Source organism: Salvelinus fontinalis, chromosome 41, assembly GCF_029448725.1.
Source record: "Salvelinus fontinalis isolate EN_2023a chromosome 41, ASM2944872v1, whole genome shotgun sequence".
Classification (NCBI taxonomy): Eukaryota; Metazoa; Chordata; class Actinopteri; order Salmoniformes; family Salmonidae; genus Salvelinus; species Salvelinus fontinalis.
Window position 1 is genome coordinate 12,948,019 of NC_074705.1, and position 576,716 is coordinate 13,524,734.

At 43.2% G+C, this 576,716-nt stretch overlaps 11 protein-coding genes and 2 long non-coding RNA genes across 26 annotated transcripts; 4 read left to right on the forward strand and 9 right to left on the reverse strand.

Moving 5' to 3' along the window:
* Positions 1-43,109: 43,109 nt before the first annotated feature.
* Positions 43,110-110,311, reverse strand: LOC129840722 (inactive dipeptidyl peptidase 10-like). Of its 2 annotated transcripts, none has more exons than XM_055908838.1 (26): positions 110,044-110,311; positions 76,320-76,434; positions 75,944-76,039; positions 71,043-71,137; positions 66,891-66,965; positions 65,180-65,232; positions 64,910-64,991; positions 63,903-64,023; positions 63,026-63,180; positions 61,292-61,389; positions 60,618-60,741; positions 60,464-60,502; positions 60,158-60,265; positions 59,927-60,018; positions 59,685-59,732; positions 59,333-59,454; positions 58,962-59,009; positions 58,351-58,449; positions 58,067-58,136; positions 57,596-57,790; positions 55,511-55,565; positions 55,327-55,423; positions 55,037-55,095; positions 49,210-49,306; positions 49,011-49,084; positions 43,110-48,706 (listed from the first exon to the last, which is right to left on the reverse strand). In XM_055908838.1, the coding sequence occupies exons 1-26, from the start codon at positions 110,098-110,100 to the stop codon at positions 48,566-48,568; spliced, it is 2,415 nt and encodes an 804-aa protein (XP_055764813.1). In that variant the 5' UTR covers positions 110,101-110,311; the 3' UTR covers positions 43,110-48,565. The 2 variants fall into 2 exon arrangements, with proteins under 2 accessions (XP_055764813.1, XP_055764815.1); XM_055908840.1 differs by lacking the exon at positions 110,044-110,311 and adding an exon at positions 86,981-87,252.
* Positions 110,312-129,449: 19,138 nt separating this feature from the next.
* Positions 129,450-140,151, reverse strand: LOC129840348 (actin-related protein 3). The gene is made up of 12 exons (XM_055908159.1): positions 139,955-140,151; positions 139,161-139,216; positions 136,419-136,543; positions 135,870-135,980; positions 135,688-135,783; positions 135,223-135,330; positions 132,998-133,141; positions 132,600-132,773; positions 130,714-130,806; positions 130,348-130,473; positions 130,098-130,181; positions 129,450-129,904 (listed from the first exon to the last, which is right to left on the reverse strand). Exons 1-12 carry the CDS (start codon positions 139,996-139,998, stop codon positions 129,809-129,811), a joined length of 1,257 nt encoding a protein of 418 aa, XP_055764134.1. The 5' UTR covers positions 139,999-140,151; the 3' UTR covers positions 129,450-129,808.
* A 14-nt stretch (positions 140,152-140,165) lies between these two features.
* On the forward strand, positions 140,166-146,818 carry LOC129840349 (uncharacterized). The gene is made up of 2 exons (XR_008757189.1): positions 140,166-140,253; positions 140,881-146,818. It is a non-coding gene; the product is annotated as an uncharacterized LOC129840349 (long non-coding RNA).
* A 10,182-nt stretch (positions 146,819-157,000) lies between these two features.
* On the reverse strand, positions 157,001-172,333 carry LOC129840403 (ly6/PLAUR domain-containing protein 1-like). Of its 3 annotated transcripts, none has more exons than XM_055908244.1 (3): positions 172,191-172,333; positions 168,569-168,703; positions 157,001-160,088 (listed from the first exon to the last, which is right to left on the reverse strand). In XM_055908244.1, the coding sequence occupies exons 1-3, from the start codon at positions 172,246-172,248 to the stop codon at positions 159,853-159,855; spliced, it is 429 nt and encodes a 142-aa protein (XP_055764219.1). In that variant the 5' UTR covers positions 172,249-172,333; the 3' UTR covers positions 157,001-159,852. The 3 variants fall into 3 exon arrangements, with proteins under 3 accessions (XP_055764219.1, XP_055764220.1, XP_055764221.1); XM_055908245.1 differs by having other exon boundaries at positions 171,825-172,333; XM_055908246.1 differs by lacking the exon at positions 172,191-172,333 and adding an exon at positions 171,727-171,810.
* Positions 172,334-172,902: 569 nt separating this feature from the next.
* Positions 172,903-362,281, reverse strand: LOC129840272 (nck-associated protein 5-like). Of its 6 annotated transcripts, none has more exons than XM_055908029.1 (20): positions 361,536-362,281; positions 341,394-341,502; positions 309,156-309,229; positions 282,185-282,248; positions 265,240-265,373; positions 245,087-245,177; positions 241,108-241,272; positions 235,351-235,419; positions 232,985-233,023; positions 232,600-232,719; positions 224,809-224,913; positions 223,216-223,404; positions 209,268-212,872; positions 208,150-208,255; positions 203,567-203,654; positions 198,779-199,114; positions 196,308-196,432; positions 195,582-195,705; positions 195,248-195,429; positions 172,903-175,483 (listed from the first exon to the last, which is right to left on the reverse strand). In XM_055908029.1, exons 2-20 carry the CDS (start codon positions 341,454-341,456, stop codon positions 175,160-175,162), a joined length of 6,003 nt encoding a protein of 2,000 aa, XP_055764004.1. In that variant the 5' UTR covers positions 341,457-341,502; positions 361,536-362,281; the 3' UTR covers positions 172,903-175,159. The 6 variants fall into 6 exon arrangements, with proteins under 6 accessions (XP_055764004.1, XP_055764005.1, XP_055764003.1 ...); XM_055908030.1 differs by lacking the exon at positions 361,536-362,281 and adding an exon at positions 343,047-344,265; XM_055908031.1 differs by lacking the exons at positions 341,394-341,502; positions 361,536-362,281 and adding exons at positions 193,287-193,359; positions 328,622-329,471 and having other exon boundaries at positions 175,233-175,483.
* Positions 341,923-343,045, forward strand: LOC129840278 (uncharacterized). Its single transcript, XR_008757183.1, has 2 exons — positions 341,923-342,060; positions 342,462-343,045. It is a non-coding gene; the product is annotated as an uncharacterized LOC129840278 (long non-coding RNA).
* Positions 362,282-366,010: 3,729 nt separating the features above from the next.
* Positions 366,011-370,703, reverse strand: LOC129840276 (glycerol-3-phosphate dehydrogenase 1-like protein). 2 transcript variants are annotated; one of them, XM_055908039.1, is made up of 8 exons: positions 370,613-370,703; positions 370,158-370,335; positions 368,380-368,520; positions 367,956-368,094; positions 367,732-367,844; positions 367,284-367,517; positions 366,991-367,097; positions 366,011-366,598 (listed from the first exon to the last, which is right to left on the reverse strand). In XM_055908039.1, exons 1-8 carry the CDS (start codon positions 370,651-370,653, stop codon positions 366,502-366,504), a joined length of 1,050 nt encoding a protein of 349 aa, XP_055764014.1. In that variant the 5' UTR covers positions 370,654-370,703; the 3' UTR covers positions 366,011-366,501. The 2 variants fall into 2 exon arrangements, with proteins under 2 accessions (XP_055764014.1, XP_055764015.1); XM_055908040.1 differs by lacking the exon at positions 368,380-368,520.
* Positions 369,673-381,550, forward strand: LOC129840274 (oxysterol-binding protein-related protein 11-like). Of its 4 annotated transcripts, none has more exons than XM_055908036.1 (13): positions 369,673-369,755; positions 371,942-372,010; positions 372,336-372,511; positions 372,973-373,052; positions 374,252-374,452; positions 374,809-375,010; positions 376,168-376,310; positions 376,646-376,780; positions 377,480-377,957; positions 378,113-378,299; positions 378,696-378,878; positions 379,062-379,215; positions 379,608-381,550. In XM_055908036.1, the coding sequence occupies exons 2-13, from the start codon at positions 371,949-371,951 to the stop codon at positions 379,662-379,664; spliced, it is 2,058 nt and encodes a 685-aa protein (XP_055764011.1). In that variant the 5' UTR covers positions 369,673-369,755; positions 371,942-371,948; the 3' UTR covers positions 379,665-381,550. The 4 variants fall into 4 exon arrangements, with proteins under 4 accessions (XP_055764011.1, XP_055764010.1, XP_055764012.1 ...); XM_055908035.1 differs by lacking the exon at positions 369,673-369,755 and adding an exon at positions 370,941-371,014; XM_055908037.1 differs by lacking the exon at positions 369,673-369,755 and adding an exon at positions 371,113-371,200.
* Positions 381,551-388,443: 6,893 nt separating this feature from the next.
* LOC129840275 (zinc finger protein OZF-like) lies at positions 388,444-398,909 on the reverse strand. The gene is made up of 2 exons (XM_055908038.1): positions 398,461-398,909; positions 388,444-392,087 (listed from the first exon to the last, which is right to left on the reverse strand). Exons 1-2 carry the CDS (start codon positions 398,741-398,743, stop codon positions 391,144-391,146), a joined length of 1,227 nt encoding a protein of 408 aa, XP_055764013.1. The 5' UTR covers positions 398,744-398,909; the 3' UTR covers positions 388,444-391,143.
* An 11,476-nt stretch (positions 398,910-410,385) lies between these two features.
* Positions 410,386-418,027, reverse strand: LOC129840507 (oocyte zinc finger protein XlCOF8.4-like). Its single transcript, XM_055908425.1, has 2 exons — positions 417,758-418,027; positions 410,386-412,443 (listed from the first exon to the last, which is right to left on the reverse strand). Exons 1-2 carry the CDS (start codon positions 417,948-417,950, stop codon positions 411,533-411,535), a joined length of 1,104 nt encoding a protein of 367 aa, XP_055764400.1. The 5' UTR covers positions 417,951-418,027; the 3' UTR covers positions 410,386-411,532.
* Positions 418,028-434,628: 16,601 nt separating this feature from the next.
* LOC129840285 (zinc finger and SCAN domain-containing protein 22-like) lies at positions 434,629-441,618 on the reverse strand. Its single transcript, XM_055908051.1, has 2 exons — positions 441,145-441,618; positions 434,629-435,874 (listed from the first exon to the last, which is right to left on the reverse strand). Exons 1-2 carry the CDS (start codon positions 441,452-441,454, stop codon positions 435,024-435,026), a joined length of 1,161 nt encoding a protein of 386 aa, XP_055764026.1. The 5' UTR covers positions 441,455-441,618; the 3' UTR covers positions 434,629-435,023.
* Positions 441,619-507,039: 65,421 nt separating this feature from the next.
* On the forward strand, positions 507,040-529,704 carry LOC129840248 (beta-galactoside alpha-2,6-sialyltransferase 2-like). 2 transcript variants are annotated; one of them, XM_055907978.1, is made up of 6 exons: positions 507,041-507,257; positions 515,868-516,748; positions 519,175-519,272; positions 519,616-519,717; positions 523,357-523,531; positions 527,652-529,704. In XM_055907978.1, exons 2-6 carry the CDS (start codon positions 515,929-515,931, stop codon positions 527,897-527,899), a joined length of 1,443 nt encoding a protein of 480 aa, XP_055763953.1. In that variant the 5' UTR covers positions 507,041-507,257; positions 515,868-515,928; the 3' UTR covers positions 527,900-529,704. The 2 variants fall into 2 exon arrangements, with proteins under 2 accessions (XP_055763954.1, XP_055763953.1); XM_055907979.1 differs by lacking the exon at positions 519,616-519,717 and having other exon boundaries at positions 507,040-507,257.
* LOC129840249 (pinopsin-like) lies at positions 524,617-550,839 on the reverse strand. The gene is made up of 4 exons (XM_055907980.1): positions 549,742-550,839; positions 531,553-531,878; positions 529,951-530,184; positions 524,617-526,905 (listed from the first exon to the last, which is right to left on the reverse strand). Exons 1-4 carry the CDS (start codon positions 550,109-550,111, stop codon positions 526,558-526,560), a joined length of 1,278 nt encoding a protein of 425 aa, XP_055763955.1. The 5' UTR covers positions 550,112-550,839; the 3' UTR covers positions 524,617-526,557.
* Positions 550,840-576,716: the final 25,877 nt, after the last annotated feature.

Sequence of the window (576,716 nt, forward strand, 5' to 3'; positions counted from 1 at the left end):
GTGTGTGTGTGTGTGTGTGTGTGTGGTGTTCGAATACAGTGAATGGTAAATGTCGCATTTGATTTGAATATTTTCTCAAACACTGCATGCAGTGCCACTGATGCTACATAACTACATAAGTCGACATGCCACTGAGGTTATGACATGAGAACCTCCTTGGGCTAAATCCAAATATAAATTGATGTCGAGAACAGGCAGATTTGAAGTCAAAGTATGGTGAAGACTACTCATCAAATGTCCTTGATTTTTATACATGAAAAGGGTGTCTTTATAAAATCCAGAATGCTTACATTCCCAAGACATTTGAAACAGCTCAAATTAGAACCATGCAATAAATCAGGGAAATCCTCCGTGATTTCAGATTTCAGCACCGATCAAAGTACAAAGCTGTTTCCATCAGATGGGAGTCTTAGATTGCGGGTGAACAGGGTGAGAGGTGCCGGAAGGACAGTGACATTCACGGGATTCGACATGGCGACATTGACGCGGACGGCGAGATATCTACCCCGCCGCGGCCTACCGCCGCTCCGCCAAGCTGTTATCACAGTCGTCCCCGTTTCCAGGTCGCAACCCTCAGCGGCGCCGGCATTATTGCGGCGCGGCTTGGTGCCACGGCGTGGCCCCAGATCTGCCATTGTCCGCGGGCGAAGCGTGGCCGCGAGGCACTGAGCCTCCCTGGCAACCATCTGCCCTGTTCTGCCACCACGGCCCCAGCTTAGGATGGGCATGCCTCGACACATTAAAAGACTAACTGAAGACTCACTGGGACAAAACAGGGCCAATAGAGGACTACAACACACACAAAAGAAGAAGGAATGAGGCCTCTGAAGAAAATGTTAAACAGACAGAGGGAGAGAGAGAGAGAGAGAGAGAGGGGGGGGGGGGGAGAAAAGGGAATGTGAAACCATACTTAGACAGTGCATTCAGGAGAAGTTGTAGAGAAGATTTAGAGGATTTAATTTTCCCTCACACGATCTCATCTAGTCTGTGATGCTCAGAGATAATATGGATAACATGTTTCTGAGGAAAAACTGAGGCTCAAATGACACTTGGAAATGATGAAAACTCATACGGCATACTTTCTTCCTGAGAAGCAGTGATTCAGTCGAATATCATAATAATATGTTGGCTTCTCCTCCAACACATGAAACCATAGCCTTGGGTAATGAGGGAAAGTCACAATTCACCTTATTAGACAACTGCATAACATTAGCATTTTTCTTGCAAAGATATTTAGAAATTGTAACATGCCAATCAAACTTTGTTATCTTTTTTCTCTGATATCGTTATTCATTGTTTTATTGAATATGTGCTGTCATATATTTTAATGAGATAATTGTAATAACCCTATGTTCTGTTTACTTTCGCTTTAGACCAAACATTACGTTTCAGAAGGTTAATTACTGCAGTGGGCTAAATCAGAGTCACGCAGAGTGTTTCTTGGTCGTCTTAAACAAGTCTACTGTGAAACAAAAATTTACACCTCACACACATGGTTATAGGCTTAATTAAAGAAGACACCTGTACCATGTCAGATGTAGAGTTGAAATGTATTACATTTTGAGTTTGCATCCCAATATTACACTTTATATACATCACAGAAGACTCAAATACAACAAAACCGTTTGACATAGAAACACCAGATTTTCCGAATGATTTGAAACATAATATTGATTAATTATGAAAAATATGAATAACATTCCAACCATTAGTCCAGTAGGTAATTTGACAGCAGGAAAGGGCTACAATTATATTGGTATGTTCTGCATCCAATGACATGGATGTCTAAGTGTTTTGCCTATTTATATTCTAGTCCATGACCAGGTCTTTAAATTGTGATAGTCAAGACAACAAATGCTGGCATCAACTATGATGCCAGCATTTCCCAACAGCTATTATAACTATAGACACTGACCCCGGTGTCAAGAAAGTCACACTATTTTGTGTATCCAATGACATGTCTTATTGCTCTTTGACCTTTCCCATCTTGTTTTGCCTATTTCTAGTCTACCACATGGACATGCCTTCTAACCACGGTATTATCAGCTTTGACAATGCTACTACTGTGCTGTACTGACATATCATACCCACAGACATTGACCCTGGAGTCAACAAAGTCCCTCTAACCAACAGCACAAAGAAAAGCAGAATATTGTGTGTAAGATGTGACTGTTGACGTCTTTGTGGCCGAGTTGTGTGGACATGTTGTCTTTGGGACTCTAAAACGTTGGTGACAGTTTGGAACAGCGGTGTGTCTCAGGGGGTGACAGTTGAAAGGTAAGGGTTACCGACTTTCCTAAACAATGACTGGGGAGACTGGCAGGCTGCTTCCCCACGCCATAGACCCAAGGTGTTGTTGGGCGGGGCTGGGCGGGGCACAATGCCAAATTAATCACAGATACATCTTCCACTGTCGGACGCCTTGGCTTGTGTTGGCCTTATCGCCCCTAACCAGGGTGCCTCAGAGATATTGACCCGCTCCTTTAGGCGAGACACCTTCATCCCCTCTAACGTCTCCTTTAACATGCAAACACCCTGCCTTTGTCTTCTCTGGGTCCTGGTGCCCTTTAGGAGGCCCCGTCCCCAGCACCAGCCTGGAAACAGAGCGGGGCCATGACAGGGAGATGATGGAGCCCTGTTTGATCTAGAAACCAACCGACGATTCCTCTTTACCCAGAATTCTTAGCCAAACCACTTATAACAGTGGGTTGAATCAACATAAGGATATATGATAAACCTGGTCCAATGTTCTTTAACTGATAGTTTCTATCAAAACTCTTGGTTGGTTTCCCGAAATGTTCTTGAAATACTTCGTAAGATCATTCATCGTTCATCCATAAATATTCTACCTTTAATGTTTACTTATTTTTAATTGTATATGTGTTAATATAGACAAAAACAACAGTGCTGGAAAGCCATTAGCTAGCCATAATAACCATTCTCTTTTGGCACGAAGTTGTCTTCAAGTTAATCTGCTTTGCTCCCTGTTTCAGGTCCATCAGTTCCTGAGAGCATTCAAAGACAACCGTTCACACACACTGTTCGAGCATGTGCAAGAGAAGATCGTATCGGGAGGAGGGTCATGGGATCTAAGAGTTTTAGACCATCGAGAGGTTGGAAACAGAGGTTAAAGGGGTGGGGGGGTGGGGGGGGGGGGGGTGGGGGGGGGGGGGGGGGGGGTCTTCCTCTCCTGTCTGGACCACACAGAGGTACAGACTCTCCCTGCCACCGGGGCAGATGGGAAAGATGTGATGTCAACCAACCAATAGAGAGTGAGCGCCATCCAAAGGGGTTGTTTAGACCCTGGGATCAAACACCCTTTATCCAGTGTGGTCCGGCTGATTCCCTTTTATATACTTCCTGAGTCGAGTCAGACCCCTTTGAGACCCCGGGGTTGGCAACAAGGGCGGTGAAAAAGGGGAGAGAGAGGGATGACACAAAGATATGATGAATGTAGCAGATGAAAATGAGACGGGGAATGGTGGCGCATTGCCAAGTCTCTTTCCCCCCGGTGCATTTTCAAAGAGCAGGGGGGCCTGAGGAAGGCTAGAATTCACCATGACCACCAGCAGATGCTCTCCCTCTCTTTAGTCTTCTCCTCTAGTCATCTCGTCTTCTTTCCCCTACACTAGACGCCTCAGCTCTCACATACAATGTCTTGAACCAGAGGGACGTATAGCCCAGTCTCTATATCTGCAAAGATCAGGCAACGCCTATTTCATATTTTATCTTGTAAAGGTTTATGATTTTGATTGAACTTAGTGCAAGACAAAGTTGTGAGGTTTCATCTATCTGATCAACAACATAAAGTAGCAGTATCTCTATTTGAAAAGGGATCTCTATTTGAAAAGGGATCTCTTTTTGAAAAGGTAGCTCTATTTGAGTGGACTCTATTTGAAAAGGGATCTCTATTTGAAAAGGGATCTCCATTTGAGTGGACTCTATTTGAAAATGGATCTCCATTTGAGTGGACTCTATTTGTGTTTACATGTTTGACCCAATGCCATTTATATCCTGATTCTCTCCGGGTGCGGTCCTCATTTTAACGTCACGAGGACCGCAGATGGAAAAGTTTACTTGCTTTTATACTTGTGTAGTAACACACTAATGTATTTGTACAGAAAGTTACTAAATATCTAAGTACCAACATACAAACGCAATGTTGTTACTAGAGTAAATACAGAGATATAGTATTATTACATAGGTATAAGGGCCAATTACATGGCAATTGGACAAACGAAGGTTTAATGAATATTAAAAAATGAAAATTGACTATGTTTCAAATAGAGGGTTGAATGATTCAAAGGATTAATACTTCGTTAGTAAGTCCAATCAGACATATTGAGAACAGAATAACAACACAGCAGTAATTTACCTGGATTACAGCGTTCCAGACTCCTGATGTGGGTTTGAAAGAGAGAGGATTTGCCATTTGACCTTTGGTACCTTTTTGTCAACGTGTGTGGTCTTAATGTCTGCCGACAGCCCTCGCTGACATGAATGATTTACAGGGTCTAGCTCAGGAGTTTATACACTTCAGTATTTAGTATCACTGTCATAAGACACTCGGACTCTGATTCTGCTCTACCGCTGTTTCAGGTCCAGCGCTCGTCTTTTGTTCAGTGGTAACCTGCACGTACATGTGTATACCAATGGCAGCTAAATTTGTTTCTGAATTCACACAAAACAACACATATAAGATGGAGAAGTAATTATTTTGTGTTCCTCGTGATTTTTTGGTTGCGTTGACTGTGAGTAGTGTACGGTTTGTCAGCCATTTTCTTATAGAAAGAGATGTTTCATTTGGAGAATGTTGTTTAGTGGCATTTATCGGGCCACAAGAATGAGTGATTATATATTCTGGCACATCTTTGGGAATATGTCTTCATTTATCTGTAACATTGGGAAATGGTGCAAATCTCTTGCCAAGAATGCTCATATTGGGAATTACATTTATAATGTAGCCTATTTCACACTTGCCCACAAAATGTATTTATTTGACCCAATGTAGAATACTTATGAATATAACAAACTTTACATACCTTTAGATTACACAAAACTCAATAAAGCCTCTCATCTTCTCATACTGTAAACACAACTAACTGTCACAGAGGCAGTGTGGCAGGCTATTCATCCAAAACATTGTTGACGACTTCACCTTCAAAAACACTGCCTTTTAGGTTTATGTCAAGCATGAACAACATAAATCAGTTTTTCAAAATGGCGTCCGTGTATTGTCGATTATCGATGAAGCTCTCCACAATTTTCCTCTAAGAGGCGTCGCGTGCTAAGCGTGGCCGCCGGGCGTAAAGCAGAACGTTCCTCCGTGGTGAGAGCCTGTGTCTGGGTCTTTCGGCCAGTGACCCAGCAGCCAGGGGCCCACAGGGGCCCACAACGACTCTCACCCTGCACTCTGACCTAATGTGATAGATAGAGAGTCCAGAGAGGCTTAACTTCCCACGCGCTAAAACAAGCACCAGAATCAAGTCAGAAATGTATTTAAATAATTTACAATTATTTAAATGAGTTTATCTGAAAGAGTGGACAGAAATTATATATAAACATATGTTGCATTTTTTCTTTGAAAAATACTCATGCACAGGGATTTCAGTTTCATAGATTGACAACATTGGACAGTGCGTTTTAAAGTGAGAAATCAGTCAAATTACTTTTACTTTTAGCGTTGCTGTGACAAATATATCTGTATAGCTGTGAAACAAAAGCCCAAGGAGAATGAGCCATGAATTAATGAATTCAAGACTTCAATAATTATGAAGCATGACAAAATTAACTTCTGCTGCCTTGGTTTTTTTTCTTTTCAAAAAACAAATAAAAAAGTACGTGACATTTTATTTTAATTTCTTTCATTGAATAATGGACAATGGTCTAAGATATTATAAACTGTAACGGTTGCGGAACTGGTGGCAGTGAAGTCAGACGCAGGAGAGCAGAAATAGGTAATAGCCGGAGCAGTTTAATTACAAAACCAACGGCAATACAAAAATAACCAACATGGGTTCAAAACCCGACGCGCACCAGTAACATAGTGCACAAGCACTTACAAACAAACAATTCCACACAAGGACATGGGGGGAACAGAGGGTTAAATACACAACACTTAATGGGGGAAATGGAAACCAGGTGTGTAAGAAAACAAGACAAAACAAATGGAAAATAATAAGTGGATCGACAATGGCTAGAAGACCGGTGACGCCGACCGCCGAGCAAGGAGAGGAAACGACTTCGGTGGAAGTCGTGACATAAACAGATCGAACCAACAGAAGTGTTGATGTTTCATTTTTTTGTAATAAAACATGATATGGCTGTGAGGCCATTTCAATGATACGCATGTGTTTGTGCTCAAGAAACAATTGTAGGCTATAGTAGGTAATCATCATAAAGGTGTATATCTCTGGTGTCAAAGACTGGAGCTATTTACCAGTGAATACTTTCTTTGGCCGTACAGTTACTGTGTAATATCCTGTTGTTACATGCAAATGCTGAAGTTGATTTAAGAGTATGTGTTGTCTACAATACATATGGAACCTGTTAAAACTACCACCACCCACACACACACACACACACACACACACACACACACACACACACACACACACACACACACACACACACACACACACACACACACACACACACACACACACACACACACACACACACACACACACACACACACACACACACACACACAGGAAGATTGTATTATACCTAATCCCAGTTCAAAAACTAGAGGAATTCTTCCTGTAACCCTCCAACACATAATTCTGTCAATTGAAACTAGTGCATTGCACCGCAGGGCTGTCTTTATGTGGAAGGCATGTTATTGTTCGGGACAGCTACTCTGAATCAAAGAGAGAGAGAGAGAAAAAGAATCCTCTCTGTAAGGGACATCCAGATAAAACGGGGAAGTAGAAATGTGTAAGGGAAGGTGAGGAGCCATCGCCGTACAGAAAATTCATTTCCTGTGTTATATGGAGCAAATAATATCAGCAAGAAAAACCTGGGACCCTATAGATAGGAGATTTCCCTCGTTACATTGATAACTATTTGTTCATTTCCTGACAACAACAAAAAAATGTATGAGTCCCCTCCAAGATGAAATAGGTTGGGATTTTCTTTCTCTTATTTGTCTCCTTCTCGTTGTGTTCTCAAGCTGGCAGACTGAGTCTATTTCATCAGAAATGTGCCGGCGGAATGATAATCAGTGTATCAGTTATTATAGGAGTATTTGCAGCGTGCGCGCCGGGGCTAGCCTGACGCGGTGGGGCTCTATGGCCGAATTCTCCCACTTTTGTGTCACTTGGCTTTTCTCCCCGCCCGTTGGATTTGCATTTTAATGGAAGCAGTTTATAGACTTCTCGGCGGCATTTGGGGCACCACAAGTGGCATCATTAAGTGAACTAAGCCGGATTAGTGGCGATGGTGAGGTCAGATAACCCCCGTAACAGAAACAGGACTGAAACAGCCTTTCCAGCTGGCTTAGAGAAAGATAAAGAAAGAGAGAGAGTGAGAGCAGGAGATAGAAAGAGAGAAAGGGAGAGGGAGGTTTGAGGAAGAGAGAGAGGGTGAAAAAGAGAGAGAAGGGAAGTGTGTGAGAGAGAGAGAGAGAGAGAGAGAGAGAGAGAGAGAGAGAGAGAGAGAGAGAGAGAGAGGGGGAGAGGACTGTCTGCAGCATCAGGGTGATGATTTGCAAGCTAAATTCTCTCCTGCTCGGGACTCAACTGTTTTCTTTCTCTTTCCCTTTACCCCTCCTTTCTTCCCTTAAGTGAGTCCAGTAGGTGGGAGCCCTTTCTGTTTTAAGCGAATTGAAGTAGAACTCGCTCTCACTGCTTTTGAAAGGGCAAACGTGCCTCACTGGATACTCTAGTGAACATAGCACGCCCGACCCAAGTTAGAGAGAAATGCAAAAAAAAAAAAAAACTCGGACTTGTTTATTTTGCTATCCAGAATCAAACAACTCTTGATGTGTTTGAGTCTCTTTCCAACTCCTTACAAATCATCCCCCGCTCACAGGAACAATAATTCAAAAAGTAAATCATCAAAGCCGACGACACACTCGACGCACCTCAACCGAAAGATGTGGGTGTTCTGCCCTTCTTTCTCTTTCACCCCTACAGAAAACTACACAAGACAACCTCTGTTTGAGATGTATTTCTGTGATGCGGGCTTGCAATTGGGGGGTGTCAAAGCGCAAGCATTACACCGGAGATGTGTGTGTGAGTGTGTGTGTGGCGTGTTCATGAATTTAACACAGCATGGCAAGGCGGAGATGAGCGCCCTGTCATTCGGTGAGCGCTGGCCTGTGGAGGTCACACGCTGACGGGCGCAGGAATATGAAGAGATTATGCATTGTGAGCTTCAAGCCTGTATACAGGGCCCAAAGATTCATCGTTATGGCGGCATTAGGAATTAGGAATTAGTAGGGGCTGAGTCGACACTTTTGGAGTATTAGGATATGGGGCTATAGACGGTGGGAGAAGCTTTCTTGTAATTATAAGAGGCACCATGTTTAATAATGGAATTTGGTTTTCCATATTTGACCTCTTTCTCTGTTGTGCTATGAAATTATGGGATTTTGAATGGGTTTTTTAAAAGCGAGAGAGAGAGAGACTACTGTACTGTAAATGAATGCTACCTCTACTCTATTTTTGTGTCTACTAGTTGAAAAGATTGAGACCGTATTTAAAATGCACCAGCACAATTTTCATGTGAAACACTCCTAACTTTAAATTCAAACAAAATGTGTTATGATGTATCCCATAATGGCATAACATATCCCATATTAGTGGTTAACCTGGTCATTATTGACTCCAATGCTTTCTACAAGAGGAGAACTGAGAGAGAAAATACAGTAGTTTGAGGGAAATGAAGCAAAGGCTTAAACAACAAATTAAAATCAATACAAAAATGTTCACTTCCATTTTTTTGATGAATGGTCTATCCTAATATAATAAATTAAAGTCGAAAAACTTTCCATACATATTTACTACTTCCTTCTCTAACTCATTTCAAATCCTTGGGCTATTTCCCATTATGTTGATATGGCTATGATTCCCCAACTCTTTTGCTAATTGTATGTGGTTTCAAAGCCATTTTCTGTTAGAGTGCACAAATCCATTATATTCTCTTATAATGTGATTGGATTAATGCACAAGCTAAAACAGGTGACCGGAGACTCCAACATTGATTGATCATCTTATTTTTGGTAGCTCAACCAGTTTGGCCGTTCTTATCGATACAATTACTGGTTCGGTATTAAATATTGTTCCTCTGATGAACCGATTATCTTTTGTCCCTCTTTGATGACGTCACCATGGGTAGTAAGGGCTAGGGGGGCCAGTATGAGGCATCTGATGGCCTTTCTAAGGGGTGATATAGATAATCAGTGACACCTCACAGTGTGTGGATGTTGTACCCAGATGGAAATAAAGGAGTCTCTACCAGCGGGAGGGAAGAGAGATCAGATTGGTGGCCCTGGCCTCCTCCAGAGTGTCATCTCACACTAATAACCCTTTGAGCTCCCTCCCTCCCTCCCTCCCTCCCTCCCTCCCTCCCTCCCTCCCTCCCTCCCTCCCTCCCTCCCTCTCTCTCTCTCTCTCTCTCTCTCTCTCTCTCTCTCTCTCTCTCTCTCTCTCTCTCTCTCTCTCTCTCTCTCTCTCTCTCTCTCTCTCTCTCTCTCTCTCTCTCTCTCTCTCTCTCTCTCTCTCTCTCTCTCTCTCTCTCTCTCTCTCTCTCTCTCTCTCTTTCTTTCTCTTTCTCACAGTCTCTTTCTCTCTCACTCTCTCTCTTTCCCTCTATCCATCCCTCTCTCTCCCTCCCTTCATCTCTCTCTGTCTATCCCTTTCTTTCTCACCCAATCTCCCTCCTTCCCTCCCCGCTCTCTATCCTGCCTCCTCCATCTCCTTCTCATTAGTGCTTATCTCAGGATCCCCGCGTTCATCGGGTTTATCTTTCTAATTATATTGCTACTCACCTTTAAGGAAGCCGGGGCTGAGCCGTCGTTTGTAAAGGGGAGGGTTCGTATCCCCAGGTCCCCTGTGAGTACGGGCATCCGGCCCCTCAATTCAGCCTCGCTCACCTCCTCCTCCCCCCATCTCTTCTGCTCCCCCTCCACCCGCCTTTTCAATGCTAAAATGTCACCTTTGTATCTACTGGGTCTCTTTGAATGCATAGCAGCGCACCTGGCATCTCCAGCACAGCGCCAGGGGTTGGGAGATAAAACTCCCCAGGCTCCCTCTTCATTTCTGGGCATTGAGAGAGGAAGAGGCCCCCCAGGACCACCCAGGACCTTCTCTACCTCCCCAAACACGCACAGAGTCACCACCCCACACCCCCAGCCACTCTGTCTTATCATATCGGCTCCATACCCAATGTTGCCATGCCCAGTGTTTCTCTCAGATCCACGTGGGACCTAGATGTATTCATACATTCACACAATGAGGGGCTGTGATGAACACATTTTATTTACTGGGCTGCGTATGTGGGAAAGTATGACGTGGCTTGACCTCTGAGAGATTGCCTATCTATTTTGTTTTGCAAATTGGACCGTCTTCCCTAGAGTATAGATCATGTAAAGACACAGCACTCACCAGAAAGACTGGTGACTTGACTTTTTCCACATTTTGTTACGTTACAGCCTTATTCTAAAATTGATTAAATAAAACAATTATTCATCAATCTACACACAATACCCCATAATGACAAAGTGAAAATCAGAAATAACTTATTTACGTAAGTATTCAGACCCTTTGCTATGAAACTTGAAATTGAGCTAAGGTGCATCCTGTTTCCATTGATCATCCTTGAGATGTTACATCTTGATTAGAGTCCACCTGCGGTAAATTCATTTGATTGGATATGATTTGAAAAGGCACACATCTGTCTATATAAGGCCCCACAGTTGACAGTGCATGTCAGAGCAAAAACCAAGCTATGAGGTCAAAGGAATTGTCCACAGAGCTCCAAGACTAAGGCTGTAACGTGCTTCTACATCTGCATTGCTTGCTGTTTGGGGTTTTAGGCTGGGTTTCTGTATAGCACTTTGTGACATCGGCTGATGTAAAAAGGGCTTCAAAAATACATTTGATTGATTGATTGATTGAAGACAGGATTGTGTTGAGGCACAGATCTAGGGTAGGGTACCAAAACCATTCTGCAGTATTGAAGGTCCCCAAGAACACAGTGGCCTCCATTGTTCGTAAATGGAAGAAGTTTGGAACCACCAAGACTCTTCCTAGAGCTGGCCGCCCGGCCAAACTGATCAATAGGGGCAGAAAGGCCTTGGTCAGGGAAGTGACCAAGTACCCGATGGTCACTCTGACAGAACTCCAGAGTTCCTCTGTGGAGATGGGAGAACCTTCCAGAAGGACAACTATCACTGCAGCACTCCACCAATCAGGCCTTTATGTTAAAGTGGCCAGACGGAAGCCAGTCCTCAGTAAAAGGCACATGACAGCTCACTTGGAGTTTGCCAAAAGGCACCTAAAGGACTCTCAGACCATGAGAAACAAGATTCTCTGGTCTGATAAAACCAACATTGAATTATTTGGCCTGAATGCCAAGCGTAGCGTCTAGAGGAAACCTGGCACCATCCCTACTGTGAAGCATGGTGGTGGCAGCATCATGCTGTGGGGATGTCCTTCAGTGGCAGGGACCGGGAGACTAGTCAGAATCGAGGGAAAGATGAACGGAGCAAAGTACAAAGAGATCCTTGATGAAAACTTGCTCCAGGGCGCTCAGGACCTCAGACTGGGGTAAAGGTTCACCTTCCAACAGGACAACGACCCTAAGCACACAGCCAAGACAATGCAGGAGTGGCTTCGGGACAAGTTTCTGAGTGGCCTGGCCAGATCCCGGACTTGAACCCGATGGAACATCTCTGGAGAGACCTGAAAATAGCTGTCAAACCTAATATTGCTTGAGAAGATCTGCAGAAAAGAATGAGAGAAACTTCACAAATACAGGTGTGTCAAGCTTGTAGCGTCATACCCAAGAAGACTCTAGGCTGTAATTGCTGCCAAAGGTTCTTCAACAAAGTACTGAGTAAAGTACTCAGAGGAAGGCCCTAAAAATTGTCAAAGACTCCAGGGACCCTAGTCATAGACTGTTCTCTCTGCTACCACACGGCAAGCAGTACCGGACAGCCAAGTCTAGGTCCAAGAAGGCTTCTAAATAGCTGCTACCCCCAAGCCATAAGACCCCTGAACAGCTAATCAAATGGCTACCCAGACTATTTGCATTGCCCCCCACCCCCTTCTACGCTGCTGCTACTCTCTGTTATTATCCATGCATAGTCACTTTAATAACTCTACCTACATGTACATATTACCTCGACACCGGTGCCCACATTGACTCTGTACCGGTACCCCCTGTATATAGCCCCGCTATTGTTATTTACTGCTGCTCTTTAATGATTTGTTATCCTTATCTCCTACTTTTCTTAAAATTGCATTGTTGGTTAAGGGCTTGAAAGTAAGCATTTCACTGTAAGGTCTGTTGTATTCGGCGAATGTGACAAATCAAATTTGATTTGATTTTGATTTGAATACTGATGTAAATGTTATATTTCAGTTGTTTTTTTTACATATGCAAAAATGTAAAAAAAAACGCTTTTTCGTTGTCATTGTGGGGTATTGCATTTAGAATGGTGAGAAAAAATAACAATTGAATGAATTTCAAAATAAGGCTGCAACGTAAAACAAAATGTTGAAAAAGGCATGGGGTCTGAATACTTTCCGAATACACTGTAAGGGTGATTGAAGGGTCATTTTAAGGACTCAATGGGTTTTGTAGCCTAACTACAAGGTCAGTTTAGGTTTTCAGACCCCCTAGTGCTACTGGATATTAAAACATCTTAGATATAAAGTCCCCTGTTTAGAGGACCTGTTTGCTTCTGGTAACGCTTCCAACCAATTTTTCACTTATAAATCGTCCTGTGGACACCGTAGATCAAAATGTATTGCATTGAGCAATAGCCCTGGTTCCCACGGAGACAGTATATTTTCTGAGCCTGTGTGATGTAGGATGGGAAATCTGAAACCACTTGAAGCTGGGATGTCCCTCCTACCATTTAATTTGCTCTTCAGACTGTCCATCAACTCCAGTAGGTCACAGCCTCTGATAAAGCACATTCCTGCAATCCTTACATCGTAGCGCATCACGGTACCTCATTCAGAGGTAGATTTTTATAGATTAATCTAAAATAATGAATAGATTTTAAACAAAAAAACACTTTCCGTTTTTAATGGACAAGATTAATATGGAATAAAAGGTGAGTTCCTAATGAGTTCAAGAAGCCAATGGGGGCAGACATTTTGATCAAGAGAGACCTTTGGAATATAGGCACAATTAAACATACAAATATGCATTTTAAGGAAGGTGAAATGTTATAGTCAGTAATTTTATAATTTGATTATACTATATTTAGAAGGTATGTAAGTCATTTAAAGCCATATTCACACTGTTTTGTTGAATAGGAAACACATTAAATGAAATATGAAATATTTCATCATTTTTTACATATTTGTACTGTGCACTTGAGCTTGTGTCCTCAAAAGTGACTACACCTCAGAAATGTATTTTAAAAAATGACTAGAAAGGTGAGAATATAGCCTTTCTTGGAGTACGCAGCATTACTAGTTATTGTTTATGGCCTTCTCATGATAAATAATTACTTTTGGGGAGTACATTTCCGATTACACTTAGTTACATTTAACTGGTTTAAGGGGGTGGCTCACTGTCTGAGTTTGTAGAGCCTCCCACACATAAACACACACAAGGTGTTATTGGGATCATCAGGAGCTATTTAAACACGATGGTAGAACGAGCCATAGTTTCTAACATAGGAAAGAATACCTAACCCTTCGGTGTGAGGACCAACTAGAGGTTTCACTAGACCCCCTCGTCAGCCTCTAACGTGTTAGCTGTATATCAGTCCTATGTGACTGTGTGAGTACTGGAATATCATAAATACTATCTTTAAGTCTGAACAGTCGATCGCCACATAATCACGCTGCCAGTTGCTCTCATTGCTACCACACGACGCCTACTCCCAAGATGGGGTGTGTAGATTGTACAGTATCTCTTCTATTACTTATGGTATTAGTTGGTCCTCTATAGCTCAGTTGGTAGAGCATGGTCTTTGTAATGCCAGGGTAGCGGGTTCAATTCCGGTGACCATCCATGTGTTAAACATATGACTGGAAGTTGCTTTGGATAAAAGTGTCTGCTATATGGCATCTACTATTAATAAACATAATTTATTTTGTATTATTTTGAAAGGGTTTGTTCCTGTGGGTGTTTGACTGGAATATTATGAGTATTAGGACATAAATTGGTTTGAATTACATTTCCAGTCGTGCTAATATGAATTTGATACATTTAATCCTAAAATTAGAGTTGAATTCTATTCTGTATACTAAGTATACTAAGAATTCACATAGATCTCATTGTGGGTTGTTGCCCTTGGTCCTGACCTTTAAAATCCAACACAATATTTTGTGGAATTGAACGCGCGCACGCACGCACACACACACACACACACACACACACACACACACACACACACACACACACACACACACACACACACACACACACACACACACACACACACACACACACACACACACACACAGTAAGACAATCTTTCTCTCTCGCTGTCAGAGAACAAGCTACCACCTGCTGGGTGGGAAAAGGACATGGTGAGAAGTGCGCTCGATCACCTTCAATTAAAATCTTCTCTGGGAACCTTTTAAAGGACATTTCTTCCATGAGAGGACCCTGGTGGAAAGCCCAAGCTGTCTGCTCTGTGGGATGGTTCCTCAGCTATTGATTTATTATTCAGTCCGAAAATATCTATGGGAGCCAGACCTCACGCGCATCAGACCCACTAACATCAGGAAATGATTAAGCCTAGCATCAGTAAGATAGGGAGCCTCATTGTAGCTGAAGCCGATTGACAACAGTGCTGCCTTTCAACTCTCAGGGATGAGATTTCCAATCCAGCCCGGGGACGCTACATTGGTGATCAAAAACAATCCCTATTCATTGATGCATACATTTCCAGCCTGTTGTGTCTCCGGGGTCTTATGTCATGTAAATGTCCCCTGTGATAATGAGAGAGAAAGGCCCTTGTATGATGACCAGTGGCTTGTAAGATGGTGAGCTCCTGGTTAGAAACGATTAGAAGGTAAGTCATTATGAGTGGCTCCTGTCTTTCTTTTGTGTCATGCGTAATGAATATTTGGGGTGTTTGGAGCACTTTAAGGATTTAAACAGGGAGTTTAATCCCGTAATCTTTTAGAAAAACCAATTTTGCTCCAATGAAAGAGGGTCATTAAACTCATACATTTTCGGCCTTGGTCTTGGAGACGCGGTGATTGTGGAGATTAGGTTAATTAAAGCCCCATATTGTGTCGGGGATGGCCGAGGTGCGAGCTGTGTCACGGGTATCCAATCATGACATCGGCGCAGGGCGGCGGTGTTGGCGGCCCCTACCGCTGTTCGGGTTAGAACCTGGGGTTATCTCTTTAACCCTGCCCCCTGTGGGGGTAGTCAACGCCGTTTCAATGCCATTTACAGCCGGTTGACCCTTCACAGCAGCACTGTCGCGGGCACATCTGCAACAAAGTGCAGCAGGAGCCGCACACCTAAAGCTATAGGATGATATATGATATGACTGGTCTCTCGCTCTTCTCTCTGCTACGTTTGGCTTTCTGCTCTGGTGAGAGCATTTGTCTGGGGTTTTCAAACAGAACGGAAATGATACAATGGCGGTATTTCTAAACAGTACAAACAAAATGTATCACATGACAAAATAATACTTCATGTTGGACCTATAAATGTTGATCCAAGGTAATCAAGGTAAACGCTTAGTACTGTACATGCCATTGACTAGACATACAAATATTATCCTCTTTCCCTTACTGATCTGCAAATATAAAAAAGGGGGCCATTATTTTGTTCCTACTATCCGATCTTAAAGCCAATGCTGGGATATCCACTCTGACAGGGACATTATACTATGAGACTAAAACCCATTCATAACCATTAATGAACCACAAGTCACAGGAAACAGTTGTGGATCATCATCTTTCTCTCCTGTAAGTATAACCAAAGGTCATGTCATGTGATCCCACCCTCCTCTGAAGATGTTGTTTTAATGACCATAGCCATTATCTCTCTCTCTCTCTCTCTCTCTCTCTCTGGCTCTCTTCTCCCCTCTCTCTCTCTCTTGTCTCAACTAACCAAGGCTTAATTAATTCAATAATGAGCTCACATTAGCAGACCTTCCAGATCAATGGCATTTCCATTCAATAGTAGCTCCTGTTAACCAGGACCTAGACTTCAATGATTAGGGGTCTATAGTGCTAGGTCTAGCTGATCAAGTCACCGATGATACCAATCTGTCAAGCCCCTCAGTCCTCTTATTGAGTTCCTCCTCAGTGAGTGGACTGGACACTCAGGTGGACAGACGTCTCCAGTGATTTCTGTCTGTCTTCCAAAGGAACTATTTCTTCAGGGAGGAGTGACAACGAGCTAGTTGTGGGGGGATGGCGTTATTTGTTTTCCGCAGTGGATTTTGGTAATTAAAGCATTGACATGGTTTATTTAGTATCAGTGGTTATCGAATGAAGAACCGGTGGAGCCAAAATCTTCAAGCTACGGTACACGACCACCCTACCCAGAATTCAATGGTTTGAAATGGTGGATTCATTTCAAATTAAAATAGCAGGGACATTGTTAGGTACTGTATACACTGTTATATGATCACACCTGTGGCGGTCAGTGCCGTTTAACCTGTTGAGGCTAGGGGGTGCTGTTGTCACTATTTATGTAAATCGTGTAATTTTTTCAACGGTTTCCTACTAAATTCTTGATCGTACAATATGCCTATTATTACTATTATTGGATAGAAAACAGTCTATAGTTTCTATAGGCGTTGGAATTTTGTCTCTGAGTGGAACAGAACTCATTCTACAGCAATTTCCCTGACATGGAGTCAGATTTCACACATTTTGGCCCATGATCTGGAGTCAGTTAAAAGGCCACTGTTATAGCTATGAGCATACAGACACTGCTCACGTCTTCCCCTGGATGCCTTTACGTGATGACGATTTGAATGGTGTCGATTGCCCAATCACAGCCACTATAAATCAAAAAAACCTGTAGGTAGGAACTCTTTTCCAGCTGCGTCAGGCGCGCAGTGGCCACCGACCCGCACTTGTTCCAAGCATTAGTGTAGGGAGTAATATTTCTCCGGTCATGTTTCTACTCGTTATAGGAGTTAAAAACATCATAAGGTAGTTAATTTAAACCGTTTTATAGCAATTTATACCCGTTTAGTGCGATTTTGGGACATTTATTTCTGAGACACTGTGAATCTCTGGGCACGGTTCCAGTTCATGCCGAACGCAGTGGGCATTTCCACATGGCAAGAGGACAGCTTTCGACCAAAAGACGATTAGACCCAAGAAAGGATTCTTTGACCAAGATTCTGATGGAAGAACAGCTCAAAGTAGGAACAATTTATTATGATAAATCGTGTTTCTGTCGAAAAATGTTAATGGCTTAGGACACCATCTTGTTTGACGTAGCTTCGCTTGGCGCAAACTGTATTGAAAAGTAAGGATAATTTAAAAAATGTAATTCTGCGATTGTGTTAAGAATTAAATTGTCTATCAATCGCTGTCCACCCTGTATTTTTTAGTCACGTTTATGAGTATTTATGTATAAGACTAGATCACTGTCTAATATGGTGCAGGACATTTTCTGACCAGCTGAGCTACTTTTGTCATTGTCTAACCATGATTTTGGTGGCTAAATATGCACATTTTCGAACAAACTGTATATGGATTGTGTAATATGATGTTACAGGAGTGTCATCGGAAGAATTCTGAGAAGGTTAGTGAAAAAATTAATATATTTTGGCGATGTTTACGTTATCGCTCTCTTTGGCTAGAATCAATGCTCTGGTAACGTTTGCATATGTGGTATGCTAATATAACGATTTATTGTGTTTTCGCTGTAAGACACTTAGAAAATCTGAAATATTGTCTGTATTCACAGGATCTGTGTCTTTCGATTAGTGTATGCTGTGTATTTTTACGAAATGTTTGATGATTAGTAATTAGGTAAACACGTTGCTCTATGTAATTATTCTAGTCCATTTGTGACGGTGGGTGCAATTGTAAACTATGACATCTACCTGAAATATGCACATTTTTCTAACAAAACCTATCCCATACCATAAATATGTTATCAGACTGTCATCTGATGATTTTTTTTCTTGGTTAGTGGCTATCAATATCTTAGTTTAGCCGAATTGGTGATAGCTACTGGTGTTGGTGGACAAAGAAAAGATGGTGGATTATGCTAATGTCTTTAGCTAATAGATTTACATCTTTACATATTGTGTCTTCCCTGTAAAACATTTTAAAAATCGGACATGTTGGCTGGATTCACAAGATCTGTGTCTTTCATTAGCTGTATTGGACTTTAATGTGTGAAAGTTAAATATTTAAAAAAAAAAAAAAACATTTTTAATTTCGCGGCTCTAAGTCCTAGACAGGTTAAGATGAGGGAGAACTTTTATTTTTTATGAGCATGGCCTTATTTCTATTACAGCATATTGGATGCTTGTCATTCATATTCCATTTAGCCAGTTCAATGTATCATCGATAGGTTTAGGCTACTACGTGATACTCTAATTTTCCCTATACCCATCATGAGGTTGCTACAAAATAGCCTATGAATGGAAGTTTACAACGTAGGTGCACACATTTTGAAAGAAAGATTTGAGGTGACAGACAGTGACACATGGACAGACAGTGACACATTCAACATCTCCTTGCACACTCTTACCTGCATCTAGCTGATCTACAGTAGGGTGTAATCATTAGTCCAGCAGTCGCAAACGAGGGTTTCTATTGGACAAATTCAGGTATGTTTAACCCCGTTTCGTTCCGTTTGCTTCCGTTTGCTCACAGACAACACATCAGCTGTCTGTGACCAGGCAAAAAAAACTTTTCCAAGTCAAACCTTCATATCATAACTGCTACACACAGCCTACATCGTTTTCACCATATTATGTTTTACCATATGCTAAAGTAACTTCATAGTCAGCATAGCTAATAGAACTAACGTATTAGTAAACCCACTACAATCATGCCGTACAGTGTATTGCAGTTTAGCAGTTACACCAGCGGGCCCCTGTGACAATACATTTGTAAAACCAAAAGCTTACCTTGACTTGGAAGAGTTGGATAGTCATAACCAGCTAGCTAACATATCCTCCCTCTTTTTGAGCCAGCTGTTTGAGTAGGCTAAACTAGCTAGCCCCATTTGCTAGATAAGTGAAAAAAAATCATGAAATATAACTCTCTCTCTCATGCTTCTCCTTTTTTTTGAAGAAATTAATTTCTTCAAAACTGTTGTCTTTCTCACTCTTTGAGTCAACTTGTCACCACATGCACTGCAGTGCTAGCTAGCTGTAGCTTATGCTTTCACTATTAGATTCATTCTCTGATCCTTTTATTAGGTGGACAACATGTCAGTTCATGCTGCAAGAGCTCTGATAGGTTGGAGGATGTCCTCCGAATATTGTCATAGTTACTGTGTAAGTCTATGGAAGGGGGTGAGAACCATGAGTCTCCTAGGTTTTGTATTGCAGTCAATGTACCAAAAGGAGGACGGAAGCTAGCTGTCCTCCGGCTACACCATGGTGCTACCCTACAGAGTGCTGTTGGGTAGCAAAACAGAGTGTTTGCATAATTATTTGGTGACATGAATATATTTGGTATAGTATTTTATTAAATGTTTCACTATTCAATTTTTATGAGATTCACTGAAGAGGATGGTCCTCCCCTTCCTCCTCTGCGGAGCCTCCACTGGATCAGACAATATGTTGACAAGGCTAACATTTAGTTTTAGTCTGATATCAATAATGCATTGACATACATACATGGGGTGTTACTTCCAGAAAAGTTTAAAATAAGAGATGTTCAGTGATGGTGTGGAGTGTGCTCTCTCGCTCTTTTAGGACGTACTACTTACGTGGAGAGCAAAAAGAGAAAGATGTTGAATGGTGTGGAGCTAAGCTCGCTTGCTCCGTATCTCACTGTTTCTCACTCTCTTGTTATCTCCCTCTCTCTTGCTCTCTCACTCTCTCTCTCTCTCTCTCTCTCTCACTTTATCCCTCTCTCTTGCTCTCTCTCTATCTCTCTCGCTCTTGTTATCTCCCTCGCTCTTGCTCTCTCTCTTTCTCTCTCTCGTTATCTCCCTCTCGTTCTCTCTCTTGTTATCTCCCTCTCTCTCTCTCGTTATCTCCCTCTCTCTATATATACATTTATATATATATATATACATATTTCCCTCTATGGTTCACATTATCCTCCCAGGTCTTGGTTGGGGTTTTGAAGTGTCTCTGAGAGGGTTGGTCCTAGACCTCAATGCCTGGAGCATCATAGAGGTTATGAGAATGTCAACACTGCAAATCACTTAGTAATGACATTCCCATATGCTCCCAAACAGATATAACTCCGTCACAAGCAGAATACATTTGATGTCCTCCGTCAGTTCGATTTCATTGCTCATCCATGAATTGTCATTGTGGATATCTTCGGTCATGGGGTATCTCCTGTATGCGTTGAAGAGCAATGCTGCAACTGTACGTGTCCATGTCACCTAGGGAGTAGTATACATTCACAATATCAAATTGCATTGTAGGAAATACGATTTAATCAACAGTTTTAATATGCAAGATTTACAACAAATCCAAGTGAAAACAGGATTCTTTATTTGCCGGTGATAATGATGATGTCCTCTTCCATGTATTTTCCTCCTCATTCTTCTTTGTCTTTGTTTCGTTACACACCACCTAGCTGGGATTCAGCACAGTCTGAATAATATTGTCCTCTCTTCTAGAGCTGTAGCATCTGCTGGTTTAATAAGCCAGTGATTTCACTGTCTGCAGGGATTCAGGGGAGCAAACATGCAACAACACTCAGACCCCTCGTGTGTGACCGCAACCATTGTTCCTCCCAAACAAAGTCTTCACTTTGATGTGTCTGTGCTTGGCTAACTGGAGGAACTTTTTTTTTTCAATCTGCGCTGTCCGTCCTCTGTTTTCCTTTTTTCAGTCCCTGGTCTGTTTGAGGAGCTAACACAACCCCAAAATACCACAAACGTTATCCACCCTCCATGCGACACAATCAATAACGCCGAAAGAGAGTCTGTTCAGTCAGACTGCTTATTAGAATGAAAGACCAACTGATAAAAAAACAGAAATAGACATGTCTTTACTGGTCAAAATCTACAAAATATGTGTTAATTTCCTCAAATAAGCAAAACCTCTACCTCGTAAGTTTAGTGAATGTTCATAAGGTCCTAAAACACTGCACCCACTCAGAAGATAACATGTATATTTTAAGCTGGAAATGAGGTCTGACAGAGACAACATCCACATCCAGGATATTGTTCCTGCCTTCTCATCTTTGCACCAGTCTCTGAGCAGTTTTGTAGCACATCGTATGTTGCATGGTGAATTTACCTGGAACAATCGCAGGGTTTCTGTTGCACTAAAACGTCCCAGACGCCCTTAAAGGGTTAAACCCTGGGTAATACTTTGTTATTGTCCTGTTGCTGGGACAACATGGTGTTTTGACTCCTGTTCAAAGTCTTGATTGACAGGTTCAGCCCGCCACTGCGCTGGGCACTAAAGGTGACAAAACCATCGAGGAAGTAAGTCTTTATCCAGGGCCTCTGAGCTACTTAACCTGCACACTGATTCTTATTCACAGGCTAAATTGTTTACTACACAAACAGGAGCACATGCAAGAAAACACACACATACATGTTAGTTTGCACGTAATCATACACGCAAGCAAGCAGGTATACACACACACATGCCGTATGCTAACACACACACATATGCCAAAAACATGCACGCATGCACGCGCACACACACACACACACACACACACACACACACACACACACACACACACACACACACACACACACACACACACACACACACACACACACACACACACACACACACACACACAGCAAGAGAGAGAAAGAGCTGTGCATATGCACATAAGCTAACATGTTTTATATAAAATGCTATTTTCCATTAAAAAAATAACACAGATTTTTTTTTAATAAAGCATCTTCTTATGGCGGTTTTATCAAACCAAAATAGTTTATTCTACAAATCCAAGAGTAAGATATTTTACACATTACATTATCCATGATTACAAGATAGTACTATCCATGATTGGAGTAATTCTTTTCACAACCAATATAGGAAATGCAATTCAATTAACTTAGACAGTTATTTGTTATCATTGTCTCGAAGATATTTTTTATACACAGTATCTAGGTTTCAATTCGGATAGTGAAGAGGGTCTCAATTATAGAACCAACCAATATATAAAAATAACATAACTTATTCAGAAATACTAGTCCCTAAAGAGGAAATGCATAAAATAATATTTTCCTTATCCTGAAATACAATGTAATGCAACATACATTATTTATAATGTTGATAGTACACTGGGAAATAACAATAATATGGGATGTATGGCATTACACTTTTGACATGTATCTAAAAACGTACATATAAACATTTCAAACATACAACATTCTTAACCAATTTTTAACACTTTTAGTGTTTTTTCAAATTTTCAATGTTTCAAATTCATCTTAAAAGGTGATAATTGATCATAAAAATTGGAGTAGTTTCCCTGTAGTCTACAGAAGAAGCAAGCAGTCCTCTGACAGTGGGAGTTGATTACTGTTCAACATGGGCCTGTGTACCATTATATATATTGGGTACAGTGATTTTGTGCCCCCTTCTGGCTGTTCAGAATACACCTTTTAACAACAATACGAGAGATAGAAGGCCATTGAGACAAAAGTATATAAATATGATCCACATTATGCTGAATATAGATTTGCACATCACTGCATACACAAATGATTGTGTATCACAGTAGATATATACAGACGTTACTGGGACCTTGCATTGTCTTAAGTGGTAGTAAGTATTATTCTTCTACCCGTGTTTTAGTCGACTAGTTTGAAAATTCTAAAGGCAATCGCACATCTGAGCTCTCTTTGTTGCAGGTGCAAGGTAACAGTTGAATAAGATGAGAGAAAAAAGAAGAAACCTGCACACTGCTCTTTAATAAGCTTTACGTATCACGGCAAGCTTATTAAAGAGCAGTGATACTATCAAGAGCAGTGTGCAGTCTTCTAGTTTTGAATTGAACTCGAATGTGTTTGTTTACACACTGCAAAGTATACACTGCAAAGGTCAATGAGGCGGATTCTGTCCAAACCCTATTTTAATGTGGCATTTTAATTAAGGCACTGCAAAGCCAGCCACTATGAATCTATCTATCAATCTCTCTCTCTCACACACACACGCACACGCGCACGCGCACACGCACACGCGCACACACACACACACACACACACACACACACACACACACACACACACACACACACACACACACACACACACACACACACACACAAACACAAACACAAACACACACAGACCAAGGCCATGTAACAGTTAGCGCCGAAGAGGTTGTTGTGCATTGGGCCCTCCCTCCCTCAGATAATGATTCCAGCCTCCTTGACACCCTAATAGAATGCCTCTCCCCCTTACGAGTGCAATTGAGCTGGGCGCTGGAGCAAAAATCATTAGGTAAGCAAGATAATCAAAACCAAATCAGCCGTTATCCCCAGTGCATCTGTGTATCCTGTGCTCTGACAAGCTACCGGTCTCTCAAGTCTCCCACTCAACATTTGTCTCTCCCCTCCTTCACACCTCGATCCACCATCCACCTCTCATCCTCCCCTCGTCTTCTCAGCCTACTTGTCACATTCCCCCATATTCATTTCCGAACGTGTAAAAGAGATGCTGACTTTGCAGGCTGCACAATCTGGGAATGACTTTGACCCTCAGAGTGGCTGAGGAAGAGCGGCGAGCGCTATCGGAGCCATAGAACTATGTTATCACCGCTATTAGGGAGCTTTAAACAGTGGCTGGGATTGAGGAGACACAGGCGAAATTGGAAGCTTATTGTGATTGATGGGTTCCTATTAGAGGCTGTGTGTTATCACTATGAGGGAGGGGCAAGATGGGGGGAGAACGGGCACTGAGTTGTAACACAACAGATTACCTGAACCTCCAGTCGCTCCAGTCTCTCCCTCAAGGATGTTTAAATAAAACAGTGCCCTTTTTTTTACCGAGACGCTCATTTTCACTCTCTCAGGCACTCAAACTACTTCACGTCAGGTGCGATTTGCCGTAGCCACTCAATAAACTGACACGGGATTCATATTTTCCATTCATTTCCTTCAGGTAACGGCTAGCCTATTTCTTCAGAGGTTTCTGTAAAACAGGCACAGCCAACAGGAATTGTGTTAGGGTCCAAGGTGCTTCACTCAGATTTTTTCTTCCCTTTTTTCCTTGTTTTTTTTTTTCAGTTTTTCGGTGCACAGTTGCCAAAATGATTGATTGTGACTACCAAACTGGGTGTCCGGCATCATCCAACAAAAGCCTTTGGCCCGTACCGGCAGACCTTGGCTGGACAGAAATCAATAATTCACCATTAAAATCTATCAAAGAAGAGTTAAGGCTCCAGCTGTCTTGGCCGCTTTTTTGCGGCACTCCGACATGAAATCTGACACTTGTAGTACATGAGTAATCAATATATAGTGGTTCACAGATCATCTGTGGTCACCTCGTAGCCAGTGATGGATGCCTTGAGTAGTTGTGATTCATTTTGTCACCCCATTAAACTGGATTCTGTCGAGTTCTTCCCCTGATTTCACTTTAGACGAGAGGCAGAAGGGAAAGGAGAGAATAGAGAGCAATACTTACAGTTTTTTCAATTTCCCTATTCCAATATGTCAGGTTATAGAGATTTTGTAGCTCACAGAGTGTGAAAATCCCATGGAGGGTCGAACGAACATGCTTTCGGAGCCACTCACTGCATGACTTATGCTGAGTGTGAAGTTACTTCTGTGAACACATTTACCTATGTACTCGCTGCGTGCCTAACCCCTTCACTCTGCTCAGTAGATATACTTTTACACAGAATAAAAATACAAGGGGGCAAATGGGTTCTAAGAGCTATACTATTGTATATTTAAAAGGTTGCTGAGTACAATTTTCACACCGAGAAATATGCTACACTACTGCAAACTCCCCATAGCCTCATTTGCAGAGAGCACCATCAGGTAAATAAAAAAACGACCACCTATTAACAACGAACGAGAAACGGCAGGAAAACAAGTGTGTTGTTGATGCAGAGGAGGACATTGGTTTCTCTCTTATTTCTCTCTTTCCCTGAGTGAGAGAGAGTGAGTTCCTTTTCACCGCTCATTTGCTTCAAGGACAGATCGTGTGTGTGTGTGTGTGTGTGTGTGTGTGTGTGTGTGTGTGTGTGTATACCTGCTTGCGTGTGTGTGTGTGTCCTTCCCTGTCTGCCTCCCTGTGTTGGACCGCAGCCCAAAAACACACTGAGATTGCTCCGTAGCTCACTGACTCAGCTACAACAAACAGCTGCTGGAGTAGTAGTCCTCCTTCAGCTCACCCCATATGTTGGTCCTCACCTGCTGCTGCTGCTGAGAGGATTATTAGGTACAACCCTTATTAAAAATGGATTTGTTTCACCCTATCTGGGGGGGCTGTGTGTGTGTGTGTGTGTGTGTGTGTGTGTGTGTGTGTGTGTGTATACGCTTTAACCCACATGTCTCTTTCTAGGCCCACGCCCTTTACAAAATCACCTACCCCATTCCGAACACATGTACACTCAGCCCTGTGCATGTTGACATACTCACACGTAGACACAATAGCACACATACATACTGCACAATACGCCTCAATTGACAACCTCTTTAATAAGTAACTGTAATTCCCCTTTGTCAGCTGAATGTTCCTCTCTAACCAATCACCTACAGTATCCCGTCATGTAATGCTGGCATAGCAGAAGCATCTTTTCTCATTGTGGAAGCACAACATGTTTAGACGGTTACGTAAATCATCCTCTAGATGAATACAGTATGATGCCTGAATACGACACTTGAATATGATGCCTGAGAATGATGCCTGAATATGATGCCTGAATATGATGCCTTAGCATGATGCCTGGATATGATGCCTGAAAATTATGCCTGAATACGATGTCTGAATACAATGCCTGAAAATGATGCCTGAATATGATGTCTGAATACGATGCCTTAATACGATGCCTTAATACGATGCCTGAATATGATGCCTGAATATGATGCCCGAATATGATGTCTGAAAATTATGCCTGAAAACGATGTCTGAATACAATTCCTGAAAATGATGCCTGAATACGATGTCTGAATACGATGCCTTAATATGATGCCTGAATATGATGCCTGAGTTGAACCCTAGAAGAAGAGATCTGTGTGATGTTGTTGTGAGCTCAGTATGTACAAATGATCATGACCCATTCAGTTTTTAGTACTCGATACTGTACTGGCCCAGTAATGAGTCTGCCTATCATCGTTGGCAGCTAAATAGCTACTTACAAAGATTGCTTTCAATTGAATTGTTTCTTATTAAACATATTCTTTTAATTTGTATTTCCAAAACACTTCACAATTGTATTGTGAAAGAGATGATACCAGACAGAGTGCCAGTTTAATTCTCTAAGTAGATGCAAATGTAAACTTACCCCATTCCCAACCAGCAGGATGGCTAATGGCTTTTCTGATTTGGTCTAAATGGCAGAGACTCTGATTCAAACGAGAAAAATATATATAATGTTTGCGGTCAAATCTGTAGCGTGCAATACAGCTGCATTACCAGGGTTGAAATGGGATACACAAAATGTTTTTTAAGAAAAAGAAAACAAGAGAAAGATACTCATTTTTTCAAGTACACCAAAGGTTTTAGTGCAAGCGCCTTCTCCTTGGCATTGACCCTCATCTACTGAAAATGATTTTGCAGAATGTCAAGAGTGAAACGTGATTCATATTAACTAATAAACTGTAATAATAGACTGCTTTTCAAACCGTGAGCAGCAGTGTCATACCACTTACCCTATTTCACACTCCTGATGAAAATGACTCCACAAAACAACAACCCTTGAAACTTTACACATAATCTGCTTTTCAAAAGGGGAGAGGAGATAGGGGAAATTGAGGATTATGCCACACACAGAACAGCCCTAAATGGAGAATATTCATCTTAGTTGCTTGTGGTGGTGGCAGCCAGAAGGAGGCAGGTAGCATTAATTTGCATTAGGACAGGCAGACAGAGGACAGGACACTTAGGCTGAGTCCCAAATTACACCCTATTCCCTATGTAGTGCATTGCTTTTCACCAAGGGCCCATAGGGCTCTGGTCAGAAGTAGTGCACTGCATATGGAATAGCGCACCATTTGGGACATAACCTCAGTGCTGATTCATAGTCATTTAGGCTGCATGTTACTAAAGTGATAACACTGGACCTTGAATAAAAGATCAGGCGATTTATTAATCCACCTTCCAGTTAGGGGAGTAATATTATTCTAATTTTCAATATACGCTAGTGTTAGAAACTGTGAATGAGTGCTTTTCATAAGCATTGGAGAGGTTATGTCACTCTATTGCAATTTTATATATTTTTATTTTGCTGTGTTTGAACATGGAGGACCAAGTGAATGCACCAATTTGTAAGTCGCTCTGGATAAGAGCGTCTGCTAAATGACTTAAATGTAAATGTAAGTGTGTGTGTCACAAAGGCCAATCAGTGAGCTGTGTGTGTGTGTGTGTGTGTGTGTGTGTGTGTGTGTGTGTGTGTGTGTGTGTGCCTGCGTATGCGTGCATGTGTCTGTTCTCACTCACATGTGCATGAGCGTGCATGCATATATGTGTGTGTGTGTGCGTGTGTGCGTGAACCTGTGTGTACACCGGTATCATCCAAGGTGGTATCTCTGGGTGAACTGGAGCCTGTCTGCCACACACGATGAGGGATGGGCCGATAAGGTCACACAGAAACACAATATTAATGTAATTAAAGGTAATCCACTTAGCTCAGGTTTTATCTGCTCGCAGGCTCTCGCTCAATCTAGGATTTACATAATTTACTGAGCCCCAATGTCAAAGAGCAAACTCTAGCACTATGCTGAAATTTGGCCCGGATCAACAAAAGGGATCGGGGGAAAGGGACAATGTCACAGTCAGAGAGAACGAGAGAGGGAGAAGAAAGAGAGAGGGAGAAGGGGGGTTGAGGGAAGTAGAGGCCGATTATTGTCATAATGTCCATATTTTGTATTATTGTATTGTTAATCAACTTTTGAACTTATGGATGATTGACATCATACAGGAAAATATGTACTACTTAATAACAGTTGAAATGTACAAAATAAGACATAATGACAGGGACAAAAATGCTAAATCAAAAGCAAAAATCACACAACACTGTCCATAGTGTTGTTTTCTATTGGAAATGTTAAGCATTTTTATCATTCAAGGTTACCCTACTTGGCTCCTAAAGGGCTACTGCATAACTTCTAGGAGAGGGTCAGACTGGAGGTGAGGGTCAGACTGGAGGTGACGTGGAGTGACAGCATGGGCCTGGAAGGAGCATCAGACAGCTAGAGTAGAGCAACATGGAGGACGTTAGTCGTGGGAGGTCTGTCTGCTGCACTGCTCTACTGGTATTCCACAGACAAGTGTTTGGCACCTGCTGAGGCTTGCCCAAAGACTGGGCTATGGATCATGGAGGAGGATCTCAAAATCCTTATTAAAAGCACATCTTGTCTGACGTTGTTGATTAGAAATATTCAGGGTTGTCCTCACAATATTCTGCTGTCATTTGAATTGTAAGGTTTATTCTATTCATTTTTGTATTACATTTCTTAATTTAATACAAGAAACGAATGTCAATATGCTAAAATATGATATCTTTATTATAGTGCGATTCTTTTCACTGTAAACGTTTTTTGCAGATTACGTTTCCAATCAATTATATGACTTGATTCATTGCAGCAAGAAATCGAGGCGCCAAGCGGTCAGTCTGACCACAATCCCAGCCAAATTGATTACAGGGTTGGGGAAAAAAACAAGCAGGCGAGCACTGGTTCACACCAAACAATACACAGAAGCATCAAATGTGTGTGTGTGTTAGCGTGTGTGTTAGCCTTCCAGTGTGAGAGCGTATGAATGTGAGTGCCCAACTACCCATCATTTTAACTGTAACAATATCTTAACAAGGCATGGCACAAGCTGCCAAGGGGCAGTCTATGGAGAATGAGTCAAATACAGAGAGGCAGAACACAAGTGAGACAGTTGTGCTTTTGGATGCTACAGATGTAGAATCTTAATTTGAGCCAGTTTGATAAAGTTGGAAAATAATCCTGTAGAAACAGGAAATGTGAGTTATTACGTGGAATGTAATGAAGGGACACTTTTGTTGGGGTTGACACATTTTTCATCAGGGCAAATCAAGTATGATATTTCAAAGTGGAAATGACAAGCTTCAGAATCCATTTGAAACCTCAAATACACTACAAGTTTTACATTTCCTACAAATAGGTTGATCAAATTAAGATCCTACACCTGTACACTGGCGGTATGATAAGTAGATGGGGCTCGAGCAGTCAATGTCTGACAGACAGGTGCACATTTTCTAGGCCTGTTCACAGTGGATCAAGGCGCTTGGTCCTGCTCCGCACCACCCCAACCCGGCCAGGGTCTCCCTAGGGGCTCCCTACAACACCCCATGGCCAACACACTGCTGCTATTGTTGCCCCTGTCAGATGAACTGCAAACAGCTCGTGATTTACCAAGCTGTCTGGCGTTGTCTAACTGCATGGCTCTGGACCTAATGGAGTTTTCAGCTTTTGGATTTCACATCTTGAGCTGAGCCAAATACTCAAGAGGATGAAAACGAGTTGGTCTCGCAAGAGTTCAGCAATATGATATTGGCACTGCAGTCCCTGTAATGTGAGAGTGCAGGGGTTACAAAAAGACACGTACTGGGCAAAACAGCCATAACATTTCAGAAAGATTGGATGGCACCTTGTCCAAGGTGAGTTCTGAATACTCTAACCAGCGGTAAGACCTAAATCACATGGAACAGAGTTTATTTTAGTCACTGTGTAGTGCTACTTTGCATGAATCCATGTAATGTACTAGCCTGCTCAATGGGGCAATCATGAAGAGCACCAGTAGTTGCTACATGTCTACCAGGCCCTATTGTATGTTGTCTGGGTAATTTATGACACGATGCCTGTGTCGACCAGTTGAACTTCCATCACCGCCGTGCGACTCACCCGCTGCAGCTGCCCGCCAAATGCCGCCTTTGAGAAATCGATCATTTCACACCTCGTAAAGCATTTTTCCTCCAAAAATGTGGATCAAGTCTGCACCCCCCCAGCTCCCCTTAGTCCCAGTCCCTTCAAAATGCATAATCCACTCGACACCGCAGCAAATCCAAACTCATATGAGTCTCAGGCTCCCAGTAAAGTTTAGAATTGAGGTTGCCTACACAAAAGTGGCCGTTCCTTTGGCGGCATCATTTCATGCATTTGGCAAATGGATACCCCTACACTTGGTAATGCAACGTTTTACAGTGTACTGTATGCCTGACCCATAAAGTCATAGGATGAAATATAAGGAGTGTACAACTCAAGATGTGTCACGTGACATGGAAATTAGATTAGACCAAAATCGTCTGCTGTGAGCAACTCCAAATGCGCTGATCCCCATACAAACCTCGTACCTTGTATGCGTTTCTATAAGGATTCTAAACCTTTAACCATGCACAAAACACACTGTGTAATACCCTCTAAAGTATAAATGGCAAACTCTTGGAGTGACTAATTAAAGCAAGAATAAACTGCAGAGATTTCCTTAATCCACCTTGATTTTTTTTTTTACTTAGCAGCTTAGCTTTAAATCGTTTAGACCTCATGTTTTGTTAAATCATATGTGTTAAGTGAGTAGTTATGAGAGACTAGAGGGGAACAACAATTATCACACACACACGTTTTTCAGGGATTCCGTGTGCTCTGCTGTAAACAAGTTAGGGACATTCAGATTAAGTGGAGCCAGGGCGACATTCAATAAAACTGTCCCGATGCCTCTCGTTTTGGTCAATCCAAATACTGAAAATGTTCCCACTCACTGTCCTGTAAGTTGCTTCGAGTCAGATAAGAGCGCCTGCTAAGTGGCATATAATTCGTATTTCCTGGAACCCTAGGAAGAAGACAGCAAGACACAGTATTTCTGTCAAGGCTGAAAAATAGTCACGGTTGTATTGTAATGGAGGATCCATGTTCAAAGCTTTCTCATCCTCTCAACAGCACACATCATGACCTAGCTTGAGAGGCAAGTGCAATCAAATGATAATGCAGCATTTGCAATAAAGAAAGCAGAGCCCCGGGTCCTTCTCCCATATAATTATAGTGATACTGCGGCTCCTGCTCTTCAGCGGGAGGCTCAGAGGTGTTGTTCATGTCCATATATATGAAGGGGTTATCGCTGCTTAATGGCATCATTGCTTGTAAATTAATTCAGGGCTGTCAGCAGCTCACCGCGCTTATCAGTTAATGTGAACGAATAGGCTGGGGGGGCTGGGGTTCTATCTCTAGAGGATAGAGGGAGGAAAAGGGGGATAAGGGAAAGGATGAGAATGTAGAAAGAAGGAGAGAGAGAGAGAAAGGGAGGAAGAATACAGAGTGAAGAGAAAGGGATAAAGAGCGAGAGAGATGGATAAAGAGAGAGAGAAAGAAGATGGGTGTAGGAATACAGAGTGAAGAAAAAGGGATAAAGAGAGAGAGAGATGGATAAAGAGAGAGAGAGAGAGAGAGAAGAATGGTGGAGGAATACAGAGTGAAGAGAAAGGGATAAAGAGAGAGAGAGATGGATAAAGAGAGAGAGAGAGAAGGTGGGTGGAGGAATACAGAGTGAAGAGAAAGGGATAAAGAGAGAGAGAGAGAAGATGGGTGGAGGAATACAGAGTGAAGAGAAAGGGATAAAGAGAGAGATGGATAAAGAGAGAGAGAGAGAGAAGATGGGTGGAGGGATCCCTATTAGGGTGTCAGAGGGGTTGATAGTAGCGGTAGCCTCCTTCGGATGATAAGTGAATACGACCTGGCACCCGATTCATCATCCCGGCCGGCCCAATATTGAGGGTCCTTCAGTTATCAGCACTATTTGTCCCAGTGTCACAACCCTGGTATAAATCTTCCACCGGAGGCCCCTCTCGTTAAACTGATCCCCCCCATTATGAGTGTAGTTGCCCCCACATGATCAGCCCCCTCCAGCCCCCCCTGACCCCTCAGTTGTTTCTTATTAACCCTGCAACCTCTGCATGTAGGTTCAATTCCCTGACGAAGATAAAAACCCTTAGCCCAGATCCCATTGACGCCGAAGCTCCGGTGACAAATTGGGGCAGACAGTGACAAATTGTTGGGAAAACACTCACTGCAGGGATTACATTTAGCACGGTGGAGGAGCCATTGGGAATTGGATTATATGGGATAATGTTAATATAGGATAATGTTTATATAGAATAGTGCAGAAAATTCAGAGATGTAAATGTGAGTTAATTAGCATTAGCTGGTATGCTTTTTTTCTTTCACAAATCAATTTACAATAAGAAGATAATATGAAAATAGATAGAGCATTACGAGGTCTTTATCAAAATGAATTTAAAGAAAACAATGTCAGAACTACTTGAAGTGACTGTCCACACACGCATCTGCTTCGGTTTGGAAGCGAGGCACGAGGCACAAGGCACAAGTACCATATGGCCAATTGTTCTGGTTGCCTCACATCTTCAAACATTTTGTTGTTCAATAACATTTTCCACCCTTTTTTATGCAATGGAAAGTGGGAGATATATGCGAGTGCCCCCAATCTCCCACAGAGTAAGGACAGACGAAGAAATCGTTCTAACTACTTGTGACAAGTTGTGGAGACTAGCTAAACATCTGCTGGGCAGCGTCTGAGCCAGGGAAGAAGCAGTGGAGGAGAAAAGACAGGTCCAAATGAATAGAGAAATATGACTCATAGGACCATATCTTCCCAGGAGTCTCCAGGGGAAGCTACATGTATGCCTAGACCTAATCTGATCTAGCGGCTCCTTACCCATATCTATCCTGTTAACATCGTGAAGGCACATCGAGAATGGCATTCCCTCTCTAGTCAAGGTGTTTGGTTCAGAAACCACAGACGAGACCGTCTTTAGTCGAAGCGTTTACTTGAAAAATAAAAATGATCCTCTCGTTGTACTTCCGTAAATTGCTGTCTCTCTGTATTTAGATAATCAATGTATTTACTGCTGTGCGGGACGTTGTAAATACGAATGTCCACCCGAATACATTCCAACATACCAACATATAGGACGGTATGAATGGCTGAAATATATTCACAGCAAAACGTCAAAGACTACACAATGCCGGCTTTTTAGGCACTGTAAAGACAACAATAAGGTTCTATGCATCATCCTTTGTGATGCATTCCGTTGGACCATTATAGGCTATGGTTTTTGAGACGGCAACCCACGAAGCATTAGAGAGAGATAATGGTAGTGATTTGTGCTCCTTCTGCTTGACTCTAAAGCAGCATTTCAGGCGTGAGCAAACAAAGCCAAATGAATAAAGCAGTCAAGCCATAAATGTCTAAAAACCATGCTGTTTGTTTAACATGTTGAAACCTCTGTGGATCGTCACGATTGGAGCTCTGGCCTCCTTGTGCCCCCTAGTGCTAGTGTTTGAGCACACACACACGTGTGCACACCTCGATTGAGAGGGGGAAAACACAACACAAATCAGCTCAAATAATAAAAGTCCCAGGAACAATAGCAGAAGGCTGCCACTGCAGTGGTTGCAGCTGTGTTTCTCCTTCTGTGTGCAGCAGGTTTTCAGAGGCCTCTGCCAGCTTGAAACGCCTTGCTAGCCTTTTAAAGGCATTATCTGTTGTATAGTAGCACCGACTACTCCCTGAGATAGGGTTATATAGACTGAGGAAAGGAAATACTTTTTTTGTTCCGTCTACTGGCTGGCACATTTAGGTACTACAGTCCACGCAAGCATGACCACTAGCCAGTACGTTCCCCAACCTCAGTTTTCTAATTAGCCCAGACCCATCCATTAAGAATACTGGGCAGCAGGCCGGCAGCCATACACGTATTACGAACCATACTAACCATGCTACTTAGAGCCCATGAAGGCAATACATTCTGGTCTTAAAGCTACGTTCTGCCCGCCTGCACCTATAATGCTCGCTAATTGAATGAAGAAAGAGGAAGTCTGCGCTCTTGAGAATGGTGGATTCTGATTGGCTGGCGGCGTACGAGCCTTTCGGTTTCTCCAAACTGTCATTGTTAATCAAGTCTCATCTCTTAACACTGGGCTGGTAGTTATCAATGAGGTTGAGATTAATATTCGGGGCGAAACAGATGATAAATCATTTGTGCGTAATTAGTGCACACGGCAAGGTTACAGCTGACACGAATTTTTATCTTAATTACGTGGGAAATTTGTTCCATTAATTTAATTTGGCTTGCTCGAATGAGTCCGACACCTAACAAAGTTAATCTTACACCTGTCATTGGCAGCAGGGCTATGTGGGTTTGGGAGGAGGAAGGAAATAGGTTCTTCATATTGCTGGCTCTTTTAAGTGGTGTGTGTGTGTGTGTTTGTTTGTGTGTGTGTGTGTGTGTGCGTGCGTGTGGCCATAAAAAGCCAAACAGGAGCATCTCTGCCCATCTGTTACAGTATTTCCCCCAATTCACAGACTCTTTTAGTTGACAACTAGGGCATCATGTTGTTGTTAAATTATAACCTTGATTTGTAGAACTGACGTATCGAATCAGACATTTTGCAGTGGAGGGTTAAATGAGCTCCGTTTTATGGAAGTCACAGAGTGTGACAGTACATTGAGTGTATTATTATTTCTGGTGTCACCAGACAGTGTCAAGGCTGTTCATTGGCTCTCATCAGGGAGAGGAGGCCGCCACAAGGCCCCTGTCATGGATAGCTGGTTCATATAATTAGCATACTTGATTAAAAAGTAGGAATAGGACAATAACCCTGGAATTATTTAATCAGATGCCTAATTTTTCTCGGTACCTAAGAATAAGATAATGTAGTAGCAATATTGCAACAGTTTTTGTGAACATAATGTCGAAATGGGCAAACAGAAAACAAGACAAAATAATATGACTTTAAATCAAATCATCGTTTTAAAGTGATTGTCCTTTGGTCAGAATGTATTTTTTTTTAAATAGTACTAGCAGTCTATTAGTGCCATAATAGCAAGCACAATAGTACTACAGGAATGAACTGAATTTAATCAACTCCAAACCATCTACCGATTAGAAGAGAAGGGGGAACCTGAAGGGAGCATCAGACATCCCACTCTCTGAGGGTTTCTCAGGAGTTGGGATATGCAAAATACACATTTCTAATTCACACATGCTATACTACACACGTGTATGAAATAGGACAAATGGGACAAATATAAGCACCCGCACAATTATTTATATTATTATCACGTTCGATATTACGCCATGATAATTACACAACCAATCCCGTGACACCGAAGGTTTACGGAACAGGAAAGCCCCGAAAATGACGGATTTAAAAAAAACAAAGGGGCCTTAATCGAATTCACCTGCTCCTCAGTCATTCAAACTGGCAACTCTATTACCTGGCCGTGATTCACAGTCCATGATGGCCTCCGCCATTCTAATAGAACGTCTATCCTGCTGTAATACAGACACCTCAGGCTTCGAGCCATTTGTCAAGCCTGTGATTTCACCAGGAAACTAGGTTTAACCTCACGGAGCAGCTCTCATATCGTCAAACACTTACTCTGGCACGGAGCAGCTCTCATATCCTCAAACACTTACTCTGGCACGGAGCAGCTCTCAGCTCCTTACACGTCACTTACCCTGGCACGGAGGAGGGCGAGCTAATGATCGACTGATTCAGAAAGAGACACTCAAGAAAACAAAGGGGGTGGAGGGATTGGTAGGTTCAAGTTTACATTACTGTCTTGATATTATATCAGATATTGATGCCTAAAGATGCTGCTGCTGGTGGTGCTGATGAGGGGGCGGAAGAGGATGCTGAGTATCACAAGTAATAGTATTGATTTGAAGTGTTTCACACATTTTACCTCAGACTGCAGCGTCAAGACACCGTGTCAGCATATAATGCCATAGGGAGTCCATGAGCTGCTCTTTTGACCAGGTGAAGTCAGGTTGAAGCCAGGTGAAGGAGGTTCCCTGATTAGTTACAGACTACTGGAGAACATATCCTCTCTCTTGTTCTGCTTCATTGGCCAGGTGATGACCTCTAAGAGCTGGAGAGAACATCATTCTGGAGCTGCCTCAGTAATAAGAAGACAGAAGGGAAAGAGAACAGAGGATCCTAGTCTTTGCCAAGTATCCAAGGATTTCAGGCTCTGTAGGACAGTATTTTTAAAATATTTTTTTCAATGTAACCATTATTTAACTAGGCAGGACCACCAAACTCTGGATCATCAATGCAGTGTCTTAGAATCCTATGTGGGCACCTGAATAATTAAAGAATTTTTTTAAGTCCCTATAATCCAGTGTTTTTTTGGGAGGGCAATATAAAAGCAAATGTAGTCCTACCTCTATTAAATGAACGTCTTCACAGTGAATGTGCTGTTATTGTTTTCACAGCAGTGCTGTATTATGATTATGTAACATTTATAATTAATAACTGCATACAAACACATGCATGTTGTTCCCTTCTGGTGACTGCATAAGGATTACATTACAAATGCAATTTGACTTGATAGATTGGGCTATACAGCATTTAGCTGAGGCTTGGACAACAGCGCACTCGTGTGGTGAGCAAAAAATACTCAAACGCACCTGTCCAAAACAAAAAAAAAAAATTTGAGCACCACCTGCAGGTGAAAAGGCAAGGTGTCTATATAATATGTTCAGTACTATAATTTCACCCTTACCTACAGTATGTATCTCTATTCTATTCAGTGTCATGTAAGACAACATGCATGTATTGTAACACTTTACTCATATCGCTATTTCGTTCATAGATTGTTCCATATTTCTAAATGTCAAGTACTTAGTTCAGTTGTTTGCAAATAACAGCAATGGTTGATGAATTCTGACTACTAATTCTAGCGGTGTGTTTAGGGTGACTGGGACACAGATGGCATTGAACTAGTGCTAGCTCTTCAGTAGGCCTGGCTAGTTGTCACCAATGGGGTGTGAAGGTGTTTAGAGCTGAGCAGACCTCCAGACCTACATGTCCTGCAGAGTGCCAGATAAGCAACCTCTTTCTATCTCACGTTGGGGGGAGCCTGGAGGGGCTGTCTAGGCTAATTGGAGAGCCAGGAATCAGTGGTTATATTACACTCACTGTACTAAAATCATATGCATAGTAAGCTGTAATCTATCAACTGGAATGAAAAGAAGGGTACACCTGTATGGCAGGAACTGGCTGATGATGTCGTCTGTCCCTCGTTGTAAGAATGTAGATGGAATTCATTTGTATTGAATCAACAGACAATCTATTTCATGTTCAGTGGTTATTGTACACGTGTTCATATGCAAGCCTGATGACTGTGTAGGTCTAAATCACTCATTAGTCACACCGTTCGTGTCAGGTGGTTTGTGCTTCCAGCAGCTGAAGTACTGTCCAAGTGGACTGTCTGGATCTCTGTTTCTGGAATGACAAACTGTAGCAAGAGACCTGATTGGTTGACTAGAACGAGATGGCTTGATGCAACCTGGGCATAACAGGTGCCCCACTAAACGCTGCAGCTATTCAGGACTCATGGAGGTCCCTCCCTCCCCCATCTCACCCACCCTCAGTAGCTGAGAGCAGCTGCTCCAGCATGCAGTAGAGCTGATCTGCAGTAGCCACGGCTCCAGATGTCTCTGCTGGGAGGTATTAGTGGAGGGTCATGCTCTGGAATTTACTGCGAATCTTCCCCATCCTTCACTGCTACCAGAATGTGCGGACCCCCCTGGAGTTTGGCCCTGAGATGAGTTAGCGGGACGCATTTCAGTGCGATACCTACTGCATTTTTGTAGACCCTAGCATTAGGCCTAGGCTATCTCTGTATGAGGTATGCTGAGTTAAGGGAAGGCATTGATTAATAATGGTTTACTGACTGTAGTGGCTCCCACATGTGTGACAGGTGGGGAGACAAAGTTGAGATCCGTTTTCCCCATCCAGTGAAATAAAAACCTTGTTAAAGCTCAGCTCTGTTTGCTTTTTAAAGCCAGGTGGTCATGGCGACGGCCACTTAAAGGTCAGAGGTTAGAGGGAGTGGGGCATCTATTACTTGACACTGACGTGCACTATTTCCACCACCAGGTGCGGTGAGCGCTGTGACAGCCATTGTTAATGGATGGTATGCCACTAATATGGCGCAGATGTCTTCGCATATGGTTCCCCCACCACCACACCGTTTCATTGGAGTGAACAAATTAGGCAGGTTGCCGCGGAACGGAAACTCGAACACAACTGGAGCGTATTCATTAGTGCACATCGTAGCAAAACGTTTTCCAAGGACAATGATAAATGTTTAAGTCAGTTTTCTACCGTTTGGTGCCTAATGAATACAACCCAGATAATCAAAGGGATAGGCCTACTTCCTCTCTCAGAACTGTCTGTATGGATATTCCGTGAGAGGACCTATACCAACATGCTGTTTAGAGGCGGGTCGCCATTATGGAATGTATGACACTGTATGCTACTACACCACATGTTTACTGAAAAAAACAGGCAGGTTGGTTGAACAGCTGAAAAATATAGGCCTACATCAGGAACATGATTGTGTCCAAAATACTTTTGACCAGAGCCCTATTTGTTGTGGTCAAAACTAGTCCACTACACAGGAAATAAAGTCCTATTTGGGACACAAACCTGGTTTGAGGAGCATTAGCTAATGACAAGAGCTGAGTCTTGGTCATGGTGAAAGGATGCAAATTGTTGAGTCATAAATCCTCATCTTGTCATCCTCTCGATTTGTCTTCTCTGAGATAAGAGGGTTTGCAGAGAAGCACGCCATCAGCCCCAGAGGGCTTTCATTCTCTCCCCTGTCTGGTCTTGTCTGGAGAGCCACAAGCAATAGGACAAATTGTTATTCTGTAGGGAAGACTGATGGTGCAGCAAGTTGAGCAGTGCTATTACAATATCAGAAAGGAAGATATATTGAGCAATGCATACATGTATATGGCTTGGCTTTATGTCTGTACTGCTTCCGTTTTGCTTTCGGCTTTGCTACCCCCATCTTTCCCTGAGGATGGGATCGGAAGCCTCTTCCTTATGGGAAACGTATTTCTGGTCACTGGTCTTATCACAAAAGTAACGTAACGTTTAATAGTATTAAAAACCTCTACCACAAGAATACATCTGTTAGCCGTCTGCTGTACGGGTTAACGTTGGGAGGACTATTTGGGTACTTGAGATGAGGATACTTCAACACTAGATGGTGCTCTGGCCTTACTCTGAAGTTACTCACAAGTCTGTAATACTGAACCAACATTTTGGCACAAAGCCTTTGCGTTTACACAGGCAGCACAATTCTGATATTTTTTTCCTCATTTGTCTTTTGACCAATCAGATCAGCTCTTTTGCCAATAATTGGAGAAAATATCTGAATTGGTCTGCCTGTCTAAACGCAGCCATAGTGACTGCCTCGGGGCTATGACTTAGTTAACACAGGTTATTTGTATACAGTGCAATCAGTGTAACCAATGACCATAGTGAGAGGTAACGTAATCTTAGTGGTGTACTCAGTGGTTTTTAAACAGCTCATATCTGGCTTCCATTCGATAATATCCAAAAGCATTTCATGAAATACCCTTTTCTGAGTGTTTACTGAGTGTGGTTTGTCTGAGGCTGAGGGAGGAATCAACATGCAGCCAACTGAGCCACATTCCCTCTCCCACTCACCACCCCAGAGTGAGACATCCAACCAGGCGGGATTATAGCCTGACAGATAGAAGCATTAGAGAAGGCTGGGGCCCTGTACACTGACATGGAATCTGAACCTTGGAAGGACATTGGGGACCTACTTGCAAGCCCATTGATCCCATTTGTTTAGATGGCAGGCTTATGAACTCTATTTCAGCCATTTCTTCAACATAGAAACATAGCATAGGTCTATGTCAAATCCTCTTCAGGATAATGTGTGGCTTCCATAGTGCTCATCAGTATTCCAGTTAAAACTCTGCAGTGAAAGGCCTTCAATACACTCTTAGAAAAAAGGGTTCCAAAAGGGGTTTCTGCGGCTGTCCCCATCGGATAAACTTTTTGGGTTTCAGGTAGAACTATTTTGGATTCCGTATTGAACGTTCTGTGGAAAGGGTTCTACATGGAACCCAAAAGGTTTCACCTTGAACCCTTTCACCGATGGCGACAGCCGAAGAACCCCTTTTGGAACCCCTTCCAAGGTTCAGATTCCATGTCAGTGTACAGGGCCCCAGCCTTCTCTAATGCTTCTATCTGTCAGGCTATAATCCCGCCTGGTTGGATGTCTCACTCTGGGGTGGTGAGTGGGAGAGGGAATGTGGCTCAGTTGGCTGCATGTTGATTCCTCCCTCAGCCTCAGAAAAACCACACTCAATAAACACTCAGAAAATGGCTATTTCTGTATGGGTTGATGAAACATTTCGTAAGGGAAAATCAAGTCGGAAATTTCTAAGTGGAAATTTCTAAATTCAAAAGCCTTTTTAAACCTCAAATACACTGCACGTTGAAAATGTCCTGCATGCAGGAAAGTTCTCTTGCAACAAGTGATCAAATGAAGATCCTACACCTGTATCAATGCTGTAAATAATAATGGGTTGTTGTGGCCATGTTAGTCTCTGCAGGCCCTGAGGGTCTGTTTCCATGCTCTGCGTCCTACCCACTTGCACCGTGTATGCAATGTGAAGTCTAGAACTAAACAACACACATCTCCATGCTGTGTAAGCTCTCGTTAGGAATAGATGTTGTCTCAACCCTAAATTAGTAGCTGTATGTATATTTGATGTCACATAACTTCTCCTACCGTTTCTATCATCTTGATATGTAATTGAATTAATAAACCAATGGACAAGCTATACTGGCAGTGTGTGCATGCATGCATACAAAAGGCTTATTCAGTCTATATTGGCTAGATTATCTTGAGGGGAAATCAGTTGAAAATATCTCCAAGCCCTTTGTGCTATCTAAATCTGAGTATACACACAATATTGTTGTTTACATGTACTTAACATTATGTACTGCACTTTTTTTTCTAATTGTAACATCCTTCTTTGAGCCACGAAACCAAAACATTGGCTTACTTAGAAAAATGAAGAAATTGGTAAATGGAATGTACAGTATTTTGTTTTGATTTTCCCTTACGAAATGTTTCATCAACCCATACAAAAATAGCCATTAATTATAATCCACATAATAATTCACATTTCCTGTTGTTGCAGGATTAATTTCCTGTTGTAGCAAACTGGTTCAAATGAAGATTTTTTAGCTTTTGCTTTCTTCTCGAAATCTCTCACACAGACCTTCACCAGAACTGACAGTGGACATAAGAATATTCTCAAGGCATGGGAAGGACAGCCTCAGGACCAGGTCATTTGTCCTATCGTACCAACTCCTCGTCACTCATTGTCAAGAAAAACAATATTTGGCTTGACAATGAAAGTAAGGGAGTTGACAAGAGCACCTTCAGATCTTGGACCAGACTATGAGAAGGAGGCTTCAGGTCTAAGAATGAGAAAAGGACATATTGATGTTAGCAAGATCGTACATATGCTCCATATACTGTATGATAAGATGTAATCTGAAGATAAGCAGCTGTTTTTTGTTTTTAACAACACAATAAACCAATTCAGCTAGCACAGTTAGGGCTCTTCAGTGATCCATGTGTAAAAGCGTCCTCTGGCTAAGTGGCTAGGATTTCTTACTGTATAATAGTTAAACAAACCAGGCAGTGCTACAGTCAATGTCCATTTGACATAGTATCATCCAGGTCGAAAATGTATTTATTTCTAGGGTGGTGAGACCCCCAAACCCCCCCCCCCCCCCCCCCCCCAACGACTTTAAAAAGAAAGCAGCGACAGACAGAATCCCTAAGTGCATGAATAATAACAAAGTGCAATGCCCATCACAAGTGAATCTGTCGTGCAACAATGTGATCTCTTCATATAGAGATGGGAGAAGTGTGCTGTTGTCATTTGGCTCTGTATCCCTCCACATCGCTCAAGCTCAAGGCCTATTTTGTAGCCTGGTTAAACCAGACTGAATGCTGCGCTCACCATTGTCTCACACAATGGGGAAGCATAGAAAACTCAGTGTATTAATATACATGGCTTTGAGGCTACCTATTTTGCACTTTCCTTCTCTCAAATAGGTTCATTCAGTCAGAGGAGACGCAGTATGAAGCTGACTCACAGGACAGTGTTTAATTTGTTCCAGTAAAGTAATTAAATCTCTCTCAGTATGCATCCCAAATGCCACCCTATTCCCTATGTAGTGCACTACTTTTGACCAGAGCCCTATGGTTCTGCAGGTAGTGCACTAAAAAGGGTGCCATTCAGGATGCAAACAGTCTGTCTGTAAAATAATCACACAGGTCACTGGCTAGATCCATGGGACTACAGTAGAAAATTAGCCGGCTGGCTAATCTGGCACAGACATTTTCACACATGTTGATTAATGTGCATTGCCCCTGTCAAACACACCTAATAAAATCAAGTAAAGATGAATGGCAAACATCCACTATAACAGGGATATCATACCCAATGTGTGCATGGATTTGTATTGTATACAATAAATGAATGAGCAGCAATAACCTCCAACCTGTATGCACTCATAACTTAACATCTGAACCACTGAGACACTGAGTAGACAATGGATACTTAAACAGGATTAAAGACTTCAGAGTCACTGTCGTTCCAGACATCTGAATGCTGTGCAGAATATATTATTTTGAGCCCTATATTTACTTGGCTCTCAGATGGAAAAGTCAACAGAAAGTCCCTCAGTATGAGACCCAGAGAGACCTGTCATGGACATTTCATTGGCAGAATACAGTTGTTTTCTAAACTTCTTTATTGTTCAATTAATCCAAAGACAATGGCTATTAATCTGAAGTGTAACAAACCCCAGCAAAAACAAAGACCGTAAACTCATACAATATTCTTATAGATAAACCCCTGCGACACATATCTCAAAGATATACACACTGTATACTGTAAACATACAGCTGAAAACAGCATATCATAAGACATGAAAAATAGCACTTTATCACATAATACATGGTGTTATATCGTATGTAACATCACCTAATATGTGCGCATGTCAGTAACTGAAAGTAAAATGTAAGCATTATTAGAGCACAGGTAGGAATGGGATAAGACAGACGGAAAGCGGTAGAGTTGTGTTGATGCTTATTACAATTGGAATAATGTGGATAAATGTGGGCGTCAACAAAAGTATGCTTTCACAGTATAACGATACAGCTGATGGTAAAAGCTGTGAAGGGAGAAACCAGTGTATCACTAAGTGGAATTTAAAAAATTTAAAAAATAACATTTAACCCTCAGATTCTGTCCTACCACTGTGTTATTCTACAAAGAAAAAGCCTCCATGATCTGTAGTCCTTTATGTTGCAAGCACGCATGCACGCACGCACGCACACACAAACCAAACACACACACACACACACACACACACACACACATCACATTACCCCACAGCTACAAGTCGGAAGTTTACAAACACCACAGCCATATACATTTAAACTCAGTTTTTCACAATTCCTGACATTTATTCCTGGTAAACAATCTCTGTCTTAGGTCAGTTAGGATCACCACTTTATTTTAAGAATGTGAATTGTCAGAATAATAGTAGAGAGGGATTTATTTTAGCTTTTATTTCTTTCATCACATTCCCAGTGGGTCAGAAGTTTACATACACTCAATTAGTATTTGGTAGCATTGCCTTTACATTGTTTAACTTGGGTCAAACGTTTCGGGTAGCCTTCCACAAGCTTCCCACAATAAGTTAGGTGAATTTTGGCCCATTCTTCTTGACAGAGCTGGTGTAACTGAGTCAGGTTAGTAGTCCTCCTTGCTCGCACACACTTTTTCAGTTCTGTCCACAAATGTTCTATAGGATTGAGGTCAGGGCTTAGTGATAGCCGCTCCAATACCTTGACTTTGTTGTCCTTAAAACTTCTTATGGCTGCAGGGGCAGTATTGAGTAGCTTGGATGAAAGGTGCACAGAGGTGCCCATAGTAAACTGCCTGCTCCTCAGTTCCAGTTGCTAATATATGCATATTATTATTCATATTGGATGGAAAACACTCTGAAGTTTCTAAAACTGTTTGAATGATGTCTGTGAGTATAACAGAACTCATATGGCAGGCAAAAACCTGAGAAGAAATCTTAACAGGAAGTGGAAATTTGAGGTTGGTCGATTTTCAACACAGCCCCTATTGAACACAAAGTGGGATATGGATGACTTTGCACTTCCTACGGCTTCCACTAGATGTCAACAGTCTGTAGAACCTTGTCTTATGCCTCCACTGTGAAGTGGGGCCGAAGGAGACAGGAAATAGTCAGGTCTACCATGACCTGGCCATGCTCTGACCATGCGCGTTCACATGAGAGGGAGCTCTGTTCCATCGCACATCTAAAGTCAATGTAATTCTCCGGTTGGAACGTTATTCAAGATGTATGTTAAAAACATTTTATAGATTGATTCAATACATCGTTTGACATGTTTCTACTGACTGTTACGGAACTTTTTGACATTTCGTCAGCTTTTAGTGAACGCTCTTTCTTACTTTGGATTTGTTTACCAAACACACTAACAAAAATAGCTATTTGGACATAAATGATGGACATTACCGAACAAAACAAACATTTCTTATGGAAGTGGGAGTCCTGGGAGTGCATTCCGACGAAGATCAGCAAAGGAAAGTGAAGAGTTAAAATGCTTTTTATGAGTTTTGTTGACTGCACAATTTGGCGGGTAACTGTATGGCTTCCTTTTGTGGCTGAACGCTGTTCTCATATTATTGAATGTTGTACTTTTGCCGTAAAGCTTTTTGAAAGCTGACACAGCGGTTGCATTAAGAACAAGTGTATCTTTAATTCTATGTAAAACACGTATCTTTCATCAAAGTTTATGATGAGTATTTATGTTATTTGATGTGGCTCTCTGCAATTTCTCCGGATATTTTGGAGGCATTTCTGAACATGGCGCCAATGTAAACTGAGGTTTTTGGATATAAATATGAGCTTTATCGAACAAAACATATATGTATTTTGAAACATGAAGTCCTATGAGTGTCATCTGATGAAGATCATTAAAGGTTAGTGATACATTTTATCTCTATTTCTGCTTTTTGTGACTCCTGTCTTTGGCTGGAAAACTGACTGTGTTTTTCTGTGATTTTGCGGTGACCTAACATAATCATTTGTGGTGCTTTCGCTGTAAAGCCTATTTGAAATCGGACACTTTGGTGGGATAACAACAAGATTACCTATAAAATGGTATAAGATACATGTATGTTTGAGGAGTTTTAATTATGAGATTTCTGTTGTTTGAATTTGGCGCCCTGCACTTTCACTGGCTGTTATCATATCATCCCGTTAACGGGATTGCAGCCATAAGAAGTTTAAGCCATTTTGCCACAACTTTGGAAGTATGCTTGGGGTCATTGTACATTTTGAAGACCCATTTACGACCAAGCATTAACTTCCTGACTGATGTCTTGAGATGTTGCTTCAAAATATCCACATAATTTTCCTGCCTCATGATGCCATCTATTTTGTGAAGTGCACCAGTCCCTCCGCCAGCAAAGCACCCCCACAACATGATGCTGTCACCCCCGTGCTTCACGGTTGGGATGGTGTTCTTCGGCTTGCAAACCTCCCCCTTTTTCCTCAAACATTACGATGGTCATTATGGCCGAACAGTTATATTTTTGTTTCATCAGACCATTTCTCCCAAAAATATCTTCTTTGTCCCCAAGAGCAGTTGCAATCCGTAGTCCGGCTAATTTATGGCGGTTTTGGAGCAGTGGCTTCTTCCTTGCTGAGCAGCCTTTCAGGTTATGTCGATATAGGACTCATTTTACTGTGGATATAGATACTTTTGTACCTGTTTCCTCCAGCATCTTCACAAGGTCCTTTGCTGTTGTTTTGGGATTGATTTGCACTTTTTGCACCAAAGTACGTTTATCTCTAGGAGACAGAACGTGTCCCCTTCCTGAGCGGTATGACGGCTGCGTGGTCCTATGGTGTTTATGCTTGTGTACTATTGTTTGTACAGATGAACGTGGTACCTTCAGGCGTTTGGAAATTGCTCCCAAGGATGAACCAGACTTGTGTAGGTCTACAATTATTTTTCTGAGGTCTTGGCTGATTTATTTTGATTTTCCTATGATGTCAAGCAAAGAGGCACTGCGTTTGAAAGTAGGCCTTGAAATATATCCACAGGTACACATCCAACTGACCCATAGGATGTCAATTAGCCTATCAGAAACTTCTAAAGCCATGACATCATTTTCTCTAATTTTACAAGCTGTTTAAAAGCACAGTCAATTTAGTGTATGTGATCTTCTGACCCACTAGATTTGTGATACAGTGAATTATAAGTGAAATAATCTGTCTGTAAACAATTGTTGGAAAATTACTTGTGTCATGCACAAAGTAGATGTCCTAACCAACTCGCCAAAACTAAAGTTTGTTAACTTCTCTGGGATAGGGGGAAGCATTTTCACGTTTGGATGAAAAGCATACCCAAATTCAACTGCCAGCTACTCATCCCCAGAAGAAAGGATATGCATAGTATTAGTAGATTTGGATAGAAAACACTGAAGTTTCTAAAACTGTTTGAATCATGTCTGTGAGTATAACAGAACTTATTTAGCAGGCAAAACCCAGAGGACAAACCATTCAGATTATTTTTTTTGAGGTCACTCTCTTTTCAATGGATTTTCATTGGGAATACAGATTTCTAATTGACCTTCTTGCACTCCTACCGCTTCCACTGGATGTCAACAGTCTTTAGAAATTGCTTGAGGGTTTTTCCTTTGTGTAATGAAGAAGTACGGCCATCTTGAACGAGGGTCACTCGAAGTGTCCTGTTTGTTAGAGACACATGACCAGAAGGCTAGCTACAGTTTGTTTTAATCTTGTATTGAACACAGATCATCCCGTCTTTAATTGTATCGATTATTTACGTTAAAAAATATCTAAAGTTGTATTACAAAAGTAGTTTGATATGTTTTGGCAAAGTTTAATGATAACTTTTGAGATATTTTGTAGTCACGTTTCACAAGTTGGAACCGGTGTTTTTCTGGATCAAACGCGCCAAATCAATGGACATTTTGGATATATATCGACGGAATTAATCGAACAAAAGGACCATTTGTAATGTTTATGGGACATATTGGAGTGCCAACAACAGAAGCTCGTCAAAGGTAAGGCATGAATTATATTTTTATTTCTGCATTTTGTGTCGCGCCTGCAGGGTTGAAATATGCTTCTCTCTCTTTGTTTACTATGGTGCTAACTCAGCTAATAGCATTGTTTGCTTTCGCCGAAAAGCCTATTTGAATTCTGACATGTTGGCTGGATTCACAACCAGTGTAGCTTTAATTTGGTATCTTTCATGTTTGATTTAAGGAAAGTTTGATTTTTATAGTAATTTATTTGAATTTGGCGCTCTGCATTTTCTCTGGCCTTTGGCCAAGTGAGACAGTAGCGTCCCGCCTAAACTCAGATTTTTGGATATAAATATGAACTTTACCGAACAAAACATACATGTATTGTGTAACATGAAGTCCTATGAGTGTCATCTGATGAAGATCATTAAAGGTTAGTGATTCATTTTATCTCTATTTCTGCTTTTTGTTACTCCTCTCTTTGGCTGGAAAAATGGCTGTGTTTTCTGTGGCTATATACTGACCTAACATAATCAGTATATATAGTAGTATATAGTGTGCTATTGCCGTAAATCCTTTTTGAAATCAGACATGTTGGCTGGATTCACAACAAGTGTAGCTTTAATTTGGTGTCTTTCATGTGTGATTTCATGAAAGTTTGATTTTTATAGTAATTTATTTGAATTTGGCGCTCTGCATTTTTACTGGCTTTAGGCAAAGTGGGACGTTAGCGTCCCACATATCCCAGAGAAGTTAACAAGAAATATGTGTAGTGGTTGAAAAACTAGTTTTAATGACTCCAACATAAGTGTATGTAAACTTCCAACTTCAACTGTATGTCTTGCCTACATTGGACACCTAATCAACACCAAACATCCCTCGCGAGGGCAGAGCAGTCATTGTACTGCTTCAACATAGCGATCCCAGATCCACACACGGCCCGTCTGCACGTCCTCCTGTCAGTCACCATCTAAATCTAACCCTGTCAGGCATCATCTAACTCTAAACCTGTCAGTCATCATCTAACCCCAACCCTGTCAGTCACCATCTAACCCCAACCCTGTCAGTCACCATCAAACCCCAACCCTGTCAGTCATCATCCTCTTTGCCTATCTCCTCAGGTAGCGGTGTGCTGAAGTCCTGAAAACATGTTCTGAAGTAGCCAACCAGGGACTCAGACAGGTGCTTCTGGCTCTGCAGGGACAGGAAGTGGCCCTCGTCTGGGTAGAGCTGTCTCAAACAAAGGTCAAAGGTCAAACACAAGGTCAGTCAGGATAGTACTGTCCAGCATTGGGACTGTCATTCCTGTAGTGAATTGTGGTTACTCATCTATCAGTTAGAACGAACAAGAAAGTAACTCAATGTTTTTCCTGAGAGGCGTGTGTGTGTGTGCGCGCGTGTGCGCGTGTGCGTACGTGCGAGTGTGGTGGGTGAGTGCAAATATATCGGCTAGCAATCAAAATCACTTCAATAATCACATTATGTAATCACTCATTCCACATTTTCATTCAAATTTGTTGATCACGGCTCGTACCTGCATTGTGTAGTTCGCTCCAATTTTGATCAAATGCTTAATCAACTCTGCTGAATGTTGGAAATGAACATTTGCTGAGAAAAAAACAAAAAAGCACCAATTGGTTTTGCAAATTGACTTTGAATACAACACTAATCACTGATTTTGACAGATTTAAGAATGTCTATTTTCCATTTCTGTTGAACAAAAGGGTAATTACCATCAGCGGTTCCATGAATCAACAGAAAATCCGGTCCTTGCGGTCCTTTCATCATGTTTCCTTGCAGTCCTTTCATATTTGGAAGCACTCTAGAAACCTGAAAGAATAGATATGGGAGACAGTGTAACCTCAGGTTCTCAATTTTGTTGAACCTTTATTTTGACAGGGAGTCATGCTGAGACCAAGGTCTTTCTCACAGATGAGCCCTGTATACGCATCAATATACACATCAATATTCACATCAATATACACTACCGGTCAAACGTTTTAGAACACATACTCATTAACAGGTTTTTCTTTAGTTTTACTATTTTCTACATTGTAAAATAATAGTGAAGACATCAAAACTATGAAATAACGCATATGGAATCATGGAGTAACCAAAAAAGTGTTAAACAAATCAAAATATATGCTATATTTTATATTTGAGATTCTTCAAATAGCCACCCTTTGCCTTGATGACAGCTTTGCACACTCTTGGCATTCTCTCAGCCAGCTTCATGAGGTAGTCACCTGGAGTGTTGTGTTGAGACAAGGTAGGGTTGGTATACAGAAGATAGCCCTATTTGGTAAAAGGCCTAGTCCATATTATGGCAAAAAAAAGCTTAAATAAGCAAAGAGAAATGACAGTCCATCATTAAGACATGAAGGTCAGTCAATACGAAACATTTCAAGAACTTTGAAAGTGTATTCAAGTGCAGTCGCAAAACCATCAAGCACTATGATGAAACTGGATCTCATGAGGACCGCCACGGGAATGGAAGACCCAGAGTTACCTCTGCTGCAAAGGATGAGTTCATTAGAGTTACAAGCCTCAGAAATTGCAGCCCAAATAAATGCTTCACAGAGTTCAAGTAACACACATCTCAACATCAACTGTTCAGAGGAAACTGTGTGAATCAGGCCTTCATGGTTGAATTGCTGCAAAGAAACCACTACTTAAGGACACCAATAAGAAGAAAAGACTTGCTTGGTCCAAGAGACACGAGCAATGGACATTAGACTGGTGGAAATGTGTCCTTTGGTCTGGAGTCCAAATTGAAGATTTTTCATTCCAACCGCTGTGTCTTTGTGAGACGTGATGTGGGTGAACGGATGATCTCCATATCTGTATTTCCCACCGTAAAGCATGGAGGAGGAGGCTTTATGGTGTGGGGGTGCTTTGCTGGTGACACTGTCAGTGATTTATTTAGAATTCAAAGCACACTTAACCAGCATGGATAACACAGCATTCTGCAATGATACGCCATCCCATCTGGTTTGTGCTTAGTGGGACTATCATTTGTTTTTGAACAGGACAATGACCCAACACACTTCCAAGCTGTGTAAGGGCTATTTGACCAAGAAGGAGAGTGATGGAGTCCTGCATCAGATTACCTGTCCTCCACAGTCCCCCGAACTCTACCAAATTGAGATAGTTTGGGATGAGTTGGAATGCAGAGTTAAGGAAAAGCAGCCAACAAGTGCTCAACATATGTGGGAACTCCTTCAAGACTGTTGGAAAAGCATTCCAGGTGAAGCTGGTTGAGAGAATGCCAAGAGTGTGTAAAGCTGTCATATATAAATTGATTTGTTTAACACTTTTTTGGTTACTACATGATTCTATATGTGTTATTTCATAGTTTTGATATCTTCACTATTATTCTACAACGTATAAAATAGTAAAAATAAAGAAAAACCTTGAACGAGTAGGTGCTCTAAAACATTTGACCTGTAGTGTACACCATACACATCAATATACACATCAATATACACATCTATATACACATCAATATCAATATACACCAATTTTCATATCAATACCTGAAAAGTATAACAAAACCTCAGGTTTGAACAGAAAGCAATATCTGAGGGAAAACCAACCACAGCACTGAATAAATAGTTGTGAAAAGATCACGTTAAACAACTAGCCTTGAGAATAGGAAGATTCAAATCTTTTGTGAAGCATCACAGCACAGTTGAAAAATATATGGCAAATAAAAATCCGAAATGGATGATGTTGGAAGATAGATGGGAAAGGTTGAGTGGAGCTGAAGGGTGGGACTAATAACAAGATAAACAATGTAGGGCATACGGGATCTGTGAAATGTGTATAGGTGCGGAGCTATTGTGAAATAGCACAGTTACAAGTGGAAATCAGAAATACAGAAATAGAGAAATAACAGAAATAGAGGAAGGACTAAGAACAAACAAGAGAGAACTATTATAAAGTAGACTGTGTCTGTAAAATGTGTATAAGATGTATAAATTGAAGGTAAAAACAGAAATGTTTATCAGTTTACTCCAATTGGGGGATCGGTGGTAGGGTTTGCGGGGAATAATAATAAAGGTATACTCTTTAAAAAAAGTATGTATGTCTATGGAGGTATGTGTATGTATATATGTGTATATGTATGCATGCGTGAATGGATATATATATTTACCCCAAAAAATATGGGGGATTGGAAATGATGCAGACAATTACATTGGAAGCAACATTCTTTCCGCAATATTAAGCTGATCCACCCCCCCCCCCCCCCCCCCCCAAAAAAGAAAAAAAAATAGCCTTGTTAAATCAGACTGCTCACTTATTTCTTCACTTCACAAACAATGCTGAGCACAGTGTTTAGTCTGGTTGAGCCAGGCTACAATACAGGACTGGATTAAACCTGTCTAACACCCCAGGGGATCCAGTGTGTTGCTTCATTATAAATCTTATTCTGGATCGGTGTCCCTTCCACAGGACGGTTAAGCTAACGTAGGCTAATGCGATTAGTGTAACAGTATAGCTTCCGTCCCTCTCCTTGCCTGGGATTGAACCAGGGACCCTCTGCACACATCAACAACGGTCACCCACGAAGCATCGTTACCCACCGCGCCACTAAAGCCACGGCCCTTGCAGAGCAAGGGGAACAACTACTTCAAGGCCTCAGAGCGAGTGACGTCACCGATTAAAACGCTATTAGCGCGCACCACCTCTAACTAGCTAGCCATTTCACATCGGTTACATTAGCATGAGGTTGTAAATAACAAGAACATTTCCCAGGACATAGACATATCTGATATTGGAAGAAAGCTTAAATTATTGTTAATCTAACTGCACTGTCCAATTTACAGTAGCTATTACAGTGAAAGAATACCATGCCATTGTTTAAGGAGAGTGCACAATTTTGAACACGATAAGTTATTAATGAACAAATTAGGCATATTTGGGCAGTCTTGAAGCAACATTTTGAACAGAAATACAATGGTTCATTGGATCAGTCTAAAACGTTGCACATACACTGATGCCATGTAGTGGCCCAAATCTAAATTGCACCTGGGCTGGAATAATACATTATGGCCTTTCTCTTGCATTTCAAAGATGATGGTACAAAAAAAATACAAAAGAACGGTTTGTTTTTTCGTTGTATTATCTTTAACCAGATCTATCGTGTTATATTCTACTAAATTCCTTTCACATTTCCATAAACTTCAAAGTGTTTCCTTTCAAATGGTACCAAGAATATGTATATCCTTGCTTCAGGGCCTGAGCTAAAGGTAGTTCGATTTGGGTATGTCATTTTAGGCGAAAATTGAAAAAAAGGGGCTACTTCTTGTCAATACAGTGGCGCTGTTTTCACTTTGGAAAAAATCGTGCCCAAATGAAACGGCCTCGTACTCTTTTCTAGATCATACAATATGCATATTATTATTACTATTGGATAGAAAACACTCAGAAGTTTATAAAACTGTTTGAATTATGTCTGTGAGTAAAACAGAACTCATTTTGCAGCAAACTTCCATGCAGGAAGTGAAAAATCTGAAATGAGGCTCTGTTTCAGGGCCTGCCTATTCAATTGCCTTATATTTATCGATATGCATGCACTTCATACGCCTTCCACTAGATGTCAACAGGCAGTGGAAGGTGGAATGGGGTGTCTAGCTTGATCTGAGGCCGAACAAGAGCTTTTGGAGTGGCAGGTCAGGAATTTTCTTTGTCTACCAAGGAGCTCGACATTGGCTTCTGAAAAGCGTTACGTATACACGGCGAATAACTCCGGCTCTGATTTGATTTGATACATGTGATAGTAACATCATAAAGTAGGTTTTTTTCAACCGAGTTTTATCAGTTTATTCAACGTTTATTGGAACTTTTGGAATTTTCCGTTCTTTGCACCAAGAGTTGATGGGCATGTTCGCGCCACATGGCTAGCCAAGATTGCTAATTCAACAGAAGAAATGGACATTCTACAACCAAACAACGATTTGTTCTGGACCAAGGACTCCTTGTACAACATTCTGATGGAAGCTCAACAAAAGTAAGAAAACATTTATGATGTTATTTCGTATTTCTGTGTAAAATGTTGAGTCCTATTCTCCGCCGTTTTGGTGAGCGCTGTCTCGCAATAACGCAAGCTGTATGTTATGGTAAAGTTATTTTTAAAAATCTAACACAGCGGTTGCATTAAGAACCAGTGTATCTTTCATTTGCCATACAACAAGTATTTTTATGTAAAGTTTATGATGAGTTCTTTGGTCAGATTAGGTGAGTGTCCAAAATATCTCCGGAGATTCTGGTGAATCGATGCTACGTATTCACAATGTATAATCAGGATTTTTAGCTCTAAATATGCACATTTTCGAACAAAACATAATAGTATTGTATAATATGATGTTATAAGACTGTCATCTGATGTATTTGTTCAAGGTAAGTGATTAATTTGATATATTTTGCTGGTTTTTGCGAAAGCTACCTTTTGCGGTGAATAAATGCGTTTGTGTGTTTGGCTATTGTGGTAAGATAATATAATTCTATATTGTGTTTACGCTGTAAAACACTTAAAAAAATCGGAAATATTGGCTGGATTCACAAGATGTTTATCTTTCATTTGCTGTACACCCTGTATTTTTCCTAAATGTTTTATGATGAGTATTTAGGTATTTCACGTTGCTCTCTGTAATTATTCTGGCTGCTTTGGTGATATTTTTGATGGTAGCTGCAATGTAAAACTATGATTTATACCTCAAATATGCAAATTTTCAAACAAAACATAAATGTATTGTCAAACATGTTATAAGACTGTCATCTGATGAAGTTGTTTCTTGGTTAGTGACAAATTTTATCTCTATTTTGTCGGTTTTGTGAAAGCTACCTATGCGGTGGAAACATGGTGAAAACATGGCGTTGTGTGTTTGGCTATTGTGGTTAGCTAATATAAATATATATTGTGTTTTCGCTGGAAAACATTTTAAAAATCGGAAATGATGGCTGGATTCACAAGCTGTTTATCTTTCATTTGCTGTATTGGACTTGTGATTTCATGAAAATTATATTATATGATATCCTGTCCCGTTAGGCTAGGCTATGCTAGTCAGCTTTTTTGATGAGGAGGATCCCGGATCCGGGAGAGAGAAGCGGTAGTTAACAGAATGTGCCTTTTTCCATCTACCTCTAAGGACTGTATGAGTGATGCCCCGCTGTTCGTTTATGATCAATTTGACCTACTTCTCTGGACTAGCATCATTTACATTTTAAATGGCTGGAACTGTGTGGCCCACATATCAACAACCCACTTTCAGGGGAACACTTTCACTGATAACACAGTAATCTCTCACAGGAAGTTGTACAGCTTCACTAGTTATTATTCTGACTGATGAACAATACCTGGCCCATGAACATGTAAATACCTGGCCCACACACGTAAATTTGCGCACGTACACACACATAAATACGAACACCAAACACACACACACACACTTCAGTGTGACAGTTCCCGCTGTTCTCCAATCTGCTGTGAAATAGTGTAGAACAACAAATAGAAAACCATCAATAACAACAACAGATGGACTGTGATAAACAACTTACTTGATATCTGTTGTCGTTCTTTGACGTCAGGCCAAAGTATCGCTCTGAAAATGCTGAAGCTTCATGTAGAGAAAGTACGCAACATTTCAAAAAAGTATTCAGTTCTTTCATCTCCAATTTCATTGATTATCACATTTGTACAATATTTAATCCTAGACTGAGCCTAAACCTAGACTAGAAAGCTATTTCAATGGAGATTGTCCATTCAGCTTGCTTTTCAATTCAGGACTAGGTTTAATCTCTGTCAAGGAAACTGACCTAAAGGGTAAGATCATGGAAACATTACTCACCGTAAAGTTTCCAGTCAATCACTGGGGAATTAGCAGCTGCACACTTAATCAGCGCAGTGGACCTCAGAAGCATCAAGGTGAGGTAAGCACCGTATCCCTGGAAAGAAAAGAACACCGTCACTTGTTGAACACACCCGTGAGTCTGAAGCATGGTGATCAACTGAAAGACAGCAGTTAAACTTGCCTTTCCGTAGATTCCGATCCGCGCGCGGTCAATGTATGGGAGTGTCATCAAGTATCTGTAATAAGTAAATAAAAACAACCCAAAACCGATTGACTAATTCTTTTTCCAGACATTTCATGAGGGCTTTAGCACAGATGACTGACAGGGAAGTGTACACAACCATGACATTCATTTTCAATGGATTTCAATGGAAAAGGGAAAATATTGTATCGTACCATATTACATCCTGTCTTATCTTATGGTATTGTCTTTATCATATTGTATGGCATCGCACCGCACTGTATATAGCATTACATGTTATATATTGCATATCGTATCATATCATCTAATAGTGTATATCGCATCGTATTGTATTGTATATTATATATATATACATATTCTATCCATATACTGTCCATAATGTCTATACATCCCATCATATGTAAATAAATAAATATACACTGCTCAAAAAAATAAAGGGAACACTTAAAAAACACAATGTAACTCCAAGTCAATCACACTTCTGTGAAATCAAACTGTCCACTTAGGAAGCAACACTGATTGACAATACATTTCACATGCTGTTGTGCAAATGGAATAGACAAAAGGTGGAAATTATAGGCAATGAGCAAGACACCCCCCAAAACAGGAGTGACTCTGCAGGTGGTGACCACAGACCACTTCTCAGTTCCTATGCTTCCTGGCTGATGTTTTGGTCACTTTTGAATGCTGGCGGTGCTCTCACTCTAGTGGTAGCATGAGACGGAGTCTACAACCCACACAAGTGGCTCAGGTAGTGCAGTTCATTCAGAATGGCACATCAATGCGAACTGTGGCAAAAAGGTTTGCTGTGTCTGTCAGCGTAGTGTCCAGAGCATGCAGGCGCTACCAGGAGACAGGCCAGTACATCAGGAGACGTGGAGGAGGCCGTAGGAGGGCAACAACCCAGCAGCAGGACCGCTACCTCCGACTTTGTGCAAGGAGGTGCACTGCCAGAGCCCTGCAAAATGACCTCCAGCAGGCCACAAATGTGCATGTGTCAGCATATGGTCTCACAAGGGGTCTGAGGATCTCATCTCGGTACCCAATGGCAGTCAGGCTACCTCTGGCGAGCACATGGAGGGCTGTGCGGCCCCACAAAGAAATGCCACCCCACACCATGACTGACCCATCGCCAAACCGGTCATGTTGGAGGATGTTGCAGGCAGCAGAACGTTCTCCACGGCGTCTCCAGACTCTGTCACGTCTGTCACATGTGCTCATGTGCTCAGTGTGAACCTGCTTTCATCTGTGAAGAGCACAGGGCGCCAGTGGCGAATTTGCCAATCTTGGTGTTCTCTGGCAAATGCCAAACGTCCTGCACGGTGTTGGGCTGTAAGCACAACCCCCACCTGTGGACGTCGGGCCCTCATACCACCCTCATGGAGTCTGTTTCTGACCGTTTGAGCAGACACATGCACATTTGTGGCCTGCTGGAGGTCATTTTGCAGGGCGCTGGCAGTGCACCTCCTTGCACAAAGTCGGAGGTAGCGGTCCTGCTGCTGGGATGTTGCCCTCCTACGGCCTCCTCCACGTCTCCTGATGTACTGGCCTGTCTCCTCGTAGCGCTTGCATGCTCTGGACACTACGCTGACAGACACAGCAAACCTTTTTGCCACAGTTCGCATTGATGTGCCATCCTGGATGAACTGCACTACCTGAGCCACTTGTGTGGGTTGTAGACTCCGTCTCATGCTACCACTAGAGTGAGAGCACCGCCAGCATTCAAAAGTGACCAAAACATCAGCCAGGAAGCATAGGAACTGAGAAGTGGTCTGTGGTCACCACCTGCAGAATCACTCCTGTTTTGGGGGGTGTCTTGCTAATTGCCTATAATTTCCACCTTTTGTCTATTCCATTTGCACAACAGCATGTGAAATGTATTGTCAATCAGTGTTGCTTCCTAAGTGGACAGTTTGATTTCACAGAAGTGTGATTGACTTGGAGTTACATTGTGTTGTTTAAGTGTTCCCTTTATTTTTTTGAGCAGTGTATATAGATATGATATAATATGATGATATATATATATATATATATAATATCACATGCTGGTCGGAGGTTACATACTCCAATGCAGCTATCTGGTCCTGAACATCCACGGTACCCAGGCGCTGGTGGACCTGCTGCAGGACTCTCAGGCCCCGGAAGCCTGTCCCCCTGCCGTCCAGCCTGGCCACGATCACCTCATCACAACTCACCAGCACCGAGTCCCAACCCAGCTCATACTCATCACTCACCGACTGACTGCCAGGCCCACCACCACTAAGAGAGGGGCGGAAGGGGGAGGGAGAGGGAGAAAGAGGGTGGTTAATTCAAGCTTCGCAAACAAGTTAACAAATTTAAAGTTCCATATTATGTGAAAACATCTTCCCTTAATTAAAGAAAGCGTAATCTCACATCATGGACTTGGAGTTAGAAAATCATTGTGTTTGTTCTCAAGGTAACGTATTCAGTTCTAAATGTATTGCTGAATGAAAATGTACTTAATTAAGACTGTGTTACTATGTTAGAATGCCAGGAAAGAGGAGCGATGCTTACACAATCAAAAGAAGGCCATAGAGAAGAGATTCAGAAAAGTCAAGTGGATAGGTGAGTTTCAAAGGCAGCTCTGTGAGAAGAAAATACTGAATTACAGTAGTTATTCAAATAAACGATGTGTGTGAGAGAGAGAGAGAGAGAGAGAGAGAGAGAGAGAGAGAGAGAGAGAGAGAGAGAGAGAGAGAGAGAGAGAGAGAGAGAGAGAGAGAGAGAGAGAGAGAGAGAGAGAGAGAGAGAGAGAGAGAGAGAGAGAGAAATATACACAGAGAGAAATGGTTAGTTACCAAAGTCTTCACTTGGAAGAACCCTGACATCTGACTTAGAGATCTTTTTGATTTCCAAGGCAGCTCTCAGCGGCATGTTGTTGTCCAATATAAAGTAAGCTGTGGGGATAAAGTGCGAAAGTAACCATTGACATACTGTGTGTAAAGAGACACAAGGATACCGATTATATGGGGTATTAAACTGTGATGGAAAAATCAATCAACATATTGTTTCACGAAGCACATTCATTTGCGTTTAAAATGTTTCTAATACAGTTGGCTGACTTCACATAGGCCACTGCATCTAAACCCCATGTCCTGTGATTCTTTGTTTTAGACTGTCACCAATCACATCATTTCAGTACAATTATGCCTCATATTCAGTATCATTGAAAAGCATCCAGGCATATAAAAGACAAATCAATACAATTTGCATTAAAAAACACTTCCCAGATGCTCATTTAAACCTTGGCAGAACGGTTCATTTGGACAGCTGTTGAAAATGTATTTCATACGATGTGAAACACAGCCAACAATCTTGTGGCCAAATATGAAATAGGAACCATTAAAACAGACCGGAAACAGTACAGTACAGGAGACGAGAGTTCATATCAATACTTAGTATTACTCACTGTTTACATCATTAAAACTCTGCAGCATCACAGATGGAGCACCGGGACCTGTGGAACAGAAGATACACTAGCAATACTGCATAGCATCGTTTTGAGACTGAACAAACGCTTAGTATGATATTCTAACATGGTTTTATAGTAGTATTGTAGCTACCCTAGCCTATGTAAGCCCAACGACGTCACCCGTGGGATATACTTATTAAAGCAGTGGTTAGGAGACCCAGGCGCCATCTGCTACTGTATCATAAAATACATGATGGCATAATTACTCCCTAACCATATCTCATACATTACCCAGAATAGGTTGGGTTTTACTACATAAAGCTGTATTTGGCTGAATGATTTCCAGAACGAAAAAACACAGACCTTACCTTTACACTGTAGAATAACATGCTGTTTGTTCGGGCTGATGGCTGCATCGAAGAACGTGCATGCTTCCTGGTTCATCTCGCAGGTCAAACATCGTTGAGAGAACAGACCAATAGTAGATGCACTGAAAGAGGGATTTTTTGTTGTTGTTGCACTTCTTCACATTCTTGAGATAATTGCATTTCAACAATGTATTATATCTATGCAGTACGAATGGGTAAGATAAACTGTAGCTGAATAGGGCTAACAGCTACTAGAGTGCGGCTGAAATGTCTGGTGTTATTGAGACTAATATTTTCGACGTACAGCATGCGCATTTCTTCGTGGGGAAAACGTTTTAAAATAATTTCTCACCTGTACACGTGTCTCTTTTGTGGGGAGTCTTGAGTACTGATAAAATATCTATATAGGTGAAAGCAGAATAACTTTAACTAGGGTAGGTACAAGAAACTATAGTTACAAATATAATAGTTTCAACAGAAGAGATGTTTGAAAATAGAAAAAAAGGTCAACACTTGTTGAAGCTCATATCTGTAGCACAAAATAAGACATTCAATTATTCTCCTAACTGATCTGAAACGATCGGACAGACTTACATGGTTTGCTCCCCCTCATCATAAGCTAATATCTTGGTCACCTCCCAGTTGCCTGACGTCAAGTGACGGACATCATTTTGATCACTTCTGAACTGAGAAAAGACAAATTGTGATTTTTTTTCTCTCGATAAAAACATGTTAAAAAAAAAGACACATAGTGAGCACTGAAAAAGCCGGAGAATGACAAGATGACCCATGTGTATTTCAGAATTGGAGTATGACAGCACCCACCGATTTGGTGAGCATGGCAATATGATGAAAGTCTCCTTGTCCCCCCTGCTTCACCGGTATGGTCAGGAAAAACCTGCTCCCGTCCTTTGAAAACACTGGCTCCTGGTTCTGAGGACATTGGATTTTAAGGGACAGTCAAAGTGCATCAATTTCCTCTTTACTATTAGCATATAGATACAATACTCACTGTTTTAAAATTGCAGCACAATTTGAACCACATCAAGCCCACAGTAGCATTCAAATAAAATGTTACTAGATGGAAATATGAATTTGCTAATATTATAGAACATTTACATTTCAGCTTACCTGTCTGGTGAGCCAGAGATCTGAAGCTTCCTCATGTTTCTGAAATTCAAGTGAAGGAACACGTCTTAGATCCAACATGGAGTACGACACAGATGACGCCAATAAAACCCTTTCTAGGGAGGACCACTTTAGCGTAGATGAAGGAAAAACCCACCTGTACACAGGATCCAACGGTGGCGTCACACACAGTGAGGAAGGACAAGTTCTGGGGCCGGTTGAGCCATCGAACCGCTGCATGGGTGTTGCTGATCCACTTCACCATACTCACATAGTGTTCTCTGGGTCAACGTCAGACAAACATTCAGACGTATAGCAACTACTTCTCTGGGCCATTTGAATCATATTTATGAATGATGGTTGTGTACTTGTGAATGGCACTTGATCAAACATGCACTGTAACAATCAGGGGCGGACTGGCCTTCTGGCATTTCAGGCAAATGCCAGATGGGCTGGTTCATTTTTAGTCTATGGGCCTCTTTAGCTTGGATTTTTCACGCAAAATGATCACTTTCTGGCTAATAATGGGAGCCTCGATGGGAAAACTGGGCCAATGTAGGGGCCTTGAGGAATATAATGGACGGTGTGGGGGTTTCAAGGGGAAAAAAATTGCCGGTGTTTTAGAAATGACAATACCGATTTCTGGTCCCAGTCTGCCCCTGGAAACAATTAAACATGCAGCCATACAGATTCAATTGTCGTATACTGGTTATAACGGTTAGTAAAGACATAACATGCAAAGAATAACCTGACACACCTGGTGGCACCACAACAATTACAAATGCACACTAAAAGAACTAAGGGGCTGCCAGAATGATGTGTCTTCCTCACCTTCCTCTCAGGCCATCAGGTGGTACCAGCTCCTGAGTGTGTGTGGGACCGTACAGGTTCACCACCAACAGCCTGACTGTAGGGTTGGGCTGGCCAGCCTGTCAGCAAAAAGATCCTCATAAGGTCAATTAGTAAGTATTCCGAGAAAAACAAATACTGTTGCTACACCGCTTTCAAACCAAGGTGCATGAACAGTGGATATTCAGCAACTCATTATAAACTATGCAAACAATCAATGCTTCAAATGACCGCACAGGTTATTATATTCTTAACATCTTTGTTTTGCCTGGACCATTTGGATGTCTGTTTAGCTTAACATCTTTGTTGTGACTGGACCATTTGGATGTCTGTTCTAGCTTAACGTCTTTGTTTTGCCTGGACCATTTGGATGTCTGTCCTAGCTTAACATCTTTGTTGTGACTGGACCATTTGGATGTCTGTTCTAGCTTAACATCTTTGTTTTGCCTGGACCATTTGGATGTCTGTCCTAGCTTAACATCTTTGTTGTGACTGGACCATTTGGATGTCTGTTCTAGCTTAACATCTTTGTTTTGCCTGGACCATTTGGATGTCTGTTCTAGCTTAACATCTTTGTTTTGCCTGGACCATTTGGATGTCTGTTCTAGCTTAACATCTTTGTTTTGCCTGGACCATTTGGATGTCTGTCCTAGCTTAACATCTTTGTTTTGCCTGGACCATTTGGATGTCTGTCCTAGCTTAACATCCGACGAGAGATTATCTCAGAGATGACCGAGCAAATCATTTTATTTTATTTTTTTTATCCCTGGAGGTAATGACTGAACTGGCAGAATATCATTGTGAATTCTTCATACAAGCAGGCTTCTTTGTTCTGACGGATGTAGATAGAAGTAGGGCTGGCACGGTAAATCTATAATCGTGTAAACAACGATTATGGATGAAGAACGTCATTTTTAAGTCGACAAACTTTACCTAAAAGCAATAAGTAAGAGTAAGCCTGATTCACTAACAACCAATGTAAGGAGAGATGAGAGAAGATAAAAGCTGACTGTAGACTGTAGACAGCTGACTGTAGACTGTAGACAGCTGACTGTAGACAGCCGGGCATTTAAAAAAGACTAGACGTGCAGTCACCAGCCAGAGGAGCCAGTGCTTCTTTTTTTTTTGCTATTCGAACGGTTATACTTGTAACTATAACCGTGACCATTTGGCTGACAAATAACCGTAATTCAAAATTCCATAACCATCACAGCCTTTGTTAGAAGCGCTATTACCTCCTGCTACAAAATCTGAGCCATGTTCTGATCATTTTGTCTAATCATTTATTCAGTTTCCAATTTCCCTTTTGTTGAGACTCCATAAATACTTGATCTATCAGAATATAAGACCTTTATGTGAGCAGTATTTCTAACCAACTCTATGCGCGGGATAATCTCGATAACTGGATAGCCATAGATGTTGTATCGACAGGCAGTACACATCATACAGCGCGTCAGTCGATAGCACAGAAACATGACTTCCGGAGCTCAAATCTAGTATACTGTGTGAATCAACAAAGACGTACAATAGTTATATCATCAGAACTGAAATAACTGTTCCTTGAGCCAACAGTTGTTGTTGTTGTTGTTGACCAATCGTGTTGTTTTTCCAACAAACAAGCACAATTTCACCAATGGAGGCAAAATAATGACACAGATAGATACATGCACTTTCTTCAGCAGCATGCTATCCCATTATATCGCGTCTCTCCATTACCTTGGGGTATGGGTACTCCTGTGATCTGGGGTAGGGGCTGCCAGTGAACCGTGGCAGGAACATGTTGGGTACCAGGGTATCATTGATCATGAGGAAGGCCAGTCTCTCTCCGTCAGGTGACCACCAGTGTACTATGTGTGACTGCAGAATCTCCTCTGAAAACACAAGGACCAAACTGCCATCAATTACACTCTGAACTATACTATTGTTTTTTCCTTTGGATCGAGTCCTATCCACATGAATATAGGCTTCTTCTGTACACCAGTACTTAAAGTTGCTATATACTGTATAAGAGCAATATGTTATTGTAAGTAAAGTTAAGAGAAAGTTAGAATTTGTGTCTGCATCAATTGGAAATCTGTGTTTTACACAACCTTGTTGAAAATATGTCAAAAGGATGACAAATAAAAAATTCTTACAGTTTTTTTACGGAACTTGTTTTTGGCTGATGTAGATAAAACACAAAATTGGTCTTAATTAAGTCAGGGCTACAATCCATCATTAAGGTGTAAATAATAAGTGCAAATTATGAATGAAATTGTCCCTGCTATCCCTGAGCATGGAACAATGTGTGGATTATGGCCCATTCATGAGGAGACAACACTGCTGTGGTGAAATAATGACTTTCCTTCATCTATATTTAATTAACTTAAAAATTCTGAGTTAGTTCTCATTTATTCAATTATTCTTCAGAAATGGGACTAATATCGTTAGTAGAGTTCATTTTGAATTCTTATTCCATCCGTCCCTGAATGCGACTGAGAGCTGTTCAACTGTGAAAGTGATGAATTCCTTTGTGGCTGAAAATTATTTATTTCCAATGCCTGGAATACCTTTCCTGACATTATGTCCTTGGGTACAAGGCATTCAGACAAACCTTCATACAGCCAGTCAGCGATTCCATTAAATATGACTCCTTCCTCTCCCGACGAAGTAATCCGAAGAGAATTGCTCTGCACATCTGATTGGTAATAGATGTTGTTTTCAAAGATGTAGATCTGAAATGAGAGTAAAGAGAATTGTAGTTGTGCTTTGCACAGTCGCTATAAAACTATAGCACAGCAAACGCCAGACTCTGATTCCCAATCAGTATCTACAATACAGCACTAGTTCACTGCCAAAGAAATATGGTAGTCATTCTATGACTTATTTCCATTTATGATCCATTTCAGGAGTTAAAGTGCACCGTAATAGGTAGTATTGATTAATGACTATATATTGCTAAACTTCAGTATTCTCTTTTTCAATCAGTTCCTTTCACAGGTTCACTTTTGTACCCTTTTAACAATCAAGTGTGCTTTGTTAGGCCGCCAGATGTTCGGCAAGACAAAAATCACATGCTGGGTTTTGTTTGTGACCAAAAAAACTCTGAACGGAGTAACAGATGCTCAAATGTCTGGTCCGGAAAAGCGTAGTCTGCATCCCCATCTGTAACAGGACCACCTGCTGTCAAAATGGCCGCCTGATATACAGCAAATAGTGCTTTCTACTCCTTCACATGAGAAACTGTACCTCAACTTGTCATCATAACAAATATAAATTCAGCAAATTTTATACCAACCCCTAGTGTGACGACTGGGTTTGAAACCGGGTCTCCCGCATGCCAGAAAAGCACATTCAACACATCTTGATGGAACCATGTCCAAAATCCATCAATAATGCTCACACCTATCAATTTCTTTCATATGTGTGATGAGGCATCTATGACAGTCTAGGAGCTGTGCCCATAGGTTGATTTCCGATTGGCTGAGAGAGAGAGAGAGAGAGAGAGAGAGAGAGAGAGAGAGAGAGAGAGAGAGAGAGAGAGAGAGAGAGAGAGAGAGAGAGAGAGAGAGAGAGTGAAAGAGGTGTATGGCATCATAGAAGAGGAGAGGAGAGACTCACCAGCTGCTGTCCCTTCACACCCCACGCTGCATGCTGGAGCACTGCATTCTGGACCTCCGGAGGATTCAATTCCCACACCTCTCTGAAACACAAGCACGCACACAAAAGTACACAAAGACAGGCAGACAGGCATGAACAAACCCCAGCTGTTGTTGAACTAGAGATGTCAAAGATTGGGTGTACCATACATAATACAGTATGCTCTTCAGTGTGGGGGTATGCATGTCAATACAAGACAGGAAGCATCAACCAGTCCATTCAGTCCCTTACCTTGTGTGGATGTTGTAAACAATGTACGATGCAGTATAGGAATGTCTATATACCTGAAATTGAAAGTATTGACAATTCATGTTATAATAAATAATAGACAACAGTAAAGCATATATGATGCAAATGATTCATGTTAGAAATCACGTTCCACAATGTAACTGTTTCCGAAAAGAATTCAAGACTGTGTTAGCCCGCACAGCTCAGGGATCCAACGCACATCTTCAAGGTTAATCATCACGCAAACTTTGATACTGCATAATAATAATGCATAACACAACTGAACAACATTTGCATCAGTCCATTCTCTAGGGAATCCCATTCTGGTGCAATGTTTCCAAACCTTGGTTGCCAGCGATCCAGCCATTAAACAAAGAGGAAATCAATGAGAGATCCTTGGTTTGGGCCTAAATATTAATACGTAAAAACACATAAAAGGTGAATAAAGAAAGAAAAAGAAGATAAAACTCAATGAGGTTAGTACACCCGCCATTAACCCAGCTGGTGCAATCTGATTTCTGATCAGAGCTTATTTGCGGTTTGGTCTCCTTCCCAGTCAGACTATGGGTGAATCTCAATTGCAATTTCCTTGAATCCTCGCGTCCTCTCTCCTCAAGTCCTTCTCAAAACGCATTAAAACAGAAGATCTGAGATTTCCTTCGGACCTTCTCCTCCGATGCATTCTGAGAATGAGGCGAGGAAAGAGGAGGCTAGGAATCAGGGAATAACAATTGAGACTCAACCTATGCTTAGGGTCATGGGAACCACTGAATTGGACCGATTAAGAAAAATGTAGTTTGTTTAATCTGATTGTCATAAGGTTCCATGACTTTGTCCACACAGGGCATCTAAACACACAAAATACATTTTGATGATTTTCATGACATTTTGGGTGTTTTATTTAACTTTTGTACACCTGTGGTGTTCCCGGTCAAAAAATGACCAGTCATTAGAAATGAATGGGTGAGACTACAATTAGTGTATAAAATTGAGTTCCGGCACATGCCCATTCATCAGATGGACACACTTCCTCTCCCAGACCCCCACATGCATGTGTGTTTGATCACACACACACACACACACACACACTTCACTCCCCTTCTTGGCTTCCATGGTAACCCCCACAGGAACCTTTCCCTAATAGAATCCCCCCCCCCCACGGGAACCACACCTGTTGGCATTCTCACAAACAATCGCAACATTGTTTCAATAATATATAGAACTTATCTCGCAGCTCTGGTATATAAAGCTTATTTGAGGCCTTGCTCACAATTCATTCTGTGGCAGCACAATGACCAAACGATATACTGTATGTGAGACTCTTGATCATATCTTTGATCATGACACTGGTGAGGAGGAGAGAGGCCAGGAAACGGAAAAAGGCCAGGATAAAGAGCACAATGTGTTTCATCTGAGTATTTGTTATAGTCAAAATAATCCATACATTACGCTTTTTTTACTCAAAAACGAGATGTATGAGCTCAGGTCAATTAGTCCTACAGGCCATAAATAGCAAATAGAAATTCAAAACGTGTAATGTTCACAAGAACTTCAGTTGATAAAAAAGATCTAACACAGCATTAGGTGATAATATACATACATTGTTATGGATTTATAATCAGCTATAATGGGGCGGTCATTTTGGACCGGGAACACAGAATGAATTCACATGGAACGAACACAACAGGAGGGTTAACGGCTGTTCATATCCTACCTGTTTCACTTCGTAAGCAAATAGCACATATTTCATGTCTGGAGAGAGGGAATATTTGGCAACTTTGAAAGACACCTAGGACAAAAGAAAAGACAGAAGTCACAAATAAAACATCTAAAGGTTAATACATCTTGTACATAGATCGAGGAAGTATCTTGTACAAAGATCTAGGAAGTATCTTGTACATAGATCTAGGAAGTATCTTGTACATAGATCTAGGAAGTATCTTGTACATAGATCGAGGAAATATCTTGTACATAGATCTAGAAAGTATCTTGTACATAGATCTAGGAAGTATCTTGTACATAGATCTAGGAAGTATCTTGTACATAGATCTAGGAAGTATCTTGTACATAGATCTAGGAAGTATCTTGTACATAGATCTAGGAAGTATCTTGTACATAGATCTAGGAAGTATCTTGTACATAGATCTAGGAAGTATCTTGTACATAGATCTAGGAAGTATCTTGTGCATAGATCTAGGAAGTATCTTGTACATAGGTCTAGGAAGTATCTTGTACATAGATCTAGGAAGTATCTTGTACATAGATCTAGGAAGTATCTTGTACATAGATCTAGGAAGTATCTTGTACATAGATCTAGGGAGTATCTTGTACATAGATCTAGGAAGTATCTTGTACATAGATCTAGGAAGTATCTTGTACATAGATCTAGGAAGTATCTTGTACATAGATCTAGGAAGTATCTTGTACATAGATCTAGAAAGTATATTTTACATAGATCTAGGAAGTATCTTGTACATAGATCTAGGAAATATCTTGTACATAGATCTAGAAAGTATCTTGTACATAGATCTAGGAAGTATCTTGTACATAGATCTAGGAAGTATCTTGTACATAGATCTAGGAAGTATCTTGTACATAGATCTAGGAAGTATCTTGTACATAGATCTAGGAAGTATCTTGTACATAGATCTAGGAAGTATCTTGTACATAGATCTAGGAAGTATCTTGTACATAGATCTAGGAAGTATCTTGTACATAGATCTAGGAAGTATCTTGTACATAGATCTAGGAAGTATCTTGTACATAGATCTAGGAAGTATCTTGTACATCGATCTAGGAAGTATCTTGTACATAGATCTAGGAAGTATCTTGTACATAGATCTAGGAAGTATCTTGTACATAGATCTAGGAAGTATATTGTACATAGATCTTGGAAGTATCTTGTGCATAGATCTAGGAAGTATATTGTACATAGATCTAGGAAGTATCTTGTACATCGATCTAGGAAGTATCTTGTACATCGATCTAGGAAGTATCTTGTACATAGATCTAGGAAGTATCTTGTACATAGATCTAGGAAGTATATTGTACATAGATTTGGGAAGTATATTGTACATAGATCTAGGAAGTATCATATCACAGTACATTCTGAAAGTTTCCAGACCCCTTGACTTTTTCCACATTTTGTTACGTTACAGCCTTATTCTAAAATGTATTTCAAACATGTTTTTCCCTCATTAATCTACACACAATACCCCATAAACAAAAACTGTTTTTTGTAAAAAAACAACAACAATTTATCACATTTACATAAGTATTCAGACCCTTTACTGTGTACTTTGCTGAAGCACCTTTGGCAGCGATTACAGCCTTCTTGGGCATAACGCTACAAGCTTGACACACCTGTATTTGGGGAGTTTATTCAATTTTTCTCTGCAGATCCTCTCAAGCTCTGTATGGTTGTATAGGGAGAGTTGCTGCACAGCTATTTTCAGGTCTCTCCAGACATGATCGATCGGGTTCAAGTCCGGCCTCTGGCTGGGCCACTCAAAGACATTTAGAGACTTGTCCCGAAGCCACTCCTGCATTGTCTTGGCTGTGTGCTTAGGATTGTTGTCCTGTTGGAAAGTGAACCTTCACCCCAGTCTGAGGTCCTGAGCGCTATGGAGCAGGTTTTCATCAAGGATCTCTCTGTACTTTGCTTTGTTCATCTTTCCCTTGATCCTGACTAGTCTTGATGCTGCCACCCCCATGATTCAACATGGTGCCAGTTTTCCTCCAGGCGTGATGCTTGGCATTCAAGCCAAAGAGTTCAATCTTGGTTTCATCAGACCAGAGAATCTTGTTACTCATGGTCTGAGAGTCATTTAGGTGCCTTTTGGCAAATTCCAAGCTGGCTGTCATGTTCCTTATACTGAGGAGTGGCTTCCGTCTGGCCACCCTACCATAAAGGCCTGATTGGTGAAGTGCAGACGAGATGGTTGTCCTTCTGGAAGGTTCTCCCATCTCCCCAGAGGAACTCTGAAGATCTGTCAGAGTGACCATCGGGTTCTTGGTCACCTCCCTGACCAAGGCCCTTCTCCCCCCAATTGCTTCTCAGTTTGGCTGGGAGGCCAGCTCTAGGAAGAGTCTTGGTGGTTCCAAACTTCTTCCATTTAAGAATGATTAAGCCCACTGTGTTCTTGGGGACCTTCAATGCACAGACATGTTTTTGTACCCTTCCTCAAGTCTGTGCCTCGACACAGTCCTGTCTCAGAGCTCTATGGACAATTCCTTCGACCTCATGGCTTGGTTTTTGCTCTGACATGCACTGTCAACTGTGGGTGCTTTTATAGATAGATGTGTGCCTTTCCAAATTATGTCCAATCAACTAAATGTACCACAGGTGGACTCCAATCAAGTTGTAGAAACATCTCAAGGATGATCAATGGAAACAGGATGCACCTGAGCTCAATTTCAAGTCTCAAAGCAAAGGGTCTGAATACTTATGTAAATAAGGTATTTCTGTTTTTCATTTTTAATACATTTCCCCCCCCCAAAAAAATTCTGTTTTTGCTTTGTCATTATGGGGTATTGTGTGTAGAGTTATTGGGGGGGAAAGTATTTAATCAATTTTAGAATAAGGCTATAACGTAACAAAATGTGGAAAAGGGGAAGGGGTCTGAAAAATTACCAAATGCACTGTAGATCTAAGAAATAATTCAGATGATGGTAAACCAATACACAGCCTGTATACTGTACTTTGCCCCTTTAGGCCACCGTGCTATTACAATCACAGGCATATGACCTTTCCACCCAAAATTGTAGCTAGCATGTCTAAACATTAATCAGGGATTAATGGTGCCCTGCTCTCCGCCCAGTTAGATTATTAAATGGCAAAAAGCAAGCCTTGCAATGACAGTCAAAAGCCGCTTAGCCTTATGCAACACATAAAACATGACCTGTCAGATCAGTCTTTTTTTTTGTTTTACGATTATATCCTTTTTCTCAAACAATAACAACCATACATAAACAAATGACAATACACAGACAGACATACATTTCATTAAACATCAATGACATCACACCTGCTCAGACCTACGTTCCCACCGCAATGTCTCACAACCACACGTCCCCTCATCCTTCATCCCCTGGAACTTTCCAGTGCTTGTAGCAGTCTATGCCATATTTTTCTCCGTAGCCCACACCTTTTCAATATTTAAATTGATTTATCACAATGCTACAGGAGGCAAATAATGACAATGTGCTCAGCTTTGATATTTCTATGCAATATGGTACAGTGTTATGAATGCTGATGGGTCAATATGGTACTGTGTTATGAATGCTGATGGGTCAATATGGTACTGTGTTATGAATGTTGATGGGTCAATATGGTACTGTGTTATGAATGTTGATGGGTCAGTATGTTACTGTGTTATGAATGCTGATGGGTCAATATGGTACTGTGTTATGAATGCTGATGGGTCAATATGGTACTGTGTTATGAATGCTGATGGGTCAATATGGTACTGTGTTATGAATGCTGATGGGTCAGTATGTTACTGTGGTATGAATGCTGATGGGTCAATATGGTACTGTGTTATGAATGTTGATGGGTCAGTATGTTACTGTGTTATGAATGTTGATGGGTCAATATGGTACAGTGTTATGAATGCTGATGGTTCAATATGGTACTGTGTTATGAATGCTGATGGTTCAATATGGTACAGTGTTATGAATGCTGATGGGTCAATATGGTACAGTGTTATGAATGTTGATGGGTCAATATGGTACTGTGTTATGAATGCTGATGGTTCAATATGGTACTGTGTTATGAATGTTGATGGGTCAATATGGTACAGTGTTATGAATGCTGATCGGTCAATTGATGTTAGAGACTGGGACCCATAGGTGGCAAGCTACTTACAAACGTGATATTTCTCAGGATCATTTCTGTTTCGTTTAAAGCAAAGTTGAACTTGATGACGTGGCCGTCTCTGTTCCTGTACAAAACCTCTGAATCTGTAAAATGATAAAAGAAAAAGGTTGTAAAAATGTTCCTTAATAACCACATTTTAGATAAGATGAAAAAAATAGGCCTACACATTCTGACATTGTATCCACTTATCAATATCCATTGCAGACCCCAAAGAGAGAGGGAGAAGGCATTTCATTTTCCAGCAGTTCATTTTAAGAGTGCCTCTCATCTCTCATCATTTCTACTGAGCAAAACCTTTTTGACCTGCAGTCAGCCAGCCAGCCACATTATTGCAATGGCTTCCTTTTGTTCTGCATTACAAATCTCACTATCTATCTTTAGGAAGATGGCTCCCAATTCACAGTTGTTGGCCTCGGGCAGTTGCTCTGAGTAAAAATGTGATCTTAAATGCAGCTACGTAACTGCTATGCTAAATAATGCAGAACGAGAGTAAAACGGTTGGTCAGCATTATATTATGTTATATATTATAGAACTGAATTCCTCAAATAATAAAAAATAACAATGGAAAATGTCATTCAAATCTACCTAGCAACGGCCAAATGTGCGAAATGACTCGGATGTTGCAACGTTAGCTTACTGCTTGTAAATACACATTTACATACATTACATTTAAGTCATTTAGCAGACGCTCTTATCCAGAGCGACTTACAAATTGGAAAGTTCATACATATTCATCCTGGTCCCCCCGTGGGAATTGAAGCCTGGTCCCCACGTGGGAATTGAACCCACAACTCTGGCGTTGCAAGCGCCATGCTCTACCAACTGAGCCACACGGGACCACTGAGCCACACGGGAACCACAATACACCTTTGTGATTTCACACGAAACATCTTACATAAACATGCCAAAGCATGAATTCTTTTGGAGGGGTGGTTCCTCGGATGGTTCCTAAAACGTGGAGGATGTACATGTCTAACTGATCCATTGGGAGGTTGACGGAGAGGAGTAGGAAGTACATTCTTCACTGGTCCAACACAATTGGAATATTTGAATGACACCTCAACTCGTACTTTTGACATGATAATACAGGTAAACTATGATGATATTCCAGCAACTATGCTCGATGTGGAACCAGGCCGGTGCAGTACAGCTTGACTGGCTCAGTAGTGTGAAAAGGGTAGCCTACTACAGGGTTTCCCAAAGTCGGTCCAGGGGCCCCCCATGGGGTGCACATTTCGTTTTTTGCCCTAGCACTACACAGCTGATTCAAGTAATCAAAGCTTCATGATGAGTTGGCTATTTGAATCAGCTGTGTAGTGCTAGGGCAAAAAAAAAAAAAAAAATGTGCGCCCAGGGAGGGCCCCAGGAACGAGTTTGAGAAACCCTGGCCAACTATAGACAATTTAGCAATACTTTGATTTCAGGAGAACTAGGAATAAGACAACAAACAAGCCAGGTTCGAAGCCTGTAGCCTATGTGGTGAGTCACACTATCTAGCTGGAGCTCATGTGACACTATAACCTTTAAACAGCCCGTTCGCTTAACCACTGCCGTCTCTGCCTCGGTGACGTCATTCGAAATATATTTATATTCAGTTAATGAAAATTCCTCCTATGTCCACAAGGCTAGGCAATTATAATATTTAAATAGCCTTCCTCACATGACATTCAACCACTATCTATGTAGACCATAATCAGGTAAAATTAGTGTTGTGGTCCTGTGTGGCTCAGTTGATAAGAGTATGACACTACCAACATCAGAATTATGGGTTAGATTCCTGCTGGGGCCACCCATGAGAAAATGTAGGCACTTTGGATAAAAGCGACTGCTAAAAATACGTCTTCCAATTTGAGATACTACTACGGTATTCATGATTAATAGAAAAACTGTATCAGTCACCAAAACATGGACATGAAAATATATATGAATACAGAGGTGAACATGAATAATGAATTATTACAGAGACATGTCAGAGGTTATGGAATCACATATGTTGGTAGTCGTGATCATGCTGGACATGTGTATGGACAAGCTAATAGGGTATGACTGTGGTGATGAAGTTGATACTATATTGAATCACTCATGACATCCCCCAGGGTATACCTATAATATACACTTCATATTCTATATGTATGGACAACCACTTCATATTCTATATTTATGGACAACCACTTCATATTCTATATGTATGGACAACCACTTCATATTCTATATTTATGGACAACCACTTCATATCCTATATTTATGGACAACCACTTCATATCCTATATTTATGGACAACCACTTCATATTCTATATTTATGGACAACCACTTCATATCCTATATTTATGGACAACCACTTCATATTCTATATTTATGGACAGCCACTTCATATCCTATATTTATGGACACCACTTCATATTCTATATGTATGGACAGCCACTTCATATCCTATATTTATGGACAACCACTTCATATTCTATATGTATGGACAACCACTTCATATTCTATATTTATGGACAACCACTTCATATTCTATATTTATGGACAACCACTTCATATCCTATATTTATGGACAACCACTTCATATTCTATATTTATGGACAACCACTTCATATTCTATATTTATGGACAACCACTTCATATCCTATATTTATGGACAACCACTTCATATTCTATATGTATGGGCACCCACTTCATATTCTATATTTATGGACAACCACTTCATATTCTATATGTATGGACAACCACTTCATATTCTATATGTATGGAAAACCACTTTTTATATCACTAACGGGGTAAACAGAGTGTGTATGGTGTTCACATTTCAGAGGCTATATTTAGTATGAACATCGTGTCGTCTTCCCTGATTAAAACACGTGTTCTGACTAATATGTTGTGTGAAAATGTAGGGTTAGTTCTCATTTACATAAGTCACATATACAGTACATCCCACTGGCCAGAACAAACAGTTATTTATCCTTCCCCAGTCTGTCGAGAATGATATACACCACGTACAATTATATTCAGGAAATCGATAAATAAGGTATATAGTTTCCGTGGTTACACAAATTAATTGTATGATATTTAAATGAATTCTTGGGATGCAGGCTGTTTGGAAGTTCATGTAGTGTATGCACTAGAAAATAACAAGGGCCATACGCAATATCATGATCAGCAAGAGTGTGTTTACTATTACAACATTATTTACGGCATGTGAAATTAACACTAATTGATACTTTTTGGTGCTTATGTTTAAAAAATATAATAATAATGATGAACTTGAACCGACAACGTGATACACAGTTAGTGCTGATCATTTCAAGGTGTTAAAAAAAGGCAATTCAGTTTAACATGTATGCGACTGTGAACACTAGTTTTCTAATGGTAATAGTCTAAACCTGAGCAGCTTTTCTAAGGGGCTGTGTCTACTTAGGAACAGTCTGATCGTGTTGCAGCATAGCACGCTAGCAGCAGGCAGACAGGGAGCGCTCACCAAGATAATCCCCCCAAATGTAATGAGGTCCTAGCAGGAGCTGTCTCTGCAGCTGTGCCATGGCAGACCACTGCCCTTCACCAACGCATCACTGTCTGTCTGTCTGTCTGTCTGTCTGTCTGTCTTCATACCACCTGATGGCTTGGCTCTAATCTCACCAATATTTACCACTATAACGTAATGTCAGCTAACATGAGAGAGGTGGTGATGAAAACACTGGTCATTATATTTCTCACAGTGTTTTATGGGGGGGCAGCAAAGTTTTATCGCTGTGTCCTACAGAAGGAGAAACGTCAGCGTGAGCGGACGAGGGGGTGGACGATATGGCTTGATCCATCACGGAAGGCGTTGTGAAAAACGACGGGAGGCCCATAAGAGTTAATGCAGTCCATCAGGTCAACACAGTGTGTGAGAAGGCATCACACTCCAATCCCCATAATGAGAATCAACAGGCGACTGAAAAAGTCATTTGTATTTGCTACCCTTGGATGGAAAAGCTCTCCGCAGGCTTCCAGGCCTCAATTTCATACGCAGGCTGGAAGAGATTCCGCTCGCTGTGGCCAAGACAAGCGAAGAAGAACCACACCAGCTCAGACAATAGAACAGACACCAGCGCTGCCACCCCAAACGATTCTCTCACACTATTATGAAACCTGCTAGGTTTTGGAGAAAGGGGTGTTGTTCTGGATACGGGGCAGGGAGATTTGACCTGAGAGTATATCCCAGAAGGGCTCCCAGTGATGGCTTGAGATGGAGTCAACCCTGTTTTGGCAAACCGGACAGAATGGGGGCATGACTGGGAGGCCATCTGTTTTACTGAGACTGGTCAGGAGGTGTTGCTCCCATGCCATGCTAAACTCTCAGCTGTCATTATAGCTCAAGATGAGATGAAAACTTGAGCTATCATGCTCCCATGCTTGAGTTGAGAGGTTCAGAATGCTCTGCTTGTGAGTGAAACAAAGTTTAAAATGTGTAACAACAAACAAACAAAAATCTATGATTTAATCGTTTTATGAGAAGTACTTTGGATTGTAGGATCATGTCAAGAGAATAGAATCTCTGTCACCCTCATCCAACTATCAGATAGACTGTAGCCCAATAGCTTCCAAAAACTAGCCAACCTGGCCACACCCTTTCTCTTATAATAGTAGCCTCCTGGCCACACCCTTTCTCTTATAATAGTAGCCTCCTGGCCACACCCCTTCTCTTATAATAGTAGCCTCCTGGCCACACCCTTTCTCTTATAATAGTAGCCTCCCTACCCTTTGTGGCACTGCTGAGGGCTTATAATCTGTTGCTTTTGGGGAAATCCAACCTTTTCATGTGAGACTCCATCAGATTGAGAGTATAGGGATCAGTCTAAAGGCTTCGTTAGAACAGGAATGTTAGACGGTTATCCTGAAAGTACTTACCACTTATCCACCTGGCCTCAGGATCGTGCACGGAGAACTCTGGTTTAAACAGGTCCAGCACAGTAAGTCTGGAGTTAGCCACACCAGGAAGTTCCACTGCAAACAGGATATCAGTGTTAGGCCAGTTATCAAAATACGGATATTACAGCCTGATAAGGATAAAATCACACAGGAAAATAATTGATATTCATACACACATAACAACAGTCAATATTACACTGATTATAAAACTGTTTTGAAAAACTCAGGGTTCTGACAACCTGACCAGGAAAAATGCTGGTTATTATATTTTGTTAGTTAGAATACAGGCCTACAGTAACTATGACTCTACAAATAAACCCCATGAGGTCTCGTGGTCCCCTGGTGGGTACAGTACCTGGCGTGAGAACAAAGACAGACATGGTGATGAGGGAGCAAACTGCCACTATGACCAGCAGGGAGATGGCTATTCCTTTGTAGTTCCTTGATTCGGGGCTTACTTGCACAAAGTCCTGGAAAAAACACACAAAGCAAACTGAGAACACTCTTCAAGTAAATATTGTACTGTAATGATTACTACCAGACATAAACATGTTCAGTAGTAGAGGCCCCTATGAAAAATAGAGGCTCCTATGGAATGAGGAAATACGGTGTTCATTTGCACTTGTGGATTGTCAATTAAACAGTGTTGCAAGATTCTAATTCTAAATTGTAATAAAGTGGAGTCCACTTTTGGTGTCAGCAATGGCAACCAACCCCACAACTTCCTACAATATAATCCCTAATATAATTACAGTACCAGTCAGTCACTGCAAGCTCATGGTTTAATTAAATGGGATCACACTGCTGTCTATGGACATGTCTTTGTCTCAAAGCATTAGGTGTCCACCCTTTCATAATGATCATTCTGAATAGGTCAAAGTGAATAGGTGTATGTCTAGCAATTATTTTGACTGGCCAGAGCTGACATGATTAGAGCTGAGAGGTGTATAGATGGGTGTTACTGTACACCACCTAGCCTTCCTTTCACAGTAGAAAAAAAGATGTAGGGAGGGCAGAGAGTGGGCAGAGAGTGGTGGAAACACAAACTATTGATTGCTCTCAAGAAGCTATCTCCAGAGAGAACACTCCCTGAGACCTTCAAATGTCCCTTTCATTTCTCCTCTAAAAACACTGAGTCATAGACACTGAGTCATAGAGTTTTATCACGGCGTGTTGCATCTATTTTTGGTATGTCTATAGTCTATACATAAATAAATTACGTCAATTTAATCTAATGTTGGTAAGCGGTTGGTTGCATTGATTTGGGTGAGAATGCAGAATTACAACTGTAAAAGCACACCGGATGTACATGGTTGGTTCACAGCCTGTAACCTATGCCCAGTTAATGTAATATGTATAACAACTATAAAACCAAACAGATTTTTGGTAAATGCGCTCATACTGTAGGTGTTTTTTCATCATTTGCTAGTTGGTCATGCGTAGGTTATAACAATTCATTACAGAAAACATTTTGGACGGCAACATCCGGCCAATCATGTTTCCAACCTGTTACATTTAGGAAACAAGACCATAAATCAGAAATATGCAAATAGACAACAAAGGATGCAAAACAGACAGGCAGTCCAGCGCAAGGTAATCAACATCGTAAGTAACATCTGTCATGTGAGACACTGCTGGGCAGACAAACAAACTAACGAGGTCATGTTCCCGCCAACTGTGGCGTTACATTCATCTTTTGATTAGCACTTAGAAGCATGAGTCATGGCTCTGCGAGTCTGAACTTGTTCGTCTAGCCTACTGTGGAGAGCCTACTGTGATCTCCCAAGAAACCAGTTAAGGAGAACATTGTTTTCACCAGGATCAGAAACTTACTAGCCTGGATTTAATGTGAATTGCTCTGCTTCACTTCACAAAATGTAAATAGATCAATTCAGTCTGGATCCAGGCTAGAAAGTACACCTGTAGATACAGTTGAAGTCGGAAGTCGGTTTACATCCACCAAAAACATTTCAACTCAGTTTTTCACAATTCCTGACATTTAATCCAAGTAAAAATCCCTGTTTAAGGTCAGTTAGGATCACCACTTTATTTTAAGAATGCGAAATATCAGAATCATAGTAGAGAGAATGATTTATTTCAGCTTTTATTTCATTCATCACATTCCCAGCGGGTCAGTTTACATACACTCAATTAGTATTTGGTAGCATTGCCTTCAAATTGTTTAACTTGGGTCAAATGTTTTGGGTAGCCTTCCACAAGCTTCCCACAATAAGTTGGGTGAATTTTGGCCCATTCCTCCTGACAGAGCTGGTGTAACTGAGTCAGGTTTGTAGGCCTCCTTGCTCGCACACACCTTTTCAGTTCTGCCCACACATTCTCTATAGGATTGAGGTCAGGGCTTTGTGATGGCCCCTCCAATACCTTGACTTTGTTGGCCTTAAGCCATTTTGCCACAACTTTGGAAGTATACTTGGGGTCATTGTCCATTTGGAAGACCCATTTGCGACCATGTTTTAACATCCTGACGGATGTCTTGAGATGTTGCGTCAATATATCCACATTATTATTCTTCTTCATGATGCCATCTATTTTGTGAAGTGCACCAGTCCCTCCTGCAGGAAAGCACCCCCACAACATGATGCTGGCATCCCCGTGCGTCATGTTTGGGATGGTGTTCTTTGGCTTGTAAGCCTTCCCCTTTTACCTCCAAACATAACAAGGGTCATTATGGCCAAACAGTTCTATTTTTGTTTCATCAGACCAGAGGACATTTCTCCAAAAAGTACAATCTTTGGCCCAATGTGCAGTTGCAAACCGTAGTCTGGCTTTTTTATGGCGGTTTTGGAGCAGTGGCTTCTTCCTTGCTGAGCGGCCATTCAGGTTATGTCGATATAGGACTCGTTTTACTGTGCATATAGATACTTTTGTACCTGTTTCCTCCAGCATCTTCACAAGGCCCTTTGCTGTTGTTCTGGGATTAATTTGCACTTTTTGCACCAAAGTAAGTTAATCTCTAGGAGACAGAGCGGTATGACGGCTGCGTGATCCCATGGTGTTTATACTTGCGTACTATTGTTTGTACAGATGAACGTGGTACCTTCAGGCGTTTGGAAATTGCTCCCAAGGACGAACCAGACTTATGGAGGTCCACAATTTTTTTCTGGGGTCTTGGCTGATTTCTTTTGATTTTCCCACGATGTCAAGCTGTAAAGGCAGTCAATGTTGTTCTCCCCCTTAGACGAGGAGGAGCATGGATAGGACCAAGATGCGGATTGAGGGAAATAAGCCATCTTTTAATGACAACAGCAAACAAGACACTACAAAACTACAAAACAACAAATGTGATTAACCTTCAACCGTCCTGTGAGGACACAGGAACAAACACCCACAAAACCCCAGTGAAACCCTGGCTGCCTTAGTATGACTCTCAATTAGAGACAAACGATACACACCTGTCTCTAATTGAGAATCATACCAGGCCGAACACAAAAACCAACCTAGAAATACAAAACATAGACTGCCCACCCAAAACACACGCCCTGACCAAAAACACATACAAAACAACATAAAACAGGTCAGGACCGTTACAAACCCCCCCCCCCTCAAGGTGCGAACGCCGGGCGCACCAGCACAAAGTCCAGGGGAGGGTCTGGGTGGGCAGTTGACCACGGTAGTGGCTCAGGCTGAGGGCGAGGTCCCCACCCCACCATAATCAATCCCTGCTTCTTTATCCCCCTCCCAATGACCACCCTCCCACTAACACCACCTAAATGAAGGGGCAGCACCGGGATAAGGGGCAGCACCGGGATAAGGGGCAGCACCGGGATAAGGGGCGGCAGGTCCTGGCTGAGGGACTCCGGCAGGTCCTGGCTGAGGGACTCCGGCAGGTCCTGGCTGAGGGACTCCGGCAGGTCCTGGCTGAGGGACTCCGGCAGGTCCTGGCTGAGGGACTCCGGCAGGTCCTGGCTGAGGGACTCCGGCAGGTCCTGGCTGAGGGACTCCGGCAGGTCCTGGCTGAGGGACTCCGGCAGGTCCGGGCGTAGGGACTCCGGCAGGTCCGGGCTGAGGGACTCCGGCAGGTCCGGGCTGAGGGACTCCGGCAGGTCCGGGCTGAGGGACTCCGGCAGGTCCGGGCTGAGGGACTCCGGCAGGTCCGGGCTGAGGGACTCCGGCAGGTCCGGGCTGAGGGACTCCGACCGGTCCGGGCGTAGGGACTCGGGCAGGTCCTGGCTGGACGGCTCCGGCAGGTCCTGGCTGGACGGCTCCGGCAGGTCCTGGCTGGACGGCTCCGGCAGGTCATGGCAGGACGGCTCCGGCAGGTCATGGCAGGACGGCTCCGGCTGGTCATGGCAGGACGGCTCTGGCTGGTCATGGCAGGACGGCTCTGGCTGGTCATGGCAGGACGGCTCTGGCTGGTCATGGCAGGACGGCTCTGGCTGGTCATGGCAGGAAGGCTCTGGCAGGTCATGGCAGGACGGCTCTGGCTGGTCATGGCAGGACGGCTCTGGCTGGTCATGGCAGGACGGCTCTGGCTGGTCATGGCAGGACGGCTCTGGCTGGTCATGGCAGGACAACTCTGGCTGGTCATGGCAGGACGGCTCTGGCTGGTCATGGCAGGACGGCTCTGGCGCTAGGCAGACGGCAGACTCAGGCCGGCTGAGACGCACTATAGGCCTGGTGCGTGGTACCGGAACTGGAGGTACCGGGCTGAAGACACGCACCATAGGGAGAGTGCGTGGAAGAGGAACAGGGCTCTGGAGATGCACTGGAAGCCTGGTGCGTGGTGTAGGCACTGGTGGTACTGAGCTGGGGTGGGAAGGTGGCGCCGGATATACCGGACCGTGAAGGAGGACACGTGCTCTTGAGCACCGAGCCTCCCCAACCTTACCAGGTTGAATGGTCCCCGTAGCCCTGCCAGTGCGGCGAGGTGGAATAGCCCGCACTGGGCTCTGCAGGCGAACCGGGGACACCACCTGTAAGGCTGGTGCCATGTACGCCGGCCCGAGGAGACGTACTGGAGACCAGATACGTTGGGCCGGCTTCATGGCACTCGGCTCGATGCCCAACCTAGCCCTCCCAGTGCGGCAAGGTGGAATAGCCCGCACTGGGCTAAGCACGCGTACTGGGGACACCGTGCGCTTTACCGCATAACACGGTGTCTGACCAGTACGACGCCCTCTTACTCCACGGCAAGCCCGGGGAGTTGGCTCAGGTATCCAACCCGGCTTCGCCACACTCCCCTTTAGCCCCCCCCCCCCCCCCCCCAAGAAATTTTTGGGTGAGCCTCTCGGGCTTCCAGCCTCTCATACGTGCTGCCTCCTCAATCCACCGCTCCTGGGCTGTGGCTGCCTTCTTCTCCTCACGCGAGCGGCGATTCACACCAACCTTAGCCCAGGGTCCTTCTCCGTTGAATATTTGTTCCCAACTCCATTCCTCTTCTCTCCATTGCTTTAGTTCCTTTTCTCTCTCCTCAATCCGCTTGGTCCTGTTGTGGTGGGTGTTTCTGTAAAGGCAGTCAATGTTGTTCTCCCCCTTAGACGAGGAGGAGCATGGATAGGACCAAGATGCGGATTGAGGGAAATAAGCCATCTTTTAATGACAACAGCAAACAAGACACTACAAAACTACAAAACAACAAATGTGACTAACCTTCAACCGTCCTGTGAGGACACAGGAACAAACACCCACAAAACCCCAGTGAAACCCTGGCTGCCTTAGTATGACTCTCAATTAGAGACAAACGATACACACCTGTCTCTAATTGAGAATCATACCAGGCCGAACACAAAAACCAACCTAGAAATACAAAACATAGACTGCCCACACAAAACACACGCCCTGACCAAAAACACATACAAAACAACATAAAACAGGTCAGGACCGTTACACAAGCAAAGAGGCACTGAGTTTGAAGGTAGGCCTTGAATACATCCACAGGTACACCTCCAATTGACTCAAATGATGTCAATCAGCCTATCAGAAGCTTCTAAAGCCATGACATCATTTTCTGGAATTTTACAAGCTGTTTAAAGGCACAGTCAACTTAGTGTATGTAAACTTCTGACCCACTGTAATTGTGATACACTGAGTTATAAGTGAAATAATCTGTCTGTAAACAATTGTTGGAAAAATTACTTGTGTCATGCACAAAGTAGATGTCCTAACCGACTTGCCAAAACTATAGTTTGTTAACAAGAAATTTGTGGTGTGGTCGAAAAACAAGTTTTAATGACTCTGACCTATGTGTATGTAAACTTCCGACTTCAACTGTGTACAGTGTACAGTCCTATATAATTCTGTGCTTGACGTGAGAAATCTACTGTATACAAAACCATGTTTGCACACATCATCCACTAGAATAGTGATTTTTGACAGACCATCTTCTCAAGGCATTGGGATTTAAGAGAGCAGTGAGTATTCTCCCTGCAGTCACTGAGTCTCATTAACTTCCTGACTTAGTGCCAGCCACTACAAACAAGTGCAATTAGGGAGAGTGAGGCCCTGCCAAGTCCTTACAGAACACATCTCCCTCGCCCTCCAATCTGCTGTCAGACTCTTCTTGTTTGTGACCACAGGGCCACCTGTCACTGTCTGGCCCCTAATGACCCCTTTTATGAGTCCCAATTCCTAACAGATATTCATGTAAAGCTCTGGTCCAGGATGTTAGTGGGGCTTGCTAATGCTGAGCCTGTGAAGGAAAACACACTCACACCCAGGACCAGAGCTAATATGAATATAATATTTATAGATACGTGCCAAGTAAATAGATGGGTTTGATCTCCCAAGGCCCCCTACTCAGCCTTAACTCAGTCTAACCTGTCATGAATGTATTGAATCGAACAGGCATGTGGAGTTACCCCTGGGCCGTATACAGTACATACCCATAACTCCCTACTGGGCAGCTTTCAGTGAATTTTGAATTATTTAGAGGTGAGCTGTTGTAGTGGTTTCATTATGAGATCTGTTGGCAGTACATTCAGCGAGCCAGCCTCGCCATACATCAGAGCGGAGCTGTAGACAGGTATAGACTAGTAATGTCTCACTCTCTCCCTCTAGTTCATTCTATTCAGGCCATTGAAAAGAGGACCATGATGTGAGTGCAAAATAGGCAGCCTATAGGGAAGTCAGAGACCTGGCAGTGTGGTGCAAGGACAACAACCTCTCTCTCAATGTCAGCAAGACAAAGGATCTGATCGTGAACTACAGGAAAAGGAGGGGCGAGCATGCCCCTATTAACATCGACAGGGCTGTAATGGAGCAGGTCGACAGCTTCAAGTTCCTCAGTGTCCACATCACTAAGGAATTAACATGGTCCACACCCACCAACACAGTTGGGAAGAGGGCAGGTCAGCTCTTTCCCCTCAGGAGGCTGAAAAGATTTGCCATCGACCCTCAGATCTTTAAAAAGTTGTACAGCTTCACCATTGAGAGCATCTTGACTGGCTGCATTACCGCTTGGTACGGCAAATGCAAAGCACAAGACCACAAGGCGCTAAAGAGAGTAGTGAGTACAGCCCAGTACATCACTGGGGCCAAGCTCCCTGTCATCCAGGACCCCTTTTAAAAGACTCCAGCCACTCAAGCGGTAGACTGTTCTCTCAGCATAGCAAGCGGTACCAGTGAAGCAAGTCTGTAACCAACAGGACCCTGAACAGCTTCTACTCCCCAAGCCATAAGACTGATAAAACAAACGACTACCCAGAATACCTGCATTGATCCTTTTTTACTCTATGCACACACACTGGACTCTACCCACACACTCACACATACTTACACTGACATCCCAACACACACACATAGCACACGCACACGCACATGCATACTGACACCACACACCCACGATCACACACACATTCACACTCCCCATATGCTGCTGCTACTGTCTATTATCTGTATGATCCTGTTGCCTAGTCACTTTACTCCTACCTAACTGAACATAGATACGAGTGATGGGGGAAAAATATACAGTTACATATCAGGATATATTTTTTTAACATATCGTGTCGTTTTGACAAAATCTGAGTATTGTTTTTGGCTGTACCAGCACCAAAACTACAGTGTTTTTCCTTCATAGCTTGTTCTCCATCTTCTTTTTAAATTGGGAGCCAATTTGTTTTCAGCACTTTTATTCCCATGACTGATCAACACTTGTTTTCTCGTGGCTGTCTTGTCTCTCTGCAGCAGACATATGGTGAGCAACACGTTTGGAACATCAAATGGCAATAAAATCAAAATATTGATTTGTAATATATAGAATCGCAATACATATCATATCGGCACCTAAGTATCGTGATCATATCGTATCGTGAGGTCCCTGACAAATCCCAGCCCTAACAGCTACCTCAATTACCTTGTACCCCTGCACATCGACTCGGTACTGGTACTCCCATGTTACCTGTACCTGTTATTGTTATTCATTATTCACTGTGTATTTATTCCTCGTGTCACTATGTACTTTTTGTTTCATTACATTTTGTATCATTATCTCAACTCTACATTGTTGAAAAGGACCCGTAAGCAAGCATTTCACTGTTATTCTACACCTGTTGTTTACGAAGCATGTGACAAATAAAATATTTATTTGATTTGAAAATAGGCTACCACACTTGCCCTTTTGGATGACCTCCAGCAAATGGGGGGCATTCTCATGTGCATCAGTTAACATGTGCATCTAGGCCACACACTTACGAGGACAGTCCTATCAATGTCAAGAGTATTCACACAAACAAGGTTGGTGTAGAGTGAGGGAAAGGGTGAGCATGTCACACACACACACACACACACACACACACACACACACACACACACACACACACACACACACACACACACACACACACACACACGCACGCGCACACACACACACACACACACACACACACACACACACACACACACACACACACAGAGAGAGAGAGAGAGAGAGAGGTCACACACACACAGAGGGCCAGATTTGTTTTCTGCTCCTAATCCAGAGAAGATTTAGAATAAATCATGTTCTTTCCTACTGAGACTACATGTCCGTCAATAGGATTTCCGCTCTACTCACCAGCTGCCTGAGCAGTCACTGCACAGCACTGGGCTTTAAAAGTCCCAGAGTATTTGTTAAACACGTATCGGAGCTATCCTTCTACTTATCAAAGACAGATAAAGCCCAAGCAAGCCCAAGCAAGGTGCTCCTGAAACCGCCTAAAACTATGTTTGCAAACTGGAATCATTAATGAAAACCAGAAAATAATGCCGGTAAGAACTGCAGTCCAGTGGTTTTACATAACATTAAAAAAATCTAGATTAAACAGCCAACAAGAGTTGGCTAAGGAACTCTACTCGTCGCAATGTGTTCGGCTAATGAAAGGATTTGTACAACAAACATACCTTGATTGTCAGTTATGTAAGAGATCTCAGAGATTCCCTGATACCGAATGACCATTTGGACCGTCTTTGGTATCGCTTCGGTTATCATAAGGAAAGCGTTTGTCAGTTTGCTGCTAAACATTTTAAACAGCATGCCTGTGTATACAAAACTGATTATAGTAATTTCCAAAATGTGCAATGAGCTAAATAATTTCCTTTGTCCCTGTAGTTAAAGTTGATCATCTTCATGGATCCCAGAGAGCTGGATATACCACATTGCGGGGTTGGTCGGACACAAACACACACACACACACACTAACACACACACACATATTAAGAAATCTCCCTCTACTCAATAGCACTTCCTACTCAGACAACTACAATAATAGGGAGCAGCAGTTAACCTAGCGGTTAGAGCGTTGGGCCTAGAGCTGGGCGATATGGACAAAAAGCCATATTGCAATACATAATAATTGCTAATTTGTGTGGCAATGATAAATAGGTTACATTTATAACATCATTATGCAGCATCCTTTAAAGTATTACTACTGGTTTGATGGTTGTGGCCATTCATTGTCCCATTAACATCACACATATTAGCAAACGCATTTAATTTCAAACTCATATTTCTCTAGTTCTCTAGTTCTCTACTTATCATAATGAATGATATCAGTATGGTCCGTGTCGATCATTTTCGGTTTATCATCCCAGCTCTAGTTCGGCCAGTAACCAAAAGGTCGCTAGTTCAAATCCCAAAGCAGACAAGGTGAACGATCTGCCGATGTGCCCTTGAACAAGGCACTCAACCCTAATTGCTCCAGGGTCGCAGTTGATAATGGCAGACCCTGGCCGTGACCCCACTCTCCAAGGGTGTCTCAGAGGGAGTTAGGCAGGGCGGATATGCAAAAAAAATGCATGTTCTATTCACACATGTGTATAATGCACACTTGTACATCTGTGAAATAAGACAAATATAAGCACCCACCTAATTATTATTATTGTTATTGTTATTAATAGGAATCACTTTCAAGTAATAAGATCTCACCTTGAAATAAGTGAATTGCCTAGGAGAATGATCAGTGTGTCTTGGCTTGAATCCATGAGATGTACATATTTGATGTGAATATCAACTAAACTTGTGTTTGATTGAAGCTACACATAACTGAATATGGGGTTTATTAACTGAGGTTGACACATCTGTAATGAGACTAAGTATATGTGGCTCCTAATACATGCGTGCTATACTTCTCGGAGAGTTGGCTTAACAGCGTTCATATTGGTTTGAGCATGTGCTGAACTCGAATGTTCGGGACATTGTTATTGCTGTGATAAGACGAGGCAACTTCAGAAACCTATGAAACAGTTCATCTTCGCATTTATGGTGTAGTAGCCAGGGTCGTGATGGAAAGATGTCAATACAATACGCATCATTCGGAGTCAATTAATAAAACTACCATGAATAGTAGGCTAAATCTGAATAAAAATGTCGATAAAGTGTGCCTATCCGAAGAGATCAATACATCTCACGTCTTTTCAAACAGAACGAATCCCTTGCAGTATGGCATCAGTTCTGTTTCGCATGATGACGGATCTGTTGCATCCATCACGCAGTTGACTCAGACTCAACTGGAAAATAAGCACTCCATCTCTACACAAATGCAATGCCTCAATCAAAATCAGTATTAGCGTGTACCATCCTACCTCCTCTCCTTCCTTTGAAGCTGTCATTGTGGAATCTTGATTTTCGGACCTCCTCGGTCAGATGGACTCGATAATGTGTGCAATGTATGCACAGACCTTTCGGGGTAGCTGATGTATCTACGTATCAACCCAGAGAATGGCGAGGGGCTTGACACACAACACAATCCAGAAATGTTCACCCAAGTCAAGTAGGGGGCATCACGATTTCAAGAAATCTACCGCAGCTCGCATTTCAAAGAAGCATATATGAAGAAAAGGTAACCCCCCCCCCCCCCCCCATTCCCATTGTATCAGATATCCCTTATCTCTTTCAAGCAGAGGAAAGCACGCAATATCCCGAGAAAGAAAGTATGTGAGGTGTTTGTTGCTAACGCTGTAAACATCCATGACCACGAGTAGAAATATGCGCCGCTCACACGACAATAAAAGAAACAAACACTCGGCAAAGGGGGCGGGAAATAATACACTTCGTGTTCATTGCAAGAGTTTTCAGAGTACTGGATATAATTAGACTGGCAAAGGGTTCTATCATTAGTGTGATGTGTCTTTTCTTTGTGTCATAATACAGTTTAGTGTGAGTGTGAGTTTGAATAAATTCGTATCGCACTTTGTAGGATACAGCGCTCAATGTGAGCTGTCCGTGGTGCTGAAGTTCCTAACTACACTACGGCATTGTGCTTTGAGAGAATGGACAGTCGTTCCGTTCACTGAAGCAAACAAATCTAACAAACCAGAAATATTACAAGGAAAATGAGATATCACCTACATGGACTTTGAGCAAATAATCTTGCAAGTCTTAAACCAGCGGCCTACAGTGCCTTTCATGCAGAGGCCTCCTGCCCATCAGATTATTTCTGTGAAAAATATATATATATATTATAGAAAAATGTTCTATCTTTTATTTAAAATAAATTGTTGTTGTTTCTCTGTAGTACTACTAGCTACTACCAATTTTATGAAGTTGGCTTTACAGTGGCTTGCGAAAGTATTCACCCCCCTTGGCATTTTTCCTATTTTGATGCTGTCACGTTCCTGACCTGTTTTCCTTTGTTTTGTATTCATTTTAGTTGGTCAGGGCGTGAGTTGGGTGGGTTTGTCTATGTTTTGTATTTCTATGTGGGGTTTTGTGTTCGGCCTGGTATGATTCTCAATTAGAGACAGGTGTGTATTGTTTGTCTCTAATTGAGAGTCATACAAAGGCAGCCAGGGTTTCACTGGTGTTTTGTGGGTGTTTGTTTCCTGTGCCAGTGGTTGGACCACACAGGACTGTTTTGAGGTATGTCACGTTTGTTGTTTTGTAGTTTGTAGTGTTTTCCTGTTATTTTCATTAAATCATGAACACTTACCTCTCCGCATCTTGGTCTGATCCATGCTCCTCCTCGTCTGAGGAGGAGAACGACATTGACTGCCTTAACAGAAACACCCACCACAACAGGACCAAGCGGATTGAGGAAGGAAGGCAAGAACAACAGCAATGGGGAAAAGAGGAATGGACTTGGGAGGAGATTCTGGACGGAGAAGGACCCTGGGCAGAGCCAGAGGAGTGTCGCCGCCCCAAAGCGGAGCTGGAGGCAGCGAAAGCGGAGAGGAGGTTCTATGAGGCAAAAGCACGTAAGAGCGGCTGGAAGCCCGAGAGGCTCACCCAAAAATTTCTTGGGGGGGGGCTAAAGGGGAGTGTGGCGAAGCCGGGTTGGATACCTGAGCCAACTCCCCGGGCTTGCCGTGGAGTAAGAGGGCGTCGTACTGGTCAGACACCGTGTTATGCGGTAAAGCGCACGGTGTCCCCAGTACGCGTGCTTAGCCCAGTGCGGGCTATTCCACCTTGCCGCACTGGGAGGGCTAGGTTGGGCATCGAGCCGGATGCCATGAAGCCGGCCCAACGTATCTGGCCTCCAGTACGTCTCCTCGGGCCGGCGTACATGGCACCAGCCTTACAGGTGGTGTCCCCGGTTCGCCTGCATAGCCCAGTGCGGGCTATTCCACCTCGCCGCACTGGCAGGGCTACGGGGTCCATTCAACCTGGTAGGGTTGGGGAGGCTCGGTGCTCAAGAGCACGTGTCCTCCTTCACGGTCCGGTATATCCGGCGCCACCTTCCCACCCCAGCTCAGTACCACCAGTGCCTACACCACGCACCAGGCTTCCAGTGCATCTCCAGAGCCCTGTTCCTCCTCCACGTACTCTCCCTATGGTGCTTGTCTCCAGCCCAGTGCCTCCAGTTCCGGCACCACGCACCAAGCCTCCTGTGCGTCTCCAGAGCCCTGGACGCACTGTTCCTTCTCCCCGCACTCGCCCTGAGGTGCGTGCCCTCAGCCCGGTACCTCCAGTTCCGGTACCACGCACCAGGCCTAGAGTGCGCCACGAGAGTCCAGTGTGCCCTGTTCCTGTTCCCCGCACTCGCCCTGAGGTGCGTGCCCTCAGCCCGGTACCTCCAGTTCCGGTACCACGCACCAGGCCTATAGTGCGTCTCAGCCGGCCAGAGCCATCTGTCTGCCCAGCGCCGTCTGAGCCATCTGTCTGCCCAGCGCCGTCTGAGCCATCTGTCTGCCCAGCGCCGTCTGAGCCATCTGTCTGCCCAGCGCCGTCTGAGCCATCTGTCTGCCCAGCGCCGTCTGAGCCATCTGTCTGCCCAGCGCCGTCTGAGCCATCTGTCTGCCCAGCGCCGTCTGAGCCATCTGTCTGCCCAGCGCCGTCTGAGCCATCTGTCTGCCACGAGCCATTAGAGCCGCCCGTCTGTCCCGAGCCAGTAGAGCCGTCCGTCAGTCAGGAGCCGCCAGAGACGCCCGCCAGTCAGGATCTGCCAGAGACGTCCGCCAGTCAGGATCTGCCAGAGACGCCCGCCAGTCAGGAGCTGCCAGAGACGCCCGCCAGTCAGGAGCTGCCAGAGACGCCCGCCAGTCAGGAGCTGCCAGAGACGCCCGCCAGTCAGGAGCTGCCAGAGACGCCCGCCAGTCAGGAGCTGCCAGAGACGCCCGCCAGTCCGGAGCTGCCGTACAGTCCGGAGCTGCCGTACAGTCCGGAGCTGCCGTACAGTCCGGAGCTGCCGTACAGTCCGGAGCTGCCCTACAGTCCGGAGCTGCCACTCAGCCCGGACCTGCCGGAGTCCCTCAGCCAGGACCTGCTGGAGTCCCTCAGCCAGGACCTGCTGCCCCTTATCCCGGTGTTGCCCCTTGTCCCGGTGCTGCCCCTTGTCCCGGTGCTGCCCCTTGTCCCGGTGCTGCCCCTTGTCCCGGTGCTGCTCCTTGTCCCGGTGCTGCCCCTTGTCCCGGTGCTGCTCCTTGTCCCGGTGCTGCCCCTTGTCCCGGTGCTGCCCCTTGTCCCGGTGCTGCCCCTTGTCCCGGTGCTGCCCCTTGTCCCGGTGCTGCCCCTTATCCCGGTGCTGCCCCTTATCCCGGTGCTGCCCCTTCATTTAGGTGGGGTTAGTGGGAGGGTGGTCATTGGGAGGGGGATAAAGAAGCGGGGATTGATTATGGTGGGGTGGGGACCTCGTCCACCGCCAGAGCCGCCACCGTGGACAGACGCCCACCCAGACCCTCCCCTAGACTTTGTGCTGGTGCGCCCGGAGTTCGCACCTTAAGGGGGGGGTTCTGTCACGTTCCTGACCTGTTTTCCTTTGTTTTGTATTCATTTTAGTTGGTCAGGGCGTGAGTTGGGTGGGTTTGTCTATGTTTTGTATTTCTATGTGGGGTTTTGTGTTCGGCCTGGTATGATTCTCAATTAGAGACAGGTGTGTATTGTTTGTCTCTAATTGAGAGTCATACAAAGGCAGCCAGGGTTTCACTGGTGTTTTGTGGGTGTTTGTTTCCTGTGCCAGTGGTTGGACCACACAGGACTGTTTTGAGGTATGTCACGTTTGTTGTTTTGTAGTTTGTAGTGTTTTCCTGTTATTTTCATTAAATCATGAACACTTACCTCTCCGCATCTTGGTCTGATCCATGCTCCTCCTCGTCTGAGGAGGAGAACGACATTGACTGCCTTAACAGATGCCTTACAACCTGGAATTAAATATGGATTTTTGGGGGGTTAGTATCATTTGATTTACACAACATGCCTACCACTTTGAAGATGCAAAATATTTTTTATTGTGAAACAAACAAGAAATAAGACAAAAATAACAGAAAACTTGTGCATAACTATTCACCCCCCCCCAAAGTCAATACTTTGTAGAGCCATCTTTTACTTTGTAAAGCCATCAATTACAGCTGCAAGTCTCTTGGGGTATGTCTCTATAAGCTTGGCACATCTAGCCACTGGGATGTTTTCCCATTCTTCAAGGCAAAACTGCTCCAGTTCCTACAAGTTGGATGGGTTCCGCTGATGTACAGCAATCTTTAAGTTATACCACAGATTCTCAATTGGATTGAGGTCTGGGCTTTGACTAGGCCATTCCAAGACATTTAAATGTTTCCCCTTAAACCACTCGAGTGTTGCTTTAGCAGTATGCTAAGGGTCACTGTCCTGCTGGAAGGTGAACCTCCGTCCCAGTCTCAAATCTCTGGATGACTGAAACAGGTTTCCCTCAAGAATTTACCTGTATTTAGCGCCATCCATCATTCCTTCAATTCTGAGCAGTTTCCCAGTCCCTGCCAATGAAAAACATCCCCACAGCATGATGTTGCCACCACCATGCTTGGGGAGGGTGTTCTCGGGGTGATTAGAGGTGTTGGGTTTGCGCCAGACATAGCATTTTCCTTGATGGCCAAAAAGCAAAAGTTTTGTCTCATCTGACCAGATTACCTTCTTCCATATGTTTGGCCTTTTGGCGAACACTAAGTGTGTCTGACTTTTTCTGGTCACTCTTCCGTAAAGCCCAGCTTTGTGGAGTGTCCAGCTTAAAGTCATCCTATGGAGAGATACTCCAATCTCCGCTGTGGAGATTCGCAGCTCCTTCAGGGTTATCTTTGGTCACTTTATTGCCTCTCTGATTAATTCCCTCCTTGCCTGGTCTGTGAGATTTGGTGGGCGGCCTTCTTTTGGCAGGTTTGTTGTGGTGCCATGTTCTTTCCATTTTTTTATAATGGATTTAATTGTGCTCCGTGGGATGTTCAAAGTTTCAGATATTTTTTTATAACCCAACCCTGATCTGTACTTCTCCACAACTTTGTCCCTGACCTGTTTGGAGAGCTCATTGGTCTTCATGGTGCCTCTTGCTTGGTGGTGCCACTTGCTTAGTTGTGTTGCAGACTCTGGGGCCTTTCAGAACAGGTGTATATATACTGAGATCATGGACACTTAGATTGCACACAGGTGGACTTTATTTAATGAATTATGTGATTTATGAAGGTAATTGGTTGCACCAGATCTTATGTAGGGGCTTCATAGCAAAGGGGGTGAATACATATGCACGCACGACTTTACTGTCATTTATTTTTGGGGAATTTTATGTAATATATAAATTATTTAATTTCACTTCACCAATATGGACTATTTTGTGTATGTCCATTACATGAAATTCAAATAAAAATCTATTTAAATTACAGGTTGTTATGCAACAAAATTGTAAAAACGCCAAGGGGGATGAATACTTTGCAAGGCACTGTAGCTAGCCCAGATAGGCTCCCAATCTCCCAACCTCATAACTAGGTACCGAGAAGCCATTTCAGGCATCAATCAAGTTAGAGTAGCTAGCTTGTCTAACTATCCTGCTGGCAAGGTTGGTAGACTTTAGAAAAGCAAGTCAATTACTAAATGTACTGAATAAGACTCACATTCCTGTTAATCTTTTACCCAGATATTATATTTTGGACATAGAATTAAGCATGATATGGCTCTAGATTACAGGAAGATGCTGTTTCAGGTGTTTGAAAAATCTCCAGCCTGAGTTAATGATGCAGATTGCAGCGTTCCTTTATCTGCTGCACTGCCAAGCAATCATGGTCCACATAGCGGCTCTCAGAATAGCCATCCCTCCCCAGTCCTGTTCAAAGACTGTGAGTCATACGCGGGCCTGCATATTCTTCACAACATCATTACTCTTCCAAATGAGTGCCTTGTCCTGCAAGATTATAATTGTGATTTACAAATTGGTACAAATTCCCTGCTGCTCACAAACACAGGGCTGAGTTGTCATTGAGTTAGTGTTGAAGGTGTGTGTGGGGTGTGTTTTTGGTATGGTGTGGGTGTGTATCAGAGAGAGAGAGAGAGAGAGAGAGAGGGGGAGAGAGAGAGAGAGAGAAATAGAAGAGATTGAGAGAGAGAGAGCTGAGTGAGAGAAATACAGTACCTTCGGAAAGTATTCAGACCCCTTAAGTTTTTCCACATTTTGTTACGTTACAGCCTTATTAAAAAAATTGATTAAATAAAAAAAATGCCCTCAGCAATCTACACACAATACCCCATAATGATAACGCGAAAACCGTTTTTTAGCAATTTAGCAACCTGTTTTGAAAGGCACGAAACTATCTATATAAGGTCCTACAGTTGACAGTGCATGTCAGAGCAAAAACCAAGCCATGAGGTCAAATTGTTAGTAGAGCTCCGAGACAGGATTGTGTCGAGGCACAGATCTGGGGAGAAGGGCCTTGGTCAGGGAGGTGTTCAAGAACCCGATGGTCACTCTAACAGAGCTCTATAGTTCCTCTGTGGAGATGGGAGAACCTTCCAGAAGGACAACCATCTCTGCAGCACTCCACCAATAAGGCCTTTATGGTACAGTGGCCAGATGGAAGTCACTCCTCAGTAAAAGGCACATGACAGCCCACTTGGAGTTTGCCAAAAGGTGCATAAAGACTCTCAGACCATGAGAAACAAGATTATTTAGTCTGATGAGACCAATAAACAACTATTTGGCCTGAATGCCAAGCATCATGTCTGGAGGAAACATGGCACCATCCCTACGGTGAAGCATGGTGGTGGCAGCATCATGCTGTGGGGATGTTTTTCAGCGGCAGGGACTGGGAGACTTGTCAGGATCGAGGCAAAGATGAACGGAGCAAAGTACAGAGAGATCCTTGATGAAAACCTGCTCCAGAGCGCTCAAGACCTCAGACTGGAGCGAAGGTTTACCTTCCAACAGGACAACGACCCTAAGCACATAGCCAAGACAACGCAGGACAAGTCCCTGAATGTCCTTGAGTGGCCCAGCCAGAGCCCGGACTTGAACCCGATCAAACATCTCTGGAGAGACCTGAAAATAGCCATACAGCAACGCTCCTCATCCAACCTGACAGAGCTTGAGAGGATCTGCAGAGAAGAATGGGAGAAACTCCCCAAATACAGGTGTGCCAAGCTTGTAGCATCATACCCAAGACGACTTGAGGCTGTAGTCGCTGCCAAAGGTGCATCAACAAAGTACTGAGTAAAGGGTCTGAATACTTATGAAAATTTGATATTTAGCAAATCATTCTAAAAACCAGTTTTTGCTTTGTCATTATGGGGTATTGTGTGTAGAATGATGAGGGGGGAAAAAAACGTTTTAATCAATTTTAGAATAGGGCTGTAGCATAACAAAATGTGGAAAAAGTAAAGGGGACTGAATACTTCTCGAAGGCACTGTAGAAGAGATTGAGAGAGAAATAGAGAGAAATAGAAAATATTGAGAGAGAGAGAGAGAGAGAGAGACGGACGGACGGGCGGACGAACAGACAGACAGACAGACAGACAGACAGACAGACAGACAGACAGACAGACAGTCAGACAAAATATTGAGAGAGAGAGAGAGACGGACGGACAGGCGGACGGACGGACAGACAGACAGACAGACAGACAGACAGACAGACAGACAGACAGACAGACAGACAGACAGACAGACAGACAGACAGTACTACTACTATGTGAAGACATCTCAAGACCCCACTATAAGGAAAGTGATATAACCCACCAAATCCGCGTTAAAGTCCTCTAACTTACAAATACAACCAATCAAAATATAATAATAACAGCCATGTTACATCAGTGATAGAACAGCAGCCGATGGGTGTGACTGAGATTGACCTTTAGATTTGAGCTCCTCTGTAAAAAAATAAAAGGAGAGAGGAAATGTAATCAACAGCCCGGGGATATTTTTCTTTAAATGGCTTTTTTGGAGTTGGGAGATACTGTATGTGACATTTTTGTTTAATTATTTAACTTTTATTTATTCCCAAATCAACATGATAATTCAATAAAACATCAACAAAGAAACTACAACATACAGCAGTGACAGATACACTACGTTCCAGCAACACAAATACATTATTACAATCAACCAAAACACTCGAAGACCTCAGTGAATCCATTCCTCTACAGCATTCAGCATTCTAAACTGCCCTGTTGGCACCAGGGATTCAAGATGTAACGAGGTATGTATCGAATTCTTCCAAACAAGGGATGCATTAAAGCTAAAGGCTAATTTTCCTAGGTTGGTAGAGACACCAGGGACCTCAAGAGTTAACCAACCCTGTGAGTGGATTTGGTGCCTTCTATTTGTATACTTTAACAGAGTAGTGAGATATGTTGGACGCTTGTGCAGCAGAGCTTTGTAAACAAAAAGGGGGAAATAAAATGATCTACGGGAATTTATAGAGGTCCAGGCGACTTTCTTGATAAAGGATGCAGTGATGAGTATTAAACCTGTCGCCTGTGATAAAGCGAAGCACGCTGTGGTACACAGTATCCAAGGGTTTTAGAGTAGTGGCTGCTGCATTCTGATAAATGGTGTCACCATAATCAAGAGCTGGCAGGAAGGTTTCCTGTATAATCTGCTTCCTGCTGTTTAGGGAGAGGCATGATCTATTTCTATAAAAGAATCCTACTTTAGCTTCAGCTTCCTAATTAGTTCATCTGTGTGTTTTTGAAATGTCCAATTTTTTGGTCAATCTAAAAGCCCAGGTATTTATAGGCGGGAATGAGAGAACCATCCAATGCATGAACGTGTAAATGATCTGAAATACTTCTATGAGAATTAGAAAACAACGTAAGTTTAGTTTTGCCCTGCATTAAGTATACATTTCAAGTCAACAAGATCTTTCTGCAAGGCAACAAAATCCGATTGCAGCTCTAACATAGCCTTGTCAGCAGTAGGGGCAATCGTGTACATAACAGTTTCATCTGCATACAGATGAATGTTACAGATTTTTACAGATAGACCAATATTATCTAAATAAATACTAAAGAGGACATGCCCCAATATCGACCCCATATTACCTTTAGTAATATGGAGGTAACTTGACTTATAGCTCCCTGGTCGAGGCCCATTTCAGACAACCTCCGAATGAGTAGGGGATGGTCGACACTATCAAAGGCCTTGGATAGGTCTATAAATATGGCAAGTTAACTATAACCAGACTGGTGCACATTAAGCACATCATTTGGAATGAGCAGGAGAAGAGAGAGAGAAATCAAAACCACTCTCCCATTAAATATTTAAACAGAGAAATCAGAGAGTGTGTGTGAGAGTGTGTGTGTGAGAGTGTGCGTGTGTGCATTCGTGTGTGTTTATATGGTCTTCGCTCTGACTCAAGGATAGTTGTTACCCCCCCCTAGAGTGTTGAAGTTCAGTCATATCCTCTAGACTGGACAGAGTCCACGTTGTGTCGTTCTATTCCAAATGAACATGTATAGGGAGCCTTCCTCCCTTCTCTTCTTACTCATGCCCTGACTAATTGAGTCAATTTACATGGCGAACGTCCGAAGAATACAACGCAAAACAATCACGTATGAATATCTTGCTGCGGCAATTTGAAACACCGTAATCATGGTAGCTCAATTTGAATTGATCTTGATGTGTAGGCTACACCATTTATAGATAGCTGATGAGTAGGGTTCGTCTATAGCTCCAGGTGGTTTTCTAAGTGTGATATCCTGGTATTTTTAGCCTGGTGTGCTCTCCAAGTGGGGGGAGAGGCTGGGGTAGGGCAGGAGTCTCCTCTGTCTATTAGGATTGTAGGTCATTGGAAACGACTCAAACGAGAGCTTGCAAGATCCAACTCTATTTCCTAAGGGCTGTCGTCACTTAGTCTCTACTTATTCTTTTGGGCCAAGAATCTTAACACTGATCTTTGGTTGGGCAATTTCAAAGGCATATTATCATTGCGGAGAGACAAACACCCTATAATCTTCATTTTCCTTCCTCTCTTGTAGAAGGAGAAGACACATGCTCAATGTGCTACTCACGGCCCAGAGCTCCGCTGATGTCAGTAATCAAATATTCTCATCTGAAATACTCTCAACTGGCCGACCTCCAGGAACGTGTTCCAAATAACACCCTATTCCCTATTTAGTGTGCTACTTTTGACTCGGGCTGCATAGGGTTCTGGTCAAAAGTAGTGCACTATATAAGGAATGCCATTTGGGAAGCAGTCCAGAAGTTCCTAACCGCCAGGTCCCAAATGAGAGCCTGTAAGACTGTGTTCTGGAAGACAATGCACAGACAATATTATCTCGCCGGAGGCTGTCGATCTCTCAATCTCAATTACGGCTACAGATTATCGTCTCATAACTCAATCCTGCATTAACCAGACTAGGCCCTACACCTGGGCCACTTCTCCACTCTGAGGCACGGTGTCAGAGTGCATCAACTACATTTACTTATTAAACAGACGCCTACAGTAGGGATGGAAACAGCAACGCACGCAGACACCTGGACTGCAGAGCAACATGACCTCTGAAACAGGTTACGTTGCCTCCTATCCAGAGGTAGACACTAGAGAGGAGGAACAAGGCAAGAGTCCTCGTCAAGTCGTCTGTTATTATAGCAATAGACTGACCTAGCCAACGAGCATTTCCTCTGAATACTTAAACAGGCAGTGGACATGTACTGGAAGACAATGAGCATGGCTGAGTCGGGATGTGCTGCCCACGGGCTAGCCTAGGCCTTTGAAAACCAACCCCAAATACACCAGTGTAGAGAGTCGGCGCTCGACAACAAACTGAACACACAGTGCTACAGTTACCCTGGGTGCGTCCCAATAATATCTCCTTTCTCCTGAAGAAAATGTGCACTCATTCACTACTTTCCAAAAACCGAAAACCCTTGTATGAGGTGGAGGCACGGGATAGTGGGAGCTTCCACCATATTTCTTGTATCGGCCATTTCCCTTTCAAATCAGTGAAGGGAAGTGAAGTGCACACTTCGGGAGGGAGGAGAGATAATTGGGACATAGCCCCATTTCCTCACATAAGCACTATAGTCAGTGAACCAACTCAGATAAGGTGTAGTGGTATACAGATAATTACACTCAAAATCATAGACGGACAGATAGAAATATAAGGAAGTTTCAACTATTCTCTAGCCACTCTTGCTGGCACTAATAAATGCACAGGTCAATTGTTTTTTGACCCAGGTTGCCCTGACCATTTGAACAAATAGCCCACCTCCACCAAACACGACTGAAGCACAGCGAACATTTGAATTAATATACAGACCATTTCAAAGGTTAACTATTATGTGGTGATGATCTGCGGTGATTAAAGAAATCTAATGAAACAAATGAGAAAAATGGAAGAAGATAAACATGCCACTATGATTAATCTACGCCCAGAGCCAGTTGACATAATGATGCATTATAACAGGAAACTGAATTAAGTCTAACCAACATCAAACTTAATGGCCAAAGTAGCTGGAGTACACAACTAGCAAAGGTGCATCAACAGCATAGTGATAATTCCTTCAAATTCCTTCATTTACATTGCAGTCATTTAGCAGATGCTCTTCTCCAGTGAGTGCATACATTTTCATCTTTTTTTTCCCATACTGGTCCCCCATTGGACATTGACGTCTACATAGAATATAAAGGCATATTGGTGTTCAACAGCTGTCTATGTATGTCAGTGCAGGGAGACAATTATCTCTGGGATAGAACAAGTACACCACTGACATACTTCAGATCCCTCAGGGTCTGTGTCTATATTTCATATGGCCTGTCTCTCCCAGGGATACATAACAGCCACGTCTGTCTCTATATTTCATATGGCCTGTCTCTCCCAGGGATACATAACAGCCACAGGGTCTGTGTCTATATTTCTCATGGCCCTCTCTCTCTTCCAGGAATCCATAACAGCCACAGGGTCTGTATCTATATTTCTCATGGACCTCTCTTTCTCCTGGGGATCCATTACAGCCACAGGGTCTGTGTCTATATTTTTCATGGCCCTCTCTCTCCTAGGGATCCATCCCAGCCACAGGGTCTGTCTATATTTATTATGGCCCTCTCTCACACAGGGATCCATGCCAGCCACAGGGCCTGTGTCTATGTTCCTCATGGCCCTCTCTCTTCCAGGGATCCATACCAGCCAGGCACTGGAGTCTTACTCTTCACATCCCCTCCCCCTGTCCTCCTCTGTCCTGCTCTTAATTCAGCACCCCTCCAGGGACTTCAGCCTGTATGGTAGAAAGACAGTTTTCTCCCAAGCAACCATTCTCTAAACCCCTTCTGACATACGGGGGAAGCGGGGATGGGAGAGGGAGTGGTGGGGTGTTGAGATCCATCATACACACTTCACCTCTGTAATGTCGTCCTCAGTCATCTTTGGACGCGTTGTCAAAATATTTCCCCCATTCAAATCATCCTATCAGGGCGTTTTTTTTCTTAGGTGCCGTGACTCAGGACAGGACAGGATATATACTGATTTCCTCTCCCCTGTCCGGTGTGGATTTACTTCTAGCACTGAGCTGTTTCGCCTTCACGGTTGAGTCATTTGTCCAGAGGATAACACAGCCAGTAATGCACTGCAATTTGTTTCAGTGCGATTCCAAACATTGCATCAGCGCCACTAATCTAGCCTGCACGTGTCACAGGGAGGAGCCCTGGCTTGGCCTCTTGATTTTTATTTACATACACAGAAAGAATCCAGTACCTCAATATACATTATGACAAGACAACCAACCATCAAATCTCCCTTCTATTCTGTTTCCAGACATACAGTACAAGTAAGATTGATTATAATTCCATTGTGTTCTTCCACATCAAATTATTGAAATTGTCCATATCAGAATGTCCTGGTCTGGACACTGATCCTCCTCTCCAGCCCTAACTTCCCTTTCACAGTGAAACGAACAGGAACCAGAATGGCTAATAGCGGCATCTCAAAAGATGAGGCTGATGGGGAAGGTCTTTGCCCCCACTGACCCCTCCCTTGTTCAAGCTGCAAAAATAGCCCCCCTTCTCTGTCTGGAGTGACATCACAGATCATGGAAGGCTCTACTTGTTTGGGCAAAGCTTTACTAATGAGGAATACACAGCAAAGGCTGCCAGGCAACATTGTATGTCCTGTAGTGATGCTCTGGGGCTGGTTGCACCAGTTGGGTTTACACCTGGCCCTGTTTATATTGACCTGACAGAATGGGGGAACCGAGTGGGGAAGCTATGGGCAACTCCTAAACATATATGTCCCCAATATTCACATAACACTTATTCCTATAATGTAAACTACAATGTTATGGATGGAACAAATTACGGATTATTGATTAATTGACATAACACCAACAAACACCAACCAATCGATTTCAAGATTTACTCGGTTTACAATTCAAGGAGTCATCTTCTGTTTGCCCACAGTTTCTCAACTCCCTTGAATTTCTCTCTTGGAACAGAGACATCCTGAACACCCAAAACCTTTGTGAAACTTACAGTAGGTAACCTTGTACATGAATTAAATCCAGTTGGATTTTAATAGATGTTATGAGGCACATTCTGAGTCAGCCCAAATCTACGGACAATGACAATAACACAAACAAACAGGAAGTACAGGTCAATCTAAGGTGAACATTTACATATTCCTTCATATAGTCTATTACAGCCAATGTTTACACAGAGTTCTAAGTGTATTGCAGACAGAAAACTGGTACTGTTAATGAAGTTTACTGTTGATATAACAGTCTGGTACTCCAGTCTATCCGCACACTAACCACAGAGCATTCCATCCTGTTCCAGAACATCTTTAAGAACTGATGGATACAGCCTCCTGTCATAACTCAGTGGAATAACTGCATAACAACTCACAAAGATGTCCATTAATTCAACAAGAGCACCTAGCTGAGAGCTTTATTTTTTCTCACAGATTGCTGTGAAATTGTCCACGTCTTGTTGGACTGTCTAGAAAGAGAACTTGGGTTACTTCAGCCTTTGATGTTCTCCACAATGATTTCATGAGCAGGGATGTTGGGTAGCCACAGGACATTTCATATTTTTGTTTCCCCTAAAGGGTACTTTTAACCTTGTATCCCATCAGTCCCCTGTCCCTGGCCTGTACACTGTGAAATTACATAATTATCCTCCTCAATGTTGGTTTAGATTAATTTACTTCAGCCATAAAGATGAAGTTCACTTTGATGGCAGTATAAATAAGATAGCATTACCCCCTAGTGGTCAAGCATGAGATGTGCATATGTACGACATTCATACAGCAAGGATGACTTCAATATAATGCATTACCACTAAGCGACAGTATTATCTACCTTAGTTCTCTTTCTCTCGACGTTTTCACTCTATCTGATCGAAGCGACATGGTCTGTGGTTCTGTACAGTGTGTCAACTGTTGAGGTGTGAAGCACACTATGATACACACCTTTTTAATGGGCTCCTGAGTGGCGCAGCGGTCTAAGGCACTGCATCTCAGTGTAAAAGGTGTCACTACAATCTCTGGTTCAATTACAGGCAGTATCACATCTGGCTGTGCTTGGGAGTCCCATGGTGTGTAATTAGCCCAGTGTCACTGGGGTAGGCTGTCATTGTAAATAAAAATAAGGATTTGATCTTAACTAACTTGCAGAGTTTTAAAAGATATATATTGATGTCACCTGTTAATTCCACTTCAGTCAGTGTAGCGAAGGGGAGGAGACAGGTTAAAGAATGTTTTTTAAACCTGGAGGTAATTGAGACATGGATTGTGTATGTGTGCCATTCAGAGGGTGACTGGGCAAGACAAAAGACTTAAGTGCCTTGGAACGGGGTATTGTGGTAGCTGTCAGGCGCACGCACTGGTTTGAGTGTGTCAAGAACTGCAACGCTGCTGTGTTTTTCACTCTCAACAGTTTCCTGTGTGTATCAAGAATGGGCCACCACCCAAAGGACATCCAGTCAACTTGACACAACTGTGAGAAGTATTGGAGTCAACACGGGCCAGCATCCCTGTGGAACACCTTCGACACCATGTAGAGTCCATGCCCGATGAATTTAGGCTGTTCTGAGGGCTAAAGGGGGTGAATCTCAATGTCCGTAATGTTTTGTACACTCAGTGTACATGCTGAGTAGATGAACAAACTTGTGAGCAGGGTGTTAATCTGTGAACTTGAAATCACGTTACAAGTAATATCTGAATGACATAATTTCTCATTTTGAGAAATGTCTTTGTTAGCGAAGTATCAACACTCAAACAAACACAAATTAGTTGCTGCCAATCTTGCAGTAAATCAAGACCAAATAATACAATTATTTGGTCACATCTTACCCTCCAAAACCTGCTGTAGTCCACATTAGCATTTCTAGAGCAGAATTGTTAACAAGAATTCACACCATAAATCATGCATTTAAATGAGGGGATTAAAACATGCCTGTCACCCTCAGAGACAGCTTCACTGCATAGAGTTAAACACTTCCTTGGGAAAATGCTAATACCACAGCTCCACAGATCATAGTTTTCCTTCTAGTTTTATTTGTCACATGCACAAGCACAGTGAAATGCTTAACTTGTAAGCTCTACCACACAGTACAGTATTCATTATAACAAATATATATACATATACACACACACACACACACACACACACACACACACACACACACACACACACACACACACACACACACACACACACACACACACACAAACCACCGTTCAAAAGTTTGTGGTCACTTAGAAATTTCTATTTTTTGGTCCATTAAAATAACATCAAATTGATCAGAAATACAGTGTAGACATTGTTAATGTTGTAAATTAATTTTGTAGCTGGAAACGGCTGACGTACAGAGGCCCATTATCAGCAACCATCACTCCTGTGTTCCAATGGCACGTTGTGTTAGCTAATCCAAGTTTATCATTATTGTCACGCCCTGACCATAGTTTGCTTTGTATGTTTTGTTTTTGTCAGGGTGTGATCTGAGTGGGCCTTCTATGTTGTATGTCTGGTTTGTCTATTTCTATGTGTTTGGCCTGATATGGTTCTCAATCAGAGACAGGTGTTTTGCGTTGTCTCTGATTGGGAACCGTATTTAAGTAGCCTGTTTTGTATTGTGGGTTGTGGGTTATTGTCTATATGTTAGTTGCTTGCACTGTTTATATATAGCGTCACGTTCGTTTGTTGTTTTGTAAGTTTGTCAAGTGTTCTTCGTTTCTTCTTTAATAAATAGAAGAATGTATTCACTTCACGCTGCGCCTTGGTCCTCCTCTCTTCCACATTGACGATCGTGACAATTTTAAAAGGCTAATTGATCATCAGAAAACCCTTTTGCAATTATGTTTGCACAGCTGAAAACTGTTGTGCTGATTTAAAGAAGCAATAAAACTGTCCTGTAGGCTATTTGAGTATTTGGAGCATCAGTATTTGTGGGTTCGATTACAGGCTCAAAATGGCCAGAAACAAAGAACTTTCTTCTGAAACTCATCAGTCTATTCTTGTTCTGAGAAATTAAGGCTATTCCATGAGAGAAATTGCCATGAAACGGAAGATCTCGTACAATGCTGTTAACTACTCCCTTCAAAGAACAGCGCAAACTGTCTCTAACCAGAATAGAAAGGGGAGTGGGAGACCCCGGTGCACAAGTGAGCAAGAGGACAAGTACATTAGAGTGTCTAGTTTGAGAAACAGACGCCTCACAAGTCCTCAACTGGCAGCTTCATTTAATAGTACCCGCAAAACAACAGTCTCAACATCAACAGTGAAGAGGAGACTCCGGGATGCTAGACGAAAAAGTAGCTTTTCTTTAAAAAACAAGGACATTTCTAAGTGACCCCAAACTTTTGAATGGTAGTGTATATGTGTATATATACAGAAAACACACAAGAAATAAGAAATAAGAGCGGAAGCTATATGTGGGGTCAGTGCCATTTACAATGTGCAGAGATACTGGAGTATTGAGGTAAATATGTATTATTTGTGGAACAATCTTCAAAATGTTCTTAAATTTGTTGTTTGAAGGGCACTATGGTGTAGTCGATGAACAGAATTTTCACATGGGTATCGCTCTTTTCCAGGTGGGAGAGGGCAGAGTGGAGTGCAAATTCTGGCGGTATGCAAATTGGAGTGGGTCCAGGATGTCTGGGATGATAGAGTTGATGTGTAATGATCAGCCTTTCAAAGCACTTACAGATGTGAGTGCTACAGGGTCATTGTGGCAGGATGCCTTAACGTTTTGGGGAACAGGAATGATGGTAGTCAGCTTGAAACGTGGTGATTACAGACTTGGACAAGGAGAGTTTGGAATTGTCAGTGAAGATGCCTGCCAGCTGGTCTGCACATGCCCTGAGGACATGCCCTGGAATGTCGTCTGGCCCTGCGACCTTACGAGTATTGATCTGTTTAAAAACCTGACAAATGTCACCCTCAGAGAGAAAGCTCTTATGTCCCCATACCCCTTCCAATATCACAGATGTAAATGTACAGTATATCTGTGCCAAATATGTTCTATATAATTCAGAGGTGAAGATAAACCAAAGCAAAAAATAAATATATATATATATATATACAGTTGAAGTCGGAAGTTTACATTCACTTTAGCCAAATACATTTAAACAACATTTTTCACAATTCCTAACATTTAATCTTTGTAAAAATTCCCTGTCTTAGGTCAGTGAGGATCACCACTTTATTTTAAGAATGTGAAATGTCAGAATAATAGTAGAGAGAATGATTTATTTCAGCTTTTATTTATTTCATCACATTCCCAGCGGGTCAGAAGTTTACATACACTCAATTAGTATTTGGTAGCATTGCCTTCAAATTGTTTAACTTGGGTCAAATGTTTCGGGTAGCCTTCCACAGCTTCCCACCATAAGTTGGGTGAATTTTGGCCCATTCCTCCTGACAGAGCTGGTGTAACTGAGTCAGGTACGTAGGCCTCCTTGCTCGCACACGCTTTTTCAGTTCTGCAAACACATTTTCTATAGGATTGAGGTCAGGGCTTTGTGATGGTCACTCCAATACCTTGATTTTGTTGTCCTTAAGCCATGTTGCCATACCTTTGGAAGTATGCTTGGGGTCACTGTACATCTGGAAGACCCATTTGCGACCAAGCTTTAACTTCCTGACTGATGTCTTGAGATGTTGCTTCAATATATCCACATAATTTTCCTGCCTCATGATGTCATTCATTTTGTGAAGTGCACCAGTCCCTCCTGCAGCAAAGCACCCCCACAACATGATGCTGCCACCCCTGTGCTTCACGTTTGGGATGGTGTTCTTTGGCTTGTAAGTCTTCCCCTTTTTCCTCCAAACATAACGATGGTCATTATGGCCAAACAGTTCTATTTTTGTTTCATCAGACCAGAGGACATTTCTCCAAAAAGTACGATCCTTGTCCCCATGCAAACCGTAGTCTGGCTTTTTTTATGGCGGTTTTGGAGCAGTGGCTTCTTCCTTGCTGAGCAGCCTTTCAGGTTATTTTTTTTATTTTTATGTTTTATTTATTTTACCTTTATTTAACTAGACAAATCAGTTAAGTACAAATTCTTATTTTCAATGATGGCCTAGGAACAGTGGGTTAACTTCCTTGTTCAGGGGCAGAATGACCTTTCGGTTACAAGTCAAACGCTCTAACCACTAGGGTACCTGCCACCATGTCGATATAGGACTCGTTTAACTGTGGATATAGATACTTTTGTACCTGTTTCCTCCATCATCTTCACAAGGTTCTTTGCTGTTGTTCTGGGATTGATTTGCACTTTTCGCACCAAAGTACGTTCATCTCCAGGACACAGAACGCGTCTCCTTCCTGAGCGGTATGACGGCTGCGTGGTCCCATGGTGTTTATACTTGCGTACTATGGTTTGTACAGATGAATGTGGTACCTTCAGGCGTTTGGAAATTGCTCCCTAGGATGAACCAGACTTGTGGAGGTCTACAATTTTTTTCTGAGGTCTTGGCTGATTTATTTGGATTTTCCCATGATGTCAAGCAAAGAGGCACTGAGTTTGAAGGTATGCCTTGAAATACATCCACAGGTACACCTCCAATTGACTCAAATTATGTCAATTAGCCGATGCCCAACCTAGCCCTCCCAGTGCGGCAAGGTGGAATAGCCCGCACTGGGCTAAGCACGCGTACTGGGGACACCGTGCGCTTTACCGCATAACACGGTGTCTGACCAGTACGACGCCCTCTTACTCCACGGCAAGCCCGGGGAGTTGGCTCAGGTATCCAACCCGGCTTCGCCACACTCCCCTTTAGCCCCCCCCCCCCCAAGACATTTTTGGGTGAGCCTCTCGGGCTTCCAGCCTCTCATACGTGCTGCCTCCTCAATCCACCGCTCCTGGGCTGTGGCTGCCTTCTTCTCCTCACGCGAGCGGCGATTCACACCAACCTTAGCCCAGGGTCCTTCTCCGTTGAATATTTGTTCCCAACTCCATTCCTCTTCTCTCCATTGCTTTAGTTCCTTTTCTCTCTCCTCAATCCGCTTGGTCCTGTTGTGGTGGGTGTTTCTGTAAAGGCAGTCAATGTTGTTCTCCCCCTTAGACGAGGAGGAGCATGGATAGGACCAAGATGCGGATTGAGGGAAATAAGCCATCTTTTAATGACAACAGCAAACAAGACACTACAAAACTACAAAACAACAAATGTGACTAACCTTCAACCGTCCTGTGAGGACACAGGAACAAACACCCACAAAACCCCAGTGAAACCCTGGCTGCCTTAGTATGACTCTCAATTAGAGACAAACGATACACACCTGTCTCTAATTGAGAATCATACCAGGCCGAACACAAAAACCAACCTAGAAATACAAAACATAGACTGCCCACACAAAACACACGCCCTGACCAAAAACACATACAAAACAACATAAAACAGGTCAGGACCGTTACACAAGCAAAGAGGCACTGAGTTTGAAGGTAGGCCTTGAATACATCCACAGGTACACCTCCAATTGACTCAAATTATGTCAATTAGCCTATCAGAAGCTTCTAACGCCATGACATCATTTTCTGGAATTTTCCAAGCTGTTTAAAGGCACAGTCAACTTAGTGTATGTAAACCTCTGACCCACTGGAATTGTGATACAGTGAATTATAAGTGAAATAATCTGTCTGTAAACAATTGTTGGAAAAATGACTTGTGTCATGTACGAAGCAGATGTCCTAACCGACTTGCCAAAACTATAGTATGTTAACCAGAAACTTGTGGAGTGGTTGAAAAACAAGTTTTAATGACTCCAACCTAAGTGTATGTAAACTTCCGACTTCAATTGTATATATTATCTTTGGTTTAGCCAATGAAATGTGTGAATTTCATTTTCATGGCAAGAAATGTTATTACTTTCCCAAACATAACACTTGCCTTTAATAGATGATGCAGCCTTCTATGTCTCTAGCATTGGAGGCTCCTCCTCAGAGGAAGGGGAGGAGAATCCTCCTCAGTAAATTTCATAAAAATATAAATAGTGAAACATTAAAAAAGTTACCCCTTTTAGATAAAACTATACTAAACATTTTCATATCACCAAATAATTGACTAAAACACACTGTTTTGCAATGGAGGTCTACATTAGCCTCAACAGCACTGTAAGGTAGCACCATGGTATAGCTGGAGGACAGCTAGTTTCCATCCTCCTCTGAGTACAATGACTTCAGTACAAAACCTAGGAGGCTCGTGATTCTCACCCCTTCCATAAACTTAAACAGTAATTATGACAACTTCCAGAGGATGTCCTCCTACCTATCAGAGCTCTTGCAGCATGAACTGACATATTGTCCACCCAATCAAAGGATCAGATAATTATTCTAGTACTGAAAGCATAAGCTACAGCTAGCTAGCACTGCAGTGCATACATTGGGGGGAGTAGTTGATTCAAAAAGAGAGAAAGACAATAGTTGAACAGTTTTGAACAGATTCATTTCTTCAAAAATGAAGGAGAAGCAAGAGAGAGAGAGAGAGAAAGATCGAGAGAGAGCTATATTTAGTATTTTTTTCACTTTCACTTAGCTAGTGAATAAAGACAGCTAGTTTAGCTTACTCAAACACCCGGCTCCAACAGAGAGTTACCTAGCTGTCTATGGCTATCCAACACTGGAACTCTTCCAAGTCAAGGTAAGCTGTTGGTTTTATAAATGTATTGCCACCGGGGCCCGCCGGTGTAACTGCTAAACTGCTAGCTACCTGTACACTGTACTGCATGATTGTAGTGGGTTTACTAACGTGTTATTTCAAGTATCTATGTTGACTTGACGTTAGCTAATATGGTGACAACCATGTTGGCTTTGTGTAGCCGTTAGCGGTTAAGATATGAAGGTTTGACATTTTTCGCCTGGTCACAGACAGCTGATGTGTTGTGCACTGAAGTCCACAAGCGAAGGGAAAAGGTGAGAGGAGGAAGGCGCGTAGATGCGAGAAGGAATTATGCAACCATTAAAGGTATCATGCTGTTTGTATGTCGCTGCTATGAAAGTGAACTGTGTTTGCGTGTGATCAGTGGTGTATTCATTCCGCCGATTATTTCTTAAATGGAAGCAAACATAACGAAACTGGGATAAACATACGTGTAGTTGTCTAATAGAAATTCTCCTTTGCAACCGTTGGATTAATAGGTGACTTTTATCAATATATTCACCTCTATTTAATCTCAGATTCGAAAATGTTAATTAGCATCTGTAGACATCATGCAAGACTACAAATCCCTGCAAGCTCCTGCACGTCATCTCTAGCTGACATCTTTACCAAGAGGTATTGTGTCAATTTAAAACTTGCACAAGACAGTTCATAGAATTGTTTATTTAAAGTAATTTTGACATTTTATTCATTACTACATTTAGCTAACATTTGATAGTGCATTCTTACCTTTACCTCGATTCGTCAGTCTTGTCTAGATCATGATTTGTAGTTCTTTATAATCGCCACATTTGCAGCTAATTAGTATTTCATTTTTGGGGGGTAAATACAGGCAAATATATTGATAAAAGTCACCTTGCCCTAGTGAGATTTACACAGTTATCAAAACATCACACCAGGATAAGCCTACACAAAACACAGCCCTTATTTTAAGTGTTTCTAAAATCTCCTATGGGATAAATGAATGGTGGAAAAATTATTGGAACCATTTCCCTGTTTAACCACTAGGTTTTATGGGTATTATGACTGTGGTGCTCTATGATTACAACCTAGATCAGCTAGATGCAGGCAAGATGCAGGCGATATATTGAATGTGTCAATGTCTGTCATCTTGATTACGCAAATTTCTCTCGACCTGTGCACCTACATTGTAAACTTTCCTTCACAGGCTAGATTGTAGCAACCTCATGATGGGTATAGGGAAAATTGGATTATCACGTATGTTACATTGAGCTGGGTGAGTGGAGTATGAATGACAGTCATCCAATATGCTGTAATAGAAAAAAGGCCATGCTCAAAAAAATAATTGTCCTCCCTGATCTTAAACAGCACCGACTGCCACTGAATTCATTGGATTGTATGTCTATGTTTTCAGACCATGCAATCACCGTTGTTGCTAAGAGACCAGTTGTGGTCACTTTATTTTTGGTATTTCGGATGTTGATAAAGATAATATCCCTTTAATATGCAGCCACTATAATCATTTCATGTGACAGGGTTTAATTATTTGCGTGGTGTCTCGTGACAGATTTATAAATTACACACATAAGATTGGGTTCTGGGTGCTTAGATTGTTTGAATAACTATTTTCTATAAAAGGCAGAAGCTGTGCAGATACTCATTCATCTTTCAAGTCTAGAAGAGACAACTTTTAGCCTGAGCAACCCACCATTGTGATTGACAGTGATGGAAAAATGGAGCTCTGAATACGATTGTTTGCACACACCTGTTCAAACCATTGATCACAATCCCATTGTCATACAGGCAACATTGTAAGCTACAGGTGGGGATTAGGCTACTGTAGACTTTAGACATAGGAAACAATATGACATATATCTGAATTTATAAGTAGGTTGTGGACCTCATGCACTATAAAATAAACACTCTTACCATATCTTTGGATGACTGGCATGGTATTTGATGAGAGACACAGGCTGTGTGATTCATCTTGGACACAGTTTTCTTTGACGGAGATAAAGACAAATTGATAAAGACAAATAAAATGTGGTCTAGAGTATTCCAAGCTCAGGGTGCATGTTGCTATCAAATGTGTTCGGTGTCTAGAATACTTTGCCGTTACTGCATTCGATCTTTGTTGCCTCCTTGTGATGAGTTTTTCAGTCGCTGCTCCTCTCTCTCCCTCTGTGAAAAATATATCTGACACACCTCCTCCAAAGCAGACTCTGAATATGTTACTGGTTTTACTGGGGTTGGTTCATGTAGAGAAGGGATAGTAAAAAAAGAAAGCGCTACAGCTGATTTTGTATTTTTTATATTAAGGTTATTCAGTTGTGTCGTCAAGTGTTTGCCGTTTTTGGTTCCTCTGAATTTCAGAAGTAAGACTGAAATCAAAGGTTTTGGTTTTAAGTATTTCATGGTTGAGATTAAAATACTGTTATGCACCTCTGAAATATTGTTCAGTTGCCTTCACTGATCTGCTTCGAGGACCACAATCTGAACATTGCAGTAGCCTAATGCATTTCTCACAACGTTTCACTCACATTCCTTGAAGAGCTACCCTTAGATGAAGTCCCATTGGAGAAAATAAGACCTTGATTGTAAAACATGTAGACTGAAGGATTTCTGGCATGCCTACACAGTGCCTGAATATGTGCACGGGGAGCTGTCAGTTAAAGGGCATCAGGGGCATCAGTTAAATGTCTAGTTTTGATTTACATTTGGTTGAGTTGTCAACTAATGTGACTTCAACGTGAATTCAACATTTCGTTAGAGTTGGGTAAGAAATTCCCTGATGTTGGTGGCTTTTTGCAAATCCAATCAGTTTTCCACGTTGGAATTCTAACGTCGTCACAATTTTGGTTTATTGTTGAAATGACGTGGAAACAATGTCGATTCAACCAGTTTTTGCAGAGTGGGAAATGAATCATTGCCAGCCTCTTCACATTCTTACGTAACTAACAATACTGCTGCTTTATCAATGAGCTATTATGCATATCGTCATGATGAAAAACAACCAATACCTGAAAGTCATGAAGCCGGGGGAGGTAATATTAATGCATGTAAATACTTTTAATATGACTATTATTCACAGTTCAGACAGCACAATTATTTAAAAACTATAAGTATACCAGTAGGTTTTCATATTGTAGCACTTCCATTTAGGCTTTCATTCACCGGCAACATTAATAATTGCCACATTGATCCTAATATTTCCCTTTTTTTTTAAATTTCACACTCAGGTTAATTTTTATTATGAAGCGACACACATGGAGAGGAGGCAGTGTGTCAACAGAGTGGGCTGAAGCTGAGAGAGGACTCAGAGGATGAATACTGGCATAATTATAGAGAATACATGTTGATCTCCAAATAGCAGCAGTGCAAAAACCCCTCTCCTCAAACCAACACTGACACTTACATTACAGGACCAAAAGTATGTGGACAACTGCTCTTCGAACATCTCGTTTCAAAACCATGGGAATTAATAGGGAGTTGGTCCCCATTTGCTTTTATAGCAGCCTCAACTCCTATGGGAAGGCTTTCCACTAGATGTTAGAACATTGCTGCAGGGACATGCTCCCATTCAGCCACAAGAGCATTGGTGAGGTCGGTCACTGATGTTGGGCAATTAAGCCTGGCTCGCAGTCGATGTTCCAATTCATCCCAAAGGGGTTCGATGGGGGTGAGGTCAGGGCTCTGTGCAGGCCAGTCAAGTTCTTCCACACCGATCTCGACAAACCATTTCTGTACGGACCTCGCTTTGTGCACAGAGGCATTGTCATGCTGAAACAGGGCCTTTCCCAAACTGTTGGCACAAAATTGAAAGCACAGAATCGTCTAGGATGTCATTGTATGCTGTAGCGTTATGATTTCCCTTCACTGGAACTAAGGGGCCTAGCCCGATCCATGAAAAACAGACCCAGACCATTATTCCTCCTCCACCAAACTTTACAGTTAGCACTGTGCATTCGGGCAGGTAGCGTTCTCCTGGCATCCGCCAAACCCACATTCGTCCGTCGGACTGCCAGATGGTGAAGCGTGATTCCTCACTCCAGAGAAGGCTTGGCATTGGGCATGGTGATGTTAGGCTTGTTCGACCATGGAAACCCAGTTCACGAAGCTACCAAACAGTTCTTGTGCTGAAGTTGCTTCTAGAGGCAGTCACTCGGTAGTGAGTGTTGCAACCAAGGACAGATGATTTTTAAGTGAGCGGTCCCGTTCTGTGAGCTTGTGTGGCTTACCACTTCGCGGATGAGCCGTTGTTGCTCTTAGATGTTTCCACTTCTCAATAACAGCACTTACAGTTGACCGGCACAGCTCTAGCAGGGCAGAAATTTGACGAACTGGCTCATTGGAAAGGTGGCATCCTATGACGATGCCACATTGAAAGTCACTGTGCCCTTCAGTACTATTCTACTGCCAATGTTTGTCTATGGAGATTGCATGGCTGATTCCTCGATTTTATACACCTGTAAGCAACAAGTGTGGCTGAAATAGCTGAATCCACTAATTTGAAGGGGTGTCCACATACTTTTGTATATATATAATATAGCACAACGCATGCAAGATTGTACCATTAAATAAACCTTGACGTCATGCCTCTGAATGATGGAGATACAGATATTCCCCCAAAAATGTAAAGGTCTATAATGTATACAAACTGACTAGCTAAAATCCTTGCTAGCTAATATTAGCTAGCTAGTTAGCTAGCAAGCTGAGTAGCTAGCTAGCATTCGTGGGCTTCATCTGTTAACCCCAAACAGCACACCTGACACTTGTTTTCATACAAGTGTATTATGTGTAGGGATAAAATGAAATAAGAATCAAGCTATAACTCATGTAAAACTACTACAAACATCATCCAAGATACAAGGAGACCATTATGACTGACCCTTGCTGACATTTTTACTCTAATACCTCACATGAAGCAGTACTACCCTCGCTCTTGCCAAGCATACGATAGGACCGAGTAGGTGCACAGCTGATCTCAGCTAAAATGACCTCTAAATGCCATTAAAGTGGTCAGTGGGCTAAATCAGGGTCACACAGTAATTCTTGTTAGTCTTGAACAAATCTGATTTGAAACAAAAGTATACACCTCACACATATGGTTATGGGCTTTAAAAACAAGACAAATGTACCATATCAGTTATAGAGTTGAAATGTATTCAGTTTTGAGTTTGCATCCAAATATTACCACAGCCACGGGAAGTAGGGGTGCTGAACATGCAACATTTTCAGCGATTTTACTGAGTTACAGTTTATATGAGGAAATCAGTCAATTGAAATGAATTCATTAGGCCCTAATCTATGGATTTCACATGATTGGGAATACAGATATACATCTGTTGATCACAGATACCTTAAAAAAAATGGGCCTCACAATAGGTCTTAGGATCTCGTCATGCTATTTTTGTGCATTCAAATTGCCATCTCTAAAATGCAATTGTGTTCATTGTCCGTAGCTTCTGCCTGCCCACACCATAACCCCACCGCCACCATAGGGCACTCTGTTACCAACGTTGACATCAGCAAACCGCTCGCCCACACGACGCCACCTGGTCTGAAGTTGTGAGGCCGGTTGGACGTACTGCCAACTTTTCTACAATGTTGGAGACGGCTTATGGTAGAGAAATTAACATAACATTCTCTGGCAACTGCTCTGGTGGACATTCCTGCAGTCAGCATGCCAATTGCACGCTCCCTCAAAACTTGAGACATCTGTGACATTCTGTTGTGTGACAAAACTGCACATTTTAGAGTGGCCTTTTATTGTCCCCAGCACAAGGTGCACCTGTGCAATGATCATGCAGTTTAATCAGCTTCTTGATATGCCACACCAGTCAGGTGAATGGATTATCTTGACAAAGGAGAAATGCTCACTAACAGGGATGTAAACAAATTTGTGCACAAAATTTGAGCGAAAGAATCTGGGTTCTTTTATTTTGACTCATGAAATATGGGACCAACACTTTACATATTGCGTTTATATTTTTGTTCAGTATATATTTAGGAACAAAAATAAAAATCACAAAAGCAGTGCACTGGGTCTTTACTAGTCCTGTATTAGCAGACCGATATAACCTGTCTCGAACCCCCCACCCCCCCCCACCCCCCCCAAACTACTTCCTGCACCTTTGAATATTACACTTTATATACATCACAGAAGACTGAAATATAACAAAAGTTTTTGACCCAGAAATACTGGATTTTTCATAGTTTTATTTATAATCCTTATTAATTATGAAATTATGAAATATATTAATAACATTCCACCCATGAGGCCAAAGCGGACACGTTAGGTCATTTAATTCAGGAAAGGGCTACTCATTGCAGTCTAACATTCTAAATCCCAGCCCCTAAATCTCCATGGTCTTTGATGATATGGTACGGTTATAAGAATATTTGAGTAGGCAGAGTTTTTGACAAATACACTATGGGAGTTTACATTCCATTCCATTCCATTTTGCATGCATCTATCACAGAGAAAATAAGCTTATTCAATGTATAGAGGCATACACACTACACCCTTTTTGCTTTAGGAGGCTGCTCAGGAAGATGTGGGTGTCTGTGTGGGTGGGCGGTAAATCACAAGTCCATCCAATTGGAAAGGACTGGTAACTAAGACAAATTACTGGCATAAATTCATCACAGGTTTTGTGATTTGAATGATACATTTCAGTTGAAATTACACAGTACACAGAATGTCAGTAGGTGTTTGATAAATATATTTTAGTCTGCATTCAGATTAATATAGGATCATTTACCTTCTATTTGGTTTAATCAGTTGCATGTAGGCCTATGTATGCTGCAATTCAGCTTTTAGCTCCAAATGTGTACTATTCAAATAAAACCTGTATATATAATACACTCAAGACAGTCATGTTAAGTAGACTGATTCACTTTATCACAGATCATGATACATTAGTAAAACACAGACCAATGAACCCTTCAGTAATGTTCAAAAAGAAAATACATCTCCAAACATTTAGGGTGAACACCCACTAACAATACCATGCCAAACTGAAAAGCCTTTAAAAAAGAATACAATTAAAATCTTGCCAAAGCTGTAACCTGATTCGATTGAATGTGTGCACCCATTTATTTAAATTCAAGATGACAGGCAGTGAAGGGTAGCCAAAAACAATTTTAACAAAAAGGGTTTGAGAAGGCCCTTTTAAGTCTTTATACTGTATCGTGTCTTCATTCACCACCACAGTGTAACGGCTGTTGGAAGGAGAGGACCAAGGTGCAGCGTGGTGCGTGTCCATATTTATTTAATGAACACTGAAATAACAAAGAGAACGACCGAAACAATTCTGGCTGGTGCAGACACACAACAGAAAACAGCTACCCACAAATTACAGGTGGGATGAGGCTACCTAAGTATGGTTCTTAAATCAGAGACAACGATAGACCGCTGCCTCTAATTGAGAACCACACTCGGCCAAACACATAGAAATATAAAACATAGAACAAAAACATAGAATGCCCACCCCAACTCACGCCCTGACCAAACCAAAATAGAGACATAACAAAGAAACTAAGGTCAGGGCGTGACAGTACCCCACCCCCCCATCCCATAGGTGCGGACTCCGGCCGCAAAACCTGAACCTATAGGGGAGGGTCTGGGTGGGCATTTCACTGCGGTGGCGGCTCTGGTGCGGGACGTAGACCCCGCTCCACCTCTGGCTTGGCCCACTTAGGTGGCGCCTCTAGAGCGAGGACCCTCGCCACCAACCCCGGACTGGGGACCCTCGCAGCGGGCCCCGGACAGGAGGGAGACTCTGGCAGCTCCGGACAGGAGGGAGACTCTGGCAGCTCCGGACAGGAGGGAGACTCTGGCAGCTCCGGACAGGAGGGAGACTCTGGCAGCTCCGGACAGGAGGGAGACTCTGGCAGCTCCGGACAGGAGGGAGACTCTGGCAGCTCCGGACAGGAGGGAGACTCTGGCAGCTCTGGACAGGAGGGAGACTCTGGCAGCTCCGGACAGGAGGGAGACTCTGGCAGCTCCGGACAGGAGGGAGACTCTGGCAGCTCCGGACAGGAGGGAGACTCTGGCAGCTCCGGACAGGAGGGAGACTCTGGCAGCTCCGGACAGGAGGGAGACTCTGGCAGCTCCGGACAGGAGGGAGACTCTGACAGCTCCGGACAGGAGGGAGACTCTGACAGCTCCGGACAGGAGGGAGACTCTGGCAGCTCCGGACAGGAGGCCGTCTCTGGAGGCTTCGTGCCATGTCTCACCCCTGGAGTCTTCTTGCCATGGATCATCACTGGAGGCTTCGTGCCATGGATCATCACTGGAGGCTTCGTGCCATGGATCATCACTGGAGGCTTCTTACCATGGATCATCACTGGAGGCTTTTTGCCATGGATCATCACTGGAGGCTTCGTGCCATGGATTATCACTGGAGGCTTCGTGCCATGGATCATCACTGGAGGCTTCTTGCCATGGATCATCACTGGAGGCTTCATGCCATGGATCATCACTGGAGGCTTCGTGCCATAACTCCTCACTGGAATGGAGAGACGCACAGGAGGCCTGGCTCTGGGAGAAGGAACAGGACTCGCCAGGCTGTGAAAACATGCAGGAGGGTTAGGGCTTAGCACAGGCACAGGACTCACCAGGCTGGGGAGACATGCAGGAGGCCTCTTCCTTGGTCGAGGCACCGGATACACTGGGCCGTGGAGGCGCACTGGCAGTCTCGAGCGCAGATCTGGCCCCGCCCGTTCTGCCTGGATGCCAGCTTCCACCCGGCAAATGCGGGACGCTGGAACCGAGCACACCGGCCTGTGGATGCTCGGCCGAGACACCGTGCGCATCACCCCATAGCACGGGGCCTGACCAGTCACATACTCGCCCCGCTAAGAAGGGAAAGTGGGCTCAGGTCTCCAACCTGACTGCCACACTCCCCGTGTTGCTCCCCCAAATAAAATTTGGGGACTGCCTCTCGGGCTTCCTTGCCAGCCGTGTTCCCTCGTACCGCTGGTTCCCTTCTCCTGCTGCCTCCGCTCTCCTGGCTGCCTCCACCTGTTCCCATGGGAGGTGATCCCTTCCAGCCAAGATCTCCTCCCATGTGTAGGATCCCTTCCCGACCAGAATGTTCTCCCATGTCCATTCTTCCTTTTTTCCACGCTGCTTGGTCTTTTGGTGGTGGGTAGTTCTGTAACGGCTGTTGGAAGGAGAGGACCAAGGTGCAGCGTGGTACGTGTCCATATTTATTTAATGAACACTGAAAAAACAAAAATAACAAAGAGAACGACCGAAACAGTTCTGGCTGGTGCAGACACTCAACAGAAAACAACTACCCACAAAACACAGGTGGGATGAGGGTACCTAAGTATGGTTCTCAATCAGAGACAACGATAGACAGCTGCCTCTGATTGAGAACCACACTCAGCCTAACACATAGAAATATAAAACATAGAACAACAACATAGAATGCCCACCCCAACTCACGCCCTGACCAAACCAAAATAGAGACATAACAAAGGAACTAAGGTCAGGGCGTGACACACAGATTGCTCTTGGACAAATCTCGGAGGAACACTAGAGAGATAAAGGACTAGTGGACCATGTGAAGTAGTCTGGACGATTAAACCAGGACCTGGTAAGAACAATCAAACATTTGGATAAGCAATTCAATTGGATAGCCGTCACCCACCAAATAAAACAGAAAAATAATCATCAACCAACAGGTCAAGTTGCGATTCTCACCCGATGACTTCAGGACATGCCGAACAGTCTGATGGTGGACTGATCTTTCAGCTGGTTGCTCCAATGACCTGGCTTCAGGAATTATGTCAGGCGTCTGGTCTTGGGCATGGGCCTTTGAAGGGGAAAATGTTAAATACACATCCAATTCAGCTTTGTGGAACCTTTAATGACAGCACAGCATTCAAATAGTTTTTTTGAATAGTTAAAAATGCACTTACCACTTACGTAAAGTCTTCAGTTGGCGATTGCAAGGAGCAAAATTTGCCGCCTACCATCTTCACCCAGTATCTAACAAGCGCAAAACTTCTTCAGTCCAGTATAAATAAATATAACGCAGACCAGACACGGTTTTGAGTCCTACTCAGTTCACCATTACTTGAAGACCTGAACATTTGACATTGCCAATATTAGTACAATCTATTCTACCAAATGGGAATAAGACACTTTTTGATAAATCACATTAATACCAAAATGATAACTTTACCAGTGCATGCTAACAAAGTAAAGAAACATTGACGAACATAAAGGTATGATACATCATGGTAGGCAGATGTGTCAGTCATGCTTAGGGAGTGTCATCATCCCTTCTGGTGTCCTCAGCTAAACCCAGGACCAGTAATAAAACACAAGCATGAGTTACAATTAGTTCATGTGGCCAATGTCCATGACGTAATTTGGATACACTTACTCATTGTGTCATATTTAAGCAATAAGGCAGGAGAACCCAGGGATTATCGTGTGAATAACTCCCGACTAAAGTCTATTCTTAATCCGGACGGGGAAACAGCCCTTATGAGGACTTTATACACGATAATTACCGGGTTCGAGGGTCTTATTGCTTTTTTATAAAACAGGTTGTTTGGATCCTGATTGGTTGATAGCAGGGAGTTATTCACCACAATTACATTATTTAGCAGATGCTCTTATCCAAAGCAATTTACAGGAGAAATTAGGATTAAGTGCCTTGCTCACAGGCACATCGACAGATGTTTTTACCTAGTCAGCTCAGGGATTCAAACCAGCAATATTTTGGTTACTGGCGCAATGCTCTTAACTTCTAGGATACCTGCCACCCTATCTCCGGGTAATGGCTGTTAACAATCCCAGGGTAATGTCTGTTACCAGTTCCATTTGAATTATCAATGTGCATCTACTGTCCGTCAGCCCAGCCAGACAATTCATAAACTTAGTCTCCTCTGTAAAAAAGCATCTAGATATTATTTCCCCATGCTACGAGCCTGGCATTTGGTTTGCAAAAGTGTGTCTAAACCTTGCTGCCTGCCTCTCCACCGTGCTATAGAGCAGGGGTTTTCAAACTTGTCTTGCCCAGGGACAACCGCCCAGACAAACCAGCGACCCAGAGATCCCATCATCTGTTAGCAAAGAAATATCTAATCACGTTTTGTCTTATCATCAGGTGAATGCAGGGGAGAACGACTGCCTCCTCTCATTGAATCCACAGAAGTTCAAGGCCAACCGAGCTGCTGCTGGCATTGCTAACAGAAAAATGGAACCCCCATTTTAGTGAATGGAAAAATTGCCATCTTTGTGGTCAATACTCTTGTAAATAAGAACTTTTTCAAAGAAAATCATGGTAAGAGTAATTGCTTCTAATACACTAGATGTATATGTCCTTGAACCAATTATTTTAAAAGTCACACAGAAAAAGTTATAAGGATAGTTTAGTTGCTAATGGCAGCATGCAGTACCCTGGTAGGCCTTCAACTTGAGTTAATCAATAAGAAGTGGCAGCACTGAGCTAGCCTGCAGTGTCAGTTCCTTGAGGAGCTCAAAAAGATCTGGCATGTGTCAACAACGCCTGGACAGAGGAACTCGCCCGTAGTCTCCATGAGACCCCATCTTAACCGACTTCATTAGGCTTCAATGCGCTATTGAGTCTTCTTCACATAGGAATAAATGGTGTCATGTGATTGATGGCTTTGTTCATTCATATACAGTCATTGGGGGAATGATAATAGCAAGTAGAAGTAAGCGACATTTTAAAATGAATATATTTGGTAGACAGTTTCATTATTTGACCTCCTCACAGTTCTTTGAAAGAGGAAGTGTAAACTCTAACATAGTCAATTTGAAAAGTATCTTGCAGCATAGAGAAAATGTTGCTGTTGTAATGCACATTTTCTGCAATTCTAGAGAATGTTTCACTGAGCTGAGAGAAGATTTTGCCGTTTTGACGCTAATTTCCAGAAATTCTATACAGTTTGGCATGGAGCTGAATTTTGCAGTTTTAAAGCTAATTTACTACAATTCTATGCATTTTGCCTTGGCTAATGCTATGTTCCTCTACTCAAATATTATAAGAAAATGAATGTGCATGTGCTCTTAATGCTCGGTTTTGGGAATTTACAATTCTCCTTGACTGTCTAACTTTTATTTGATTGTTAGTTCTCAAAGATTGTATTATTAAAACATATAGTTCAATATATTTTATGTATGCTTTCTATCTGGTTTTGATCATTTAAGTTGACACTGAAAATGTTTTTCTATCATGAAAATTACCACTTAGACGGCCCGCCCCCCTAAAACAAATACACTGTAATGAGCTCCAATGACTAATTTTCTCAATTTTAAAGGGATAGTTCAAGATTTGGCAATGAAGCCATTTACAGTATCTATTTCCCTGTTCCTGTAGACTTCCAGTCATTGCTCTAATGCTAGTTAGCATTGGCTCGTGAAACTACCTCTAACTTCCTTCAGACTGGACGCAAAGGCGTACACATTTTATCCACAATAGTATTCTGTTGCAGCTATCAATATTCATAAAATAAAAAAATAAAAATGAAAATTCAACCCAAAACAATTTGCAGACCACCCACAGTACCAACGCGGACCTCGGTTTGAAAACCCCTGACATGGAAAATGAACGTAATGAGACTGACAGCTTCTCTGAGCCAGGCGAATTCATTCATCAGGATCATTATAATGAATGTGGCAATACAAACAAAGGTCAAACAAACAAAAATGCACATACTTTTCTGTCATTTCAGCTGCTTGATGTGATTGTGTGTTAGCCTTAGTTGTCTAGCTAGCAAAGGAGAAGTAGCTAGCCTGCATAAACATTTTTTTCTTCTTCTTAGAACTCCTTGTGTCCTTATGGATAGCAACCATGCCAATAGAATTGACGACCAGCCGTTTGGCTAGCAACTTCAGAATCTCAGAACTAATGACTTGCTTTTGCCCGGACTATATCATATGGTGGAAGGATGAAATCAAACTGAATATGCTCATTTAAATAACGTTTCTAATGAAAACATGTCGTTCATTTCCTCTCACGTGATGGCGGCTATACACGTCGTCAGCTTGGAGAGAGAGAGGCTCTCAGGATTGCCACATTACAATTCAATGTTAGTCATTTAGCAGACGCTCTTATCCAGAGCGACTTACAGTAGTAAATGCATATATTTTCGTACTGGTCCCCTGTTGGAAACAAACCAACAACCCTGGAGATGCAAGCACCATGCTCTACCAAGTGAGCCGCACAACATTACTGGCTGCAGCCGCAGCTTTGGCGTTGAGGACGACCAGCTGGGCTGTGACTGTCCTTCTGGGACGGTAGCAGGGCCTTCTTGTTAAACCCGGGAGCAAATCAAATGGTATTTGTCACATGCTTCGTAAACAACAGGTGTAGACTAACAGTGAAATGCTTACTTAACGACCGTTCCAAACAATGCATAGAGCAAAATGTAAAAAAATAGAAAGATAATAACAAAAGGAATAAATACACCATTAGTCATAATAAATTAGCTATATACAGTACCAGTACCTAGTCTTTGTGCAGGGGTACAAGGTAATTGAGGTAGATATGTACATAGTGCTTTTGGAAAGTATTCAGACCTCTTGACTTTTACCAGCAGAGAGAATAGTCTATTACTTGTGTTGCTGGAATCTATGACAATTTTTAGGACCTTTCTCTGACACTGCCTGGTTTAGAGGTCCGGGATGGCATGGAGTTCAGCCTCAGTGATGTACTGGGCCGTACGCACTACCCTCTGTAGCGCCTTGCGGTCAAAAGCCAAGTAGTTGCCATTCCAAGCGGTGATGCAGCCAGTCAAGATGCTCTCAATGGTGCAGCTGTATAACTTTTTGAGGATCTGAGGACCCATGACATATCTTTTCAGTCTCCCGAGGGGGAAAAGGCGTCATCCTGCCTTGTGTGCTCGGCCCTCCGTTTTCTGTAGTCCACGATCAGGTCATTTACGTTGAGGAAAAGGTTGTTTTCCTCGCAGCGCACTACCAGGTTACAGCGTCGTTGGTGATTAGGCCTAACACCATCGTGTCATCAGCAAACTTAATGATGGTGTTGGAGTCGTGCGCGGCCAAGCAGTCATGGGTGAACAGGGCGTTCAGGAAAAGATTAAGCACACGCCCCCTGTGGGGCCCCTGTGTTGAGGTTCAGCGTGGCGGAGGTGATGTTGCCTACCCTCACCACCTGGGGTCGGCCCGTCAGGAAGTCCAGGGTCCAGTTGCAGAGGGAGGTGTTTAGGCCAGTGTCCTAACCTTGGTGACGAGCTTGGAGGAGACAATGATGTTGAACGCTGAGCTGTAGTAAATGAACAGCATTCTCACATACAGTGCATTTGGAGAGTATTCAGACTTTTTCACATTTTGTTACGTTACAGCCTTATTCTAAAATTATTATTTTTTTTAAATGAATCCTCATCAAGCTACACACAGTACCCCATAATGGCAAAGTGAAAACCATTTTTTTTACATTTTTGGAAATGTAAAAAAAAATGTGAAAGAGAAATACCATATTTACATACAGTACCAGTCAAAAGTTTGGACACACCTACTCATTCAAGGGGTTTTATTTGTTTTACTATTTTCTACATTATAGAATAATAAAGAATACATAAAAACTATGAAATAACTCATATGGAATCATGTAGTAACCAAAAAAGTGTTAAACAAATCAAAATATATTTTATAGTTGAGATTCTTCAAATAAGCCACCTTTTGCCTTGATGACAGCTTTGCACACTCTTGGAATTATCTCAACCAGCTTCACCTGGAATGCTTTTCCAAAAGTCTTGAAGGAGTTCCCACATATGCTGAGCACTTATTGGTCCCTTTTCCTTCACTCTGCCATCCAACTCATCCCAAACCATCTCAATTGGATTGAAGCCGGGTGATTGTGGAGGCCAGGTCATCTGAATCAGCACTCCATCAATCTCTTTCTTCGTCAAATAGCCTTTACACAGCCTGGAGATGTGTTGGGTCATTGTCCTGTTGAAAACAAATGATAGGCATACTAAGCGTTAACCAGATAGGATGGTGAATTGCTGCAGAATGCTGGTTAAGTGTGCCTTGAATTCTAAATAAATCACTGACAGTGTCAACAGCAAAGCACCCCCACACTATCACACCTCCTCCTCTATACTTCACAGTGGGAACCACACATGCAGAGATCATCCATTCACCTACTCTGCATCTCACACGGCTGTTGGAACCAAAAATCTCACATTTGGACTCATCAGACCAAAGGACAGATTTCCACCGGTCTAATGTCCATTGCTCGTGTCTCTTGGTCCAAGGAAGTCTCTTCTTATTATTGGTGTCCTTAAAAGTGCTTTCTTTGCAGCAATTCAACCATGAAGGCCTGATTCACACTGTCTCCTCTGAACAGTTGATGTTGAGATGTGTCTGTTACTTGAACTCTGTGAAGCATTTATTTGGGTTGCATTTTCTGAGGCTGGTAACTCTAATGAACTTATCCTCTGAAGCAAAGGTGTAACAGCTTTCTTCCTGGGATGAAGGAGAGGACCAAAATGCAGCGCAGTTAGTGTTCAACATGTTTAATCAGACGATACACGGTGAACATTAACAAATAAAGAACAGTCCTATCTGGTGCAGACCACAAAAACAGAGAAAGGAAACAACCACCCACAATCCACAACACAAAACAAGCCACCTATATATGATTCCCAATCAGGGACAACGATTGACAGCTGTCTCTGATTGAGAACCATATTAGTCTGAACACAGAAACAGACGAACTAGACACACAACATAGAATTCCCACCCAGCTCACGTCCTGACCAACACTAAACAAGCAAAACACATAAGAACTCTGGTCAGGACGTTACAAGAGGTAACTATGGGTCTTCCTTTCCTGTGGCGGTCCTCATGAGAGCCAGTTTCATAACGCTTGATGGTTTCTGCGACTACACCTGAAGAAACTTTCAAAGTTCTTAAAATGTTCCGCATTGACTGACCTTCATGTCTTAAAGTTATGATGGACTGTCGATTCTCTTTGCTTGTTCGAGTTGTTCTTGCCATAATATGGACTTGGTCTTTTAACAAATAGGACTATATTCTGTATACCACCCCTACCTTGTCACAACACAACTTATTGGCTCAAACGCATTAATGAAGAAGTTCCACAAATTAACTATTAACAAGGCACACTTGTTAATTGAAATGCATTCCAGGTGACTACCTCATGAAGCTGGTTGAGAGAATGACAAGAGTGTTTAAAGCTTTCATCAAGGCAAAGGATAGCTTCTTTGAAGAATCTCAAATGTAAAATATATTTAGATTGTTTTAAAACTTTTTTGGTTACTATGTGATTCCAAATGTGTTATTTCATAGTTTTGATGTCTTCGCTACTATTCTACAATGTAGAAAATAGTCAAGATAAAGAAAAATCTTTGAATGAGTAGGTGTCCAAACTTTTGACTGCTACTATAAGTATTCATACCCTTTGCTATGAGACTCAAAATTGAGCTAAAGTGCATCCTGTTTCCATTGATCATCCTTGAGATGTTTCTAAAACTTGATTGGAGTCCACCTTTGATAAATTCAATTGATTGACATGATTTGGAAAGGCACACACCTCTCTATATAAAGTCCCACAGCTGACAGTGCATGTCAGAGCAAAAACAAAGCCATAAGGTCGAAAGGAATTGTCCTTTGAGCTCCGAGACAGGATTGTGTCGAGGCACAGATCTGGAGAACGGTACCAAAACATTTCTGCAGCATTGAAGGTCCCCAAGAACACAGGAACCTCCATCATTCTTAAAAGGAATTGGTTTGGAACCATCAATACTCTTCCTAGAGCTGGCCACCCGGCCAAACTGAGCAAGCGGGGGAGAAAGGCCTTGGTCGGGAGGTGACAAAGAACCCGATGGTCACTCCGACAGAGCTCCAGAGTTCTTCTGGGGAGATGGGAGAACCTTCCAGAAGGACAACCATCTCTGCAGTATTCCAGCAATCAGGCCGTTATGGCAGAGTGGCCAGACGGAAGCCACTCCTCAGTAAAAGGCACATGAAAGTCTGCTTGGAGTTTGCCAAAAGGCACCTAAAGAAACAAGGTTCTCTGGTCTGATGAAAGCAACATTGAACTCTTTGGCCTGAATGCAAGGTGTCACGTCTGGAGGAAACCTTGCACCATCCCTACGGTGAAGCATGGTGGTGGCAGAATCATGCTGTGGGGATGTTTTTCAGCAGCAGTGACTGGGAACTAGTCAGGATCCAGGGAAAGATGAAGGGAGCAAAGTACAGAGAGATCCTTGATGAAAACCTGCTTCAAAGCTCTCGGGACCTCAGACTCGGGCAAAGGTTAACCTTCCAACAGGACAACGACCCTAAGCACACAGCCAAGACAATGCAGGAGTGGCTTCGGGACAAGTCTCTGAATGTCCTTGAGTGACCCAGCCAGAGCACGGACTTGAACCTGATCTAACACCTCTGGAGAGACCTGAAAATAGCTGCAATGCCCCCCATCCAACCTGATAGAGCTTGAGAGGATCTGTACAGAATAATAGGGGAAACTTCCCAGATACAGGTTTGCCAATGTTGTAGTGTCATACCCAAGAAGACAGTTTTTGCTCTGTCATTATGTGGTATTGTGTGTAGTTTGATGATAAAAAGAAAGAATTTAATCAATTTTAGAATACGGCTGTAAGGTAACAAAATATTGAAAAAGTCAAGGGGTTTGAATACTTTCTGAATGCACCGTAGGTATTCCTCTTATCTAGGTGGGTGAGGGCAGTATGGAGTGCAATTGAGATTGTGTCATTTATGGATCTGTTGGGGGCGGTATGCAAATTGGAGTGGGTCTAGGGTGTCTGGGATGGTGGAGTTAATCTGTGCCATAGCCAGCCTCTCAAAGCACTTCATGATTACAGATTACAGAAATGAGTGCTACAGGGCGATAGTTCTTGTGGCATGAAGCCTTAGAGTTCTTATGGACATGAATAATGGTGTTCATCTTAAAACATGTGGGGATTACAGTATGGGACAAGGAGAGGTTGAAAATTATGCCTGACAGCTGTTCTGCGCATGCTCCGAGAATGCACCCCGGAATAAGGTCGGGCCACGTGGCCTTGCATGTGTTGACCTGAATAAAGACCTTTCTCACGTCTGCCTCGGAGAGCGAGATCACCCAATCCATACGGTCGGTGAGGACCCTCACACCTGGCACGATCTTGTTGTTGTCATAGCATGTATAAAATGCGTGGAGTTCGTCTGGTAGAGAGGCATTGTTGGGCAGATCACGGTTGGGTCTTAATTTGCCATCCGTAAAGGACTGTAGTCCCTGCCACGTGTGGCGGGCGTCGGATCCTGTGTAGTTTGATTCCACCTTGTTCCTATATTGTCCTTTTGCTCATTTGATGACTCTGCGGAGGTCATAGCGGGACTTCTTGTACTTATTCCTGTCATCTGCCATAGCCCCAGGGTTGTCTACGATAGTTCTGTGTGCGGTAACACTGTCCTTTAGTTTACCGTCAACCTCTGTGTTAATCAAGGGCTTTTGATTGGGGAAGCAGCGAACCCTCGCCGTGGGGACAACATCGCCGATACATTTTCTAATGAAGCCAGTGACGGAGTTGGTTAGTGGAGTCTCAAAACATATTCAAATCAGCGCTAGCAAAGCTGTAGCATAATCTCTGATTCTGTTGACCAATTTCAACCGAGCGAGTCACGGGTAACTTCCTGTTTGAGTTTCTGCTTGTTAACAGGAAGCAGGAGTACGGAGTCATGATCTGATTTGCCGAATGGCGGACGTGGGAAGGCCTTGTATGCTGGCTTGTGGGTAGAATAACAGTGGTAGGACTTTATCGTCCTTAGTGGCATTGGAGACATGTTGATGGAAGTTGGGCATCCCGTGTATTAGTGACGTGGAATTAAAATCCCCGGCAACCAGAAAAGCAGCATCTGGATGTGGAGTTTCTTGCTTGTTTATAGCCTTGTACAGTTCGTTAAGTGCCAGCTTGTTATTTTCCTTGTACTGAGGTGGAATGTATAGAACAGTCACGATAACAGCTGAAATCTCTCTCGGGAGATAAAAGGGTCGGCATTTGACCATCAGGTATTCCAAGACAGGTGAACAGTGGGTCGGCACTTCCACCGCACTGGAGTTAGCACACCAGTCTGTGTTGATGTAGAGGAAAACCCCTCCCCCTAGATGTCCCAGACTCCACTGTCTTGTCCGCCTGGTGAACGGAGAATCCATCCAGTTTGATAGCCATGGGGGTATCTTGTCCGAGAGCCATGTTTCAGAAAAGCAAAGAATATTGCAGTTTTTAGAGTCCCGTCCGTCCGTCCATTTAAGTTGACATATTCATATTCCGGGAGCCATGTTGAATTGAAGTTACCCATGACTCCCACCTAGGCTAATCAACCGTCTTTATTAGACAAGTTTAAAATGTACTCTATTGGTCAAGTTTTTTTTAACTTATGCTGCGGTCTCAACCAACTGGGAAGGTGCTATTACCACATACGACTGGGAAAAATACACTTGAACGCCCCTCCAATTCGTAATTACAAGTGGGAAACCGTGTTCAAAACAACTGGCTACTTGGATCTTGGAACTCGGAAATCTCTGACTTCCTACTTCAGTGCGTTCACTGGAACATTTGTTTTGATTTGTCATCAACGGAATTCCAGTTCCTTGATATTGAGCGGTCAACTCGGAATTCTAAGTCGGAAACTTGGGCATCTTGCTAGAGCTCCGACTTTACAACCGGAAGATCACTGATATATTTTTTCACAGTTGTCTGAAACCACCATCATTCCTGAGCACAGACTTCTCCCACATGCTGACCTCTGACGTCAACTACTAAGAAAAGGACCTCAATAACAGCATTTTAGGCAGTTAAATGTACCAGCAAAACATTATTTATTTAAAAAAAAATCTATTAATATGGTTTTTGAACACTATACTTTATTTACAAGTATGATACTGTAGCTGTACTTTTAGTTTATTGTTGATGCAGCTGGTTGGCCATTAGCCAATCAACATTTCTCAACTAGTTCAAGCACGTGAATACATCCAACTGGTTTTATGAATAATTACCATCTCCAGTTGGTTATGAATGCAACATTATTGCCGCTTTTTTGCTCTGGTAATTGTGACATTTTGCAGTGATTTCTGTCCAATGTGTCACAATAATGCACTGGTGAGGGAAAAGTATGGCTTGATTGAACCAATTTTTGCAGCATATGTACAGCGATCGTTTAAAATCGTGAGCCCTCTTTTTGAAATGTGGTGATCAGACAGTAATATTGAAGTGATTTGACTGTTATCCATTGAAAAAAATCCTACCTGTGTAAGTGGGCGTTCCCTCTTTTGTATGAGCATGCTAGAGATTGGACGTTCCTCTGTCCAGGCGTTGCTGACGCATACCAGATCTTAAAACACCTGGATAGTTAACTATCAGCTAAGAGCTAACCACATGTTATAGCAATCTGTTAGTCGATGACACAGTCTATGACATCGCACGCAACCATTGGTTGATGCATGCAACGTCTGAGCAGGGGAACACGACCAAATGGAGGAACCCTGAGCTCATGCAGGAAAGCATGCTCGCGCGAGAGGGAACACCCACTTACAGACAGGAACCTTGATTTTAAATGGTAAACAGCCATATTAAACATATTTTTTAATCCACCATCTTTGGTATATACAACTCATTTGTCCAATTTATGTTAATTCCTGACGTAGTCACTCCCTGAAATGTGTTGGGGGGAATTCCATTGCTGAATATCATTTCATCTTAAATTTACTGCTTTGTTCATTCACCTTGTTTTGAAAGTAACATAGCGAAAGCACTTTCTAGACTTAAGACACTTACTGTAACATTAAAAGTCCTTTCAGGCCATAACCATCGAGACACATTTATAGAAATATCTGTCTACCTTTATTGGAGTGTGGGTAGGCGTTGAAATCCACAGATTTGGTACATGGAGAAATACACGAGATCCTCGACAGCAATGATGGTCTAACAGTCATTTCAATTTAACGGATAATAAATGTAACTTTTTGGGTGAAGATACTGTATGATTCAGGGATTCATGCATTATTCCAAACCAATCCACGAAGCGACCACACAAGACTACGTTAGTTTGAGAGAATACAACCACTGTCAATATTACATGGGATGTTATGGGTTCTTGTCCCCCCCAAAATTATTCTTTATATATATATATATATATATATATATATAAACTCAATAATACAAAATATAAACAAGCTATACCCCTGAACACACAGAGAAGTGCATCTGAAAAAAAAGAGCTATTGACTAAATATAATCCAACTGTACTTAATTACTGTATGTGTGGATACCATAATAACATACATCGGGGCACATACTTAATCATACATGAATTGACTTTATTATGTTCTTGCACATTATTTTGTGTCCACACAATTGCTCTGAAAATGCTTTTGGCTTTAAGACACCATTTCCTTCTCTTTTACATAGATATTCACCCCCGTTTGTCAGCCTGATAGTTTGGTCTGCAGTTGATAAATGAGTCATTCTCCATAGGAATAGAATCTAGTCATTCTATTTCTATGTCATTCTCTTCATGTATTTTGTCTGTAACCGCAGCCCTGGAAATAGGCTAGATTAAGCAGCGACCGTAGTGCAGTAATGCCACTCTGCCTCTGTCCGTTCACTCCATTCTGCTCCAACTGCAAGCTCCAGTGATAACTGAGGGAAGTCCTTTTTAAGACATGACCCCGAAGACAGGATTATGGCGACAGATGCTCGGTCCGATCTCCTCATAGTCTTTTTTGGTGTGGCACACTTGGTAAAATTCCGGCTGAGGAAAGAGTAGACATGACCGTTATTAATTGTTGGTGTACACTTTTCCCTTCAAGTTTAAAATTGTATATTCTAACCAAGGCTAACAAAACCTCCAAGTGTCTGTCTTGAGCTTTTACATCAGTAGAATATATATTTCTGATAGTAACATGAGTTAACAGACAAAGACCCCTCTAAGTTTTAGAACTCACAGTTGATGCCAACATGGACCCGCCAAACCAAACAGCGTATCTCTGCATGTGGTGAGTGATGACTTGCACATCGATGGGTTTGGGCTGGCAAAAGAACATGAAACATAGGTCATTATTGAGCCAATAACACCGATGACTATGCTGGAAATGCAAAATATGACATCATTTTGAACATTTTAGGAGCCATAAAGCTATAGCATCCCTATAAGAGTCCTTCAGCTGACTAGGTCAAATGTAAATCGGTTCTCACCTTCAACTTGCCACCGCTCAGTTCCTCACTGAGTTTCAGTCTGCCGTCCACTGTCCTTTTCAGGTCCCTCTGCAGACGACGGCCAAAATCTCTGAACATAGTGGAGCCTCCAGAGAGCACAATGTTCTGCATAGCGACAGACAAGGTAAATATACACGTGGAACCTTGACATACTCCTGAATAGATCATTTAGAAAGTAAAACCCATTTCATCCTCATAACTTCTGGATGGAGACAAGTCTCAGTATCTGGCATACGTTTATCATTTCAATAAATCATGAGGGCTGTTTTTATATTGTCAAACACAACGTTCTTGTCGCCTGTCATGTGAATGAAATAAAACAAAACTTGAACTCCCCAGACGTACCTTATAGAGGGGACGTCGGACGTCAATAGGACAGTTCTGAATGACCTCGTCAACAACCTCGGAGATGGGCTGGGTGAAGTCAGGGTTGGCAAACTGGGGGAGGAGAAAACATACAGTACATCCAATGTTATTAACAGAAATGTCAGTTATTTCTTTTATTTTTTTAAACAACTAATTGACCAATGTCAGTTCAGTTTTCTCCTGGGAGCTCAATGCTGCACATCGCACAGTTTCTCCAGAGATAAAGCAGATCTAGCCTGAACTGTGCAATGTAGTAGGGAGTTGTAGTTGTAGGGAGTTGTAGTTTCCAACAGGCCAAGATTCCACATAGGTTAGCGCATAAAAACATGGTAATTAACTACAATGACCATAATCCATTGTGCATCTACTTGTCCAGTCTGTTCAGTAGTAGGCATAACATAAACTGAGAAGAATGCATGGTCGTGAGGTGATATAGAGAGAGAAGGCTTTCCACTAGATGTTGGAACATTGTCTTTCCACTAGATGTTGGAACATTGTCTTGCTTCCATTTTGCCACAAGAGCATTAGTGAGGTCTGGCACTGATGTTGGGCCTGGCATGCAGTCGGCGTTCCAATTCATCCCAATAGTGTTCGATGGGGTTGACATCAAGGCTCTGTGCAGGCCAGTCAAGTTCTTCCACACCGATCTCGAAAAAACATTTCTGTATGCACCTTCCTTTGTGCACGGGGCTATTGTCATGCTGAAAACAGGAACGGGCCTTCCCCAAACTGTTGCCACGTTCTCCTGGCATCCGCCAAACCCAGATTAGTTTGTCGGACTGCCAGATGGTGAAGTGTGATTCATCACTCCAGAGAACTAATTTTCCCTGCTCCAGAGTCCAATGGTGGCGAGCTATACACTACTCCAGCCGACGCTTGGCATTGCACATGGTGATGACAGGCTTGTGTGCGGCTGCTCGGCCATCAAAACCCATTTCATGATGCTCCCGACAAAACAGTTATTGTGCTGACATTGCTTCCAGAGGCAATTTGGAACTCGGTAGTGGGTGTTGCAACCAAGGACAGACGATTTTTACACGCTTCAGCACTTGGCGGTCCCGTTCTGTGAGCTTGTGTGGCCTACCACTTCGCGGCTGAGCCGTTGTTGCTCTTAGATGTTTCCACTTCTCAATAACAGCACTTACAGTTGACCGGGGCAGCTCTAGCAGGGCAGAAATTTGACGAACTGACTTGTTGGGAAAGTGGCATCCTATGACGGTGCCATGTTGAAAGTCTCTGAGCTCTGCAGTAAGGCCATTCTACTGCCAATGTTTGTCTATGAAGATTGCATGGCGGTGTGCTCAATTTTATACACCTGTCAGCAACGGGTGTGGCTGAAAAAGCAGAATCCACTCATTTGAAGGGGTGTCCACATACTTTTGTATATATAGTATATCTCTACCTGAATATACATGATCTAAGTGATTGATAGTTGGTATTCAGCAGTCATTAAAATATGCCTTATTTACTTTAAAGAACTACAAAATAGTGATTTTGTTAGACAGCATAAGCAGCAGTTCTAAAGAGATGATGACTTGGAATGAATAATAAAATCATCAAATAAAACAAATGTAATATACACAACAACTGAAATATTTTATTAAAGTAATGTGAATAAATTATGGTTATAGGTGATAAGCAGTAATGGGCGGTCACTACCACCATGAGACTTTTATTAATTGTTTTATTCTGTGTTGTTACAGTATTCAACCCACATACTGCACAATGCATTTAATGTTTAAAAATGATTTTCGAAACCGAAATCCGAAGTTATGTTTTAATAATCAAACCAAAAAGGACTCAGCACTAGATACATTACATAATACAAGCACAACAATATATATTGAAAATCAATGGGATCATACCTCTGGGTGGAAGAAGATCTCGGGGCCGAGGAAGCGCTCATAGCCCACGTCGATGGTGAACTCCTTCTTGCTGATGGAGTTGATGCCCGTGTACTGCTTGATCCACTTGGAGCCGTCCGTATCGTACTTGTTGAACTCTTTCACCAGGTCAGGGCAGACGTAACTGAACCTTTCCTGGAACACAATATGGAACCGTTATCAATTGTAAGTCATAACCAAGTGTACATAAGACACTGGGTAGATGCCAAAGATTTAACAAGAAGGAGTCATGATCTGTGACTGTACATCTCTAGTCAATGGTGACCTCTGCTGTTGAACCTGAGAAATGCTCACAAATAATACATGCATTAATTCCTTCGCTTTGTGTAGGGAACAAAAAGTTAGAAATGTCTAGGTACCTTGACGGCTTTGGCTGTTTCCAATGACTGCTCTGGTGGGATGCCCACCTCCCGCTCTCTCAGCAGCTGCTGGGTGAAGTAGGTGATGTCTCGACCAGCGATGGGGATGTGCTTTATACAGCTACCGATTACATAGCCTTCCGCCTGGTAGAAAACACAACACCAATCGACCACACAATCCATTATCGCTCATACAGGAATGTAATATGTTACCATGTATGTGTTAGCAATAGTATATACAGTTGAAGTCGGAGGTTTACATACACTTATGTTGGAATCATTAAAACTTGTTTTTCAACCACTACACACATTTCTTGTTAACAAACTATAGTTTTGAACAAGTCGGTTAGGACATCTACTTTGTGCATGACACAAGTAATTTTTTCAACAATTGTTTACAGACAGATTATTTCACTGTATCACAATTCCATTGGGTCAGAAGTTTACATACACTAAATTGACTGTGCCTTTATACAGCTTGGACAATTCCAGAAAATTATGTCATGGCTTTAGAAGCTTCTGATAGGCTAATTGACATCATTTGAGTCAATTGGAGGTGTACCTGTGGATGTATTTCAAGGCCTACCTTCAAACTCAGTGCCTCTTACTTGACATCATGGAAAAATCGAAATAAATCAGCCAAGACCTCAAGAAAGAAAATTCTGGTTCGTCCTTGGGAGTAATTTCCAAACGCCTGAAGGTACCACGTTCATCTGTACAAACAATAGTACGCAAGTATAAAGACCATGGGACCACGCAGCCGTAATACCGCTCAGGAAAGAGACGCGTTCTGTCTCCTAGAGATGAACGTACTTTGGGGCGAAAAGTGCAAATCAATCTCAGAAAAACAGCAAAGGACCTTGTGAAGATGCTGGAGGAAACAGGTACAAAAGTATCTATATCGACAGTAAAACGAGTCCTAGATCGACATAACCTGAAAGGCTGCTCAGCAAGGAAGAAGCCACTGCTCCAAAACCGCCATAAAAAAGCCAGACTACAGTTTGTAACTGCACATGGGGCCAAAGATCATACTTTTTGGAGAAATGTCCTCTGGTCTGATGAAACAAAAATAGAACTGTTTGGCCATAATGACCATCGTTATGTTTGGAGGAAAAGGGGGAGGCTTGCATGCCTGAAGAACACCATCCCAACCAAGAAGCACGGGGGTGGCAGCATCATGTTGTGGGGGTGCTTTGCTGCAGGAGGGAAGGGTGCACTTCTCATAAAATAGACGGCATCATGAAGCAGGAAAATTATGTGTATATATTGACGCAACATCTCAAGACATCCGTCTGGAAGTTAAAGCTTAGTCGCAAATGGGTCTTCCTAATGGACAATGACCCCAAGCATACTTCCAAAGTTGTGGCAAAATGGCTTAAGGACAACAAAGTCAAGGATTGGAGTGGCCATCACAAAGCCCTGACCTCATTCCTATAGAAAATTTGTGAGCAGAACTGAAAAAGCATAGACGAGCAAGGAGGCCTACACACCCGACTCAGTTACACCAGCTCTGTCAGGAGGAACGGGCCAAAATTCACCCAACTTATTGTGGGAAGCTTGTGGAAGGCTACCCGAAACATTTTACCCAAGTTAAACAATTTAAAAGGCAATGCTACCAAATACTAATTGAGTGTATGTAAACTTCTGACCCACTGGGAATGTGATGAAAGGAATAAATGCTGAAATAAATCATTCTCTCTACTACTATTCTGACATTTCACATTGTTAATGGTTAGAGCGTTGGACTAGTAACCGAAAGGTTGCAAGATCGAATCCCCGAGCTGACTAGGTAAAAATCTGTCATTCTGCCCCTGAACAAGGCAGTTAACCCACTGTTCCTGGGCCGTCATTGAAAATAAGAATTTATTCTTATTAACTGACTTGCCTAGTTAAATAAAGATTTTAAAAAGTGTAAATCACTGACCTAAGACAGGGAATTTTTACGAGGATTAAATGTCAGGAATTGTGAAAAACTGAGTTTAAATGTATTTGGCTAAGGTGTATGTAAACTTCCGACTTCAACTGTAGGTCGGATACATCCGAGTAGTGTTCAGTAGAGCACACCGTTCCAAACTTTTGCAACAGATTAAGAAAATGTGTTCTTGTTGGACAAGTTCAGGAATTTCCTCCCCATTTCATTTTGCTTCAAAACATTTGCTACCTACTAAACATGACCCAGTTCTAGTAAAGACTACATGGAATGATGATTGAAGGCATGTACCCACCACTGGGATGACGTGGGTGACCCCATCACCGCTATCAATCACCGTCCCCGTCAGTGTCCTCTCGCCCACTTGTCTGGAGGTCCATGAGGCTGCCAGCGCCAGGACCGCCTGAGAAGGGAAACACAGACCCTGTCACTTTCCACTAATGATTACAACATGTATTCAAAGAGTCTCAGATCAGGAGTGTTAATCTAGGATCAGTTTAGCCTTTTAGATCACAATCAATAAGATTACATATAGTCAGTGGGGAGATCTGATCCTAGATCAGCACTCCTACTCCTGTTTTGAAAAGGGTCCCAGAACTGAGATCCACCCCGAGGTTTCGCGGACACCCTAATTTCCTCTGTGAAGTGTATTGAGAGTTGTGATAATGCATTCGAAATCAAGTTTGACTTGACCCTTGAACATGAAGAGGTGCAGGGAAGAGATTATATAGAACCAACATAGAACGTAGAGAGGATTTACCTGTACAGCGATGTAAAGACCTGGAACGTTGAAGGACTCAAACATAATCTCTGCTGTGTACTCTCTGTTTTCAGGTGTATTCAGAGGAGGCTCTGTCTGTGGAGAAGAAAAGTACAAAACCCCCTAAATTCCTGCTACTAGGTCATATAATTTCCACACTAATGTGCATGTTATGAACGTACCAAGAGGAAGTAGTGGTCCTCGGGCTCTGCCCTCAGATACTTGAAGATGACCTGTTCCATGAACCTCTCCATGAGATCCCAGTCTTCCACGATCCCATGACGAATGGGCCACTAACAAGGGGAACAACCACACAGACAACAGTATTTTTCCATTAGGCTACTCAGTTAACAGGCAATCAGCTTGACTTTACAATTTAACTTTAAAAGTGGCAATCTACAGTTGAAACAATAACAAAGCGAACTCTCCGACAGTTTCGGTAAAAATCTGACTAATGGGGGTGAAGAAATGTAACCACTCTAAAATGCATGGATAGAGATATGGTTGCAAGGACTGACCATCCAACATAGTTTCACCATGTTTTGTTTACAAACATTGGAGTAAAACAAGATTATATTTCGGTTCTGATGGGATTTGCCAGTTGAACCAAGCTTATGAGGAAGTTATAAATTAATTATATTAATTACTTTAGAATATAAATCACAAAATGTATGTAGAGCCTGCAGATCACCCTTTAAGTAGACCTCTCATCACTGGAAAATGCAATGTACCTTTGTTGCATAATTTGGTTTGTCTATTGCCTCGTCACCGATGTAAAAGTCCAGATCGTCCACCCCCTTCGTCATCCTGCGCTGGGCTTGGTCTCCAACCATGGCCGACTCCTTGATGGCAATACCTGAAGTTTAGGAAGATTCAACGCCATTAAACCTTAGTACCAGCCTACATATGGTTAGGACATTGTTGATTGAAACATCATGACTTGAGGGTGCTGATAGTCAACGTTACGCAGCTGAGCGGATTAAATCAAGCGTAGGGAAAGCAGACTGCTGATGCTAAACACAAGAGAGGAAACTCAATGAGCGGCAGGCCTATTACTTCCATTTGTCTTGTAAAATCAGTACACAAATAGCCACATTTTTATTAAAGAGATACTGAACGCACTGATTCTAAATGGGTTTTTCGGTTGCTCATTACGAAAAACAAGATTTCAGTCATGGGGGTGTGGTTCGATGTGGCGGTTACGGATGTTTGTCCCCCATGTGACACCATAGGAATAAAGCCAGTATCACTTTCTCAAAATAGTCAGAATGAATTCAATTAAATTCAAATCAATTCAAATGGCTTTATTGGCATGGGAAACATATGTTTACATTGCCAAATCAAGTAAAATAGATAAATAAACTATTAAAAATGAACAGTGACCATTACACACCAAAGTTTCAAAGGAATAGAGACATTTCAAATGTCATAATATGGCTATTTGTTACAACATTGTGAAAATAGTTCCAAGTACAAATGGGAAAATAAACATATATGGGTTTCATTTAAAATGGTTGTTCTTCAGTGGTTGCCCTTTTCTTGTGGCAACGGGTTACAAAACTTGCTGCTGTGATTACACCCCTTTGTCTGAATTTACGTTTTTTACGCATCAGGTAAGCTTCTGGGAGAGCGCGACCGTTCTCTTTTGATTTGAAAACACATTAGACACAGGACCTTCTAATCAGCAGGTTTTGCATGGACTGAGTTACGGCTTGCCTGGTGACATCACGAGACGGTAAATAAGTTAGACCAATAACAAAAGAGAGTTCCAAACTACTTTGCCAATAACAGCTAGTTTTCAGTTGTTCCAACCCTACTCAGACTGCACCCAAACAGTCCTAGCAAAATTATTGCTTGATAATTATAATAGTTTGCTTAAAAGCCATTTTTGTTTATTTTTGACTATATGAATGGAAAACTATTACAGTAAGGTACTTAATTGTACCCAGAAATGATTTGATGTTGACATAAAAACAGCTGCATTGAGCCTTTAACTACCTGCATAATGTGACTTCATTGTCAAAGTTGATGACATAGGTTTCCCGGGCCCACACGTACGTAAAATGTATGCACGCATGACTAAGTCTATTTTGATAAAAGTGTCTGCTAAATGGCATACATTATCTATTATTATAATGTCGGACGATGAACATTGTTCCCTCAACTACTTCCTTGTATCCTCTAAATGTGTAGGCCTACTTGTCATCCATCCAGGCTTCTAAACGTGCACATGTCATCTATCTACTGGCTACTTCAAGTCCACAGGCAGGTGGCCTTGGCAAGCTTGTCCGTTATTCTAGTCAGCATGGGTACAAGGGGACTTCTGCTATGGAGCCATATCACTGAATATGGGCTAGACTAGCTTCCTTTCGAGCTGTGTCTGTACAGTTTCAAGTACTGAAAACAAGTGAATAGGCTAAGATTATTAATAATAGACAAATGGTTTGGATTTATCGCTGAATAACTAGTCTATGGTGCCTCTAACAAGCTAGCATTGCCATTTAGGGTCCACTGGATGACTCAATGCTAGAGGAAGGCAGCCAACTCAAACTTTGTGATTTTACATTTTTGTTGAATTAGGCGTGTTCGCCTACTTCCATTGAGCACTCCAATCAGATAAGAAAAACAGGAAGGACCGATACCCAAATGCTTTCAGCAGATTCATTTAACTAATGACCATACAGTATGTCCGCCTTATGAGTTAGGCTCCTTTACTCCATTATTTGGCTTATATACCAAGCTCTGGAAGCCAAAACAACCAAATACTCCATCTAAACGTGAATTGATTCTCAATTGCGGTATGGTTCTAAAAACATAAATCCCTCTACTTTCATATCACATCAAAATAATCACAAATGCAAGATTCACACTTCCTGTACACTGTTTTAACACAGCTGACCGTATTTCTCAGTGACAACACATTTGTGGCGTCCGTCTTCCGTTTACACACAGGTGTTCGGAGAAGCAGATAGCTATTTAGTACAGGTAGCCCACTCTTTATTCTATCTGTTTTCCATAAACAAGCGCTGTAACATGGAAATATGGCCGTGTGGGAACCCTAACCCTATTTTCTTTCATTATTATTTCTGGCTGATATAAAAGATAAAGGCCCTTATGCTGCCAAAACCGTACTGCAAGCGATGTGTGTTAATGTTCAGACCGAGCTTTGCGGTTCTTAACAAAACCGCTCAGTACAGAAGACACCTTCGTCCAATGACTTGTGTAATGGAAAGGATCTTATAGTCATGATCAAGGGCTACATATGAATGGACATGGTACATTATCATTAGAATGACATAACTCGGTCCTCGGGACCCCAAGGGTTGGTTTTTGCCCTAGCACTACACAGCTGATTCAAATGATCAAAGCTTGATGATCAGTTGATTATTTCAATCAGCTGTTTAGTGCTAGGGCAAAAAACAAAATGTGCACAGAGTTTGGGAACCGCTGCTGTACGATACAGAAATACTTACATGAAGGAACAATAAACTGTGGCTCTGTGTTTCCAGCATATCCAATCTTTGTGTACCTACAACAAATGCATTGCATGAGAAAGTTCAGTGGGTTATATAGATCATAATGTTGTAATCATTATAGCTCATGATGCATGATCATGGGGGGGGGGGGGGGTACTTCTGGGATACTCAGTGCGAGCAGAGCAAAATTCAGTTGGTGGTACAGTAACCGAAAAGGTTGTAAACCACTAATCTTTTTTTTTCACCTTTATTTAACTAGGTAGGCTAGTTGAGAACAAGTTCTCATTTGCAACTGCGACCTGGCCAAGATAAAGCATAGCAATTCGACACATACAACAACACAGAGTTACACATGGAATAAACAAAACATACAGTCAATAATACAGTAGAAAAATAAGTATATATACAATGTGAGCAAATGAGGTGAGATAAGGGTGGCATGACTGTCTGTGGACTAGGCCAGTTATACGCTTCCACAAATTGAAACATACATGTTACGTAGACTACAGTAACAGATTAAAATCAATGCATACTGCTAATGTAACTTTAACGAGTGGGGGACACTGATGGAAAATAGCTACTAGCAAGTTATCTTCTTGAACCTAAAATGGTTAACTAGCTAGTTTGCTGGCTGGATTAAACGAAATGAAGCAAATAAAGGTTGTTGCTGACTAGCTAGCTATCTTGATTTGTTTACTTTGCACGCCCAACGTGTATGCCATGTCTGGGTGTATCTAGCTAAAGCCAATGAATTAGTTAGCTTGCTATTAGCATTAGCACTTGCTACTTACCCTGTGCCACAGTCAACTACACAAGCCGGTAGACGTCCAGCCATGTTTCCTTAAATATCTACTGCAGATTGCAATGGTGAATTGCTGCTATATTCCAAATGAGTCTTATAAAAAGGAAAGTCGTTTGTTTTGGGTAGAGGGATAATCATTTATTTAGCTAGCTAGTTTAGAGGCGGAACCCTGAACCCGCAGAGTGAAGTTACTTCCGCAATCACCTGATGCGGAAGTTAAAAGCGGCTGACGCGACGCTGATCATAACGTTTGTTAAAGCATTTCTAATATCGCACCTTATCAGATGGGTAAGTAAATGTACACTTTCTAATTGCATGTAAAACATATTAAACAATTATTCTCTATAATGTACCGTTACTTTTTATAGTAGCAGTCAATTCACGGACAGGATTCTGTGACTACTGATGAGGGCAGTAGACTATCTGAATAGAATATCTTCTTTGAACATTGCATGACGCTATTGAAATCCATGACATTAAAAAGCATTGTATCAATGCGTTAGATTGACCTTTTGGGTGAACATGAAAACTTTGTTCAATAGTCTATAGGTCAAATTGGGAGATTCAAGAAATATACTGCATGAGTGATCAGTGTTACCCAAGACCATCTCTCAAAAGTTTCCATTTTCAGAGCTATGTGTCCCTCGAAGCTATAGGCTAGTGCAGCCCCCCCAAAAAACATCTCCAGCGACCTGCTCTGCTTAAAGATGATATCATTGATTTACCGCCAATCAACCAACCAAGGAGGATTGTAATTCCCTCCCACCATGACCACATGGAAGGCCACTGATAAAGAAGATATATTAGCTGAGAGAGCTCTGGGGCTGAGAGCTGGATCCATCATGGAGGGCCATCTAGTGGCTAGACTAGATCCAATACCTGAGCTTTACAGAACATTGCCTTATTTCTCTCCAGGAAGAGTCATCCATCGCTCACTTCGGTGGTCCGTCACTCCCTATATCCTCCCAAAGCCCTCAGCTTTCTCTTCTTGTTCAAACGGTCCTCTCCAGTCAGTGGGAGAAACCATCCCTTTACTGTGTGTCGACATTAGGATGGGAAGAGGAAAAGCTGACAAATGGATACAGTTTAGCTGAGAAACCTTTCAAAGGTACATATGATTTCTGTCCTCATTTAATATTAAATGTACAGGCCCAGAGTTACTGTATTTGAAGGGCTGCTATAAGAAAGAGGATGCATACAGTAAATTGTTATTATAGCTTGGGGTGTATTACTATTTCACCAGGAGGTGGCAATATACATTTGACAGTACAATGTACAGTCAGTGCCAATAGAAAGTACACCCCCTTGAACTTGTGGGATTGAAATAGATTTAATTGTACTTTTTTTTTACATTGATCTACACAAAATACTCTGTCAAAGTGAAAATATATATGTATGTGTATATATATTTACAAATTAATATCAATTAAATAACTAAAATATAGTCGTTACATAAGTATTTGCCCCATTTGTTTAGGTAAGCCTAAATTATTTCAGAAGTAAATTTGGCTTAACAAATCACATAATACGTTATAATGTCTCACCAGGTATGTGCCTGGTTTGGACGCCAGGTGACGGCTGTCACACCGTGATCTTTTTCACCTGTCTTGTGCTTGTCTCCACCCCCTACCAAGTGTCTCCTATTCTTCCCCAGTATCCCCTGTGTATTTATACCTGCGTTTTCTGTTTCTCTTGCCAGTTCGTCTTGTTTTGTCAGGTCTTACCAGTGTCTTTCCTGTTTTTCAAGTTCTTGTTTTCTAGTCTTCCCGGGTTCTGACCTTTCTGTCTGTCCTGACCCTGCCTGCCGTTCTGTCCATGATTGACTCTGCCTTGGATTACGAACCTCTACCTACCCTTTGCCTACCCCTTTGTTATAATACATATTATGAGAACCAAACTATCTGCCTCCTGTGTCTGCATTTGGGTCATATCCTGAGTCGTGATAGTGGTTCATTATTTTGACCTTCCTATCTACCATATACTCCATCTAAACGTGAATCAATTCCCAGTTGTGGTACGGTTAAAATACTTCTCCTGGACATTATCATTCACTTTGATAAGACAAGACGTGAAAGAAATGCTATTTTGCTAATGTATGAAAGGTTCCCTGGGCAAGAAAAGGTTGAAGACCCCTGCTATAGAAAGAGAGGACGAATGCCAATCCAATCACAGCACAGGAACTGGACAGAAATATACACTATATATACACAAGTATGTGGACACCCCTTCGGCTATTTCAGCCACACCGTTCCTAAGAGTTATATAAAATCAAGCACACAGCCATGCAATCTCCATAGACAAACATTGGCAGTAGAATGGTCTTACTGAAGAGCTCAGTGACTTTCAACGTAGCACCTTTCCAACAAATCAGTTAATCAAATGTCTGCCCTGCTAGAGCTGCCCCGGTCAACTGTAAGTGCTGTTATTGTGAAGTGGAATGGTCTAGGAGCAACACTAGCTCAGCCGCGAAGTGGTAGGCAACACAAACTCATAGAACGAATGCTGCAGCGCGTACCGAGTAATAATCCTCTGTCTTAGATTGCAACACTCACTACCGACTTCCAAACTGCCTCTGGAAGTAACGTCAGCAAAATTACTGTTCGGTGAGAGCTCCATGAAATGGGTTTCCATGGCCGAGCAGCCAGACACAAGCCTAAGATCCCCATGCGCAATGCCAAGCATCGCCTGGAGTGGTGTAAAGCTTACCGCCATTGGACTCTGGAGCAGTGGAAACGCGTTCTCTGGAGTGATGAATCATGCTTCAAAATCTGTCAGTCCGTCCCCAGATGGTGAAGCGTGATACTTCCAGGGAACGCGTTTACATCTGGGAATCTGGGTTTGGCGGATGCCAGGAGAACGCTACCTTCCCCAATGCATAGTGCCAAATGTAAAGTTTGGTGGAGGAGGAATAATGGTCTGGGTCTGTTTTTCATGGATCGGGCTAGGCCCCTTAGTTCCAGTGAAGAGAAATCTTAATACTACAGCATACAATGACATTCTAGACAATTCTGTGCTTCCAACTTTGTGGCAACAGTTTGGGGAAGCCCCTTTCCTGTTTCAGCGCGATAGCCAGGCCTAATTGCCCAACATCAATGCCCGGCCTCACTAATGCTCTTGTGGCTGAATGGAAGCATGTCCCCACAGTAATGTTCCCAGAAGAGTGGAGGCTGTTATAGCAGCAAAGGGGGAACCACCTCATATTAAGCACATGATTTTGGAATGAGATGTTTGACGAGCAGGTGTCCACATACTTTTGGTCATGTAATATACCATTCTAGTCAAAAGTTTGGACACACCTACTCATTCAAAGGTTTTTCTTAATTTTTACTTTTCTGAAAATTAACCAAAAAGGTGTTAAACAAACCAAAATATATTCTATATATTTTATTTTTCAATATAGCCACCCTTTGCCTTAAACAGCTTTGCACACTCTTGGGATTCTCTCAACCAGCTTCATGAGGTAGTCACCTAGAATGCATTTCAATTAGCAGGTGTCCCTTGTTAAAAGTACATTTTGGGGAATTTATTTACTTCGTAATGCGTTTGAGCCAATCAGTTGTGTTTAAACAAGGTAGGGTTAGTATACAGAAGATAGCCCTATTTGGTAAAAGACCAAGTCCATATTATGGCAAGAACAACTCAAATAAGCAAAGAGAAACGATGGTCCATCATTACTTTAAGACATGAAGCTCAGTCAATCCAGAAAATTTTAAGAACTTTGATAGTTTCTTCAATTGCAGTCGCAAAAGCCATCAAGCGCTATGATGAAACTGGCTCTCATGAGGACCGACACTTAAGGAAGACCCAGAGTTACATCTGCTGCAAAGGATAAGTTCATTAGAGTTACCCGCCTCAGAAATTGCGGCCCAAATAAATGCCTCACAGAGTTCAAGTACAGACACATCTCAACATCAACTGTTCAGAGGAGACTGCGAGAATCAGGCCTTTATGGTAGAAATGCTGCAATGAAACCACTACTAAAGGACACCAATAATAAGAAGAGACTTGCTTGGGCCAAGACCAGCAATGGACATTCGACCAGGTGGAAATCTGTCTTTTGGTCTGATGAGACCAAATTTGAGATTTTTGTTTCCAACCAGTGTCTGTGTGAGACATAGTAGGTGAACGGATGATCTTTTCATGTGTGGTTCCCACCATGAAGCATGGCGGTGGAGGTGTGATGGAGTGGGAGTGCATTGCTGGTGACACTGTCTGTGATTTATTTACAATTCAAGGCACACTTAACCAGCATGGCTACCACAGCATTCTGCAGCAATACGCCATCCTATCTGGTTTGCGCTTAGTGGGACTATCATTTGTTTTTCAGCAGGACAATGACCCAAAACACACCTCCAGGCTGTGTAAGGGCTATTTGACCATGCAGGAGAGTGATGGAGAACTGCATCAGATGACCTGGCCTCCACAATCAACACGACCTCAACCCAATTGCGGTCCAACTCAACCCAAACAATCTCAGAGTGAAGGAAAACTACTAGTGAAGAATCTCAAAATTAAAATATATTTTGATTTGTTTAACACTTTTGATTACTACATGATTCGATATGTGTTATTTCATAGTTTTGATGTCTTATTCTACAATAACTGGTACTGTTTATATTGAATGAGAATATAAATGTAACAATTGCAACAATTTTACTGAGTTACTGTTCATATAAGGAAATCAGTGAATTTAAATAAATTCATTAGGCCCTAATTTATGGATTTCACATGACTGGGCAGGGGTGCCCACTGGGGAGCTGGGCTGGGCCAATCAGAATATTGTTTTTGCAAAAAAATGGCTTTATTACAGACATAAATACTCTTCAGTTTCATCAGCTGTCCAGGTGGCTGGTCTCATGATCCTGCAGGTGAAGAAGCCAGATGTGGAGGTCCTGGGCTGGCATGGTTACACATGGTCTGCGGTTGTGAGGCCGGTTGGCCGTACTGCCAAATTCTCTAAAATGGCGTAGAGAAATGAACATGAATTAATCTGGAAACAGCTCTGGTGGACATTCCTGCAGTCAGCATGCCAATTACATGCTCCCTCAAAACGTGAGACATCTGTGGCATTATGTTTTGTGGGGGGAAAAACACACATTTTAAAGTGGCCTTTTATTGTCCACAGCACAAGGTGCACCTGTGTAATCATACTTATTTTCAATCAGCTTCTTGATATGCCACACTTGTCAGGTGGATTGATTATCTTGGCAATGGAGAAATGCTCACTAACAGGGATGTAAATAAGCTTTTTGTGCAACATTTCTGGTATCTTTTATGAAAACTCATGAAACATGGGACCAATACTTTACATGATGCGTTTTATATTTTTGAATGTTCCACAGGTATGTTGGTCCATGCTGATGTAATGACATCATGCAGTTTCTGCAGTTCGGATGGCGGGACACTACCGCCACCAGCCTGTACCGTTGACACCAGGCTGGATGGGTCCCTGGACTCATGCTGCTTTATGCCAAATCTTGACTCTGCCATCAGCATGACGCAACAGGAACTGGGATTCCTTGGACCAGGCAATGTTTTCCCACTCCTCAATTGTGCAGTAATAGTGAACGCTTGCCTTTCTCTTCATTTTAGCTGATAGGAGTTGAACCTGGTGTAGTCGTCTGCTATAATAGCCCATCCGTGACAAGTATCAACAAGTTGTCTGTTCCGAGATGTCCTTCTGCACACTACTGTTGTATTGCGTCGTTATCTGTCTGGTTGTGGCCCACCTGTTAGCTTGCATGATTCTGGCCATTCTCCTTCGACCTCTCTCATCAACGAGCTGTTTTCACCCACAGGACTGCCGCTGACTGGATGTTTTTTGTTTGAACGCACCGTTCTCGGGAAACCCTAGACACTGTCGTGAGTGAAAAACCCAGGGGGTCGGCCGTTTCTGAGATACTGGAATCGACGATCATATCATGCTCAAAGTCGCTTAGGTCATTAGTTTTGCCCAACGTTCAATCGAACAGTAACTGAATGCCTCGATGTCTGTCTGCCTGCTTTATATAGCAAGCTATAGCCACGTGACTCATTGTATAGTAGGAGCGATCCATTTTGTGAACGGGGTGGTATACCTAATAAACTAACCAGTGAGTGTATATATTAATGAAAATACTGTCAGGTCACAGCTCGCTGCTCTTAAAGCTAGAATCTGCATTTGAAACAATAACAAAGTGGACACCCCACCTCTGTTTTGGTAAAAAAAAAAGCTTATGGATGGGCCAAGAGAAAATGTCTCTACGGCCATCCCTAAGCTTTTTACCAAAACATTTTGTTATTGTGGGGTGTAATGTTAGGGTTTATGTTTATGCACAATAGCCTGCTAGCATATTGTTTGAAGATGAATATTGTTTTGTTACACACACACACACACACAAACAATACAGATGTGTGTGTGTGTGTGTGTGTAGGTGTGTAAGGACTGACCAACACAGGCCATAAAAGCTGTGGTCAATCTGGAGAGGGGAGGGGTGCATCTCTCTAGGCCAACCAGGGAGGTTAGAGTACTGATCAATACCCTATTAGGAACTGTTTGAGTGTAGAATCGACGGGAAGACACAAGACGGATCTAATCTACCCAACAACCAGATGTGGACAGAGGAGAGCACTAAGGGACTTGGACAAGTTCGAGTGCCAGCAAAGGCGGAGCAAAAGTTTAAACCGCGCTCAGCCTCTACTATGATAGGCCAACGGACGAGTTGGAACTAAAGCTGTCATAGGTAAAGAACTGCTATATGAGTACATTCCACAGTTCCCTGTTTTATCCTGGGTTATGATACATTGAGCCCGTATATACAAAAATTGCATTTACCATTTATCGCTTGAGTTTAATTAAAATACTTAAAATATATTCGGTGACTCTGAATCACATTTTGTCCTGATACCAGATTTGAACTGACACAAATCTCTTTTAGTAACCACTCTCAAACTCATAGACACAGCTATGGATGCAAAGACTGACCATACATGATATCAAAATGATAGTTTTAACCGTGTTTTGAGGCTTGTTGACGTTTACATTGTTTACAAACTTGAGTTAAACAAGCTTATATTTGGGGTTCTAATGGGGTACAACAGTTGAACTAAGCTCATGAGAGCCTTCAGAAAGTATTCACACCCCTATTAGTTTTTCCACATTTTGCCTGAATTTAAAATGGATTCAATTTAGATTTTGTGTCACTGATCTACACAAAATAATGTCAACATGTTGTTAGAAATGTTTTTTTGAAATGAATAAAAAATGAATAGCTGAAATGTCTTGGGTCAATAGGTATTCAACCCCTGTGTTATGGCAAGCCTAAATAAGTTCAGGAGTTAATGTTCTTAACAAATCGCATAATAAGTTGCAGGGACTCATTCCGTGTTCAATAATAGTGGTCAACATGATTTTTGAATGACTACCTCATCTCTGTACCCCACACATACAATTATCTGTAAGCTTCCTTAAACGAGTAGGACATTTCAAGCACAGATTCAACCACAAAGACCAGGGAGATTTTTCAATGCCTCGCAAAGAAGGGCACCGATTTGGTAGATGTGTAAAAATAAGAAAGGCAGATACTGAATATCCCTCTGAGCAAGTTGAAGTTATTAATTACACTTTGGATGGTGTATCAATACACCCAGTCTCCACAAAGATACAGATATCCTTCCTAACTGTCGATTTAAGGCAGCCCCCCGCACCTCTCTGATTCAGAGGGGTTGGGTTAAATGCGGAAGACACATTTCAGTTGAATGCATTTCAGTTGTACAACTGACTAGGTATCCCCCTTTCCTTTCCCTTTTAACTCAGTTGCTAGAGAGATAGGAAACTGCTCAGTGATTTCACTATGAGACCCATGGTGATTTTAAAACTGTTAAAGACTTTAATGGTTGTGATACTGTATGAGGAAACTGGATGGATCAACAACATTGTGTTACTCCACAATACTAACCTAAATGACAGAGTGAAAATAAGGAAGACTGTACAGAATAAAAATATTCCAAAACATGCATCCTGTTTGCAACAAGGCACTTCAGTGATACTGCAAAAAATGTGGCAAAGAAATTAACTTTTTGTTCTGAATACAAAGTGTTATGTTTGTGGCAAATCCAACACAACAGATCACTGAGTAACACTCGTCATATTTTTAAGCATGTTGGTGGCTACATCATGTTATGGGTATGCTTGTCATCGGCAAGGAATAAGGAGGTTTTTAGGATAAAAAGAATGGAATAGAGCTAAGCACAGGCAAAATCCTATAGGAAAACCTGGATCAGCCTGCTTTCTAATAGACACTGGGAGACAAATTCACCTTTCAGCAGGACAATAACCTAAAACACAAGGCAAAAACTACACTGGAGTTGCTTACCAAGATGACATTGAACGTTCCTGAGTGGACCAGTTTTTCACTGAAATCGGCTCGAAAATCTATGAGAAGACTTGACAATGGCTGTCTAGCAATGATCAATAATCAACTTGACAGAGCTTGAAGAATTTAAAAAAGAATAATGGGTAAATATTGTACCATCAAGGTGTTCAAAGCTTACCCCAAAGTCTCCAAAGGTGCTTCTACAAAGTATTGACTCAGGGGTGTAAATACTTATGTAAATGAGATATTTCTGTATTTCATTTTTAATACATTTCTAAAAACATGTTTTCACTTCGTCATTATGGGGTATTGTGTGTAGATGAGTGAGAACAAAAATCCATTTTGAATTCAGGCTGTAACATAACAAAATGTAGAATAAGTTAAAGGGTATGAATCATTTCTGAAGGTGCCGTATAAGTTATATAATTCAGTGTATATATATATAATTAATTTATACTGTAATTCCAAAAATAGATTAAGCAATTTAGGATTCTAGATTCAATGGACTTAATCAATATACCTGTTTGTTTAGTTGGTGTTGACTTATAGTTTAAATTCAACTATATATTCAGTTTTACTCCCTTGAGGTGATGGATTCAAGCTCTTTTTGTCACATCTACTCCCGCTTGCCCCCTCCGGAGCTCGACGTCACCGGTCTATTAACCCACGGTCCTGGCAACACCCCATTACGCACACCTGGCAACCATTATTACGCACACCTGCGCCCCATCAGTCACACCTGGACTTCAATTACTACCTTGATTCCTTACCATTTTTCTAGCACTCTGTTCCTTCAGTCATCAGGTAGTATTGTTTATGTTTCCTTGTTAGACATGGCTCTTGGTTTGTAGTCGGTCCATGTTTGTTATTATTAAACTCACACTGCACTTGTTTTCTGACTCACTGCGTCTACGTTACACTTTTGCAAAACCGATGTCAAACGTTGGTTTCACTTTTATTTTGAAGGTGGCAAGGCCAAACGCATTAATATGAATCACATTACTTATATGTGGTCCTTGAGGGAAACAAGATCAAAATGCTGTAGGCATATTTTCCTGATTTATAAAATGTATGTTTATTAAAGGTTTTGGGACTATGGACTACTCCATGATGATAACAATGCAATCAGAAGTGGTTATGAATCTGACACAAAGTAATTTATTCTCAATCAAATAGAATAACTTACTTTACCAAAAGGGGACTTCAGTTGTGAGAATTTGGATGAGATACCTAAAGTGTACCTAACAGTAACATTCACATAAGACAATAGCAATAACACTCAATACCTAGGTGGCTGGCTGTCTGCATCCAGTGCAACAGCATCCATTGTTTGTGGGTGACAAACTAACCTGTGACAGTCAATCTGGAGGTGCTCATGAAAATGCTTACTAATGATGGAGTGAAGCACCTGTAGAGCAAACACCTGGTCAAGATGAATCACCTTCCAATGGGTCAACAGAGGCTCAGCACACTGATGGAAGTCATAAACCTGAAACTACATTTAGTGGGAGGTTTTCCCCTCAAAGAGAGGTTATATTGCAGGTTGCTGTAACGTAACAATGAAATATTGGGGGAATATACTCACCATAACACATGGAATATTTGTGGTATTGCGTGATTTGCATGTACTGGCTTCACAACAAAAATACATATAGTACCAGTCAAAAGTTTGGACACAACTACTCATTCAAGGGTTTTTCTTGCTTTTTACTATTTTCTACATTGTAGAATAATAGTGAAGACATCAAAACTATGACAACACATATGGAATCATGTAGTAACCAAAAAAGTGTTAAACAAATCAAAATATGTTTTATATTTGAGATTCTTGAAAGTAGCCACCCTTTGCCTTGATGACAGCTTTGCACACTCTTGGCATTTTCTCAACCAGCTATCATGAGGTAGTCACCTGGAATGCATTTCAATGAACAGGTGTGCCTTCTTTCCTTCTTAATGCGTCTGAGCCAATCAGTTGTGTTGTGACAAGGTAGGGGTAGTATACAGAAGATAGCCCTATTTGGTCAAATACCAAGTCCATATTATGGTAAGAACAACTCAAATAAGCAATGAGAAACGACAGTCCACCATTCTTTAAGACATGAAGGTCAATCAATATGGAAAATGTCAATAACTTTGAAAGGTTCTTCAAATGCAGTCGCTAAAACCATCAAGCGCTATGATGAAAATGGCTCTCATGATGACCGCCACAGGAATGGAAGACCCAGAGTTACCTCTGCTGCAGAGGATAAGTTCAAGAGAGTTACCAGCCTCAGATTGCAGCCCAAATAAATGCCTCACAGAGTTCAAGTAACAGACACATCTCAACATTAACTGTTCAGAGGAGACTGCGTGAATCAGGCCTTCATGGTTGATTTGCTGCAAAGAAACCACTACTAAAGGACACCAATAATAAGAGACTTGCTTGGGCCAAGCAACACAAGCAATGGACATTAGACCAGGTGGAAATCTGTCCTTTGCTCTGGAGTCCAAATTGGAGATTTTTGGTTCCAACCACTGTCTTTGTGAGACACATAGTAGGTGAACTGATGATCTTTGCATGTGTGGTTCCCACCGTTAAGCATGGAGGAGGGGGTGTGGGAGTGCTTTTCTGGTGACACTTTCAGTGATTTATTTACAATTCAAGGCACACTTAACAAGCATGGCTACCACAGCATTCTGCAGCGATACGTCATCCCATCTGGTTGGGGCTTAGTCCCACTATCATTTGTTTTTCAACATGACAATGACCCAACACATCTCCAGGCTGTGTAAGGGCTATTTGACCAAGAAGGAGAGTGATGGACTGCTGCATCAGATGACCTGGCCTCCACAATCAACACGACCTCAACCCAATTGAGATAGTTTGGGATGAGTTGGACTGCAGAGTGAAGGAAAAGCAGCCAACAAGTGCTCAGCATATGTGGGAAGTCCTTCAAGATATTTGGAAAAGCATTCCAGGTGATGCTGTTTGAGAGAATGACAAGAGTGTGCAAAACTGTCATCAAGGCAAAGGGTGGCTACTTTGAAGAATCTCAAATATAAAATATATTTTGATTTGTTTAACCATTCCATATGTGTTATTTCTTAGTGTTGATGTCTTCACTATTATTCTACAATGTATAAAATAGTAAAAAGAAAGAAAAACCCTTGAATGAGTAGGTGTTTCCAAATTTGTTGACTGGTACTGTACATGTTACACTAATGAAAAACAAGAAATTACATCAGTAAAATGTATGATTTTTAAAATGATCTAATAATTGTTTTATTTCGTGCAATAGTCAGGGGTCTATCAATTCTCAATCCTGGGACAGTTAAATGTTTTGCTCTGAAAAAGTGAACATCTGTTTATAATTATCCCAAAGTTGTAAAAAACTTTTGAGACATGGCCTCTTACTTTAGGAGATAAATGACTGGACTAGATTAACGCTAGCCACAAATTACACCCTATTCTCTATGGGCCCTGGTGTAAAGTATTGCACTAGTTGGTAATAGAGTGCCATTTGGGACGAACACTAAATTACCTTTTTACAAGACATCCATTTCCATCACTGCATGTCTCAATCTATAAAGCTTAACTATTGGATTCCAAGTGCCGGCTTCTATTTTAATCAGTATAAAACGACAGGACATTGCACCAAGGGTTCTTCCCGACCGACATTATTTTGATTAATACAGTCTCTTTTATCTTCTGGCTTCTTCTGGTGGCTTGATATATATTTAGTGTAGGCCCCAAAGCTTGTTAATGTTTTCCCATTGCCTAATGATATAGATCCTCTCTTGCTCCCATCCCCAATAACACAGTTGAATCAATCAAAACAGATTTGTTATTAAGTTTCGTTTTCTTTATTAGCTCCCTTGAGGAAAAGAAAAGTTGAGACACTTTTTATTTCCCATTAGATCACTTTAGAGTGGGAGCGAAACGAACATTTACTTTCATCAATTAGCTGGTTTTGATCAGCCTGGCTGTATAGTTGATCCTTATAATTTGGAACGTTTAGACGTAACTCAGGATGTCTGAGAGCACAAAGCAATCGAGGCAAAGACACTATAGGGTGTAATGCACGCCCGTTTTTACGTGGTAAATGTACACCACGTGCAGGCACATGCTCCTATACGTCTCTACCTGTGTAGAGTACATGCTCCTTTTCTATGCCGTTCCAGTCTCTAAAGTGTGCTTTTGTTTTGGGTAAAAAAGAAATAAACGTATACAGTTTAGTCCTTGTGGTTCTGAACACACTGCCCGCAAACCGTCGTTACATTTTCATTAAATATGTGTAATTTAAGTAGCGCTTAAGATGTGGCCATGTTTTGCTTTTATGTAACTAAATAATCAAAGCCATAACTGCTCAACGAGTCAGTGACCCCGGTTACGGATTTCTCTTTTTAGGTGGTCTTTTTTGTTGGAGCACCTGCCCCAACAAAAGGTCTGTGCATTGTCCTGACCGTGCATGTATGCAACAGCATGTATTTGTGATGCCATTTTATTTTTTAAGTCTGCTGCGGAAGCCTGATACCCCCCCATAAAAACATGTATTGATATGTACTGTATGAATGGTTTAAACATGCCAATTAACACACATGTGAAGTGATAACTCAGATCAATCACAAACCCACGCACCAAAATAATCCTATCAAGTCAGTATTAGAAGTAGGGTGATTATGATGTGTAGGGTGATTATGATGTCCCTATGGTTTTGGACCCACCTCCTCTACCCCATCCCAAAAACATAATAACTACCTTGTACACGATCCTTCCCAAATTTGAATACTTTTGCCATCCTGGCTAACACACTTACAAAGTAAACAAATCAAACATGAGTTGAAGTCCCTCATCAACTAGAGCGTTTCAACCAGCACCCCCTAATATGCCTATGTTTACACAAACATCATTAGGGCCGAAGCAGAGGTAGCCCTGTTGTTTCTAATAATCTCTGTCTTTTTGCTGTTTCTTAAACCCAGGAGGTCTGTAGTCTGCAGTTAGTACCCCCTCTTATCCTAATATCTCAATCCTTTGGCTCTCTCCTTTTCCACACAGCCTCTCTGCTTAATAGCGCTGTCTGTCGCCAACACTTTTTCTGCTGCAGGGTGCAGTTGCCGTTGCTTTAATGATCCTGTTCGAGAAGGTACAGGAGCGTCCACTTTGCTTGTGTTCATTACTGTGTTTCTCTGTGATCTTGTGGGTCTAACTGCATGCTTTTATCCCACCGGCCGAGGCTTAATCTTCTTCATTTCCTGTACGAAGAGTACATAATTTCTTCCGGCTCACATGTGCCCTATCCTATGATTTTGTGTGTGTTTACTAGAAATATTACTACTGGGACTTATTAACAGTGTACATGTACTGTTGGTCCATCATTGCGCAATCAAATGGGAAGCGTGTAAGCCTCACTTAAGACATGGATGACAGTTGATGTGAATGAAAGTGGATGCTCATTGTTACCATCGTATTCCTAAAGGAGAGTAGATAATTTAAAAAATGATGGAGGTGAAAGACATCTCCTCATCCCCCCCTCAAGCACATCATCTAAAAGCTCATGAGTTTAATGAGACATTAATGCTACTCGAACGTACCGGGCAGAGACCTCAAGGTCCGCTACACCTTACAGGAAGCTAAGACTATATGTTGCTAGGTTTTTGTTGGGAACATGTGCCAGGTGTTTGCCGATACACCTGGAGCCTTCCATGCACTGATTTTATATCTCTGCGGGACTTACTTTTGTACGTTGAGAGGAACATGGGGCTCCGTTGCCCTTGCCAGAGCTTGTAAAGAAGCCATGTGGCTTTATGTCTCACTGAAGGGGCTTTTAGGCCTGGTGAATCAGCATTCAATGAGAGACTGACAGACAATGTAATTTTGACTGCAATTACAGAGGCAGCCCAAATTTTATATTTTTTCCAGTAATTGGTCTTTTGACCAGTCACATCAAACCTTTTCACATCTTTTTCAGAGCTGATCTGATTGGACAAAAGATCAATTACAACAACAAAAAATCTAAACTCAGCCTTAGAGAGGTACATAGAATCGGTGTCTAAGTCACTTACGCCTGCAGCAGCCCCTTCTGAAGTGCATGTTATCTTGTCCGCCGCGGTGCGGTTGAGCTAACGTAGGTTAATGGCATGAGGTTTTAAGTAACAAGAACATTTCCCAGAACATAGACATATCTGATATTGGCAGAAAGTTTAAATTCTTTTTAATCTAACTGCTCTGTCCAATTTACAGTAGCTATTACAGTGAAAGAATACCATGCTATTGTTTGAGGAGAGTGCACAGTTGTAAACCTGAAAATTAATGAATAAACCAATTAGGCACATTTGGGCAGTCTTGATACAAATTGTTGAACAGAAATACAAGGGTTCATTGGATCAGTCTAAAACTTTGCACATACACTGCTGCCATCTAGTGACCAAAATCTAAATTGCACCTGGGCATTTCAAAGATGACGGTACAAAAATAAATAATAACTGCATGTTTCTGTCTTTGTATTATCTTTTACAAGATCTATTCTATGTTTTCCCACATTAATTTCACCTTTCCACAAACTTCAGTGTTTCCTTTCAAATGGTATCAAGAATATGCATATCATTGCATCAGGTCCTGAGCTACAGGCAGTTAGATTTGGGTATGTCATTTTAGGCGAAAGGTTTTAACACCTAAAACTATTTGCCTGAAAGTTTATTTGTTGAGAAGCCATAACACTCAAATCTTCAATGTGTTCTAGTGTAATTGCATTCCCCTCCAAGACGCTTGAAATAAGCAGCAAGACGCATTGTGAGAAACAGTGTAGAGTAGCATTTGAGAGGAGGTTTTCAATCATGGCCGCTTTGTATTCAAACCACTCTCTAGGTGTTTTTGTTCTTGGGCTTTAAATTCTAATCTCTTATTTTCTTTGCCAGCCTTTATCAGGTCACAATGAAAACCAGCGGTGACTATCTCTAAAGTGGGCATTCTGGGCTTTTGTATATGATATTAGAAACACACACACACACACAGAGATATTGATAACTCCAGGAGAAGCCCAATCATGCGCGCAGAGGACACATCAGACTATCTGCTGACTGTTGACCAAAGATACTTATTTCGCTGACATTTTCCACCAGCCGTGTTATAATATTTATGTCATCTATACTTCATTCTCCTCTTTTATATGAAGAGCCAGTCTGGTCCTCTCTCCCCAGACAGATGCATAGTGGGAGAAAGCTAAAGGCTCAATTTTAAACATATGTCACACTTGCAATGTGTTGAAATGCTCCATCAAGGTATATTTGAAGACATCTGATAGCATATCACTCCATTGCTTAGAGCCACATCCGTCTGTGTTGCCTCTAAATGGCAAAACAGTGCTATGTAAAGGAAAGAGTATTGTGTAAGACTTGCCCACTGCCTACATTATGACAACACTGGGTTGTTTGTCACCGCACACACCAAGAAGACAGGGGACGACCCTGACACAGCTGATCTCTCTAACACACGGATTTGAGCGGTATCACCGTCAAAGGGCTAATCAATAGTTTGTTATACCATAGAGAAACCCACGCACTGCACCCTCCTCTACCTTCTGTCCTGCCTGAAGCAAATGATCGTTGTGCTTGTTAGCACCTGCTTGTTCATCACTGACTGCAGCGAAACGTGTACTTCCCCGTTTATGCGTGGTTGAATGGCAAGAAGCAACTTGGTTATAATTGGTCTCTGCACCGAACTCCTTATTGCCTCTCGTAGCATGATAATTGAAGTTGGTGACAATGTAAAGTCTATGATAGTGTTGTACTCAAAGTGGACGGCAGAAAGTAGCATTATACGGCACCGTTAATTTAGTCCCTCACCTACTGTGGAGGAAAATGTAGAATCTTTTCGGTGTGAGAAATGTGCTTTACAAATGAAATGAAATATTATAATTAAATGGAAAGACAGTACAATGGTCTTACTAGTTCGTACAAGGCTAGACAACGAAACACTGACAATGTTCAGAAGACTTGGTTAATAGTGGTCACGAATGGGTCGTCATATTCCAACACAATTATACAGTAGTTGTAATTAGAGAAACCTAACAATGCAAAACTGTGAGAAAAAATCTGAAATGAAGGTCTATTGCATTAGCATGGTCTGTAATAATAAATTGGGAGCGGCAGAATTATAATGAAACAGGTGCGTGGGTGGGTGCTTTGTCCACTAAGATGTCAACGTTAATCGATGAAACCACTTCAATGTTTTCCATTCTGCCCTAGCCTATATCTAACTGTGTGGAAGTTACAGAAATATGAAATGCAGGGATATCTCCCTGTGATATCCATTTTCCAGACGGTGGAATCAGTTGAACAAGGTCCATAGTACGTATCTGCCGGTGAAAAATAAGAAAAACCCTAGCCGCTGGAGGCCACTGAAATTTCAAGCTCGGCTCCGAGACATGATATTTCACAGCCTCCGTCACCCTGGGTCTCTCATTTAAACGTGGGGCACGGCTGTGTCGGTCATCCCTCTCTCCCTCGCTCCCTTCCTCCATCTCTCTCTCGCAGTGTGAGGCTGACCTAACTAGGCCCATGTCTCACTTACAGACAAGCCTTAACTCCCCAACAAAAGAGGTTGGCATTTTAAGACTCATGAGGTCATTAAAAATCTTATTATACATATTGTATTTGTCTATTACATATTTAGGTCAATTGAAAACAGAGTGATGAGGCTGCTGTTTCAGAAGCACTGTTTTTTGTCACGACTCTTTATTTGCATTTCACATGGGCAGAATATACAATCACTCTTCACAGAAGACCAATTAAGGTTGACCATCAAAAAAAATACCCATAATACCACAATTCTGTTAAACATGTCTACCTGTTAGTTCAATGCCTTACACGTTCAAGATAAACATCAAATCAGGAGAAAATAAGCTGTGTCATTATCACTATCGTTTCATTTAATAACTATCTTTTCATTTGAAAGATGCATTATGACATACTTCATGCATTATCCCATTTCCATAATTATAATGGCCAATTAATAAATCAAATCAAAATGAGAGTAAGTTATTAGATATGTTTCTGAAATCTATCGACATTTCATAAATGCTGCATTTAAAAAATAATGGTCTTCCCTTCGGTCTCTGTGTGGCCTTTTCAGAAGAATAAATAAACAATCAATTGACAATAGACCCAGCTGAAAAGACAGACAAAGTAGATGACTGTAAAGCTACTGTTAAGCTAATACTGAGTATGACTGGCAAAAGCCCATGGCACAAGAACCAAGAAAGAAACACTAGCCAACATAAATAAACACCCCCTCATGTATTTCCTCATGCAACTGTTGTCCTTTACTCTTTTGTATGTACAATTCCCTCCCAAATTAACTCCATTGTCGCGTCAACATTCAGTAGTCATATAAACTCTAATTATCATTGAGGTGGCGTCAGTTTTAGGGGTCAATAGAAACATTTTGACCAGTCACTCACTCCAATGTTTTATGTGGATCATGTTATACAATCCAAAATATTGTAGTTGTGTTTGTGCTCTCTCTGGTCCTTTCGAGTGGCAATCCATCAGACAGGAAACATCCATCGAAAGAGAGAGAATATGATTTCACTAAGACATAACAGTACGAGCAGTATTTGTACATGATGTATTGTTGAGTATACGTATCCATCAACTATGACTCTCCACCTATAGCTAAGTGATCCATTCCACAACACGCCGTGCGTGGTGAGCGTTCCAGATCGCTGATCGTTTAGCAATTGTTTTCACTTCCGTGAGTCAATGTGTTGCAAAGGACAAAGGACGCTGCTGAATGAGCATGATACTAACATCATAAATAGTGGCAGATGAGCAACTACACTAAAAAGCACCTCTACACAGTTTAAGCAGGTAGCTACAATAACCAATACTTGTATCCGACCTTCCCGCATTGACAGCCACATATCTCATGTCTATACAGAACATTTTATAATATGCATCCCTGCAATGAAATGTCCTTCATGTGAATGTATCAGTTATGTATAACTGAACTGCATAAGCTCTACAACTAAAAAGCTAAACTATTGAATGACTTCAAATATACTTTTTCTAGGCAAGTCAGTTAAGAACAAATTCTTATTTTCAATGACGGCCTAGGAGCAGTGGGTTAACTGCCTTGTTCAGGGGCAGAACGATAGATTTTTACCTTGTCAGCTGAGGGATTCAATCTCGCAACCTTTTGGTTACTAGTCTAACGCGCTAACCACTAGGCTACCTGCCTCCCTACTTGAAGAATGACACCTCAAAAAGTTTTTGAAGTTGAAACTGGATGTTGATACAGATTGTTATCATACTGTAAATAACTACAGCTAATAACAGGTAATTGAATATGTTGATTTATATAACGTCTAAATGGATAAGTTTAAAAACAAATGCCTTGTGTCTTTCAGCAATATTTGAAGTCCAAGAAAGTAATTGGGTATATACAGATGTAGGATCTTAATTTGATCAACCTGTTTTTGCAGGGAATTTCCTGCACAGTAGGGAAAGCAAACTTGTAGTCTATTCAAGGTTTTTAAAGGCTTCTAAAGTTGTAATTTCCACTTTAAAATGTTGGACTTGGTTTGCCCTATCAAAAAAATGTATCAATCCTTACAAAAATGTCCATTAATTATAATCTACACAATAATTTAAATTTCTGTAGGATTTGTTGCTGTAGGAATATTTTCCTGCTGTGCGAAACTGTTCAAATTAAGATCATACATCTGTACTTACAAATTATATAAGACATGAGATCCAGCATTTAGTACTTACTGTAACAAGAACTTGTACCAGTAGCAAATGATGCAGACATCTAAGTATATCACCAAAATCCATACAACTCGCTGCTCAATGTCCTCAGCTGATAGTGCCATCTCTACACTCAGATCTATGATGAGTTAACACAATTCTCACACAGCTAAACGGCTGCTGAGTACTCACTGACTGTGATCCCGTCTGACTCCTAATCATCGGGACTATTGATCTGACGCGTTCAATCTTCCTTTAAACAGGAGAACACCGACGTTGATGAGGTCAGTGCCCACTGCCCCCAATAGGGACCCTACGGAGTAAGCAAAGGGTGATTGGAGGGCAAGCGATGAACGAAGAAGAAGGAGGCAATGGCAAGCATTCAGTTCTCAAAAACTCAAAACACCAGGATTATAAAAAGGGATCCTTCCGAAGAGTCTTAAGCTCTTGAGTATCCGATCCAAAGATGAAGCTGTAGAGTCCACAGGAGGCTGCTGAGGGGAGGACGGCTCATAATAATGGCAGGAACGGAGCAGATGGAAAGGCATCAAACACCTGGAAACCATGTCTTTGATACCATTCCACTTACACTGCTCCAGTCATTACCACGGCCCGTTCGACCCAATTAAGGTGCCACCAACCTCCTGTGATAGTCTCTTATGTATAGGATTCTTCTCCAAAGACGACACTAGAGTCTGATGTAGCCAATACACTACGTAGTGTTATGTACACTGTAGGCTATATGTACTGTCATAATACTCTAGTGTTATCTTCGGGTAGAGTAGGGGACAAATGGACGCCTCTAGGTCTATGTCAGAACGAGGGAGACCAGCGCGAGGGAGACCAGCAGCAAAAGAAGGGAGGAAAATGAAAAGGTCGCGGCTGACGGGACCGGGCGGTTCTTCTTCCGGGGCCCATTGCAGAGCGGTGTGTTACAGCAGGAAATGCACACAGAGTTGATCCTTCCAGTGCAGAACTGCTGGTAGCCTGACGAGGATATGAGGCACGCCCCGGATGAGGCGCAGGACTTGCGGTAAAATATGCCTGAAGAAGGAGAGAGAGAAGCGGTCAGGGATAGTGCAAAGCTATACAGGAAGTCCAGGTCAAGGTATATGTGGTAGTGAGACTGTTGGTGAAACTGAGCCAAGTTTCGGAGCAAACTGAGGTAGCACAAGCACTGGGGAAGGAAGGGGTAAAAGTCCTTCAACTGTCATTTCTGTTTTGTTTTCATGAATGTGTGTATGTTTTATGTTATGCCTGGCCTATGCCATGTCTCTCACCCCTTCACAGTGCATTTTCTTGTACGTAGAGCAAATATCTGTGAAAATCAGACAAAGCAATATCTAATCTACCTTTTTTTCACAAATATACAGAAATAACAATTACACATCAAGAAAATGTGGTGATTTGAAAATATTAGCCTTAGGATCTTCGCGTAGTGAGAAATTCTTGAGACATACAGTATATTGTAATTCAGTGCTATTTGCAATTTAACAGAACTTTATCCTGATCAATACTGGAGTGGGTCATATTACTGCGAGGTGGTCCTCTAAGTGCCTAGAACCTTTGTAGAGCCATTATACAAAATAAAACATTTGAGAATGTCATCTCGACATGGAACATAATGCTCTCAAACTATGGAACAATTGCAACAAAACTATGCTTTGATTTATATGGTGGCGAGAGAATGCACATGAATAAGAGGGTTTCGATTTCATGGAAATGTTGTTATGCCATTAGTCTTACCACAGGAGGTGATAAGAAAGCCTGCGTCTCCCTGCCTGATGAATGAACACCTTGCAGGGACTCAACAACTCCCACTTCTCCCTACTCCTTCCTAGGAAATAGACACTGGGCTTTTGGACACAAACAAATCCAAGGTGACCCTGGAGATGTGACTCAAGCTCCACTGAATCTATACGCATTTGTACTTGTTATAAGCATATATGGATGCTTATAATGTCTTTATACAAGGTTTATAATGTGTTCTTTGCTGAAATTTGTCAACAGACTGCAAAGAGCTGTCATAATGGTGAGAAGGGGCGGCAGGTAGCCTAGTGGTCAGAGCGTTGGGCCAGTAACCGATAGGTTGCTGCATCGAATCCCCGAGCTGACAAGGTAAAAATCTGTCGTTCTGGCCCTGAACAAGGCAGTTAACCCAGTTAGCCCACTGTTCCCCGGTAGGCCGTCAGTTCATAAGTGCTTACGACAAGTCTTACATTGCATTGTAACTGTGGCATAACGCGTTATACCTGTCGACATTAAGTAAAGTGTTACGAAAAGTTCTAATTAAAGCGTAGAGAGGAAATAGATGAAAGGGGGAAGTGAACTGCTAGTCACATTAAAACTTCCATCAAAACTTTAATGCTCTAATTTACTCGTCTTTCTCTTGAAATAATGACAGATGAGCTGTCAGACAAAGTGGCAATTTGTAAATGCAATACAATATTGTTGTTTTGTCTCAAAGACGTCAGACAAGCCTTCAAGACAAAAGTAGCCAATTTCAGCCTGCGTCAGCCCCTGATTACTGCTATTAAATTTGACTTAACTAACAATACAACTTTAGCTTAATCAACCCTCTGCTTTGTTCCATACTTCATCACTATGCACATTTAGAACTGACAGTCTAACAAACCAAGTCCCCAAACCTTTGTTGGGGAGAGGAATGTGTAGAGACCAAGCTGACACCAATTCACGTGCAGAAGTCAACTTTCCCTGAGGATTATGTTACAGACGTCTTCACATATCATAAACACATTATGCAAGTGTTTCTTTCCACGGTAATTTTGTGGTAATTCGCAAATTAATTATTTGTGATAAATTGTGGTTGCTGCATATAAAGATAATTAGTTAGGCTCCTGGTCTCAGGCTGACATTATATGAAATGATCAAATTAAGGAACACATTCATTAGCCAACATTGCTAGAAGGTTTTATGTTTGAATAAAAGTATGCATGAATTTCCATTTTATCTGCTTACAGGAACATATAAGAGTCCCTTTGCCAACATCGCATTAGAATCAAATGACTCAGAAGACCTTTCTAAAGAGTGCAGAGACTGGAAAAGATTTCTGAATATACTGTAAGCATGTGCATTTCACACAAAAGTGAATCCTTATCTCAAGGTTATTCAAACCATTACACAGCATTACACATAGTGTACATTTGTTCATGATATTATTGCCATAGATCATTGCCTTTGAGTGATGAAGTTTGTCAACCATCACGTTCAGAGACATAGTTTGGGCATAAAACACTCACTAAAGACAATCTAGCTACATGTATGATGGTCTTGGTACATTTTTTGAATGCTCTTGTAAATGAAAGCATACATTTGATCACAAGTGACATACTGTATATGTAATAACATTGGATGTGGTAGGATCAATAGGCCTAGTGTATTTGAAGGGTGTTATCTCATTAAGCAATAAGGCACGAAGGGGTGTGCTGTATGGCCAATATACCACTGCTAAGGGCTGTTCTTAAGCGTGATGCAACGCGGATTGCCTGGATACAGCCCTTAGCTGTGGAATATTGGCCATATACCACAAACCTCCTGAGGTGTCTTGTTGCTATTATAAACTGGTTACCAATGTAATTACAGCAGTACAAATAAATGTTTTGCCATACCTGTGTTATACGGTCTGATAATCCACAGCTTTCAGCCAATCAGAATTCAGGGCTCATATTACCCAGTTTATAATTTTTTTAAATTATGCATGGATCAACTGAGTACAGCAACCAGCAACCAAGGGGGTTAACCACCCTTTGGGATAATGCCATTAAAAGAATATGAGCCATAAACCATTAATTAACTATGGTAATAGCCTCTTCATCTATGGAGATTCTTTGATAGTTCCCAATTGATTTAGTGGGCATACATATCGGCCTAGTTTATGATCTCATTTGTTGACGTCACATGGAGAACCTATAGGTCAGTTCCACTGAATTCAGAGATAGAGAGGAAGTACAGGAAAGAGGGAAATATACCTTATGTCACGACTTCCGCCGAAGTTGGCTCCCCTGCCTGTTCGAGCGGTGCTCGGCGGTCGTCGTCACCGTCCTACTAGCCGCCACCGATTCCTTTTTCGTTTGTCTGTTTGTTTTGTCTTATTAGTTGCACCTGTGGTTTTGTTTTCGTAAATGAGCTTCCCTATATTTAGGAGTTTGACCCGCCCTTGTTTTGTGCGGGATTGTCTTTTGGTTACGTGTGTGTGTTTTGGGTTTTTCAAGTGTTTCTCTGCGCCCTGGATGTGCGGGCTTATCATTTTTTGTGGAATAGTAAAAAGGAATATTTTTTCCCAAGCGGCTCTCTCTCTGCGTCTGATTCTTTCACCCACCTAGTCCCGCGTGACAGAATCCCGCACCTCTAAATGGAATCAGCAGGAGCAGCCGCGTCTCCTCTCCCATCGATGGAGGAAAGGGTCCTCCATCATACCAGTGTTCTCCACAGGATTGGTTCAGCTATGGACCAAATAATAGAGAGGATGGATCGATGGGAGAGGAGTGGCCTTCCCACCTCTACAGCACCCCCTCCTCCAGCACCTCCTGTTCCTGCTACCGCATCCGGCTCCGGGGCTCTTCGGCTGGCGCTCCCACGGGGGAATGATGGAACAGCGGCCGGGTGTCAGGGTTTCCTTCTCCAGCTGGAGCTTTACCTGGCGACCGTTCGTCCTACTCCCTCCGGAGAGGAGAGCGTGAGCGCCCTCGTCTCCTGTTTGACTGGACGAGCTCTCGAGTGGGCCAACGCAGTGTGGAATGGCCCAGACTCGGCGAGGGATCATTACCCTGAGTTCACCCGCAGATTCCGAGCTGTGTTTTACCACCCACCAGAGGGTCGTGCGGCGGGTGAACGGCTGTTCCACCTGCGTCAGGAGACGAGGAGCGTACAGGACTTTGCCCTGGAGTTCAGGACCTTGGCCGCAGGAGCAGGGTGGAACGACAGGGCCTTAATAGACCATTTCCGATGTAGCCTTAGGGAGGACGTCCGCAGGGAGCTGGCGTGTCGGGACACCACACTCACGCTGGATGAACTCATTGACATGGCCATCCGTCTCGACAACCTGCTGGCTGCCCGCGGACGTTCGGAACAGGTCCTGTCGTTTCCATCTCCCAGCCCTCCTGCTCCTATCCCTATGGAGTTAGGGGAAGCAGCGTCAAGGGGGACCGGAGGAGGAGTGTCCTCCTGCACCAGTTGTGGTCGGCGAGGGCACACGGCCGACCGGTGCTGGAGGAACTCGTCTGGCAGTCGGGAAGGCAGGCGGAGCACTATGTGATCGCCCCAGGTGAGTCAGCACCAGACTTACCCAGAGCTTCCTGTTGGTCATATGTATGTGTTAACCTCTTTCCCCGGGTTTTCTCCCTCTCTACAGCATAAAGCGCTAGTCGATTCAGGCGCAGCTGGGAATTTCATAGATCGGGGGCTCGCGTTAAGGCTTGGGATTCCCCTTGTGTCGTTAGACCTACCTTTCCCCGTGCACTCCTTAGATAGTCGACCATTAGGGTCAGGAATGGTCAGGGAGGCCACGGTACCACTGGACATGGTAACGCAGGGTAGTGGTCCCGTGTGGCTCAGTTGGTAGAGCATGGCGCTTGCAACGCCAGGGTTGTGGGTTCAATTCCCACGGGGGGACCAGGGTTCAATTCCCACGGGGGGACCAGGATGAATATGTATGAACTTTCCAAGTTGTAAGTCGCTCTGGATAAGAGCGTCTGCTAAATGACTTAAATGTAAATGTAAATGTAAATGGTAGTCATAAGGAACAGATTAGTCTGTTCCTTATCAACTCACCTGCGTTTCCAGTGGTGTTGGGAATTCCCTGGTTAGCTCAGCACAACCCGGTGATTTCCTGGCAACAGGGGGCTCTTAAGGGGTGGTCAGAGGAGTGTTCAGGCAGGTGTATAGGAGTTGCCGTTGGTGCGACTACGGTGGAGAGTCCAGACCAGGTTTCCACCGTGCGTATTCCCTCTGAATATGCCGATTTGGCTATCGCCTTCAGTAAAAAGAAGGCGACCCAATTACCACCCCATCGTAGAGGGGACTGCGCGATAAACCTCCTGGAGAACACTGCACTTCCTAGGAGTCACGCGTATCCTTTATCCCAGGAGGAGACAGTGGCTATGGAGACATATGTTACTGAATCACTGGGACAGGGATACATTCGGCCCTCCGCATCACCTGTCTGCTCAAGCTTCTTTTTTGTGAAGAAGAAAGATGGCGGTTTACGCCCGTGCATTGATTATCGAGGTCTAAATTCCATCACAGTGGGGTTTAGTTACCCACTACCTCTCATCGCTACGGCGGTGGAATCATTTCACGGGGCGCGCTTCTTCACAAAATTGGACCTGAGGAGTGCGTATAATCTGGTGCGTATCCGGGGAGGAGATGAGTGGAAAACCGCATTTAGTACTACATCTGGCCATTATGAGTGCCTGTCATGCCATATGGGTTGAAAAATGCTCCAGCTGTCTTTCAATCCTTCGTAGATGAGATTCTCCGAGACCTGCTCGGGCAGGGAGTGGTAGTGTACATTGATGACATCTTGATCTACTCTGCCACACGCGCGGCACATGCGTCTCTGGTGCGTAAGGTACTTGGGCGACTGCTGGTGCATGACCTGTATTGCAAGGCGGAGAAATGTGAGTTCTTCAAACAGGCCGTTTCCTTCCTGGGTTATCGTATTTCCACCTACGGTGTGGTGATGGAGGATGACCGCGTTACAGCCGTGCGTAATTGGCCGACTCCGACCACGGTGAAAGAGGGGCAGCGGTTTTTAGGGTTTGCCAATTACTACCGGAGCTTTATCCGGGGTTTTGGTCAGGTGGCTGCTCCCATTACCTTACTGCTGAAGGGAGGACCGGTGCGCTTGCGTTGGTCAGCAGAGGCGGACAGAGCTTTCAGTCGTCTGAAGGAGCTGTTCACCAATGCGCCCATGTTGGCGCATCCGGACCCCTCTTTAGCGTTCATAGTGGAGGTGGATGCGTCCGAGGCGGGGGTCGGGGCCGTGCTGTCCCAGCGCTCGGGCGTACCACCCAAGCTCCGCCCTTGTGCCTTCTTTTCGAGGAAGCTCGGTCCGGCGGAGCGAAAGTATGACGTGGGGGACCGGGAGTTGTTAGCTGTAGTCAAGGCTCTGAAGGTGTGGAGACATTGGCTTGAGGGGGCGAAACACCCTTTTCTCATCTGCACTGACCATCGTAATCTCGAGTACATACGGGAAGCGAGGAGACTAAATCCGCGTCAGGCTAGATGGGCCATGTTTTTCACCCGGTTTCGGTTCACCATCTCGTACCGACCAGGCTCCCAAAACACCAAAGCCGACGCGCTGTCCCGTTTCTATGATACCGAGGAGCGGTCCGTTGAGCCAACTCCCATCATTCCACCTTCATGTCTCGTGGCACCGGTGGTATGGGAGGTGGACGCGGAGATAGAGAGAGCCTCACGGTTAGAGCAGACCCCCCCTAACTGTCCAGCGGGGGTTCAGGACGTGCCGGGGGGGGTCCGGGATAAGCGAATCCGTTGGGCTCATACTCTCCCCTCCTCGGGTCATCCTAGGCATCGAGAGGACAGTGCGGAGTCTTAGAGGGAGATACTGGTGGCCCACGTTGGCTAAGGACGTGAGATTTTATGTCTCCTCCTGCTCGGTGTGCGCTCAGAGCAAGGCTCCTCGGCACTTGCCTAGAGGGAAGTTACAGCCCCTCCCAGTTCCACAACGGCCGTGGACACACTTAACGGTGGACTTTCTTACCGATCTTCCCCCGTCCCAGGGAAGTACTACGATCTTGGTCGTTGTGGATCGGTTTTCTAAGTCCTGCCGTCTCATCCCGTTGCCCGGTCTCCCTACGGCCCTGCAGAGTGCGGAGGCCTTGTTTACCCATGTCTTCCGGCACTATGGGGTGCCTGAGGACATCGTTTCTGATCGGGGCCCCCAATTCACGTCCAGAGTTTGGAGGGCGTTTATGGAGAGACTGGGGGTCTCGGTCAGCTTAACCTCGGGTTTTCACCCCGAGAGTAATGGGCAGGTGGAGCGCGTAAACCAGGATGTGGGCAGGTTTCTGCGGTCATATTGCCGGGACCGGCCTGGTGAGTGGGCGAGGTATGTTCCTTGGGCTGAGCTCGCTCAGAACTCCCTCCGCCACTCCTCAATGAACATGTCCCCGTTTGAGTGTGTGTTAGGTTACCAGTCGGTCCTGGCCCCATGGCATCAGAGTCAGACCGAGGCTCCTGCGGTAGAGGAATGGGTACAGCACTCCAAGGACACCTGGAAAGCCATCCAGGAATCGCTAAAGTTAGCGGGACAACGGCAGAAGAGGAGCGCTGACCAGCACCGCAGTGAGGCCACCGTGTTCACACCGGGGGACAGGGTCTGGCTCTCGACCCGAAACCTGCCTCTCCGCCTGCCCTGTCGGAAGCTGGGGCCGCAGTGTGTGGGGCCGTTTAAAGTCCTGAGGAGAATAAACGATGTGTATTATAGGTTACAACTCCCTAGGTATTACCGGATTAACCCCTCGTTTCATGTGTCTCTCCTCAGGCCGGTGGTGGCTGGTCCCCTGCAAGAAGGTGAGGTGCCTGAGGTCCCTCCACCCCCTCTGGAGATCGAGGGGTCCCTGGCGTACACAGTATGTGGCATTCTGGATTCGAGATGCCGGGTGAGTGGCCTTCAGTACCTCGTGGACTGGGAGGGGTACGGTCCGGAGGAGAGATGCTGGGTTCCGGTGGGGGACATTTTAGATCCTTCTCTACTGAGAGACTTCCACCGCCTCCACCCGGATCGCGCTGCACCTCGCCCTCCGGGTTGTCCTCGAGGCTGGTGGCGGTGCGCTGCGGGAGCCGCGCGTCAGGAGGGGGGTACTGTCACGACTTCCGCCGAAGTTGGCTCCCCTGCCTGTTCGGGTGGTGCTCGGATACTTTTTTCGTTTGTCTGATTGTTTTGTCTTATTAGTTGCACCTGTGGTTTTGTTTTTGTAAATGAGCTTCCCTATATTTAGGAGTTTGACCCGCCCTTGTTTTGTGCGGGATTGTCTTTTGGTTACGTGTGTGTGTTTTGGGTTTTTCAAGTGTTTCTCTGCGCCCTGGATGTTCGGGCTTATCATTTTTTGTGCAATAGTAAAAAGGAATATTTTTTCCCAAGCGGCTCTCTCTCTGCGTCTGATTCTTTCACCCACCTAGTCCCGCGTGACACTTTATTTAGGTGACATGTTAAAAGTGTCACAGTCCGGTGTGGCTTGGTTTTGCATGGCAAGGTAGGTGTCAGAGAAGGCAGTGTGGCCTGGAGTGGTCTAGCTGCAGAACACATTTATATTGTGTTCGGCGTGGGTTCTAATCTGGCCCACACCCTTCTGGCACAAAACAGATCCCCCAAACCTCCTGTCTTTCTCTCACTCGTCTCTCCCGTCAGACTAAAGCTCACGCTCTGCTGTGGCGGAGATACAGCATCTGTGAGAAGGGACTATTCTCCCACTATCTCTATCCAATAAAGAACAAATGATGAAAGGAATGGGACTGCCCAGGAGATGCTCTTTTCTTACCATCCTTCTTCACCAGTACCTCCTTCTGACACATGTCCTGCACGTTGACCGTGCAGTTGACAATGAACTCCGGCGTGGAGCATTCATTGTTTTTCACCTCCTCACACTGGTAACACTGGATCTGGAGAGCATAACCTGTACAAGAGAGACCGGAAGAACCACAAGGGTTAAAAAAAGCCCACAAGAACAGTTCACCAGTATCTGGCATATAGTATCTCATTAGTCTATGAATGTTGGTCAAGAGAGACTACAGGCAGATTCTTTCAAATGTGTTTAGCTGTGCTTGCTTGAGCTTGCCTGGCACATCATAACCAATGGAGTAGTCAGAAAAGTGCAAAGCAACTCTGCCCAACCGGCACTCCAGGCAGGCTTGATCAAAATGCTGAACGTTTTTGAAAGATTAGGCCTAAAATCTTACATGAAAGATTTGAAAATGTTATTTTGTGCAATTCAGTCATGAGTATTATCCCTTGTTCATCTGGGGCCTTTCAGCCCCACGTATTTTCCTCCCAACTAATCAAGAATAAGTGTTTTCGTGATCTATTGCCATTACCACAGACCAGAAACTGCATCCTCGAGGAGAGACAAATGCATCTTTGAAATGAAAAAGTCTCTTTGCTGGCATTTTGAAAGTCAACTTGGTCCCTATTTGCAATGATCAGAGGACAAGGAGGTGGACTCTGGAAAAAAAAGACTGGATCTCCTCGATGAATAACAAATGTGAAGATTGTCTCAAAGAGCATTTCATGTTGGAGAGACGTTGTTGATGCTATCCTTACACATGCGGACATGTTACAAATATCAGACAATAGGCATTGGCGCTAATATGATGACGTTTCTGTACCACACCACAGAAAGCACTGACAAGTCACACAGAACACATACTTCTCTGACTACATACACATTTGTCAAGACAACAAAGAAACACAGTAGAGAGGAGTTGTTTAATGCACAAACAGATCTGGAGTCAGGATAAAGGGATTTTGACTGAAAATAATGAAAAAGATGTTTCAACAATATAAATCCCTACTCTCATTTACTTGCCAACTAAACTTAATATAGAGCCATCAGACACAAGCTGGGCATACTGTATCTGTGCAGGGAAAAAGGCCCCTCAACTTTACCCACTAAAATAATAATTGCCATTGTGACTACTACAGGTCAAAACAATCAAGCCAGAGTGTTTCAAACAGAGTGCTTTATCCACACACTCAATGAAGCTGTTGCTCCAGCACTGACTTCAAATGAGATGCATTCATTCTAACATGACTGATTGGAATTAAATGGAAATTGAGATTAACAAAGAATGACAGATGGTTGGCTATTCATGCAAAGTTGTTTCACAGGGATGAAAAATCGGAAGAGTTTAACGGAGGATACCGGATGGAGAGCACAATCTGATTCAGGGTTTGCAAATGGGGGTTTAGCAGAACCATGCATGACCGTGCAATGATAAACAATAATTCAACATTTTCTCAAGCGCCACAGTTTCAGGTCATTTGTTCTCCATGACAGATAGTACTGTGTTCGAATTATTGAAATGGCGACAGTCATTCATTTCCCAGTCTGACAGCGCCACCAAGCACAAATTCAATTGAAAAGGACCCCCCCCCCCAAAAAAAAAATCAGAGCGTAATTACTTTAAAACCAGATAAATGCTTCAAAATTCCATCCATCAACCGAGCAATAGTCTCTTAAAGTGCCTAAACACATCCTAGACTGTGCTGTATTTGTCCTCTATAAACCACTGGATATTGACACTATATATAATGAACATTTAAGCAAGCATAAAGTTATGTACATATTGTCTATACTGTTCATATTGTTCCGCATTATCCTTTTCACTGAGGTAAAAACCTCATCAAATTACCTAGAAGTAATTTCTGCTAACAATGAAGATGATGTTTAAGGAGTGTGAATGTTAACCAAACGCAGCACATCCAACTCAGAACGGACAGAGGCATTTTTGGTGAGATCAAGTTCTTACACGCCACTGTTCATATGCCATGTGCAATGGGTTCAAGTGGAAATATGGACTGGAAAAGCTCTGAGCGGCTGATTGTCACATCATTCTGATGATATGATCAGTGGGTGTATGTTGGAATGACAATGCGGCCTACTCCATTGACATGGATTATCATTGTCATTTTACCTGATTCTTTTTTAACAACCACATTACCACCATTTGTATACGTTATTATCATATCATTGCTATAAGGTGACCCATGTGGATTGAGAAATCAGTTTATTTGCCGTAATCTATCTTCAATTGTGTATTTTCTTCCACAGTCATCTGAAAAGAGACAGCTTTGTTAATCTCTGCATATTTAGTGATATTAATATTCATCACAGGTGTTCATGGAGTGGTAGATCAGCTCATTTAACACCCACTAAAAAAATGTGATTTAGTTTACTACATTCACCTGAGCTGACAACTGTTGATCAATCATGCTCCTTATCATTTGAGCTTGATGGAATGCCTACACCTGTAAAATAAAATGTTGAATTGCGTTTGTGTTGTCAATTAGACAGCTATTAATTAGCTATTGATAATGAGTGGCCTACACATGTCCCTCTGCTTTATAAAATGAGTGAATACATCCGTCACGTGTAATGGTGTCTAGTCATATTTAATAGCAATTCATCGGAATACTTAATAGCCTAATTAGCATGCCATGTAGGGCAATTGTAAGATCAGAAAGATGCTCTTAATATGGAATAATGTTCAATGTTTCAGCATGTCACGCTCTATTATTTTACATTTACATTTTTAATCAACATCATTAAATTGAATCAAAGATATGTAAAATAGTAGTCTAAATCACATGTTGAAAATATCTGCCTTTGCACAGGTGATATGCGCAATAGTTTTACAGACGCAGTTGTGACCTAAGGTGACATATTTTCTGTAGCTGGAGCGCAGGTGCCATTAGAAATGTAAAATCCAAGAATCTGTGCCACAATTTCTTATTCCAAGACAGTTATAAATGCATTTAATTAGATGATTTGATCTGCAATGGTAACCTCCTGCGCGCCTCACTGTTGGTATTACCAGACCTCTACTGGACTTCTGAAAACGATTTAATTGTTTTCATCCGACAAAAAAAGCTGCCCAAAATCATTTAACCATAATCCAAATTTGAAATAGATTGGAATACCTGGAAACGTTGACACATCACGAGGAAATGCTCTCAGCATCCGAATACAACGCAGCAAGCCAACACATGTAAGATTACGTCTCCAAAGTTTAGCATACCTGTTTTGAGGAAAATTCCAAGCAAAGTTGCATAAATGAGAAGCAACATCCTCTCCCAAATGACACTTTAGAGGAACACATCAGACCAGGTGAACTTAAAACGAACGCAAAACCCTTAGATGGATCCGTGGCATCAAAGTGTTAGAACACATTTTGCAGCGAGGAATGTGATGCGCAGCGCTGGACGAGGGCGAGCTCTGCGGTTCGAGAGACTACGTTGCAGAATTCTAGTGAAATTGGATAAAGATAAATCATAAAACGTACCACGTGATGAAAGCTCGTGATATGGAAGCAATTCATCAATCACTCATATCCTACACACGCAGATCCGTGACTGTTAATTGCGTCCAAATATGAAAAAGTCACCTTTGGATAGGCTTTTGGGCATGGAATGCACCGTTGGCAGCCATGCACATTTAACCATATTTAGAAAAGCTACTCATCCTTAAATACATTTGTTGAGATCATCTCGTGGTTCTTCTGTGTCTTTTATGGATCGTGTAGGTTTCAGTTAGAGAGAGAGAGAGAGAGAGAGAGAGAGAGAGAGAGAGAGAGAGAGAGAGAGAGAGAGAGAGAGAGAGAGAGAGAGAGAGAGAGAGAGAGAGATGGGAGAGAGAGCGAGAGAGAATGTTTGGAAGTCACTCTTGGGTGGCTGAATTAATTACTTTTATTTATAGTCACATAATTACCCATCAAGAGACTAATTGTTATAAATCCCCCTGCATTGTAAGCACTGTCTCAGAGAGTAAAGCTCAGTGAACACGAGCTATACGTTTAACACGTTTTGTAGTTGAAGAATATGACATGAGCTTTATGGCAAGCATTTGAAGACAGGACGTGGCTCAAACCTTCCCTTGCCATTATTAATCAATTCCCTGCTGTAGCCTACTTACAGACACTTCAGGTACACATTTATGAGCGCAATGGGGCAAAGATCAGTGAAGATCTCACTGCTCCTTGTGACTATAGTACCTTACATTTGACTACAGTATATGATATTGAACGCACACCTGTATGACAGCACGCACGCACGCACACACAAACGTCAACCTCCAACAGTTACGGAAGCGGCACCAAATTGAAAATAGGAAATCATTTATTTTTATTTGTATTGGAAATTATTACATAAAATATATCATTAAAAGTGTAATGTAACAGCCAAAATTGCACACGTAATTACCGAAGTAACACTGCTGGTAACAGGTTCTCTTACAAAGGAACAATCAAGCAGAGAAGATGTGAAGTAGGACAATTAAACACCACTATACAGTTCCATGTACAAAAAGTGGGATATAAATACTCGTCAGCTAGAAAAAAATACATTATGGTCTTAGCAAGACTCTCCTCACATATTGTTAACAGTTTCATGGAAAATGGTTCAAACAATGAAACGTACACAATCTGTTTTTGATTAGCACCAGAATCAAATTACGCACGTTTGGCATGATGATGTATTCCTACTACGTTTCAAATGTGTTATTGGATAAAGTGATAAAAGGTTGCAGCTGTAGCTTTTATTCGACAAAAAAAACATTTTGTATCGACAAACCCTACAGGAAGTCACAAAACGAGGAAACGATCAAGAAAAGTTTAGCTGTTCTCAATCAGAAGACATATAGACAAGATTGAATGATTGGCAAACATAACACAATGATTTAAATTTAAAATTGCATATACCAGCCAGCAATGCTCCATTTTGATATTAACTTAATTGCAGTTTTTAACACACAAACAAAATATACAAAGAAAGGAGTGTTTTATGATTCTACAAGAGACACAATTTCAACAGTTCTGTTATCCTGCAGTTCATAAAGGTTTTACGTTTCAGAAGATGTCTGTTTTCCTTTAAAAAATGACATCATTTTCCGTGAGTTGTAACCTTATATTCAAGGTAACTAGGTATAAGCGTTGCATTTTCCCTGAGCTACTGGCAGAGACCTTGCTCCGCAAATGTGTTATTGAAGCCAACAGAAGTTTCTGATTCATAAGTACCATTCAGACATTAGTTTAGTTCTGTTTACATTAAATACTGAGTGACCCAAGTACAATGGTGATGATACGGGATACTTCAGGATTTTTTTCTACTTCCCCAGAGTCAGATGAATTCGTGGATACGTCTCTGCGTGCAGTTTGAAGGACGCTGCTTAATAGTGTTCGCATAATGACTGGAAGTCTATGGTAACTGCTAGCATGCTAGTAGATACCATAGACGTCCAGTCATTGAGCTAACGATAGTTAGCATTGGCTCACACAACTAACTCTAACTTCCTTCATACTTGAAGCAGAGACATAATAATGGCCTCCATGAGTTCATCTGACTGGGGATGAAGATAAAGGGCTTTGTTGCCAAATATCCCGAAGTATCCCTTTAAGCCACTACACAGCAGTTGAAGTTCATCTTGACAGTTTTGACTTGCTGGTAGAAATGATTGATCATGTATTTCTCATCTGTACTACAACTCAAAGTCGAAACTGACTCCAGTACATTCAATATGCAGGATATTGTTCTTTAAGATTCCACAGTACTAGTGGTTCAATTAAATGTGCATATGCATGTATTTAGGTCACTTAATATAATGTATAAATCACACTACTTCAAAAATAAAATACATTGTTTGTTCTTATTCTAATGTGTGTAACATTTTAGTTCACCATGCAACTTTCAAGATACCACAGCAGTCTGAAAATCGTACACATTTGAGTCAATGGATTCAAGAGCTATGATTGCATGGTATGGATTGCAGTGATTTGCATGATGGTAGTTGTGGCGTGTAGGCGTGCCATTATGGCATACAACACTGTGGCAGTAAAACTTTGTTCCAATTCAAATTTGAGAAATAATGATCAGTGAGAAAACCATCTATCCACATCCAACAACCGTAATAGTTTTTTGCACATTTGATGATTCTTAAAGTATTGCTTCACACTACTTGGCATCATCAGTTGCTCCTGATGATATTACTAATTGGTTTGATTTGGTGGTATTTACTCTATTTGTGTCTTCAAGTTGAATTTCACTTTTTAAATTCCTTAAAAACTTTGTACAGTATTTTTTACAGTGCAATGATAAAAAAACATTCCCCCTTTCGGGAAAAAATATATAACGCTAGAAGACTATTTCTAATATTGCTTTCCACACCTTGAACGGTGGTAAGGTTGTAGCCTATAGTTTAATTGTCCAGGTTAGAGGTCATGCAAACTGTACAGTCTGGGTTCACGTCCTTATCTTACGACATCACCTATGACATCACTTCCTTCCTTGTGACCTAAGTGCTTCGGTTGGTGGGAGTAGCAGAGGACTCCACAGAATCGTCCCCGGCCTCCACTTTCTTACTCTACACATCGTTGGAGCCTTGACTGGTGCATGAGGAGAAGCTGTCGTAAAGCGAATCGCTGAGAGAACCCACACGCTCCGCCCCGGGCTTGTTGGAGTAGTAGCTGGACGACGAGGGCTCGTTGTCAACCCTGCTGCAGCAGTCCTCTTCTCTCTCCCCTGCGGAACAGGAGCAGTCATCGCTGCTGGGCCTTAGCTCTGTCTCCGGGTACAGCCCTAGCCCACTGCTGTTCAACTTGTTCAGGGACTCCAAGGACACGTCTCTGGAGCCGGCCTGGTCCCCTCCGTCGCAGCTGCCTGTCGTCATGTCCACTTGATTCCCTTTCTACAGCAAAAACAAGACAAACAAGAGAGGAGAAAATTAGACGAGATGTGTTTTTGTCATCTGCCCACACTGAGTCCACAATGCAGCACGTAATTGTCACACTTTAAAGGGTCAATCTGGTATTCAAACAACAATAAAGCTTTCCCAGATTGCCCCTTTCTCCATATCATTTCATATAAGTAATCTGTTACTCGGTCTCTCAATAAAGAATATCCAGAAACAACAAAAACAAGGCTGTCATGCTGAATTTACACTGAGTGTACAAAACATTAGGAACACCTTCCTAATATTGAGTTGCACCCCCTTTCGCCCTCAGAACAGCCACAACTCGTCGGGGCATGGACTCTACAAGGTGTCGAACGTGTTCCACAGGGATGCTGACCCATGTTGACTCGCGAGGTCAGTCTATGTCATGGAAATGTTTTGTACACTCAGTGTACATCTACTTCAGCGTGAAGCAACACTACAAAGCAATTTGATTATTGCCATTCCTGAGTATTGCATTGATTTATTGAGAGCTTTGTTTATTCTCCTCCTATGCTTAAGGCCCAATGAGTCTGTCTGGGGGAATCTGCCGTGAGATATCAACCTCTCTACAGGGAGGGGGGGAGAGGGAGGGAGAGTGATTCTCCTTCGTGGCTGTTTTAACACAACGTATTATAATGTTGTCAGCAGCCCATGTTGTTAAAAAGGAAACGAGTCAAGCCGGCTTATTCTCGCTAATAAATGAACACAAATGGCTTAACCTCAAATATACTGTAGAGCAAACATCTATTGTGTATGATTTTGCATATTGACATATTGTTTTTGGTATGCACAGAGAATCTCACTTAAAGGTATAATGTGGGATCTGGGTATCTGTTCAATGGAGATTTCAATCCATTGTGTGTTGAAGAATGTAACACAACAAGAGTGGGGCTGCCATTTTGCTAAGAAATAAATCCCAGATTGCAGCATTAACGTTGCAGTTTCAGGATGCATCCCTAGAGCCCTCTAGGTCCTGTTGTTTATGTACTTTTGAGAAATATCTTTGGCATGTACACTTTAATCGTGTTTGGTTGCTGAACTCATTGCCTTCTTTCATGGAAAACGCCTCCAAGCCATTCCACCAACCTTGAGTAAATTGGCAACACAACAATAGGAGAAGTCCCCAGTGAGATAAATATATATAAAAAGCTCTGCATCTCCAATCTAGCATAATCACAGATATCACGCATAAGGTATTTTTCCACATACCGTCATAAATCTAACCACAGTGAATACAAAACACATCTTCAGTAGAAAAAAATGTATGCTGTGTAATTCAACCTTGGTCAATAACTATTAGAATATCTTAACGGAAATATGTATGCAGAAATGCACTGAGGAATCTTGAAATAATTTGAGGAATTATTCGAAGGAGCATGTGCTCTCTGGCTGCATTTTATCTGTGGTAAAGGTAAACACAATTCTCCGCGGTAACTGGATTTTCCTCCAGCCAATCTACCGAAGGGGCCAAGCCATCCACACATTTCCCGGGTGGAGAGTATACAGAGGTATTACCATATTATCCGGGGTATAGACCGCCCTCGGGGTTGCACTAACTCCTCATCATTAAGTGTTCATTGCCAGGTGCCTCTTAGAAATGGCTTTCCTCCCAGGAACTCCAACCACTCTGCTAACAATCTGGTGGTTCATAATAATGCATTCTAAACACAGGCACCGCGGGTTAGATATTCTTCATGTACTAAATCAGCACAGAGAAAATCACAAATACCCTACACTTCTGAAAAATACCACTTTTGAGGTACAATGACTAATAATGGTAATTCAAGGGTTGGTGATAAAAAAACAAATGTGATTCAAATCTGCACACTGACACATATCTCCATTCTAGCAAAGTTACTGGGGAATCAAAAGTGCCATATCGAAAATGCTTTTTAGTCCAAGACTAGGCTCAATCTGGGTCCGGGAAACAAACCCTATAGTATTTTTATTTTTATTTTTTTATTTCACCTTTATTTAACCAGGTAGGCTAGTTGAGAACAAGTTCTCATTTGCAACTGCGACCTGGCCAAGATAAAGCATAGCAGTGTGAACAGACAACAACACAGAGTTACACATGGAGTAAACAATAAACAAGTCAATAACATGGTAGGAAAAAAAGAGAATCTATATACAATGTGTGCAAAAGGCATGAGGTAGGCAATAAATCGAATAATTACAATTTAGCAGATTAACACTGGATGTGTGTGCCAGTGTAGTGTAGTCTACCGGTGCATGGATGTGGAAGACCATGAGAACAGAGCAGAGGGTGTATGACTTGATTGTGATCAGTGATTGGAATTGGGGTGGCCTTTCGTTCAGTGCCTATGACAGTGAGGAACAGCAATCATGGTCCTGCTCTTCTCCAAACAGCACTGAGCTCTCTATCTCGGCAGGAGGGATTCTTATCTGTGATTGAATTTGATTTGGTGAAACACAATTACCACTCTTGTCTGTGGGTCGAAACCAACCTCCGTGCAGACCTTGACCATCCGCTGGCACCTAAGGAGCCAGTTGAAGTGTATCCTTTACAATGGAACACACGGGGAAACATCACCTCAGGGGCACTTCAGGTGGAAAAAGAGCTTGTCTACGGCTAATTGGTTATCATCTAGTAACACTGAGGTATTTCAGGTCAATGGGAATGTCTTGGGTGACTGGGATTCTGAGAGAATATATACGTTGGAAACATTCTTGCTTCTAAAGGTGTCAAGAGTCAGTCAGTCGATAAGGAGGCCAAAGAGAGAACGGCTGTTTTTCTCCCTGACTGGGATTCTGGACAATTGTTGTGTGTCTGAAATATGTATTGTTCATATACCACTAATGGTATACTGTTGTGTATGTATGTAAACTCAGCAAAAATAGAAACGTCCTCTCACTGTCAACTGTGTTTATTTTTCAGCAAACTTAACATGTGTAAATATTTGTATGAACATAACAAGATTCAACAACTGAGACATACACTGAACAAGTTCCACAGACATGTGACTAACAGAAATGGAATAATGTGTCCCTGAACAAAGGGGGGTCAAAATCAAAAGTAACAGTCAGTATCTGGTGTGGCCACCAGCTGCATTAAGTACTACAGTGCATCTGTTCCTCCTGGACTGCACCAGATTTGCCAGTTCTTGCTGTGAGGTGTTACCCCACTCTTCCACCAAGACACCTGCAAGTTCCCGGACATTTCTGGGGGGAATGTCCCTAGCCCTCACCCTCCAATCCAACAGGTCCCAGACGTGCTCAATGGGATTGAGATCCGGACTCTTCGCTGGCCATGGCAGAACACTGACATTCCTGTCCTGCAGGAAATCATGCACAGAACGAGCAGTATGGCTGGTGGCATTGTCATGCTGGAGGGTCATGTCAGGATGAGCCTGCAGGAAGGGTACCACATGAGGGAGGAGGATGTAACGCACAGAGTTGAGATTGCCTGCAATGACAACAAGCTCAGTCCGATGATGCTGTCACACCCCGCCCCAGACCATGACGGACCATCCACCTCCAAATCTATCCCGCTCCAGAGTACAGGCCTTGGTGTAATGCTCATTCCTTCGATGATAAACGCGAATCCAACCATCACCCCTGGTGAGACAAAACCGCGACTCGTCAGTGAAGAGCACTTTTTGCCAGTCCTGTCTGATCCAGCGATGGTGGGTTTGTGCCCATAGGCGACGTTGTTGCCTGTGATGTGTGATGAGGACCTGCCTTACAACAGGCCTACAAGCCCTCAGTCCAGCCTCTCTCAGCCTATTGCGGACAGTCTGAGCACTGATGGAGGGATTGTGCGTTTCTGGTGTAACTCGGGCAGTTATTGTTGCCATCCTGTACCTGTTCCGCAGGTGTGATGTTCAGATGTACCGATCCTGTGCAGGTGTTGTTGCACGTGGTCTGCCACTGCGAGGACAATCAGCTGTGTGTCCTTTCGTCTCACGGTACAGCCATTGCAATTTATTGCCATGGCCACATCTGCAGTCCTCATGCCTCCTTGCAGCATACCTAAGGCACGCTCACACAGAAGAGCAGGGACCCTGGACATCTTTCTTTTGGTGTTTTTCAGAGTCAGTAGAAAGGCCTCTTTAGTGTCCTAAGTTTTCATAACTGTGACCTTAATTGTCTTAACGACTGTTCCGCAGGTGCATGTTCATTAATTGTTTATGTTTAATTGAACAAGCATGGGAAACAGTGTTTAAACCCTTTACAATGAAGATCTGTAAAGTTATTTGGATTTTTACGAATTATCTTTGAAAGACAGAGTTCTGAAAGAGGGACGTTTCTTTTTTTGCTGAGTTTATGTATGTATGTATGTATGTATGTATGTATGTATGTATGTATGTATGTATGTATGTATAGGCAGTAGCAGCTGGCATGCAATTGAAATCAATCTATCAATATATATATATATATATATATATATATATGGGCCTCCACACTTACATGTCTGTACTTCTATTTCCAATTGCATGTCCAAAACCAAAAACATCCCTCTCTCTCCCCATTACATTAGTGGTCCAGGTAACAAGCTGTTACAAGCAGCTGGGGAGAAGGTGTGAACACAGATATTTTATAGTTATGAGGCATATGGCTGTGTAACCTAGCCCTTTCTGGTCTGGCTCCTTATGTCCTGCCATGCCCGGCCCCAGCACAGCATCCAATGCTGTTTTCCCCCTGTCAGAGAGGCCTGTAGCAATCTCTATTACCCATCATGAGAGAGAAAAAGAGAGGTAGAGAGAGAAGGGAGTGAGAGAGAGAACCAGGTTAGACGGAAATAAAGAGAGAAAAAGGGAGAGAATGAAAGAGAGGGGAAGAAAGAGAGGATGAGAGCCAAACTGAGAAAGATATAAAAAGAAAAGGGGGTGGGTTTGAAGGAGGCAGAGGGAAGAAGGGGTGTAGCCAGGCAGGCAGAGAGGCAGGCAGGCAGCGTGGCTGTCAGGCAGTGTCAGGATGATGAATGGGGGCCAGGCTGGGCCATGAGGTCTCTGATGAGAGCTGCCGAGCTTTACATCACTCTCCTGAATGTTTGTGAAAGGTTATTAAAGGCACTTAAATCACCCAATCTCACACTGCATCCGCGCTCTCCGTCCACACCTTCCACACACTTCGCACTTCCCAAACGAATCTTGCATAACAATATTATGAACATACCTGACTGACTGTGAATGGTTACATATACAGTGTGGTCCCAACACCATATTTTACAGTAGGTATGGGTTTCTTTTCGACTCATACGTTGTTATTTTGGTGCCACACCCACCACTGGTGTGCGTGGCCAAAGACCTCTATTTTCATGTACTCTGACTAAAGCACCAGTTCCTATCGAATCCAAGTGCCAATGCCATTTAGCACTGCTGGGTGATTTGAAAAGCCCTAGTCAATCGATCAATAATATAATACTCTTAGCAAAATTATCTTTAATTTAAAAAAAAAGATATATATATATTTAATTTACAATCTGTAGAAACTAAGAGAACAGAAAGGTTCAGAGCTTTTGTGAAACATCATCATACATTTAAATAATAATAATATTGCAAATAGAAAACTGGATGGACTTCAGTGATAGATGGGGGGTTAAGGGTAGCTGGGACAAAACACAAACAAGGATGGGACAAAAAACAAACGAAAGATAACTATTGTAAAATATAGTGTCCTTAAAGTGTACAGTATATAGTATGTATCAGCTAGAAGTAGAAGCCTAAGTGTTGTTGTCCATTAGTTTACTCCAATTAGGGAAGGGGAAAATAATAAAGGAAAATATATTTAAAAAATATATACATACAGTACCAGTCAAAAGTTTGGACACACCTACTCATTCAATGTTTTTTTCTTTTACTATTTTATACATTGTAGAATAATAGTGAAGAAATCAAAACTATGAAATAACACATATGGAATCATGTAGTAACCAAAAAAGTTTCAAATTAAAATATATTTTATATTTGAGATTCTTCACAGTAGCCACACTTTGCCTTGATGACAGCTTTGCACACTCTTTGCATTCTCTCTACCAGCTTCATGAGGTGGTCACCTGGAATGCATTTCAATTAACAGGTGTGACATCTTAAAAGTTAATTTGTGGAATTTATTTTCTTCTTAATGCGTTTGAGACAATCAGTTGTGTTGTGACAAGGTAGGGGTGGTATACAGAAGATAATCCTATTTGTTATAGTCCCGTGTAGCTCAGTTGGTAGAGCATGGCACTTGCAGCACCACTGTTGTGGGTTCGATTCCCACGGGGGACTAGTACAAAAAAAAAAAAAAAAAAAAAATGTATGAAAAATGTATGCACTCACTACTACTGTAAGTCCCTCTGGATAAGAGCGTCTGCTAAATGTAAATGTTAAAAGACCAAGTCCATATTATGGCAAGAACAGCTCAAATAAGCAAAGAGAAACGATAGTCCATCATTACCTTAACTTTTTATGGCTGCAGGGGCAGTATTGAGTAGCTCTGATAAAAGGTGCCCATTTCAAACGGCCTCGTACTCAATTCTTGCTCGTACAATATGCATATTATTATCACTATTGGATAGAAAACACTCTCTAGTTTCTAAAACCGTTTGAATTATATCTGTGAGTCAAACAGAACTCATTTGGCACAAACTTCCTGACCAGGAAGTGGAAAGTCTGAAATCGAGACTCTGTTCTACTTCCTGCCTATACATGGGCATGATACGTATTAGTATACGTGCACTTCATACACCTTCCCCTGGATGTCAAGAGGCGGTGAGAGAAGACATTTAGTGTTTATCTTGGTCTGAAGTGGAATACAAGCTCTTTGTATGACGTGTCCGCCCATTTCCTGTTTTCTGGAGAGCGCGAAGGGGTACTTGGATTTGCCTTCTGTTTAGCTGCCGTTATAGGCGACTAATATCTCCGGCTTTGATTTTATTTGATACATGTGACCATATCATCGTAAAGTATGTTTTTTCAATATAGTTTCATCAGATTATTGAAAATTTTTCGGGAGTTTTGCCGTGTTCCGTTCTCTTCCGTTTGTTGACATGGAGAGCTTCGAGCCACTTGGCTAGTGCGCTTGCTAAATCGAGAGGGAAAATGAACGTTCTAAATCCAAACAACGATTGTTCTTGACAAAGGACACCTTGTCCAACATTCTGATGGAAGATCACCAAAAGTAAGAAACATTTTATGATGCTATTTCATATATCTGTCGTGCATGTGAACTAGTCGTCTGCGCCCAACGTTGGGGTACTCTAGATATACCGAAGCTGGATGTCGTAATAAAGTTATTTTTTAGAATTCTAACACTGCGATTTCATTAAGAACTAATGGATCTATCGTTTCCTATACAACATGTATTTTTTAGTTATGTTTATGAATAGCTATTTGGTCAGAATATGTGTGTCAGAAAAAGTGTCAGAAAAATATCGTTGCTGTTTAGACGTTGTGGAAAAAGTAGCTAAGATAGCAACATGTATAACCACTGATTTCAGCTCTAAATATGCACATTTTCGAACAAAACATAAGTGTATGTATAACCTGTTGAGGATGGGGGCGCTGTTGTGACTATTTATGCTAATCGTGTAATTTTTGAAACGGCTTCCCACAAAATCCTTGATCGTACAATATGCATATTATTATTATTATTGGATAGAAAACAGTCTATAGTTTCTATAGGAGTTGAAATTTTGTCTCTAAGTGGAACAGAGCCCATTCTACAGCAATTTCCCTGACATGGAGTCAGATTTCAGAAATTTTGGCCACTGTTCTGGAGTCAGTTAAAAGGGCACTGTTATTGCTATGACTATACGGACACTGCTTACGTCTTCCCCTGGATGCCTTTACGTGATGACGATTTGAATGGGGTCGATTGCGAATTCACAGGCCCTATAAATAAAAAAACCCTGTAGGTAGGAGCTCCTTTGCAGCTGCGTAATGCGCGTGGAGGACATCGACCTGCTATTTTTCCAAGCGTTAGTTTAGCCTGTTATATTTTTCCGGTCATGTTTTTACTCGTTATAGGAGTTAAAAACATCATAAGGTAGTTAATTTAAAGCGTTTTATAGCAATTTATATCCGTTTAGTGCGATTTTGGGACATTTATTTCTTTAACGCTGTGAATAGCTGGGCACGGTTCCAGTTCATCCCGAACGCAGTTGGCATTTCCACATGGCAAGAGGACAGCTTTCCACCAAAAGACGATTACTCCCAAGAAAGGATCCTTTGCCCAAGATACTGATGGAAGAACAGCTCAAAGTAGGACATTTTTATTATGATAAATCGTGTTTCTGTCGAAAAATTTTAGTGGCTTAGGACGCCATGTTTTTTGACGTAGCTTCGCTTGGCGCAAACTGTATTGAAAAGTAAGGATAAATTAAAAAATGTAATTCCGCAATTGTATTAAGAATTAAATTGTCTATCAATCCCTGTCCACCCTATATTTTTTAGTCACGTTTATGAGTATTTATGTATAAGAGTAGATCACTGTCTAAGTGGCGCAAGGACATTTTCTGACCAGCTGAGCTACATTTCACATTGTCTAACCATGATTTTGGTGGCTAAATATAAACATTTTCGATCAAACTCTATATGGATTGTGTAATATGATGTTACAGGAGTGTCATCTGAAGAATTCTGAGAAGGTTAGTGAAAAAATTAATATATTTTGGCGATGTTGACTTTTATCGCTCACTTTGGCTAGAATCAATGCTGGGCTGCTATGTGCTATGTGCTATGCTAATATAACGATTTATTGTGTTTTCGCTGTAAGACACTTAGAAAATCTGAAATATTGTCTGTATTCACAGGATCTGTGTCTTTCGATTCGTGTATGCTGTGTATTTTTACGAAATGTTTGATGATTAGTAAGTAGGTAAACACGTTGCTCTAAGTAGTTTTTCTATTCCATTTGTGACGGTGGGTGCAATTGTAACCTATGCCATCTACCTGAAATATGCACTTTTTTCTAACAAAACCTATCCCATACCATAAATATGTTATCAGACTGTCATCTAATGAGTTTTTTTCTTGGTTAGGGGCTATAAATATCTTAGTCTAGCCGAATTGGTGATAGCTACTGGTGTTGGTGGACAAATAAAAGATGGTGGATTATGCTAATGTGTTTTTAGGTAATAGATGTACATCTTTACATATTGTGTCTTCCCTGTAAAACATTTAAAAAATCGGACATGTTGACTGGATTCACAAGATCTGTGTCTTTCATTAGCTGTATTGGACTTTAATGTGTGAAAGTTAAATATTTAAAAAAAATATTTTTTTTGAATTTCGCGGCTCTGCCTTTTCAGTGGGGGGGGGGGGAGTGCCGCTAGCGGCACTCTCATCCTAGACAGGATAACCTGATGTTATAGGACTGTCATCTGATAAAGAATATCAAGGTTAGTCAAAAATTATATATCTTTTACTGGTTTGTTACGATCGCTAACTTTTACTGCTGGGAAATGGCTTGTCTTTCTGGCTATTGTGGTAAGCTAATATAACGCTATATTGTGTTTTCGCTGTAAAACACTTAATAAATCGGAAATATTGGCTGGAATCACAAGATGCCTGTCTTTCATTTGCTGTACACTATGTATTTTTCAGAAATGTTTTATGATGAGTAATTAGGTATTTGACGTTGGTGTCTGTAATTATTCTGTCTCCTTTCGGTGCAATTTCTGATTGTAGCTGCAATGTAAACTATGATTTATACCTGAAATATGCACATTTTTCGAACAAAACATAGATTTATTGTATAACATGTTATAAGACTGTCATCTGATGAAGTTGTTTGTTGGTTAGTTTGGTTGGTTCTTGGTTAGTTAGGTTGGCTTTGTTCATGCTACCTGTGCTGTGAAAAATGTCTGTCCTTTTTTTGTATTTGGTGGTGAGCTAACATAAATATATGTGCTGTTTTCGCTGTAAAACATTTTAAAATCGGACATGTTGGCTGGATTCACAAGATGTGGACCTTTCATTTGCTGTATTGGACTTGTTAATGTGTGAAAGTTAAATTATTAAAAAAATATATATTTTGAATTTCGCACCCTGCACTTGAGCTGGCTGTTGTCATAAGTGTACCGACGTCGAGCTTGCAGCCATATTAAGACATGAACGTCAGTTAATCTGGAAAATAGCAAGAACTTTGAAAGTTTCTTCAAGTGCAGTCGCAAAAACCATCAAGAGCTATGATAAAACTGGTTCTCATGAGGACCGCCACAGGAAAGGAAGACCCAGAGTTACCTCTGCTGGAGAGGATAAGTTCACTAGAGTTAACTGCACCTCAGATTGCAGCCCAAATAAATGCTTCACAGAGTTCAAGTAACAGACAAATCTCAACAACAAATGTTCAGAGGAGACTGCATGAATCAGGCCTTCAGGGTCGAATTGCTGCAAAGAAACCACTCTAAAGGACACCAATTATAAGAAGAGACATGTTTGGGCCAAGAAACATGAGCAATGAGCAAGTTTAAATTTTAGAATTTTTGGTTTCAACTGCTGTGTCTTTGTGAGAAGTAGAGTCGGTGAATGGATGATCTCCGCATGTGTGGTTCCCACCGTGAAGCATGGAGGAGGAGGTGTGATGGTGTGGGGGTGCTTTGCTGTTGACAGTGTCTGTGATTTATTTAGAATTCAAGACCCACTTAACCAGCATGGGCTACCAAAGCATTCGGCAGTGATACGCCATCCCATCTGGTTTGCGCTTAGTGGGACTGTCATTTGTTTTTTCAACAGGACAATGACCAAACACACCTCCAGGCTGTGTAAGGGCTATTTGACCATGAAGGAGAGTGATGGAGTGCTGCATCAGATGACCTCCACAACCACCCAACATCAACCCAATTGAGATGGTTTGGGATGAGTCAGACCGCAGAGTGCAGGAAAAGCAGCCAACAAGTGCTCAGCATATGTGGGAACTCCTTCAAGACTGTTGAAAAGCATTCGAGTTGAAGCTGGTTGAGAGAAAGCCAAGAGTGTGCAAAGTTGTCATCAAGGCAAAGGGTGGCTACTTTATAGAATCTAAAATCAAAAAGATTTTGATTTGTTTAACACTTTTTAGGTTACTACATGATTCCATGTGTTATTTCATAGTTTTGATGTCTTCAATACTATTCTACAATGTAGAAAAGAGTACAAATAAAGAACAACCCTTGAATGAGTAGGTGTGTCTAAACTTTTGAATGGTACTGTATATTTTTACAAAAAAATATATATGGGAGATTGGAAATGATGCAAACAATTAAATTGATGGAAGCCAAAATCTATCTGCGATATTAAAGCTGATCTACCCCATAATTGTTTTAAATAATAATGCCGTTAAGCAAACTCCAGGCTTTTACATTTGTTGGATGAAATAAAAATAGAGCTCTTTGGCCACGCATACCAGTAGTGGGTTTGACGTGGAAATTAGAATGAGCAGAAAAGTACCCCATACCTACTGTAAAATATGGTGATGGATCTTCGATGTTATGGGGCTATTTTGATTACACTGGCCCTGGGGCCCTTGTTAAGGTCAGTGGCATCATGAACTTTACCCAGGACCAGGACATTTTACGCCAGAACCCTTGTAGCCTCTGCCAGGAGGCTGAAACTTGACCATAAGTGGATCTTCCAGCGAGACAATAACCCTAAGCACATATCAAAATCCACAAAGACATGGTAAATTGGCCACAAAATCTCAATTTTGCAATGGCCATCTCAGTCTACGGACATGGCGCCCATTGAAAACCTTTGGTTTGAATTGAAGAGGGATATCCTTTGTCTAAGCAGAGACAAAGGATATCTGTCACGTTCCTGACCTATTTCTGTTAGTTTGTTGTATGTGTTAGTTGGTCAGGACGTGAGTTTGGGTGGGCATTCTATGTTTTCTGTTTCTATGTTGGTTTAAGGGTTGCCTGGTATGGCTCTTAATTAGAGGCAGGTGTTTGGCGTTCCTCTAATTGAGAGTCATATTTAGGTAGGTTGTTTCACAGTGTTCGTTGTGGGTGGTTGTCTCCTGTGTCAGTGTTTGTCGCACCATACGGGACTGTTCGGTTTGTTTGTTCATCGTCATTTATGTGTAGGCTATTTTCCCTGTTCGTGCGTTCTTCGTGTTTAATGTAAGTTCGTCGTCCAGGTCTGTCTACTCCGTTTGTTATTTTGTTTATTAGTCAAGTGTATTTCGTTTTCGTGTTTTCCGTCTTTACTTTAATAAATTCATGTCTTCACAATCCGCTGCATTTTGGTTCAATCCCTGCTCCTCCTCTTCGGATGAAGCAGGGATTGAACCAAAATGCAGCGGATGAACCAAAATGCAGTCATCTTCGGATGAAGAGGAGGAGGACAACCGTTACAGAACCACCCACCAAATCTCCAGAACCAAGCAGCGGATGTTCGAGCAGGATTATACACAGGACTACTGGACTTGGGAGGACGAGCTGGATGGAAAAGGTCCTTGGGCTCAACCAGGGGAATATCGCCGCCCCAAAGCTGAGCTGGAGGCAGCGAGAGCAGAGAGGCGGCGATATGAGGAGGCAGCAAGGAAGCAAGGCTGGAGACCGGAGAATCAAGCCCAAAACCGGCGTTATGAGGGGACGCGTCTTGCACGGAAGCCCGAAAATCCCGTGAGTACCACCCAAAAATTTCTTGGGGGAGGCTAAGAGGTAGTGGGCCAAGGGCAGGTAGGAGACCTGCGCCCACTTACCAGGCTAACCGTGGAGAGCGGGAGTACGGGCAGACACCGTGTTACGCAATAGAGCGCACGGTGTCCCCTGTACGTGTGCATAGCCCAGTGCGGGTTATTCCACCTCCCCGCACTGGTAGGGCTAGATTGGGCATTGAGCCAAATGTCATGAAGCCGGCCCTACATATCTGGCCACCAGTACGTCTCCTTGGGCCGGCTTACATGGCAGCAGCCTTATGCATGGTGTCCCCGGTTCGCCTACATAGCCCGGTGCGGGTTATTCCACCTCCCCGCACTGGTCGGGCGACGGGGAGCATTCAACCAGGTAAGGTTGGGCAGGCTCGGTGCTCAAGGGAGCCAGTACGCCTGCACGGTCCGGTATTTCCGGCACTACCTCCCCGCCCCAGCCCAGTACCACCAGTGCCTACACCACGCACCAGGCTTCCAGTGCGTTTCCAGAGCCCTGTTCCTCCTCCACGCACTCTCTCTATGGTGCGTGTCTCCAGCCCGGTGCCTCCAGTTCCGGCACCACGCACTGAGCTACCTGTGCGTCTCCAGAGCCCTGTACACACTGTTCCTTCTCCCCGTACTCGTCCTGATGTGCGTGCACTCAGCCCGGTGCCACCAGTGCCGGTACCACGCACCAGGCATATAGTACGTTTTGAGAATCCAGTGTGCCCTGTCCCTGCTCCCCGCACTAGGCTTGAAGTGCGTGTCCCCAGTCCGGTGCCTCCAGTTCCGGCACCACGCACCAGGCCTACAGTGCGTCTCAGCCGGCCAGAGTCTGCCGTCTGCCCAACGGCGCATGAACTGCCTGTCTGCCATGAGCCTGCAAAGCTGCCCGTCTGCCATGAGCCTACAGAGCCTTCCGCCAGACAGGAGCAGCCAAAGCCTTCCGCCAGACAGGAGCAGTCTGAGCCATCCGTCTCCGCAGCGCCATCTGAGCCATCCATCTCCGCAGCGCCATCTGAGCCATCCGTCTCCGCAGCGCCATCTGAGCCATCCGTCTCCCCAGCGACGTCTGAGCCATCCGTCTCAACCAGCGCCGTCTGGGCCATCCGTCTCCCCAGCGCTGTCTGAGCCATCCGTCTGTCCCGAGCCATTAGAGCCGCCCGTCTGTCCCGAGCCGTCAGAGCCGATAGTCAGTCAGGAGCCGCTAGAGCCAGTCGTCAGTCAGGATCTGCCAGAGCCGCCAACCAGACAGGATCTGCCAGAGCCGCCAACCAGACAGGATCTGCCAGAGCCGCCAACCAGACAGGATCTGCCAGAGCCGCCAACCAGACAGGATCTGCCAGAGCCGCCAATCAGACAGGATCTGCCAGAGCCGCCAACCAGACAGGATCTGCCAGAGCCGTCAGTGAGCCATGAGCGTCCAGAGCCGTCAGCCAGCCATGAGCGTCCAGAGCCGTCATTCAGCCATGAGCGTCCAGAGCCGTCATTCAGCCATGAGCGTCCAGAGCCGTCAGCCAGCCATGAGCGTCCAGAGCCGTCAGCCAGCCATGAGCGTCCAGAGCCGTCAGCCAGCCATGAGCGTCCAGAGCCGTCAGCCAGCCATGAGCTGTCCCTCAGCCCAGAGCGGCTATTTATCCAGAACTGCCCCTCAGTCCAGAGCTGTCTCTCTGTCCGGAGCTGCCTTTCAGTCCGGAGTTGCCCCTCTATCCTGAGCTACCTCTCTATCCTGAGCTACCTCTCTATCCTGAGCTATCCCTCTGTCCTGAGCTATCCCTCTGTCCTGAGCTATCCCTCTGTCCCGGTGCTGCCCCTTGTGTCGATGTTACCCAAAAGATTAAGTGGGGGTAATATGAGGGTGGTCATTTGTAGGGAGAGAGGTAAGCTGGGATTGACTATGGTGGGGTGGGGACCTCGCCCTGAGCCTGAGCCACCACCGTGGTCAGATGCCCACCCAGACCCTCCCCTAGACTTTGTGCTGGTGCGCCCGGAGTTCGCACCTTATGGGGGGGGTTATGTCACGTTCCTGACCTATTTCTGTTAGTTTGTTGTATGTGTTAGTTGGTCAGGACGTGAGTTTGGGTGGGCATTATATGTTTTCTGTTTCTATGTTGGTTTAAGGGTTGCCTGGTATGGCTCTTAATTAGAGGCAGGTGTTTGGCGTTCCTCTAATTGAGAGTCATATTTAGGTAGGTTGTTTCACAGTGTTCGTTGTGGGTGGTTGTCTCCTGTGTCAGTGTTTGTTGCACCATACGGGACTGTTCGGTTTGTTTGTTCATCGTCATTTATGTGTAGGCTATTTTCCCTGTTCGTGCGTTCTTCGTGTTTAATGTAAGTTTGTCGTCCAGGTCTGTCTACTCCGTTTGTTATTTTGTTTATTAGTCAAGTGTGTTTCGTTTTCGTGTTTTCCGTCTTTACTTTAATAAATTCATGTCTTCACAATCCGCTGCATTTTGGTTCAATCCCTGCTCCTCCTCTTCGGATGAAGAGGACAACCGTTACAATATCAAGGATCTGAAAGATATCTGTAAGGAGGAATGGTCTTAGATACCTCCCAATGTGTTCTCCAACTCATAAAACATTTTAGAAAAATGCTCAATACCATTATCCTATCAATTTGAGTTATTGGGACCCCTGCCTTTTTGAGATTATAAAATAATATAATTTTCAAACAACTTTGAGCATACAATATACTGTAGCTCAGTATTTTAATAATTTATTTTATACAGTCATTTTTGCTCATCTTTATCAAGGGTGTCAATAATTTCAGACGCCACTGTGGGAGTATTGTCACGGGTGGACATGAGACCAACTGTGTCCCTTTAAGAGAGACATTGTCCCTTTAAGGTAAAATCCATGTTAATAAGGAGTAAACAGGTTGAAAAGGAGAAAATGGGTTGAAAGTGGGTCCATCATCTTGGTTGGTTCATGGATATTAAATGAGGTTCTCTCTTCTGTAATTCTGTATACCTTTAACTTGAACATTTAATTATTAACGGATTAATTTAGAATAGTCAAGTGCTGTTCAACCAAACAAAGTCAATAGTTCTCATAGGCCTTTATTGTGATAGTTAGATGTCTTTTCAAAGATTCTTTATTTTATTTATGAAGATATTATCTTGTGAGGTCTTTCCAAGACCAATTATTGGACAGCAAAAGATGGTAGGATTAAATCCATAGTGTTGCTCTGTCTTTGGTGTATTTGTTGTCGTTGTTTGGGTCATCTCTGTGCAGGTTGGATGCACATGATCTCTGTCCGACACGCTGCATTTCTGGAGGGAGTCTCATCGCAATCCGAGCCATGCTTTCAAACCCCCGGCTCACCACCGCAGAAGCCAACCACACATAAACCTTGTTAGAAAAATCTCAGTTACAACCACACGTCCGCAACCAGCAACCACACTTTACCTTATTTAATTCTTATTGATTTGATTGATTTGATTTCACTGACATTAAAATGGTCAAATCCTGGCCCTTTTAGCACGAACATCTTTGTAGAGTGGGAGCGGAAGACTTATATCCAAAATTGTTTTAATAAGTGCAGACTAACGGCCGAGGAGAGAAAAAGCTGCATACTCTATTTTATTCCCAGTTATTCAATGAATAGATGAACCAATGTTTCTGTATGCAGTGCCTTCGTCAGGGTCAAAGCATACACCAAGGGCATTCGTTTTCCACATTCAATTTTGAGCAGACAATTGTTCAGTCAATGCAGAATGGAATAGATCTGTACTTATTGAATCTGTTAGAAATGTTTGACCCCAAAAAGAGACTGGCAAGAAAGATGTTGTAAGTTTAATAAAAAGGTATACAGCCTGAGCCCTGCAGCGTTGTATTTTGCTTTAGCAGAGTAGCTGCTAGTTTCAGTACTGCTCCTCTTTCATAGTACACGGCCTCTATAGGCCAACAGTAAGAACCACAGTTCAAGAACATAAAAAATATTCATGTATTTTTCCTCTCTCCCTCTCTCTGAACTTGTGCTGAGTCTAGAGGTCGACCGATTATGAATTTTCAACGCCGATACCAATACCGATTATTGGAGGACCAAAAAAGGCTGATACCGATTAATCGGCCAATATATATATATATTTGTAATAATGACAATTACAACAATACTGAATGAACAATGAACACCTTTATTTTAACTTTATATAATATATAAATAAAATCTATTTAGTCTCAAATAAATAATGAAATATGCTCAATTTGGTTTAAATAATGCAAAAACACAGTGTTGGAGAAGAAAGTAAAAGTGCTATATGTGCCATGTAAAAAAGCTAACGTTTAAGTTCCTTGCTCAGAACATGAGAACATATGAAAGCTGGTGGTTCAATATTTCCAGTTCTTCAATATTCCCAGTTAAGAAGTTTTAGGTTGTAGTTACTATTTCTCTCTATACCATTTGTATTTCATATACCTTTGACAATGGGATGTTCTTATAGACACTTTAGTATTGCCAGCCTAATCTCGGGAGTTGATAGGCTTGAAGTCATAAACAGTGCTGTGAAGCAAGCATTGCTAAGAGCTGCTGACAAACGCAGTAAAGTTTGAGTGAATGCTTACGAGCCTGCTGCCGCCTACCACCGCTCAGTCAGACTGCTCTATCAAATCATAGACTTAATTATAATATAATAAATACAGAAATACGAGCCGTTGGTCATTAATATGGTCAAATCCGGAAACTATCATTTCGAAAACAAAACGTTTGTTCTTTCAGTGAAATACGGAACCGTTCCGTATTTTATCAAACGGGTAGCAACCCTAAGTCTAAATATTGCTGTTACATTGCACAGCCTTCAATGTTATGTCATAAATATGTACAAATCTGGCAAATTACTTTGCAACGAGCCATGCGGCCCAAACTGTTGCATTTACCCTGACTCTGCGTGCAATGAACGCAAGAGAAGTGACACAATTTCCCTAGTTAATATTGCATATAACATGAATTTCTTTTAACTTAATATGCAGGTTTAAAAATATATACTTCTGTGTATTGATTTTAAGAAAGGCATTGATGTTTATGGTTAGGTACATTCGTGCAACGATTGTACTTTTTTCACGAATGAGCTTTTGTTAAATCATCCCCCGTTTGGCGAAGTAGGAACGCAGGACAAGCTAGTTAACCTAGTAATATCATCAACCATGTGTAGTTAACTAGTGATTACGTGAAGATTGATTGTTTTTTATAAGATAAGTTTAATGCTAGCTAGCAACTTACCTTGGCTCCTTGCTGCACTCGCGTAACAGGTGGTCAGCCTGCCACGCAGTTTCCTCGTGGAATGCAATGTAATCTGCCAAAAAATGCAGATTACCGATTGTTATGAAAACTTGATATCGGCCCTAATTAATCGGCCATACCGATTAATCGGTCGACCTCTAGTTGAGTCAAATCCTTTTACAGATTATGGATTTTTCTGTCAGGTCGTGTGTGTATGTGTTAGGTTATTCTACTGAACTGATCTGAGAGGAAGTAGGAGCTGAGGACCATTTCATGGTCACTGCTCCTCATTTGTCATTCAGTGAAGTTAAATGCTGGTAGGTAAACACCCCATGACACGAGAGGGCAAGCCAATCGAAAGCAATTAGGCGACTTTAATTTATTTTATGAAAACGTCCGAAGAATCCAACTACAGCGTTGTATAGGAGGGTGAAAGACATCAAGCTTTGTGGACTTTGTCCACACTTTGAGAAAAGCTGGAGAAGCTGGAAAAGGACAAATGTTGCTTTACAGCGATTTTGTTTTCACATGAGTTGGAGTGCAAGTTACCATGGAAACAGTTTGCGTTGAGCTAATGCATGATCTCACATGACATTTAGAGGGAAAGTTTGACTACATCCTTGATGACATTAGTGTCAAACTCTATTGTAAACATCAAATTTTTTCGAGGTTCGTGGTAAAGGTCCGTACAATAGATCCTCCTGAAGCAACATCAACAGACCATGATCATCTAGTTGATGAGCTACAAAAGGATATGTCAAAAGGAATTTACTGAACAAAAATATATAAACTTATAAACTTAAACTTATATATAAACTTTTGGTCCTATGTTTCATAAGCTGAAGTAGAAAATCACAGAAATTTTCCAAACCCACAAAAAGCTTATTTCTCTCCAATTTTGCCCAGAAATTTGTTTACATCCCTATTAGTGAGCATTTCTCCTTTGCCAAGTTAATCCATACACCAGGTGTGGCATATCAATAAAATGATTAAACAGCATGATCATCACACAGGTGCACCTTATGCTGGGGACAATAAAAGGCCACTAAAATGTGCAGTTTTGTCATACAACACAATACCACAAATGTCTCACGTTTTGAGGGAGCATGCTCTGCGGGAATGTTTTTTTATTTTTTTATTTTATGAGGTAAGTTGACTGAGAACACATTCTCATTTACAGCAACAACCTGGGGAATAGTTACAGGGGAGAGGAGGGGGATGAATGAGCCAATTGTAAACTGGGGATGATACGTTTGCCATGACGGTCAGATTGGGAATTTAGGCAGGACACCAGGGTCAACACCCCTACTCTTACAATAAGTGCCATGGGATCTTTAATGACCTCAGAGAGTCAGGACACCCATTTAACGCCTCATCCAAAAGACGGAACCCTACACAGGGCAGTGTCCCCAATCACTGCCCTGGGGCATTGGGATATTTTTTTAGACCAGAGGAAAGAGTGGCTCCTACTGCCCCTCCAACACCACTTCCAGCCGCATCTGGTCTCCCATCCAGGGATTGACCAGACCAACCCTGCTTAGCTTCAGAAGCAAGCCAGCAGTGGGATGCAGGATGGTATGCTGCTGTCCCTGTCCACCAAAGCTGTTGCCAGGGAATTGAACGTCAATTTCTCTAGCAAAAGCCACCTCCAAAGTTGTTTTGAGAATTTGGCAGGGCGTGCTGGGGAGTATTTCTGACTGTAATAAAGCCCTTTTGTTGGGGAAAACTCATTCTGATTGGCTGGGCCTGGCTCCCAAGTGGGCGGGCTATGCCCTCCCAGGGCCACCCGTGGCTGCGCCCTTGCTCAGTCATGTGAAATCCATTGATTAGGGGCTAATGAACTTATTTAAATTGACTGATTTCCTTATATGAACTGTAATTCTGTAAAATCTTTGAAATTGTTGCATGTTGTGTTTAGATTTTTGTTCAGTGTATGTCATAGGTTAACAGGAAGCACTTACGCTTAGTCTGTCTCCTGCTTTGCCCTCTAGCAATGACTGGTTGTGCAACAAGTTGTATTGGGAGAAACTCCTCCTGTGGTCGTCCTTCTCTACGTGAGAGAACATGTCATGTTGATAGTAGTCCATGATTGACGGGAACTTTCCCACACTGCTCCTCTTCATTGTCTTCTCTTCATAGTCAACTGTGGAGAGCCATTTTTAATCAATATATCTATCTATCAATCAATCAACCAATCAAGATAAACTGTCTAAAATCAAATGATGTAGGCCTACAGTACATCTAAATAACATCAATATTGTGTTTGTGGATGTGGGATGAAGGCGAGATTCTGACCTTGGTTGCTCGTCTTTGCTCTGTTGGTAAGAGTGCTTTGGGTGGAGCCTAGCGTGTTCCCTTCAGACTCTGTCTCGGTGTCACTGCTGCTGCCTGAGTATGTGCACACACTCGCGGCTCTGTCCTGTTCAGGAAAGAGAGGGACATTTGAACACAATGAGAAGATAAATAAATCCCTTTAAAGACTACTTCCCAGGAGTCAGATGAACTTGTGGATAACATTTTTATGTCTCAGCATGCAGTACGAAGGAAGTTAGTAGTTTCACAAGCAAATGCTAATTAGCGTTAGCACATTGACTGGACGTCTATGGTAGACGTCAAGTCATTGTACTAACGCTAGTTAGCAATTGCTTCCTTAAATGGATACTTTGGGATTTTAGCAATTAGGCCCTAGATCTACTAGTATGCTAGCAGATATCCATGGACTTCCAGTCATTGCGTTAATGCTAGTTAACATTGGCTCGCGAAACTACCTCTAACTTCATTGATACTGGACGCAGAGACATAAAATGGTAGCCACGAGTTCATCTGACTCTGGGGAATTAGATATCACTGTATCCTCAACAGATTACGGAGATACTCTTTCATAATGATAATGCTTCTTAGATATGTGATATTGTATAGGGATTGTACAGAAGCCACAATTACTATGCTCTTGCAGTCTATTTTGCTCCCAAAACACCACCCCTTTGACATAGGCCTAATAGTGCGTGGGAAGTTCCTTACACTGGATGAGTTTAGGTCCTTGGTGATCCTCTTCTTCTCCACTTGTTCCTCGTGGGCCTCTGTAGTGACTGTGTGGCTGGTGCTGCAAAAGTCTATCTGACTCAGTCGCTTCCTTCTGATCACATCTATCATTCAAAAGTAAAGAGAAACAAATCATGAGACACAGACAACAACCAAACCCACACACTCACACCAGGAAGAGGACCTACGCATTGCGTACATAGAGGGCGGAAAAATAGAAAGTCAAAGCTATTAGGTCCCGGAGTTTCAGTAAGACTCATATCTACATCCCAAATGGCACCCTATTCCCTTTATAGTGCACTACTTTCGACCACGGCCATAGGTTGCCATTTGGGACGCATCCATAGCTAACGCTATGTCAAAATAGTTGTTAACCTGTGAAAGCACACGCTGTACAACATGAGCATGATGCTACAATTTCTTTAATTGTGAGTAGAGTTTGGCAATTCATCTATTAATAGTCAATGGCATCCTCCCTACGGAGACTACACCGCTACATCTCTGTCTTGAAGCAGCCCCGAAATAGCATCTTCAAACTGTCACCCCCAATGACAAAGCATCCAATGATTGTCACAGCTGAGTCAGTGTGAATTTTAATGACTATCTACCCCTTCCTTCTGTCTTTTTTTTCTCTCTACAACTTCCTAACTTCTCCTGACAATATAATTAACTGGGCCTCGTTGGCGGCGGCGCCGCGGGAACATCAGCAGAATAATTTGTACTGTGCCGAGGACAAAATAGTCCTTTCATCTTCTTGACAACCTGTGAGGGAATCCGTGATAGAGATTAGGCTCCTTCTCTATTCCTTATAATGACAGCTGCTGGTCATGCCTACCTTACCTGCAGTACCTAGGTCACACAGATCGACACTAATTCCCTGATTGCATAAATCACTGGGATCACTCATCCCCATACTGTACGAGTACATTGTTAGTGTTACTTCCCTCAGCCTATATGATCTCTCTCCCTCTCCCTCTCCCTCTCCCTCTCCCTCTCCCTCTCCCTCTCCCTCTCCCTCTCCCTCTCCCTCTCCCTCTCCCTCTCCCTCTCCCTCTCCCTCTCCCTCTCCCTCTCCCTCTCCCTCTCCCTCCCTCTCCCTCTCCCTCTCCCTCTCCCTCCCCCTCCCTCCCCCTCCCTCCCTCTCCCTCCCTCTCCCTCCCTCTCCCTCCCTCTCCCCCTCCCTCTCTCTCCCTCTCCCTCCCTCTCCCTCCCTCTCCCTCCCTCCCTCTCCCTCCCTCTCCCGCTCCCTCTCTCTCTCCCTCTCTCTCTCCCTCTCTCTCTCCCTCTCTCTCTCCCTCTCTCTCTCCCTCTCCCTCTCCCTCTCCCTCTCCCTCTCCCTCTTTCCCTCTTTCCCTCTTTCCCTCCCTCCCCCCCTCTCTCCCACCCACCGTCATAATGTTGTGTTGCTGCGGTGAAAGAACAGGCAGAAGGTGGTTTATGATCTATGTTGCTAATTGTCGCTAGTGAGTTTGCGTGTCTAATTGTATTAGCGACTTATCCTTGGGATATGGTCTGCGGGTCGTATTATCCGGAGGGTTTTGTGAAGGTGGGTGAGGGACACGGTGTCCTTTGTTAAGCAGAGCTACAGAATATCACTCAGAATACCAAATCAAGCCTGATAGGCTTGTCCATCTAGTCCAGCATTCTACAAAGGTAGAAGGTTTTCATTTTCACTGAATACCTTCAAGTGGAGAATGGATCCTCTGTTGAGATTGAGAGGGTGGAACATGTATAGTGAATTCTTGAGAGTGACGTAAGGTTCATACTTTTTTATTTAACCTTTATTTAACTAGGCAAGTCAGTTAAGAACAAATTCTTATTTACAATGGCGGCCTAGGAACAGTGTGTTAACTGCCTTGTTCAGGGACAGAATGATAGATTTTTACCTTGTCAGCTCGGGGATTCGATCTAGCAACCTTTCGGTTACTGGCCCAATGCTCTAAACACTAGGCTACCTGCCGCCCCATAATGATGTGAATTGAAGTAAAACACTGCCACCCTCATTGCACAATCAAATTGAGCCAGCGAGAATCTGAATTTTATCCTCTCTCATTTTATACACAGTTTATAGATGGGTTAACACCAAATAGGGTTTCATGATAGTGGCCAAACATCCTCTGAGCCAGCCCAGCTATTCTAGCGATTATATGCAGCTGCGGATCATTGGTTTACCTAACATAAAACCATTGGCATGAAGCAGACAACACAGAGCCTGTAACAGTGGTTGTGTCCCTATCATCGACTTTTCTCCTTGAAGTGTGCACTTGAACAATCCACCTCCCATGATGGGACTGTACTGGTATAACAACATTGGTGTGGACAGCCAATGCTTATGGCAATCCAATGCTTCTTAATTCATAAAGGGGAGTGTAGAAGTGCACGCTTTGGGAGATGGGTATAGAATGGGGACGTAACGGGGAGGTTGATATGAGGTGAACCCCCAGTCTTACCTGAGGTGGATGGTCTGGGGAGGCGGCTCAGGGCTTCCTGTCCACAACCTCTTCCAGTAACTGAAGGGTCAGACAGGGAGTGGCCCAGGGCACTGGTGGGTGGTGCATGTGGGTGGGTCTCAGACAGGGACGGCACTTTCACATGGGATGGGGAATGAGCAGCAGAAGCCGAGAGGAGGTCCTGGTCAGGATCAGTGGGACTGTGAATGCTCGCCATCATCCGGTCGGGGCTGGACTCAGATCTGGGAATGTGGCACCCGTTGACCCGGGTGACGGAATCAGGGAGGGGGAAGGTGCCAATCCCGCTGTCCAGAGTTCTCATCTGGCAGCTGGAGCCTGGGGGAGGGGAAGGGGGGGGGGACGACAGGAGAAGCAGCGTGTGATGATGGGTGGGGGGGAGCAACGGAAAAGGAGGAGGAGCCACTGGATTGGATTCACAAGCAACTGAAGGGGTTATGGGTAAAAAGGGCATCTTGGGTAGGTTCAATACGATAGGAGAACGAATGGAGGCAAAAGCAAGAGAAACAGGAGCATTACTTCACGTACGGAGCACCTGGGTACAATCCAAAGCCAAATCATTACGAGAAACTGTAGAAATGTATTGCAGGAAAAAGGTCTGAACTTTTCGTATTGCTTTGTCCAGTAATATGTGTGATACGATCTGTTGTGTGTGTAATTCATCAGGTGTATTCCTATAAGTGGTTATCAGCACTCTATGATCAAATATGTATCACTTCTTCATAATATTAATAAAGGTATCTGACTAATCTTGAAAAGGATCTAAAATGAATGGCCGCTTGTAACTCCTAGCTCTCTCTGCGTTCCCAATCTAATTTCACCCATTTGGAACCCAGCGTGACTTTAGAGTGCCAATTTATTTGTGATTTTTCTCCCTACCTCCTGTATCAGCATTATGTTGATATACACACATTCGCCCGAACTTGATATGTTCCACACTGCGCAGTGATCTAAGAGCATTGTAGCAACAGATGGACAGCGCTTAAAATACACCGTTTTGCAAAGCCTCTCCGAGCGAGACAGATGGATGGCTGTTCGGCATGATCCAATTCCATGTAACTGTGAATGATGTTGCCTAATCATTCTGTGCTCATGACTTAATTGCAACAATTTGGGTAAAAAAGAAAGAAAGAGAATGTTGAACTAGTTCTGACATGAATTCAGTTTAAAGACAAAAGAGGGGGAAAGGTCTCGTGGCTGATATGACTGCCGCTTTGACATTCTTCTGTTCTCATTCTAGGTTGCACAGTATGTTGCTGCATTGCAAAAGTATAAAATATCCATCTAGCGTTATATATTTATTATAGACTAGTTGAGGATGGAAAAACCTTGGAAATGATTGATCCTTTCGAGTACGCAGTTGTTTTGGAATATATTTTCCCCCATAGAACAATCTGTAAGTTCTGATTTGTTTCTTGCCTTTCATGGACAAGCATGGGACCTATTTTTTTAGTTGAGTCGATTTCTGCTAGCTCTGCCCTTAACCCTGGAGCTTGGTCTTGTAACGCCCAGACCATAAACATCCACTTCTTCTATATGCCCTAACATATCCATCCATCGAATGAATAAATGGATGATTGAATTAATGAATTCATGAATTAACTGTTTCCCCTGAAAGGGTTCAAGGCATGTAAGAGGTAGCCCTCTCATGGATATGATTTAGTACAAATACCCATAAACATAGGGCTCGCACAACATCATCTCCTAACAGCTGCATTAAACCCTCATAATTAAAACCAAAGCTATAAGTTATCAGAGGCAATGCACTGCTGTTGTAAAATACATTATTAACCTAATAAAGCAATATTTACAGTCCTCTCTAAATGTGCAACCAGACATTCAATTAAACCAACAGTGCATCAAAACAAGAATTCATTCAATTATGCATCAGAAACGTCCCACTGGATGACTGGGAGTAAACACAGTCAACTTAAATCATGCTATTAGTGCACAGTTAGAGTCATATTGTAGCCATACGTGTCTTCTTCTGCCTCTCTTGCACCACCTACTCCGCAGTAATGAGTGAGAATGAGTTGTAGCTGAGGTGGTCATAAACCACCTCGATGGACAGATGGCCTGTTATGTTGCTCAGATTAATCTGCAATGAGTCATCACGGGGCGGTTGTGGCAAGCCCCTAAAACAGCAGCTGATCAATTACTACAGATTTCTGCATTATGCATCAAGTGCAAACCACTTCAGAACGTCTCACATTCTTGATCCTATATTCAAGGAAAAAGACAGAGAAGATAAAGAGGGAGATAAATAGAGAAAGGGAAATAAAAGAGAAAGAGAGAAAGGAAAGAGAAAGAGGGAGACATCCATGCCTCACAAAGCTTAATAATCAAATGAGTTGATTTGGCAGTTGTTTTCAATATGCCCTTTGCACTCACACTATAACTAGGTCTAACATGGACTTCGAAGCCAGTTCCACCAATGTTTTTTTTCTAATCAGGGACTGGTTTAGACCTGGGACACCAGGTTGGTGCATATTACGCTAGCAGATTAATTAATTAATTATCAGGTAGAACAGAAAACCAGCAGTACTCTGGACCTCGAAGGGTATGATTTTAATTGTCCCTAGGGTAAAAATTGTGTTTACTGTGATCCCAATCACTTCTACATTAAACCTCCAGGTGATAGAGGGCAAGCTCTGCAGACCAAATGACATGTTATGATGAGGACTCATTTAAAACCCCGACATTAACTACCATCACAACTGCATGGGAATTACAACCAGAGGTCATGACTATCGTCACATGACCAAGACCTCAAACCGTTAAAATCAACAAGTCAAAGGTCATAACATGAGCTGTTAATGATCTATTATCTATGCATAGTACCTCTGCCTACATGTACATATTACCTCAATTACCTTGACTAACCTGTAACCCTGCACATTGACTCGGTACTGGTACCCATATATAGCCTCGTTATTGTTGCTCTTAATTTGTTTTTATATAGTTTATTTAGTAAATATTTCATTTTTCTTTAAACTGCATTGTTGGTTAAGGCCTTGTAAGGTGTGAAATAAAATGTGATTTGATTTGAACCATGACAAAGCCACACCTCATAGACTCATGAGTCCATCTGCATCCTTTTGTAGTTTCTAGTTTGAATCCCTGCTACAATATCACATTATGTAAGAAAAAAAATGCTCTTTTTGTTTCTAATTTCTTGTGCGTTCAGAGAAAATAAGTAATTGAGATCAGGCAAATGTGTGACATATTCTACCCATAACATCCCAGGGTAAAATGATATGCTAGGCTGGACTTCAGGACCTATAAGTGGACTCTGCTTAAATCTTTATGAGAGCTTTAATTCATACTGAGGGGAGGTTGGATAGATGTGCTAGCTGGCAGAATTAAATATGCCATTCAGTTAATTAGAATACAGAAACGATTAACAATCTTATTTTCTGGCTCTGTTCCACGATATGGGGCTTAGTTGAATCAGAGAAATGTTCATACACCCTGGAAAGTTTCCCATGTCAAAACAATGTCTGGTAAAATTTGTGTGGTAGACCCCATCAATACAGAGGCTAGCATATAAAAATGACTTTGAGCCTAAGAGAGCAGCTTTTATAAGTAACGGTATATAGGCCTATGTTTTCCATGTTGGATGTAAATTATGTCCAAAATAACCTACGTCTAGGTCCATAATGTCCATCCTTTAGATAAATCTTGATTTAAATAGTCATTATGATAGTCAACATAAATTAGTTATATTGAGTGAAATACAGCTTACCAGCAGCCATATTATCTGTGTAGACCTATTATATGCATGGAAATAAATAAACAAAATTAAGCAACGGAGATCATAATCTTGTGTGAAAATAAGGACAAACTTCAAATCTAAAGAAAAGACCACGATAATTCAAGTCGAGGCGTCACAAACACCTTTTGCACAGGTTGTACATGACCATTTTGCTCCTCTCCTGTTCACGTTATGCCAAAGCCAGACTAAGTGAGAGAAGACCCCATTCCTGAATGGACAACAGTCTTCTCTTAAAAGATAGACTGAGTGGCACATTAACTGACTAAAGCATTCCGACAGAGCGATAGGCACCTAGTATTATACAGCTCTAATAAACATTGATTACCCTGTCCTAGTCCCGTTCCCTAAGAATGCCTTCCACCTGCCAATGAATGACAAACTGCCCAGCATGTAAAGATCGCCTTGTCATTGAAATAGTAAGTGGGTGTTGTTGCATATAATTTTCTCATCACACATTGTATGCTACCAAAGCTCTAAGAACAGCAGCTGCCCCGACAACCCTCAATGTCTTAGCCACGTAAATAACAATGTGCGCTAGCAACGCTAAAAGGATTTTTGAACGCCGGAGACAGTAACCATTTTGTTGATGACCTCAGTATGCAGTGGGAGAGTGGCGTGATAATAAAGACTCACTCTGCCAGTGACAAGACGAATCAGTCCTGCGAAGATGCAGGAAATATTGTATAGGCTCTAAGCTTACAGTTTTTCTCTGGTATGAGAAAGTGTTACATATGCAAGTCCCACATGCATTTGCCATTAGGTGATGAATGGCAACAGTTATTTCTGTATGCTACAGAAGCCTAAAATTAGAGACCGTTTGTATAATCTATTACAGAAATACTTTACACAGAGAGCAAAAGTTTGAGATGTATTGCTGGTGACTACTGAAAATGTCTATGTTGAAAAATGTATTTTAATGTTGCTTATTAGCACTAAAATGTTATATGTTTTCAGACGATAGCTACAGTAGGCCACGGCTACAGTAAAAGCCTTACCTATCATGTGGTCCTGACATGAAGTCTCAGGGGTGGGGTCCTCCTCATTCTCTCCTTGCAAGCTGATCTTCTGTGTCACAATGATGGTCTGGTGGGAAAAAATGAAGGATGAAGTCAGTATGTATTTAACTTGAGTTCGCACAACATATAATATATATATAATATAGGTTCTAAATCATGTTGATGACAAATTTGTTTAGGCATAATGACAGATCATTGAAATAAAGTGTTATTAAATTTGCCTCACAACATCATCAACAGATGGTACATTATTTGTTGAAAAAATGGTAGGGGAGACCGGAGAACAAAGTAACACTTTCAGGCTTTTGCTTATTATGAAAATATTATTTGATTTAAATAAAATTATATTATTATACAAACAACATGCATATCTCAGCTACCATTACACACTAACTATGTAACTAGAACATACCGGTTGTTTAGAATTCAACCAAAAGTGGCGGGAGTGAAATGTTACAATTGACCCAGTAGGTGGGGTTAAATGTAACAGGCTACGGGGTTAATTGTAACACTGTCTCCAATGTTAAAAATGAAGGGTAAATGAAGGGTTTCGAAACAGATATTTGGATAATCTTTTGGGCATGTCATATAGACCAAAAACTCAAAATGTATCAAAATGAAAATATTATATTAGCATTCAAAAGTGTCAATTGTACTTTTTAGGTATTATCTTAGTTTTACTACAAAACATGATGTAAAGAAGTAACATTTTATTTCATATGTTAATGTATCTAAATACCATATAAGGTGCCGCGTTACAACTATTCCCCCCACATAGGAGCCTATACTAATCGGAATCTGTGAGAAAATACAAATAATTATTGTCATCAACTATACCAATCAAAAGACCCCATCTTAGTGATAAAAATGCTATGTTTAGATACATGGAGAATGTTCCACAGGTCAAAAAACTAAAAAAGAGAAGCGGAAGGTATATTTACTTAAGGGCCTCAAAACCAATTTTTTGTCAATAAAACAGAAAATAATTGATGAATTTAGGCCTTTAGAGACACTATCCAAGCATTAGCACATTGTACAACAGCTTTCTAAGTGGTTTCGTGTTACGTTTTTCCTTGGTCTCCCCTACATCATTGTAATGTGCATCGCATTGTATTCATAATTGCTTTGCCGCTTGTGTGTGTATTCAATCTTTTGTATTATGGCCTTAACATTCCTTGAATACCATCTGCACAGATAATAACAGAACAAACTGCTAGTTCAAGGACATGTCTGGTATGATTCATAAACCACAAACAAGCAAAGTACACTTTTCTACACCGTGATAATACTTCATATACTTCTACGAAGCCAGATATCCAAAATGTCAAACGCGGCTAAGCTAACACAGATGCAATAGCTGGCATATTCAGATAGAACATTATTGATATATATTCTGTGTTTGTCAAGATTTCCATCACAATCTGCTTGCCCATTTGTCCCTTTAGCGCTTAAAGAAAACAATAGTGGAAGGCGATTCATCAATTCTTTAAGCGACGACTCAAAACAGAATCGACAAACACCTTAGATTTACAGAAATCACTATTACATTTTCAGAGCCTCTTTCATAATAGGTAGTTCTGTCAGGGGATGCAAACAAGGTAATTGATCTAATATGGAGGAGGGATAACAGAATGTGATGTTGAAAAAGTGTTCTCCGACGGTATAAAGGGGATTTGCAGGTCATAAACATTTATTTTCTTTTGTTGTATTTCTGTAGAGGGGAGATAGAGATGAAGCTGCAAGGATAGTATTAAACAGGCCTTTGTTGAATTGAGTGTCTGCGATAAGAGCCTCCTATTTGCTATCAGAATTCCCCATCAGCTGGATTGAATTTCCTGCATATTGCATGTGGACTCTCGTTTTTCTTTCTCCCCCTCCCTTCCTTGCTCTCTCTCTCTGCCCCTAACAAAGTACAAAGAATATCTTCTACAAGGTCAGAATTACGTGGCATTCCATTTTTTCTTTGCAAAGCTTAGTATGGGGTTCAACATTGGTAGCATATCTCCCAAATAAAATCTAATTTTACTAGTCACATGTGCCGAATACAACAGCTGTAGACCTTAGAGTGAAATGCTTACTTACGAGCCCCTAACCAACAGTGCAGTTTCAAAAATACAGATAAGAATAAGAGATCAAAGTAACAAGTAATTAAAGAGCAGCAGTAAAAAAACTATATATATATATATATACAGGGGGGTACCAGTACAGAGTCAATGTGTGGGGGCACTGGTTAGTTGAGGTAAAATGTACATGTAGGTAGAGTGACTATGCATAGATGACAACAGAGAGTGGCAGTGGTGTGAAGAGGGGGGGGGGGGGGGCAATGTGAATAATCTGGGTAGCCATTTGACTAGATATTCAGGAGTGTTATGGGTTGGGGATAGAAGCTGTTTAGAAGCCTCTTGGACCTAGACTTGGCGCTCCGGTACCGCTTGTCGTGTTGTAGAAGAGAGAACAGTCTATGACTAAGGTGTCTGGAGTCTTTGACAATTTCTAGGGCCTTCCTCTGACACCACCTGGTATAGAGGTCTTGGATGGCAGGAAGCTTGGCCCCAGTGATGTCCTGGGCCGTTCGCACTACTCTCTGTAGTGCCTTGCGGTTGGAGGCTGAGCAGTTGTAAAACCAGGTAGTGATGCAACCAGTCAGGATGCTCTTGATGGTGCAGCTGCAGAACCTTTTGAGGATCGGAGGACCCAAGCCAAATCTTTTCAGTCTCCTGAGGGGGAACAGGTTTTGTCATGCCCGCTTCGCGACTGTCCTGGTGTGCTTGGACCATGTTAGTTTGTTGGTGATGTGGACACCAAGGAACTTGATGCTCTCAACCTGCTCTACTGCAGCCCCGTCGATGAGAATGTGCTTGGTCCTCTTTTACCTATAATCCACAATCATCTCCTTTGTCTTGATCACATTGAGGGAGATGTTGTCCTGGCACCACACGGCCAGGTCGCTGACCTCCTCCCTATAGGCTGTCTCATTGTTGTCGGTGTTCAGGCCTACCACTGTTGTGTTATCGGCAAATTTAATGATGGTGTTGGAGTCGTGCCTGGCCGTGCAGTCATGAGTGAACAGGGAGTACAGGAGGGGGCTGAGCACGCACCCCTGAGGGGCCCCTGTGTTGAGGATCAGCGTGCCGGATGTGTTGTTACCTACCCTTACCATCTGGGGGCGGCCCGTCAGGGAGCCAAGGACCCAGTTTCAGAGGGATTTGTTCAGTCCCATTGTCCTTAGCTTATTGATGAGCTTTGAGGGCACTATGGTGTTGAACGCTGAGCTGTAGTCAATTAATAGTATTCTCACATCCTGTATGTGTTCCTTTTGTCCAGGTGGGAAAGGGCAGTGTAGAGTGCAATAGAGACTGCATCATCTGTGGATCTGTTGGCGCGGTATGCAAATTGGAGTGGGTCTAGGCTTTCTGGGATGATGGTGTTGATGTGAGCCATGACCAGCCTTTCAAAGCAGTTCATGGCTACAGACGTGAGTGCTATGGGTTGGTAGTCATTTAGGCAGGTTACCTTAGTGTTCTTGGGCACAGGCACTATGGTGGTCTGCTTAAAACATGTTGGTGTTGCAGACTCGGACAGGGAGAGGTTGAAAATGTCAGTGACGACACATGCTAGTTGGTCAGCACATGCTCGCAGTACACGTCCTGGTAATCTGTCTGGCCCTGCGGCCTTGTGAATGTTGACCCGTCTAAAGGTCTTACTCACATCGACTGCGGAGAGCGTGATCACACAGTCTTCCGGTACAGCTGGGGCTCTCATGCATGTTTCAGTGTTATTTGCCTCGAAGCGAGCATAGAAGTAGTTTAGCTCGTCCGGTAGGCTCGTGTCATTGGGCAGCTCTCGGCTGTGCTTCCCCCTGTAATGGTTTGCAGGCCCTGCCACATCCGACGAGGGTCAGAGCTGGTGTAGTACGACTCCACCTTAGTCCTGTATTGATGGTTTGCCTGTTTGATGGTTCGTCGGAGGGCATAGCGGGATTTCTTATAAGCTTCCGGGTTAGAGTCGCGCTCCTTGAAAGCGGCAGCTCCTTCCATTAGCTCAGTGCGGATGCTGCCTGTAATCCATGACTTCTGCTTGGGGTATGTACGTACGGTCACTGTGGGGATGACGTCATCGATGCACTTATTGATGAAGCCAATGACAGATGTGGTGTACTCCTCAATGCCATTGGAGGAATCCCGGAACATATTCCAGTCTGTGCTAGCAAACAGTCCTGTAGCTTAGCTGCTTTAGTGTGCTCTCATATTTGTGTGTGTGTGTGTGTGTGCCTGTGTGAAGGTTGGCGGAATTTGCAGGTGTGTACACAAACTAGACATACGACATGGAAAAAGTTATGGCAACAGTAAATGAAATGGAGTATATGTACAATTGAATAAACAACTGACCAGCATGAGAGCATGGAGAAAGTGGATACTGAGGTTAGAGGAAATAGTGAGAAAATGGTGAGATTGTGAGGAAAGATGGACAGATAAGTGAGAGAGGGCGCAGTAGAGTGAGAGACCCATGCAATATCCTAGAAGCCTAGCAACGTTTCATTACAGGACCCCTTGCTCACTCACAGCTGTATCGGAGCAGATCTCCAAATCTCCCCTCATATCGCTGTTTCTCTTGGGGATGGAGATGCCAGGGAGAGATTCAGCGATGGAGTCGCCCTTCCTCACACTCCTGTATAGGAAACATGATTTGATTCATTTTCTGTCTGTCTGCTTAACCGATTTCATATGAACTGTGTAGGTGGAAAGAGATCCCGGCTGATAAATTCCATTGTTCTCACTCAATATGGCCTCCATATACACTGAACAAGAATTTAAACGCAACAGGTAAAATGTTGGTCCCAAGTCTCATGAGCTGAAATAAAAAATTCCAGAAATGTACATATGCAGAAAAAGCTTATTTCTATCCAATTTTGTGCACAAATTTGTTTGCATCCCTGTTAGTGAGTATTTCTCCTTTACAAAGCTAATTCATCCACCTGACCTCCCCAGTGGGTGGGCCTATGCCCTTCCAGGCCCACTCATGGCTGTGCCCCGCCCAGTCATGTGAAATCCATTGATTAGGTTTTAATTGGTTTGTTTAAATTTACTGATTTCCTTATATGAACTGTAACTCAGTAAAATCGTTGGAATTGTTGCATGCTGCGTTGATCTTTTTGTTGAGTATAGCTATCCCCCTACCGTAGGATCTAAAATAACCTCTTTTTAACTGCTCTTTCCGACTCCAGTCTCATTGAGTGATAAATGTTTGTAACTACTCTTGATAAAATCTGTCAGCTGAGATTTTAGGTATTATATACATTTATGGGAGGAGTGGTAATTCTGCACTCTTCCAGCCAAGATAGCTCAGGGATGACCGTGTCTCTAGATTCCAGGCTAGGAAGTGCTTATGTAGAACCATAACTCAAAGAGGCAGCTGGTGTTGCTGTTTAGCTGTGTGTGTTTTTGCCTCTACATGCATGCATAATGTAGCAAGACTTGTATTTTACAGCAGCATGAACACTTGGAGAAATGTTAAAAGGACAATCCGCAATCATTTCAGCATCACCGGAGACAAGTTATCTAATGAGTGTTCTTTTTCCTGATCAATTCACTGTAATTTTTGGGAGGTTTTTACCCATGACTAATTATGCAAACACACTTTAAATATATTTTTTTACGAAAGTTACTACGGTAATACAAACCTGCCAAGAAGCTCTTTCATGAACTGGTCTTTCCCAATGTAGGTTGTAGAACACTGGATCTGATTGGCTATTTGTCCCATATGAATATTGCAATGATCCATGATTGAGCTCAGCTTGTTCTCCGACAGCGTCAGCTCTGGACTCTTTTCGAACTGGCTGTCGTTTTTCTTCTTGTCCTTCTTTTTGTCCGATTTCATCTGTTTGCCTCCTAGCACAGATCCAATCTTCAGCTCTTTTTTCTCATCTTTCTCTTTCGGGGAGGTGGCGTCTGATTTCTTTCCATTTAAGGCTGGCAGCTTGCTTTTACGCAGGCCAAACCAGTTGGCCAGAGACGGGCCGGTCTTCTGCTTGGTCTCCGATGCTATTACCTTCTCTTGACCCTGACCTTTCTGGATATTCTCCTCAATCCCCATCATGACCTTCTCCTCGATGGTGCAGACTGTGGGGCTCATTGGTTGCTCTCCCTTATCGATCGCTCCTTGGGAACAGCCTACCTGGACTTTGACGCTCTTCGCGAGGTCTAGTTTGCCGAGGCTGAGCACTTTCCCAGCCTTTGCTGTGGCCTCCGGGCTATAGACAGGAGAGGCCGGCGACTCAAACTGAGGATGAGATGCGACCTTCTTGGGATTTCGGGTGTTCTTCAAGCCGATCCGGTCGGCGAGGGGTAAGCTACGCACTTCTTTCTGATTTGGAGCCGAGACGCTCTCCCCCTTTGAGGTGCTCCATGGCCCTTCACCAGTGGAGCCCGATTTGGAGGCTCTCTCCGGAAGGCCCTGGTGGCTGTTAGAGCCTGTCATACCTCCGTAGTGGCTCAGCCTGTGGCTGTAGCAACGGACCTGACTTTCCCCAGATCCGCTACTGGGTTTAATCTGTAAGCCCTCTACAAGCGAGCTCTGTCTTGTTAACGAGTTCCCCCTCTCTCCAGAGTTGGTGATGATCTGGGTTCGAATCTTTACATGTCCGTCCAACACGCTGATGTTGGGTTTTTCCATGTAGTGTGTGCTGAAACTCTGGCTGCGAGCTTTCGCCCCGTTCATCCCCAGGACAGGCTTTAGGTGAGGTTTGGTCGTGACAGATATGGACCTCTTGAACAGTCTACGGTCACATTCCGACTTGTCACCAACCTCCTGCTCTGCCAACTCAGTGGTGTGTGCCTCCTCTTCCTGAATGATGCACTGGACCTCACCCTTAGTCTCCATGATGGAAGTCATGGCTAATGAATCAACATACACTGCCTGAAAACCTTCACATGCGAAACCATTTGAAGTCACAGTCTCTTTGGAGACCAAGTTGATGTGTTCCTTCTCTTGCTTTCCTGGTATAGTGGTGGAGCCTTTCTGCAGTGAGGGGGGCGATTTCACAAAAGCTTTGAAGCCCATAGGAATGCGTGTCTTTGACGCTTTTTCAGTGAAATTTTGAGTGCTAGTTCCAGAGACGGATGGATTTGCCACTGCCTGGGGAGGTTGAGTCATACTACTGTGAGGTTCTGTTGAACACTGAGGGTGGCCCTGCAGAGTTACAGGAAAACTACTAGAGGTCTTATACAACATAGGATGCCTATTGTCATTGGTACCTTTCTGACTTGTAAATGTGCTTTGAAGCGAAGAGCCACGTTGAGAGTTGTATGAGGGAGGAGGGACATTCTTTGAGCTTTTAGGTGCATTTTCAGGGTGATCAGGCACATGCCCTGAGGCTGAGGAGGGGAGGTAGAGTTTTGTAGGGACCCATTTCGAAGTGCCTTTAGAGGGGGTCTTATTTGAAGCAGGGTGCTGCTGGCTCGATTTGTCCAACAGTTTCTGAGGTGCGATTGCGGTACCGTAGCCTGCGTCCAGGTCTATGGTATCTTGGCCCTTGTAGGGTGGTGGTGGTAATGAATGTTGCATATTTGGTACAGGCGGGGGGTGGTATCTCGGGGGTGGCCCCCTAACAGTTGTAGGCATGGATGGTTGAGCCCCTGGTTTAAGTGCTTGAGGTGACCCATCATAGTTTGGTCTTATAAGTAAGGAGGTGGTGCGGCCAGGGGGCGGGGGAGGAGACGGGGACCTGAGTTCAGTTTTGCTGCTGGCTTCACAGTGTTTGTCTCTGGTAGGCTGTTCCCTGTAGTCCACGTGGTCCAAATGCCTTCTTGGGAGGTGTGGGGAGCCGGTTGGAACACTAGATGAGGAGCCCTTTGTCCAGTCATTCCTGCCAGGAAGCTTGTTGTTCACTGCCTTGGGGCTTGTAGTGCAGCCTGGAGCTTTGATGAACCTGGACATCTTGACCGGAGGAGAAGAAGGGGACTTTGACTCCTGAGCTGTGAATCCGGAGGTTGGTCCACTGTTGCTTGTTTCTGTGGTGGAGCCCTTAGAAACCTTCAGTGGAGATCCTTTCCCCCGGCTGCTGGGGATCTTTGAGCTGATGGCTTTGGGGCTGGTGGAAGCATTGTTCATGGGAGGAACAGAGTGGCCTTTGTTGGATCGTTTGGAAGGCGGCTTTATCAATTTTCGCAGTGGAGTGACGTGCGTTTGCAGCCTCTCTGGGCTTCCCTCCCTGCTATTGCTGCCGTTGTTGCCTACCTTATGACGAATGGGCCTATCATGAGGCGACAGTGCTGCATACTCAGCAACCCCGTTCTCCTTCCTCCCAGGAATCTCTTTCCGAGCCCCAGCACCAACAGAGGACTGCTGAGCACTGAGTTCAATGGGCTGTCCGTCAGCATCGAATATGGCCATGATACTCTCCTCAGACTGGGTTTTAGCCCCCTTGTGTTGCTTGATTGGACTGAAGGGCCTTGGCCTTCCATCAGCAGACTGAGTTCGGCCAGGTTCCCTCCTCAACCACTGTACGGGAAGCAGCTTGTCAGCATCTCTTGAGAGCCTCTTGATGTCCTTCTGCAGTTGCTCAGCTGTCCGGCTAACAGGCAGCCGGTGGTCACTGACCTCAGAGTGCAGATCCTCAGGGTCGGTGTCTGAGAGGTGGAGGGGGCATTCAGCCTCTGTGGGGCTGATGTCAAAGTGCAACAGGGAGGGGTTTAGAACAGCCGAGGTCCGCCCCCCGGAGAGGAAACTATTGATGAAGCTTTTGAGTTTTTCTGGCCGCTCCTTGGAATTATAGCCGGGCGGGTGCTTTGTACCCATGCTGCAGTTACTATCCACTACTATGCCACTGTTTTTCAGCTTGTCCCAGCTACACACACTGTCCGAGACGCTGTGCGACAGCTTCCTGAAGTACATCCAGCCTCCCTCCTTACTGGGGACGCTGTCTCGTCTGCAGTACGCCGAATGTAGCGACTCATCGTCCGCATCATCAGAGTCATACACAAACCTTTTGCCCCCCACCCCTGAGACAGTGGTCCTTCCCACATAAGTGGCATTGGAGATTCCCTTGCTTCCACTCTTAATCCCCAGAGAGTAGATACCCTCATTAGAGTTCATGCAGTCCTTGTCGCCTGACTTGGAGACCCAGGAGGATGAGGACCCTTTTGGTTTTCTCCTCTGGAGCTTCCGCAGGCCTTCTAGGATGTGGCTCTCCTTCCTCCTCGTGGGGAGCTGTTCCTCCAGGGGGGTGCAGATGTTCCCGGGGGCCGAGGAACCCAGGCTCAACCTCTTCTCCCACGTCAGAGAGGACTGCAGGAGAAATACAGAAAGACAGTGTCTTTATTACAGATCTCAGAGAGGACAGTTGGAGATTGTGAGACAGACACACAAACACGTCATTTGAGCTGTTAGTACTTCTCAGAGGAGAGTTGGTTGTGGAGTCATATGATTACTTTGTTAAGCTGTTACTCAGTCTGCAATTTGCTCCCTTTCAACTGGTCTAATAGAGATACTAAACACTTTGGGTTATGGCTCAAGCTAAATATTTAATGCTTTGATTAAAAAAAACTAAAACTATGAAATAACACATATGGAATCCTGTAGTAACCAAAAAAGTGTTAACCAAAATATATTTTATATTTCAGATTCTTCAAAGCATCCACCCTTTTCCTCGATGAAAGCTTTGCACACTCTTGGCATTCTCTCAACCAGCTTCATGAGGTAGTCACCTGGAATGCATTTCAATGAACAGGTGTGTCTTCTTAAAAGTTAATTTGTGGAATTTCTTTCTGTCAGGGATCCCTCCGGAACTTTCATTATGCACACCTGGCCCCTATTCCCAGTGATTAGTAATTGTATAAGTGTGACCTTGGTTTACCAGTGTCCTGTCGATTATTGTTACAATATCTGTTGGTGCGTGTGAGTAGCTGTGCTGTGTGTTTTGGCTTTCGTGCCATTGTGGATTGCGCAGATAATTACGGGTCTCGTCTCGTGTGTTAATCATTGTGCGCGTGTGTTATTTATTCGAGGTACTCCTCGCTCTTTTGTTTGGGTTTCAACCCTGTGTGTTGTATTTGTGTTTGTTTTACAGGGCACGCTGTAGTTTATGTGGAATATAAAAAACTATTATGCATTCCTGCATCTGTCTCCCGAATAATTCATACCAGCGTGACACTTTCCTTCTTAATGTGTTTGAGCCAATCAGTTGTGTTGTGACAAAGTGTGGGGGGGGGGGGGGGTATACAGAAGATAGACATATTTGCTAAAGGACCAAGTCCATATTATGGAACAGCTCAAATAAGCAAAGAGAAATGACAGTCCATCATTACTTTAAGACATGAAAGTCAGCCAATATGGAACATTTCACAAGAACTTTGAAGGTTTCTTCAAGTACAGTTGCAAAAACCATCAAGCGCTACGATGAAACTGGCTCTCATGAGGACCGCCACAGGAATGGAAGACCCAGAGTTACCTCTGCTGCAGAGGATAAGTTCATTAGAGTTACCCGCCTCAGAAATTGCAGCCCAAATAAATGCTTCACAGAGTTCAAGTAACAGACACATCTCAACATTAACTGTTCAAAGGAGACTGCGTGAATCAGGCCTTCATGGTCGAATTGCTGCAAAGAAACCACTACTAAAGGACACCAATAATAATAAGAGACTTGCTTGGTCCAAAAAACACGAGCAATGGACATTAGACCGGTGGAAATCTGTCCTTTGGTCTGGAGTCCAAATTGGAGATTTTTGGTTCCAACCGCTGTGTCTTTGTGAGACGCGGTGTGGGTGAATGAATGATCTCTGCATGTGTATTTCCAATCGTAAAGCATGGAGGTGTTATAGTGTTGGGGTGCTTTGCTGGTGACACTGTCAGTGATTTATTTAGATTTTTTTTTTTTTTTTTGAAAACTCTGTTTATTAAGTTTTACACACACACAGACAAGACAAAGCAATATAAATAATATACTCAACTAGAAAAAAATACAAATAATACATATAAAAAAAATAACTTTAAAGATACCATACTTTAGACAAGTTAAACACACCAGGCAGAAGGCTACAAAAGGTTAAAGGGCAATCTATAGTACAGGGACAGAGCAAACACCTCACCATTGTTCCTGTAAACAGTCAAGGGATGGGGTGGAGAAATGCAACCACTCACAGACAGTCAAGGCCACAGACCAACCATCCACTGGACCAAAAATAAAAAGTTTACAATGCTTTAAAATAAAAAATGAATAATAATAATTTTATGTAGGCGTGAACAGAATTAAAAAATAAAAATAACTGGGAAAAACAAGCTCACACCTTAGTCTCTGCCCGGGCAAGATGAACAAGGCATCCGCAGGTCACAATCAATAAGCACATCAACCTTAATGCCCCCCACCCCCACCCCAGAAAAAAACACAGAGAAATGCTCATCCAACCTCTAAGTCACAGGGGGGTCAAATACAGACTTATTTTGGTTTTAATAGGAATGCCATCAGAGGATGGACTGTTTAAAGTAAGACCGGAATGGAGCCCAAGCCTCATTAAACAGTTTGGGGTTCCCACGTGAATTGAATTTAATTTTTTCTAGTTTCAGAGAGCACAACACATCTCTCACCCAATATTTATAAGATGGGGGAGCTGCCATCTTCCAGTTCTGTAGTATTAGCCGTCTAGCTAAAAGAGTTGTATAAGCAACAGTGTCCGACTGGATTCTTGACAGGGGGGTGCCTATGGGCAGTACTCCAAAAAGGGCTGTAAGGGGAGAGGGATCTATAACAGTGTTATATATATCAGAGAAACATTTAAATATTAATTCCCAGAAACCTGACAGTTTATGACAGCCCCAGAACATATGCAACAGTGTGGCTGGTTCAATTTTACATCTGACACAGGTAGGATCAAAATCAGAGAATATTCTTCCAAGTCTGGCCCCAGACCAGTGGATACGGTGAACCACCTTGAATTGAATGAGGCTGTGTCTAGTGCTAAAAGAGGACGAATGCACCCTGCGCAGCACAGATTCCCAGGTGTCTTCCCCAAGTTCCTCCCCCAAATCCTTTTCCCATTGAGTCTTTAAAGGCACCAAAGAAGGGTTCTGTAAGTCATGAATGATTGCATATACATCTGAAATTGCGCCCCTAGGAAGCTTGTTCAGCTCCAGGATACTCTCTATAGCTGTATTCACAGGCCTATGGGGAAATTCAGGTGTGTTAGCTCTGACAAAGTTCCTAGTCTGGAGATAGCGGAAAAAGTGGGATTGGGGGAGGTTGAACCTTTCCTGTAGCTGAGCAAAAGAGGCAAATGTATCATCAAAGAATAATTGGGCTAGTGAGGAGAGGCCTAGTGAGTGCCAGATGCCAAAAGCCCCATCATTCAAAGATGGAGGAAATAAAATGTTCTGATTGATTGGGCCTGATAGAGAAAAGCCTCGGAGGCCAAAGGCTAAACGGAACTGATTCCAAATTTTAAGAGACTGCTTTACAATTGGGTTGACACACCTTTTGCCTAGGGACACTGGGAGAGACGAGCACAACACAGAAGAAAGTGCAGCAGGTTTACACGATTCAGACTCCATCTGGACCCAGATTGGTCTAGGGCCAGTAGGATCAGTCTGCAGCCAGTACAGAAGGGCTCTGAAATTTGCAGCCCAATAGTATGTCTGAAAATTTGGTAGAGCTAAACCCCCCAATGACTTAGGCTTCTGTAAATGTTTTCTACCAATCCGTGGTACCTTGCCATCCCAAATAAAATGCATGAATGTTTGATCCAGTGAAATAAAAAAAGATTTTGGAATAAAAATGGGTGAACATTGAAATAAATATAGAAATTTGGGCAACACACTCATTTTAATGACATTAATCCTTCCGATAAGAGAAAGAGGTAGCGCATTCCAAAAAGTAAAAGATTGTTTCAAACTGTCTGCTAGAGCAACCAAGTTTTCCTGAAACAGATTTGAATATTTCCTTGTCACTTTAACTCCCAAGTAGGTGAATTGATCCCGGACAATCCTAAACTGAGAACTTGTAAAAGAGCACTTTAAAGCAGCCTTGTTTACAGGAAAAAGCTCACTCTTGCCTAGATTCAGCTTGTACCCTGAGATTGATCCAAACCTTTTAAGAACAGATAAGGCGCGTGGCAATGAGGTATCAGGGTTAGAGATAAACAAAAGGAGGTCATCCGCATATAGCGAGACTTTCTGCTCTGAGCCCGTCCGGATTATTCCTTGAATGGCATCATTAGAGCGTAGTGCAATGGCGAGAGGTTCGATTGCCAAAGCAAACAACAAGGGGGAGAGTGGACAGCCCTGTCTGGATCCGCGGTGCAAGGGAAAATAGTCAGAGGACAAGTTGTTAGTCCGTACCGAAGCCATGGGGGAAAAATAAAGAATCTTTATCCACGCAATGAATTTGGGGCCAAAGCCAAATCTATAAAGGGTAGCTGTTAGGTAATCCCACTCAACGCGGTCAAAAGCTTTTTCTGCATCAAGTGAGACCACCACCTCTGGGTCCTCCGACGCAGGGGAGTACACTATATTCATAAGGCGCCTAATATTGAAAAACAAATGCCTATTTCTCACAAAGCCAGTCTGGTCAGAGTGTATTACTTGATGCAGCGAGCCTTCCATACGGATGGCTAAAAGCTTGGCTAGGATTTTGTAATCACAGTTTAAAAGCGAGATTGGACGATAGGATCCACATTCCAGGGGGTCTTTGTTTTTCTTTAATAGTAATGAAATTGAAGCCTGATAAAGACTAGGCGGTAGCTTTGAGGTATTAACCTGTCTAGGATCAGCGTGCCGCTAGCGGCACACCCCCCCCCCCACTGAAAAACCAGTGCCGCGAAATTCAAAAAAAATATTTTTTTTAAATATTTAACTTTCACACATTAAAGTCCAATACAGCTAATGAAAGACACAGATCTTGTGAATCCAGTCAACATGTCCGATTTTTTAAATGTTTTACAGGGAAGACACAATATGTAAAGATGTACATCTATTACCTAAAAACACATTAGCATAATCCACCATCTTTTATTTGTCCACCAACACCAGTAGCCATCACCAATTCGGCTAAACTAAGATATTTATAGCCCCTAACCAACAAAAAAACTCATCAGATGACAGTCTGATAACATATTTATGGTATGGGATAGGTTTTGTTAGAAAAAAGTGCATATTTCAGGTAGATGGCATAGGTTACAATTGCACCCACCGTCACAAATGGAATAGAAAAACTACTTAGAGCAACGTGTTTACCTACTTACTAATCATCAAACATTTCGTAAAAATACACAGCATACACGAATCGAAAGACACAGATCCTGTGAATACAGACAATATTTCAGATTTTCTAAGTGTCTTACAGCGAAAACACAAGAAATCGTTATATTAGCATAGCACATAGCACATAGCAGCCCAGCATTGATTCTAGCCAAAGTGAGCGATAACGTCAACATCGCCAAAAATATATTAATTTTTTCACTAACCTTCTCAGAATTCTTCAGATGACACTCCTGTAACATCATATTACACAATCCATATAGAGTTTGATCGAAAACGTTTATATTTAGCCACCAAAATCATGGTTAGACAATGTGAAATGTAGCTCAGCTGGTCAGAAAATGTCCTTGCTCCACTTAGACAGTGATCTACTCTTATACATAAATACTCATAAACGTGACTAAAAAATATAGGGTGGACAGGGATTGATAGACAATTTAATTCTTAATACAATTGCGGAATTACATTTTTTAATTTATCCTTACTTTTCAATACAGTTTGCGCCAAGCGAAGCTACGTCAAAAAACATGGCGTCCTAAGCCACTAAAATGTTTCGACAGAAACACGATTTATCATAATAAAAATGTCCTACTATGAGCTGTTCTTCCATCAGTATCTTGGGCAAAGGATCCTTTCTTGGGAGTAATCGTCTTTTGGTGGAAAGCTGTCCTCTTGCCATGTGGAAATGCCAACTGCGTTTGGGATGAACTGAAAAGCGTGCCCAGCTATTCACATCGTTTCAAAAATAAATGTCCCAAAATCGCACTAAACGGATATAAATTGCTATAAAACGCTTTAAATTAACTACCTTATGATGTTTTTAACTCCTATAACGAGTGAAAAGATGACCGGAGAAATATAACAGGCTAAACTAATGATTGGAACAGGAGCGGGTCGGTGTCTTCCACGCGCGTTACGCACCAAGAAAAGACTTGCTAGCTACAGGGTTTTTTCATTTGTAGTGCCTGTGAACGCGCAATCGACCCCATTGGAATCGTCATCACGTAAAGGCATCCAGGGGAAGACGTAAGAAGTGTCCGTATAGTCATAGCAATAACAGTGCCCTTTTAACTGACTTCAGAACAGTGGCCAACATTTCTGAAATCTGACTCCATGTCAGGGAAATTGCTGTAGAATGGGCTCTGTTCCACTTAGAGACAAAATTTCAACTCCTATAGAAACTATAGACTGTTTTCTATCCAATAATAATAATAATATGCATATTGTACGATCAAGGATTTTGTGGGAAGCCGTTTCAAAAATTACCCAATTAGCATAAATAGTCTCAACTACGCCCCCATCCTCAACAGGTTTAGGCACTCTGCAAATAGTCGAGACAAGAATGGGCAAAGCAGACCAGAAAACGTCCTGTAAAATTCGGTTGGAAAACCATCCGGACCCGGTGATTTACCACTTTTCATTGCGGACACTGCTGTTGCAATCTCCTCAGGTGTAAATTCTTCTTCTAGACAGTCATGGGTGTCTGTATCAATTGAAGGCATATTCAGGCCATTAAAGAAGGAATCAATCAGCAAAGGGTCTTGAGGGGATTCAGAGGTGTATAGCGCAGAATAAAATAGTTTGAATTGATCATTGATCTCTTTATGTATAACTGTGGTGGCACCAGACGGGGTCCTTATTTGTGGGATTAAACGTGAGGCCTCAGATTTACGGATCTGATGTGCAAGGAGTTTACTGGCCTTGTCGCCTTGTTCATACACTCTGTACCGAGCTCGCAAGAGTAACTGTTCAGCTTGCCTGGTAGAAAGCTCATCAAATTCAGATTGGAGTAGTTGGCGCTCTTTATGCAGATCAGAGGAGGGAACCGTGGCATACTTCTCATCCAATGTGGCTATGGATTCGCTCAGGTCCCGAAGTCGCTGAGAGCGAACTCTGTTTTGGTTGGCTGTATAAGAAATAATTTGGCCACGTAGGTATGCTTTGAGAGACTCCCATATGGTAGAGCAGGACATACCTGGTGTTGAATTAGTTTCTAGGAATAAGGTGATTTCAGAAGAAATGAAATTGACAAACTCCTTATCTGAGAGTAAAATGGGGTTAAGACGCCATTGATAACACATAGGAGGTCGCTGGGGAAACTCTAGTTCAAGCACTAATGGTGAATGGTCAGAAATAACAATACTCTTGTAAGTACACTGCCGAAGGTTAGGCAGAAGTTTTTTGTCCAAAAAGAAGTAATCAATCCGGGAGTATGTTTGATGAACATGAGAATAAAAGGAATACTGTCTATCTGTAGGATGTAGGAAACGCCAGGCCTCAAACATGGCATATTTCTGAAGAAAGGCTTGAATAAGTAGGGCACATTTAGATGGGCCTGTAGTTGTTCGTGAGGACTTGTCAAGAACTGGGGACATTTTGCAGTTGAAATCCCCCCCTAAAATCAACAAATGAGAATCTAAATTGGGTATAGCAGACAAAAAGGAAGAAATTAAACTTGTGTCATCCCAATTGGGAGCATAAACACTAGCCAAAACAAGAGGGGTAGAAAACAGTTTACCGGTTACTATGACGTATCGTCCCTTAGGATCAGCGATAACCTCAGAAGCTACAAAGGGAGTGGCTTTATCAACCAAAATGGCAGCCCCTCTTGATTTACTATGAAAGTTAGAGTGGAACACTTGACCAACCCAGTCCCTACGCATCCTAAAGTGCTCACCAGTCCTCAAGTGAGTCTCTTGTAGAAATGCAACATTTGCATTCAAACCCTTTAAGTGTGTCAACACCCTCTTACGCTTCACTGGGTTATTAACCCCTTTGGTGTTCCACGAAATGTACTTGATCGCATTGTTTCGGCCCCTCTGGGCATTCCCGTTATACAACCCTGTCATTAGAGCATAGAATGGAAAAGCAATGAGCGCCCAAAAACCCCAGAATAACTTGTCTCAGAGTAATAATGTACGGTGGTAGATGTTTGGAAAAAGTACAGAAAAAAAAACAAAATAGACAGAATGACAACATTAGAACTGAACAATTCAACCCCTCCCCCCACCCCCTCCCCCCATCCCAGACAGTACCTCCCCAAACGAGGTACAAGCCTAAATAGAACATGTTCTCTTCGCACAGTATGTCTGTGAGAGTGCGGTCTTAAACCTAAACCCACAGTCCCGCTCTTTAAAGTCGTGTTTTGTTAGTGGATCAAACAGCAAAAAGAGATAATCATTTTTTAAATAAAAAAAATTAAAGTGAATCCCTTGTGCAGACGAAATTACAAAAGCACCACTTGTAGATGTATATAATTATATTCCCAGTCTTATAACAGGCATTTGAGAGAGAAAATAAAGAAAATAAATAGAATGTATAAAGGCTCTCAGCCGAAAACCTAATTTGAAGTAAGGAAATCGTAGTAAGACAATCAAAAATAATAATAATAATAATTATTATTATTATAATAGTTGTCTAGTTGAATGCTGAGACAGCTTACAACCAAGACCAAAAAACTACATGTGCGCAACGTTGAACGCTTGCTGGGCATAAATGACGCTCAGAACTTTTAAAATTTAAGTGAAGACCCCAAAAAACGTGTCGCCTCGGGAAGCATTTACTGTTTACTGGGTCAATGCAAACGGATGCAGTAAGCAAATAACCAAGAATATTTTGAGTCACTGAGACACTATGTAAACAGACTGAATAGGTGAGCAAGACAGCCTAGAAAACACAGGAGTATAGTAAAACCGCAATACAATGAAATTAAAATGACTGAATGCTTGTAAGGCAAGCACACTAGATGATCAAAACATTAGATCACATCAAATAAGCCTGAATGGGTACGCCAACTCCCCAACTATACAAAATTAGCATGTTGTAGCTAAACATAATTGTACCACAGGTGGGTTACTTACTATCCACAGTTCGCATGCAACAGTTGCTGAACTATGAGCAAGTTCAAGACTTCTTGATGTGACGTTGAATGTGAGAGAGAGCCTCATCCGGAGATTCAAATGTGTAGTCTTTACCATCATGAGATAGCCATAAACGGGCCGGTAATCGCAGTCCGTACTTCACACCTGGATGGTCCCGAAGTAGTCGTTTGGCCTGTCCGAAAGCTGCGCGCTGCCTGGAAACAGTGGGGGAGTAGTCCTGGTAGATGGAGAAGCTCTGTCCTTGAAAGCTCAGAGTGGTATTGCGGGCTCGTCGGAGAATCTCCATCTTCTCATGGAAAAAGTGCACTCGAAGAATTATGTCACGGGGCCTCTCCCCATCCCGGGGCTTTGGGCGCAGCGACCGGTGGGCACGATCAATCAGGGGCTTTTCATCTAAGGCAAGAACATCCTTCAACAGCCCAGAAACGAAATCCGTGGCGCGAGGCATTTCCGCTGACTCTGGGACTGATACAAGTCTCAGGTTATTGCGGCGAGAGAATCCCTCCAAACTTACACAGCTCTCCTTCACCTTTTTCAAATCCGCAGCTAGGCGTTTCACGTCAGCCTCCAGGGATGTAGTTAAGTCGGAGACATTTGTAGCGAAGGTCTCCAGTGCTGCAATCGTTGTAGTGTGCGACTCCATTGTTGTTTTGAGTGATGCGATTGCGATTGCCGGGAAGGGATCACCAAAATAATATATGAAAATAAATACGGTTCTGCTGCAAAATTCACATAAACTTTAAAAATACCACGGGAGCAAACGGAAAACACGTCAGTCGCACATGGCGTCCCTCCAATCCCCCTAGATTTATTTAGAATTTAAGGCACACTTAACAAGCATGGCTACCACAGCATTCTGCAGCGATACGCCATCCCATCTGGTTTGGGCTTAGTGGGACTGTCATTTGTTTTTCAACAGGACAATGACCCAACACACATCCAGGCTGTGTAAGGGCTATTTGACCAAGAAGGAGAGTAGTGCTGCATCAGATGACCTTGCCTCCACAATCCCCCGACCTCAAACAAATTGAGATAGTTTGGGATGAGTCAGACTGCAGAGTTAAGGAAAAGCAGCCAATAAGTGCTCAGCATATGTGGGAACTCCTTCAAGACTATTGAAAAGGCATTCCAGGGGAAGCTGGTGGAGAGAATGCCAAGTGTGCAAAGCTGTCATAAAGGCAAAGGGTGGCTACTTTCTAGAATCTAAAATCAAAAATATATTTTGATTTGTTTAACAGTTTTTTGGTTACTACATGATTCCATGTGTTATTTCATAGTTTTGATGTCTTTACTATGGAGAAAAAAATTTAAATAAAGGAAACTCTTGTATGACTAGGTGTTCTAAAACTTCAGCCATGTGTTACTTAGATTTCTTTTAAGCTGATTGAAACCCCACATTGATAAAGTTAAAAAATGAGAGAGACAGAGACAAAGAAAATAGAGAGAGACAGACCGACACACACAGAGAGACAGAGTGAGGAGAGGTTGGTCTGGTCATTGTACCATTTTCCCACAGGAGCGTCCGTCGTTCCAGGTATAGGATCCACTGGAGTATTCACTGCAGGCGCTAGACAGGGACAGCTCGCTGCTGCTACAGCTGCTGCGTGGGTAGACTGGTGCTTGCACCGTCAGACTCAGCTGGCTCAGACACTTGGCCACAGGAAGTCCCGCCTTTCCGTTCAGTTGGACATCCTGCAGGACGGATTCCAAAGACACCATTAGTCATGATTTAGTGCCACATACATTAATGAGTCTGGATAAAGGGGATTAGGGTAGAAAAGGTAGAGACAATTATGAGAGATGCAGGAAAGCGCTACAAAAACACTCTGATTCACAAGCCATATTTCAGGTTCTCAGTCTAGAAGCTAAAGAGTTGGTTCTGGACCCATACAGCGTGTTATATTGTATTTTAACTGAAAGGCTTTCCCCATCACCCTCCAGTGTTTGTGTCTTGAGTGGCTTCAAATCTAGTCTGGGACACAGACACAGGGCTGATGCCAGGGGAGGAGCATGATTTGGGTTAGTAGCTAGGGGTGACAGCTGATGGGCTCCAGTGAAAGCTAATTACCCAGGGAGATAAGGGAACAGCTGGAGGACAGGTGGTAGGGGTGAACGGGGGTGAGCGAGTTGGTGAGTGTCACAGAGAGCTTCACAGGGTCATATGAGATGGTAATGATGTCAGAAGGTAAGAATATGGCCGGGAATCTATGACTATGCAATATTGAATCACTGGTGCATTATACAAGGCTATCCAAACACACACCGTTTTTTTGTTTGTACATGAATGCTATTTTGCATACCTGTTGACTGTTTTAAGTTAGACTACCGGTGGCTGTTTTTTATGTGTGAGACTTTCTGGGGTTTTCAGTAGTCTTGTTAAGTGTTACGACAGCTACTGCTTCAAACTCTATAATTAGCCAGTGAGATGCAAATGATCCATCATACTTTCAGAAGCAATCTCCCCAACAGATGTTTTCTGCATCAGTCCTATTCCACAATTCTGTCCAAACAAATGTCGATTCAGAATTCTAATCAACTGTTCAGTCAGAGAGATAATAGGAAGCGAACTAATTGGTCCAGGAAATTTGTATATCACATTTTCACATCACTTCTTTCCCCTCATTATCTTGTCGCAAACACGTAAATACATGATCAGATTTCAACATTATTATACTATCAATTTTTCACTTAATTTTTTGCCACAATTTTCTATACTATATATGAAGGTTTATCAGGTTGGGTCCTTATGGAGTAAAAGGACACAAGACCAGAGTGAATTCATTTTAAGACCTTAATACATAATGTATAACATGACTAATCTACTACACTATCCCGCAGACTCATTTTTACTGAAGACGAGCCTCAATCGATGGTCCTCTGGTAACATGACAAGGATTTATACCTATAAGAATGTGATACTGCCAACTCGACTTACCGAGAACAGAGGATCAAATCCCCAAATAGTTAGATCTGGTATTTTAATCCTCCCTAATGATTTCTCTGGGCTATACGTCAGTTATGATGCCTGGACAATTCATATGGGTGAGGCTGGGGGGGAAAAGAACATGCCATTGGTTTGTTTTCCATCAATCTTACATGAGGTGGAGAGGCAGTGTTCCTGGATAGCAGGAAGCTTTTGCTCCTCTCCGGCTCCAGGAGGAGATCAGAGGCAGACAAATCCATGATCCGAGAGTGGAGTTTCTGAAAGGACAAGAAAGGACAAGGTCTTACTGAATGTCTCTACTACTCTACAGAAATATATCAACTACATAGAGAAGGCATTTAACACATTCAACTGAACAGAATAATGTGACAATCAAACAACTATATTATATTGCGTGCTATTTTGCATTTCATATTGGTGTTCTGTATCAATCAAATCTTTCCAGTAGTAGATTAATGAATATACAATAGAAAGTCTACCATCAAATATTAATCATTTTCATTCAAATCTCACAACGAAAACCCTAAAAAAAATCACATTTGAGCAGGTCTCAAAAAGGCTTTGGTTCAGCCGCACTTTCCCAGGGCTTGAAAGTAAACCTCTTTCTCCCTCCACTGAGATCTATGCAGGGCACTCTTCAATAGTATTAGAATCAATGCCATTAATGTCATCTGTTAAGAATAATTCATGTGAATGGGAAATAATTGCATTGGGGAGCGAGGGATTCCTTCGATTTTTGTATTCATATTCAAACAGTATTTTGCGATCCATTATTTTCTTTGGTTTCCGTTCACAGGGGAAGGATACAAAACCAACTACATTTTCACATATTAATCCTCCAACCTAATTACTGCCCGGTTCCCTGTGCTCGCATCTACTTAACGGCAAATGTGCTGCAACAAAACACTCCATTTATGCCACATTCCGCTCGAAAGGCAACTTTAATACTCGTGGAGGGAGGATATTTTCTGCTAGGCTCATATCTATTTTAATTTCTCCATCTCGATAATGAAATACAATTGCCAGATTCATGTACACTGCACTAACTTTCCTTCCCGTGCTGTGTACGCCCACTCTAGATGAACATAACCGCCAGAAGGATTTCACGCTGCCGGCGTTGCAGCGATGAGATTCACCTCGTGGAACTTTTAGTGTATAGTATATTAGCTTAAATCCATCTATAGTCTTCCGTCAGTGTCCTCCACAATTAATCCCAATCATTTGAAAGTTATGAAAATGATTATTTGCATGACATTAGTTGGAGATGCGGGCGATATCCCACAATGTTCCTTTATTAACATAAATAAAGTATATCTGAATAAAAAAGACAGGGAGAGAGTATACAATATGACAGGCCTAACCTAATACGGGTTTACTCCATTTCTTAGTACAACAATAGAAACGCAATTTCTACCTCGCATCATCTCTGTTCTACTACTCAGACTACCCAGATGGCTCCTTGAGTATAAAGCCACTCCTCTACTAAATCACAGAGGACACGTGTTTATTAAACAATAGTTTCACACCTCGCCAACTCCCTGCTACACAGCTGTGTCATTCAGGAAGCACTGATCTCAAACTCCTTGCCCAAGGCCAAACCATATTATCACATTATCCATTATTTCATACAAACATCCATGTTACCACCTGTTTAAGTGTGAGATTCCGATGCAAGATTTTGACATTCTAGAGTTTGTATGTGCTATCTACCGTTACACTGAGTAACAGGGACAGAGCTACAGTAAGGAGGTGACCTTCCGGAACTAGCCTTTGGAATGAAGACACCGGCTCACTACTGATCCAACACAGAAACAGAGAGACAGACAATAAGTCGAAAAGCTTGCAATAAAATCAGTCTCAGTGCTAGTGATCAACACACCGGCCGAGCCCTGGGGTCCCGGAGGCTTCGAGCTAACAAGCCTTCCTGCAAACTGCAGTGTGAAAGCCATAGAGATAGATACACTATTGCATTGTATTTATATCTATGGTGGAAACCATATTCCTGGAAGCCATATTCCTTTTACTTGGGATGACAGCCCCTTGTAACCAGTTTTCTTTTGAAATCTCCAAGAAAAAATGTATTCATGATGAGAGGGATAACAATCCTAGTCCTTTGTTTCATAAACCCAGCCTTGGGCATTGACAATGGCCACTTGAACATTGTGTTCAGAACATCCATGGACTACTGTCAGAGGATCAATAGTCACAATCTCACTGAAAGCAACTAACCAAAGCCACCGGAAAGATACCTATACTGCCCCATCAAGCAAAAAGGAAGTAACTGCTCATAGCGTGGAACTGAGAAAGATTGCTTTTATTTACCTTGGTTTCACAGTAACTTTATGCAGTTACTGCTAACATGACCCCCATTTTCTCCAAAACCCAACAGAGGCAGAATACTGGTCCACCTGATTAAACATGTATTTTATGTAATAAAAATGACATTAACTCATTTTCAACCAAATGAGAGGTTACTGCCTTTTTGGTAGGGCAGTATAGACCTCCCAGGTATCTACAGGTCTACTTCTTTATACGGCTCAATATGTCATATAACATTTGTGATGACTGCTGCACTAGTGTAATACACGTCATGCAATGTGAAGCGAGGCTTCAGTAGTAGAACACCAGCTAATACATGTGTCTTCAACACATGCTGTCCCTTAGGCTAAAGAAACACTTCCAAGGACGTACAAGCACATTCGTTTGGGTTGACTTGACATCGAATCTCAATGCATCGCATTCCTATCGATCAAGTTTGAAAAGCTGCAAAGGCTTGCTTGTGTGTGAGCCACCCGCTGCGAAGCACAGAGAACTGGATGGAAATAGTTCCAAGTTAATTGTAGATGCATTTATATGTGCAAATTAGAGGGAATTGGAACTTGTTTAAGGGAACATGGATGTAAACTGGAGATCTGAATTAAATCACGTTTAGATGATTCCTTTATCTCCCTAGAGTGCCAAATTAATCCTCCCTCTTGTTTCTCTTTCCGTAATCTCAGACCCATTTGGACTGAGTTTAAGGGGACTCTATCCTGCAGACCATCTAAACGATGATAGGCTATAATGGCAACATTCCAATGGATTAAATCATATTGATTTCCAATGGGTTTTTGTAAAAGTAATTGGTTTGTATTTTGATGTGCATGTGTTTGTGTGGGTGGGTTCTTCTAACCTTGTGGGGATCTAAAATCCCATTAAGTTCCCACAAGGATAGTAAAACTAGGAAAAATCTCCCTCGTGGGGACATTACCCACGTCCCAAAGAGGACAAAGGTTATTTTAAGCTTAGGTTTAGAGTTAGGGTTACAATTAGGGTAAGGGTTAAGGGGAAATAGGATTCTGAATGAAAATGCATTTTATGTCCCCATGAGGTTAGAAGAATAAAAACTGTGTTTGTGTGTGAAATTTCAATTGAGTTGAAATTGCTCGACCCATCGTGCAGTGTTGTATATCTGCAGCAACTGGAGAAAACATTGTTTTAATTGTTTAAATTAATATACTCAATTTTGACAGTATATATTTTATTTTCATAAATGGTGCCCATGTCATGCTCTCATTACATCTTGTCTGGTTCTCTAGTACTGTACAGCATATTGTGTGCTAGCAGGGACCTGGAGGGACATGGCATCAATACTCTTTCACAGCAGATAGGCTAGTTTGACTATTTTCTGGAAATTCTGAACCTTGAGGTCATCTCGGTGGAACGCTCCGTATTTTATAACTTGGCCCAAGTCAAATTGGTCCAGAGTGGTCGCGATCGATGGGGATGTGGAAAAGGATTAGACGCAATGTGCTCTCTTGTTCTCCGTCGTGAGTTAACTTATGAAAAATAGAAATAATGATAGAGCTGTTTAAACTGGATTAAATGGGAATGAAGTACAGTACATAAACAGCATGTTGAGCCTCTAATCAATTTGATTTAATCATTATTTTTGCACAGTTCCTGCACATTTGATGCTTAATAGTTTTAAATTAGTTTGTTAGGCGTAATCAAATGTTTATATAAAATATATTCTTGTTTATTGCTTACACATTTATGCAAAGACTTAAAATTGAGTATTAAAGGTAAGTGACAGTAATTAAATGAAAAGGTTTTAAAACACGTTCTGCTTATTTGTAGTTGAATTTGAATATCATATTCTTATCATGTACATAACTGTGAATTAACAGATGCAAAATATACCTACTACAGCTTGTTCTAAACCAAGTCTTTTCTTGAAAACTGCTTAACTTGCCATTATGACCTAAACTTTATATGTAGATGAGAATTCTTCCCCTGTAGCTGACTCAGTCCAGGTTGTCCTTTACAGTGGACTTAACATGCCAGATGGCGTCTCTCTCACCATAAAGCCCGTAATAGAAATGTAGTCCTCTCTGAAGCCATATCGCTCCTCTCCAGGGTATAGGCTGTCCACACAGGGGGGTGGGAGTAGTTGAGTGTCAGGAGAAGAGAAGGGGGGCTGATGTTATCGTAGGGGTGCAGGATTACACCTCCTCAGCACAGTCATCAATGATTCAGTCAATAGTGTCACAAGGTCTCCGATGGGGAAGGGTGGGGAGAGGGAGGGGGGACATAGGGGCGGACAGCTCCCCCATCTCTGTGTCTCTTAGGGCTAGCCTCACTGTACCTGACCGCGTGGAAGTGTGATCTCGCCAAGGACGGAGGCGCACTGAGGGAGCTCACCTTCTCTGTTACTACCTATTTCCTTATCTACGTTTGATTCTGCACTCAAGGCTTGGTCTTGCCTTAGTCAGAGGATACAGGTAACGTATAGCAGGGAATTGGCTAAGCTAAGACAAAACATGGCTCTCGTACTCCAATGAGAAATTAACCAGAATAGGAATACTGTGCAGGCAGTCCAGTTAACACAACTCCAGCAAAGGCAACACTTTGAGGGGAACCATAGTGCAAAAGCCCATCAAAATTCAGAATGCAAAAATGACTGAATGGTACTGCGTAGCTACTAGGTCCTGCCAAAGGGGCCTGGGAAGTTTCCACGGCAACCAGGACCTACTTTTACGGATAATTGACAACTCAATTACCACTCTCCTGTCACTTTTGATAAGGCTGTATAAGTGGAAGGAGGGAATTATTATTCACTACTTACACACCTTACTAAACACATGGCCGAACTGCAGCAAACAAAGCTTTGCAGCGTGTGAAATGCCACATTACATGAGGCGACAGCAGGTCAAGCATATTCCCAGTATTCCTGATCACAATCTCAATAGAGAGCAGTGATTCGTTATCAGGGAAATTCAAGATGGCCCCAGGGGCCAACAGCACATTTAATTACCGACTCCCAGAACAGTAGAAATGAAATGCCAATGCGGGTGATAAAAAAACGGCTAAACACCTGCCACCCTCTGACTGAAAGGAAATATGAATATGTTCCACTGTCGCTAATTACTATTTTATGGTAGGTTATGGTATAAAGGTAATTCATGCAAACCACTAACTTGCCTAGTTAAATAAAGGTTAAATACAAAAAAGAAAAAAATGTGAATAAACACAGAAGGTTACCTGCAGCCATTTTAGACAGCAAAATATTAGGCTACTTCAAGAGAAATGATCCACAATAACTAGCAGGGGAACTGATTTCAAACCCATGTTTTAATTGACTCAATCAATCATATACTCTTTCAGCACTTGTATTACTAGTCATCATTGTCACAGCCACCTTTATAGAGAAACTAATCCCAGAAATAGAAACAAGGTTTACAACCTGAAACATATCGACAAAACCACAACCATGAAAGAATCATGATCTTTTCAATAAAATGAATGACCGTTTGAAGAATCCATGTAAAAATACAAAAGAACATCCTATAACGTATGATTTAGCTATCGCTTACACAAGTGTCAATTATTTTCTTGTTGTTTAATGCGCTGGCAACCATCGGTTGAACATAAAGTTGGACATAAATCTTTAAAATCTCTCCGCCTCCTTCACAATAAAATCTCACTTCCTCACCTTTGAAAAAAAATGTCTTGCTACAAATCCTCATTCCAGGCATACTCCCTCGTGAAAAGCCAGGGTATATGTCGCAAATGGTACCCTATGTTCTACATAGTGCACTTCTTTTGACCAGAGCGCTATGGGTTCTGGTAAAAAAGTAGTGCTCTATATAGGGAATAGGATACCATTTGGGGCAGAGACAGAGGCTCCTGCTACACAAGCAAATAGATGTATGGTATATTGCTCTCGTCAATGTCTTGTTGATCACGTTGTATACTGAACACAAATGCTCTACAGAACAGACGGAATAAGCAAACATTTACTCTTGTAGGATATAACCAGAGCATACATATTGGTTTATTAAATCTAAATATGATTGAATAGTTACAAATAGATAATAAACAATTACACATTTCACTTTAACCATGCCCTGGTTAAGTTGGGACAAAAATAGTGTATCCACAGCTTCGCTCAATCTGTTGGGACGAGGAAAATGCCTCCCTCCCAGCCAAAATTGCACCCTTCACTGGACAATGTGGACTGTGACTTTCAATTATCCATATGTCCATATCAGTTGCTAGCAGAGGGCGACTGACAGAGGGCGTACTCTCTCCTGAACTTGAGGTAGATAAAGGATTGTCGTCAGCTCGCTTTGCAATTCACATTTATAATCCTTTCGAATTTTGTCAACACCTGAACAAACCGCGATGGTCTATTGATCGAAACATTGCTTAAACGATATCCATTAAAATGGTTTGTGGACTATTCAACAATACCAGTGTGCTGGAGGCTGATTTTGTCAACAATAAAAAAAAGTTATTCTTCAACTATATACTTCTTTGTTTCTGTACCTGGATGGGTTGACTTGTATAGTACCCTGCACTCAGCTCTCCCCTGAGCTCCTCTCATCCATCCTTTCTGAGCCACATGTTCTCATTAAGACCAGTAGGAGTCTCATTATCCGTGTGTGCCCTCTATAGGCTCCCTCTCACACGCCACATCTCCCTCCTTTACCCTGTGGCAGTCTGAGAGCCTCCACCCTCCACTCTGAGAGGAGGTAAGGTAACGAGAGCTGGACTGCCATAGCTGCAAATCAGATTAAGGAAAATCCATGCGGCCATTTTATAGCAGACATGGTTGTCAATATTTCTCTCTCTGTCTCTCTCTGCAGTGACTGGAGTAAATGATTTCTGAGTTACAGTAAGTGTGCCTTCCTACCCACGGCAGACTACATACGCACACGCGCGCACACACATACCCTCCCCTCTCTCTAGCATCTATGTCTGTGTTACGTGCCACAAGGTCTGGTGCGCTAGAGGTAATTTGGTTGAGAGGTTTACCGTCCCCCGAGAGAACCCAGGATGGATGACGCGAGTCTCGGTACTTTCTCAAATGATCTTGTCTGAGCCCCGCAGCTCCGTGGAGGCTGGATGGTTCATGAGCACATAGTTTTTTAGCGATGATGATATCACAGACCCTGGACTCAGGATCACATCGCCATCACAAAAAGATGGATGATCTAATATCGCTGCTCTTCAGAAGTTTAAGTGAGCAAATATGCTACTGGAACAGTTGTCCTTACACCCACACTGTTGCCTTCAACAATATTGAAAACAAGAAACTAATAGCAGTGAAATGCTATTTTAACTCCATCAGTCTGGCACCGCTGAGTAATGGTCAATAGTTGCTCTGTGAGGTTCTATCGTGGTTCTGGGACAATGAGGTGCTATAGTGGTTCTGGGGTAATGAAGTTCTATATTACTTCTGTGACAATTAGGTTTTTATAGTGGTTCTGTGACAATGAGGTTTTATAGTGGTTCTGGTAGAATGATGTTCTATAGTGGTTCTGGGACAATGAGGTTCTACAGTGGTTCCGGAACAATGAGGTTCTACAGTGGTTCCGGGACAATGAGGTTTTATAATGGTTCTGGGACAATGAGGTTCTATAGTATATCTGGGACTAGATGAGTGGACAGGTCCCTACCTGCAGGAGCAGGTCTGATGCGGGTCGGACTCGCTGCTGGAAGAGGACACTCATGGTCCGGTTTTGTTGCTCCAGGTCAAACACTCTGGTCCGCAACTTCAGACACTCCTCCCTCAGATCCTGCATGGGGAAAAACAACAGAGAGAGAGTTATTACAGACAGAGGTGTGTACTTCTAGTGATGTATGACTGTCCTAATATGGACACCATAAAAGTTGATTAGTTAACACGAGATAATGAGAAGTGTGAAAAAAAAAAAAGTGAATGGTAAGATTAAGTTTTGAGCTACTGTATTGAATGCATGTCTAACAGCATCATTGGATCTAATAATAGTATAATTCTGAGACATTTTGATAACACAGTTGCTATGGAAACCAGACTCCTACCTTTTGGGTGAGTAGTGCCTGCACAACTTGATTGGCAACCTAAAACAGAGTGAAAAAAAGAAACAAGAATTATCCAAACGTTTTAGGCAAGCTGTTTAGTGACTGACCATAATATGGTGGCTGTTATGTGTGAGAAAGATGAGTGAGAAAGAAAGAAAGAGTCTCCAGTTGACCCACGACCTCAACTCTAAACTGCCCCTGCCCTGTGCATGCCGACGCTGCACTCTCTCACTTCCCCTCTTCCTCCAACGACATTTAATACACAAGTTCCTCCAACCGCTTATCAAAATGATTACAGGCTTTAGTGAACATGATGTCCCAATACATTACAGCATTGTCCCCCCCCCCCGTCTGCCTTCCCTTGGAGGAGTGTGTTGATTCCCAAGGGGCCCAATCATCATAAATCTGACGCAGGGTGGCAGAGAAGGCCAGTAGCGGCCAGGCGAAGCAGAACAGATTGGAGCCAGATGCGCTGCATGTCTTCATGATGTTTAATTGTCATCTGTTGATCCTGTATTGACAGCAGTGTCAGGGCTGATGTAGTGGCTTGGAGAGCAGGGGGTTGTGTCCTGAATGGCACCTTATCCCTTATATACTGCACTACTTGACCCTATGGGCCCTGGTCAAAAGTAGCGCACTATATAGGGAATAGGGTGTCATTTGCGACACAGGGGGCAGTCGGAGAGAAGAAGTGGCAGGCTAAAGCACTGTTGTGCCCGGGCTTTGGCCGCAGAGCGCCTCACATCCCTACCACTTTTCCAAGTTTAGACCGCAAAGCTCCATCGAGTCCGACTCTGATTACAGCCCATTGATTGCTCGTTAATTCACTGTAAGCACGCACTGGCTTTTTCTCAGAGGTGGCCTCTCTCCCTCTATTGAATAACGGGAGATGGAGTAAATATGACGAAGTGATGGAGCCCTGCGGGTGGTGATACAGAGCTGCTCCTGTAAAACTGAAGGGCACTAATTCAAAGAATATTTAATGATCTTCAAGTTAGAATCTAAATTACAACAATTGATAAATAAATAAATAAATAAAGGGTTTTATAGAGCATTTATAGTTCAAGTCATACTACATGAAGTGCGGCATAACAGTCCCTTACATCTGATATTGCCAAATGTGGCATAACTCCTTTTTGCCAGCCTTTCAATAGCATGACATTTGCACGTTTACTAAGTGGGGAAAAAAATATATATAAAAAAAATATCATTTTAAAAACTAACGTGAGTGGCCAGCCCAAATAGCATACCAAACAACCACCACTCTGCTATGTAGAGATAATAATCCACAATCCTTTTATTTAAAAAAATGAATCACTACTAAACAAGCCCAGCGTTCTCTACAGTTTCCAAATGCCCTGAGCCCATCGGCAGAGTTGTTAGAGCTGTGGAGATTTCCGCATCACAACATGCTCATTAGTGAGCTAGCTCCCGTCTTGAGCGACTACAGAGGGCAACACAACACCAGACCAGACAACAGAGCAGCACAGCCCTGGCTTTTTGAGGTCACGGAAGTGGAAAAGGGATTTGGTCTGGGCTCAACCCAGGCATTAGCCTCCAAGGCTGCAGCACGGTGTGGAGTTTCATACAATATGCTTGGAGCATTGCAAAGCAATTGCATGCCATTGTTGGACTGTTAAAAACACAGCTCAAGTATTGTTAACTCTCCTTTTATCTCTCCATCTCTCTCCCTCTTTCTTTATCCTTTTCTTTCTTTCATTCTCTCGCTTTCTCTGTCCCACCATCAATCTACGTTTCCCTCCTCCCCACCCCCACTCCCTCTGGCACCAGAGCCCAGATCTCAGGTCATATGAGCCCCAGTAGCTGGCACCACAGTGTATTAGACCAGTCTGTCCCTTCTGGCACCCGCGGGCCTCCAGCCTTCCCCCAGGGTGACTCAGCGTGCGGTCCTAGCCAACAAGCTCATTAATTGCTGTCATCCGGCTCCCTCAGGCCACCATTTACCCAGCTTCTCCCACAACACAGTTCGTCTTCGGAACGCCAAGTACCTCTTCCTCCATAATCACATTTCCTTTTGGAGAGGAATTACTTTGGAATTGCATTCATGGAATTTGAGAGCATGAAAATTGTGCATTGAGAAAAATCTCAAAGAAAGTCAGTAAAGGTAGAGAAGGATACTGGAAAATAGTGCAGTATTTGTAACATGTTTGATCAGTATTATCGGTAAGATCTTAAAGAAAGTCGGTAAAGGTAAATAGAAAAGAATACAACTCACAATAAGTCACGAAAGAGGAAAGAAATAACACGTGTTCCTGAGATGCAGGCTATCATTAGTGTGGTGAAAAATAGAATTCCCTCACTGAGGTTGAGGGCTGGGTGAATAGAGTGAGGGTTGGACTACTCACCTCATCTAGACAGTGCTCATACTGCTCCCTCTGGCTCTCATTCTCCATGGCCAATGCTGAGTTTTCCTGCTGTACAGCAAAATAAAACACATTTAGTGATGACTGAAATCCACTGAGAGCTTGTCGTTAAAAGCAAGTTTGTATGCATCAGATTTGTTTATGAGTCATTTACCAAACAGTAATACAGGAAGAGTTAAAGTAATTCAAGTAGTATATAAAGAAATACCAGGCGGTGCCTGCTAGTCAATTTAAAACAATTACAGGTGGTTATAGAACAATCAACATATAATTATCTAACCTGATTGACATACACTGAACAAAAATGTAAATGCAAAATGCAACAATTTCAAAGATTTTTCTGAGTTACAGTCCACATAAGGCAATCAGTTAATTGAAAAACATTCATTAGGCACTAATCTATGGATCTCATGTGACTGGGAATACAGATATGCATCTGTTGGTCACATATACCTTAAAAAAAATAAGGGCGTGGATCAGAAAACCAGTCAGTACTGTATCTGTTGTGACCACCATTTCTCTTGATGAGCGATAAAGCTCCTTTGCGTAGAGTCGATCAGATTGTTGATTATGGCCTGTTGAATGTTGTCCCACTCCCCTAAAATGGCTGTGCGAAGTTGCTGGATATTGGCGGGAACTGGAACATGCTGTCATACACGTTGATCCAGAGCATTCCAAACATGCCCAAACATGCTCAACAGGTGACATGTCTGTTGAGTATGCAGACCATGGAAGAACTGGAACATTTTCAGTTGTACAGATCCTTGCAACATGGGGACCTGCATTATCATGCTGAAACAGGAGGTGAAGGCGGTGGATGAATAGCACGACAATGGGCCTCAGGATCTCGTCACGGTTGCTCTGTGCATTCAAATTCCCATTGATAAAATGCAATTGTGCCCGTTGTCCGTAGCTTATGCCTGCCCATACCATAACCCCACCATGGGGCACTCTGTTCACAACATTGACATCAGCAAACCGCTCACCCACACAACGCCATACACGTGGTCTGCAGATGTTAGACCGGTTGGACAGACTGCAAAATTCTCTTAAACGAAGTTGGAGGCAGCTTATGGTAGAGAAATTAACATTCAATTCTCTGGCAACAGCTCTGGTGGACATTCCTGCAGTCAGCATGCCAATTGCACGCTCCCTCAAATCTTGAGACTTCTATGGCATTGTGTTGTGTGACAAAACTGCACATTTTAGAGTGGCCTTTTATTGTCCCAAGCACAAGGTGCACGTGTGCAATGATAATGCTGTTTAATCAGCTTCTTGATATGCCACACCTGTCAGGTGGATGGATTATCTTGGCAAAGGAGAAATGCTCACTAACAGGCATGTAAACTAATTTGTGCATTTGAGAGAAATAAGCTTTTTGTGCATATGGAAAATATCTGGGATCTTTTATTTCAGCTCATGAAACATGGGACCAACACTTTACATGTTGCATTTATATTTTTGTTCAGTGTAGATGTGAAATGATACTGAATATGTGGCCAATGAAAATAATGCCAAAGGTATTTGTAGTCTCTCCAATCTGTTTTCATATGAAAAACTATTGATGCAACAAATCATATCTGTGTTTTGTAGCGCAAGACTACACTGCCAGAGAACAAGATAAAAACAAGACAGGATTCGCCGGAGGTGGAAAAGGTCAGGTGTCAACCATAAGACCGGGGCCAACTAATAAAAACCTGCAGAAGTATTTCGCAATGAAAGGTCAGGGGGCTTGAAGTTATGATCCTGAACTTTAAAGGTACACGTAAAAAGTTAGGTAGAATGAGCTAGAAGGGGCTAATGTGAATATGTCCTTGTTTTAGGGGGGGGGGGGGTGAATATTGCTTCACCTTTTTAAGGGAGAGGGGCTATTGATCTCCTCTGTTTCTAGTTTGTCAAATGGTCCGGGCAGGCCATATTAGAAGCTGTCAACATTCGCTCCGGCTAGCTTACCTCACTCGCCACATGCCCTTTAGTACAAACAGCCAGCCTTTGATTAAAACCCGGGCTAAATAATTGCACCTAACATATTCCACTGCCTTAATCAAAATGGCACAGAGCTATAACAAATGAGCAACTTTGAGATGTACGGGAAAAGCCCTTTACAAAAAGAATTAACTTGTATTATTATGTATTAATATTAGTAAAGTTAAAGCTCCTAGTGAAGGTAAATAATTACCCAGAGGTTGCGTATAAGCATTTTTTCTGAGGTTCTTATCATATTCTTTGTGTTGGTAGTAACTGGTTGAATCATCTTTCTCTATGGGACAAGGGGTCGGAGAAAGGTGAAGTGATGTGCTGTATTGACAATATTGTTGATATGGGAAGTATGTGGGAAAATACGTCTACTTCCATCAAACTGAACCTATCAGTACCTGATAAACACACATTAAAAATGCATTAAAAGCATTTGAAATACTTTCATTATAGTGCTCTTTTGCCATCTTGTATTGCAAAACATCATGGAGAATAATGTCTGACATTGCAGACAATCTAACAATAGAAATATTATTTGAGCCTGGGACAAAAAAAAGGTAGCCTAGTTGAAAAACAATATTTTGTACAGCCACAGTGCATAATCAATATTACTGTGAATGAATGCAGTGCTCGGCTGCGATGCGTTATCAACAAATGCTAAACTAAATAAATGTGCCATGTCATAAAAAACATTGGGGAAGATTGATTGATTGATTGGGGATGATAAGAGCAACTAAATCACATAATAAACATGTATTCATGTTAGCACATCCTGTCAATGTATTGCTCCTACAGCTGCTGTAATTAAAGCATAGCAACTACAACTGCTGTTGCCATAGATTTTGAAACATATAAATTATGCATGCCATTATAAATAGCTTTTTATAGAATAGAATACATGCATGATCATCCAGGTAGTTTTCTCCTGCGGAGTTCCCATGATTAGAGAAGTGGTTTTCTAGAATCATGGATGTATTTTTCTTATAAACTTCAATGGAAGGTAACTAGCTAGAGAACAGAGTTATAGACAGCAGGAGTTTTTGCTTCTATTTGCTCACAGTAGGTTTGAATTGGGGTCGAGGAGGGCGGAGAATGGAGGAGGGATTGTATGTACAGGGCGAGAGCTGGCTGCACCACAGTCAGTTCTCACTCTGCCTGTAATTGAACAGGAGTTAGAGCCAGCCCTGCACTGAGACCAGAGTGGCAGCTGTCCTTCTGTTACGCCTGTACACCAGACCTCCTTTCCCTGGCACCCGGCTGCCAACTGTGCCAACCAAGCTGCATGGGCACAAGGCTGGGCAATGGGCATGCACACTTGCTCAAACTGCAGACAGTCACCCAAGACCCAGTCACTTGCTTGCTCTGTCTTCCCATGGAGTCTCTACAACACTTACTTGTGTGGAAAGCTAGAAGCATTGAGAGTTGAGCTGGAATGGATGAGTTAGGTACAGGTATATAATTTGTAGCTGTGTATTCCATCCTATGTCCACTCGAGATTAATCCCAACTCATTTTGTCCTTCGACCGAATGTCTAATCAGTCAACGACGCTACTTCCATTAGCGTTTTTGGGGGGGGAGCCGTAAAAACATATAAATTAGAGTGGCAGCATTAACTGATCATTCAAGCATCTGTGAAAAGAATCCCCGTTTTCTTCCCCCTCCAAGATGTTTTTTTCAAAAGGATTCAATCTAAGCTTAAAGTAAGCACCATTTCTAAAGGAATGCCCACCATGGTAATGAACGATATCAGTTGGGCTGGGCTGGTGGTGGGGAAACAGAAATGGGCGCCCTTACTTAGTGTCACCACCGTTTACACATAACAAAGGCCAGTGATGTATTGCCTCGCCGTTGTTCTAACCGGTTCTCTTCTGGAGGAGCATCCATCACGGATGCAGCGGGACGGAAGAAAATGGCAGATACATTTCGAATGTAGTTTTTTGGGGTAATGCGGGACGCTTCCTCTTACAAATCACTAGACAGGCCTGCCATTATTTTCTTTTGACTGCAGGGAAGATAACTTATACAGTGATAGAGGAGCCATAAAGCAACAAGCAATTACACTGCATTTTGTTGTAATTAGCCTTAACTGCAATTTCTGTCAGCATGGAGTTAGTGGCACCGTTAATAATGTCTGTAGAACGAGCCGGTTTCTTGGGTCCTTCATTAACTCTGGCAGCGTTTTCTCATGTCTGAGCTGTCCATAGTGGCTTAGGAGAAGACCTGGGTTCAAGTCGTATTATATATATTTTTTAATACTTTCTCTGCACTTGATTGAACTTGGTTGAGCTTGTCTGGCCGCAATGGGACCAATGGCCTAGTCCCAAAAGTGCAAAACCTTTCCCATCGGGCACTCCGGTAGGGGCTCTATCCTTTTATTCTTTGTCCCCAACGCTCTAGGCGACCAGTTTTGATAGCCTTCAGCCGATGTCATCTACAAAATAGCTTCCAACACTCTACTCAGCAAACTGGATGCAGTCTATCACAGTGCCATCCGTTTTGTTATCGAAATCACCTTATACCACCCACCACTGCGACCTGTGTGCTCTAGTTGGCTGGCCCTCGCTACATATTTGTCGCCAGACCCACTGGCTCCAGGTCATCTATAAGTCTATGCTAGGTAAAGCTCCGCCTTATCTCAGTTCACTGGTCACGATAACAACACCCACCCGTAGCACACGTTCCAGCAGGTATATCTCACTGATCATCCCCAAAGCCAACACCTAATTTGGCCGCCTTTCCTTCCAGTTCTCTGCTGCCAGTGACTGGAATGAATTGCAAAAATCGCTGAAGTTGGAGACTTTTATTTCCCTCACCAACTTTAAACATCTGCTATCTGAGCAGCTAACCGATCGCTGCAGCTGTACATAGTCCATCTGTAAATAGCCCACCCAATTTACCTACCTTATCCCCTTACTGTTTTTATTTTATTTACTTTTCTGCTCTTTTGCACACCAGTATCTCTACTTGCACATCATCATCTGCTCATTTATCACTCCAGTGTTAATCTGCTAAATTGTAATTATTCGCTGCTATGGCCTATTTATTGCCTACCTCCTCATGCCTTTTGCACACACTGTATATAGACTTTCTTTTTTCTACTGTGTCATTGACTTGTTTATTGTGTTATTGGCTTGTTTATTGTTTATTCCACGTGTAACTCTGTGTTGGTGTCTGTGTCACACTGCTTTGCTTTATCTTGGCCAGGTCGCAGTTGCAAATGAGAACTTGTTTTCAACTAGCCTACCTGGTTAAATAAAAGTGGAACAAATAAATAAATATCATACGCTCAAAGTATTTGAACATTAGCCACAGACCCTCGCGGCATCAGCGAGGGCCACTTCGTAAATGAGTAGGTGGGTCTCTGAGCGTAATTTGATTAAGTCTTAATAGACTTAGCCCCTTTAATTGCTGAGGAGATCTGAAAGCCTGGTGTGTCAGTCTAGTGGGTATACTGTATGGTCGGAAACAATCGGAATCAGAAGGATTACTCAAAATGGATTTCTGACTCAACTGTTGCTAATGCTGAGAACAGAGCACACAGTGGAACAGTGGAGGAGCGCTATGGAAGTGAACAAAGACCGCCGTGAAGTCCTAGAAACCTGAGCCCTCTGTGGAGCGCTTTGCTCTTCAAACAGCAGAGCGCACAAGACTTTGATAAGACCATTATGCTCCAGACTGCAAACACAAGAAGGAGAGCCTGGTCGCGGAGGCAGAACGAGGGAGGAGAAGAGAAGAGAGGCGGAGCCATGTTTTGAATTGTACCTCTAGGGCGCGCAGACGCTCCAGAAGGAGCTTTGTTTGGTCCTGAAACTCTTCCGCTGGGCTGATGCTGCCGATGTCTGCCAGCAAAGGGTCTCCATAAGACGGCAGTGGGCTGTTCTGCTCCAAGCTGTCACGCGTCCTCTGCACCTCCTCTGAGAGTTTATCCTGATAGACAGACGAGAGGAAAGAGAAAGTGAGAGAGAGGGAGAGAAGACGATGGAGAGAGAAAGGCAGAGAGAAGGAGAGTGAGAAAGAAAGAGAGAAAGACAAAGGCGGGAGAAGAAGGAGAGAGAGGGGAAGAAGGAGAGAGAACAGAGAGGAGAGAGAGAGGGGAGGAAGGAGAGAGAACAGAGAGGAGAGAGAGAGGGAAAGAGAAGAAAAAAAAACAATTCAACACCCAAAACATCCCCTAATCCCTAATCGCGTTTCACTTGTATTTCCAAAGAGTGGCAGTGACCTTGAGACCTCTCCATCTTGTCTGCCGATAGAGGACCCCACACCCCTCTTTCTCCACCCCCTTCACACCCTGCCTCAGTCTCCAGCTGTGACACTAATGCACAGAGGCGGAAATTAAAAGCGAACACAATAAAACGATGGGGTCCATGATATCCCCAGGCCCGCTGGGCATGGCTCACCAGGAGATTCACAGACCAGACAGCATCCTGATATTGACTAATTAGGTACTGTACATTCAACACAGGATATAGAGTACTGCTAAAGGAGGATATGTCATGTGTCGCCTGTCAATTATTCAAAGTATTTGCACACTATCCTAGAAGTCAAGGAGGGATTTTCTTTCCCTCTTATGTTACTATTCAAATAAATTATATCATGCTACTTTGGTCTTAAATCAGTACACCACGTTGTTTTGTATGTGATATTGAGACATATGAAAACCATAGCATAAGCTGTCGTTAAAACGAATATACTGTATTTACATCCAACACCATTTTCCTTACAATTTAATACAAAACCCCTAGCAGTGGGGATTTATGATGGATTTCCTGTATCCAAAACAAAGTGATATGCCGATAATATGAAACGCTTAATCCTCACTGGACTAAACTGGACATTTATCTTTATGCATTGAATGTGCTTTAAAAAAACACACACACTGCTCCTGGGGTGATATAGTTGCCATGAATCCTAAATGTAGGTACATTTCAATAGGAGAGATTGAGACACCTTTACATACTCAACATGCATGGCTTAGTCTGATCGAGGAGGTCACCGCCCTTTCATTTGCAACATCCATTTCACAAACCCTCTTATCTCCATCCTATTCCAAATCTGATCAAGGACCAGGAGAGGGATGAAACTACAATTGAGCTGGGAGTTAGATGTCGTGTAAACCTCAACACATGCCTATAGCCAGCCAATGAGCTTTACAATGCAAGTAAATGGACTCCCCCCCCCCCCCCAATTTTTCACCTTAAAATCTCACCAAAGCCTTTTGTTGTTATCGCTTGATGTACACCTGTGCACCTTTGTTACATTTTTCATTCAATCCTTCTCTTCCCTCCTTGACAGTTAATTGTCAAGCCGGACGATGGGCTTTCCCGGTAGCGCGGCGGACGCAGACAGCCATGGCTGGAGACATTGATAGATGAGGTTGAGTCCTTGCTAGCGCCGCCATATCCAAATGCATCCGAATCAAGTCGTCCCTCCCTCCTGAACATGAATTGGAAATGCTGTCCTTGGCAACCACTAGCATTATGTTTTGCTTTGAACTTTAAAGGACTATTCCAATCTTGGCTAAAACATCCCGGTGGTTCCTAATCTTGACTTTGTTTGATTCTTTTGTTTTGCAGGCACTCTGTAGTAAAAAGTTTTAAGCATTTCTTATTGTACAAGTTCAGGCCGTCCCTGCCTGTTTGAGTGAGTATTCTTTCGTTTGGTGCATAATGAATATGACCCATATCTCTCCCCCAGTAACGGAACCATTAATTGAGAGCTTGTTCTTATTACCACAGCCCTGTTATGTCTGATTGCTTGCTGAACATCTGGTCACAGTAGGTGCAGTCATCTCGGTAACCTGACATATGTTTCTCTCCACATGTGTATGTTTGCTGCATCCATTCACACAACTTAGAGCGAAATCGATCCCGCCACACTGGCACACGTTAGAGCGAAATCGATCACCCACAATGGCACACGTTAGAGCGAAATCGATCCCCCCACACTGGCACACGTTAGAACGAAATCGATCCCCTCCACTGGCACACGTTGACAGATTTTAATTCCATGTTTAATTAATCCACTCAGGTTGATTAATTCCAGGGCTGCTATTATTCTGTATAATACCCATCATTTGAATAATCACAGGGTATCTGACTATGTGGAAATATGGTCCACTGCTGAGAGGAAGGCTGCATCGGAAAATGCCCCCTATTCCTGTTCTGCCTAGTGATATATACTTTATGGGCCCTGGTCAAAAATGGTGCTCTGTATAAGGAATAGGGGATTCAGCCATAGAGTTATACTCCCTACGTTCACCCACAATAAATCTAGCTAATGCACGTACTAGGCTTATTGAAATGTATACCGCCATACCTCCATTTCCCATTATGATGCAATTTTTTTTCACACATTACCATTCATGATCGATTTCTAAAGGCATAGCATGTCCACCACACTAATGAACGGTTTTGTCTTTTATAACCACATTGCATATTCATCACTGAAGTCAAGAAGTCCGTATAACGTTTTGCATTTGAGAGATACGTGCAATGCACTTAGTGGGAATTTGCTTACTTTTGGTTAACAAAAAAAAAAAGTTGAAGCTAAATGACATTTTAAATGTGGTACGAATCCTAAGAGTACAAGACATGACCTCCATGAACTGTAATGGTATGACCTTTAGCGACCTCCCCTAACAGTAACACAACCAAACTACTTCTAGCTCACACAGTTCCACTTTTTCCTACGATGCTGTTTGGAAGGTCCCTTTGTCATAATTAAATGAACGTAATTTCACATGGATAATTAAAGGCCCTTCTGTGTCAATAAGAGTTCTGTGAGATACCTTGAGTATCTAAGGAACAGCACAAACAAAAAATCCACACAAGAATATACCGTAGCTGTACACATAACACACAAACACAAAGTTTAAGGCTACTATAGGCCAACTGCTAATGAGTCTAATTATAGCAACCAGTTTGGTTGCCAAGAATCGAGCTTAAGTAATATGAGGAGCTGAAGGATGGGACTAAAAACAAATAAAAGATAACTTTTGTAAAACATACTTTGTCCGTAAAATGTATATAGTATGTATAAGCAGGAAGTAGAAACCTAAGTGTTGTGGTCCATTAGTTTACTCCAGTTAGAGGAGAGGTGGTAGGGTTAGGGTAAAATAATAAAGGAAAATATATAAAAACATATACACACTACCTTTCAAAAGTTTGGGGTCACTTAGAAAGGTCCTTGTTTTTGAAAGCAAAGCAATTTTTTTGCCCATTAAAATAACACCAAATTGATCAGAAATACAGTGTAGACATTGTTAATGTTGTAAATGGCTATTGTAAGTGGAAGCGACTATTTTTTAATAGAATATCTACATAGGCGTACAGAGGCCCATTATCAGCAACCATTTTAAAAAGCTAATTGATTATTAGAAAACCCTTTTGCAATTATGTTAGCACAGCGGAACAGTTGTCCTGATTAAAGAAGCAATAAAACTGGCCTTTAGACTAGTTGAGTATCTGGAGCATCACCGTTTGTGGGTTCGATTACAGGCTCAAAATGGCCAGAAACAAAGAACTTTCTTCTGAAACTCGTCAGTCTATTCTTGTTCTGAGAAATGTAGGCTATTCCATGCGAGAAATTGCCAAGAAACTGAAGATCTTGTACAATGCTGTGTACTACTCCCTCCACAGAACAGCGCAAACTGGCTCTAGCCATAATAGAAAGAGGAGTGGGAGGCCCCAGTGCGCAAGAGGACAAGTACAGTACATTAGAGTGCTGAGCAGTGCGGTGTTACCTTGTAGGCCTTCATGATGTCCACAGTGTCCACAGCTGTTTGCTCCAGCACCCCCTGGTTCTGCAGCAGCGTCCGCACCGTCTCTTCCATCCTGCACATGCACGCACACACACACAAACAGAGGGGGAATAAGGGGGAGATTGTTTTAGGGCCAGCGACACAAGAGGGGACGGGTGTGTTTTGGATCATACCCCAGTCCCTTTCCACTACAGTATGTGGTACACTACACGATGTGGTGCTGAATGGGTACATATGGCGCTGGGGAGGTTCACAAGTGCATCCACTGAGGCAGAGTATTGACAGACTGCCTCAGTGCCTCTATGGGACTTGTGATACGGTTGTGCCTCGATTTTTGTGCCAAATAATGATTTCTCTCAATGCAAACCAGAGACTTTTACCCCACAGCCTACATCAATATGCTACTCCTCACCCCTGATTCCCATATGAATCACTACAATGGGATTACCTTTTGTTCTACATTCTCCCTGGCCTATTCCAGGTAATAATTACATCCAGTGAGAGTTGGACCTTTAGGGAGATTGTCTAGGATAGGGCTCCCTCCATTGACCCGGCTGGAAATACTCCTACAAGTCAGGTTACAAAGAGATGGCGCGATGAAACCACTGTGACATTTCAGGAGAGGAATACCATTGTGGAGCAGGGAGAGAAGGCCAGACTTTGATAAACGAAGACGAATTCCAAATCATCACAGCCGACACAGCCAGCGGCACGTGCCAGCGACATACAGTATCAATGGATACAGCCAGGGACAAAGCCATGGCCATAGCCAGGGGACATAACCATGGATTGACAGATGGGTGTGTCATTTGCAATTTTAAATGAAATGTTGAAATTCCGTTTCTAAGATAGTGGGCAAAGAGACAGCAAAACGACAGATAACTTGATGTGGCAGTAAACAGCATTAGGCAACCTACTTGTGTCTCACTGAATTCCCTGTCAGTGTCAGTCACCTTTAAGTGGTGACACTTCTGATCATCCTTTCAACAGTGACAGTTGACACTGTTAATTGTTCAGGCTTAACACGCTCTGGAGAAGACAACTCAGCCACGTTTGTTTTGTTTGTTGTTTGTTCTTACATCTGAGCTCAATGAGATTTTGCCCGTTTTCCCATTGCGGTTTTCACAGTTGAACTGTTGCACGACGGCAAAGCCACGGCTTTAGCGTAGGCAGGGCTGGGCTCTGCCATCGTAGCGGCCACACCATCGTAGCGGCCACACCATCTGGCAGGCTGAGTCGGAAGCACGAGAAAAGCTGGCTATAAATCAGGCCTAGCTAGCTGACTGATTGACAGACTGAGTGAGTGAGTGAGTGGTCAGGTCTATGGCAGATTGCTGTAGCCCGCCACTTAGGACACTGTCCATAATCACTGTGGTCAGGGATAGGGGGTGTGGGACTGGAACATTGTAGTCAGGTCAAGGACTTTGTGACTGAATGACATGCTTGATTAGTATGGTATTGGAAGTAACTAACATGGGGTAACTGACTCATTCAGAATTTATTGACTTAACATTAGTTGGGAAACAAATATGGCTGAGCTGAAATACACTGGGATTCAGTCATCCTCTTCACAAACCTACCGGTGTGTCTACAGTATGACCAGGGTCATGAATGATTTACTGGTCAGATCATGTCGTAAGGAATAACTCCTGATCCTTACTTTGATTCACTAGATGAATAGGAGAGCAAAGGCATTATTTACCCAATATTTACATTGATACCGTATTATAAATGTTATAAAAAATATTTTTGGAATCCTGCTTTAACAAAACAACTTTATTTCACTATTTCATTCCCTCACGATCTTTTCTTCCCTCAAAAAACACATTCAAATCAAATTCTCCACATTCTCCGCCACATTACCACCAGACAGACAGAACGTCACTGTGTAGAGAGGTAGTGGTCTGACCCCGGTGACCTCCACATGGCTAAGTGACAGGATGATGGGAGCCTTTGATGTTCCTCTGGCTCCTCTGTTGTGGATGAGGACTAGGGGCTCTAGGCTGGAGGTCTGGTGGCTGCGGCTAGCCAGCACTTGAAAGGGTCTCTGTGTGTTTTTTAATAGGGGCTGATTCAGGGCAGATCATGAGAGCACATGGTGTGCCTCAAAGTCCCAACCAGCAATGCTGGACAAGCCCAGGCCCAATCCCAAATCTACAGCGTGGCCAAGAGAGATGGGCAGAAACATTCCCCTGCAGTACACACGCACTTACACACACGCGCACACAAAGCTTCCGGTGCCGATTGAGGGGAACGACTTCAACATGCGGTGGATTCCCCAGACTGGTTGAAGTCACAGGGTCCTGTATGTGCACCATATAAGCAGAGATAGAGAGAGTAGAGGGGGATAAAGGGACCATGGATATGGATGGAAGCCACTGCAGTGGTGCCAAAGTCTGACTTCATAATATATGCTGAGCTACAAGGTGCCTGACTGTGACTGTCAAAATGCTATTCTATGAATCAGAATGTCCAGGACTAGCTGTAATGCTATGCTGAATAGCTTCTTCTAATAGTTAGTTAAGTAGTTAACTTGTGGCTACCCTGAATATCTGCATACTGTATCTTTTGACTCATCACATACGCTGCTGCTACTGTTTACTATATGTCACTTTATCACTACCTATAACAAGGCACATTTCCCAGGGACATGAAACAAGATAAAGTTATACCTCTGTATAAGAAGGGGATAAAGTCTCACCCTGGGAATTATAGGCCTGTATCTATCCTCTGTGTAACATCAAAGATCCTGGAGAGAATTGTACATGAGCAAATGTATGAATATGTTAACAAACGTAATGTATGATTTTCAGTCGGGTTTTAGAAAAACATACTCTACTGATTCATGTCTACTTTACTTGACTGACTTCATCAGGAAAGAGATTGATGAGGGAAATCTGTGTGGAATGGTACTGCTTGACCTACAGAAGGCCTTTGATAGAGTTAACCACTGTCTCCTAATCTCCAAACTGGAGGCACTGGGGTTAAGTAGTGTCCCTCTAGGCTGGGTAAAGTCCTAATTATCAGGAAGGGAGCAGAGGTTAAGTAGTAGAGGTTAATGGTTCACTGTCTCAGTCAAAACCAATGAGTTGTGGCGTTCCGCAGGGGAGCGTGCTTGGGCCTCTGCTGTTTTAATTGTATATTAACGATATGAAAGATGCTTGTTCTTGCCGTCTTTTTCTTTATGCGGATGACTCTCCACTTCTGGTGTCTCACAAAAGTAAAACTATGTTGGAGAGGATACTTAGCACAGAGCTTACTAACATTAGCAAATGGCTTGGAGATAATAAGCTATCTCTGCACTTAGGGAAAACTGAAGCAATTATTTTGGGATCCAGACATAAATTGTGTAGGTCGTCTGAAATCAGAGTGGATTTCACTACTAAAACCTCTGTTAGCTACTGGGATGTATCCTTGATGAAAGCTTGGGAGGTGTGAGCATGGCCAACAAGGGAAGGTTAATGCCAGGACTAAGTTTTTGTCTAGAAAATCCAAGCTGCTTGATAAAGACTCCATGAAAGTGCTAGCTACTGCCCTCATTCAATGCCCTTTTAACTATGCTAGTACTTCCTGGTTTGGGGTCTTATCTAAACTTATGAAGGGGAAGCTCCAGATAGCCAAGAATAAGCTGATCAGGGTAGTATTGAATGTGAGTCCACGTACTCACATAGGCAGGAGCTGCTTTCAGAAACTGGCTGCCTGTTGAGGCTCGGGTGTCCCAGATTAGACTAGGTTTGGTGTACAGGAGTATTTATGGTTCTGTGCCCAGATATCTAAGTGATTACTTTCCTCGTGTTAGGGATGCACACAATCACAGCACCAGATCAGGTGTTGCTGATGTGTGTTTATACAGGTTCAGGAGTAATGCTGGGAAAGGTACTTTCTTGTATACTGGAGCCTCAGAATGGAATGAGTTGCCTCTGCCTATAAAAACAACGTCCTCTCTGGACAGCTTTAAAAATAAAGTAAAAATATGTTTGATGTCTTCTGTGCCCATATGCATAACCCCTATGATGTAACTGGAATGATGAGATAGATGTTCTTCTTCTATGTTTTTGTTTTATTATTTCACTGCCATACTGTGTTTGATCTTGCCTAGCCATCTTGTCTCAAGAGGACCACAGTGGAAATAAGTCCCAGACTTGTGCATGTATGGCTTTTAAGTTGCATGTGTGCTTGTTTTTTTAAAATGGTTGAATAAATAAAATAAATATGTGCTGTACAATACAAATCTACAACAATTACCTTGTACCCCTGAACATGGACTAGGTACTGGTATCCTGTGTATATGGCCATGTTATTGTTACTCATTGTGTATTTATTCCTCGTGTAGGCCTATTATTTTTCTAGTATTTCTCATTTTTTCTCTGCATTGTTTGGAAGGGCCTGTAAGTAAGCATTTCACTGTTAGTCTACACCTGTTTGCAAAACATGTGACAAATACAATTTGATTTGATTTAATGCTATGTCATGTCGTAATGCTATGACAGTTCATAAAGCTATGACAAGTTGTAATGCTATGACAAGTCGTAATGCTATGATAAGTACCGTAATGCTATGAAAGGTCGGTATGCTATGACATGTCGCAACGCTATGACAAGTTGTAGCGCTATGACAAGTCGTAATGCTGCCACATTGGCATTCAAAAGCTACATATGAGAGGAAAGCCAAACGAATCTTTCTCAGGTGTTTTTTCAGCTACTAACCTATAATTTACATATGACACATCTCATCCCTCAGCACCATACATGACTAAAGTAGATTTATGCAGCTACACACACAGTGACCTGAACATAACATTTAGTTCTATTGTCTCTGTTGTCCCCTTGAAAAGGTGGGTTCAAGTTTAGCTCCCATTAATTCTAAACACATTTCTCCCTCCGATTCATCTGGGGGAGCATCACAAATAGGACTGTCTTGGACAATTACCCCTGATAATCACATTTTGATGGTGTACTGATTAGGAATTATAGTGTTTTCTGAAGCTATTTAGCAGTAGAATTCGTGAGGACAGGGGAGGGAGATCCGCGAGGTTGTTTCAAGTGCATAATGCTTTTCACCTTTTTATTACATTTTTTATGGTTTTATATGCAATCAAATAGAGTGAGAATGGTTTCAAAGGTTCTGAGTGTTTATTTCATTTATCTCTAATAATAAACTTGGATTAGGATCATAACTGTAATCCAGCGACAATTTCAAAACATCCTCAAGTCGCACATATGCTGTATATTAAGTGTGATTATGATACCACTTCAATTAAATTTACATAGGGATAAAAAAAATCACTCTGGCCTAACAACTTGAGCCATTAACTTTGTCTATGATACTAAATGTAATAACATTGCCATTTAAAATCTGTTGTGAATTTCCTATGTTTGTGTGAAACACTTATCAACTCCACTTGATGTCAACCCAAACCATTAAAGCTGATAACTACATAAGTAAAAAAAAGCTGTGAAAGATAGTTTTTTTTGTGTGTAGAATCAAAGCTTAAATCTGTGTCCAAACAGCCCTTACTTAATGTGGTTACAATCTCAGTGGTTGTAAATGACCTTCTATTGAGGACCTCGCTGGAGGAAGGGAAGGATGGAGGAATGGATGGATTGAGGAAAGTAAAGCCTGACTCGTTTGACCCCCAGACTGCACCAGCTGAATTTCAAACACGTCGGCAACAGCCAGAAAGTACAATTAGGTCTCCAATTAATTTCCAGCCCCAGGTATAAGTAAAGCACGCACGCACGCACGCACACACACACAACCCCCCCCCCCCCCCCCCCCCACACACACACACACACACACACACACACACACACACACACACACACACACACACACATCACTTCAAGTAAATCCAATTGGGGAAGGAAGCCAGATGTCTGAATGAGCTGAATGAGGTGTGTTTGACAAGTCGTCAGAACATGCAAACCATTGATGGACCAAAATGGCCTGTTAGAGGTAGAACACCCTGTGTGGCGGTCTCCCCTGCGTCCTGTGTCTCACATTACTCATGTCTCAGCCACTTTCAGATGGCCCAAACATTGAAACACAGATTTACAGCTTCCTGCCATTAAAGCTATGAAAACATTCACCGCCGTCCAGACTTCAAATGGGACGCCATTTTTATCACCTGTCAATGAAAACGATCAAGAGCTATTCCAGTTGTAGAACGGATACCAGTCAAATTCAATTAATTCTCAGAGGTACCTCTAACAATGCTTCACGCACAACCAAGGATTTAGCAAAGAAACGACACACACACACACACACACGCACGCACACACACACAGATCTTTAAACACTCACACTGATCAGATTGCCTCAGTCCGACTTACCCCATGTTGCTGAATTTGGGTCCATTGTGTTTCTTACAAACATCCCTTCTCCTAAACAATGCCACAAACACCGTGCACATTTCCCTAAGCTCCATGGGGACAAGCAGACGGACCAGCCAGCCTGCTCTCAGCACTCAGCTCTCAGAGTGTCACTGGCTGACCCAGACACAGATCAAAATGTGGGTCCACTAAAATAGGCCATTCAAGAATCATACAAGCCTGAGTGCTTTTCCCATCTAACAGACACTGCCAGCATGTTTGGTTGGTCGTCCGTTAGCTGGTCGTTACTTTGGAATCCTGAACCACACACAACCCGCCAGCCAGTCTCAACCAGTCTCGCTTTCTATGAGGTGGCCTGCCTTGTGGTGGGTTATTATCCAATCCCTATGCTGTCCCAGTCAGGATCATGGTCTGGTAAGAGAAGTCCAAAGGGAGGGAGAAGTAAAGGGGGAGGGAAACCCTTTCCCATATGTCCCATGTTAAGCCTGAGCCAGAGGAGGACAGCCCCTGCTGTGTCGACGCTAGGCTGTGGCTAGGCTACGACCAGGGATCAGGCCTGTGGCCACAGGGGGGAAGCCGGGATACGGATCACTCAGCCTGGGATGAGTGTGAGGGATGGATGGATGGACAGCAGACATGGAGCTTTATTGGCTGCCAGGGATTAGGGAGGCTGAGTTGAAACCAACACTTTCTATTGCTATGTAAGTCACTGCTGTGTCGTCATGTCAATACTGTACACAAGCAATAATCGCACAAATTGAATTGATTGTTGGACTGATCTACCTGGCTACTGCAGCCTCGGGGCTCATTGGGAAATGCCCTGGACCAAACTCTCACTCCATCAATACGGTATTAGGAGCTGAGCTCTCCCAAACCCCCATTAAGAAGGTTTCACAAAGGCACAATTTGAAAAGTCTTGAGCCCCCACCCCCCACCCCCCACCAAAAAAAATGTAGGGAACAATCATCAGGTTGTGGCTGGATTGGGGTCACGAGGGGTCACCATGACTTGATGGATAAATATTATCATTGCCTTATCTTTACCTGGCAGCAGCTCCAGGAAAACTCACCCAAACTCACCCAAACTATCCGACTCAGCATTCTTGAAGTTCCATTTTTCCGGTTGAACACTCTTTTTCTCATTTCCACTAAATCTCCTCCACCTCTGTAAATGCATGTAATTGCCCGGCCGGCCGATAGATTAAGCTAAGCCACTTTTTTTTATCCTCTTTCAAACTTTTGTTTTGTGTTTTTCGACCAGAATGGGTCATTGTAATGGGGACTCTCCTGGCCTCTACCCTTTCCTCCTACCCTAGAGGGGACTGGGTGACCTGGACCCCTAATAAAACCCTCAGGACAAATGCTGTTGGGGTCTCTACACTCGTTCTCTGTCCAGGCGATACACATCCAGTTTTGTTTAAAGCGGAAAATGGGGGGGTGCATTGTTCCCCTTTAGCACAGGGGAATCATTACAAATTCTTTAAACCCTAGGACCACTGGCTCTTTCAAGTCACCTTTGAACCCTGACAGTGAGACATGCAGGGGGACACCAAAGGGACGAGTGAGACAGTCAGAGGCCAGGCAGACCAAGGCAGACCAAGGCAGTTATGTCACTGTTCTACAGCCTCCTGTTCTTCTGAGAGAGATAACGACAACCTCCAGGATGCTGCCACCATTTTCCTTTCATGGATAAGACTTGAGTTAATTCCTCTTGAAAACACAACCCTCTCGTTCTTCCACCTCTTGTCCCTCCTTTAGTTGAGGTTGGACTTCAAGCAAATCCATAATGTTTTTTCCACATGTACATCTCTGCTCATAGGAAGCAGTTAGCAGTAAGCTGGGAGCCAAGGGGCCCCATATGGGCAGAGGCCTCTAGCCCTCGGAGGCTCCCGGAGGATCTGTGATAGGGTTGTGTGTGTGCGCGTGTGTGTGTGTGTGTGACTGCGTATGTGTGTGTGAAGGGTAGCATGTGTGGCCCACATGCAGCACAGAACATCACTGACAGGCCCCAGAGGAGACACTTAGGGAGGATGACAGGATGAATCCGATTGCTCCACAGCAAAACCAGGAGCACAGCTGTCCCCCAACCTCCTCAAACCTCCCACTGCCTGGATGCTCCTCTTGGGGCATGGAGAGGAGAAGGTGGCCTGTGGTCAGGGTCTCTCCCCTCCACACACAACCTATCCCAGCTGAGGTCCTTGTACAGGCTCTTCTGCCATTCCCTATCATAAGCATCTACTGTGCCTGGCATTGCTGCTATGTAATGAAGTACAGGGTCATTTCAAGTTAGATTTGACTCCCATGTTGAGTTTAAATATGTTCATACATCTGTACAGTAGTACCCAGAGCCATATATTAAACGATTTTGGCCAGGTCTTAGAGCGGACGCCATGTTAGTGCCTTTATTCTGGATATTTTGATGAGGTAGGAGAACGCCTCTGAGAATTCCCTATGAAATGACCCGCTGTAAACAATCAAAACAGATGTTCTTATTGATCAGCATTTGGGATAATGTGTATCCAAGTCGGTACTGTGGGCGTCTTGATAGGTTTTGAAAAGGATCTAAAACAGAACAAGGCGGAAGCGTCCAATGGTACTTTAGCAACGGCTATAGAGGAGGAAGTGGCGCACCCGGGAACGTTCAGACAGAAACCTCACTGGCTAAACCCTCTAAATAAATGACTTTAGTAGCGGCTATTAAGGCACAAGTGTCTCTATGCATTGACCATGTGTATCAGTCTATGTGCCTGATCGTGTGTGGACAGGTGTTCATATTACGCCATAGACAGCTCCTGTGTGTCGCCTGCCTGACTGCCTGCCTGCCTGTTTGTGTGACTGCCACAGACGAGTGCCACCGCCACCAGATCCATACAACTTCCATAAGGTCACTGCATATTCCGTGTCACTGTGCCACAGGCAGTCTGCTGGTCTGCATCCTACCCAGCGACAGCCCTTTGAACAGTGGCAAGACAGGAAAGCCTTGATCATGTGTGAACCAACGGTTGCCCTACTTTCACACAGGCTTGTAATCTGACCTCGTTTAGTACGCCTGTAAAGTATCATCACAACCAACATGGTTAATCCATAGCGGAAGGGAATTAGTGTGTGTGTGTGTCTGTGTGTGTGTGTGTGTCTGTGTGTGTGCAGTATGTGTATATGTGTATGTGTATCAACGTGGATGTCTTGGTTATGGACATAGTTACAGATAGCACTGTGTAATCTAACAACCACAAAGTATATTTTTATAAACTGAGTGATCTCCCCTCCACTGTCACCACTATACAGTAATGATAGACAGACTGTTTCATCTGAATAACCTCTCCAAGTTGATCAGCCTCTGAAATGTAATTTCAAAACGCCCCCTGATCCCCCTAAATAAACTCAATCATTCCAATTCAACTGACTACATTGGAACTCCTGTAACTCGGTAAATTGCGGCACAAGGGAGGGTGGGGACGGAGAAATATAAAATCAGCAATAAACAAAGCCTCTAATAAGGGTGGGTGGTTTAAATATGGAACTGACACTTATTATCAGTCTAACAGTCTCCCATCCATCGCTAATGTGTCTGACGGCTGTGAGTGGGACAGCAAAGTCTGACGGCTGTGAGTGGAACAGCAAAGTCTGACGGCTGTGAGTGGAACAGTAAAGTCTGACGGCTGTGAGTGGAACAGCAAAGTCTGACGGCTGTGAGTGGAACAGCAAAGTCTGACGGCTGTGAGTGGAACAGCAAAGTCTGACGGCTGTGAGTGGAACAGCAAAGTCTGACGGCTGTGAGTGGAACAGTAAAGTCTGACGGCTGTGAGTGGAACAGCAAAGTCTGACGGCTGTGAGTGGAACAGCAAAGTCTGACGGCTGTGAGTGGAACAGCAAAGTCTGACGGCTGTGAGTGGAACAGCAAAGAGGCTGTTTTTTCCTCAAGACACCACCAGATGTGCGGGGTGTGAAACAGCGCCACAATCAACTCCGCAGCTGCTCCGACCGAGGGTCCCTGTTTGAAATGCTTCAAATGGTATTGGGTGTTTGATTAGCCTAAAAGGGCATTGATCTCTGAACGTGAGTGCACACACACGCAATCACCGAGCTCATTGGGAATCAGGGGAATGTGTATGTTAGCTAGCTAGCTGTGGCCGAGTGATAACTCGCCGGTACAGCTGTGGGCCGGGAACGCGCTAACACGCTAACGAGGTAAGCACATGACCATGGTCTGTAGTGTTTGTATAGCCGGACCCTATGGTCTCTCTCCTCTCTTCCCCTCTCTCAGTCTGTGGTAATAGTGGGGGCCAGCTTCAGCAGTCTGAAACCAAGCATGACTCTCCAAACAACACGTCTGGACTTGAACGTCCATCCACTCATTCCTGCCTGTTTACATCATCCTAGCCCCCCCCCCACCCACCCACCCACCCACCACCAGTAACGTGCAGACAGAATACTCCACAGAGTTGTAAATCTAGACCTAGAGTCATCATCTGCTGTTGTTATTAGTATTCACACACCCGTAGTCCATACTTCTCCCTTATCCTGACAAGGAACACAACTTGTGGAGACAAAGCTGATTCAAAGTCAAGAAGGAGAGTGTGGATAAGTGACTTGGAGTTAGGCCATTGATTAGTCAGCATATTATTGCAGGTGGCCATGACCTTATACACAAAACATAGGCTTTAGTGTGCAGGTTTAAGAGTTCTCCAGCATGCAACTGAGTTCCCCAGGAGTTTGCAAAGTTCTGTCTCCATAAAGGTACAGTAGACAAGTGTTGAAGACAAATAGAAACAGTGAGAAACAGAACGAGCCTGGATCTTTCATTACCTGAAAACTGCTTCTCTCATCTCTCAAGCCCTAAGTGGAAGCCTTTGATGGGGGGCCCCAGTGGCCCCCGGGTCCATGCCTGTCCACAGGACATCCTGTCTGACTGTAGGGACATTTCAGGCTCTCCTAACAATTCAGTCCGGTCAACTTCTAGTAAAGTCCATACAGCCACCTTCTTTCACCTCCATCTTCCGCTACTTGTCTATGTAACTCTGCTCCTGTCTAACTAACTGTTCAAACTTCAGCCCTCGAGAAGTTGAGAGGGCTCCTGTTAGTTGGTTTCCCGTTGTCCTCTCTCCTCTCTCTACAGTGTCAGGCCCCTGTGTGTGTAAATAACCTACAGGGTGGGCTGTGTGGGCTCTAAATTTTCTACTAATCCCTGAGTTTTAATGACGACCAATCTAGAGCTAGCTCCCTGAGGGCTGACCCAAGTCAGGGGCTGACCATGTGACCTTCCTGCTGGGGTCTCCTCCCCTTTAATGCTCAGCTGGATAGGGATGGGGGAGGGTGTGTGTGTGTTGGTGGGGTTCGAGTGTGTGAGTGACCAGTCCCTTAAGGAATGCAGACCTGCTGATCTGAGGACAGACATGAACACAAAGGAAAACACAAAACTGGGAACCGAGACTATGACGTCTTTTTGTGTACAAAACAGAGAAGGAAGCCAGACGACCCACTACTGAACGATTGTTTCGATCAGGTTCCTGGCCTTAAATTCACCTCCCGAAAAGAAAACAAAGGCACATCAGGAAGCACACACACATCGACGCTTGGCCTAGTAAAAAGCTGTGCTTCTCTGGGGTTCATCTGGCACCACTCTTAGGCTTTCTCTGATGTGTGTGTTTTCTCTATTCCCTGATCAGAGAGAAGGAAGGAGGAAGACAGCGAGGTGCTATGGATCTAACAAGGAGCTCATTAACATAACTCTCTCATATCAGCACATAACACCTTGGTTTTATAAAACAGGAGATTGGAAAGCAACCTGGTCTCAGAGCATTTCGTATTATTCTGTACATAAATCTGGGACACTCCATTTAGTATGATATGTTATATTTCATATGTATGCATTAGTTTGTGGATGTCCATCACCCATTTCGTATGATATGTTACGAATTACAATTCATATTTATATGATGAATTTGCAAAAAGTACAATATGTTTCCGAATTTGCAAAACATAATATATATTATGAATTCTAACTAGGTGGCTAATGTTAGATAGGCTAGGGGTTTGGGTTAGGAGTTAGGTTTAAGTTTAGAAGTTAAGTGTTGGGTTAAGGTTAGGGGAAGGGTTAGCTAACATGCTAAGTAGTTGCAAAGTAGCTAAAAAGTAGTAAGTAGTTGAAAAGTTGGTCATTAGATAAAATGCTCAAGTTGTCCGTGATGAGATTCGCACTCAAAACTTTTGGTTTACTAGACGTCGCATTTGGGTTGTTAGACGTTTGCATTATACGCCTACCCATCCACCCCGACCAACCACCCTACTTTCTTTTCTGTCTTAAGTACTTAAGTAGCCATACCAAACATAACATATCATACTAATTTGAGTATTCCCGAATTTACGTTTACTATGTTACGTCTCGTCTATGAAACCAGGCTGTGGAAAGACAAAACTAAAACAGACTAATAACTTGACAAAAAAGGGTGTCCTGTTATGTTAAGGAAGTTTGACTGAAAAAATATGGTTCTGTTACATATAGACAGACATAACATATTATAAGCCCTTTAAGACAGGCCCATAAAGGCTCATAACATGTTATAAAGCATTATTCCTGCAGGCTATAAAAATGTTACCGGAATATTGATATGTGGTTGTGGTATTTTATCTTTATCCAATTTAGAGGTCCTATTCTAACCTTATTTCAATGCACTATCATTCAATGTGACCTCATTTAGATTTAATTTAACCTTTATTTCATCAGTCAAGAACAAACACTGGGCCAATTTTGTCCCACCCTATGGGATGTGATACTGCCTGGATACGAACCAGGGACTGTTGTGATGCCTCTTGCATGGAGATGCACTGCCTTGGACAGCTGCGCCACTCGGGAGCCACAATTAACGATACTCAAATGAATTGTTGCCATGGGTCAAATAGATTCCAGTCTATTTAAGGGTGTTTTCACATACAGTCCTCTTTAAAATAACTGATCTCAGTCCTCTTTAAAGTGAACTCTGGGGTAAAAAAAGCCAAAGAACTGAGTTCTCTTTCTATTCCCACTGCCCTTGCCTTTGAATGAGGACTCAACTCTTTTGCCAATTCACTTCACCGATTCTGTGGCCTGAGTCCTCTTAAAATTCACATTTTAAAAAACAGAAATGATTTCACCTTTATTTAATCAGGTAGGCTAGTTGAGAACAAGTTCTCATTTACAACTGCTGTCACGATCGTCTATAGGAGAGAGTGAGGACCAAGGCGCAGCGCGTGAAAAGAACATCTTCTTTTATTAAGAAGAGAACAAACACAAAACGAAACCACTTTAACAAACTAACAACCAGACGAACGTGAAGCTAAGAATGAACTAATGCATACATGCAACATAGAACATCGAAATAGACAATTCCCCACAACAAACTAAAGCCTATGGTTACCTTAAATATGGCTCCCAATCAGAGACAACAATAACCAGCTGTCTCTAATTGAGACCCAATTCAGGCAACCATAGACTTTCCTAAACACCTACACTCAACCATAGACACAGCTAGACAACTATACTAAACATAAACCCAACTACTCTAAATAAACCCCCTAAACCTTACAACCACCCTAGACACTACAAAACCCACATAAATTACCCATGTCACACCCTGACCTAACTAAAATAATAAAGAAAACAAAGAATACTAAGGCCAGGGCGTGACATAACCCCCCCCCCTTAAGGTGCGAACTCCGGGCGCACCAGCACATAGTCTAGGGGAGGGTCTGGGTGGGCGTCCTTCCACGGCGGCGGCTCCGGTACTGGTCGTGGTCCCCACCCCACCATAGTCACTACCCGCTTACGTAGCCTCCTACAAATGGCCACCCTCCACCTCAACCCCACTGGATTAAGGGGCAGCACCGGATTAAGGGGCAGCACCGGACTAAGGGGCAGCACCGGACTAAGGGGCAGCACCAGGGTAAGTGGCAGCACCAGGGTAAGGGGCAGCACCGGACTAAGGGGCAGCACCAGGGTAAGTGGCAGCACCAGGGTAAGGGGCAGCACCGGACTAAGGGGCAGCACCGGACTAAGGGGCAGCACCAGGGTAAGGGGCAGCACCAGGGTAAGGGGCAGCACCAGGGTAAGGGGCAGCACCAGGATAAGGGGCAGCTCCGGACTGAGGGACGGCAGCTCCGGACTGAGGGACGGATCCTGGCTGGATGACTGCTCTGGCGGATCTTGGCTGGACGGCTCTGGCGGCTCCTGGCTGGACGGCTCATGGCTGGCTGACGGATCTGGCTGCTCATGGCTGGCTGACGGATCTGGCTGCTCATGGCTGGCTGACGGATCTGGCTGCTCATGGCTGGCTGACGGATCTGGCTGCTCATGGCTGGCTGACGGATCTGGCTGCTCATGGCTGGCTGACGGATCTGGCTGCTCATGGCTGGCTGACGGATCTGGCTGCTCATGGCTGGCTGACGGATCTGGCTGCTCATGGCTGGCTGACGGATCTGGCTGCTCATGGCTGGCTGACGGATCTGGCTGCTCATGGCTGGCTGACGGATCTGGCTGCTCATGGCTGGCTGACGGATCTGGCTGCTCATGGCTGGCTGACGGATCTGGCTGCTCATGGCTGGCTGACGGATCTGGCTGCTCATGGCTGGCTGACGGCTCTGGCTGCTCATGGCTGGCTGGCGGCTCTGGCTGCTCATGGCTGGCTGGCGGCTCTGGCTGCTCATGGCTGGCTGGCGGCTCTGGCTGCTCATGGCTGGCTGGCGGCTCTGGCTGCTCATGGCTGGCTGGCGGCTCTGGCTGCTCATGGCTGGCTGGCGGCTCTGGCAGATCCTGTCTGGCTGGCGGCTCTGGCAGATCCTGTCTGGTTGGCGGCTCTGGCAGATCCTGTCTGGTTGGCGGCTCTGGCAGATCCTGTCTGGTTGGCGGCTCTGGCAGATCCTGTCTGGTTGGCGGCTCTGGCAGATCCTGTCTGGTTGGCGGCTCTGGCAGATCCTGTCTGGTTGGCGGCTCTGGCAGATCCTGTCTGGTTGGCGGCTCTGGCAGATCCTGTCTGGTTGGCGGCTCTGGCAGATCCTGACTGACGAATGGCTCTAGCGGCTCCTGACTGACTAACGGCTCTGACGGCTCGGGACAGACGGGCGGCTCTAATGGCTCGGGACAGACGGATGGCTCAGACGGCGCTGGGCAGACGGATGGCTCAGACGGCGCTGGGGAGACGGATGGCTCAGATGGCGCTGGGGAGACGGATGGCTCAGATGGAGCTGGGAAGACGGATGGCTCTGGCCGGAATAGGCGCACTGTAGGCCTGGTGCGTGGTGCCGGAACTGGAGGCACCGGGCTAAGGACACGCACCTTCAGGCTAGTGCGGGGAGAAGGAACAGGGCATACTGGACCCTGGGAACGCACATTAGGCCTAGTGCGTGGTGCCGGAACTGGTGGTACCGGGCTGGGGACACGCATCTCAGGGCTAATGCGGGGAGCAGCAACAGGATGCACAGGACTCTGGAGACACACTGGAGGCTTGGTGCGTGGTGCCGGAATTGGTGGTACCGGGCTGGAGACACGCACCATAGGACGAGTGCGTGGAGGAGGAACAGGGCTCTGGAGACACACTGGAAGCCTGGTGTGTGGTGTAGGCACTGGTGGAACTGGACTGGGGCGGGAAGGTGGCGCCGGAAATACCGGACCGTGTAGGCGTACTAAAATAATAAAGAAAACAATGAATACTAAGGCCAGGGCGTGACAACTGCGACCTGGCCAAGATAAAGCAAAGCAGTGCGACACAAACAACAACACAAACAACAACACACATTGTTATGTTTAGAAAGGAAGTAATACTATTTTCCAACATTCAATCAATGCATTCTGGGTTTTTACAAAGTGCAGGACAAGCAATTCCATCCGAACATGTTATCAGACAGCTAGATATACCTACTCACATTTTGGAAGCTAATAGACTGCATTTATTTAAAATATGAGTCATAATAATAATGATCAGAAGATAATATTAACAACAGAATAAATAGCAGAAGAATAACTGCAGATTAAATAATGTTGTAATTGAAAATTGTACACCAAATGCCCCTTTAAGAGCAAGCATTGATTCACCAAATATGTTGTTGTCTTCCTACGCTATTCAACCCCCATAATCAAATAAACAGTTTACAAGGCTCTCATCCTATAGATAACATATCCACACAAATGTTGTAATATCTGTGCATCGCTAATCAGCTATTTTTTTCTGTGACCCTACACGTCATCATCTTCTCTCTTTCGTGGAACCAATGTGAGGGGTTGTGTCAGAGGAAACGGTGTTGCAGTAGTCTAGTGTGTTATGCCGGAAATAATGAGAAGCGAACCTGGGGAGCTTTGTGTTCACACTGCCCTAAAAAAGTGAGCCGGACAGCGGAATTCCAGAGAACCGAACTCAGGCCACCTTTCGAGATGGTTTCAGTTTGGGTTTGTTTCAGGGGCACTTTTGAGGTGTCTGATTTCCTTTGGAGTGTTGACACTGCACAAACAAATTCTGCAAAAATTGACCAAGTGTGAAAACACCCGAAGAGATTGGATGTCAACCTCCATAATTCCTGGATATTATCTATGAGGACACATTCATGTGAAGAGGCTATTCTCTTCTGATGAGAAATGAATGGTAGGCTATGTCTGTGTCCCAAATGGTACCATATTCCCTAAATAGTTCACTACTTTCAAGCATGGGCCATAGGGCTCTAGTCAAAAGTAGTGCATTATGTAGGGAATAGGGTGCCTTTTGGGATGAAGAGTATATGTTGCCTAGATGAATGCAGGGCATATACTGTAGGTTCTATCCTTGACAACCAAAGAAACAGGTACAATGGAAAGTTATTTCACTGGAGAATCAGATTTTAGTGGGATTACAAGTAATAATGCAGGTAACAATATAGTAATGAAATAATGCAACTATAGGATGGCACAATATGCTCAATCATCCTGAACTAAGTACTAGACACAATGTGTGTGTGTGTGTGTGTGTCAGTGACTTAAGAGTGCAGAGCTGGCATTATCAAGTGGGTCAAAGGTTCAGGCTGAAGACAGTGTGGGCAGCCTGCTGACTGACTGGCTTGCTGGCTGGTTTGCTGGCTGGTAAGCTCTTAATTAAAGTGACCACAGAGATGTCCCATCTGCCACTGCGACCACCGCCACACATTACTGGCTCCCATGTAAATATAATAATCCAATGAGAGGCCAGGTACACACACACATACACACATGCAGGGATACACGCAAATCACACACACACACACATACGCAATAAACACACAAGCACACGCACCCACACCCGAACCCACCGACGCAGCCAGACACTCCGACATGCAAAAACAAACATTATGAATTCAACAAGCCACTGAGTCTCTCTAAAGCCTTTTAGCTCCTCTGTGTGTCACTGCAGGGACACCTCCTTTAATAGGCACTGAAAAGTACAGAAACAAGAGCAATATAATGACAAAAAAACACATTTCTAGCAATCCTTGTTGAAATTACTGCCATCCACCACTACTGACAATGAGCAATACAGGGAGAATTACACCAGCAATGCCAAGCACTTCATCTCCTATAGCGTGTGACGGGAAGGTCTCTTTTCGCTGAGCATTATAAGGACATAATGGAATTCCTGTTCTTCCACAGTCTAGGGGCCGAGGAGGCATGCAGTCATCCACAGGAGTCACAGCCAATAAGAACAATCCCTCTGGAGAGAGGCAACCGCCCAGCGACGGAAGCATCTGTCACAAAGGGACTATAGCAGGACCCAATCACAGATAAGCCTAATATATTTTTTCCCCTACACACATACATGCACACCCAGTCTGGCTCGCCTCACTTATTCGGGCTATGGGACATCGGGCATCGTTATGCTAACTCTATCAGCTGATTCATTGGTCCGCGCCAGTGATAGCCCAGAATATAAACAGATCTGAGATCAGCCTGGAGTCTGGATGATGTGACAGAACACATAATAAGGCTATGGCTGGTTGAGTCAGACACTGATTGGGGATCAGACTGATGGCAGACATAACTGAGGCAGTCACAGAGGCAGTCAGGGAAGGGCGATATGAATAGGGACAAAGACTGGAGACAGGCACTTATGTAAACATGATACGATGTCGCCCCCGCTCACTGACTTTTATTAGATCTCTGTGTTGAATGATCTGTGCACGATTCCTCAGGCATTATTCCATATGGGGGGGGGGGGGGCAGCTAGCTACTATACAGATAAACAATAGCATGTCTGAGCTGACTGTGTTCTCTGTGCTGACTGCAAAATCTAATCCATACTGTACGCCCACATGGATAAAGGAGTTCCGCGACAGAATGAATGTGTTGATAGATATGCATATAGATATATGGTGACAGGATGCCACAGCCAAGGCTGAACATGATACAGATTTGTGGGGCATGGATATGTTAAGCTTGTGGGCTGGAATGACAATGGCCCATGCTGATGGCTTAACCACTATTTCTCCATTAAGTTTGACACCATATAGAATCATTGGGATATAAGTGAATTAACATTTAATAGATGTGCATTGCAGTGTGTTAGCCATCAAGGCTGTTGTGAATGAGGTCGAGTGAAGCGGGTGAGTAGCCAGAATAGCCACTACACATCTGACATTCCTTGGAGGCGTGGGTCAGAATCCCACTTCTGACACCATTGTTGCGATTTGGGGGATGCTTGAACTCCAATCGCCTTGACCAAGGGCAGCGACAGTAACCACTGGCCCACAAACATCCTTGGTCTTAAGAAGGTCAGATTTCTTACAATACTAATACAGAACTTAGAGAAGAAGCACTAATACCATTGTTAGACTTGTACCATAGCTGGACTAACCCCATAGTTAAACACTACATGACAACTATGACAACTACACGTTTAGAGGTCATTCTGAGCAACTAACTCCAGACAACTAACTCCAATCCAATGTCAGACTATTTTAATATGACAGATTTTCTCACCCAATTTAAAATGGGAAGATAAGCGCTCATTATAAAAATCCACGGGTTATTCTCGTAAGGCGGTGCGTTGAATGACTATCTCCTAATTATGACATCAGTTCGGAGCTGAGTGGTGAATTCTTTTACATACTGTCACACCTCAATGAGCCTGTAGTAGGATGAAAATGATCATACAGTAAGGGGGAAATGGACTCTCGAAGCAGTTGTCATTCTTCACGGTCAGAGAACTGACAAAGACTTCATCCTTCCTTCATTTTGAATGTTGGAGAGATACAAATGTGTATTTCAATACAGTCAAGGTTGACTGATGAAGTGACACACCAAGAGGTAGGTCTATACTCTCCAATGAAGTGGAGAAAGATAAGAGGAGAGACGGTTTGCAATAAAGATTTCTCAACACAAAAGATTTACAAACAGAGATGGCTCATTTTTTGGGGTGTAAATTAAAATTGGCCCCTAGTTTGAAACCTGTGGCAAAGTCTGTGGCATTAAAATCTTTGGCAATATGTCAATGAGTACAGCAGTGCAATCTGATGGTAGCATAGACAGAATGTATCTAGGCCTATATAGGTTGTGTCTGACCTATGTCATGATACAGTGGTACAGTAAGCTGGTGGTGCCTACTGGTATGTTGTCATGGAAACGTTTCCATGGCGCGTGGGACGGCGGTGTGTGTGTGTGTGTGTGTGTGTGTGTGTGTGTGTGTGTGTGTGTGTGTGTGTGTGTGTGTGTGTGTGTGTGTGTGTGTGTGTGTGTGTGTGTGTGTGTGTGTGCGCGCGCGCGCTAATGTCTGTGCCTGTGTCAGTGTGTATGTATATGTGTGTGTGCGTGGGTGCGTGCGTAGGGACTGCGTGTTACCTGGAGAAGTGCTGCTGTAGCGAAACCATCTGCGCTCGGCCCAGCTCCGACTCGTCCGTCACCTCCCGAAGCCGCTTCTCACTGTCCAATCGCAGGCGTCGCTCTTCCTCTAGCACGTGAATCAGCTTTTGTCGCTGTGGGGAAAAGGACAGAGTCAGGTTGGCTGCTGGCTGTCAACAAAACAGCTAAATGTAACAGGTGTTGTTACTGGTCAACAGGTAGAGAGACAGAAAAGCCACCAGCAACATAGACCAAAGTCTGTGACTATCTACATGTCACAAATATCTATTTCATAATATCTATTTCATAATATGCATTTCATAATATCTATTTCATAATATTTATGTCATGACATCTACAGTTGAAGTCAGAAGTTTACATACACTTAGGTTGGAGTCATGAAAACTCGTTTTTCAACCACTCCACAAATTTCTTGTTAACAAACTATAGTTTTGGGAAGTCGGTTAGGACATCTACTTTGTGCATGACACAAGTAATTTTTCCAACAATTGCTTAAAGACAGATTATTTCACTTATAATTCACTGTATCACAATTCCAGTGTGTCAGAAGTTACCATACACTAAGTTGACTGTGCCTTTAAACAGCTTGGAAAAATCCAGAAAATTATGTCATGGCTTTAGAAGCTTCTGATAGGCTAATTGACATCATTTGAGTCAATTGGAGGTGTACCTGTGGATGTATTTCAAGGCCTACCTTCAAACTCAGTGCCTCTTTGCTGGACATCATGGGAAAATCAAAATAAATCAGCCAAAACCTCAGAAAAAAACATTGTAGACCTCCACAGGTTTGGTTCATCCTTGGGAGTAATTTCCAAACGCCTGAAGGTACCACGTTCATCTGTACGAACATAAGTACGGAAGTATAAACACCATGGGACCACGCAGCCTTCATACCATCCCAACCGTGAAGCACGGGGTGGCAGCATCATGTTGTGGTTGTGCTTTGCTGCAGGAGGGACTGGTGCACTTCACAAAATAGATGGCAGGAAAATTATGTGGATGTATTGAAGCAACATCTCAAGACATCAGTCAGGAAGTTAAAGCTTGGTCGCAAATGGGTCTTCCAAATGGACAATGACCCCAAGCATACTTCCAAAGTTGTGGCTAAATGGCTTAAGGACAACAAAGTCAAGATATTGGAGTGGCCATCACAAAGCCCTGACCTCAATCCTATAGAAAATTTGTGGACAGAACTGAAAAGGTGTGTGCGAGCAAGGAGGCCTAGAAACCCGACTCAGTTACACCAGCTCTGTCAGGAGGAATGGGCCAAAATTCACCCAACTTATTGTGGGAAGCTTGTGGAAGGTTACCCGAAACGTTTAACCCAAGTTAAACAATTTAAAGACAATGCTACCAAATACTAATATAGTGTATGTAAACTTCTGACCCACTGGGAATGTGATGAAAGAAATAAAAGCTGAAACAAATAATTCTCTCTACTATTATTCTGACATTTAACATTCTTAAAATAAAGTGGTGAATCTTTGTACAGGGAATTCTTACTAGGATTAAATGTCAGGAATTGTGAAAAACTGAGTTGAAATGTATTTGGCTAAGGTGTATGTAAACCTCCGACTTCAACTGTATATTAAGACATCTATATATAGTCAACTTCCCATGGCCTTGTAGTCTATGTTGACGCATCCACTACAATGTTCACTGTGAATGACACACGTGATGAAATTGTAAGACAGCCATAGTCAGCTACCCATGGACTTGGTGGCTATATACTGTGTAGGAGGCAGTTAGCGGTTGGGCCAGTATCTAAAACGTTGCTGGTTTGTATCCCCGAGCCAACAAGTTGGAAAGAATCTGCCATTCTGCCCTTGAGCAAGGCAGTTAACCCCCAACAACATCTGCTCCGGGCGCCGTTGACGTCGAATCAGAGGGATCGGGTTAAATGTGGAAGACATACTTCGGTTGAATGCATTTAGCTGTGCAACTGACTAGGTATCCCCTTTTCCTTCCTTCCTTTCGAGGCATCCCCTATAACTATAGCCTTCACTGGGAATGAGATATATCATGGAATGTCCATAAAACATACTGTAAAGAACGGCTATCAGTATCTACATTTATTCTAGGCACGATTTCCCTTTGCTATAATCACAGCCCCTAATATTGTACTGTATGTTATAGTGTTCAAGTGAAGAGGAAATTCAGCCACTCTTGGCAGATATGAGGAGGATATGTCCAATTTCCTCTTCAGTTTTCCCCTCAATTCATGCACATTAATTGGACAGCGAGGTAGGGGCAGTGTTCGTTTCACTTTGTACCATTATTGTGTTCAACAGTGTCACGGCCTCTCTTTTTTTTAACCAGAAGTAAACAACCTTATATTTTGGCAATGAGCTTAGTACACCCTAGACAGAGGGAGATGGTTGAGTGGTTAAACCTACTGTACGGCTAAGAGGCTTACCCAGCATGCAGTGATCAATAGTTACATCTGCCACTTACTGTAACTAGGTAGATTTTGCCATATGGAGGCAGATTATAGTTAAATTAGTGCACTAACTTTCTCCATATCATGTCTTCAGTGTTAAAGTATCTTCAAGGGAAATCCCCAAAGTCAACCAGCTTGTGGAAGTTTAGATGTAGAGCAGGCAGTGTTTGGCCCCACAAAACTTTACCACAGAACCCCGACATTATCTTTGACTTGAAACTTCTTCCCTGAGATGGTCAGACAGGAAGGCAGGCAGGCCGCATTGCCTTTGAAGTGGAGAATCTGAACCGAGGACAGTTTCTCCTTTGGAGTAACTTCTGAGGCTTCAGGACATAGTGCATGTTCCAATTAGGGTCATAGAAAAAAAATGGGATGTTCAGAAGCTTTTCTGCTTTTCGAGACTCTGTAGCAAAAGTTGATCATCTTTCAGCAGTGAGCCTGCAGTGGAGTCTTTAAAAACCATGTTTAGTAAAGAAAAATCTAGCATTAGTGCAGCTTTCCGCTGATTCTAGCAGCAGGGTTTAAGCTTTAACTTACACTGAGTGTACAAGACATTAAGGACACCTGACATAGACTGACCAGGAGAATCCAGGTGAAAGCTATGATCCCTTATTTATGTCACTTGTTAAATCCACTTCAAGCGGTGGAGAGGAAGGAGAGGAGACAGGTTAAAGAAGGATTTTTAAGCCTTGATACAATTGAGACATGGATTGTGTATCAGGGTTAGGTCAGAAGATGTACAATATTAACTTATTACCACAGCTGCAATAGGATTGTGAGTTTTTTTTTTTAAAGCATACTCACAATCCTATTGCAGCTGGTTGCCTTACAATTGTACATTTGAATCAACAGCTTGTTATTATTACAGTGCAGAGTGCTGCATTATACTGGGCATCCATTTTGTGCCATGGCAACTGGGACGGCATTAGGAGCTCGAATTAGAAACATGATGTCGTTCTCCTGAACTGTAGAATTACAAATGCACTGCTAAAATAGATGTTATGAAATACAGTTGAAGTCGGAAGTTTACATACACCCTAGCCAAATACATTTCAACTCAGTTTTTCACAATTCCTGACATTTAATCAGAGTATAAAATCCCTGTTTTAGGTCAGATATGATCACCAATTTTTTTCCTGAGCTCTTGGCTGATTTCTTTTGATTTTCCAATGATGTCAAGCAAAGATGCACTGAGTGTGAAGGTAGGCCTTGAAATACATTTCCTGGAATTTTCCAAGCTCTTTAAAGGCATAGTCAACTAAGTGTATGCAAACTTCTGACCCACTGGAATTGTGATACAGTGAAATATAAGTGAAATAATCTGTCTGTAAACAATTGTTGGAAAAATTACTTGTGTCATGCACAAAGTAGATGTCCTAACCAATTTGCCAAAACTATAGTTTGTTAGCAAGATATTTGTGGAATGGCTGAAAAACGAGTTTTAATGACTCCAACCTAAGTGTATGTAAACTTCCGACTTAAACTGTATATTACTATATGGTTGTCTTACTATATGGATGTCTTACTATATGGATGTCTTACTATATGGATGTCAAACTATATGGATGTCTTACTATATGGATGTCTTACTATAAGGATGTCTTACTATAAGTCGTACTATATGGATGTCTTACTATAAGGATGTCTTACTATAAGGATGTCTTACTATAAGTCGTACTATATGGATGTCTTACTATAAGGATGTCTTACTATAAGGATGTCTTACTATATGGATGTCTTACTATATGGATGTCAAACTATATGGATGTCTTACTATATGGATGTCTTACTATATGTCTTACTATATGGATGTCTTACTATATGGATGTCTTACTATAAGTCGTACTATATGGATGTCTTACTATATGGATGTCTTACTATAAGTCGTACTATATGGATGTCTTACTGTATGGATGTCTTACTATAAGAATGTCTTACTATAAGTCTTACTATATGGATGTCTTACTATAAGTCTTACTATATGGATGTCTTACTATATGGATATCTTACTATAAGTCTTACTATACGTCTTACTATATGGATGTCTTACTATAAGTCGTACTATATGGATGTCTTACTATATGGATGTCTTACTATATGGATGTCTTACTATATGGATGTCTTACTATAAGTCTTACTATATGGATGTCTTACTATATGGATGTCTTACTATAAGTCTTACTATATGGATGTCTTACTATATGGATATCTTACTATAAGTCTTACTATACGTCTTACTATATGGATGTCTTACTATAAGTCGTACTATATGGATGTCTTACTATAAGAATGTCTTACTATAAGTCTTACTATATGGATGTCTTACTATAAGTCTTACTATATGGATGTCTTACTATATGGATATCTTACTATAAGTCTTACTATACGTCTTACTATATGGATGTCTTACTATAAGTCTTACTATATGAATGTCTTACTATATGGATGTCTTACTATATGGATGTCTTACTATATGAATGTCTTACTATAAGTCTTACTATATGAATGTCTTACTATAAGTCTTACTATATGAATGTCTTACTATAAGTCTTACTATATGAATGTCTTACTATATGGATGTCTTACTATATGAATGTCTTACTATAAGTATTACTATATGAATGTCTTACTATAAGTCTTACTATATGAATGTCTTAATATAAGTCTTACCATATGAATGTCTTACTATATGGATGTCTTACTATATGGATGTCTTACTATATGGATGTCTTACTATATGGATGTCTTACTATATGGATGTCTTACTATATGGATGTCTTACTATATGGATGTCTTACTACATGGATGTCTTACTATATGGATGTCTTACTATAAGTCTTACTATATGGATGTCTTACTATATGGATGTCTTACTATATGGATGTCTTACTATATGGATGTCTTACTATATGGATGTCTTACTATATGGATGTCTTACTATAAGGATGTCTTACTACATGGATGTCTTACTACATGGATGTCTTACTATAAGTCTTACTATATGGATGTCTTACTACAGTGGCAAGAAAAAGTATGTGAACCCCTAGGAATTACCTGGATTTCTGCATAAATTGGTGATTAAATTTGATCTGATCTTCATCTAAGACAATAGACAAAAATAGTGTGTCCTCTTCATGTCCTCATCCAAAAGCTAATTGGAGTCAGCTAACCTGGAGTCCAATCAATGAGACAAGATTGGAGATAGAGCTGCCTTGCCCTATAAAAAACACTCACAAAATGTAAGTTTGCTATTCACAAGAAGCATTGGCTGATGTGAACCATGCCTCAATCAAAAGAGATCTCAGAAGATTTAAGATTAAGAATTGTTGACTTGCATAAAGCTGGAAAGGGTTACAAAAGTATCTCTAAAAGCCTTGATGTTCATCAGTCCACGGTAAAACAAATAGTCTATAAATGGAGAAAGTTCAGCTTTGTTGCTATTCTCCCTAGGAGTGGCCATCCTGCCAAGATGTGCATGAGCACAGCATGTTCAATGAGGTTAAGAAGAATCCTAGAGTGTCAGCTAAAGACTTACAGTAATCTCTGGAACATGCTACCATCTCTGACAAGTCTACGATACGTAAAACACTAAACAAGAATGATGTTCATGGGAGGACACCACAGAAGAAGCCACTGCTGTCCAATTTTTTTTTTGCTGCACATCTGAAGTATGCAAAAGAGCACCTGGATGTTCCACAGTGCTTCTGGCAAGATATTCTGTGGACAGATCAAACTACAGTTGAGTTGTTTGGAAGGAACACACAACCCTATGTGTGGAGTAAAAAGTCACAGCACACCAACATCAAAACCTCATCCCAACTGTAAAGTATGGTGGAGGGAGCATCATGGTTTGGGGCTGCTTTGCTGCCTCAGGGCCTGGACAGCTTGCTATCATCAACGGAAAAATGAATTCCAAAGTTTATCTAGACATTTGGCAGGAGAATGTTAGGCTATCTGTCCTCCAATTGAAGCACAACAGTTGGGTGATGTAACAGGACAACGACCCAAAACACAGAAGTAAATCAACAACAGAATGGCTTCAACAGAAGAAAATATGCCTTCTGGAGTGGCCCAGTCAGAGTCATGACTTCAACCCGATTGAAAAGCTGTGGCATGACCTCAAGAAAGAAGTTCACACCAGACGTCCCAAGAATATTGCTGAACTGGAACAGTTTTGTAAAGAGGAATGGTCCAAAATTCCTCCTGACCGTTGTGCAGGTGTGATCCGCAACTACCGAAAACATTGGGTTGAGGTTATTGCTGCCAAAGGAGGGTCAACTAGTTATTAAATCCAAGGGTTCACATAGTTTTTCTACCCTGCACTGTGAATGTTTACACAGTGTGTTCAATAAAGACATGAACACGTATAATTGTTTGTGTGTTATTAGTTTAAGCAGACTGTGTTTGCCTATTGTTGTGACCTAGATGAAGATCAGATCAAATTGTATGACCAATTTATGCAAAAATCCAGGTATTTCAAAAGGGTTCACATACTTTTTCTTGACACTGTATGCATCTCACTGTATGGACGTCTCCCTATATAGACATCTTATAAAAGCACAAGTCTCATCTCCTGACTTCCTTCTGTTCTCTGTACTGTTGTCCTGAACAGGGTCAGTTAGAGACTGCATCTGGATAGAAACACTAAAAGAGGCCTCCCGGGTGGCGCAGTGGTCTAAGGCACTGCATCGCAGAGCTAGCTGTGCCACCTGAACCCATTCTGGGTTCGAGCCCAGGCTCTGTCGCAACCGGCCGCGACCGGGAGGCCCATGGGGCAGCGCACAATTGGCCCAGCGTCGTCCGGGTTAGGGAGGGCTTGGCCGGCAGGGATATCCTTGTATCATTGCGCACTAGTGACTCCTGTGGCGGGCCAGGCGCAGTGCACACTGACCAGGTCGCCAGGTGTACGGTGTTTCCTCCGATACATTGGTGCGGCTGGCTTCCGGGTTGGATGTGCGTTGTGTCAAGAAGCAGTGCGGCTTGGTTGGGTTGTGTTTTGGAGGACGCATGACTCTCGACCTTCGCCTCTCCCGAGTCCGTACAGGAGTTGCAGCGATGAGACAAGACTAACTACTACCAATTGGATTCCACGAAATTGGGGAGAAAAGGGGTAAAAAAGGTGCTAAATAATAAATACATTGGTCAGCCATTAAATATATAGTGCTGAGTCACTGTAATTGAGTGAATAACCTTGTCCAAAATCAACTAGTTCAACACTCCATGTGGCATAGAGCCTTAGAGCAAACAAAGTAAGGCCTTTCCTTCACCTCTATTAAAATATATATAGGTATAAAATATTTACCTTCGTGAATATCACATATAAAACATGAGTTCATTTGAAAAAGCAAAAATTAACAAAGCTTTTTAATCATCATTATGTTATTTCTGATATATGCAATACCACCAAGATCTTGTTCATTAGGTTGTCCACTGTATGGTAACCCAGATGGAATTGAAAGCAGACAATTTCACAAGACAAGTACTGCAGGGCCATCTAGTGGCTATTGAACAACACACTAGCTCAAGCAGCATACAGGAGAGGAACTAACCAAGCCTACTATAGCACAAACCAGGCTCCTTACAACATGAATGACACATTTCAAACCTCCATATATACTACGGAGGCCTTAATATAGCAAATCTGTATTACTCTCAAATCAAACTACCTATATAACTATACATCAAATCAACCCCTATACCCTACCCCTAGACACTACTAATGGTTAGTGTGAATACCAAATCAACCCCTATACCCTACCCATAGTCACTACTAATGGTTAGTGTGAATACCAAATCAATCCCTATACCCTACCCCTAGACACTACTAATCGTTAGTAGGAATATCAAATCAACCCATATACCCATATATATATATATATATATATACACACACATAGTCACTATTACCCTACTCATAGACATTACATTTGAAACCCTACTTCTTCAAAGAGTATCTTAAATAATCCCAAAGCCCCCTTCCTCATACCACCTCTTCCCCCTCCCCCCAAAAGTGCCAAACACTCGCACTTGAACCCCCCCCCCCCCCCCCCCGTTGTCTTAAGATGAATGCACTAACTGTAAGTTGCTCTGGATAAGAGTGTCTTCTAAATGTCAACAATTCAAAAATGTTAATGTCTAAAAGAGAAAGACAAAGTAACACTGAATGAAGAAGGTGCCCCACACTACTGCAACACCACAACCAGGACAGTTTCCAGACAAAAAAAGATAATAATAAATTAAATACAAAACTATGACAAAACCATTTTTTTCTTCATTTGTGAGCCCAGTGTGTTAGAGTTGAAGCCGTCCAATAAATGACCATGTTTCACTCTAACTCTGTGACTTGGCCCAAGACTTTAATTCGCTAAAGCAGTTGAGCGTTAAACCCTATTCACAACCGAAACCAGCCCCAGCTCTTCAACACGACCGTAAATCCAGGGATACTATGTGGAGCGGCTTTTACGCACCAGGGAGCCTCTCCATCACGCGTAATGGCTGCCGTAAATAACACGCCACTACAGGAACATAAACCCACTACCCACAGGGCTGGTGCCAAGTTAGAGCTGGACCAAACCCAAATGAGTTCCTTTACCGTGACTAGTTAGACCGGAGTTGAACAACTGAACATGAGTTGAAGTAATCGCTTTCGAAAGTTTACATTTACATTTACATTTAAGTCAATTAGCAGACGCTCTTATCCAGAGCGACTTACAAATTGGTGCATTCACCTTATGATATCCAATTCACCTTATGATATCCAGTTTAGTGACCTTTTTGGAAACTAGACCTTTCCTCTTTCAGAAGAGATGGGTTTTCTATCATAAAAATGAGCCAACTCTAACATAAACAGGTTTAAACACAGGCACAGTGCAAAAAACAAAAACATCTAATCAGAAAATTAAAGGTAAATTGCGGTATTTTGATTGAATATTTAAGGGATTCAAGGAGTAACTTAAATTACTTGGCATCAAAAATGTGTCGACCGATTGTTCAAATACCCACACTAATTGTCTAAAGATGTTTACTGTATGTTAAAATCACCTCTATATGCAAAGGTCCAATTTGCCTCAAACATAACTGCAAATGACATTGTTCAGTGATTTGGCCTGGGTTCCTGCAATTGTCCATTGTCCCTGCCTTTTGTTAACCATAACTACTTAAAAATACCCCAGGCACAACAAACATGAAATAAATAAAAATTATCAACCCCAAATGGCACCCTATTCCCTACATACTACTCGATAATCTCCCTAAGGGCCCTGGGCAAAAGTAGTGCACTACATAGGGAATAGGGTGCAATTTGGAACTCTACCCAACGTCTGCACACCAAGCCTTGCCAAGAGCTTCAACAACAACACACTTATAACAGCATACATTATATTAAAAGCAGTCTTCTGCTTTTGTTCAATGTATAATTCTGCCATTTAACAAGGCCCAGATCCGTTAAATCCAACTTTAAAATATCTTTACATTGCCAGAAAATCCTAGCGAGACATTACAGTATTTACAGTATTTACTGTCCACAGACTTTATATGCGTATGGCAATTGGCCTTGCCCAGTGATACCAAGCCTGATAATTGAAAGCATACTCCAACGTGCTAAAACCAACCACTAACATTAAGCTGCAGCTAGACTAGACTACATTCAGTATCGTCAAAAAGACGATCAACTTGATGTGAGAAGAACTGTTCAGGCAATCAGTAGAAAAACTAGCATAAGCATTCTTTCTAAAGCAGCAATTACTTCGATGTCTCAACTGACAAAAAAAAGGATTATACCTCTGATTATGATTAGCTTGCATGGTAGTAAACTGTCTGCACGGATGTTCTTCCCTCTCTGTCCAGTAGATGGCCTTCTCTTCCTAAAAAAACATATCTGTCAAGGCCCATATTCACAAAGTGTCTCAGAGTTGGAGTGCTGATCTAGGATCAAGTCCTACTTGTCCATATAATCTTATTAATTGTGATCTAAAAGGAAAAACTGATCCTAGAACATTTATAATACTGTACCGGGTACTTTTGTCACATTTAATGTCTCCTCCTTTACTCTTAACAGTCATATAATCTGTCAAATGAGATGCTTCATGATTCTGCTGACTCATCAAGGTTTAGCGAGTGGCTCTGCCTAGGGATTGTAGCTGGGTATTTCGGATTAACTTTGAACTCAATGGGATTATCATGCTATTACCTGGGAAGGTATGGTGTGGAAATAAGTAAGGCCAGTGACTGCATCCAAATATTGTTCGGTGAAGAGTGAGACATTGGACTACGTAGTCAGTTGCACAACTGAATACATTCAACCAAAATGTGTTTTCCGCATTTAACCCAACCCCTGTGAAACAAGGTACGGATATGGAGCTGGGTGTATGCATACGATCCATCATTAGCAAAATATATACATATGGTATAAACATAGAATCATTACTTCAAATCATGTCTCTGTCATAATATTCAGCATATGTAACTGGGCTTGATTGCTCCATGCTATAGTAACCCAGTTGCACTAGACACAGTCCTAGCATGGCTGTGTAAATCTACAGCATTGTGTTGTCATTTATTCATAAGGGACAGACAGACAGGGCTCTCAGTAGTGAATTACTAGACCTTCCGTAACCCCCTGATACCCCTCCATGATCCGGAGGAGATTTTAAATTAATTAGAGACTACTGCGTCTCTCAAGGCCACATTGTGCACCAGCTGCAGTCTGTGCAATGTTAGCAGTGTGTGTGTGTGTGTGTGTGTGTGTGTGTGTGTGTGTGTGTGTGTGTGTGTGTGTGTGTGTGTGTGTGTGTGTGTGTGTGTGTAGGGGTGAGGAGAGGGTGTGTGTGTGTGTGTGTGTGTGTGTAGGGGTGAGGAGAGAGAGTGTGTGTGTGTGTGTGTGTGTGTGTGTGTGTGTGTGTGTGTGTGTGTGTGTGTGTGTGTGTGTGTGTGTGTGTGTGTGTGTGTGTGTGTGTGTGTGTGTGTGTGTGTGTGTGTGTGTGTGTGTGTGTGTGTGTGTGTGTGTGTGTGTGTGTGTGTGTGTATGTGTGCCCCTCTCTCACTCAATAATCTCTTCATTACACAGTGCACCTCAGTATGAGGCTGGGAGGCTCTCGCTGAATCAAAGGTCTGGAGGATATCTCCTTGGCCCAGTACTGCAACACAAACATCAGGGACACAAAGCACCATGCAGGTTCCTCCTCCTTCATCAATAATACATGTTGTTTACTGTCTGCCTGCCAGGCTGGCAGTATATTGACCAGCCTGGATTCTGCTAGAAGAAGTGTAACAAGGGGATTTGTCTGACTGGCAAACTGTAGGCTAAACAATGTGTGTTCACTACAATAGAGAATACAGGTATTTACATGCTATTATGACAACAACAACAACAAGAAATTCTTTAAAAAGTAGCATGTCATGTAGCATGTCGTCATGAGCATGTCATGTAGCATATCATGTAGCATGTCATGTAGCGTGTGTAGCATGTCATGTACAATGAGTAGCATGTCATGTAGCATGTCATGTAGAATGAGTAGCATGTCATGGAGCATGTCATGTAGCATGTCATGTACAATGAGTAGCATGTCATGTAGCATGTCATGTAGAATGAGTAGCATGTCATGGAGCATGTCATGTAGCATGTCATGTAGAATGTGTAGCATGTCATGTAGAATGTCATGTAACGTGTGTAGTATGTCATGTAGCATGTCATGTAGGATGTCATGTAGAATGTGTAGCATGTCATGTAGCATGTCATGTAGCATGTCATGTAGAATGTGTAGCATGTCATGTAGAATGTGTAGCATGTCATGTAGAATGTGTAGCATGTCATGTAGAATGTGTAGCATGTCATGTAGCATGTCATGTAGAATGTGTAGCATGTCATGTAGAATGTGTAGCATGTCATGTAGAATGTGTAGCATGTCATGTAGAATGTGTAGCATGTCATGGTGCATGTCATGTAGAATGTGTAGCATGTCATGTAGAATGTGTAGCATGTCATGTAGAATGTGTAGCATGTCATGTAGCATGTCATGTAGAATGTGTAGCATGTCATGTAGCATGTTTGCCTGAAGTGCCTTTACTCTCTTAGCCTAATTGCATTGAAATAATACATTTTCTAAATAACAATTTCATTTCAGGCAGGTTCTTAGTAGTAGCTCTGCCCTTGGTACGTTGAGCAGAGAACAATTACCATAATATCCCTATTTAAATTGCAATATAAAATATGATTATAGTCTTGAACATGGCCATTTGCTAAAATAATACTTATCTTCGAAATACAGAGGATGGTGTAAACTGAACCTCATGCTATTCCCTAGAAATCACTGCCCCACAGGTCCCTAGGGAGTCCATCAATTCAATTATCATGCAGGGCAAACCATTACATTAGAGCCTGGCTATTGCTCTCACGTAGGCAGCCACTGCGGATGTACAGTATACACACACCCCGGGATATGGTAAACCATATGAGTGGCCCATTTATCATTGCCAAGGGACCCACACCCTGTCCATTCACACAGAGAAAGAGAAAGAGAGAAAAAAAGAGAGGCACACACACACACACGCAGAAACGTAAGCACACACACACCCCAACCCCCCCACCCCACGTGCTCCGTCCAGAGACTGCTGGCTCTATGGAGATGCGATTTAGGCCTGCCTGTCACCGCTCGTCACCCATCTCAATGTGTGAAACCACTATGGGAGAGAGGGATCCCAGTGATGGTCCCCATAGTGGTTTCGCACATTGAGATGGGTGACGAGCGGTGACAGCCATCACTGGGATCCCTCTGTCCCGGCACATGGCTGATAAGCCCCAATCTGTAGAGACAGCACCTGAGTCCCCAGCGATCCGCTCGGTCCCCAGGCCCTCACCAGTGTCATAGATCCTCCAAACAGCTGTCAAAGGCATCTCCATGCTGTCTCCACACAGACCTCAGTCCACCACACAGACATCAACCATAGAAATACAAGGAATATACTATAGAATGGAAGTAGGCTATTATACTAGCACAATTCTAGAATATAAGTAATGCTATTTCTATTACTTCAACTCACTATGCAATCCCTTTCTCTCTTTTCCCACTAATGGAGAGCTTATAGCTAGAATGCATAGGCACACTTTTTTGGTTCATCATCCATTTGGCCTACTGCACTGTGTGTTTGTCCAGATCTCTTTTAACACTCAGACTTGTAACAGTACCCCGTTTATCTTAAGCGCATTTTCCCCATGAATTACCACTGGTGCATTTGGATCCTTTGGAGTAAATGAGACTGCTGAATAGCCTAGAATTCGATGCTGATGAGAAAATGTTTCAATCCCTTTCGCTTGAGTTTCATTCAAGCGTGAGCAAATCACATGCAGTAATCAAGGAAGGAGAAATAAAGTGGTGTGAGTGTGTGTGAGTGCGTGTGTTTGTGGACTTGCTTGTGTGTGAATGTGTCTGTGCATGCAAGCTGTACGCATCTACACTTCATTATGGGTCTATTAAGCTGTGATACCATGTTGTGCCTCAGAAGGCAAAGAAAATAAAGTGTGTTTCACACAAAGTGCAGCATTTATTTCCCCATGTTGTTTAGACAGCCGCGTCCAGTGGTCATAATCTCAGCCGCAGCACCTAGCGACCTCAGAAGCCACACATTTTTTACTTCTCTCTCTCTCTCCCTCCCCAGCATCCTGCCTAGGACAGAAACACCCACGCACGCATGCATGCATGCCCACACGCACTCCCCCACACTCCCAGGACTCATTAAGCCAGCAAGCCCAAATACTCCTCACTCTCTGGGCTGGCTTGGATGTGAAGAATTCCAGAATTCTGAATTCCAGGGGAAACCCACAGCAGCAACTGGTACTGAATGAGAGGGTTTGACTGGAGAAAGACAGGCCACGCTTGTTGGAGTGACTGGGCCTGTGTTCTGCCTTCTCTGAGCATAAACACGACCAGTTACCAGAGCTCATCATCAAATACCTTGTGGGGGATCCAGTGTTTTTCTTCCTGACTGAGTTTGAACGGAAGGTGGCTGGGTGGGGCTGGCTGATTAAACACCCTGCAGGGCTTAAGATAATGTTTAAGCAGTACACAGCACGTTCAAAGGCCTGGCAGGTATGGCTATAACAACATCTCCTTATAACCAATAAACCAATGCATATAAGTCATGTCTATCATATAGGGACTCAGTATCTTAACCTCAATTCTCATTTAGAAGACCAGGGGCCATATCTATCAGAGTAGGAGTGCTGATTTAAATAGAGTTACATGGACAGGGTGAGCAACTGATCCTAGATCAGCACTCCTACTCTGAGACACTTGATACATATGTATTGCTTTTTACAAACTCCTGTAGTTTAAGTCCTGATAGCAAACTTTAAATGCCCAATGAAGAATGATACAGAAGTCTAAGGCCCAAGTCATTGGCAGTTGCCATGGTTTTGCACAACTGTACCCCCCAATTTAAAACACTAGCTAAAGTTAAGACTTGTTACTCAGTTGTATTAACATTGAGTGTTGTATTACAAAATCAAAATCCTCCCTCCCTCCCTCCCACCCTCCCTCCCTCCCTCCGCAGAGAAGAGAGCATAACTAGTTAAAAAGGAGGGTCAGAGATGCACACTTCAAAGTCTACAGCATTTCATCTGTCGTCTTCTGGAGGCTGTGTCTGTGTCGGTATCTGTATATCATTACGTGGCTGTGTGTGCGAGGAGGTTACTCTCGAGTTCACCTTGCCATCACATTAACAATTATCTCCCTGATGCAGCCCTCTCGTTTGATTTCTATTAAAGACCCTAAAGACCATGCCTGAGCTCCCAGAGGAGAGGAGCATCTCCCAGGCATGTGTGTGTGAGAGGAGGGATAATCCCAATTTCAAAATGGAGCTCAGAGAGACACACACACACACACACACACCCCACATTCTTCTTTTACCACTCCCTTCCCCTCCTCCTGTCTAACACAGATAACTCATCCCTCCTTCACCCCCCTTTCCTCACACACACACCCGGAGTTGTAATTAGCATGGCATCCACTCTCACGACTCGAAGAAGCAGTACTCAGAGAAAACCACACACAGCCAGGCAGTAGATATTTCCCTACTAGCTCTTCACTAAGGTCAGAGGCTGATCCGTCTCTTAGTCTGACTGACTACAGGACGAGGTGCTGACACACAGAGTTTCCCAATGGAGCCTGAGATAAGAGCTGTGGGAACTTCCTTCTCTTGTGCTGGGACTGTATGGAATTTGCTACAGTGAGCCTCAACAGCGAGAGCCTGCACTGTGTTAAAACACATGTGACTCTGATTGCATGGTCACGTCTGACCTTGCAGACGGCTACAGCGTACCTCAGGAAGCGCAATGCAGAAATCAATACACTGGCTAGGTCGTTCTCCGCAGTCACAAACTAACATCCAAGTGTTTTCCAACGACTCCATGGTAAACATCGCTGTCTCAGTGGGGTGCTTCCAGGAAACATTTCTCTTGCAATCTACATCGTCATTTAGCAGATGTTCTTATCAAGAGCAACTTACAGCAGTGAGTGCATACATTTTCATACTGGTCCCGTGTGGGAATCAAACCCACAACCCTGGCAGTGCAAGCACCATGCTCTACCAGCTGAGCCATACAGGACCATCTATACAAAGAAGGCTATGTGCAGTATGCGGCCATTGTCATGATGCGTATGCTAGCCACTCTATACAGTATATAGTATTGTTCATATCCATGTCTGTTCTACTGTATTTTAGTGTTACGAGCCCAGGCTGTTAACTCGGTATTTTCAGGCGGACTTCTAGAACGCTGGAACTCGAGACCACTACCACCACGAAAAAGCATTGTAGATATGGCGATCCTAGAGTATGTAAATCTCAAGTCTGCTTTAGGATTGCTGCCATAGCGCTCTTTTATGAAGCTATTTGGGGCTGTAGTGAATTTACTGCGGATCTAAACAGCTGAGTCCAAGGCCTGGCTGTCGCTCTAGAGACCGTGGTCCGCTGGTATCTGCTCTGTCACACTGTCAGTCCCCTCTCTGTGAACCCTACCTCACACCCTCTGCGTCAGCACGACTGGCTCCCTGGTCTGCTTTCCCCTTGTTTTACAACCAATGTGTGTGTCTGTGTGTGCGTGTTTGTTTAAGCGCTACATTTGACGTCATCCCTGAAATCTGCAGCACTAATGGGCCATAATATGGGTTGATAATATCATGGCGATGGGAGCAAGACCTAGAATTGCCACCCAGAAAAGTGCTGCAAGACCCAACGTAAATATATGTTTTTGGTTGAGGAAAGTTAGCAGTGCGGTGACCTTGGTCGATGACCGAGCAGGACTGGCATGCCTACAACTGTGGGCTGTGGGTTTAAGGCTGCTAATGTGTGTGTGTGTGTGTGTGTGTGTGTGTGTGTGTGTGTGTGTGTGTGTGTGTGTGTGTGTGTGTGTGTGTGTGTGTGTGTGTGTGTGTGTGTGTGTGTGTGTGTGTGTGTGGTGTCTCTGTGTGTAAGACAGAGCATCAACAGTACCATTGTTCCTTCGCTTTTGCTTCGTGCGACTTCCCTCTGCAGGCGAGCCACGGCCAGTTTCTCCCTGAACGAAGAGAGAGAGAGAGAGAGAGAGAGAGAGAGAGAGAGAGAGAGAGAGAGAGAGAGAGAGAGAGAGAGAGAGAGAGAGAGAGGAGGGGAGAGAAAGAGAGAGAGAGAGAGAGAGGAGGGGAGAGCAAGAGAGAGAGAGAGAGAGAGGAGGGGAGAGCAAGAGAGAGAGAGAGAGCAAGAGAGAGAGAGGAGGGGAGAGCAAGAGAGCGAAAGAGAGAGAGAACAAAAGAGAGAGAGAGAGAGAGAACAGGAGACAAGTGAAAAGCTGATCGTTTTTCATTGGGACACAGTCAGGCAGGTTTGTCACCTCTCTCTGTCAGTGCTCCACGCACTGTGTTCTGCCAAACAACTAGCTAACAGCACTGTGGTTTACCAACACGTCAACAAACAACAAACAGGAAGGGTATAGGGGGCAGCAACTAGACACTAAACAGAGACACACTAGCCTACGCCTTGATAAAAATAGCACACAAAAAGCATGAAAAGCATTCCACTTTGACAACCATAAACATCCACTCAGTCATAGAGATACAGTGTCTAGCGTTCTATTTCTATGAAAATTGTAGCACAGACAACCCCCCCCCCCCAATCTCACGCGAGCTCAATCATTTTGCTAATGAGAGAAAGTGGCGCGCTCATGTACTGGCACTGATAACGATGGCCTCTTTAGAGATTGTCCCAAGGTATCACTGCCTGACTGACTAACAGTTCTCTCGGCCAGGCATGCCTTCCATATTAACAACATACTGTAACATGTTTGAAAGCTACAGACAAGAGGAATTGTACTGCTGCGGTTTCAATGCCAGCCAGCCACCATCATATTGTTACCCCACAAAACAACGCTTAGTTTTCCATATTACCGTAGCTTCCTGTCTGGAAGCAACAGACAACTCCTCTAGGCCAGGCATACCTTCCATTTAGCAACATATCTAAAGGCAAGAAACAAGAAGAGGTACTGTAATGCTGTGGTTTCATTGCCCACCAGCCACCATTGTTAGCCTACAAAATAACTCTTAGTATTAGATATAGGGCAATTTCACGACATCGGAATTGCGCTGAGACTCCAACAATGAGTTTCTTCTTTGACTCACCTGGGGAAAGTCCTGTGTTAAAAAGACTACCAAGGTAGTAGCTATAGTAGATGAATATGGATATAGTGGATGAATATGGATGGTGAAGTCCCCACTGAATTAGTTTGTAGGACAATACTCGCCAGCGCTAAATAAGAAAGTTCTGGTTTGTCTGTCATCCAACTGCTGTGTGTGAGGAAAGGGAAAGAGAGACAAAGTCTTGGCACGCCGACTGATTGAGAAACGGTGATGCGGTGAATCCAACCGGAAGTTGATGCAGTGAATCTGCGTGTAAGTTGACCTGCCCTATTAAAACACACACACACACGCAAACAAACACGCACACACACAGTATCGTAACTGAGCTGTGAGAAATCTGTGCCCGTGTGATCCTACACGCTACACCTGAAACACATGGCAACACACTCACGCTCCAGTTGCGCAGTCCTATTAGTAACCATTCCAGTTACTGTGTGTGTGTGTGTGTGTGTGTGTGTGTGTGTGTGTGTGTGTGTGTGTGTGTGTGTGTGTGTGTGTGTGTGTGTGTGTGTGTGTGTGCGTGCGTGCGTGCGTGCGTGTGTTGTGTCACCTTGTGAGAAACTCCTGAACTTCTGTAACTCGTCACTACGTCTACACTGTTTTCCTAGCTGTCAACTCATCACATACCCTGCTGCTACTGTTTATTATCTATCCTGTTGCCCCTACCCATATACATATCTACCTCAATTACCTCGTACCGCTACGCATGGACTCGGTACTGGTACCCCGTGTATATAGCCAAGTTATCGTTACTCATTGTGTATTTATTCCTTGTGTTGGTATCTTTTTATTACTCATATTTTTTCTCTCTCTGCATTGTGGGGAAGTAAAGCATTTCCCTGGTAATCTACACCTGTTGTTTATTAAGAAAGCCTTTGTCAGGTCTGCGAGCTAGACATGTAAGGGGTTAAGTTTCAGGCCACTTATTCACAGACATGTTACAGGGAGCAGGAAACTTAAGCTAACTGCGCCCGTTGAGAAAATCATTGCCAAAAATAAAGCCATTTTACATTCTGTGTAAAACATAATTACAGTAATTGGTACATTTTTAACAGGCAGTCAAAACAGTACCTCAACATGGCAACATTTGACTCCAATTTCAGCCCTGAGAATGGGGAGGGGTGGTATTTGAATAGGATCATGTAAGTAAGGGCTGGAAAAAGACCTCTGGAGTAATAGACAACCCATTAGGCATATTTGATCCCGACATCATGTGGCATCTGCATTTCAACCACCACCAAGTTAGCCCATTCTGCTGATCTGTTTCTCTGGGAACGGCTAGGCTAGCCTGTCCATGACCAGCTGTGTAAACCTACCTCTCAAAAGAGACACAGAATGAGAGTCAGTCCTAAAAGCTATAATGACAAACATTCCAGATATCAGAACTCATTCTCCTTGAGCTGTGATGGTGGTTATAAATAAATAAGGCTGTTTTCCAATATGTCACACAAGCATGCAGTACCACTTACTAGAATGTATTGGGCATGTGTTCTAATTAAAGGGTATAGTACTACGGAATTGGAACATGGCCAAGATGTTTTTTCCAATACTCTGATCCCATGTTTGATCGAACACAGGCGGAAAGGAAGCATGCTGTATGCTCAGACTGCTAGCTGTCCACAGTTGACCATGTGTTTGTGAACCTTTTCATCTCAATATTTAATTGAAACCCCAGCTGCATCCAAACCCTCCATCCCTGCGTTTTCCCCCTGCTCTTTGAACACAGTTAGGGGGCTTCGGGAGCGAGTGCATTCCAACGGCAGCGACGGGCAGACAGATCGGGGTTGGCACCTCGCTGGCCTCCAGCAGTTCCCAGTGACCTGGAATCACCTGGCACTGCCCGCACCAGTGCCCAGTCTGTGCCCACAGTCTGCCCACAATATATCCACCACAAGCAGTTGATCCAGTGGAGAGCAGGAACACAGGCTGACTAGCTCCACGCTTCAGTGAAGCAGGCCCAACCACATAACAACCCCCGCGGACGCCCCACTGCTTCCCACGCCTCGCACAAGGTGCTGCTGCGAAGGGCAACGGGCCAAGGACCAGGGAGGGCCAAGCTCTGCCCCCAGGCTGACACCACGGGCAGGGCAGGGGCAAGGGAGGGCCCCCCAACCATCTCATATCCCACATTCCATCTCATCGCTCGCCCTATAGGGCAAGGGGTACTTTTGGCAATATGTATTGACAGTATGAACGTTATGCCAAAAAAACGACATTTGATTGGTTACTGCAGTGTATTGGACAAGAACTATACTGAAACCTTATTAATCAGGGTCCATATGTTTCTAGATCTGTCACATCTAGTTCTGATCCAGGATCAGCTGTCAGGATCAGCTGTCAGTTGTCCACCCACCCACACAATACTGTATTGGTCTTTTCCTCATTGGGATGTTGGTATTCATGCACCATCACAACAACATCACCTTTCTTTAAGTTTCATATGACAGCCTAGAATGTGCCAAGGCGAGGCGAGGCGAGGAAAGGTGTGTGTATGAACACAGATCAAATCAGCCCTGTTTCCCCATACATTCTCCCACATTCTCCCACATTAACCAATCTTCTCCATCTCCAGATTGTTTTCGTCGTCACGCGGAGACAAAGGAGCGCGGCTGCTTTGGCGTCGGAGCATACCCGCGTGCAAAGACATGATCTGGCGAGGGGCGGGAGGATCAATCATTCTCCGGGAGATGTTATTTGCCAACCTGAGCTGACACGTTCGCCCCCCAGACACGCTTTGAACTGCATTGTGGAAGGCAGAGCTCATTTTGTTGCGTTTTTTCTTTTATCCTTATTATTGTTCCATTGTCAACCATTGTCCCTTGTGTGAGGTTGTCTGGTTTAAGTCTGTTTTGTCATTCTAAGTTTGCCTGATGAGGAAAGACGTGAATATACAAGGAAAAAAGTTATCCTTACTCATAATGCTTAGGGTTACTCTGTATACCAAACTACACATTCATACACTGGCAAGCCAAACCTACCTCTGTCCTAACAAAACCATTGTTACATATGCAGTAGCGTTGTGGCAATGAGAAAATGACATACTGTGGCAGGTAGCCTAGCGTTTAGAGCACTGGGCCAGTAACCGAAAGATTCAAATACCCGAGCAGACAAGGTGGAAACCTGTCAATGTGCCCTTGAGCAAGGCACTTAACCCTAATTCCCTGCAGGGATGCCGTACTACCATGGCTGACCCTGTAAAACAACATATTTCACTGCTGTGACAATAAGACATTGTCCATGGATGTACGCTACAAATAGTCTAATTTGGCTAAAACAGGAAATCGACCTCACCATCCACTACATAATAATGAAAACTGTTCTACAGCAACATCAGCTCTCACAGTCTATACTCTAAACACACTACTCTGGGAAAAGGATGCCTGAATAAAATAGCCCTCCAATAGTGTTAATACAAGGCTTACATAAGCAAACGGAACATCTAAACCATGACATTATCTCAATCTGAGTGAACCGCAAATGTACACAGAGTGAAGTGGATGGGAAGCATAAATGTTTGGATGATGATGAGTCCCCATGCATTTATGTATTAGCGCTGGCTAGCTCCACGCTGAGTTTTAACTCTGCAGATGAACAAATCTGGTGTGTGTGTGCGCACGTGTGACTAAACATGCGTCCGTGTGTGTTCGGAGAGACCTTGCCGGTTGGCTCTCTTTTTGGCCATTTCCTTAATCCGTCTATCCCACGGTTATGCAACCCTCTCAGTGATTCCAATGCCATATTTCCCTCCATGGAGCATCAGGCCAATGAGTTTGTTCAGGCCCTTATTAAGTTATAGCGTCCGTTAGAAAGCAATAATGGCTAATGCCCCTGTGTGTGATGGAGAGTGTTCTACACACATGTATGTTATGCAGTTACAGCTATGTCACTAGAAAACGTCCCCCCTTAGCACTGAGAGGCAGAGAGAGGCTACTACACCTACCACCCACATCTGGGGGTCTGACCTCTAGTACCCTGTCCAGACCTGGGCTACACGGGAGAGCAGCGGGAGGCTGGAGCCATATGTTATCACCTCACACACACCCATGAAATGAGGAGGTCAGAGGGCCAATGAGTGTTACCACACCGCATGTGTCAATAATGGAAGACATGAAACATGATGAGTTTTCTTTAGAAACACACAAAGAACACAAAAGCGTTGTTTTGGATAAGAATGGCACAATCTTTTAAGACATTTTAACACTTTTCAAATTATGGAAAGCCTTGATAGAGAACAGCCAGTGAACGAACCATGAACCTTTTCAGAGGCAGAGACATATTTTACAGTAGGAAAAGTTCAAACGGAATGGTGTTCACATATTATACGCTTTGCCAATTGCCTTATCTTCTGAAATTACAACACATTTATCACACATTTATTTCCACACAATTAAGAAAACCCAAGGTAACAGTCACACAAACCACTAATCATCTGTCCAATGACAGCTATGGAGAATTTAGCTCTGAAGCCTTGTGCCTGACATGGCTTAGAACGTTCCTAGCGAGCAAGGAGCCCCCCCACACCTCACCCCGTCTCTCTAAACGTTTTCTCATTGGGCATGTCACGGCTGACCTCGATTGTTTCTAAACCACATCAGCCACAGTCAGACGCATTCCACCTCAGACGGAACGAAACACTCCGACAGAACAGATGTACTCTGAAATGGCCTCCGATGCCCCACCCTCACAAGACAGTTCACAGACAGAATGCAGACAGTCGGCTCGGGCACGATGAATGGAGATTGTGAATCATCAGTCACAAACCGCTGCAGGTGTTCAGTGTTGGAACCAGACGCAAACGTGCACGAATGCGCACGTGACTGTGTGTACATACACACACGTCAGCATGCATGCACACAAGCATACACACTATAGGGCATTTTTACCATCTATATCAAACCACAGTCACTCAGGTAGTCACTCATGTTCCAACATGTAATCGTGTGTGTATCACTCCTATAATTGTCTTTATCTGTCCATTCCTTTCCCCGTGGAGCCAGTGCTGATGTCACACTGACGAACACGTGACAACAACCATCACAAGCTTTACATGCGCTCTGCAGTAGGCCCTTCAAAATGCACTGACTGCCTCTCAATACGGGGGGACTCACTCTTAAGCCTCACAGACACGCACGCACACCACACCCCATTATGGCTGTTTACTGCTGACTCATCCAGGCTAGTTTTAAAGGCCACCCCTGGTCCCTTTTTACTCGTTGTGAATGGGAAGCCATCGACCATCGTTTCAGAGGCAGCGCAAGCACGGTCCCCTTTTACAGCAGCAGACAAACAAGTCATTCCTCTAGAATAGACACAAAGGTATGGGTAAACACTGGCTCTCGTTCTCTCAAGGGTCCCTGGTCTCCCTGGAGAGGCCATTACAACGTGTTAGCTATGTCACACACTGACACACACATACCGATGTGGACACACACACATACACACCTACATCTACGTCTCTAAGAGAGCACCAGGTACCAGTAGCCAATCCAGTTCTGACCCCACAGAGCCAAAGAAAAAGAAAAGAAACGGCAAGTGGATGAGGTCTGCTTGTTTCTCCCACAATTATCCTGTGATTTACGATTGGGATAGACGGGAGATGAAGTGTGTTGATATTCCCCAGGGCTCGGGTTAACCTCAATCTGAAGCCATGTAACTCAAAGTGCTGATTTAGGATCAGTTACGCATTTTATATCACAATGAATAAGATGACATTGACAGGGGATACTGGATCCTACATCAGTCCTCCAACTGAGAGGCTTGATAAATACGCTCCAGTTCATTCCCAACAAACGTCATAAATGGTTTTGTTTCCCGAAAAGGGTATCTTTAAAACGTGTGAAAAGATCAATCAAGAGATGTTACTAGAATGGTTTGACACCTGTCCTTGGTTAATAATCATGACCTGTTTCCAGGTTTTAACAAAGAAAGCATTTTCTTCAAAAGGAGATGAGCGCTTGTCAGATATCCTGTCATTTTCTCCATCCACGCACCTTGGTTGGATTGTATACCGTTCACATTGTAGCTTTTCTCATCACATTTTTTGTGGGATAAAGTATGAAGCTTTGGTGGCAAAAAAAAACTCTCAAATGACGGCAGACACATCAATCTTCTCATAAATAGTTTGCATGTGAAAGTTATGACCCAGTTACTGCTGAAAGCCTACTGCTTAAAACTAGTCTTAAAGTCTTAAAACTAAATCCAATCTGGGGTGTTTCCAAATAACTTTTATGTCCACTGGTTTTATCTCTTAAACTTAATCCTTAGTGGACACATGTATCAAAGGGATAGATGCCAACACAATTAAAGATTAAGGTTATATTTAAAGAGGCATAACAACCAGAGTTCTACAAGCCTGTGTTCCAAGAATCTGTCATTGCATAAAGACTCTGATGAGAAAAATAATCCATGGCTTTATTTTGTGGGCCAAACCTGATTGGCAAACTTTGCAATTCAGCAGTTAGCGACTGGAATAATGTCCTGCTAACATTTTCACCTTGGAGAACTCCCGTAGAGCGAACCCAGCCGTTTTAAACCACAAGATGGCGTTTTAATGGCATAATTTAACAGGGTAATACTGTACTTTGTCTCTAAAGGCAAAGGAGTAATCAGATTCCACCAACACCATCCATTGACAGTTACCACATAAAACCCTTTTATTGCCTATAAATGGTGTTGGGGTATTAACTTTTAATGTTGCTTTAGAGTGGGACAGTAGATTCAGAAGGCAGTTAGCCACAACATGACAAGGATTTAACAGTCTTTGACATTTGAAATATGTCTTTCACATTTGAAACTACGTTGGCAATTGAAAACAAGCCGAGTCATTGCAGCTATAGAACAAATACATTCATATAGCCTACACAGCTGCCAAACTGAAATCTTGCTAATCTCAAAATGACTGAGCTATCCATCAGAGACAAGGCATTTGCCTTGCCCCATTTTCAACAGGGCAACTTAGACAGACTTAGACCGAAACAGGCTCATACTGGCTTGTCCCATGTCGGAAAGCCCTCCAAAGACCTCTGCTGTTTTTAGAGTTTCCCACGTGCTGTTCTTAGCTTGATAAATGTGTAGCGGGACTATGGGAGGAATGCATTCACTGCTGCTCTTAATTGATGCGAGTGATCGTCAGCAGCAGTAGAGACTGTCTAAACAGAGCCAGGGGTTAGAGAGGAGAGAGGAACTCAGGCCTCACACTCAGGCCTCACACACCATTACTGCTTTATGGGCGCCTCTGGGTCTCCCCACTGTGTGTGTGTGTTTGCGTGCGCGTGTGTGTGTGTGTGCGTGCGGTCTTGTTCATGCTCATTTAAGAGTGTGTTTGCATGTGTGCGAGTGTCCAACCCCAGTGCTGGACAGCACAGAGCAGGAGATAGACTGGCCTCTGGGGAATTGGGTCCTCTTCCCAAATGAAACGAGTCTGGCTGCAAATGAGGTGGAAATGCTCCCATGCTGGGACACACTGGGGCTGGCCATTGAACAGGAGAACATTCCTCAGTAATTCATTTTGACCTGAACCCAATATGCTAGCTGGGTCGATGAATGGAAGAGGGGAAGGAGGGGAGAGAGGGGGAGGAGATGGAAGAGAGGGAGAGAGAGGGAGAGAGAGGGCAGTAACCGGTTGCAGAGAGGGCAGTAAATCATCATGTTTGATGAGGGGATGGCAGTAACCGATTGTGATCCCTGTATGCTTACTGGCAGCGGCTTGTCTGTCAACAATCTGACTGTCCATGTAGACATTTGGATTACATGCAAAGTGGTTGGCAGGACATTGTGAGAGGATAATATGTTGTGCCACCACACCACTGGTTGGACTAGCCAGACAACTTCTACAGTACTTCCACTAAAAGATCAACGTTCAACATTCATATGGTTTCACCTGAAAGTATACTCTTAGTGGGATTATAACAAATAGGACATTTACACAACCAATCCAGTGAATCCACAATACATTTGTCACACAACAACACACTTTAAACTGGCTCCATATACCGTAGGTCACACAGTACAGTTAATGACATACATTAGCATCAAACGCTGTACGGGAGTAGAATGGGAGGAAGAAAGATAATGTCACTCAGAAAATGTTTTCATTCATCCATCGCGGGGACACATGCAGCATGATGCTTTTAATTCCATCAAATCACATCTCTCCACTTCGCAATCCTCTTAAACTAATCCCCAGGTAGGTTTCAGAGGCCGCTGGCCTCAAACTGGACAGCACCAGCAACGCATCTGCCCAGTGTGAACACTTTCACTTGGCCAGAAGCTGGCCCAGGCTGCCTGTAAAGTATCACTACCTTGGAGGCATCTCAGCCTGTACCTTAACTGTTGTACTGCCTTGGGGGCAACTTACCCTGAACCATATAGCATTATAGTGAATCATGATAGGCAATCATAGCCTCCCTTGTGATTAAAAAATCTGTTGTTAAAGATTAACAGAGTAAAACGGCAACGCTGTGACATAGTCTAACCGAAACGCAAGTGTGTTTGTTTGAAACAGAATAACACAGTTTGACAAGGAGAAAATAAACCAACAAACATGTTGTCATCTCCTAAGGTCCTGTGTTGTCATGTTGATGTGTTTCTGTCGCCTCGTTGTTTACTCCGATAATCACCGAGACAGAAATAGGAGCCGTCGCTCAAGTCAGTGGTGTTTGAGTGACAGCTAAGGCTTCTGTTGATAAGGGTGTGCATGCAGTACAGTCCTCCCGTATACGGTGACTGCTGTGGGGATGGCTTATGTAGCTAGCTAGCTCTCCCCTCACCAGTCATGGAGGAACAGGGGTAGTGGTCTACGGGAGCCCCACAGCTGTACAATAGAGCTGGCAACATCCATCCACAACGCAGGCACACACACACACACACACACACACACACACACACACACACACACACACACACACACACACACACACACACACACACACACACACACACACACACACACACACACACACACACTGGGGGAGAGCCAGGGGCACCCAAGCAGTAATGATGTGCACACACACAGTCCCAGCAAGGGAGCACAATCCATACCCCACCATTGCTGTTTCTATGGCAGGATTAGACTCACTGCTGGGGGAAACATATGAATCTTTAATATGACTAAGAGGGGACGAAATACATTCCAAAACACACACACACACACCTCCCAGACTAACTTGTTGTACCTCTCCTTGAACGATTGGGCACATATTCCCTCCGTTATCAATCAATCAGACTTAAAGCCGCTTACAGGGCCGGCCCCCGTGCCGTTGCCACTAGCAACAGGGCACACAATTGCTTTCCTTTTCGCTGCACTGGCTAATAAAGGGATCCTGCAAATCAGGATCATCTCCTGTAAGTAGCCTCATTCCCGAAATAAGAAATGGAGCTAACGCTAGGCTACACGCTCATCGGAACCAGTTGGACAAACACAGCTCACAGCAAGCTGACCACGATTTAAAGAGGCACAACCGGTCTACTATGATAACACTACAATCAACGACACGTACGCAACAAGGGAGCAAGTACACTGCATTTAACTTTGACGCTCCTTGCCATTTAAAGGACACATCTGGCTGAAATTCACGGCAGCATGAAATGACAACAGAAAGAAAACACAACACCTTTAAGCCCAACATAATAACCTACGATTATTGGTCGTGTAGAAGCCTATGCACCTGATACAGAAGCTTGATGCCCCCAGTCCACAAAATCAGAGAAAACATACTGCTGAAGGCCCATGTCTTAAAGGGACATTTCCTGTCTTAAAGGGACATCTCCACTCTTAAAGGGACATATCCACTCTTAAAGGGACATCTCCACTCTTAAAGGGACATCTCCACTCTTAAAGGGACATCTCCACTCTTAAAGGGACATCTCCACTCTTAAAGGGACATCTCCACTCTTAAAGGGACATCTCCACCCTTAAAGGGACATCTCCACCCTTAAAGGGACATCTCCACTCTTAAAGGGACATCTCCACCCTTAAAGGGACATCTCCACTCTTAAAGGGACATCTCCACCCTTAAAGGGACATCTCCACTCTTAAAGGGACATCTCCACTCTTAAAGGGACATCTCCACCCTTAAAGGGACATCTCCTGTCTTAAAGGGAAAAGAGTGGTGGTGTTATGAGCGTCTAGGTGTTCTCCTTACCATGCCTGAGGTGATGCATCCTGGTGTTCTGTCTTCAGCTGACACACATGGTAATCCTGCTGCACGCTGCACTGCACAGCAGCTGCTGCAAGCCACTGATCCCACCCACGATAAAGTTTACATCCACAATGCAGCCCTCTGCTCGGTGTGACAACTGCGCAGAACAGCAATCACCCTCTCTCTCTCTGAGCCTCTCTCTTTCTATTGCACTCCCTCTTTCTCTCTCTCTGACTTGCTCTACACACAATCTCTGCCTGTCCTCACTCTCACACACTGTGTGTGTTTCTATCACTCTGCCTCTCTCGTTCTCTCTCTCTCTGACAACATGCACACTGCTGCCTCAACGCCGTTTCTCACTTTCTCCTCTGTCTCTCTCCCTCTCTGCTCCTCTCTCGCTCCCACTCGCGTTACATACTCTGCCGCTCTCACACAGTCTCTCTCTCTCTCTTTCTCTCTCTGTCTCACTCTTGAGGTCCCTCCTCTTTCTGTGCCTCAGCGCTTTTCTCCTGCTCAAGCTACAGGACGTTTAACATGTGTTGGGGGGGTGGGGGGGGTAGGGAGGGGTGAGATGGCTGCTGGCTCTGAAGGTGGCACTTTCCTCTGGGGAGATGAAGGGAGATGAATGGGGGTGAGGAGAGATGGGGAAGGGGTGGGTGACAGCAGTGAGGGGGGAGGGGGAGGGGGAGGGGGGGTTCAGGGACGTGAGTGGAGATCGGCTTGAGATGTTTCTGACTGAGCTCTTTTCAGAGAGAGAGAGAGAGAGAGAGAGAGGGAGGCCTGGCTGCCTGGGACAAACTCCAGCCCATCTGCCGCAATCACAATCAGTCTCAGCTGAATGGCTGTGACAAACCAAAGCCCCGAGCCTCTCGATCAGGACGCCTACGAGGGTAGAGGGGGGAGAAATGGGGGAGAAGTGGAGAGGAAGGGGGAGGGGACCCCTCTCCATTGTCTCCCCCCTCCACTATGAAAAGGGGGCAGACACTGGAGGGGTGAAAGGGAAATTGAAAGGGTCCCGGCAGGCGAAAGCAGTCCTTGTTAAAATAAAGAGGAAGAGAAAGGAAGAGCTACTCCCAGCCTAGCCAATCACGGTCCCTTTGCCCAACATTCACAAGTCGCTAATGTCGCTAAATGAACAATTACTCTAAACACATGAGCAATTAGTAGCAGCACAACCAAAGGGGACAGAAGCGGATGCCTCCTAGCTAAATGTATGACAAGTGAAAGTTGTAGTTGGGTGAAAAATAAACATGCACATACCACCGCATTTTGGGTCAGAGAAAGTTAGGAGTTAATTAGATGGGGCTAAAACTAGAAACGTGCACATTGCAGTGAGAATATGCAGGATCTGAAAGACAACATTTGAACCGGTTAGAGGACGCAACATCAGCTGGAAAGTTTGTGTAGTGATTGTAAAATCTTGGTGTGTCGAGACCACACATTTTCATTACTGGATCGTTGTGTCCCGTAAAATTGACAGTGAGAAACCTATTCATCATAATAACAGGGAAGATTGACGACGGCTAATTATACTGAATATGACCGAAGTGTCATGCATCAAGCTTTATTGCATTTATCATAAGTTGCAGATGTGTCATACACACTGACACACTGACACACACACACACACACACACACACACACACACACACACACACACACACACACACACACACACACACAATCTGAATATGTGGTGAGGGTCTAATTTGATTTCTAGAGCAGGTGGTCATCAATTTGGTCCCATTGTTCTGTTTGGATAAAAAAAGATAAATGGACTCAGAAGTCAACAGGAACGGATACATAATCAAGAAATATTGAGGAGTCGCCCCACGTTAATTCAATAAACTGCATGCCCCCAAACATTGAGCGATGGCCATGTCTACAACGGGATCCAAAATGGACACACAGAAACACAGCTTGTCTGTAGTGAGACAGAAACCAGCAGACCAAGCCAAGTCATTCATAGCAGAATCCGATCCCCCGAAACAGGAAGCTCTGTTTGTTTGGACTTCCACCACATGGACATTGTATTAGAAGAGTACCAACATGTCCAGGGGTGAGTTAGTGTGTGTGTGTGTGTGTGTGTGTGTGTGTGTGTGTGTGTGTGTGTGTGTGTGTGTGTGTGTGTGTGTGTGTGTGTGTGTGTGTGTGTGTGTGTGTGTGTGTGTGTGTGTGTGTGTGTGTGTGTGTGTGTGTGTGTGTGTGTGTGTGTGCGTGCGTGCGTGTGTGTGTACGTGTGTGTGTGCGTGTGTGTGCGCGTGCGCGTGTGCGTGAGCGTACGTGTGTGTGTGTGTGTGTGCGTGGTGAGCGATCTTCTCAACTCATTAGGAGGCCCTGCTTACTCCACTGCCAGTGGTGTCAGTGACAGATTCCAATGTTTAGAAACACATGGGTGCCAACATACCCCACACACACAACCTGACTGGTTCCACTACCACCACCACCACCACCACTACTACAACCATCCCCCCGTTAACCATCACCAACGGGCTAGCATTCCACTGAAAGGTGGGGGGTGGGTGGTGGATGGTGGTACTGCTGGGAGAGGAAGGGGAGGGGGAGACAGGGTTGATAAGAGGTGGTGGGTGGGAATGGGAGTTGATGGGGGCTCTCCTCCTCTCCTCCTTGGTAAAAAGCGACCACAATCTCCCAGCCATCAGACATTAATGACATTAATCTGGGAGGGTTTATTAAGGGGGAGAGCAGAAGGAGGACAGAGGAGGTTGATGACGTCACTTAGTTGAGCGCATTACGTGACCAGTTTCGGCCGCCGTCGTCGTCAAGGTATGTGTTCCCCCCCAGAAACTCGCTAATCAGGGGGAGATAATCATGGGATAAAATGCAATGGTGTGTGTGTGTGTGTGTGTGTGTGTGTGTGTGTGTGTGTGTGTGTGTGTGTGTGTGTGTGTGTGTGTGTGTGTGTGTGTGTGTGTGTGTGTGTGTGTGTGTGTGTGTGTGTGTGTGTGTGTGTGTGTGTCTTCACCCCCTTAATCTTCAGGGCCTCTTATTGGCTCAGACATACACAACTTCCAAGCATTTCTATACGTCTGAATGTCTGAATGTCTGAACACTAAATGAGGTACGCTAAAGTCTAAATACCCTTTTGAAGCTACCTCAGAAGTGTTTATAGCATATTTTTAGTTGTCAACAGACCACCCCCTTGGGCTGTTTGCATGTTGAGACGAGCGGTGGGAATGCCATAGTGTAGACATCGACGTTTATTTACCCAAACCACACACAGGCTATCCCGCTCGGACTACACTGCTCTCAACCACCGCTCGGGACAGCAGTATGACTATGCAAATCTTCTGAGCTGTGATCGTCCACTTTGGAAAACTGCAAACTGGAACAGCCATTTAACATTTTGTTGGGGGCCAGATTGAATGTGTAACATGATGAGGGCGAACTGTGATAATGTGCCTCTGTCATGTTCCATTAAGCAAGGGAATGGGTTGGCGTGATATGTTGGGGGTGCAGGTTTGTCTGTTACACCCTTCCTAGCCTGACTGTGCTACTCAAGCGAATGGGGGTAGGTAGCCCAAGATGTACTCTTAAGGAGCCTACCGTTGCTCCTCAACTCTGATGACGTCCATGACAAACACAAACAACAGCTCCACAGCCCTGTGTCAGCATCAGATTAAAAAGCTCCAAACAAAACAAGACATGTCATGATGCATCATGTAAGCTTTCCTTGTGGTTGTTACGGTTATATCTGGTTCTCTCTTATCGTATCAGATATAGGTTGATTTTATGTGGAAATTATTGGCCAAAAGATGGATTCACAGTAGATGTATTTGGCCAAACAACAATATTGAATCTATGTCATGTACATCTATTTCTACATGCAAATAGAGAGGGAACGTGGTGAAAGTGAAGTGAGTGACTGCTTTCTCTCTGTTTAGACAGTGAGCTATTGAATGGGAGCAGGCGTGATTTGGATGAGGACATATGGATGCTGCTTTAGGACACTAAAAAGCATGACTGGCCGGGTGGAAGGTCACGTGCCCTGTCTGAAAAGCTGCTGCGTCGAGGGAACAGAAATATATAATCTTCCTTGGCCTTGGATTAAAACAATGCAGATTAGTTTTTATTCCCTCTTTCTGCCAATTCCCCCTTTTTCCCTTCATCTCCTCCTTCTTGCACTCTGTCCATGTGTCTGCGTGTATGGTTGGGATTACTTGTGGTCTTATCTTATGTAATGAAAGTATTTTTCATTCCATACTAAATCTCCATTGACCTTCCTTTGAGTATCTGTGTCAACATTTTATGTAGAATGCTGTCCGTTGATCAGCCAAGTGGCCAAAGCTGGTCTCACCTGGCCTTACCCTTAGCAGATGGTGTGCGTCTTTGTTTGTCTGTGACCCCTCCACACCTTGTAGGACTCAGGGACTCAGGGTAGCAGGGAGGTGGGGTGGGGAGCAGGGGAGAATGGGTACACTGCTGGAGATCTATGGAGGATCGTCTCTTAGGCTATGAGGACCGGCAAGTCGCGCATCTGCAGCCCCTCCTGAATTGACATTAGTCAGGACATCTGCTAATCAATAAACTATTTATCATCTTTAGAGAGGAATTATCCCTCCAAATTTGAGTGAAGTGGGGGGTCTGGCAGTTGGTTTTGATAGATTATCGGTCCATTTAGAAATATCTTTGTTTGGATGTATTTCTCTTTGGGTGTAAAGGTAGTGGAAAGCAACTCTTTATCGTTTTCTAACGTTCAGCTACTTGGAATAAATGCATACTGTATTCCCATAGCTGTCCTTCATTTGTTTGTGTGTGTCCTTGCCTGATCAGGACATTACCACTACTCACTAGTACTGAATTATGCTTAGATGGTGAATTATAGCCACCAGAGCAGAGTGCTCATTTACCAGTTTAGCTTTCAAATGGGATTTCATCCATAGAAAATGGACTTATTTTCCTTCTGAATTCCCTCTCATTTATTTGGGCAATAATCCCTCCCTTCATGAAATTGCAGCATCTCAGTTGAAGACCCTAATGCAGCATTATGATCATCAAAAACAGTTCATAGTTTAGTATAATATTAAATACGTCTTTATCGAGTTCCATTTTGGGCGCAGACTGAGGGACACTTTAATTGAAAGCGAGCCCGTGTGTGTGTGTGTGTGTGTGTGTGTGTGTGTGTGTGTGTGTGTGTGTGTGTGTGTGTGTGTGTGTGTGTGTGTGTGTGTGTGTGTGTGTGTGTGTGTGTGTGTGTGTGTGTGTGTGTTCATGTTTATGTTTGTTTGTGTTCATCCACTATTATGATAGCACGCCAACGGAGGAGGCTTTTCCTACGCTGATGTTAACAGCTTGTGACTGTGGCTGTGCGGCTCACTGATGTTACTACAAGGCATGTCTCGACCTCAAAGACGCCTCTGTGCTTCCACCGCCGCTGTAATCTTGTGTGGAAGTATGCGGCCCTCTCTCCCTCTCACCATCTCCAGATGATGAGTATAGGGCCAAGCCTTCCCTCGGTATGCCCCACAACGCAACGACCCCCCCCCCCCCCCCCCCCAAGGCTCTGTTCTGCAGCCGTCGCACTTGGGTGAAGGCCATACATTTGACAACTGTAATTGGATAAGTTGACCAGACTAACGCTTTAATTTGATAATGCTAAGCCCCCCACCAGAGACCTAATACGGTCAATTGTGTATTGATGTGCCCTCCTGTGAGTGAGAGACTTAGCCTAATTCATTGATTAAAGGTCAGTTCCCCCCCATGATAGTTGGAGATAAATTAATCCATTGGTTTTCTATAGAAATGTTCTACAGAGAGATGCAGAGAGATGAATGTTTGCATTTGACGGGATTCGGTTAAATATGTTTATTTTAGTAATCAGTGGTTTTAGTAATCAGTGTTTATGTTATTATCGAGCTCTTACATGTGTGTCCTGATGAAAATAGTGTACTTTGAGCTACTCAAGAGTACATTCTGAACAGGGAACTGAACAATGCTTGAGGAAATATGCACCATGTGCTTTTAGCCGGTACATTCCATATTTTCTTAGCATAAAGCTAACTTTAGCTTAGTCTAAGCTTAGTCTTAGCTTAGTCTTAGCTTAGCTGCTTAGCTTAGTCTTTAATCAGAGTACCATGGAGAGCTGTGCTCACTGTTGTGCGTCCTCTTGGTCAATACTGCACTGTACTATCTATCAATTGAAGATGAACTCGTATAAATAGACCAGGTGATGAGAACACTTCAAGCCTGACACTGTTGTTGACCCGTAACACAAGTCAGCCATGACTGCCACAGTACATTGTATGGATCTCCAACCACTAACATCAACCCAGTCTGGTCCTGTGCTGTTTATGTCTGTGGCTACTGTAAGATAGCCTGGTGCAACCAAACGGAAGCGCCGCATTCACCAGTGATCACAATCGAACGCCGCGTTCAGTCTGGTTTAACCAGGCTTAACTGTAGGCTAAATGTAAGAGCCCTGTGGGTCTCCCGTGATTTATCAGAATGGCCAGGCCTGGCTAAAAACATGCATCAGTTTTATGGCGCTTATGAGAGGAAGAGGTTAATCGAACGGGTTAATGAAGCTTTTTATTGATACGTTCTCAAGGTCGCGTCGTCTTAACTCGCCGTAATATCTCCGTGCTATTGTACAGCGGAGAAGGAAAGCACTTAGGCTAGTGACTGAAATTTTATGCCGGTCCTTTATCCACTCACCACCCCCACCATTCAGACCACATACTACCACAGGAGCGTCCTTGTGGGCCATGCATATCTCTTTATGATATACTCAAGGTCAATCAGAAGCTAAGTGGTCATCTACAGTGGCGGCCATTTTGAATTTGAAAGCATCCTGTGACTTAAGATGAGTGTTTGTGTGCTTGTGTTCAATTCTTACATGACCGAGGTCAACGGTAGGCAATACAAAGAAGGGCTCTGTAAAATCTGTTCTAACCTCAGGGGTCTTTCCTGGTTAAATAGGTTGAATAAATAAACAACATTATACAACATTATAATAGAGGGACTTTTGTTGTGCTGCTTACAGTACTGTAGGTCCATTGAGTGGGCGGTATTAGGACTGTTCTTGTGGGAAAATCAGATCCGGTGAAGAAGAGTGGTCACTGTGGCATTGTGTAATTACTAATGAACACTGGTATTTACCCAACCAACCCGATGGCTTCCACATCATTACTCTCATGATGCCTGCCATGCTAACTATGGCACCACATACACACATCACAGCGTTTGAGCCGCTAAGTTGTTCTATTTTGAGCAAAATGGGTGGCATCTACAGTTGTGATGTTTTGAGTCTTTGTCAGTACAGTATAATAGGTGAGTGATTATTTCCCGAGATGTTTTGAATGGAGTTCCCTGGCTTTATACTCAAGGTAAGCTAGTAGGCTAAACAATGTTTTTGCTCTTTTGTACGTATTCACCAAAGCATGCAGTTGTTTTGACTGACACGGTCGCTTTTAACCGTTTGGAGGAACATCTTTGTATTGAGATGTGTGGCGAGATAGGGGAGGTGCAGGTTTGGCGCAGTATGCTTTTGGAAGTCACAGTGGCTGCATCTGTGCTGTTCGCCTCCAGCCAAATATCAGACTGACTCAGTCAACATGTATTGGGTTTGGGTGCTATTAATGATTTAAACCGTGCTGTATGATTTCAGTGCTGGATTTGTTTTACAGTATTTATTGCTTTTTAACATTGTATATGCTGTAGGTTTTGTGGTCCTTTTTAGCTCATGTGGTAGAGCATGGTGCTTGTGACGCCAGGGTAGTGAGTTCGATTCCTGGGACCACCTATACTTAAAATGTATGCACGCATGACTAAGTCACTTTGGATAAAAGTGTGTGCTAAATGGCATATATTATTAAATGTTATTATATATATATTATTTTGTGGCAGCATAGTAATCATTGGTTAACCTACTGGTCACAGATCAGTTTGTGCTGTCTGGTCAATTTGGCATGCCAATGACCATAGGAATCGGCTATACAGGACTAATCTGGGACCAGGCAAATCATTGTCCTGTTTAGGGTAGTAAAGAATATAGTGTTTAATCCAAACCTACATCCCCCGCATATCATGCTCCCCCCTAGCCATAGCCCTTGATGATGACGCTCAGTTCCATTGCATTACACAGAAGTGTAACAACTCATGGTGTAATCATAACAACATACAGGAACTCAAGTCCTTCTGCTCATGTAACGGCGTTCCTCCTCCTCTTCATACGAAGAGGAGGAGTAGTGATTCGACCAACGTGCAGCGGGTTGTGCATACATAATGATTTATTAACACAAAGACGAAACACGAAAACAAACACTTGGAAGGATTACAAAATAACAAACCGACGTAAACAGACTTAAACTTAAGAACTACATGTAACACGAAGAACGCACGGACAGGGAAAACAGACTACACAAAAACCGAACAAACATACCGAAACAGTCCCGTGTGGCGCAACATACACAGACACGGAAGACACCCACCCACAACGAACACTGTGAAACAACCTACCTTAATATGACTCTCAATTAGAGGAAACGCCAAACACCTGCCTCTAATTGAGAGCCATACCAGGCAACCCTTAAACCAACATAGAAACAGAAAACATAGACTACCCACCCAAATTCACGCCCTGACCAATTAAACACATACCAAAACAACAGAAAACAGGTCAGGAACGTGACAGCTCACCCGATCTAGAATTCCTTACAGTCAAGTGCCTGCCATTTAACCTACCAAGAGAATTGCCGTCAGTTATAGTCACTCCCGTGTACGTTCCCCCTCAAGCAGACACCAAGACGGCCATCAAGGAACTTCACTGGACGATATGCAAACTGGAAACCATACATCCTGAAGCTGCATTTATTGTAGCTGGGGATTTTAACATAGCAAATTTGAGAACAAGTCTACCTAAATTCTTCCAGCATTCTGATTGGACAACGTGCATGCGCAATACCCTCGACCACTGCTACTCTAACTTCTGCATGCATACAAAGCCCTACCACGCCCTCCATTCGGCAAATCCGACCACGACGCCATCTTGCTCCTTCCGTCTTATAGGCAGAAACTCAAACAGGGTATACCCGTGACGAGAACCATTCATCGCTGGTCCAACCAATCGTAAGCCACGCTCCAAGATTGTTTTGATCACACGGACTGGAATATGTTCCGGTCAGCCTCAGAGAACAGCATCGACCTTTAAGCTGACACGGTGAGTACGTTTATAAAGAAGTGCATTAGAGATGTTGTACCCACTGTGACTATTAAAACCTACCCTAACCAGACGGCGGCATTCGTGCAAAACTGAAAGCGCGATCCACTGCATTTAATCATGGAAAGTTGTCTGGGGAATATGTCTGAATATAAACAGTGTAGCTATTCCCTCTGCAAGGCAATAAAACAAGCAAAAAGCCAGTACAGGGACAAGGTGAAGTCGCAATTGAACGGCTCAGACACGAGATGTATGTGGCAGTGTCTACAGGAAATCATGGACTACAAAAAAGAAATTCAACCACGTCACTCACACAGACGTTTCGCATCTAGACAAACTAAACACCTTCTTTGCCCGCTTTGAGGATAATACAGTGCCAACATCGCGGCCCGCTAACAAGGACTGCACCCCCATTCCTTCTTCTCCGTGGCTGATGTGAGTAAAACATTTTAACATGTTAACCCTCGCAAGGCTGCTGGCCCAGACGGCATCCCTAGCCGCGTCCTCAAAGCATGCGCAGACCTGCTGGCTTGTGTGTTTAAGGATATATTCAATCGCTCCCTATCCCAGTCTGTTGTCCCAACATGATTCAAAATAGCTACCATTATTCCTGTACCCAAGAATGCAAAGATAACTGAACTAAATGACTACCGCCTCGTAGTACTCACTTCTGTCATCATGAAGTGCTTTGAGATACTGGTCAAGGATCATATCACCTCCACCTTACCGGCCACCCTAGACCGACTTCAGTTTGCATACCGCCCCAACAGGTCCACAGACAACGCAATCGGCATCACACTGCACACTGCCCTATCCCATCTGGACAAAAGGAATACCTACAGTGGGGGGAAAAAAGTATTTAGTCAGCCACAAATAGTGCAAGTTCTCCCACTTAAAAAGATGAGAGAGGCCTGTAATTTTCATCATAGGTATACTTCAACTATGACAGACAAAATGAGAAAGAAAAATCCAGAAAATCACATTGTAGGATTTTTTATGCATTTATTTGCAAATTATGGTGGAAAATAAGTATTTGGTCAATAACAAAAGTTTATCTCAATACTTTGTTATATACCCTTTGTTGGCAATGACAGAGGTCAAATGTTTTCTGTAAGTCTTCACAAGGTTTTCACACGCTGTTGCTGGTATTTTGGCCCATTCCTCCATGCAAATCTCCTCTAGAGCAGTGATGTTTTGGGGCTGTTGCTGGGCAACACGGACTTTCAACTCCCTCCAAAGATTTTCTATGGGGTTGAGATCTGGAGACTGGCTAGGCCACTCCATGACCTTGAAATGCTTCTTACGAAGCCACTCCTTCGTTGCCCGGGCGGTGTGTTTGGGATCATTGTCATGCTGAAAGACCCAGCCACGTTTCATCTTCAATGCCCTTGCTGATGGAAGGAGGTTTTCACTCAAAATCTCACGATACATGGCCCCATTCATTCTTTCCTTTACACGGATCAGTCGTCCTGGTCCCTTTGCAGAAACACAGCCCCAAAGCATGATGTTTCCACCCCCATGCTTCACAGTAGGTATGGTGTTCTTTGGATGCAACTCATCATTCTTTGTCCTCCAAACACGACGAGTTGAGTTTTTACCAAAAAGTTATATTTTGGTTTCATCTGACCATATGACATTCTCCCAATCTTCTTCTGGATCATCCAAATGCTCTCTAGCAAACTTCAGACGGGCCTGGACATGTACTGGCTTAAACAGGGGGAGACGTCTGGCACTGCAGGATTTGAGTCCCTGGCGGCGTAGTGTGTTACTGATGGTAGGCTTTGTTACTTTGGTCCCAGCTCTCTGCAGGTCCTTCACTAGGTCCCCCCGTGTGGTTCTGGGATTTTTGCTCACCGTTCTTGTGATCATTTTGACCCCACAAGGTGAGATCTTGCGTGGAGCCCCAGATCGAGGGAGATTATCAGTGGTCTTGTATGTCTTCCATTTCCTAATAATTGCTCCCACAGTTGATTTCTTCAAACCAAGCTGCTTACCTATTGCAGATTCAGTCTTCCCAGCCTGGTGCAGGTCTACAATTTTGTTTCTGGTGTCCTTTGACAGCTCTTTGGTCTTGGCCATAGTGGAGTTTGGAGTGTGACTGTTTGAGGTTGTGGACAGGTGTCTTTTATACTGATAACAAGTTCAAACAGGTGCCATTAATACAGGTAACGAGTGGAGGCCAGAGGAGCCTCTTAAAGAAGAAGTTACAGGTCTGTGAGAGCCAGAAATCTTGCTTGTTTGTAGGTGACCAAATACTTATTTTCCACCATAATTTGCAAATAAATAAATAAAAAATCCTACAATGTGATTTTCTGGATTTTTTTTCTCATTTTGTACCTATGATGAAAATTACAGGCCTCTCTCATCTTTTTAAGTGGGAGAACTTGCACAATTGGTGGCTGACTAAATACTTTTTTGCCCCACTGTATGTTAGAATGCTGTTCATTGACTACAGCTCAGCATTCAACACCATAGTACCCTCCAAGCTCATCATCAGGCTGGAGGTCCTGGGTCTCAACCCCACCCTGTGCAATTGGGTCCTGGACATTCTGACAGGTTTCCCCAGGTGGTGAAGGTAGGAAACAACATATCAACTTCACTGACCCTCAACACTGGGGCCCCACAAGGGTGCGTGCTCAGCTCCCTCCTGTACTCCCTGTTCACCCATGACTGCGTGGCCATGCACACCTTCAACTCAATCATCAAGTTTGCAGACGACACAGCAGTAGTGGGCTTGATTACCAACAACGACGAGACGGCCTACAGGGAGGAGGTGAGGGCACTCACTCAACGTCAACAAAACATAGGAGATTATTTTGGACTTCAGGAAACAGCAGAGGGAGCACCCCCCTATCCACATTGAAGGGACAGTAGTGGAGAAAGTGGAAAGTTTTAAGTTCCTCGGCGTACACATCACAGACAAACTGAAATGGTCCACTCACACAGACAGCGTGGTGAAGAAGGCGCAACAGCGCCTCTTCAACCTCAGGAGGCTGAAGAAATTTGGTTTGTCACCCAAAACCCTGACAAACTTTTACAGATGCACAATCGAGAGCATCCTTTTGGGCTGGATCACAGCCTGATACGGCAACTGCACCGCCCTCAACCGCAAGGCTCTCCAGAGCGTGGTGCGGTCTGCACAACGCATCACCGGGGGCAAACTACCTGCCCTCCATGACACCTACAGCACCTGATGTCACAGGAAGGCCAAAAAGATCATCAAGGACATTAACCACCCGAACCATTGCCTGTTCACATCGCTACCATCCAGAAGGTGAGGTCAGTACAGGTGCATCAAAGCTGGGACCGAGAGACTGAAAAACAGCTTCTATCTCAAGGCCATCAGACCGCTAAACAGCAGTCACTAACTCAGAGAGGCTGCTGCCTACATTGAGACCCAATCACTGGCCACTTTAATAAATTGATCACTATTCACTTTATACAATGCACTCCAAATAATGCCACTTTAATAATGTTTACATATCTTACAATATTCATATCACATGTATATACTGTATTTTATACCATCTATAGCACCTTGCCTATGCAGCTCGGCCATCGCTCATCCATATACTTACATGTACATATTCTCATTCACCCCTTTAGATTTGTGTGTATTAGGTAGTTGTTGGGAATTGTTAGATTACTTGTTAGATATTACTGCACTGTCGGAACTAGAAGCCCAAGCATTTCGCTACACTATTAACATCTGCTAACAATGTGTATGTGAGAAATAAAATAAGATTTGATTTGAAGTGTCATTGTACGAAGGAATATTCTGTAACGGGGAGTTTTGTTTAAGAGCCGTGACGCTCGGTCTGAACATGAACACGCATCGCTTACGTTACGGTTTTGGAAGCATAAGGACCTTACCTTTCATTTTGGTAAATCATTTGACACACACCTTTATGTGGTTAGTGTTCCCACACGGCCATATCTCCAGGTTACAGCTCGTGTTTACGGAAACCAACCGGAAGAACGAGGGACAACCTTAGCTATCTACATCTAGCATGTTCTGGTCGCCTGTGTGGAACGGAAGAAGGCCACCAGAAATGTGTTGTCACTGAAAAATACTGTCGGCTGCAACTGTGATAAGGCCGGTTAAAACAGTGTAGAGTTTAGATTTTACAGTGTAGATTTTGCTTTGGTGAAATGATTTTGATGTGATATCAAAGTAGAGGGATTTATGTTTCTAGAACCGTAATGCAATTGAGAATCGATTCACGTTTAGATGGAGTATTTGGCTGTCTTGTCTGCCAGAGCCAGTCTACCTCTGAAAATAACATATAAGGTCCTTGGATCTTAATGAAATAATGAGCGATGCCGCGGCAGTACCCCACTGTGGTTTTGTTGTGCTCCTCCGGCCAGTGTTGCTGTGCTCCTCCGGCCAGTGTTGCTGTGTGTGTGTGTGTGTGTGTGTGTGTGTGTGTGTGTGTGTGTGTGTGTGTGTGTGTGTGTGTGTGTGTGTGTGTGTGTGTGTGTGTGTGTGTGTGTGTGTGTGTGTGTGTGTGTGTGTGTGTGTGTGTGTGTGTGTGTGTGTGTGTGTGTGTGTGTGATGGAGAGTGTTGTGGAAAGGAGTGGATACAAGGAGGACTATATTATGGAACAGATGGGTTTTACATATGATGAGAACACTGGCAAAAGCTATGATTTTGGAGTGAGCTTTCTTGTATTCATTGGCAGACATTTTCATATATTTTAAAAAGAGTTTGATTTGGGATCTGTTTGTAGCCTGCAATTACAATACATAGCAATGGCGAAATTGTGGTGGAGATATTTCTTTTGACATTTTAAAACGCATTTCCTGCAATTCATACACAGTTTGACATGACTTATTATGCCTCTCTTCAGGAGTATGTTTAGGGGTATTTTGAGGGGTATATGGAGGGGTATTTTGAAAACACAGTACAAGTAGAAGTATAAGTGGAATAGAGCATCAAATCAAATCAAAGTTTATTGATCGCATACACAGTTTAGCAGATGTTATAGAGGGTGCAGCGAAATGTTTGTGTTAGTAGCTCCTAACAATGTAGTAAAAATATCAAACAAAGGGCATTTACAGTATGGCACGTAATATTGAAACCAGATACAATATCCTACGTCTGTTTAATACTACCTTATAATGTGATAGACTGTATAAATAAATGTTTGTATTGGGTCAGTAGGACACAGAAATAACAAGCACGCAATTAGTGAAATCCAATTCGTTCTCTCTCCATCTTCTTCATGGATTGATTGCATCCATATTCCCAGGAAAAAAAGGAGGAATACAATGTAAGTCCTCTTGATAATGTAGCCGTAAGACACAGCGTAATAAGGGGAAGGAGGCGCGCCTGTCTTTATCAGTCCTGAGTTTCTGCTCCGGCCCAACAAAAGAATGTGTGGAGCCATTTATCACTGTCACTAACACTATCGAGCAACATCCAAAGAAAAATGCCATAATCCCTAGGATCTGTTCTGTCAGGTCTGTCAGCGTAGCTGTCTAATCCAAGGAGGTTTATTACCATGAATTTGAATATTGTAATTATACATAAGTCAGTTTTAAGTATTTGTAGGTAAGTGATTATCTATATGAGCTACTGGAAGAAAATGTTGAATAGACTAAGTTATCATTATCAAATTAGAATATCATTCAGTTTTGTGTGCAGAAAAAAATTACGCAAACACACAAATTAAAAATCCTGAGCAAAACTAAACAATGATCACTAAAACCTTAGGGTCAGCCATCCTTGCTATTGCCCCCACTGTCCCCAATGTCCCTCCAGGTCTAAGCAAGTTTGTGGATTCCAAACAGCCACTAGTGAGAAGACCCCAACCGCTCCTATGGCCCAGTCCACACAATAACAACCAAGCCCCTCTAAACCTGTTATTAGGTCACTTTCCTGGTCAAAAGAGGAAGGGTCTCCTCTTCTAAATTAGTGTGAGTGAAACTGTGGACAAGACAATCATTCTTTTACACTCCACTTCCTTACCCTTCTATTGAAAGCCGGCCTGCCGTAGCAAAGGCCCTGGTCAGCGGTCAACCTCTAACCCCCACCATCCACCCTGGGTCCACTCAGAGGCCCCTCTCCCAGGCCTCCCTGCTCGCTCAAGGGGAAAATTGTTCCTGGATGGGGGGAAACCAGCTCTTTTGACATGGAGAGTCAAGGGTCTAAGGATAGGTTTGAGGGCCAAGGTCATGAGTTTGGCCTCTCCACATCCCCATTGTCTCCATGAGAAATGTCCCCAGTCAACCCCAAAACTGAAATTGACTGAACGTATATCTTTGCCTTTCCGCACCTTTAGCAACCTTGTCCTCACCATCACTTCACAATAGTATTTTCTCACCAAGACTGCACACAAAGCATTGTGTCAGCTTCCCAAACTAAACAACATTGTTCGGCTGGTTCTCATTGAGAATAGACTGCGTTCAGCTGTTGATATTTATTGGCAAATAGCAGCAGCTGTCACAACGCAGATCGAGGATCCTCCCTTACCTTCGGACATTCCTCCGCTCTTCTTCCAGCTGTTTGAGTAGCTCCTCGATGCACTTGTTGGCATCCATGTACCCCTGTAAACAACAGATGGAGATGAGTGTCAAAGATGGATTCCAAAGATGGATTCCATGGATGAAAAATATCAGTAATATCAAGAACAGCCCAACAATCCTACACTACCTCGATTATTATGAAGTTCAGGGGTCGGTTTCCCAGTTTAAGCCTAGTCCTGAAGTAAAAAATATATATATATATATTTCAATGGAGATTCTCTTGTATTTATCAACAGCAGTGGTAAACCACAAAAAAAGGAAACAAGACCAGACAGAAGCCTACATGGAGTATGAAAAAACAGATCAAAACCCTAGTGGATCGCGTATTGTGTATTTTTCCAGCCGGTGTCTTGTTTCCAAACACTCCTCTTCCAAGTGTGAAGAGGAACACTGAGGCAGAACTGGACTGTGTTTCAAAAAAGGTGTGATTCCTTCATAGGGTCAATACTTTTTGGGGTGTTCTTTTCAGGGAGTTAGGGAAGAGGGTAACTCCAGAAGCACCGCTGGGTAACTTCGCCTGGCTGGCCCTGAGTGCAGGCGGCCAGCTGTGTAGTGTCAAGAGGGAATACCTTCACACACACATACTTCACACTCCACACACACACACACACACACATACACACTCCCAAAGTGTGCTATTGAATTACAGCATGGGCCAAATGAGCAGAGACCCGGGAACAGTATGGAAAAACAGATGTTCAGCTTATTTGACTTTGTCTAATGATGTGCTCGTCTATGCCATGCCTGTATAGTGAGTATAAGACATTAGTGGAGAAGAAATTGGCCACCTAGCCATAATATTCCACCCAGCTGTTCTTTGGAGGAGCAGACAGTGACTGTGTCAGTGGTTGGCTACATAGGAACAACCAGTAGTGGCTTACTTATCCTTCGGTAGTGGTTGTGGCTAGCTTGAATTAATTATTGGTATATTGGTATTGGTGATGCCTCTCTTGGGTAAAGCGTTATCTCACGGCCACAGACGCCCCCTCCATTGATTTTTAAACCGCCGTCATGTGCTGTTCACGTATAATTGAATCATGGGGAATTCCTCTGAGAGATGACCCAGCTGAGTATCTTTTGGATTCGTCCCATGAGCATATTTTTCGTGCTAGACAGACTTAATAGTGTATATATACTGTGTGTATCCAGAGCTGGGAAAATATGATGGTACAGACTGTATACATTATATGGTATAGCCTACATTGAGGAACACTGTAATGTTCTTTCTTAAGCTGGAAATAGAGAGAAACCCTTATCGTCAGACAGTAGCTCTTAAGAGCCTTCTTCTCAGAAGGTAACCGTATGTCTGGCACCAGCGCAATTATCACACTTCAGGACTGACCTGAGGCTAGCCACTGCAGGTGCCCACCGTCTCCAGTATGCCCCCGTGCCAACTGAAGATGGCACAAGCCCAGACCTCCAGCCAAAGTCGCCAGTCAAGGGCATACTAGGTGACCGATGATCATCAAGGGCACGGACAGAGCCCAGAAGAACATGGCGATGGCCAGGTGACAATGTGTTATTTTGTCGTTCGTACGAAAGGATATCCAAATAACCTGATGAAATCATCTTATTTTCACTTTCTTTATCATTTGCTTGTGACCTATAAGAAAAACGGTTAAATGCACATACATGTACTTACTTGTCCTCATATCTGAACTGAATATTTCAAAGTGTCGGTGCTGTTTATCAGTGGTGTCCCCAAGGCCATCTGGAGGTCATAAGGTGCCACTACACCCAGCAGAGATGCCAGTCACACTAAACCCACTGAGTGTCATTAGGACCAAATGATGTTGCCTCCCGAGTTGTGCAGTGGTCTAAGGCACTGTAGTGCTTGAGGCGTCACTACAGTTCCGGGTTCGAGCCGGCCGGCTTCCGGGTTAAGCGACTCAGGGTTGCTTACAGTATCAGAGTTATAGGATAGGAACATGGGAGAATGATGTGAGTAGCGTCCAAATCCTGCATGAACAAGTTCACGTACAAGTTTAGTTAACAAAAGTTGCTAAACATCAACTATAGTGCATCTAGCTCTATCAATTTAGAACGGAAAGAAGTTGTCATACAGAGGAATAGTCAGGAGAAAATATCTGTTGTTAGAGACCATTAGCCACATAGTCTCGTAGATCCAAATCCTAACTTGAGATCCCCAATGATTTAAGCAAAAGTCCACGTTAAGCAGATCTCAAGTTAGGATTCAGCCCGATAATGATTTTCCCTGTCTCTCAGAGAGATCTACCCATCACCAGAGTGCCATGTCACAAAAAGATTTACACCCCACATCAAACGTTAAGCGCAGCTAGCTAAGTCTCTGTTGTCATCGCGGAAACCTCTGCTAATGATAGGGTACTGGCGTAATCCTCCGCATACATGAAGGCATGCAAAGAATGTGCAATGGCTTGTCGTAATGTCAAATGGAGGGTATGTAAACCGACGATTTAAGGCCTCGTATATGTTCTGCGAAGCACGCTGCCGTGTATTACATTACGTCTTTGGTGGGGCATTACTCCTGACGTTTTTACTGTGTGTGCGAAAGCTGCAGGGTTCCCACGGGGGCCCGCGCGCCTACATTGGGAGAGAGAAAATCATGAACCTTTGCCTCAAACTTTACCGAACGCATATTTCGCGAAGTACACTTGGAGTGCGATACAGACCAAACAATTCCTTGAGGTGGTTGAAGTGTCTAAATAGCACTAAAGCTCATAAGGACAGAATATCGCCTTGACAGTAACCGCCACTATATCATTGGGAGGTTGTAAAACAGTGCCCGGTGTGGTGTGCAGACTACTCAAACTCCTCTGCAGCAGTGTCAAAACTATACCTTCTCTGTCTATACAAACCTCTAGTCAACAGTCTTGTGAGACTCATTCGTGAAGTGTCTGTAGGTCCCATGGTTACCAAATCCTACCAGGCAGAAACCAAAGGAAGTTGTTTATAGAGGGTATAAAAGTCATACGAGCTCACTAACAGGCGATAAAATGTCTTGAAGTAAGTTAGCGATGACAGGGAGCGATTGTGAACTGTCTTATCCAATGCAATCATCTGCAAATGTGTCTGATTTCCCCGTATACAGTCCGTTCCTCTGGTTCTCTTTGTAGGATGGACACAAGACAAAGAATGAACCAGCATCCAAATTCTGCATCCAATTTCAACTTCAGTGTAGGAGTCAAGGGGAGAAACAGAGCACTGGGATTTGTTGAGCTGGAGTTGGCTGGCGTAGGCATACACTTTCACACTGTAGTTTCCTTTGTGTGTTTGTTCATGTTTCTGGTCTATGGCAGCCGATGGCAGTTCCTGTTTACTCTGTATGTGAGAGGGGTTGATAAGAAGGCTAGAGCTGTTGAGAGAGAGGGCTTCCCTCACTGGGCATGCTGTGAGGCCCATATCCTGCAGTCCTCCAACCGATCATGTGCCTCCTAATCTTTAGGACATTTTAAAATGAGCTTTGTCCCCCACTGCTGCGGCACTCGGAAACTCGGCCAAAAAAGCTTTGCTTTACGCCAGACACACATGCTCACGTGCACGTATGCGCACCCACACGCAAATGTGTTTCAAAGAAATGGTCCAAGAATTTCAGTAATAAAACATTAGATTCATTATTCATCCATGAGAGCGTCTCGCCCTCCCTCTCCCCCTCTCTCTCTGGCAGATCCACACATACTGAAAGGCTGTAAAGGGTGGAATCATATCCCCGTCAACATATGAGTTCCTTTAGGTCTTGGCTGAGACAAACTCAAACCCAGCTACAGCCCTGACCCAGTTGCAGTATGGGGTCAGTATGTGTTTCAGGCTTCCTTTAAAGTCCTAGCTATCTATAATGTGATTTCCTCCCAACCCCACCTCGGCAGGGTTGTAGATCTGAGACCCAGGCAGCAGGCGAGTGAGAGAGATAAGAAGGCCTGAAGCTGCCCGGTGGCCTCTGGGAGTGAAACCTGTCAGGACAGTCAAAGCCAAGGTCAGGACCTATCTCAACCCCAACCGCCAGCCCCCTCCTCCCCACTTCTCTGTCCGTAAGGCAGGCCGAGACCCAATGACATGGCAGAGTGGCCTAGGGACCGCCTTTAGCCAACTGGAAATCTGCTCTATGTGGGGCGTTCAAGGGGAGATGGAATGTGGAATTCCCGACTGGCTTATGGCAGTCAAAGGTTATGCCTATAGAACGTAACACTTCTTTCTGAGGGAATTTTTATGGCTAGTTGGGAATGAATGATATTACAAACTTTCCTGGGTGTCGACACGTTAGAGCTCATATGACTGAGAAGATTACCTCTCGCGGTACCTCATGACTATGACAGCCCTCTGCACTAAAGCCTAGGCACTGAACCGGGGAGTGAACGCAAGTCTTTATGTCTCAGGCAGAGTTAGGCATCAGACCGGCGGTTACACAGATATTGAAACTGCTCATTGTATCCGTCCTCAGCCCTGGCTTGAATCAATTAATGTTATCAGAGGCTTATCTGTAGTACAGCACTGATGATCTTTCCCTCAGAGTCATTATTCAGGTCAAAAGGACTTCATGTCACCAAATCAATCCTGCCCATCATCCTCCCACCCCCCAAGACTGTGATAGATTAGATAAAATAGCCTGATGAAGGCATGGATCTATGTTATCAAGGGGTTACTATGGTGATTACATGTGATTTGCCATGAGAAGCCATGGAGAGCTGGGTGATCTGGTTTGTAGGCCTTGACGTCAGAAACCAATATGCCGCCAGTATGAAGCGAAATGCTTTCTTCAGAGTTCAGCAGAGGACTAGAGTAATAATAATAATAATACATTACATTTGTAGAGTGCTTTTCATTTACAGACGTAACTCAAAGTTCTTCACACTGAGAGCAAACATTAAAAGAAAAAAGCTTTATTAAAAGGGCTAAAAACATTAGGAGAGTAACATACAATTCTATACACTCTATAAACATATCTAAAAACTGCAGAAAACATAGCGGTTTCAATGCCATCAGTGTAAAAGATTGAACAGGCTGTACCAGGTAGACAAAGCCTGCAGTGCTAAATTCATCCCTTGCATACCACACCCAAATGGGGCCAGATCTGCGAATATGGATTACCTGATTACACAAAGGAAGCCTGTTCATCCTCTAGGGTGGGTTTCAGTTATCTGATGTCCTCTTACAGTACCTTGCCCGTCCTAGTTCCAGCACGCACGCACGCGCGCACACGCACACGCACACGCACACGCACACACACACACACACACACACACACACCAGACGGACATCAACACCTCCCCGGGCCGTCAGGAATCCGAATCTGTCAGATTATCTTTCCAAACATTAAGATATATTCAACACTTAAATAGCCCCTGTCTCCTCTCTCCTCCTTCCAACGCTCAGTTGGCTAGTCAAAGAGTGGGTCATTCATTCCTGTGCAGTATGTGGCGGAACAGTAGCCAAGCCTGTTCCCCAAGCAAATCATGCTCAAGAAAATTGACAAATATAATAAATCCAACCTGACATGCCCACTCCATAACACCCCATAGTACAACCTGTGTTGAGAGGAAGCATATCCAACTACTATGTCATTTGGGAACTAAACATAGAGCCTCTGTTTGACAGTATCATGTGTGGAGGGTAGAACACCTAAAGAATGGGTCTATTAGAAATTCAAATATATATTTCTACATTTTTGAATTATGTTCAATTCATATTAAAAAGTTCTAAAAAGCAAGTAGTGAAATATGAAAATACACACTGTATTCATACACCATATTGATGTTTAGAGCCATGCCATTCATTTAAAAACGGTCACATTAAAAGAGTCCGACAGAACTGTGGCCAGACTTCACAGGCCGACGGTTGCCAGTTGTTACGGCCGTCTGGAGACTAATATCCATCCAGGTGTGTTTAGAACAGGAGGGGTGGTGACGGAAATGAAACGGTAACCAGGATATCGCACCCCAGAATAATGCCCTCTCAGCGCCCAGAGAGAAAGAGAGAGAGAACGAGGACAGAGAGGAGAGAGACAGAGAGAGAGAGAGAGACATGGCAGACATGGCTCTCAAGAGAAGACAGGCTATGTGCTCACTGCCCACAAAATGAGGTGGAAACTGAGCTGCACTTCCTAACCTCCTGCCCAATGTATGACCATATTAGAGACACATATTTCCCCCAGATTACACAGATCCACAAAGAATTCGAAAACAAATCCAATTTTGATAAACTCCCATATGTACTGGGTGAAATTCCACAGTGTGCCATCACAGCAGCAAGATTTGTGACCTGTTCTCACAAGAAAAGGGCAACCAGTGAAGAACAAACACCATTGTAAATACAACCCATATTTATGCTTATTTATTTTAACTTGTGTGCTTTAACCATTTGTACATTGTTACAACACTGTATATATATAATATGACATTTGTAATGTCTTTATTGTTTTGAAACTTCTGTATGTGTAATGTTTACTGTTAATTTGTATTGTTTGTTTCACTTTTATGTATTGTCTACCTCACTTGCTTTGGCAATGTTAACACATGTTTCCCATGCCAATAAAGCCCCTTGAATTGAATTGAATTGAGAGAGAGAGAGAGAGACCGAGGACAGAGAGGAGAGAGACCGAGGATAGAGGAGAGAGATAGTGATACGAGAGAGAGACAGAGAGAGACAGAGAGAGAGAGAGAGACGGAGAGAGAGACAGGGAGAGAGAAAGGGAGAGAGAAAGGAAGAGAGAGAAAGAGAGAGAGAGAAAGAGAGAGAGACAGGGAGAGAGACAGGGAGAGAGACAGGGAGAGAGACAGGGAGAGAGAGAAGAGAGCGAGAGAAAGAAACACACAGTGAGGATAAGCAGAGTTTGTGAGTACAGGTAAGTGAGAGGAGAGAGAGAGAGAGAGAGAACCAGATGTTGATCCACCGGAGGGGGATCTCAGCTTCTGTTTGTGCAGGCTTTGACAGGCAGGCACCACACCTAGCCAAGCCATGCACAATTGGCTCTGCCAACATACTAACGAGAGCCGCAGCAATCAGGTGGCCTGGCTACCCCTTAGCTTCATGGGAAATGAAACACATTAGGCACTTTCAGCGAGCGGCATTCACTTTCAGTCAGTGTTCTCTTTGCTCACACAGCAGCCATTCACTCTGTAGTACCTCTCACCTTATTGAAGCTGAACATACTGTATATGCTTTGTGTCATTGTGTATTGTGTATCGGCTAAATTCACACCTAGTCAATGAGGGGTTTGTCGTTCCAGCTCACTGTTTTGGCCAGTGAACGGTGCTGAAAGCGTTAGAAAGGTCTAAGCCGGCTAGGCTAGTGTTATCCCCGAGTGAGTCGGCTTAGTGAGATATTTTTGATCCCCCCCCCCCCCCCCCCCCCCCCCCAAAAAAATAAGAAATCCTCCCCAGTCACATGAAGTTAGTGACTTGTTTTATTACCGCCTCACCTAGCCTGACACCAGTAAAACAGCGAAATCCAAGCCAACGCTTATTATAGTCTTCGCTGCCGACGTTATGGGAGCAACGAATGGAGAGAAGCCAGACTTGAGAACCCATTCACGGTATAACAAATGAGCACAGTGAAATATAGCTTCGTCTCCTCAACGCAAACTCCCGACCCCCGAGAGCATGTTTTGTTTAGATAAAATTCTCTCCATACATATAAATATATATTTCTTCACCATTTGACCTGTCTTGCGTATTATCAATGTAATAAGCCCCACAGCTTCAGGTTCATTACAGTATATTTTCTCTGTTTAATCTGCTGGGTGATTTATTGATTAGGCTGGGTTGCGTCTCAAATGGCACTCTATCCTCTATATAGTGCACTACTTTTGAACAGGGTCCTGGTCAAAAGTAGTGCACTAGGGTTCCATAGGGATCCGGTCAAAAGTAGTGCACTCTATAGGGAATAGGGTGCCATTTGGGATGCACACACTGTGTCTAGGTTGACCCATGTGTTAGGCAGATGTCGAGGCAGGCAGGCAAAACATTCCTAGGAAAAGCTGGAGCTGGAAGGTTAGGATCTGCTTCTGCCTGATTTCCAAATCTCTTCTCCCACTGGAATGGCCCTGAATGCCAGAGAGATTCCCTGTTGCCGGGGAACAGGGAGCAGGAATGCTGAAGCCTGACAGAATGGTAATGTGACAACGGGAACGCTGTTTGTTTGCACCGCTGTCATTCCCCCTGCCCCCTTTCATCCTCATCACAAGCCATATTTCCATTTTAAGTGACAGTGATAGATAACAGATAGGAATAGGATGGGTTTCCTATTTTGAAGGGGGATATGTGTGTGTGTGTGTGTGTGTGTGTGTGTGTGTGTGTGTGTGTGTGTGTGTGTGTGTGTGTGTGTGTGTGTGTGTGTGTGTGTGTGTGTGTGTGTGTGTGTGTGTGTGTGTGTGTGTGTGTGTGTGTGTGTGTGTGTGTGTGTGTGTGTGTGTGGTGTGTATAAAGGTCTTTTGAAACAGGAATGAGAAATGTGAGCAATGATTGGTTGTCGTAACTTTTAACCTCTCTTGGGTCTTAAATTGCTTTCATGCAGATACGGTGCAGAGGGTGATATCCTGTCATATATTACAGTAGGCAGGTGTATCTGAACATAGTGTTATGCCTACAGCATATAGCCTCCAGCCTTCAACCTGCAATGTCCAGCATTCCACAGCTAAACCAAACACCAAACTGATACTGTATGTATCAGGGAACTTTGCACTCTAACCTAAAAGTGTTAACATGCTATGTTAGTGTTAATCTTGTGATACAGAAACACACTGTATGAGGACGATATGTGCAGCATCCATGGAAGTCCTTGGAAGTCGGGACATTTGTTATACTTCTTCTTTGAAGCCTTCCCATATGTATGCAAAATGAGCCCATTAGGCGCTAAGTGATGAGTGTTAGTCAACAAGAGGCAATTTCCTTTCTCTCTCTCCTTCTTCGGCCACTTTAATGGGATCCATGTCATGTGTTTCTAGTAGGTTTCTGGGCACACAGGCTACTCAGTGTGTCTGCTGAGCACACAGTGGCACACAGTCAAGTGATTTGGAGAGATTAAGGGGAATAAAAGCCTAATATCTGAGCAGCACGAAATGCTGAAAAGCTATATGACGTACCGTTATCCTGCTAATTATCCTTACTATAAAAGTATGTTATTGTTATTGTAATGTTGGCCTATTTTCACTTTCACTTTTCTGTGGAGTGGATTAACAAATTGTACATAAAGTGCAAGTGAGATTTTAGGTCAAATCGAAAGATGGATTATTGCCGATAATAGCATTGGTGTATTCAAAATTTGTCAACTTCCATAATTAACTTAACCCTTTACACTCGTGGGAATTGGCCTTTATGGATAGGGCTAAATGAAATGTTTCTTACAGAAGAAATATGGAAAGCATATAGACAACCATGGCAGCTATTAAAAGGGAACATTTTCGAGTTTCTGGGAAAATGATTAGACTAAAGGCGAGGACAAAATTGTTCACCTGACACAAGAAAATACTCTGGATACATTCAATAACATAAGAATATTCTTAGAAAATTTGAGGTAGGTGCAAAATAAGACAAAGAAATGACATGGGTTTGAGTGAGAAAACTAACTGGTGTCTCCAAGTGGCCAGACACCTCTCCAAAGTGTGCACAGTTCCTAAGTCATTTCAATTCACTTTTATGACTCAAAGAAGAGTCTTCAACTATAAGGTGCTTTTTGTGGTTGTTTCGTTTGGAACACTGCAATACAAAAATGGTCCGTTATAAATCCCAATCTGGGTCAGGTGGGCATAAATCGAAAGCTTGTTCTATTGCCAACATGACTAGCAAAATTATCAAATATAATCTTACAGTGTAAGGTTTTGAGAGAAGCAGATGGTCATTTTGATGCGCTTAGAATGGAGCCATGACAGATGCGTAGTCCGCGGCAAATGTTCTTCACAATACAGAAAACACCGGCTCATTCTGTTCAGGACAACCCAGGGTATACATCAAACATAGTGATCATAAATGTTGACACTGTATATTATATGAGTTTTATGATATGGAAATGTGAAAAGCATATTGGATTCACGGGTGTTTGACTTGCTTGTATGACATCAAAGTTATATTCATTATAATCCTCAACGGCTCACCTTTCAAAATACATTGAGTCCTCATCGTGTACAGTGTTTCCCCCACTCGGACAACAAAAAAGGTGCTAAAGTTGACCAATTACCGGGGAAGGATGGGTGCCACTTATTGTTGTGCACGGTGCTCAAGTTCAGAACGGCTGTCAGTCCAAACCTATACAGAGCTGTGAAGCGGAGACCCCGAGCTCTGACATCATGTATAGCATGTTACAGCCACTGCATTCCAATTTAGGCATTTATCAGTGTCCAAATCTGTCATTTTCAACCCATATATAGGTATGAGTGTAACGGGCTACATGGTTAAGCAAATTTTTACCAGGCCTTCACTATTTACAGTCAGGTATGGCATTTAAAGATGTACTGTATGCTTATTACACCGTACGCAATAAATCTGTTTTATCATTATCTCAAGTGGGCCTCTATTTTTAGTCGCCATCTTTGTTTCATTGCTTCCAGATGGAACAGACTCAGAGGAATTCGACCCAACTTCTGGTTCTCATTAAGACTCAGACTGGGGTGACATCATCACACATGAAAACTCTCTCGTCTTGGGATTCGACAGAGGCCTGGGAGCGTCAGCGCTAAGCCAAGGTGCTAACCCCCAAAGGCGATCCCAGCCCAAATAAGGAAGACAAGTCAATGGTCAGTCGGATATAAAACAAGCGTGTATCATTTGGCAGAGTGATGTCACTGTATCTTCTCGGCTGTCACACAACGGATTTAAAACATTTCGTTTATTTGTGTTATTTTCTGTCCTCATCTTTCGACCTCTGATCTCCGGGATTCGTGAGTGATACTTCGGCTACTGTGGGAAAATGTCAAACGGCGAGAGTTGAACTTCCTTCGGTTAGACCAGCTATTTGCTCCTACGTTAACAAATGCGCCCCTGTCGTTATTATTTCTTTACTTAGCTAACCCTCTTTATCTAGGGGTGCCCCACCCTTGGGAAAGGCTTTACCATAGGTCCATTCTTTAGGCAGACTAGATTGATTCAAGTTAAATCGGCGAGGTATACAATGGTGAGCCCTCTACACTGAAAGCATTACCTTACGAGAGCTATTCATCCACTCACCATCACATAATGCAGAGAGCACAAGAGCCTGCTGCATTGTCCCCTTACAGGTCACATGTCCAATGACCAGCAATTGATTTACAATGACTTTTGCTATTCATTGCATTGAACTGACTAGAGGGCATCCATTGCATGTCATACTTTGAACATGAATAGTTATGTACTTCTATGAATGGTTTGGAAGATTGATAACCAAAGGAAAGAGACAACTGAAAATGGTTCATATTTTCCCATTGTAAACACATAATAATGTACTGGGTACACCTGACAAAAACGCACATAAATGCATCCAACATTATTGCTAGTATGATATTTCATAGATAGTTTGTAAAGATTTTACACAGAGATGCTTAATTGAACAGTGAAAACACATCCAGGAAGACCACAACTGTCTTTTCTGCACTGATACAGTTGATGTGTCACACCCTGATCTGTTTCACCTGTCCTTGTGCTTGTCTCCACCCCCCTCCAGGTGTCGCCCATCTTCCCTGCTTATCCTCTGGGTATTTATTCCTGTGTTTTCTGTCTGTCTGTTGCCAGTTCGTCTTGTTTGTTCAAGACTACCAGCGTTTTGTCTCAGCTCCTGTTTTTCCCCAGTCTCTATTTTTCTCGTCCTCCCGGTTTTTGACCCTTGCCTGTCCTGACCCTGTACTCGCCCGCCTGACCACTCTGCCTGTCCCTGACCCTGAGCCTGCCTGCCGCCCTGTACCTTGGCCTCTACTCTGGTTTATCAACCCCTGCTTGCCTTGACCTGTCGTTTGCCTGCCCCTGTGGTTACAATAAACATAGTTACTTCTACACAGTCTGCAGTTGGGTCTTCCCTGAAACCTGATATGATGCATCTACTTCTTCACCCTCTGAAATTGACAAGACACCCGCTCTGACTTCACAAAACTAAAACGCGAGAGCTTTCACTGCCAAAGCCATTTTAGAGTAGATTTACTCTGAGTGTTCAGCTGTCAAAGTCATTTCAGAGTAGATTTACCCTGAGTGTTCACCTGTCAAAGCCATTTCAGAGTAGATTTATCCTGTGTTCACCTGTCAAAGCCATTTCAGAGTAGATTTACCCTGTGTACACCTGTCAAAGCCATTTCAGAGTAGATTTATCCTGAGTGTTCACCTGTCAAAGCCATTTCAGAGTAGATTTATCCTGAGTGTTCACCTGTCAAAGCCATTTCAGAGTAGATTTATCCTGAGTGTTCACCTGTCAAAGCCATTTCAGAGTAGATTTACCCTGTGTACACCTGTCAAAGCCATTTCAGAGTAGATTTACCCTGTGTACACCTGTCAAAGCCATTCCAGAGTAGATTTACCCTGTGTACACCTGTCAAAGCCATTTCAGAGTAGATTTACCCTGTGTACACCTGTCAAAGCCATTTCAGAGTAGCTTTACCCTGTGTACACCCTTCAAAGCCATTCCAGAGTAGATTTACCCTGTATACACCTGTCAAAGCCATTCCAGAGTAGATTTACCCTGTATACACCTATCAAAGCCATTTCAGAGTAGATTTACCCTTTGTACACCTGTCAAAGCCATTTCAGAGTAGATTTACCCTGTGTACACCTGTCAAAGCCATTTCAGAGTAGATTTACCCTGTGTACACCTGTCAAAGCCATTTCAGAGTAGATTTACCCTGTGTACACCTGTCAAAGCCATTTCAGAGTAGATTTACCCTGAGCGTTCACACATAAAGGTTCATTTAGAAGAAATGTATCCTGAGACTTGAAGAGAATGCTTCCCAATCTCCTCTTATTCTGTCTGGAGCCACGAGAGGAGAGCAACAGGGAACTAGGTCAATAATAATGCACTAATTCAGCTAGCTCAACTCAGCCAAGAGTCTCCCTGTGTCTGCCTTCCAAATGTCACACTTATCCCCATATAGTGGATTACTTTTGACCAGGGCTCATAGGGTTCTACTCAAAAGTAATGCACTATATGGGTAATAGGGTGTCATTTGGGACACAGCCTGTCTCCCACTAACTGTTCTGCCTCAGGAGGAGACTCATTCATCTGACTCAACTCAGCCAAGAGTCTCCCTGACTCACTGTAATACTCACTAATGCAGCTTTACCTCAAAGGTCTGGGGGAGGGACGGAGTACATACAGGTTCAAATGGAATAGGCAGAAACGTCCTCCCTGTATGTAGGCTATAAAGTATATGGTAAGAAACGTCTTTTTTAAATACACTACAGGCATGATTATTAGAGTCATAGATAATTGACTGCCACAACAGCATGGATTACTACAATGAGGTGTCTGATGGTGGTGGTGAGTGGTGACCCAAGGAGAAAGAATGTGCTTGTACCATGCTACAGTAGCCTACATACCCAGTTCTCCTACGACCAACATCCAACCAACAAACCACCAAACCCTCAGTATGCTGACCAGCTGCTGGGGACCAGATGGGGGTTAGAGCACAGCTTGATAGCCCACTGACCCTATCTATCTATCTAGCTAGCTATCTATTTATCTATCTATCTATCCTTTACAATGGCCCCTAGGCCCTGGTGACCACTGCTGCTGCAGCCGCCGGCCACACACACAAAGGCCAGTCATTGACCGGTTGACACTGTGGACAATTGGCCCTGGGGTCAAAAGGGGGTCCGAGAGAAGCTACGCTCATTCACCTGAAGGGCTGGACCCTTTTTGGTGGTGGTGTCGCCTCATAAAACGTCCCCCATTATATTTATGTCCACCATCATGAGGAGGTTGAGGGAATCATTGAGTGCCACTAGCCCATCACCATAAACAGGAGTTATGGACACATGAATAGTAGATAGATAATATTGCCTCTTTAGAAAGTGACTAAGATTCAATAGGCTGAATGGATGGTGGTGGTCCAACCAATGAATTGCCATATCAAGACAAATGCTCCTAACCTGAGGTAGTGGTGAGGGACTGTCCTTCTACTCTCTGAACGATCAGATCATTAGAATAATGGGCCTACATGGTTTATGTGGGAATTGGTTTGCGTACAACATCATTGATCAACGTCAGCAATATGGTCAGTACTGTGAATACAGCCTCCCGAAGGCTTAAACCGCCCTTCCATCATAATATTATAATGTTATATTATGATGAGCCCTATGTAATAAAACAAATAATGATAGCTTTCTCTGATGCTCAACCTCCTAATGACACTGTATATTGTTATGCTATTTTGGAATAGCTCTACGAGCATGACAGGGTTTCAAATATGTTGTTTATAACCATGAGGATAGAACATGGGCAAGTGTCTCCTGCTACGTGATTGGTTCCCACTTGGAAAAAAAACTCCCACTTGGGAAAAGCACTCTACTTGACTTCCCAAACCACAAAATGGAGGGGAAAAAAGCATTTGATTAGAGAGGAAACAAGAGTTACGGAACAACGACACCCAGTTCTATGGGAAAGAAAACTGTTGCTCTCTATGACACTGTCTTACGAACTCTTGAGAAAATGACTTAATGAACTCCACCCACCCCCCCACTACTATACAGTACGAATTTTGAATCACATTCAGCTGAATCTCATCTTTTTTTCTTTTTTTTCTGTGCTTTCTATAGCAGTAGTTTTTCCTGTTTCCTTTTCAAAATAGTGGATCGGGCATTGAGGTCATCGCATCCTCATTGGTAAAACTCTGATGTGAAAAGAACAGCGGGCACCCAAGGGTGGCCGCACTTCTCTCCACCCAGAATTCAATGGCAGAAAACCAGGCATTCCTCAGCCGCAACTTCTTCTGACAGACCTCATTAGCTATGTCAGAAAGAAAATACCTTAATATAACATGAGGCAGTTCAGTATGACGCAGTACGCACTTTGAGGAAAGACAGATCCCTGGGTTGTTATCTGTGGCAATACTTTATTTTGAAATGGAATACGGGCAAAATAGAAATCCAACTGCTGGAGGTTAAGGAGAGATATCCAGCTGAATTACCTTGCTGGAAGAAAAACATCTATGGCTATTTGTTGGATAAAATGTCAGGTTGAATCATACCCATTTCAGAAGAGATACAGCACTGCTTTGGTTTTCTGCTTTGAAAATGTAAATGCTACTGCAAACAACCTTGTCAGCATAATCCCCCCCCCCCACACACACACACACACACAGACACACACACACACACACACACACACAGCCCAAAGTAAACAGAACAGTGGCCCAGCCAGACTTAGTCAAGAGGACACACACTGAGGAGTACCAGCTTTGGTTAAAAAAAGAAAAAAAAAAGAAAAAAAAGAATTGAACTGGAAGGCTAATCTAACATCAAGTGGTGGGGGAAATGGTCCCGGAGAGGATCATTATAGCAGCTAATAGGGGCTGGTGATACATGAGTTTAGAGACATTCACAGTGGCCTGTGGGACGCCCCCCTTGGACCCTGGCCCCCGGGACTGAGAGCGTGGAGGCAGGTGATCTTTTGTGTGCCGGAGAGAAAGAGAAAGAGCGAGCAAGAGAGAGAGGCTGAGAGAGAGAGAGAGAGAGAGACAGAGAGAGAGACAGAGAGAGAGACAGAGAGAGAGACAGAGAGAGAGACAGAGAGAGAGACAGAGAGAGAGACAGACAGAGAGACAGAGAGACAGAGAGACAGAGAGACAGAGAGACAGAGAGAGAGAGAGAGAGAGAGAGAGAGAGAGAGAGAGAGAGAGAGAGAGAGAGAGAGAGAGAGAGAGAGAGAGAGAGAGAGAGAGAGAGAGAGAGAGAGAGCGAGAGCGAGAGCGAGAGCGAGAGAGAGGCTGAGCCCCAGACTGTGAGCTCTCCCCCAGGGGCAGCGTTGCATTGTGTTGTCCTGTAGCGAGAGCCTCATTATAGGCTGAAGCTACGTTCTCAGATGTGGTCATAAATGTAAAAACATACATGAGCAGGGAACCAGCTGGATCAGCTGTCACTAATGTCAACACAACTGATGCTGTTTGCCTCTATAATCTATGCTGTTTGGTTAATCGGCATGGGTTTGAATACATTACTTTGTTATGTATGAGTGAAGCTTATCAAAGGCCTATACAGTACATACTTTATCCTTACTTGGACTATGAGAGCACAGATTAAAGATCATTAGAGGTGGAATAGAGTGTGAAACCTCAGATGTTAATATTCAATGTCCAGCCTGCAATGCTATTGGCTCTCGACCATCTTTAACAGTACATATTTAGAATGAAATACAGTATAAATTGTATTAACAGTAGCTTCTTCAAGCTAGAGAGATGAAACAAGAACTCCCACAGTGGAGCTTACTCTTTACATGAGTGATGTCGACCCTACACATACAGTAGCCATCAGATGACCTATACGAAACACCTCAGTATCCGTAACAACAGAACCAGCAGTTTCCAGTTTCCACTCCAACCTTTTGCTTTTCCACCACTGCATGAATAATCTAACCTTCATTTTTTTTAGAGGGGATTTTTTTTTTGGGGGGGGGGGGGGGGGGGGGGGGGCGAAAGCAAACGCTCACAGACCCTGTTGAAAGTCAATGAGGCAGGCAGCATCAAACGAAGGCAGAGTTAATTAATCATCTCCACTTCCTTTTCATGGCTCTCCCCTCATGGCTGTCCTGGGGGCGAGGCAGGCTGCTCCAGGTTGCAGCTGGAGCCGGGGTTGATATTAGCATATGGATATGTGAAGCAGACGGCTCGTTTCCGCATGCAACTTGCAGCCGCGGCGACAGGAAACGAACATTGCTTTTTTTCAATTACCAAAAAAAAAAGGTAACAGACAGAATTTGTGGGATGAAGAAAATATGTGATTAAGGGAAAGATAGGTGGATAACCTTCTCACTATTCGGTCACTGTGACTGACATCTGATTTTTTTTATAACCACCCCCCCAAAAAGAGCATGTGTGGAATCCAGGAAACACATGAAGATGTAGATAGCCTTCTCACTCTTGGGTCACTGTGAAATGAAATGAATGGAAATCTATTTCACTTTGTCTTGGAGGGCCAACTAGATTGTGAGAGTATATTTCGAAGGGCAGCCAATCATAGAACCCACTCTTAACATACTGTAGGGATCAGTGAAAATGTCAGCAGCGGATAGATGGCCACGACAGCTATCCACAAGTACCTATGAGCTGAATCTACATCACAATCTACCACACTGTCAAGCAACTGAATTCTGCTTGGGAATTCCCTTTTGATGCACTTTTCTCTCTACGTGTATTCTGACCTTAAACTTAAGCATGCTATTCACCCGCTATTCGTTTGCGGTGGAGATCAAAGTAATAAAGGTGTGGTACTTTCCTAACTCTAAAAAACATAGAAGATCAGAGTATTTTTTTATCTACCAATTATTACTGAAAAGGAGACAAATGTGCATGTATTTACATGGCTTTCTTTCATTGATCCTTAATATTTTGAACTGTTCTCTCCATATATTTGAATGAGTCTGTCGGGAAAAAATCCGATTTTAAAAGGTACACCAAATTTGAAGCGGTGGCTTTAGATTAATATACTGAAAACCCCATTGAATGAAAACTCTACAAGAAAAAACTGTGTGCCAGCAAGTGGGAGGGTTTTCAGCGGTTGAATTTAATGTATTCAGTGAGCGCAAGGGAATCAGGCCTGCAAAGCCCACTATGCACCTGCATACGGTAAGCCTGAATACTACTGAGAGTGCGTCGGAAAGGCGTGAGTAGGAAAAACTTAAATTGCATAAGTCTGAATCTGGCCCCTAGTGCATTAGCCAACAGCAAATCCAGAACCCCCAAAAATACGACGACACAATAATCAAAGCATCCCTCATCTAATTCAAAATCTGTAACCAGTTGACAACATTAGTTATTATCTTTCAGTCAAGAGACATACAGTATTTCCATCAACACAGAATTCATTTTATCCACAAAATACACAATAATGGTACAACACACACACACACACACACCATGTGAAATAAGATGGAAACGTGCAACCATGCATCAAAACTCTCTCCAGCACCTCATAGTGTGTTTCCCTCCTTTACGGGTGATTAATCATAACACAGCTTCTGGTAATGTAGTTAGACAAAGGGTATATGGAGTGATTTGTCTGGTTTAATAGGTTCCTAGTCACAGTGGAGCACGAGGACCCTTGGCTCCATATAAGCACACTTTTGGGTAAATAATTCAGTTGGAGTGCTGTGTCTGGGAGCTTTGCCCCGAACACAAAGCCACAGAGGAGAAGAGAAGGAGAGGAATCCTACCCAGAAGAGAGGAGGATTTGCTCTCTCTCTCTCATTCTCTCTCTGTTTTTCTCTGTCTCTCTGTCCCTCTCTCCATTTCTTTGTCTCTCTCCCTCTCGGTCCCTCGCTCTATTGAGCTCTCTTTCTTACTCTCCCTCCCTCTCTCCCCTTATAACTCTAAGAGCTGTATATGTTTTCCACAGAAACACAAATCTTGTCTCTATCCCTGTCTGCTGTCCATCCGGGGGAGATCTCAAAGTCTTCTCACTATAGAGTCGAAACCCCCTGTCACATATGAATCCCATTCCCCCCCATCCTATTCCTGGTAGAGACATTTTTAGATTTGGCCACGTACACATAGACAGATAGCACACAAGGAAGCCACAGAACACAAAAGGAAGCCCTAGTAATAAATTGCGATATGTGGCACCATGTCGTCCCACAGTGAATCACTTCCATACAGAGGTACATATGGCAGGCACATCCCTCAATCCAAATTGTCTGGAGACACTAGACAGATAGAGCATGCTCGATCCCCTCGGCAATTAGTGGTTGTTGGCAGTTAGCAGCAGTTGGCAGGTCAACGACCTACATAGTACAACACAGCAACACGAACAATCACATTATTGAGGGTAACTGAAGGAAGGGACAAACAAAAGATAACTAATGTCAAATATGCTGTGTCCGTAAAAATGTACAAAGTATGTACAGTATAAGCAGGAAGTAGAAGCCTAAGTGTTGTTGTCCATTAGTTTACTCCAATTAGGGGAGGGGTGGTAGGGTTACGGGAAAATAGTAAAGAAAAAAATACATAAAAAATATGTATTTATTTAAAATAATATATTCACAAAAAATATATATGGGGTATTTGAAAGCTGATCTACCCCCTACATTTATATATATTTTATATTCACATTATTCTCAATGGAGGCCATTCATCTTTTTTGTGAACCACGTATATGTTCCCCCCTCCATGTGCTGTAACATCTGCCCAGGGCAGTTCCTGTATCCCAGTCTGCTGCAGCCATAACGGTCCGGAGGCCAGGTCTAGCATGATTAACACCCAGCCCGCCCCACTTCCACTATAGACATCACGCTGACTGACAGCTGAATCCCATAGCCAGAGAGGACGGATGGTGAACTCACCACCAGCAGTTGAAGCAGAGGGATGTTGCATATCCTCCCGCATATGGACAAGACGGCATGGTGCCTGAGCTGGCTCATACTGTTCCTTCGGTGTGCCCTGTACTGTCCCTCTCTCTCTCGCCGTCTTCTTAACGTGCCTCCCTTCCAAACGCTTGCCATGCCTGTGGCGAATGTGTGCCGGAATCCGAAAAGATGATGCAGGATTCAGGAAGCCCTGTATTCCCTCTGTCCTTCCTTGGCGGCACACAGCTCTTCCTCTCCTCATCCCCCTCCTCCTCCTAGGCACAGCAGCATATACACTCTTCTGCTGCTTGTCAATATTTAACTAGTTTGTCAAGTTGGATTAAATCACCTGTTCAGGATCCCCTGTTTTCTGACACCGCTCAGGGAGCGTGGCATTGTGTGTGTGTGTGTGTGTATGTGCTTGCTTGCGTGAGTGTGTGTGTCTTGTCCAGGCTGGTCACAAGAAAGAGCCGTCGATTTCGTTTGAAAAGGTCCTGAGGACATCGATTGTCAGGTTTGTGTGTGAGCAAGGACATCCAACACATCAACCGACTAGCCCTCCTGAAACCCCCAGACTCTCTCCTCTTATCTCTCAGCTCTCTGCCGCTCCATCTGTCTACTGAGCAGTGGCTTCTCCTGTGTGTTTACAGCAGCAGGAGGTTGAAATGAGCATCGTGAGGCGAGGAGAGCTGAGTGGCAGAGCAAGAGAGCCACGACCAATGTAAGGGCTCACTGACATTCGTCGCCGGAATATTTTCTCCTGGTCAGTCAACACTACAGTCATTCTCACAGTTAAGCAGTGCAAATGGAAAGGTACAAATAAAAACCTACTGACACTCACTGCAGCGCACAGAGAGAGTAGAGAGGAAGTCTCAGTCGAGCAATGACAATTCTGGTGGCCACATATATTTACAGAGGCAATTTCTATGAATATGTGCATGTAGCGCTTTATGACACCTCATAAGGCATGATAAATGCACTTATAATTAGGGCCGGGATGATACCAGAATGACAATATTTCTTCCTTAAAAACACGAAGCAGCCCAAACTCTTCCGTCTTTTAAAAACCAGCTCTATGTCAAATATTGTGAGCTATAGCTAGAAAAATAAATCAATGTGACTTTGTATGACGACATAATGTTGTCTGTTTACAATATTAGCTCTGTTTTCCCAAAGATGTTAAATCCACTTTGTGTTTTGTTTCCTTCCCACGATACTAAGGAATATCGCAATACTGGGATCATCGCAGTCCAACTTATAATGAGGTGAGGTTATTCACGTATCACCACAGTAAAATATACCGGTTTTTAAGTGTAGATAGTATCATTAGATCTAAGGACAATCAGAAGATGGCATAATTTGACATATTCACAAATTACATTGATTTCCTTCGGGTTGCAAAATGCAGGTCATTTCACAGATTTTCCAGAAATACCAGTTGGAAGATTTCTGTATTTAGCAGGAGATCCAGGAATCCCCCCAACTGAGATTTCTGTATTTAGCAGGAGATCCAGGAATCCCCCCAACTGAGATTTCTGTATTTAGCAGGAGATCCAGGAACCCCCCCAACTGAGATTTCTGTATTTAGCAGGAGATCCAGGAATCCCCCAACTGAGATTTCTGTATTTAGCAGGAGATCCAGGAACCCCCCCAACTGAGATTTCTGTATTTAGCAGGAGATCCAGGAATCCCCCAACTGAGATTTCTGTATCTAGCAGGAGATCCAGGAATCCCCCCAACTGAGATTTCTGTATTTAGCAGGAGATCCAGGAATCCCCCCAACTGAGATTTCTGTATTTAGCAGGAGATCCAGGAATCCCCCCAACTGAGATTTCTGTATTTAGCAGGAGATCCAGGAATCCCCCCAACTGAGATTTCTGTATTTAGCAGGAGATCCAGGAACCCCCCCAACTGAGATTTCTGTATTTAGCAGGAGATCCAGGAATCCCCCCAACTGAGATTTCTGTATTTAGCAGGAGATCCAGGAATCCCCCCAACTGAGATTTCTGTATTTAGCAGGAGATCCAGGAACCCCCCCAACTGAGATTTCTGTATTTAGCAGGAGATCCAGGAATCCCCCCAACTGAGATTTCTGTATTTAGCAGGAGATCCAGGAATCCCCCCAACTGAGATTTCTGTATTTAGCAGGAGATCCAGGAATCCCCCCAACTGAGATTTCTGTATTTAGCAGGAGATCCAGGAATCCCCACAACTGAGATTTCTGTATTTAGCAGGAGATCCAGGAATCCCCCCAACTGAGATTTCTGGAAAACTTGAGAATTTGTCATTTTTTTAATCCCTATTTCAAATAGACAAAAGCAACCAAGATGTTCTGTAACACTGACCTATTTTTCACAGATTGTCTTCCAGAAAAGTCAAAGGAAGAGAGTTGAGTCCCACCTCCAGGTCCCAGTCCTCTAGGTATTACAGTGAGTGGAAGATGGCATTACAGCTCACACTAAAGATTACAAACATGTCACATCAGGTTCCTGGGCAAGCCACTTGGAGTAGAGTGAAGTTAACCCTAGATACTGATCTTGAGTCAGTTTTGTATTTCCCCCACAAATGGTTAAGGTTAGGATCGGAGGAGGGGAAACTGATCCTACTAGATCTGTACTTAGGGGAAACTTCACCCCGGAGCCAAGCCTCTTAGAGGCATTTATGACAGACTGTCCCTGCTGTTGTTGAGCAGGTTAGGGTGTGCTCTGTTGTAATTGTAAATCAAAGGGCCTGTCGTATCCGGAAATCCAACCTAGGTGACTAATCGTTTTCTCATCAAGTGTTGATGACGCATAATTCATAGTCTACATTTCGTTGGATTGCATCACAGCTTTAGTCACCTTTCAATGATGTAATCAATTGCATAAACTACTTCAACTTTGACAGTTCAGTTTCTAACAATAAGCTTCAAGTAAATTAATTGAAAGTAATATTGGTAGTACCTCAACAGGATGAGACACCTGTATATTGAATTTACAATACAATTGTACGATGATGCCAAAATACATGCACATTTTTTCTACTCCTATTGCTCAATAACCAATATAACTTTTTTGTAAAAATTCCTATATTGTTCACTGACCAACCTAACTTTTTTTATTTTCTTTACAAGGGGTCGCCAGGTGCATGGAAGTTCTATTCATTTTCTCTGGGACACCTGGAAGCGTCTTACACTACAGGCCAAACCAGTAAGGTATGTCGAACAGACATGACACTGTTTCCACATTCACACCCTAGTAGCTTTCACAATATTCTGTACTCAAACAATGGCCCCTCAAATTCTTCTCCGATGTCTACCACATCAGTTAAAACCAAAATCATTCTAACAATATAGTATAAACAGTATCTGTCAAACTAAACCAAACGAAGACTGGTTTCTTCAGTGTTTTCAAGTGGCTTTTGCATTTATTTACTCAGTAGTCGGGCTAATGTCGGAAAATGTAAATATTTCCTGGACTGAGGGGAAATTATTTATGGAAAGTAGATCCTTCCAGAACTTGCGCTATGCACCAAGCCAGGGTGTATTTAAACAGTCATCTTCTCGTAGAATATGAAACCCCTCTAGGGATTTGTAGAAAGGGAATTACCTCACTGTGTTCTTCAGAAATGTATACATTTTTAAACGTAGATTTAGAAAGATCATCGCATGCTCAGCCTGGGCAACTTCCTGCATGCAGAAATCAAAACAAAAAAAATCTGATCTGACAATTTGAGCCCTCCCTTGAGGCATACACATATTGGATGGAGGCTAATAGTGGCAGTCTTGACAGATTGATGTTGATGCCCTGCTGTGCATGATGATGAAATATCCCTGACTGTACCTTTAAATCTTCTACGATCAATAAATCAATCAGTCTATCCACCAATAAGCCAGTCCATCCAAATCTCCAGATGGGGTGTGGTGAATGAATCCCGAACATTGGGGACTGAGAGAGTTCACAGACCACAGACTACAGGTCATAACTTGGTTTGGAGGCTGATAAGGATGTGATCACACCTATTCACCCTCACACCCACCCAGCCGGCCTCCCTCTCTGTTGCCCTTCCCTAGTTCAGTGTTCCTGGGCAGAGCAGTCTGGCCTCCCTCGATCCCTGCTAGTCCCAGCTGCATGTTGAAAGGGTGGGCATCCCCTCTTCCCCTCACTGACAGATGCAGTGTGGAGACCCCTCCACCCTTCACCCCTCCCCCAAGGCCCAGGCTCTAATCCGCCACATTCAATCCTGTTAGCTGCCCCTCTGCCAATCTCTGCCTCATTCACTCCCAGGCCCCTGAACCACACTCTGCCAATAAGCCCTGATCTTGGATCAGTGATCCACAGTTCCACACACCATAATAATAATAAACCCCCAAAGACACAGCACTGCCAGTTCCATGTGGGCGTGGTTAACAGCTACGGACAAAACACATGCAGCGATGTCGACTGCCAGGATGGACCACTTCCTAGTAGGACAATGACTATCTGCACGTTTGGCTTTTAACACAGGGAATCACAGGAAGAGGATTGACACGTTTCTGAACTATTGTGTCTACCAGTTAGTTGACTTGGGTAGTTCATTGTTTTACGTTGACGTGGTGCACTGAGATTTTTTTTTAAAATGACCGTAGAAATAATTACTAGTCACTCTATTTCTATTTCTATTCTATTGCCGTGTCATCGTCTTCAGCTGTCCATTGGACATACAATGGGCCTGAATCTGAAGTCATTGATTATAGTAGAGCAGGTTCTTTCAGCCTGTGGTTAAACCTGAAGATAGTCCTTCTGGCCTTTAAAACAAATAGCTGTGAACTGCTATCCTGTCCCCTGGGCTCTTGGCTCTTTCAGGAAGAGTGACACAGAGAATAGAGGTGTGTGTGTGTGTGGGTCTGGTCTGGTCTGGTCTGGTCTGGTCTGGTCTGGTCTGGTGTGGTGTGGTGTGGTGTGGTGTGGTGTGGTGTGGTGTGGTGTGGTGTGGTGTGGTGTGGTGTGGTGTGGTGTGGTGTGGTGTGGTGTGGTGTGGTGTGGTGTGGTGTGGTGTGGTGTGTGTGTGTGTGTGTGTGTGTGTGTGTGTGTGTGTGTGCGCATGGTGTTGTATGCACCAATGTTTGAAAATGCACGCGGCCACGGCAACCACTTTCATCTAGGGCATGATGGGTAAAGAAGAGAAAGTCCCCTAATTGGAGGCCCTCTTGACTCAACAGGGCAACAAAGGGCCATCTTATAGGATGGGGGGGGACTGATGTTCAATTACACATGCTGGGCTCTTGGCTCTTTTTTTCCTCTGTACTGTAGCTTCGAAGCTACTGAGGAGAGGACAAACTCAGTGTCCTCTTCACAAAGATGTAACTTCTCTTCTCCAACGGCCCAAATTCCAACCAACTCTAGTGGTTGACCTATAGAGACTGAGAGGCCTATTTTGTTCCTTTGAATATATCTTGTCTTTGATTTAGCCGACATAATAACCGATAAGCTCATGGATGGTTAAATAAGAGGTTTGACAGCGACAGAACTCTACATTTAGTGGAGAAATAGTGGTTTTCAGGATCATTACTGAAGCATGTGTAACACAGATAACTTACGACACGGGTCAGAGACTTCAGCAAACATCAGAACACAGCAGCAGGAGAGAAAGAGAGAGAGAGAAAGGGAGAGAGGAGAAAAAGAAAGAGAGAAAAAAAGAGTTCTCCTGCCTAGCAGAACATAAACAGGTCAACTGAAATGTTTTCCTCATCTACCAGAGCAAATGCAAAAACATGACTGTTACGGCTCATGGATTGCTTGCCTATTTATTAGAGATCATTTACCAGAAACGCAAGCTACAAATAGCAGGCCAGGGTTCTCCACAAACCTACAGTATACAGTCACATGTGGCTCTTACAATTAGTTAAAGTGGAATGCTTTAGTGAAGAGCAATGCCACTCGTTGCTTTGTCTACTGTAACTGTATCCACATGACCTCTTTGTATGGGCTAATCAACTTGAAAATCGTGAGATATAGTATGATGTCTCAAACGCCCAACAAGGTACCGTTCCCTAGAACGATTTCATTATACCATGTTTTCCCAGACATGTTGTGAGTAGGAAATACTATCTAATATGTGTATTAAATACCTAATAGATGTTATACAGAATGTGATTACCAAGTCCATACGGAATTCATAATTGCAGGAAATAAAACCAGAGGAAAGTTTCATTATGTCTCAGGGGCTAGACGAATCTCATTAAGGTCGGAAAACTAGACGAGTGGCCAGTAGCACCATCAAAACAACCTCGGTAGGGATTAAACCGGTTTTATGAGCAAACAGGAGGCCGAGCGCCCGACCTCTCTTACCCACAGGATAAGGTGATTATGGGGGATACCACTTGGTTGGAACTCAGCTCTGGGGAATTGTGATCCAACATCCAAGGCTGCAATCATTTGTCTCTAGCCCCATGAGAGCCAACTCCACCAACGGCAGTTCCCATGAGACTAGAGGTTGGGGGTAAACTTCTTTAAAACCCTTTAGCTCTCAGCCAGAGTAAGAGCCAGAGTGGCCCCGCGTTCTGCCTGGTTCCCACACTACACAGATACTCCTGTGGGTCGTGCCAGGTATGAGCGGTATGTCCCTGCCACTAAGAGAGGCTTTCATGGAGAAAGAGGCTGGGAGGTTGGTGCACCCCTTCTGGGAGAAGTTCATTTGAAACACACACGAGGGGGAGAGAAGTGAACCCTGATCACTTCTCTCCATCATGACTATTTGACACATGTCATAGTAACCCTAAGCCACCTTCAAACAGTGTGTGGACTGTGGAGACATCCCCTTTAGAGTTATACATGCTGTTATACCATAGTCTAGCCTCTGACCACAGTGGATTTCTACACTGTTATAACTCTCAGTTACACACAGTCGTTTGAGCCATAAGATGGGGTATCAAACTTCCCCCCATTGGACTGAATAGTAATGTAAGAACACAATCCCCTTAACAAGCAATTCTACCCCAGTACACAGTAGTTGCTACCCAGCTCCATGTTTTATGTATATGTCTCTCTTGTGACTGTAATATGGCTATGGTGAAAAAATAGGCTTTACCAACCAGACTCCATGCTGGCTTATCTTCCAATTCATTTGCACTTAAATGACGCATAAACCAAACTAATTTGTCTGTTTTGGAGATATGTTCCCTTTTGTGGCTTGTTTTATTGCTCTGTCTCCAGCCAATGTGGAGTAGGTCTATGAAACAACGCGTCGGCTCTGGATAACAACAATGGAACAAAACGAGCACATCAAATATATTAAATGAGGAAAGGCTACCCAGAACCAGGAGCCTGACAGCTACCCAGAAACCAGACGTGGGTTCGGATAGTATTTGTTACCTTTCAAATACGTCATCTGCGCTTGACTGAGCTTGCCTGGTGCACATGGAACCAATGGAATAGTACCAAAAGTGCAAGGTGCAAACCCTGCTCAAATGGCACTCCACAAAGGCTCAATCAAACATTCAAGGAAAACAAATACTATGTGAACCCAGCTCTGCCCAGAAACACAACACAGAGACAAACAGTAAAGTACTCCCACATACTGTTTCTTCAGCAACGATTCACAGCTAACCAGTGAGCGTTTAATCAGTAACGTGAAACACTTAATTAACCCTCCAGGTGGAGTATTTTCAATTTTCTTTTTTGTCAAAAATCTCAAAGCATGAATGCACAGCTGCACGGATAAAATGCAATATTGGAAGGAAATAGGGAGAGGTTGCAGAAAGAACGGTATTCTGAGCCGCTTACTCACTTCAGGGTGTGTTGATGCGTTTGACCTTATGATGTATTGTGTTGTTTCACGTCTGATTTATAAAACACACCCATTCTCTTGATACCTCCTGATACATCATCGTACGCCATGTGCCTGATGTCACAGATGGAGAGACAGTTGCAAAATGCTGATACATTTCCCAGAAATCCCAGTTTGCATCCCAACTAGGCTTTCTGCAAGACTGGGAATGTTAAAAAAGTTACTAGAATTCTGCAACTCAAATAGACAAAAACCTATATAATTTCACAAATGGAAACCCACCCCATAGCTTTGAAAGGCCAGTCTGCAGTTCAAACAACAATAACAAAGCGGTCACCCTAACCTCATGAGACAGGTACATCTTTAAGTTATTTCAAATGGATGTACCAATCGCAGATTGCCCATTTAATAATTGTAGGTCTGGCCTCATCCATGGTGCATGCATGGCTAACATGTACTAACATCTACTATGAGAAGTGACAGGGCATGAGGACTCTGATGGGGCTGTGGGCAGGCAGAGGCAGCAGACACACAGGGGCATCATTCACATACAATATACTGCATCACTGCATAATTGCATGACTAAGAGCAGGCAGACTTTTAAATGATAAAAATACATATACACAGAGAATCCACCCAGCAACACAGATCTCTTATGTAATGTAAGGCAGAGAGTGCCCTAGTTAGGCTACAGCTCGCCCTACGCCCTTCATTTAGAGACATAACCACCATGCATGGGGTTATTAAATGGTTAAACCCAAATGACTTCCTGTATAAAGTCTATTGGAGTTAATTGGATCAATAAAGCCAGATATCTTCTTTCATGTCTACAGTAGGTACTATTCCACTGGACAGTAGTGAATCTTAATACCAGCAGATTAACTTAACCAACACTATTCTCCAATTACATGTTGCTTATGAACAGAATTGCATAATACGTACGTCACATATGTCATTTGTAATATTGTAAAGATTTAGTCCATACCTTTCAAACAGCTTTGACCCAGAATGGTCCATGTGTCTATTGGCTATTTCCCTCAAACACAAGCTTCATTGTGGAGGAAACGTATGTCGAGTCACTACCATCTCTCAATATATCCTATAAAACACCCAAAACAGAGATGGATGCCTCTTTTTGTGAGCCAGGGGTCATGTAATCCATCCAGTGAAGAATATATGAGGTAAATATTTAGCCACAGCTCCTCTGTAGACAGGTAACATATGGTGTTTTGACTCTAGAAGGTTTTGAAATGTGTCTTGGTTGAGAGGTTTGGCCTACTGGCCTTACACAGCTGATGTGTGTGTCTTGTGCAGGAACTCCAAGGTAATGCTTTTAATGTATACATATCTCAATCAACAGTGAGAAAAACAAGAAGTGCTTCAATGGAACTTCTACTTAAATATAATTTCACGAAATGGAAACCTTTAGATGTGTTATTATCTTAACAGCAAAAATACCAACGGCAAACATGTTAACAAACATTGTCAAAATACTTTGTACATCCCAACAAAGGGACCAGACAAAGAGAATGCTTTCAAATCTACTGGCGGACAATGTGTTGAACAATTACACAAAATGCCTGTATTCATAGATACCCATTGTCTAACCAGTGACCAGGTACATTCTGATTCGAGCTGGAAACTGGAACAAGAATGCTGGGCCTGTCGCCAGACGGAATGTCAGAAATGGCCTTTCTTGTTTTCGCAGATGCCTGGGAAAATAAATGTATCGGGAAGCTCATATCCTCTCAGGAAAGGGAGTGTTTACAGGCTTTAGTGAGTTTCTCTGCCAGGGCCACGAGGGCTCTGGAACCCTAGCTGGGATCCTCCACATCCCTCCTCACCAGGGCAGGCCAGAGCCAGACATGTCCCACCATAGTGCCCCCGTCCCTGGGTAACGACTCAGCCTGCTGGCCCCATTCCGCCACTAGCTCCACGTTAGCCCTCTACTAACGCTACAGGGCTCCTTCTGCTCCTCTCCTAGGGCAACGGAACAACATTCTGCCCCTATATACTCCAGCTGGTATAAGAACTGTCGGTAACACTTTCTATGTCACCAATATCTATAATGCATTACAAACCCTCACAATGAGTCGTAATGCAGCGACAATTTTGAGACGTACACACATAATAACTCATAATGCTCTATAGACAACATATGTTAGTGTTACGGAAATGTCTGGGAACTAGCACGGTAGATGACGCGATTGTGCCTATAAGTCAACAAGTCTAATAGTCATAATATGATTCATGTGTCCACTATAAAACAGCCGCATCTAGCTCAAGCTGTCCCTTGAGAGAGAAAGAGACAGGGCATGCATGACTAATTGAACAGACAAATATTGTTGAATGGTACAGCGTATGGTTAATATGGCCCAGTATCAGCCTAGACAGTGAACCAGTCCAACACGTGTCTAATGAAAGCAATAAACACCATATCACCAAATCTTCAAACGGTAATTGCACTGCCTGTTATCACATAGGGTGTCATAAACAAGTCGCAATAATCAGGCACGTGATGTCCTTCTGAAGTGCTTTGAGGGTATGATCATATCATGGTGAAGGAAAGTGAACCACTTTTCAGTATAATTTCATGACCACCATTTATTCAACATCTTAGATGTGAATTAGAGACTTTTTGATTTCATTCATGACTTAAAACCAATAATTTCTGCGTCACATATTTCTGATAGACATAAACCTCATTCCCACTAGGGAGGGTGTCCAATCAAAAAAGCCTATTTTGACCAATGGGTAAAATGTGTGAATTGCGTAGATACTCCTCCGAGAACACCAATGGTCCAACCCTCATGTCTCTATCGTAATCCCTTCAAAAGTTATTGGCATTTTTACCCTTGTAGGATGGCCAAGATTAAGGGTAACTAAATCAATGGAGGCCAGAGAATAAAAGTGCCGAAAAAAATCTGCAAAATATCAGTACGTCAGCTAGGCTGGATGCTGTTAGAGAATTAAGGCAAACTGACAGGCTCACCGTTGAACTCTCCTGTTTCTTCTTGAATTCGAAGGACATAAAACAATATAGAGGTAAGATAGATATCATTTTTGAGACATGACATGTAGTATTTTCATATTTTAGTATATGGCTTTTCATATTCATGGGAAATTCCTGTTCTTTTTTGAAGATTTCTCAGAAAAACAAGCGTATCTCTGTGAAATGTCAACAGAGCACTGAGCACACCGCAAGCTTTAATCTTCAACGCCTTTTACATTTAATTCAGCTCGTGTCATGAACCAACTCTGCAGAAGACCACCACAACATGTTGCTGTGAGAAGCGACACCGCTCTGACAACAGAGTTTGCTGCTTATTGTCGGATGTATCCGACATTTTGAATATAATGTTAATGATATATTAAAGAAAGACCTGACTGACTGATTCAGAACATGAAGAATATCGTGGTCAAAAGTATTTTATTTTATAACATAAGGAAGTGAAATTTCATAACCAACTCTGGGCAGAATGGGTGGACACCCTACACTAGGGCTAAACCAAGCCAATCTAGGGCAGGTTGTACTGTGCTGGCCTGGTTAAACATCCACCATAGTTGCTGGAACCATGCTGGAAAGAACAATGTGAAAACAAAAAAAGGCCTTAATCGAGACCTACCACCACAGAGACGTGCTTGTACTTGACATTCCAAAGGAGCACTTAATACCGGGTTCACCTTGAGTTAACCCTGACAAAAATACGTTTCAACTCTCCAGTCTTGTGTGTCGCTCGAGACACCGGGGGACGGATAAGCCTGTCAATCACGTAGACACAAACACAGCCAGAGGAGGCTGCTTTTTCTCAAACCGTCTGACAGGGTATGTTTAGTGTACCAGACTTGGGTTCAAAGCCAAAAACGTAGCTGTTTTGTTTTAAATTCTTTAGCTGCACTTGATTGAGTTACCCTCAATGGGACCAATGGAGTAGTCCCAAAAGTGCACCTGCAAATCCCACCCATCTGGCACTCTGAACGCAGGTCTGGTTTGTACTTTTCTCTGATCTGTGTGAGCTGTAGTGAAGGAGAGAGAAAGAGACAGATACACAGAGGCACAGAGAGAGATGGAGACACAGAGAGAAGTGGAGACACAGAGAGATGGAGATAGAGAGAGGCAGATACACAGAGAGGGATGGAGACAAAGAGAGTGACAGACACAGAGACACAGAGAGACAGAGACAGAGTCAAAGACAGCGACAGAGAGAGACAGAGACACAGAAAGAGACATAGAGAGAGGGAGACACAGAGAGAGACAGAAACAGAGACATAGAGAGACAGAGACACAAAGGGACATAGAGAGAGAGACACAGACAGAGAAAGACAGAGACACATAAAGGGACATAGAGAGAGAGAGACAGAGAGAGAGAGACACATAAAGTGACAGAGAGAGAGAGACACAGACAGAGAGAGACAGAGACACATAAAGGGACATAGAGAGAGAGAGACAGAGAGAGAGAGAGACACATAAAGTGACAGAGAGAGAGAGACACAGACAGAGACAGAGATCTGTACCCCCGCACATTGACTCAGTACCGGTACCCCCTGTATATAGCCTCGTTATTCTTATTTTATTGTGTTATATATATACTGTATATATATATATTATTTAATTTGTTTTTACTTTTGTTTATTTAGTAAATATTTATATTTCGTAAAACTCTATTTCTTGAACTGCATTGTTGGTTAAGGCCTCGTAAGTAAACATTTCACAGTAAGGTCCACATCTGTTGTATTCGGCGCATGTGACAAATAACATTTCATTTGATTTGACACAGAGCGAGACAGAGAGAGAGAGAGACACACAGAGAGAGACACACACAGAGACAGAGAGAGAGACACACACAGAGAGAAAGAGAGAGACACACACAGAGAGAGAGAGCGAGAGACAGAGAGAGAGAGACAGAGGGAGAGAGACAAAGAGAGCGAGACACAGAGAGTGAGACACGGAGAGAGAGAAAGAATGAGACAGACACAGAGAGAGACAGACACAGAGAGAGAGGTGCTTTCCCCTTTGACTTACCACCAAGCTGCTGTCCAGCGACAGTCTCTTCAGCTGCTCCCTCCTCTCCAGGTGTCTGTTCATGGTCCTCCTCTTCCGCTGCAGCCCGCCGCCACGGCCCTGGGAGCCACTGTGGGAGGGGAGGGGTGGGGATAAGAGGGGAGAAGCCAAAGATCACTCTTTTGTACAGGAGAGACACTACCCTTGGCTGCTGGGTACATCAGTAGTGAGGCTGTAGTACGTTAGTAGAGATCAGAGTCCATGTTATATTTGCGTCTTTGAAGCTGAGAAGGCGGCACCGCCACGCTCCCTCTCTCTCTCTACCTCACCCTTTCTATCTCTCCCTCCTCTTTCCTGGCTGCCCGCCCTATCTCTCGCTTTTTCCTTACCGCTTCTCTCGCTCTGTTATTGTTGTGCTGCCCGCCTGCACGCTCTGCTAACCTGATAGCAACCGGAAGTGTTGGAGAGAGGGAGCGCCTCACTCCACTGATCATCCCTGAGTTGATATGTTTTCTGTCCCCCCCCCTCCCTTCTCCTACTCCATGTTTTCATAGGCTTCTCCAAACAGAGCTGGGAACCAGCGCGACCGAGCCAATGGAGGCTAAGGGAGAAGATAAACACTTCACTTCACGCATACTACTCCTCTACAAAGAGCAGGCTCTGTGCCTCCGCTCAGCCCTGCCACAGAGTAAGCACACAACCTCCTCATCAGTGAAGCGCCCGGGTCAAAGGTCGCATAGTGACCGCCAAGGGTCAGGGACCTTCTGTCATGACCGCTGTATAGTATAGGATTCTGTGTGTGTGTGTGTGTGTGTGTGTGTGTGTGTGTGTGTGTGTGTGTGTGTGTGTGTGTGTGTGTGTGTGTGTGTGTGTGTGTGTGTGTGTGTGTGTGTGTGTGTGTGTGTGTGTGTGTGTGTGTGTGTGTGTGTAATTATGGTATGTTACGTATTCTAGGAGTCACTTCAAAAGAGAAAATCTCTCTTTTGATTCAACAGCAAATTACACTTGAGTCTGTGTAAATAGCTTTGGGTACTGACTACAATTCATCTCTTTTAATGCTGAATTATTCCATGTTTACTTGCCTTGCAGACCGTCTTGTAACCACATGCCCCTGGTCCCAAGGCCCTCTGTCTCTGGCTTGTCTGTTCCACCCTGTCTGAGACTTCAATGGCTTGACTACACCTGTCAGTCCGTATGCTACTGACATCAAAATGCGACGCTACATCCACTGTCAATCTCTCACATCCAAAAGTGACATCTAAACATGGAAGGAAGGGGCTTGGTCAACGACAGGACAGGACGTCAGGCAGGCTTCCTCTGGTTGTGCCACCACCACAGACGGTTCCTGTGTCACATTCTGACCTTTATTTCCTTTGTTTTGTCTTTATTTAGTTGGTCAGAGCGTGAGTTGGGGTGGGTTGTCTATGTGTGATTTTCTATGTTGGGGTTTTGAGTTCGGCCTGGTATGGTTCTCAATCAGAGGCAGCTGTCAATCGTTGTCCCTGATTGAGAATCATACTTAGGTAGCCTGGGTTTCACTTTTGGTTTGTGGGTGTTTGTGTCCGTGTCAGTGTTTGTCGCCACACGGTACTGTTTCGGTTTCGTTCGTTTCACATTGTTTTGTATTTTGTAGTGTTCAGTTTATGTCTTTAAGTAAACATTATGGACACTTACCACGCTGCATATTGGTCCTCCGATCCTTCTCGCTTCTCCTCGTCAGAAGAGGAGGACGACAGCCGTTACATCCTGTTCTTCTTCATTTCTCCCTGATGATCCTACATTCAGTAGTTTTGATGTCAATCAAAGCTGGGTTCAAATACTATTTGAAATCATTTCAAATACTTTAGCTGGATTCCATTGAGCTTGCCTAGAGCAACGGAACCAATAGAATTGTCACAAAACTACAAAACCTGCCCCGTCTGGCAGGCTAAAACAAAAACCCAAAGTAGCTGAAAGTATTCAAATAGTATTTGAACCCAGGGCTGATTCCTATGTGTGCCAGGACATTACGTTCAGCTGTAACTCTCATTCCATGTTAAGATTACATTTCAGTTAGTGCCTTCTCTCTAAAGATTAGACTGGATGTAAAGCCCCCACGCTTCCTGCGAACGCCCAGATAGGGATTGTGGGTAATCGAGAGCAAATGATTCAAATGGATTAACGTTTGAACTTGACTGCCCTGGCTCGAAAAACGTAATAGATTAACCAGTCAAATGCAATGACACCGTTTCGCTTGAAGGTAGGGGAGGGGAGTCCGGGAAAATAGAACCAGAGAATACGTTTACGCTGAGCGGTGAGAGCCTCTAATGGAGCCGTTCAGCTTATGCCCAGTCTTCATTGAAATGAAAGGCGGCATTTCACACTCTGCAGAAGTTACGCTGCTGTAGCAGGTCTGTAAGGTTATATAGAAACAGGTGGTTGGTAGGAGGTTGGAAAGCTTTACCAAACACATTTGGAGTCAGCTATGAGAATGGGGAAGGCAGGGAAACGTGACGACGTACAATGACAAAACCAATGGTTGAATAAAGCAAATGACTCTCGATCTTGGATGAACAGCTTCTGAACTGGTCAAGTTCAGAGAAATATGTGCAACTGGCCAAAAGCAAAGGAGAGAAAATGCACGAGGCAGGACGTATGTTTGTAGACCAGTGTCCTACATCCCCAGCCGAACATTGAAAATACTACAATAACACGTGTCTATGTAAATGCGTCGCGTGATATTTTACAAAGACTTCAGATTCAAATGTCCGTGGTAACGTCAATGAAAAGGCCAAGCGGTTGTAAATCAGGGATATTATTTCATACAATTACAATGCCAAGGGTCGTGGGTTCGATTCCCGCTAGGGCCACCCATATGTAAAAGGTATGCATGCAAGACTGTAAGTCGCTTTGGATAAAAGGGTCTGCTAAATGGCATTTATTACTATTATAATTATTATATTATAATCGTATGTAAGAGGTGCTTCAGCGAACAAACACTTGTGTAATGAGTAACCTTTTTGGTGTGATTAGCACATATGGGATAGTCCTGAAGAATTGGTTATAGACTTCAGCTCAGAGGGCTAACACAGTCCTGAGACCAAGGTTTGATACCCAGTCTATCCCATATGCTGTAGAAGCTGATGGAGTCTCACCAGTCTGTTTGTTGGTCAATGGAACTCAGTAGCATAAATAGGCCATAGAATACTAGGAACAGATTACGTCTGTGATGATCTCTGGCCCACGCTATCATCACGAAATACAATCCCACAGGGAACTCCCTATCCTCATCTCCTTATCTCCTCACACACAACAGCCCCTCCTTTCTCCAAATGATTTACACCAAACCTAATTACCACTATGTAAAACCAGTCTTCTGTTGGGGGCGGCACAGAGACAACAAAGAGAGACACACGTCTATGGCCATATTACACGCTCGTCCCAGGCAGTAAGACAGTAAGTCAGCCAGCCAGCAAGTCAGCCGGGTGGAATGGATGCAATCAAAGATCCATGGACAATCCTGACATCTGGGAGTCTTTGTGTACACCCCTAATTAGATGCCAGGGTAGAGGTGGAGGCGGCTCTGAGGGTTATGAAGGGGGAAACCACTCTTTTTAACATCTGCTGAGGGAGAAACTAGGGAGAGGGGGTACATTTGGGGTTGCACAGGGGTGGACTAGAGAGGTGAGAGGGAGGGAGGGCTGGCTGACTGAGGATAATGAGAAAAGAAAATAGCATTATGATCACTTATATACAATTGTAATGAGGTACACTTCACTTAAATGACATATGCACTGCGATAGGTTATTGTTCTGTGGATGCACTGATCCATCAACAGATGTAGGATCTTAATTTAATGATTATTTTGTTGCTGAGAATTTTCCTTCACAGCAGGAAATGCAAACTTGTAATGTATTCAAAGTTAAAAAAGGCTTCCAAGGTGGCGTAGTGGTCTAAGGCTCTGAATCGCAGTGCTAGCTGTGCCACCAGAGATTCTGGGTTCGAGCCCAGGCTCTGTCGCAGCCGGCCACGACCGGGAGGCCCATGGGGCAGCGCACAATTGGCCCAGCGTCGTCCAGGTTAGGGAGGGTTTGGCCGGCAGGGATATCCTTGTCTCATTGTGCACTAGCGACTCCTGTGGTGGGCCGGGCGCAGTGCACGCTGACCAGGTTGCCAGGTGTATGGTGTTTCCTCTGATGGCTGGCTTCCGGGTTGGAAGAAGCAGTGCGGCTTGGTTGGGTAAGAAGGCCAGCATCCCAAGGTCACTGTTGACGTTGAGACTGGTGTTTTGCAGGTACTATTTAATGAAGCTGCCAGTTGAGGACTTGTGAGGCGTCTGTTTCTCAAACTAGACACGAATGTACTTGTGCACAGGGGGCCTCCCACTCCTCTTTCTATTCTGGTTAGAGCCAGTTTGCGCTGTTCTGTGAAGGGAGTAGTATACAGCATTGTACGAGATCTTCAGTTTCTTTGCCAATTTCTTGCATGGAATAGCCTTAATTTCTCAGAACAAGAATAGACTGACGAGTTTCAGAAGAAAGTTCTTTGTTTCTGGCCATTTTGAGCCTGATGACTCACAAGTGTGTGTCAGAGACAGCGCTGCCCTTTGTACCCATACAGTTAAACATTCACCCACTCTTATTCCCATTTCTCCACTAAGCAAAGAACCGTACACCAATAAGGGCGCTTTATAGAGGGATAGATCAAACAGAGATATCAATTGGTTGTTGTCGCTTGAACTTTAAACCTCAAACTATTTCTATTGGAGGAAACAAACGTTTTGGCTACAAATGATTACACCCACAATCACCATTACATTTTGCCATCACCTCTGAGCTGAATACAAGTGAACGTCTGATAAATGTTTGGTGTTGTGTGTTTCCAGTTGAACATTATTGGTCATAACACATCACGGAACACAATGACCGACTCGGTCGGCAAACACCATCTGGTCTCTCAGTGCCATATAAATTCTCAGAGAGAATGATCCCAGACATGCGTTCTGTTGCATGAGTGTTCAATTAGCACTTTCACCTATCACATAATGCAATGAACACAAGAGGAAAATGGACTCTCAAGTCGAAAGAAAAACCCAATTGGCGAGGTAGTATGTGTGTCCCAAATAGCACTATATAGGGAATATGGTGCCATTTTGGACGCAGCCTGGATCAATGCCCCCCCAAAAAAGAAAAATGAGCTTGCCAGGAAGTGTCAGTCAGCCTGGGATGGATAGCGATGGTTGACATTGATTGGAGTACTGTCCCTTGCCCCGGGACCCTATTTATATTGTCTGTGTGTTTGAATGGAGGAGGGCTATAAAGGAAAGGGGGTCAGACTGGAGCCCGGAACCACCCCCCAGCCAAGGCCTCGTTTTGTGAATGATTCATCCAGATTGCTCAGGCAGGGTGCAGAATGAATGGGGAGGATAATTATACATTGGAGATTTGAGAGAGAGGAGTCTAGGCTACCTCCTAATTCCCAGATAGCTATTACTTTTCAATCGTTGAGAGGTGGGGGGTAAGCATGATGTCAATGTGAGCGTATAGAAAGAGAGAGATTGCTTTGGCAATGTTAACATATGTTTCCCATGCCAATAAAGCCCTTAAATTGAAATTGAATTAAGAGAGAGAGAAACAGAGCGAGAGAGAGACACAGAGAGAGAGAGAGAGAGAGAGAGAGAGAGAGAGAAACAGAGAGAGAGACACAGAGAGAGAGAGACACAGAGAGAGAGAGCGAGCGAGAGGGAGAGCGAGAGAGAGACACAGAGCGAGAGAGAGAGCAAGTGAGAGGGAGGGAGAGAGAGAGAGCGAGGGAGAGAGAGGGAAGGAGAGAAAGAGGGAGGGAAGGAGAGCAAGAGGGAGAGCGAGAGAGAGCGAGAGAGAGGTCCATCTGTGTGGCAGGCTAGCAGCACAGATGGCGTATGATGATCAGTCCCCTATGTCCTCAACCTCCTGTCTCTTTAGCTCAGGTAGTGCACTACTACTGACCAGGGCCCATTGGGCTTTGGTCAAAAGTAGTACACTACCTTAGGAATAGGGTGCCATTTGGGGACAAGGTTTGTGGTACAGACAGACAGACAGACAGACAGACAGACAGACAGACAGACAGACAGACAGAGACAGACAGAGACAGACAGAGACAGACAGAGACAGACAGAGACAGACAGAGACAGACAGAGACAGACAGAGACAGACAGAGACAGACAGACAGACAGACAGACAGACAGACAGACAGACAGACAGACAGACAGACAGACCAAAAGTCATCATGGTATTAGAGATAAGTACAAAAAGTTCAATTAACTCCAAGATCAAACACTTCTGTAATTTTAGTTTGCGGAAAGATGTACGTTGTCATTTCTCTCTACAAAATCTGCCAACCACTAGCTTCCCTAAGGGTCCTGGTCAAAAGTACTGTTGTGCACTATCCTGTAAATGGAATAGGTTGTGATTTAGGACACACACAATGTGTATACTCCCTGCTGCTGCCCTTCTGTATCACCGTACTGTTTCAACGTGCTGTTGTGGGTGTGAAGTTTTAACTGGGTTATAGCTGCAGCCTTTCTCAGCAAGGTGTAACAATGACAGTGGCACTGTTAAATGGTAAAGGTCAAAGGTACACGCACTTTGAAATTGTCTACAGGCTGATGTGTAAAAAAAAGTGGCAAAGGATGTATGAGAGACCTTTGAATGTGCATGCGTGTGTATGTGTGTGTGTGTGTGGGGGGGGTTGGTGTGTTGTGTGTGTGTGTCCACAAGGCCAGGAGGATTGGATATGGAAAAACAAACAGAGCTAGGCCAGGGCCAATGAGACAGCTGAAGGAGACAGACAGCAGAGACAGAGAGCTGAGTGAGGAACAACAGGTTGTATACAAAGCAGAGCTCCCTATAGGGTCTAGTTAACACATAGGGAGTGTAGAGGGGAATTAACTGGAGAAGACAGGAAGTGTCATCAAACAACTTGTCATGTGATTAAGGTGTTCCACAGTGTTGATTTATACACACCCACACATTCTGTAAATACAAATGCTATATACACACTCACACACACACACACACACACACACACACACACACACACACACACACACACACACACACACACACACACACACACACACACACACACAGCTGTGTGAGATACAGGATGGGTGTGGGGCATTTAGCAAATCATGTGCTACGTGTGAGCTCACTCCTAAGAGATGAACAGACAGACATTTGTTACATTCCGATCCGCATTCTACCGAGTGTGTTCTTATTACAACCCTCGCTGACGCCCTTTCTAACACTTCGGAAGTCGGCTCAAGATTATATATCCAACGTAGCTAACCCTATTTGTAGGGGGGAAGAACTGTTCGTGTTGTGTTGCCTTTCAACAGGTTGAATACGGGAGTGTTGCTGTGGTGTAGACGTCTCAGCCAGAGACACACACACGTGACACATTTCAAATTAAATATGCTTGCTCTGTTAAGAAAAAGCCTAGGAGCATCTGGCAAAATGAATTGACATATTTTTGCTCATGTCACGTGCAATAAAACATTAACTGCAAATACTGCATTAAACATGACATAGGGACACAATCTACTGTAACTACACTGATAGAAACTTAATTGAATTCCAATGAATATCCGTAATTTCTTGCGACGGTGACACAAGACTTCAAACTCACAAACTCATTGCTTGTCTATGGAAGAAAATGTGTTATGTCACTGCGCCACTGCACACAAGTTCATTAGGGATGCTTGGGTTGAAACTTTTTATCAAAACAATGAGCATAACGTCATCATCTAGCTCATCAGTGATTCAATGCTGCAGAAACACATTTCCCTCCACCGATCGCACCCCAAACACAGGCCCTTAGGAAGACCGTATTACATCCTGAAACAAATCAGATGGGTTTCCTGCCTTAGGGCCAGCGCTGGGTTCAAACAGCGCCCCGAATCATTTCAAATGCTTTAGCCGGTGCTTGATGAGATTTCCTGATGCAGTAGAACCAACAGAAAAGTCCCACCCACCACCTGGCACTCCAGGCAAATGCTCCAAGTGTTTGAACAATTTGAATAGGATTTGAGCCCAGGTCTGTTTGGGACATTCAATCACAATGTCCAGCATGTGTAGCCTAGCCCCAGCTGCCCTGCTGACAGGAACATGACTGGGCTGCGGTCTGTCTCTCTCATCATGGCAGCTGGTCAGGGAAAGAAACAGAAAAACACTGAAGCCCAAAGGAACACTGCATGTATCACACCAAGCTGAGAGAGCACAGGAATCTTCCAAGCCGTGTCTAAATGAATACAGAAGTTATGTCTGCTGGGTATGTGGCCACATTTGGAACGTGTGTAAGCAGTTTGATCCTGACCAGTTTGCATCTCTCTCTCTCTCTCTCTAAATCTCGAAAGGTAGTGAGCACACAGACAGATACACATTTGACAGTCTGAGAAACAGCCTTGTGTTTTCATGGAATTGACTGTCCATATTCTTACTGAATCTCACTACAAAGCAAATGCAAATTATCGCCCGAGACACCCAATTACCCATGGCCCTGTGTGTCCGTGTCAATGTGTGTCAGAAAACGAGCATGCATCTATAACTTACGTCTTGCCTGGCAAATCCTCTGCTTCACTCAACAGGTTGGCAGCAGCCTCTGATAAGTCTACATCAGACATTGTAACATGGAATTCCCGTTGAAATTGGCTGAAAACATGCTCCTTTTGTAAATTCCCAGTGAGGAGTAGTAGTAGCAGGGGAGGCACAGAGCTTACACACACTCACTAACTTGCCAGACTGGTGCTCTGCAAACACCCTGCTACTTGTAACGAGGGAGGGAGGAGGGAGGGAGGGGGTGGTGTGGGTGAGAAGAAGTTCCACATTACATCATGTGCAGCTGTTGACAGGCCAGTGTTTATTAACTAACTGTCAAGAGCCATGGGATCTGTTGCTGCAGGATTCACACCCCGGCTTGCCACACACACACACACACACATGCACGCAAACACACACACACGCACGAGATCACACGAGCGCACCAGTGGAGGCTGCTGAGGGGAGGACAGCTCCTAATAATGGCTGGAACATAGCAAATGGAATGGCATCAAACACCTGGAAACTATGTTTTTGATGTATTTGATAGCATTCTGCTCCAGCCAATACCACGAGCCCGTTCGCCCCAGTTAAGGTGCCACCAACCTCCTGTGTCGCGCACACACATACGCATGTGCACACACACTTGCACACAGACAGGCAAGCACATGCATGCATGTAGGTGGGCCTACACACACATACAGTAACAGACACTAACTCACATGCAACATGCTAATGGCACGTAATATAACACACAACTTCACAACCCTTCTGACGGACGGTAATTACACGGTGACAGAATGATGCTGAGACTATGATTTATCACTTTCAAATATTTATTGCAAAGTTACCACACAACTCAAATCAGATTTTATGTCACATTCTTCGCAAACAACAGTTGTAGACTAAGAGTGAAATGCTTTCTTAACTCTATGCACAAGGACTACTTTCAACAATTTCCACAGACAATTGCATGTATAGTTTGGTAACAGAATAACGGTCAAATCTCCATCAGTTCTTTATGTGAGTCAGTTTTTCAAAAACGTTTGAATATCTACTCCAAATGAAGAAAGAATGGTCTGTCAGCTGTGATATAACACCCTGAGTTTGAGAAAATCTATTTTGGTTATTGACAGTAAGTGAAGTGGATTAATACCACCCGGTAACAGAATGATGGTAATAGAATGACATTATGGGTCCCTGATCTGTACTATACAGAAATTCAGAATGATGAATGTTATTCTCTTCATGGTGATGTATCCTGAATAGACACAAAGGTAGAACCAGTGATATCATCCTTTGCATGTTTGAGTATTATTCTACACACTGGCTATTATTCTAATGAGCTCCGCCCCCAAACAAGACCAAATTCATCTGTACCAATCACAGATGGCTGTGTTTCACAAGTTTGGACATCACAGTACAGCACAGTTGAGTATAGTATAGTATAGTACAGTAGAGCATAGTTCAGTACAGTGCCTAGTTAAATAAAAAATAAAAAAACAATACAGTAAATTATAATGTACTCTACTACTCAAGTGTGCTCTACTGTACAGTACGGTACAGTACTGTGTTGTACTGACTTCTACTCTACTTTACATTGACCACCACGTGACAGAAAGAGAAAGAAAACAGTTATGAGCTGAACATAACAGTATGCCAGTGGAAGAGAGGACAGTAGCAGGTGACCCAACAGTGGTGTGTGACTACTATGGATTTCAATTGCAGCCAATTGAGTTGCAGTCATTCTGTTACGGATATTTTTGTCATCTTGTTACCGATGTGGTAACAGAATGAAGCATTTTAACCACTTAATAAATCATTGCAATGGGGATTTTCAGGTGAACAAAAGAGAAGAGCAGTCGCAAATACAGTCAACCATAAATCATTTCAGGTTAAATTACAAGTTGCAACAGGGAGACACCTCCAGCACACAAGCAGAGAAAATGTTTCTGCTACACACACACGGAAACATACACGAGAGCCAAAGTGCTGGAGTACTGAGCCAAAACAACAAAAATGGTGTTCCTGCGCAAATACTTTTGGACCTCACTGTATATGTTAACAGACAGTACCAGATGTTCTGTAAACACGAGCCTGAGAGGCTGTGAGGAAGACAACATCAGCGGCTACAGAACCACACCATTTCACAGATAAACGATCAGTGTACCGCCAGTCTGACGTCAATCACCATCAACAGATACCAGTTTAATATGTGAAATACAGCATCAAGCCTAGTGATCATCAACCAGTGACACAAATGAGTGTCACAAATACAATACTTAAAATCATGTGTAGTACAGGCAGGGAAAACATATAAATATGTTTTGTGTTCATTGTGTTAATTACTCCTAACGGAAGATGAACTTGATTCGTCATATTCCCCATTACAATCATGAACCAAATTGCTATCAGTAAAAACACTATAACTAATTGGTAGGTATACCTTTACTTGTTATCTCTGTGAGATTTCGTTATCTGCCGTCCTCATGAGGGAGAGAAATTAGAAAATGTCTTCAAGATACAGTGCCTTCGGAAAGTACTCAGACCCCTTGACTTTTTCCACATTTTGTTATGTTACAGCCTTATTCTTAAATTTCCTCAGCAATCTACACACAATACCCTATAATAACAAAGCCAAAACAGGGTATTAAAAATAGAAGTATTTACATAAGTATTCAGACCCTTTGCTATGAGACTTGAAATTGAGCTCAGGTGCATCCTGTTTCCATTGATCATTCTTGAGATGTTTCTACAACTTGATTGGAATCCACCTGTGATAAATCAATCAATTGATTGGACATGATTTGGAAAGGCACACACCTGTCTATATAATCTCCCACAGTTGACAGTGCATGCCAGAGCAAAATACAAGCCATGTGGTCGAAGGAATTGTCCATAGAGCTCAGAGACAGGATTGTGTCGAGGCACGGATCTGGGGAATGGTACCAAAACATTTCTGCAGCATTGATGGTCCCTAATAACACAGTGGCCTCTATCGTTCTTAAATGGAAAAAGTTTGGAACCATCAAGACTCTTCCGAGAGCTGGCTGCCCGGCCAAACTGAATAACCGGGTGAGATGGGCCTTCTGGAAGGTTCTCCCATCTCCACAGAACCTAGAACCCGATGGTCACTCTGACAAAGCTCCAGAGTTCCTCTGTGGAGATGGGAGAACCTTCCAGAAGGACAACCATCTCTGCAGCACTGCACCAATCAGGCCTTTCTGGTAGAGTGGCCAGACAGAAGCCATTTCTCAGTAAAAGGCACATGATAGCCCGCTCAGAGTTTGCCAAAAGGCGCCTAAAGACTCTGAGACCACGAGATTGAACTCTTTGGCCTGAATGCCAAGCGTCACATCTGGAGGAAACCTGGCACCATCCCTATGGTGAAGCCTGGTGATGGCAGCTTCATGCTTTGGGGATGTTTATCAGCGGCGGAGACTGGGAGACTAGTCAGGATCGAGGGAAAGATGAACTTAGCAAAATACAGAAAGATCCTTGATGAAAACCTGCTCCAGAGCGGTCAGGACCTCAGACTGGGGCGAAGGTTCACCTTCCAACAGGACAACGGCCCTCAGCACACAGCCAAGACAAGGCAGGAGTGGCTTCCGGACAAGTCTCTGAATGTCCTTGAGTGGCCCAGCCAGAGCCCGGACTTGAACCCGATCGAACATCTCTGGCAAGACCTGACAATAGCTGTGCAGCAACGCTCCCTATCCAACCTGACAGAGTTTGAGAGGATCTGCAGAGAAGAATGGGAGAAACTCCCCAAATAAAGATGTGCCAATCATGTAGTGTCAAGAAGACTTGAGGCTGTAATCGCTGCCAAAGGTGCTTCAACAAAGTACTGAGTAAAGGGTCTGAATACTTATGTAAATGTGATATTTCACTTTTTCTACTAGATGTTTTCTAAGACCCCTTTTCCATCTGTTTGACTAGAAAGAAAAGCCTTTGCTTATTCCAAATGTATGTATCCCTTTATAAAATAATTATTTTGATTCATAGCTTTCATTTGACACCAAATTTGATGTGCTCCTATGAACTTCCCGTTACTGCTAATGGGACTTTTACAAAGAAATGCCCACCAATTTACACAGACTCGCCCATATCATGAACAATCACATTTACTCTACTCATACGCAGATAATTATGTTGTGTTCTTCTATCCTCGTGGGGACCTGCAATTAATTTCCATTCAAAATCCTATTTTCTCTAACCCCTAACCATAACCCTTACCCTAACCTTAACCCATAACGCTAACCCAAACCCTAACTACTAACCACCTAACCCTAATTCTAACCCCTAAATTTAAAATAGCGTTTGTCCTCATGGGGAAATGTCCCAATAAGGGATAGTTTTCCTTGTTTTACTGTCCTTGTGGTGGCATTTTGGGGATTTTAGGTCCCCACAATGATAGAATAACCAACCAACCCCCCCCCCCCCCACACACACACACACACACACACACACTTGCCTTTAGCAAACACACAAACAAACACAAACACATTAGCTATGTTTGCAAATGCTATACTTCCTTCTCAAAAGCTCTGCTGGTTAGTTTTTGATGACGCTAGCTAGCTAGCTGAATTGAGTCTGTCTGACCAGCCAGCATTATTATGTCTTTCTCAGGCTTCAACTGTGGCAAACCAAGCAAGGCCCAGCTGCATTCCTTAAGCGTCTGGGCTTGGCGAAGACCCCAGTCTCTCAGAAGGTTTAAAGTGTTTATCTTTTTCTCTCTCTCATTTAAAGGGAGACACATGACTCACAGCTTTACTGCCAACCAGATTTTTCTACTACCATTGGAAACTACTGGTCTGGGCCATTATTCACAAACTCAAGAGAACTCTTAGTTGTGCTGATCTAGGATCAGTTTAGAAGTGCAAATCAGTTTAGCCTTTTAGATCATGATGAGCTTGATATTATGGACAGCACTCCTACTCTTAGACTATTTCTGAATATGGGCCCAAAGGATGTATGTCTCAAGTGTCTAAAAGTAGGAGTGCTGATCTAGGATCAGTAATATATAATCAATATGATCCAAAAGACAAAACAGATCCTAGATCAGCACTCCTACTCTTTAGATAGAAGCCCTGGAGCCGTATTCATTGAGTGTCATTAGTTTCAATTTTGACAGGGAGGGGATCCTAGATCAGCCCTCATACTAGTAAGACTACAGTATTTCCAAATAAGGACCCCGGTCTGCTTTTCATTGGGGCTCCCCACAGAATGTCTGCTTCTTAACACTTTAAGCATTCCTCACCACAGACCCAGAGTAAAGTAGACAAGGGGCACACTGACAGAAACCATCAGACCGGTCACGTCACCCACTGTTTGTCATCACAGTTGGCGAGCACAAATGCACCAATTCAGCCTCTCGAAATGCCTCTGTTGCATACCTTGTGGCCACAAATGCAATACTTTTTTGAAAGATTCCACATTGTTTTCGCATTCCTCCTCTTGTAGCTCATTGCATTGCTGTGCTGTTCGGCAAGAGATGTCGAGGAGACCCGTGACATTGCCTGTCTAAGCGAGGCTGGGTTGTGGTCGACTCGGTTGAAGAAACATACGTTGGTGTTGACTCTTGGACTTAGAAACGAATGATTTCTAACCATTGATTCTTGAAGAGTATAACGTATAAATGCCTATGTCTATGACTTTGAGAGTCTCCAGTCCTATCCCTCAGCTGTTTACCCCAGAAATTGTCGTGGTGACAGCTTTGTTGTTGTTTGAATCCCAGATTACCGCTTCACAATGGTTCCCGAACTTTTTATAGTCCCGTACCCCTGCAAACATTCAAACATTCAACCACCGGCTGCGTACCGCCTCTAGCACCAGGGTCAGTGCACTCTCAAATGTTGTACATCTACTAAACATAAGAATGAGTGTGAGTTTTTGTCACAACCCGGCTCGTGGGAAGTGACAAAGAGCTCTTATACGACCAGGGAACAAATAATAATATAATAATAGTACATTTTTTGCTCTTTATTTGGCCATCTTACATATAAAACCTTATTTGTTCATCAAAAATTGTGACTCTCCACGGGTTAATGAGAAGGGTATGCTTTTAAGGATGTACATAACTCTGCAATGTTGGGTTGTATTGGAGAGAGTCTCAGTCTTAAATCCTTTTCCACACACAGTCTGTGCCTGCATTTAGTTTTCATGCTAGTGAGGGCTGAGAATCCACTCTCACATAGGTACGTGGTTGCAAAGCACATCAGTGTCTTAACAGCGCGATTTGCCAAGGCAGGATACTCTGACCGCAGCCCAATCCAGAAATCTGGCAGTGGTTTCTGATTAAAATCAATTTTCACAGAACCGCTTGTTGCAATTTCAATGAGGCTCTCTTGTTCAGATATCGTTAAGTGGACTGGAGGCAGGGCATGAAATGGATAACGAATCCAGTTGTTTGTGTCATCCTTTTTGGTAAGGTACCTGCGTAATTGCGTACCCAAATCACTCAGGTGCTTCGCTATATCACATTTGACATTGTCCGTAAGCTGGAGTTCATTTGCGCACAAAAAAATCATCCAATGATGGAAAGACCTGTATGTTGTCCTTGTTAATGTAGACAGAGAAAAGCTCCAACTTCTTAATCATAGCCTCAATTTTGTCCAGCACATTGAATATAGTTGTGGAGAGTCCCTATAATCCTAGATTCAGATCATTCAGGCGAGAAAAAACTTCACCCAGACAGGCCAGTCATGTAAGAAACTCATCATCATGCAAGTGGTCAGACAAGTGAAAATTATGGTCAGCAAAGAAAACTTTAAGCTCGTCATGGGCATTGCTTTAACAAAGTTAACCATTTTCACTGTAGTGTCCAAAACGTCTTTCAAGCTGTCAGGCATTCCTTTGGCAGCAAGAGCCTCTCGGTGGATGCTGCAGTGTACCCAAGTGGCGTAGGGAGCAACTGCTTGCACGCGGGTTACCACTCCACTATGTCTCCCTGTCACGACTTTTGCGCCATAAGTACAGATACCAACATGAGCAGCAGCTACATTTGGCTACATACGGACCGTTAGTGGAATTCCCGCGAGAGATTAACGGTTAATGTGATTGGATGTTAATTATTTGACTAGGCTACCTGTATTTGACATTGTGTTGTTATTTCGCTGAACACTAGATGGTTCAATTTTATTTTTGGCAGTGAAACGAGGCTACTCAGGCGAGAAAAAAACCTCACCCAAACGTATAGCCCCATTGGAAAATATAAATGGACTGTTTGAAAATGTAAAGAATTATTTTTTTAAATATACAAACTGTGAATCACATTCTTATTTGGCGTACCCCCGACGGCATTGCACGCACCCCAGTTTGGGAATACTGCAATAAGGCAACTACATTGCCGGTCAGATAAGAGTGTAGCTACATAGTGTCAAAAACATTCGTAGGCTATGATAAGCCTTCGTACCTAAATCTAATCAGAATAACCCAAGTATTAATCAATTGGCTCAAATGCTAGTACACAAACCCCTTGTGAAGAGGCACTTCAAGTTATGTATGGGGACAGAGCACTCCATTATCTTCGAACTGACATTTGAACATGCAAATTCAATCTATTCGGTTCAATCTAATCTAATTCATTGAATACATGTGGTAGTCTGTCTCATAAAAAAGAAATCATTTTTTGTGCAATCGAACGCATTGACATTTCAGTTTCAACGTGGAAAGAGTATCTCTCTCCTCGTGACGTCTAACACTTCACTGTGGCTGGCTACACGGCCTGAGAGGCTACTGACAAGGTAATCATGCACAAAATATATGGCTTGACCCGTGGCTAGAACCCGTCCATTGGAGGGAAGACCTTAAACTGTTGGGGGTTAAGGGTCAGACCCTTTGAGGGGGACGGTGGAAATGATTGGAGTAGAGGGGTGTAAAAATTCCTCCCTCTACAAGAGGAAGAAAGCTTTAAAGATCATTCCTCTTCTAACCTCTTCTCCTTTATATGCACTGATCTGAAAGAACTGAACAGGGGTGGGATCATTAGTCCAAAAGTTGCAAAACTAAACATTTTGCCCCAGGTGAAAACCAACCTAATGACGAGATTCCACCCTATAGTTTTTACCTGGGCCATGTTCAGCAAGCAAACCCTGAGGAACATTGCACATAGAAATACCATGAACAGAACTCTCATAATTCCTTGTTCTACATGCCAGAGGCATGCTTGTTCTACGTAATAGGTTTTTATAGTGTCCTGCTGAACGTGGCCCTGTAGTTTTTTTCCAATCAGTGAGGATGAAGGGAAAGAGCTGAGGACAGGATACATTTTATGACAAATAGCCTGTGTTTTCTTTAAATTATATCAAAGTCAGGCCTCCGGAGTGGCGCAGTGGTCTAAGGCACTGCATCGTAGTGCTAGCTGTGCCAGTAGAGATTCTGGGTTCGAGTCCAGGCTCTGTCACAGCCGGCTGGTGACTAAGAGACCCACGTGCGGCGCACAATTGGCCCAGTGTCGTCCGGGTTAGAGGAGGGTTTGGCCAGCAGCAATGTTCTTGTCCCATTGTGCACTAGCAACTCCTGTGGCTGGCCAGGCACAGTGCATGGTGACACGGACGCAAGGTGTACAGTGTTTCCTCTGACACATTGGCGCTTCTGGCTTAAGTGAGCATTGTGTCAAGAAGCTGTGCGGCTTGGTTGGGTTGCATTTCGGAGGACGCACGGCTCTTGACCTTCGCCTCTCCTGAGTCTGTACGGGAGTTGCAGCGATGAGACAAGACTGTAACTGCCAATTGTATACCAAATGGGTAAAAATGTTTTTTATTATAATTATTTCAAAGTCACTCTATTTTTGTTATGCCTGTACTACATGACAATAGGTTGCCACTGCCAGACTTACCATTACTGCTGTTTGGCTGTAGTAACGTAGTTTGGGGGTTCTTTAGAAGGTGGATTGATGACTCTCTATGTTGACAACACTGGATGGAGACAGATTACTCTTTTACTCTTTTGATTTCTCTTTTACTCATGAACAGACTACATTCACAGAAATATGTCACTTCAAGTACTTCCTGTTGTCAACATCTAAGCAATCAGAACAGAGAAAAGTAGTTGCTAGGTAGATCATCAATTAGCATTAAAATAAAAATCCACTGATTCCTCATATTTTGGAACTACACCACATTGACAAATAATAATAATAACATCTCTCACAACATAAGTATACACTAGTGTTATGTGTTCAACAATGTTCCAAACAGAAGTGTTTCTCATAAGGTCTTTCATATGTAGTCTGCTTTGAGTCATATTGGCTAAGATAGGTAGAGGCCTGTGAGCCATAAAAAGCCTATTACAAAGACTATAGAGACTATTGTTGCGAGTAATGTCAGCAGTTTCAAATCCAGAACATTCTAAACCTATTAAAGGTGGAATGCAGGTTCTAATAGAGAGAGACTCTCAAAAGAAGATGAGCCAAGTACTCAACGTTAAGTGTGCCATAGTAGTTTTACTTATTTACGGATTTATCGTTATTAACAACTGAATGTTGAGCTATCGCCCATTGTTTTAGAAGTGTACTTAGTAGTACTTTGGCTGTAATTGCTCTCTAAGGAGGTTTTAAATAGGATAGAACACGTATATCTGGCCAATAGCTCCAGTGATTTTCACCCTGCACTTTCCAATAAGAGAGCAATACCTCAAGCAGTGCCGATGCATCAAATCTGGAACCAACAGGACCCTGAATCGCTTCTACCGCCAAGACTACTAAATATTTAACCAAATAGCTCCCCGGACTATCTGCATTGACCCTTTTTGCACTTACTCTTTTGACTCTACTGTCAAAACCTACCCTCGTACCCCTGTGCATGGACTTGGTACTGGTACCCTGTGTATATAGCCAATTATCTTTACTCATTGTGTATTTATTCCTTGTGTTATTATTTTCCTATATTTTTCTCTCTGCATTGTTCAGAAGGGCTTACTGTTAGTCTACACGTGTTGTTACGAAGCGTGTGACAAATACCATTTGATTTTATTACCAGTTTGGGACACTGGGGAGGAGCAATGTTGGACTTATATGGTCAGAAACCCATACAATTAGCCTACCCTCATCGTTACATGTCATCATTGTCATAATGATGAAATATGCACTTTTCATTGTTTTCGGTGCGGACCAGCTTTCACCAGACATTCCTTCCTGTCTTCTTTGCACTTATGAATAGCGAGAAGTTGGAGCTAGTCCATGGGGTGAGCTATAGGCTACTATATTTTACTCTGCAGCAAATGCATACCAGAGTGTACCATACTGGAACAACCAAAGCCCTTCTCAAACACTCAGACAGATTCATGTTTGAAAGATATTTCCATTCTCCTTTCTGCCATAACGTATTACGTGATGGAATGGGATGGCAAATCCATATCTTGATACAATCATATACAATCCAATGTCTGGAATTCATGAAGATGAAGAGTTGACCAAGTCTCGGCCAAAGTCATCGTTAGAGAATTCTCCTAGTTAAGATGCATTTTCCATCTATACCACTTAACCAGAACACTACCCTTTGGAATTCCCAGCTGCATATGGGAGTTAAATCTGCTTGGTCATAAAGCAGTCAGTCCTACAGCTTCCATACCAACATTGAGATAAATATGACTTTTAATTATCAGGCATCCGGTTAATGGTAAAAGCGTATGTGTTTTGTTCCTTATTAGAACAAATATTAAAACAATCAAACGCAATGCTATAGTGTGTCCTATACATGTGTCCTATACATGATAACATCATAAATGGAGAACGTAATAATGAAGGGAAATCTACTATCCAATACGAATCCAACCAAAAATGCTAGCTGGAGCTAAAGCATGGCTCTATCTGAGACAGTGTAGCTCCCAGTGTAGTGAGATGACTGGGGGTGTAGAGGCAGTCTGTGTCTACTGAAACGTGCTCAGTGTCAAGGCAGTCTCTGAGTGTGTCCCACATGGCACCCTATTCCCTTTATAATGCACTGCTTTTGACCAGGGATTTTATTTTAATCCCCATTAGCTGTTGCAAAAGCAGCAGCTACTCTTCCCGGGGTTCACACAAAGCATAAAACATGACATAATACAGAAAAATAATAGACAGGAACAGAACTACAAATAAATAAATATAGAAATATACAAGCCTCTGGTAAAAAGTACTGCAATACAGGGAAAAGGGTTCCATTTGGGACATAGATTCTGTGTCTACTGAAATGTTTTTGCTCAGAGGAACACTAAGTGGATTCATGCATCGCCACATGCTACAATGACATGTTGGAATGTCCAAGCCATGTTATTAGCAGTCCCACTGGGAATAAAGCAATGTCCCATTTCACATCAGCAGCTCGAAGAGAGGCCCTTTATATGGCCATCAACATTCGTGAGCTACAAAGGGAATTTATAGATAAATAAATTGTCCACATCCTGAAATGTTAAGCTCACTGATTCTAGCAACTCTTGCTTCCCAGGAGATGAACAGAGATGCCGGTGAACCAAGGCACAAAATGTGGAATAAAAACATTACCAAGCTATACAACTCTGCCCTCGCTGCTTTTTTAGAGACAATCCACTGTCATTTTGAGTGATAAGTCATGCATTTCTTTTTGAAACTATATCAAAGTCAACAAATCAACAGTAAAAGTCAACTTACTTTTTATTTTATTTTTATATTGCCTCTTTTGTCCAGTCTTCAGGTAAACTCCCTTTCTTCCTCCAGTCCACAACTGGCCTTGTCTATCCTCAGTGTGTGGATGGGTATGCAGTCCAGGCTAGTGTGGTTAGGAATTGTCAACTGTTCCTCCCAAGGCTGCCTGAGGTGAGGGGGGAGGAGGCCTAAACAAATGTGCCTGTGTTCACCCTCGATGTTTATATGCAGCCAACACCACCACACCACAGCCGGGCTCCTAGCCAAGGCCCTACCTCCCCTTCCACAAATGGCAAATGGTAGACAAAAAAAACACACAAGTTCCCGCTACAAATACACACCCACTCCTTGTACTTGATCATTTCCTCAGAGTGCTAGACCAACACAAAGGAGGGCGGTTGTGGGGCGTGGCATGATGAGAGGCCCCCAGAAAGACTACGTTATGCCCCAGCTGAAGGGTAGGGCAGAGTGGAGAGAGGGGTGTGTGTGTGTGCCCTGTGACTGAGCCTCAGTGCCCTGCGCCATTGTGCCATGTTTGCCCTGTGAGACTGGCAGCTGGGGCGAGGACAAGGCATTTTTTGTGTTTTATTTTCCTATGAGGGCCCTGGGACAGGGAGGGAGCGCTGATGATGAGGGCCCATTCGGCTGGCATTGACATGTAAAGAGACTGTGTCAGTGACAGCTGAGGAGAGCAGGCCCTGTAATTAGCTGTGTGTGTACAGAGAGGATGTAGGATGGGCCGTGGCTCCCCCCTCTCCCCCACCCTTTGACATTCAGCATCACTGATTATATTCTGAAAAACAGACAAACTGGGTATAGCAGACCTGGATTCAACTAGTGTTTGTTTTCTTTCAAATACTTTGAGCGTTTAATTGAGCCTATCTGAAATGCCAGGTACAGTAATACCATAATCAAGCAGTAAGGCATGAGGGGTGTGGTACAGTTGAAGTCGGAAGTTTACATACACTTAGGTTGGAGTCATTAAAACTCATTTTTCAACCACTCCACAAATGTCTTGTTAACAAACTATAGTTTTGGCAAGTCGGTTAGGACATCTATCTTGTGCATGACACAAGTCATTTTTCCAACAATTGTTTACAGACAGATTATTTCACTGTATCACAATTCCAGTGGGTCAGAAGTTTACATACACTAAGTTGACTGTGCCATTTAACAGCTTGGTAATTTCCATAAAATTATGTCATGGCGTTAGAAGCTTCTGTTAGGCTAATTGACATCATTTGAGTCAATTGGAGGTGTACCTGTGGATGTATTTCAAGGCATACCTTCAAACTCAGTGCCTCTTAGCTTGACATCATGGGAAAATCAAAAGAAATCAGCCAAGACCTCAGAAAAAAATTGTAGACCTCCATAAGTCGGGTTCATCCTTGGCAGGAATTTCCAAACGTCTGAAGGAACCACGTTCATCTGTATAAACAATAGTACACAAGTATAAACACCATTGGACCAACCAGCCGTCATACCGCTCAGGAAGGAGATGTGTTCTGTCTCCTAGAGATGAACGTACTTGGTGCGAAAAGTGCAAATTAATCCCAAAACAGCAGCAAAGGACCTTGTGAAGATGCTGGAGGAAACAGGTACAAAAGTGTCTATATCCACAGTAAAACGAGTCCGATATCGACATAACCTGAAAGGCCGCTCAGCAAGGACGAAGCCACTGCTCCAAAACCAACATAAAAAAGCCAGACTACGGTTTGCAACTGCACATGGGGAGAAAGATCGTACTTTTTGGAGAAATATCCTCTGGTCTGATGAAACGAAAATAGAACTGTTTGGCCATAATGACCATCGTTATGTTTGGAGGAAAAAGGGGGAGGCTTGCAAGCCGAAGAACACCATCCCAATCGTGAAGCACGGGGGTGGCAGCATCATGTTGTGGGGGTGCTTTGCTGCAGGAGGGACTGGTGCACTTCACAAAATAGATGGCATCATGAGGGAGGAAAATTATGTGGATATATTAAAGCAACATTTCAAGACATCAGTCAGGAAGTTAAAGCTTGGTCGCAAATGTGTCTTCCATATGGACAATGACCCCAAGCATACTTCCAAAGTTGTTGCAAAATGGCTTAAGGACAACAAAGTCAAGGTATTTCAGTGGCCATCACAAAGCCCTGACCTCAATCATATAGAAAAGGTGAGGCAGGACTGAAAAAGCGTGTTCGAGCAAAGAGGACTACAAACCTGACTCAGTTACACCAGCTCTGGTGTTTTTACTCGGATTAAATGTTAGGAATTGTGAAAAACTGAGTTTAAATGTATTTGGCTAAGGTATATGTACACTTCCGACTTCAACTGTATATGGCCAATATACAACGGCTAAGGGCTGTTCTTAGGCACGACACATCGCACAGCCTTTAGCCGTGGTATATACCACAAACCCCCGAGATGCCTTATTGCTATTATAAACTGGTTGTCAATATAATTAGAGCTGTAAAAATAAATGTTTGTCATACCCGTGGTATACAGTCTGATATACCACAGCTGTCAGCCAATCAGCATTCAGGGCTCTAACCACCCAGTATATAATATATCAATATATGCCATTTAGCAGACGCTTTTATCCAAAGCAACTTACAGTCATGCGTGCATACATTTCAAATATAGGGTGCAGGTTTGCCCTACTCCTTTGCTTCCTTCGCACTGTGTTCGATGAAGTACAAGTGAAATAATCAAGTATTTGAAAGAAAATACATCATTTTTGACACAGGTCATATAGCTTACCCAGCCAGATATTCTAGTCTGCATGGGATTTCACACAGAACTAGACTGAGAGAAGGGAGGACTTAAAACCATCAACCTCTGCAAAAGTCTGTGTGGGATTTCACACAGAGCTAGAATTATACGACTGTTATAAATCTAAGGTTGTGAGAGCCAGGTGGTTGGGGCCCATATAGAGCTTGCAAGGCCTGGGGGAAACATTTGGAGGAGGAACACTGACAGAACCATCCATGTGAGACACAGGTGTGATCAAGCAACTGTGAATAACTCACCCCACCTCATTACACGCAGTAAATCACAGCGAACACTATTTGTTGTAACTCAATATTGCAAAGTGTTGAATTAATCCTCATGCAATGACAGCGTTGATTTGTTGATGCTGTAACAGAGGTGGTTCAGAACCGCACTGGATAAATGAGTAACCTTGCCTGAGACTTGACAACTTGTGTTAGTTCCTCAAGCTAATGCCTAGGCTTTAGCTCAGCAGGCTAACACAGTCTTGTGTCAGCCAGCAGAGCCAAGTTTGAACCCCAGTCAGTCACACTGTCAACTTGTTCTGTTATAATTGGATAATAGATGTATTTGTCAGCAGTATGCAGACTCAGTGATATCTCAACCATGAAGTATCCGGACCTCACACTGTTTTGCTCACTTTCTCCTCCTAAGTCCAAGACTCACTCTCTCTCTCACAACGTGACAGTGTTGTGTAGGGACTGGTTGGACTCAGTGCAGTTACCATGGTGATTAAGCTGCTCTTTCAGGCCCAGGACTGAATGTGCACCTCTTCTCTTTGTGACAGAGGATCAGGGCCTCAACCTGCACAAGGCTCTCACATCAAAACACTGATGACAGTTCAGTTGGAGGTGAAGGGAGATGAGGGGAGCCTAACCTGCTGGAAGACCCCACACAAGTCCTCTCCTGGGGCCCCATGTCCCACGGGAAACTGGGGAGGACAGGGTGCCTCAACCTGGGCTTCTGCCATCTCCATGGCTCCCTGCCGTTGGGCTCTTTGATGTCCAGGGATGTGTGGGATCTGGGGCAGCCCGGTCTGTGGAGCTGTCAACCAGAAAAGAGGCCTCCTCCTCATCAGGTTACCCAGGAAAGAGTGAACCGTGGCAAGACACGTCGTGGCTACTGACAAGGTGGAAGCGAGGAGGGATGGATGGACGCATCAAGGTCCCTCTGATCTGATGGGACAGTCAAAGGCCTAGCTGATTACTCGCTATCCCACTAAGCCTCTGTTCTTCTCGCTGTGATACGGCCAGAAGAGAAGGAGAGACAAGGGCCACGATTGTCCTTTAATCCTGGGTCTGATATGGTTGTGTCACAGAAGACTCCAGGGAATAGGGTTTGTGGGATATCTGTGCTACATTTACATCTGTGTTCTCTAGGATAAGTCGGACATCTTTGAAGTGAAGGCAAGAACTAGATAAATGTAATTGTTATTAAAAGCTGATCAATCAGTTAAACATAAGCAATCCTTATTTCATCAGGGGAACATCTAATTAAAATAAATATAATCTTTCAAAACATGCGCACGGACAACATTAGGCAATCAAATAAACGTATCTTTGTTCTTTGTTATTCCTCCCTCATCTTAACTATTTCAAATATGTAATTGTTCACTGTTATCCTCTGAAAGGCTTTCAAAGTTAAAGAGCAAGTGACATCCATTTCTTTGCAGCTAGAGTAAGCGTGCCCCCATGTGACAAGATGAAGTGAAACAAAACAATCACAATACATTTGTTTTTCAATCAAAATTATTATTTTGAGAATATGTGTTCCACAAATTGTAAAAATGTCAAATGAATTGAAATTTTTTTGTAACCAAGAATGATTACTTAACATTTGTCAAGTGCTTTAGTTGATAAGCTGATACACAATCAAAACACAAAACATATGAATATGCGACAAAGCACGTTAAGTAGTGCTTCTTCAGACTTAGTATCAAATGATAAGGAATATTTAGTGGTTACAGTTACATTTTTATATAGTTACAGTATTATAATGAGCATTTATGCAGCACTGCTGCCCTCTGATGGTATGATGGTGCTATTGGAAGTGGCTCGGGGGTGAAGTTTTCCTATAGATACAGATCTAGGATCAGCTTCGCCTCTCCAATCCCAACCTAACCATAGGGGAATGCAAAACTGACAAGATCAGCATCTAGGGGCAACTTCACTCTACACCATTGGAGGAGCTGCAGGTTCCGTGGCTGCAGGTTCCAGAGTGATCACATATGTTCAGGGTGGCTCTGCAGACATGTGATAAACTCCTGCACAGCTTTGCCCTCAAAGCAGATCTGGTACACAGAGGCAAACAACGGAAACCTACAAGACAAAACATTGCACTAAATCTCAATGCAGCAAGAGGTGGTTCCATTAGCAGCACTCACACATATGTTGAGGAGAGCTTCAGTTCCTATTTGCAGCTAATTTGATGAAAATGTATGTAGTGAATGAGTAGAGGAATATTTTCAGGTCACTAAATGTATTAAAAGTAGGCTCAGCGATGCGCGAAGTAAACAAAAACATCGGGCCAATTTCCGCAAGAGCGTTGAAGCACGAGGCTAAACGTCTTCACTATTTTGGTCCCATAGTCATCATGTTGTAGCAGCGTGAAGCGGACACGTGCACAGGCGCAGATACTCTGTGTGACTGTGTGAGAGCAAGCAAAGTCATAGCGCTGAGTCTCACTTTAAGGTGAAAGAGTTTGTACTCACTTGTTGATCATGTCTCTCTTCTTGAGAATTTTGAACACCTCAGCGGAGGTTTGTGGGCCTTGCAGCTTCTGGCCATTGAGCATCTCAGCCTCTAGCTCTTCAATAGACTGGAGAAGTATGCAACATAGCTAGTTACTTTACTTAAAGCATGTATACACACACAAACATTCCATGGGTTTCTTGAAGTGATGGATATTAATATCTTAACTGTTATCAACCAGACAAAACAGGTGGAAGTTGTACTGGTCACAGCAGAGTCACATCCTTGAGTCGTATTTGTCTAGATATGTCACCTTGGACGTCTTGGCGAAGGCCTCGGCCACCTTGCGGTTGCGCCCCCCGTAGCAGGTGGTGATCAAGTCGGCAACCCCACAGCTCTCCAGGAAGGTCACGGAGGACACCTGGCCCTTACAGAACAGCTTGGTGAAGGCGATCATCTCCATCAGCCCCAGCCGGATCACAGCAGCCTTGGTGTTGTCCCCAAAGCCCAGACCGTCACAGAACCCAGCGCCCACCGCTACAATATTCTGGGAAGGAGAGAGTGGGAAAGGAACCATAAGTGGTATGTGCAGTTCTCTACTCTTTTTCTAGCAATATTATGAATCATGGTTTGTAACAAATTATTTGACAATGTGAGCAAATAAAACAGAGGTACAGTGCAGCGAAACATGGGCCTTCTGTGTAAGTTACGTTAACGATGTAGCAAAAGTTGTTCTCTTTGAGTTTAAATGTAAATTGTACCTTGAGAGCCCCACAGAGTTCTACTGTGTCACTCTCCTGCACCACGGTGATCCTGAAGTTGGGAGTCTGCAGCAGCTCTTTAAAGATATGTCCGTTTGCTTCGTTCTTAGCTCCTGTTTAGGTAGTGATAGAAAGTCAAGGTACACATAACTGCATCCGTGGGAGTTGCAACACACTAAACATTACAGCAATAGTCTAGACAAAATGATCTAAAAATGTCTTACCAATTGTGGTCTCACAGAACTTCTCATCAGCCACTTCGTTGGCAATGTTGGCCCCCATCAGGACGCTAACCTCAATTTCCAGTTTCTCACGGATGATGTCAGAGATGAGCTTCAAGCCCTCTGGGCCTTCATCGATGCCCTGAATAAGGACCAGGGCAGAAAAGAGATCTTAGGCTGCCTTCAATCACTCATTTTGTAACATATTACCCTAGTTACCAGCATTTGGGTGGCTGCATTTTTTTTGACTAGGCTGCTATTACATAATGAGTGTAAAATCATAGCCATGATGATAAATTCATACAGCTGAGACTTTCCCTGAGCACGATATGAAGCCAGAGTAAAGTCAGACTTAAATTGTTTTATAGATTTTAGCAATGTTTTTTCTAAGTGAGAGCTGGTGTGAAAAAGAGGTAAATGGCATTACTTTGATGAGGGATATCCCAATGGTTCCCTGTGTAATATGAGGTTTCATCTGATCACATAGCCTCCCAATGAACTGATGTGGAATGACAAAGATCAGTATGCTGGCCCCTTTCACCGCTTCTGTGATTTCTGGAACAGCAACCTGGTAAATTGGAGCGGGAAAAGATAGCATGATACATTGTACTATTCATGATGGATGCTACTGTGTAGTAGCATTTATCATGAATCTACATTACGCAGTGGAGGCTGTTGAGGGGAGGACTGCTCATAATAATGGCTGGAACGGAGCAAATGCAATGGCATCAAACATGTAGAGACCATGTGTTTGATGCCCTTCCATTTTTCCCGCTCCAGCCATTACCACGATCCTGTCCTCCCCAATCAAGGTGCCACCAACCTCCTGTGATTACAAGATGTTATGTGATGTTATTTTGTTACATGGAGTTGACATAAGGCGCGGATGGCTACAATAATACATACATTAAGTTTTGACACAGTGGAAAGCAAGGTATGTCAGACTGGTAGGCTATTCAAAGAATGCCAAATACCTTTAGCATCTATTCATGAAGGGATATTCTGGCTGGGGGGGTTTTGTTTAGAGCCCCGACGCTCGTTCTGAACGTTAACATGCATCACTATTGGTTTGGGAAATATAAGGGACATATATTTTATAGCAGCGAGAAATAATTACCCAAAAACCTAAAGTCTAAATTCCTACACACCTTTATAGTATGTCTGGGAATTTCCAGGGACCTCACAATACCATATTATCACAATATTTAGGTGCCAATACGATATGTATTGCGATTCTCACATTTCTTTGTATTGCGATTCGACACTGTGATTGTATTGCGATTCAATGTTCCAAACTGTTCACCATAGCTGCAGAGGACAAGCAAGAACATGAGAAAACAAGTCTTGATCAGTCATGGGAATAAAAGTGCTGAAAACAAATTGGCTCCCTATTTTTTTTTTTAAAGATAGAGAACACGCTATGAAGGAAAAGTACTGGAGTTTTGGTTTAGCTACAGACAACTAGCAAAAAAAATCATATTGCAATATTTTCAAAACTACATGATATATGTCAAAAATAGTATCCTGATATGCAACTGTATAGATTTCTTACTCCAGCACTATTTTATACGGTTAGGGTTTGTGTTCCCACATGGCCATGTTACAAGCACTTTATTAAGGAAGACTGATGGAAGGCAGAGAAGACCACCTGTGCTAATTAGCTATCTAGCGTGCTTAAATGCCTGTGTGTCAGCGTAACTGGAAAGGAAGTGTAGTTTGTGGTCTGGAGGACCACATTTGGCATGATATTGATCCCATACTATGCATACACACAGTCCTATGGTTCTGTGCAAACCTGATACAGTAAGTGTTATCTTTTAAAGATTATTTCTCGCTGATATGGAAGATAATCCTATGTTTCAAAAACCGCATTGCAAGCAATGATTATTGGCGTTTTCTAAACTTTAAAACAAAGAGATGGGATTGTAGTGTACATGGGCCCACCGGTAAACGGTGCTTATAGCTGAGAACCCTAGGGATAAGGCAGAATGCCTTGTTAATGCCTTGGGTTCTTGAGAACAACCTAGACGGATATGTTGTTAGCGCTGTATAGGTCAAACTTCACTCAATTTATCTGTGTGTGTCCTTTTACACAACCACAAAGCATGTCCGGAGATAGGAGATGATGTTAAATCCAGATGTATTGCCCAACTCAATGATTTGTAATCTTGAGGCAAAAAATCTCATAGTAAACAAAACACTAACCACATTTTTGGGAAGCTTGTGACCCGGTAGGTATTTGACGTTCTCATGCTCTGTGTTGATGATTTCTGTTAACTTTTTGCCATCGATCATCTCTTCAAACACCCACATGTTGACAATGGGGTCAAACCTGTTGGATCCCTTTGCATTGTGACCGACGATTTTGGCTATCGCTGAGCCCCTAGGAGATGATGAAAACATATTTTCAAAATCACAGTCGCAAAATTAACATGCTAAATATATCCTGGGGGTACGATAACCAGATTATTACAGTACACGGAATGTCTTGAATGTAAATCAAACTTCTGTTTGATATTCTATGAAACTACACGCAAGTTGCACATTTAACCTAATATCAGCACTTAGTTGGCTACATTATGACTCAATCAGTGGAATTAATGATGATATAATGTTGTCGAATGCAGGCACATGGAAATAGAGAAAGCGCATAAATATACCAGTTTCCAGATCCAACGATGCACACTTTCTTAGCAGGCATTTTTAAGGTAGAGTAGCAGGCACGATTTCTTTAGCAGTGTTAACAGCTCAGTAAAATGCCGTGTTTATAACCATAACTTCCTTATACGCCATTGTCGTGTGGGCAGCACATTCTTTTTTAGCACACCGCCCTTTTTTTAACCTGTTTATAAAAGAAGGGAAAGGTTTGTACATGTTAGATAACAGTAGGGTTATTCTGGGTGTGCCACCACGGCGAACCTGTCATGACAAGTATGGAGAGACATTAATGCATGGAGAAAGTTCTATAGTTTTCTCGATGTGCAGAGCTCGGAGGAGAAACAAAATTCTCATTGTCTGTCATGCAACATGACTGGAATATATGCTGGCGGTAGCTCGATGGGGTATGTGCAGGATATATTTGAAGATAGGTTGCATTTGTAGAATCTCGACAAACTTTGTATGGCAAAATATTCCCCTTTTTTTTCTTTTTTTTGACAGTGCGGAAGTCCTTTCATGGAATTGAATCACATGACTTACCAGTACCGTGTCGCGTCATCGTGAAGCCTGTTAGCAGCGATTTGGATCATGTAAACACCAAACTAACAACCTAGCACGGCACTGTTTTTATAAGAATATGTTGTGATGGATTACTTATTCAGTTGTTTAGATAGGTTTTCAATGAACGATAGCTATGTGTTTTGTTAAGCCATAAACAGAAGAAATCCATCTGTGAGCAAGGCCTTCAAGTTAGCAAATCAGACTAGCGTTTGATGTGTGGCTAGCTCTCAAGCTAGCTAGCCAGCTAGCTAGCGTTTCTGGCAAGGTTTGTAGCTTGTTAGCTAGCTATAACGTTGGCTATGACTATGCAAGGGGAAACCGCCACGGCAATACGAATATCGGACAGTGAAGGGAAACTGGATGTCTTTCCCCAGAAAGGGACGCCTGGTAGTACTGTGAGAGGGAGTTCTAAAGGCTGGCAGTACAGGTATGATGACTGTCTAGCTAGCTAGGCTAATTCTCTTGTTTAGCCACATCTGGCTAACCAATCGTGCTAACCTAGTTAGCTGCAGTGATGTGTTTGGCTAATAGGCAGTGCAACACACGTCTTCAGTTGGTAACTGTAATTAATTGGTCAAATGTTAGCTGGCTGGCCAGCTTTGGTTTCTAGCTTTTCTAGCTGAGCTTACTGACGTAGCTATTAGTTAACAGGCTAGCCAGAGTTCAATCAGAGGTTCATTGGGAGTTGAACTTTGCCAACCCACTGCTGTTATTGTAGCATAACTAGCTTTTTTGCTAACTGTCATTTTCTCAATCTCTGCTCTGTTCAGTGACCACATGGAAAATATTGATGGTTACCTGATGAAATACACCAACCTGGTAACAGGATGGCAATATAGGTGAGTGGGCAGCCCAGGTTGAAGAACATTGATTAACCAGTACTATGTGCATTTAGTAAAGGTATTTACAATATGATAAAATCAACTACACATACTATTGAATAGATTCAATGTTTTGCCAACAAGCATCTTCAGCTCAAGGACATTGGGCCAGTAACCAAAAGGTCACTAGTTCGAATCCCTGAGCTGACGAGATGAAAAATCTGTATATGCCCTTGAGCAAGGCACTCAACCCTAATTTCTCATGCAAGTCGCTCTGTATAAGAGCGTCTGCTAAATTACTCAAATGTAAATCTTTTGATTGAACGTTCTGCTCTTCATGCAGGTTCTTTGTCCTCAACAATGAGGCAGGGTTGTTGGAGTACTTTGTCAATGAGCAGTCCAGGCCCCAGAAACCTCGCGGGACACTCCCCTTGGCAGGGGCGGTCATATCCCCCAGCGACGAGGACTCCCACACCTTCACGGTCAATGCCATAAGTGGGGAACAATACAAGCTCCGAGGTAAAACACACACACTATTGTCTTTCACACTCACCAATCACAACAGCTACAACAACTCCTACAAGAGTGTCATGCTGTATGAGTTGTCTACTACAGGACATCTATGGTTTGCATTTCAGCACAATGTTATTATATCCTCAATGCATCAGTCAGTTGTTGGACAGGCAAGATACACATATAGTCACTGTCAGACTATTGGACCAAGACTTTAGGAAGGGGAGACAGCATGTAAAACGTTGTCCTCGGTCGGAGAGGGATAACGTTGTCGTTATTGATCCATGCAGAGATTCACTCGGCTGCACTGTAATGAGTTAACTCTGTTCAGGCAACAAACTAAAGAAAACCGACTGAAACAGGGATGCACTAACTGAACATATCCAATAGGAAACTCATTTTCAGTTGCAAAACAACAACGGTGTGCACTAATGAATGTGACCCTGTGGTGGTGTTGTGTCTCCCAGCCACAGATGCCAAAGAGAGACAGCATTGGGTGAGCCGGCTGCAGATCTGCACGCAACACCACACTGAGGCCATGGGGAAGGTAAAGGCAAGGGCTTTTCATCACACACCCACTTTCGCAGACGCATATACTTGCATATATACACACAGTTGCATGCGTACACAGACAGGCACACGCACTCCTCATCACAAGCTCTTTCTCACTCACAACAATGTTTTCCCTTGATCCAAACACTCTACTGGCTCGTTTTGTTATGCAATCCCATTGATCGTGTCCATGTTTGCCTGTAACATGAGCTTCACAACAGAAGTGCAGAGGGGATGTCTTGTTTATAGATTAGGTGTAGTAGTGTTTTTGCTTGATAATGGTAACACATTGATGGGGAACTCGAGCTTCTATTCATTTAGCTTAGATATGAGCCGAGACCATCCTAGATGCCAGCCTTTGAGTGTAGTGTTGTAACACGCCAAAGATGTGCCTGGCTGCATCATAGCAGACAAACGGGGGGGGGGGGGGGGGGGGGACTTCCTTAAAAAAATGTTTTATTTGATCTTTCCTGGCTGAAGTCAGTGAGTCAGCGTTACTCAGTGGGATTTCCTTCCTAACAGATGTACACTTTCCATTGAAATACTGTTAAGACAGAATGTGACAAACCACAAGAATGATGCTAACTCTATTCTTGGATAAATTGTGGCATAACATCTTGATTCAGTACTTCACATTGTTGGCCTTAATTCGTCTCGCATCTTAAGCACTTGAGTTGAAGACAATCAACATTTACATTGCACATTGACATGACACCATAAGGCCACACAAATAGTCACAAACAAGATGGCTCCATAGGTTAAAATTCACCTAGGTACAGATCTAGGATCCTCTTCCCCTCCCACGATCCTAACTGTAACTAATAGAGAGGACTCATCATTGATATAACTTGTTTTAACATGGACATGTCCATTGTGGGCTTCCACCATTTTGAAAGTAGTCAGCTGGTGGGGATTCCTATAAGTTGGGCGCAATCAGCTGAAGAAGACAATGGACTAAGCCTCAATGTCACTGCCCATGCTGTCACACACACTATAATGGCACAGATACAAAGATGAGTCTTCTATCTCTATGCTGTAACCATTAGTGGGGGAAATGCTAAACTGACCCAATATCAGCATCTAGGGGTAACTTTACTTACATTCCACAAGCTCCATTGATCAAAACATACTTTTCCCAACATCCTATCACAGATGAGATGCACTGTATGACAAATTTGTTCTGTCTTTGTCCAGAGTAACCCTCCGCCCAAGTCTCGCAGCTACTCCATGGCGTCTCAAGGGAGCGCCAGCTCACCCCTGTCCCAGCGCAGGCCTAGCCAGCTCCAGAACCAGAACGCTGCCTCCTTCTTCAGCATGACTCAGCTCCACAAGGGCTCCTCGCTGTACTCCTCCAAGAGGTCCCTGCTGCCCGACCATCTGCTTGATGCCAGAGAGGTAGGCTGGGGATAGGGACGGTAGCTATTACCTCATGAACCAAAATAGAATAGGGGTTTAGCATAGCTTGAAGTTTTTTATCCGTGTTTTGTATTTATTTTCCATCAATGCTTTGCGTCTCAACAGGAATCGCCGGTGGTAGAGAGAAGAATATCTCTTCTGCCTTATTAGAAGTTTATTTTGTCTTAGAGGGTATTATCTTAGTCTTTTTACCCAGCTTTTTTGTCATTTTATGAAGACTTTTCATCTAGGACTAGGTTACAGGAACTTCTTGTTTTAATCTAATGACGAATACGGTTAGCTCATTTTTATCTGTATCAACTCACTCCGGTTCCTTCCGCTCTTCTTACTCCCAGATGATGACCCAGGCCCAGGGCCAGCACCGAGACCTGATCCAGACCATCGAGGGCCTGCCCCCGGCCACGGGCCCCCTCTCCCCGCTGGACCAGGACCTGCTGATGCTCAAGGCCACCTCCATGGCCACCATGAACTGCCTCAACGATTGCCTGCACATCCTGCAGCTGCAGCAGCTGGCCCGCCAGAGGAGCTCCCTGGGAGGTGAGGGTGACCGCTGGGGGCCTGGAAGGGAGGGGGAGTAGGTCACTACTGGTGACAGTAATGAGTGTTAATTTATGGATGAACTCCAATGAAAAGAAGGGGATCTGTGTGCATGCCCTGTTAGTTTTAGATCTTTATTGTCAGGCTTTCTCAGATTTGCCTTCTAGATGCCGGTTAAGAGCAAGGTAGAAACTGTAAGTTACCTTTTCTTTGCCCCCTTGCTCAGAGTTAGCCATGGAAGTCTACATGGATTAAAGGTGTTTTGTTTCCAAGAATGGTTTTAGTCGTCCTTAGTTTGTATGCAACATGTACTAGACACCCATCATGTGCTTGCACAATTCTACCTCACAAATCATGGAATTGCACATGTAGACCCTCCCAGTCCAGATGTACTCCGAAAGCCGACAGTGGAATTATTTTCAATAATTTATGAAGGAGCGGTACTTATTCTTACCGGCTGTTTAGGGTTGAAACCAGATCTCTCATTGGGTAACTGAGTAATACCAGCTCTCCCAATTAACCACCCTTTTTCCATTTTGCTCACACAGCACCATACTGACAGCCAAGAGACTTACCAAAAGTAGTATGGCTGCTACGATTTCTTTTGCCATTTCTTTTGACAGAGCCAACCAGACATTGTGGAACAGGGGAAATGGGGAAAATCCGTCACAAGTTCCCAGTTTGACGTAGGAGATCGTAAGATCTTGTTACCTGGCATCCATATTTCCTTAGGCCCACGAACAGGACGGAACCTGGGGACGAGCCAATCAGGAAAAGTTGTCAAGGATTGTGTGGGCCATGCTAATTTGAATGGGCCTCGCCTCCCACCCAAACACCCTTAGAAATACCCTATGTGGCGCTAATGCTAACCCACCAATCAGGCGAGGATGTTTCCTGTTGGCGGGTCATGAAACGTATCTCGATACTCACCGGGGATCGGGTTAACGTCTCCATCCTGTGGTCCTGGGGAACTGTCAGAGGAATAAGCCAGCCAGCCACCCCATCTAGCCAGCCTGGGTGTTTTTTGAATGGTTGCTGCATACGACCTAGTTGTTTTGGTCCGGTAGTTAAGGGACCTCGTAGTGTAGCCTTGTAGCCTAGCATGAGTACCTCTGAGCTGAAGGCCGCTGTGGCCGCCGCTGTGTCAATTGTTACAGGGCCCACCATCGAGTGGCTGGAGCCCAAGCTGCCGGACATCCTGAAGAACGGCGGGCCCTTGGACAGCTTCAGCACCGAGGGAGGGCTGCTGGAGGGCGGCCTCCTGGAGCTGAGTGCCACGGAGCCCAGCAGTTTCTCTGGGGTAAGGACACGGAACATTCCGAGACCCAAAAGGGCTCTTCACACTATCGAGCCAAACTGTACTGACCTGAGGCTGTATAGGGCGATGTGAAAAGTGATGTAGGTGTATCTCTTTGGACAGGACAGTTTGACTTCAGTACTTTTCATTAAATAAATGTCAATGTTTCCAATGATCATTTTGTCTATGTAACAATGTGTCCATGGTCAGATGAGGAGGATGGTAAAGTAAATCACTTTACCATGGCTTTTTACTGTTGGTGCTTCAGCTTGACTGTTTTTCAAGATGCAAGCCACAACTTTTGTTGTTCTCAAAGTAAATATTGTATCCCCTGCCAGGAGGAGATTGACGGGGAGGACGAGGTGGAGGACGCCTTCACGGAAAAGGAGGAGGAACTGCTGGCGGTGGAGGAGGAGCGCAGTGTCGTCCTACACCTGCTCTCGCAGCTCAAGCTGGGGATGGACCTCACGCGGGTAGGTCGAGTTCCACAAAGCTCCCCCCCCGGACACAGCCTGAAACATACATCGGGCTGGACCAAGGCCCAGCTAGACAGACCATAGTAGTATCTTGTTTCCCGTCCTCTGATTGGCTAATGTAAAGGACTGCATTACTGGAGTTAAGAAATGCCTTGGTTTGTCATTTCATTCTTCTTGTTGACTTCATAGTGGAGCTGGGTGATGAATTGATGCGTTAACAATAAATAGAATGATACATTTTAAAGTTAATGTGCACCAGTTTTTATTGGTATTATCTTTTAAACTAATACTACTAGTTCGTTAGTTTTAGCCATCAGTTTCCCCATTAACAATCCTCCATATAAGCAAACTTATTTTGTTTCAAACTTCACATTTCTCTATTATAGGTTACAAAATTCCTGCGCTAAGTGATCGGTGTTGATCATTTTCGTTATCGTCCCAGCTCTACTTCAGTGAAATTCAGTTTCCCATGGTTAGCAGCAGCTAGTGTAGGCTCAAAGCCTGTTGAGTGTCGGATGGTGGTTAGTCAAGTCATAAAAAGAGAATGTGTTCTCAATGACCTCAAATTGAAGCTTTCTTTAAAATCATCTTTACCTCATTAACTACATGTCATTATAGATCACACACTAGGTTATTGAACAGTTCCCAATAACTCACCTGCTTTAATAAAGGTCATAAATAGTTCTGTCTCCTCAGGTGGTGCTGCCCACCTTCATCCTGGAGAAGCGCTCCTTGCTAGAGATGTACGCTGACTTCATGTCCCACCCGGACCTGTTCGTAGCCATCACAGACGGCCGAGGGCCCGAGGAGCGCATGGTGCGCTTCGTCGAGTACTACCTCACCTCCTTCCACGAAGGCCGCAAGGACGCCATCGCCAAGAAGCCCTACAACCCCATCATCGGCGAGAGCTTCCACTGCTCCTGGAAGGTGCCCAGGTCCGGGGAACCGGCCAAGGATGCCCCCTCGCTCTCCTCTCCTCCCCAGGGAAGCCCCACCACCGAGGGGGAGGACGGCAGTTACCAGTTGCGCTTCGTGGCTGAGCAGGTGTCCCACCACCCGCCCGTGTCGGGCTTCTATGCCGAGTGCCTCGAGAGGCAGATGTGCGTCAACACCCACGTGTGGACCAAGAGCAAGTTCATGGGCATGTCCATCGGGGTGTCCATGATCGGGGAAGGTGAGGCCGGCCAGAGACGGGGTATCGATTATTGCACCGTCTGTGCATGCTAGCACCAGAGTGGTTGGTGCTAAACCCCTGGCTAAACATGGTCTGTAATATGCATCTGTCTAATGCTAACAGGATATTAACCATATTGTAATCTGTATGTGTAGGCTGCCTGTACCTGCTGGAGCATGACGAGGAGTACATGTTCACGCTGCCCTGTGCCTACGCCCGCTCCATCCTTACCGTGCCCTGGGTGGAATTGGGGGGAAAGGTAAATGTAAACTGCACCAAGTCGGGATACTCCGCAGTCATCACCTTCCAGACCAAGCCCTTCTACGGAGGCAAACTGCACAAGTGAGTGCCCCTCACAGAGCGCGCACACACACCTACAGAGGAATTTTCTAATGCTGTCATTGAATTGTTGCATTGGCTTTTGGTTAGGTTTGTGTCCCTGTGCCATTACAGCTTCATATAGTTATTTCCATGTTATGTTACTGTGTGTTTTTAGATTTAAACAATAAAAATGTTATGGATCCTAGGACTCCCTGGAACACAGTGACTGAGGAGTGGATTATCCTGGCTAAAGAAAGATTCATTGATATTGAGTTAGTGTGCTTGAATCATTTACAGAAGCCACAACTCTTTGGATTGAAATGACCTCAAATTGTTTTGCATAGTTTGCGTGGAGAGGCTGTGATTGGTTGATATAGTTGGCCATGTGTCCTTCTGCTCTCGTGGCACCTCACGCAGGGTGACGGCGGAGGTAAAGCACAACGCCACCAACGCCGTGGTGTGCCGCGTGCAGGGCGAGTGGAACGGCGTGCTCGAGTTCAGCTACCAGAATGGCGACACGCGCATGGTGGACGTCACCAAGCTGCCCGTCACCAAGAAGCGGGTGCGCCCCAACGAGAAGCAAGGACCAACTGAATCAAGGTTAGACAAAAGTGAATTCATATTTGCATTAATATGCTCAGATTTGTTTTCAATGCTTTCAGGTGAGGTTGTGGCATAGATAAGGACTATATAATCAAATGTTTAGTTAATTCTGGCGCTGATTTTATTGTGCCTTGTCCCATTAATAGTCATGATACAAATAGATCACTCATTTTTTTTTAGGCGCCTGTGGCAGCACGTGACTGAGTCACTACGTCAGAAGGACATTGAGAAGGCCACGGAGTACAAGAGGATCCTGGAGGAGAGACAGAGGACCGAGGAGAGACACCGCACTGAGACCGAGACCCCATGGAGGACCAGATATTTTGAAAGCGAGGTACGTAGGACATCATCTTGACAAACCTTTTCATATTTAGCGTGCTTGCTTCAGCAAGACCTGGGGGAGCTTTGGACAGACATGCTTTTGTACAGCTGAAGCAAGCACACATTTTCTTCAGGAAACGTTCTATTATTATTATTTCGTTAAGCGGTCAGACATTTTGGCACCCACATTTCCGAGAAGAATGCAAGGATAATGAACACATGATATCTAATGAGGCATTTACAGTTTATATTCAGGAATAAATGGATTTTATTATGGATATTTATAATGGATTCTCTTCTGTCAGACATTTATAGGTTGAAATGACAATTGAGTAGCAGGAAATCTGACAGATTGTACTTTATTAATTTCCTTTGTCATGTTTTCTATTGTCTTCTCTGTGCTAGGGCGAAGGCTGGATGTATCACAAACCACTGTGGAAAACACCCACTCTGAAAACTTAGTCCTACCGGTCAGCGAGATCCCATCATCGATAACGGGCGTAGCCACGAGACTGACGCTCTCTTTTGGTTTGTGTGTGTGGGGTTATTTCCTAAACGGTCGAGGTAAAGCGCGACCTCCACTTACATGCATACGGATGCAAAAGTATTGGGGAAGCCCTGTAACGTGACGACAGGCTATATAGTTTCATCTCACGCTCGCTGTACAGGCTTTTGTACTGGTCACTTTTTGTAAAATCCACTCTGAATGAGGACATGTCTCCTCGTACAGATAAAAGGTACTCCATTCACGCCGCCTTAACAATCGTATGACGCCGCGCTCGTTTGGATTGTTTAAAGTGTTCAAGAATCACGATTCAGCAGAGGGAGTTTTTATTTTACAGTGATGTCGCACACGAGACCGAGAATCGAAGTGCATCTTTCTAAGTACACAATTGACATTCAATGGTGTGAACTGGATAGCCATACTTTGGGACATAATGGGCAAGGCCCGGGTCATGTTCATTAGGGCATGTGACAGAATGTTTTAAAACGCATTACAATGGAAAATGAGTTCTTATTGGATAAGTGCATAGTCCCTCCCTGTTTCAGTGAGTTTAATTCCGTTTGGTGCCTAATGACACAGCTTGAATAAGACGCACACAACCTGTCACTACAATGAACAAGTTTAAAATGGGGACAATGTTCCTGAATTCATACTGTAGGTAATGAATGACATTACTCCTTTGGTTTTGCTCAGACGTCTCCATTTGGATGATTCCTTTGTTCAGAATGATTGACAAGGCTTGGCATGATACAGATAGTATTTTAATGATTTAGGCCCCCCAAAGTGAATGCATTTGTTTGATAAAGTAACAATAATTTCTTTCACAGTCCCAAAGGGATATAGTCTTCCTTCCTTGCTTGAGGAATTTTGGAAAATGGAATGCATGATGAGCAATGTCTTTTTTTGTGTGTACTGCAAGTATTATACTCAGGTTACTATGCCTGAATTCCACAATTTAATGTTTTGTTATTAAAGCTTTTAACCAAATTAATTTGTTTTCATATGCAAAACAAATGTTTTTTTCTGTTTAAGAATGAATGTTAATCTCCTGGATATCTCAGTCCGTCTGTTCTGATTTTGAGAACAGAATATAACTAATATTGTCACCTTATTTGTTGGTTTTGAATGAGATTGTGCCCTCGGTGTTTCTTTTCAAAAGCTACGGTTCTCAAATTTTCGTTCCCCTCATGAACACTAATGCAGTCAATATCAGCCTGGAAAGGTTCTCCCAACCCCTTTTTGATAGGTAGAATGCAAAGAGAAGACCTGCTTGAAGCATGGGATGTGATTTTAACTCTGCATTTATAACCTACTCTCTCCACGTCATGGTGCCTTAAGCAATCTCTTCCTATGTGCTTCTTCCAGTCCAATATTATAGCATACCCCCCCAGGGCTGGATTACTGCATTTGGAAGTCAGCTAATTTATAGCAGTTACATACTGCTATTCTACACATTTTGGCATGAGCCTGAGAACATTTTGCCATTTTTTAAAGCTCATTTTGGGCAATTCTACATATATCTGGGGGCCCCTGACCTCCAAGGGGAAGCAACCCTGGGGCATATGCCCTGCGTGCCAGTTCTGTAATCCAGCCCTGTTTGTTTCCCCGTCACCGCTATGAATGATGCAATCGTATGTAAATATGAGTTTTTGGGGTATTTGTTGCGTTCTTTCCTGTTTTGAAAGACATGTTAGAAGCACATACCCCTGAATGGTGTTATACACGTTGACTTGGTTGTTTGTCTTGCTGACCTGTGAAATGCACTGACATTGAAGGAAACATGACTCCTTGTAGACTAAGATGTGTGGTAATGACTGATTAAATAAATTGCCTATCAATTGAGTATCGTTTTTTTTTCCTCAACTACTCATAACAGTAATATTTGGTGACCCGATACATTTTCCTTATTGACCGTGTATTACTTACATTATGGAACTGCTCAGTATTTTAAAGTGGATTCCTTGCTGACAACGGGTGCATCTCAATACTCTTCAAATGGGTGTGTAGTGAGCCACAATCAATACAGAGAAGCTAACTTTCTTTACATTTTGTGTGTTTGGCTAACAGTTTACGTTGGGCAGAAGTTCAAATCCCTCAATATTCCTCATGAAAAGAAGCACACGTTCAAATATTTTTGTTCTAAATGAGAATGAACCACTGCTAAAGTGTGGTAGGGAGGAAAAAGATGTGAATGAGTTTATTGATACAGGACAGATTAAGATAGAGGTTATCCCTCCACCACCAAGCTTTGATAGGAACCCACTTGTGCAGCGATTGTCTGGCGGTGTTCACATTGAACGTTAAACAATATTGGTAGTCTTACACACAGCCAGTCATATCCTCATCGCCCAAGAACTGTCATCACCACTCACAGGTGGAAGTTAAATGTGCCTCTCAAACTTGTTTGATGCCCTTCCCCTATACAGGGCACAGTCATGTTTCTGTGCATTCTTTCCACGTGTCCTCTTAGGCATTGCTTTGTAGCATGTATTTTTCTCAGTGGGTATTCTCTTACTATTCAATGTACTTCTGGCACTAAAGCATGACAGACGCGTGTAAGATTTATCCTGTGAATTTCCATATGCAATGTCAAATAATAGACAATTGTGAAAGCTGTGCAACAGTCATGGTAGAATGTGGTTTCTCCCCTCGGTCTCACATGCCAGTTCAGATTGGAACAATTTGTGAAACGTTTACAACAATCCTGACCGCATAATGGTGTATCGCTTATCCTCACATGCACTCAAAGATCTGCTACTACTAAAGCAGCAATATGATTTCCCTCATATGCGTAGTCAGATTATGGCCATGCAGAAATGACATGCCACAAGGCTTCCCCCCTTTTTTGAATCCTAATGTGACAACTCCCAATCATCACTGAGCAAAACATTTTCTAGACCTGGCAGCGATATGATTCTCCCCTATGTGAATCCTCATGTGGATTTTAAGACCAGTGCCAAAATAAACAATTGCCACAATCATTACAGCTAAATATTTTATCCCATGTGTGGATCTTCGTGATAATTCAGATACCCAACTTCAGAACTTTTTTTGTCTGCATCTGCGTATTACGCAGGGGCTGAGAGTCACTGGTTTTCTCTGTGGAATCTTCTTCCTTAGATTCTGTTTTGATCTGTTCAGTAGAGGCCATTGTGTCTTTGTATTCTTCACTTTGGGTTTGTGAGGACTGAGTTGGGTACTGATCATAGTCACTTTTCACCCAGGCAGGAGTGAATACAGAGTCTTCCTCCTCCTGGATGATCCTGAATTCCTCCTGTTCCTCTTTAATGGGGTTCCAGTCAAATTGCCCCAGACTGGGGCTCAACTCCTGCTTACAATGCTGCTGTGCAGGGTGAAACTCCACTTCAGAGACAATGAACTGCTGGAAATTTGAAGGGAAGGAAAAAGGATGAATTACAACTGAAAAGCTGATAAGATAGGGGTGTCTGAATTGTCTTGTCAGGCGGTGCTCGTCCTTCAACCAACAGTGTAGATGATTTTTGTGCTATCTGACGTAAGACAATGGGGTCTCTGTTACGGGATAGGTTCAGCCTTTTACAGCGTAATGCAAGTTGGTTCCTCACCTTGAAAGTAGTCTGCAAACTTATACCACAACAAGCTAACAATCTATGCAAGGGATAGAGGCAACTGTGCAATGCCAAATCACCTTTCAGTAATGCCAAATCAAATAATTGTTGACTTCAGAGGATATGGCCTTGAACTTTTGATCTGCCCTATTGTCGTGTAAAATAGTGTTTTATTAAGACAGGAGGCATATTCCGCCCGTTTTTGTTTTTTTGCCTCTATACATTTAAGTTAGTGAGGAGACAGGTTTCTTTTGCAGTCTGAATGGAGGATGTTAAATGTATTCTCTGGTAGCAGGGAATGTACAATGTCAATGTACAATGTCCTTCTAAATGATATTGGAACTCTCAAAGACCGGTAAACAGTGACCACTAGTGGCTGTCCAGGCTACAAATTATGCAGAGGTGGGCTGCTAGTGGCCCAGTGAAGCTTGCTAGTTGGGTAGGCATTAGGGCTGGGAATTCAGGTTTCTCACGATTCTTAGGTGCCGATACGATATGTATTGTGATTCGATGTTCCAAGCATAATGCTCAATATACTGTATGTCTGCTGCAGAGAGAGAGAGAGCATAAGAACATTTGAGTTTTTGATCAGTCATGGAAGTAAAAGTGCATGTTAGCTCAATATTTAAAAAGATGGAGGAAAAACTCCAGTTTGGTACAGCCGACTGGAGCTACCTAACTAAACGTAACGGGCATTAATATTCGATAGGGCTGTGACGGTCATGGAATTTTGGATGACCAATCACTCTAGGACGCACACGAGCCTCGTATGAAGGTAGCCTGGTACCAGGTTAAAAACATTTATGCAAAAAGTTTAGTGCCTAAGGGGTTAAATATGTTCCCCAAAAAAATCAGAATACTTCTTATATCCCTGATATAGGACAGACATTTCATTTCATTTCATCCCCCCCAAAAAAGTATACTTTTTTTATACCTAAAATTTAAAATCAAATAGCTAAGTGATCCTTGGTATGACCCTCTTAAAACAATTCAATACGTTAGCTTAGTCGAACCCCAATATGGTTGTGTTTACACAGGCAGCCAATTGATACCTTTTCCACCAATTGGTCTTCTGACCAATCACATCAGATCTTTTTCAGAGCTGATTCGATTAGTGAAAAAAATATCAGAATTGAACTGCTTTTATAATTGCAACCTATGGTACTTACCTTTTGTATCCTGTGTCTTTTGTTACAGTTCTGATTAAAGAGATTCTCCTGTACTTTTGTACACTTCTTAACCAGTAGTTCTGACAGTAGTGCTCACGAGCCAAAAGTGGTCCCCGAAAATTGCATACTATGTCACATGTGTACCACACCTTTGCTCTCTAGCTGTCACTGTCTCAAATGACGAGGGGCTGAAGCTCATTGGCTAGAACTCAAATAGGGGTTGGCCCACGTGGGGGAAAATGTAGGGAAAATGGTGCAGCACAGCATCCAGAAAAACAGTTGCTTTAAAACTTCAGATTTAGTGGTTTAATCGAGGTAAAAAAGTCATTATGATCAGATTATGCATGTATGAGGTAAACATTTAAACATCCAGTCAAAAGTGGGAGGTTTAAAAAAGACAGTCACCAAAGTGCCGGTGCATGTCTTTAAATGGACTTAATTAAGACAGGTCCAGCCTGGTTTATGGAACATTTAGTGGAAGAGTTTAAGCTGGCTGTGTAGCTAAAAAAATAGATAAATGGGAGCAAGGCTTTAGTGAATACAGCACACTTTGCATGAGCCACAGCAGTTAACATCATTTGAATGAACATTCTACATTGCCATGGAAATTATTGCATGACAATACCAGTTAGTCATTGTGAGTGTTTTTTAAAAAATATATATTTTTTAAAAAACCGAGATCTGCACCATTTAAGTCAATTTAAAGTGAAAATAGCTTATTCCATAAACTTTGAGCTAGACGTTATCCGGCTTTGAAATGAAACTCAACTGAAAATTATGTTCAAGACCAAACCAAGGGTTCTTGTAGTAAGAGAGATTAAAACCCCTCTTTAGTGTAATCAGGAACTATCCTGAGAAATAAAATACAAAATAATAATTTCAATAAAAGGGTACCGACTATTTTAAGTGCATATGAAAACTGATCATAAAATAATTGAATAAAAAAACGTTTTACATATACACGTTCCTAAGATCTTTTTGGGGAAATAAGTATTAATAACTAAATAGAACAATAACCGTGTAAAGTCAGAGCAGACCTGTACGCCCTTTTAAACAGTATCTTAGTTACTGTATACATAAAAAATAAATACAGCTTTCAATCTTCTTCGTAAATTTGTAAACAAAATAGGTCTTCTGGGCATACAAGAACAAACTAATAAATTGTCATTGTGAGTGTACCCATGAGTATACCAGTCAAATTGACAGGGTTACATTCCAAGCCCATTCTATTCATTATATTTGTACGTGTGCTGCATGGAGGGGGGTGTTGCCTAGGCAACTGTAGACTTGTTTTCTACAACATCTTGCTCGTTGCAGCAAGGAGCAACAAAAAAAACGTTTCAACACGTTAAGAAACATACTCAAACGCACATTTGTCTTCATCCATAACCGCTGGTGACGCAGTTATATTTTAACGATGAAAAGGTTTTGTCTGAATTAAATTAAATGAGGACTAAGAGTCAAACGCCTACCGGTCCCAGTAAGAGAGAAAACCCCCCACCAGCTGACAATCGAGGCAAAGGGGAATGAACTGGAGCATGTTCCTGCGCTGCAGGGTATGTCTCACCATCATTTAAAAAGCAAGCGCATACTATATTGTGTACAACATCAGCTGTAATGCTAACGTTAACAACCAATTTGACTTTAACAAACATACCGTTTTATGCTAGCTCCACTGGTTACTGCTCTTATATGTACGGGCTAATTCATGCCCTGGACCTTTGGAGAGCCCAAGATGAAGTGCCCAGACCAAGAAAGGTTTACAGGTTGTCATTACCTCTGTCAAAAAGCTGATGATACCTACACTCTCAAACCTCGTTTCGTGAGTACTGCTACCAAATTATGGGACAGTTGGGAATCACAAGGATGCCGTGATGTGATTCTTTGTGTCTGGTGTAACAATGACCTTCCCCTAGTGTGTCCACTTTGATGCAGAAAAGTGGGAGTACACGAAAAGCAATCTGGACTGTTTTATTTTTTATTTGCACCTCCTGTCGGCCTGGTGCAGTTAGTAGTTTAAACAATGTTTCAAGTTTGTTGCAGACAGGCCATGCATAGACAATGTGATTTATAGGATATTTATTTTTAGCAGCATATTCTTTTGTGGAGGCTTTCTAGTCTATTTTTACATAGTTGGCAATGGAAATATAAGTTATGTTTTTTAGGTTTGTATAATTTTCATTTAGATACAATTGACTGACCACATGACAATGATTTTGAGATATGAAGATGTTATTATAAACTAAATGAAACAACTGTTCCACGAAAATGTGCATATGAAAACCATAACTTTCACGCAGATCGATAAGATAAATTGGCATTCCACATGAGAAAGGTTGCCTACTCCTCGTGTAGCCTATTACCGGCAACTTCCGGAGAGTAATGGCAGAATCTGCGAAAGCCTGGGGCCAACCTGAAGTTCCTTGCAATATTGTAAAAAATAATCTCGGCCCTAAGTTTCCCATGCAGACCAAGCTGTAGGTTATTTGCGCAAGGAACAAGAAGTAATCAGGTAGGCCTATTCTATGATGTTTCCACTGGATCAGAGAATGACACTTTTTACTTTCACGCTGAGTGGTTATCGAAAGGGAGAGCTGGGAATATTTTTTTTTAAATACATTGAGGAATTGTCATTTTCAATGGATGTAAAAACAGACTTCGTACAGATGACAGTGCATGTCAGAGCAAGAACCAAGCCATGAGGTGGAAGAAATTCTCAGAAGAACTCCGAGACAGGATTATGTCGAGGAACACATCTGAGGAAGGGTACCAAAAAAATGGCTGCAGCATTGAAGGTCCCCAAGAGCACGGTGGCCTCCGTCTTTCTTTAAAATGTAATTAGTTTGGAAGCAACACTCTTCCTAGAGCTGGCGGTTCGGCCAAAAACTGAGCAATCGGGTGAGAAAGGCCTTGGTCAGGGAGGCGACCTAGAACCCGATAGTCACTCTGACAGAGCTCCAGACTTCCTCTGTGGAAATGGGAGAACCTTCCAGAAAGACAACCATCTCTGCAACACTCCATCAATCAGGCCTTTATGGTAGAGTGGCCAGATGGAAATCACCCCTCAGTAAAAGGCACATGACAGCCCGCTTGGAATTTGACAAAAAGGCACCCAAAGGACTTTCAGACCATGAGATACAAGATTTAACTATTTGGCCTGAATGCCAAGCATCACGTCTGCAGGAAACCTGGTACCATTCCTACGATGGTGGCGGCAGCATCATGCTGTGGGGATGTTTTTCAGCGGCAGGGACTGGGAGACTAGTCAGGGTCGAGGGAAAGATGAACGGAGCAAAGTACAGAGATCTTTGATGAAAACCTGCACCAGAGCGCTCAGGACCTCCGACTGGGGCGAAGGTTCAGCTTCCAACAGGACAAAAACTCTAAGCACACAGCCAAGACAACACAGGAGTGGCTTCGGGACAAGTCTCTGAATGTTCTTGAGTGGCCCAGCCAGAGGCCAGACTTGAACCCAATCCAACATCTCTGGAGAGACCTGAAAATAGCTGTGCAGCAACGCTCTCCATCCAACCTGACAAAGCTTGAGAGGCTGTGCAGAGAAGAATGGGAGAAACTCCCCAAAAACATGTATGCCAAGCTTGTAGCTTCACACCTAAGAAGAATCGAGACTGTAATCGCTGCCAAAAAGTGCTTCAACAAAGTACTGAGTAAACCCTTTACTCAGTACTTTGTTGAAGCACTTTTTGGCAGCGATTACAGTCTCGAGTCTTCTTAGGTGTGAAGCTACAAGCTTGGCATACATGTTTTTGGGGAGTTTCTCCCATTCTTCTCTGAATACTTATGTAAATGTGATAGTTTTTTTTTTTACTCTTAATAATTTGCATAAATGTTAACCTGTTTTTTCTTCGTCATTATAGGGTATTGTGTGTAGATTGATGGGGGGGGTGAAATTATTTAATCTGTTTTAGAATAAGGCTGTAATGTAACGAAATGTGGAAAAAGTCAAGGGGTCTGAATACTTTCCAAATGCACTGTACATGTTTAATATTACATAAACATAACATGTCAAATGTACCATGACTTAATTAGTTTTTTCCACTCTGTCAGGTTAAGGGACTTAATTATTCTTACAACTAAAGTTAAAGGCATTGGATTGGTGTAAACTTGGGAAAGAGTTTTCTTTCACCAGTCTAGGCGCTTATCCTTTCAATCCAAGTCACATTCGGATTGATATATAATTGAAACCAAACCTATGTCCCGGCCCTCACGTTGCATGGAGTCGCCTCTACTGGCTAAAAGCATGTGCTAGCATGGGCAGTGTCTTTGAGGACTTACACCATTTTGATTTAATTAACTTCCCAATTCATTGTCTGTTCCTTCCTGATGACTCAGTGAGAGTCCTGATGCCAGGTCATCAGGAATAATCGCCCTATGAATTTTACTCATGAAGAAGAAAATTGACTTTTTAGACGAGATGGCCTCGACGGCACTGCCCATTCTCTCACAGATGCCATCGTGACACAGATAGAGATGTTATGTCTGTGGTCCAGGCCCATCACCTTATATATTACAGCACCCAGAAGTGACATGACAAAAAAAAACTATAGGCCAACAACAAATGTCTCCTGGCCTCCCACACACAGGCTACTAAATATAAAAACGAAATAAACATTTCTATCAAAACTCAAACAAAATAAAAATTAGCAAATCAAGTCTAAAAACGAACTGAATTTCTAATAAAAATAAAAAACGAATATTAAATCACAAAACTATAATAACCTTGCAGCGATCACAAGCGGTTGTTCAGGCTATGCAGAGGCCGGCCTGCTAGTGACCCAGCGTGAGCTTGCTAGATGTAGCCTAGGTATCAAAAAAACGTTGCTTAGCTTCCTGCTAACCGAATTAAACTGTCAATTGTCAATGTTTATAAAAATGAATGTTGAATAACAGAGGGGGAAAAAAGTAACAAACCTGCTTTATACAACTTTATCTCAGGTTTCAGGATGATGTCAAGCAGCCCCTGTAGACGTCTGTTGTCCTCTTTCGATAGATAAACGTTGTCCTGGTACTCTGATATCGTTTTTGCAACGGCTCTGAATATCTCATCCGCAGCGCCTGTACATCGTTGGTTAAAAATCACTCTCAACAACTCCAATTTAGACATTTTTCAGATAATGCCAATGGCTAGCTCGCGTTGCGTTCCGTCACCCGTGAAGCCTACAAGAGTAATGAAGCACTTCCGGGTCAAGTGTAATTATTTCAAAGTTAGTCATGTCACGTGAAACTGTAAAATGAATAATAAAGGCTAAAATGATTATTATCAACATATCTTATACTAGTTATAAAACACACGGACCTCGAAGTAATTCTGATATTTCTTTCGTTTTTTTAACAGGGCTCCCACTCTTTTCAAGAAATCATTCTATAACTTTTCCATAAAATGTTTTATCATGATTTACAAGGACGACGGTACTCAATAGGGGGCAAAACACAATAACTACACACCGAAGTAGGTATTATACATGCATACATGAACAATGTATCAATTCCCTAGGTGAAAATCCAGTTTGTTCAGGTGGAGAATGGCTACTGGTGTCTAGTGGGCTGAACTGGAATCTAATGGTTTCTACTGGATTCAATAGGACCAGTTTAAGTGACCATTTGAGCTAGACTCGGTAACAGCTTGCATCAACGTGGATTTCATCAGATCAAGATAATTGTATCACTATCGTTGGACCAATTATTTGACAGATATTGTAGTGATTGCCTGTCAGAGCAGCTCATAGATTACTGCACCTGTACATAGCCCATCTATAATTTAGCCCAAACAACTACCTCTTTACCTACTGTATTTATTTATTTTGCTCCTTTGCACCCCATTATTTCTATCTCTACTTTGCACCTTCTTCCACTGCAAACCAACCATTCCAGTGTTATTTTTTACTTGCTATATTGTATTTACTTCGCCACCATGGCCTTTTTATATTTTTATTTATTTATATATATATTTTGTTTGCCTTCACCTCCCTTATCTCACCTCACTTGCTCATATTGTATATAGACTTATTTTTCACTGTATTATTGACTGTATGTTTGTTTTACTCCATGTGTAACTATGTGTTGTTGTATGTGTCGAACTGCTTTGCTTTATCTTGGCCAGGTCGCAATTGTAAATGAGAACGTGTTCTCAATTTGCCTACCTGGTTAAATAAAGGTGAAATAAATAAATAAAAAAATAAAAAAAGGGTTCACATGACAAGTTATAAAAGGTGACTAATATAATCAAGTTAAAAACTATGAACAATAGTAACTTGTCTGTCTGATGCCCTTCTCTACACAGGGCACAGTCATGTTCCCCTACATTCTCTCCATATGTCTGCTTAAGCCTTGCTTTGTTGTGAAGCAATCACGACTTAGCCTAAATAGTTTCTTCTCAGTGTGTATTCTGATGACAATTCAATGCACTTTTGGTACTTAAGCATTTGACAGACACTTGTAAGATTCCTCCCGTGTGAATGTCTCATACACAATGTAAAAAAAAAAGGCAGTCGTGAAATATTTTCTAGTCATGGCAGTAATGTGGTCTCTCCTCTCCGTCTCCCCAGCCGATTCAGATTCAAACAATTAGTGAAATATTTACAACAATCCTGACAGCAATATAGTTTGTCGCTCATGTGATTATCCTCATGTGACTACCGCCAGTGCTGAAAGGTCTGCTACTATAGCGACAATGATGTAATTTTCCTCGTGTGGATCCTCATATGCGTTGTCAGATTACCTTTATGACGAAAATATTTGCCACAATGATGACAGCTATAAGATTTCTCCCCTGTGTGAATCCTAATGTGAGAACTCAGATTACTAGGACGAGCAAAACATTTGCCACAGACCAGGCAGCGATGTGGTTTCTCGCCTGTGTGAATCCTCCTATGAAGTGTCAGCTCACCAACTCGAAAGAAACATTTGCCACAATCATGACAGCGATGAGGTTTCTCCCCTGTGTGAGTCTTTATGTGATAGTTCAGATATCCAACTTGAGAAAAACATTTGCCACATTCACCACAGCGATGCGGTTTCTCTCCTGTGTGGGCCTTCCTATGCAATTTGAAGCGGTCAAGCCGAGTGAATACTTTGTCACAATCCTGACAGTGATACGATTTCTCCCGTATGTGGGTCCTCATATGAGAATCCAGTTCTCCCATCTGAGTGAAACATTCACCACAATCACTACAGCAAAATGATGTATCTTCTGTGTGACTTCTCCTTTGCACTGGTGATTTCAGATCCAGGGATTCTCCACCATTCGAGCTTTGTCCTTTTTCTGTCCATGTCTTCTTCAATTTGCACTGGGGCTGAGAATCACTGGTTGGCTCTGGGGAATCATCTACCTTAGGTTCTGTTTTGAACTCTTCAGTAAAGGCCATTCTGTCTTTGTATTCTTCACTTTGGGTTTGTGAGGACTGAGTTGGGTACTGATCATAGTCACTTTTCACCCAGGCAGGAGTGAATACAGAGTCTTCCTCCTCCTGGATGATCCTGAATTCCTCCTGTTCCTCTTTAATGGGGTTCCAGTCATCTTGCCCCAGATCAGGGCTCCAATCCTGCCTATAATGCTGCTGCTCAGGGGGAAACTCCACTTCAGAGACAATGAACTGCTGGAAATCTGAAGGGAAGGAGAAAAGATGAGTTAGAAGTTATAAACTGATGAGCTAGGTACTGATGATCTGACATAAGATAAATGGGGTCTAAGATCGCCTATGTTCAGGACTTCGCACTCATCTGTGCTGTTGTTGATTGACTATTATATACGCAAACTGTTTGGGCCAATCATTTATACCAACAGCCGCAATCTGACTCTAATGATTATAATGGAGAGGGCATAGCTCATTACTGGTCGAAACAACACTAATGATCCATAAAAAACACAAGGGTAGTACAGCGAGCAACTTTGTCTTCAGTAATCGCTGGTCGATTAAGTTCTGGGTCCATACGTGTTAAGAGAAGAGATACAAGAACAAGGAGCTCCACCCTCTCTCTTTGCAAGTTACGGGCCAAAAGTCCCCTCCCGAAATTCTAAAGATGCTATCCACCTGTGAAATCGTGATTTGTCCCCCAAAAATAGCGAGGAAAAATCCAAGCACCAGAACTATTCCTGCTCGTTAGCTATCAGTGCCCATAGTACGAAGACATCTGCGGTATCATTTATGTTTATGTAGTCTGTCCACGAGAGAACGTCTACAGAGGTTGTACTTAATAAACATGGATTTGATAGTGCTTATTCTATTCATATTTAAAATTATTATTATTGACTGCAAATTACTTCTTAAATTTCTCTCGCTATATGAAACCTGCACTATTGATTGTAGAGTTAGAATCCTAGAGCGGACAAAGCCCAAACCCCTGATCAGACCTGATATTTGACTGGAAATGTCTGTGGAGGGAGGTTTGCCTGACGTCTCAAACCTGAATTTAATTCCACTGATTTATTGACAGCTCCACACATTCTGAAACAGACATCCTATAATTTTTTGTGCTAACTTTAAAATGAGGGGGCGTTTTCGAAAACTCACTTCAGTGACTGGATCATCTCCAACCAATCAGAGAATCAAAGCCAATGTGGTGATTCATGATTCATGTAGGCCCCATCTGGCCCAACCCATTGGTTTCTGGGACCAAAGCAAATCCTGACTCATCGTGGAGAAGAAATACTAGTGGGTGTGGCGTTTGGCTGGGTAAGTCAGTAGGGCTGGGAATTGCCAGGGACCTCACGATACGATCACGATACTTAGGTGCCGATACGATATGCAAGTCGATTCTCGCGATTCAATACTGTGACTATTACCGTCCAAACATCTTGCTCACGATATGTCTGCTGCAGAGGGACGACAGATCCACGAGAAAACAAGTTTGGATCAGTCAAGGAAATAAAAGTGCTGAAAAAAGGTAGAGCAAACTGGCGCAACAATATTGCAATAGTCAAAACTATCCAATATCTGTCAAATAATGTACCCATGTGTAATTGTATCCATTTCCCCCCCCCATTACTAGTATTCAGGCTATATGGAGGTAGCTTGCCATCAGTGGTCTGCCATCAGCAGCTCATACGGGCCTGCAACTGTATGACAGAGGGACTACTTACAGTGTATGCAATCATACAGTCAAATGCATTCAGAGTGAGATTAACAACAAAAAAAGTTTGTTGTCAAATAAAGGAATTTGTCTTTTGTTGAAATTATGTAACGACATTCCAACATTGTTCAACACATTTATTGTATCCGTTTGCATCGTTTTCAATACAGGACTTTTAATTTGGAGGCGAACATTTGATTCCACTATTGTTACCCATTGTTAATGTTGCTCATTTCACAGTCCTAGTGTGGCGGACCAGTGGGAGCTTGCTAGCCATAAGAATCCGACTAGATGTTCACTACTTCTCGCTCTAGTCAGAACAGTGCTATGCCACGATCAGGACAGCCGGCGCGAGATATGGCTCAGATAACAAACTCCTAACTATCCTAACCAGGGGTTGGACCCAAAATGATTTCCCAATCGTTTTGTTCTGAACAGAACCACTATATTGTCATTCCGTTCCACTGTTCCACCCAGCAAAATACAATTCTGAACCGGTTCAAACCAAAAAAGTACCGTTCATATTGTTCTTCTTTTTTTACCTGTAAAAGACAAATTTTCCTCTCACATTTAGCTCATTAAATTACTTCCCCAACAGTGCGGATAGAGCAGCTTTCTATGGAGCAGGCAAGCTAGTTTGAGCGAGATAGCGAATACTAAATCAACCCATTGATTTTGACAAAATCTTTTAAAAACTAGCCGTATTTTAATCTCCTTGATTTGTCAGTTGGGATAATTAGGAATAAAGTGGTGTGTGAGTGAGAGGCCTGCCAGATCTTACAACGCCTTGATAGGTATTTTACAGTAGCAGCTAACCACATCATATGTTATAGCAATCTGTCAGTCGATGACACCGTCGTTGACGTGACACACAGCCATTGGATGATGCATGCAAGGTCTGAGCAGGGGAAGGCGACCCCTGACGTGACCATTTCTTGACTAGTGAGGGGATTTAACTCATCTGGCCCGGGTAAGCGTGTTTTGCAATGGGTGAAAGTCCATTACATTCTTTTTGGAAACTGTCTGTCTCCCGGGCATGATCCAGATGCCCCGTTCAAAGCCCGCGGTGAAGTCGGCTCGAAACACATGGAGTAATGAGTAGGATTCTGTGTTTTCAAATGCAAACGTCATTGCTTTTGATAAAAATGCTTTTATCTGCCTTCCCAATGAAAATTATTTTTGAAAATTCAAACATATCTTATGGAAAAGAGATGTACACTACCATTCAAAAGTTTGGGGGTCACTTAGAAATGTCCTTGTTTTTGAAAGAAAAGCTCATTTTTGTCTATTAAATAACAGCAAATTGTAGACATTGTTAATGTTTTAAGTTACTATGTTGTAAATTACTATTGTAGCTGGAAACAGCTGATTTTTAATGGAATATCTAAATAGGCGTACAGAGGCCAATTAACAGCAACCATCACTCCTGTGTTCCAATGTACGTTGTGTTAGCTAATCCAAGTTTATCATTTTAAAAGGCTATTTGATCATCAGAAAACCCTTTTGCAATTATGTTAGCACAGCTGAAAACTGTTGCCCTGATTAAAAGAAGCAATAAAACTGGCCTTTTTATTTATTTATTTTTATTTTACCGTTATTTTACCAGGTAAGTTGACTGAGAACACGTTCTCATTTGCAGCAACGACCTGGGGAATAGTTACAGGGGAGAGGAGAGGGATGAATGAGCCAATTGTAAACTGGGGATTATTAGGTGACCATGATGGTTTGAGGGCCAGATTGGGAATTTAGCCAGGACACCGGGGTTAACACCCCTACTCTTACGATAAGTGCCATGGGATCTTTAATGACCTCAGAGAGTTAGGACACCCGTTTAACGTCCCATCCGAAAGACGGCACCCTACACACAGGGCAGTGTCCCCAATCACTGCCCTGGGGCATTGGGATATTTTATTAGACCAGAGGAAAGAGTGCCTCCTACTGGCCCTCCAATACCACTTCCAGCAGCATCTGGTCTCCCATCCAGGGACTGACCAGGACCAACCCTGCTTAGCTTCAGAAGCAAGCCAGCAGTGGTATGCTTTCTTTAGACTAGTTGAGTATCTGGAGCATCAACATTTGTGGGTTCGATTACAGGCTCAAAATGGCCAGAAACAACGACCTTTCTTCTGAAACTCGTCAGTCTATTCTTGTTCTGAGAAATGAAGGCTATTCCATGCGAGAAATTAAGGCTATTCCATGCGAGAAATTGCCAAGAAACTGTAGATCTCGTACAACGCTGTGTACTACTCCCTTCACAGAACAGCGCAAACTGTCTCTAACCAGAATAGAAAGTGGGAGGTGGGAGGCCCCGGTGCACAACTGAGCAAGAGGACAAGTACATTAGAGTGTCTAGTTTGAGAAACAGATGCCTCACAAGTTCTCAACTGGCAGCTTCATTTGATAGTACCCGCAAAACACCAGTCTCAACGTCAAAGGAGAAGAGGTGACATAAGACTCCAAACAGCTAATCAAATGGCTACTCAGACACCACCCCCCCACACACACACACCCACTGCTACTCTGTTATTATCTATGCATAGCTCCTTTAATAACTCCACCTACATGTACATAATTACCTCACCTCGACACTGGTGCCCCCCGCACATTGACTGTACCGGTACCCCCCTGTATATAGCCCTGCAATTGCTCTTTAACTATTTGTTATTCTTATCCTTTTTTGGTATTTTCTTAAAACTGCATTGTTGGTTAAGGGCTTGTAAGTAAGCCTTTCACTGTAGTAGTAGTAGTAATAGTATTTGGCACATGTGACAAATAACATTTGATTAGATTTAAAAGGTGGGAAAGGTATTAGGTCAAGTTAAAGCTGTGAGGATCAGGAGAAGTGAGCTAGTTTGGATTTCTTGTACTTCCGCGGAGCAGAAAGAGCGGATTTGAGCAGGGCGCCCGTCAATGTGAAAACTCAGATTAAGGGGGTAATATTGGGTGTGTCACAGGGAGTTGACGTTAAAGAAAAGAAGAATATCCCTTGAGTGGTTGACGCACGTCGGGCAAATTGAGTGGTTAATGGAGAGAAAGTGAGGCACGTCCTTTAGTTTTTTTAAGCGGAGTCCCTCCCTACCTCGGTGAAGTTGGGATATGTGAATGATCATGTCAGACCATTTGTGCCAAGAGTGATGCAGTGTAGCCCCTAAAGCTTTTGGACAAGCGGAAAGTGTATGCAGAAGGGAAAAGTTGAGATGTCCGTGTTGTGGAGGAGATCATCTAATGTGTTGTAGAAGTGTGCATGTGACGTGTTGACTAGCATGAGCAGTATCACCCTCTCAGGCCCCAGAGTCTGGGGAGGGAGCTATGTAACCCCCCCCCCCCCCCCAACAGAATGGAGTTGAATTATTTCACACCAGTTCAGTTGGTGGCGGTAATGCACCATAAACACTGGATGCCAACTGCCGTTAAACACCGAAGAAGAAAGGGTTGACATGTCAGTAGTTTTCCTGTCAAATTTGGCTACTTAGAAAATGATGTCGCAGGTGAAAATGTATTGGTCACGCGTCTTTGGGCTACTTCTAAATTGCACTGCGGCGGCCATGAGATTTTTCTTATGTGTTGCAAACCGTGACAATATATCCTCCAAACACCAGCTTTGAGGGAATTATCACTTTTATACAACAGGTTACCAACATATTGAAATAATGACTGACATTTTCGTTAAAACGTTATTTTGATCAATTTATTCATACTATTTCATCTTTCCACAAGATATAGTCCCGACGACACAAATCTAGGGTTGCTATCCAAGCCGGGGGCAGTTGTTCGTTCTATTGGTTCGGTTGACAGAGACACGACCCAGTCAATCAGTCTTTTTGTTCTGTATCTATGGACGTGACCCAGTTGTTTGTTCTAAATGTTTCACTGTATATGTTCTTATCCCTTCCTTGCTAGCTAGCCAACTAAGGATCATTTACAGTCACGTCAAACAGTGCAGCCAGAACAGCAACGTAGCCGCATTTGCATAAGCTGTTTTCTAGTGACATTTATTTGGATACACCCATAACGAGCTAATGAGGCACAATTTCGCCTGGTATAGAAAATGTGCTCTCTCGTCAGGCCACTTGTTCAGAGGAGCTAGCCAACGACACAGCAACACAATCACTTCAAACTGAAGCTGGAAAGTCTGCAAACTAGCGGCACTACGTTTCGTTTTATATTTTTTCATTTTTATTTATATATATTTATAAAAAATTATGCCAGTTGATTCATGATTTCGACTGGCTGAGAAACACTGCCTGCCTGTCTGTCTCGTCCCGACACGTTCATTACTATGGGACAGCAGGAGATCGAATTTGAATATTGAAACAATTTCGCAAATGTCGAGAAACAGACAGCAAGGTATATACACAAATCTCCCCTGTTGAAAACAAAATGTTAGTCTAAAAGAAATGTGAGATAATGTCTAGATGCTTTTTATAGTGGCGATCCAAGTTTATAAATTGCCTGGCTGGGCTGATGAGACAGTGGATCGCACAGTCAGATGGAAAAGAGTAAATTGGCTAAATCTATGACGTTAAAATGCCTGTGGCAACAGGACGGTTAGAGCCCTGAATGCTGATTGGCTGACAGCCGTGATACATCAGACCTATACCACAGGTATGACAAAATATGTATCGTTACTGCTCTAATTGCCTTGGTAACCAGTTTATAATAGCAATAAGGCACCTCAGGGGTTTGTGGTATATGGCCAATACACCACGGTTATGGGCTGTATCCAGGCACTCCGGGTTGAGTGTTCAAGAACAGCCCTTACACGTGGTATATTAGCCATATACCACACCCCTCAGGCCTTATTGCTTAAATAGACAACGGCTGGAATGCAGATTTAACCCATCAGCATTCAGGATTAGGCCCACCCGTTTAACAACCCTAAAGACAGTTACAAATCGATTGCCCACCTTCATCATCAGACGCGGGGGAATTGCCGGAAGGACTGTTGGTTCTCGATGAACCACTGGTAACAAGCGTCTGTCCTTCTTTGCCACTCACCGACCTGTACCTCGACTTGGTCAGGCTGAGTTGCTTCTCTAGCATTTTGATTTGCTCTTTGCTTTGAAAGACTTCTACACTTAACGCTCCACAGCAATCCTCTACTAACTTGCAAATCTCTGTCACGGCAGCGGAGGTTAGAATGTCCATGACGGAGCTTATCCGTTGATGCAAAACACTCGTCTCCGACATTTTCAGCCCTTGTTTTTTTTTAACCGGTCACAATTACTTAGCTAGCTATGATGATTCCAAACGTTTTTTTGCAGCAGCAGCTTATTCACGAAATAGTCATATTTGTAAAGAACATATGGCTTCTTGTTATCAATGTTTCGCCATCTTTGATAACTGTGTTCTTTCTTGGGAGCACATCCGGTCAGATTTTAGATAGACAAAAAGTTAGAAAGCGCCACCTACCGCGTGGAGACTAGGAGGCGCATTACTCAGAGTCAAATCTTTGAGCACTAATTGAATTTGGTGTATTGTCTGACAGTAGGAATTATGCCTATGGTTTGCAGAATCATTGATTAATAAGAGTAAATAATGTTTTTTATTATGGTTACTGGTTATCAACTTGAATAAAGGATTTAGCACTGGAATAATCTTAACCTCAGACAAACTAAGAGGTTGTATTAGTCTCAAGATCTTAAGAAAAACATTATTAATATTGTTCATTTCTAGTACATATGCTTATTGTTTTTACCATAGATATAGAATATGGTCAGTCTTTTTTACGCCATCACTTACTGGAAACCCTCTTATCCAAATAAGGCTGTAAAAACATTCCATGCAAAATTTCTCATCTAAACACACCCCTATATCCAGTCTACACCCTTTACTGTATTTAACAGAGCCTTGGCCGAGCCTGAGACATGTCTCAGTAAACAGGTAAATTGAGGCTCAATAAATAAATGGTGGATTCTACAGACTTTCTGTTCTCATCTTAAATCTTTTCTCATCCCATTTTATGCTGTCAGCCAAAAGCACCATATCCAATGTTTTTTGTTGTCATATTATCCCTTTCAAAGGCCATAGATGATCGTAGACAATACTGTTATCTTCCTGAAAGTACTAGCCCATACAATGTCATATATATATATATACTGTATATACTTTTTTTTTTTAAGTGTTTTACTTGAAAACAATAATACCAGTTTAAGTACATAGAAATACATTTTTATAGAAATTACAACACATTTAACCTGTTGGCGAACACTTATTTAAAGTAGCTTACAGTTTGCAGTAAAATAAAGCAAATGTTCAAAGCAGTGAAAAATCTTCATGTACTGAATTGTGTGTTGCTAACAAGATAGTCAACATTGTGAAGCATTTTATGGTCTAACATGCGCAAATGAATGGGTATTGTGTGCCACGTGTGAGGTTCCTCAAGCCCTGGCCCACTACAAAAGGAAAAACCAAAATGTGCCATTTTAGTAGTTTTATCTGCCATATTTTAATCCGTCATACAGTTCTGAGACCAGGCTACCTGCCATTCATTTTCAAGGTAACACAAGTAAAGGTTAAATAAATAAAGTAGTTGCTGGTTGCAGTGCTCTGGCTGAACCAGCTGTTGTAGTAAAAAAAATAATAATAACATGACTTACAGGAGAAATTAGGGTTAAGTACCTTGCTCAAATGCACAATGGCAGTTTTTTTTTCACTTATTTAGCTCGGGGTTTCGAACCAGCAACCTTTCAGTTACCGTTACTGGCCAAACGCTCTTAACGGTCTGTTCTTAACCACTAGGCTACTTACAGCTGCACTGCTGTCCCTTACCACTAACAGATCTGATATCATGCCTAGCTGCTGAGTAAAGAATCAGAACTATTTTTGCTTAAACCCAAGAGTTTTTCCTGACCATGTGACACGAGTGAAAAACTCTGGGACCAAAAACGTTGTGCTCACGTCACGTTGTCAGGGGACCCTTTCTCTCACCTGGAGGTTGACTCCAGCGATCCAGGCAGTGGCTCTGCTGGCTGTTCTTGTTATCTGTTGCAGGTAAGAATCCTCAGAAGAGGAGCTGGCGGAGGCCAGGCTGGCGCCCAGTTCGTTGCAGTGTTACTGAAAGGAGAGGGGGAAGATGAGACGCGTGCGTGTACACACACAAAAAAGGTTGAGCACCCTCATCGTGTCAATATCAGTAAATACCTAAAAAAAAGACATTTTGAAAGTCCAAAATTTACTATCATATTAATAAATTCACGTCAAGCTCAGACACTAACTAAATTGGGAAGCGCATTATATAGATGACTAAACTCAACTCCATGGTGAATGACGTTTCTGATGAACTCCCAACAACGGAGTTGAGCAGAGACCAGGCTTTGTGGAATTCAGCTCCGACTACATTGATTAGCCTAAGGTCAATACTTTAAAAAATGTAAATTATGAAACTCTTGCCTTGTACCTATATTTGTCCTCTGTAGTTCTTTGTTTCCTGAAATCCATACTTTTTCAATAAACGTTAATCAAATACAACCACCAACTGTTTGCTCAATGCTGGTGCTCGAAGATGGCAACTCAGCACAAATGCATGTGCCAATTGAATCTCAAGGAAATACCCAGCTAACAACAAACGTTCCCACAACTTTAGACTGCATTTCCTTAAGATTCTCATTAGATCATTACCTAACGTTTTCATAGGAATGATCCAGTGATGTGCAAGGACTGTTTCTAAGAGACCATTCAAACAGACCTTACCCAGAACGTGGTTACCATGTTCTCAGAATATTCAATAGTAATGTTCTCGACACGTTTCATTGGAATGTTGCAAGAATATTCCAGTGTCCAGTTTTCTGATGTTTAGGAGAGTATTCCATCAACATCACACAGAACATGGTTGCCATCTTCTCAGAATATAAGATAATGTTCTAGACACGTTTCCTGGGAACGTTGCAAGAATATTCATGTATACAGTTTTCTGAGGGTTAGGAGAATATTCCACCAACGTCACACCAAACATACACAGAACATGGTTGCCATGTGCTCAGAATATAAAATATTAATATTCTAGACATGTTTTCATGGGAACTTTGCGAAAACATTCCTGTGTCTGATGACGTTTAAAACATAGGATGTTCTGTCATGGTCCCCTGAAGGTTCTTGTTTAGTTCCCCGCATGTTCCTGAGACATCTTTGTTTTTAGGCCGTCACCTGATGGTTCCAAAGAAATGTTGTCCCTTCCAAAAAAACAACAACACCCTCAGAGACCCATTCCCCATCAGATCCGGAGTACACCAAGGCTGCCCCTTAGCCCCACTGCTGTACGTTATCTACCTAGAGCCTTTCCTCCAGAAGATCAGGTCAACAATAGGAATCCCTGTCTACCAGATGCCAGGGACCCATGGGGGGAGGCTTAAAGTGGCGGCATACATGGATGACATCACCATCGTCGGCACAGATAGTCGCTCCATCGCCACAGCAACAAAAGTGGTGAACGACTACTGTGCAGCCACTTGCGCCCTCATCAACAGGGTTACGAATGTACTATACCTGTCATAGGACTGGCATGGGGCTCACAACCTCTTTCCCTGTCAAAACAGAGAACATCAAGCGCTTGGGGTCACTTTCCAGAGGGATGGAGGTGGCTCCGTCAGCTGGGAGGAGACCATCCGCCATGTCCAACAGAAAATCTGCGAATAGAGCGCTCGGTCCCTCACAATGACGGGTAAGATCCTGCTCTTGAAGGCAATCGATCTCCCCATTCAGGGTTTTTCCCCCAGACAGAACAAACAGCAAGAAGATAGAACGCATGATGTTCACCTTTGTCTGGGGGAGCCAGATGGAGCGACTCAAGCGCAGCACCCTGTACAAAGCAGGTGAGAACGGGGGGAAGGGGTCCCAGACATCCTTAACATCATTAGGGCACAGGGACTAACCAACTTGGTCACCATCATCCACAAGACAGACAGGGAAGCCAGCTACTTCGAACGGTACTTTGCCAACCCCATCCTCCAAACCCTCAGACTCAGCACCATCGACTACACTGTGCCCTATTCCTGGGTCCCCCCCACCAGTGCCTTGACTTTTTTCCACATTTTGTTACGTTACAGCCTTGTTCTAAAATTGATTAAATAAAACAATTTCCTCAGCAATCTACACACAATACAGAATCGACACACAATAGCGAAAACACTAAGAGCCCGGAATTGAACCCGATCAAACATCTCTGGAGAGACCTGAAAATAGCTGTGCAGCAACGCTCCCCATCCAACCTGACAGAGCTTGAGAAGATTTGCAGAGAAGAATGGGAGAAACTCCCCAAATACAGGTGTGCCAAGCTTGTAGTATCATACCCAAGAAGACTCGAGACGGTAATCGCTGCCAAAAGTGCCTCAACAAAGTACTGAGTAAAGGATATGAATACTTAAGTAAATGTGATATTTCAGTTTTTCATTTTTAAGAAATTAGCAGAAAGGTTCCCGGGTCATGGTGTTCCCGGTTCCCAGTTCACCAACCCAAGTTCCCGGTTCATGGTTCCTGTTCTTTCCCATGCCCACAGTCCCAGACCCAGCACCAACCCATGGTTTTTCATTCCTGGTAACAGCACGATCTCCAACCAGGCCTCAACACCAACCCAAGTTTCCCGGTACCAGCCCCAACACTAGCACAAACCCTGGACACTGCACCGTCCTACAACTACCACCTTCATCCAGCAACTGCCAGCTCAGACCCCACCCCTCCCCCCCACACAAAGACACAAACACACCGCCAACCACTCCACCAGACCAACCATGACTGACTGACAGACGGATGATTGTTACATGTTATTTGAACGAATGCATTTGTTTTTTGGTAATTGTTTATCGATTGATTTTTTAAAATGTTTTATTGTTTATTCTTTTTTAAGTTTAACTAAATTTGATTTAAAATTTTAACATGTAATGAATTTTGAAAAAAAAGTAATTGACCTTTTGTAAAAAGACAGGTGCTGCTGATAATTCTGCCATCGTGGTCAGTGTGTGTAGCCAATGTATCTGATGCTGTCTGGTCAAAAAGTATGGCATGTCATACTCTTTTTGGCCAGACAGCATCAGATACATGGGTTACATATAGTAAGATAGAGGGGCGCTGTTTCACTCGCTCGGATGCTTTCTCCAGTGATATAGTTTCAGCCACATGCGAATTGAAGAAAAGTTGGAGGATGCTGTAACTATTTTGCATGAACATGCGAAGGTAACCTACTTTTTGAAGTGATTTGCTTGACAATCAGATGAAAACATCATGACAGGTTGTGTTCACGGCACATTAAAAGGTACTACATTTTTTATAGTTAAATTACGTCTTGCTATAAAACCCATTATAGTATATAGGAGGGCTCAAACTGGCCTCTGCCTGGCGCCTCCAAATCACTAAGTCTGCCTCTGGGTGCCCCATTGTACTACCAATATTGCAAGTTATTTCTCGTATTGGCTTCTACATCAGTTTTTTGTCTTGCATCAACAATGATCTATTTCTGGGAGATCCATTTGAATCACTCCAAAACTTTGCACATACAGTGCTGCTGTCTAGTGGACAAAGTCTAAATTGCGCCTGTGCTAGAATAATTCATTGTCCTTTCTCTTGCATTTCAAATATTGTACAAATGTGCCAAAAAAAGTGACGTGTTCAGACATTCTTTCTGAGCCAGGCGAAATCACACATCAACTTCGTTATTATGGATATATCCAAGTAAATGCCAATAGAAGAAAAGCTAAAACAAACGAAAATGCGACTGACACGCCCACGTCTGTAACATGGACAACCTGGACAATTTGTTGGTAATCGTTTTATAAAAGCAATGAGGCATGCGAGTCAGTGCTATATAATGATTACATGATATATATAATGCTATATAATGACTGCTTCGCGTCGGGCCGAACAACGCCATTTGCCTTTGACTGTATTCATTATATAGCACTGCCTCTTGTGCCATATTGCTTATTAATTAAAACACAGGTGTCAAACTCATTCCACGGAGGGCCGAGTGTCTGCGGGTTTTCGCTCCTCCCTTGTACTTGATTGATGAATTAACATCACTAATTAGTTAGGAACTCCCCACACCTGGTTGTCTAGGGCTTTATTGAAAGGAAAAACCAAAAACCTGCAGACACTAGGCCCTCCGTGGAATGAGTTTGACACCCCTGAATTAAAACATGCTTCCTTGTCCATTTTTTGTGTGTTGCAAACAATTGTCTAATTAGTTTTAAAGATGAATCGTATGTTTTGACAGTCAAAACTTTTGAAATAGATTTTTGAGAAGTTATTTAAAATAGCTTACGGGTTTCAAATTATTGAATTGGAATTTACTGTCTTAAAGGGGTCATTTTTATTTATTTTAAATTAATTATAGACCGATTATACAAAACAAAACATTAGGAACACGTAAATTATACACCTTTCCATGACATAGATTGACCAGATGAAAGTTATGATCCCTTATTGGTGTGACTTGTTAAATCCACTTCATTCAGTGTAGATGAAGGGGAGGAGACTGGTTAAAGAAAGATATTTGAGACATGGATTGTGTATGTGTGCCATTGATGGTGAATGGGCAAGACAACACTTTTAAGTGCCTTTGAACGGGGTAGTAGGTGCCAGGTGCACTGGTTTGTGTCAAACTGCAACTTTGCTGGGCTTTTCACACTCAACAGTTTCCTGTGTGGACATCCAGCCAAAGGACATCCAGCCAACTTGACACAACTGTTGGAAGCATTGGGCCAGCATTCCTGTGGAATGCTTTCAACACCTTGTAGAGTTCAGGCCCTTACGAATTGAGGCTGTTCTGCAACTCAATATTACGAAAGTATTCCTAATGTTTTGTACACTCAGTGTATATACCCATTAACTCTTGAAGAATATAACTAACCCTAATATAATGCTTCATTAGCTTACTTCAACTGTCGTACCCCATCAGAACCCCAAATATAAGCTTGTTCTACCACCATTTTTCTACACAATGTGACTGTTATCAAAAACAGTATAGCCTTAAAACATGGTTAAAACTATAATTTGGATATCATAGCTGGTCAATCCTTGCACCCATAACTGTCTGAATTTGACAGCGCTTACATTTCTCCAGGCCCATCCCTCAGCTCTTTACCAAAACAATGGCAGTGTGTCCACTTTGTTATTATTTGAACTGCAGATTTCTACTTTTAATTCGAATTCACCCCAACCTTGATGTGTAAAGACTGCATAACCTCTACTCCCCATCTCCTTCCCTCCAGACTCCCTGCAGCTCTCTCTTGCTGTCTCTGAAGAGGAGGTTCTCCCTGAGCACTGTGAGCAGGAGCGGAGCCTTAGTCTGGGGCAGGAGAAAACTGAGCCCACACAGATTAAAGAGGAGGAAGTCGGGACCAGTCAGGAGGAAGAACCACTTCAATAACTCTTTGATACCAAAGAATCCATATTCGCTCCTCCCTGTGTGACAAGTGAATGTGATCAGGAGGAACCACTTCAGTCCTTCATTCCTCCTCAAATCCAGACAGGAGAACAGAGAGTGTGACCCTAAACAAGTGAATCTCACACCTTTTGGCACTGTGACTCCGCTTAAGGCTCTCAGCATTCCCTGTGACCCTCCAAATAATCAAAACAATGCATCCAGCACCAGCACAGCCGAAAGCAGCGACCCAATGGGACTCGACAGCAGCCCAACATTAGATCCCAGCCCACCATTGGATAAACACTGTTCCAAACCCAGCACCACAGCTATAAAAACTCTCCACTGCCGTGACTGTGGTGAAATGTTTGCTCTAAAATCTGACCTGCAGATGCATGTGACTCTCGCCAAGAAGAGACCCAGTGAATGCTACAACTCTACCTGTAAACTGAAGGCCCCATGTCAGACTGTGTCACAATGGGAAAACCTGCCCCTGCCCCTTTTGTGGCAAGACCTTCCAAGTAGATATTTCCAAGCACATGATGACGCGCAAGAGAGAAATCATTTAGCTGTGGTGACTGTGGGAAGAGCGTCAGTGTCAAGAGTACCCTAACCGAACATGTTCGGAACCTAACCCAACATATACAGACTCACACAGGGGAGAACTAATTTAGTTGTGGTGACTGCGGGAAAAGCTTCAGTCTCAAGAGTGACCTAACCGAACATGTTCGGACTCACACAGGAGAGAAACCATTTAGCTGTGGTGACTGTGGGAAGAGCTTCAATCGCAAGCAGCCCCTAAACATGCATAATCTGACTTACATGGGAGTAAAACCATTTAGCTGTGGTGACTGGGAAAAGTTTCAATGTAAAGGACTCGCTAAAGAAGCATAAACTGACTCACATAGGAGAGGAACCGTTTAGCTGTGGTGACTGTGGGAAAAGCATCTATCAGAAGGGGCACCTGAATGTGCACAAACTGACTCACACAGGAGAGAAACCTTTTAGCTGTGGTGACTGTGGGAAAAGCATCTATCAGAAGGGGCACCTGAATGTGCACAAACTGACTCACACAGGAGAGAAACCTTTTAGCTGTGGTGACTGTGGGAAAAGCTTCAGCGTCAAGGGGAACCTAACCATACACAAACTGACTCACACAGGAGAGGAATATGGCTGCTCTGTCTGTGGGATTCAGTCGTATGGCTGAGCTGTTAAAACATATGAATACAGTTCGCACAAAGAAAGAGAACAGGACTAAAACAGAAGAAAACTTATTTAGACAAAGATTTGCCAGAAGAGCCGGTTGACGTTTATTGGGTTGAGTCTTGTCCTTGAGGAATTATTTAGCGATTTCCGCTAGATGGGTCAGCTGCAAAGTCAAAATGAGCTATATTGTAACAATTCAGATTTATTTATTTTTTGCTCTGTGGTCTTAATTTAAGGTTGAGGTCAAATCAGATTTTAGGACTTTGTGGCTGTGCGAGCTAGTGACCACTCTGCAGAGCTGCCTCCAGAACAAGATTCATAACGGAAAAAAAGCTGACCTGCATAAGAAGATGGAAATTAAAAAGCAGGGATTGGACAACTGAAAAAAAGTCATGTAAACTCTGGATAATACATGCTCCAGATGTGATAGATTTACTTTTGTAAAACGTTCTATTGGGGTAATTCCCAAGTTCTCTCACGTCACCCCGCTCCTCCGCTCTCTCCACTGGCTTCCAGTTGAAGCTCGCATCCGCTACAAGACCATGGTGCTTGCCCACGGAGCTGTGAGGGGAACGGCACCTCCGTACCTTCAGGTTCTGATCAGGCCCTACACCCAAACAAGGGCACTGCGTTCATCCACCTCTGGCCTGCTCGCCTCCCTACCTCTGAGGAAGTACAGTTCCCGCTCAGCCCAGTCAAAACTGTTCGCTGCTCTGGCACCCCAATGGTGGAACAAACTCCCTCACGACGCCAGGTCAGCGGAGTCAATCACCACCTTCCGGAGACACCTGAAACCGCACCTCTTTAAGGAATACCTAGGATAGGATAAAGTAATCATTCTACCCCCCCCCCCCCTTAAAATATTTAGATGCACTATTGTAAAGTGGTTGTTCCACTGGATATCATAAGGTGAATGCACCAATTTGTAATTCGCTCTGGATAAGAGCGTCTGCTAAATGACTTAAATGTAAATGTAAATGTAATTCAGACCGAGTTGCACATGTAAATGGAACTTAATTCCCTGCTCTCTCTATGGTATTCTGACCTTGAACTGAAGCATGTTGAAATGCCAGTGCCAGCCTGACCTTGAACTGAAGCATGGTGAAATGCCAGTGCCAGCCTGACCTTGGAACTGAAGCATGGGGAAACGCCAGTGGAAGTCTGACCTTGAACTGAAGCATGTGTTTGGGGTGGAGATCAAAGAAATGGAGGTGTGTTTACAGATACCCCATATTCTGACCATGACTTCATTCCCTCATAATGTCACCACTTTACCGTGAGAATCCCAAGAATAAAGTTGTGCAATCTGTCGGTTTCAAGTGGAAAAACATATACTTCATTTTCCCCCATAGGAATGACACCATTCTCCATGCACTGTAATTTATAAACTGATAAGAACATTTACCTGTATGATTGCTGAAGACAAATGTGAAGCAAACTCAGAAGCAAATCAACATGAATGGTATTTCTGCGCCTTTCCTACTGTGAAGTATGGAACGCTGTGCCTTTATAAAGAATTGTAATTGTATGCTCTTATAACTTTCGGGACTAAACTTGGAGACGCAAGCCAAATGGGATGACAAGGCAAAGCCGAGCACAGTTGACAGTTGCGCCAAATGTGCTCTCTATGATGCTTTAATTAGATGCTACGACATTTCCTGTTTCCTACATTTGTTTTATGTCAAATGTTATTCGCCGCTATATAGGTAGTGACCGTCAGTATGAACCACTCTTATTTAACACGTTTAGTGTTAGTTCCCTTCAGTTGGTACCCTGCATTTCGTATAATCCCATTACATTGTTTGGTTTAGAATACCTTAATTTGTTTCCTCAGTAAACGCTGCCACGTTCTTGTGGTTGTTACGGAGGGTAGCTAGTAATAGTGGATATTATTTAATGAAGGCCTCATACAAATTGTATTGTAAATCGGGACATCTAAGCTTATAAAACAATAATGGAGCGCAGACCAAATCATTATAGTTTGAATTTGACATGCAGCGCAAGACTTGGACCTTATTGTCACATAGTTCCATGATCAGTACGAGCAATCAGGGTTAATTTATATCCTTCTAATAATGTACACTCCTTAGTTTTATTTTAAGCATAAAAGCTCTCCAACCCCTATTTTTCCTGGAAGTAACCTAGGATTCATGAATACTTACCTTACGATAAATGTGTAATATCAGAGGGTTTTTAAATCTACCCGTGAGTTCTGAAACAGAGCCAAATATTCATGTTTTGATGGCTTTCTTTCATTGATCTCCATATTCTGAACGCATTCTCCGTAGGCTAGATTAGTCTTGTGCCGATCAAATTCAAATTAAAGGTACACAGTATTTAAAGGGATTGCTTTAGATACATTAACAGAAAAAGATAATTGAACAAATTACCTGATCGATTCAGTCTGCCACTCAGTGGGTGTGTTTTCTGGGGTTGAACAAAATGTATTCAGTGCGCGCAAGGGAGCCACAAATCTCGTTGCGCACCTACATAAGGTTAGTCTGAATACCAACTACTGAGAAGGGCTTAGTAAAGGCATGCCTAGGAATGGCGTACATTTCCTGAGTGAATCGGCTCCTAAGTGAATCAAGTTTGATTTGAATTATGTAATTATTAAACAGTACAGAGTATTGTAGGAAACTCACAGCTCTGGTTCAAAGTCTTGTTTTCACGTTATTAAAAACAGGGATTTCAGTTTGTTTTGGAATGTCTCTCAGGGTGATGAGAGAATCAGAATGTTATTGATATGTTCAAAATTATGTCCAAGAGTATTTGTCATTCATTTTGACCTAATGCTGTTCGTTCATGATATTGATTGAATCTTTTGGGAAGTAAATCACCAAGTCAGCCTTCTTCCACCTCAAAAACATTTCACCACTGAGACCCTCTCTTGCTGAAACCCTCATTCACACCTTTTGTTTTATCTGGCCTGGACTACTGCAACGCCATTCTCTACGGACTTCCCGCCAAAACACTGGACAGACTTCAACACATTCAAAACTAATCTGATTACAAAAATATTGTAATCCGATTAGATACTTCTTAAATTAAGAACTGTGACATGTCTCCACTAACAGGTGGAAGTTACAAAATGTGCCTCAATCTTCTGTGATGCCCTTCCCCCACACAGGACACAGTCATGTTTCTCTCCATGTGTACTCTTAAGCCCATGATACAGTGGCAACATTACCTCCACAAATTCCAAGTGTATCATGGCCTTAAAGGCTGCAATGAAGATTTTCAGTGTGAAAAGAGACAAGTCAGATGGCAGTCATCATGTTCAGAAAAACTATTTAATGTTGCAAACAGTAGAGGCCTACCGGGAGATCACTCTGCACAAAGTCAGCAACCTCTTCAAGATACAACTGCTAAAATGGCTCAAACGCAAATTATTCTTCGGAGTGGCAAGAATATTCATTCTGAATGAGACATACATGCATCATTATAGAGGATGGGTGATACTGAACAATGAAACACACACAATGGTTTCTGGAAGAGACGGGCTACGCAATTAACAATACAAGTTCTGTTCTCAGTGGAAAAATACAGCTTCACACTTAATGAAAAGTTACAGCCAATACAGAATGGAAAATGACAGGTTAAGCAGAATATGTCCTAAATATGGCCTTTAATAGTTATGCATAGATGGTGCCGACAGACATGGCAGCTCTGCTTCTAGCTAAGTAACTTTGCGGTATTTTTTTTGTGTGTGTGTTATTTCTTACATTACTGGCCCAGAACGTTTTGTGTTATTACATACAGCCGGAAAGTACTTTTGGATATCAGAACAGCGGTAACTCCCCAGCATTACAACTTTCCCGAATTGGTGCCTTTTTTTTAACTGTTAGATACTACTGCCCTGTTGGAGCTAGGAACACAAGCATTTCGCTACACCTGCAATAACACCTGCTAAATATGTGTATGTGACCAATAAAATTGGATTTGAATAGAGAATCAGGCTTCAGGACTACCAGAGTAAAGGTCATTCAAGCATGTCCTCAGGTGACCCTTTTAGGCTTTGAAGGTTGTTCTTCGCTGTGTGTTCTCCGATGACAATTAAATGCTTTAGTGCCAGAAGTGCATTGTCGACAGAAAACGTGGAAGATTCCTCCCCTGTGTGAATGTCTCATACGCAGTGTCAAATGAAAGGCAGTTGTGAAAGATTAGCCAGTCATGGTATTCATGTGGTTCCTCCCCTCCGTCTCCCCAGACAATTCAGATTGGAAGGAGTAAAACATTTACAACAATCCTGACAGCAAAATAGTTTATTGCTCATCTGATTATCCTCATATGCACTTGTGACTGCCAGTGCTTAAAGATCTGCTACTATAGCAACAAGTATCTGATTTCCCTCGTGAATCCTCATATGCGCTGTCAGATTACCTTCATGACGAAAATATTTGCCACAATAATAATGACAGTTATAAGATGTCTCCTGTGTGATTCTTCATGTGATAACTTAGAGAAGTGTGCTGATTATAACATTTTCCACAGAACTGGCAGCGAAAACGTTTCTCCCCTGTGTGAATCCTCCTGTGAATATTCAGATCCCTAATTTTTAAAAAACATTTGCCACAACCATGGCAGCGATGCGATTTCTCCTCTGTGTGCGACCTCCTATGATAAGTCAGGGACCCAGCATTAGAAAAATATTTGCCACATTCACCACAGCAATAAAATTTCTCTCCTGTGTGATCCTTCAAAGTGGTCAAGGAGGGTTTGAAGCGGTCAGACTGAGTGAATACTTTGCCACAATTCACCCTTGTGTGAATCTTCATATGAGAATCCAGATATCCCCACTGAGCAAAACATTTGCCACATTCATCACAGCGAAACTGATTACCTCTGGAGTGTATCATGATCCTATGAGAATTCAGTTTTCCCATCTGAGTGAAACGTTCACCACAATCACTACAGCAAAATGATTTAACTTCTGTCTGACACCTCCTTTGCGCTGGTGATTTCAGATCCACTGATGTTCTACCTTTGGAGCTGATAAATCTTTTTCCCTTTTCTGCCTGTGTCCTCCTCGATTTGGGCTGGGGCCGAGAGCCACTGGTTGGCTTTGAAGAATGCACTTCCTTAGGTTTTGATCTGTCTTTGTATTCTTCACTTTGGGTTTGTGAGGACTGAGTTGAGTACTGATCATAGTCACTTTTCACCCAGGCAGGAGTGAATACAGAGTCTTCCTCCTCCTGGATGACACTGAATTCCTCCTGTTCCTCTTTAATGGGGTTCCAGTCATCTTGCCCCAGATCAGGGCTCCACTCTTGTTCAAAGTGGTGCTGCTCAGGGGGAAACTCCACTTCAGAGACAATGAACTGCTCAAAATCTGAAGGGAAGGAGAAAAGATGAGTTAGAATTTATAAGCTGATGAGATAGGTGGTCTTTGCATTGTCTTATGTCAGGCAGTGCTTCATCCTTAACTGACAGTGTAGACAAATTCTGACATAAAAAAAATGGGGTCCCTGTTTAAGGATAGGTTCAGCCTTTTACAACATAATACTAGTTGGTTCTTCACCTTGAAAGTAGTCTATGAATCTTTAAACAGCCACTACAAACATTGGCTAACTTAAGCCACAACTAGCAAAACATCTATGGAAGTGATAGGCAAATGTGCAATGTCAAATCAAATTAGGGCTGACCCCAATTAATCGATTGGTCAATTGTTTGGGTCGTTAGGCTGTTGGTCGACCGAGATTGTTTTAGTAGAGCAGTAACAAATATATATATATATATATATATATCTGCGCCCATCTCTGTGAACTAATCCATTGTGGAAGCCTAGACTATAGCCAATTTATGCTCGATTCGAAAATGTGGTCGGGGACTCCATATGGAGGGTGTGATGCAGAGGCCAACTCGAGCTCTGTACCGCATCGCCAAGCGCCTCCCAAATGTTGCAACAATGCGGAGGGCTCTGTATAGCTCCACATGGACATGATTGGTTGACAGTAGGTGGGGGTGGTACATCCTGTATAAACACAAACTCACTTCCTTGACAGCATCTCTGCACTGCTCTGTGAAGCGCAAGAAGTATGAATGGCCTGACTTCTGCTGAGGCCATATAATCATAAATGCTGCATGGCCAATGCAGACGTCAGATTGTACATGCGCCCAGATGCACAATGCACTTCATTGTCCAGAATGCGCTCTCTCCCGGCAATTTGTGCACATTCATTGTTTCATAACTTCATTGTGTGAATTGTTTGCTTTTGATTGTTAGTGTATATCACTTCCCCATTATATACACTACCGGTCAAAAGTTTTAGAACACCTACTCGTTCAAGGTTTTTTTTTTTTTTTTTTTTTACTATTTTCTACATTGTAGAACAATAGTGAAGACATCAAAACTATGAAATAACACATGGAATCATGTAGTAACCAAAAGTGTTCAATCAAAATATATTTTAGACTCTTCAAAGTAGCCACCCTTTGCCTTGATGACAGCTTTGCACACGTTTGGCATTCTCTCAACCAGCTTCACCTATCACAAAGACACGGCAGTTGTAACCCAAAATCTCCAATTTGCACTCCAAACCAAAGGACATTTCCACAGGTCTAATGTCCATTGCTCGTGTTTCTTGGCCCAAGCAAGTCTCTTCTTATTATTGGTGTCCTTTAGTAGTGGTTTCTTTGCAGCAATTCTACCATGAAGGCCTGATTCACACAGTCTCCTCTGAACAATTGATGCTGAAATATGTCTGTTACTTGAACTCTGTGAAGCATTTATTTGGGCTGCAATTTCTGAGGCTGGTAACTCTAATGAACTTATCCTTTGCAGCAGAGGTAAGTCTGGGTCTTCCATTTCTGTGGCGGTCCTCATGAGAGCCAGTTTCATCATAGCGCTGGATTGCTTTTGCAACTGCACTTGAAGAAACTTTAAATTTTCCGTATTGACTGACTTTCATGTCAAAGTAATGATGGACTGTCGTTTTTCTTTGCTTATTTGAGCTGTTCTTGCCATAATATGGACTTGGTCTTTTAACAAATAGGGCTATCTTCTGTATACCACCCCTACCTTGTCACGACACAACTGATTGGCTCAAACACATTAAGGAAAGACATTCCACAAATTAACAAGGCACACATGTTAATTGAAATGCATTCCAGGTGACTACCTCATGAAGCTGGTTGAGAGAATGCCAAGAGTGAGCAAAGCTGTCAAGGCAAAGGTTGGCTACTTTGAAAAATCTCAAAATATATTTTGATTTGTTTAACACTTTTTTGGTTACTACAAGATTCCATATGTGTTGTCATAGTTTTGATGTCTTCACTATTATTCTACAATGTAGAAAATAGTACAAATAAAGAAAAACTCTTGAATGAGTCGGTGTTCTAAAACTTTTGACCGGTATTGTATATCACCAGTAGTCCATTTACCGTTAATTCTTATAAATACTCATCTTCAATGTTTTACTTTGGTTACGGTCATTTCTTTTAATGCATTCAATATTATTATTCCAGTCTTCCTGTTCTCATTGTCAGAGTGGACACATTGTTTGCACAACCTATACTACACTTGTGAGAAACAAGTTTTGGTTTATTTAATTCCATTTGAGTTCTGTCAATTGAGTCACTGTGTTTTGTATGAAGTGCTGCTGTCAATGTTGAGTAAGGATGTGCACACATAGAAGTAGTCCTATAGGCTACCTGGCCTGCGTGTAAATGTAGGCATAGAAAAGGTGCCCATTTGGGGATCTGATAGTATTTCTGACTGGCTTAACGCACCACCACCTGTGGAGCTTCTCAAAGTAATGTTTTCTTCACCTTAAAGAGCAAGCAAACTAGGTCTCTAAAAAAATCTAATCTTTCCAGCTCTCTCTCTTTCGATAACCACTCGGCGTGAAAGGGGAAAATATCATTCTCTGACCCAGTGGAAAAGTCATAAAAATAGGCTTCTTATTACTGCTTGACTTGGACTGAAAAAGGTTCTGGTACTCATTTTGGGTCATGGTACTGCTTATATTTAGGTGCAGGAGCTCCACAATACTTTTGAGCTACTATTCTATAAGAGGAACAGGAGCTCAAGCGGATGAAGATTTGAGGGTGTCGGTACTCAGCTCTGGTGAGCTCCTGCCCAAGTCAAGCACGGCTTCTTATCCCTTGCGCAAATAGCCTACAGCTGTGTCTGTCCCGAGCTCACTGTATTTTATACAATAGCACGCTTCCAGCTGGACCCAAGTTAATACAATGTTTGAAGTTTGTTGCAGACAGGCCAAATGAAGCCAATGTGATTTATAGGATATTTATTTTTAAATCAGGATATTTTCTACCTGCCGGCTGCAATATTTTTTATTTGTTGGCCTTATGTAGGCTATTTTTACATAGTTGGCAAGGGCAATAGAAGTTACTTTTTAGGTTGGTATCATTTTCATTTGGATAGAATTTTGATTAACTACATGACAATGATTAAGATATGAAGATGTTATTATAAATTCAATTCAACTGTTTCAATAAGATGTGCATATGAAAACCATAACTGGCACACAGATCCGCAGATCGATAAGATAAATTGGTATTCCACATGAGAAAGGTTGCCGACTCCTCGCGTAGCTTATTCCCGGCAACTTCAGGAGAGTAATGGCAGAATCAGCGAAAGCCAGCTGGAGCAGAATAGTTGGGTCAGGTTAAGTTTTTTTCCTTCTGGTTATCTAGACCTGTCCCCCTCTTGAGGCATACATTCGTAAGCTTAAAGCATCAGACAAGCTCAATGCATATAGTTGATTTTATTAAAACACATGGAGTGTCTCTTTATATAGAATAAATATATGTTGAAAATTTGAGCAATAGATTTGTGAAAAGAACAGAAGACTTTCGGTCAACCAAGATTTTTGTTGTTGTCAGGGACAGCCCTAAATCAAATAATTGTGTTGATTTCAGTTGATTTGGCCATTAACTGGAAAAGTGTTTCATAAAGAAAAGAGGCATATTCTGCCCGTTTTGATTTTTTTGCCTCTATCCATTTAAGTTAGTAAGGAAGACACCGGCATCTTTTGCAACCTGACTGGAGGATGTTTAATGTATTCACTGGTAGCAGGGACATTAGTGTGCTAGCCAATGTACAATGTCTGTTCAAACGATAGTGGAAACATCAAAAGACAGAAACAACGATTACTAGCGGCTGTTCAGGCTAGAAATGATGCAGAGGCAGGCTGCTAGTGGAGTCATGGCAGAGGGGAAGAGGCGAAGCGAGAGGGTTTACTCCACCCCAAATCTGTCCACATTAAGCAGGTCATTAATTATTACGCCAGTGAGGAGTTTTTGCATGGGGGGCAATGAGTATGGAATTTTGTCAAGATAAAAATGTATTGCCATTTTGATAAAATTAGACGTTTTTGATCTAATACGTTTTGTAACACTTAGGTTATTACAAGTGTACCACGGGAGGATGGTGAGAGGAGGAACGCTAATAATATTGTCTGGAATGGAGTAAATGGAATGATATCAAACACATACCTTAAGACATGTCCATTGATTCCATACTAGGAGCCCATCCTCCCAAATGATGGTGCCACTGATATAAATATGATACACTGACATCCTGGTAACTTTGAGAAAAAAACACTTTATATCGGAGTTGTCCCTGTTGAAATTCAAGACTTCAATGCATATTCATGAGAATAGCATAGCGTCCATTCTCCACTGAATACAGTCCGTTTACTTCAACACCCCTCGTCAAATATTCCAAAAAGTATTCAAACAACGAGATATATCCACCAATCCAAAAAGAGGAACAGGCAGGAGCTTGACAGCCCGCCGTTCTGCTCTGTGGACATCCAATCCAATTGTTAGGGAGAAGACAAGCATCTCCTCATACAGTATATCTGGGGCGTTATCATTACGGAAACCGTTCACCGTTTTTAAGAACCAAACGGAAACAAACAGAGCAAACGAGTGTTTCTATTTGACAAATTCAGGTAGGTCCCTCCCTTTTCATTCACTTCTGTTTAATAACTGTTTTGTAACAGAATTGGCGTAATGAAGATGCCCCCAGCCATAGTTGCGTCACTAGATACCACAGTCAAAGTCATAAAATTCTTATTTGGTGTGGTTTATCTTGGCATCAACGTTATGGTGCATTACCGCCATCTACTGTCCTGGAGTGTGAGCCAGTGACAGGGTGAAACTAAAACCTACCTGCCAACCCCGTTGCCCTTAAAACATATTAAATATGACACTATATCTAAGAACATTCTACTCAATATACTCAAACTAATTTCCTGTATCCTCTTCTCCCTCATTCTAGATCGCTACCTCTTTCCCTCTGATACTGCCCACACTGTTGCAATACATGCTCCACGGTCTCTGTTTCAAAGTCAGAAATGCCGCCTGTTCTACAATTTATCTAATTAAAATCTGTTTTTAACGCTAACCTTATTCCTAACCTTAAATGAATACAAAAAAGCTACTTTTTGCTTTCATAAATGTTTACGATAGAGCCGATTGATTTTGTGGCTGTGGTAACTAGTGACAACCCCTAATCATGTTCAACTGCAAGTCAACATGGCTGCCGAATTTGCTAGCTGTCAGCACAGAGGTTTTCTAGCCACGTTACTTAGGCTAGCTTCCTGCAGCACTGAATTAAATCCTCAACAATGCAAATGTTTATAAAATGAATGTTGAATACTGAGAAAGTAACAAACCTGCTCTATACAACTTTATCTCAGGTTTCAGGATGATGTCAAGCAGCCCCTGTAGACGTCGGTTGTCCTCTTTCGATAGATAAACGTTGTCCTGGTACTCTGATATCGTTTTTGCAACGGCTCTGAATATCTCATCCGCAGCGCCTGTACATCGTTGGTTAAAAATCACTCTCAACAATTCCAATTTAGACATTTTTTTTTCAGATAGTGCCAATGGCTAGCTCGCGTTACGTTCCGTCTCCCGTGAAGCCTACAAGAAGCACTTCCGGGGCAAGAACTTCCGGGGCAAGTTTTTTTTAATCCTTCAAAGTAAGAGTAATATTATGTGAAAATGTAAAATGAACAATAAAAGCAAAAATGGAATTATCAACATTTTATACTAGTTATAAAACACACGGATCTCTTCAAAATAAGAGTAATATTATGTGAAACTAAAGAGGAACAGGAACTAATTGTTTAGTTTTTTTAAAACAGGATTCCCACTCTTCAAGAAATCATTCCATAACTTTTCCATAAAACGTTTTATGACTTGCAAGGATGAAAATACTATTTTACTTAACTAGGCAAGTCAGTTAAGTGAAGAACAAATTCTTATTTACAACTATGGCCTACCAAAAGGCAAACGACCACCTGCGGAGATGGGGGCTGGGATTATTTTATATTTTTAAAGAATATATTTATTTATTTTTCAAATATCAATTATATTTTTTATATATATATTTTTAAAAATAAATAGGGGGCAAAACACATGATAACTACACACCGAAGTAGGTCTCATACATGTATGTGTAGATAAACAATGTATCAATTCCTTAGGTGAAAATCCAGTTTGTTCAGGTAGAGAATGGCTACTGGTGTCTAATGGGCTAAACTGGAATCTAATGGTTTCTACTGGATTCAATAGGGCTAGTTTAAGTGACCATTTGAGCTAGACTTGGTAACAGCTTGCATCAACGTGGATTTCATCAGATCAAGATAATTGTATCACTATCGTTGGACCAATTATTAGACAGATATTGTGCAGTGATTGCCTGGCAGGGTTCACATGACAAGTGAACCCTGCCAGGCACTATGAACAATAGTAACTTGTCTGTCTGATGCCCTTCTCTACACAGGGCACAGTCATGTTCCCGTACATTCTCTCCATGTGTCTGCTTAAGCCTTTGCTTTGAAGCAATCATCACTTAGCCTATATAGTTTCTTCTTAGTTTGTATTCTCTAAAGACTATTCAATGCACTTTTGGCACTTAAGCATTTGACAGACAATTGTAAGATTCCTCCTGTGTGAATGTCTCGTACACAGTAGCCACATTTCCATCCACAGTTTTTATGCGAGTTAAATCAAATCAAATGTTATTTGTCACATACACATGTTTAGAAGATGTTATTGCAGGTGTAGTGATGCTTGTGTTTCTAGCTCCAACCATGCAGTAATATCTAACAATACACACAACCTAAAAGTAAAATAATGGAATTAAGGAATATATAAATATTAAGATGTGCAATGTCAGAGTGGTATAGACTAAAATACAGTAGAATAGAATACAGTATATACACATGAGATGAGTAAAGCAGTATGTAAACTTTAAACATGAGTAAAGTGACTAGTGTTCCATTATTAAAGTGGCCATTTCAAGTCTATGTATATGGGGAAGCAGCCTCTAAAGGTGTAGGGTTATGTAACCGGGTGGAAGCCGCCTAGTGATGGCTACTTAACAGTTTAATGGCCTTGAGATAGACTGAAAAACAGCTCCTCTTGGTCCCAGCTTTGAAACACCTGTACTGACCATGCCTTTTAAATGATAGCAGGCAGTGGCTCGGGTGGTTATTGTCCTTGATGATCTTTTTGGGCTTCCTGTGACATCGGGTGCTGTAGGTGTCCTGGAGGGCATGTAGTTTGCCCCCAGTAATGCGTTGGGCAGAACGCACCACCCTCTGGAGAGTCCTGCGGTTACAGGCGGTGCAGTTGCCGTACCAGGCGGTGATACAGCCCGACAGGATGCTTTCAGTTGTGCATCTGTAAAAGTTTGAGGGTTTTAGATGCCAAACCAAATTTCTTCAGTCTCCTGAGGTTGAGAAGAGGCGCTGTTGCGCCTTCTTCACCACACTGTCTGTGTGGGTGGACCATTTCAGATCGTCAGTGATGTGTACGCTGAGGAACTTGAAGCTTTCCACCTGCTCCACTGAGGTCCCATCGCTGTGGATAGGGGCGTGCTCCCTCTGCTGTTTCCTGAAGTCCACGATCATTTAATTTGTTTTGTCAACATTGAGTGAGAGGTTATTTTCCTGGCACCACACTCCCAGGGCCATCACCTCCTCTCTGTAGGCCGTCTCGTCATTGTTGGTAATCAAGCTTACTACGGTTGTGTCGTCTGCAAACTTGATGATCGACTTGGAGGTGTGTGTGGCCACGCAGACATGGGTGAACAGGGAGTACATGAGGGGGCTGAGCATGCACCCTTGTGGGGCCCCTGTATTGAGGATCAGCGAAGTGGAGGTGTTGTTTCCAAGCTGGGGGTGGACCGTCAGAAAGTCCAGGGGCGGGGTTCAGACTCAGGGCCCCGAGCTTAATGATGATGACTATGGTGTTGAATGCTGAGCTATAGTCAATTCTTTTACATTTATTATTATAAAAAATAAAATAAAAATCCCCTTTATTTAACCAGGTAGTCCAGTTAAGAACAAGTTCTCATTTACAACTGCGACCTGGCCAAGATAAAGCAAAGCAGTGTGACAAAAACAACAACACAGTTACACATAGGATTTTTAAAAATACAGTCAATAACACAATAGAAAAATCTATATACAGTGTGTGCAAATGGAGTAAGGAGGTAAGGCAATAAATAGGCAATATTAGCGAGGTAATTACAATTTCTCAGATTAACCCTGAAGTGATAGATGTGCAGATGATGATGTGCAAGTAGAAATACTGGTGTGCAAAAAAGTAAATAAAAACAATATGGGGATGAGGTAGGTAGTTGGGTGGGCTATTTATAGATCGGTAAGCTACTCAGATAGCTTATGCTTAAAGTTAGTGAGGGAGATTTAAGTCTCCAACTTCAGTGATTTTTGAAATTCGTTCCAGTCATTGGCAGCAGAGAACTGGAAGGAAAGGCGGCCAAAGTGGGTGTTGGCTTTGGGGATGACCAGTGAGATATACCTGCTGGAGCGCGTGCTACGGGTGGGTGTTGTTATGGTGACCAGTGAGCTGAGATAAGTCTTTGCTAGGTAAAGCTCCGCCTTATAGACGACCTGGAGCCAGTGGGTCTGGCGACAAATATGTAGCAAGGGCCAGCCGACGAGAGCATACAGGTCGCAGCGGTGGGTGGTATATGGAGCTTTGGTGACAAAACGGATGGCACTGTGATAGACTGCATCCAGTTTGCTGAGTAGAGTATTGGAAGCTATTTTGTAAATGACATCGCCGAAGTCGAGGATTAGTAGGACAGTCAGTTTTATGAGGGTATGTTTGGCGGCGTGAGTGAAGGAGTCTTTGTTGCGAAATAGGAAGCCGATTCTAGATTTAATTATGGATTGGAGATGCTTAATATGAGTCTGGAAGGAGAGTTTACAGTCTAGCCAGACACCTAAGTATTTGTAGTTGTCCACATATTCTAAGTCAGAACCGTCCAGAGGAGTGATGCTAGTCGGGCGAGCGGGTGCGGGCAGCGATTTTTGATAAGCATTCATTTAGTTTTACTTGCGTTTAAGAGCAGTTGGAGGCCACGGAAGGAGTGTTGTATGGCATTGAAGCTCGTTTGGAGGTTTGTTAACACAGTGTCCAAAGAAGGGCCAGATGTATACAGAATGGTGTCGTCTGCGTAGAGGTGTATCAAGGATACACCCGCAGAAAGAGCGACATCATTGATATATACAGAGAAAAGAGTCGGCTCGAGAATTGGACCCTGTGGTACCCCCATAGATACTGCCAGGATTCCGGACAACAGGCCCTCTTATTTTACACACTGAACTCTATCTGAGAAGTAGTTGGTGAACCAGGCGAGGCAGTCATTAGAGAAACCAAGGTTGTTGAGTCTGCCGATAAGAATACGGTGATTGACAGAGTCGAAAGCCTTGGCCAGGTCGATGAAGACGGCTGCACAGTACGGTCTTTTATCGATGGCGGTTATGATATCATTTAGTACCTTGAGCATGGCTGCGGTGCACCCGTGACCAGCTCGGAAACCGGATTGCACAGTGGAGAAGGTACGGTGGGATTCGAAATGGTCAGTGATCTGTTTGTTAACTTGGCTTTTGAAGACTTTAGAAAGGCAGAGCAGGATGGATATAGGTCTGTAACAGTTTGGGTCTAGAGTGTCTCCCCCTTTGAAGAGGGGGATGACCGCGGCAGCTTTCCAATCTTTAGGAATCTCAGACGATACGAAAGAGAGGTTGAACAGACTAGTAATAGGGGTTGCAACAATGGCGGCGGATAATTGAATGAACAGTATTCTTACATAGTTATTCCTTTTGTTCAGATGGGATAGGGCAGTGTGCAGTGCGATGGCGATTGAATCGTCTGTGGATCTATTGGGGCGGTAAGCAAATCGAAGTGGGTCTAGGGTGTCAGGTAAGGTAGAGGTGATATGATCCTTAACTATCCTCTCAAAGCACTTCATAATTACAGTGAGTGCAATGGGGCGATAGTCATTTAGTTTAGTTATCTTCGTTTTCTTGGGGGAAGGAACAATGGTGGACATCTTGAAGCAAGTGTGGACAGTAGACTGTGTTAGGGAGAGATTGAATATGTCCGTAAACATTCCAGCCAGCTGGTCTGCACATGCTCTGAGGATGCGGCTAGGGATGCCGTCTGGGCCGGCAGCCTTGCGAAGGTTAACACGCTTGTCTTACTCACGTCGGCCACGGAGAAGGAGAGTCCACAGTCCTTTGTAGTGGGCCGCCCTGTTATCTTCAAAGCGGGTGAAAAAGGTATTTAGCTTGTCCGGAAGCAAGACGTCGGTGTCAGCGACGTGGCTGGTTTTCCCTTTGTAGTCTGTGATTGTCTGTAAACCCTGCCACATACGTCTCGTGTCTGAGCCGTTGAATTGTGACTCCACTTTGTCTCTATACTGACGTTTTGCCAGTTTGATTGCCTTACGGAGGGAATAACTACACTGTTTGTATTCGGCCATATTCCCAGTCACCTTGCCATGTTTAAATGCGGTGGTTCGCGCTTTCAGTTTTGCGCGAATGCTGCCATCTATCCACGGTTTCTGGTTAGGGTAAGTTTTAATAGTCACATCTCCTATACACTTCCTGATAAAGTCAGTCACCATATCTGTGTATTTGTCAATATTATTCTCTGTCTACCCAGCTACATATCCAAGTCCGCGTGATCAAAACAATCTTGGAGTGTGGATTCCAATTGGTCAGACCAGCGTTGAATAGACCTTAGCACGGGTACTTCATGTTTGAGTTTCTGCCTATAGGGAGGGAGGCGCAAAATGGAGTCGTGATCGGATTTGCCGAAGGGAGGGCCTTATAGGCATCCCGGAAGTTGGAGTAGCAGTGGTCGAGTGTTTTAGCAGCGCGAGTACTACAGTCAATGTTTTGATAGAACTTCGGTAGCGTTTTCCTCAAATTGTCTTTGTTAAAATCCCCAGCTACAATAAATGCGGCCTCAGGATGTGATTTCCAGTTTGCTTAAAGTCCAGTGAAGTTTTTTATGGACCGTCGTGGTATCAGCTTGAGGGGGAATATACACAGCTGTGACTATAACCAAAGATAATTATCTTGGGAGGTAATACGGTCGGCATTTGATTTTGAGGTATTCAAGTTTGAGTTAACAAAAGGTCTGGAGTTTATGTATGTTATCACAATCCCACCATGAGTGGTTAATCATGAAACATACACCTCCGCCTTTTTTCTTCCGGTAGAGTTCCTTATTCCTGTCTGTGCGATATACTGAGAACCCAGCTGGCTGTATGGACAAAGACAGTATATCCCGAGAGAGCCATGTTTCCGTATAACAGAGTATGTTACAATCCCTGATGTCTCTCTGGAAGGAGATTCTCGCCCTGAGCTCGTCTACTTTATTATCCAGAGACTGAACATTAGCGAGTAATATACTCTGAAGCGCCTACTGAGTCAGACTAGAAGTCCACTCCGAATACCTCTTAACCACCAGCAGTGTTTTGGATCACACCATATATACATAAAAAAAATAAAAATCACAACAGCTGTGATGGAAACAGGAAGTTTCTGTACAATTTTATAAATGCCTACATTAATTATGCGAGAAATGACAGTGGATACGACTTTATGTGCAAATATTAATATAATAACCATCATATCGAAGTAAACTTGGGAGTCACGCGATGATATGGTGTGTGCTCCTCCCACTACGACTCAGGAAACCATGCAGTTTATTAGGCTACAACTGAAATATGTTTTTAATAACCTTTATTTGATCAGGGAGTCATACTGAGACAAAGGTCTCTTTTACAGATGAGCCCTGAATTACATAAATGACAGAAAATACAAATAAAAATCTAAATACAAAATGCATGCAGAACGAAAAACATTTATCAGTAATAAGTTCCTCAATCAGCCTCTGAATTGCCCTAGAGGCACCAGAACATCAAATTTAAGAACATTTTGAAGAGTGTTCAACAAATAAGGTGCAAGTAAACTATGAGAGACCAAAGGAATATGCATTTAGCCATTCATGAGACCGGGTGTGGTATCTTGTATGTCTAAAGTCTAGTAATTATGTTAGGTAGGTACAGTGGGACTTTTTGTAAAAGAGCTTTAGAAATGGAAACATAGCAATGTATCAACCTACGTGACATAAGAAGGCCAACCAACTTCCTGGTAGAGAATGCAGTGATGAATACTAAAATTGTCGCTTGTAAAAAAGCACAGTGCGCTATGATAAACTGCATCTAACAGCTTTAATGAAGTGGCAGCTGCGTTCATATAGATGATGTCACCATAGTCTAGTACCAATAGGAATGTCGACTGAATAATCTGCTTTTTACTATTTAGCGAGAGGCAGGACCTATTTCTATAGAAGAAGCACATTTTTATTCTCAACATCTTAACTCATCAATATGCTTTTTAAAAAGACAGCTTGTCATCCATCCAGACGGCCAGATATTTGTAAGCAGGGACACGATCAAGTTGGACACCATCCGAAGTACATATGCTTGAGTCAGACTTATTTTTTATGCGCTCTAGAGAACAACATATTACTTTGTTTTTAGTACTAATTTCAGGTTAAAAAGGTTATTCTGTATTACAATGAAGGCAGACTATCTCAGATAGAGCCTGGTCAACCGTGAGGGTAATAGCATACACAACAGTATCATTGGCATACAGGTGCAGGTTACAATTTTTTACAGACAAGTTGATATTGTTAAATGCAAATAGTAAAAAGTACAGGACCCAGAATCGAACCAAAAGGACACCTTTCCTAATATCCAGAAAACCTGATTTAACACCATCAGTAGATATACATTGAGTTCTATGTGTCAAGTAATTTTTAAACCAGTTACGTGCAACCTGGTCTAGGCCAATTGAGGAAAGCCTCTGAATTAGCAGTGAGTGATTAACAGTATTGAAAGCCTTTGACAGGTCAATGAAGAGGGCAGCACAACGTTGCCTTTTATCTATACAACTAACGACATAATTTATAACTAGGGATGTAGCAGAGATAGTTATATGACCTGGTCTAAAACCAAACTGATGTATATTTAGAATACACTTCAAAGACAAGAAAGTTCTTAGCTGAGAATTAATCAAGGGTTCTAATATTTTAGCTAGGCAAGAAAGTTTAGAAATAGGCCGATAATTATTTAGGTCACAAGGGTCAACACTAGGATTGCAAAGGGTCGGAAACTTTCCAGCAAATTTCCGGAATGGGAAGTTAAACCCCGGAATTTGGGGAATTTTGCTTAAATTCATCAAAAAAAGTTAGCGTGTATCAGTGAACCTTTTTTATGGGATACACATAAGGCAATCCTAGGTGTTGTGGCATATTTTGTTTAAAATATCCCCCAATTCAATGGAATTGCAACCCTCTGCATGCACAGTGCATTCTTCCATCACATGTGCAGCTGATTCTCAAGATCTTGCACACTAATGAGATGCTATTGAGCCCACACTACTACACTGTCTGAGCTAAAGACTACATGCTTTCTGGTAAGTTTTGATTACAATACTGGGTGGGTCAATATATTTTATTTTACATAATTTTTTGTTAACTAGTAAATAGTAGCCTACAGCAAAGTGTGTTTAAATAATTTCTGACTTGTTAACAATTTCTGCTAGTTAGTTTTTGCTACCATGTGGATTTTAGCTTGCTTGAGCTTGCTAACCAAGGAGTGTTAATTCACCTGTTTCCATACATTTCATTTTAAAATATTTATCTTACAAAAGGAGTTCTTTAATCTAACTGCTTAACTATTTATCTGTACATGGAATTGTATTTTATTTTAGTACTTATTTTTTTCTAATCTTTACAGGAAAATGCCACGGGCACTATCTGATGTGTGGAGACATTTCACTGCAGCTAATGTAGAAGGAAAATCTGTGTACATTTACAAATATGGTGTGCCAAATCATATGTGAAGAATACAACAAAGATGCAGAAACCTAGGGCCAAGTGCATAAAGTTCCCTCAGTGCTCACAACAAGCAACCTCTGACAAAAATCCCTCTACTTCTATTCGAGGTGAAAATGATGAATCAGATACCTTATCGATAGCAACAGCTCATGGTCCTCCTGGAATCAGACTTTTTTTGTTACTCAATGGAGGAACGTAGTCAGAAATGCTTATAAATGTCTTGCTCAAGCAGTATATGCAACTGGTTCACCTCTGATGCTCATAAGTGTGGAAGGACCACCAGAGGGCAGGCTGAGCTCACGGATGGTAGCCCAACAAGGCATGGGAGACAGGTGAACCAGAGGCAATTAAGCACAGCTGACACTACTAATGAGATATTCTCCTTCCCCTATAAGAGAGAGTATGGAACCAGCAAGATGGGGAACTATCTCTGGAAGATGGCCACCGAGACAGAGGAGCTATCTAGGAAGAACCATTAAGACGGTGACAATGTCATGACTTTTGGTTGTAATTTAAAGACAATCGTATTGTGTTCCTGTTTTGCTCTGGAGAAGAAGATATATGTTTTATTCCTTTGGAGAGTTTCGTTGATTCTGTTGGAGTGTTTGTGTTGTCCAAATGCCCTCAATATAGAACTTTGTTCAATCAAGAAAACCTACTCCTGACTCGTTTGTTCCACCTTCCCGCTTTAGAGTGGCGCCCAATTACTTGGTCCGCTCACATTGGTGGAGAATGTGGGCATTAGGTGGACGAGTGACACAAGGATAAGTGAGTAAATCAAGATTCTTCCAGTAGACCAGGAGGAACCTTTCAAGAACGATGGATAACGCCCTACTACAACAATTGATCGCGGCACAGCATACAACCATAGAACTCCTGCAACAACAGCTGAGCCGGCGAGAAGAACCTAGAGTTAAGCCAAGAGCGGCTGCTCATGCCATCTTACCTCGTCTCTCCAAGGAGGATGATATTGAGGCCTTCCTTATGACCTTTGAAAGGACGGCCACCTTGGAAGAGTGGCCGCCCACAGAATGGGCGAGCGCCTTAGCACCTCTTTTGACCGGGGTGGCTCAGGAAGCCTATTTTGACCTGGATGCCCGCGAAGCTGCAGACTATGGGCGACTAAAAACCGAGATCCTATCCCGGTACCAGCTGACTGCCAGAGATAGGGCCGTAAAGTTCCATCAATGGACCTACACAGCTGACAAACCCGTCCGTTCCCAGATTTTTGCATTAATACGACTGACGAAACAGTGGCTAGAACCTGAAAAGGGAGTAGGACAGGTGATAGAGACTCTTGTAGTGGACAAGATATTGAGGGAATTACCCAGTGACTTAAAAAGGGTTGTGGGGCAAGCCAACCCGTTGTCAGCCGACGACATAGCACAGGCGGTGGAAACATATCGGTCTACAGGGGAGTTGTTAAAAAGTGACAAGGAGGAACGGAAGGATTCTTCCGATCCCGTACCCCGACTCACGCCGGCGCGTCCGCCACCGAAACGTCCAAACCCCCTCCGGAGGTGGGAGAAATCATCCCCCACACAGCAGGGTCGGTGTTATAAATGTCAGTCTCCCAACCATTATGCCCCACAATGTCCTAGCAAGGACGAGCCCATGGTCACAGAGTCATCACTGCCCACCCCCACACCTCTCGGTTTGAGGGGGCAGGATCAACACTGTTGGTTAGCAGAAATAGCTCCAGCCCCAGAGATTCCAGTTCAAGTCGAAGGACAAGATGTGGTAGCCATCCTCGACTCGGGAAGTATGGTTACGTTAGTAGAGGAGCGGCTGGTGACCTCCGCAACACTGCTACCAGACAAAGTAGCCGTATCCTGTATCCATGGAGACACCCACTATTACCCCACTGTGAATCTGCCGATTCTCACTCCAAAAGGAAGGTGTACAGTCAGGGCAGGGAAAGTGCCCCAGCTGAAGGTACCATTATTGATCGGGAGAGACTGTCCCTTATATAAGGAGCTTCGGCAGATGACGTTATGCGTGGAAAGAAGGGGGACAGGAAAGAAGAGAAAATCCAAGCCCGAGGTAGTAGTCCTACAAGGAGACGTAGCTACGTCCTCGTCCTCTGCAGCAGAGGAAGAAATAGCAACCCAACGTTTACGACAGATGTTCCAGGAAACCACCGATGAAGACACTTGTGAAGGGTTATACACTACACAGGAAGGAAGGAGCAACCAGACGCTAAGGGATATATTTGAAGCTCCATCCGAGGAGGGAACCTGGAAGGGGTTCTCATCGGTCACCCCTGAGGGGGATGGGGAACGTCCTCCACATCCCTCTACCGAGGTTGATCTGCCCCAGGAATTAAAGGGACAGTTCGGCACCTCGCAGCATAGAGACCCAGACCTAAGGGAGGCCATGAGGAAGGTGAAGGTGATCGACGGGAGGAACGTCGACGGATCAGGTGAGCCCCCTCTTCCTTACTATGCAATCAGGCGGGGTCTCTTATACTGGGTCGTACGACGAAGGGGGGAAAACCTGGAATTACTAATGGTGCCTAGACCATACAGGGATACAGTTCTACAGTTAGCCCATTCCCACGTCCTAGGAGGACACCTGGCACGAGACAAGACTATTGACAGAATCATGCAGAGATTCTATTGGCCCCGGGTCACCCGGGATGTGGCCAGGTATTGTAGGACGTGTGATCAATGTCAGCGTACAGCTCCACGGCCACACCTGCGTAACCCTTTGATTCCTCTCCCCATTATAGAGACTCCCTTTGAACGCATAGCTATGGACCTCGTAGGACCCCTCCCAAAATCCGCCAGAGGACACGAGTACATCCTAGTGGTCATAGATTACGCTACCAAGTTCCCGGAGGCCATACCCCTGCGTAATATGTCGTCAAAGGGAATTGCCAAGGAATTATTCATGATGTTCTCTCGGGTGGGCCTCCCCAAGACGATCTTAACTGATCAGGGAACCCCATTCATGTCGCGGTTGATGAAGGACCTGTGTCGGTTGTATCAGGTTCAACAAATACGTACAAGCATATTCCACCCTCAAACAGACGGGTTGTGTGAACGCTTGAACAAAACGATTAAAAGCATGTTGAGAAGAGTGGTGTCCCGAGACGGGAAAAACTGGGACATGCTTCTCCCACACTTAATGTTTGCCCTGCGAGAAGTACCCCAAGCATCCACTGGATTCTCTCCGTTTGAATTGCTCTATGGCAGACCCTGTCGAGGGATCCTCGACTTAGCCAAGGAGACCTGGGAGACCCAACCATGCCCCTTTCGATCAACAATAGAACATATTACCCTGATGAGAGACCGCCTGTCAGCAGTGTGGCCCATAGTCAAGGAACATATGGAGAAGGCACAAAGGACCCAAGGCCGGGCCTATGATAAGTCCGCGACCCCCCGTGAGTTCACCGTGGGAGAGAAAGTGATGGTGCTCGTGCCCACGGCCGAACATCGCTTGCTGGCACAGTGGAGGGGACCCTACGAGGTAATGAAAAGGGTCTCACCGGTCAATTACCTCATCAAGCAACCTGATAGAAGGAAGAAGGTCCAACTCTATCACATAAACCTGTTAAAGCCGTACCATGGAAGAGAGGAGGAGGTGGCTTTGATGGCCCTGGAGGGAAAAGGAAAAGAGGAGGCTCTACCACCGGTGCGCCGTGGTCAAACTCTCCTGCCGGAGCAGTCAAGACAGCTAGACAAGCTGATTATGAACTTCGGTCGAATATTCTCTCCATTCCCAGGACAAACAGATGTCCTGTTCCACCATATCCACACTGAACCCGGCCAGAAGGTGCATATCCGCCCTTACAGGATTCCTGAGGCTCGCCGAGTCATCGCTAAGAACGAGGTAAGGGAGATGTTGAGGATGGGTGTGATCGAGCCATCGACGAGTGAGTGGTCCAGTCCCATAGTCCTGGTCCCCAAATCCGATGGTAGTATGAGGCTCTGCAACGATTTTAGGGCCGTGAATGCCATCTCTACATTCGATGCGTATCCCATGCCCCGCGTGGATGAACTCTTGGAGCGCTTAGGAAAGGCCAAGTTCATCACCACCCTGGATTTGACGAAGGGATATTGGCAAGTGCCGGTGGCTCCGGAGGATCGCCCAAAGACTGCCTTTGCCACACCAGAGGGGCTTTTCCAGTATGTGAGGATGCCCTTCGGACTGCATGGTGCCGCTGCAACTTTCCAACGCCTCATGGATGCCATTCTACGGCCCCATCAAGAGTATGCAGCGGCGTACATAGACGATGTGGTTATCCACAGCGAGGACTGGGATAGTCACCTCCTGCGATTACGGGCGGTGCTCGTGAGTTTGGAAGCCACAGGGTTGACGGCCAATCCAAATAAATGCTGCCTGGGTCTGTCCGAAGCGGAATACCTAGGGTACACCGTGGGGAATGGGAAAATACGCCCACAGGCAGAGAAGACCAGGGCAATTCGAGACTGGCCGCGACCCCGGACCAAGCGGGACGTTCGGGCCTTCTTAGGGATAACGGGATATTATCGCCGTTTTATCCCGGGATATGCAACCATTGCCAATCCCCTCACAAACCTCATCAAGAAAAACTTGCCAAACCAGGTAGAGTGGAACGACGAGACGGAAGAGGCCTTTCAATCGCTAAAAGATGGCCTGTGTTCTGATCCCGTCCTACAGGCTCCGGACTTCTCACAAGAGTTCATTGTGCAGGTCGACGCCTCGGATACAGGGCTCGGGGCCGTACTAGCTCAGGGTAAAGGCGAAGCAGAGAAGCCGATTCTCTTCATAAGTAGGAAGCTCAGCGATCGGGAACAGAGGTATGCTACCGTAGAGAAAGAGGCCTTAGCCATTAAGTGGGCTCTCGATTATCTCCGGTACTACCTACTGGGTCGGAGGTTTGCTTTAGTTACGGACCATGCGCCCCTCACGTGGATGGCTGGTAAGAGGAACAATAACAACAGAATAGCCAGATGGTTTTTGTCTTTACAACCATTCTCTTTCCATGTCATCCACAGGGCCGGATCGAGGAACGGGAATGCAGACGCGCTGTCCCGACGCGACCAAGACGGTGCGTCTGGCGCCCGACCCTCCGGTTCGGTCCTGAGGGGGAAGGTATGTGGAAGGACCACCAGAGGGCAGGCTGAGCTCACGGATGGTAGCCCAACAAGGCATGGGAGACAGGTGAACCAGAGGCAATTAAGCACAGCTGACACTACTAATGAGATATTCTCCTTCCCCTATAAGAGAGAGTATGGAACCAGCAAGATGGGGAACTATCTCTGGAAGATGGCCACCGAGACAGAGGAGCTATCTAGGAAGAACCATTAAGACGGTGACAATGTCATGACTTTTGGTTGTAATTTAAAGACAATCGTATTGTGTTCCTGTTTTGCTCTGGAGAAGAAGATATATGTTTTATTCCTTTAGGGAGTTTCGTTGATTCTGTTGGAGTGTTTGTGTTGTCCAAATGCCCTCAATATAGAACTTTGTTCAATCAAGAAAACCTACTCCTGACTCGTTTGTTCCACCTTCCCGCTTTAGAGTGGCGCCCAATTACTTGGTCCGCTCACATAAGCAATGTGTATTGGAAGAGATTTCTGAATGTTTTTCGCCCAGCATATACCTCTCCAACCAGACATACTTTATCTACTCATTTGCTGGATGCAGAGTTCAAGTGAAGGTCAAGCAAATCATAGAGAAAGCAGACTGTATTGCAATCGTCTCTGATGGGTGGTCGAATGCTCGTGTGCGAGGAATAATTAACTACATCAACACCCCTCAAACAGTGTTCTACAAGAGCACAGACACAAGGGACAACAGACACACCGGTCTCTACATTGCAGATGATCTGAAGGCAGTCATCAATGACCTTGGAGCACAGAAGGTATTTGCACTGGTGACAGACAATGCTGTGAACATGAAGGTTGCTTGGTCTAAAGTGGAGGAGTCCTACCCTCACATCACACCCATTGGCTGTGCTGCTCATGCATTGAATCTGCTCTCCAAGGACATCATGGCACTGAAATCAATGGATACAGTCTACAAGAGCCAATGAAATGGTTAGGTATGTGAAGGGTGAAGTTATAGCAGCAATCTACCTTACCAAGCAAAGTGAGAAGAATTTGAGCACCACATTGAAGCTGCCCGGCAACACCCGTTGGGGTGGTGTTGTCATCATGTTTGAGTCTCTTGGAGGGGAAGGAGTCTCTCCAAGAAATGACCATATCGCAGTCTGCCGATATGGACAGCCCCATGAAGAGGATCCTCCTGGATGATGTATTTTGGGAGAGAGTGGTAAGCAGCCTGAAACTCCTGAAACCTATAGCAGTAGCCATTGCACAGATTGAGGGAGACAATGCCACTCCGTCTGATGTTCAGACTCTTCTTTCAGATGTAAGAGAAGCGTGAAGACTTCTGCCTGAAGCCCTTACACGCCGCAGCATACATGTTGGACCCAAGTATGCTGGCAAGAGCATCTTGTCTGGTGCAGAGATCAACAAGGCCTATGGTGTCATCACTACCGTGCCTCGCCACCTTGGCCTCAATGAGGGCAAGGTTCTTGGCAGTCTGGCGAAGTACACTTCCAAGCAAGGGCTTTGGGATGGAGATGCAATATGGCAGTTGTGCCAACATATCTCATTAGCCACCTGGTGGAAGAGTCTTTGTGGATCTGAGGCTCTTTCCCCTGTTGCTTCCATCATCCTCCAAATCCCACCAACATCAGCCGCCTCAGAGAGTAACTGGTCCTTGTTTGGGAACACACACATCAAAGCACACAACAGACTGACCAATACAAGGGTTGAAAGATTAGTGGCCATCAAGGCAAATGAGGCTTTTTGAGCCAGACAACGAGCCAGGTTGGAAAGTGACAGGGAAGATGAGGCCTCAGAGTCTGATGTTCAAGAGGTGGACATTGAGGAGGTCCAGGGAGAAGACATGGAGAGGAAGACAACGAAAGCTTTAGTTTCTAGACTATCAATTTACAGATGTATGTTGAAAATGTTTTTGAGAGATGCCATTAATCATTGGGGATCATTCAATATTCCACTTATTTTATTGTTCAGTGAAATCATCCCATGTGAAGAGTCAACTCATTTAGAGATCAATTCGTAACTAAATCGTTTTAAAATGTATATTGGAAGGATTTAATAATTCGCAATTATGTCTACTTATGATAAGGTAAAAGGTTTATGTTTCTGTCTCCATATGATACGGTAAATATATCCAATGCAAAAAAAACATTAACATTTAAATGGTATTAATATATTCCCGTTAATTCCCACGGAAAGTTTCCAAATGTGCAACCCTAGTCACAACGTTAGTGAAGGGGGAGTACATGGGCCGCCTTCCAAACTTTAGGGATAGTACCAGATATATAATGGTCAGGTTAAAAAGATGGGTTAAAAATTCAGCAATCAGGGGGGCAGAAAACTGCAGCAAAAATGGATCAAGCCCCAGGGGATTTCTTTTACATCAATCTTAAGCAAGGCATCTAGCACATCACAGATAGTAAATTGTTGAAATAAACAAAGATTCACTATAAGTTGGCGGGTTAACCGTCGTGTCAGCTGGAGGATGGCAGAGGGAAGAGCAGTTGATTGAATGACCAGGGTCAATTAAACCAGTTTTTCTCAAGTAAAAAGCCTGCGAGATAAAAAGATGATTAAAAGCATCACTTATCCCATTCTTCTCAGTTATGATGCCAGAGGCAGACATAACTTGCATTGGCAGGGAAGAAGAGGAATGTGTTCTCTTCAGTGCATTGACTGTTTTCCAAAACTTAGAAGTATCACCAGCAGAGTCAGAGATAGCTTGATTAAGCTTTCTTAAATCGAGATAGGACATCTGTTTTCTCAATTGTCTGAAAGATTGTCAGTCCACTACAGAGTCAATTTTCTTGAATTGGCCCAGGCCTGATTTCTCATCTGAATGAGCTCAGATAACTAAAATGAAAGCCAAGGGTTAGATCTATCTTTGACTCTGAATTTTCTTTAAAGGGGCGTGTGTATCTGCCAGAGGAATAAATATGGAGGAGGCATTTTCTATAGCCAACTCAGGGTCAGAAACACAGGAGACAGTGGCTAAATCAGATTAGAACATGTCATGTTATGATGAAATTCACAGGGTGCTGAAAGTGAGAGCTTGATGCTCATTTCTCAAAAATATTGAGGGCCTTATTGACATGAAGATCGATAAATACAAATATTCTCACTCTTATCCATAATAAATCTCATCATGTAGGCTAGCCTGTCTCTGCGACCTGTTGGTCAGAGAGCACGAGTCAAGACCAGAGTAGAGGCTCATTTGCTATTTAAAGCAACAGTTTGTGACAAAACTATTCGCAGAGTTAGATTTTTATTCAGTACATGAAAACTTAGGCGAAAATGTACATTGTGTGCACCACGTCATCACACACTGATTTTTATCCACAACAAGTCTGCTTGGTGGAAACTGGTGGGAAAATGTGCATATTTTCTTTATGCAGATTTTAGAATATTCACATTAATATCTGTCGCCAATTGGATGGAAACCTAGCCAATGTTAAAGATAGGCAGTTATGAAATATTTGCCAGTCATGGTAGCATGTGGTTCCTCCCCTTGGTCTCCTCATATTCTAACAATTATTGAAACATTTACAACAATCCTGACAGCGATATAGTTTATAGTTCATGTGATTTATCCTCATATGAATTTATGTGACTACCGCCAGTGTTGAAAGATGTATAGCAACAATTATGTGATTTCCCTCGTGTGAATCCTCATATGCGCAGTCAGACTATCTTTACGACGAAAATATTTGCCACAATATTGACAGCAATAACATTTCTCTGTGTGAATCCTAATGTGAGACCTCAGATTACTAGGACGAGCAAAACATTTGCCACAGACCTGGCAGCAAAGTGGTTTTTCCCCTGTGTGAATCCTCATATGAAGTGTCAGATCACCAACTCGATAGAAACATTTACCACAATCATGACAGCGATGAGGTTTCTCCCCTGTGTGAGTCTTTCTGTGATAGTTCAGATACCCAACTTGAGTAAAACATTTGCCACATTCATCACAGCGATGAGGTTTCTTTCCTTTGTGGGCCTTCCTATGAGCATCCAGTTTTCCCATCTGAGTAAAACGTTCACCACAATCACTACAGCAAAATGATGTATCTTCAGTGTGACTTCTCCTTTGCACTGGTGATTTCAGATCCAGAGATTCTCCACCGTTCGAGCTTTGTCCTTTTTCTGTCCATGTCTTCTTCAATTTGCACTGGGGCTGAGAGTCACTGGTTGGCTCTGAGGAATCATCTACCTTAGGATCTGTTTTGATCTCTTCAGTAAAGGCCATTGTGTCTTTGTATTCTTCACTTTGGGTTTGTGAGGACTGAGTTGGGTACTGATCATAGTCACTTTTCACCCAGGCAGGAGTGAATACAGAGTCTTCCTCCTCCTGGATGATCCTGAATTCCTCCTGTTCCTCTTTAATCTGTATGGGGTTCCAGTCATCTTGCCCCAGACTGGGGCTCAACTCCTGCTTACAATGCTGCTGCGCAGGGTGAAACTCCACTTCAGAGACAATGAACTGCTGAAAATCTGAAGGGAAGGAGAAAGGATGAGTTACAACTGAAATGCTGATTAGCTGGTTTTAGCAATGCTAGTATTTACACACTAGCAATGCTAGGAATTAGTTTGAAAAAAAAAACATACGTCTGCCAGAGGACAGAAGTTAAATTTTATTTAAACTTACTCTGAACATTTTCTGTAGGCTTGGTCCTTATGCAGGGGGGAAATTTAGAAAAAAACATAATAGAACGTAAATTAAACAGACTTTCCAACCATGGGTCTGTGTTGTAGACCCACTTCCACTTCGCTTACCTCATCTCAAAATAAAAGTCCTGTACGTGCGCCATACCTGCACACATAAAAAGTTGTGGGGGACTTTTAATTTGACATGAGGTAAGCAGAGAGGAATAAACCCATGTTAGGAAATTCTGTTTAATTATACATTCCATTAGATTTTTTTATTTTTTTTATTCCCCCCTGCATAAGGACCAAACTTACAGACAATTGACAGAGTAAGTAGAAATATAATTTTATTTCACTATTCAGCATTTTTGCAAGCTAATTCCCATCAACGCTGTTGTGCAAATACTAGCGCTGCTAAAAGCATTTACACACTGATTAGATAGGTGCTTATGCGCCATCTGACATAACGGGGTCTAGAATAGGATGGCACATTATTTTTTTTAAAGATAGCCCATAGGATAGTTCACGATTTCGCTCTCATCTGTATTGTTGTCGATTGACCCAAACAGTTTTTGAAGTGTGTATTGGCAATCATTTTACCAGCAGCCGCAATCTGACTCTAATGATTATAATGGAAGGCGCATAGCTCAATACTGGTCTAAACACCACTAATAGTCCATTTAAAAACGCAAGGGTACATGTGAAGAGATGCTAGACCGAGGAGAGGATTGTTTATTCTACTACATGTAATATTATAAATATTGACTGGATTTGTGATGCAAGCTATCGGTTTCTGGGACCAATCAGAACGGTCAGAATGTGTTTGCATTCTAGAAGAGGTCAGGGAGGAAAGAAAATCCAGACCATAGAGATAGATAGAGGACTCATACTTGTATCTGTGTCATTATAGCCTTGGTGACAGCAGGGCAGCGCCATTGAGGCAATCTCCATTTAAGTAGTCAATTTTCTTCTTCACGATTGGCTGATGCCTCCTGATGACCCAGTTGGACATAACTCCAACAGGGTCACCAGGAGCGATCAGCCAATGAAGTTGTAAATCCCACTCAGTTGACTACATTAAAATGATGGAAGCCCTCAAAGGTTTTGCCCATGCCAATAGGGCCTTTTGGGCACTAGATGCCTCAATCATTCTTTATGATCCAGACTCATCGTGGAGAAGAAATGTTAGTGGGCGTGGCGTTTGGCCCGGGAACGATGTGGATGAGTACTCAGGCTAGCGGGAGGTAGGTTGTTGCTGATTAACAGCGGTCTGCAGCGGAAGGGCTGTAGTGCACACAGGCCACAAACGGCTGCCGGCAGTGAGTCTGCAACTGTATGCTGGAGACAGCATTATGCAGTCAAATACATCCAGAGTGAGATTAAAAGATGTGTTCTGTTTATTGTCAAATACATAATTTCAACTAAATACAATAATTAATGTAACGACACTCCAACATTGTGTAGCATTCATATTCCAGGGGTTGGGTTAAATGCGGAAGACACATTTCAGATGAATGCATTCAGTTGTACAACTGACTAGGTATTCCCCTTTCCCTTAATTTGTTTGCATCAGTTTCAATACAGGACTTTTAAACTGGAAGGCGAACATCCAATTTCACTATTGTTAATGTTTCTCACCTCGCAGTTGTAGAGCTAGTGGCCCAGTGGGGGCTTGCTAGCCATAAGAATCCAACTAGACGTTCATTATGACGACTTATCTCTTGTCAGAAAGGTGCTATGTCACGATCAGGACAGCATGGAACTGGCGCGAGGTACGTCTCGGAAAACACACCTCAATCCCATTATCCCCACTGACAAATCGAGAATGGTAAGCTGACAAAATAAGACTATTTCAGACTTCTCAATTTGTCAGTGTGGATAATGGGATAATAGAGCTCGCCAGCTTGTAGGCCTATAAGACGGAAATGAGTTAAGTCTGGTTCGTTCAGCCATTCCTATAAGTGAAATTAATGGAGAAAGAAACGGGTTTTGGGATAAATGCCAAAAAGAGAGGTTAACACAGGCTTAGGAGATCTTCTTCTGTGGGTTTTATGGCAGACTACAACCCAAAAAGGTGTATTACTGCCACCAAATAGACGGGGTTGAAAAAAACCAAGGTATAAATAAAACCCATACGTGATAGGGAAAATGTACTTCATCCTCCCACAATAAAACACCACATTGACAAAACCCCAAATCTCCCACTTTTTCCTTCAAATCTCCATATCTCCCTTCTCAGGCTCTATGACCTGAGAGGGTGGTTTGGCTTGTGACAATACTCCATGAAACTCCTTCGCCGAGAAGTCTTTCAGTCCCAGGAACCGTTCTGCCACAATCTATCCACAATCTATTTTCCTGGACTTCCTCTCCACCTTGGCAGTGCCATTAATCCCCATAGCTATAAAGGCCACGTTGTTAACCTTTAACATATCTGGGTCTTGCTGTCAACCCCTGCTGCCTTCAGTGAAGACCTATCCAACACCATGGACTCTTCAGGAGCGCCATTCGAACCCTCAACCCTTTTAACAGCCGCTGCATATGAAATGCTCTGGACAGCCCCCGACTTTGGCCAGCTCCTACTTTTTCACCCTTGTTGGGCATTCATGGTGGCAATTGCAACAGGTCACATTTTCATCACTTTTGAAAAAAATAAATATATGATCTTTTCCACAACTTCAACATCTCAGCTTTTCCCTTCTGCAAACAATTGAAACATGTCCAAAACCTTTACAATGATCACACTGCATTGGTCTTAGAACAAATGGTTTTTTTCTTAGGAGATTTTATACATTTTGTTCTAGGAGATAATATCAGTCAGTTAACATGACCTTTATGAATTCTTTGTGCTTGTTTTTCTTAAATAAATGCTTCAAATTCACCAAAAGTTACATTACCTGATGAAGACTATCTCAAAACAAAATGTATAACATCTCTTAAAGGGGCATTTATATTTGTATTTTATTTTTTACTTCATATTCATCATCTCTAGCTCCTCCTAAAATGATTTGGTTTTAAATATACTTAAGTATATTTTAGCAATTACATTTACTTTTGATACTTAAGTATCAAAAGTAAAAGTACAAATAATAAAAAATTCCTTATATTAAGCAAATGGCACAATTTTCTTGTTGTTATTTTTTACAGATAGCCAGGGGCACACTCCAACACTCAGACATAATTTACAGATAGCCAGGGGCACACTCCAACACTCCAACATCCTTTACAGATAGCCAGGGGCACACTCCAACACTCAGACATCGTTTACATATAGCCAGGGGCACACTCCAACATTATTTACAGATAGCCAGGGCACACTCCAACACTCAGACATCATTTACAGATAGCCAGGGGCACACTCCAACATCATTTACAGATAGCCAGGGGCACACTCCAACACTCAGACATCCTTTACAGATAGCCAGGGGCACACTCCAACACTCAGACATCATTTACAGATAGCCAGGGGCATAATCCAACACTCAGACATCATTAACAGATAGCCAGGGGCACACTCCAACATCATTTACAGATAGCCAGGGGCACACTCCAACACTCAGACATCATTAACAGATAGCCAGGGGAACACTCCAACATCATTTACAGATAGCCAGGGGCACACTCCAACACTCAGACATAATTTACAGATAGCCAGGGGCACACTCCAACACCATTTACAGATAGCCAGGGGCACACTCCAACACCATTTACAGATAGCCAGGGGCACACTCCAACACTCAGACATTATTTACAGATAGCCAGGGGCACACTCCAACACCATTTACAGATAGCCAGGGGCACACTCCAACACTCAGACATCCTTTACAGATAGCCAGGGGCACACTCAGACATTATTTACAGATAGCCAGGGGCACACTCCAACACTCAGACATAATTTACAGATAGCCAGGGGAACACTCCAACACTATTTAGAGATAACCAGGGGCACACTCCAACACTCAGACATCATTTAGAGATAGCCAGGGGCACACTCCAACATCATTTACAGATAGCCAGGGGCACACTCCAACACTCAGACATAATTTACAGATAGCCAGGGGCACACTCCAATACTCAGACATCCTTTACAGATAGCCAGGGGCACACTCCAACACTCAGAGATCATTTACAGATAGCCAGGGGAACACTCCAACACTCAGACATCATTTACAGATAGCCAGGGGCACACTCCAACATCATTTACAGATAGCCAGGGGCACACTCCAACACTCAGACATAATTTACAGATAGCCAGGGGCACACTCCAATACTCAGACATCCTTTACAGATAGCCAGGGGCACACTCCAACACTCAGACATCCTTTACAGATAACCAGGGGCACACTCCAACACTATTTAGAGATAACCAGGGGAACACTCCAACACCATTTACAGATAGCCAGGGGCACACTCCAACACTCAGACATTATTTACAGATAGCCAGGGGCACATTCCAACACTCAGACATCCTTTACAGATAGCCAGGGGCACACTCCAATACTCAGACATCATTTACAGATAGCCAGGGGCACACTCCAACACTCAGACATCATTTACAGATAGCCAGGGGCACACTCCAACATCATTTACAGATAGCCAGGGGCACACTCCAACACTCAGACATTATTTACAGATAGCCAGGGGCACACTCCAACACTCAGACATTATTACAGATAGCCAGGGGCACACTCCAACACTCAGACATTATTTACAAAAGAAGCATGTGTTTTAGAGAGTCCGCCAGATCAGAGGTAGTAGGGAAGACCAGGGATGTTCTCTTAATAAGTGCGTTAATTGGACCATCTTCCCGTCCTGGCATTCAAAATGAAACTAGTACTTTTGAGTGTCAATGTATGGAGTAAAAGTAAAGAGTACATAATTTTCCTTAGGAATGTAGTGAAGTAAAAGTTGTCAAAAATATAAATAGTAAAATACAGATACCCATACAAACTACTTATGTAGTACTTTAAAGTATTTTTACTTAAGTACTTTACACCACTGCCATTGATCTCTATTTGGAGTACAGCGCTACCGGGGAGAGAGAGAGATCAACTTGACCATTTCTTAGTTTACGATTAGGTCAAAGGCTGACAACAGCCAGTTACAAATCGATAGCCCACCTTTGTCATCGTGAGTGTCGTCCGCATCATCGGCATTGGCCGTGGGGTAATTGCCCGAAGGACTGTTGTTTATTGGTGAGCCGCTGCTGACAGGCGTCTGACTTTCTTTGCAACTCACTGACATGTAATTCGACTCAGCCAGGCTGAGTTGCTTCTGTAGCATTTTGATTTGCTCTTTGTTTTGAGAGACTTCTACACTTAACGCTCCACAGCAATCCTCTACTAACTTGCAAATCTCTGTCATGGCAGCGGAGGCTAGAATGTCCATGACGGAGCTTATCCGTTGATGCAAAACACTCGTCTCAGACATTTTACACCCTTGCTTTTGTGAAACCGGTCACAACTACTGTATAACTACTATGACGATTAAAAACCTTTTAAAAAATGTTACTTGTTCAAGAAATAGTAACATTGGTAAGAATATCTGGCTTATTGTCAACACTCCACCATCTTCGATAACTGTGACCTTCCTTGCGAGCGTATCCGGTTAGAATTAAGCTAGACAGAAAGCGCCACCTACCGCGTGGAGACTAGAAGGCGCATTACTCAGATAAATATTTGAGTACTTAACATTGTATTTGTAGAATTCTCTTACGGTAGGAATTATTCCTATAGTTTGCAGAATCGCTGTTTAATATTGAGTAAATGATGGCTTGTATTATGGTTATTGGTTATCATGTTATCAACTTGAATAAAGGATCTATCACTGGAGTAATCTTTAACCTCAGACAAACTATGAGGTTGTTTGTTTTAGTCTCAGGATCTGGTGCAAAGCAAAATGCAAAAGTCCTGAAGAAGCATATACAAAACCTCTGACAGTTATCAACTTTTGCCCTGCAGGATTCCTGCAGGTACCTGCACAATTCCTTCACAGAGGCCCAAATTCCTGTAAGATTCCCGCGGGACTTTTTAGTAAGGGGTATGTTTTCCTTCCTTGTTTTCCCAGTTAACCATCCTAATATTCATTCATCCTAATATCCATTCATCATTCATTCTAATATCCTTTCATGATTCAAACTGCAATAATAAAATGGCACCAGACCATTCAACTGCAATCCTCCTCTCTGTTTTAATGACAACCAACATGATAGCCTCAACTCCAACCAGCAACAGTTACATCAAATACAGTCCTTTTACCACCACTCTGATATTTTATTTCACAATGAGCCATGACTAGAATACAGTAAAACAGTATGTAAACACAAATAAAGTGACCAGTGTTCAATGACTCTATGTACACAGGGTGAAGCAGTCTCTAAGGTGTAGGATAGAGTACTGGGTGGTATCCGGCTAGTAACAGTGACTAAGGTTCAGGGCACGGTACTAAGCGGAGGCTGGCTAGTGTTGGCTATTACAGTCTGATGGACTGGAGATTAAAGCTGAACTGTCTCCTCCTTCTAGATGGTAACGGGGTGAACAGGCCATGGCTCGCGTGGCTGAGGTCCTTGATGATCTTCTTGGCCTTCCTGTGACACCGGGTGCTGTCGATGTCCTGGAAGACAGGCAGTGTGCCGTTGACTGCACCACCCTCTGGAGAGCCATGCAGTGGCAGACGGTGCAATTGCCGTACCAGGTGGTGAGACAGGCTGACAGGATACAGGATACTCTCAATGGTGCATCTGTAGATTGTGGAGGCCAGATGACCTGGCCTCCACAATCACCCTACCTCAACCCAATTGAGAAGGTTTGGGATGAGTTGGATTGCAGAGTGAAGGAAAAGCAGCCAACAAGTGCTCAGCATATGTGGGAACTCCTTCAGACTGTTGGAAAAGCATTCCAGGTGAAGCTGGTTGAGAGAATGCCAAGAGTGTGCAAAGCTGTCATCAAGGCAAAGGGTGGCTACCTTGAAGAATCTCAAATATAAAATATATTTTCATTTGTTTAAAACTTTTTTGGTTACTACATGATTCCATATGTGTTATTTCATATTTTTGATGTCTTCACTATTATTCTAAGTCGCTCTGGATAAGAGCGTCTGCTAAATGATTTAAATGTAAATGTAAATGTATTCTAAGATGTAGAAAATAGTAAAAATATAGAAAAACCCATGAATGAGTAGGTGTGTTCAAACTTTTGACTGGTACTGTAGGTATTCTTACAAAGGTATTTATCTTGTCCAGGTGGGATAGGGCAGTGTGCAGTGCAATAATGTCATCCGTGGATCTGTTGGGGCGGTATCCACTTAGTCCCTTTACTGTCGCTTTGCCTCTTTGATTGCCTTACGGAAGTCAGAGCTAGTCTGTCTGTACAGTATATGTCCATGTTCCCAGTCACCTTGCCATGGTTAAATGCGGTGGTTCTCGCTTTCAGTTTTGCTCAAAAGCTGCCATCTATCCACCGTTTTTGGTTTGGGTAAGTTCTAATCGTCACAGTGGGAACAGCATCCTCTATGCACTTGCTGATTAACCCAGTCACCGAGTCAGTGTATACTTCAATACTATTCTCAGATGCGGCCAAAAGGCCGTTTAACATGGGCAGCGCCATTGAGGGCTTCCGCCATTTTAAAGTAGTCAAAGTGGTCAAATGGGTGAGTATTCCTATGGGTTGTAGCCTCAATGGCACTGCCCATGCTGTCACAGATGCTATAATGACACAAATATAAAGATGCTATAATGACACACCTCTATCTATCTTTATGGTTATTTGACATTCATTTGAATGCAACAAGAGTTAAGGAATTTACAGGTCACGTTTTTTAATCCTTCAAAATAAGATGTCCTGTAAATTGTGTAAAATGTATAATAAAGACACAATAAAGTATACTAGCTATTAAACACATGGATCTCATTAAGTAATCATGTGATATATTTAGTATTGCTGGCAACGAAGCAAAAGTGACATTTAGGTTCCTAAAGACATTATTATTATACATTATTATATTATTGTTATGTAAGTAGCTAGACCTTTTATACATAATAAGCAGTATATTTTATTACTTTCATAAAACATGATCATGTTCCTCATGGTGAATATAATAAATATCAGTATCTTGTTCAAATGAGGACCACTTTGGTAACAAGCATTTTAATTAATACTATTGAGAGATATCCTCTGGGTCCACATTGTACATTTTGCTGTATATGTCTGTTACCCAAAATAAATGAAATTCAAAAATCTATGTTGGAGATGGACTGTTGAGGCCCTTTGCTCCAATGGGAACAAACAGGAATAAATCAAGTAAATTTGACTTCAGTCCCCCATGAAATAACACCATATATAGATTCTACAGTCCCTAGTGAGTAATCCCAACCACACTTTTACTTTGGCACCTAGAATATTTTTATTTTTATAAATCAATATGTGATGTATAGGCGTGTAGTGTATTGCATTTTGACCAACATTGAAAATGTCTCAACTACAGTTTCTGCGTGAGTTTTTAAATGAGCGTGTAATGGCTGCTCCTGTCAAAATTTTCGGGCCAGTTGAGAAAACGGTAGCTGAGTACCAAGAGGAAAATAATCGGCTACGGAGACTACTGCGGATATGTTCGTATATACAACAACCATGTATGATCGCCTCATTCTACAATGTTTTAGAAATATATTATTTTCAACAGTGTTATTAAGCCGTCAATGTTTTGTGATTATTGGTGTCGAAAACATGTAGCTAACTGGTTAACGTTAGCATCTTGCCTGTATTTCTTTGGAAATACTAGCTACTATTATCGGGTATTTGATAAGCGGTTTAGCAAAATAAACGTTTAATCGGTATTTGGTCCCCTAGTGGCCACCTTATTACATCCATTTAAGTGTGTTAAAAAAGAGACATCGATCTCTTCTCCCAAGCGTTTAGTAGATAACTGGTCAGTTGGTTAGCTTTTCGGTTTAAAAACATGTACTTACCTGTCCACCTTTCATACCCTGCTGCGGTCTCCCGTTGACTGACTGTTAAAACATGATTCCTCAGCAACATATTTTTCAGTGTTGGAACCAAATACAGATGTACAGATGCATCTTATGTTTTGACAAAGTAGATACTAGTTTAATGCTAAAATTTAAAGGAATATGAATAATATACATGAAATAAAACATCAATTTCAGTCATGTGTATTGACGTGAACAGTAAAACACTGTGTTGGTGTTGCAGTGATACACTTGGAATCTTAGTGAAGGAAAAACACAAGACATGGGTTGAATAAATATACATTAGATTCATAAATACATACATCAAAGCAAACAAGACAACATCTAAATCTCGACCTCCATCCCTATATTGTCACACATATCGCATTAAAAGTCCAGCTCCACTGCCCTCTCTGGGTCCCACTTCAAACAGCAGCAGTGGATGCAGCCCTGACAGAAGTCGCAGCACACACTTGGCACCTCCGACTCACGCTCCTGGGGGGAGCTTGCAGATGGATCCCGCTCCCGCAGCGGGCACAGCAGATGGTGTTTTCAGCTACTTGTATTTGAAAAACAAAATCAAATTGATGAACGTGGAGGTATTACGTCAACAATAGTAGTTGATACAACTGAGAGAAAATTATGAAGTACCCGAGGGTGGCGTGACAAGAGGTGGCCGTTGGAGCTTTTCTTTTCTCGTTAGTATCGTGGCAAGGAACCAAAACACGGAGCAGATCTAACTTCTTCAGGAAAACAGACCTAATGTAACATGTGGAAACAAACATCATTATATTTGCATCCAGATTCACATGTATTTATTTTCCAAGTTATAGCACACAATATTTTACATACAGCAGGTTTTTAAAGGACCAAAGTATAATCTGCTTCGTGTTTTCATTTTTGCCATGGAAAGAATATTGCGATATTGCTATAGCAACAGCCTTATTAGGCAGAGCATGTATCATGAAAAGCATTTTCAACTTTTTTACATCAATACCTCTAGAGGAAGCTACAGGGGGTTTTGAATGAGGTGGAAACTGGTGCTAAGGGCTATAGATATATGAAGAAAATCTTTTAAAAAAGTGTTAAACAGCAGTTTATAAAACACACGCATACCAGTAACGATTTAATAATGTAACATGTTTACCCTTGGAGGTGGTGGTTTACTAGTATGGAGGAAACTGTATCACAAAAACCTGGAAGTGATTTGAATTCATATATTTTTTTTAAATGGACAAACTTTTTCTTTTTAGTTTATTGAGAGGTAATTGGTAATAGATTCTAGATTTGCAATCTGCGATTGGTACATACATTTTTTTTAACCTTAAAATTAATAATTGTCACGCCCTGGCCTTAGTATTCTTTGTTTTCTTTATTATTTTAGTTAGGTCAGGGTGTGACATGGGGAATGTTTGTGTTTTTGTCTAAGTCTTGGGTGGTTATATGGTAAAGGGGGTGTTGGGTTTAGTGTATGGGGTTGTGTTTAGTGAAGGTCTAGGTATGTCTATGGTTGCCTGAGTGGTTCTCAATCAGAGACAGCTGTCTTTCATTTGTCTCTTATTGGGAGCCATATTTAAGGCAGCCATAGGCATTATGCGTTGGTGGGTAATTGTCTATGTCATTGTGTAGTGGTCAGTGTCAGCACCATTTGTTTATATAGCTTCACGGTCGTCAGTTTGTTGTTTTGTTTCGTTCGTTGTTCGTCTCTCTAATAAAAGAGAATGTATTTTTCACACGCTGCGTTTTGGTCCTCTCTTCCAAGTCAAGACGATCGTGACAATAATATACCCATGGATTCTTGAAGAATATAATTTATGGATGCCTCGTACCCCAACAGAACCCCAACTATAAGCTTGTTTTACTACAGTGTTTCTAAACAATGTAATTGTTAACAAACACTTTATAGCCTCAACATGTTTAAAACTGTCATTTTGATATCATAGCTGGTCAGTCCTTACACCCATAGCTCTGTCTATGAATATGAGAGTGGTTCCATTTAGCAAGCCTCACCCCTTTACCAAAACAGTGACGGGGTACCCGCTTTGTTATTGTTTGAACTGCAGATTGCTCCTTTCAATTCAAATTCACTGTAACCCTGATGTCTAAAGGCTGGATAACCTTAGCCCCCCCCCCCCCCTCTCATTCCTTCCAGATTCCTTGCAGCTCTCTCTCGCTGTCTCTGAAGAGGAGGTTCTCCCTGAGCATCAGCACTGTGAGCAGGAGTGGAGCTTCAGTCTGGGGCAAGAGAACACTGAAGCTACACAGATTAAGAGGAAGAGGAGCAAATCAGTCAGGAGGAAGAACAGCTTCAAGAGCTCTTTGATACCAAAAACACAATATTCACTCCTGCCTGTGTGACAAGTAAATGTGGTCAGGAGGATGCCTTGACTCCTCCTCAAATCCAGACTGTGGAGAACAGAGAGTGTGACCCTAAACAAGTGAATCTCACACCTTTTGGTACTGTGACTCAGCTAAAGGCTCTCAACATTCCCTGTGACCCTCCAAATAATCAAAACAATGCATCCAGCCACAGCACAGCCGAAAGCAGCGACCCAATAGGACGCGACAGCAGCCCAACATTAGATCCTAGCCTATCATTGGATCACAACCCATCATTTAAGAAACACAGATCCCAACCCAGCAACACAGCTATAAAAACTCTCCGCTGCTGTGACTGTGGCGAAACCTTTGCTCTAAAAGCTGACCTGCAGATGCATGTGACTCTCGCAAAGAAGAAACCCAGTGAATGCCAATTCTGCAAACATTTCTACAACTCTACCTGCAAACTGAAGGCCCATGTCAGACTGTGTCATGGTGGGAAAACCAGCACCTACCCCTTTTTTGACAAGACCTTCAAACTTGAAGGAGGTCTTTCCAAGCACATGATGATTCACACAGGAGATAAACGATTTAGCTGTGGTGACTGTGGGAAGAGCTTTAATTGCAAGGGGAACCTAACTCAACATATACGGACTCACACAGGGGAGAAATAATTTAGTTGTGGTGACTGTGGGAAAAGCTTCAGTCGCAAGAGGAACGTAACCAAACATGTTCGGACTCGGACAGGAGAGAAACCATTTAGCTGTAGTGACTGTGGGAAGAGCTTCAGTCGCAAGCAGTCCCTAAACATGCACAAACTGACTGCTGCGCAGGCTGTGATTCAGTTGTAAAGGCTCAGCTGCTGAAACATATTAATGAAGTCCACATAAAGAGAACAGGACTAAAACAGAATTTTGGGGGGGAGAAAGAGAAAGAAAGAGATCTTCTGTCAGAGCAGGTTGACATTTATTGAGGCATTTATTGAGGCAGAACTGAGCAATTTCCACTTATATGGGCCGGCTGCAAAGTCAAAATTGTCTACATTGTAAAAATGTATGAAAACAAAAATGTAAGGTTTAAAATCAGTCTATGACTTTGTGGCTGTGCTATCTTGTGACCACTCTGCAGAGATGCCTCAAAAATAAGATTCAATATGGAAAAAAACACCAACCTGCATCAGAAGATGGAAATAAAAAGTCAAATTAAGAAAAAGTAATGTAAACTCTGGATAATACATGCTCTAGATGTGATAGATTTACTTTTGCAAAACATTCTATGGGGCTATAGTGAGCAAATAATTCTGAACAAAATGAAACAAATTGTTTTAAATAGGCTATGTCTAGATGTGTCACGATCGTTCTCCTCTTCTTCTGAAGAGGAGAAGCATGGGTCGGACCAATACGCGTCAAGGTATGCAGTCATAATGAATTTATTTAAATGAAATACGAACACTTAATACAAACTATACAAAATAACAAAACGACCGTGAAGCTACAAACGTTGTGCATAGACAGGCTACAAACGTTCTGACATAGACAATTACCCACAACTAATGAGAGCCTATGGCTACCCTAAATAAGGCTCCCAATCAGAGACAACCGAAATCAGCTGTCTCTAATTGGGAACTCATTCAGGTAACCATAGACTCTTCTAGATAACTCACCAACATAGACAACGCTAGACATCTACACTCAACACAAAACCATATATTACACCCCATAACCCCTTTACCAAATAAACACCCCAAACCAACAAAATATAAACATACCCCATGTCACACCCTGACCTAACTAAAATAATCAAGAAAACAAAGAATAATAAGGCCAGGGCGTGACATAACCCCCCCCTTGAGGCGCGAACTCCGGGCGCACCATACACAGTCTAGGGGAGGGTCTGGGTGGGCTCCCCTTCACGGTGGCGGCTCCGGCTCTGGTCGTAGTCCCCACGTCACCACAGTACCTAACCACCTCCTAGGCCTCCTCCAAACGACCCCCCTCCACATTAACCCCATTGCATTCAGGGGGAGTTCCGGACTAAGGGACAGCTCCGGACTAAGAACCAGTACCAGGGTCAGGGGCAGTACCAGGATAAGGGGCAGTACCAGGGTAAGGGGCAGCACCAGGGTAAGGGGCAGCACCAGGGTAAGGGGCAGCACCAGGGTAAGGGGCAGCTCCAGGGTAAGGGGCAGCTCCGGACTGAGGAATGGCAGCTCCGGACTGAAGGACTGCAGCTCCGGACTGAGGGACTGCAGCTCCGGACTGAGGGACGGCCCATGGCTGGCTGACAGATCTGGCTGCTCATGGCTGGCTAACGGATCTGGCTGCTCATGGCTGGCTAACTGATCTGGCTGCTCATGGCTGGCTAACTGATCTGGCTGCTCATGGCTGGCTGACGGATCTGGCTGCTCATGGCTGGCTGACGGATCTGGCTGCTCATGGCTAGCTGACGGATCTGGCTGCTCATGGCTAGCTGACGGATCTGGCTGCTCATGGCTAGCTGACGGATCTGGCTGCTCATGGCTAGCTGACGGATCTGGCTGCTCATGGCTAGCTGACGGATCTGGCTGCTCATGGCTAGCTGACGGATCTGGCTGCTCATGGCTAGCTGACGGATCTGGCTGCTCATGGCTAGCTGACGGATCTGGCTGCTCATGGCTAGCTGACGGATCTGGCTGCTCATGGCTAGCTGACGGATCTGGCTGCTCATGGCTAGCTGACGGATCTGGCTGCTCATGGCTAGCTGACGGATCTGGCTGCTCATGGCTAGCTGACGGATCTGGCTGCTCATGGCTAGCTGACGGATCTGGCTGCTCATGGCTAGCTGACGGATCTGGCTGCTCATGGCTAGCTGACGGATCTGGCTGCTCATGGCTGGCTGACGGATCTGGCTGCTCATGTCTGGTTGGCGGCTCTGGCAGATCCCGTCTGGTTGGCGGCTCTGGCAGATCCCGTCTGGTTGGCGGCTCTGGCAGATCCCGTCTGGTTGGCGGCTCTGGCAGATCCCGTCTGGTTGGCGGCTCTGGCAGATCCCGTCTGGTTGGCGGCTCTGGCAGATCCCGTCTGGTTGGCGGCTCTGGCAGATCCCGTCTGGTTGGCGGCTCTGGCAGATCCCGTCTGGTTGGCGGCTCTGGCAGATCCCGTCTGGTTGGCGGCTCTGGCAGATCCCGTCTGGTTGGCGGCTCTGGCAGATCCCGTCTGGTTGGCGGCTCTGGCAGATCCCGTCTGGTTGGCGGCTCTGGCAGATCCCGTCTGGTTGGCGGCTCTGGCGGATCCCGTCTGACGGACGGCTCTAGCGGCTCCTGTCTGGCTGGCGGCTCTAGCGGCTCCTGTCTGGCGGACGGCTCTAGCGGCTCCTGTCTGGCGGACGGCTCAGTGGGCTCATGGCAGACGGGCGGCTTTGCAGGCTCATGGCAGACGGGCGGCTTTGCAGGCTCATGGCAGACGGGCGGCTTTGCAGGCTCATGGCAGACGGATGGCTCAGATGGCGCTGGGGAGACGGATGGCTCAGATGGCGCTGGGGAGACGGATGGCTCAGATGGCGCTGGGGAGACGGGCAGTTCAGTCATTGCAGTGCAGACGGCAGACTCCTGCCGGCTGAGGCGCACTGTAGGCCTGGTGCGTGGTGCCGGGACTGGTGGCACCGGGCTGGGGACACGCATCTCAGGGCTAGTGCGGGGAGCAGCAACAGGACGCACAGGACTCTGGGGACACACAGGAGGCTTGGTGCGTGGTTTAGACACTGGTGGTAAAGGGCTGGAGACACGCACCATATAGCTAGTGCGTGGAGGAGGCACTGGTGGTACTGGATTGGGGCGGGGAGGTGGCGCCGGAAATACCGGACCGTGCAGGCGTACTGGCTCCCTTGAACGCCGAGCCTGCCCAACCTTACCTGGTTCTATGCTCCCCGTCGCCTGACCAGTGCGGGGAGGTGGAATAACCCGCACCGGCCTATGTAGGCGAACCGGGGACACCATGCGTAAGGCTGGTGCCATGTACGCCGGCCCGAGGAGACGCACTGGTGACCAGATGCGTTGGGCCGGCTTCATGACATATGGCTCAACGCTCAGTCTAGCCCGGCCGATACGTGGAGCTGCAATGTACCGAACCGGGCTATGCACGCGTACAGGAGACACCGTGCGCTCTACTGCGTAACACGGTGTCTGCCCGTACTCCCGCTCTCCACGGTAAGTACAGGGAGTAGGCGCAGGTTTCCTACCTGACTTCGCCACCCTCCCTTTAAGGCCCCCCCCAAGAAATTTTTGGGGTGTACTCACGGGTCTCCAGCCTTGTCTCCGTGCTGCCTCCTCATATCGCCTCCTCTCGGCTTTCGCTGCCTCCAGCTCTTCACGAGGGAGGCGATATTCTCCAGGTTGTGCCCATGGATCTTCTTCCAATTCCTCCTCCCAACTCCAGAGATCCTGTGTAGGTATGTCCTGTTGCCGCCTTCCATGCCGCTTGGTCCTATGGTGGGTAATTCTGTCACGATCGTGTACTGGAGAGAATGAGGACCAAGGCGCAGCTGGATATGAATACATCTTCTCTTTTAATTAAACGAACGAAGATGAACATGAAACGAAAAACCACTATTACAAACAAACAAACAAAACAACCGTGAAGCTACAAACGTTGTGCATAGACAGACAGGCTACAAACGTTCTGACATAGACAATTACCCACAACTAATGAGAGCCTATGGCTACCCTAAATAAGGCTCCCAATCAGAGACAACCGAAATCAGCTGTCTCTAATTGGGAACTCATTCAGGTAACCATAGACTCTTCTAGATAACTCACCAACATAGACAACGCTAGACATCTACACTCAACACAAAACCATATATTACACCCCATAACCCCTTTACCAAATAAACACCCAAAACCAACAAAATATAAACATACCCCATGTCACACCCTGACCTAACTAAAATAATCAAGAAAACAAAGAATAATAAGGCCAGGGCGTGACAAGATGCACTTTACAAGCACCATAATTGCTTCCCGTGGGCATATAATATTAAAACAAAGCTGACTATGGAGAGTTTTACGTACATCCAAACTTTTCACAGCAGTTGGACAAAGATCCAATATACAGTTGAAGTCGGAAGTTTACATACACTTAGGTTGGAGTCATTAAAACTCATTTTTCAACCACTCCACAAATTCCTTGTTAACAAACTATAGCTTTGGCAAATCGGTTAGGACATCTACTTTGTGCATGACACAAGTAATTTTTCCAACAATTGTTTACAGACAGCATGGAAAATTCCAGAAAATGATGTCATGCTTTAGAAGTTTCTGATAGGCTAATTGACATCATATGAGTCATTGGAGGTGTATCTGTGGATGTATTTCAAGGCCTACCTTCAAACTCAGAGCCTCTTTGCTTGACATCATGGGAAAATCTAAAGAAATCAGCCAAGACAGAAAAGAAATTGTAGACCTCCACAGGTCTGGTTCATCCTTGGGAGCAATTTCCAAACGCCTGAAGGTACCACGTTCATCTGTACAAACAATAGTACACAAATATAAACACCATGGGACCAACCAGCCGTCACACCGCTCAGGAAGGATACGCGTTCTGTCTCCTAGAGATGAATGCACTTTGGTGCGAAAAGTGCAAGTCAATCCCAGAACAACAGCAAAGGACCTTGTGAAGATGCTGGAGGAAACGGGTACAAAAGTATCTATATCCACAGTAAAACGAGACCTATATCGACATAACCTGAAAGGCCACTTATCAAGGAAGAAGCCACTGCTCCAAAACCGTCATTTAAAAAAGCCAGACTACGGTTTGCAACTGCACATGGGGACAAAGATCATTCTTTGTCCCCAAACCCAAAATATTGTATTTTCAGCTGTTTTGAAGCTGGTGTACATTACCGAAAGTAAAAGACGCAATAAACTAAACTTAAGAACGTAAGCATAGAAATAGCACACATAGAACAGATCTACCACTTTTTAGACTTGCTTTCAACGAGAATGACACATTTATAACTTACAGTTCTATGTGAATTTGGTCAGGTCAGCAAAAAGTTCAATATTGCTGCTTTCATCCCCCCCCCCCCCCCCCCCCCCATAGGTATGGCATAGGTATTTAGGGCTCCCGAGTGGTGCAGCGGTCTAAGTCATGGCATCTCAGTGCTCGAGGCGTCGCTACAGATCCTGGTTCGATTCAAGGTTGTATCACAACCGGCCGTGATTGGGAGTCCCATAGGGCGGCTCACAACTGGCCCAGCGTTGTTAGGGTTTGGCTGGGGTAGACCGTCATTGTAAATAAGAATTTGTTCTTAACTGACTTGCCTAGTTAAATAAAAGTTACATTTTTAAAAATGAAAATGGCACCATTCTCCATGCATGGTTATTTATAAACTGATAAGGGATATTGATAAGAGCATATAACTTATTACTGCGGAAATTACATGTGAAGCAAACTCAGAAGCAAATCCACGTGAATGGTAGTTTTGCCTTTTTCCAACTGTGAAGTATGTAATGCCGTCTTTACGAAGAATTGTAATTGTATGCTTATAACTTGCAGGATTGCTGATAATGTACACTATTTTCCCTAGTATACTTATATTGTACAATACTTCAAACATTACCATTGAAGAACTGAATGTGTCAACTTTTAGAATGAACCATAGTATTTGTTTTTTGTTGCATAAAGGCTCTGCAACCATATTTGTCCTTTTTAGTAGCCTAGGATTCATAAATACTTCCCTTTTAACGTAAATAATGTGCAATATCAGTGTGGTTTTAAATCTACCCTTGGGTTCTGAAACTGAGATGAATAGGCCTGTCTTTCATTGCTTTCAGAATATGGACATCAGTCTCTTCTTTCTGTCCACGAGTATTTGTCATTCATTTGACCTAATGCTGCTCGTTCATGATATTGATTGGTGATTACTTCCCAAAAGATTCAAGTCAGCCTTCTTCCACCTCACAACCATTTCACGACTGAGACCCTCTCTTACTGACCCCACTGCTGAAACCCTCATTCACACCTTTGTTTTATCTGGCCTGGATTTGTTTTATCTGGCCTGGATTTGTTTTATCTGGCCTGGACTACTGCAACGCCATTCTCTACTGACTCCCCGCCAAAACACTGGACAGACTTCAACACATTCAAAACTCAGCCGCACAAGTCCTCTCACACACCAGACCTTGACCAGAACTCTCATAAAACTTCACCGTCTCCCCGTTCACTACAGGGTCATCTTCAAACGGCTCTTGCTCGCATACAAAGCGTTCAATGGACACATTCCTCACTGACCTCCTGCACCCACACACTCCCACCCGTTCACTGCGCTCCTCACACTGGCCTCCCCACCATCCCTCGCACCAGATTTCACTCCATGGGAGACCGACCTTTTAGTAGTGCAGCCCCCAATTCTGGAACATCCAATTCTGGAACACCCTCTCCATTTCAGAACCTCACAATCCATACACACATTCAAGTCCACACTAAAGAGACATCTTCACACAGGCTTGTCTTAGCTTTTATCCTCTGTCTAGTTCACTTAAATGGTTAGTCTGTCCTTATGTTTCGTGTTGTCACGCCCTGGCCTTAGTATTATTTGTTTTCTTTATTATTTTAGTTAGGTCAGGGTGTGACATGGGGTATGTGTGTGTTTGGGGGTATTATATGGTAGAGGTGGTGTTGGTTGTAGTGTATGGGTTTGTGTTGAGTGTATGTATCTAGCTGTGTCTATGGGTGTGTGTAGTTTTCTAGGAAAGTCTATGGTTGCCTGAATGGGTTCTCAATTAGAGACAGCTGGTTTCTGTTGTCTCTAATTGGGAACCATATTTAAGGCTGCCATAGGCTTTAGCTGTTTGTGGGTCATTGTATATGTATATGTCGACGTAAGTAGTTTGTGTGTGCACTTGCGTTTGAAGTTTCACGATCGTTTGTTGTTTTTGTTAGTGTGGTTTAAGTGTTTCGTGATCATCTTCGTCGTTATAAATAAAGAAGATGTATTCAAGTCATGTTGCGGTTCTCTCATTCATGTCAACACTATCGTGACACGTGTACTTTTATGTACTTGCTTATTTTAATGTGATTTTATAGCTTAAAAAAAAAAGGTGCTGATTATCTTGCTATGGGCTGTATTCATGCCCTCTCGCTGAAGTGTTACAGATTGTATGATAGACATTTGAAGGTAATTTCCAATTACCCGACATAGTTTACCCTGAATGCAGTCTCCGCTAATGTGGGGACATTGAAACTTAAAAGTAATCACGCTGTAAAGCTGAACTTCCGCAATACGGATCAAATAGAGCCTTATTTAAAGTGAATTTGGGTGTCTTGAAAAGCGCTTAAAATGCAAAGGATTCTTATTATGTAATGATTTACAGTCGACTCCTGTTAAGTGCATTTTATTTAAGTGCAAACTCTGGGCTCTATTGAATCCGTATCACGGAAGTTCAGGGCTACAGCGCCATTGAAATGTAAAGGCAATATTAGCGGAGACTGCGATCACGGTAAACGTTGTATATGTCAGCTCAACCTTTTACATTTATATTGCTAAATTTGTGAGGCTTCAGCGATACAGATGAACAAAACCCTCTGTGTCAAGTGCGTTACACCGTTTTTCCAGTCCCAATTCAACAACATTCTTTGTAATTATTTATATCTGCATTCTCTGGTTTAACACACACTGTCACATCGTCCCAAGCCAGTTTTTCTGGAGTCACGTGTGTTACAATGGACTTGTTTGAGTGGAAAGGCTGAAGCAACCGACTGCAGACGAAAGTCGAGTCAAGTTGAGGAGGTGCATCTGCTACAGCCGAATGTTGGACACTGATGTGGTTTCCAACAGCAAGGCTCAGTGCAACATGGCAGTGTTGCCATTGTTTATGAACGTTTTTATTTGTAATGTTGAAATAAACATGTCTCCAACCCCCATATCTCACTCTCACAAACTGTAAATATACGGAATGTGTGTACATTGTACCATCAATTGGGGGGAGAGAGAGCCTCAAAAATCACATAAATTTGTACATATCTGCAGCAAAGCTGCTTCCTCTTTCAGTCATGTCTTTCGTCACACTCGTGCGGGTCAAACAAAAACACTAATGATTGGTTGACAAGTAGTGCCTTCCACAATGCAGGCGATGACCGCAAATTGCAGCTGGTGAGCAACTGCAGAAAATTGAAGTCGATTGCAGTCGAAACTTCACCACCTTTGATCACATGGTTGTAAAGTTCATGTAGGCTCAAGTCGGATCCTTTTTGTCCCCATAAAGCAATGCACTTTGAAAGACTTGACAAAGGTGATCCACTCGGACTCGCCCAATGTGTTGTCTTTCAAATTAAGTTCATGCAAGAAATGATAATTCCACATCACCTTATTACTTATTACAACTGTTTCCCACATGTAGTTATATAGTTCCATTATCTCTGGTCTATACCTTATAGTGCATGGGGACCAGAGGAGGCTGGTGAGAGGAGCTCTCATTGTAATGGCTGGAATGGAATCAATGGAATGGTATCAAACACAAACATGGAAACCACATGTTTGACTCTGTTCCATTATGCCATTCCAGCCATTACAATGAGCCCGTCCTCCTACGCTGAGGTGAGTTTCTGGTCTTACCACCTGCTGATACAAACAGAAAAATAACACAATCGGGAAGTGAAACTGACAGTTATAGAAGATGACCATTCGACATAATCAAGTTAAAAAACTATGAACAATAGTAACTGTATTTGAAGTATTACAAATAGCCAAAGGCATACCGTATATTATTCCTCCAAGAACCGGGTCTCCACTCACAGGTGGGAGTTACAAAATGTGCCTCTCAACGTTCTGTCTGATGTCCTTCTCCCACACAAGGCATAGTCATGTTTCTGGTGGGCTACACAATGAAACATACAAGTTCTGATCTCAGTGGAAAAATTGTTTCACAGAATGGAAAATGACAGGTTATGTAGAATATGTCCTGATTATAGCCTTTAATGGAGAGCGGGCCTCAGAGCTACCAAAGTAAAGGTCAATCAAGTGTGTCCTCAGGAAGCCTGTAGGCTTTAGGATTTTGGCTTTGTTTTGAAGCAATCATTTGACTTGTATGCTTTCTCCTCTGTGTGTTCTCTGATGACTATTCACTTCTGGCACTAAAGCATTTTCTACAGAAAACGTGGAAGATTCCTCCCCTGTGTGAATGTCTCATACGCATTGTCAAATGAAAGGCAGTTGTGAAAGATTAGCCAGTCATGGTATTAATGTGGTTCCTCCCCTCCATCTCCCCAGACGAGTCAGATTGGAAGGAGTGAAAGATACATAGAAATATAGTTTATCACTAATGTGATTAACACCAGTGCTAAAAGACCTGCCACTAAAGTGGCAATGATATGATTTATCTCATGTGAATCCTCATTTGCCTCGCCAGACTGGGGCTCCACTCCTGCTTACAATGCTGCAGCTCAGGGGAAAGCTCCTCTTCAGAGACGATGATCTGCTGGAAACCTGAAGGAGAAAGGGTAAGTTAGAACTTACACAGTGATGAGACACACATTGATGGACTATCTGACATAAGCTCATGGGGTCTAGGATAGGATAGGCTATGTTCAGGAATTGGCATCGTACCTGTACTGTTGTCGATTGACCCAAACAGAGCAATCATTTTACCAGCAGCCGCAATCTGACTCGACTGATTATAATGGAAGGTGCATAGCTCCATACTGGTCTAAACACCACTAATAGTCCATTTAAAAAACGCAAGGGTAGTACAGCGAGCCACTTTGTCTTCAGAAGTTGTATATCATTTCAATTGTTTATTCTATTTACAATTAAAATGATTAATATTGACTAGATTTGTGATGAGAATCATGATAGATATTCACTAGATTTGAGACTTTTTTGTTTATTTCGCTATATGAAACCAGTATGGATTGAAGAGTTAGAATATTAGACACCAAACCCTGATCAGACCAGGGAAATGCCAGTCAAATATCAGGAGGGAGATCGCTTGATTAACAGTGGCCTGTAGTTGAAGGGCTGTAGTGCAGAGGGACCACAAACGCCTGCCAGCTGCGGGCCGGCAACTGTATGCCGGAAATGGCACTAGTAAAGTGCATTAGCTGATGGAATAAAACGTCTCTCATCAATAGCCATTGACAACATGGTGCTATTTAGCCGCAAGCAGCAGATTTTTGACCAACATTTACATGGCGATACTTTCTTCATTCTCGAAGAAAACTTGGAAGTGACCAGTGTCTTCTAAACTGCCATCGCTTGTTGCAGGTAGAACGTTTGAATTTAGAAAATGCTCCGTTATTAAATAAAATACATTTTTTCTCCGTTAAATAATTCAACAATGTATAGGCTACGCTGCCATTTTAGAGTATATTTGTCTTCTCTCATTGATCATTGAAAAGCAACTTGATTTCTGAGTTGCGCACATGAAGTGCAGCCAATGTTCCCTCCAAATTCTTTCGGCGCGGAGCAAATTTCAGGTCTGCTGAGTGCAAACTTGAACGTTGTGAAAATTCAGCGTTTAGTGTGAACACTGATGCTGTATCCGCTTTAAGTTGCAGTTTTAACAGTGGTTAAGTAGGCTACTGTAATGTAGGTCTACCATCAAAAACAATGGAGAAAATGCATCCCAAAACATTTTAACATGGAAATACCTGTTCTATCATTCAGCCTACGGTAGTAGACAATGTGTGGTGTTCAATGTAGGCCTACATTCTATTGAAAAAAAACATGCAGGGCTTGACATTAACCTGTTTCTCCACTTGTCCTTCAAACAAGGAGGTGACTTAAAATGTTGTTGTGTTGTTTGATGCGAGAAACCACTTTACAAAATAAAAGGCATCATTATTCCCATACCATTATTACAGAGAATCAGACAAAGTATGCTACCCTCTGCCTGTTGACTACTTAGCTTAATCAAGCCTGTCTCAAAATGTAAGCTTTTTACCTGACTCACTTTTCAAAGATGGCTAGAAATGCACACGTTTTGTGCTCTTGTAGGAAACAATCACTCCCCCATTGCTGACTACAAATTATCTATAACTGGGCTAATAACTCACTAACTAGGAAAGGATATGAACAAATGTGCACACGTGGCTACATGTAGCTCTCACTTTGATCTCAAAACAACAGCATCTACTCACAACCGCTCATGCTGTAAACACAGTCCAGTTCAAAGTGAATGGCACAGATCTATATATGGTAATGGTCTATTTGCATATAGGACTACTGCAGCTCTGGCTGGTCATGGCTCACCGGTCTGTGTAGAGTATGGGACTGAGTCGAACCTGTCAATGCAATAGAATCCTACTCCGATGCGTTCTGCCTACAACAAAATGTATTGCATAGTTCGTTTTGCAAACTGAGTCTTGCATAGATCATTTTGTTTCGGGGCATTCACATGCAATCGGAGTTATTGGAAGTTTGGAGTTCCGACTGGGGAATTTCACTTCAACAACCCTATAAGTCGTAATTACAAGTGTGAAACTCTGAGAAAATGTTGTTACCTGAGTTGCCAAGTGGTGATGTTTAGCCACTGGCCTTTCACCTTTTCAACCTAAAGATGACAACAACCCAGTTTGACAATCACAAACGTATTTATCAATGTGGATAATGTAGCTAGTTTGACCATATTGTCAATGTTAAGCAAGCTAGCTAACTTTATTATTGGCAACATTTGCTAGCTTATCTAGCTAGCTAAAATCGCATTGGTTGAAGAATTGTACCGACTTCAAAATTACCTGAAAACAATCATGTTTGACTTACGACCTCTTTATTGTGAAGTTTTCTCCATCTGAGGAGCATGTAAATGCCAAGCAACAGCCACCTGGCCAAACTGCCCGGAGAGGGTGAGGGCCAATCGCTGCGCCTTATTGGCCACACAGTGATGCACTTCCTGGTTGCAATGGATATGTGCATCTCTGACCTCTCCTTGATCTTTGCACTTTGACCTATATGCCAGACAGCCACTCTCTAACACACAACCAGACAATTCAAACCAAGCGAGGACTTGGAACAAAAGCTCTATGGAACATTCCCACGCATATTGTAACAATCACTGATTCAGCACTGTCATCTGTGCAGGATAAAGGACAAAAGCAACCCAGTGACACGCCAAAGTGTGTCTGGACTCAGAGCATAAGACTGGGTGATGTCCTGATTGCATAATTGGGGCAGTGCAGGAGGGAGACAGAAATAAAATATCTTCAGGCCACCAATGGAATATGCCACACTAGCAACACTCCTCAATGACTGTCCTCTGGGTCGTGTCTAGAAATGATGCAGCTAATGGCAAAGTGATGTCAAAAGTTGCATGTTTGAGTCACGTCAGGGAGACTTTTTTTCATTTAGACTAGATCCCTAAATTCTCCTAACCTGTCACTTCTGACATTAGCGGCATCCCATCTAGCCAAAGCCTGTCCTATGGGCTGGAGTCCTCAACTAGGGTGTGAAGGGAATATAAACACTGTTCGCCCCTGCACATGTATTATTGTTTGTGTTTCGTTTATAAGACGAAGCCGAATAGTATCATGGTAAAAAAAAAAAATCGCAATACATGGGCTACTCTACTGTTCTATCGCGCATGCAATTATGTGCAATGATTTCCGAGAGGGGGGAAAGTGTTCGCTGTTTGAAGTAATGTCTTTGTTGTTGTAATATCTCAAATGACGTAGCAGTTTTACCATTTCTGATTCCAGCTTTAAGTTGCCCAGTGCCATCATGATCCCTCTCAAAACGTATTCCTTCCCAACCTTCAATCTCTCTGTCTCTCAATTTAAGGGCTTTATTGGCATGGGAAACATATGTAACATTGCCAAAGCAAGTGAAGTAGATAATAAATCAAAGTGTATTATCTCTCTCTCTCTTGTGCTCTGTAACTCGTGGCACTACCTCTCCTTGCCACTTGGGGCCGCAATGGTAGAAGACATGGAAATGGTAGAAGACAGCACATACAGTGTTGCTATGAAACTAGTACACAGTGGTAGAAAAAGAGCCAAATTGTCATACTTGAGAAAAAGTAGATACCTTCATAGAAAATGACTCAAGTAAAAGTGAAAGTCACCAAGTAAAATACTACTTGAGTAAAAGTCTAAAAGTATTTGGTTTTAAATATACTTAAGTATCAAAAGTAAATCTAATTTCTTAAATATACTTAAGTACAAAAGTAAAAGTATACATTATTTCAAATTCCATATATTAAGCAAACCAGACGGCACTATTTTCTTGTTTTTTTGTTTACGGATAGCCAGGGGTACACTCCAACACCCGGACATAATTTACAAACAAAGCATGTGATGTTTGGTGAGTCTGCCAGACCAGAGGCAGTAAGAATGACAGGTGATGTTCTTTTCTTGATAAGTGCTTGAATTTGACCATTTCCTGTCCCGCTAAGCATTCAAAATGTAACAAGTATTTTGGGGTGTCAGGGAAAATGTATGGAGTAACAATTACATACTTTTCTTTAGGGATGCAGTGAAGTAAAAGTACAAATCAAATCAAATGTATTTATATAGCCCTTCTTACATCAGCTGATATCTCAAAGTGCTGTACAGAAACCAAGCCTAAAACCCCAAACAGCAAGCAATGCAGGTGTAGAAGCACGGTGGCTAGGAAAAACTCCCTAGAAAGGCCAAAACCTAGGAAGAACCAGGCTATGAGGGGTGGTCAGTCCTCTTCTGGCTGTGCCCGGTGGAGATTATAACAGAACACGGCCAAGATGTTCAAATGTTCATAAATGACCAGCATGGTCAAATAATAATAATCACAGTAGTTGTCGAGGGTGCAGCAAGTCAGCACCTCAGGAGTAAATGTCAGTTGGCTTTTCATAGCCGATCATTAAGAGTATCTCTACCGCTCCTGCTGTCTCTAGAGAGTTGAAAACAGCAGGTCTGGGACAGGACAGTCTGGTGAACAGGTCAGGGTTCCATAGCCGCAGGCAGAACAGTTGAAACTGGAGCAGCAGCATGGCCAGGTGGACTGGGGACAGCAAGTAGTCATCATGCCAGGTAGTCCTGAGGCATGGTCCTAGAGAATTAGAGAAAGCATACTTAAATTCACACAGGACACCGGATAAGACAGGAGAAGTACTCCAGATATAACAAACTGACTCTAAAAGTAGTTAAAAATATAAATAAAGTTAAGTACAGATACCCACTAAAACCTACTTTAATGGTATTTTAAAGTATTTTTACTTAAGTACTTTACACCACTACTAGTACACTTCTTCACACCACAGTCACACACACATCATTTACTAACCTTGAGAGAATTGAGTCCTGGTGGAGAAGCCTGGTCACTTAACATCTACGAGTATGAGTTACCACAATAGGATGTACAGAACGGAGAGAGTGGGTGATGTTTGGTGTAGTTATGGTAGTGCTGCATGACTCAAGTACCCCTAATAGATTTTTTTTTTTTTTTAATTTGTTGACCTTTATTTAACTAGGCAAGTCAGTTAAGAAAAAATTCTTATTTAAAATGACGGCCTACCGAGGAACTGTGGGTTAACTGCCTTGTTCAGGGGCAGAACAACATATTTTTTTACCTTGTCAGCTTGGGGATTCAATCTAGCAACCTTTCAGTTACTGGCCCAATGCTCTAACCACTAGTCTACCTGCCGCACTAAGAGTTCCTGTTGAATCATCTATCATTATGAGCAAACACGTGTCTAGGATAGGAGCATCCTGACTGCAGAGTACAGTCAATCTCAGAGAGGCCGATTTTAACTTTAGTTACTGTTCCTGTGTTTCAGCCATTAGCCCAGTGCTGATCTCTGTGTGTGTGTGTGTGTGTGTGTGTGTGTGTGTGTGTGTGTGTGTGTGTGTGTGTGTGTGTGTGTGTGTGTGTGTGTGTGTGTGTGTGTGTGTGTGTGTGTGTGCGTGCGTGCGTGCGTGCGTGCGTGTGTGAGAGTGAGAGTGAGAGAGTGAGTGAGTGACAGAGAGAGTGCTAACACACTATAACCTGTCTATTCCCTGTCCCCCACTGTCACGCCCTGACCGTAGAGATCTTTTTATGTCTATTTTGCTTTGGTCAGGGTGTGATTTGGGTGGGCGTTCTATGTTCATTTTCTATGTTTTGTATTTCTTTGGTTTTGGCCGGGTGTGGTTCTCAATCAGAGGCAGCTGTCTATCGTTGTCTCTGATTGAGAACCATACTTAGGTAGATTTTTCCCACCGATGCCTTGTGGGTAGTTGTTTTCTGTTTTTGTGTCTTCACCAGACAGAACTGTTTCGTGTTGTTACATTTTGTTATTTTATCTCAGTGTTCAGTTTTTTAAATAAATAATCATGAACACTTCCCACGTTGCGCTTTGGTCCACATCTTCTTCATACGACGGCCATTACACCCACTGGAAAGTCTGGTTCCAGGAAGAGAGAGAGTGCATGTGATTGGGTCATCCTCCTCCTCATCTGTTCCCACAGTTAGTTTCCAAATTGAAATACAGTCAGAGCTCCTAGTCTCGACCCTATCTAGCCTCTCTGGGGTCTACCCTTTAACCGTTCACTGGGTTAATCAGCAACTCAGCATGCCAAAGTTTCAGACATATTACAAACATGCAGCTTCCAAATTGAAGTATTGTCACTGTAAACAGGTTAAAGATGTTGCACTCGGCCTCCCGGGTGGCGCAGTGGTCTAGGGCACTGCATCGCAGTGCTAACTGCGCCACCAGAGTCTCTGGGTTCGCGCCCAGGCTCTGTCGCAGCCGGCCGCGACCGGGAGGTCCGTGGGGCGACGCACAATTGGCATAGCGTCGTCCGGGGTAGGGAGGGTTTGGCCGGTAGGGATATCCTTGTCTCATCGCGCTCCAGCGAGTGCGCGCCAGCCAAGGGGGCCAGGTACACGGTGTTTCCTCCGACACATTGGTGCGGCTGGCTTCCGGGTTGGAGGCGCGCTGTGTTAAGAAGCAGTACGGCTGGTTGGGTTGTGCTTCGGAGGACGCATGGCTTTCGACCTTCGTCTCTCCCGAGCCCGTACGGGAGTTGTAGCGATGAGACAAGGTAGTAATTACTAGCGATTGGATACCACGAAAATTGGGGAGAAAATGGGATAAAAAATAAAAATAAAAATTTTAAAAAAAAGATGTTGCACTCAGGATAACACCATATTTGCATATTATGTGTTTGGCTCTACAATTGTCTAGCATTGATTATTGAAGCATAGAAATATCATCTGTATCTCAATCCCACCACATAGAGTAGCCTGAGAAACCAACATGAAGTGAAAGGGTTAACAACATAGCGAGATTCTTCCTCGCATTCCTTTACACAACTTGTTTTCCTCTCTCTCTCTCTCTCTCTCTCTCTCTCTCTCTCTCTCTCTCTCTCTCTCTCTCTCTCTCTCTCTCTCTCTCTCTCTCTCTCTCTCTCTCTCTCTCTCTCTCTCTCTCTCTCTCTCTCTCTCTCTCTCTCTCTCTCTCTCTCTCTCTCTCTCTCTCTCTCTCTCTCTCTCTCTCTCTCTCTCTCTCTCTCTCTCTCTCTCTCTCTCTCTCTCTCTCTCTCTCTCTCTCTCTCTCTCTCTCTCTCTCTCTCTCTCTCTCTCTCTCTCTCTCTCTCTCTCTCTCTCTCTCTCTCTCTCTCTCTCTCTCTCTCTCTCATTCCATCCAGCCAGGCTGATCTTTTATTATTAACCTGTCCCAGTCACACCGTAAACACCTCCATCACCCTCTCCCTCACACTCAATTACCAAGCCCCACCCTATTTTACTAAGCTAATCCAATCTTTTAGTTGGACTTATTGCACCCATTCCTGAAATGGTTGTTCCAGTTGAGATGGCTTAGCTAGTCTCATTCATCTATTTTACACTGGCAGTCATTCTGAATGCAGATTGTGAATGAAGATAAAGTTCCAATTGTGGGCTATCTCCATTCAGGCTGGATTCCAATAGAAATTAGATATTACTTTGCAAGTCAGCATAATGTGACTTGATGCTGATTTTGTGGGTAACCAATTTACGCTGGTCACCAGCAAAAATACAGCAAAGACTGGTCACCATAGAAACCTAAAAGGAAGGCTGGTCTATGCTGTTTTTTTCATCAGGGTTGACCAAGCTACATAAAGTCTACTATGGGGATGGGCCACTCAGACCGCAGGCTGCTGGTTGGGAAGCTAGAGTAATGGCAGCAGCATCTCTCCCTCCCTGGGCTGTTGATGTAGAAGTCTGAAGATAGGAAGGGGAGCTAGACAGACTATCTCCCTGGCAGGGGCACATCTGGCTCTAAGTCAGTAAGGCATGAAACATTCATATCTGAACGGCTTCTGGAAATTACGGTTATCTCTTCACATATGAAGGGACAATGAAGAGAAACACGGTCCATGTTTATAAGCGGAATGTAGCTTCACTTTAGAAAAATATTGTAATTTGAGAACAAGGACATTTTGAACATGACAGGAAAAATTATTGACACTGTCACACCATTATTCCTTTCTCCAGTGTGGTGCCGATTTGTAATCTTGTACAGGCCTCTGTATTGTGTTCACAATGGAGTCTGTCATCATCCTAGTTAGCCGCCCTCTTTCTAAAGAACCTGAGGAGAAAGAATATCGATTTCTAAGCATGATGGGAGAAAAGGCTCCATGGTTCCCTGGCTGGCCTGAGATGTAATTTGAGCTCAGATTTATTTTTCCACCGAATGACTTTCAGAAAACAGCCAGGATGCCATTTATCTGATTACCACTAACCCAGGTCCAGGAAAGCTATACATAATTAACACGAGAAGCGTATCACCTAAAATGGATCTAATGAAAGTGTGGGTTCGCAGCTCCAATCTGATGTGTTGGTCATTACTGAGATGTGGTAAAGGAAGAGTGTTTTGAATACTGATGTTAACCTTTCTGGTTATAACCTTTTTCCGGCAAGACAGATCTTCCAAAGGTGGGGGAGTGGCAATCTTTACCAAGGATCTCCTTAAATGCTTGGTTGTCTCCACCAAGTCTGTGCTCAAACAATTTGATTTGCTGGTTTTAAGCATTAAGCTTTCAAATAGCTCTTTGTTGACTGTTGCTGTGTGCTATCGTCCTCTATCAGCACCGGCCTGTATCCTACCTGCCCTAAGCTCTCTCCTGGCCCCTTACACTAAGTCTGAATTTGTCCTGCTTGGTGACCTAAACTGGGACATACTTAAACCACCTGACCAAGTCCTAAAGCAATGGGACTCCCTAAATCTTTCTCAGATTATTACCAATCTCACAAGGTATGACTCCAAACACCCAGAAAAGGCTACTCTCCTCGATGTTATCTTCACAAATAATCCTGATAGGTATCAGTCTGGTGTTTTCTGTAATGACCTTAGTGATCACTGTTTTACAGCCTGTGTTCGTAATGGCTGCTCAGGGAAGCGACCTGTCCTGATTTGTCATAGACGCTTGCTAAAAAACTTTAATGAGCAAGCCTTCGTTCATGAACTGTCGTCTGTAAAATGGTATAGAATCTGTCGAAAACGCTTTGACCTTCTTTTTTGATATTTTCAGTGGTATTGTTAACAAACACATCCCCACAAAGAAAATGAGAATTAAAAACAGGTTCAGCCCCTGGTTCGACCGTGATCTTGCAGAGTTACTCCACCTCAAGAATTGCATTTGGCGAAAGGCTCGGCACCCGCATACTCAGGCTGGCTGGCTCTCGTTCAGGCAAATAAGAAATAAGTGCACTCACGCTATCCGGAAGACCAAAGTTAGTTACCTTAAGGAGCAGTTCTCTCTCTGTGGGTCTAACCCGAGGAAGTTCTGGAAAACGGTTAAAGACCTGGAGAATAAGCCCTCCTCACAGCTGCCCATGTCCCTTAATGTTGCTGATGTGGTTGTTACTGACAAGAAGCACATGGCTGAGCTCTTTAATCACCACTTCATTAAGTCAGGATTCCTATTTGACTCAGCCATGCCTCCTTGCCCGTCCAACAATTCCTCATCTCCCACTCCTTCTAATGCGACTATCCCCAATGCTTCTCCCTCTTTTTCCCCCTGCCCCGCTACAAAGTTTCTCCCTGGAGGCAGTCACTGAGTCCGAGGTGCTAAAGGAGCTCCTTAAACTTGACCCCCAAAAAAACATTTGGGTTAGATGGTTTAGACCCTTTCTTCTTTAAGGTTGCTACCCCTATCATGGCCCTCCTTTCTGGGGAGGTTCCTATTGCTTGGAAGGCAGCCACGGTTCATCCTTTATTTAAAGGGGAGATCAAGCTGATCCTAACTGTTATACTCCTATTTCTATTTTGCCCTGTTTATCAAAACTGACTGGCTTTCTTGATGTCTATTGTATTCTCTCGGGTATGCAATCTGGTTTCTGCTCAGGTTATGGGTGTGTCACTGCAACCTTAAAGGTCCTCAATGATGTCACCATTGCCCTTGATTCTAAGCAATATTGTGCTGCTATTTTTATTGACTTGGCCAAAGCTTTTGATAAGGTAGACCAGGATAAGGAGTATTGGTGTCTCTGAGGGGTCTTTGTGCTGGTTTGCTAACTAACTCTACCAAAGAGTGCAGTGTATAAAGTCAGAAAATCTGCTGTCTCAGCCACTGCCTGTCACCAAGGGAGTACCCCAAGGCTCGACCCTTGGCCCCACACTCTTCTCAATTTACATCAACAACATAGCTCAGGCATTAGGAAGCTCTCTCATTAATTTATATGCAGATGATACAGTCTTATACTCAGCTGGCCCCTCCCCGAATTTTGTGTTAAATGCTCTACAACAAAGCTTTCTTAGTGTCCAACAAGCTTTCTCTACCCTTAACCTTGTTCTGAACACCTCCAAAACAAAGGTAATGTAGTTTGGCAAGAAGAATACCCCTCCTCCCACAGGTGTTATTACTACCTCTGAGGGTTTAGAGCTTGAGGTAGTCACCTCATACAAGTACTTGGGAGTATGGCTAGATGGTGCACTGTCCTTCTCTCAGCACATATCAAAGCTGCAGGCTAAAGTTAAATCTAGACTTTGTTTCCTCTATCGTAATCGCTCCTCTTTCACCCCAGCTGACAAACTAACCCTGATTCAGATGACCATCCTACCCATGCTAGATTACGGAGACATAAATTTATACATCGGCAGGTTAGGGTACTCTCGAGAGGCTAGATGTTCTTTACCATTCGGCTATCAGATTTGCCACCGATGCTCCTTGTAGGACACATCACTGCACTCTATGCTCCTCTGTGTCAGGGTTGTGTGCAGAGAATATATGGAGTCAAACGCAGGACACAGTGTTGAGCGAAAACCACAGTGTTTTACTTAAATAAATGCACAATTCCACAAATGGAAAATAAACAGATACCTACACGTATCAACTACAACACCTAACGCACAAACAATCACGGACAAAACAGAAATGAAAGCCAGAGGGTTAAATAGGGAACATGATGGGGGAATTGAAACCAGGTGTGTATAATACAGACAAAACAAAACGAAACTGAAAAATGGATCGATGGTGACTAGAAAGCCGGTGACGTCGACCGCCGAACACCACCCGAACAAGGAGAAGGGCCGACTTCGGCGGAAGTCGTGACAGTACCCCTCCCCTGACGCGCGGCTCCAGCAGCGCGACGACACCGGCCTCGGGGCCGACCCGGAGGGCGAGGTGCAGGGCGATCCGGGTGGAGACGGTGAAACTCTTGTAACATGGATGGATCTAGAATGTCCTCCACCGGCACCCAGCATCTCTCCTCCGGACCGTACCCCTCCCACTCCACGAGGTACTGAAGGCCCCTCGCCCGACGTCTAGAATCCATGATGGCCCTTACGGTATACGCCGGGACCCCCTCGATGTCAAGGCTGAGGTGCGGAGGGACCTCCCGCACCTCAGACTGCTGGAGCGGACCAGCCACCACCGGCCTGAGGAGAGACACATGGAACGAGGGATTAATACGGTAATCAGGGGGGAGTTGTAACCTATAACAAACCTCGTTCAGTCTCCTCAGGACTTTAAATGGCCCCACAAACCGCGGAACCAGCTTCCGGCAGGGCAGGTGAAGGGGTAGGTTTCGGGTCGAGAGCCAGACCCGATCCCCCGGTGCATACACCGGGGCCTCACTGCGGTGGCGGTCGGCACTCGCCTTTTGTCTCCTGATGGCCCGTTGTAACCGCACATGGGCAGCGTTCCAAGTCTCCTCTGAGTGCCGAAACCATTCATCCACCGCAGGAGCCTCAATCTGGCTCTGATGCCATGGTGCCAGGACTGGCTGGTAACCTAGCACACACTGAAACGGTGATAGGTTGGTAGAGGAGTGGCGGAGGGAGTTTTGGGCCATCTCCGCCCAAGGGATGTAAGCTGCCCACTCCCCCGGCCGGTCCTGGCAATAGGACCTCAGAAACCTACCCACATCCTGGTTTACTCTTTCCACCTGCCCGTTACTCTCGGGGTGGAAACCTGAGGTAAGGCTGACCGAGATCCCCAGGCGTTCCATAAACGCCCTCCAGACTCTAGACGTAAATTGGGGACCCCGATCAGAAGCTATATCCTCAGGCACCCCGTAGTGCCGGAATACGTGGGTGAACAGAGCCTCCGCAGTTTGTAGAGCCGTAGGGAGACCGGGCAAAGGAAGGAGACGGCAGGACTTAGAAAACCGATCCACAACGACCAGGATCGTGGTGTTACCCTGCGACGGCGGAAGATCCGCCACAAAATCGACCGATAGGTGTGACCACGGTCGCTGTGGAACGGGAAGGGGTTGTAATTTCCCTCTGGGCAGATGTCTAGGTGCCTTGCACTGTGCACATACCAAACAGGAGGACACATAAACCCGCACGTCCTTAGCTAAAGTGGGCCACCAGTACTTCCCAGCAAGGCAGCGCACCGTCCGACCGATACCAGGATGACCAGAGGAGGGTGACGTATGAGCCCAACAGATCAAACGATCGCGGACATCAAACGGAACGTACATACGCCCAGCTGGACAGTCAGGTGGAATGGGCTCTGAACGTGACGCCCGTTCGATGTCCGCGTCCACCTCCCATACCACCGGTGCTACCATGCGAGAGGCTGGAATGATGAGAGTGGGATCTGAGGACCTCTCCTCTGTATCATAAAGCCGGGACAGTGCGTCTGCCTTAACGTTCTGGGAACCTGGTTTGTAGGAAAGGGTGAAATCAAAACGGGTGAAAAACATGGCCCACCTTGCCTGGCGAGGGTTCATTCTCCTCGCTGCCCGTATGTACTCCAGATTGCGGTGGTCAGTCCAAATGAGAAAAGGGTGTCTAGCCCCCTCAAGCCAGTGTCTCCACGCTTTCAGAGCCATGACAACAGCCAGCAACTCCCGGTCCCCCACATCATAGTTTCGCTCCGCCGGGCTGAGCTTCTTCGAAAAGAATGCACAGGGGCGGAGCTTTAGTGGCGTACCCGAACGCTGAGACAGCACAGCCCCTATCCCCGCCTCGGATGCGTCCACCTCAACTATGAATGCTAAGGAAGGATCAGGATGAGCCAGCACGGCAGCTGAAGTAAACAGAGCCTTCAGGTGACCAAACGCCCTGTCCGCTCCAGCTGTCCACTGCAGTCGCACCGGTCCTCCCTTCAGCAGTGAGGTAATGGGAGCCGCTACCTGACCAAAACCCCGGATAAATCTCCGGTAGTAGTTGGCAAACCCTAAAAACCGCTGCACTTCTTTTACCGTGGTTGGAGTCGGCCAATTACGCACGGCTGAAATGCGGTCATTCTCCATCTCTACCCCTGACGCTGAAAAGCGGTACCCTAGGAAGGAGATGGACTGTTGGAAGAACAGACATTTCTCAGCCTTGACGTACAGGTCATGCTCCAACAGTCGACCAAGCACCCTGCGCACTAGGGACACATGCTCGGCGCGTGTAGCGGAATATATTAGAATGTCATCTATATACACCACTACACCCTGACCGTGCAGGTCCCTAAAGATCTCATCCACAAAGGATTGGAAGACTGATGGAGCATTCATTAACCCGTACGGCATGACGAGGTACTCGTAATGCCCAGAAGTGGTGCTAAATGCTGTCTTCCACTCATCTCCCCCCTTGATACGCACCAGGTTGTAAGCGCTCCTGAGGTCCAATTTTGTGAAGAAGCGCGCCCCGTGTAATGACTCGGTCATACTCGCTATAAGTGGTAGCGGGTAACTGTATTTTACCGTGATCTTATTTAATCCGCGATAATCAATACACGGGCGCAAACCTCCATCCTTCTTCTTCACAAAAAAGAAACTCGAGGAGACAGGTGAGATGGAAGGCCGAATGTATCCCTGTCCCAGAGATTCGGTGACATATGTCTCCATAGCCAGCTCTCCTCCTGTGACAGGGGATACACGTGACTCCTGGGAAGTTTAGCGTCTACCAAGAGATCTATCACACAATCCCCCGGTCGATGGGGTGGTATTTGAGTCGCCTTCTTCTTACAGAAGGCGAGTGCCAAATCGGCATATTCGGGAGGAATGTGCATGGTGGAAACCTGGTTTGGACTTTCCACCGTAGTGGCACCTAAGGAAACACCTACACACCTCCCTGAACACTGACAGGACCATCCCTTGAGAGCCCTCTGTTGCCACGAAATAATCGGATCATGAGAGGCCAACCAGGGAAGACCCAACACAACAGGAAACGCAGGAGAGTCAATCAGGAAGAGACTAATTCTCTCCTCGTGATCCTCCCGCGTTCTCATAGCGATGGGCACTGTGACCTCCCCAACCAGCCCCGACCCCAAAGGACGACTATCTAAGGCATGTACAGGGAAGGGAACATCAACCGGAATAATAGGGATCCCTAAGCTATGAGCCAAAGAGCGGTCAATAAAGTTCCCAGCTGCGCCTGAATCTACTAGCGCCTTATGCTGGGAATGTGGGGAAAACCCAGGAAATTCTATAGATAACCACATGAGTGCAACAGAAGGCTCTGGGTGAGTTATGTGCCTGCTCACCTGAGACGACCCACCAGTGCTCCGCCTGCTACCTCGACTCCCAGGAGAAACACCCCAGCACCGGACAGCAGTGTGCCCTCTGCGTCCACAGTTGGTACATGGAGTGGTTCCCCCTAAGGTCTCCCTCCTAGCAGCCCCTCCCAACTCCATAGGGGTTGGATCCAAGGAGCTGGGTAATGGAATGGGCGGACCCCGATCTAGACGCCCGCGGGAGGCCAACAGGTTATCCAGCCGGATAGATAAATCCACCAGCTGGTCCAGGTTGAGAGTGGTGTCCCTGCAGGCTAGCTCCCTACGAACGTCCTCTCGTAGACTACACCTGTAGTGGTCGATCAGGGCCCACTCATTCCATCCCGCACCAGCGGCCAGAGTACGGAAGTCCAAAGCGAAATCTTGAGCGCTCCTCATCCCCTGCCTGAGATGGAACAATCTCTCTCCCGCAGCTCTCCCTTCAGGTGGATGGTCAAAGACTGCCCGGAAGCGGCGAGAGAAGTCATCATAATTATCCAGGGTAGATCCCTCTCTTCCCCAGATGGCGTTGGCCCACTCCAGGGCTTTACCAGTCAGACAGGAGATGAGAGCGCCCACCCTCTCTTGTCCCGAAGGGGACGGATGAACAGATGCCAGGTATAGCTCCAGCTGTAGGAGGAAACCCTGACACCAGGCTGCTGTTCCGTCATACGCTCCCGGGAGCGAGAGCCGAATTCCACTGGTTCCGACCGGTGGAGGGATGGATGGTGGAGGTTGAGGTGCGGGTGTTGGTGCTGGGTTATGATTTACCGGGAGACCTCCTCTCTCCCATCTTTCCATAGTTTGCAGCACGCGATCCATGGCTGTCCCTAAACTATGCAACATAGTCGCGTGCTGTTGAACCTGCTCCTCTACTGGGAGAGAAGGGCTGGCTGCGCCTGCTGACTCCATTTGAAGTTAAGGTCCGTGATTCTGTCAGGGTTGTGTGCGGAGAATATATGGAGTCAAACGCAGGACACAGTGTTGAGCGAAAACCACAGTGTTTTACTCAAATAAATGCACAATTCCACAAATGGAAAATAAACAGATACCTACACGTATCAACTACAACACCTAACGCACAAACAATCACGGACAAAACAGAAATGAAAGCCAGAGGGTTAAATAGGGAACATGATGGGGGAATTGAAACCAGGTGTGTATAATACAGACAAAACAAAACGAAACTGAAAAATGGATCGATGGTGACTAGAAAGCCGGTGACATCGAACGCCGAACACCACCCGAACAAGGAGAAGGGCCGACTTCGGCGGAAGTCGTGACACTCTGTAAACTGGTCATCCCTGTATACCAGTCACAAGACCCACTGGTTGAGGCTTATTTATAAAACCCTCTTAAGCCTCACTCCCTCCTATCTGAGTCATCTACTGCAGCCCTCATCCTCCACATACAACACCCGTTCTGCCAGTCATATTCTGTCAAAGGTCCCCAAAGCACACACATCCCTGGGTCGCTCCTCTTTTCAGTTCGCTGCAGCTAGCGACTGGAACGAGCTGCAACAAACACTCAAACTGGACAGTTTTATCTCAACCTCTTCATTCAAAGACTCTCTTACTGACATGGACACTCTTACTGACAGTTGTGGCTGCTTTGTGTGATGTATTGTTGTCTCTACCTTCTTGCCCTTTGTGCTGTTGTCTGTGCCAATAACGTTTGTACCATGATTTGTTCTGCTACCATGTTGTGTTGCTACCATGTTGTTTTTATGTTGTGTTGCTACCATACTGTGCTGTCGTGTGTTGTTGCCTTGCTATGCTGTTGTCTTAGATCTCTCTTTATGTAGTGTTGTGTTGTCTCTGTTGTGATGTGTGTTTTGTCCTATATTTATATTGTATTCATTTTTTATTTTGAATCCCAGGCCCTTGTCCCCGCAAGAGGCCTTTTGCCTTTTGGAGGCCGTCATTGTAAATAAGAATGTGTTCTTAACTGACTTGCTTAGTTAAATAAAGGAAGAAATAAAATGTAAAAAGAATAAAATAATAATCTATATTCATAACCACAGTATGGTATGGTTACTCGCATAGAAGGTAGACCTACAAACACCTACACACAAAAAAAAATATATATATATACTATACACTGTAGTGTTTTTGCGTACTAAAGCAATAAAGTGTAATATGTACTGTAGCATACTGTAGTATTTACAGTTAACTATAGTATAAATACTGTAGCTAAAGAAAATGGTGGTATAATCAAATCAAATTTATTTATAAAGCCCTTCTTACATCAGCTGATATCTCAAAGTGCTGTACAGAAACCCAGCCTAAAACCCCAAACAACAAGCAATGCAGGTGTAGAAGCACAATAGTAATTACTGTAATGTTTTTGTGGACTATACTATAATGTACTATTTACTCAAGTGTTTTTGCAGAGATTACTGTAATATTATAGCGTTTTTGTTTTATTATCTTTGACATAGGCGCACAATTGGCCCAGCGTCGTCCGGGTTCGGCCGAGGTAGGCCGTCATTGTAAATGAGAATTTGTTCTTAACTGACTTGCCTAGTTAAATAAAGGTTAAATAAAAAGAAGTGGAGGCTTTCTCCTTCAGGAAACCTACTCGAGAAATGTAGGTAGGAAGGAAGGAAGGACTGGGGTCTGAACAGATAGTTCAAAGCTTCTGCTCTTTTCTTTAACCTGTAGTAAACACAATATATGTTCTTTACTTGGCATGTAGATTTCTCACTTACGGTAGGCACAAATTGCAATATGGGGAGAGGAATGGGCAGAGTATTTTCTCTAGTTAAATATTTTTCGTGTTTTTGCAGACTGTAGTGTTTTTGCAGACATTAGTATTTGCTATAGTGTTTTTTGTGGATAATGCTGTAGTATTTACTATAGTATTCTACAGTATGCTACAACATTCTATAGTAAGTATTACACATAATCGAGGGATAAAACAGTGTGTAGTATAGTATTCTACGGTATACTACAGTTTACTATATAATTCTATAGTACGTTCTGTAATATTCAATAGTAAACTGTAGTATTCTTTCATGTGGGTACCTTCCTGTCTCGGAGAGAGAAAAAAAAACAATGTTTAAAGTCAATGTACTATATTTTCCAAAGATGTTATGAGCGGTTGTGCATTCTGATTAGGGTGTATGGCAGGTAAGATGCCTTTCTGTTGTAACATGCAAGTACTATTGCATGCAAACAGCCTGACTTCTAATACGCCTTGAGTGTGACCCATCATCAGATCAATTAAAACCTGCCTGCAGGCTTCTGGATCAGGTTTGCTAAACACTAAGAAGCTCCAGTCCTGAAGTCTTGACTAGTTGGCCAGTCATAAATAAAAACATAACCACCAGCCACTACCATGTCAAAGCAGGTACAAACTCAGACTTTACCCTATGGTTAGCTCTTTTAAAATAACAGAGCCATCATCTAATCTATCAGTAGGGATGTATGTGTGTGTGTATGTGTGTGTGTTTCTCCAATTACTTATTTTCATGGAACTCCCAGCAGTTACCCTGCATGGCCCCAAAACCAAATATGCCCCTACTTGCTGTCGTCTCCAGTAATCCCCCCTAGCCTCTCCCTGTTAGTGGTTATCTGACCGTGTGGCTGCGGCTCCTTTCAACAAAACACTTCCTTCCTCTCTCTGCCAGGACCTTCAGGCTTGAAGCACCACAATATTTTTCAAAAGAACTGAAGGAGGTTTTCTGTCTACTACAATGTCAATGTGTAGTCTTCACACAAGAAGATTGGACTTTTTTCAAAGTCAAAAGTCTTCCGAGTTTTAACTTGCCTCTCGATCCCTCATCCATTATCAGTCAGCGTGTATTACACTAGGGTGAAACCCCGATTATAGGCTACTTATTGACTTGTCTCTGTCACAGTACGCTGTATGTCGCCTAGTACACGGTGTAGCCAGGGATCTGTGGCTTTTAAAAGGGTGAGAGATCATTGCGGTCATATCACCTGATTACATTAGGAGACGAGAGTGTTAGGTGATCAAACCGCAGGCCTAATGGGGCGTGCCTAATGTGCTCTCCAGTGGCTTCTACTGTTGTTGTGGAGCTTTCAGTGGTTTTGAGAGAGATTCTAACGCCACCGCCTTACACACACACACACACACACACACAGACACACACACACACAATCATCGTCATCAACATCATCATCAGCTTTCATCTCAATAACAGTCTGAAAAGCTACATAAATGTGTTGTTGCACGAAAGTAGGATAGACTATTGATAGTGTGACAAGTCCATAAATGTTTAGAACATTTGACTCCAACCACAGCTGATGTTGCCTTTCACAATGTGTGTGGAATTAATAGGGTGCTTCTAGAGAAAAAAAGGGACTGCGTCAAAGAATGGTTACATTGGAGAGGATCAAGGCAGGCCCAATGCTTGGAGTGAGTCCGTATTCCTCACAGCCTTTGTCAGTGGTGATAAGAGAGTTAAAGCACTTTCTTTAACAACTCAGCATGTATTGTCTGTGACATTATTGGTTAACAAACAGCTGTTTTTTTGCAATCAGTGTTAGTGTGACAGTGTCAAGTAAAATATAATTTGAAATTTCTGTTTGGATTCCAAAATATTTACAATGGAGCAACATGTACGTACATGTTCAGGTAGCCGTATGAATATACTGCATGTGCCTTTCATACAAAACACATTTGCTAGGTCGAAGCAACCTTGAGAGAATTGAGTCCTGGTGGAGAAGCCTGGTCACTCAACATCTACGAGTATGAGTCACCACAATAGGATGTACAGAACGGAGAGAGTGGGTGATGTTTGGTGTAGTTATGGTAGTGCTGCATGACTCAAGTACCCCTAATAGATTTTTAGTTTTTTAAATTTGTTAACCTTTATTTAACTAGGCAAGTCAGTTAAGAACCAATTCTTATTTAAAATGACGGCCTACCGAGGAACAGTGGGTTAACTGCCTTGTTCAGGGGCAGAACAACATATTTTTTTACCTTGTCAGCTTGGGGATTCAATCTAGCAACCTTTCAGTTACTGGCCCAATGCTCTAACCACTAGTCTACCTGCCGCACTAAGAGTGCTCTGTGTTCCATACACAGATGATCATTGTGCCATGCCAAACACGTTCCTGTTGAATCATCTATCATTATGAGCAAACACGTGTCTAGGATAGGAGCATCCTGACTGCAGAGTACAGTCAATCTCAGAGAGGCCGATTTTAACTTTAGTTACTGTTCCTATGTTTCAGCCATTAGCCCAGTGCTGATCTCTGTCTGTGTGTGTGTATGTGTGTGTGTGTGTGTGTGTGTGTGTGTGTGTGTGTGTGTGTGTGTGTGTGTGTGTGTGTGTGTGTGTGTGTGTGTGTGTGTGTGTGTGTGTGTGTGTGTGTGTGTGTGTGTGTGTGTGTGTGTGTGTGTGTGTGTGTGTGTGGTGGTGTGTGTGTGTGAGAGTGAGAGTGTGTGTGTGTGAGAGTGAGAGTGAGAGTGAGAGAGAGTGAGTTACAGAGAGAGTGCTAACAACCTATAACCTGTCTATTCCCTGTCCCCCACTGTCACGCCCTGACCGTAGAGATCTTTTTATGTCTCTATTTTGCTTTGGTCAGGGTGTGATTTGGGTGGGCGTTCTATGTTAGTTTTCTATGTTTTGTATTTCTTTGGTTTTGGCCGGGTGTGGTTCTCAATCAGAGGCAGCCGTTGTCTCTGATTGAGAACCATACTTAGGTAGATTTTCCCCACCGATGCTTTGTGGGTAGTTGTTTTCTGTTTTTGTGTCTTCACCAGACAGAACTGTTTCGTGTTGTTACATTTTGTTTTTTTGTCTCAGTGTTCAGTTTTTTAAATAAATAATCATGAACACTTCCCACGCTGCGCTTTGGTCCACACCTTCTTCACACAACAGCCATTACACCCACTGGAAAGTCTGGTTCCAGGAAGAGAGAGTGCATGTGATTGGGTCATCCTCCTCCTCATCTGTTCCAACAGTTAGTTTCAAAATTGAAATACAGTCAGAGCTCCTAGTCTCGACCCTATCTAGCCTCTCCGGGGTCTACCCTTTAACCGTTCACTGGGTTAATCAGCAACTCAGCATGCCAAAGTTTCAGACATATTACAAACATGCAGCTTCCAAATTGAAGTATTGTCACAGTAAACAGGTTAAAGATGTTGCACTCAGGATAACACCATATTTGCATATTATGTGTTTGGCTCTACAATTGTCTAGCATTGATTATTGAAGCATAGAAATATCATCTGTATCTCAATCCCACCACATAGAGTAGCCTGAGAAACCAACATGAAGTGAAAGGGTTAACAACATAGCAAGATTCTTCCTTGCATTCCTTTACACAACTTGTTTTCCTCTCTCTCTCTCTCTCTCTCTCTCTCTCTCTCTCTCTCTCTCTCTCTCTGTCTCTCTCTCTCTCTCTCTCTCTCTCTCTCTCTCTCTCTCTCCTCTCTCTCTCTCTCTCTCTCTCTCTCTCTCTCTCTCTCTCTCTCTCTCTCTCTCTCTCTCTCTCTCTCTCTCTCTCTCTCTCTCTCTCTCTCTCCTCTCTCTCTCTCTCTCTCTCTCTCTCTCCTCTCTCTCTCTGTCTCTCTCTCTGTCTCTCTCTCTCTCTCGCTGCAGGCTTTCTCATTCCATCCAGCCAGGCTGATCTTTTATTATTAACCTGTCCCAGTCACACCGTAAACACCTCCATCACCCTCTCCCTCACACTCAATTACCAAGCCCCACCCTAGAGGACAATCTACCTCCGTTTAACCCTTCCACTACCTTGATCGCACGATTTTTCCACATCCTCCAAAGTCCTATAGATAGACTCAGAGGAGAGAAGTGGGATGGAACGAATGAGCCTGTCTGACATCTAAATGTGGAGCGTGGAGAAAATGGGTACATCATTCGCACCTCTTTAAGTGGTCAATGCTCAATTTGCCGAGGAAATGGAGTGATTTAGTTTGCCATGGTGGAGAGAGCGAGGGAATTGAAAGGAACAGTCCATTGAATTCAGGGGGGGAAGTGGGGGGGGGGGGGGGGGGGGGGGGGGGCGTGAGACGTGAGGAGAGAGGTAGCAGAGAATGGATTATTTCCATTATATTTAATGTTCAAGCACATTACAGTTCCAAACTGATGAAGCCATGTCCTAATACTACAGTATGTGTAACAGGAGAGTGGATCGCTGAGCTAAGAGTGTATCTCATATAGGACCACAATATATTGCCAGCGTTAAAGACACCTTGAGGTTTGTGTTGTGGAGATTGAATTCTGGACTTGATTTGGTTCTATTTTCAGCCCTATAATTGTTTTCTCCCACTTGCTACAGTACTTCGAAGCCGTTTCCTTCAGATGCTCGTTTCGCTCTCGGTGCTGTTGTTCACATCTTTAATGGACTGTGACTTAGAACTAAATGAAGCTAAATGAACGCAATGAAAATGTACAATGCACTCTGATTATGTCCTATCTTTGTTCGTCTGGCAGTTTTGTGGGCCTTTCATGACCATGTGTAATTACACCAGCTGTCATCTCTTCATTAATTGGATTATTTATATATATACAATTGAAGTCGGAAGTTTACATACACTTAGGTTGGAGTCATTAAAACTAGTTTTTCAATCACTCTACAAATTGCTTTTTAACAAACTATAGTTTTGGCAAGTCGGTTAGGACATCTACTTTGTGCATGACACACGTCATTTTTCCAACAATTGTTTACAGACAGATTATTTCACATATAATTCACTGTATCACAATTCCAGTGGGTCAGAAGTTTACATACACTAAGTTGACTGTGCCATTAAACAGCTTGGAAAATTCAGAAAATAATGTCATGGCTGAGTCAATTGGAGGTGTACCTGTGGATGTATTTCAAGGCCTACCTTCAAACTCAGTGCCTCTTTGCTTGACATCATGGGGAAATCAAAATAAATCGGGTCTGGTTCACCCTTGGGAGCAATTTCCAAACACCTGAAGGTACCACGTTCATCTGTACAAACAACAGTAAGCAAGTATAAACACCATTGGACCAACCAGCCATCATACCGTTCAGGAAGGACACTCGTTCTGTCTCCTAGGGATAAACGTACTTTGGGGCGAAAAGTGCAAATCAATCCCAGAACAACAGCAAAGGACCTTGTGAAGATATTGGAGGAAACAGGTACAAAAGTATCTATATCCACAGTAAAACGAGTTCTATATTGACATAACCTGAAAGACCGCTCAGCAAGGAAGAAGCCACTGCTCCTAAACCGTCATAAAAAAGCCAGACTACGGTTTGCGGTTTGCACATGGGGACAAAGATCGTACTTTTTGGAGAAATGTCCTCTGGTCTGATGAAACAAAAATAGAACTGTTTGGTCATAATGACCACCGTTATGTTTGGAGGAAAAAGGGGGAGGCTTGCAAGTCGAAGAACACCATCCTAACTGTGAAGCACGGCGGTGGAAGCATCATGTTGTGGTGTGCTTTGCTGCAGGAGGGACTGGTGCACTTCACAAAATAGATGGCATCATGAGGAAGGACAATTATGTGGATGTATTGAAGCAACATCTCAAGACATCAGTCAGGAAGTTAAAGCTAGGTCGCAAATGGGTCTTCCAAATGGACAATGGACATCAAAGTAAAGGTATTGGAGTGGCCGTCACAAAGCCCTGACCTCAATCCCATAGAACATTTGTGGGCAGAACTGAAAATGAATGTGTGTGAGCAAGGAGGCCTACAAACCTGATTCAGTTACACCAGCTCTGTCAGGAGGAATGGGCCAAAATTCACCCAACTTACTGTGGGAAGCTTATGGAAGGCTACCCAAAATGTTTGACCCAAGTTAAACAATTTAAAGGAAATGCTACCAAATACTAATTGAGTGTATGTAAACTTCTGACCCACTGGGAATGTGATGAAAGACATAAAAGCTGAAAGAAATAATTCTCTCTACTATTATTCTGACATTTCACATTCTTAAAATAAAGTGGGGATCCTAACTGACCTAAGATAGGGAATTTTTACTAGGATTAAATGTCAAGAATTGTGAGAACTGAGTTTAAATGTATTTGGCTAAGGTGTGTGTAAACTACAGAGTTCAACTGTATATATACATATATATGTAGGATGTCTCTTTTCTTCCAAATTCCTATGGGAATCCTTTACCCATGTGTGTTTGAAGTGAATAACAGAGTGAATGTCAACTCTATCAATCTGAAGTTAATTCAGTCGGAATTAGATTATTCTCTAATTGAAGGGTTCCATGTTCCACCTGACAGGGAATGGAATTGACCCCAACTTTGGTGGATAGGCTACTACTATCTTTCCTGGGTATGGTTGTGGTGCTGGGAGATGGTCCACTTGAACATAAAGTCCACTCGGTTAGATACATATTTCTCAATATCTAAGATGCTAATCTATTCTGGAGAGTGTGTTTTGACTGTCCTATGTCACACTTCCGTGTTATTTAATGTTCATCCACCAGCTTATCTCAACTCAAGCTGTTAGCTCAACAGAGCAGAGATATTAAATCACAATATCTTAATTACTTTGCTGTGAAACTAATGAAAATGATCCTTTTGAGGGAGAAACGAGTGTTTGTTTTTCCTGTGGTTCTGAGTGGCTACTCTTCTGTCTGAAGCTATACTGGCATGGTATCTGACCTTCAGTGCCAAACACCCCCGCTGAGGCCTGGCTGGCAGAGAGAGAAAGTGTTTGTAGAGAGATCTATGTGCCACTCGATACTGTCTCTCTCTTGCCATCCACCCCCCCCCACCCCCCCCCCCAATACTGAGAGAGACATTAGAAGTATTTTTCTCCATCTCTCCTGTTCCAATACAGAGACACAGATGAAGCATCTCTCACTCTCTTCCTGTCTCTCAAAACCACAGAGACACACAGACGTGATCTCTGTCTCAGACTGTAAATCAATAGAAGCCATTTATAATCTCGGCCACTGACGGTCGATATATTGCATTCATTTGAGGTTGGCAGCTACTATCAGTCCGTCTGGCGCTCTGACACAAGCCGGTTGGAAGACACAGCGGGGCTTCTTGGCCACTTACATACTCTGAGAAGGCCATCGGCCCTGTGTTATTACACAATCACCATTTCCTCACATCACTAGTGAGCTAGGAGGAGAAGGAGGAGCCTGTTGTCAGTTTCCGATAATAAGTTAGTAGGTTCTAGCTTAGGAACAGTGTTGGGGAAGCGACTCTGAAAACATAGTTTACTAAGCTACCAATTACTTCACACTGGAAGAAGTTAAACTACACTAAAGCTACCCTAAAGAAAAATATAGTTTATTTAACTAAAGTTCCTTTGAAAAAGTAGTTCACTACATCCAAACTACTTTGTGAAAAATTATTATATCTAAATCTGAAACTTCACTGTCTACAAATTGCAAGAAAACAGATCACTCTGCAGTCAGAATGTGTTATTTAGCCTATCAAACACAAAAACTATATTTCAATTGAAAATTAAACGGGTCTGCTGCAGAAAACGAAAGGAAATTCTTAATCATTTTTTTCATATAACTTAATCATTTTTTAATAACATTTTTACCCCAAAAAAGTAGTGTGTAGTTCCATTAATTAGCTATACCGCTATTTGGCAAAGAAAAGTTAGCAACTACTAAAACACTACCAAGATTAGAATTTAGTTCAACTACCACCAAGATACTGTAAAATGTACTTAAATTACTAGTTAAACTACAACTACATGTAGTACACACCAACGCTGTATAGGAATAATAATAACTTCCTTTTGTTCATGGAATCCAAACTATGATATTAATCTGCAACACAGACAGGGTTACATGCAGAGTACTCTACAGTCTATCACCAACCCCTTTCCTTTATCCATTCCCCCTCTCCTCGCTCAACCCCTCCCTCCCTGCCTGAGATTCTGGTGGAAAACCACTCTACTTCCTGGAGGTCACATCAAAGCCATCCAATCAGATCTAGTATTCTCATGTTGACCTTCACCCCCTGGACAGGCAAAGGAATCACAGGAAAATATGTGGAATGGTTATCACACAGACCACACTGTAATGCATCTACCCAGAGTAAACACAACATGTCATCTGGATCTTTTTTCTTTGTGCCAGTTGTCTATTCCTGCCTTGGTATTCAGCTTGAATTTTTATTAATTTAATATTTTTTTAAAGCTTTTTTATGTAAGTGTTGTCTTCCATCTCTCACAAATATTGTTATTATGACCAAGAGGCAGACTGTAATCAATCAATTTACATTCTCCCATCATCTCCGCTCTGAAGTACAAAGAAAAGGATGTGGAGACACAAACAGGTTTTTTCTCTATATAAGCTTTCCAGGCTAGCCTGTTCTCCTACAGATAAGACGTTGGTTCAATATTGAGTAATGAATATCTCTGTCCTCCAAACAAGATGGCAGGTGTTTGGCAGGAAATCAGTTCCTACTGTGTCTCCATTGGAGCATCCGTTCACTCCTTTTACACATATTTACTAGTCTCTCTAGAGCCAGACATGTTGCCTACCTCAATATTCCAATGTTCTAGCTCACAATGTTCCAAGGTCTGTGTCACGCCCTGACCTTAGATGTCTCTGTTTTTCTTTATATTTTGGTTAGGTCAGGGTGTGACTAGGGTGTGCACGCTAGTTTTGTATGTCTAGGGTTTTTGTATGTCTAGGGTTTTTGTATGCTTAGGGTTTTTGTATGGCTAGGGGTGTTGTCATCTAGGTGTATTGTATGTCTATGTTGGCCTGATATGGTTCCCAATCAGAGACAGCTGTTTATCATTGTCTCTGATTGGGGATCATATTTAGGAAGCCATTTGCCTTGTTTGTGTTGTGGGATCTTGTCTATGTGTAGTTGCCTGTCAGCACTATATTGTATAGCTTCATGTTTCGTTTGTTCGGTGTTCATTCTTTTAATAAAGAGAATGTATGCATACCACGCTTCGCCTTGGTCTCCTTCATACGACGAACGTGACAGTCTGGGATATCTGAGACTACATACAGTTGAAGTCTGAAGTTTACACACACCTTATCCAAATACATTTAAACTCAGTTTTCACAATTCTTGACATTTAATCCTAGTAAAAATCCCTGTCTTAGGTCAGTTAGGATCACCACTTTATTTTAAGAATGTGAAATGTCAGAATAATAGTAGAGAGAATGATTTATTTCAGCTTTTATTTCTTTCATCACATTCCCAGTGGGTCAGAAGTTTACATACACTTAATTAGTATTTGGTAGCATTGCCTTTAAATTGTTTAACTTGGGTCAAACGTTTTGGGTAGCCTTCCACAAGCTTACCACAGTAAGTTGGGTACATTTTGGCCCATTCCTCCTGACAGAGCTGGTGTAACTGAGTCAGGTTTGTAGGCCTCCTTGTTCGCACACGCTTTTTCAGTTCTGCCCACAAATGTTCTATAGGTTTGAGGTCAGGTTTTGTGATTGCCACACCAATACCTTGATTCGTTTTACTGTGGATATAGATACTTTTGTACCTGTTTCCTCCAGCATCTTCACAAGGTCCTTTGCTGTTGTTCTGGGATTAATTCGCACTTTTCACACCAAAATACGTTCGTCTCTAGGAGGCAGAACGCGTCTCCCTGAGCGGTACGAGGGCTGCGTGGTCCCATGGTGTTTATACAGATGAACATGGTACCTTCAGGCGTTTAGAAACTGCTCCCAAGGATGAACCAGTGTTGTGGAGGTCTACAATATTTTTTCTGAGGTCTTGGCTGATTTCTTTTGATTTCCCCATGATGTCAAGCAAAGGAGGCCCTGAGTTTGAAGGTAGGCCTTGAAATACATCCACGTATGACTCAAATGATGTCAATTAGCCTATCAGAAGCTTCCAAAGCCATGACATAATTTTCTGGAATTTTCCAAGCTGTTTAAAGGCACAGTCAACTTAGTGTATGTAAACTTCTGACCCACTGGAATTGTGATACAATGAATTATATGTGAAATAATCTGTCTGTAAACAATTGTTGGAAAAATTACTTGTGTCAAGCACAAAGTAGATGTCCTAACCGACTTGCCAAAACTATAGTTTGCTAACAAGAAATGTGTGTAGTGGTTGAAAAACGAGTTTTACTGACTCCAACCTAAGTGTATGTAAACGTCCGACTTCAACTGTATTTACCTGTCCCTTAAACCCATCCTGCTCTGTACATTCAGACTCTGTATAGCTCTTATCTATGGCAGAATACAGGCGACTATCAGAGCACACAGTAAATTCTTGTAAAGTAGAACTTACTTACTTACTTACTTCTGCTTTGCTCTGCCCATCCACTGTTGGTAAACATACCCATTGAGATATAGTAATAAGGCCAGAGTCCCTTTTGTGAGGATCAATGTTCCCAGAGGGTTCGTGACTGAGTTAACGTCTCAGGGTAGCCTAGTTTACTTTTCGGCTCCTACTGTAAATTGCATGCTTCCTGTTTATTCCAGATGCTCAGTCAGTCACACAGCCTGACTCAGTTCATTCCTACTGAACCTCCTCTCCTCTTCCACAATCCCACCAGCTGCCGCTTCCTGTCTTGTCACAGAGACGTGGACTGACTGCAATCTGTCCCTGCATATCTGTGCATACTGCACTGTACAGTATGTACGGGGGAATAAAGCATCATATTCAAACAGGAAGAAAAACAATCCGTAGCCAATTGTCTTGGTTAATCTCCAGTTTGTAAATCTATGCTGCAGAAGCGAAAGACAAAGGATTAGACTTTGTCGTCATCGTGTGTGTGTTGGGAAAATAGGCTTAGGTGCTTGAGGAAAGGAGTTGTTCTGTTTGACATCCTTGTCCTCTGTTAGAGGATTTCATCAATTTGAGTGTTGCATAGTAAGTAAACCATGACTTGCTGTGATGTTTGTGTGTCAGCAGCATGCAAGACAGACAGTACTGTGTGTCGAGGGCAATGTGAATGAATGAATTACAATGAATGAAAGAATGAATGGCAAATTGCCAGTTGGCAACCCAATCCCTTATGGGATTAATTGACACGTAAAAAAACTTTACAATAATTAAATGCGATAATACAGTGATAATTCTTCTTCCGGTGTTCTAAGCAGTGCGTTTTTGCATAACAAACATTTGTATATAATGTATGTGCACACGCTCATGCACGGGTGACTGCATAATTGCTTCACCTAACAATACAACTGCATTTCAGAAATGTACAGCGGGACTACTTTCTCCTCGTGTATATTCTGAGTTGCAGCACACAGCGGCGGCAGCAGCCCCACCTCAGTCAGCAGACTGAGCATAGAGTATGTTTGACTGAATGAAATGCCCCATTAGAGTGGGTGGAGAGTGTGTGAGGGTGTGTGTTTGAGGGAGAAGGAGACTGCTGTTGTATAACTACTTACTCTTACTTCGAATGTTTCCATCTGAGGAAACACCACGCTTTAGTCATTGTTATCAGTCGCCCATCCAGTCCTGCAGGTTTCTTTTATTTGACACGTGCATAAAGAAACAATAGTCTCCCATATATTCACAGGAGCTTTTTTTTATGGAATTTGTGTGCTGACAGACATCAACATGTCACTTACAAGGGCTCTCTGAGAGACAGCGGGGGATGAGATGGTATTATCATAATAGTAGGGTTTAAAATAAATCGGGGATAGTGCAGAAGTAGGCTTGCGCACACACACACACACACACACACACAAAAGTAGCACACAGCTCTCACCCACTAAACTAATGGGCCCAGAGAGCTTTCAGACTGCGATGGAGAGAGAAACTTCTCTTCCGCAGCCCTTGTTGCGAGTGAGAGACAGCTGGAGAGTACTGGGCACCATGCTAAGCTCAGTTCCGACCCATTTGTAAGAGGATGGCTGGGCGCCCTGGAGGGACAGATGAATACGGGTCACAGGTAATTGGCAGAGTAGGCTGGAGAGCTGAAGGGTGTAATTTTCTGCCTCCAAAAGCAAAGAGGAGATGGAAGGATGGCTCGAACTGAGCCGCTGCAAGGTTATTCAACGATGGGAGATTTTGTGTTCTGTTCCTCACATTCCTGGCTGATGGTGCATGTGAGAGAGAGAGAGAGAGTGAGAGAGAGAGAAGCTTAAATAAGATGAAAGAGGAGAGAGAGAATGCTGCAGAGAGCAGAGCTACATGAAAATATGAAAATTGTTGGAGGGGGTAGATGAGGGATGATGACAGCTCTAGGGAAAAGTCACTTGGGGCCCAGAGAGGGGAGAGGTCAGGCTTGTCTTTTACATGTCTGGTAATAGGCAGAATATCAGAAAGGGAGAAGTCAGGTTTGAACATTGTCTTCATAATGAATATATCTGTGAAACCATGTGAAGGGCTCCACTATGTCTGTATGCCAGTCATACCCTCCTTTTCCCATTGGGGGGGAGGAGTATGGCAGTGTCTGGAACCATTATACCACCCCTCTGATGTTGAACTTATCTTTCATAGTATATGACCTAGAGGTTCACTCCCCTTAGTGAGATTCTCCAGGAGTGGGGTGTCACGATTGTGTGGAGGATTGACGGACCAAAACGCAGCTTTAGGAAAATAAGCCATCTCCTTTTTATTGGTGAAGAAGGCAAACGAAACAAAAACACTTAAACACTAAACAAAACAAGAAAACGATCGTGAAGCTAAACAACGATGTGCACACACTGGCTACAAACCTATCACATAGACAACTACTCACCACCAATGAGAGCCTATGGCTACCCTAAATAAGGCTCCCAATCAGAGACAACCGAAATCAGCTGTCTCTAATTGGGAACTCATTCAGGTAACCATAGACTCTCCTAGACAACTAAACATACATACCCAACAACCCCTTTACATTAAAAAACACCCAAAACCAACAAAACACAAACATTCCCCATGTCACACCCTGACCTAACTAAAATAATAAAGAAAACAAAGAATACTAAGGCCAGGGCGTGACATAACCCCCCCCTTAAGGTGCGAACTCCGGGCGCACCATTACACAGTCTAGGGGAGGGTCTGGGTGGGCTTCCATCCACGGTGGCGGCTCCGGCTCTGGTTGTGGTCCCCACGTCACCACAGTCCCTAACCACCTCCTAGGCTTCCTCCAAATGACCCCCCTCCACATTAACCCCATTGCATTAAGGGGCAGTTCCGGACTAAGGGGCAGCTCCAGGGTCAGGGGCAGTACCAGGGTCAGGGGCAGTACCAGGGTCAGGGGCAGTACCAGGGTAAGGGGCAGTACCAGGGTAAGGGGCAGTACCAGGGTAAGGGGCAGCACCAGGGTAAGGGGCAGCACCAGGATAAGGGGCGGCTCCGGACTGAGGAATGGCAGCTCCGGACTGAGGAATGGCAGCTCCGGACTGAGGGACGGCCCATGGCTGGCTGATGGATCTGGCTGCTCATGGCTGGCTGACGGATCTGGCTGCTCATGGCTAGCTGACGGATCTGGCTGCTCATGGCTAGCTGACGGATCTGGCTGCTCATGGCTAGCTGACGGATCTGGCTGCTCATGGCTGGCTGACGGATCTGGCTGCTCATGGCTGGCTGACGGATCTGGCTGCTCATGGCTGGCTGACGGATCTGGCTGCTCATGGCTGGCTGACGGATCTGGCTGCTCATGGCTGGCTGACGGATCTGGCTGCTCATGGCTAGCTGACGGATCTGGCTGCTCATGGCTGGCTGACGGATCTGGCTGCTCATGGCTGGCTGACGGATCTGGCTGCTCATGGCTGGCTGACGGATCTGGCTGCTCATGGCTGGCTGACGGATCTGGCTGCTCATGGCTGGCTGACTGATCTGGCTGCTCATGGCTGGCTGACGGATCTGGCTGCTCATGGCTGGCTGACGGATCTGGCTGCTCATGGCTAGCTGACGGATCTGGCTGCTCATGGCTAGCTGACGGATCTGGCTGCTCATGGCTAGCTGACGGATCTGGCTGCTCATGGCTAGCTGACGGATCTGGCTGCTCATGGCTAGCTGACGGATCTGGCTGCTCATGGCTAGCTGACGGATCTGGCTGCTCATGGCTAGCTGACGGATCTGGCTGCTCATGGCTAGCTGACGGATCTGGCTGCTCATGGCTGGCTGACGGATCTGGCTGCTCATGGCTGGCTGACGGATCTGGCTGCTCATGGCTGGCTGACTGATCTGGCTGCTCATGGCTGGCTGACTGATCTGGCTGCTCCTGTCTGATTGGCGGCTCTGGCAGATCCTGTCTGGTTGGCGGCTCTGGCAGATCCTGTCTGGTTGGCGGCTCTGGCAGATCCTGTCTGACGGACGGCTCTAGCGGCTCCTGTCTGACGGACGGCTCTAGCGGCTCCTGTCTGGCGGACGGCTCTAGCGGCTCCTGTCTGGCGGACGGCTCTAGCGGCTCCTGTCTGGCGGACGGCTCAGTGGGCTCATGGCAGACGGGCGGCTTTGCAGGCTCATGGCAGACGGGCGGCTTTGCAGGCTCATTGCAGACGGATGGCTCAGATGGCGCTGGGGAGACGGATGGCTCAGATGGCGCTGGGGAGACGGATGGCTCAGATGGCGCTGGGGAGACGGGCAGTTCAGTCATCGCTGTGCAGACGGCAGACTCCTGCCGGCTGAGGCGCACTGTAGGCCTGGTGCGTGGTGCCGGGACTGGTGGCACCGGGCTGGGGACACGCATCTCAGGGCTAGTGCGGGGAGCAGCAACAGGACGCACAGGACTCTGGGGACACACAGGAGGCTTGGTGCGTGGTTTAGACACTGGTGGTAAAGGGCTGGAGACACGCACCATATAGCTAGTGCGTGGAGGAGGCACTGGTGGTACTGGGTTGGGGCGGGGAGGTGGCGCCGGAAATACCGGACCGTGCAGGCGTACTGGCTCCCTTGAGCGCCGAGCCTGCCCAACCCTACCTGGTTGTTTGCTCCCCGTCGCCTGACCAGTGCGGGGAGGTGGAATAACCCGCACCGGCCTATGTAGGCGAACCGGGGACACCATGCGTAAGGCTGGTGCCATGTACGCCGGCCCGAGGAGACGCACTGGTGACCAGATGCGTTGGGCCGGCTTCATGACATACGGCTCAACGCTCAGTCTAGCCCGGCCGATACGTGGAGCTGAAATGTACCGAACCGGGCTATGCACGCGTACAGGAGACACCGTGCGCTCTACTGCGTAACACGGTGTCTGCCCGTACTCTCGCTCTCCACGGTAAGTACAGGGAGTAGGCGCAGGTTTCCTACCTGACTTCGCCACACTCCCTTTAAGGCCCCCCCCAAGAAATTTTTGGGTTGTACTCACGGGCTTCCAGCCTTGTCTCCGTGCTGCCTCCTCATATCGCCTCCTCTCGGCTTTAGCTGCCTCCAGCTCTTCACGAGGAAGGCGATATTCTCCCGGTTGTGCCCACGGCCCCTTACCATCCAGTATCTCCTCCCATGTCCACGAATCCTGTGTAGGTGGGTCCTGTTGCCACTTTCCATGCCGCTTGGTCCTGTATTGGTGAGTAGTTCTGTCACGATCGTGTGGAGGATTGACGGACCAAAACGCAGCTTTAGGAAAATAAGCCATCTCCTTTTTATTGGTGAAGAAGGCAAACGAAACAAAAACACTTAAACACTAAACAAAACAAGAAAACGATCGTGAAGCTAAACAACGATGTGCACACACTGGCTACAAACCTATCACATAGACAACTACTCACCACCAATGAGAGCCTATGGCTACCCTAAATAAGGCTCCCAATCAGAGACAACCGAAATCAGCTGTCTCTAATTGGGAACTCATTCAGGTAACCATAGACTCTCCTAGACAACTAAACATACATACCCAACAACCCCTTTACATTAAAAAACACCCAAAACCAACAAAACACAAACATTCCCCATGTCACACCCTGACCTAACTAAAATAATAAAGAAAACAAAGAATACTAAGGCCAGGGCGTGACATGGGGAGAAGAGCGGGTGTATTTGAGATGGGTTTATCTAGAATTGACAATTGATATATGCCATTGGATGAGGTAATGTTTTGGTAATAGGTAGTACCAAGAACGAGAAGTAGAACCTCGTCTAAGAGACCAAACTGAATGATAATTTATAGCTAATGCTATCTGGCTATGGGATACTCCTCTTTCAAGTAAAAGGCCCTTTGTGAAGTTTCTAAGATCTGTGGTTCGAGGGGTGTGTATCTTGGCTATAAAAGATACTAAGAATTATTTTGTAAGGACTCTTGTAAGAGTCAAAGGGCTATGGTGAAGCTCATATAATTAAAGATGGAATTTAAAATATAACTCTGACTTGTGTGTGGTTTGTAAACTCTCATCATTTAGTAATACAGGAAATTACCACGACAACCTACTACAGTGAAAGAATACCACACTATTGTTTTAAGAGAGTGCACAATTTTGAACATGAAAAGTTATTAATAAACAAATTAGGCACATTTGGGCATCCTTTTTTTGGTTACTACATGATTCCACATGTGTTATTTCATAGTTTTGATGTCTTCGTTATTATTATTATGAATGCGCATGTGAAAGCATGGTCAGCTCGTGGCAGACCTGACTAATTCCTGTCTCCTTCAGCTCCCCCTTCACATTAAAGTCATCAGACAAAGTTCTATTGACTGTTGACATCTAGTAGAAGCCGTAGGAAGTGAAAACTCATCAATATCTCGTTGTAATTTCAATGAGAGCTTGGTTGAAAATCTGCCACCTCAGACAAAATTCAAACAGGAAGTGGAACTTCTCAGGTTTTTGCCTGCCATATGAGTTCTGTTATACTCACAGACATAATTCAAACAGTTTTAGAAACTTCAGAGTGTTTTCTATCCAATACGAATAATAATATGCATATATTAGCAACTGGGACTGAGGAGCAGGCAGTTTACTATGGGCACCTCTGTGCACCTTTCATCCAAGCTACTCAATACTGCCCCTGCAGCCATAAGAAGTTAAACGCAACGTGTCAAAGTGATCCTGACTGAACTGTCTGACTCTGCGCCAGTCATCTCATCTCATTTCCAAGTTCTATATTTTGTGAACTGGGTGGCTGCTCTCTCCTCGCATGCAAGCTGCTTGGCAAACATAAGCGTGCAGACTGTGCTTAGTTCCAAAGTAAATAGCATATTTTTTCTCCCTTAACTCAAAAAAGCTCCCTCATCCTTTCAAATCCCCCATTGAAATTCTGTGCTCTGAAATTTGGATGAGAAATGTAATGAGGAATATCTCATTCAACTGATTCACATGAGGATGCAAGAGGAACTATTCCACCCCATAGTATCTTTCTCCTTGCGTCTGTATTTCTTAGGTAATGCGATCTCCATACCTGGCCTAGAGTGTGTTCTTGCCTGGAGCTGTGAAACTGGTCATGTGATCAGCAACCTCCATACCGGTTCTAGATGGTGTTCTTGCCTGGAGCTATGAAACTGGTCATGTGATCAGCAACCTCCATACCGGTTCTAGATGGTGTTCCTGCCTGGAGCTGTGAAACTGGTCATGTGATCAGCAACCTCCATACCGGTTCTAGATGGTGTTCTTGCCTGGAGCTGTGAAACTGGTCATGTGATCAGCAACCTCCATACCGGTTCTAGATGGTGTTCCTGCCTGGAGCTGTGAAACTGGTCATGTGATCAGCAACCTCCATACCGGTTCTAGATGGTGTTCCTGCCTGGAGCTGTGAAACTGGTCATGTGATCAGCAACCTCCATACCGGTTCTAGATGGTGTTCCTGCCTGGAGCTGTGAAACTGGTCATGTGATCAGCAACCTCCATACCGGTTCTAGATGGTGTTCCTGCCTGGAGCTGTGAAACTGGTCATGTGATCAGCAACCTCCATACCGGTTCTAGATGGTGTTCCTGCCTGGAGCTGTGAAACTGGTCATGTGATCAGCAACCTCCATACCGGTTCTAGATGGTGTTCTTGCCTGGAGCTGTGAAACTGGTCATGTGATCAGCAACCTCCATACCGGCTCTAGATGGTGTTCTTGCCTGGAGCTGTGAAACTGGTCATGTGATCAGCAACCTCCATACCGGCTCTAGATGGTGTTCCTGCCTGGAGCTGTGAAACTGGTCATGTGATCAGCAACCTCCATACCGGTTCTAGATGGTGTTCCTGCCTGGAGCTGTGAAACTGGTCATGTGATCAGCAACCTCCACACCTGGTCTAGATTGTGTTCTTAAATGGAGCAGGACAGATGTCATTGTTATGTCATGTCAGAACTGTACCTATCCCGCCTGTACTGAGAAGGCTCTGCGTAAAAAATAATAATATGCTAATAGCAACATTTGTTTTTGCCCATCTACCACAACACCATAGTATGAGTTTTGACATGTGCGGACCGAATGAACTTTGCTTCAACACAGCGTTTTGCAACCATTCATACCTTATGTATTACTAAAGCTTGTTGTATCCCCATTCCTTTACATGGCGGAAGATCTGTCACAGAACTTTTAGAATTTTCAAACTAAACCCTTTTTGAGAGTCTAAAAACACATCCTACGGTTTATGATCCTATAATACCAGCCCACTATATCCTACTATAATACTCAAGCCTACTATACTAGCCCACTATATCCTACTATAATAATCAGATCTACTATACTATCTCACTATGTCCTACTATAATACTCTAGTCTACAATACTAGCCCACTATATCCTACTATAATACTATAGACCGCTATACTAGCCCACTATATCCTACTATAATAATCTAATCTACTATACTAGCCCACTATGTCCTACTATAATAATCTAACCTACTATACTAGCCCACTATATCCTACTATAATAATCTAGCCTACTATACTAGCCCACTATATCCTACTATAATAATCTAACCTACTATACTAGCCCACTATATCCTACTATAATAATCTAGCCTACTATACTAGCCCACTATATCTTACTATAATAATCTAACCTACTATACTATCCCACTATATCCTACTATAATAATCTAACCTACTATACTAGCCCACTATATCCTACTATAATAATCTAACGTACTATGCTAGCCCGCTATATCCTACTACAATAATCTAACCTACTATACTAGCCCACTATATCCTACTATAATAATCTAACCTACTATACTAGCTCACTATATCCTACTATAATAATCTAGCCTATTATACTAGCCCACTATATCCTACTATAATACTCGTGCCTACTATATCCTACCATAATACTCTAGCCTACTATACTAGCCCACTATATCCTACTATAATACTTGTGCCTACTATATCCTACTATAATACTCCAGCCTACTATACCAGCCCACTATATCCTACTATAATACTCTTGCCTGCTATATCCTACCATAATACTCTAGCCTACTATACTAGCCCACTATATCCTACTATAATACTCTAGCCTGCTATACCAGCCCACTATATCCCACTATAATACTCTAGCCTGCTATACCAGCCCACTATATCCTACTATAATACTCTGGCCTGCTATATCCTACCATAATACTCTAGCCTACTATGCTAGCCCGCTATATCCTACTATAATACTCTGACCTGCTATACTAGCCCACTATATCCTACTATAATACTCTAACCTACTATACTAGCCCACTATATCCTACTATAATACTCTAACCTACTATACTAGCCCGCTATATCCTACTACAATAATCTAACATACTATACTAGCCCACTATGTCCTACTATAATAATCTAATCTACTATACTATCCCACTATATCCTACTATAATAATCTAATCTACTATACTAGCTCACTATAATAATCTAGTCTTCTATACTAGCTCACTATATCCTACTATAATACTCAAGCCTACTATACTAGCCCACTATATCCTACTATAATACTCAAGCCTACTATACTAGCCCACTATATCTTACTATAATAATCTAGTCTACTATACTAGCCCACTATATCCTACTATAATAATCTAACGTAATATACTATCCCACTATATCCTACTATAATAATCTAGGCTACTATACTAGCCCACTATATCCTACTATAATAATCTAGCCTACTATACTAGCCTGCTATATCCTACTATAATAATCTAACCTACTATACTGGCCCACTATATCCTACTATAATAATCTAGCCTACTATACTAGCCCACTATATCTTACTGTAACGGGCTTCCTCCTTCTCCTCATCCGAAGAGGAGTAGCAGGGATTTGACCAAAGTGCAGCGGGGTGTGAATTCATAATGATTTATTTGACCAAACGACGAAACACAAAATAACACTTAGAAAAAAACAAAATAACAAAACGAACTAAACAGACCTAAACTTACGAACTTACATGTAACACGAAGAACGCACGAACAGGGAAAAACAGACTACACAAAAACCGAACAAACATACCGAAACAGTCCTGTGTGGCGCAACATACACAGACACGGAAGACAACCACCCACAACGAACACTGTGAAACAACCTACCTAAATATGACTCTCAATTAGAGGAAACGCCAAACACCTGCCTCTAATTGAGAGCCATACCAGGCAACCCTTAACCAACATAGAAACAGAAAACATAGAATGCCCACCCAAACTCACCTCCTGACCAACTAACACATACAACAAACTAACAGAAATAGGTCAGGAACGTGACACTTACTATAATAATCTAATCTACTATACTAGCCAACTATATCCTACTATAATAATCTAATCTACTATACTATCCCACTATATCCTACTATAATAATCTAATCTACTATACTAGCTCACTATATCCTACTATAATACTCTAGCCTACTATACTAGCCCACTATATCCTACTATAATACTCTAGCCTATTATACTATCCCACTATATCCTACTATAATACTCTAGCCTACTATACTAGCTCGCTATACAGTATCCTGCCATAATACTCTAGCCTACTATACTAGCCCACTGTATCCTACTATAGTAATCTAACCTACTATACTAGCCCACTATATCCTACCATAATAATCTAATCTACTATACTAGCTCACTGTATCCTACCATAATACTCTAGCCTACTATACTGGCTCGCTATATCCTACCATAATACTCTAGCCTGTTATACTATCCCATGACACCCTACTATAATACTCTAGCCTACTATACTAGCTCACTGTAATACTCTGGCCTACCATACTAGCCCACTGTAATACTCTGGCCTACTATACTAGCACACTATAATACTCTAGCCTGCTATACTATAATACTCTAGCCTACTATACTAGCCCACTGTAATACTCTAGCCTGCTATACTAGCCCACTGTAATACTCTAGCCTACTATACTTGCCCACTGTAATACTCTAGCCTACTATACTAGCCCACTATAATAACTCCACACTTACAAACCACAAAATAACTCACTTTAACTAACCCATAGCCTTTGACAACCCAATTACTACCATTGCTACTGCTGCCATTACTAATGTAATCACTACCACTACTATTTAACAACCATTCAGTGGTGGAAAATGTACCCAATGTTCATACTTGAGTAAAAGTAAAAGATACCTTAATAGAAAATGACTCAAGTAAAAGTTAGTCACCCAGTAAAATAATACTTGAGTAAAAGTCTAAAAGTATTTGGTTTTAAATGTACTTAAGTATCAAAAGTAAAAGTATAAAAATTTTATTTTAAGCAAACCAGACAACACAATGTTCTTGTTTTTTAAATTTACGGATAGCCAGGGCCACAGTTCAAAACTCAGACAAAATTCACAAACGAAGCATTTGTGTTTATTGAGTCTGCCAGATCAGAGGCAGTAGTGATGACCAGGGATTTTCTCTTGATAAGTGTGTGAATTAGACAATGTTCCGGTCATGCTAAGCATTCAAAATGCAACAAGTACTTTTGGATGTCAGGGAAAATGTAAGGAGTCAAAAATACATAATTTTCTTTGGGAATGTAGTTGAGTAAAAGTAAAAGTAAAAAATATAAATAGTAAAGTAAAGTATAGATACCCCTTAAAAGTATTTTTTTTTTTTTTTTAAGTACTTTACCCAACTGCAACCATAAATACTTCAAGACATGCAAGCACACATTTTCTCTTTGTAAATATTCTTCTCTGAACTTAAGTGCATATTTATTCCCCACTTTACAAAAAAAAATGAAATCACCTGTAACGGCTTTCGTTGGTGGAAGGAGAGGACGACAAAAATGCAGCGTGGTACGTATCCATAATATTGTTTAATCGAGAATGAATACAAAATGAACAAGAGCATAAATGAAAACCGACACAGTCCCGTATGGTGCAAACACTGAAACGGAAAATAACTACCCACAACCCATAGTGGGAAAACAGGCTACCTAAGTATGATTCTCAATCAGAGACAACGATCGACACCTGCCTCTGATTGAGAACCATACTAGGCCAAACACATAGAAATATAACATACAGAACAAAACATAGAAAAACAACATAGAATGCCCACCCCAACTCACGCCCTGACCAAACTAAAATAAAGACATAAAAAAGGAACTAAGGTCAGAACGTGACATCACCTTGGCAGAAAACGTAATATCCATGACTGCTGCAACAACAACCACAACAGCCTACCTCACGGTGATGCTGTGGCTATTCTGTTTATTTGAGCCTACGGACGCATTAGATGGCTGCTATGTGATGCCTAGGCTAGAAAAATGTAATTCAACCAAGACACATTCATATCTCCATGATACCAATACATGAAGGCTTTCATTTATATCATTGTTGCACAACAAAATACCACCTCCATAGCTATTTAATGATCACTGTGGAAGTGGGACTCCATATCACGCAGTGTCATCTGCGACTGTAGGCCTACATGTTATTCCCCTCAAGCTTCATTCAATATAAATGCATCCTTCTCCAACTCCTCTCATATTTATGAGACACTTTTTAAGTCTGCCAAAAACAATCACGCTACTATCGCGTCATGAGGCTTGTTCGGAAGGGGAAGGAGGATATGCTGTCGTAGGCATGAGATATATTTCTGGTCATTCAAAACAATAATAGCTTCATGAACACCCATCTCTAAAAAAGAATGCATGCTGATGTTCCCACTGGGGCTAAGCAGGTAGACTCCATGTTGTTTTGACGTTACTTCCTTCATGCACACAAACGTTGAAAAAACATGATGCCATTTATCTAATACAGGATATGTAATGGCCCCCGCCATTCATGCACACACGCACTCAGACATACAATCATGTGCTACCAACGAATGTTGTATCACTGTTTAACATTAACAACATGATCTAATTAAGATTCCATTCATATATACAGCCTTTGAAAAGGACACTTCCCTTACAGAAAAACCATATGATTTGACATGTGGAAAATCACATAATTTCACAATCAATCAATCAATCAATTTTATTTTATATAGCCCTTCGTACATCAGATAATATCTCGAAGTGCTGTACAGAAACCCAGCCTAAAACCCCAAACAGCTAGAATGCAGGTGTAGAAGCACGGTGGCTAGGAAAAACTCCCTAGAAAGGCCAAAACCTAGGAAGAAACCTAGAGAGGAACCAGGCTATGAGGGGTGGCCAGTCCTCTTCTGGCTGTGCCGGGTGGAGATTATAACAGAACTATGCCAAGATGTTCAAAAATGTTCATAAGTGACAAGCATGGTCAAATAATAATCATGAATAATTTTCAGTTGGCTTTTCATAGCTGATCATTAAGAGTTGAAAAACAACAGGTCTGGGACAGGTGGCGGTTCCATAACCGCAGGCAGAACAGCTGAAACTGGAATAGCAGCAAGGCCAGGCGGACTGGGGACAGCAAGGAGTCACCACGGGCGGCAGTCCCGACGCATGGTCCAGGGCCCAGGTCCTCCGAGAGAAAGAAAGAGAGAAGGAGAAAATTAGAGAGAGCCAAGATTTTCAAAATGTTCATAAATGACAAGCATGGTCAAATAATAATCAGGAATAAATCTCAGTTGGCTTTTCATAGCCGATCATTAAGAGTTGAAAACAGCAGGTCTGGGACAGGTAGGGGTTCCATAACCGCAGGCAGAAGAGTTGAAACTGGAATAGCAGCAAGGCCAGGCGGACTGGGGGCAGCAAGGAGTCACCACGGCCGGTAGTCCCGACGTATGGTCCTAGGGCTCAGGTCCTCCGAGAGAAAGAGAGAAGGAGAAAATTAGAGAGAGCCAAGATTTTCAAAATGTTCATAAATGACAAGCATGGTCAAATAATAATCAGGAATAAATCTCAGTTGGCTTTTCATAGCCGATCATTAAGAGTTGAAAACAGCAGGTCTGGGACAGGTAGGGGTTTCGTAACCGCAGGCAGAAACAGTTGAAACTGGAATAGCAGCAAGGCCGGGCGGACTGGGGACAGCAAGGTGTCAGCATGCCCGGTAGTCCTGACGTATGGTCCTAGGGCTCAGGTTCTCAGAGAGAAAGAGAGAACGAGAGAATTAGAGAGAGCATACTTAAATTCACACAGGACACTGGATAAGACAGGAGAAGTATTCCAGGTATAACCAACTGACCCTAGCCCCCCGACACATAAACTACTGCAGCATAAATACTGGAGGCTGAGACAGGAGCGGTCAGGAGACACTGTGGCCCCATCCGAAGAAACCCCCGGACAGGGCCAAACAGGAAGGATATAACCCCACCCACTCTGCCAAAGCACAGCCCCCACACCACTAGGGGATATCCTCAACCACCAACTTACAATCCTGAGACAAGGCCGAGTATAGCCCACAAAGGTCTCCACCACAGCACAACCAGGGGGGGGCGCCAACCCAGACAGGAAGTTCACGTCAGTAACTCAACCCACTCAAGTGACGCACCCCTCCTAGGGACGGCATGAAAGAGCACCAGCAAGCCAGTGACTCAGCCCCAGTAACAGGGTTAGAGGCAGAGAATCCCAGTGGAGAGAGGGGAACCGGCCCTGGAGAGACAGCAAGGGCGGTTCGTTGCTCCAGAGCCTTTCCGTTCACCTTCACACTCCTGGGCCAGACTACACTCAATCATATGACCTACTGAAGAGATAAGTCTTCAGTAAAGACTTAAAGGTTGAGACTGAGTCTGCGTCTCTCACATGGGTAGGCAGACTGTTCCATAAAAATGGAGATCTATAGGAGAAAGCCCTGCCTCCAGCTGTTTGCTTAGAAATTTTAGGGACAATTAGGAGGCCTGCGTCTTGTGACCGTAGCGTACGTGTAGGTATGTACGGCAGGACCAACTCGGAAAGATAGGTAGGAGCAAGCCCATGTAACGCTTTATAGGTTAACAGTAAAACCTTGAAATCAGCCCTTGCCTTAACAGGAAGCCAGTGTAGGGAAGCTAGCACTGGAGTAATATGATCAAATTTCTTGGTTCTAGTCAGGATTCTAGCAGCCGTATTTTGCACTAACTGAAGTTTATTTAGTGCTTTATCCGGGTAGCCGGAAAGTAGAGCATTGCAGTAGTCTAACCTAGAAGTAACAAATGCATGGATTAATTTTTCTGCATCATTTTTGTACAGAAAATTTCTGATTTTTGCAATGTTACGTAGATGGAAAAAAGCTGTCCTTGAAACAGTCTTGATATGTTCGTCAAAAGAGAGATCAGGGTCAAGAGTAACGCCGAGGTCCTTCACAGTTTTATTTGAGACGACTTTACAACCATCAAGATGAATTGTCAGATTTAACAGAAGATCTCTTTGTTTCTTGGGACCTAGAACAAGCATCTCTGTTTTGTCCGAGTTTAAAAGTAGAAAGTTTTCAGCCATCCACTTCCTTATGTCTGAAACACAGGCTTCTAGCGAGGGCAATTTTGGGGCTTCACCATGTTTCATTGAAATGTACAGCTGTGTGTCATCCGCATAGCAGTGAAAGTTAACATTATGTTTTCGAATAACATCCCCAAGAGGTAAAATATATAGTGAAAACAATAGTGGTCCTAAAACGGAACCTTGAGGAACACCGAAATGTACAGTTGATTTGTCAGAGGACAGACCATTCACAGAGACAAACTGATATCTTTCCGACAGGTAAGATCTAAACCAGGCCAGAACTTGTCCGTGTAGACCAATTTGGGTTTCCAGTCTCTCCAAAAGAATGTGGTGATCGATGGTGTCAAAGGCAGCACTAAGGTCTAGTAGCACGAGGACAGATGCAGAGCCTCGGTCTGACGCCATTAAAAGGTCATTTACCACCTTCACAAGTGCAGTCTCAGTGCTATGATGGGGTCTAAAACCAGACTGAAGCATTTCGTATACATTGTTTGTCTTCAGAAAGGCAGTGAGTTGCTGCGCAACAGCTTTTTCTAAAATTTTTGAGAGGAATGGAAGATTCGATATAGGCCGATAGTTTTTGATATTTTCCGGGTCAAGGTTTGGCTTTTTCAAGAGAGGCTTTATCACTGCCACTTTTAGTGAGTTTGGTACACATCCGGTGGATAGAGAGCTGTTTATTATGTTCAACATAGGAGGGCCAAGCACAGGAAGCAGCTCCTTCAGCAGTTTAGTAGGAATAGGATCCAGTATGCAGCTTGAAGGTTTAGAGGCCATGATTATTTTCATCATTGTGTCAAGAGATATAGTACTAAAACACTTAAGTGTCTCTCCCGATCCCAGGCCCTCGCAGAGCTGTGCAGATCCAGGATAGCTAAGCCCTGGAGGAATACGCAGATTCAAAGAGGAGTCCGTAATTTGCTTTCTAATGGTCATGATCTTTTCCTCAAAGAAGTTCATGAATTTATTACTGCTGAAGTGAAAGCCATCCTCTCTTGGGGAATGCTGCTTTTTAGTTAGCTTTGCAACAGTATCAAAAAGAAATTTTGGATTGTTCTTATTTTCCTCGATTAAGTTGGAAAAGTAGGATGATCGAGCAGCAGTGAGGGCTCTTCGGTACTGCACGGTACTGTCTTTCCAAGCTAGTCGGAAGACTTCCAGTTTTGTGTGGCGCCATTTCCGTTCCAATTTCCTGGAAGCTTGCTTCAAAGCTCGGGTATTTTCTGTATACCAGGGAGCTAGTTTCTTATGACAAATGTTTTTCGTTTTTAGGGGTGCAACTGCATCTAGGGTATTGCGCAAGGTTAAATTGAGTTCCTCAGTTAAGTGGTTAACTGATTTTTGTCCTCTGACGTCCTTGGGTAGGCAGAAGGAGTCTGGAAGGGCATCAAGGAATTTTTGTGTTGTCTGAGAATTTATAGCACGACTTTTGATGCTCCTTGGTTGGGGTCTGAGCAGATTATTTGTTGCGATTGCAAACGTAATAAAATGGTGGTCCGATAGTCCAGGATTATGTGGAAAAACATTAAGATCTACAACATTTATTCCATGGGACAAAACTAGGTCCAGAGTATGACTGTGGCAGTGAGTAGGTCCAGAGACATGTTGGACAAAACCCACTGAGTCGATGATGGCTCCGAAAGACTTTTGGAGTGGGTCTGTGGACTTCTCCATGTGAATATTAAAATCACCAAAAATTAGAATATGATCTGCTATGACTACAAGGTCTGATAGGAATTCAGGAAACTCAGAGAGGAACGCTGTATATGGCCCAGGAGGCCTGTAAACAGTAGCTATAAAAAGTGATTGAGTAGGCTGCATAGATTTCATGACTAGAAGCTCAAAAGACGAAAACGCCATTTTTTTTTTTTGTAAATTGAAATTTGCTATCGTAGATGTTAGCAACACCTCCGCCTTTGCGGGATGCACGGGGGATATGGTCACTAGTGTAACCAGGAGGTGAGGCCTCATTTAACACAGTAAATTCATCAGGCTTAAGCCATGTTTCAGTCAGGCCAATCACATCAAGATTATGATCAGTGATTAGTTCATTGACTATGACTGCCAAACTTAAGTTGGTCCTGTATGACTCAGTTGGTAGAGTGTTGTGGGTTTGATTCCTGGGGCCGCCCATATGTAAAATGGCATCTATTATATTATTAGAAAACGTGTTTTTGGAACACTACCCATGCGATCATGTTTTCACGTGTAGTTTCGTGTTATCACGTTGCTTGACACGTTGTCACTTTAACTTCACGTAAGATCACATGAAAAAGTGTGAACTTCATGTGGTTTTTCCATAAGGGTTAGTAACGGCTTCTTAGCGCATGAAACCAAATGTGATATTTCAGAGAAGAGCAGTAGAGTGCCTAGCACCCAGCCTTGAGTGTAAGAGTTTAGCTAATTACTGTACAGCAATCTCATTCAAATTCCAGGCAAGGAAATCAGCACATTGGGCCAATAGACACACACACCCACTCATTACAAAGTTGTCGTGGAAACAACCTAGTTCTCGCTGGCACTGGGCCATGTGGAAGGTCCAAAAATTGTCAAAGACTCCAGTCACCCAAGTCATAGAGTGTTCTCTCTGCTACCGCACGGCAAGCGGTACCGGAGCGCCAAGTCTTGGACCAAAAGGCTCCTTAACAGCTTCTACCTCCAAGCCATAAGACGGCTGAACAATTAATCAAATGGCCACCAGTACTTTTACAGTCCGGGTGAAGCCCCTTTGTTTTTACACTGCTGCTAGTCACTGTTTATTATTTATGCGTAGTCACCTCACCACTACCTACATGTACAAATTACCTCGACTAACCTGTGCCCTGCACATTGACTCGGTACCGGTACCCCATGTATATAACCTCGTTATTGTTATGTAATTTTATTGTGTTACTTTCTATATTATTTTTTACTTTAGTTTATTTAGTAAATATTTTCTTAACTCTATTTCTTGAACTGCATTGTTGGTTAAGGGGTTGTAAGTAAGCATTTCACGGTAAGGTCTCCATCGGTTGTATTCGGCGCAAGTGACAAATACAATTTGATTTGGCACATAGGGGTTTGAACTATACAAACCATTGGGGTTCTGTCTGGGGACTGGCACATGAAATGTCCCCTAGCTCCCCCGAGACAGCAACAGCCAGTTATGTCAACCCAAAGCATTGTTAGGAAGTTTGGCAGATGTTAGATCATATTCTTCTGAATCCAACCATACAGCATGCAGTGTGAAACAAATTGTGTATAACACCTGTTCACATGCTGATCCAGAACCATAAAACAAGGGTTGTCAGTGCTGGTATTCTGACTGACGGGGAAGAAAGCATATTACACCATCCCTATCCCACAAAGTCTTCTCGTCTCATTTTCATACAGGGCTCAGCAGCTTCTTATGAACCCATGACCCACAGAGCTGGGTAGAGAGGAAGGGATTAGAGTTAGAGACTGACTGACAGTCCACTGGTTAGAACTGGTTTTCATCTTCCTGCCCCACTGCCAAGCCCTTGATAGAAGGCTGTTTTGGGAGGGTTGCCAGCCTTTGAATTCAGCTGCGGATTACCAGCAGCAGGAGGGTGTGTTTTGGCAAAGGCAACTAGAAAAATATACTGAACCAATATATAAACGCAACATGTAAAGTTTTGGTCGCATGTTACATGAGCTGAAATAAAAGATTCCAGAAATGTTCCATAGGCACAAAAATCTATTTTTGCTCAAGTTGTTTACATCCCTGTTAGTGAGCATTTCTTCTTTGCCAAGATAATCCATCCACCTGACAGGTGTGGCATATCAAGAAGCATTTAAACAGCATGATCATTACACAGGTGCACCTTGTGCTGGGGAAAATAAAAGGCCACTGTAAAATGTGCAGTTTTGTCACAGAACACAATGCCACAGATGTCTCAAGTTTTGAGGGAATGTGCAATTGGCATGCTGACTGCAGCAATGTCCATCAGAGCTGTTGCCAGAGAATTTAATGTTAATTTCTATACCATAAGCCGCCTCCAACGTCATTTTAGAAAATTTGGCAGTCCGTCCAACCAGCATCACAACCATAGACCACGTGTAACCACGCCAGCCCAGGACCTCTAATACGGCTTCTTTGCCTGCGGGATCATCTGAGATAAGCCACCCGGACAGCTGATGAAACTGAAGAGTATTTATGTCTGTAATAAAGCATATTCTGATTGGCTGGGCCTGGCTCACCAGTGGGTGGTTCCCATGTGAAATCCATAGATTAGGGCCTCATTTATTTATTTCAATTGACAAATTTCCTGATATGAACTTTAATTCAGTAAAATCATTGAAATTGTTGCATGTTGCGCTTATATTTTTGTTCAGTATATATTTCCAAAAGAACACGTGTGCGCTTGTGTAAAGGACGGCACACTGCTTGCTAAGCGAGTACCACTTCCTCCCGATTCGGGCCCATACCTGGCGCGAACTTGGGACCTCTGCCTTGCTAGCATACGTGACCGTCCTCCCTCAAGCGTCTTAGCCAATCGCAACACCTCAAAAGCTACCGCAGCTAATGAGGCTACGCAAGCGGGACACTTAGGTCTGAGGAGTAAGTTTCACTCATCCCCATGTGCTACACTTGCTACTCTTGAAGCGTTTGTAAAATAGTAGTAGTAAAGTGGAGTCTGCTGAGGGGAGGACGGCTCATAATAATGTCTGGAATGGAGCAAATGGAATAGATTCAAACACATGGAAACTATGTGTTTAATGTATTTGATACCATTCCACTTATTCTGCTCCAGCCATCACCACAAGCCCGTCCTCCCCAATTAAGGTGCCACCAACCTCCTGTGTAGTAGTAGGTAGTGACGGCAGTAGTAACGGTAGTAATAGTAATGATAGTAAAAGGGTTGTTATGGGCTAGGCTATGGGTTAGTTTAGTGAGCTGTTTTTGGGGTGGTTTGTAGGTGTGGAGTATCACAGTGGGTTAGTATTGTAGGCAGGCTAGAGTGAGTACTATAGCATCAAAAGCCACAGAATGTGTTTTAAAATCACAAAATGGTTTAGTTTCAAGATTCTGAACGTTCTGCACCAGTGATTTCAATTTAGAATGTTTGAGTCTGCGTTACACCATTGAAATAAATGGGGATACATAAAGCTTCATGGTTTTAAAAGTAAAAATAGGAACAAATTAGTGTACTGAAGCAATCTAAGATGAGAAAGTCTGAACATTTCAAAGTTGGTTTGGTGTTTGTAGCGAAAATGGTCAAGTTCAGTGGCAAATGCTAAAATCTACCATTATAGCCCATGGCTCTTGTATGCAAATGTGATATGCTTTTAGTTCAAAAGTATAAATATGATCAAAAATCTTCTGACAAGCAAAAGTCAGTCTGCACATTTTAACATTGATTCCGTATTTGTATCTTAAACAATTCTAGAGCAGTGGCAAATCCAGGAATGACCCATTGTAGTTTATGGAGCCTTAATGCACATTTTAAATGGCTATAGTTGAAAAATAATAAACAGTATCAAATATTTTTGACAAGCAATCTACGTTGAGTCGGTCTACACGTTTTAAAGTTGGTTTGGTGTTTGTAGCTTAAACAGTTGAAGACCAGATTTTTTAAATTGTTTTTTATTCAAGTTTATGGTCCTTGAAATGTTGGTAGCTTTTACGATTTTGACGCTACAAGTTCCAGCATAAGGCGGTTAATAAGAGGTAATTTTGTTTTAATTTTAGTGGGCTAGTTGTTCTTGATTTTAGCAAGCACCGCTAATAGGGGCAGTATAAACCCAGGGGTATTTTTATTTTTTAGTAGCCTACATTTATGCACTGCAGTATTGTAAAAATCCTGGGGTGTTTTTTTTTAGTATCTCATTTCGTACATCTGCGCTACTCTGTGTTGCTTTTCCATGGAGAGCTGACGTTGTGCAAGGCAATTAAACATGATTAGATCAGCTGACTGTTAGAGCAACAGACTCAGTATGTACGCTTTAAATGACTCGTGTCACTGTAGAGAATGTGCCTGCCAAGGGCATGATCTCGTGACAAGTATGGTGTGCAATGCATCAAGAACAGACGATTTCCCTATAACAATCTCTATACAAATGACATTATGTTATCTGACTCTGAGAGCAAATATGTTGGACTACTCTTCTGTGGTGGCAGGCTGTATTGTGTAGGGCTATATTTGATGTGGAAGCTTTAGACTGTGATTCTGATCTGTCTGCAAGATTAGATAGACTAGGCATGGTGTAAATATAGTGTACACAGAAGTAAAATACCAACTTTGCTTCAATATTTTGTTTACTTAATTTATTTTGTTTACTCAATCCACATCATTCACTTATGCCCCGCCCACCCTACTATCTTGCCCCGCCCACCCTACTATCTCGCCCCCCCCCCAAAAGGATCGAGATAGGACGGTCCTTTTATACCCCAATTGAAAGAACCACGTTACACATCCTATAGTGTGTTATCGAGCAGCACTGAATAGCGTTCGGTTGCAACTTGCCTCTTTCTTTGAAGATGGCGCGAAAGCATGCATTCCGTTTAGTCTTTGCATTTCAGATCTAAGCCTGAAGAAATGTCGATGTTCGCCGGGAATGAATAGGGTTTGACTAGCTCAGGTAAGGCATTTTATCATCTTTGTATCAGACAGAGCAATCAATGATGCCATGGGTATTTCAAACAGAGGGTTATGGTGAGAGGGATGCTTATATAGAGATCACAAAGGGTTTCGACCTGTGCCATGGAAAAGGGGGCATGCAGAATGGTTAAAACATTGTCGCTGGCTTTCATCCGAAATATAGCGTGAATTACAAAGTTACCTACATCATAACAACATGGGCAAAACGTAGTGTGCCTATTTCATCTACCACAGAAATATGGGTTCCCATCGAACTGAAAACGCCAGTGATATTATATTGTTGTCTAATTGGAATATTTCTCAATATTTTGTAACAGTGCACAGTCATAATTCCTGCAGTGAACTGATCCCACGGCACACCTATTGGTGAGAGGATCAACACGAGCTGCCATGTGAAGGCTTTTATTTGAATCAATATTGTCTCTCAAAAGTAAACTTGGCGACATCGTACAGCACAAAGAATCATACACACATTGGACTATATTGACTCATCTTTTCATAATTTGACTGTTTTACGTTTCTGACATTTTAAACTACAATATGCAGATGGACTCACATATTTTAATTAAATCAATGTCCATATGACCATAAATGACCATTGTGGAATGGTTTAGGATTGAGGAGTGTCCGGGTCTGGTGTGTGCTCAGAGAGACAGACAGGTGAGAGGCAGGGTGATGGAGCCTTGCAGCCCTGTCTGATAGCCCTTCTCCAGGCTACCTCAACACCACCAGTCCCAGGACACCTGGCCTGACACTCTGGGTCAGTAGCCCCAGATACCAGCTGACAATCGACTACAGACTGGCCCCAGACATATCGGTTCAGCCACCTTTCACAGTCCTGACATCTTAATTACTGGACACCTGTGAACACCTGGTGTTGGGGAATGGGGTATCCCCCCTTGTGTGTTGTGTGTGTCAATTGCAGCCCTTTGTTAAAACACCCGATCCTATATCGACCCATAGCACCTACCCCTGGATAGGTACAGCTGTCAATAAGGTAATAGCTCCTCTTTGCTGTCTAATAATGGGTAAAATTGTCACCAAATTGCGTATTATTTTCCTATTCTCTCAGATCTACGCAAGTGCGTATCATCGTAGTGGCATTTTTGGGATTTGGCGAGAACTTGACATGCAGGTAAAGAACACCTTGTCTCGCCATGTGGAGCGTTACCTAGGCAATAAGACTTGATGAGGTGTGGTATATAACCAATAAATGCCAATAAACCATGGCTAAGGGCTTTCATAAGAACAGCCAATCAGCAGTCAGGGCTCAAACCATACCGTTTAGATGGTTAAATAAATACCTTCACAGAAAGGTTGGAAGACCAACTTCCTGTGTTATGCTGAAAGATACAGCATGAATTCATTTCTGGGGCTGTTTGAAAGCTCCATGGTTTGTTCCAGACAGTATAGGGCATTTCCATGTAAAAATCCCCATGAGCACTAACATGTGAGGTTCTTAGAAGCACATCACATTTCGTGTCAAATTAAAGCAAATATGCCTTAATTTCTCAAAATATAGACTATCTACATTTTTTAAAATCTCCTTCCAAAAAATGTGTAATAAGCAAAGGCTTTGATTTCTAGTCAAACAGATGGAAAAGGGGTCTTAGAAAACATCTAGTAGAAAAAGTCTTAACAAGTATTAGAAATACATCAAAACACAATATTGTTGAAGGAAAGACCCCTGCCAACTAATATCAACATTTATAATTAGTTTTGCAGGAATTATTAGCCTTCTGTAAGTTTAAGAAATATTGCCTAGTGTCTTGTCATTCTGTTACCAAAAACCCACATATCTTTAAGATATTTTATCATTTCGCTCCCTCATGAGGACGGAGGAGAATGAAAGCTCACGGAATTAACAAGTAAAGGTAGACCTACCAATTAGCTGTAGTGTTTTACTGATATCAATTTGGTTTATGATTTATTAAGTGATTCAAACACGTCGTTCTGTTACCAAATCAGTAACTGACAGAATGACAAAAAAACTCTTAACAGAATGTCTAAACTAAACTGACTGCAATGGAAATTCAGTCACAAACCACAGTTGGGTCACCTGCTACTGTCCTCCCTTCCACTGGCATATATTCAGCTCATAACTGTTTACTTTCTCTTTCTGCCAAGTGGTGGTCAAACCAAGAGTGTGAAAACAGTCTGGCCACCCCTCCCTCTCTCTCCCTGTCTCTCTTCTCTCTCTCTCTCTCTCTCCAGTTAATGTCACCTCTCTCAGCTATTACTGACACCTATCCATGAGCCCCATCTCCTTCCATTTATTGTAACCAGCCCCTTCACTCACTGAACACTGACCGACAACGGACGTCCATGAATGTTGAAAAGTAGTTGAAATGTGGTCAGTCCAAATCTAAACCAATCATGGACAGTACAGCAAGGAAAGTAGAGTACTGTACAGTAGCCAGGGTTGGGAAGTAACTGATTACACATGACTCCAGACTAACATTTTCCCCTGCTGGCACTGGTGCCACTAGGATTTTCAGTTGGTTGCATCGGTCTCACCCCAAAAACAATTGCTGCATCACACAATATACATATATAAATCTTTTTTCTATCATCTTCTAAAGTAATTTTGTGCTTTATTAAAAAGTGTAAGAGAATACTGAGCTGGTATTTAAGATGGTATTTCTTCATATTTTCATGTTGTGATTTGAATGTGCAACCTAATCCAGTGATTGTGATGCATTTTGGGTGAACAATTAGGCTATTTTTATTTTTGAATTTTAAAATAAGGCTCCAGATTTTTCTGATTTAGTTTTTTGTTCAATATAGATTAATTTTCCTGCATCTTTATGTGCACTAATATTATTGGGGCTAGTTTACCACCGAGTAAGTGCAAACTCCAAAAACTTTAGGTCGCAATAAATATAATACCTACTGCTAGTAGCCATGTATTAATCGAACAGTTTTGAGTGAAGTGACCATGTAGAATGTGCAGCTCGCACCAATGTGACCAATTTTTGTATATATTTTTTTAAACCTTTATTTAACCAGGCAAGTCAGTTAAGAACACATTCTTATTTATAATGACGGCCTACCCCGGCCGACGCTGGGCCAATTGTGCGCCGCCCTATGGGACTTCCAATCACGTCCGGATGTGATGCAGCCTGACACGTCTTGCACTGAGATGCAGTGGCTTAGACTGCTGCGCCACTCGGGAGCCACGAGTAGGTAGTGCATTGAGTTGTATGGTTTTTTAAACTTGGCAATCAATGTTTTTTGTTTGTCATACTTTTAACGTGAAAAATCTGAGTTTTAGCGTCATTCTGTTACCGAGGAATTGCCCCTATATCTGATTTACTATAAATCTTTTTAGCTTGAACCCCCTGGCCCCTGCTGTGTGAGTCACTTCTGGTGCCAGCCCGCAGGCCCGCTACAGTAGTTGTTATGAGATGTCATTTCATTCAGTCACACAGACTCAGTCACGAGGCTTAGGCTACACAAAACAGGGTTTCTCTCCCTAAAGCCACTCGAGTAGAGAGAGCGGATGTCTTGCTGCTCTCTTTTAATGCAAAACTGCTTGGTGAGTTTGTAGGCTAGATTAAACTGGTCCACACAAGAAGAGACATAATGCCTCTGTCACACTTTCTCTTATGGCTAACTAACTCGCCTCAAAAAAAGGCTAGATGGAAGAGTAATAAGGCATTTTCCTTCATTCACTCCTGTATCATTTCTATTACCACCGTCGGTCCCAGATTTATATTTTGAATCCGTAGAGAGATGTATGAGGCCCTCAGGATGTTTGTGAATGTTAATATGTTGCCATTACAACCACACACTGGAGCTGAGTCAGCCAGCCTCTCTGTCTCAGTATGAGGTGGTTTTTGCTCTGGAGCCACTGAGAGTCAGAGAGTCCTGAGACTGACATCCATTTTGGGATAAGATAGCATGAAGACTGAGTCACGGGAGGTTACCTGATCACCACACATCCCCTAGGAGCTCATATACGTGTGACTCACTTTTCTTTCACCTCCCATCAAACAAACACAGAACTTTGCTGTGTCCTTCCTGACCAGAAATGTTATCGTGTATATTTTCTGTCCATGCGTTGTGTGATATCTGCGGAAATCAGGAAGTGGAGAGGATTTTGGTGAAATGAAAACTGCAATGTAATATTTCTAGGTTGCATACAGTACTGTTACAGTAGACCCCCCCCCCCCCCCAATAGTCAAATGAAAGTTTCTAGGTACTTTGTAACTAAGTACAATTATTATCATTGTGAAGAACATGCGTTTGCTGTCTCCCCTGTCGTAGTATTATCGAGTGAGAAACTCTGACCGATAAGTGAATCGCAAGCCAACACAAAACCCCTCTCCATTTGCCCATTTGTTTGTAAATAACCTCTTGACATTTTTGTCCTGCAGCCATGTGGGCATTGAGTCTCGATCTTCTACATGTGACGTGAACTGAGAGGTAGTAGAGTAGATTAGCCTGGTGGTATAACGTGTACTGTAAATTCCCCTCCTGCCATGGTTATTAGAGAGCCTCTCTCAATGGTGGTTTAGCCAGGAGCCAAAGCTACTTTTACCTTCCTCCCACATTAAGAGCTTTTGTTATGCACCACATCAAGAGGTAGATTTAAACAATAAGGCCCGAGGGGGTGTGGCATATGGCCAATATACCACGGCTAAAGGCTGTTCCCCGCACGACGCAACGCGGAGTGCCTGGATACAGCCCTTAGCCATGGTATATTGGCCATATATCACAAACCCCCAAGGTGCCATAGTGTTATTATAAAATGGTTACCAACGAAATTAGAGCAGTAGAAATAAATGTTTTGTCATACCCGTGGTATACGGTCTGATATACCATGTCTGTCAGCCAATCAGCATTCAGGGCTCGAACCAACCAGTTTATAATTCTGCATATACAGAATGCATTATGTGCCATGACAATGGCAATGCAGGAGTGCTTTCTAAACAGGCCAGCACCACATGAGAGAAGAGGATAACAGAATAGATGGAGCTTAGCGAAGCGTGTCATTGAAGATGGAGGAAGGCATTTTGTCAGCAGAAACAGGACAGGGGGATATCATCTCTCCACGGAGAGACCTCCTCCTGCTGCTGGCTCTCTGGAATGACTTTTACAGGCTGTGTGTGTGTGTGTGTGTTTGAGAAAGAGATTGTGTGTGTGTGTGTCTCACTGTGTGCCAGTGTGAGTTTGCATGAGTGTGTGTGAGTAGGTTTGCGCAAGTGTGTGTTTGCATTACTGGTTGTGTGTGCGTGGGCACTGCCGGAGAGACCAGGGGCCATGTGCCAAACCCCGGCTGTGGCCCATTGTGAGACCAGCTGGTGTGTGAAGAGGGCCAGCGGTCAGTTCGGTTCCCAACCAGGCTGGAGCTAAAGATGTCTATATTTTCTACTACGAAACATAATACCTGCTATGTCTATGATTGGATATAAGGCAGGAACCAGGCCCTATCTCTATATTTTTCTCTATATTTTTCATTTTTCTATCTCCCCCTCTCTCAGATGTGGTTTTATGAATGATCTCAGTTATCTCAGAGGAAACATCAACAGCTGTTGTTTGGCTTCCCTTGTCTATCTCAGCCATGCTGTGTCTGTTTTCGCCTACACCTTGACATTACCGTCAGGATCTAGATGGATTGTTTTTATGTGGAGAGGATCTGGGTGTATGTGTATCTGTGGGCAGAGGATCTGGGTGTGTTCTTATGTGTTGACTTAGCTAATGTGTGCTTGATAGAGCGTTGTGTTACTGTTGCTACAGCACTGCGTTCAGGCAGTCACATGACGCTCATGCTCGCCGAGTTCAATTTGTGACTATCTGGTTGGAGAGAAAGCAGAGGACCAATTGTGTTCCTTCTGGGGCAAGATTGTCTCTTTCTGATTGAAGACAGACGTGTGACCTCTGTGTCCTTGTTGGGGGGGGGGGGGGGGGGGGGGGGTTTAGTGGTGCAAGGATCAGTTTAGGCCAGCCAGCTTCCCACAAGGCTTTGTAGTGGGGGATATATAGTCAGTGCCAGTGGAGATGTCAGTTCATTCATGGTGTTTTTTTGCTAAAAACAAGGTTTGGGAAGCCCAATATTTTTTTTCTCTCCATGCTATACTAATTCCACTCAAATCCTGCTTTTGAAATGGAGGGCTAGCTTTAGTAGCCTAGCTTAAGCACTATTGAATTGAACAAAGAAAAGAGGCCCACATCTCTCTTCAGAATACTGCCAGTGGGTTACCCAGTGGAATTTCAATTCATTACCTTTATTTCCCCCCTTTCAGTAGTGTTTCCCTTTTCCTTTCTATGCCCCAAGGCAGATTATTTCAGTTTAACCTTCCGTGTCATTCACGCTAGCTCCACTGCACTGGCTCACCGGTGGTGATGGAAAGACCCTTTGAAGATGTACTTTGTGTGGGTAAAGTTCTGAGAGAGAGGCTGGGGCTTGGTGGTTCCCTGCCTGGCCCTGCCCTGCGCAAGCTCTTGCTCTGAGGGGGAATCAGCCCTCTGACTCTTCAAACCCCCTAAACTCATAATTACGACACTAGGTTCTGGCAACACTTAACCTAGTCTACATGTTTGACCCCACATCTACTCTTAACATAGACCTGTATCTCTCTTTTTTTCTCCTCGCTCGCTCGCTCGCTCTCCTCTCTTTCTTTTTCCTCTTTTTCTCTTTCTCCTCTCTCTCTTTCTCCTCTCTCTCTTTCTCTCTCACACTCTGACTCTCTGTGTCTGTCTGTCATAGCTTAATACTTAGCTGTGATGGCTCAGTCTCTACCGCTGCTGTTCGAAAACATCAACGCTCTCCATTTAGTCTAAAAAAAGGCTCCAGGGGCCAATTCCACTACAAATTCGAGAAACGTCAACAATTAGCGAGTGCTGGTGTGAGAGCTACGATTAGCATTCTGAATTTGCGTGCCACAGCCTGTGTTTACATTTACCTGCTATTATAATGATAATTATACTGTTCTTGTTCATTTGGTCATCCAATATGTTCCCCCCCCCATTGGGAAAACTAGTTGACAGGGTGGTAAGAATTGGCTGCAGCTGCAAAAGAACATGGCACAGTGGTGAATGGAGAAGAACATATGCCAATATTTTCTGTGGAAAAATGGCACACCAATATGTTTTTGCTCAAAAATATCCTTAAACGATGCATGTCACGTTACCTCAGGTTTCACTTCACAAACAGGTCCCACTGTGGATGATGATGATTAAGCCTTTTCTACTGTGTGAAAAACACAGTCTGTCTGTTTTGTGTTCACTGTGGTACGTGGGAGAGGTACAGCACAGCTCCCCAACCCCTCCTCTGCCCCTGCCCATAGAGAATGTAACCAGACATGACTTAACCCAACCAACTCAGGGCCACACTGCTGTCAAAACTACAGTCAACCACTACAGGATCAAAGAGTGAATACGAGGATAGATGGAAGGTCGGAGTGGATTATTATTCAAATGTTCCCTATTGCTTGGTAAAGCAGGAATCAGCACCTTCTATTTTAAATAGAAAGTTCTGACAAGGGCAGGATACATCCGAGAGAGAGGAAGGCTTTCATGTCTCAAAAGTAAAAGACAGTCCAGTTCCGTTCGAACTTCAAAGCGAGGAAAGAAGGGCAGGAAGGAAGCATTTTTAACAAGGGAGATGTGTCCATCCTGGTCTTTGTAGTGTTTCTTATATCTCTCTGTCCACGACCCTGTGGAAATCCAATTAGCATAATACAAAAATCTCTATCTAATTCTGTCTAAGCTAGAGATATTTGTTGTTTTTGTTGTTGTTGCATGGGCTGCGTCTCAATCCACCGCATCCGCTAATGTCGGCCGCCCGCATCTGCGGTGGAAGGCGGGAGAGGAGTTTGTCAGACCAGGAGACATCTCTTCTCATGAAAACTTCTGTAGTGTCCGAACAGTTTGGGCTACACACTGCACCCACATGCCTCACAAAAGTCGTCTGTAGGCAGCCCGGTACCAGTTAAAATATTTTTATGGGAAGTACTTTAGTGCCAAAAAAAGGGGCTAAATATGGGTACATTTAAAAAAAAAAAAAAAAAAAAAATGTAAGACAGACACTTCAAAACATTTTTATTGAACCTTTATTTAATGATTTATTTATTGACAATGATGGCCTACTCCAGACGACGCTGGGCCAATTGTGAGCCGCCCTATGGGACTCCCAATCACGGCCGGATGTGTTACAGCCTGGATTCGAACCAGGGACTGTAGTGACGCCTCTTGCACTGAGATGCAGTGCCTTAGACCGCTGCGCCACTCGGGAGCCCTAACTTCCTTTTGATGTTTTTTTTACTATCTGTTTTGCCATGTATGAATATGTTATTTAAAGCATGTCTAAGGGCAAATTCAATGTTTCATCAAATATATTTTATTTATATATATTTTTACAGGGATTCTAAATCAGATAGCTAAATGTTCCTTAGTATGACCTTAAAATAATTCCATATGTTAGCTTAGTAGAAACCTGGGCCCTTAGACCTTAAGTGTAAGCACTATAATAGCTTAACCCCCTACGGATACATTGTATTGTATGAATTGGTGCGGTACTACTGAAGTTGATCATCCACTTTATTGTATGAAAATGTGCTATACTAATAAAGTTTTACCTCTTTAGGCCTCATCCTGAGCACTGCCAGGTCGGCCTCTGACGGGACCATACCCCAGCTGCACCCAACATGACTCCCAGGACTTCCACCATGATCCCAACCATGAAGCAGTGGCGGCAGCTGGTTCTGGTGGTGATGCTGGCCTGGCTCCTCATCTTCCTGGCCCTGCTCTCCCACTTCCTGGACCCCCGGGATGTGGATCTCCGCTCGCCCTCCTCGCTCACCCACACCGAGACCCGCCGTCTGGCCTCCATCCAGGGTAGTACATCGGGCATCAGGGCTTCTCCTCTTGGGGTGTCATCCTCATCTTCCCCCGCCAACCAGGATCCCAGCCACAGCCGACAAGGAAAACAGGAGGCCCTGGAGCTGAGCCAGAATGGTGACTCGGTGGTCTGGAAAAAGGTGAGCGACCAGGAGGAGGGGGTGGATCAGGAAAGGGAAGAGAAGATAAGGAGGGAGAGACTGAGAAGGAGGAGGAGGAAAAGGAGCATGTCCAGGGCTGAGCAGCGGGGCAGAGACGGCTACTATTTATCCCAGTCCAAGGCAGTGGTCCAGCAGCTGCGAAGGGGCATTGCCTCAGCGGGGATGCTCGCTCCACACCTGCAGAAGTCCATGAGGGACTACCAGAATCTCAACAGGCACCATGTGGCCTACAGGGGGCTGCGCAGGGGTAGGCAGAGTGGGAGGGAGGTACTCTGTGAACTGAAGGAGCAGGCCAGGTTGAGGACACTGGATGGGACAGAGCAACCCTTCTCTGGGCTGGCCTGGGAGAGGCTAGTGCCCACACAACCTCTGGAGCAGCTTTGGGGCCAGGGGTCAAAGTTCAAGTCGTGTGCGGTGGTCACCTCGGCCGGGGCTATCCTCAACTCTTCCCTAGGGAGAGAAATTGGTGAGTGCTGTAGGACAGGTGATACACATTTTTCAAACATCGGCAGTATTTATAACGTAACTGTTAGCTCCAATGTAAATAAAGACACTGCTGCTAAGTTCTGGTACAAATCCAGACTGAAGTAAAGCTCAAACTAGATATACTACACCCAGCAGGATGTTGAAGCTGCATAACACAACATACAAGTCACACAATCACATATTTATACCTTCCAACTGGGCAAAGTCATCTCCTTGTATGTCTAAGATAAACAGATTCTCTGTTGCTGGGCAGGAACTAAGTCTGTTCTTGGTAGTGTCGTGGCCCAGCCTGAACCCAGAACTTTTGTGTGTGTGTGTGTGAGTGATAAGGCTTTAGTTTGAGTGTTGTTGGGTTGGAACCCTTTGCCCCCCCTCCACATCTCTCCTGACTCTAGTTCCATTGAGTAACCTAGCTTATCAGGTACTGAGGCTCCCTTTAACTACTTCCTTAAAAAATATTCACGGGAAAGGAAGAACATGTCTGAATAGACAAACACTTTCTGTACTTCAAATCAAACTTTATTTGTCACATGCGCCGAATACAACAAGTGTAGACTTTACCGTGAAATGCTTACTTCACTGCAATATTACACACAAGCTTCAACATCCTAAGTAATAACAAGTTAGTATTACTAATCAGACTGATTATACAGGTATACAAGTTATTACAACTAATTGGCTGATTGTCAGACTAGTCTTCATCACTGCATAAGTGTATTGCTTTGGTAGGTTTGATTTACCCTTAGAATTGAACTAGCCTCTACCCTTACAGTGCATAAGAGCTCTGATGCTGGGATGTTCCTTACACCTATAGAAATGGCTCAGCATTCAGTGCGTGTGAATGGGAACCCTGGCTTACTCTAAGGGATCTTTAGACCGCTCTACTTTGTATTCATTCAGTAGCCTTTCGTGTTGATAGCATCCGATTGGCTTGTCACTCCCCATGTATCTGTTCATTTGTTGTGATGAGTAGCCTGCGTGTCCTTGAAATGAGGAGGAAGAGCCGTGACAGTAATGCAGGCACCTTTTATAAATGAGACTTCAGCCGTTAAGATAAGACCTCCAAAGAAAAGGGTTTGCTGCTCTCTAGTGTTGGAGATCGGTTAGTGACTCATAAGCGTCACGACAAGCATAATATTATAGTTTACCTGGACTAGATATACACTGGACAAAAATATAAATGAAACATGCAACAATTTCAAAGGTTTTACTGAGTTACAGTTCATATAAGGAAATCAGTCAATTGAAATATATTCACAAGGCCCTAATCTATGGATTTCACATGATTGGGAAAAAAAAGGTAGTCGCTTGGATCAGAAAACCAGTTAGTATCTGGTGTGACCACCATTTGCCTCATACAGCACAACACATCTCCTCATAGAGTTGATTGTGGAATGTTGTCCCACACCTCTTCAATGGCTGTGCTGGATATTGGCTGGAACACGCTGTTGTACACGTCGGTCCAGAGCATCCCAAACATGCTCAATGAGGGACCTATCTGGTGAGTATGCAGGCCATGGAAGAACTGAGATGTTTTCAGCTTCCCGGAATTGTGTACAGATCCTTTCGACATGGGACCATGCATTATCATGCTGAAACATGAGGTGATGTTGGCGGATGAATGGCACGACAATGGGCCTCAGGATCTCATCACGGTATTTCTGTGCATTCAAATTGCCATTGATAAAATGCAATTGTGTTCGTTGTCCATACCATAACCCAACCTTCACCATGGGGCACTCTGTTCACAACGTTGACATCAGCAAACCGCTCGCCCACACGACGCCAAACACGTTGTCTGCCATCTGCCCGGTACAGTTGTCAAGAGAGTGCATAGCTGTCATCAAAGCAAGGGTGGCTACATTTAAGAATCTCAAATATAAAATATATTTTGATTTGTTTAACACTATTTTGGTTACTGCATGATTCCATATGTGTTAATTCATAGTTTTGATGTCTTCACTATTATTATACAATGTAGTAAATAGTAAAAATAAAGAAAACCCCTGGAATGAGTAGGTGTGTGTAAACTTTTGACTGGTACTGTGTTATATATATATATATAATAAAAAAATTAAGAGTACAGATTATTGAATGAGACAAAGGTTTTTGAGAAGATAATTATGAAAATACATGTATTTATTTTCATTTGAATAAGACATGAAAATGCAAGGAAATGAAGATTATTTGTTTATGTAAAAATCTAAATGTGAAATTCTTGGTGGGAAAATGGAGTCCCCAGAAATTATTTTGGAAAAAATGTGGTCCCCACTGAAAAAGTTTAAACACCACTGCACTCGAGGGAGACATTCACTAACAATATTACTTATGCTTGTAGACAACCATGCCATTTTCATGGTACTGTTGGGGTGATGCATACAGCTTATGTCCATACTCTGTACTCAGATTCCCATGAGGCTGTGCTTCGCTTCAACGCTGCTCCTACAGAGGGCTATGAGAATGACGTGGGCAACAAGACCACCATCCGCATCATCAACTCTCAGGTAGGTCCCCCACTTCTCCTCCTGTGACTTTTCTTTAGTACTCAGGACCTCCTATTGATTGACAGTGGAATCACTGACACACTGCCTTGTGAAAATGATTTGAGTTGATCTAGAGCTGAGTGAAACCGCTAGTCAGATCACTAAGACAGGCTATCCCAGCACTTCCACGCTTATCTAGTCAATCATTGATGATACACCTATCATTGGGAGAGGACTAGTTGGTGTATGGGATCTGTACATGTGGACTGTAGGTGAGATGTATTCGTTGCTTGCCTCATATTACATTTCGCCTGGGGTGCTGGAGAGCTATCAGTACAGCGATCAGTAATTTGTCTCCCTGCAGATCCTGGCCCGGCCCAGGCATCGCTTCACCACCAGCTCTTTGTATAAGGGTATGACACTGGTGGCCTGGGATCCTGCACCGTACTCTGTGGACCTGCCCAGGGTAGGTCTCTCTCTCTCACTGTCAGTCACGCGCTGTAGTGTGTATGTGTCATTAATGACTTCTTAGTCATCTCCTGGTTCATCTTAGGGAAAGTCTGGTGCAGAGTGAGTCAGCAAACATTGCCGTTGTGGCCTCAAGCAAAGCACTTAACACCCTACAATTGTTCCAGGAGCGCTGCACTGCAGCTGACCCACTGCTTCCAGCCCCTCTGGTGGTGTGTCTTGCGAGAGAGCGTCAACACCAGTTTCCATTCTAAATGGACAATAAAGTGCCTCATATTTTTATAAAAGTCATCTGAAGGTTTTTTACTGAATAATTCAGAAAGTGTCTGTGTGTTTAGATTCAGGTTTCTGGTGTGTAGCTTACACAGGCGCCTTCCCGAGATCCTGTTAGCGGTAGCGGTCATGTTAACATTTAGCCGAGGCTTTTCTCCAGTGCAACTAACAGTCAGTTAACCAACTGTGTGAATACGCTCTATGGTGACAGTGCTGTCTTCAGCCTTTTGATTTAATGTGGTTCACGTGTGAATCTCCAGATGCCAGGAAACATGATGACCAATTGGGTGGTAATGAGGAGAAGCTGAACGATAAGGACAGATCTTCTGTAATTTTCCACTGACTTTAGACTTACTCAGTCCTGGTGAGGTGGGGAAATGGTTTTCTAGCGTATTACTGTTCATCAACAGGCTCTAACCTCGGGAGATGCTCCATCTTGTTTTAAAGTAGTTTGACAAATTGCTGTTACATTTTCCACAATAAGTGTGAAAGGGAATTCTTCCGAGTTATATGAGGCACTGGGAGCTTTCCATTCTTCCCTTCTCAGAGTTTTTTCGAGACAATTTGTCGAGATACGATTTGTTAGTCTATTTAGTTGAAAGAGATGGTAGCTAGCCTAAGATCAATCACAACAGAACAAACAGAAAACACAAATTTAGGCCTTGGCAGTTTGTTAGAATTTCCTCCTCTTTTGACACACAGTTCAGTAGGCAAACTTTGTTGAACGCTGCAAGTAGAAATGTCATTAATAGAGCAGACACAATTCCTTATTTTACATGTCAGAGAGGCATGTTTGTTCTACATAAAATATTTATATCTGAACGTTTTGCAACTTTGTGCCCTGCTGAACGTACCCTTGTATACAGTGCCTTCGGAAAGTATTCAGACCCCTTGACTTTTTCCACATTTTTTTACATTACAGTCTTATTCTAAAATGTATTAAATTGTTTTCTTCCCTCATCAATCTACATAAAATACCCCATAATGACAAAGCAAAAAGAGGTTTTCAGAAATGTTTGCACATTGATTACAAATAAAAGACATATCAAAGTTATGTAAGTATTCAGACTCTTTACTCTGTACTTTGTTGAATAGCCTTTGGCAGTGATTACAGCATCAGGTCTTCTTGGGTATGACTCTACAAGCTTGGCGCACCTGTATTTGGGGAGTTTCTCCCATTCTTCTCTGCAGATCCTCTCAAGCTCTGTCAGGTTGGATGAGGAGCGTTGCTGCACAGCTATTTTCAGGTCTCTCCAGAGATGTTCGATCGGGTTCAAGTTCGGGCTCTGTCTGGGCCACTCAAGGACATTCAGGGACTTGTTCCCGAAGCCACTCCTGTGTTGTGTTGGCTGTGTTCTTAGGGTCGTTTTCCTGTTGGAAGGTGAACCTTCACCCCAGTCTGAGGTCCTGAGCGCTCTCGGGCAGGTTTTCATCAAGGATCTCTCTGTACTTTGCTCTGCTCATCTTTGCCTTGATCCTGACTAGTCTCCCAGTCCCTGCCGCTGAAAAACATCCCCACAGCATGATGCTGCCTCCAACCTGGCACCATCCCTACGGTGAAGCATGGTTTTCCAGACGTGACGCTTGGCAGAGTCTTTACGTGCCTTTGGCCAGCTCTAGGAAGCCTTGGTGGTTCCAAACTTCTTCCATTTAAGAATTATGGAGGACACCATCAATGCTGCAGAAATGTTTTAATCCTATCTCGGTGTTCTACAGACAACTACTTCGACCTCATGGCTTGGATTCTGCACTGTCAACTGTGGAACCTTATATAGACAGGTGTGTGCCTTTCCAAATCATGTCAAATCAATTGAATTTACCACAGGTGGACTCCAATCACGTTGTAGAAACATCTCAAGTCTCATAGCAAAGGGTCTGAATTCTTATGTAAATAAGGTATTTCTGTTTTTAAGGTTTAATACATTTGCTAGAATTTCTAAAAAACTGTTTTCACCTTGTCATTATGGGGCATTGTGTGTAGATTGCTAAGGAAAATGTTTTATTTAATCCATTTTAGAATAAGGCTGTAATGTAACAATATGTGAAAAAAGTTGAGTTTTTTCCCGAAGGCACGCTGTATGGAGAACAATGTAATAATGTGTTTTACATGACCTCTGCTGTCTGCCACACACATTGGCATGGCATTAGTTAAAATACAGATTGGAGACACACACACACACACACACACACACACACACACACACATTCATAAGGCCAATGATCAAGGGCTGCATGTTATTCTAATGGCATCCACTTTGAAAATGAAAGCCATTGTTTGCATGTGTGTGTTTGTTTGTATGTGTGCACATGCATGCGTGTGTGTTTGTGCGCTCGCAGTAGAGCATGTGTGTTTTTGTATAGCCTGCTGTACTACATGCACCCATTTTGTACAGATGGTTGAACACATTCATTGGGACTTTACCAAGAAATTTGCTTCAGACCCAGAATACGTTTGAAACGAATTACTGTTCTTTATCTGATGCTTAAAAGGTATAATTTACTCAATTTTGCCTCATGTTATCCTGACTGTTTGAAGAACCAGAGAGTTAACACAGTATCTGTCACCTAGCAGCTTACTGTTACTGGGTGTCAGAACAAAGGCTGATATTTTCACTCTGCGGTCAAAGCATCACCACGTTTATTGAGCAGATTACCTCTGTCAAATTCTGGCACCATATTCCTTATTTAGCGCCCTTGTACTGTAGGGAATAGGGTGCCATGTGGGATGCAAAATAAGATTCACTTCCAGAATAGAGAGTTAATTAAAGCATGACTGCGGGGGTCATTCATCAATACCTCCATTATACCTGCTATGGGAGTGGGGGAATGAGTATTGGTGTAACAAACCTTGACTTTAAAAGGTTGGTCTCTCGTCATATTTTCAAGGGAAATATCCATGCCCGACTTTGTTCCCTGAATCATGGATTTAATTGACTCTTGTGTAAGCAGTGGTGTACGAAAGGAACATGTATTTATACAACATTTTAGCTTGAGGCGTTGGGATTCCTGTGGTGATGTTGTGAGTCAGTCAGTACGGTGGTGATGAATTCAAGCAAACCTGCATCACAATAGCTGTAGCATTTTAACATACATTCTTTCCCGTAGTCAAATAAAACCATAGTACTAATACTCATTTTAGGTGCTCTTGAAATACATTAGCAGGTAGACTGCTCCGTAGCAGGCCGCTGTGCTACCGGAGTAGTTTGATTTAACAAAGACACCGTGTCAACACTGCAGTGGCAGCAGTGAGTCTGACACTCGGCAGATGCTGTCATGATTGTGCTGACCCTGAGTAGCAGCGTTCTATTTCAGATAGCGTCAAGAAAGATGCTTGGTGCTGACTGCAGTCTCCTCTTCTCTTCAGTGGTACAGGAACCCAGACTATGACCTGTTCACCCCGTACGAAGAACGCCGGCGGCTCCACCCCACACAACCGTTCTACATCCTCCACCCCAAGTTTATCTGGCAGCTGTGGGACGTGATCCAGGGAAACACCCAGGAGAACATCCAGCCTAACCCCCCATCCTCTGGGTTCATAGGTGGGCAAGCGCCTCTGATCATCCACCCGGGCACCCACCCATCCATTTATCTGTTTGACCGCTGTGTCTGAAATGGTACCCTGTTCCCTATGACAGGAACACTCTTCAGCCAACGTGCATTGAATTCACAGAACTTTATTAACTATTGAGATGAAGCACGTACTGCAGGCCTAGTTCAGAACAATATGGTGGTATCCTTGGTTCAATGCTTTTGTGAGTGAGATCTGCGATTGCTCAAAGGTAAGAATATAACAACAAAGAGCTTAATTGTTATTCCGTGTGTGTTCAACCTCAACATCTATTTACAAGGTTACGCAGTCAAGAGGGCACAGGTGCTCAATAACAATTGGCATTCCAGGAAGTTAATTATCGATTTTCTAAGCAAATACTAGTTTTTAAGGTAGCCTGGAGGTTAGAGCGTTGGGCCAGTAACCGAAAGGCTGCTGGATCAAATCCCAGAGTTGACAAGGTACAAATCTGTCATTCTGCCCTTGAGCAAGGCAGTTACCCAGCTGTTCCCCGGGCGCCGATGACGTGGATGTCAATTTATGGCAGCCCCCCGCACCTCTCTGATTCAGGATTAAATACATTTCAGTTGAATGCATTCAGTTGTACTGACCAGGTATCCCCCTTTCCCATTTTGTGTCCCGTGTTGGTGTTTTGGAAGGGGAGAGCGGTGAGACATGAGAAATTATGTGATTATTAGGGGTAAGATTATGGCAAGGCAAAAAATATTTTTTCCATCATATGTTTATACATATGCATCTATACCATTCTAACCCTGCATAAAATATTACCACTCACACACGAAGCAAAAGTACGGAGGAGAGTCCAGAAAGAACAGCGGAATGGTGATTAATTCGTGTGTTGTTTCTTCCCCCTCTTTTGTTCTCAATTTACATGAGGATGGGGGGGGGGTGTTACGACATAGACCCCATGGCAATTCCTGGAAGCCCAGCAGGAGGGCTTGAGGGGGCTGTGTCGCCCTGAGCACGTTACTGTGCTACCACCACCACACACACGGAAAGAGAACACACACACACCGCCAGCAGCAGGACTCAGTGAGGCAGACCATGACTCACAGAAGGATTTTATTTGGGTTGCAGTCCATTTATTTAACTGTTTTTTTGGGTTACAGTTTATTAGGCAGTGAGAGGCGGTGCTGTTCAGTTTGTCATGTGGATAAAGACAAGCAAGTGCCGTGTGATGGCTACAGCCACTGTGTGGCAGCCCAGTGGGGTGCACGGCTGTTGACTGCCTGCTGGGAGCTGTGTACATCATTTAGACTTGTAGACTGAGGCACATGTCAACATGCTAAGCCAGATACTGCATGACTCCACATTACAGGCACAGAAAGATGGTAACTTGAACAGGTTGTGGCTTTCATACAACGCCTGGCTGTCATCCCAACATGCAACTATTGGTTGGATCAGCATTGTTTGCACATTGTCATGACTAAACATTTCAAACTGACAATTGAACATTGTTATGATCTCTTTTGCCCAATGGGATGATGGCTTCAAGAGCGCAAGACAAGTGTTGCAAATATGGACACTTTCTGTTACACTTCTCCAACTGTTTCTGGTTTATTACCCTCCCCTCCCCACCCTGCAATGAAATGGAAAATCCCTTCACATTGTTGCCATATGTTTAATACCAGTTTAGGTTGTAATACTAGCCAGTTTTACACAGATCACCCAGGTGCATCATTTATAAAATGTTCTTGCGCACAGATATGATCTTAAATAGTTGAAATCCACAGCTATATAGTGATTTAATAACCATGAAGTAGGTGTGATTTAGCAACTTAGTGTGATCTAGAAATGATCATGATTGTGTGATTTACACCCTTAGTTATGTGTATAAACATTGTGATTATCCTTCCTATTGTTTCAACAACTGATGGTATGCTGAAATGTAATATAGAAACTGAGCAAATAAATGAGGCCCAAGGTGATTTGATCTCACAGATGAGGTGCAAAGAATTCAGCTTCACCAGCCTCATTCACATAGGCTTCATATAGCTGCTTTAGAACAAATTTAATAGATGAACTGTGTCTGTTATTGCACTTCATTGGAAATGGCCACAGTTATGACAAAAGCCTTTTTTTCGTACTGTAACAGTAATGACAACACTAAAGCCACTAAAGCCAGTCTTAATACAACTCTGGGGTCTATCGACGTAACACATGTAACAATATGATAACGGAAGTTGAGGAAAAATACACGTTTTATTTATTATTATTTTTAAGTAAACAACACCACACTGTTGCGTTTTCTCACGGCAAGACTTGACAGGAATAAATCTACACCTTTACTGAGTAACAAAGTAACAGTTGACCATCTAGATGTGTTGGGGCGGTTGACACACCTTCTATAACATGGATCATCAACACGATTCAGCTGCGGGCCGACGTATTATTTTTTTCTTGAGCGGATGGTCAGGGGGGCCAGAACATAATTACTGCCAATTGACAGCAAGAAGCCCAAACAGAGATGACGTTTACTAAAGCATAATCATTTCAAAACAGATTTCCAAACTTAAAATCAATTGGAGCTGATTTCATGTTCTTACAGTCTTATATCCAACAACAAAAATACAAAAAAAAAAAATATATATATTTATATTTGCCATGAATTTAGGGGGCCAAATAAATCCACCAGCTGGCCGCCATCTGGGGTACCCTGTTCTATAAGATAATAGAGCACAGTGTAGTTTCTGGGGTGATGACGTGGAATAGAAGATATTGATAGTTCTCTGTCTGGGTAACGTTGTGGATTAGATCACTGACTGTATAGAAGAGTTCTCTGGTGACACAACGCCTCATCATGGAACGTTTATGGGTAGTCTGTTGTTGAGGCGTTCTCCTAATGACAAATCACTATGGAGAGTTGTTGGGTGACGCCACATGATATATCACTGTGTAGACTGAGTTTTTTGGGGGCGACACCGCATGACAAATGCCAGGGATAACACCGTATCCTCTAGAGTTCTCGGTGGTGACGCTATCATATGACACAGTGGATCACTGGATAGTGTTTGTCACGTGGGGGAAAAGGGGGGTGGGTTGAGGGGGGCTTCGGGGGGTACGCAGCTGTCCACAGGAGGTGATCTCTTGGTTGGGGTCTGGGCTGGTCTGTTCGGAGACGGGGATGGTGTCTTCACGGTTGTTAGTGCTGCACTCCACCGTGTGGGGATGGTGGTTGTGGTTATGGTGGTTGGCGCCGGGGGAGAGCTGGGGCGTAACGGCTACATTGTTACTGTGGCCCCGGCGGTTGAGCTGGATGACGGTGGTCTTGGAGGGCATGGAGGAGACGCCGTTCTCAGTACTGGGCCTCTTGCAGTGGAACAGGATCAGGAAACACCTGTAGAACTGCAAGGGAGGGACAAAGAGAGTGTGTGATAGGGGGGGGGGGGGGGGGTGTGCGTTGCAAAATATATTTACACATGTTATTCTATCATTGCACCCATACTGCTTGCACGCACCAACGAGTATCTGCGTTGGCAGGCGCTAAAATAGAATTTGCCTCTCCCGTCTCATAGTCCTGCCTCTCCCATATCCTCATTGGCTTTTAGAAGCATATACCCACGTGCCATCTCCTCATTGGTTATACCCACGTGGGTGATTAAAAGATGAACTGAGATCGGTCGGTCGGCTGTGGTAATACACCTTATTATGAAAAATAGTTATTATGAAAGTTAGATGCCAATCGCCATATAAAGTCCAAAGAAGAAAAAGCCTGGAAGGAGGAGAGATGACTAGAAACGATTCGGTTGACCGTTTTATGTGTGGATTAATTGTTGGAGTAGAGGACCTTTCAGGTAAATAATAATTTCAGGTAAAATAACAACTCAATGTTTATATCCCAGGACAAATTAGCTAGCAACAGCAAGCTAGCTAGCTAAATTGCCATAAATGTTTAATGCTTTTCGACCTGTCCCCAAATTAATATAATTGGTTCAGAGTTTGTTTTGATATTTCAACCTGCGTGTCGTGATTGCGTTTGGTGTGGGGGGACAAAATCAATTTGCACACGCACTCGTCCGGCTCGGGCAAGTTGTTAGATTGCAGTATGAGCTGTAATGAATTCATCTTTGCCCTTTTTGTTTTGATTCCAGGCATCGTCCTGATGATGTCGCTGTGTGAGGAGGTCCATGTCTATGAGTACATCCCCTCTCTGCGTCAGACAGACCTGTGCCACTACCACGAGCACTACTACGACGCCGCCTGCACCCTTGGGGCGTACCATCCCCTGCTCTTTGAGAAGCAACTGGTCCAGAGGATGAACAGCGCCACCCAGCACGACCTCAAAACCAAGGGCAAGGTCACACTCTCGGGGTTCAGCGCGGTCAACTGTGGGCACTGACCTTTGACCTCCTATGGCCATCAAGAGACGGAGCGTGCTGATACTAATCAAGCGACTGAAGAGGCTAAGTTGAGTCAGCACTTGTCCGTGGGCCATGATCTGTCTTTTTGACCTTTGACCTGGACCGCTGTCTGGAAAATCAGGAAGGAAGTGAAGAGGAGGAGAGTGTTGTCAATACTAATCGATCGTGCTCAAGAACTGCCTTTGTCACAATGGATAGTGTCAACAGCTGAAGCTGCTCTGGCCATCAGGTTCGGAGACCAGAGACTTTCAAGGGTGCTAAATTGATAGTTGTTTCAACATTAAAAGAAGTGAAATAGTTTAAAGGCCGAACTCTGAAGTGCAGAGAAAAAAACAGCCCGTTGCTGCTGGTTAGGATAGCAATAGTCAACATTGTTGAAAGGAGGGGGGCGTTTAGGGCATGTGAATGTCATGTTGTATTGTGTAATGAAGTAGTCCTTCAGGGATGTATTCCTACTGGAGAGATGGGTCATCGTTTTAAGGTATTGTTCTTGTGACACAGTGTTGTACACGGGAGAGGTCATGGTATGAATGTGGAAAAGTGATCTATAGATTCAAATATTGAACATCGGTCAAAGGCATGTTTTTCTGATTCAACTAACGAGGTGCATTTCCATGTACAGGTCATGTTAAGAGCATAGAAATAGAGAATTGAAAACATGCAGTGTAAAAGGTTTACTTGAGAGGGGTAGGGTTTGAATTTAAACCGTTCAAAAAGCATGTTGCGTTCCTTTTGATAAAGAATATTGCAGGGATAGTAGTGTATGTAGGTCTATGGGGAAAACAACCACTTTTCACTTTTTTGCATGAACCAGTCTCACTCAACCTAACCACTGATCTGTGTGTATGTGAGTAAGGAACTCAAACTTTTTTATCAGTGTTCTCGTGTCCTCTGTACGTACGCTATTTGAAGTTACTGTTCCTCAACGACTAGATGGTAAAACTGAGAGCAGTTACTTTTCCTGGCCTTGATATGATTCTACAGCCACACTGTGTAAATAGAATGTAAATGTGGTTTATTTGCCGATTTTTAGAAGTCTGGTCAAGTGCAATGCAATGAATGTAGCTATGAATAGTTTGAGGCACATTTATTTAGAAAATAAAAAATAAATGTAACCTTTTATTTAACGAGGCAAGTCGGTTAAGAACAGATTCTTATTTACAATGACGGCCTAACCAGGTTTGGCCAGGGGTGTGCCGCCCTATGGGGCTCCCAATCACGGCCAGATGTGATACAGCCTGGATTCGAACCAGGGACTGTAGTGACGCTTCTTGCACTGAGATGCAGTGCCTTAGACCGCTGCGCCACTCAGGAGCACAGCGGTCTAAGGCTTTTGGCAAGGGTGATATAGACTTGATACTGTGCCAAATGTTCCCTGTGTGAAGTTAACTGTTAACACTACGTCTTCTAGGAGTTCACCACTACAAAAGCAAAGCAGAGGCCTCAGCTTGGATATATAAATGGACAGAATGTCCTTTCTATGATTCACTTGTTTGTTTGGTGCATTCCATTGCCAATATAAACACAGCAATAGAAAAGTCATTTTTCTTTTGAATGATTTTTTTGAGAAGTGTTTGCTGATCTACTGTTGAGGGTAAACACTATAATATTCACACCTTTTGGGATCTTTAAACAAAAATCATGTTGTTTTTACAGATAATTTTCTATAGCCAGAATCAGTTTGTACTGAACATCATTTGTTAGTTTGTATAAAATTTGTATTTCTTTTCCATTGTTTTCTACTTAAACTGTTGTGAATAAAGATATTGTACTTGCCTTGTGATTTGACCCTTGTCTAACTAGCTGTTTAACTACATATCCCACAATTCAAGAGGCAAGGGCTGTATCTCAATTGCTTAAAAATGTATTACCTGCTCGTCTCCTCCCTTTGATTGAAAAACAATTGTAAGTGTAAGAAAAAATGGTGGAAGCTCGTCAGCTGGCTTTCATCTGGTCACGTCTTTCACATCAATGTAACGAAGGAGAGGAGGTGAGTAGAGGACACATTTTTGGTTTAGGTTCTGCTCACCTGTTTGTTCATGAGTATATAGATGAGGGGGTTGATGACAGTGCTACTCTTAGCCATGATGGAGGGCACCACGGTCACGATGGGGGTGATAAGGCCCGGGTGTCCAAAGGTGGCCATCATGGCGATCACGCCGTAGGGCATCCAGCACAGCAGGTAACACACCACCGTAGTGATCACCATGAACAGGATGTGGAACTCTCTCCGCCGCGCCGCCGACTTTCGGATCCGCCCCACCTGGGAGGAAATGATCATACATAAAGTTGTGCGTAAATGTATGTCCTGAGAGGCCAATCACATAGGATGATGTAGAAGGACATACAAGGTATTGTTACAGTACTTAGAGAAATGTAATTTCCTTCTTTCACTGCTCAGGCTAATCAATGTTTACATTTGTATTTTATATAAACGCCTTCTTTCCCTCCTTGACATAGGCTAATCAGTGGCATACTTATCACCAATACTTTAAAAAACATCCTTCCTTGTAATAGGCTAATCACTGTTTCAATTCTTTTAATAATGACTTTCCCTTCCTTCCCTAATTGACTTTAAAATAGGCTATTAAGTAACCTGACAGGACTGGTTGAGTGAAGCAGGGTTTCCAGTTCACTACCTTTACCTATCCTGTCATGTCACATCAGTTATTGCTTAATCTTCCAGGAAGGCAGAGCGCTTTTCAAAAAGTATTCTAATAGGGCTATGCAAGTCGAAACACATACAATCTCATTACCAGGCCAGACCTGTCTGATCTGAGTATTCTGAAACACCTGTAGCCTTAAGATTCATCCCAGCTGAGAAAGAAAAAAACTGCCTAATTATCTAGTCACAAGATGTTTTCTTTCTAGGATATCAGTCTTAATTGCAGTGGAGGAAAGGGAACCAAGTGTTTAAAAAAAACACCATCTGTCCAATGAACACAGTCTTAATCATGTAAAAGTAGTGTTCAGTTTCTCTCTTTGCGTGCACTCTCTCCTACTCTCTTCTCTCAATCCTACCAATCTGTAACCACCAACTTCCTTTCCAAGCATCTCAGTCTACAGACCACTGAGGATGGGGCATCTTTCTACAGGAAGTCCATATGAAGGAGAAGTACTGAATGCATATTATGTCTCTATATATGTGTATGTCAAACACCTTATTACTTAAACACGAGGGGGGGGTCACCAGATAACGGATAACGCTGACTGAGAGAGCGAGATATCACTAGGCAGTGCTTCAGCCTTCTACCCAATAACGGCCCGTTTTAACGCTGCAAGTCTTTCTGATTACCAGTGGTTTTTCAGCAGGGTCAGACCCTGACCCAGCATGCTGATCACCTCTGGTTCCTAGCTCCTCTGTTCTAACCTCACTTCTATTGATGTTTTATTGACAAAAACACACACGTGCACTGGCAAATGTACCCATTCATGTTGGTTTTAGGTACTGTAAACACCTACCACTTCTACAGATCACTTCTTCACAGGTAGATGATTACAGTTTTCAGAATAAGATGTTTGCGTGAAGAGTAACGAATAAACAGAATATGTGTAGGCTAAACATTGCATGGTGTGTTTGATTTCAAGCCATTTTTCATTTGAACCCATGTGGACAGGTGGGACAGCCCACCTGTTTGACAGCGTAGAGAAGCCTCCCATAGCAGTAGACCATGACCAGCACAGGCAGCCCCAGACAGAAAATGAACAGGCAGATGATGTAGGAGTGAGACTGGGGCGTCTGGGATGTCCAGGTGACCGAGCAGCTGGTCCCGGCCCCCTCCAGGCCGTAACTACTCCAGCCCAGCAGTGGGGGCACTGTCCAGAACAGGGAGTAGAGCCAGGAGCCCGCCACGGCCAGCAGAGGCTTGCGGTAGTCGGGGGCTTGCTTGTTGTACACGGTTAAGGTGCTGTAGCGGTCATAGGAGAGGAAGGCCAGCGAGATTAGCGACACAATTCCTGAGAGATGGATAGAGAAAGAGAGGGAGGTAGGGAGAAGAGGGAGGGAGAGAAAGAGAGACAGACCGAGAGAGAGAGAGACAGACCGAGAGAGAGAACAAGAGGGATGGTGGTATACCGTGATTACCCATTACATGGATTATTGCGAGACAGTCACTGACACAGATTATGGTGCACTGGCAGGCTACCCTTTAAAACAGACCAACTGCATACGTTCTGTTTGGCTTTTCTAAACTGATCCTTAATACCCAAGGAAATAATCACTTTTGAAGGGCGAACATATGAAATATGACATACCAGCCCCATGAATTTTTTTTTTTTTTTTTAAATGAACACATCACAGTGTGCATTACAGCAATGAAGAGGAATATTGCAGCCCCTGCAATTATGAAAACAGTACTGTAGGCTTCAGTTACATTTTGAATGCAAACTGCCTTCAGTAGTCCAAGTCCAGTGGGATCTGTGAGAAGTTGTGCACTGTAGTATGTTATCAGCTGGGAGTGACAAGTCTAGTAATCATATGCATATGGTCCTCTATTCTGGATTTCCACACACTTAGATAAAAGGATTCCAAAAGGGTTCTTTGGCTGTCCCCATAGGATAACCCATTTTGGTTCCAGGTAGAGCCCTTTTTGGTTCCAGGTAGAACTCCTTTGGGTTCCTTGTAGAACTCTCTGTGGAAAGGGTTTTACATGGAACCCAAAAGGGTTCTACCTGGAATCCAAAAGAGTTTTCCTATGGGGACAGCAGAAGAACCGTTTTAGGTTCTAGAGAGCAAGATTTACCGGATAATACTTTAATTTAGCCAAACATATCTTGTCACTTCAAGGGAAATATCATATGATGCTTGTACTGTATGTATTTGTATTTATTATGGATCCCCATTAGCTGCTGCTACTCTTCCTGGGTTCCAGCTAAATTAAGGCAGTTTATACAATTTTAAAACATTACAATACATTCACAGATTTCACAACACACCCTGTGCCCTCAGGCCCCTACTCCACCACTACCACATATCTACAGTACTAAATCCATGTGTGTGTGTGTGTGTGTGTGTGTGTGTGTGTGTGTGTACGTGTTTAACTATTCTTGTGGGGACCAGAAGTCCCTACAAGCATAGTAAACGAACAAAAAGTTGACCAACTGGTGACATTTTGTTAGTCCCCACAAGGTCAAATGCTATTTCTAGGGGGTTTAGGGTTAAGGTTAGAATTAGTGTTAGGGTTAGAATTAAGTTAAATATTAAGGTTAGGAGCTAGGGTTAGTTGTAGGGTTAGGGTTAGGAGCTAGGGTTAGGTTTAGGTTTAGGGTAAGGATAAAGTTTAGGTTTTTGGGTTAGGGTTAGGGTTAAGGTTAGGGTAAGAGTACGGGTTAGGATTAGGGTTAGGGTTAGGGTAAATGGGATTTTGAATGGGACTGAATTGTATGTCCCCACAAGGTTAACTGTACAAGACTATGTGTGTGTGTGTGTGTGTGTGTGTGTGTGTGTGTGTGTGTGTGCGTGTGTGTGTGAGACAATAAGATGTTATCATCAGGGCTTTTGTAGTATCCCAGCTCAATGAGTGTGTTCCTGCTGAAAGACCTCTTCCTGTCTAGCCCAGGGGCAGGTTCCTGATGCATAGCCTTAACCCAGGACAGACAGGTACATCTCAATCTTGGAGACAAATAGATAGGAGGAGCAATACAAGGAGCCAGTCCAGACACCATATAGCATCAAAGTTGTTAGAGTCAAGGTGATCGTTCCCACAAAGAGAGCCAGTCTCCAGCCACCGCTCTTCCTTGATAAGTCTATTAAGGCAAGTGAAGACACACATGCAGGTGCATGCACACACCCACAGGCAAAAACATGGACACACACACAAGTGGGAGAGAGAGACTCTCAGGGCGTCTACAGCAAAGGCCCCTGACAGGGCTTGTTTTCACATCACAAATCACACACATCTGTAACTTGTGAGGTGTGGAAACACTTTGTTGCTTTTATGAATTTTGTCTTGCTGCTTTTTGTTCTATGTTGCTCTGTCTGTATGCTACGTCTTGCTTGTCCTATGTTGCTATGTCTGTATGCTATGTCTTGTTCTATGTTGCTATTGTCTATATTGTAATTGTTTTTAATAACCTGCCCAGGGACTGCGGTTGAAAATTAGCCTGCTGGCTAAAACCGGCACTTTTACTGAAACGTTGATTAATGTGCACTGTCCCTGTAAAAATAAACTCAACTCAACTCAACATATCAACGAAATGAGAAAATAAATGAGAAAATACATTTTCCTCTCATATAATATTTCTCACCATCATGGCAAGTTATGTGCGTGCGTGTGAGTGTGACTGCGGTATGTGTGTGTAGGGGTATTAGGGGATGTGCTGAAATGATGCATTTGCTGTAAATGAGTCACCGCATCACTCCATATGTTCCACTGTAATTACTGCGTTATCAGATATGATTTAATTGACAGCTGATCAAGTGGTTCAGTTTATGCATTTGGAATGAGACACTATGTGAAATGCCTGCAGGGTATTGGCAACATGTACAGATGGCTTAATCAAATCCCAAAGTTGAGCAACTGAAGTGTCAAAATCCCACTCATTCCCTACAAATACTCCTATCACTGCCATCAATTACATCGGTCCATTATCTGTCACAACAGCTAGTGGTATACTGTGTTCTGTATTCCATCCAACCCAGAACCGATTCCAGTGAATCACACAATGGATAAACTGAAGAGGTACTGGTTATAGCAGTGTGTGGATCTTTCTTTTCTTCTAAGATATAATCAAATTATTTCCACGCACCTGTAAAAAGGCATCTCGGATGTGCCAGTGCTTTTCCTACAGTGAATCACACAATGGAAAATGTCACAGATGCTCTCCCGGCTGTGAACGTTTGCTTTCTCCCTCAGTTACCTAACCTGTCTATGCTAATGACAACTATGTACAGAACCCAAACAGGAACCCCTTATGGTCCTCCAGCCGCCTGTATAATGAAGACACACACACACACACACAGATGAGTAACAAACCCCCCGTCACGGTTACCCTGTCCAGCCAAGAGGACAGTATTCAGCCCAAACTGACTCATCTCTACAAGCAGTAGCATGCCCACCCATCTTAATCAACTCTCTCTGTCTTCAGGCTGTTCACACACAACCCCCAGGCACAACAATTAATATTCATGTAATTTATTGTATGTTAATATAATTGTTTTTTGTCAATCATAATTCTAGGTAACAGAAAAAAATTGTTAATTATAATTCTAGGTAATAGAATAAAATAGTTAATTATAATTCTAGGTAATAGAAAAATATTTAAATGTAATTCTAGGTAATAGAAAAATATTAAAATATGATTCTATGGTGTGGAATATGGTCATATATTCTGAGAAATTGATAATTGTGTTAGACAATTGGACATTATAATGGTAATGTTATGTCAATGTATAGGTCTTAAAGTTGAAATCATTGAATAGAAATATACATTTTGCTTGTATATTGTGGAAGATTTAACCACACAGTTCATCTAGGTTCTATCGTTTGTTTTTGTAGCGGTAACTGGGAAGCCAGCAATCATTAAGTACAGTTGAAGCCGGAAGTTTACATACACTTATGTTGCAAATTTCTTGTTAACAAACTATAGTTTTGGCAAGTCGGTTAGGACATCTACTTTGTGCATGACACAAGTAATTTTACAGACAGATTATTTCACTTATATTCAATGATCACAATTCCAGTGGGTCAGAGGTTTACATACACTAAGTTGACTGCGCCTTTAAACAGCTTGGAATATTCCAGAAAATGATGTCATGGCTTTAGAAGCTTCTGATAGGCTAATTTACATCATTTGAGTCAATTGGAAGTGTACCTGTGTCACGTTCCTGACCTGTTTTCTGTTGTTTTGTATGTGTTTAGTTGGTCAGGGCGTGAGTTGGGGTGGGCATTCTATGTGTTGTGTTTCTATGTTGGGTTTAATATGTTGCCTGATATGGTTCTCAATTAGAGGCAGGTGTTTGACGTTTCCTCTGATTGAGAACCATATTAAGGTAGGCTGGTTTCACTGTTTGTTTGTGGGTGGTTGTCTTCCGTGTCTGTATGTATGTTCGTACCACACGGGACTGTAGCGTTTGTTCGTTCGTTTGTTGTACTCTGTACCTGTTCGTGCGTTCTTCGTGTTATATGTAAGTTCTCATGTTTTAGGTCAGTCTACGTTCGTTTTGTTATTTTGTAATCATTCCAAGTGTTTTTCGTGTTCTTCTTCGGCAGTTAATAAATTCATTATGTTTTCAAAACCCGCTGCATTTTGGTCTGATCCCTACTCCTTCTCTTCTGACGAAGAGGAGGAGAACGACTGTTACAGAACCACCCACCATACCAGGACCAAGCAGCGGCAGCAGGAGAGGATGCACTATTTGGAGAAATGGACATGGGAGGACGACCTAGAAGGCAAAGGACCCTGGGCACAGCCAGGAGAATATCGCCGCCCCAAATAGGAGCTGGAGGCAGCTAAAGCTGAGAGGCGGCGATATGAGGAGGCAGCACGGAAACAAGGCTGGAAGCCCGTGAGTCAAACCCAAAAATTTCTTGGGAGGGGCTCTCGGGGAGTGTAGTTGGGTCAGTCAGGAGACGTGAGCCAACTCCTCCTGCTTACCGTAAGGAGCCGGTGAGGGCGGAATTGGAGGTGAGTGACACAGAGACAGTGAAGGAGTTAATGAGGAAATTGGAGGAGAGAGTTATGAGGGATGTACTGGTTTGGTGCTTTAGGCACGGCATCCGTCCGACTGAACGTGTTGGTGAGTTGATGTCACCGGGAACAGCCCTCCATACTCGTCCTGAGGTGCGTGCTAGCCGTCTGGTTAAGACAGTGCCTACACCACGCACCAAGCCTCCTGTGTGTCTCCAGAGCCCTGTTCCTCCTCCATGCACTCTCCCTGTACTGCGTGTCTCCAGCCCAGTACCTCCAGTTCCCGGCACCACGCCCAAAGCCTCTTGTGCGTCTCCAGAGCCCTGTACGCACTGTTCCTTCTCCCCGCACTCGCCCTGAGGTGCGTGCCATCAGTCCGGTACCACCAGTTCTGGCATCACGTACCAGGCCTACAGTGCGCCTCAGCCGGCCAGAGTCTGTCGTCTGCCCAACGGCGCCTGAACTGCCCGTCTGCCCAACGGCGTCTGAACTGCCCGTCTGCCCAACAGTGCCTGAACTGCCCGTCTGCCAAGCGGCGCCTGAACTGCCCGTCTGCCAAGCGGCGCCTGAACTGCCCGTCTGCCCAACAGTGCCTGAACTGCCCGTCTGCCCAACAGTGCCTGAACTGCCCGTCTGCCAAGCGGCGCCTGAACTGCCCGTCTGCCAAGCGGCGCCTGAACTGCCCGTCTGCCCAACAGTGCCTGAACTGCCCGTCTGCCCAACAGTGCCTGAACTGCCCTTCTGCCCAACGGCGCTTGAACTGCCCGTCTGCCTAACGCCGCATGAACTGCCTGTCTGTACTGAGCCTGCAACGCCGCCCGTCTGCCATGAGCCTTCAGAGCAGTCCGCCAGACAGGAGCCGCTAGAGCCTTCCGCCAGACAGGAGCCGCTAGAGTCTTCCGCCAGACAGGAGCAGCCAGAGCCTTCCGCCAGACAGGAGCAGCCAGAGCCTTCCGCCAGACAGGATCAGCCAGAGCCTTCCGCCAGACAGGATCAGGAAGAGCCTTCCGCCAGACAGGATCAGCCAGAGCCTTCCGCCAGACAGGATCAGCCAGAGCCGTCAGCGAGCCATGACCAGCCAGAGCCGTCAGCGAGCCATGACCAGCCAGAGCCGTCAGCCAGCCATGACCAGCCAGAGCCGTCAGCCAGCCATGACCAGCCAGAGCCGTCAGCCAGCCATGACCAGCCAGAGCCGTCAGCCAGCCATGACCAGCCAGAGCCGTCAGCCAGCCATGACCAGCCAGAGCCACCAGCCAGCCAGGATCCGCCAGAGCCGCCAGCCAGCCAGGATCCACCAGAGCCGCCAGCCAGCCAGGATCCGCCAGAGTCGCCAGCCAGCCAGGATCCGCCAGAGTCGCCAGCCAGCCAGGATCCGCCAGAGTCGCCAGCCAGCCAGGATCCGCCAGAGTCGCCAGCCAGTCATGAGCCGCCAGCCAGTCATGAGCCGCCTTCCAGTCATGACCCGCCTTCCAGTCATGAGCTGCCTTCCAGTCATGAGCCGCCCTACAGTCATGAGCCGCCCTACAGTCATGAGCCGCCCTACAGTCATGAGCCGCCCTACAGTCATGAGCCGCCACCCAGTCCGGACCCGCCACCCAGTCCGGACCCGCCACCCAGTCCGGACCCGCCACCCAGTCCGGACCCGCCACCCAGTCCGGAGCTGCCACCCAGTCCGGAGCTGCCAGTAGTCCAGAGTTGCCTCTCTGTCCTGAGCTACCTCTCTGTCCTGAGCTACCTCTCTGTCCTGAGTGATCTAGGGGGGACCGGTGTTAAGGTTCCTAGACCAGGGTCGGGGGCGAGGATCGCCACTCGGAGGACGCTAAGGAGGGGGACAAAGACAATGGTGGAGTGGTGTCCTCGTCCTGCGCCGGAGCCGCCACCGCGGACAGATGCCCACCCAGACCCTCCCCTTGAGTTTTAGGGGTGCGCCCGGAGTTCGCACCTTGAGGGGGGGGGGGGGGGGGGGGGTTCTGTCACGTTCCTGACCTGTTTTGTATGTGTTTAGTTGGTCAGGGCGTGAGTTGGGGTGGGCATTCTATGTGTTGTGTTTCTATGTTGGGTTTAATGTGTTGCCTGATATGGTTCTCAATTAGAGGCAGGTGTTTGACGTTTCCTCTGATTGAGAACCATATTAAGGTAGGCTGGTTTCACTGTTTGTTTGTGGGTGGTTGTCTTCCGTGTCTGTATGTATATTCGTACCACACGGGACTGTAGCGTTTGTTCGTTCGTTTGTTGTAGTCTGTACCTGTTCGTGCGTTCTTCGTGTTATATGTAAGTTCTCATGTTTTAGGTCAGTCTACGTTCGTTTTGTTATTTTGTAATCATTCCAAGTGTTTTTCGTGTTCTTCTTCGGCAGTTAATAAATTCATTATGTTTTCAAAACCCGCTGCATTTTGGTCTGATCCCTACTCCTTCTCTTCTGACGAAGAGGAGGAGAACGACCGTTACAACCTGTGGATGTATTTCAAGGCCTACCTTCAAACTCAGTGCCTCTTGCTTGTCATCATGGGAAAATCAAAAGAAATCAGCCAAGACCTCAGAAAAAAAATTGTAGACCTCCAAGAGTCTGGTTCATCCAGCAATTTCCAAATGCCTGAAGGTACCACGTTCATCTGTACAAACAATAGTACGCCAGTATCAACACCATGCTACCACGAAGCCGTCATACCGCTCAGGAAGGAGACTCATTCTGTCTCCTAGAGATGAACGTACGTTGGTGCGAAAAGTGCAAATCAATCCCAGAACAACAGCAAAAGACCTTGTGAAGATGCTGGAGGAAACAGGCACAAAAGTATCTATATCCACAGTAAAATGAGTCCTATATCGACATAACCTGAAAGACCACTCAACAAGGAACTGCTCCAAAACCGCCATAAAAAAGCCAGACTACGGTTTGCAACTGCACATGGGGACAAATATCGTACTTTTTGGAGAAATGTTCTCTGGTCTGATGAAACGAAAATATAACTGTTTGGCCATAATGACCATCGTTATGTTTGGAGGAAAAAGGGGGTTGCTTGCAAGCTGAAGAACACCATCCCAACTGTGAAGCACAGAGGTAGCAGCATTATGTTGTGGGGGTGCTTTGCTGCAGGAGGGACTGGTGCACTTCACAAAATAGATGGCATCATGAGGGAGGAAAATGATGTGGATATATTGAAGCAACATTTCAGGACATCAGTCAGGAAGTGAAAGCTTGGTTGCAAATGGGTCTTCCAAATGGACAATGTGTCACATGGAATGACGCGAGAGAGGTGAAGCAGGTACGGGAGTCAAACATTTAATGTAGAATGGACATGGAACGAGACAGGAATAACGTCAGCAAACGAGTAACACAGACAAAAACACTCAATGCAGTAGCGGGGAACAGAGCAAGGGAACTGACAAATATAGGGGAGGTAATAACAGGTGATGAGTGAGTGTGTAATGGATGATAGGAGTGCGCAATGCAGGGCAACGTAACAGTACCCCCCCCCCCCCCTCTAGGTGTACCACCCGGCGTCCCACCTGGGCGAACTGGCCGAGACATGGGCACGGCGGTTGGAGCGTGAAAGCCCAACGAACTGGCAGGAGAGTGCGAGCCTGGCGAGCCGGAAGGCATGGAAGCCCGACGATCTGGCTGAGGCAAGTAACCTGTCGATCCCGCTGCAGAGAGGGAGCCCGAGAAGATCCAGTGGAGTGTAGCGTGGGATGGGAAACCGCCGAGCCAACTGAGGCAAGGAAGCCTCTCGAGCCAGCCAGGGCGTGAAAGCCCGATGGGCTGGCTTAGGCACCCCCGGTTCCATCGACGGCGGAATCCACCCCGACGTCACCAACAAAACAAAAAATGAACAAAAAGAACTCCTGGACCAGCTGGGCGAACAAGAACTGACGATCCGGCTGAGGCCCGACATGGATGGGCGCCATCCAAGCCAACCGGGGAAAGGAAACCTCTCGAGCCAGCTAGGGCGTGGAAGCCTAACGAGCTGGCTAGGCACCTCTGGGTCCATCGGCGACGACCGAGAGCCAATATCACCATACCAACCGGGACGCCAGTACTCCCCGATGCTTTGTATGTTGGCTACTGCATTCTGTCACATGGAATGACGCTGGAGAGGCGAAGCAGGTACGGGGAGTCAAACATTTAATGTAGAACGGACATGGAACGAGACAGGAACAGACACGACACAATGACCTCAAGCATACTTCCAAAGTCGTGTCAAAATGGCTTAAGGACAACAAAGTCAAGGTATTGGAGTGGCCATCACAAAGCCCTGACCTCAATCATATAGAACATTTGTGGGCAGAACTGAAAAACCATGTGCGAGCAAGGAGGCCTAAGAACCTGACTCAGTTACACCAGCTCTGTCAGGAGGAATGGGCCAAAATTCACCCAACTTATTGTGGGAAGCTTGTGGAAGGCTACCCGAAATGTTTGACCCAAGTTAAACAATTTGAAGGCAATGCTACCAAATACTAATTGAGTGTATGTAAACTTCTGACCCACTTGGAATGTGATGAAAGAAATAAAAGCTGAAATAAATCATTCTCTCTACTATTATTCTGACATTTCACATTCTTAAAATAAAGTGGTGATCCTAACTGACCTAAGACAGGGAATTTTACTAGGATTAAATGTCAGAAATTGTGAAAAACTGAGTTTAAACGTATTTAGCTAAGGTATATGTAAACTTCCGACTTCAACTGTACATATACCCCTTGGCCATATCATCCCCCAAAATGGTCTCCAATTCCACTGATGACACACAAATCTATGTTCAATCCAAACCTACGTCTGATCTCCCTCCACCATCACACATCAGCTGTTTAAAAGAAGTAAAATCTTGGATAAGCTCAGACTTTCTGAAGCTCAAAATTTGCAACCTTACAAATCCTTGCATGGCGTGGCTCCCTCCTGTCTCTCTGACATGCTAAACATCTACACCCCCAACCGCAGCCTTCAATCCTTTGACTCAGGCTTACTGGTCGCCCCCCTCACCAGACTACGCTCTGCGGGGGATCGCGCCTTCACTCTCTGGAACTCTCTCACCCCTGAACTCCCTGATTCCGACTCCATCCAAATCTTCAAAAACAACCATTTCAGACTAGCATTCAGCCTATAGCGTTTTAAACCGTCTAGCTCTTTTTATTTTTTTCTACCTGTCGTGTTACAGAGGTCACTCAAGTAGCCTCTCGATTTCAACTGCCTTTATGAGCTTGACTTTGTTATTGCTGTTGTTGCTGTATTCCCCCATGTATTCATTATCTTGCTATTTTTGGGGTACCATGCTTCTTTGTTGTAACGCATTTTGCTTTTAGTATTGTCATGTTTATTTTGGCTATTTTATGTTTTACTCTGTAAGTGTCCCTAGGTATCTTGAAAGGCACAAATACAATATATTATTATTATTCCATAAATGCTGCTGCAAATGAAAACGTTGCTGTAGGAAGATGCTGAGGCTGATGCTTTAATAAGGACCTCTGAGCCCCGGCTGGTAATCTTTCAACATAAGCCCACTAATTTATCGAGTGGTGAGAAAGCGGTGTCAAATTCAGAAACAGCCTGGCTAAGCTCTGTAGCTCGTAACAGTGTGCACATGCTGCATGCCTGTCATTACAGATTGGATATTCAATCTACTCAGCTCCGCTCCCCAGTTACATTTATTTGACTCAATCAGTGCAAGGCACACAATCACACTCCCTCCTTCGAGGACCAGCGAGCGAAAAAGACGCTACAGCAGCAAGGCCAGTGATTGGCTCTTCCCTCTGGTTGACCCCTAGGGGAGCCGACCTGTCAGTGCAGATGAGGAAGCGGCCGAGTTCATCCATGTCATTTAACCCTCTTCCCTCCACCAAGAGACTAGAGAGACAGTCAGACTCAGACCATGGTCCGTTTATCATGACCAGGTTTCTCATATGCCAATATTCAATATTGAATTCCATCTAGAAATGTCCCTGATTGTAAAAAGAGAAAGAGTCCCTGATTGTATATAAATCATGCATCTTGAGAAACCTCCGTGCCAAATTATACATTATGAATTTCCCAGGGTTTTTATTGATTAATTTGCCCTTTCATTTTTTGATTTGGTATCTCATCAACCTCTGGGTTGCCCTTACAGAGTAATTATATTTTCTCACATGTATCAGAATGTAACTATCTCAACATTACTATTTTCTATAAATAGATCCACAAGAAACAGTGAACCCATACCGATAACTTACCAAGCTATAGTATGCATGAGAGCATCCAGTAATTCACACAGGATGTATGTGATACATATATCAGTGGGCATTACATGCATTCTTAATATAGAATTCAATTAGATGTATGGAGTCACAAAGGACATACAGTGCCTTCGGAAAGTATTCAGACCCCTTGACTTTTCCCACTTTGTTACGTTACAGCCTTCTTCTAAAATGTATTAAATCGTTTTTTTCCTCCTCAACAATCTACACACAATACCCCATAATGACAAATTTATATTTAAAAAACTGAAATATCACAGTTACATAAGTATTCAGACCCTTTACTCAGTACTTAGTCAAGTCAGTTAAGAACAAAATCTTATTTTCAATGATGGCCTAGGAACAGTGGGTTAACTGCCTTGTTCAGGGGCAGAATTACAGATGTTTACCTTGTCAGCTCGGGGATTTGATCTAGCAATCTTTCGGTTTTTAGCCCAACGCTCTAACCACTAGGCTGCCTGCCACCTTTGGCAGTGATAACAGCCTCGAGTCTTCTTGGGTATGATGCTACAAGCTTGGCACACCTGTATTTGGGGAGTTTCTCCCATTCCTCTTTGCAGATCCTATCAAGCTCTGTCAGGTTGGGTGGGGAGCGTTGCTGCACAGCTATTTTCAGGTCTCTCCAAAGATGTTTGATCAGGTTCAAGTACGGGCTCTGGCTGGGCCACTCAAGGACATTCAGAGACTTGTCCCGATGCCACTCCTATGTTGTCTTGGCTGTGTTGTAGTCCTGTTGGAAGGTGAACCTTCGCCCCAGTCTGAGGTCATGAGTGCTCTGGAGCAGGTTTTCATCAAGGATCTCTCTGTACTTTGCTCCGTTTATCTTTGCCTCGATCCTGACTCGTCTCCCAGTCCCTGCGCTGAAAATCAACCCCACAGCATGATGCTGCAACCACCATGCTTCACCGTAGGGATGGTGCCAGGTTTATTCCAGACGTGACGCTCAGCATTCAGGCCAAAGAGTTCAATCTTGGTTTCATCAGCTCTGAGAATCTTGTTTCTCATGGTCTGAGAGTCTTTAGGTGCCTTTTGGAAAAATCCAAACGGGCTGTCATGTGCCTTTTACTGAGGAGTGGCTTCTGTCTGGTCACTCTACCATAAAGGCCTGATTGGTGGAGTGCTGCAGAGATGGTTGTCCTTCAGGTTCTCCCATCTCCACAGAGGATCTCTAGAGGTCTGTCAGACTGACCATTGGGTTCTTGGTCACCTACCTGACCAAGGCCCTTCTCCCCCGATTGCTCAGTTTGGCCGGGCGGCCAGCTCTATCCAAATTTGACAGATTTATGTTATTTTTTTGTTGAAGGAAAGCTTCTAAATTGCTTTCAACACTTCATGGACATTTGCATTGCATAGCGATGGGTGCAATGAAGCGGCGGCAGCCTATCAGAAGAATTGGGGGTGTGGCCTTTTGTGAGGCGTGGCTTTCAAGTGGTTATTTTTGGCCACCCGTGCGAGTGAATTCCATTCCAGGTAATGTGTTCTGTATTTTGTTTTTCATGATTATATGTTTACTGCCAGCACTAAATCTTAAATGATATCTGTGTATGTACTGTGCTACTAAAGAAATGGTCACAATTTGCTTAAAATAAGTATTTTTTAAATAAAGTGTTTTGAGTTATGGAACCAACTTAATACAGTATCTTGACTACCGGGAAATAGATTTAATTGTTTGGAACCCAATTGAAGAAAATCCGATAATTAATTCCAAAGTGAAAAATCGACTTGGTAAAATTGTGTTGTATATTAGTTAGTATTTATGTTATTTATTAGGTTTAACCAAAGGGGAAAAGTAAGTTGAGTGTTGAAAGAAATAGGTTGCAACTTGAAATCTAGGTTTTTTAATAATCAAATATAACGGTTGGCATTGAATCATTTATTTGGTTTCAACAAATATAATTTTTTTCAATTGAGAAAGCCCAGTCAGTGTAACGTATTTCCTCTTCTTCGTCTGAGGAGGAGTAGCAAGGATTGGACCAATGTGCAGCGTGGTAAGTGTCCATAATACATTTTTAATAAATCAAAATGAACACAGAACAAAAATAACAAAACACGAACAAACAACCGAAACAGTCCCGTATGGTGCAAACACTGAAACAGGAAACAACCACCCACAAAACACAATAGAAAACAGGATACCTAAATATGGCTCCCAATCAGAGACAACGACTGACACCTGCCTCTGATTGAGAACCATACTAGGCCAAACACATAGAAATATAACAACAGAACAAAACATAGAAAAACAACATAGAATGCCCACCCCAACTCACGCCCTGACCAAACTAAAATAAAGACATAAAAAAGGAACTAAGGTCAGATCGTGACAGTCAGTCACTTTGGGTTTAAATCTAAAGCAGTCATTACACCATGCCTTGAACCATGATGACTTGTGTAATCTCATCTTCCAATCTCCCACCATCTCCATCCCATGTTAGTTAATTTCTGTGAGCGTTCTTCCTACACTCCAGAAGGTCCTCCTCTCCTCACAGCACAGGACAGGATGTTCTAACCTAAAAGCTCATTTTAATCACGTCTATCAGCGCCCCTCCAGATTACTCTCGAAAACAGAGATTTGGGCCCTGCCACGCTTGAACACAGCAAAAACGATCCATTCCAGATCAAGAGAAATGTCTATGGTTGTGCAGAGGAGTGTGGATCCCTTCTTCTGTTTGGAGGCGGTTTTTGGGAGAGTAGACCTAAACGTTTGTGGTTGTAGTCTATTTTTGGAAAATAGTAGATGTTCGGGAGCTGTTTTTACTTCAGACCTCCACTTTAGGTACTGCTGGGTAGCGGATGGCCGGGAGGCCAGGTTCGGAATGAGGACCCCACTCACCAGCTGTAGCCCATTAGTCGCCATCTGCCAAGTGACTTTGCAGGGTAACCTCTCTTAATTTAACTACCCAAGATGCTTCAGAGGCCCAGGTCATCTGTTAATTATTCAACAGTAGTAGGGACAAAAAGTCTAAATTATTGAACATTATATTTTATGATTATGCAAGATGCGTCCACTTTGCTCAAAGTAAAGTTCCTACATCTATATTGATCTCATAACTAAGAGCATATTACTGACCACTGCAGTGCAGTTTGTGTGCACGTCTTCTGCAGAGGGTTTCAACTGCGCACAGTATGGCACATAGAAATATAATTACTCTTCCTGCTTTACTTTGTGGCCGCTGGTCCACCCATCACGGCACATTGACTTCAATGGGGATGCCGGTTCTAGTAAGTTTATTTCTATGGTATCCCACCACACACCACCTGCGGTGGAGTCAAGCTAAGCCCTGAGCACTATTGAGAAACAGGGAATGGATGGAGAGAGTGGGTGGGTGGGGCTGACTTTGTGCTCGGTGTGGTGTGACTCACAGCGGGAGAATGTCTTGGTATTTCAGTGGCCATTCACATTTCACACACCATCCTGCAGATTCCATCTCAGAGGTTGAGGTCACCTTGGTGGACCAATATTGACAACCAGCGAAGAGGAGGCTGGATGGCAGTTTTTAGCCAGGGGAGGAGTATAGGGACTTGTAGGTGTCTGTCATCTTCACTGTGTCATTGTGGAATGGGCTGCTGTTCTGAAAAACTTACCCACACCTCTATTGGGTACATTTTGTCCGCTAAAAGGCCATGTGGTTTGTAGTTTCTGGATTCTGGAACACCATGTACTGCACCCTATTAAATTAGAAAAACACTTTGACATCAACACTATTATGCTCCAACAGAGGGAAGCATTGGTATAATCCAAATTGCAGTATTGTAACTCCTCTCAAATACTCATATTCAAATCAAAATCACATTTTATTTGTCTCATGCACCCAATACAACAGCTGTACACTCTTAGAAAAAAAGGTGCTATGTAGAACCTAAACTGGTTCTTTGGATGTCCCCATATGAGAGCCCTTTGAAGAACCCTTTTTGGTCCCAGGTAGAACCCTTTTTGAATTCCATGTAGAACCCTTTACACAGAGGGTTCTACATGGAACCCAAAAGAGTTCTACCTGGAACCAGAAAGAGTTATCCTATGGGGACAGCCAAGGAACCTTTTCGGAGCCCTTTTTTCTACGAGTTAGACTTTACCGTGAAATGCTTACTTACGAGCCCTTTCCCAACAACGCAGGGTTAAAAAGTAAGACATTTGCACCAAAAAAAAAAGTAAATAGTAACACAATAAAATAACAATAATGAGGCTGTATACAAAGAGTACTGGTACTGAGTCAATGTGCAGGGGTACGAGGTAGTTGAGGTGATTGAGGTACTATGTACATGTAGGTTGGGGTAAAAGTGACTAGGTAATCAGGAGAGATAATAAACAGAGCAGCAGTAGCATATGTAAAGAGTGTGAATGTGTGCCTATGTGTGAGTGTGTGTGCAAGGCATCAATATGCATGTGCGTTTTGTGTGTGTTTTGTGTGTGTGTGAGCATATGTAGTGTGTGTGTGTATGTGTATGCGTGTGTTGGAATGTCAGTGTAGTATGTGTGCATAGAGCCAGTGCAAGAAAAAGGGGGTCAATGCAGATAGTCTGGGTAGCCATATGATTAACTGTTCAGTAGTCTTATGGCTTGGGGGTAGAAGCTGTTCAGGAGCCTTTTTTCGCTCCGGTACCGCGTGCCTTGCGGTAGCAGAGAAACCAGTCTATGACATGTGTGGCTGGAGTCTTTGACACCACCTGGTATAGAGGTCCTGGGTGGCAGGGAGCTCTGCCTCAGTGATGTACCCTCTGTAGCGCCTTACGGTCAGATGGCAAGCAGTTGCCATACCAAGCGGTGATTCAGCCAGTCAAGATGCTCTCAATGGTGCAGCTGTAGAACTTTTTGAGGATCTGGAGACCCATGCTAAATCTTTTCAGAGGCGTTGTCGTACCGTCTTCACGATTGTGTTGGTGTGTTTGGACCATGATAGGTCCTTTATTCTACCTAACAACTGCAGAGGGTAGCCTAGCAAGCCAACAGCCAGGCAGGGCTATGGCATAACAGGTTCTGGGCTCAGTGCTCTGCTATCCCATGAACAGACGGACCTTCTAATCAACCATAAACACCCCTCAGCCCGTTTTCAAAACACTCGGGTCATGTGATGTCACAAACACTGACAATTGCCCTAGTTTTGCCCCTCAAACCAGAGACAAACGGGCTGGGCTGAGAGGAATTCTAGAAGGCAGAGATACTCCGAGTCGATATTGAAGGAATTCCCCTTGACCACACCGACAAATTGTGGAAAACAAACATTATTTTCTATTGACCCCCGTTGTAAAAGAGGCAACTTCGTAGTTGATTTAATGTTGTAAAGAGTTAACAAAACATGCCGAAAAGTTGCTGTATTGTTCAATGTACAAGTAACCAGGTCAAAAATCCCGACCTACAGTTCGCAATGTTCAGACATTGGGAAATACAGCCTGCAAGAAGAGCCGCTGATTTTGGGATTGTATATCGATTAACTCTCCTTAAATTAAGATTTATTCGTTTTAGTCTCTGAATCGTTTCATCAAACTTTTCGCCACCAGTTCCTGATATCAGGGCACAAAAACTACAATCTGTCTCCTGAAATAGCCTAGTGTGCATGGGCACACATGTCGTCTCAGTGCTGTACTCTTGACTACAGCTGCAAAGAGGCGTTGGCAGACTTATTGCTGAGACAATTTGTTCTAAATGTTTGTGGTAAAGAGCAACATAGCAGGCTGTAGAACATTGCTGGAATAATATAATCTTTAGGGTAGCTAGAAGATGTAACAAATTGCCGTTTTAAGAAACAGGACATGGTTATGCACTCTCCTTTTTTGATATTCAATGATAATTAAATGATAATGATATTCAAATCCTGGCCTGCACTCACTTCTCAATTCCCCTCACGAGTGCGCCTTTTGTGGAAAGCTCTGGTGGGAAAACCTCTTGGGGCAATTAGGAGAAGTAACAGAATGGCATTTGAAGCAACAGGGCAACCTTATGCATTTGTCCTTTTTGATATTCAATTATATTGAATGATAATAATGATATTCAAAGCCCGCCCTCCCTCCTCAATTCCCCTCCTGAGTGCACCTTTTGAAAGTGTGTGAATCCCCATTCCTTCTGCTGAACTTTCATCTCCATTTGATTTACAGTGAGTGAGTCCCACTTCATATGTATTTATACTGTATTGTAGTCAAGCCTCATCATATAACTACTGCTGTACACTACTTTTCTACTCATATACTGTCCATACACACCATTATATACATATATATTTATGTTCCGGACATGGACATTGCTCGTTCTTATATGTCTTTCTTCATTTCTTTATTTAGATTTGTTTGGGATGATGTATGTATTGTAAGGTATTACTGCACTGTTAGAGCTAGGAACATAAACATTTCGATGAAACCTTAACGTCTGCTACATACGTGTACACAACCTATACATTGCATTTGATTTGGATTCTAAATAATGTACTTTTTTTGTTAGTGGCAAATCAAGTCTAATTCCCTCTATTTCTCGGTTTGACTTGGCAGTGAGAGTCCAGAAGCAATGAGTTCACACGTCAGAGGACTGGAGTCACAATTAAACTGTCTGTGGGGCACAGATGTAACTGCTGACAACACAATGTCCATAAAACAATTCTGCTGTATGTGTGACATCAGGAACAATTGTGGGCTAACACGGTCATGTGGCACGCGGGAGATCCGAAAGTGGAAATCCATCACTTCGCTCCAATAATTGAATCTCTGTAACCCACACTACACCTTTTATCGGCAACATTATCTGATACAAATTACCTACAGACAATCCCTAGTTCAGGACTCTCCAACCCTGTTCCTGGAGAGTAAACGTCCTTACGCAGCTGATTCTGATTATTAGCAGGTTGATAAAGTGAATCAACTCTTTGGCAGCATGATTTCCTTAAACACATTGATGAGGCATCGAGGCTTTCATTGTGTAATTGTGAAAAACATATAGTTACTTTGGTGACTATTTTGTTACGTAACAGCTTACTTAGCTCACCGAAACAAGAGTTGGCGAAGCCGTACCACATGCACCCGTGCTTCCCGTACAGCCAGCGTGCCTGTAGACTGGATGCGAAGCTGAGCGTGGTGCCACAGAGGCACACCAGCATGTCACTCACGCTGATGTTCAGCAAAAGCATGTTCACAGGAGTCCTTAGAGTTTTGAACTTAATAAACAGGATCAATACCACCAGGTTATTGATGAAACCAAAAACCATAATAGATCCAAGGAAGACGGACATCACATGGTGTCCGGTCCGAGACAGCCTTTTCGCCGGGGGCTCGTTCCATTCTTGATCCAGAGAGCTCAGTGGATCCTCGATGCTTCCATTAGAGCTGAAGTTTAAATTAGCCACCTCGGTATACATCGTTTGCAGTGATCCACATTCGAGAATGTCTCACATGGAGATACAATTATAATATCTCAACCGTCAATGAACTACAATAGGCAACAGCATCACGTTTTCAATTGGCAATGTCAACTGCCGACGGAGTTGTAGGCTAGAGGTGGTAGTATAGAGCCCACGGCAAAAAACTTCAACTTCATTTTCTGAACATGAATCCAGACTCCTTGTATCCTCAAGCGGTGCAAAACAGGCTCATTCCGCTTGGAAACCGTAGTAGACAATTATGGTTTTGCAAAATGGAGTTGAAAATAATGTTTAATGCAAATAGAAATAGTAATGATAAATCGATAATAATGAAAAATCAATAATAATAGCCCCTAATATCCGATCAATCCAGATGAATCCAAATAGGAATCAGGTCATCACCATATAACACTTGCGTAAAATAAACTATACTTGCGTAAAATAAAACTAGTCGAAGCATTATAATAAGATTATTATTATACGGTTACTTTAGTTGGCTTGTCTCTCTCCAAAAGCTATGGCACAGACGAATACAATCCAATGGCACTTCTCTTCTCATAGCTCCACCACATTCAGATTAGAACGCATAGACTGAGCGCGCGTACTTTGGTTGGCATTCCTTTAGTAGCGCCGATGGGTTGCGTTTATCTGTCGCGAAGGCGACTAGAGCGTAACATAATGATGCAATAAAAAAGCTATCGCCTACCAAGCAGAGAGAAAAAGCATTGTAGCCTCCCCCTTGTGTGTTGGTATAACTCACCCATTCCCTGACAGGTGAGTCATTTCTGAGATCTATCACGCAGGAACTTCAACTACCAGTGTTCATTATGATTAATAACACCAAACTAACTCCATTCCTATTGAATTTATTAAAGAAGTTATTTAAACAAATGACACAAACCTAAAAGTAAGAGTTTGTTTTACACAATTGCATAGAAAGGTGTTTCGTGTTTCATGTGTTCGTTTTCATTTTGGGGCTGAAAAACGGGAAATTCCCAAGAAAAGTGTAGAAAAAAAGACTGCCCTTTCATAGGTGATCATCAGGGGATTGAGTTCAACCACAACTCTATCTCTGAGATGCTGCTTTACTTGAACATGAAGGACATGGATTCTCACACTGATGTTCCCTCTCTATTCCATGTAATATTAAATTTACTGTTTACTGTTCCCTGCTTCCCTATAATCTTTGTAGAATGGTGAGCAATGCAGCATAGAGTATATTGTAGCCTATGACACTTCCATGACAGTTCTAAGTCTTTCAGCAGATATAGCACAATCACAGAACATTATAAATACTAAAGGGAAAGAATGAAATATTTTTAAAGTTCACAATAAGTATTGATGAGTCAAAAACCCTTATGTAAAAACCACATGATTTCACATGTGGAAAATCACATGATGTTTTGCAAATGTAAAATTTATTCCACATGTAAAATGAATTTTCACATAACCTTTCAAATGTGAAATCAGAACACTTCATATGTGATAATATTTCACGTGGTGCCTTGTTGTTAGGATGTCCTCAGAACATCAAGCAGTCGCAGTGTTTTCAATTTACACACTTGACCCACATGATTACACTGTGCATGTTTTAAAAAAATGTAATTGTTATTCAGCATGTCCTCTCCTGAGATTTGAACTCATGACCTCTTGGTTCATGGCGTTCCGATCTTCCTGCTATGCCTCCATGTCTGTGTCATCAACTAATTTCACCTGTATTCCTACACTTTGAACTTCAAAGTAGATCTCAGCTTTGTTAAAAATACACTCAAGAAAAATTATTATATTTATAAAAGTCATTCAGGAGTAACATTGAAACAGAATAATATTCCTCACCAACATTAGACAACCAACAGAAAACCCTCGAATGGCTGAAATTGTCACACCCTGATCTGTTGTCTTTGTGCTTGTCTCCATCCACCTCTAGGTGTTGCCCATCTTCCTCATTTCCCCCTGTGTATTTATACCTGTGTTCTCTGTTTGTCTGTTGCCTGTTCGTTTTGTTCCTCAAACCTACCAGCGGTTTTCCCTTGCTCCTCCCTTGTCTATTTTTCCTGTTTCCCGGTTTCGTCCTTTCTGCCTGCCCTGACCCCGAGCCTGTCTACCGTCCTGTACCTTTGTCCCACTACTCTGGATTACCGACCTCTGCCTGACCTGACCCCGAGCCCGTCTACCGTCCTGTACCTTTGCCCCACTACTCTGGATTACCGACCTCTGCCTGACCTGACCCCGAGCCTGTCTACCGTCCTGTACCTTTGTCCCACTACTCTGGATTACCGACCTCTGCCTGACCTGACCCCGAGCCCGTCTACCGTCCTGTACCTTTGCCCCACTACTCTGGATTACCGACCTCTGCCTGACCTGACCCTGAGCCTGCCTGCCGCCCTGTACCTTTGCCTGCCCGTGTTCGATTTAATACACTTTTGTTACTTCGACATTGTCTGCACCTGGGTCTTACTTTCAAACTTGATATAAATAAGTAAATGAAATCAATGAGGAGAGAATAGTCAGATTAATAACTGATAACTAAGATAGGGGTGCAGATGGCACGCTTTCGCTAAGTGCAGAGAGGTATTATAGGTCAAGAATCTTTAGAGAACTTTTGCAAATGCTAAATACTTTGTGGTGCAGGAGAAATATCAGCATATCCCAAATCCAGAGGTTGTGAGTTCAAATCCCAGTCGGGGTCAAATTGGAAAGTCAGCACTAAGTGATCATGTCAAATGTCATCATATTGATTAAAGGTGTTTATTTTTTATTTTATTTTTTTATTTCACCTTTATTTAACCAGGTAGGCTAGTTGAGAACAAGTTCTCATTTGCAACTGCGACCTGGCCAAGATAAAGCATAGCAGTGTGAACAGACAACAACACAGAGTTACACATGGAGTAAACAATAAACAAGTCAATAACATGGTAGAAAAAAGAGAATCTATATACAATGTGTGCAAAAGGCATGAGGTAGGCAATAAATCGAATAATTACAATTTAGCAGATTAACACTGGAGTGATAAATCATCAGATGATCATGTGCAAGAAGAGATACTGGTGTGCAAAAGAGCAGAAAAGTAAATAAATAAAAGCAGTATTGTCACGTTCCTGACCTGTTTTCTGTTGTTTTGTATGTGTGTGATGGTCAGGGCGTGGGTTTTGGGTGGTCAGTCTATGTTTTCTGTTTCTATGTTGGTTTTGGGTTGCCTGGTATGGCTCTTAGAGGCAGGTGTTTTGCGTTTTCCTCTAATTGAGAGTCATATTAAGGTAGATTGTTCTCACTGTTTGTTTGTGGGTGATTGTCGCTGTGTCTGTGTATTTTGCACCACACGGTACTGTCTCGTTCGTTCGGTCGTTCCTGTTTATGTGTTCCTCGTTTCATGTAAGTTCATAGTTTAGGTCTGTCTAGTTCGTTTTATTTTGTAAATCATTGAAGTGTATTTCGTTTCGTGTTTTTCCGTCTTGTCATTAAAACATTATGTATTCATCACCCGCTGCGCCTTGGTCAACTCACTCACCGAAAGAGAGCCGTCACAAGTATGGGGGTGAGGTAGGTAAATTGGGTGGGTAGTTTACAGATGGACTATGTACAGCTGCAGCGATCGGTCAGCTGCTCGGATAGCAGATTTTTAAAGTTGTTGAGGGAGATAAAAGTCTCCAACTTCAGAGATTTTTGCAATTCGTTCCAGTCGCAGGCAGCAGAGAACTGGAAGGAAAGGCGTCCAAATCAGGTTTTGGCTTAATGCTATTTTAGCTGAATAGCATACCACTTACCTTAAACCCCCCCCATACCATTTCACTTCTTCCCTTACAAAAAACATATGTAAAATGTGTTCACGGTGAGCTGAAATTTTCACGTGAAAACAAGAGAAACCTGAGGTCAGTTGTTCAAACCACGTGTTCACCTGTATTACATTTAGAAGGAGAATAACATGTTTTCACCTCACATGTGAATTGCAGATTCACATTTGAAATTTGCAGTTTCACATGTGAAAAACTTTCACATGTGAAAACATAACTCTCACATATCAAATTGCATTTTCACATGTGAAAAACTTTAACATGTGAAAATTGAATTTGTACTTTCACATGTAAAAAATGTTTCACGTGAAAATCTAACTCTCACATGTGGAATTGCATTTTCACATGTGAAAAACGTTCAAATGTTGTCATGTGTAGTTTCATGATATCACATTGAAATATTGCATCCCCATGTTGTCACATTTATTTCACATGTGTAGATTCATGTTATCACATGTTGCTATTACATGTTGTCATATGTTATCACATTAACTAGCTACAGTTGAAGTCGGAAGTTTACATACACTTTGGTTGGAGTCATTAAAACTTGTTTTTCAACCACGTCACTTAACAAACTATAGTTTTGGCAAGTCAGTTAGGACATTTACTTTGTGCATGACACAAGTAACTTTTCCAACAATTGTTTACAGACAGATTATTTCACTTATATTCACTGTATCAAACTTACAGTGGGTCAGAAGTTTACATACACCAGTTGACTGTGCCTTTAAACAGCTTGGAAAATTCCAGAAAATGATGTCATAGCTTTAGAAGCTTCTGATAGGCTAATTGACATCATTTGAGTCAATTGGAGGTGTACCTGTGGATGTATTTCAAGGCCTACCTTCAAACTCAGTGCCTCTTTGCTTGACATCATGGGAAAATCAAAAGAAATCAGCCAAGACCTCAGAAAAAAATTGTAGACCTCCGCAGGTCTGGTTCATCGTTGGAAGCAATATACAAACGCCTGAAGGTGCCACGTTCATCTGTACAAACAATAGTACGCAAGTATAAACACCATGGGACCACGCAGCCGTCATACCGCTCAGGTAAGAGACTCATTCTGTCTCCTAGAGATGAACGTACTTTGGTGCGAAAGTGCAATCAATCCCAGAGCAACAGCAAAGGACCTTGTGAAGAAGCTGGAGGAAACAGGTATAAAAGTATCTATATCCTCAGTAAAACGAGTCCTATATCGACATAATGTGAAAGGCCGCTCAGCAAGGAAGAAGCCACTGCTCCAAAACTGACATAAAAAAGCCAGACTACGGTTTGCAACTGCATATGGGGAAAAATATCATACTTTTTTGGAGAAATGTCCTCTGGTCTGTTGAAACAAAAATAGAACTGTTTGGCCTTAATGACCATCGTTATGGTTGGAGGAGAAATGGGGAGGCTTGCAAGCTGAAGAACACCATCCCAACCGTGAAGCACGGGGGTTGTAGCATCATGTTGTGGGGGTGCTTTGCTGCAGGAGGTACTGGTGCACTTCACAAAATAGATGGCATCATGAGGGAGGAAAATGATGTGGATATATTGAAGCAACATCTCAAGACGTCAGTCAGGAAGTGAAAGCTTGGTCACAAATGGGTCTTCCAAATGGACAATGACCCCAAGCATACTTCCAAAGTTGTGGAAAAACGGCTTAAGGACATCAAAGTCAAAGTATTGGAGTGGCCATCACAAAGCCCTGACCTCAATCCTATAGAAAATTTGTGGGCAAAACTGAAAAAGCATGTGCGAGCATGGAGGCCTATAAACCTGACTCGGTTACACCAGCTCTGTCAAGAGGAATGGGCCAAAATTCACCCAACTTATTGTGGGAAGCTTGTGGAAGGCTACCCGAAACATTTGACCCAAGTTAAGCTATCTAAAGGCAATGCTACCAAATACTAATTAAGTGTATGTAAACTTTTGACCCACTGGGAATGTGATGAAAGAAATAAAAGCTGAAATAAATCATTCTCCCTACTATTATTCTGACATTTCACATTCTTAAAATAAAGTGGTGATCCTATCTGACCTAAGACAGGGAATTTTACTAGGATTAAATGTCAGGAATTGTGAAAAAAAACTGTGTTTAAATGTATTTGGCTTTGGTGCATGTAAACTTCCGACTTCAACTGTATATGACCGAGTTCAAACATATAGCGATCACCTTTTCACGGGCTGCAAAATGTACTATTGCTTTTATTAGACACACGCTCCCCCTCTTATGTTTTATTGCTTTAAAAATATCTTCTTGTACTTCTTGCTCTTGTTTTTCTTCTTCATCATCATCTTCATCACCACCATCATCACCACCACCACCATCATCACCCCCACATCAATATCCTTCACCAAACGATCTTCCCTGGCGTCACAATATAATCAATCAGAGTTTATTGGTCACGTACACCGATTTGCAGGTGTTACAGCAGGTGCAGCGAAAGGCTTATGTTAATAGCTCCAACAGTGCAGTAGAATGTACAGTAGAAGTACAAATAAATCTAAACAATAACTCAAGAAATTACAGAATGGGTCTAATCAACAACCCAGAGTTGATATATTAGAGTGAAAATGTGTCTGATTCCAGAATATATATATGTGGTGTGTATAAACAGCATATGAGTAAGGCAGCTCCTAGCATCTTCCCATTTACCAAAATGGCAGTCAAGGAGAAGTAGTGCAGTGCTTCATCAATGTCATTACCACCTTCACCACCACCATCATATTCATCACCACATCATCATCCTTCTCCACTAAGTCGACAGTCTCTTCGCTGACAATGTGAAGCAGCTCTGAGCGTCTTCCCATTGACCAACTTGGCAGTGAAGGAGAAGTGGTACGGCGCGGTGTGTCTTCCTGTGTCCTTGCCAGCACCAGACCCTGTTAGTCATGGATTCATGCTCACGCTGACTTGTCGTTCAAGTCTAGTCACGCTCCTGTAATCACACTGTTATTTATGGATAAATTCCTCTGTTGAAGGCCTGTAACTCATAATGCATTGATTAACCTTGTACAAATCAAATCAACTCAAAGTTTGTGTCGCGTACAGAGATTAGCAGATGTTAAAGCAGGTGCAGCGAAACACTTTTGTTTCTAGCTCCAGCAGTGCAGTATAATGTCTAAAAGTACTAAAACACAAATAATCCCAAGAAGAAAAAGAGAGAAAAAAAGAAGAAACAGGAGATATAGAAATATCAGGAGCAATATCAAAGTCTGGGATGTACATATGTGGTGTGTATAGACAGTACGGACAATATATAAGTAGGAATAAGGTACCCCATGGCCAAAAGTATGTGGACACCCCTTCAAATCAGTGTGATTGTACTGTATTCAGTATTAATGATTTTAGAATGAGATGTTTGACGAGCCATGTAGTGTACCACAGTTGTTATATAGGATGAGTTAAGTCGAGACGACAATAATGTACATATAAAGTGAGTAATCAATTAGCTACATTTTTCGGAGATGAAATTACATTTCAGCAGAATAATGTTGCAGGAATGCTAATCTCATCTGTTTCTTATTTACATTTACATTTCAGTCATTTAGGAGACACTCTCATCTGTTGTCCTGTTGTTTTGTATGTGATTCTGATAATAATCTGTCTGAAGACAGAAAGACAGAGCATGTGGAGCACTGGAAGAGCTCCCAGACATGGGGCTTGCATCTGGCTGTCACATGCTGGTCAAGCCACAGGCACAGGTCCTTCTTGACCTTGAAACAAATACAGTAGAGTAAAAAATAATATGAGTGTTGAGGGACTGAATATAGTAAATGAATAGACGAACTGATGGACAGACGGAAAGACAGATACATAAGGTACAGTAGATGTTTCCCGAGTGGCGCAGCGGCCTAAGGCACTGCATCACAGACCCTGGTCCGATCCCGGGCTGTATCACAACTGGCCGTGATCAGGAGTCCCATAGGGCGGTGCACAATTGGCCCAGCGTCGTCCGGTTTAGGGGAGGGTTTGTCTGGGGTAGGCCGTCATTGTAAATAAGAATTTGTTCTTAACTGACTGGCCTGGTCTCGCAGAGTGTCCAGATGTGAAGCAAGGGGCTCAGTCCGTGGCAGGGGGCTTCCCCTCTGGGGCACAGGAGATGAAGGCAGGGACATGGGGGACAAGGGTGATTGAACAGGGAATACAGTCCGTGGCTCCGGGGAACCACGCGGTGACACAGGGAGGAAGACTGAGTGAGTGGGCTGTCTGGAGCCTTGTCTGCGGCGCCTGGGGGTGGGTTCTTGGGGAGTGTCATTTCCAGAGAGGGGAAGTGTGGGGGTCCCTGGGGTTTGGGAGAAGAGGCTCCTCTGTATGGGGCAAACCTGTCCTGGTGCCACCATCTGCCACCTCTCCTCTCCCATAGCTGGCTCCTTCCATACCCGTGGTAGCACGCCATCAGCCAGCCTCAGTCTCTCAAACTTTGACCACAACCCTTTGGTCGCGAGTGAGAGCGCTTCCACCTCTTCCCACGGTGGCCTCAGCTGCGCCTCTACCCACTGTAGCACTGGCTGCAGGGCGGTGTCCCGTCCCTGCTGTTGCCCTCATTCAGCCATGTCGACAGTCTGCAGCTCACAGCAGACAGGCCCGCTCGCCCGACCCACTGTGGCACAGACCCCCTCCTCCTCACACATCTCTCTCTCACGGGCCTCTCTCCGCTCACAGTGGCGGTGCTCGTCTGCAGTACAGGGCTGACGGGACATGTGGCGTTGGAGTGGCGTGCCCAGGCCCTGTGCACCACTGTGAAGTCGTATGGCTAAAGCTCCTCCAACCAGCGTGCCACCTGCACCTCTGGCTCTCTGAAAGACATGAGCCACTGGAGAGCAGAGTGGTCAGTCCTTACAGTAAAGGGCAGGCCACCCAGGTAGTACTTGAAGTGTTTGATGGAAGCCACTACAGCAATGAGCTCCCGCCCTGTGACACAGTAGAGGCGCTCATGTTTGTTGAATGTTTTGCTGAAGTACGCCACCACTCTCTCCCCCTCTGGCCCCACCTGGGCCAGCACCACCCATGCTCACATTGCTCGAGTCTGTGTCCAGGATAAAGGGCAAGGTGAGGTCAGGGGAGGGGGGCGAGCACAGGGGCCTCGATTAGTGCACGTTTGAGGGTGTTGAAGCCCTAATCACACTCCACTGTCCAAGTGAAGGCCTTGTCCTGCGGCAGCAGGCAGTTCAGGGGTGCAGTGATGCTTGAGAAGCCCCGTACAAACCTCCTGTAGTACGAGGCCAGGCCCAGGAAGCTCTTCAGCTGACGCTGGTCGGTGGGGGTGGACCAGTCTCAGACAGCCCCCACCTTGTACTCCATGGTGCTGATACCCTCCTTCCCCACATAGTAGCCCAAGAAGGACACCTCTCTCCTCATGAAGTGACACTTCTTGGGGTGTGTTACGTTCCCCAGTTTCTGTGTTGTATTTGAGTGTGTGTGTTTCAGGAGATGGCTTCCTGGAAGCCTCCCCAACCAGCTGATTGGTCGACCCCAGGCTAATTGATGATTGGAGCTGACTCCGCCCCTCGTCAAGAAGCAGCTGACTCTAATCACCATTGCCACCAGAAGATATAAAAGCCAGTGTTCTGTTCAGAAGGAAAGAGAAATGATTAGAGAGAGATTAGAGAGAGAAATGATTAGAGGTTAGAGGTTAGAGGGAGAAATGATTAGAGGTTAGAGGTTAGAGGGAGATTGAATTTTGAAGAAAAGTTTAGAGGGAGATTGAATGTTTTGGAGAAATCATTAGAAAGAGTTCTGTGTTTGTTGCTTTGTCAACGCTTCTTTAGTGGCCTGAGTTAGTTTACTCAGTTTTGTTGTAAAGTGTTTGTGAAATTGTTAATAATTATTCTGTTTCATTTCTTCCCAGGGGGGAAGGGGAAGGCACTTAGGGAGTGCTTAGGCAAGAGGCCCGAGGGCATACATATACCCGTAGTATATTCAATGTCTAGGCACACTAGGTAAGACCTGGGCGGACCACCCCCTGTATTTTGGTTAGGGCACCAGGTGGTGGTAAGTTAAGTGGGTAGGCAGGTTAGATAGGAGAGGGGGAGCTTTGATATTTACTTTCTTTCCTTTGGTTCCGTCCAGCCCCTTTTCCCCATATTACCGTGTAGGAAATAAATCCTAGTAACGGTAAATTCTGCCTTTGTCGTCCTTTCTCGCACCTACGGTCCATACCTCTTTCGCTTCACGGAGAGTTGAGTTGCAGCAGGGAGTTGCCTTCCCTCTTTTTAGAGGCGTGCGTAACAGGGTGGAGCTTCAGGCCTGTGGCAGCCACCCTCTCCAGCACATGCCGTAGTGCCCCCAGGGGGCTGACTTGAAGGAGCTGCCGTAGGACAGGATGTTGTCGTGGTATACCAGACACTCCTGTCGGGGGAAGCCATCCAGCACCCTGTCCATCAAACACTCAAAAGTAGCTGGAATGTTGCACGGGCCAAAGCACAGGACCTTGAACTGCCAGAGCATGTGGAGAGCATCCCGACTGGTTGCATCACTGTCTGGTATCGAGAGCATCCTGACTGGTTGCATCACTGCCTGGTATGGCAACTGCTCGGCCTCCGACCGCAAGTCACTACAGAGAGTGCGAACGGCCCAGTACATCACTGGGGCCAAGCTTCCTGCCATCCAGGACCTCTATACCAGGCGGTGTCAGAGGAAGGCCCTAACAATTGTAAAAGACTCCAGTCACCCTAGTCATAGACTGTTCTCTCTGCTACCGCATGGTAAGCGGTACCGGAGCGCCAAGTCTTGGTCCAAGAGGCTTCTAAACAGCTTCTACCTCCAAGCCATAAGACTCCTTAACATCTAGTCAAATGGCTACTGAGACTATTTGCAGTGCCCGCCCCCTCACCCCTCTTTACACCACTTCTACTCTCTGTTGTCATCTACGAATAGTCACTTTAATATCTCTACCTACATGTACATACTACCTCAACTAACCGGTGCTGCCGCACATTGACTCTGTATTGGTAGCCCCCTTGTATATAGTCTCGCTATTGTTATTTCACTGCTACTCTTTAGTTACTTGTTACTTTTATCTCTTATTCTTATCGGTATTTTTTAAAACTGCATTGCTGGTTAGGGGCTTGTAAGTAAGCATTTCACTGTAAGGTCTACACCTGTTGTATGCGGCGCATGTGGCTAATGACATTTTATTTGATCTAGGCTTCTAGGGATAGAAGGAATTATGGTTAACAATGTGATAGGGAACACTGTTGATGCAGCCTCAGACACGTACCCTCAGAGATTATCCTCCCCTGTCACATTAGTGTGTTATGTTCTGTCAACCAGATCTTGAACAAACCAAGCCGTTACCTTGTTAACCTAGGCTACGTTTTGGAGCAGGCCCAAGAGCTCTCACGAGTTACCGCTTAATCCAGGAATGACCTCCTCTTGAAAAAACTTTTCAACGTTTTCTGGCAGCAAATCAGAAGATCACCTCATTAAAAGGCAATGTAATCCTTCACCTCTCCAGAACAATGAGGATTAGATGATATGGTGTTCACACCACTGTGCTTAGTGTGCTTACTGTCTATGGTTTGGGGCAGCACCTGTCCAGAAATCATGTGGACAGTCTGGACACTGTTCACAGGCCCTTCTGTACCTCCCTGTGATTAACCTTTGATGGTAACAGACTGTGAGTACCATAAGCCTTTTGGTTTGTTTTATCACCTTTCCCAGGAACCTGTTTTTACATTTATATCACTATAATACTCTACCTCGATCAAACTGATGAGGGATGAATTCAATCCAAATTAATTCCTCCCATCCTGCTTGTCTGCCCGATGATTTTTTACGGTATCTGACAGGAAGCGTTCTTACCTTGACTTGCAAAGCAGCAGCTCACCTTCAGAGAGGACCTTGCTTTAATATCGACTCCTCATTGCGCTGTTATCTTGTCATTTTGACTGTGTCACATTGAACAGTGTCTCGACCAGCAACACGTAACAATAATGGAAACGAAAATAGGAGAACAAATACTATTCAAGGACAACACAAGGCTGAAGAAGAAGAAGAAGAAGGCTTATATGGCTCTAGATTCTCAAGTTTATGGTAGAAACATTCCACAGTTTGAGAAGTCACCCAAAATGAATTTCAACAAATAGGTGAATTTATAGAAACTACTCATACAAAGATCTAAACATGAATAAATTGAAGAGAAGCAACATTTGAGGAATCTGTTGTTGTTGATTGACAGTGGACACAAGAGCCAACTCGAGCCACACTGACTGCAAGGCAATGCTATCCATATGCAACTGCTTCAAGAATGGACGTTTTGCACTACAGGATTGAAAAGTAGGCCAGAGAATTGTTCGATCACTTCTTCTCTGACTGTGTTTCTGTGCATTCCTTTGAAAGTATTTGTTTCGGTTTCTGTGTGTGATTGTTTGTTTATTCATTACATTTGTGGCCAAGCCAGTGGGATTCAGGAAAGGAGTCTCATTGAATGAGGAACTTAGTGCACTACTGTTCCATAGATTTACTGAAATCCATACTCCTTTTGTCTTTGCCAGGAGGGTTCTTCATAAGAAATCATTCAGAATTAGGACCACCAACCATATCAATTGTTGTATCTTCATAAAGGCTTTGCTAAAAAAAAATATTTTCATATTGATACAGGGGTACTTTGTGCAGTGTCAGTCTAGCACTGGAAGGAATAGTCTCCCAATTGAGAGTCACAACCACAGCCAGGCATGAGGTCTCTATGGGTCAAGAGACATGGCAGTGAGCATGGGTGTCTAGATGGGCCTAGAGAGAGAGACTGAAGAGTCACCCAAATATGATGTGTGCGGAGGGATCGCCTGCAGTAAACAGATAGGCACACGGATGGGCCCCCGAGACCCCCTGCAGCCCATACGTAGTATTATCTTCAGAAACAACAGCTGTTGCATTTACCACATTTAAACATAACAAAACAACTCCCATACACTCTACTGGGATTGGACAGGGTTGATAACGAAGTTCAGTGCAATGTTCAGTACACTGAGTAACTAACCTCTCATTGTGTTATTGTAGCGAGCTACACTATATACCAGGGCTGTCCAACCCTCTTCCTGGAGATCTACCGTCCTGTGGGTTTTCAGTCCAAACCCTATTTATCACACCTGATTCTACTTATTTGCTGCTTAACTAGCTGAATCAGATACGCTAAATTAGGGTTGGACTGAAAACCTACAGGACAATAGATCTTCAGGAAGAGGTTTGGGCAGCCCTGCCATATACAGTATACCAAAGTATGTCGAAACCCCTTCAAATTAGTGGATTCGGCTATTTAAGCCACACAACAGGTGTATAAAATTGAACACACAGCCATTTCCATAGAGAAACGTCGGCAGTAGAATGGCCTTACTGAAGAGCTCGGTGACTTTCAATGTGGCACCGACATATGATGTCACCTTTCCAGCAAGTCAGTTCGTCAAATTTGTGCTGCCCCGGTCAACTGTAAGTGCTATTATTGTGAAGTAGAAATGTTTTGGAGGAACAACAACTCAGCCACAAAGTGGTAGGCCACACAAGCTCACAGAACGTGACTGCCGAGTGCTGAAGCACGTAACGCGTAAAAATCTGTGGAGCAGTGGAAATGTGTTCTCTGGACTGATGAATCACACTTCACCATCTGGCAGTCCGACGGACAAATCTGGGTTTGGCGGATGCCAGGAGAACTCTACTTGCCCCACTGCATAATGCTGACTGTAACGTTTGGTGGAGGAAGAATAATGGTCTGGAGCCGTTTCTTATGGTTTGGGCTATGGTTTGGGCCCCTTAGTTCCAGTGAAAGGAAATCTTAATGCTACAGCATACAATGATATTCTAGATGATTCTGTGCATCCAACTTTGTGGCAGCAGTTTGGGGAGGGCCCTTTCCTGTTTCAGCATGACAATTGCCCCTTGCACAAAGCGAGGTCCATACAGAAATGGTTTGTCGAGATCGGTATGGAAGAACTTGACTGGCTTGCACAGAGCGCTGAACGCCGACTGCGAGCCAGGTCTAATCGCCCAAAATTAGTGCCCAACCTCACTAATGCTCTTGTGGCTGAATGGACGCATGTCCACGCAGCAATGTTCCAACATCTAGTGGAAATCCTTCCCAGAAGAGTGGAGGCTGTTATAGCAGCAAAGAGGGGACCAACTCCTTATTATTGCCCATGATTTTGGAATGAGATGTTCGACAAGCAGGTGTCCACATACTTTTGGTCATGTAGTGTACAATCAGAGCAGGTGTTCAGATGTGTTATAATAAGCTACTGGCTGCATTCTCTGCAGCCCTGTCGTAACCAATCCATGTTGATTACTGTACGAGTGTCTTGGAGCAGCATGGTGGAAACACAAACACACACACACACACACACACACACACACACACACACACACACACACACACACACACACACACACACACACACACACACACACACACACACACACGTTATGTTATTCTATTGTTGTGGGGACCTAAAATTCATTTCCATTCAAAATATTATTTTCCCTAACACCTAACCCTAAATCTAACCCTAACATTTACCCTTACCGGGCCTCCCGGGTGGCGCAGTGGTCTAGGGCACTGCATCGCAGTGCTAACTGCGCCACCAGAGTCTCTGGGTTCGCGCCCAGGCTCTGTCGCAGCCGGCCGCGACCGGGAGGTCCGTGGGGCGACGCACAATTGGCATAGCGTCGTCCGGGGTAGGGAGGGTTTGGCCGGTAGGGATATCCTTGTCTCATCGCGCTCCAGCGACTCCTGTGGCGGGCCGGGCGCAGTGCGCGCCAGCCAAGGGGGCCAGGTACACGGTGTTTCCTCCGACACATTGGTGCGGCTGGCTTCCGGGTTGGAGGCGCGCTGTGTTAAGAAGCAGTACGGCTGGTTGGGTTGAGCTTCGGAGGACGCATGGCTTTCGACCTTCGTCTCTCCCGAGCCCGTACGGGAGTTGTAGCGATGAGACAAGGTAGTAATTACTAGCGATTGGATACCACGAAAATTGGGGATAAAAAAATAAAAATAAATAAATAAATAAAAACATTTACCCTTACCATAACCCTAACCTTAACCCTAACCCCTTACCCTAACCCTAATTATAATGCTAAACCTAACCCCTAAGCTTAAAATAGCCTTTGTCGCCATGGGGACATGGGAAATGTCCTCGCGAGGGAGAATTTTCTTTGTTTTACTATCCCCGTGGGGACTTTTCGGGATTTTCGGTCCCCACAAGGATAGAAGAGCCAACCAACCCACACACACACAAACACACACACACACACATACACACAATTTCTAAACAGTCTGGTGGAGGCATCATCCTGTCCTCTCCCCAGCAATGGAACGGAACACACACTGTCTGATTACATAATCATCCAATTACTTTAACATCTCCCTGTTGTTCTCTCTTTACTCTCGGTTGATAAGGTTTTGTTCCTCCACACTCTGACACAAAATAAGCATTATACTGTCCACTCAATGCATGACACTTGCATTGACAAATCTCATCCAAACACAGCAGATCATCCATCTAACACCTTTAATTAACAGCCTGCCTGCTCTTATGTAGTGTTTGAATAAATATATTTCCAGGAAAAAGAGTAGGCTGGCTAAGTGTTGTTGGAATGTGTCACAATCAAATCATTAGAACTGTGCCTGTCCATGTTCGACATATTGCCAGTGAAGATGACAGGTTAGTGCTGGAGATCAGCTGCACATGGACAGGAAGGAGCTCTTCAGAGAGATGTGAAGGGATGTGTATCCAGCATCTCCTTGAGGCTCTGCGATCAACTGTCACATCATAGAACTACAGTTTGAATGGCATTCTATTCTCCTTCTATTTCAGTCTGCCACATCCTGTGACCTGATGGGAGATGGGAGCCATAGATCTACGTATGGATAGCACACAAATGAGAACAACATCTCTTTGTTTGACAACCTAGCGACTACTAGAATAGTGTTCTATGCTGGGCAAAACCAATGTTCCTGGGTGCATTCTAGATATAGGCTACGGACTCGGCGGCTCTGCACAGATGATTTGATTGTGATATTGATGTGGTTCCTGAGATGAGAACACTTCTCTGGAAGGATCTAATCATCTGCACAGACCTGCACATCATTTGTGTAGGCCTATCTGAGCACCAACTTGTTATGTGTCTTTTTTGGCCATGATGTCATATCTGTCCTCAATGTATTGCATGTTCTCTCCAGAGGTGCCACCATCGACACTGTTGTAAATTACAGTAGAGCAAAGGTTTCTCTAAACACTAGTCAAATGTCACTAGTTGCCGATCAGTCACAGTGTAAATAACATGAACTACCCACTGGCAAACACTGTTCGAATCAAATTTGTTTCCATGTAATTTCATGCGACAAAATCTATGTGACGCCGTTGAATCAACATGGAAAACTGATTGGATTTGCAAAAAGTCATCAACGTAAAGGCATTTCATCTTTTTTTTTTTCTCACAGATTTGTACCTAAATCCAATGACATGGGGAGATGTTGTTTTCATATTGAATTCCCTTTAGCTGACAACTCAACCAAATGTAAATCAAAACTAGACGTTGAACTGACGTCTGTGCCCAGTGGGAAAGAGACATAACTGGCTAAAAAGAGAGAGTGGTTTATAAAGTGAATGGTAATGTTTCTTGACCTTTCTCCATGGAGAGTCTTCGTTCGGCAGATTGACTCTCATCACACCACTCTTCAGTTTCAAGACATGTTCTGTTTCTCCAGAGCACTGGGACTGGGATTCCAGGAAGATGTTCATCTCTCAAGCCTAGGCTTCACAATATGCTCTTTTCTGTGTAGGAATTACGGTTTCATTCTTTTTCGTCTTACTCTGCCAAGTTGAGGAGAAACAGACCTGGTTTTCAGCTCAGCAACTCTGAGATTAGGGCTATGTATTGAAGTTAAATGTGAGTAGGGGAAAAGTAGACAAAATAAACGATGTAGACATTGTATACTATGCTACGCTGGAAAGATGAGTTCAGATTGTACAGTTAAAGTCATAAGTTTACATACACTTATGTTGGAGTCATTAAAACACATTTTTTTATAGTTTTGGCAAGTCGGTTAGGTCATCAACTTTGTGCATGACACAAGTCATTTTTCCAACAATTGTTTACAGACAGACTATTTCACTTATAATTCACTGTATCACAATTCCAGTAGATCAGAAGTTTACATAAACTAAGTTGACTGTGCCTTTACACTGCTTGGAAAATTCCAGAAAAATATGTCATGGCTTTAGAAGCTTCTGATAGGCTAATTGACATAATTTGAGTCAATTGGAGGTGTACCTGTGGATGTACTTCAAGGCCTACCTTCAAACTCAGTGCCTCTTTGCTTGACATCATGGGAAAATCAAAAGAAATCATCCAAGACCTCAGAAAAAAAATTGTAGACCTCCACAAGTCTTCTGGTTCATCATTGGGAGCAATTTCCAATTACCGCTCAGGAAGGACACGCGTTCTGTCTCCTGGAGATGAATGTACTTTGGTGCGAAAAGTGCAAATCAATCCCAGAACAACAGCAAATGACCTTGTGCAGATGCTGGAGGAAACAGGTATAACAGTATCTATATCCACAGTAAAACGAGTCCTATATCGACATGACCTGAAAGGCTGCTCGGTAAGGAAGACGCCACTGCTCCAAAACCGCCATAAAAAAGCCAGACTACGGTTTGCAACTGCACATGGGGACAACAATGTTACATTTTGGAGAAATGTCCTCTGGTCTGATGAAACAAAAATAGAACTGTTTGGCCATAATGACCATCGTTATGTTTGGAGGAAAAAGGGGGAGGCTTGCAAGCCGAATAACACTATCCCAACCGTGAAGCACGGGAGTGGCAGCATCATGTTGTGGGGGTGCTTTGCTGCAGGAGGAACTGGTGCACTTCACAAAATAGATGGCATCATGAGGGAGGTAAATTATGTGGATATTTTGAAGCAACATTTCAAGACATCAGTCAGGAAGTGAAAGTTTGGTTGCAAATGGGTCTTCCAAATGGACAATGACCCCAAGCATACTTCCATACTTCTTGTTTCTTAGAACCTGCCTAAACGAATTAATAATGGATTTCTTTGTGATGGTGTATGTTCAATGGATTTATTCAAATTGACGCCCAGCTACATTAGCCCACCCCTACTCCCACTCCTCAACATGCCAGCACACTATATATAAAATGCTTATGCCGGTTGGAATATGGTAAAGATGGGACCGTTTCAAAGGGGTCATATAAACATTGGCCCCTTTTTTTTACAGGCAACATACCATACGTTGTTTGTGAAAAGTGCAAAGGAAAGAGCAGCTGGAAAATGTCATATTGGTATTATATTCTAGTAAATCAAGGAGTGATCAAAACCTATTTAAAAAAATGACATGCAACATTTTGGGATTTATTGAAATTGCATTTCATGTAATCAAATCACTTTTATTTCTAGGTTGGATAATACATTCATTATTATTTTTATTTAACCTTTATTTAACCAGTCAAGTCAGTTAAGAACAAATTATTATTTACAATGACGGCCTACAATGAATGCTGTACATGTCTTGTCAGTGTGTGAATTTATATTGGTATGAAAATGGATTAGAGGTTTTTTATAACTCACTGCATTGAGATTTAGGATTTATATGCCTAATATTGGATGACTCAAACGAGAGTGCAATTATTTTAAAGTCTATTTCCTAAATGAAGCCTGTTATAATTGAAATCGAACCGTAATTAAAAGATCAGATTGTTGTATAAATAACCTATCATTCAGTATGTACATAACAGATTTGATTAACTGTCATATCAGCTTGTTTGCATAGCATCAAGCAACAATTACATCACGCTTGTTGATGCCTGCAATATTTTTGTTGATGCAATAAAATCAATTAGAATCTGCATTGCAGTATTTACATGAAAGCTATTTTTGTCATTCATGGACCCTATTCATGTCCACATCCCTGTTCAACCCTAACCCTTACCCCAACCCTGACGTTAACCAAAACCCTACACTCTAAAAAGAAACGGTTCCTGGACTATCCTTTGGGGTGTTCTTCAAATTGAAACTGTGGGGGAACACCTCTAAGTTCTTTGAAGAATCCTCCCCTATTATTATTAATAATATGCATAACAATAACACAATATTTTAGTTCTCAGTGTTTATTAGGATTTTAGCGGCAAAGCATAATAAAAAAATCTAAATATGAGGTAAACTCCCAGCAGAGCCCCAAGTCCAGTGAGAATATTCTCTGGCGTGTTGATGTTCTCCGTATCCATAGCCAGAATGATTTTGCACTGCCTGGTGATCGAACAGGTTTCCTGTTATACTCATCAGAGGTGTAGGGAGGGTGAAGTCTGTGAATCCCAAAAATTGTAAATATACAGATGATTAACAAAACGTGCACACGGCAGTATCCATATCTTGGTTTTTAAGGTAAGTGTGAATGAAAAAAAAAACTGGTTGATAATGATTTTCAAACACATACTGTACCTTGATCATAATGTAGATGCCTCTGGGATTTTCATTGAATAGATACGGGATGAGGAAGATGGCTGCTGTGACTGAGTCCTATAAGGTTTTAGAGAAACCATTCATTAAAATTAACTATAGATGATACATGTGATCTGCATAACATACCAATACTAATTTACATACCTTGGTATGCCTCCTCAGTACCTGCAGACTCAGACACACACACAAAAGTCAGCAGTTCAGTCATCTGACCCCAATGCAGCTAGCCTTCAACATACAGTTACCTCTGGGGCTCCACAAGGGTGCGTTCTCAGCCGTCTCCTGTACTCCCTTTTCACCCATGACTGCATGGCCATGCACGCCTCCAACTCAATCATCAAGTTTGCAGATGACACTACAGTGGTAGGCGAAGAGAGTGTCAAACAACACAGTCATTTGCACAAATACGAAAAGATGGATGGTATCATCATAGAACAATGTCAATATAGATCATACAAGTGTTACGGATACAGGTATCCTGGGGGCATTTGTATTTCTCCTCTGTCCTAGTAACAGGTGGCGGTCATTAGTCATCAGTCGCATCAATCTGAAGACACACCTCCTCCTGTTTCCCTTACCCAATCACATCCCCTTTCCCTTGGTTTAAAAACCCAGTCAGTTGTTTTCTCAGAGTCTCTGTCTCTCCCTCTCGATTTGCTGAAGACCACATATTCTTTCATACACCACAGTTTAGTTTGTTTGTGTGGATACATCTCACATTGTCTGTTATCATGTGAGTATGTACTGCTGTGGTGTATTATTGTTGGTTTGTTGGTGGGAAAAGGGGATAAACAGCCAAGTTGCCCTTGGGCATACATTACCCGTAGGAAAACGTTGTCTAAATACCCTAGTTAGAACTGGGTGGACCACCCACTGTATTTTATTGGTTAGTTAGCTAGCTGTTCTTTACCCAGTAAGACTAACTTAAAGGTTTTTGGATATTTATGATTTCTTTCCTTGGGTCCAGCTCAGACCCTTTTTCCCACACCCCATAACAGTGTGTTTGACAATAAACCTAAAGTGTTTGATGGTAGGTTTAGGTTGTCTTTTTTCTTTGAGTTCTCACTGTTCCTTTTCACTATTGTGATTTGAGATGTTACGGGTCTCGTCCCCGTAATACATGAAGACATGGTTGCTGTTTTCTCTGGCTGCTTTTTCCACAAACTCTCTGAGCCATGGATTAAAGGTTCTAAATTATAGCCTGAGTTAACAGGTCTGGACTTCATTTCTACCTGATATCCCTCTGCCTTCAATGTACAGTTTGTCTGTTTTCAACCCCTTCCACACCATCTTTCTACCCTGGAGACCCATGTGTCATACACTACATTAGTCTCTCTGTCTTTCTCTCTCACGCCGGTAGACTTGCTTCTCAATGTCAGGTCTGAGGTTCTGAGGTGCACTTTAAGGGAATTTACTGTCCCCTTCTCTTTTAACAGTCCGTTTAAAAGCCTTTAAATATTTATTTGTAAATGAGCACAATATGGGAGGCAGAGGTGACATTAAATAAAGAACGGTGGATAAACAGAGGGTGCGGTGGTGCTGTAGTCTGCATCCCAAATGGCACCCTATTCCCTATATACTGCACTACTTTTAACTAGGGCCGTAGTGGGAAGGGAAAGGGGATACCTAGTCAGTTGCACAACTGAATGCATTCAGCTGAAATGTGTCTGCTGCATTTAATCCAACTCCTCTTAATCAGTATGTAGGGAATAGGGTGCCATTTGGAACCCATCCCATGTTATAAGACCTCTTGACCTTCTCCCGTAAAGTTAACCGTTCTGCTGTAACACCCAGATCATGTCTCATTGGGAACTGGCTGTAGCTGCACACATTTTGACCCTCAGTTGCACTATAGGAGAGACTGGAACATACAGCACTGTAAAAGGTTAAGGTTACTGCAGATTGTATTAGCATAAAGGGTATTTGACCATTGGGCAGCACAATGGGGCATTTATCCTGGTTATGTTCAATAGCCTGTCTCTTTAAATGTAATTTAGCGTTATTCTGAATAACCTTAACTAACACAATGTACAACTGGAGACACTCCATAGTTTGGGATATTTAATGGAGGTACAATAGCACCACAGCAAGGCTTGAGAAGTCAGTGGAAAAATCAATATTCTGGGGAGAGATAATAATTGTATTTTCCTCGGCTATTCTTTTCCATACCAAATCCCTCTTTGTTACTTTGGAGGAAAATCAGTGTTTGATAAAAAAAACATTAAATGTTTTTTTTTATTTGTAGATTTGGATGGTATTTTCCCTTGGAGGGAAGATTGAGGGTCTACAGTAATTCAATTCCCTCCTCACACACACAAGCAAACGAAAAGAAGCAAACCCCAAAAGAAAATGATTCTTTCAGACTCCCTTTCGTCTGTTTGATCTGGCTACCAGTGATAATCCAATCACAGCACAAGATGCCATCTACAGACAATTTCCCCCCTGCTAATGAAAACACATTTTTTTGTGTTCTGTTCTGGTTTTTATTTATTTTAGTCCACCAGGATTCTCTCCATCTTCTCTCCATCTTTGTTAGTTTGTTGGATGATCAGGAATGTCTCGGTCAAAGTGTCTATTTCCACAGAATTCTACATAAATCCTGTGTCACTTCCTTTCCAACTTGGCATTCTGAAGAGCACTGAATTAATTCCACCGGCCTTTCCAGCATACAATATCACTTTCCATCTTCAAGATAGGATTGACATAGAACACTGTGTCGGGGGAATGCTTGAGGTGTTTGGACTACTTTGACTTACTCCAACGTGTTTATATTCATTTCAGTGGAAGCGCAGACATGATTCTCAATGCACGCTCAATGCATGCAAATGGAAGTGAGAAGAGAAATGTAGCACTTTTATCACAAGAGATGCTTTAATACCAAACACAAATCCATGGAAAATAACTTGGCCCTCATAAATTAAACCAAGTTATATGGAGAGCAATGAGTTCTTCTGAAATCAAATAATTCATTCCTGCAATGCACGAATGGTTAGGTTCAGTACCGGATTGAGGATTCTTCCATTCCAACTCATGTTTCTTTCAAACACCAATCAATCTTATATTGCAAACAATACTTCAGGGATGTAAATGAATACCTAGTCCAGTCTGACTCATACATCTGTCTTAATAGATCCCAGGCTGAGGCATGAGTATCTGCCTGAGGGTCAAAAGAAAATGAAAACCAGAAATCAAACATATCCACTGATATAGTCCGTGATTTGGAAATGTTAATTACAACCTAGAACTATGCATGCTAAAGTAATACCTACTGTATTAAATGTAGATGTGTTATTTTCCTCCCAATTTATTTCAGTCTATTTCCATGGAGCAGCGGTTCCCCTACTTTGTATTGTCACGTACCCCTTCAAACATTCAACCTCCAGCTACGTACCCCCTCTAGCACCAGGGTCAGCGCACTCTCAAATGTTGTTTTTTGCCATCATCGTAAGCCTGCCACACAGACACTATACAATACATTTATTAAACATAAGAATGAGTGAGTTTGTCACAACCCGGCTTGTGGGAAGTGACAAAGAGATCTTATAGGACCATGGCACAAATAATAATAATCAATTATTTTGCTGTATTTAGCCATCTTACATATAAAACCTTATTTGTTCATAAAAAATTGTGAATAACTCACCACAGGTTAATGAGGAGGTTGTGCTTGAAAGGATGTACATAACTCTGCAATTATGGGTTGTATTGGAGAAAATTTCAGTCTTAAATCCTTTTCCACACACTGTCTGTGCCTGTATTTAGTTGTCATGATAGTGAGGGCCAAGAATCCACTCTCACATAGGTATGTGGTTGCAAAGGGCATCAGTGTCTTAACAGCGCGATTTGGCAAGGCAAGAAACTCTGAGCGCAGCCCTATCCAGAAATCTGGCAGTGGCTTCTGGTTAAATTACATTTTCACAGAACTGCTTGTTGCAATTTCGATGAGGCTCTCTTGTTCAGATATCGGTACGTGGACTGGAGGCAGGGCATGAAAGGAATAAGGAATCCAGTTTGTGTCGTCTGTTTCGGGAAAGCACCTGCGTAATTGCGCCCCCAGCTCACTCGGGTGCTTCGCTATATACATTTGACATTGTCTGTAAGCTTGAGTTCATTTGCACAAAAAAACATCATACAATGATGGAAAGACCTGTGTGTTGTCCTTGTTAATGTAGACAGAGAAGAGTTCCAACTTCTTAATCATAGCCTCACTTTTGTGCCGCACGTTGAATAAATTTGAATCCTATATTCAGATCATTCAGGCGAAAAGAAAAAAAAAACATCACCCAGATAGGCCACTCGTCAATATGCAAGTGGTCAGACAAGTGAAAATGATGGTCAGTAAAGAAAACTTTAAGCTCGTTTCTCATTTTTTTTAAACGTGTCAATACTTTGCCCCTTTATGACCAGCGCACTTCTGTATGTTGTAAAAGCATTACATGGTCGCTGCCCATATCATTGCATAATGCAGAAAATACACGAGTCCACGGGTCTTGCGTTAAGAAAGTTAACCATTTTCACTGTAGTGTCCAAAACGTCTTTCAAGCTGTCAGGCATTCCTTTGGCAGCAAGAGCCACTCGGTGGATATTGTAGTGTACCCAAGTGGCATCGGGAGCTACTGCTTGCACGCACGTAACCACTCCACTTTGTCTCCCTGTCATGGCCTTTGCTCCATCAGTACAGATACCAACACATCTTGACCACCAAAGTCCATTTGATGTCACAAAGCTGTCCAGTACTTTAAAAATATCCTATCCTGTTGTCCTGGTTTCCAGTGGTTTGCGGAAGAGGATGTCTTCCTTAATATACCCCCCATAAACGTAATGGACATATACCAGGAGCTGTGCCAGGCCTGCCACGTCTGTTGACTCATCCAGTTGTAACGCATATAATTCACTGGCTTGTATGCAAAGCAGTAATTGTTTCAAAACATCTCCTGCCATGTCACTGATGCGTCGTGAAAGTGTTGTTTGATGAAGACATTGTCTGTATAGTTTTTTTGTCTTTTCCCCCAGCTTTGTCCCATCCATATCTGCAGCAGCATGATGAATTAAGTCCTCCACAATAGTATGGGGCTTGCCTGTCCTAGCCACTCGGTAGCTCACCATAGAAGACGCTTCTAGCCCCTTATTAAATGGTATCTGTTGCTTTTATACATGTCTTACTACTTCAAAGTTGTCTTTATTCTCGCTCAAGAAACTCCCATGGCTCATTTTTCAAATTGTCATGTTTCATTTCTAAATGTCTGTGCAAGAGTGAAGGTTTACCGTGAGAGAGTAACAGTTCATGTGATTGGATGTTAATTGTTTGACTAGGCTACCTGTATTTGACATTGTATTGCTATTTTGCTGAACACTAGATGGTTAAAAAAACATTTTGGCAGTGAGAAAAAAACCTCACCCAAATGTATAGCCCTGTTTTTTGTTTAAAAAAAATGTGAATCACATTTTTATTTGGCGTACCCCCGATAGCAATGAGCGTACCCCAATTTGGGAATACCTGCCATAGAGGATATCCTGTTCGTTATACATTAGCAGCTGTACACTCTTAGAAAAATAGGGTTCCAAACGTTTCTTTGGCTGTCCCCATAGGATAACCATTTTTGATTCCAGGTAGAACCCTTTTGGGTTTCATGTAGAACCATCTGTGGAAAGGGTTCTACATGGATTCAAAAGAGTTCTACCTGGAACCAAAAAGGGTTCTCCTACGGGGACAGCCAAAGAACCCTTTTAGGTTCTAAATAGCACCCATTTTTTCCAAGAGTGTAACAAGATGGTAGAGATGAGGCAAAGAAAGCAGATATCAGACATAAATCCTAGCTGGACTAATAGTGTGGAGCTGATTAGTATCAGCAGTTGCGTATTGATCTGATGCTTTTGTATTGACACGCTATTAAGGTCCTTTGAGGTCCTACGGTGTGTGTGTGGTTTAACTCTTCCACCCATCAAGATGCTCCTCCAGCTACAGGACAACATATTGACCGTTGTGTATTCCTCCTCCTCCTCCTCTGCTTTTTCTCCAAGTGGCCAGCTGCATCATGGTCCATAATCATACTCTTAGCAATGTATGCGTGTTACCATAGCCCCTGACCCCTCAACAGTACACAAGTATGCACACAACTGACCATTTCACCTTGCCCGACCGCCAAAAATTGGCAAAAAAATGTGCATTTATTAAAATATTCCGAATCCCATAAACTATTGACACTTCCTGAAGGTTAGGGTACACGACGGGAATGTAATACAGAATACATAACCTTTATTATTATTTATTGTTTTCAGTCAACATGACATTCAGAGGTAAGCGATCCCAAACATGATATAGAAGAGTGCATGATTGGTTGCTATGGTGACAAATTGTGTCTGCTCAGCGTTGTCAAAGCTGATCTTTTATTAGAGTTGAAGAAGTCATGTTCAATAATAATCATTATAGGCAATATGAGTCCCATGGTGACTGGCTCGACTGCAATGTACTTTCCCCATAGTGAATTGATGGATGTCATGACCCTATTAAAGATGATCATAAGGGAGATGGAGGGATAGATTCTTTGTGACATTAATACAGTGGTCAGGAGTTAGTCAGTCAGGAGATCCAGGGGATGAAGGCCTGTAGAATATGGATACGACTCTCTAGGCTAATGTTGTAATTACATGCAAAACTGCATGAAATTGTGCTCACACGTTATTAAATGACAATGGTTAGTGAGAAATGATTTTAGGGTTAATAACAAATGTTGCTTTCGAAAGGGAAGGATGTGCTCAGCTCGCTTCAGTTTGTCTCAATCCCATTGCTTATAAGAGTGGAATAGAATATGTACACATTTGTGTGTGAACTAAATTAAACTTGAGTTGGATGGCTGAAAGGAAGTCTTCATTGTTTAACTTTGAACAAATTCTGACCTTGATGACAGACACTGTCATGCGTAGCACCATTCAGAATGTGTGTGTAGCTTTGGCGACACTTGAAAGGCGTGGGGTTACACTCAGCATTCTGTACATTGAGAACTTCTGCAGTCTGTTGTCCTATACTTGTGCAACTCTCCATCAACCTTGGGTACTTGTTGTCCTGGAGTTATGTGTTACGTTAAACAGATAAATATAGTCACGGTGACTGAAAACAATCTTCAAAACAGATTCCTATATGGTTATGCTTGTATGGAGCCTTAGAAAATCACCTTCCAATCTCCTTGGTCACCCTTTGTCCATTTTCTGAACCATGATTAAAATACATTGTTGTCACATTACACTGCTCTAATTTGGCGAGGGTTTGAGTTTGACATTTCAAAGATGTGTTCTGGCATTCTGAGAGCATTCCAGCATTCTGAGAATTCACATTCAACCTTTCCTGAAGTGCTTGTAA

Coding starts and splice junctions, on each gene's coding strand:
- LOC129840722 (XM_055908838.1), bottom strand. CDS start 110,100: ATGAATCACACAGCCTGTGTCTCTCATCAAATACCATGCCAGTCATCC. Junction 64,992..65,179: donor GTTTACAACATCCACACAAG/GTAAGGGACTGA, acceptor CTTGTGTTTCAG/AGAGGTGTGGGAATTGAATC. Junction 60,503..60,617: donor CCGTTGGATCCTGTGTACAG/GTGGGTTTTTCC, acceptor CTTGAATTTCAG/AAACATGAGGAAGCTTCAGA.
- LOC129840274 (XM_055908034.1), top strand. CDS start 371,471: ATGACTATGCAAGGGGAAACCGCCACGGCAATACGAATATCGGACAGT. Junction 373,053..374,251: donor ACACTGAGGCCATGGGGAAG/GTAAAGGCAAGG, acceptor GTCTTTGTCCAG/AGTAACCCTCCGCCCAAGTC. Junction 375,011..376,167: donor CCAGAGGAGCTCCCTGGGAG/GTGAGGGTGACC, acceptor CAATTGTTACAG/GGCCCACCATCGAGTGGCTG.
- LOC129840507 (XM_055908425.1), bottom strand. CDS start 417,950: ATGTCTAAATTGGAATTGTTGAGAGTGATTTTTAACCAACGATGTACA. Junction 412,444..417,757: donor GATAAAGTTGTATAGAGCAG/GTTTGTTACTTT, acceptor CCTTCCCTTCAG/ATTTTGAGCAGTTCATTGTC.
- LOC129840272 (XM_055908028.1), bottom strand. CDS start 328,780: ATGGCAAGCGTTTGGAAGGGAGGCACGTTAAGAAGACGGCGAGAGAGA. Junction 309,230..328,621: donor CTCTGCTTCAACTGCTGGTG/GTGAGTTCACCA, acceptor TGTTGTTTACAG/GGGTACATGGATGCCAACAA. Junction 208,256..209,267: donor ATGAAAGAGCTTCTTGGCAG/GTTTGTATTACC, acceptor TTTCCTATACAG/GAGTGTGAGGAAGGGCGACT.
- LOC129840276 (XM_055908039.1), bottom strand. CDS start 370,653: ATGCCTGCTAAGAAAGTGTGCATCGTTGGATCTGGAAACTG. Junction 368,521..370,157: donor ACAAGCTTCCCAAAAATGTG/GTTAGTGTTTTG, acceptor CCAATTTACCAG/GTTGCTGTTCCAGAAATCAC. Junction 368,095..368,379: donor TTGGGATATCCCTCATCAAA/GTAATGCCATTT, acceptor GTCCTTATTCAG/GGCATCGATGAAGGCCCAGA.
- LOC129840275 (XM_055908038.1), bottom strand. CDS start 398,743: ATGTCGGAGACGAGTGTTTTGCATCAACGGATAAGCTCCGTCATGGAC. Junction 392,088..398,460: donor CCCCGCGTCTGATGATGAAG/GTGGGCAATCGA, acceptor CCTTCCCTTCAG/ATTTCCAGCAGTTCATTGTC.
- LOC129840403 (XM_055908244.1), bottom strand. CDS start 172,248: ATGGTTAAATGTGCATGGCTGCCAACGGTGCATTCCATGCCCAAAAGC. Junction 168,704..172,190: donor GCCCAAAAGCCTATCCAAAG/GTGACTTTTTCA, acceptor TCTCTTGTACAG/GTTATGCTCTCCAGATCCAG. Junction 160,089..168,568: donor GGTACTGGTGAAGAAGGATG/GTAAGAAAAGAG, acceptor CTCCTTCTTCAG/GCATATTTTACCGCAAGTCC.
- LOC129840249 (XM_055907980.1), bottom strand. CDS start 550,111: ATGTATACCGAGGTGGCTAATTTAAACTTCAGCTCTAATGGAAGCATC. Junction 530,185..531,552: donor TTCTCTACGCTGTCAAACAG/GTGGGCTGTCCC, acceptor ATTTCCTCCCAG/GTGGGGCGGATCCGAAAGTC. Junction 526,906..529,950: donor ATATACTCATGAACAAACAG/GTGAGCAGAACC, acceptor CCTCCCTTGCAG/TTCTACAGGTGTTTCCTGAT.
- LOC129840248 (XM_055907978.1), top strand. CDS start 515,929: ATGACTCCCAGGACTTCCACCATGATCCCAACCATGAAGCAGTGGCGG. Junction 519,718..523,356: donor ACTCTGTGGACCTGCCCAGG/GTAGGTCTCTCT, acceptor TCTTCTCTTCAG/TGGTACAGGAACCCAGACTA. Junction 523,532..527,651: donor CCCATCCTCTGGGTTCATAG/GTGGGCAAGCGC, acceptor TTTTGATTCCAG/GCATCGTCCTGATGATGTCG.
- LOC129840348 (XM_055908159.1), bottom strand. CDS start 139,998: ATGGCTGGACGTCTACCGGCTTGTGTAGTTGACTGTGGCACAGG. Junction 139,217..139,954: donor GTAGTTGACTGTGGCACAGG/GTAAGTAGCAAG, acceptor CATTTGTTGTAG/GTACACAAAGATTGGATATG. Junction 135,784..135,869: donor AGGACCACTACTTCCTCTTG/GTACGTTCATAA, acceptor TCTTCTCCACAG/ACAGAGCCTCCTCTGAATAC.
- LOC129840285 (XM_055908051.1), bottom strand. CDS start 441,454: ATGTCTGAGACGAGTGTTTTGCATCAACGGATAAGCTCCGTCATGGAC. Junction 435,875..441,144: donor CGACACTCACGATGACAAAG/GTGGGCTATCGA, acceptor CCTTCCCTTCAG/ATTTTCAGCAGTTCATTGTC.